Raw genomic sequence first — 576,716 nt, forward strand, 5'->3', positions numbered from 1 at the left:
CCCGATGTTTGTTGTTGGAGCAGCCTAGGCTTTAATTGAAATCATTGTTTAAAATACATGTTTAACATTGATTTATTAGAGGTCTGTGTACGTATCATATAAATATTTTACATTGAACATGGGGAGCAATAAAGAGACAAGGAAAAAAGCAAATAGTAGTGGTATGTAGGTAAAGCAGAAGGGGCCTTAAAGAAAGAGAAGAATCGAATTTAGTAAAGTCAGTAGGGGTTTAGAAATAAGGAGGTAGAGAGAGGGAGGGAGACAACCATCGAGTAGCAGTTGGGCAAGAGTAAGGTAGTATTGTGTGCGAATGGGATGGTGTATTATAAAAAAAACAGTAGTGTCCTGATGGAGAAACTGCAGGTTAGGAGCTCGGAAGCTGGAAAGGAAATAGGAGTGGCATGTAGTTAAAGCAGAAGGGACTTAAGAAATAGGGAGGTAGGGAGGGAGGCATGGTAAAGTGTTAGTTTGTGGTAATGCGGGAAAAAGTATATGAGAAACAATTTAAAAAGAAGTGGATGTATATGGTATATAAGATAGTAAAGCAGTATTGTATGCTAAAAAGGGAAGAATAAGCGTATGGAAAAGGGGAAAAATGCAAAGGGGTGTTGTGTGGGTATTTACTAATGCAAATGGATCTGCATTAAATTAAAAATCGTTATTTTTGTGCCACAGTCATGATCATCTTCTGAGCTGCCCTGTCTGCCCTGTTACAGCTGCGAACTGTACATCACACAGCAGTCTGTCTTCTTACTGACAGTAAGCTGTGTTAGTAGTCGTTTGCACTAACTTGTTTTGGGTCAGGTGACTCCAAGAGGCACTTTGGTGCTTGCTAACAAAACTTATCAGCTCGTCAAGCATCACTGAGTCAGAAGAGCCTGATGTGTAGCTTTGTATGACAGGCTGCGACTGGTTTGATGGTTTCACTTCGGAGGTAGTGGGCAGCATGCAGGACCGGGCGCACAACAAAGTAATTCTATGGCAGGACGGAGACTCCGATTATGCTTTCTATTTTTCTTTACTGAGAAACAACAGCAGCCAATCAGTACACAGTAAAGAAAAAACTACAATACCCATGAGTACTCTGATAGTATAAATAGGGTCACAGAGGTCATAACTTCCTCTTTCTTTGCTGCTTCGCAGCCAGTTAAATGCATTTACTATTGTTACTAACTGTTTGACTGTATTTGCTTAATGGTGTGTTTGCCCACGCTTTGTGCACTTCTTTAGCTTTCCTTCGCGCAGGCTTATTTAATTTTGCAGCGCGTTCGGTGTATTGTTCGCCGCGGTCCTCCGCGGCGGTGTGTATTCGACTTCGGTCTCTGTTCTGAGAGCGCGTGTGTTTGCCTCTCTTCTGGACGCGCAGTGTCGCGTCTTTGTTTTCTGTGGAGCGGGAGGTTGACAAGGGCTGGAGAGACGCTCGTGTGTCGCGCGTCCCTCCTATCGGCTGGCTGCTATTCGCGCATGCGCGTCAGCGTTTGTTTTGGTCTGACAACACGCATTCATGAGGCGCTTGTCATTCCCTGAGGCATTCGCGGAATTTGGAGAGTCTGGTTTGCCGTGCCCGGTATTTTGCCTGCCGCTTGAGCCCTATTACGCCCCTGTTTGGATTCTAAATTGCAGGGGTTGTAAAATTCGCGCATAGGCTCTGCCTAGAGTGGTTAAATTGTGTTTTGGTGCAAGCCTTCCCTCCACTTTCAAATACTTGTATCCTGCGTGTCAGGATTTGTCTTCTTGCTTGCATTAGGGGTTCCACTACCCCAAATTTGGCTTTGGCCTTTGAATACTTTGGACATCCTTCCCTCAAATAGTGGGCACTGCTGTTCCTGTTGCAGAAATGGCTGAATACTATGATGAGGAAGGGTACGACTACTATGACGAGGAGGAACCCTCTACTTCCATGGATGACTTCATGGGACAAGCTTTGTTTCAGGCGATTGCGCCTTTGAAGAAGCACTTGTCTGACTATGCTGCCCAACAGGGCTGACTGCCTCCTTCCTCAGGGCGCAGTGGGAAGTCGCCTAAAAATCCACATTGTTCAGACTTTGTTAAGCTGGTGAGACTTTGTCTTCAGTGCCGAGAGCTAAGAAACGCTCTGCTTCTCCTCGAGACTCTCCTTCTTCGGCTTCAGATGACGGTTTACCTTCTTCATTTTCTTCTTCTGATCCGGCGAAGCCGCCTCCTTCCAAAAAATCAAGAAATGAGCATTACGTGGATCCCCCTGCAACTCCTCAGGTATTGACTTTTGATCCAACGGATATAGTGCATCCGAATTCTTCTTCTTGGTTGCCATCTCCTGAGGTAGCTGATTATGTTCAGGATCATATTCGCACCCCTTTTGAGAAGGAGGTGCGAGCGCGTTTGCGCTCTGAGTGCCCTCGTCCTGATCTTTCTAACAAGTTGGCACTTACTCCTGAAGTGGATCCGACTATGATTACTTACTTGAAGAAATATTTGAAGGATCCTACTAAGGGTTTGGATCGTTCTTGGCGTTCATGTCAAGATAAACTTTTGGATCTGTTGGGACCACTCACAAAAATCCTGGATATGGCCTATCGCGCCAAGGAATCCGGTGCTTTAATTGACCCGGACGAGTTGGTTGGGTGGTCCCAACGCGCCGTTTGCATTCTTGGCAATGCAAATTGCGCTCTTTCATCGGAACGACGCCGTTCTATCCTTATGAAGCTGGACCCCAGATTGACCGACCTGGCTTCCTCTGAATCGGGCCCTCAGGCTCAAGGCTTACTTTTCGGAGCTCTTTTCCTCAAGGAATTGACAAAGTTCGTTTCCACCTTCAGTGGGCTGGATAAGGCCCAAGCCAACCTCCGTCGCGCTTTTCGTCCACTTTTTGGCAGGGCCGGACGAAGGGGACGTACGTCCGGCCGTGGAGCTGAGCAGGCCTCGCAGCGAGGCAATAAGTCCCAGCGTGGAAACCAGACCTATTCCAGCAACAAGTCTTCTTTCTATCCTTCCAAAAAGGGTAGAGGCATTTATGGAAAAGGTGGTTACAACGGTAACCAAGGAGGACGTCCAGATTCTGCCTCAGGTGAGCTTGATTCTCGCTTCAGATGTGGTTTTGGGGGGCAGAGTACAATCTTTTCTCCACAATTGGCAATTGATCTCCAAAGATGCCTGGGTGCTGAAAACGGTGCAGGGGTTCAAGATCGAGTTTTACTCTCGCCCTCTCCAGCATCTTCGGCCGCGTCCTCTTGTGTTTTCCCTACAAGATCAAGAGGTTATCTCCGCAGAGATCGCCTCTCTTCTGTCCAAAGGAGCCATTGTGCCCATGACTCCTCATCCCAGGGGTTTCGTCAGCAATGTTTTTCTGGTCCAGAAAAAATGGGGCGGGTCTCGTTTGGTCCTCAATTTAAAGGATTTCAACTGCGGGGTAGTCTACCGCCATTTCAAAATGGAGGGCATTCATCTTCTGCGAGACTTGCTGCAAGAGGGCGACTGGATGGTTTGTCTAGATCTCAAAGATGCTTATCTCTCAGTGCCAATATTTGCCCCTCATCGTCGCTATCTTCAATTTCAATGGATGGGAACTTGGTACGAATACAAGGTTCTCCCCTTCGGTCTTTCCTCGGCTCCGTGGTGCTTCACGAAGCTTCTCCGTCCTGTGATGGAGTCTCTGAGATCTCGCGGAGTCCGTCTGATTGTTTATTTGGACGATATCCTTCTTTTGGCACAGTGTCCCATCCTTCTCCGTTCTCATTTCCAATGGTCCATCGATCTGTTACAATCTTTGGGTTTCCTGGTGAATCCTCAAAAATCCGACTTTATTCCATCTCAGTCGATGGATTTCCTGGGCTTTCGGATAGACTCTGCCTCTTGCCAACTCCTTCTTCCCGGACAGAAAATCAGGGCTATCAAGAGGGACTTACATCTCCTTCTTGCCAAACAGATTGTTTCCTTGCGATCGGTGACCCGCATTTTGGGTCTCCTGTCCTCCATTCAGGCGATCTTTCCGGGTCCTCTGCACTATCGGGCGCTTAAGTGCCTCAAGATTCGGCATCTTCAAAAGGGTCTGCGATATTCAGATCATGTTCCCCTATCGGAGGGTGCTCGCACCGAGATGTTGTGGTGGCTAGACCACATGGAATCTTGGAACGGCCGGGCGCTGTTCGGAAGGACTCCCGATGTTGTGATAGAGTCCGATGCCAGCCTTTGGGGTTGGGGAGCCCGATGCGGTTCTGTGTCGACGGGGGCTCGTTGGTTGCAGGAGGAGCTATCTTTACACATCAATTGCCTGGAACTTCTAGCGGGTTCCTTTGCGATTCGGTGCCTCTCCCCTCAGCAAACGAATTGCTGCATTCTTCTCAGGATGGACAACATTTCTGCAGTTCGTTACGTGAACAAACTGGGGGGGACCAAGTCCAAGCTTCTTTCAGAGATTGCGAAGGATTTTTGGCACCTGTGTCTGCACCGCAGGATCACAGTTATTGCAGAATACCTGCCGGGTTCTTGCAATCAGATTGCGGACTGGAATTCTCGTCACCTCCGCGACTTCAGCGATTGGAGGCTTCACCCTCGGGTCTTTCGGAAATTGATTCTCATCTGGGGGACTTGTCAGCTGGACCTGTTAGCATCTTGTCTGAACTCCCAGCTTCCCCAATTCTTCAGCTGGCGCCCAGACCCGGAGGCCCTGGCGACGGATGCTTTTCTCCAGCCTTGGCCTCCGTCTCTGTGCTATGCATTTCCCCCTTTCATGTTGATTCCCCGGGTTCTCGCCCGGGTACGTCAGTTCTCTTCGGAACTCATTCTGATCACCCCTCTTTGGAGGGCCCAAGCGTGGTTTCCAGTTCTTCTGGAGATGAGTTCCTCGACGCCATTCATCCTTCCACACATGTGGAACCTTCTGTTGGATCCTCTGCACAATCCTCATTCTCTGGTTTTATCGGATCAACTTCTGTTGGTGGCTTGGAGGATTTCGGGGGACGCTGGCAAGTCCCGGGACTATCGGGAGAATCTACCCGATTTATCAATGAAGCTTGGGCTCCCAACACACGCAAGCGTTATGCGTCCAGTTGGAAACGCTGGTGTGCTTGGTGCGCACAACGGTCAGTGGATCCCGTTTCAGCATATCTCGCTCTGATTAGTAATTTTCTGGCTTCTTTGGCCTCTTCGGGACTGGCTTATAGAACTGTAAACAATTTCCGTTCTGCCATTTCGGCAGGTCATGTTCCGATTGATGGAAAACCTGCGGGAGAACATCCCTTGATTTCTAAATTACTTAAAGGCATTAGGATGGTAAAACCTCCTTGTCCCAAGTACGTTGCCTTATTGGATGTGTCTGTGGTTTTGAGGTTTCTGTCGTCTTGGCCCTCCAATTTGTTCTTGACCCATAAACAGCTTTCTGCAAAGCTGACTATGCTTCTCTGTCTGATATCTTGCAAACGGGTTTCTGATGTGCAAGCTTTAGGTCTTGCCGGTCGAACTTTTTCACCGGAAGGTGTCACTTTTGTTCTTTCCAGACGGACGAAGTGTAATACCTCATCTGTTTCTTATCCCTCGTTTCCCCACAATCCTCAATTGTGTGTAGTCCAGTGTCTCAAGGATTGAGAGGTAAGCACTGCATGTTTGCAACATGATTTACAAGGGCAACTTCGTATTGGTTTGCAGAACCTTTTAAGCCTGTTACTTCTGCAACTTTGGCACGTTGGGTTCGTTGGCTCATGCAGGAGGCGGGCATTGATGTTAGCCTGTTTCGTGCTCACTCCGCTGGAGGAGCGATGGGTTCGAAGGCTTTTTCAATGGGTGCTAGCCTTCATGACATCATGAAGGCTGCGGATTGGTCATCTGAATCTGTGTTCAAGACTTTTTATTTTAAACCAATTGTTGATGTTGCTTCTGTTGTGGTGGATTAGCTTTGAACAAGCATAATCAGAGCCTCCGTCCTGCCATAGAATTAAAAATTTGCTAACATTCGTGCCAAGAATTTTCAATTCTATTAAGGACAGGAGGCGAGGATTATCCCACCCTTGCTATTCTAACTGATAATGCATTCATCTGCTGTTCTGTTCTGACTTACATATGTCTCTATTATGAAATGTTATGCAATGTGTCCCGCCCTCTCTTGAATCTTGACTTTGTTCAGTTTGGGTGTAGGTATTACGACTTTGCCGTTTCAGGTTCCGACCTCAAATGAGCTCTGGATCCGGCGTCTGCGACTACTGCTGTGGCTCGTCCCTCTGGTCCTTGGATTTGCCTGTTTGATTGCCTTGTGGATGTCCTGCGGCCGGATGTTCTTCATGGATCCTTGGTTTTTCCTTCATCGTTTTTGACTTTATGACTTAACTGTATTGACAAGAAAGAGGAAGTTATGACCTCTGTTACCCTATTTATACTATCAGAGTACTCATGGGTATTGTAGTTTCTTCTTTACTGTGTACTGATTGGCTGCTGTTGTTTCTCAGTAAAGAAATAGAGAAAGCATAATCCTCGCCTCCTGTCCTTAATAGAATTGAAAATTCTTGGCACGAATGTTAGCAAATTTTTAATTCAGGTTGTGGCTTATGATTTGACTCATATTAGAGATCCTTGTTGCTCACATGGGTTTAATTTCTGATATTTATGTTGCCCTCATCTTCACTGCTTGAGTTGGCTCGCGAGAAAGTTTAAACAGTAAGTCCCTGGTCGGAATAATGAGCAAGTGTGTGGCATGTGGGGTGATGAGTTTTGGGGCTTGCGTTAATGTGCAGTGTAGTTTTTTGTTTTGGCGGTTGGATAAGCAGGCGTAAGACTGACGCAGGCCCTTTCACATGGAGCTTGCCCCATCCTGCTTCCTTGCAGTCAGTTACTTATTTTTGCAGCACTCCCTCTTTGTCTTATTGTACAACCCAACAGTCACTCATTCAATGTGGCAGAACCCTCCTGACACCAGGTAGGGCTGTCAACAGCTCCTTAGCAATTCCTTTATATAAATGATCTCTCACCTGACAGGACCCAAACTGGTTCTTGCCCCACTCTGACTGGTGCCTGGCTGTCTAGGAAGGTCCAGGAATGAATAGGAGAAATCCTCTCTGGTATCTCTAAGTCAAAAGAATGCAATGGTGGTCCGTTGTTCTGCAGCTGTAACTGTAGACTCCCAGATAGCTATTCCCTGCTACGTGGTCAGCAGTTAACACTGCCCTATCCTTCTTAACTTTAGAGGCTTGTTTTTTATTATGAGCCAAGGTTGTTAACCTTCGAAGTCAAGGATTTCTATTGCAGCTCTGAATGGTGAAGTGGATTTAAGCCAGTTCAGGTTCAGGCACCCCAAAATACTTTTTATAAAGTAACTTTTCTTCTTACATTATTAGAAATGTGATTTCATTGTTAAATCATAATATGAAAATTGAGCAGAAAATACATTTGAATGGCTTTTCTAGAATTTTCTCAGAGGGAAAAGCAAAATGAAATATTTTAATCACATTGAAGCCTCTCCTATGAAAACGTATCTGGATCTACATAGTGAAATAACATATTCCTTCAGTCGCTGTGAGGGCACACTTTTTAAATATGTATTGTTTTACTTTTGCTTTGAGAACGTATAAGGCACCCTTAAGGGTGTAAGAAATTGGGGTATTGGTTTGGGGGGTGGAAACCTCACTCAAGCAACAAGCACAATACTGGTCAAGGTGAACTACAAACATCCCTAATTTAAACTGTGCTTAACCCAATGCGATCTTGCACAAAGCAGTCAGGCTTAGCTTAGTGGCAATGTGCAAAGTATTTATACTGCACACAAAAAGTAATAAAACGAAAACACAATACAAGAAAAAATCCAAACCAAGGTAGAAAAATAGAGTAAATAAAAAAAATGACAAAAATCCAATTGGTAGAGTCGATATGTAATTTCAAAGTTTTAGGTCAAAATAGCTCTCAGAAGCAGAAGGGGCCAACTGCGGTTTTTTGCTTGCACTGGACCATGACAAAGTCACAAGTTCAGGCGACTGTAATGGAGAGTGTTCTGGACACTGTGATCAGGTTACTCCCACTGAAAATTGTACCATATATCATTGATAAGAGCTGTTGCACTGCATATGTCAAATCCAATGAGGAGCTGCAAGGGCTAGTACTTGAGGTCCTGCATCCAGTTGTGTCACACTGCATCGGTTCTGATGACGCCACCCATCAGAAGCTGTGATGCGATGTCCTGCATCGACTTGCTTCACACTACCTTGGTTCCAATGAGGCTGACGATCAGCAACTGTGATGTGAGGTCCTCCGCTGAGTTGTGTCATTCTGCATCACATCCAGCAGCTGCTGATGTGCTTGACGAGCGGAGGGGCAGGCAGGCGTAGGTCAGGGGGGTATAAGGGTCATGGGTAGAATTATAATTTTTTTTAAATGGGTCTGCAGCTGTCCCTGTCACATGCTACTGCCGTCCCGCACACTCTTCTCCTCTTCACTGCACGAAGTCTCAGGCTCCCAGAATTCCCCGCATCTAATCCTGAAGCTGCTCTCACATATGATAGCAGCTTCAGATTGGCCTGAAAGCCCTCAAATTGTACACCAGGAAAGATTTTGAGTCTGTGCCTGCTCTCTCCAATCCATCCCCTTTGCTGGGTTGGAGAGAGCTTTCACTGTGCATAACATCTACACAGTGATGGGAGTGCACTACCACTCCCCTCAGTGCCTGTCACTCTCAGGCCCGCTCCAAAGACTTTGCAGGAAAGGAAAACTAAAATGACTGATAATTATTGTGCCATTAAGTCAACGCCGGCCTTAGAGCAGTACTGGGATGCCATTGAGAAACCATTTGATAGGAAGCTGTATTTTCAGCTGAGGGCTGGCACCCTTCCTGTTAGGGAATTTACTAGTAAATGGGCAGGGCTTGCCGAGACTGTATGCCCAGGGTGTCAAGATAGGCGTGAGACGATCAATCACCTGTTGTTTTTTTGTCCACTATATAAGAAACCTCGCGCAAAGTGGATTATACCTACTTGTTAGCTGTTAGGTTTTAGAAGGCTTGAGAAGGCGCTGAGAGTCCTCTCAACTGATCCAACGCTATTAATGTCAGTAGCTATGGCCAAGTTCTTGGGTTGGGCCTGGTGTATTCGATCTAGGGCATTTTCCCAGGCCCCCCGTAATGCTGACGATTAATGTCACCCCGAACGATTAGTAATGAACTGGAGTTATAAAATGAGAACGGCCTATGTTGTGTTTCTATATGAATTAGTTTTTAGGGAATTATTAATATATTGTTATGATTCTCCTTATTCGACAGTTATCGAATGTTTAATATTTTCTTTCAATGTTTTTAGGTCTGGATTATTTATGCTTTTTAACCTGTATGTTTGTATGTATATTGTGCTTTTATGACTCATCTGTCGAATAAAGCTAATTGTAAACCTGATAATTATTGTGTTGTTTTTCCTTTCCTGGCATTTTTGGGGCGGGCGACGCTCCTCCGCCATAGCGAGGAGCCACAGCTGATCATGTTGATTTGTGTCGTGCTGCATTGGCTCTGATGGAACACACAGTTAGGCAGGGAGGAGTACACTGTGATGCCAGCCAAGGGCGCGGGACCTGGAGAGCGCCTTGTCAGGATCAGGACTTACTTCAGCAGAGGCCAGTAAGGCTCAGAAAGGTCCAGTGCAGCAGGTCAGCTGGACAGTTGCAAGGAGGCCTCAGGAGTTTATTGTGTCCCTGTAGTTCACACAGAAGATCAGCTGACCATTGGAGTCACTCAGGTTAGCCTGTGTTGGAAGAAAGCAGGTCCAGTCTTCCTTTTCAGACAGCTAGGCAGTCCTCAAGCAGCAGGGCAGTCCTCTTGCAGCAGATCAGTGGTGGATACACTCTTTTCTTCAGATCTCAGAGGGTGCACCTTTTTTTAAGACACAGGTACATATATACCCTATCCAAACGGTTTGGTCTAGAGAAGAGGCGAATAGGTTGTGTTTTGTATGAAATTACATGACTAAGAGGTATAAAATAAATATACCGGACCAGATTTAATGATATTGTTTATTTGGTCTCAGTTGAAATTATACAGGAAATAGTCTGAGAAGGGGGCACTTTTGTGTGTGTTTAAACTATCTAAAAGTTGCATTTTTAGAACTCTTACTGAAAATATGTCTTTACTATTCAAGAGGATTTCAAATTACAATTCATTTGAGTCTAAAGATGACATAATTACCTATTCCCAATCCAAATTTAGCACTTACTAAATGTCATAAAGTAAATCAGTGTTAATCAATGGGAGAGATAGGTCTTACAGTAGTGAAAAACATCTTTAGAAGTTTTTCACTAAATACAAGTCACAGTGCCCAATGAGCCATTAGGGCCTTATAAGTATCAAGAATGACATTGTAGTCCTGACAGAAGGTTTATTTTTCCATGTTGAAATGGCAGTTAAAATCTGCACTACAGGCTGAGTGACTGGCCTGAGTCAAGTTTTGAAATGCTATTTTAGGAGTAGCACAATGAGTGCTGCAGTCTCACTAGTAGCATATATTTTACATGCCCTGGGTACTTGTTGTACCATTTACTAGGGACTTATAAATAAATTAAATGTGCCAATCAGGCGTAGGCCAATTTTACCATGTTAGAAAAACAGGAGGGATGACGGCAAAATGTTGGGGGAACACCACATCAAGGATGCCAGATCTAACAATAGGTAACTTATTAATATATAAAAATAGGTTTTCCTACATTGCAAAGGCACTTTTCTTTTCCATGTGCTACAACAATGTCTTTAAACTGTATGCCAGCCAGAGCACAGTGATGCCCCCGGCAGCCATCTAATTTTGTGTGGTTGGTGTAAATACATACTGCAGCCCTCATCTGAATTTTTATTCCCATGCCATTAGTATAATTCTTTTGCGCCATCTACTAATGTCTAACATCAAAGTTAAATAGGCGAACTGGGTGAATCCAGTTTTACCAATACCATTTTAGGTCACAGCACACTCACTGTGGTGAATAGCAGTGTCTCAGTGCACCGAATCCTAATACCAGGAAAATAGTGTCAGGAAAAGGCCAAAACATCTGAAGAGACTGTGCAGAAAAAGTGAATTTGCCACAGTATTCCTTCAAAATTCCTGGATTCCTAGACAATTTATGTAGAAATTGTGCCATAAAATACACGTTTTGGCCTTTTTTCTTCATAAACTTTTCATGTGGGCTGGGGTGGGTATAGAGCACTGTCTCAAACCTCCCTAATACAGGCTCAGGTGACCTGGGGGAACGCTGGGTGGTAGGAAGTTTGTGTCAGTCCGGGGATCCCACAACTTTCCTACACAGAAATGTGAAAAAGAATTGATTGTTTCAGCTAAATTTGAGGTTTGCAGGGGGTTCTGGGTAGAAAAACGTTGGGGTATCCACCTCCCTCGACTCCCCCCGGGTGTCTAGTTTTCAGAAATATCTGGGATTGATAAGTTTCCCTAGATAGCCGCCCAGCCCGGGATCAAAAATGCAGGAGACTTCCTTGCAAAACAAGGTCTTTTTGTAATCGATAATTTTGAAGTTTTCACAGTATGTTTTGGCCCGTTTCTGGTCATCGGTACAAGACCTATCCACACAAGTGAGGTACCATTATTATCGGGAGACTTGGAGGACTGCTGGGTGGATGGAAGTGTGTGGCTCCCCACAAATTCCAGAACTTTCCATCACAAAAATATGAGGAAAATGTGTTGTTTTTTTAACAAAGTTTGAGGTTTGCAATGAATTCTGGGTAACAGAACCTGGTGAGAGCCACACAAGTCACCTGATCCTGGATTCCCTTGGATTTCTAGTTTCCAAAATATATAGGTTTGCTTGGTTTCCATAGGTATCGGCTGTGCTAGAGCTCAAAATCTACAGCTAGGCACATTGCAAATAAAGGGTTAGTTTTCTGTGGAAAAATGTTATGTGTCCACATTGTATTTCGGGCCATTTCCTGTCAATGACTTTAGCCCTACTAACACAAGTAAGGTACTATTTCTATTGGGAGTCTTAGAGAAATGCTGAGTGAGTGGAGTTTGGGGATCCACCAAAGTCCAGAACTTTCCATCACCGAGGAAAGTATGTTTTTTTTTTACAATGTGTGAGGTTTTCAAGGGACCCTGGGTAACAGAACCTGGTGAAAGCCACACAAGTCACCCCATCCAGGAGTCCCCTGGATGTCTAGTTTCCAAAAATATATAGGTTTGCTAGTTTTCCCTAGTTTCCGGCTGAGCTAGAGCTCAAAACTACAGCCTGGCACATTGCAAATAGAGGGTCAGTTTTCAGTGGAAAAATGTGATGTGTCCACATTGCATTTTGGGTAGTTTGCTGTTGCGGATACTAGCTCTACCCACACAAACAATGTACCATTTTTATCGGGAGACTTGGAGAACTGCTGGCTGGGTGAAAGTTTGCGGCTTTCTGCATATTCCAGAACTTTCCTTTACAGAAATGTGAGGAAAATATGTTTTTTTTATACAATATTGAGCTTTGCAAGGGATTCTGGGTAACGAGACCTGGTTAGAGCCACACAATTCACCCCATCCATGATTTCCCTGGGTGTTGGGTGTCTACCTTTCAAAAATGTACGTGTTTGCTAGGTTTCTCTAGGTGCCGGTTGAGATAGAGCCCAAAATGATGAGCTAGGCACATTACAAAAAAGTGTCAGTTTTCTGTGGAAAAATTTGATGTGTCCATGTTGCATTTTGGTCCATTTCCTGTCATGGGCACTAGGCCAACCCACAAAAGAGATGTGCCTTTTCTATTGGGAGACCTTGGGCAATGTGGAGTGGGTGGAATTTTGTGGATCCACGCAGATTCTATATGTTTCCATCACAGAAATGTGAGGAAAATAAGGCTTTGTATTTTTTACAAAGGTTGAGGTTTTGAAGACATTCTGGGTAACATAACCTGGGGCGAGCCACACATGTCATCCTATCCTGGATTGTGTGACAGAACCTAATAAGAGCCACACAAAATTCCCCTGAGTGTCTTGTTAAAAAAAATGAATAGGTTTGATAGGTTTTCCTAGGTGCTGGCTGAGCTAGGGTCCAGAATCCACAGCTAGGAGCATTGCCAAAAAAAGGGTCAGTTTTCACTGGAAAATTGTGTGTGTCCACTTCGATGTTGGGCTGTTTCCTTTCGCAGGCATTCAGCCTACCCACACAAGTGAGGTACCATTTTTATTGGCAGACATATGGAAACACAGAGTTGTAGAACAAGTGTTATTACCAATTGACTTTCTTTGCATTTCTGCCTTCCAAATGTAAGACAATGTGTAAAGAAGAAGTCATTTGGAAAAATGTCCTCAATGGGTACCCACAAATTCAGAGATGTGCAACAAACCACTGCTTCTAAACTCTGTATTTTGATCCCACTTCGTAAATATATAGGTTTCCTTGGCGCCTATTTTTCACTCTTTATATTTTACCAAATGAATGGCTATGTACCCGCATACAATTAAAAAACATTGCAAGACGCAGCTCGGTTATTGGCTCTGGGTACCTCAGGTTCTTGGTGAACCTACAAGTCCTGTATATATCCGCAACCAGAAGGGCCCAACAGACGTAACGTTGTATTGCTTTTGAAAATATGCCATACTTCAAATAAGTTACAGGTGAAAACGTTGCCACAGATGGCTGTTGTTTCCAACGCAATTTCAATATTATTTTATTTCAATTGTCAGTTTCTATAGAAAAACCTTGAAGGATCTACACAAATGACCTCTTGCTGAATTCTGAATTGTGTATACTTTTCACAATTGTGTAGTTCTCTCAGGTCCAATATTGCTTTCACACCCATTTCTACTACTAACTGGAAGGAGGTTGAAAGCACAAAAAATAGGAAAAATAGGCTATGTCCCAATTAAAATGCCAAAACTGTGAAAAGAATTTTGGTTTTCTGACAAAAGTCTGCCTGTTCCTGAAAGCTAGGAAGACAGTTATTTTAGTACCACAAACTCTTCGGTGATACCTTTTTCAGGGGAAAAAACAGACGCTTTCTTTTGCAGCACTTGTATCCAATTTTCTAAAAAAAAAAAAATATTTATGAGCTGTATTTTGGCCAATTCCTCGGGCCTCTCCAGGAGAATCCACAAATCCTGGATACCTTGAGAATCCACAAGATTCTGGAAGAAAAGGACGCAATTTTGATGTGGACACCTTATGTGGACAAAAAGTTACAGCGGCCTAAGTGCAAACTACCCCAAATTGCCAAAAAAGGCTTTGCAGGGGGTAGGCCTGGAAGCGAAGGGGTTACGAAAATAATATTTTTACAATGATAATAAAAACAACTATTAAAATAATATTCTTATCTTTAATATTCCTGTATACAATATTTTTGACATCACAGTATTCTTAACCCCATATTTTTGCATCACAACATTTTTGTATTCAATATTTTATCCAAACACCATCTTCTCCTTTCCTTTGCTTTCTTTCTATCTTTATCTTGCCCCTTCTGGATGTTTTGTGCTTTGCGTTTTCTATTGCTTGTCTGTAATTATCTGTCTATCTGAAATCCTTGTATTTCATCTAAAAGTAATTACTGGATTGCTTGTCAATTTCTCAATCATTCTTCACCGACTGCAAATTCACAACTGAATAACTCTCATCATAGCTGTGACCTTCTCAAATATCATCTACTGTAACAGAGTCTATTGTGGACTACGAAGCAACATTTCATGCAAGCTTAAGTAAACTACAGGGAGCACCAAACTTCATGCTCGACTTTTTTTTAACTTGAAGGGCTCCAATTACATCATTAAAAGACATCCTCTACTAGGTACATAACCCTTGCATGGCACAACTCAATGCTATCTTTTCAATGTTTTCATTCTGCAAAGCCCGAACAGATGCCTACACTGCTGTCTCTTAATATGTCCATCAAGACTGATATTGATTGGAGGCAGATCTCGGCACCACAAAGGTTTCTTCCTCTGGTAATATTTATCTCTTCATCTTATTCATGGAACCAACATCCTTCAGCAAACAACTGAAGAGCCACCACTTCTGCCATGCATTTGTTTCTAAATACTTTTAATCAACATGAAGTCCCTCCTACCAGCCTCCAGGTAGCTTGATGTGGTAGCATGAGCACTTTAAAATGAACAAAATAAAATAATGAATATATTGAAATGGGACAAGAGTTTAAATATTTTTGTGAAGAACAGGGAAAGGCGAGCTTAGGGACCTATTTTTAGTCTGGCGGTCAACCGCCAGACTCACAGTGGTGGTCCTGCGACTGCCCGAATATGAGGCAGCTATTTGGACCGTCCATTGCTGTGCCGGCTGCACCAGGGAACCGCCATTCCCTGGCGGTGGTGCAGCACAGAGAGCTATATACTCTGCAGGGCTGGAACGCTATGGCCTGCCGATCATATTATCAGTTTCCCCACCACCAGCCATTTCATGGTGGGCTCACCCACATTAAAAAGGCTGGTGGTGAGGAAACAAAGGGGGCCCTACAGGTCCCTAATGCCCCCGCCACCATGGGGATGCATTCAGTGGTGCATAGCATGTGCTCTCTGTTTGCTTGCACCCCGAGTTCCAGCACGGCATGGACTTCACAGTCCATGCCGTGCTGGAACTTCTTTTGCCTTCCCACTGTGGTGCCTGTTTTCGCGGCACAGCAGTGGGAACGCAAAACAAAGGACCAAAAAAAGCACGCCAGATACGAGTTGTACTTCTAATGTGGTCGGCGGTCCTTGCATGGCTTTGAAGCTGCTGAGCCGGCACAGCACCGCCAAAGTCTAAATCGGACCCCTAAATACGAAGCGGGAGGAGAGGAGGGAGTCATGCCATAACATAATTGTAGAGCTTTGTTTAGGCACAAAAGAGATTGGAGGAACATAGTGTACAAACGCATACTTGTTTAATCAGAGGTAAAATACAATTTACTACTGTACATTTGTGATGCTTTATCTGACTATTTCATCAATCCATTTGAAATGCTATCAAATGCAATATTAGTGTTTTATCCTCTCAAATCCATGGCCTGAATCATCACATCGAAAGAAGCAGTCTCACTTGCTTGGTCCCTATGTTATCACTAATCTGTAATTGTAAAGTAAGGTGTGGCTTTGGTTGCTTTGCCTGGCATGACCTTGCTTCAGGGCTAATGTATCAACTTCATTGTTGCATTCTCTGTTGAGATTTTTGGGCGTTGGTATAAATTACAATAGAACTAGCCACACCACAACTATGAGTTGTATAGATTGTACCAAATAGAACACAAAATTAATAACTGTACAGTGAAAAACACAGGGCACATTCTAGTTAGTATGCAGAGTATTTATTACGGTCTATGAAGGAAGTCACCAATTAAAATGATACAAATGCAAATAAAAAACTAAATACAGTGTAGCCGGCAATTATGATCTCACACCTGACGCAGAGGGAGTGAGAAAAACGAAAACAAAAGCTGGCTCATGCTGGTGGAACAATGGGATGATGAAAAAGGGAAATTACAGGGTGCAGTACATTTAAAAAAAGGAAATGAACATAAACTCACGCATGTGTTATGTACAAATAAAATGTGAAATACTCACCTATTTTTACTCACTATCGAAACTCATAAGATCCAAACAAAAGTCTATGGCTGGAAAGAGCATTTTAGTACAAGCGTTTGCAATTATATTAGGACAGTTCTATAGACAGGTGTGTTGTTCATGACATTCTGGGACATATTTTACCCACCGCAATCTACAGTGAATATTGTTGTAAATTTCACTCCAGATACAATAGATAGATGAATAGTGTATGAATAAAAATGACAGAGAGATCAGAACAAGGTACGTTCAGTGTTGACTAAAGCTGTGTAAATATTCCGTCTTCTTAACCCCTTGGCTGCAGCAGTAATTCCGCCGCAGCGCTGGGGGGTGAGCGCGGCGCCGCCATACACGTGATGGAACCAGGCCGTCATGAGCCACAATCGAACTGTGCTCATGTCGGAGTGGTTCTGTCATGACTCCGCCCACTCACTAATTCGCCCGCACAGGCGGAGAATCAGTGCCGCATGTGCAGAGCAGCCTAAGCATGACAGAACCACACCGTCCTGAACACACGCCGCCCGTGGCTCATGACGGCGTGGTTCCATCATGAGTAGGGAAGGGGTTAATACAAGCAGAACATTTTACGGAATGGAGTGAGATTTATAACAGTGTAAAAAAATAAGAATTGAGGCAATGAAACTGTTGGACTTGGCCCTTTTTTGCAGGGTCATCCCAGAACATTTTTCTGTCCTCCTGTATTTTTTCCAACCTGTTTTTGTTGGGTTTAGGACTCTCGGCACTTTACAACTGCTGATCGGTGCTAAAGTGCATTTGCTCTCCCTTGTAAACATGGTACGATTGGTCTACGCCTGTTTGGCATATTTAATGTAGCTGTAAGCCTCTTGTACAGTAATATCCCATATACCCAGGGCCTGTAAATTAAATGCTACTAGTGGGCTTTCAGCGCTGCTTGCGCCACCCACCGAAGTAGCATTGCAAACCTGTCTCAGACCTCTGCCGCTGCACGGCCTGCATGCGCAGTTTACTGCAGCAGTGATGTGGCATGTAAAGTGGTTGCCACGTCTGAAAATCCCCTTATGCTACATATAAGTCACCCCTAAGATAGGCCCTAGGTAGCCCTTTGGGCAGGGTGCTGTCTAGGTAAAATTTAGGACATGTGCCTTAACTGTGTGGCATGTCCTGGTAGTGACAAACAGCCTATTTGGTTTCTCACTGCTGTGAGGCTGCCCTTTCATAGGTTTGCATTGGGGATTCCCTGATATGTGCTGAAGTGGTCATTTCTGATATGAGAGGGGTAGCCTGGCCATGTTTGGTATGTTTGGAATAGTAGTGATAAATCCTGCTTATTGGTCTAAGCAGATTTGTCATTATTATTTTAGAAACTGCACTTATAGAAGTGGGCATTTGTGTGTGTTTATATATCTTTGTGCCTTGCCTGTATGTGTATTCACCATCTGGTATTGACTGACAGGAGAGAGAGGATGTTCATTCACTCTAGACAGTCAAAAGGGGGGTTGAGGTGTGTCCTGCCTTTCCTGGGTGACTCGGTTTTAGGCTGAGTAGAACTTGCCTGCATTTAGAGTAGCAGGAGGAGTTTCCTTTTCCCCTGAATAGGCTTGATCTACATTTAGAGCGGTGGGAGGAATTGCACCTGCACCTGAATAGGGCTGTGCCCGCCTTCTACAATGCTGTCCCCGCCCCTGCGGTGTGTCTGGGGTCAAGGCCTGGGATGCAAATGGGGGTGTTGTGCACTTCTATACAGTGGTTGAAGTGCCCCCAGAACAAAGACATTCTGACCATACGTACAGGGGCTCTGACCTCACATTTTTGGAGCACTTTTGGAACTGGGACTGAACAACTGGACTGCTCTTCTGCTGTTGCCCTGCTAACTGCTACTGGCTGGGTGGCTAAAAGTATCTGGATTGTTTTCCTGCTTGTTGACCTGCTGCCAGAGGCTCCCTGACTTTGGATTCCATAAGGCACTGTGGTGATGTGAGGAGGAACTGACATCCATGCCTTCTACCTGCTTGGATGTGCTGGTCTGCCTGCTTGCGTTGTGCACCACCAGTGTTCTCAGTGCGTAGTGAGCGCTTACATTTTTCACTTTAAACTTGTTCCCCAGAAAAGTGCATGTGGAGTGCTGGAGATTTTGTCTAAGGGGGAATTTTCTGACATTTATTCTGAACTTCCCCATGCTTTGCTGGTGCCTTTATTTTCTCTTTTAGCCTCCCCGGGCTTGGGCAAGGTCAGAAGAACCACCAAAGGCTTTGCTGAAGCCGCGATATGGGATCCGAAACGGGGAAGGCCGCGGGGCCTATAGCGAAGCCGCTGCTCGAAGGACCTCAGCGTGGCAACCAGCACCAGTGATTGATTCCCCGGAGGGAGAGCAATGTGCCTGAGCCCAGGACAGCGTCCCCTCCAAGCGCAGTGCTCCTGAATGCTGATTGCCCCCATGGGAGAGATGCTGGCCAATCAAGAGTGTCCTTTCATCCGCCGGAGGAATCCCGAGCCGTGTCACATGGTTGGAGGTCAGGATCGGACATTGTGTGACAATCTCCTCAGGCAAGGCTCAGACAATAGCAGCACACTGGTAACTCTTCCCCTAGAGGCCATGGGAGCCTGACAGCAGCCAACCAAACCCCCTATTTGAAGATGGGTTGCGTGTTACGCGCCATCCGGTAGTCAGTTCGCTTAAAAAGAAGGGCACCCTCAGGGTCCGGACGGCAGTGGCTGTCGACCCCAGTAATGTCGATGGTAGGTCGGAGGAAGCAGCAGTGAGTAGCTGCTTGGGTCCCTACCACTAAGGCCAAAATGCCAATGTCACAAAGGGACTCAGGTGCAGAGCCCCAAGGGAAGCACCGTAAGGCATGCAGGAGTGCAGGTGAATTGATCCTACCAAAAGTGGTAGGTGGACAGGAAAGGTGCACCCAGGCGCTTTTCAGTGATAGTGGGTCACTTTCAAAACCTGCTCCTAACCTAACTGCCGCATTTGCATGCCCTTATGTTAGAATGTAGGCCTCATATTGGCTGGAGTAACAACCAAGCAATATATTCAGGAATGGTATGATGGTTGCTAATGGTTTACAATTGTGATGCTACATATGTTTCTACCTTACCTGCCGCATTATAAGTGTCTTGAAATGGGTGTATAACTTTTGTTTTGATGCCTTTTACTGGCCAGAATACTGAGCACTATTTCAGAAGCAGCAGGAAATGTCCAGTAACGGTGTAAGGTGTTGATCTCAGCATATGTTTATAATGGGTGCAACCTATGAGTATGAATTGGATTGCACTAATTGTAATGCTTATGACCATTGTCTAGTGGCAAAGTGATTTTATGATCTATGTATTGTCATGACAATCGCCTAGTGGCGCAATGATTTATGTGATTGTGGTCTAATGTGTGTTTATGAATAATTCAAAGGCTATTTTTATATAACCTTGTGTGGAGTCTATTTTTGTGGTGTGCCTAGTGTGTCACTGGAGTGTGTGTGGGTTGTGCAACCGCTTTACACATTTCCTCTTGGATAAGCCTGACTGCTCTGCCAAGGTACCAAGGGGGTGAGCAGGGGTTATATTGGGTGTGTAACTCCCTTACCCTGACTAGACCGGGGGATTCTGCCTAGCTTAGGTGTATACCCTAGCCAACCAGATGTCAAGTTCTACTCACGTTTCTGCAGGAACGTCATGTAAATGATGAAAAGTCCTCAACCTCTCCTGGTCACCTATTGTACCCAACTGACTCAAAGTACCAACAGTAACCCGGGAAAGAAGGGAGAAAACAAGGAGGAAAACAAAGGGTCCCATGTTGCACCCTGCTCTGGGACAGAACCAGTCAACCAAGAGAAATATCTGTTAAGAGAGGGCATAGAAGAAGAGTTAAGTATACAGGGTATTTGTACTCCTACAATTAAACCTTCTCTATTTGTGATTGTATCTACTTGAATAATTCCCTTTTTCCATGTTTTCTGGTAACTGGTGTGATCAAAAGGGTGTGTATGTCTAGAAAAGGAAACATATACAAGTAATAAAGTGTTCCGAGTTGAAGAGCAAAGTATAAGAAATGTAGAGGAAAAACTGTACAAGCACCCACCTAAGGATATGTAAAACTGGCCAGAGTTGTTCCAAATAACATAAGGTTCTATGTGACACCCTTTAATGCACTGTATAATATCCTAGTAAAAAGAGATGGGCCCTTTAGAACCAAAGAAGTAGGGCACTGCACAATGAATGCAAGGTGAGATTCTTTGGATGAAATAATATTATCCACTCATTACTCAATCAGCACATTACATACAGGTCTGGTATCACACCTTCCTTACTTACTCACCCGTACTGAGAAGGATTGAACCATATATTACCGGGAGATATACAATACAAACAAATTGATAAAAAATGTTTTACAAATGTATTGATCATAAAAAGGCACATACAAATAGAACAAATGATTCATTGCCATGATCTCTCACAATAAATACAGACAAAGAGCTTTTGTGCATTCCTGTTACAAAACAATCACAATAAAAAAATAAAATAAAACTAACATAGACAAACGAAATATGTCTCTTCAATTTACACATCTGTCATAACAATGCCTGAGGCGTGGAAACTGATTTATTCTAATTATTACTCATGAACCACGCCTGAGGTACATGAAAATGTATCTCTTGTTAGATATTCTAATTTCGAAATATACGGGTTAGCTTTCTGATTGCCGCTCCATAGCACCTCAAGGGAATTATTATTTTATGAATGTACCAAAACGGCCTCAAAGTCTTTAGAGTTTAACTGACATAGATTTTTCTATGAGGGGATGTGCCTGACTCTTTACATACTCCTTATTTATTCTTGAATTTCCTTTTTTTTTTTTAAATGATTTTTATTGATGTTTGATAAAATCATAGAATACATAAATTTACTCTGAGAAAGTTCATCATACCCCCCTAACCCTCCCCCCACCCCGTAGTCTGGCAGACTTCTATAAGAAAAGAGAAGATAAAGAAAGAAAAATTTACAATATGAATACCACATTATGCATCGTTTGGCCCTGTATAATAACTGTGTGCTGTGCCCTGAAATCAAACAACAAGCTGGCATTTGAAAATAATAAACCAAGCTAGATCAAACTAGACACATATATAATAATATCACGGCATAAAATATCTTCAAATAAGAATACAGAGACCTTTGCCAATTCAAATTCAAATACAAGAGCAGTTACCAATTCCTCTGTCCAGTTACTACCTGGTTTAATAGTTAAACCCCATATATTGACTTCACTAAGAGTGACACCAATAGATCTAGGTTAGGTTTGAAGGAGTTGCCTATTATTATTATTATTATTGCCTTGATTGTCACACCATTCCTGTAGCGGAGCCCAGATTTTCAGACCAGCAGTGCGTTTCCCTCTACCTTTCCCTTTATAGATTGCAATTTCCAACTTAAATGCGGCTAGTAATAAGTGAGCTATTGCTGAAATGAGGGTGCCAGTTCATCTAACCAGGCCAATGCAATACACATCCTAAAAACAGCCATTGACATAAATATAAATTCCGCCCCTTGTCGATTCCAGTTTGGGTCAGTCGCTCCTAGAAGCATCATTTCAATAGTCAAAGTGATGGGATTTTTCACAACCGCTGATATAAACCTCTCAATATCGAGTTTCAGTTGGGATAGGCCGTCGCAGGTAGCAAAAATATGTATACAGTCTGCATTCGGAAAGTGGCACCGGGGACAGTATGTTCCTTTACCCGAGCCCCATTTTGCAATTTTGTCAGGAGTATAATATAACATAAAGAGGGTTTTATAAAATTGCGTTTTTAGTTTAGTTGATAACCAATAAGTTTGTGACATTGCCATTGTTCTTTCAATTTCAGCGGGAGGTATACCAATTTTTTTTCCCATTTCGAGGCTATCTTTCCTATATCATCAGGTGCCGAGTTACTTAATAGGATATATATTTCACTAATGGTGTTAACTTTACTGGACGACAGTGTCTCAAATATCTCACATTTAATGCTGATGATTTCACAAAGATTTCTTTTTGTTATGTAGTCCCGTATTTGTAGGTATTTGAAGAAGTCTCTGTTGTTAATTTGATATTTCATTCTTAGTTCCTCAAATGTGTGAAGCCCCGTAGAAGAACAGAGATTGCCGAAGTGTGTAATTCCGGCTGCTTCCCATTTCTTCATATAGCTATCCCTAAAGATAGCGGGCAGATCTAGATTATCTTTAAAAAGTGTATAGTATGAGACTCGCCCAATATCCATTAGTTTTCTTATTTTTTGCAATATTTTAAAAGAATGTAGAAGCGGCTTAAATTTTACTTTTTTGTGATAGCTATCGTGTAGATGACGCCATAGGTATCCAGAGTTTTTTTCACCTAACAATAGGTTATAAATAGATGGTTGCACACCCCGTAATGCTACATTTGCTAATTCAATTTGAAGAAGTTCTTGACAGTTAATCAGGGTTGCTGCCCAATAAAAGAACCGCAAATTTGGTAAGCCTAGGCCCCCCCGTTCCTTTGGTAAAGTAAGGAATTTTAATGCACGTCTTGGTTGGGAATATGACCAAATACATTTTGAGAAAGTGTGTTCCATTGATTTTAAACAGGAGTCCGGAAATTCTAAACATATTGCTCTAAATAAATACAGCAATTTAGGGAAAAACGCCATTTTAATGGCGTTTACTCTACCAATCAGGGAAAGGTGCAGGTTATCTAGTCGGTGGAGATCCTTTTGCATTGTCCTTAAAACAGGTTTTACATTGATATCTACCAGATCTTCTAGTTTCGCGGTGATAGAAATCCCCAGATATGTTGCAGTTGGAGTAACTCTGGGGTCAGAAAAAAACAAATTGTCATTAATCACAATTTGGGTTTTACCTTGATTAAGGGCGTATCCGGAAACAGCTCCAAAACAGCTGAAAATCACATCTACTCTGAAAAAAACCTTGTGCATTGGGCATTCAGTGTTGTAACTGAATATTTTAGAAATATTTTAGGACATGGTATTGTTTACAGAACATGCTTTCAGATTTCGAGCTACATCATCTAGGTATGGGCAGATCTTTACCATGCTAGTTAATCCTATGCAGGCAACTATTTCACATTAGTAGAGAACAAACTGGCAAGTGTTTCATTCTAAATTTTTACCGACATCAGAAGGCGAGGCTAGCCTTGGCTCATTCCTCATTCCATATGAAGTATGTATGCAGATCTGAGATTCCACTTGGCCTTTAGCACTAGATTTGGGCCATATTATGAGTTTTGTGGTCCGACCGCCATAGGACCGCATCCGCTCCTGTCAGCAGCCCAAAGCGCTGACAGTCTAAAGACCGCCGTATTACGAGGTAACCATGAGGCCGGCGGTGTGACGGCAAAGACTTGCCGAAGTAATTCATATTTTTTACAAATATATCGATGTCTGTGTGTGTGTCAAAATGTAATGTAAATGTGTCCTTGCGTCCATTTGGGACACAAAGACGCATTTCACAAAAATAAAGTAGTGCAAAAAACAGAAGTGGTGCAAACAACAGCTGCTCAGAATCTGGTCCTTTGTGTTATTCCTCTGCTCCTGTAATAGGATTTTTATGTCCACAGCCTTGAATTACGTAATCACACGGAATTTGATATAACAACGATACTGTAAAATGCCAGAAATTGCATGTGATTATGATGATGTGATATGTAAATTTCTCCCAAGCCTAGTCCTAGCACAGGGTAACTATATTAAGCAGGTGAAGAGATAGGGAAAATGCATCATATGTAGGAGAGTAAAAGTGAGGTCCAAGTTCACAAGGTGAAATATTTTCTCAGTGTCTGACATACCTGTTGCTGGAGGAATTTGTTGTACATAAACATAATTTATCTGTTCAAATGTATGTGCAAGTATACCTCATTAGTGGAAAACTAATGTCTGGAACCAAGTGATGTGGTGCTCTAGCATCAATTTGCTGATTAATCCTAAAAGTTCATTTATAAAAAAAAAATATATATATATATTGTTCGACCTAATAAGGCTAAAAAAAACATTCAAATCTCCTTCTTAAATTAGCCTAAGCATGTCACCTGTGATATCATATTGTTTTAAACTGTGCAGTGTTCAGGAGCTATTACATCCACATATGTCTGTCACAAACCTGGTCTGAGGATGATATACATTATCTCCCCGGACCCAACTGCACCCTTCTTCTATTACAGGCCCAGGTACAGACAAGAGGTCAGGCAGCCTGTGAGGGAACAGAATACCCTTGGGACCTGCACACCACTAGAAAAAGGGAGGTGGACTCTGTGGCTGAGAGAGAGAGAAGAAGAGAGCTGGACTACGGGCGTCCAAGCGAAGCCATTACGTGTTATGTTTGCCAGCCAAATCTAACTTCCAGCCACGCTCCAGTAAAGACATGGCTCAGTCAGTTGTAGGGACGGCTCTTAAATTGAGCTGAAAAGTGGGAGGGAAAACTGTAAACAGAAGGTTGGAAAGATAAGGGTTTTTGTTTCAGAAAAGGCGGGTAGGATTACGTAACCGGTACAGAATCTGTCGGTGAACCTACCCAACAAAGTAATACTTATGTTTAAAGCCTCATAAAAATAGGAAAGTTTGGCTGAACACACCTCTTAGTTTCTCATTTACACATCAACTATTATTTTGTTGGTTTTCTTTAAGCTTCTCAAAGAGCTCTATTAATTCTGACCACCTTCTTTCTAACCTCAGCAAATAGATAGAGCCCATAAAAGAATCACTGAACTAACCTCCCACAAAAGAAAAAGTAAGAACACACATAACAGTGACTTACCTGACATCTCCGGCCTGTTGGGATTGCGGGCGGATGGGAACTCCAGTGGTCCTAAAAAGAGGAAGAAGAAGAAAGCTGTTAAATTCGGACTCCAAAGTCATTATTTTCAACAGGAGTTTTAAATAAAGTATATTTGTTTAAACTCTTCAAGAAATCGACTTTGACATTATATTCTCGCAAAAGCCAACACTGTCCTATATCTTACATTGCTCAGGCTATCTTTCTAGATAGTTTTACCATATGGGAGATCTTTTATGCATTCTCCAATCTCATCTTCCCGTAAGAGATGTTCCTCAGTAACCCAAAGCTGGGTTGGCAGGAGGCAGGTAATACTTCATCTCCCCTTAGTGGGAGATAACACAAACAAGAGAGACACTCTTCAACCTTATCAATACACTCAATGTGGTACAGTATATCACATAAACAACAAATTCAAAATCTCTGGAAACACGCACTGGTCAATGCACCATTACAGAAACCCTCAGCAGACCCCACTGAACTGGCAAACGACTGCCCGATCTGACTTCTATCCTACCCAGCAGGGTCATCGTAAAAGTCATCAACAAGCAACTTACCAACTCTTAGATAGCACACAGCAGGGTGCCTGGTCCTATGGGTGCCCCAAGACTGCCCTCTTCACAGCAACAGACTATATCAGGTTTATCCTTAACCAAGGAGAACCAGCATCCTTCATACTGCTCGACCACTAAGCCACATTTGATATGGTCTCCCACTTCCCCATAATCGAAAGTCTACACAAAACAGGCAACCAATGACTGTTCCTCAAGTGGATTTGCTCCTTCCTCTCAGGAATTACACAAAACATTAGCTTGCCAACCTACATGTCGGAAGCCAAGGACGTCATCTGTGAAGTTACCCAAGGATTGTCTCTCAGCCCGACCTTATTCAACATCTACATGACCCAGCTGGTAGACCTCAGTGGATCACACAGCATCAATATACTTTCCTATGTTGACAATACCTAACTGATACTCTCCCTGTCAGAGAAGACCTCCAAAAGAAAACACAACTTGAACTCCTTCATGACCACGGTAGCCACCTGCATGAAATACAATTGCCTCAAACTCAAAAAACACAACTGATGTGGTGAACTTCGGAAGAAAAACTTAAGATTTGGACACTACTTAGTGGTCAGCAGTCCTCGATCCACACCTACTCCCACCTCACACACCAGATATTCTAGACCACAACCTTGATATGACATCTCAAGTAAACACAGTTACCTGCACATGCAGCTGCAGCCTGAGAATGCTATGAAAGATTTTCAAGTGCCTACCAGAGAAAACTAGGCAGAACACTCCCATGGACCACTGCCTGCTTATAAAACAAAATGTTGTCAGCATTCACAAAGGTGAAGGGGTCCATTGGTGACACCTTCCTGTTTTTAATGGATACCACCAAATTTGATTTGGTGGAAGAAAATCATTTTTTTGCTACTAGATTTCGGTCACAAAACAATAATACATAAGCTAAAAAATCAGTATTTGGAAGAGACGTCCTTTACACACCCCTTCCTAATACCAATTCTGTATTGATCCGAAAAGCCCAATTGCGATTAGGTAACATGTTTCCAAATCACAATTTGTGGTTGGTACATTTGAAAAAGTCCTTTTGCAGTTGCGAAGGTTCATATTGCTGTTTAGGTTCCTGAGGCCGAGAATCACTTCGGCGCCTCGCTGCTGGTCGCGCTGGTCGCGCGCTCGTTTGCTCTCTGTAAAATTTTAAAATCCCTGTTTTTTGGATTTAATTTATTTTTAATTTGCCTTCTCCCCTGGTCTTAATCTTGATCTGGCCCTTACCTGCACTGTAATTTGTGGAAATACCACCGCTGTTTGGCGGGTCCGGGTTACCGGGAGGTTGTGGGTGTCAGCGCCATCTTGGATTGGGGAAGAAGTGCGAGCGCCATCTTGGAGCGTCCAGGTGACCTGGGATGCCGAGACAACGCTATTTAGGGCAAGCTGGTCGTGAGGTGAGCCTGTTTAGGTTCCTGAGGCCGAGAATCACTTCGGCGCCTCGCTGCTGGTCGCGCTGGTCACGCGCTCATTTGCTCTCTGTAAAATTTTAAAATCCCCGTTTTTGGGATTTAATTTATTTTTAATTTGCCTTCTCCCCTGGTCTTAATCTTGATCTGGCCCTTACCTGCACTGTAATTTGTGGAAACCACCGCTGTTTGGCGGGTCCGGGTTACCGGTAGGTTGTGGGTGTCAGCGCCATCTTGGATTGGGGAAGAAGCGCGAGCGCCATCTTGGAGCGTCCAGGTGACCTGGGACGCCGAGACGACGCTATTTAATGCTTGCCCACAGAGCGCAGCGGTGACGCGCAGCGGTAGCGCCCTCCCTGCCAATGAGTCGTGCCAGAGTCCTGCCCGTCTGCGCTCGTCAGCGTCTCGGAGGCGTGCTAGGAGGCGGGACTCTGGCCTTCGGCTCTTCCATCTAGCAGTGGGGCCTCATTGTCCCGGAGGTTGGTGTTGTTTACTGCCGCTCCGGGATGATTACCTACAGCACTGCTGCTCTGTCAGCTCTGCGTTCTCATTTATCGGGTTGCAAATGTCTTTTCCCCGGAGGACGCCTTCTGGGGAAAGGCTGTCCTGCGTGCGGTTGGCGCCCTTCGGCTTCGCCAACTCCTGCTCCGCCATCTCCCACTCAGCTCTGTCACTGCGTCCTACTGAACACCAGGTCCCTGGCCTGCCATGCTACGGACATCTGGAATCTTCTTGCAGACTCCAATACATCATGTGTATTTCTAACTGAGACTTGGTTGGGGGCAGGCTCTGAACCGGATATTGCCTGCGCCCTTCCCTCAAACTATACCATCCTAAGGAAAGACAGAACTGGGGGCAGAGGAGGAGGAGGAGGAGTGGCCCTGATAGTGGATAAGACCTTGGGGTGTTCCTCTTTCCCTGTGGAGAATATCACAGGATGTGAAGCCTTAGGCTTTACACTCAGTCTTTCTGCCTCGCAGACTTGCACAGGGATTCTCGTCTATAGACCACCTGGGCCCATTGGCTCCTTTTTCGAGGACCTGCAGGTGGCTCTTTCCATACCCTGCATGCGATCAGCGCACTGTATGCTGCTGGGTGACTTAAATTTGCATATGGACTCAATAGCAGATGCTGAAGCGTCCAAACTGCGGGATATCACTGCACTGTTGGGGCTTGCCCCCTTCATTGACAGTCCTACCCATGTGAAAGGCCACACGTTAGATTTAATTTTTTCTACGGTGCCGATTGAGGTGTCCCCGCCGCTCCCAGTCCTTTGGTCAGACCACTTTTTAATCAACTTTGCTATTGCATTTGAGTCAAGGACTAGCCAAAGAACACAGAAGGATATGACTCGACAGTCCAGAGCATTTCATTTAGTAACAGTAGATATGCTATCTGATGCTCTCTGTCAATACCCATGTAAACTTACAGGGAACCTAGATGCTGATCTGACTTTGGTTCAGAACTGGTTGCAATCAAGATTCGAGGAGTTAGCCCCAGTGAAGTCAGCTAGAATAGCTCCCTGCCATGACTCCGCTCCTTGGTTTACCTCCACACTACGAAAAATGCGCCAAGACTGTAAAAAGGCGGAAAGACTCTGGCGTCGCAAATACGATCTAGTGGAGAAGATAAAATACCGTGATGCCATAAAACTGTACCACAAACGTATTTCTGAAGCTAAAAAGGAATATCTTGAGCACAGAATAGATCAGGCGGATAACATGAGTAGGGAGCTTTTTAGAATTGTTAAAGAGTTTGCTGATCCGGCCGCAGGTGCCCTCTCACACTCTCATTCTGAAGAGTGGATTAGGCAGCTTGCTGACTTCTTTGTCACAAAAATTAAAACTATCCAAGACTCCTTCCCCCCCGTGGATTCTTCCATGGATGCCGACGCCTCAGGTTGCAAATGGAGGACGACACCATCCTTAGAGGCGGAGCCTGGGCCCACACTATCGGTCTTTCCCCAGATGTCCTGTGCAACATCGCTTGAGCTATTGTCCCGGCTTCAATCTGGCTCACCCCTGGATGCATGTCCAGCAAAGTGCTTGGGCAAGGTGGCATCAGCAGTAAACAGCTTGCTGAACCCCCTGCTCAATTTGTCTTTGAGCTCCGGAGTGGTGCCTCAAGAATGGAAACACGCACTCATTCTGCCGCTGATCAAAAAACCTCTGTTAGATCCCTTGCTGCTGGCTAACTATAGACCGATCTCCCTCCTCCCTGCTCTGGCGAAGGTGGTTGAGAAACATGTACAGCATACCCTTACCACCTTTATTGAGAATAACAACATTCTCCATGATTCTCAATCTGGTTTCCGTGCTAACTATAGCACGGAGACAGCCCTCGTGGAGGTGACCGACGCCATCAGGGAGACGCTCGATCTGGGAGGAAAGGCTATGTTAGTCATGCTGGACCTGTCGGGGCGTTCAACACCGTCCCACACGCAGGTCTCCTTTCAAGACTCAGGGAGATAGGACTGCGGGGGGCGGTGTTGGATTGGTTTCAATCCTTCCTATCCGACCGTCGACAGGTGATCTGGGCTCCACCGTTCTCCGCTGAAATGCCATCGCTAGAGGTTGGGGTTCCTCAAGGGTCCATTCTGAGCCCCACCATCTTTAACATCTATATGGCCCCTCTGGCGATGGTAGCGGAGGATTATGGGGCCCGGGTCATCTCATACGCTGATGACACCCAGCTCCTGTTTACCTGCAGGAAGGGAGAGGTTTTTGACGGCGACAGGATCAAAGACTGTCTGAGTGCAGTCTTTGCGTGGTTTCAGCGGCACAGCCTGAAATGCAACTCGGAAAAGTCTGAGTTGCTCTTCTTTGGCTGTGCCCCTGATCCTGGCTGGAAGTCGTGGTGGCCCCAGGACATGTTCCCTCCTGAGAAGTCATCTTCCCAAGTGAAAAATCTTGGAGTTGTGTTTGATGACGACCTCTCTTTCCGACCCCATATTATGGGGCTATCAGGGAAATGCTTCGGCATCCTTAAGATGCTTAGGAAATTTCTTCCACTGCTCTCCCTGCAGTATCGTAAGACTGTAGTCCAGGCGCTTGTGGGGTCTCGGCTAGACTACGCGAATGCGCTTTTTGCAAGTCTGCCCAAGTACCTTTTGGCCAGACTGCAAATTGTTCAAAACTCGGCGGCCAGAGCCATATTTGGCCTTCCAAGGAGAGCCAGTGCCTCATTGCTTCTAAATAGGTTGCATTGGCTACCTATTTCTAGCAGAATTAGGTTTAAAATTCTTACGCTGGCGTTCAAAGCCCTCCACTCTGTTGGTCCTAACTACATCAGAAAGCGTACCGCTTTCTATGTGCCGCGGAGGATGTTGCGGTCAGCCGATTTGGCCAAAATGGAGGTCCCTGCTGTCAAACGAGTTCGGATTGGAGGACGGTCTTTTCAATATGTGGCAGCTCGCTTTTGGAATGAGCTCCCTCTTTCCCTCCGCAAAGCCAATAATCTCCTGGCTTTTAGGAAGGAGCTGAAGACCACGCTCTTTTCCATGTGATCACTGTGACTGTAGCGTTTCTGCCTTTTGTTTCTGGTTTTTTTCAGGCCTCTTTGTCAAAGCGCCGGGACACCCCCTGGGGTAGCCGTGCGCTCTAAAAGTACGGCTTTAACATAACATAACATAACATATTTAAAATTGCATCGTACATCAGGCCCTTGGTGGGTCCAGCTGTGATCTGGGCCACACACTGATACACTTACTGTCTGATCACAATGTTAGCTGCTGAAGTATTTATTTGGAAGGAATGGTAATGTGCTTTCTTCTACATGGATAAGTATGTGGGAGGTTTTCCTTTTTGAGTTCAAGGGAGGACTACACGGGGGTCATGACAAAGGCAAGGGCACATTCAACACTCATACATATTGTGAAGATATTAACCTATAATGTAAAAGTGCTAAACGGTTCCATCAAAAGAAGGGTTGTATGGTACTCCTTTAGACTGCCCAGGATGATTTTATTTCTATGCAAGAAATCCATCTTATGTGCCACAGGCACTATCCCACAAATTATCACTAACTGCCCATAAACTAGCGTAATGGAATGGTGATCTTCATAAGGAATGGATTCCTTCTTGTAATACATATGGACAATACCTCATATTATGCAGAAGATTGGGAGAGAAACCACTTACATTAACTACGGTGTGCAACTCCAGCAAGACATAAGATCAATATTTTGCTATTGTTTTAAGACAATGGGGGAATGTGCAGTCGGGGACCTAGTGAGAGACTTCAGGGCACGTCTTCAGTGGGAGCCTCATCTAAGACTTTGTAAGAGAGGATTGCGGAGTTGGGCCTAATTGCTGCTTGGTGGACAATGCACACCCAGCATAGGGTCTTTTCTCACCTTATATACATTGAAATTATTCAAGGATTGACCTTATTTTCATAAATAACCCCTATTCACCCTTATAAAAGTTGTTTCCACAGTATTGATTGGTCTTTCAGACCATGCTGTGGTACAAGTTGATTTGGACCTGGAGGCAATGGCCCCTTGCTCTACAAGTTGCAAGCTGCCACCAGGTTGTCTTAGAGATCCTACTCTAAGTAAAGGTATAAGCGAACAGATTAGGGAGTTTTTCAAACTTAATGATAAGGTAGAGGTTCGCCCAGTGAGCCTTTTGTGGGGCTTAAAAACCAGTAGTGCAAGGTAAATATATCTCTGTTATGGCTCCTTTTACCAGGCTGAGGAGTCAGGAAGCAGAGAAGCTGGAAACTGACATCGAAGACAAGGAGAACAGTTATAAAACGTCCCCCTTGTTAGCCAAATAAAGGTAGCTAAATAGTTTGTGGGGACAACTTACCATGTTACATAGAAACAGAGCAGAACTTTTCATGCTCCACCTGAAATGGGCCACATACACGCCCGAAAATATGATAGGTACCTATCTAGCCAGGCAACTCTTAGAAAAGAGGAAAAAGAAATATGTAAATGAAATTCTCAGGAAATCGAGAGAGAGGTAGTTCAGGCTGAGAGTGATAAGCTTGAGGCTTCTGGGATTTTTACTCTAGCGTCCACCTTCCAGTGGATAACCAGTAGTGCTATCTGGATGAGCTGTCTTTACCCTGCTTGACTGAGGGCCAACTAACACTATTGGAAATGTGAATCTCACTGGAAGCGATTAAAATAGCAATAAATTCCTGTTGCAATTGGGCTCTGCCCATTCAGTATGCCGGGAATTTTTACTTTTTTGATCATTCCGTTTTGGAACTTTTACTGTGTTTGAGTCTCACTGCAGGTGTCTCACCCACAGCAACCACATGGCAAATAGACTGGTGTTTACCACCAGTATCTGTCTTTTAAGATAAGGCTGCTGCAATGCAGCATGGGTAAGGGCACATCAAAGGGTTACACATGCCTACGTGTGCGCTCACATGTGCGTGCTACATGTGGGAGACCACAGTCATGCGCAACCTGGTAACGGTGCACAGTAAGCCTGGCACAATGGGGACTCTGCAGGATTAGCTATTAACATGGGGTAGGCCTTATAATGTTAGTGCACACACATAGAGTATATTTACTGTTTAGTTTATAGTTACACTTTACTGTACACATAAGGAAAGAACTGCCTTAGAGTTAAGTTTTGCTTCCCTTTGACTTACAGAGACCATTGACGCCTTGAATTGGGGTGTAACATGTGCGGGAAATCAATTCTTTAATTAACAACATTTTATCTATCCATTTTATCTGTCAATCAGAATTGTCATATATCTCTGGCTTAGCTCAGTATCAGAGCTCAGGCCTTTTGTCACCTTAGTGTGCACAGTTAATTACATTTATCTCCAGCAGCAGGAACAAAGCCCTTCCCACACCAAGGGAGCAATTAACAGTACTTCACCCAGCTCCTAAAGATGAAAGGGGTGAGACGAAATTATATACATCAATCCCTAAGCTGTCATGCAGTAGCACGGATGGACCTGACCAAGCCCACTGAACAAAGGAGAGAGCCCTGACAACGGGAGTCTACCTAGATGGCGGTTCTCTTTGAATGTTTGGTGTGCAGGACCCTGGCAGTGATGTCAACGTGGGGTGGAACAGAGACCCCAGGAGCAGATGTGACCAGTGACTCCTGGTTGATCCCATTTTGTCTGTCTCAGCATGCTGTGGAGGAGGGTTGGGGCAGGGGTTGAAAGGTGACATGGCACCCTAGAATTGGCTAGGGGTGCCTGCCTTCTGTAACCTTCCTCTCCCATTTAAGAAATCTTGCAAAAGGGGAAGACTATCTCTTGCCTCGTGATTTTTCTGCACTTCACCGCTGCACCCTGGGACCATCATCAACAACTGGCCGGAAGAATCCACGACACCCAGTAGGACTACGGACTCTGCCAAGTAGATCCCTGGATCAGTGGTTCTCCCCCCTTACACTCCCCGAGGATCAGGAAAAACTACCGCAAAGGTGCACCACACAACAAGAGGTAACAGAAAGATCAGTGCAGATAAATTATAAGCACAATAAAGAATTGTTTTTCAGAGAGATGTTGTTGATCTTCTTTAAATCTTTATTTTCAGTTATCAGTGAAACATAAACAGCCGACGCGTTTCGTCCCAAGCTGGGACTTCTTCAGGGCTTTAGATTTAAGATGCGTCGCTTATACGGGGGAGTATGGAAGGAACCGGGATGCAAGGGACGCCTTCCCGGAAAGTGTGGTCCTCTTGAAAATATGTAATAAACAGAGCTGTAGGAGGTCTTATCACTTTGGTGTTTGTCACAAAGTTGTTTACTCAGTAGATGTAGAAATAAGTGGTGGACTGTGTCCTGTTCGTCCAAGGGAGGAGGAAGTGGGCACTGTATAATCCAGCTGTTTCGGGACGAGGGACGTGAACGGGGGCCGGCCGTTTTAGCAGGAACGGCCTGCTGGATTATACAGTGCCCACTTCCTCCTCCCTTGGACGAACAGGACACAGTCCACCACTTATTTCTACATCTACTGAGTAAACAACTTTGTGACAAACACCAAAGTGATAAGACCGGTTTTACCACCCGGTTTTCCCTACAAGCACTGCATTCATTGCGCACCAGCAGGCTTACAGTCCAGCTCTGTTTATTACATATTTTCAAGAGGACCACACTTTCCGGGAAGGCGTCCCTTGCATCCCGGTTCCTTCCATACTCCCCCGTATAAGCGACGCATCTTAAATCCAAAGCCCTGAAGAAGTCCCAGCTTGGGACGAAACGCGTCGGCTGTTTATGTTTCACTGATAACTGAAAATAAAGATTTAAAGAAGATCAACAACATCTCTCTGAAAAACAATTCTTTATTGTGCTTATAATTTATCTGCACTGATCTTTCTGTTACCTCTTGTTGTGTGGTGCACCTTTGCGGTAGTTTTTCCTGTATTAAAATCCCTCAGGGATTAGGCACAGTGATGATGGGTGCCATCCAGTGTGCACACAATCCCCCTAATTAATATAAGGGTCAACGAATATCACGGGGAGAAAATCGTTCAGGTGCTGACTTTAAGAAGGGTCCATCATTATATTCTGCTTTTTACTCCCCGAGGATCAGTTGGGGGAAAGCCCTGGGCATTTGTATGCAGAGAGCCAGGAGAACCAGCTCTTTGAGGACAGCACTGCTTTGTTGGAGAGAAGGGTGGTTGCAGCTGGGCCTGGTGGCTAGGGCTTGGTAGCAGGAGTAAAATGAGCACGATAGAGCCAAACCGTTCCAACGGTACCCGATGAATGGCAATTTTAAATTTAGCAACCTTTGACCTTTCCTCGTACAGAGCATGTGGAGCTCCTCTACCTCATCTCGTAAATACCCCCAAGTTGGGCCAGGGCCCGGGGGTTGGCATTAGAGATAACTCATTTTGCCTCCAGGGAGGGGGGGTTTGAAAGGCCCACTCCCTTTACACTTTTAAAGGCCCAGGTACCCCATCCCTGGAGGCATGCTAATTTCCAGGGGGCCAGGACCCCATCTCAGACCACTGCAGGCCACAAATGATGGCGGAAGAGCGGTTGTGCTCCCCAGCCGTGTACAGCGTACCCAGTACTGGTGCCTGTGACTGGGGAAGTGGGAGGTTGCCACAGAATGCAGTGCCTGCCCAGTGGAGCGGAAAGTCAGGGGAACCTTGCCAGCTCCCACAACAGCATTAAGGTGTGCTACCCAGTTGGGGAGTTTATGGGGCCCGCTAAGTGGGTTCCCTGGACTGCCCCTCCAACCAAATCATAGTGTGGGGTGCCCGGATTGGACCGTGCACCCCCTCATGAACAACGAGCCAAACAGCATACCAAACCATGCAATTAAAAACACGACTGTCCTCAGGTCAGTGGGAGAGCCGCTACTCAGATATTCACTGCTCTGAGGAGTGCCCCAAAATAACCTGCAGGGATTGGCTATTTTTGTACTGCTTTCTCCCTATGTAGTGGCCCAAGGATGACGAAGTCCCCACCAATAAGTGTCTAAAGTGTGGGGAAGCTGCAGGAGCAGCGCAGCTTCCCCTCAAAAAGATTGGAGGAATCCCCACTCTAAGTTGAGTAGAACTCCAAAAGAATAACCTCCCCATGATTTCTCATACATTTGAAGCATTCCCAAGGATGGAGCATTTGCTCGACAGCTGGGAGTGATGCACTCTCAAGGGGTTATGTTTATGATGGCAGTTGATATGACCAAAAAAGGCCTAAATGTGGATAACGTAAATAGTGCCCCTAGGGACCAAGTTTATGATTGTAATCCAATGTCTTTACAATGTGATGCCCTCTAGGGCCTGCTTTTACAATTTCAGTCCTTTGGCTGGCAAATAAATAAAAAATGCACAAACACATTTTACTTATTCTGGAGGCTTTATAGGTTCCCATAATGCTGACAATGATATACTGTAAGCAGTAATCATATGTTTTATTAGCATTAACACATGCATTTACACAGGAGTATTGTTTTGGTGATTGCTGATTGCATTTTATGTGTAAGAGGATGTTTTTAACATGTGGATTGTTTATCTTGAACCTTGACAAAGCAAATGGACTCACTTAATATGTTTGTCTGACCCCTTTAGAGGGTCCAAAGTAGCTATCCAATGTCCTCTATTGTATTTTCCATCTGCCAATGTATATATTGGTAAATTATTGCATGCTATTTGGTAGTGTGTGTGTAATAAATGTACTTCTCTTTTCCTAAAGAAAAAGTACTGACTGGGCCATCATTTAAAGAGTGTTATTATTCTGTGCCAGTGAATGGGGAGTACCAGCCAACGCCACCTCCCCTGAGTAGCCTTTGGACTGCGCTGCCTCGCTACCCTGAGAGAGTCAACCCCTACAATGGGTGCTTGATTCCTAGTAGGGACAATTGTGGACCTATTACTTGTGCAGGCCACACAATGAATTACCCAATTTCCTACAATTTCCATAATGCTAATAAGACCCCAGGGCTGCATGGATTCGAAAACCCCTTTTACAAGGCCCTTCAGGGCCTACTAAACCCATGGTTGGAGAAGCTCTTTAATGCTTTTGCACAGAAGGGAGGGGTTCCTTGGGATATGGCAGAAGCAAGCATCGACATTGGTGGGTGTTTCATAAGGCAGGGCAGAATAAAACACTCTGCGCTTCTTACAGGCCTTTATGAATAAATAAATACACATACAATTATATTCCAAGTTCCTGGCAGAGAGAATGGGGAAGGTACTTCCCAGGCTCATCCATGTGGACCAGGCTGGCTTCTCATTGTCTATGCAGACACATGACAATATGCATGGCCCACGTGGCCAAAAAGAAGCGAACATGGGAGATCTAGAACTTTTCGTATCTTTGGATGCTGAGAAAGTCTTAGACTGAGATGATTGGTTTATGGAAAATGGGATTTGATGGAGAGCTTGTGACAATGGCTGTGGCAGCATATAGCTACCTTACAGCAAGAATAATATCAATTAGTTACTGGTCAGAAGCAGTACACCTAGAGGGGGGAACGAGAGAGGGCTGCTTGATGTCCTCGATACTATTAACTTTAAGCATAGGGCTGCTTGCGAAGAGAATTTGATTTGAGAAAACAATATCAGGCACCCCATTTGAGAAGAGGAATATATCAATGTTCTCTATGCCAACAATGTGGTTAACACATTGACATCACTGCCAGCTGTAGTGGAGCAGCTGAAGCGGTACAAGTGGATATCAGGTTTAAAAATAAATCTCGAAAAATCGGAGCTTCTGAATTTTACATTTTCCCTCCAGGAGGTCGATACCCTGAAAGCAGATCTTCCCTTTAGGTGATCCACTAAACTAATAATGTACCTCGGGATAGAAATCACTGAGAGGGTTGACCAACTGTATGCAGCTAGCTACCTACAATTACTCACTGAAATGCGCAGGGACCTGGGAAGGTGGCATAATTTCATGTTGTCTTTGTCGGGGAAATTAGGGGATACAAAGATGAACGTACTTCCAAGGGTTTAATATTTATTCCAGGCTCTCATTTTAAGGGTTTAGCACAGAATGTTTGATCACCTACACAAAATAATCATGAAGTTTGTATGGAAAGGGTCTGGGCAGAGGGTACCTATGAAACTACTACAGCAATCCAGAGACAGTGATGAAATGGCACTGTCAGATTTTAAGAAGTATATTAGAAATTCCATCTGAGTATCATTGCAGGATGGTCAAAGCAGGAGACATATAAGATCAGAAACTTCATGGCCCCCGCCCCCCTATACCCTGGTGTATTACAACCGTAACTTTTATCCCAATTAAAGGGTCCCTTGAGCACTGGAGAGAGGGTAGATGCCTCACAATAACTTACTTACTACTGAAAATCTGGATTTTCTCTTTTTAAAGAAATACAATGCTCCCCTCACCATGGGAGATTTCTCCCATGCCAAGGGGGAGCATTATAATGCTTTTATTGTTCCTCATCACCAGTAAGGAACAAAATGACTACATGTTCGCCTATATAAATTGGGCAGGCACACATGTAGCCATTTCTCCGGCATCCCTTGCTCCCTAGGGCCAGAAGAGAAGTTTGGTCATGGCGGAGACAGAGTAGTCTCTGCTATGGCTAAAGTTAAGGACCGCCCACAATTAAATTTGATGGGGAGACCACTTTATTGGCGGGGAGGGAACTTAGTCTCTTTCCCGGAAGTTGAATTCCTTCGGCAGAGCAAGGTTGCTGGCTTTAGCAGGGGAGGGTTTTCAGATCCTGCTCAGTTTTGAGGCTGCTGACTCGGATTTACTGCTGCACATAAGAATGTAGCAGGGGCTAGGATGAAGTCAAGCCCTCAATGGATTGGCTTTGAGGTATGTCCTGGTCTTTTGTCAGTTCTCCAGGCAGATATCTTTGAAAAAGTTTCTAAGTCCCAGATTTTAGAGTTAGGCAGGAGGAGTGCACTCTGACAGTTATCTAAGTGCCCCAGTACGTCATGGATACCACTTAGAAGACAGGACTCACTGCAATATGAGCCCCCAGCAGGGGCCTGGAACGATCCAGCTGGAACTGATCAGCTGTGATCTTCAGGAATGTGGGCTTACCAGGAGGTCAATCACTTGACCCTTTAAGTCCACTTCTTTGGCCTGGGTCCAAGTGGGAGCAGGTCCAGTCACTCAGGGTTCTCCTCATTAGGCCTAACAGCAAAGCAGGTCTTCTTCTGTTTTTCATAGGTCCAGAAGTGTTCCGAAGAGGGTAAAGGGGGTGCCAAATCTATGCCCAGTGCCAGCCTACAAGTGGGGGAAACTCCTGGCCATTCCCGAATCAAGGGAGTAAAAGTTCCCAGGGGTGATCGTGCCCACTTTTTCAGCACTTCCTGTGGGTTTTACTGTCACCTATCCCACAGTACCCCTCTCTACCTATAACCAAGATGGCAGACTCTTTCTTGTCTTGTGCAGAGTTTCTGTGCCCACCCTAGAGGTGTTGCTAGAGAAATGACCCAACCCTTCTTTGAGGTCACGTAAGCCTGCTTTGGGACAGTTCCTCTCCCACTAGGAAAATAGTTTTGCTGGCTAGCAGGGTAATGGAGAGATGAGTGCCAGGTGTGAACAATATCTGCTGACAGAGTAGGCTTCCTTTGAAGATAATTAAGTTCCAAAGCACAGCCCGGAGGGCCATTGTGTTAGTGAAAAAGTATCTCCTCACACTCGAGCCCTTTGTCCATTTTCTTGGAGCAATACACATTTCACCACAGGAGAGCCATCAACAGTCAGGTGACACTGAACACTGGCAGAAATGCACATTTGGCTCAGGCAGTAAATTGCCAACTTTCTAAAAGCAACATTTATAAAACAGAAGTATAAAATCTGACTTGAACATTAAGGGGCCTATTACGATGTTGGTTGTAAGACCTCCGACCTCAGGTCAGAGGCCCTAAGACCAACATCGTCGTTTTCAATTCCAACCGGTTGATTATGATTCAGCTGGTCAGAATTGAAACTGGGTAGTCATTCCAGCTGGCTTCCAACAGGCTCAAGGAGCCTTTTGGCAAGTAGGAACCGGCCCATAATCCAAACGGATGACGGTTTACGCTGTCTGGATTATGATGCATGGTTTCCGGAAGGGTTTCCATGCTGGACTTTCCAACATGGAAAGCCACTCGGAAAACGTGTTTGGTGGCACCTAGCAGGGTCCCCCTTTCCTTTCCGATTGGTGGCCGAGTGCTCACCTGGTAATCCTGAGGTGCCTGCAATGGGGTGCAAGGATTAACACCACCTCACATTTCCCCATGGGAGCATATACTACGCAATTCATGCTCCCATAGGGAAATGTCACAATAACATAATGAGACGGTCTGGACCGCCGAACGGAGGTCGGTCGGTCGGTCACGATAACAGCACACCCAACATCGTAATAGGCCCCTAAGTTGTGCATGAAATTGGGTTGCTGGTTGGAGGGAGAGGTAGAAACCCTCTTTAGGCAGGAACCACAGTCCTTATAAGGGTGAAGTCTTAAAGTATTTGTGCAACACTTCAAATGGTACCAAAGGGAAAACATGCCACTAGTAAGGATACCACGCCAGATTAGAAAAAGAAAGTCCATTTTAATACATAAAATAAGACCAAAAACAACAAATATCCAATCAGTAAAATAAGAGATATGCAATTTTAAAGATTTTAGAAACAAATAGCAATAAAAAGCACAAAACACCAACTGTGAGTATCTGACAGTGACGGAACGGGTCAAAGTCACAATTTCAGGCCGATCGCAATGGAGCATGGGCCTACTACAGAGACCCACTAATGGCCATTGAACAAGAATACCTTACCCGGGCTGCAGAGCATTGTGAGGTCCCCCATCAAGGATCCCTTGCTCAGTTGAGGCAATACGTCAGTTACCGGGGAGCTGCAGTGCTGCTATGCATGGTCCTGAGTTGTTATAGAGGATCCCATTGATGAGAGCTTGTGTTAGACCTGGCATTCTTGGTGTGATTTCCTCTGATTGTTTTGCCTTCTGACCTCCTGTTTTGCTGACTTTGTTTTTTCCGGCTTTAGGACTCAACGCACTTTACCACTGCTAACCAGTGCTAAAGATCATGTGCTCTCAACTTAAAACATGGTAACATTGGCTTATCCACAATTGGCATATTTAATTTACTTAGTTCCTAGTAAAGTGCACTTCCTGTGCCCATGGCCTGTAAATGAAATGCTACTAGCGGGCCTGCAGAATTGATTAAGCCAAATACTTCAGTAGTCATTCAAACATGTCTCAAGCCTGCCATCGCAGAGCCTGTGGGTGCAGTTTTTAACTGTCATGTTGACCTGGCAAATTAACCCTTTTGCCAGGCCCAAACCTTCCATTTTAAAACATGTAAGCTACCCCTAAGGTAGGCCATGGGCAGCCCCAAGGGCAGGGTGCAGTGTTTTAAAAAGATGGACATATACTTTTAAGCTGTACATGTACTGTTAGGGAAAAACTGTTAAAATTCATTTTTTCTATTCAAGGCCTATCTATCCCATATTATAACATTGGGATTACCCTATTACAATTTAAAAGTGTCATTTTCAATTGGAAAAAGATAGACGGTTCAGGTTTGGTGTCTCAATTTAAAATCATAAAATATGGTAAAGTTGAATTTTAAGTTATAAGTCTGAAAATGACACTTTTAAAAAATCTGGCATTTTCTTAGTTTAACCGTTCTGTGCCTTCTGTCTGTCTCCAAATACACATCTAGGGTGGGCGACAGGTGGGCTTTGTGCCTTCCCTCCAGGCAGCCACACAGAAATGGAGTTTAGGTATGACTGATTGGCCAGCCACATCCTGATGGGCCTTCCTGGGCAGGGTGGAAGGGATGAGTTGACACTTACAACTGATTAGGCTGTGCATGTCCCCACACAAAGGGCTAAATACCCCCCTGTTGTGAGTTTGGAGCTAGGGTAGAAAGGACAGGGACTCTGTGCACTTCAAGGCCTCTCTTTGCAATCTCCCCCACTTCAAAGGCAGAACTGAGTATAAGTACTAGATCCCTGACACCACCAACTAGGTACACCTCTGGACCTGTGGATACTCTGCAAGCAAGAATGACTGATATGCTCCTTGAAAGTACTGCCGCTTTTCTGGACACTTGCTTTGCTGTGCCTGCGCTGCTGATGACTGCCCTTCTTGTCTAGGAGAGGGTATTCAAACTAAATATTGAGATAAAATATGGAGGCACAGAAATATTGAATTTGATGCTGGAATATCATTTATAAAAATATTGATTTTTAATATTAATGTAAAAATATCCATGTTGTTAATATCATTTACAAAAATATTGTTGTAAGGAATATTGTTTTTTGCATGTTTTAATTCCATATGTTATACATTTTGTATCATTTTTGTTAATGTTTTTAAACATATATTGTAAAGGTTTAGTTGTTTTTAAGTATAATTGAATTGTTAATTGTAATTTTTAGTGTTGTAGTGGGCTGTGGGATTTGCAGGGGTATATGGTGGGAAGTAAATTAATTATAATGAATTAAACATTCATTTTAAATATTATTAACTATTTGATTGATAATTATGTTCAATGTGTAATTAATACATTTTTTAAGGTGTAATTTAGGTGTGGGTTGGGGGTTGGAGGTGTAAAGGGTGGGAAGTTAATTAATTTTAATTAATTCATATTTCTTCATTAATATTAATTATTTAACTGATAAATAATTATGTAAATTGTGTAATTCATTTGTTTTGTAAGTTGTAATTTAGGTGCAGGCTGTAAAGTGTGTAGGTGTAAAGGGTGGGAAGTTAATTTATTTTAATTAAATAATAAGTTTTATTTAATAATTTAATTAATAACTATGTCAACCGTGTAATTAATTTGTATTTTAGGTTGTAATGTAGGTGTGGGTTGTCGGGTTTCCAGGGGTAAAGGGTGGGAAGTTCATTCATTTTAATTAATTAATATCTTCTAATTAATGATAATTATTTAATTGATAATTTATTATCTAAATAGAGTAATTAAGATATGTTTTAAATTATATTTCAGGTGCGGGTTGTTGGGTTTGTAGGGGTACAGGGTCGGAAGTTAATGAAGAAATAATGTATTGATAATTATTAATTTATTATTAATTATGTAATTAATAATTATGTAAATTGTGAAATTATCATATTTGTAAAGTTATATTTATTGGTGTGTGTTGTTTAGTTTGTCGAGGAATAACGAGGGAAAATATTTAAGCAATAGTAAATAAAAAATGATTCATTATTTACTTACATGTTTTTATGTATTACTTTATATATTAATTGTGTTAAACTTTTTTTATTTCAATTACATTTTAATTGTTGGCTGTTATGTTTGTGGAAATATAGTTTGGTATTATAATTAAATTAGTAATATTTCTTTTAGTTAATAATATTTATAAAAAATTGTAACAATTGTGCATATGTGTTTAATTTTTGATAAAATGTAGACATAATATTTTTGTATTTAGACTTTAATATTTTTGGTTAGTTATAAGAGTTTTTAAAATATGTTATTTGTTTGAAGTGAACTACTCTCTCTCTACTGTTGCACAGACTGCAGTAGGAATAGTTATTTTGACCCTGCCTAAGTACAATGTGTTTCCTACTGTTCCACAGACTGGAGTGGGGATAGTAAAATGTACCCCTCCCGAGTCCAACGCTTTCCCTACTGTTGCACTGATTGGAGTGGGAATAGTAAATTGCACCCCTTCTGAGGTCAACGCTCTTCCTACTGATCCACAAACTGGAGTGGGAATAGTCATTTCAAAAAGACTTTATTTCCGTCAATATGACCTCAAAATTACAATCACAAGACAAACAAATGCATTTGAATTTACAGCAATGACAATAATAAACACATTTGATAATAAAACAGTTCTATACAGCACATTTAAAAAAAAATACACATCAACTAATTCATCATGGAAGAATATAAAGAGCAAAGGTTAGTTCATGGCAGTCTATAATACTCCATACTCGGGAAGTGCAAATTCCTTAATAAATACATGAATTTCCTAAAAACATTTACCTGGCAGGTTTACTAAAAAGGATGACCTGTAATCTATCTTTCTACATAAGTGTAACACAGGATTCAAAGCTCTCTATACTAGAGGCTGCGTCTGCAAAAGATATTTGAATTGATTAAATTAAGAAAATCACCAATTCATAATAGCGTAGCTAGAGGGCCAACAGCAAGCTTGAATTGTGCAATTAAAAAAAAACAGGGCCTGGTTTTAAGACTGGCAGGATTAGGCACTGTAGTTGTTTTCCAAATACTAAGTGATAAATATAATAAATTGATTCATATCCACCAAAAAAGACCCTGTGGTTCCTAACTTGGCTCTTTCAAGTATGTCCGACGAGTGCACCACATAGAAAATAGGAACCCTGCCACTGAGTAGACTATCGGGATACTCGTATCATACTTCAGTATCCTGAAGGCCTCAGAGCAACATCTGGTTCCCAGGTTCCTACAGATCTGCACCAGCCATCATTTTATTACCTTGTGATAGCCAGGGCAGCTAAACAAAACGTGAGGTACTGACTCTTCAGTACATTCACATGCCGGACAGTTTGCTCTTTGCATATCCCCCCACTTATGTGAAAAACATAGAAGAGGGAGGGTCCGATGCCTGAACTGGAGATATAGCTTTTTAGCCGCTGCCGGTTTGATTTTGTCTAACACCGGCTTGGAGCTAAACCTATCTTTGATTTCTAAAAAGGCTATAGTTAATCTGCCAGTTCGGGAGCAACTATGAAGCGGAGATAATTTGTACTCCTCATAATTAGCCTTCAATAATTTCTTGGGCTGAGTGACACAGGCGGTCTCTGGAAAATTCCAAAGCTCATCCAACCCAAGACTAACTAGCAAGTGTCTAATATGGACAAGCCACTGCAGTTTAGCAGCCCCTCGCAGATTCAATATTTCCATTAGTTCCTCCCTGTATGGTAAAAGTTTGGGGGTAACCCACCGGCGACGCCAGTATAATAAAGGTTTCAAATTTGTTACATCCGCGATTGCCATAAGGCCCAGATCTAATCATAGGGGAATTAGCGGAGTACTTCGTGGGAGTTTTACCAGCTGTCTGAGAAAATTATTCTCTACTTGGGTAAGGTTCTCTTGGCTTGCATGCCCCCAAAGTTCAGCACCATATAATGCCCCTCCCCGTGCTTGGACCGAATAAATTTCAATAGTTTCTGACTAGATTTACAGAAGACCTTCATGATGCTGCCTGAGGATTGAGCTAGTTTGAGTGTCGATTTTTTAACTTGAGCCCCCCAATCTATTGCTTCTGCAATTGTTATCCCTAGATAATCGAAGGAGGTAACTCTTTCGAGGGGTTTACCATTTAATGTGGGGTTAGGTCTTGTACTTTTAAGGCTATTGAACGCCATAAATTCAGTTTTCTGTAGATTAATTTCCAGGCCTCTTTGGCTACAGAAAAGTTCAAATTTATCAAGTACCCTCTGGATCCCCATGGGAGATTTTGATACTAATAAAGTATCATCTGCAAACATCATTGCCAATATGGGTCGAGAGGCTAGTTTAGGGGCATCAAGGTATTTTTCTGTTAATAAAAAATCTATCAAACCATTGATATAGAGGCTGAAGAGAGTAGGGGCAAGCATGCACCCCTGACATACACCGCGCTTGATTGGTATCGGTGCAGTAAGCTTCCCGTCCTTGCTACACCTGATTTGGGCAAAGTTTTCCTCATGTAGCAGCTTAATAAAATAGATTAGGTATACAGGGGCCCTCATCTTGTAGAGGACTGTCCACAGTTTTTACCTAGGGACCAAACAGGAGGTCAAGAAATATTAAATAGAGGCTGCCACCCTCCAAGCACACGGTTTTCCAATGTAACATCTGGAGCCTAAGTATTTGGTCAACAGTGGACATTTGTTCCCTAAACCCTGCCTGAAGGGAGGTTAGTATGTTCTGTTTCTCCATCCAGGATTGGAGCCTAAGGAGCACTCCACGTGCAAAAGCCTTTTGTGAAATATCAATCAGGCTAATTGGCCTATAATTGTTTGGCAGGAGTGGAGAGCCTTTTTTATAAATCGGGATTATTTCCGCTCCTGCCCAGCTCTGGGGGATCTTCATGCCCTGTAGTATCGCATTAAATAGGACCCAAAAATATGAAACCCATCAGAGGGTTCATTGCGAAAAAGATCCCCCTGGATTTTATCTAGACCCGGTGCTTTTCCGGGCGCTATTTTCGCTAAAGCTTCCTTAATTTCATTTAAGCTTATAATTATATTGCTTTTAACGTCAGAGAATTCTTTACATTCTCCTAGGTTATGGGAAAGATTAGTCCCTTTAGGACAGCCTTCAACTGGGTCGACAACCACTGTTTCTTCTTTGGAGTAAAGGGATTCAAAATGTTCCCGCCAAACCTCCTCTCTCAGATTGGGGTCTACCGATAATCTAGGGCCAGAGCTATACAAATTGACAACTCTCCAAAATGACCTCATATCCCTCGCACCCAAAGCGCTACTCAGGGCCTCCCATTTATCCATTTCCCACACTTTCTTGGCTTCTAGAATTGCCTTTTTATATGTCGTCCTGGCAGATTTTAATTAACGGACGATCATTAGCCTTGATAGATAGCACCATGGCTCTTTTCGATTTACGGCAGTGATCGTTATACCATGGGTGGGGGGGCTTCTTACTTGGTCTACTGATTTTTTGGGGATAGAAGAAATACAATGTGGCTTCTTCTAATCTGGCATGGTTCTTCTTCACCATCTCGAGATCTACACCATCCCCATTTTGACTTAGGGAGTGGGATGCTGTCTAAAGCACTGGAATCAGAGCTTAATATAGGGTGCTCATTTTGACTTGAGATTGGCTAAGGTCAGACCATCTCACTCTTCGCCTAAAATTGGAGATAGTCAACCTATGGTCAATAGGGTTTTCTATATCGGAAACACTCCCTTGATTGAAGGCTTTTAATTCCAATGCCAACGCATGGTGATCACTGTCAAGTCGTCTGACAACCCTAAAATCTATGACCCTTTTCAAGATTTGGAATCAATTAAAATGTAATCTAGTAAAGAGCCACGTTCATTTCGGTGGAAGGTGTAACTACTAGAGGTTTCGGAAGGGGTTCTGCCATTGCAGGCTCTAATGGAGTATTTCAATGCAAGGCAGTTAATTTGCATCACCAAAGGGGACCATTTTTTAACTGGTGGACATCTGGTCTCCGGGATTGCCCTGAAATTGTCCTCCTCATGTAAACTATCCTTGAGCAATCCCTCCAGTGGCTCAAACTGACAATTAAAATCCCCTCCCAAAATCACCATATGTTTGTCGGCAATAGTGCCTAAAAATTAGATAATTCTTCCAACGTTTGTGACTCTTTGCCCAGAACTGTGGGTCTTGAGTATACATTAATGAGGACTACAGAGGTCTTTGGTGGGAATTGCAGTAAGACACATAATATGTCTTTAGATCCTGTGTCTATCTGCTCGGCCCAACATCCTAAGGGAACACCTACCCAATACCAAGGCCTCCGGATGGTCTCCCTTTGCCTCCATAAATTGCAGGAATACTAAAGGTGGCAAAGCCCAACTATGAAACCACCCCTCTAACCCAGGGTTCTTGAAATATGCAGATTTCAATTCGGGTGATAAAGGTGCCCCATATGGGTCCTCCATCTTATTACTCAACCCTGCCACGTTCCACAATATAACTCTTATTTTTGAGGGATTAGTGGGCTTCAATTTAGGGGGCTCTAAAGGGGGTGAAGGTACTAAAACCTCTAGTTTCCCTCTATCATCCTTGAGATTTGACCCTGCAGACAATATAATTGTGGTGTTAGCATTCCTATCTGAGTCGCCACCGTTGTCGGTGCAAGCAGCGGAGCCGCTCATGCTCCCACTGCTTGGGCCCCCCTGAGTGTGATACAAGGACCTGCTGTGCCCACCTCAATCTGTGTTTCCAATTGTGCTGGGCAAGTTTGTGCTTTAATGGTAGATGAGTTTTCCTCCAGTCAATCTACTCCATCTAAGCAACTGTATCTATTTGCAGTAGGAATGCTGTAGGTAAATTTTCTCTGCCAATGCTGATCTGGGTGTGGTGGCTCAGAGTACTTGTGATCATTTCTCCTTCCCTGCTCCCCTTGCCAGGATTCGCAGAGAGGGGTGTTGGGGGGATAAAAATAACTTAATGGAAGTACCTGAATACCACTTGGTGATCTTCCAACTTCTCTGGATAAAATACTGTGAGTCATCCTAGGATTTCTAAAATTAATTATTATGCAATCCTTCTGTATATCCTTTTTACGTCTGCCTAACCATCCCACCCTACGTGTAGTTAAAAGTTCTTCCACGTTCTCATATCTAAAATGTCTATAATTTACTAGCCAGTGGACACATTTATTCTTTAGATCTTGGTGGGGTTTGAATGGAACTCTCCTGAGTTCAGGGATACCTGCAAGGATGAGGACATATGGTGTTGATGCGGGGGGGAGATTGATGACTGTTGGGTGTAAGAACGATTGGAGTCATCTTTAGTTTTGGGTACACATACCCCCACCTGTCTAGAATTTATTAATGGATGCCCTGTTGGTGTGAACAATGGGGGTGGACAAATGGGTTGATTTGAGATAACCGGGGGAGGTTTGATAATACTGTCTCTATTGGCCTCCACTACATGTGCCGCCCCCCCTGTGTTTGAAAACAATGTTTGATCACTAGGTTTAGAGTAATGCAAAAATAACAGTTGATGGACAGAATGCAAAACAATGTCATACATTCACCCCAGTACAGAGATCTGGGCCTAAATCCATTGTTTGTTTGCACTGCACACCACCCCAGTTCAGAAATGGCCATATGCAAATCAGCCTTGACCCTGTGCCTCATGGGAACAGTCCAGCCCGAACTGCCAAGCCATGCCTTTCCTGGACCGGAATGAAGCATCCTAGGACCGGTTTCTGGCTATCAGCCGTCTTCAGCCAGGATAGCTTGACTCCAGTGGTGTGGAGAGCATGAGACTCACGTCTGAGCATACCCATCCCACTCGGGGTGACTGCAAAAAAAACAGTTGATGGGCAGAATGCAGAACAATGTCATACATTCACCCCAGTGAAAAATGCAAAGGTTTACAGTAGACATTATCTGGAGCTTGGTTAGAGGGGTGTTTTAGGTTGTGCCCTATTCTCTGTGCTGATTCAGAAAAGGGGTTGGATCTAGCCCTGATCTCTTGACTGGGTGAGAGTATTCTGCTTAATTCAGAAACTCTGTCCATCACCACCCCTTGTTGTTAAATATTTTGTCCACCCTAAGCGTGGAAGGGTATACTCAGATGTGAGACCCTTGCTCATTGCACCATCAGGATTCAAGCAAGCCGGGCCGACGACGGCTGAAATGCCAGAAACCGGTCCCCGGAAGCTTGTTTCCTTCCCAGTGTAAGAATTGGCTTGGTAGTTTGGTTTGCCCTGTTCTCATCATGCACTGGGACAGGAACAGACTAATTTGCATATAGCCAGGTTCTGAGCTGGGATGGTGCAGTGAGCTAAAAAACGGTGTTGGATCTAGCCCTGATCTCTTGACTGGGTGAGAGTATTCTGCTTATTTCAGAAACTCTGTCAATCACCACCCCTTGTTCTTAAATATTTTGTCCACCCTAAGCGTGGAAGGGTATACTCAGATGTGTGTCCCTTGCTCATTGCACCATCAGGATTCAAGCAAGCCGGGCCGACGACGACTGAAATGCCAGAAACCGGTCCCCGGAAGCTTGTTTCCTTCCCAGTGTAAGAATTGGCTTGGTAGTTTGGTTTGCCCTGTTCTCATCATGCACTGGGACAGGAACAGACTAATTTGCATATAGCCAGGTTCTGAGCTGGGATGGTGCAGTGAGCTTAAAAAGGGTGTTGGATCTAGCCCTGATCTCTTGACTGGGTGAGAGTATTCTGCTTAATTCAGAAACTCTGTCCATCACCACCCCTTGTTGTTAAATATTTTGTCCACCCTAAGCGTGGAAGGGTATACTCAGATGTGAGTCCCTTGCTCATTGCACCATCAGGATTCAAGCAAGCCGGGCCGACGACGGCTGAAATGCCAGAAACCGGTCCCCGGAAGCTTGTTTCCTTCCCAGTGTAAGAATTGGCTTGGTAGTTTGGTTTGCCCTGTTCTCATCATGCACTGGGCCAGGAACAGACTAATTTGCATATAGCCAGGTTCTGAGCTGGGATGGTGCAGTGAGCTATAAAACGGTGTTGGATCTAGCCCTGATCTCTTGACTGGGTGAGAGTATTCTGCTTAATTCAGAAACTCTGTCCATCACCACCCCTTGTTGTTAAATATTTTGTCCACCCTAAGCGTGGAAGGGTATACTCAGATGTGAGTCCCTTGCTCATTGCACCATCAGGATTCAAGCAAGCCGGGCCGACGACGGCTGAAATGCCAGAAACCGGTCCCCGGAAGCTTGTTTCCTTCCCAGTGTAAGAATTGGCTTGGTAGTTTGGTTTGCCCTGTTCTCATCATGCACTGGGACAGGAACAGACTAATTTACATATAGCCAGGTTCTGAGCTGGGATGGTGCAGTGAGCTAAAAAACGGTGTTGGATCTAGCCCTGATCTCTTGACTGGGTGAGAGTATCCTGCTTAATTCAGAAACTCTGTCCATCACCACCCCTTGTTGTTAAATATTTTGTCCACCCTAAGGGTGGAAGGGTATACTCAGATGTGAGTCCCTTGCTCATTGCACCATCAGGATTCAAGCAAGCCGGGCCGACGACGGCTGAAATGCCAGAAACCGGTCCCCGGAAGCTTGTTTCCTTCCCAGTGTAAGAATTGGCTTGGTAGTTTGTTTTGCCCTGTTCTCATCATGCACTGGGACAGGAACAGACTAATTTGCATATAGCCAGGTTCTGAGCTGGGATGGTGCAGTGAGCTAAAAAACGGTGTTGGATCTAGCCCTGATCTCTTGACTGGGTGAGAGTATTCTGCTTAATTCAGAAACTCTGTCCATCACCACCCCTTGTTGTTAAATATTTTGTCCACCCTAAGCGTGGAAGGGTATACTCAGATGTGAGTCCCTTGCTCATTGCACCATCAGGATTCAAGCAAGCCGGGCCGACGACCGCTGAAATGCCAGAAACCGGTCCCCGGAAGCTTGTTTCCTTCCCAGTGTAAGAATTGGCTTGGTAGTTTGGTTTGCCCTGTTCTCATCATGCACTGGGACAGGAACAGACTAATTTGCATATAGCCAGGTTCTGAGCTGGGATGGTGCAGTGAGCTAAAAAACGGTGCTGGATCTAGCCCTGATCTCTTGACTGGGTGAGAGTATTCTGCTTAATTCAGAAACTCTGTCCATCACCACCCCTTGTTGTTAAATATTTTGTCCACCCTAAGCGTGGAAGGGTATACTCAGATGTGAGTCCCTTGCTCATTGCACCATCAGGATTCAAGCAAGCCGGGCCGACAACGGCTGAAATGCCAGAAACCGGTCCCCGGAAGCTTGTTTCCTTCCCAGTGTAAGAATTGGCTTGGTAGTTTGGTTTGCCCTGTTCTCATCATGCACTGGGACAGGAACAGACTAATTTGCATATAGCCAGGTTCTGAGCTGGGATGGTGCAGTGAGCTAAAAAACGGTGTTGGATCTAGCCCTGATCTCTTGACTGGGTGAGAGTATTCTGCTTAATTCAGAAACTCTGTCCATCACCACCCCTTGTTGTTAACTATTCTCTGTGCTAGCAGAGCCATGAGATATGCCCCTGTGAATTATCCAGTCATTAAAAAGTGCAGTCAACCCCTCAGCCTTCTCTTGAAGGAACTTAAGTTCATTCTTTCCTATGTCCTTCATTTGGATCTGTAAATCCACTATCAGCTTTGTGACCCACACTGGCTGTTCACTTATAATTTCCGTGCTCTCTTCTTGGATCCCCGTCCCAGATTTCCCATTATCTGGGGTTAGACCATGAGCCTTCTTCCTCCTTGCAGCTGCTTTCACCTTGGGTTTAGGTTTGCTTTTTCTGCCTGATTGTTCTTGTATAACGACCCTGGGTTAATTTTGGGAAACAACTTCAGATATTAGTAGTTGGTCACTGGTAGGCTCAGATAATGAAGCCCCTGAAATTTGTGAGGATCTGGGATCAGGTGAAGCAATTTCTAAATTTGGGGTCAGGGACAAACGTCTCTCAGTCCGTTCAATTTCAGTTGTCATGGCTCCTAGGGCCTTTTCCAGCATCCTATCAATGGAAGTGGGTTTGGAAGTTGGCTTAGCCGGGACCTGCTTCTTGTCCACACAAGCTCGTCTCCCCATTCTGAAAACTCTGTGGCTAAATTCCCCATTAACTCTGTGATTTAAATTCTATGCAAGCACACACTATTCCAAATAGCAAGAAATGAACAGCTCAACCTACGCTTTGCAACTAAACCAAAATAAATGCACTAACTAAGATAATCAAGGCCGGCAAATAATTCTGGTTACACTTGTGTCCTGCTATTATAACCGGGGACTCCTGTGATATGCACTAAGGCAACTATGTTCCAGTCGGAGACCGAATATATCGGGAATAGTTTAGTGGACCAATGTTATTGTCAACAGTGCCTTAGTTTCAGGTCAAAGGGTTTCGAAGTAAGAGAGCAGGCCCAACCCGGCCTCTTTCGGCCTCTGACTGGCGCGGACAGGCCTGCCCTTGGCCCGGGCTTTGTACGGGCTTTGACCGGGCACGCCCGAGCGCGTCCCGTACTGCGGTAGAGCAGCGCCACCAATGAGGGTCTGAGGCGCCCTCCGATGACGTTAGCAGCCTGCGCCAAGGTGTGGGCACCTGGGAGCTGTAGTGCGCCTGTGCCATGACCCTCGTGGCGAGAATGGCAGGTAAGCAGCGAGGCGGCAGCTTCTCCTTCTCCCCAGACAGAGAACAAACTTGAGAATGAAAGCAAACTGTCCGTTTCCCTCACGGCAGGTTCAGTCGGAATAGTAAATTGTACCTCTCCTGAGTTCAATACTTTCCCTACTGTTAGTCCCTGTATCTGACCCAATCTTCATTACGGTCGGCCTGAACTTTAGGATTTATTCCGGTCAAGCGTGACCAGATAGCCTCGTTGGTGCTTTATGCTTCTAAGAATTATATCTTTCAAGATATTCTTTAAAGATTCATTACTCCAGTCCTGATTATTTGATTTTTGACATTTTGCTCTTGTTTTATTTAATGGATTAAGCTCTTTGTGTCTAACCAGGTGTTATTTATTTTTGTGTTGTTGTTACTGTTTTACTGTTGCAAGTGTTGCACAAATGCTTTACACATTGCCTGTTAAGTAATGCCTGACTGCTCTGTGCCAAGCTATCATTGGGTGATGACAGGTTAATTTAGTGGGACTAGGTTTGTGGTTTCTTCTTGGACAGGGTACATATCTCTAACAAACAAAAACACAATTTCTAACAGCTTGTGATGTGAAGTCCAGTGTCGAGGATGCTCAGCGCAGCCAAGGTGATGCATCGGTTCCAAGGAACTGTGGGTCTGCGATGTGAGGTCCTGCATCATCGTCGAGGATCTTGTTGATACGGGATTGTGATGTGAAGTCTGGTGTCGAGGATGCATTGTGCAGCGGCAGAGATGTGTCAATTCCGAGGAGGTACAGGGCTGCAATGCTGAGTTCAGGCACCGGGAAAAGTAAACACAGCAGAGGCGATATGTCAGTTGTGCTCGGGGTTTGCACTGCGTCAATTCTGCTGGATCCACAGATGGGCTAGTAGAGCACCCTCAGGCCCACTTTCAAGAGTCAAACACTGGGGTGACACCATTTGGTAGGGTAGGACTCACAGTTGTAGAGTCCAGGTGCAAGTTACAAGAGACTAGGCCCTTGTAGTCATTCTGGTGATCCTGCATACAGGTTGCAGGTCCCGTCCTTTTCACCCAGGTAGGAGGTCAGCAGGTCAGCACAACTGGGCAGGCAGCTCCCCTTCAGGGCAACAGTCCAGCATAGTGCAAGTCCTTGCAGCAGCACAACAGTCCTTCTTCATTGCAGAGTCTTCCACAGGTCCAGAAGTGAACTGAAGAGTTGGTGTGTGAGGCCCTATATTTATACCTGGAGGCTCCTTCAAAATGCGAGAAGCTTCTACAGGTTTCCCTAAGCAGTGCTCAGATTTCCTGCCTCCCCTACCCTGGCTCTACACTAACTACAGGGGGCATGCAATCCTTTGTGTGACGGCAGGACACAGGGTAATCAGGAATAAGTGGAGCTGAGCCTAGCTTTGCTCCCAGTCCTGCCTATGTTAGCCCATCCAGGCACACCTAAGCTCTCTGTTGTATTTGGTTGTCTAGGAGGAATACACAAAGACCAACTTCTAGCTGCACACAAGCATGTGACCCAGAGACAGGCTGTATGCTCTAAATGGCTAAGTTAAGAAAATGCCTACTGTCTAAAAGGGATGTATGACGTTACAACGCATACTTTTACCCCGCATACCATTACAACGCGGTATTTACAACGCATACCGTTACAACGCATAGCGCTTAGAGGTGCTGGATAGTGGTAAGTATAATTTTATATTCCAACTCCAGTCCCCGTGGACACTAGGGAAGGTGTTGGATATAAAATTATACTTATTCCCTATCCTAGAGCGCCTCCCAGCGCAATGCATTGTAATGGTATGCGTGGTAATGCCTGCGTTGTAGTGGTAGTGCGTGGTAAAAACTTTGTTGTAAACGTTGTATACCGTCTAAAAGTGGCATTTTCAAAATTGTAATTGAAAATCTGACTTAAAAATACCATGAAAATGATTTTTCATTAGAATTACAAAGACACCAAAGATGAACTATTCCTCTGTTCCCATTTAGAAGTTATACCTTAGTAAATATATTACGGTAACTCCAATGTTATCCAAGTGGAGAGATAGGCCTTGCAATAGTAAAAAACACATTTAAGAGTTTTTCACTATCAGGGCCTTATAAAACTTAAAAGTACATGTCCTACTTTTTAAATACATTGTGCTCTGCCCTGTAGGCTGTTTAGGGCTAACCTTAGGGGTGACATATATATGGAATGTTTACGCCAGGCAAAAGGTTAATTTTGCCAGGTTGGTTTAAAACTTCACACACAGGCTGCAATGTTAGGCCTGAGACATATTTAAAGGGCAACTTAAGTGGGTGGCACAACCAGTGCTGCAGGCCCACTAGTAGAATTAAATGTACACGCCCTGGGTACACAGTTCCACTTTACTAGGGATTTATAGGTACATTAAATATGTCAATTGGGGACAAGCCAATGTTACCATGTTTTAAGGAGTGACAACATACACATTAGCACTGGTTAGCTGGGGTAAAGTGACCAGAGTCCTAAGGCCAGCAAAAATGAGGTCAGTAGGATTAGAGGAGGAAAGCAAAAAATTAAAGGGAAGATCACCCTAAGACTGACAGTTCTAACAAGTTGGATTTTAAAATCCTATTAAAATGAGTGATTGAAACATTTTTCTAGCTAATCTCCAGTGTTTTCCTATGGGAGAACCAACCTTAACAAACTGTAAAACGACTTTGGAGATTATTCACTGCCAGAGCACATAAAACACAAGTGCACATGCTTTACTTTCTAAATACTATACCTTGCACCCTGCCCTATGGGTATTTAGGGTCTAATTGAGGGGTGGCTTATATGCATTAAAAAGGATGGTTTATTCCTGCTTAAAGGATTTTTTAAAGGTCGAATTTGCAGTTTTAAAACTGCAGCCAGGCTACAAGGACAGACTGGGAGGCATGCTTTGCGTTGTCACTTTAGTGGTGGCTCCAACTGTGCTCCAGTTCACTAGTGACATTTAACATACAGGCCCTGGGTACACTTTTAATATACACTGGGCCCTGGAATGCTATGTCTCAGTGTGCAGCGACCAACAACCAGCAGAAACATCCAGCAAAAAATTAGGGGTGACCTCACAAATAAAGGCCAAAAGGGGCATTTATCTGCAGAGGTAATTGTATTTGTTCTGTATGTCTTAGTTTATGTATCCTGATGAGATGTTCATTTGCTTTCAAATAGAATAACATTATTATTATTATTTTTAGATTTGTAATGCGCATGGCTGCCCCAGCAACGAGGCGTCCCAGCGCAACCAGAAACCACGGGACAGAAGATCCAAAGGGAGCAGGGTAACGAATTAGACGGCCGATATAGGGAAAAGCCAGGACTTTAAGGCTTTGCGAAAGGCCAGATGATTCATAGTGTTTCTCATAAAGACCGGAAGTGAATTCCAAAGCTTCGCCGCCAGGAAACAAAAGGAGCGACCTCCGGCCCTCGCTTTCCATACTTGCGGAACGCAAGCCAGCGCGAGATCAGTAGAGCGCAATAGACGCCCCTGCTCATAGGGCGCCAGCAGATGAAGTAGCCCTGCTGGGGCCTGATGTGCCAAAATCTTATGAGAAAAACACAATAGCTTAAACTCGATGTGTTTTTCAACTGGCAGCCAAAGGAGTTTGGGGAGTACATGCGCCACCGAGCAGGACCTAGGCACCAGGAGCCGGGCCGCCACGTACTGAACCCTCTGCAATCGCTTGATACTTTCCTTGTTAGCCCCCAAGTACAGAGAATTACTATAATCCAATCTGGACAAGATAGAGCCCTGTACAATAGTCTGGCGCACCTTGGGAGGAAAAACACCCAGCAGCGGTCTTAGACCTCGCAACAGCCCAGAACAAACCCCGGCCACAGCTTTTGCTTGTTTATCGAAGGTCAGACCATTATCCAACCAAACACCTAAGTTCTTCACAGCCTTCTTGGGGAGTGGGGCAGGTTTTAAACGATCCAGCAAGCACTGCTCAGACCAAAGCTTCCGGTCCTTGTCGAACAACAGTATCTCCGACTTGCTGGGATTTAACTGCAAACAATTTGCTGCCATCCAGTCGAAGATGGCCAGGAGATCATCTTTAAACTTCCCCAAGCTGGTGTTGCATTTCTTAGAGAAAGCAATCACCAGCTGAGTATCGTCCGCATATGATACCAGGGAAAGCCCCCTACCTCTTGCCACCTCCGCCAGGGGGCTAACATACAGATTGAACAAGAGCGGACTTAGGACCGAGCCCTGTGGCATCGACCGATGGAGGAAAAACTCCTGTGAGTTAAATGGAGGAACTGAAACCTGGAAAGACCTATCTTCCAGACAGGACCGAATCCAGGCCAAAGCCACGTCCCCAATTCCAACTTCCAGCAGGCGTTTCAGGAGTATGTCATGGGAAACGGTGTCAAATGCGGCACTTAAGTCCAAAAGGACCAGTGCTGCCGATTCCCCAACATCCAAGCTGCCGCGAAATGCCTCTGACACAACCAATAGCGCAGACTCAGTGCTATGCCTCGGTCGGAAACCATGCTGTGACAGGTCACAGCATGGTCCCTGCTCACTGCACCATCAGGATTCAAGCAAGCCGGGCCGACGACGGCTGAAATGCCAGAAACCGGTCCCCGGAAGCTTGTCTCCTTTCTGGTGAAGAATTGGCTTGGTAGTTTGGTCTGCACTGTTCCCATGATGCACTGGGCCAGGGACAGACTAATTTGCATATAGCCAGGTTCTGAGCTGGGATGGTGCAGTGAGCTAAATAACGGTGATGGATCAAGCCCTGATATTTGGACTGGGTAAGAGTGGTCTGCTTAATTTAGACACTCTGTTCATCACCACCCACTTTTCTGAATCGTTTTTGGCCACTATAGGTGTGGCAGGGTATACTCAGACATGAGTCCCTTGCTCACTGCACCATCAGGATTCAAGCAAGCCGGGCCGACGACAGCTGAAATGCCAGAAACCGGTCCCCAGAAGCTTGTCTCCTTTCTGGTGAAGAATTGGCTTGGTAGTTTGGTCTGCCCTGTTCCCATGATGCACTGGGCCAGGGACAGACTAATTTGCATATAGCCAGGTTCTGAGCTGGGATGGTGCAGTGAGCTAAATAACGGTGATGGATCAAGCCCTGATCTTTGGACTGGGTAAGAGTGGTCTGCTTAATTTAGACACTCTGTTCATCACCACCCCCTTTTCTGAATCGTTTTTGGCCACTATAGGTGTGGCAGGGTATACTCAGACATGAGTCCCTTGCTCACTGCACCATCAGGATTCAAGCAAGCCGGGCCGACGACGGCTGAAATGCCAGAAACCGGTCCCCGGAAGCTTGTCTCCTTTCTGGTGAAGAATTGGCTTGGTAGTTTGGTCTGCCCTGTTCCCATGATGCACTGGGCCAGGGACAGACTAATTTGCATATAGCCAGGTTCTGAGCTGGGATGGTGCAGTGAGCTAAATAACGGTGATGGATCAAGCCCTGATCTTTGGACTGGGTAAGAGTGGTCTGCTTAATTTAGACACTCTGTTCATCACCACCCCCTTTTCTGAATCGTTTTTGGCCACTATAGGTGTGGCAGGGTATACTCAGACATGAGTCCCTTGCTCACTGCACCATCAGGATTCAAGCAAGCCGGGCCGACGACGGATGAAATGCCAGAAACCGGTCCCCGGAAGCTTGTCTCCTTTCTGGTGAAGAATTGGCTTGGTAGTTTGGTCTGCCCTGTTCCCATGATGCACTGGGCCAGGGACAGACTAATTTGCATATAGCCAGGTTCTGAGCTGGGATGGTGCAGTGAGCTAAATAACGGTGATGGATCAAGCCCTGATCTTTAGACTGGGTAAGAGTGGTCTGCTTAATTTAGACATTCTGTTCATCACCAACCCCCTTTTCTGAATCGTGACAGGTCAAAAATGGCATTCTGCTCAATAATATTAGCAAGAGTAGAATTTATGTGGGATTCCACTAGCTTAGCCAGAAAGGGGAGTTGGGAAATTGGCCGGTCCAGAGAATATTTTTTTAGTAAAGGAATAACTTTGGGTTGTTTCCATGCCCGAGGGACTGTGGCTGACCTAAGCGACAAATTAGCCTTGACGGCATGGTGCTAAAATATTAAGACAGGTCCAGCTCTTTGCTAAACTGGAACATTATTCTCTCCATGGCACTTCATTTGAGGTTTTTGGCTTTATTTTATCACCCTTGTGGTCATGATTCTCCTAAGACACATATAATCAGTACCCAAGTGGCCTTTTATGTTATGAATTGTACAGTGCTCTATCACCCTGGAGGATACCCAGGCGCTCAGCAGGTCGGGCTATAGTCTGGCCTAGAACTTAGTGAGGGGGCCTTGCCTGGATGGAGGTCCGGGCACATGTAAGTCTTAGAGAGGCTAAGAGTGGTGTCTGCTCCAAATGTTGTGAAAAAATTATGCCTCCATATTATTACATTGTGTTCCAATGAAACTGATGTGTTATTTCATTCTATTGGTGGTGTGTTATCAAAAAGGCACACAACAGCAAGACAATTATCCCATAGCTTACATTTCCTATACAGTGACAAGGGCAGAAATAAATTATACATTAACAGACAAAGATATTGTCAGGATTCTGCCATCCTGTCTCTTGATGTCACTCACTGGGGCCCTACTTAGAGGTATACTTACAAGGGAATTTCACTACCAGGACGTCACTTTTAGCAATCATCTATTGGCGCAACGACCTTCTCAATATTGACAAAGCAGCGCTAAACCATTTTCTGGGGCTTAGCGCCGCCTTGTAAATAAGGCCTCTTTACAAGCATCAGTTTGAGTGAAAAGGGAATGCAATGGGTGTTGCTGTGGGCGTTCCTCTGCAACACCAATTGCATTTTGACGCTGCCCTAGATTTACAAGGATGTGTAAATCTGAGGCAGCTCCAAAACCAAATGCCACGCAATAGCAGGAGCTAGAATGGCACAACGGGGAGAAATACTTTCATTTCTTCTTGTTTTTGCTTTATCGATGTGTGCTGCATTCTGCAGCACACATATAAAGTGCTAAGTCACCACATCAACAACTTCCACCTACTCGATGACTGCCACTCTGGTTTCCGGCCTGGACACAGCACTGAAACCACCATGCTCCACATCGTCGATGATGCCCTACAAGCCCTTGACCAAGACAAAACTTGTCTCCTAATCCTCCTAGATCTATCCTCGGCCTTCGACACGGTAAACCATGTGAAGCTACTTGAACGCCTCACACTTAGGATGGGATTAGATGGCCCTGTCCTTGACTGGTTTAGATCCTTCAACCAAAACCGGTCTCAGAGATTCCTAATCATTGGTAACCTGTCCGCTCCCTCCTTGGACACGGTTGGAGCCCCTCAAGGATCAACGTTGTCCCACACCCTTTTATACCTTTATTTAGAACCCCTTACCAAAGTCCTTTGCACAGCAAATATCTCCTACCATATGTACGACAACAACACTCAGAGCTACATAAAAATCTCATCTCTCAAGGAGACTCTCTCCCTGAATGAGGCACTGAAGCTGACCGTCCAATGGCTCTCCTCCAACCAACTTAAACTCAATGCAAAGAAAACTGAGTTCCTTCTAATCTTCCCGCAAACAGCAACTCTGAGATCCAGACATGGATCAAAGCCATCACAGCCTTAAACTGTCCCCCGGCCATTGTGAACTCGGCCAAATCTCTGGGAATAACCTTGGATTACAACCTAAACATGCGAGACCATATCAACTCAATGGCCAAATCTTCCAGATTCCACCTGAGCTACCTATGGAAACTGAAACCCTTTCTTGAAGCTCCCGACCTAAAACTTGCAGTCCAAGCACTAGTCATCTCTAGGCTGGAATTTGGCTGCTCCACCTTCTCTGGTCTACCCAAGATCACCCTAGCACCCTTGAAAGCCCGCCTAAATGCAGCCGCTAGGCTACTCACCGGCATTTGGAAATTTGATCACATCACTCCTCATCTGAAAGCCTTGAACTGGCTTCCTCTTGAGGCCAGAATTCATCTCAAGCTGGCATGCATCACGCACAATGCCCTATACTCAAACCCCCCTGTGTATCTTACACAGAAACATGTGTTATCCGGAGGTAGCAGAAACTCACGATCGGCCAATGCCCTTCTACTCCAGCCTGCAGGCTTTTGGAAAAAAAAACTATAATCGGGCGTTCACTGGGGCTGCACCAAGAATATGGAACTCCTTCCAACCCGCCATCAGAAGAATCCCCTCTCTGGCACGCTTCAAAAAGGAGGCTAAATCCTTCCTCATGGGTAAATTCCTCAGCTAACCCCGTCCCACATCCACCTCAGAGACTATTTGCCATCCTCCTTCGACCTCGCCCCACCAAGAAACCGGGGGCCTGTCTTCAGCAACTGTAATTTTGTCTATCCTTGTATACTCCCATTCCTCTTGTAATCAGCACCCCCCCTGCCTAATGTACAGTATACTCTTGTTTTATAAAGCCTCTTGTATGACTCTTTGACTCTGTAAACCCTAATGGGTCAAGTTTGCGCTCTATAAAACACTAAAATAAATAAATAGGAAGGCGTCCCCTCCTGCACATAAACATTCATTAAATAATGATGATCTGCTACTTATATTTGGGTTGCAAAATGCAGCACGTATAGAAGTAACAAATTGCCATTATTGATTGTTTATTTGCAGGAAGTAACAACTTCTTGCACATAAACAAATATTCCCTGAAATGCAGGCACCCTTGGACTACGGTAGATTTACGGCGGTGAAGATCCTTAGTAAAACTGTGACATCAGTACCCTACTATCAGGGAAAGAAGGGATGGTTGCCTTCAAGCCTATTTGTATTTAAGCTCTTTGTTTCTTATTTGTATTTTGTACTGTTTCAGGGAAATTATGTATTTCCTAGAGACGGTAAATCCCAAATGTTTGGCATCCTTTACAAGGCCGACGTGTTTTTGTTCTCGAAATACTGCACCGGGGCTACAGGGACAGGAGTATTTAGAGACAGGAGTATTTTTAATGAACAGAATATCGACTTCGTAAAAGAGGGTCAGCAAGTATGTATTACCTATCTAAGGAAACACACCATTCACTTGAAGCGATACCGAATTCAAAGACGAAACAAAGAGACTGTGAAAATCCAAACTGCAAGTATGTTATATGTATTTATTTTTATACATGTATAATCTCCAACGTGTAATGTACATTATATGCTTTTAAACTAAAGAAAACTATTCATTACGTTAAACTTATTATATATCAAGCAATCATTTGAAGGGCACAAAGAAAGAGAGGCATGCACAGAATTTTTAGGACTGGGTAAAACGAATATAGTTACTCCCAGAGATCATGTAATCACAAAAAAAATTAAAAGCAGCAATAGATGGAGGGACGTTGGCTCTGCCCCTTGTTGTTCTTTTCCTTTATGAGCATTCATTTTAGCAGCAGTTGCAGAAGCCTATCCATGAGATAGATATATTGGCCCACATGCATCATTCATTTTTGGAATCGCAAACGGTGCGATTCCTTAAAATCGGCCGTTTGCGATTCCAAAAATGCTTTTTGGAATGCATGAAGCATTTTTTGAAATCGCAACATTTTTGCGATTTCCAAAAATGCGATTGCTTTTAGGAAATCGCAAATTTGCGATTTCCTAAAAGCAATGCATGATTAATTTTGAAATTGCGAATTCGCAATTAGAGGGACAAATTTACCGAGTAGTTGAACTACTCGGTAAATTTGCAAAAAGTGTAATTAACACTTTTAACGCATTTTAAAAGCATACATGTTACGGACACACATGTCCTTAGGACATGTGTGTGTGCAACATGATGCGAAAAATACATTTCAGGGGTGCAGGGGGGGGTCCTTTGGACCCCCCCCTGCACCCATGAAATTTTCTAAGTGCCACTCGCAATTTGCATTGACTCCTATGGGCCTTTTGGCCCATAGGAATCAATGGGAATTGCGAAAATTAATTTAAGAATTCGGTATTTCTTTGGGATTCGGTAAAAATTGCGATTTTTACCGAATCACAAGGAAATACCGAAAAAAATGATGCATAGCATTTTGCACTTCCTAATTTGCGATTCCTTATTTTTCGCAAATTAGGAAGTGCAAAATGTCACAATGATGCATGTGGGCCATTGCTCTTAACTGACCGACTTTACTAATCTGAACCAGCAGCGGCCGGCACCGATCGGGGGAGGAGAGGTGGGAGAGGGTGGGCGGCTCAGAGGGTTGGGGGGAGGTTAAATAAAAACAGAATTTAACCTCCCTGCTTGCCGCGTCTGCCGTACTGCTCCTCCTGGTTACGTGTCTCTTCCTCCTGTCTGCCGGAACAGGAACCATCTTGGTGGCACACAGGCTCCCCTGAGCCAATCACAACGCTGCAATGAAACATTGTGATTGGTCCGAGCGCGCTCAGACAGGGCATGGGGCCTTGGCATGTTCTCCACCTTGGCTGTAATGTAGCCTGGGTGGAGAAGAGAGAAAGTGTACATGACTAGTGTGGCCGGCCCAAGAGGGCTGGCGAAATGGTCGTTGCGCACCTGGGAATGGTGGCAGCCCCGCCAGCCCGCCTCACCTCGCAAAGCTGCACTGCGCCAAAAGGAAAAAATAAAATGATAACTGAGTTATTATCATTTTTTTTGTTTCCTATGCCTTAGTGGAGGAGCCGTAACTGATTAGAACAGGACAGGCCTAACATACAAATGTTTTGCCATTCAGAAACCAGTGGCAAACTGATTTGCAAATGCAAAAACAGGATATCACAGAATTGTGAATTTGCAAAATCTGCATTGCAAACCGAACCAATCAAAAAAGCTAAATAGTGAAAGTATTTAGAGATTTGTCTAAATGTAACCTCTGTAGGGTTGCAGGGACAGGATCAAAGTATTACCCGGATGCTAATTCCCTATCTGTAATTGTGTAATAAATAAAGTTGTGAGATTTGGGAAAAGGAATCGAAATTTAACTGAATGTAAAACCTGACCTGCAATGGTTGCTGAATAAATACCTGCTTATTATTACCTGATTTAAAGCATACATGGAATCGATTCTAATTTCAGAAAGAAATATGTCTAAAACCATTGTGGCAGGTTTGGAAAAAGATTGCTGCTGAATGACGAATTATTTAGTTCGACCTCTAATATTGGAATACAATGTAAAAATACATCCCTTGACTAATTTGTGGGTCTGGATATGGGCCCAGAAGAAGAATCCTTCTTTCGATTTGGTTGAAGAATCCTATTTAAGAGGCTTTTGGACTCAGAAAGTCTATACCTTGTAATGTAATTTGACATGAATTTCCAGTGTGTTCTGCGAATGCTTGCCTTCTATGCCAAATAAAAATAGGCAACTCCAACAAATTGCTTTCATTGTATAGAATGCCCTACCTACAGTAGTTAGGAAATCTGTGGCTGTGTGATGGGATAAACCATCTGTAATAACAAATTAACCACTAAGGCTTATTTTAAACCCAGTCTTAAAATAAATATATGCCAATGATCTATGAATAAAGACAGGAACTACTTGCATCAAAACTATGTATATTTCTACTTTCCGGGTATTGCTCATCGTGGTACATGGTATACTTTTTGGACCTGGAACTGGGAAGATCCTAAGGGGCTGAATATGATCTCGGTCAGAAAGCCTCCGGCCTTTGGTCGGAGGCTTTCTGACTGAGATCATCGGTTGCAATTCCAAGCAGCTGATTACAATACAGCCAGTCAGAATTGAAACCGGCCGGTCATTCCGGCTGGACTCGAGGGGTTCAAGGAGCCGTTGGCCAGTCTGAAGCCGGGCCATAATCCATATGGACGGCGTTTAATGCCATCCGGATTATGATGCATGGTTTCCGACAGGCATTCCATGCCGGGCTATCCAACATGGAAAGCATGTCGGGGACCGTGTTTAGTGGCCCCGAGCAGGGCCCTACTCGGTTTGCAGTCTCTGGTTGGGGGCCTACAGGGCACCATTGTTGATCTCTGCACCTTCTGGCAGGCACCTTAAGGTACCTGCCACTGGGTGCAGGGATTAACACAATCTCCCATTGATCTACGTAACACAAGCTCCCATAGAGAAATTGCAGTATGTGACTGGTGGTCGGTCAGTCCTGTTTCCATGATGGTGTTGGGCTTGCGCAAGTCCGCCGGTTATAGTAATAATCGTCTGCCCGACATTGTAATAAGCCCCAAAATGTTATTTCGTATAAACAAAATGCCTTTACTTCTCTTTGCTAGTAACTGGTGTTGCTTTCCAAAAAGAACCTGATGATGAAGGGTTTTATCTTAGTGCATTGTAATTGCCAGGATCTGAATAATCCAAGGCCATACTGCAATGAGCAGCAAATTGCAATAGTATTCTGGTATTTCTGTGCACTAAAATAAAGAGGTGTCTTACATATTGCTCACGTAAAAATCAAATCTGCAGATATGCTATTAGTTTTGCTTTTCATACATATTTAATCATCAACGTATATAGTACTTTGTATGCTTTAAAAACAAAATAAGCTATTTATTACATTGAACTTATATAATAATGATCAATCACTTAAAGGGACAATTGAAACAGACACCTACGCAGTGTTTTTAAGTCTGGATAAAATGGATTTAGCTGTCCCTAGAGTTTAGGTATTCATAAAAAAGAAATAAAAATCTGCAATTGAAAGCGGCTTTTGCTCTGCCCTGCTTCTGCAGCAGTTTTGCCTATGAAATAGTTCCATTGTTCATAACTGACGGAGACATTGATAATGCACATACTTTTTTTTTTATACTTTGAGCAAAACACCAGGACGCCTCCTCCGCCAAGGCAGAGGAGCGTCGCCCCACTGAGCAGGTCAAAAAGGAAAAAATAAAATGATAATAACTCATTGCTATTATCATTTTATTTTTCCGTCCTTGCTGAGCTGGGTTGGGGTGGGGCTGCTCTGCTCACAGATCAGGGCAGGGGAAGAGTGGTTTGCCCAATCCAAGTGCCCATGAGCCTTTGGCTGGCCTTCTGGGGCCGGCCAAGCCACCAGGCGCACTTTATATGTTCTCAACTCAGGCTGCATTACAGCCTGCGTAGAGAACATACCGAGGCTTCCATTCCCTGGTTGAGTGCCGAACCACAGCGTTCAAACCAATCACAACGCAACATTGCAGCATTGAGATTGGCTGTATGGAGCCGGGGAGCAAGGTGGTTCCTGCCCTGGAGTCCTGGAAGCGGGTGAAGAGGACCGAGAGACGGCAGCGGCGGCGGCACACAGGAAAGTGATTATTTTTTGTTTTCATTCCCTTCCCCACGTGACCAGACTCCCACCGCCGTTAAATCCCAGCCGCCACTGACCCAGCATACAAATGTTTTGCAATTTCAAAACGAGTCGCAAACTAGTTTGCAAATACAAAAACAGGATATTGCAATAAACCAAGCTTTTAAAGTAGAGCATTTGCAAGCTCTGCATTGCAAACCTAAAAAATAAAGAATGGTTAAATAGGAAATGTATTTTGCAATAACTCTGTTCTTTTTACCTTAGAAAAAGGTATATGTGGTATGAGCAAATAATGAATTTAAAGCATGACAAAAACTCTGTTTTAGATAAATTCTTTGGCTACTTGGGTCAAATGTGGGTACCTGTATGAAATTCCCAATAAAGGTAAAAAGAACAGAGACCTTAGATACGACGAAACTCCACCTGGAGTATACATCTGTAATACATGTATAGTATATATTGATTGTCTCTCTCTGCATACAAATAAGAATGTAGAGATTACGAATGTTTCAAATTTATGTACATGGTCCGTATATGTGATAATTTTGTGTCAATGCTAACGTCAGTGGATAATAGGCCCCTGTTGATTATGTTTTTTAATCTTGCCTTTTAGAGATTTTTTTAACTAAAAACCTCGTCCTGAAGAAGGTGTTACTATCAACACAAGACACCGAAACGCCGCGTCGACTCTTGGTTTTTTTTTAAATAATTTGTATTAGAATGTATAATTGTCTTATGAATGCTAATTGAAATTGTATTGTTTTTAATAAACTGTTTTTTTAAACTGGTAAAGATTATAGTCTCCTAACTAATGTGGTGATCTGTAGACAGGGTTCCTACACTGACTGTTAGCTTGTATTTGAATATTATGTGTATATGAAGTGAAATAGTATCTCGTCCTTGACAGCATAGATACCCCTTTAGTTTTAGGCGGGGTTATTCCACTTGTTTCTGTGCCATTCTGCCCTCTGCCCCACTCATTTATTGTCCCCTTCTGCCCTCTGTCCTACTTTTGTGCCATTCTGCCCTCAGCCCCACTTAGAATGGCGCTGGCAAGCTGCCAGCGCCATTCTAAAATAGCTGCAAATAGCTTCAACAGGAAGCATAATAGATAAAGTAAAGCAGGTGCTCGAGTTGAAGGTCAAATTAAGTTGCACAATCATTAATCACCCCAACTTTGGAGTAATTAATGATTGTGTAACTGAATTTGAGCAGCACCTGCTTTACTTTATCTATTAGAGCTTCCTGTTGAAGCTGACTTTTGCAACTATTTTAGAATGGCTCTGGCAGCTTGCCGGCGCCATTCTAAAGGAGTTACAAAAGTCAGCTTGAACTTTTGACCCAATCGGTTCTGCTCGCGGATTTTGCGGGAAATTTGCGAATCTCGCGGATTGCGAATTTACCGAAAATCTGCAAAATCCGCGAGCGGAACGGATTTTTCGCCCATGCTTACTCGGAAGCCTCAACTTGTTTTTTATGGTGGGATAGAGTGCCTCACAGGCAGTCACCTGCACAAAGCCCTGCCCCACCCAATGTCCACCCCCCTCAGAAGCCCTTTCATGGCTGGGGAGGTAATGGGATCAAGGCCCTTTCCCCTCATCAGGACCCACCCCCCCTCCTGGTTCCCTTATGTCACACTGTGAGTTTTTTTGGGAGATTGGCTGGTCTGTAGTTACCTAGAAACAGTTGCCACAGCAAGCGAGTTTTCTAAAAGTGTTGTCCCTAGGTGTTTGAGACAATACATTGTTGCAATGTTGAAAACAATCATTGTATGCATTTGTTTTCACACACTGAGCAGCAGCTGAACCGCACCAAGACAGATTTATTTTGTATTGCACAATTCCCTGAGGTGATTGGTGTGTACCTGGGACACATATTCTTATTTGGCCATTCAACTTATGCAGAATGTTTGTATTGCATTACCTAAATATTAAATTAGGATGCAATGAAGAGTTCATTATTACAGGCATTGTTAGTCATTTCTCTGGGAGTACATATGACTCCTATATGTTTAGACACTGTGGTTTTAATAATCACTGGGCATGGGTTGATTTCTGAGACAGTGTTATATTTAATATGAAAAGTTGTTAGTATTATTAATACAATTCTGTGAGGAAAGGGTTTTATTATATGCTGTGGTGGTGCAACCTCACAGTCTAATAAAGGCACGCATTCGTATCAGGTCCAGTCAGGTTTGTTTGTAAAACCATAGCTCAGTCCTGGTAGCTGTGGCTCAGAGTAGTCAGGCTTTATCAAATAAACAAGTGTAAAGCATTAAGAAGTACCATAACTGTTGAAAAATAAGAAAAAGCAACACAATAAACATCCCTCAGCAATGTATAAAAATAGGTTGCATTTGTGTTGTATCTCTAAAGAGACCCCTCCAAGGCAAACATCCACTAGAGGGTTCCGGAGATATGAATTTTCAAATAATAAAACACAGCTTTTCACTCAATGCAATAAATCATTGTAATCTATTCAAATTGCAGGTTAGGGTTAGCCATGACAAGTGACTTGAAAATGGCTATATGGCTACTCTTATGGGGACTAACTTCAATAGTCAGCCAGTCACAGGCACCATTCAGGCCCAGTTGAACAGTTACAAATGATTTGTCTGGGCAAGATTCCTCTTGTCTATAATTTTATGCAGGAAAAAATTCCAATGACGCACTGGTTTCACATGAGGTGTTTGTAGGTTTATTTTCACTCTATTCGTGAGAGTGGGTGAAGGAAAAAACAGCCAACACGTGTTTCGCTCCTTTACATGGCCATCCGGCCTGGGGCTTCCTCAGGGCGAGTAGATAATTATATTTTCGCTCTCAGCGTCAGGAATAGGTCAAATGAATAAGAATTCTCAAGTTATGGGCGTAATGCCAGGTCGGGATGCAGCGTTCATCTGGCGTCAGTTGAACAGTTACCATGTGCTTTAAGCAGTTACCAGTTCAGCTCCAGGTCCTTTGGGCAAACCCCCCATAGAAGTCCATGGAGTGGCCTAGTGCAAGGTATGCAGAATGCTAAGGATGCTCAAGAATGCTGAGGATGATAAGCCAGTGTCTGGATCTTCCTATGCCCCCCACTCTGGGCCACAAGCAAGAGAATGGCAAATGTGGCCTCAGGGTTCGATGTTCCATGAAGTCTGGGTGAAAACCATCACAAAATCAGTTGTCACTGAACTCCAGTTACAGCAAAACCAGAAGTTCCCTTTAACTTGCAGTAACTTCGGTGCTGGATGACTGCACTTTAGCAACTTCCCCAGGTTCAGCAGCCTCAGATGCAAATTTTGAGGGTCGTGACGTGGTCTCCCAGACTGCACCTCAGTGTCCGGAGGCATTCATGTTTCTCGGTACTAGGCTTACAATGGTGCGACCTTCTCAGCTTTTATGGCAATCTAGCTGTAACAGAGACTCGCAAACTGACTCTTGGAGTCATCGTCTCTGTCTGGGGTTCAGGGACAACTTTTCCACCAGCAGGAAACCACAGACATAGTCCTTTATTTGCTAGCCCAAGATGCAGCAGGTGAAGTCCAGTCTTTGTTGCAGCATCTTTTTGCTGGCTCCAGGGTATAGCAGATAGTCCTTCTTCAATCCTCCCTCCAGCACAGACGTGATCTGAGGTTTGGGTGCCCGGTGTGTCACTTTATGCCCACTAAAACCCTAGCGGGACGCAATGACTAACTAGCCAATGGGCTCCCAGGTCTCCAAATGCATGATGATGACTTCCTGTGATTTGTTAAACAACAGGGGGTGGTGATGGACAGAGTTTCTGAATTAAGCAGAATACTCTCACCCAGTCAAGAGATCAGGGCTTGATCCAACACCGTTTTTTAGCTCACTGCACCATCCCAGCTCAGAACCTGGCTATATGCAAATTAGTCTGTCCCTGGCCCAGTGCATCATGGGAACAGGGCAGACCAAGCTACCAAAACAATTCTTTCACTGGGAAGGAAATAAGCTTCCAGGGACCGGTTTCTGGCATTACCACCGTCTTCGGCCCAGCTTGCTTGAATCCTGATGGTGCAATGAGCAAGGGACTCACGTCTGAGTATACCCTTCCACGCTTATGGTGGACAAAATAATTAAACAACAGGGGGTGGTGATGGACAGAGTTTCTGAATTAAGCAGAATACTCTCACCCAGTCCTGTGATTTGTGGTATTTATTTAGCCCAGAATGCACTATTATGCCCATTCCCAACATGGCAGTACTTTTTCAATCCTCCCTCCAGCACAGACGTGATCTGAGATTTGGGTGCCCGGTGTGTCACTTTTATGCCCACTAAAACCCTAGCGGGATGCAATAACTAACTAGCCAAAGGGCTCCCAGGTCTCCAACTGCATGATGATGACTTCCTGTGATTTGTGGTATTTAGGTAGCCCAGAATGCACTATCATGCCCATTCCCAACATGGTAGTACCCTTTTTTCAGTGTGTGGAGCTCCCTAGCTCAAACCCAGAGATGTCGGTACTACTAATTGGTTGGTGAACTCCGCTCCACTCGCGGAGTTTACAGAGTTTTCTGCACTCCGTGTTGCGCGGAGATTGCGCAGTTCTGAAAAACTCAGCGTTGCGGAGCCGAGTTTTTTTCTTGCTCGCGTTCGTCAACATCAAGTTGGCAACCGCGAGTGAGGAAAATCAATCTCCTAGCGAGATTTGTCCTCATTCGCGATTGTCAACATCAAGTTGGCAAGCGGGAGCGTGAAAAATCAACATCCCAGCAAGATTTCTCAATGAGGGGGGGGGTCAGGTTTCTGATTGCGAGTGGTCGCGTATGCTCACGACAGCTCGCATTGAGAAACTGCCCGTTCGCGTTGAGAAAGCTGCCGCTCGAGTAAAAATCTACTTGAGCAGCAAAAAGCAAAGCAAGGACCACTTACACTGTGCATGGTGCTGTTCGCAATGATTGCACAGTGCGGACAAGCATCTGGCACTGTGCAATCGCCGCAAACTGCATTTTTCTATCGTACTCTGCCGCTTGCGGAGCTCCCTGTTGTGCTTCGTAGTATTTTTGCACTTCACGGAGTTCGGCGTAGTGCAACTCTGCGAACTCCCCCCAGGGTTAGTGGGTACCTGGAGGCTACACTCTTCTTGTAAAATCGGTTTTACAAAAGCTTCTCCCTCTCTGCCCAAGAGGCCAGTCTGTCTGCTAAAATAAAAGAGCAGCCCATTTCATGTTTGACTAACATTAGCCCTTCAAATGCAGATTCGCCCTTGAAGCTCGCCTTTTGGGCTCACATCTGCTTTGGCCATCCTGCTGGAACGAGGCCACACCTTTTCCCCACAGGCCCTTTGTTCTTCTTCCTGAGAGACATTCTCACCTCTCCGCTGGAGGGCAGAGGGCTGTCTCGAAGTCAGCTGTTTGTGTGCAACAGTAAAAGGCTACTGGGAACTTTGGGCAATAAAGTGGCAACTTACCATAGTCGCCATTCATACAAATATTAGATTGACTTGAGCAATAAGTCAAATTTAATGTAATGATTTGTCTGATACCTGGTCCTGATACCTGGTCCTTGACCTACCATGTTTAGTAGTTCCATTCGGAAGTTAGCCCTGCTGAGTTGTCAGCGGTACCTCCCTATTTCACCAATGAGGCTACTAATCTTTCCACAGTAAAAAGAACACTGCAGGGTTTTTACAGTCAGGACATGGAAAATTAGTAAAAAAAAACATGCCCATTGGTTTAATATAATGCACCTATGCTTAAAAACTTTGATACAAAAGCAGACATTTGAGGTGAGCAAATTTACAGTGTTGCTGGTTTTGAGGGTGCTCTATACAGGAGAATTTATGCGTCACTCTGTGCTGCAAGGGTATTGTTTTATATATCCAGTTTAAAAGGTGCCCCTTATGGGAGAGCCAAAACAGGTAGAGTATATTCCAATAACTTTATTCACAGGGATGCATGCAGGTTTTGACACTGACATCATCGTAGATTAACTGCCAGACGCGTTTCGAGTCTTCCTGACTCTTAATCATTGGCAACCACATGTAGAACAGGATCGGCAAAGTGCAGCTCAAATTTAATTCATTTGGACCGCCCAATGGGCGTGGCCACTTCTATGGCCTTGTGGTTTTTGTAGTGCACAAATTTAATACTCCACTGAGTCCATCCTGAAAAACATTAAATTAAAGTTCACTTTAAAGCCCTAGTGGGATGATGTACAGTCTTGTTGAAAACACGCTGCATTCTTAGTCCTCCGTGATAGGACTACCTCCCTTTGCGATGACGCCTAATGGCCTCACCTCAGGAACGCTGCACATGCAGCCAGACTTCTTCCGCGACCGGAACCAGCCGCTAAAATCCAGTCAAAAAGGTGCCCCTTTTGGAAGAACCACAACAGGTAGAGTATATTCCAATAACTTCTTTCAAGGGGCTGCATGCAGGTTTTGACACAGAAGTCACTGTAGATTAACTGCCAGACGCGTTTTGAGTCTTCCTGACTCCTAATCATGGCAACCACATGTAGAACAGGATCGGCAATGTGCAGCTCAAATTGAATTCACTTGGACTGCCCGAATGGGCGTTGCCACTTCTCTGGCCTTGTGGTTTTCGTAGTGCACAAAATTAATACTCCAGTGAGTCCATCCTTAAAACACATGAAACTAAAGTTCACTTTAAAACCCCAGTGAGGTACAGTCTTGTTGAAAACATGCTCTATTCTTAATCCTCCGTGATAGGACTACCGCCCTTTGCAGTGACGCCAAATGGCCTCACCTCAGGAAATCTAAGCTTGCAGTGGGGCTTCTTCAGCAACCGGAGCCGGCCACTAAAATCCAGTCAAAAAGGTGCCCCTTATGGAAGAGCCACAACAGGTAGAATATATTCCATTAACTTTATTCACAAGGGCGGCATGCAGATTTTGCCACAGATGTCATCGTAGATTACCTGCCAGACGTGTTTCGAGTCTTCCTGACTCTTAATCATTGGCAACAACACGTAGAACAGGATTGGCAACGTGCAGCTCAAATTGAATTCACTTGGAATGCCCCAGTGGGAGTGGCCACTACTCTGGCCTCGTGGTTTTCGTAGTGCACAAAATAAATACTCCAGTGGGTCCATCCGGAAAAACATGAAATTAAAGTTCACTTTAAAACCCCAGTGGGATGATGTACAGTCTTGTTGAAAACATGCTGCATTCTTAATCCTCCGTGATAGGACTCCCTCCCTTTGCAATGACGCCCAATGGCCTCACCTCAAGAACATTGCGCTTGCAGCGGGGCTTCTTCCATGACCAGAGCCAGCCGCTAAAATCCAGTCAAAAAGTTACCCCTTATGGAAGAGCCATAACAGGTAGAGAATATTCCAATAACTTTATTCACAGTAGTGTCGCAAAACGCTAAGGCCACGGAATCCACAGATGCCACAAGAAAAAGACATAACCAAAGACGGAGGGCAAGGAGGCAATGCATCAAACTCAAGAAACAAAAGGCAGAACAATCAGTGGAAGAAAAAGCAACAATAAAGAGTAACAACACAGTCATCAACCTATCAGAGGTTACGTTGGATACAGCAGAGACTTAAATACTTTATTGGGGCTATCATTTTGCCCTGAAAGTAATTTTGATTATGTACGAATTCGAGTAGACGTGTTCAAATTTATCAGAAAATTTAAATTAATGAAACAATACGCTAATAAAAAATCAGCAGATTCCCAACCATCTACATCACGGGTTCTTGCATCCAATCAAGCCAATCTAGTGGTATCTGATATACCTGCCCTCAGAACTTTAAATGCCTTGGCCAACAATAACACAGAAGAAGATCCAACATCTTCCACCCAGAGCCCTCTTGTCGAAGTGGGCATTGCTCCATCCATAGTGACCTCAAAACCTTTTAAACCTGTGTCAACATTAATTCCTAACATGCCACGAGATGCTATTGATATCTTCCATGATGTTGTTACAGATGCACTCCAAAAACTGGCAGTGCAAACCCAAAGAAAAGTAAGATGAAATACAAAGACAAGAAAGATCAGGAACTAATAAAGAAACTACAAAAAAATAAGCATGGGCAGAATTAGCGAATTCGTAATTGCGATTCGCAAGATTTTTTTTTTTTGCGAGTTCGCAAGATTTTTTTACCAGTTTGAGAACGAGAACTCGCGCATGCGGTCGCAACGGTCACGAACATGTTGTTTCCACTTAACCAGCCTGCTCGCGATGCCTTTTTCCTGCTTCGAGTCGCATGACGTGTTCGTGTTCGTGTTTGCAATTTCCTGTTTCAGGTCACAATGATGTGTTCACGTTCACAATTTCCTGTTTCGGGTCGCAATGGCATGTTCGCGATCGCGCCGTTGCTCGGCCAGCTACCAAAATCTCGCAGCGCACGCAAACAGGGGGGAAAACTCATCAGCGAACGCAGAATCATGGTAAGTCAATGCCGCGCGCACGAGATTGTATTTTTGAAGCACGAACAAGAAAAAAAAATCCGCCAACTCGCGAATTGCGGATTTTTGGGCAATTTCACTCAAATCGCAGATTATGAAATTGCCAAAAATTTGCAAATTCCGCGAGTGGAACTAATTTTCCGCCAATACTTACAAAAAAAACAATGTTATCATTAACAAATCGGACAAAGTTGGGAACGTAGTTCTGTAGCCAAAGAATGAATATATACTAAAATCTCAAAGACATTTGGATGATTCAGAGTGTTATAAAAAGTCTAACATTTTACAACTGAAAAAAATCAAAGAGACTTTTGGAAAACATTTAATAAAATGGAAGAGGGACGAACTCATTTCCAATTATGAACTTGTGTTCTTGCGTAATACTTTTCCTATAACCCCTGTTATATATTTCCTCCCCAAAATCCATAAAAAAGTCACTCCTATTCCAGGCAGACCTATCATTTCAGCCAGAGGAGGACTGTTGCAACCAGTATCACAATATGTTGACTCCTTTCTGCAAGACTTTGTAAGAACATTACCTTCTTACATACGTGATACTAGCCACTGTTTGAGCAAATTAAAAAAGGTTCCCATGTCAGATTAATTTTTACCAATTACATTAGATATTTTATCATTATATACTAGCATTAGTCATGCTGATGGACTTAGAGCTATAGAGCACTATTTGAGCAAATTACCCATCCATAGCTATAAACACAATATAATGATTTAAAAAAAGATTAGTTTCTATCTTCACAATAACTATTTCATGTTCAACAATAAAGTGTATCAACAAGTAAGAGGTGTACCTATGGGGGCTTGCTTCTTCCCGAGCTATGCGTGTTTACACATGGGGCTATGGGAGGAGCAGGTCCTTCAGGTGGCACACAAGGAGGCATTTGGCAGTCATATAGTTAGCTGGATGCGCTATATTGGCAATATTTTTATCATGTGGAATGGTTCAAGAGAAGATGCAGAGGAATGTGTGGCCATGATCAATGTGAATAATGTTAACCTACAATTTAATGCAGAAATTGACGGGGCAGCGAATATTTTTCATGATGTACATATCAAAATAGTAAGCAACGAAGTGGTAGCACTGTAAGAGTACCGCAGGCAATTCCACTCTGCATGCCGCCAGCTTTCATCCATACCATTTGATAAAAAGTATTCTGTATGGAGATTTGTTGAGGTTGCGCAGGATATGCTGTACTGGTCATGATTTTTATTGCTGTATAGAAGAGGCGAAGAATAGATTTTATGAACAAGGGTATGACAAACGAACCAGCATTAGAGAAATTGAGGAATATCCCAAGGGACGATATTTTCCCCGTAAAATCGGAACCCCAGTCTAGTCATGGCAAACCTATCAGTGATGAAAGAGAAGGTGAAACCTAATCTAAGGATCGCCTCATAACTACTTACAGTTGTCAACAGAAACATGTGAGGTCCATCATAAATAACAATTGGCCCATAGGCATGACAGGCACCATCTTGAGGGAACATTTACCTACTACACCTACTCTCACGTTCAGATGAGCTATGTCAATGAACAAGGCCTTAGTGGCAACAAGCCCAGAATTGCCATTAAATACACCGCCAGCCAAAGCAAAATGGCTAACATTGAAACAAGAGTTCTGTAAATGTAGCTCATGCAAAGCCTGTAAATTTGGCAAGAACACCTTTGAATAAACCTCTGCGTTTAACATCAAGCATATTCAAATGAAAGCGATATACTGTCACTGTGCACCGTGGGGGTCAGCAGACAACACTGCTGAAACACGCAGCCATCGCTTCTGCGGATTCCAAGGGGAAGGACTACACTTCCCAAGAGGCGCTGGGGCAATGACGCTTGTGACGTCACCACGCTCCCGGCAGCCGATTAAGAGGGCTTCCAGAGCACCAGTTGGGTGCTGTTGATTCCAGGAGGCAAGCCTACATTACGAAGATCCCGAGGAGAACTGGTAGGGATGCATAGTTTTGTTGTGAAAGCTGGCCTATACACCGGGTTATGTGTGTATTTTTTATACTCTGTCACACATTGTTGCTAAATAGATTGAAACACCATGATATGTGAATTTATAAAACTTATTTTTAATATTTTTTTCCCACAAACCTTATGTGGCTTATCATCACTTTTTTTTAAATAACAGTTTCTGCACTTTTTTTTACAAAAATTCATACAAGTTTCTAAACATAGATATATATCTAATCACAATAATTTATAATACATTTGCTAGTACATAAGTCAACAATTGATTATCATCGCCAAATACAAAACTGAATCCAACGCGTTTCGGCGAGTAGCCTTCATCAGGAGTTCTGTATTTTCAATTGATGATTTGATACTATAATAGTAGAAAATACTAAATTAATGTTTCTTAAAAACAGAACAATCTATATTTTACAACATGTGACAGTAATTATGTCCATATTTCACTAATTATTATTCATGGACACCCTCTCCCAACGCCGAAAGCTCTCTACCCTAGAGACCAACACTCTCCATGAGTACATATCATTATCTGCATATTTACAATCTATATGTACATATCATTATCTACATATCTACAGTCTGTATTTACATTTACATTTTTATTTTCATTTCATACAACATTCCCTTTGTGTGCATTTACTCATTCTTATTCCAAATCTCTGATCTTAGTCCATATTTGAAGTGGGTTTAAATGTCTGCAGTTTGACAACACATTCTGGCTGAAGGTTCTAACAGCTGATTTGACTAACGTGATATTTAATAAGTCATACCTTAGGTTTCTACTGGGTGTTTTATGCGCGGTATATATATGCAGTATCTGGATGCTGGTAATACGTGGGGTTCCTGGACAAGGTTAAAATCTATGACAAAAATTATGCAACGAGAATTCAGTGGTCATAAAGGTCTATCTATTCGTCTGCTAAAGAAAGAGACCCTAGATTAGACAATAGTACCTGTTATGTGGTCTCATTTGACAGAGGTATTGAGGCTCAATTGTACATCACGTTCTATAATGTGGTATGCGATGCTCCCCTGATAATGAGTTCGGTCAGGATATGATGATTTCTGTCAAGATGTAAAATGAAATATATAGGTACTTATTACTATAGGTTACTATCTACTAATGAAGGAGCCTGCAGAAAGTTGGTAGGAGAAGCACATACTTATAAATCTGTTGTTCGGATTTCCAGGTTCAGACGGACGGCTATACGTGTTTCAATGGCACAGGACGAGGTGCTACAACAAGAGTAAATTATATGAGTTGTGAGGACTCTACCGCTGCATTAAAAGGCCAGTTTCCTAGCATATGAGAATCATACAGTTGTATATACCTGAGAAAATCGACAGTCTATTAATATCCCTTCTGGGAGACCGGAGGATGTTTCTGGGACTGTGCTGGTTGATATATCAACAACCGATGGTAACGGAGGAATCCTGCCTATGTGACAAAGGAGAGAACAGAGAACAATATATTTAGGTCTCAAGAATGCCTCTATATAAAACGACAACTCTGTCTTAATACGCGCAAGTACTAGTGGTGCGCAGAATAATTATAATGCGTTAACAAATTAACACCTCAGTACTGGGCTCTGCTTACTGTCGGCTAACCGCTCCGACATCTATACAGGCAACAATATTACCGGAGCCCAAATCTAATGGATTTAATTGGCAGAGTCCTTACTTACTTGGTGTAGAGCCGTTACGGAGTCCCGTCCTGCCCGTACTGCTGCAACGGAACGAGTGTGTTTGCAGGGTATTTAACCTACTTTGTCGTGCTGTCGCACAATATTCCTTAAAAAGTCTCGCGATATTCAAGGCAGCGGGACATAGAACCAAACGTTAAGATCCTTAAAGTAAAACAGTCGCCATCTTAGAGTGTAGTCGTGGCTATTGGTTTACTTAATTATGACCCAGTGTCTTGGGGCCAGAAAGAAGATATCTATAACTGGTGTTGGAAACAGGTAAATGTGACAACGATAAAATAATTACTTGCTGATTTGTGTGTGTACAGGTAACCTAGAAATGAGATGTTATATAAGTGAAGTAGGGCTTCTTAGTATATGTTGCATAATGCAAAAGTATCTAAATGTTCATGATTGCAATTGTGTATGATCGAGAGCGCACGAAGCGCAAGATGTAATTACAAAAAGAGTGAAAATGCTCCAACATATTACACAGGATATGCCACCATGTTGGAGTGGTAATAGACCTATGATATTGAGATAAATAACATATAAATATCAATATGTAGCCAGATGGATGACTTGAATTACAATCTGCAGACATTTAAAAGATCAGCCGGTGAAATTATAACATAATTCCACAGTTCTATGGATCATCATAATTTGACAAAATATGCAATGCCAACCATTTTTGCAAACATTTACATAATAGACTTTCTTATGAATGTATCAAGACCATCTAAATATGCAACACCAACATTTCTATTCAGCATTTCATAGAGAACTTTGTTACCAAGGTATAAACATATAGATTCCCTCATACTTAGATCCTATTGTGCCATCATCAAGATAGATACAAAAGTAGGCATCTATACATATCCTATAACAATGCTTGTTCCCATGGGATTTCTGCATTTAACCCATTGGTTGCTGTTCCAAGCAGAAAAATCCAATACACTTCCCGCATCTTGCGAACTTTCTCCAAATCTAAACCAATCTTCACTGGAACCCTTTCTAGAATATACCAAGACATGTTATCTGAGGTATGGTTATGTTCTAAATAGTGGGTGGCCATAGGGGCTGTTAATTTCCTCTTTCGTATAGCGGATCTATGCTCTGTCAGTCTCACATTCAGGGCTCTCCCTGTTTGGCCCACATAGCCCAATTGACAAGGACAAATTATGAGATAAATCACATTACTGGTCCTGCAATTATTGAGGTCCTTAGGCTTTATCAGTTGTTTGTTGAATGTTAGGTTAGGACCTTGCATTACTGTTTGACAAGACCTACAGTTACTGCAACTGTAGGTTCCTGTCACTGGTTGCTTATTCAAGGATAATTGTTGTCCATTTGAATTAGATGTTAACATTCTTGATCTTACAATGTGGTCTTTCAAAGACTTATTCCTCTTATAAGCAAAAATTGGTTTAGGCAATTGCTCTGTTTTGGGAACGTTCACATTTAATATATGCCAGTTATCGTACATTAACTGTCTTATTCTGTCGTTGAGGACTGAATGTTTAGTTATAAAAATCAAGTTTGGGATCAATTTGGTTGTTTTGGGTTCAAGGAGACATTGTCGATCGTAAAAGCGAGCCCGCTTGTACGAATCTCTTATGATTTTCTTAGGGTACCCACGCGCAAGGAATTTAGCCTTCATCATTGTGGATTTTTCGTCATAATCAAGGATGCTCGTGCAATTGCGTCTAAGACGCAGAAATTCCGCAAATGGTACACTGTTTTTTTGTACGGTAGGATGGTAACTGTCGTAATGCAGGAGGGTGTTCCTTGCCGTTGGCTTGACATATAAATCAATGGCAAGGACCCCCCCCTGATGCTTGATGGTAACGTCCAAGTACTCCACTTGTGCCCTGTCTACATGTTTGGTAAACTTAATGTAATGTGCACCACCAACCTCCTTCTTTTTCTTGAACTCCCCCAGTGATAACTGAAGTTCCTTATCGATAAGGAGCTGAGCTTATCTTCGGTAGCCCCGCTGGAGAAGACAATGACCCGGCTCTTGCAGGCTAGTCTGGTGACTTGAGGTTTGCTCTCTTATCAAAACGCACTTAAACTGAAAGTACTTTGGGGTAACAGAACACAGCAAGACCTTGTCATCATTTACCGGTTGTACGCGTTGTTTGCCGCAGCCGGAACCCTGCTTAAGCTCTTACGTATACTTATTGATTTAGCTCTGAGCTGTTTCAACCTCGCAATAGCCGAGAAGAGATATCGGCTATGCGGCGGGGTTAGAAACACTTTCTCATCAACCCCTGGTTCAAAAGCATGTTGTACTGGGAGCTATGCAGTACGTTCGAGAACATTGCTCATGTGGATTATTGTGATTAGCAACGGGTCCAAGACAGATTGGAGCCTACACTTTCGGCTGCATGCATCATTGTTGCCGTTTGCGATTTCTTAATTGCGAAAATTAAGGAATCGCAATTAAGAAATCGCAAACGGTTATGCACCAAGAAATCACATTTTTTTTTGCGATTTCTTAAAATTCCTTAATTGCGATTCACAATTTGCAAATTGCAATTAAGGAATCCCTTCCCATTGATTCCTATGGGCCTAGAGGCCCATAGGAATGAATGGGAAGTCATTCTCAATTTGCGATTAGCAATTTGCGAATTGCAATTTGAGAATGCAATTTCAAGGGTGCAGGGGGGGGGTCCCCCTGCACCCCTGAAATATGACTTTAAGTGCATGTTTCACACACACATGCCCCAAGTGTGAGAAACTTTCAAAAATGCACTTTTGTGCATTTTTGAAAGTTTTCGCAAATTACCATGAAGGTCAAATTACCATGAAGGTAATTTACCTCTCCCTATTTGCGAATTCGCAATGTGTGCTGCTTTTATATGTTTGGTGGTGCTGGTCTTGCAGTTAGTGTTAATTGTCTTCAGCTGGAGCGTGGTGGGGGGTGGTAGGCACTTGAAATGTTCATCAGGCCAAAATGGAGGTATTCCAGCAGAAAATCGGGAGTTCCTGCCCGGAAGCAGAGACTCTGGCCCAAAAGCGGAGATTCTGGCTCGGGAGTGGAATTTCCGCTCCAAGTGTGGGAATTCCTGCCCGAGTGCGGACGTAAGGTTAGTAGTCGTAAATCCATTCTGTGAATACCAAAAGTAGTAAGTTCATTCTGAGAATACCAAAAGTAGTAAGTTCATTCTGTGAATGCCAAAAGTAGTAGGTTTAGGATTTTGTCTTAAGTTAGTTCTGTGAATGGGGCCCATCGTGTATATATATAGATGTGTTTTTATGTGATTTCTTACACAGTAGTGCTCCTAATAACACAGACATACCATTACATTGATTTATATCACAATAAGTCGAGTTTGGTATTTCAACATTATGTATTTTCTTAGCCTGCTATGTTGTCTCTGGTTTTTTATTGCAACATGATGATATTTATTTATTAAGAATTAGAATCATGGAGAAGGTCATAAAATATAATATTTATTTTCTATTTTCCGTTATTATTGCAGAGTAACCATTGCAATAGATATGGTGCAGCCTTTACGAAGAGGAGGTAATAGAGAAGCACGTTTACAAGTATTAGAAACCCGCTACATCCTGGAGCTCGACACCAAGACACCATATGGCCTCAATGCGACTGAAGATTTATATACCTGCCTACATCTGGAATAATATCATAAGCAGGTTACATGAATCAGACATTAGAACTCTATAAGTGGATCAGGGGCATAGAATCGTCAAATCATGCTATATCATCCAGTACTGCCAGATTTTAAAACAGTGGTAGAATAAAACACACAATTAAGGGAAAATCACACTATTTCTTTTCGTGGTGCATGGATAACACAGAAAAATCCAAGCAGTATAGTAGCAGTGGTCCGGAACTGTGATGAGAATGCCCACTTGGGCAGTATTATTTAAATCCTCATAAAGTATTAGAATCCACTGGAAAATTTGACCAGTTAAGCATTATGCACTTTACTTTGCCAATTTTGCACATAAATTTCTTTTTGTCTGACAAAATGATTGATATATTGGTCCAAAGTGAATATGTATATACGTGTCAAATAATATAAATAATTGTTGGTATATAAGAATTTTTTATCTGTCACTGTACAGCAAAATAAGTTTGAAAACAGGCATTATGCACTTTATCTCTGCCAGCTTTTACACTCGAACTTCCCTGTGTCTGACAAATTAAGTTGTATAATAGTTCAATAGGGAAGATGTATATACTTGATCAATAGTGTAAATAATTATTGGTGTAATGAAATTGGATAACTGTGATTGCAAATTTGCACATATTTAAGTATTTATTTTAAATATTTATTGTATTTATTGCGAATTTTTGCAAATATCTGTGGAATACAATACAATGAGGTAACGATGATGTAAAAACGAACACATGAGAGAGAAAAAAATGTTTTTTTGTCAAACAGTCCGGATTAGGCTGAAGTATTTTCTTTATCTCTATAGGCTTGGAGTCATGTGACCATTCCTGTGCTACAAATCACTGGGTGTAATTTGACTATGTCATGTGATCAAGGGCTCCAGGGCCCGAAACGTGTCATGGCGGACAAGAGGGTGCACAGAATAAAATAAGCGTTCAATCCAACCTGAATGGGTCCGTTTCGTTTTTGGCTTCGAGTTTCTTTGGGGCGAATGGCGAAGTTCCAGTCATAATTCTCACACCGGCAAACTTCTAGGTGTGACACGGACCCCTCCAGCGCTATGGGTAAGCGGACAGGAAGCAAAGCTGACAGTGATCCGGAAGCATTCTACAGCCCCGTTAGGAGCAACCGCTTCTACCCCCGGCGAACCTGACTGAAGCGAAAATAGTGATCGGTGTTAACGGACTCTCACGGCTGTGAAGGTGTCCATAGCGCCGAAAATAATTTGCGGCTTTTGGACGGAATAGCCGGTACTAGAGAAGGAACACACGAGTGAGCAGAACCACTCTGGGAACGAAGATAACTGCTCGAGAGCGTGTACGCGTAACCATCTTACAAATAATTACCGGTGCACTATCATGGACGCCGACGACGTGGTCAGAAAAAGAAGCAGAGAAGAAGTGGCAGTCAGCATGTTTGACGACAGCCCCGTGGCGGAGGATCAACAGGCGGGGGCAAGTACTATATCGGGACCTGCGAGCAGCCGAATTAAGGAGCTGTTTAAACAACTGGAAAAAGCTATGAAGGTCGAACAGGCAAAATGGTGGGAACAAAAATCCCTTACCAGATATCTGGAGGTGGGGAGAGTTCCCCGCGGCTTGAGGATTATGCTGGCCCCCAGCTTCGAGAACCCTGATCCAAAAATGCTCCACGAGTGGGCGCAATGCAATTTGGACAATTCCAGTCGCCTAATACGGATACTTGTGGAATACGCCGAGAGTGACGGCGCCAAACTCCAAATACAGATAAAAGAATTAAATGACCAAATAAAAGCGCTGAATGAGGAAGACCTGGAGAAAAAACTAAGAGAGACTATGATAACAAGACTGTCAAAGGAAGAGGATATTATCAAGAAGAGAAAGGCATTTACATTTCAAAGGGACAAACTTGACTATCAAAATGAGCGCATTTATACTTTTTCGAGGAAGTTTGATCCTCCAACAGCGAATAAAATGCCAAAACAACCTCAGGCGAGTACAAGTCAGAAACATCATTCGATTTCATCAACCGACATCAGTACGGTTCTCAGCAGTGACTCCGAAATGGAACAAGGTTCAAATGTGGAGCAGTTGGGGTTTACAAAGCGGTCGTTAGGACAGGAGGTGGAGTGCCTGCAGAACGACCGCAAAAAGTCACTAAGGTCCCATGCCTCCAACTCTGGCGCAAACAAAGGAACAACGCCAAGCGCAACCAGCGGAGAAAGTGTAGGACAGCCAAATCAAGGCGCAAAAAAGAAGACGTACAGAAGATGGAATCGTCGCTGAATTCACAAGTAAGTGACAACATGACCATTGTGAATTTAACTAATACGCGACTAAGTCCCAAAGAACAGAAAATTCTATCACTGGGGTTATCATTATGTCCAAGTCAGAGAAAATAAATTCCCTTTGGGCAGATGAACATAAATACCACAGTTCTTACAATAAATGACCTCACTAATACATACACATGACAAAGAAGCAATGAAAAATGAAAATTCAAAAACGTGAAAACACTATAATAGGATCAAAACATTATAACAATTTATTAACATAAATCATGTTAGTTAAAAATTGGGAAACATACATAGGACGTGACAATAATAAATAAAAACATTCCAATTAAGAAAGGAGCCAGAGGAGAAGGACTAAATTCAGACACTATTATTATGAATTTTCCTTAATCATATAATCCTCATTCACTCCTTGGGCATCGACGCATTTCGGTGGAATAAGTAATGTATGACCACCTTCATCAGGGTATGAGTATATCTGTTTCCCAATAGTTCTGTAAATTTAAATAAGATTGATCCAAATTAGAATAATCGAACAAATCAAAATGTAAATTTAAAGAGTACATGTTTCTAAAAAACACAATGAAATGTCCTACTCTAACCTTGAACACCCATTATAGCATTGCTTCCAACATTAGACAACACATAAATACAAATATACAAAAATACAAACATACAAAAATACAGAGATACGAGGAACATTCCATATACCAATTTCATAGGTTTTGGCAGCATGTTGACAAGATGATATACTAAGTCTCTACATTAAAACAGTACCTAGTAAATTCATTTCATATACATTTTAGACATCAGGTCTTTCATCCAAACTGGCGGCTCAAAATATTAGCATATTTACATAGTCAAATAACCCAACATAACAAAGAGTGGCAATAGGATGGAGCATGATACATCACCCACCTCGGGAGTAAAATACTTAAATCAATGCGTCATAAGGGGTATGTGTCCTCCTTATCCTTTCGCAAGGATATTCGACCAGCGAATTATCCAATAGATTGCCTAAACATAGGGATGAATAGATGTCTTAATTAATGAAGCCTGGTATAAGTGCTATAGTCGGTACTAGGATAAACCAAACCATTTAAATTAAATCATTAAAAGGCGTATATTATTTTCTTCCCAGGACCTTGATGAGGCCTTACATTTTCTCTTTTAGCCTAAGTTGAATCCATACTGATAGCCTAAGTTATGTCCATGCTGAAGACAAGTACAAAAAGCAGCTATTTAAGAACCATATTTTACATCATTTGTACTCCAGAACACTCATAGGACCAATTATAACAGGCCCCATTATTGAGATAAAATAAGACTTTTTATCCATTGCTATATATGTTCGAATGAGGCCAGTATCTATAGAGTATATTGGGCAACACCCATCTCTAGAAAGAGTTGGCAGTTAGTACAACGTAATGAACTTACTGAAGCTGGAAAGCCTTCAGAATTCTCAATACGTCCAGCGCTATAACTGGAGGCTGAAAATAAACACACACAGGACAAAAAGGTCCCGTTAGTATCTATAACCCATTCGGAGATGTTAGGCAAAACCTGCTCCTTATGAAGGTAACAGCTACACGCAACTTACTAGTATAAAAACAAATGTTGCCGTGAAATCCGGCTTCCAAACTGCGTCTGAGATTCGTCCCGCAATGTAGTTTAGAAGCTATGAAGCAATCGAGAAAGCGGAAATGCTATGAGCATGTATTTTAAATGTAAATTCAAAAAACCGATATTTCAACAAATTGCCATGATGTACTTACACGCGGTAGGAACGATGTAAACATAGGACGCGGTACACTCTAAATATTTAATTATTTGACTTGATGGGGACACAGCGTGACTCCTGGTTCCCTTTGATATGGGCCACTCGATATGGGCAACTCGATATGAGTCTTTATCCTGGAGTTAAAAACAAAAGCAAAACGCCATGGGATTACAAAGACGTCTAACCCGGATTAAAAGGAAGGGATAGTGCTGTATATTCCTAGCCTGCCCCTCTTACCTTCAGCGTTAGCTTGACCGGCGTCCCGCGTCCGTCCTCAAGTACGTGTCGGCCAGAATAACAAAAGGTCGCTTTACAGGCTGACACTTATATACTCAACAAAGTAATTGGCGTCGATCTTAAAACCCGGAAGTAAGATGGTGCGCGTCACAATCCTAGACATAGATGATGGACTGGGTTACGCACCAATAGTAGCGTAATGGATATAAAAAATGGACTACAAAAAGCCTCACCAATCTCAAGTTCCGAAATTAAGAAGACTATGTTCGATGAATAGAAAACCTTATATTTATACGCAGGGTACGCAATAAGTATGCAGAGCGGAATCCAAAATGCTTGTGTGATATTGACGCATATTGAACGATAAATGGCTGAGTCATTATATGGCTCAGTCATTATAAGCCAACATCTCAATTACGTAAGGCAATGATATTAAATACTTATTTTTATGAAAAGATTAGTTGTTATGCGTAAATTCATCATAGATGCACCGATAACAGAAATGTGCATTGGTTCCCTAATTCCACCCAGATAGCATTCAGTCATGTATGCAAAAACCAGCATGCACTTCTTATTGAGATGGGAAAAAGAGAGAGAATATATTCCGAGTCATTATAGTATCATCTAGACATACATTCTAACTGATACAGGGTATATACAGTAGTGTTAGTGTATAATGAAAAGTGGTCAGTATTCTAGGCTTCTTTGTACACACAGACGACTAAGAAACCCGCACAACAGATTTTGTAAGTTTAAGTGTGTTTCCAAATGGCCTAATAAATAGCAGACCAGCAATATTCCTGTCAATCAAAAAATGTTCAAATCGGATCAAACACGCTGATAACTTTATTTAGTATTTATTAAAGGGAATGCTACTACAGATCATAGCCTGCGTATGATCTATAAAGATAAAACACTAAGAGAAAACTTCACATAATTCATCCAAAGAAACATGTTTCTAGATGAAAGGCTCTGTGGGTGATATTGTAAACGAGAAGGTCTCTGATAGTCAACAGCAATCCCATGTAACACAATAGGCACGGAACTATTATACTGCACCAGTGATACGCTCCCATTCTTCCCTGGAGTTGAGTCCCCGTTTTACTGTATCGAGGTAGGAGATGTACCATTGCTCCCTCTCTTTTCTTCTTGAAACAATATTGCCACCTCTTTTGCCTATCCTAATCTTTTCTAAGATGAACCAACCGAAATCTGATTCTTTGTGTCCCTTTTCAAGAAAGTGGGCAACAATTGGTGCAGTGATTTTCTTGGTCCTCACTGCGGACCTATGTTCCTGAAGTCGAATGCGTACCTCTCTGCCAGTCTCTCCAACATAGCAGAGATCACATGGACACCTAAGCAGGTATACAACATTTTTGCTTTTACAGTTGTTATGTGTCTTGCTATATACAGTCTTGTTATTACATGTAATCTGTGATCCCACAATACATTGTGAACACACGTTACATGTACTGCATTTTGTTGTTCCAGTAACTCTGGTACCCTCAATAGTCCTTTGACTCTCAAAGCAGTCCTCTCTGTAAGTGTGTACCAATAAATCACGTACATTTTTGTTTTTTTTAAAAGCAAAAATAGGTTTCTCTAAGGTATTTTCTTCCTCGTGATTTAAGATATGCCAATGTCTGTTCACGACATTTTTTATCTGATTACTGATGTTTGAGAATTTACTCACAAAGACAACCTTATTAAGGGGTTCTTTGTCCTTAGGTTTACTATGGACCAAAGCTTCACGGTCATAAAAACGTGCTCTTTTCAATGAGTGTGACAATAGCTTCTTCGGATATCCCCTATCCTTGAATTTCGTACTTAAGTTCTCAGCATGTTTATAGTAATCTTCCAGTTCCGAACAATTTCTCCGGAGACGGAGAAATTGGCTAAATGGGATGCTCTCCCTCTGAGATTTTGGGTGATAACTGGAGAAGTGAAGTAGGGTGTTCTTTGCCATGGGTTTTGTAAATAATTGAACTGCCAACACACCATTGCAGTTTTTAATACAGATATCGAGAAACTCTACCTTCGAGGTGCTATACATAGAAGTGAACCTAAGGTTAGGATCCCCTAAGTTAATCCAGAGTAAAAATTCCTCCAAAAGTTCAGCTGATCCTTTCCAAATAAAGAAAATGTCGTCAATGTAGCGGTACCAGCCCGCTACATTTTCGAAAAATGGGGCCATTTCGTTATCTATGTGTCTAGCCTCAAAATTTCCCACATACAAACAGGCTAGACTTGGGGCACATGTGGCCCCCATACTGGTCCCCTTGAGTTGCCTGAAGTATTCGTTCTTAAAAAGGAAAACGTTGTTGGTGAGAATAAGTTTGACACAATCAACAATGAATTCCTTGCTTGCACCACCAAGGTCCTCAACAGACAAAATTTTGTCTATTACTTCCACCGTGTCCATTTGTGGAATATTGGTATATAGAGACTCAATGTCTAGGGTTACCAGACATTGAGTCTCCTCACAAAATGGAGTCCCTTCTACCAAAGAGATAATATGTGCCGAATCACGCACATATGACTTCAATTTACAAACAAGGGGTCTTAAAAAATGATCAACATATTTGCTGACCGGTTCTAGTAGTGAGTCAATACTGCTCACTATAGGTCGCATGGGCGGGTTCTTTCTATACTTGTGCATTTTAGGTAGGCCATAAATGGCTGGAGTTTTGGGTTCCAAATTATTGAGGAAGTTAAACTCATCTTCACAGATGAATCCCGACTCTTTTGCCTCTGTGAGTAAAGATGCGCAGTCCTTTGCCACTTGTATAAGACTAGCCTCAGTGGTGCGGGCGTAATGTTCACCTACATTTAATAGACTCAGCATCTTTTGTTCATAATCCTTGGTGTCAAATATCACCACACCCCCACCCTTATCAGCGGGTTTTATGGTGAGGGATGCATCTGCTCTAAGAGCATTAAGTGCCTCTCTTTCGATGCGGGATATGTTATGATTACGATTTCGATTGTCTTTTTCCAATAGTTTATGAACACCGCTCTCAACAGCAGTCTCAAAAGCCTCTATATTTTTATTCATCATACTAAGAGTTGGTGTAAATTTTGATTTGGGTTTGAGTCCAGATATGTTCACTCGCTCTCTACTCTCCCTATTCTCAAAGAATCTTTTGAGTCTTATCTTTCTAAAAAATGAGCGCAAGTCCTTTTCTAGCTGGAATTTATCAAGGTGAGTGGAGGGGACAAAACTAAGCCCTCTACTAAGAACCCCTATTTCTGTATCACTAAGGGTTTTGCTGGATAAATTGATTATTGGTAGTTTGTCGGTTTCCAATATCTCTTGTTCCGAGTACTCAGATAGTCCTGCTGAGGAGGTCCCTGGTTGTAATTCTGCTGGGGCGGTCCTTGATTGTAATTTTGTTGTGGGGGTCCCTGATTGAAATTTTGTTGTGGGTGTCCCTGGTTGTGATATTGTTGTCTCCCTCGGCCGAAATGTCCCTGTCCTCGATTCCCATTGTAGTTTTGTCCTCTCCTTGGGCGTGATTCTAAAAAAACTCCCTGGTCACAACTATTTGAGCTAGCCTCATTGCATGCTACTTCTTCCGCACTAGAGCATGAGGAATTGGAGAAGGTGACCTGTTTATTCCCCCCTCTAGAGTATACCTGTCTGTTGGGTGGTCTATCCCAATTCCCATTGTATTTGGTTTGGAAGTAATTCTCTTTAAGAAACGGGTACGTTCTTTCTTCCGCATACTGTTCAATATCTTTTTTTAATTTGTTAGCTTTCTTATTCAGGAGGTATGTACTGTACCCTTCCACATCTCTATTGATATCAGCAAGTTTCTTTTTGGCCTCTTCTAGAGCTGGACAGTTTTTGAGTTCAGCTTCTAGTTTGTCGATTTCCTCTTTCTCTAATATAATTAGGCCTTGTGCTGTCTCAATTATTAAGAGCATCCAATCTCGGCTGCATCTATTTGAGATTAGTGCCCAAGTTTCAAGAAACTTCCTGTTTTCCGTAAATACTCCCGGTTCATTCCGAACCTGTAACCCAATGGGTATGGTACCTGATGTTACATACTCTACTAGGAAATCAGCATGTGCTTCTGTTCTTATAAGTTTTTTCTTTAGATTTACCAATTTCCCCCAGTTTTCCCCTTTGTTATCATTATGTCCACCATGCATATTTGATTACGCCAGAACCAGAATGGACTTTTTTAAATTTGTAAGAAAACTAAAACTTAGAAAGCTATTCTTGGTCAATAAACAGAAGATGCGCAAACCCCAAGAAACAAATATGGTGGAGGGCAATGCTTTGTCGGTGAGAGAATATGAGTTGCAATGTGACTTACAAGATCTCCTAAATGAAGGAGACTTGGACAACATCCAAGAAACAGTAAATACAACAGTAACTAATATTCCTGGCAATACTTCATTTAAGCCCAAATCAACGTTCAACCCGGTGATGGCACATGATAATATCGATGTGTTCAGTGACATGGTAACATCAGAGATGAAAAAGTTAAACAAAAAAAACTTTGATGGTAAATAAAAGAACAACAAAGCACAATAATTCTTTTGGTAGCCTAATGAAAAAACTTCAGGACGATGAAAAAACTGTAATTAGGCAATCGGACAAAGGGGGCAATATCGTCCTTTGGCCTCTGAACCTTTATTTGGAGGAAGCACTGAAACAACTAGGCGACAGATTGTGCTATAACAGGTGTGACCGACAGGCATTCAAACAAGCATGGGACAAGTTGAACACAAGACTTTACTCATGGAGAGGACAAGGACTTCTGAGTGGGGATGAATTGAAATTCTTAAAAACTAACCATCCCATAATCCCGGTGTTCTACTTGATTCCTAAGATTCATAAGGACAGCACCAGACCACCTGGGAGGCCCATTATTTCAGCATGTGGGGGGACATTTGAAAAGGTGTCCAGATATATCGATCATTTCCTCCAGGAGTTTGTGAAATCCCTGCCATCTTACATCAGAGACACTATGGACTTTTTGCAAAAAATAAAATCAGTGGTGTGGAGTACAGAATATCTATTGGTCACACTAGATGTCACTGCTCTCTATACGAGCATCAACCATGTTGATGGAGTGAGGGCAGTTAAATATTTTCTTAGCAAAAGACCAGTATGCATGTTGGAGCAGAACATCATGTTGGTAGAGATGTTGGAAATGTGTCTAAAAAACAATTATTTTCTCTTCCAAAATCAAATGTTCCAGCAGTTGCGGGGAGTAGCAATGGGGGCCTGCTTCTCCCCAAGTTACTCATGTTTGCACATGGAGCTGTGGGAGGAGCAGGTCTTGGGCAATGCCTTCAGTGAGATCATGTCTAGCAAAGTGGTATCCTGGTACAGATTTATAGACGATTTGTTTATAATTTGGAAGGGGACAGCGAGTGAAGCGGAACAGTTCATTAGTGACATCAACAAGAATGAATTGAATTAAACTTCACAGGCACTATTAGTGAAAATAAAGTCAATTTGTTAGACGTAGAGGTCTACGTAGAAGAAGGGAGACTGCAGACTAAATTACATCGCAAAGGAACTGCAGGTAATACAATCCTCCATGCCTCTAGCCAGCACCCCAACCACCTAATCCGAAGCATCCCCTATGGGGAGATGCTAAGGATTAGAAGAATCTGTAGCACAGATGTGGCCTGTTTAATAGCACAAAAAGAGAGTAAAGCAAGATTACTACAGAGAGGCTATACAGAAAGTGTGGTGTCAAAAGCAATGGAAAGGGCCAATAAGGCTGTATTGTCCCCATCAATGTCAGCAGATGCAGGGGCAGAACAAATAATGGCAAACAATGCAGGGTGTCAACCAAGACTTATTTTGGGATACAGCTGCCAGCATAGACAAATACAAAATATTGTCAAGAAAAACTGGCATCTAATCACAGGGGATCCTGTGATTGGAAAAACGATGGCAACTTTCCCTGCAATTACATACAGCCGTGCTCGGTCCATGAATGACATGCTAGTCAGGAGTAGCCCGGAGGTATCAACCCGTGACAACTGGCTGGGCAAAAGCAAGGGTTTCCTAAAATGTGCAGTGTGCAAGGCATGCACCATAGGGAAGAACAAAACAACATATAGTTCTCCATTTAGTGAGACAGAAAATCCCATTTCCAAGAAGATAACCTGAAAATCAGATTACGTTATCTACGTATTGGAATGTGTTTGTGGACTTTGCTACGTTGGTAGCACTAAGCTACAAGTCCACAAACGCATATTGCAGCATATGAGGGCAGTAACCAATAAGGATGAAGCCTACCCTGTGGCGAGGCATGTTAATCTATGCCACAAGGGAGATGTAAACTGCCTGAAGTATTATGCAATAGATATGGTGCAGCCTTTACGAAGAGGAGGTAATAGAGAAGCACGTTTACGAGTATTAGAAACCCGCTACATCCTGGAGCTCGACACCAAGACACCATATGGCCTCAATGCGACTGAAGATTTATATACCTGCCTACATCTGGAATAATATCATAAGCAGGTTACATGAATCAGACATTAGAACTCTATAAGTGGATCAGGGGCATAGAATCTTCATGCTATATCATCCAGTATTGCCAGATTTTAAAACAGTAGTAGAATAAAACACACAATTAAGGGAAAATCACACTATTTCTTTTCGTGGTGCATGGATAACACAGAAAAATCCAAGCAGTATAGTAGCAGTGGTCCGGAACTGTGATGAGAATGCCCACTTGGGCAGTATTATTTAAATCCACATAAAGTATTAGAATCCACTGGAAAATTTGACCAGTTAAGCATTATGCACTTTACTTTGCCAATTTTGCACATAAATTTCTTTTTGTCTGACAAAATGATTGATATATTGGTCCAAAGTGAATATGTATATACGTGTCAAATAATATAAATAATTGTTGGTATATAATAATTTTGTATCTGTCACTGTACAGCAAAATAAGTTTGAAAACAGGCATTATGCACTTTATCTCTGCCAGCTTTTACACTAGAACTTCCCTGTGTCTGACAAATTTAGTTGTATAATAGTTCAATAGGGAAGATGTATATACTTGATCAATAGTGTAAATAATTATTGGTGTAATGAAATTGGATAACTGTCATTGCAAATTTGCACATATTTAAGTATTTATTTTAAATATTTATTGTATTTATTGCGAATTTTTGCACATATCTGTGGAATACAATACAATGAGGTAACGATGATGTAAAAACGAACACATGACAGAGAAAAAAATGTTTTTTTGTCAAACAGTCCGGATTAGGCTGAAGTATTTTCTTTATCTCTATAGGCTTGGAGTCATGTGACCATTCCTGTGCTACAAATCACTGGGTGTAATTCGACCATGTCATGTGATCAAGGGCTCCAGGGCCCGAAACGCGTCATGGCGGACAAGAGGGTGCACAGAATAAAATAAGAGTTCAATCCAACCTGAATGGGTCCGTTTCGTTTTTGGCTTCCAGTTTCTTTGGGGCGAATGGCGAAGTTCCAGTCATATATATATATATATATATATATATATATATATATATATATATATATATTCACTGAACAAAACATAGGTTTCAGCCACTTTATAGTTAGAAATTAGCATTTAAAAAACCTTAGAAATTCACTGAAAAAACCATAGGTTTCACACATGTTATAGCTAGCTGGACATTTCACTCATGCAAAACCATTGAAATTCCCCCATTATAGTTAGTTCAGCTAACTATAACTCAAGCGCCCGCAATGCATCGCTGATGACGTCACATATTACATCACTCATGACAACGTCAGTGACATCACTGATGATATCACTGATGCCATCTCAAATGACATCAATGATGACATCACTGATGACATCATCGAGTGAATGTGTGTCTTTCTGAAACAAATATTTTTTATGTATGTATATCTAAAGGTCAATAGAAGAATAAATGGGTACATTAGTGTCTAAATGGATGTTTATTTTGTACAATTGATTGTATAACTGACTTATTAAGTGTGTCTTAGAGAATACATGTATTTATGAGTAATGTTTAAATATTTAAATATCTGTATCAGTGTCTCACTTTGTGTATAAGTGGCTGCATGGGTTGATGAGTAGCTACATGAGTGTGCATATGGGTTATTAGTTTGTTTTTTGAGTATCAGTATGAGTGTCTGTATGGTTCGGTGGGGGATATTACTTAGTGTATAGATGCATGAATGATTGACTCACTGTTTGGATGTGTTTTGAAGACAGCATGTGTGCAGACTGCATGGGTGGATGAGTGTGTGTATGGGTGTGTTAGTGAGTGAATGACTGTCTCAATAGTGTCTTTATGAGTAACTACATATGTTTTAAACTAGTATATGTGAGAATTGCTGTATATAAGTGGGTATATGAGAGTGAGAGTTTAAAAGAGTTCCTGTATAAATAAGTATGTGTTTCTATAAGTGATTGTTTAAGAGAGTAAGTATGTGTACGTTTCTGTAGAAGTAAGTGTAGTGGTGTGTGTATATAGCTGTATATGCAAGTAAATGGATGTTTGATAGTTTATTTTCATGTGTGAATATGTGTGTGAGTAACTCTATGGATGAGTATCGGTGTGTAACAGGATGTATAGGTGTATGAGTACATATGATGAGTGAGTACATGTATGAGTGACTACATAGAACTGTTGGTGAATGAGTGGATGTGTATCTAGATGTTGGAATTACTGAATAGGTTGCTGCAACTGGTATTGGTATCTCAATTTTTTTGAAAAATGTAGTTTCTATTTTTGAATCTGTGTATCAAAGGTAATATTAGGGTGAGAGGAGGTCTGCCACTCTTTCACAAGGATGATGTCATGAGTGATGTCATGAGTGATGTCACTGACCATGTCATGAGTGATGTAATATGTGATGTCATAAGCAATGCATTGTGGGCGCGCGAGTTATAGTTAGCTGAACTAACTATAACGGGGGAATTTCAATGGTTTTGTATGAGTGAAACGTCCAGCTAACTATAACATGTATGAAACCTATCGTTTTTTCAGTGAATTTCTAAGGTTTTTTAAATGCTAATTCCTAACTATAACGTGGCGGAAACCTATGGTTTTTTCAGTGAATTTCCAAGTTTTTTAAATGCTAATTCCTAACTATAATGTGGCTGAAACCTATGGGTTTTTCAGTGAATTTCAAAGGTTTTGTAAATGATCATTTTTAAATGCATTAATTGTTATTTTTTTATAGTGATTTACTACATTGTTTTAAAGTATTTATTTTTAGATCTTTAATTTTTTTAATTACATGACATCAATTGAAAAAAAAATGTTTTTAAAAATATTGAAATTGTAATATTTTTTTTATTTTTTTATATTTTTTTAATTTATATATATTTTATGTAGCAGGCAATGATATCCTATGGAAGAAAATTCAAGTTACTGGTAAGTACAGTTAAAATTACTTTTCAGGAACAGTAGTATGCAGCACTGAGGTCTCTCCTGTTAACAGGTGAGTAAATCGGAATTCGTAGTTCGGCTGATTTTTGAGGAATTTTTTGAACTTCCAAAACTCCAAACTTAGAAACATTTCCAAGTGAAACCAGTCAATGTTAGCATATGGAAGGAAATTCAAGTTACTGTAAGTATGGTTAGAATTACTTTTCAGGATCAGTAGCGGGCTGAAAGATGGAGCACTGAGTTCTCTCCTGATAACAGGTGAGCAAATCGGAATTCGTAGTTCGGTTGATTTTTGAGGAAGTTTTTAAACTTCCAAAACTCAAAATTTCCAAATGAAACCAGTCAATGTTTGCCTATGGAAGGAAATTCAAGTTACAGTAACTACGATTAGAATTACTTTTCAGGATCAGTAGTGGGGTGAAGATGGAGCACTGAGGTCTCTCCTCATAACAGGTGAGTAAATCAGAATTTGTAGTTCGGCTGATTTTTGAGGAATTTTTTAAACTTCCAAAACTCCAAGGGAAACCAGTCAATGTTAGCCTATAGAAGGAAATTCAAATTACTGTAAATATGGTTAGATTTACTTTTCATGGTCCGTACTGGGCTCAAAGATGCAGCACTGGCGTCTCTCGTGATAACAGGTGAGTAAATCGGAATTCGTAGTTTGGCTGATTTTAGAGGAATATTTCGCTCAATAGTGAAGGAAAGGGGCGGGGCCTGATGTGACATGTGTGCAAAAACCCCCTGTGGCGCGTTTTAGATTGTGGAATTAATTCCTCTTCAATCCTGAGGTCCCCGTGATCCAACTAGCCCACCAGGTACCTCCAGTATGCGCCAGGGAGCTGCATTGCTGTGAGGTTTTCAGAGGGCACGCCCCCTTTTTACAACACTCTGCAACGCAGCTCCATGGCGCTTACTGGAGGTATCTGTGTACTAGTTGGCCCCTAGGGGATCTCTGGATTGAAGAGGAATTGATTCCCCAACTTAAAACGCGCCACAGAGCATGTTTGCACACATATCACCTCAAGCCCCGCCCCCTACCTTCACCACTGTGCAAACACGCCTGTAGCGCGTTCTAAGGGAGAGGATTAAGTCCCCTTGCATACTGGGGGTCCATGGGGGGCACCTAGCCCACCAGGAACCTCCAGTATGCACCAGGGGGCTGCGTTGCAGAGAGGTGTAAAAAGGGGCAAGGCCTCATTACACCTCTCTGCAACGTAGCCCCCTGGCGCGTTTGCAGAGTGGAAACTAATTCCTCTTGCATACTGGGGGTCCCTGGGGGCCAAGTAGCCCACCAGGAACCTCCAGTATGTGCCAGAGGGCTGTGTTGCAGAGAGGTGTAATGAGGCTACGCCCCTTTTTTCACCTGTCTGCATTGCAGCCCCCTGGCATGTTTGCAGAGGGGGAACTAATTCCCCTTGCATACTGGGGGTCCCTGGGGGCCAACTAGCCCACCAGGAACCTCCAGTATGCGCCAGGGGGCTGTGTTGCAGAGAGGTGTAATGAGGCCTCGTCCCTTTTTACACCTCTCTGCAACACAGCCCCCTGGCGCGTTTGCAGAGGGGGAACTAATTCTCCTTGCATACTGGGGCTCCCAGGGGGCCAACTAGCCCACCAGGAACCTCCAGTATGCACCAGGGGATTGTGTTGCAGAGAGGTGTTCTGAGGCCACGCCCCTTTTTACACCTCTCTGCTATGCAGCCCCCTGGCGCATACTGGAGGTTCCTGGTGCTCGGAGATGACGGATTTTGGTGCGGAGCACCGGCGCAGTTCCCGACGCGAGATCAGGGAGGTGGCCTAGTGAAGGGCTCCTCCGAAGCGAATTCTCTCCACCCGGCTACTGAGTTGATCTATGGAACTGGCTGCAGGGCCGTGATTGAGGAGCCGGGGGCCCGGAGCACAGCTACCTACGGTGCTTGGAAAGCAACAGTGCGCTCCCTTGGGGTCTTCATCGGCGGCATGGCCAGCAACAGAGGGAACAAGAAAGGGGACAGGACACTACCAGATATGCTGAACAGAGGCCCAGCGAGGCAAGACAGGGGGCAGCAATCGCCAGGCCTATCGAGCGGCTCCCAAGGGGCAGCAGGGGGGGAACCTCCAGAGACTAGATCTTTCCTCGAATCCCTCTTTAGCTTGCTTAGGGAAGATTTCCAAGCACTGAAGCAGGAAGTTGCAGGGGAAGTCCGGGAGGTGCGGAGGGAGGTCGATGGGCTTGGCGAGAGGGTGGCCACTATGGAGGAAACGGGTCACTCCCGGGACAAAGAGATTGCACAGCTGCAGCAGGAGGTACTGTGCCTACGGGATCAGTGACCTTCAATCGCACAACGAAGACCTCGAGAACCGGTCCCGTCGCAATAACATACGGGTCCGGGGAATTCCATCCGGAGAAGAGGGTGAGGACATTGCTGGGTATCTAAGAGACCTCTTCAGGGAGATACTGGGAGAGCCGGATGATTTCACCATCAGAATAGACAGAGCTCATAGGGTGGGCCCAACACGCAGAGCCTCAGCACCCCCCCTGACATCTTGGCTTTCCTGCTGGACTATCCCCTGAAGGAGCGGATTATCCGTGAGGCACAACAGCAGCAGTCCCTACGCTTCCGGGGGTACCAGGTCGCTCTCTTCCAAGATGTATCGATAATCACACTCCAGAAGCGTAAGGGATTCAAAATTGCTACAGACTTCCTGAGGGATCATAACACGCAGTACTCTTGGGGCCATCCCTTCCGCCTTATTTTTAGGTGGAATGGGGCTTCGCTCCCTCCAGGACACCTGCGGGGTACTTGGAATTACTGCGATGGACGATGCGGCCCCCGCCGACGGCACGCTACTAGAGACGGTTGGCAGTCGATCCCGGCGCAGCGGTCCTCTGCATCTTCTGCTCGACCAGACTCACCCACTATCCGAGCAGACATGGCCAATGCAGTTCAAGAGGTGGCCAGAGACACAGCGCCTACTGAAGTTTCTCTGACAGCCTGAATGTACTCCGGGGGGAGATCGACATAGCTATTCAGACGACGCAGGTTTGGGGGCTCGGGGGTGGGAGGGTGGCGGGGGGTGGGCAGTGGCTGGACGCCCACTTGAGTAACCTTCCACAGACTTGTCCGCTGAGGACCGGACTGGGACAATGGAATTTTGGGAACAGTTGGGGGTGCAGGGGGGGAAGGGGTTGTTGGGGAAGCTCCGGTTGTGGGTTGGGGGGAGAGGGTAGGAGGAGGGGTGTTGGGGGTTTGGGGGTTGTTGGGGAAGGGGGGGAGTCGTCCACTGTACCATGTAGGTCCTAGCAGCCGCAGCTGCGCTTGTCTACCTTGCCTTGCCCGGGCGTGACACTTCGCTTTCATGTATACCCTTTTCCATGCCTCCCAGCACTTTTAAGGTGGTGACTCTTAACGTGCGGGCCTCAATAACCCGGTTAAGAGACGGGCGGTTCTGTCTCTCCTGGAGAGCACTGGCGCTGATATACGTCTCCTTGAAGAGACGCATCTACTCCAGCAGGACACGCATAGGATGCGCTCGCATAAATTTCCTACACAGTTTCACTCCTCCAGTGCCAATAAGACAGCAGGGGTGGCACAAGCACGTAGAACACAAAGGCCGGCTGCTGGCATACCGGTTCAAGATCGGGGCATCACCTTTACCGTTGGGTCCCTGTATAGCCCTAATGAACAACAGGAACGCTTTCTACGATCAGCACTGGTGGATGTTACTGCTTCGCCAGATAGGCATATAATCATTGGGGGGGATTTTAATATGGTTTTTGATTTGGCCATGGGCAGATCCGCACACCGCACCCCGCAGGTCGGGGAGTTCTCAGCCGGGTGTAAGGCGCAGCTATCAGAAGTGGACTTGCACGACCTCTGCCGACAAATGCATCCCACTGATAGGGGTTATACGTATTACTCCCATGCCCATAAGACGTACGCGAGACTGGACCATCTCTTGGTCACAACTCCGGTACGGGCCTTAGTCTCCGCCTCGGACTTGGGGGTGCTATCCTTATCGGACCATGCCCCGGTCTCTGCCACCCTGGGCCTACCGCCGGTACCGAGATCTCCCAGAATATGGCGCCTCCGAGACACCCTGCTGCATAGGAAGGCGGTAGTGGACCGCATTGAGGGAACGATCCGGGAGTATCTGACCCACAATGATAATCCGGACACCACCCTGGCAACACAGTGGGCAGCTTTGAAGGCAGTTCTCAGGGGGGAATTTATAGCGGTATCCTAGGCAGAGAATAAAGAACGACAGGCCAAAAGGGAGGAACTCACCCAGCGGGTTAGTGAACTCGAACAGATACACCACAGGACGGGGGCCCCCAGAATATGGAGGCAACTTAAGGAGCCGAGGAAACTCTTGGCGGCCCTGGATTTGGACCGTGCTGAATATGCAGCACTCCGCCTGCGCCATAAATACTATATGGGTGGGGACCGCTCAGGCAAACTGCTGGCCAACCGGCTCCGTGTGGAGCAGCAGAGTCGTGTGGTGAAGGAAATCCTGGATCCCACAGGGATGGTGGTGTCGGAAGACGCCCACATAGTAGACACGTTCCGTAGCTTTTACGCGGATCTATATACCGGAGAACGGCCGGATGTCGCTGCGACGTCCGCCTATTTGGACTCAGTGACCCTGCCCTCCCTGGATGCCTCACAGGCAGAGCATCTTGATAGAGATATCCAAATGGAGGAAGTAATTCTGCCATCGCTAAGCTTAAGCATGGCAAGGCGCCAGGCCCGGATGAGTACACATCGCTTTTTTACAAGACATTTTGCTCGACACTGGCCCCAATTCTCACTCGCCTTTTTAATTCGTTTCCACTCCAGGGGCCATTCCCGCCTGACCTCCTACAGGCCTCACTCACGGTTATCCCCAAACCCGGGAAGGACCGACAGCACTGCGCCTCCTACAGGTCGATATCCCTCCTGAATGTGGATTTAAAATTGTACACAGGGATTCTTGCGGCCCGACTGGCCCCCCACCTCCCAGGTCTTATAGATCCGGATCAGGTGGGATTTGTTCCGGGGAGGCAGACGGTGGACAACACCAAAAGGATTGTTCACCTCTTAGAGAAGGCCTCTCGAATTCCGGGAGAGAGAATGATGCTGGCGGTGGACGCCGAGAAGGCGTTTGACCGAGTGCATTGGCCCTATCTCGAGCAGGTCCTGGTGAAGGCGGGCTTGGGAGATAGATTTCGCTCCATGGTTCTTAACTGCTACAAATTTCCGACTACGGTGGTGCGGGTGAACGGCAGCTGTTCAGGGAGTTTTAATATTGAGAGAGGTACCAGGCAGGGCTGTCCGCTCTCCCCATTACTCTTTGCCCTTTATATGGAACCATTCGCCCAGCGGGTGCGTAACAACCCGGCGGCAACAGGGGTGCGGTTTGGGGGCTTCACACACACCATTAGCCTCTATGCAGACGACGTCATACTGTCGTTGGATGAGCCAATGACGGCCCTGCCGGCTTGCATCGAGGAGCTGTACTCCTTTGGTGCAGTCGCAGGTTTTAAAATGAATCTGGGGAAATCTGTGGCTCTTGATATCTCCTTTACACCGACTACCAGAACGTATCTACAAGGCCGATTCCCCATACATTGGTCGTCGGACTCGGTGCCCTACTTGGGGATCCAGCTGGCCCCTACCCTACCGGCCATGGTAACGGCTAACTACACCACACTGGGGAAGATGGTCCGAGAGGAGCTGGGCCGGTGGAACCGCAGCACTCTTTCCTGGCTGGGCAGGATAGCTGCCATCAAAATGACGGTCCTCCCCCTGGTTCTCTATTTGTTCAGGGCCTTACCACTCCAACCACCGATTGGGTGGATTCCTCAGCTGCAGGCAGATCTATCGCGCTTTATCTGGCACGGGAAGAAGCCTAGAATGCGCAGAGCTCTCTCCATGCTGGCCCGGAGGCAGGAGGGCTAGGAATACCAGATCTCCGTATATACTTCTACACAGCCCAATTACGCTATTTGGTGGAATGGAGCCGTTGGGAGTCGGATAAGCACTGGCTCTTCCAGGATCAGGCTGTGGCGGGCCGACCCTTGCAAGAAATTCCATTTCCGCGCCGGCCTCACCGACCTGCAAATCTATACGCCTCCTTCGTTACCAGGGTACCCCTGCGGGTCTGGGATGCCACCAACCTCGCACATAAGCTCTCCACGTTCCCGTCGCCACTTACACCACTGGTAGACAACCCGGACTTTACTCTGGGGTTGGAAAAGGGGGCATTTACCCATTGGCGAGCGGCGGGGTGCCGAGCCCTCTGTCATTTGTATGGCCCTGAGGGAATTATTCCCTTCACGCAGTTTAGGCAGGAATTCTCGTTCTCCGAATCAGAAAGACTCCGTTATATGCAGGCTCGCCACTGGGCACTGCAGCCACAGGTGCGGGAATCGGCCAACAGACGATTCCTACCATACGAGAAATGGCTTCTGACGCACACGTCGGACTCCAAATTGATTACAGACCTCTATAGGTTGCTGCAGCCTCTTTCCACACACCTCTATAATCCGGAGAGAGAGCGTTGGGAGCGGGAGCTGGGTCGAACGTTGAGCCACAAAGAATGGGAACAGATATACTACAGGGCACGACACTCAGCCTACCACATGGGCCTTACTGACACTCTGACAAAGATCTCCACTTACTGGTACTACACACCAGAGCGGGTTCATGAAATGGACAGTAGCAGGGAGAACACATGCTGGAGAGGGTGTGGAAGTCGGGGCACTTTGACACATATTCTGTAGGAATGCCCGCTATTAGAGCCCTATTGGAAGGAAGTGTTGGACGAAATCAACTCCCACTTTGATACGGAACTACCATGTTTCCCTGAATACACCCTGTTGGGGCTTCCGAATGGGTTGATGTATCCCCTCCGATCCAGCAGGGGCAGACAGATAGCTATTGCATTGGGTTCAGCCGTTCAGAACATCTTACTACATTGGCACACAACCACGATACCATCACTCAAGGGCTGGCTACACAGATTGTGGCGTGTATTGGGCATGGAGAAACTCTCACTCACGGTGGCGGGGGATATAGAGCAATTTCATGAGCTTTGGCAACCATTCCACTCACTACTACTCACTGAATTTAGGGAACTCACCTGTCCTAGATACCTTCGCCTCTTGAGGCTCACGGACCCAACCGTGCCGAACCCTGAGTAACTGGGCGATTCACCCCTCCACTTGAGAGCGACCTTGGTGGTTGTCTTGGGAAGATTGGTACACAGGACGGCGGGAGGGAGGGAGGGGGGAGTAAAAAAAGCGTCTATATTATTAAAATGATACGTATGTGTATTTAATATACATATTAGGGCAAGAGATTATCTAAGATATTCATAAAAATAATATATTTGTACTTATAATAAACTCATATCTTTTTTAAAAATATATTTTTGCAAAGTCGCGTCAGGTGCGTTCTTCGTGAGCGCAGAGTGCGCGGATCCCTTGTGACCTAAAAAAAAAGATTTCATTGGTTCATAACATTTCCCACTGTAACTATTGAGTGACCCCACCCATTTTAATCATTCTTGCTGGAGCATCTTTAGAGAGACATCTCTTTTCCTACAAGAGCCCTTTGTGCTTGTTTTTTTGTGTTTTTCATAAAATATCAAACAAAATGGCATCTGGACAGCAGAAGGAGGAAGTATCTTCTGAAGAAGAATTCCTGCAGGAGGCACCACGTCCACAGAGACCTGAATCTGTTGTGTGGAAATTCTTCACTTTTTTTCACCTGGAGGGAAGAAAGTAAATGGGAGAAAGGTGACGTGCAAAATTTGTGACCAAGTCCTATCAAGAGGCAGTGAAACAAAATACTCTTGTGGCACTGTTTCTATGTACAAGCATCTCCGGACCACACATCCTCTCAATCTTCCTCGGGCGGAAATGAGGCTATCTGCTTTTAACCCCTCACCTGCTGTGGCAAGTATATCTGGAGCGTCCTCAGGAACACCTGCAATGGACATTAGGCAAGAATTTGCCTTTCTCGAGCAACACTGCGTGAAGTGTAAGAAACTTATATGCTTCGGTGAGCAGTCGGTGGATGCAGTTTGTGCTGCGCAATGCAACCATCGCTGTTAATTATTTTTTTTTTGTTGTATTTGGAATGATAAGTAAATCCAAAAGGTTCCTGTTTTATTCATTCTTATTTTTGTTCATTTTTTGAAAAAAGACCAAAAAAAATACAAACTTTTTGAAAAGAATAAAAAAAATGCAAAAGAAAAAATAAGTTCTTATCAGAACTACCTTATCTGGTTAAAGAAAGAACTATAATTGCAAGGTAATGCATGAAAGTTTGGTTGAATTTAAGTACACAGCATAATTGACTGAAAGAATGCATTAGTAGTTTATGGTGTATTTATAGGTGAAGATTTATGAGGAGGTACTGCAGCGTGACACTGCAAGCTCTTTAGCTGCACAGCACTGTGGCACTTCTGAAGCACAGGGATGTGACATATGTACATGAATATGTTGCAACTCTGTGCTTCCCTCTGCACTGCTGCACAAACTGCAGCCATGCCGTGACACAGGCACCCTTGCACCATGGTGCAAGGATGTCTGTGTCGTGCAGAGATTGTTTTTGTGCAGGAAGAGACACCTTCCTGCAGAAAAACAATCAGTAAAGGCATTTTCCTCTTTCAATGTATACTGTGGAATGCAGCATACATTTAAAGAGGAAAAAATTAGGAGAAATGAAAACAATTCTCCTTGTTGCGCCTTGCTACACCAACTCTAGGATGGCGCAGTATTCACGCACATCTCCAGATTAACGATTTCTCATAAATCTGGAGAAGTGTCTTGTTCTATAGGTGTTGTGTGGGAACACCCACAGCATCACCTATGGAATGCCCCTTCAACACAAAGTTCTGTGTATGAAGGGGTCGTATTTACAAGGAGAGGAAAAACCATGCAGGGTGGCTTCTCCTCTCCTTGTAAATATGAAGGAGTGCCTGGCGCCATCACTACGTTACAAAAAGTGACGTACTAGTGCCGCAGGGTGCTTGTAAATCTGCCCCATAAGTGCTTAGGTATTGGCAGACTGATACAATAAGAACATAGTGCTGGATGGGTGATTGAAGAATTGCATGAGACGGACAGGATGTATCCTACGCTGCATGGGTACTATTTCAGTATTTAATGGAGTGGACCAATAGTATGTCTCTGTTTAGAGATTTGTAGGAATTATGCACAGAATGTTTTATGTGTTCTTGTGTTGGTGCCTAGGTCATTTTATAAGAATACCACTAGTAACTGGAATGATGACAGTGCTGCAAACAGAGTGAACACTTAATTTATAAGTGCTTACATATTGGTAGAGTGATAGGATAAGTAGATAGTGGTAGGTAAGTGATTAAAGAAGTGCATGGTACGGACTGGACGATTCCTACACTGCATGAGTACTAACTGGGTATTTAGAAGAGTGTATCAACAGTATGTAGATAGTTAGAGGTCTGCTTCGATAGTGCACAAAATATTATAGTTGTACTTGTGTTAGTAGCTAGGCCACTCCATAAGTTCATGACTAGTATCTAGAATAATTACAGTATCACAGAGTGTACAGTGAATTTATAAGTGCTTAGGTATTGGTGGAGTAATAGGATAAGTAGATAGTGCTGGATGGGTGATTGGAGAAATGCATGGGACAGACAGGAGGATTCCCACACTGTATAGGTACTAACTGGGTATTTAGAAGAGTGCATCAATAGTTTGTAGCTGGTTAGAGGTGTGCATGCATAGTGTACAAAAATCATGTACCTGCACTTGTGTTAGTGAATACGCCATTCCTTACGTATACGACTAATAACTGGAGTAATTTCAGTGTTGCAAAGAAAGTACGTGCTGAATTTATAAGTGCTTAGGTATTGGTGGAGTGATAGGATATATAGATAGTACTGGATGGGTGAATGGAGAAGTGCATGAGACAGACAGAAGGATTGCTAGACTGCATAGGTACATACTGGGTATTTAGAAGAGCTGGTTAGAGGTCCGTATGCATAGTTCACAGAATATTGTAGCTGTACTACCATTGGTGTGTCTATGGTTTCAAGAATGGTGTGTCTATGGTTTCGAGAATGGTAGTCCGTATTTTAGGGTGTGAGGAGGTGCATCAGATGATCACGTGGATGATGTCATTGGTGATGTCATTTGAGATGTCATCAGTGATGTCACTGACCATGTCATGAGTGATGTAATATGTGACCTCATCAGGAGTGCATTGCAGGGGCACGAGTTATAGTTAGCACAACTAACTATAACGGGCGAATTTCTCTTGTTTTGTACGAGTGAAATGTCCAACTAACTATGACGTCCATGAAACCTGTGTTTTTTTCAGTGAATTTCTGAGGTTTTTTAAATGCTAATTTCTAACTATAATGTGCCTGAAACTTGTATTTTTTTCAGTGAATTTTATATATATGTATTTAATCTCCTCTCACTCTTACAAGGAAGGAATCAGCAGTCAGGTTGTAGTTTGGAAGATGTGAAAATTCAGGAATTGATACAATAAAGATAAGAAAACAAGTATTAATATGCTCACAATGTCATTTCGCGGTACAAAAGGGGGTGGTGATGGGCGGAGCATCTGAATCAATCAAACTCTCACACCCAGTCAAAAGATCTGGGTTTAATCCATCACCGTTCTTTAGCCCACTCTGCCACCCCAGTTCAGACATGGCTATATGCAAATCAGTCTGACCCTGTGCCTCATGGGAACAGTCCAGCCCGAACTGCCAAGCCATGTCTTCCCTGGACCGAAAACAAGCTTCTGAGGACCGGTTTCTGGCATTCCAGCCGTCTTCAGCCCGGCTTGCTTGAATCCAGTGGCAAAGTGAGCAAGGGACTCACGTCTGAGCATACCCTGCCACACTTATGGCGGCCAAAAGCGGTACAAAAGGGGGTGGTGATGGACGGAGCATCTGAATCAATCAAACACTCACACCCAGTCAAAAGATCTAGGTTTAATCCATCACCGTTCTTTAGCCCACTGCCACCCCAGTTCAGACATGGCTATATGCAAATCAGTCTGACCCTGTGCCTAATGGGAACAGTCCAGCCCGAACTGCCAAGACATGTCTTCCCTGGACCGGAAACAAGCTTCCGAGAACCGGTTTCTGGCATTCCAGCCGTCTTCGGCCCGGCTTGCTTGAATCCAGTGGCAAAGTGAGCAAGGGACTCACGTCTGAGCATACCACCCCCTTTTGTACCGCTTTTGGCCGCCATAAGTGTGGCAGGGTATGTTCGGGCTGGACTGTTCCCATGAAGTACAGGGTCAGACTGATTTGCATATAGCCATGTCTGAACTGGGGTGGCAGAGTGGGCTAAAGAACGGTGATGGATTAAACCAGGATCTTTTGACTGGGTGTGAGTGTTTGATTGATTCAGATGCTCCATCCATCACCACCCCCTTTTGTACCGCACAATGTAATTTCAGCATATCTTGCACCGTGACCGCCATACCTGTATGTTCGTCAATGTGACTTATTGAAAATAAACATACTTAGGATTGGAAACATCAATATAAACAATGGACTACACAGTACTTTAAAGTGTAAGACTATCTGCCATATTAATCTGGGCAAGTTGCGTATTATAATGGTTCTTACACAAAAGAAAAGGAAAAAAAGGGGTGTTAATATACACACACTATCCCAAAATGAAGTTCTAGCAATTATAGTTCCATTCCATTCACAGCTCATTTGAGATGTCATGAGTGATGTAACTGACCATGTCATAAATGATGTAATGTCTGAGGTTATTAGCAGTACATTGCGGGCGTAAGTTATAGTTATCTCAGGTAACTATAACTGCTGAATTTCACTGGTTGTGTAGGAGTGAAATCTGACTATAACCATACCATCCCTGTAATCTTTGTTTTTTTCAGCAAATTTCTAGTTTTTTTAAAACTTTAAGTAAGATGCATATCACAATGGATGGTGGGGGGTTGGAAGCAGGGCCTGGCATTGTACAGCCCCCAACCAAGCTTGCTGCTCCTGCCTTCCCTCCTCCTAGCCTTCCATTGTCCAAGTCTCAGCTCCCTTATTACAGCCCTGTGTGGCTGTTGTTTTGCCACTCGCCTTCCCGCCTTCTCTGAACAGTTAGCTTGATTCCCCATCCACCTACTCTCTATCCTCTGTTGTCTGAATCCATGGACTAGCCTCCTCCCTCCTGCCATACATGGTCTGATGTGCTACCACTGCCCTCCATTTCTATGCCCCATCATTGACCTCCTGCTTAGCCTCTGTGCTTAGCTTGCTGCCCCTATTCTCCTTCCCCCTGCCCTCCGATGTGCATGCCCCTGCTCCATCCTTTTTAGCCCACCATGTTCCATGGACCTGCCACTCCTATCTAATCTGAGTGTTCTTTTGAGCTGCCACTCCCCTCCCATCTGTCTAGCATTGTCAGATCACTGTAACCTGTCCCTGCTACCTCCACCCTGCCGGTCCACATTCCATGCCCCTATTCCCTTCCTCCTGTCCCCCATGGTCCATTTTATTGCCACACCCTTCTGCCCTCCCTGGTCTGTTGCACTGAAACTGCTCCTCCTGCCTGCCCTATGTGGTCTTTTGTGAAGCCCCTTCCCCTGAACTCTCTTGTCTGTGCTCAGGTCCTGACCCTCCCTTCTATCCTCCATGGTCCTTTGTGCATGCCCCTGCACCCTCCTTCTTGCCCATCATAGCCATTGTGCTACCACTAAGCCTCCTGCTTGACATGCATGGGCTTCTGTGCTGCCACAGCCCCTCCCACCTTCCCTGTGTGGTCAGCTAGCTGCCCCTGACCCCCTCTCACCTTCCCTCCATGGTTTGTGTGTATGTCTTTATAGTCTCACTGTTACTCTTCATGGTCATGGTGTGTCTTGCTTCTAGTGCCCATCCTGCCTACCCTCCATGGTCATCTTGCTGCTTCTGCCCTGCCCCCTTGCCCCAGCCCTCTGTTTCCATGTGGAGACCCCTATTCCCTCCCTCCTGGCTTGTCTGTTCCATTGTAATGCCCCTGATCCGTCCCTCCTGCCCTTTATGGTCCGTTATGCTGCAGCTTTCTCTCCTGTCTGTCCATTATGGTCAGCTAGCTACCATTGCCTCTTTCCCCTCTATTCTCTGTTGTCCATGTGTATGGTCCTGTCCCCTCCCTAATACTTTCTGTGGATTGTTGTGCTTCACTCCCATCCCGCATGCCTTTTGTGGTGTATTGTGTGCTGCAAACCCTGATGCCTACCCTGTAGGGTCAGTTTGGTGCACCTATCCATGTCCCTCCTGTCCTCTGTATTCGAGTCCATGTCCCTACCCCAATTCCTCCTGCCTTGCATGATCCAATGTACCATACTTGCTAACATTTTTAACTTGGTAAGAGGGAGATTTTGAAAAAAAAACCTGGGGTATTGATTTTCCCCTTTGACTTACATTGAAAAAGAGGAGATTGTAGACAGAAGACAGATTATATAAAGCCGATTTGGGCTTAAAAACATTGGACGTTTCCTGGCTGAATCGGGTCTGTTGGCATGTAGGGTTGTACTACCACTGCCTCTTCCTTCGGCCCACAATGGTCTATTATATTGCCACAGCCTCTCTTACGAGTCCTGTATTGTTTTTGCCCCTGCCCCCCCTTTCTACTGCCCTCCATAGTCTGTTGTGCTGCCAATGCCCTTCCTGCTTATACAGTGTGGTCAAATTGTTGCCTCGGCACTCTCCTACCTGCCTTCAATTTTCAGAGTCCGTGCCCATGGCCTCTGCCTCTCAACAGTATCCTAATGAACAACTAGATTGCTAACATTCTATATTTATTACAAAAGTGTGGCACGCCTGACGTCATCTTGATGTAATCAAAACTGTAATACCTAGAGCATTTTCTTTAGAAATTACATATATGATAGGGTCTTATTTGCATCAAAATTATGGTTAGTGCTCTAAAAAACTAAAATGAGGACATATTTTCTGAGTTTTCAAATAGCAACAAAGTACTTTTAAATTGTTTGTTATCTTTATGTTTTTTATCCAGTTGACCACTTGATTAAATGATGCAGTAGGGGAGAGGATGTGGTGTTACTTCCAGAGCTGCAGACTTTCCAACTGGGGAACCAAGCTGGAGTTTCTGCTTCAGCTCGACATTCTGTGATTCTGGTCAAATCACTTAATCTCCCCATGTCTAAAACAAAAATGAATGTATTCTTGTGTGATGGAACCAATGCTCATGTAAAGCACTCCAATACCTGAAAAGTCTGCACTATATAAAACTGCATAAACACAAAAATAAAAAGTGTTTTAGACACTTCTGTCATTGGACTACATCTGGGTGATGTTTGTGCTACATTTAGGCTCTTTTGTCTCTGGTGGCCATCTTGGGAGATTAATTTGTTATGAGGTCCTAATTTACTGCAGTCCCCTCAGTAGGAAATGCTTTCAGTTTTTTACTTTGATTCCATCAAGAAGGTATTCAGATATGTCACACATTTGCCATAAATTCTGAATGTTCGCACTCTAGTTTCTCATTAGATCACTGTAGTAAAGCTACTGCTCACCACGGAAGTCTGCTGCTCGTATTAAACGTGCATGTTTCAGTCTGCATGTTAGAAATTTTTAATGAAATAGAAGAGAATTTGAGAAGTCACTCATAATGTGCCCTAATTTTTCTGTCTTCAGCACTAATCCTAATTTCTATGGCAAAATGAACCCTCTTATTGTGTTCCTTTTTATATTAAATGTTTTAAGTGTTACCAGTTTATTCCAATCAAGATGGCCTCAGGTGTGCCATACTTTTGTCATAAGTAGGAGAGTAAGCGCTCTAGTTGTTCTTAAGAACACTCTGGGACATTCTGTCATTGAGCTATAATTGAGCTACATCTTGGAGATATTTGTGCTACATTTGGGCTCTTTTGTCTCTGGTGGCCATCTTGGGAGACTTATTTGTTATGAAGTTTCCTAATTTCCTCATTTACTGCAGTCTCCTCAGTAGGAAATACTTTTAGTGTTTTACTTTGGTTCCAACTAGAAGGCATTCAGATGTGTCACACGTTTGCCATAAATTCTGAATGTTAGCACTCTAGTTGCTCTTTAGATCACTGTAGTAAAGCTACTGCTCACCAGGGAAGTCTGTTGCTGATATTCAAAGTGCATGTTTCAGTCTGCATGTCAGAATTTTTAATGAAATAGAAGAGGATTTGAGAAGTCAAAATGTGCCCTAATTTGTCTTTCTGCAGCACTAATCATACTTTCTATGGCAAAATGAACCCCCTCATTTTGTTCCTTTGCAAATAAAATGTTTTAAGTGTTACCACTTTATTCCAATCAAGATGTCTTCAGGTGTGCCATACTTTTGTCATAAGTAAGACTGTTAGCGCTCTAGTTGTTCTTTAGAACACTCCGGGACTTTCTGTCATAGGGCTATAATTGGCCCACATCTGGGTGATATTTGTGCTACATTTGGGCACTTTTATCTCTGGTGGCCATCATGGGAGACTTATTTGTTATGAGGTCTACTAATTTCTTCATTTACTTCAGTATCCTCAGCAGGAAATACTTTTAGTTTTTTACTTTGATTCCATCAAGAAGGCATTCAGATGTGTCACACATTTGCCATAAATTCAGAATGTTAGCACTCTAGTTGCTTATTAGATCACTGTAGTAAAGCTACTGCTCACCAGGGAAGTCTGCTGCTGGTATTGAAAGTGCATGTTTCCGTCTGCATGTCAAAATATTTTAATGAAATAGAAGAGGATTTGAGAAGTCACTCAAAATTTACCTTAATTTTTCTTTCTGCAGCACTAATCATACTTTTTATGGCGAAATGAACCCCCTCATTGTGTTCCTTTTTATTAAATTAAATGTTTTAAGAGTTACCACTTTATTCCAATCAAGATGGCTTCAGGTGTGCAATACGTTTGTCATAAGTAGGACTGGTAGCGCTCTAGTTGTTCTTTGGAACACTCTGGGAAGCTGCAGTAGAACACAAAGGAATCAACTGACAGTCTCTGCCCTTGTTGGATGTACATGTTTTACTGAGAATGTCCGACTTCATTCTCACATGACTGAGAAAGATCATGTGAATTTACTGCAAATATGCTCTCAGTTTAGCTGATAGATCACGTTCCAAACCTCTGTGGGAAAAGCATGAGAAAATAGTTTTCTCTCAACATGATTCATGGTATCCCAGCAGAAGGCTTTATCACATGGTAAAATCGTCTTAGAACACACCACAATTCCTAAAATGAGTATGGTCCATCAACAAATGATTTATAATGTAACTAAAGTCTTAAAACCTTCTATTAACTGCAATGTTTTTCAATGAGGTGCTATCATGTATATTGGTCCCAAGATGGCTGCCAACACTTCTTGGATGAAGTGCTGACAGCCAATCAGATCTCACGATGAGATATGTGGTTAGGCTCCGCCCATATATATATATATATATATTTCTTTTTCCATTATTATTTTAAAGACTACTGAACGGATTTACACCATTTAACAAGAAGGGCTCTTTCTGAACTAAGGGCTACCTTTTTGCCAAATTTGGTGTCATTCCGTTCAGTAGTTCGGGCTGTAGCTATGTCTAAAGTTTCCTATGGAAATTTGCATGGAGAAAACATGTTTTGGGACCCCCTTTGTCTCAGCCCCCGCTTGCCAAATCACCCCGAAACTTTCAAGATAGGAGCGGACCGAAGTGGGCCATAAGTTTTGGAAATTTCGCGAAGATTCGTCAATCGGCGCCTAAGTTATTGGGAATAGAATGTTGTGATTTTCCTATGGTAACTAGGTCCTAACTACAACTACCTACTGGTGACTGCCAGTAGGTAATATATATGTACATGACCTGTGTGGCTTCACGTATGGAATGAAAGCATTTGTACCAATTACATCTGGTGTTGGCGTGCCCTTCTGAGAAGAAGGGTGGTAGTGTGTGGATTTGAGTGCGGATGGATCCGGTGCCGCAAAGCTGACCCACCCTGCAGGGTGTGAGGCTCATCGATCAGAGCGCTTTCGGTGATGTATATATATATATATATATATATATATATATATATATATATATATATATATATATATATATATATATATATATATATATATATTGCAAGTCCAAAGTTCTCCCTGCGTGAATACAGCTCGTCGTAGCTCACACACAGGAACACAATCTATATATATATATATATTCACTGAAAAAACCATAGGTTTTACAGACGTTATAGTTAGGAATTAGCATTTAAAAAACCTTAGAAATTCACACAAAAAAATATAGGTTTCAGGGACGTTATAGTTGACTCATATAAAACCAGAGAAATCGGCATTGAATAACATGTATCCAGTCCTCCCAAGGAATATGGGAGGTAGCCAGGACCTGTATGCAGAAAGATGACCATCCAAGTTGGCACATCACACGGTATATGATTTATGGGGTAAAAAGCCAAGCTGCCACTGGGTATGTGACAATCAGGGAGGAAGAGAATTGATGACATTGCTGTGATCTACAATTGATAATATTCGCCGTCTCTATCCGCTTGGAATGACTGATCACAGACTGTATTGTGTAAACTTCACAGTCAAAAATGTAAATCATCAAGTAAGTGTAAAAAGTAGTGTTATCACCAATACTTTGAGAAGAAAAGGGTTGGGGGCCCTGTTGGAATGGCAAAATCACCTCTTGTCCACTGACCCCCACCACATAATATTAAAAGTCCTTTCTTCTTTCTCTCATGAATAGATTGAACACATTTTTATAGTTGCAGCATAATTAAACCTTATTTGCAACAGTGCAATGGAACTGCAAGCCAAACTAAAAAAGTACTAGCCTCTCATATTTATGTCTCACTATTTTACAGGCTACCCCAGGTGGATGGACAGTTCCTCCTCTGAATTATGAACAACGGGAATTTCATTTCTAACTCAATAATAAGGCAGGATTCTCTGTCATAACGTTTGAAGTCAATTGCCACTCAATGGATCTGTGTATTTTCTCTCAAAACCACAGTATTCCACAAGGGGGCGGTTACTGAAGTGATTTTCCTCGAAATGTCTAATGGCAGGATAATGCTCATCATGATTGTCTTTTGTCTCATATGTTCAAATATTCCTTTAAGAACAGGGTGAATAGCACTTCCAACCTATCTTAACCCACAAGGGCATGTCAAAATGTAGAGGCTGTGTATGGTGTACTGCATATTATGAAGTGTACAATTACTTTCTAATCTCTTCCACATGGCACAGAGTAGCATTTAGCATTCTTGCTGTATCTGCAGTTTATTATATTTTCCAAATACAAAAAAGCCTTTCATACCTGATAGGCTAGGGTTTGGTATTTCCCTGATTTAATTTTTGAAAACATATCAAGTTACATCGGCCATTTCTTGAGACCCTTAGTCTCATCTTTGCCCTCACACCTAAGGGATATTAAAGGCATTCTGAAATCAATTGAAGACATCACCTGGGAGGAGAATTATGTGTTAAAGGCATTAGATGTTACCTCACTATATACTAGTATACAACACAAAGATTGAATAGCAGCTTATGAACATTTTTTCAAGAGCAAGACCCATCTGCTAGTTTGCCCTCACTAAGGTGATAATTTAGATAATGACTTAGTGCCTGATTTAGATCTTGACCCACAAAATATTGTCTGTACAGCTTCCCATGAAGCAGAAAGGTGTTGTTATCAAGGTAATAAGGGCCTGATTTAGATATTAGCAGATGGGTTGCTCTGTCACAACGGTGGCGGATAGTCCATCCTCCAAAATATAAATATCATTATATAAATACCATTATATCTTAAGAGATTTATATTTCTGCAGAGGATATACAACACCGTTCTGACAGAGTAACTTATCTGCCAAGATCAAAATCAGGCCTTTACTGCCTTGATAACATCTTTCTTTTAATGGGAAGCTGTAAAGTCACACAGCACCACCCAGGGCACATGTTTTATCTGCAGCTACGCCAATCTCTTGATGGGCTGGTCGGCGAAACAGGTGATATGGCTCCCAGGTTAACAGTGATATGGAAAAGATTGTAATGTGAGTCAGATTCAGAAATGATCTGTTCAACATTTGTAAAAGAATTGAGACAGCTGCTGAACACGTTGTCACAAAGCTGAATCAAACTGATTTAAATCTGATGTTTGCAGGTAACACCAGCAAGGAAAGCGTTGTTTTCCTTGATGCCATGATAGAGGTGACAGGTGGAAAATTCATATTGAAACTGTATAGGAACTAAGTCCACAGTAGGTAACAGTTTACTGCATACACTGAGTAGCCATCCATATTCTCTTAAGTGGTGTATTGCTTACAGGGAATTGCTTCATGTTAAATGTGACTGTAGCAATGAAGTTAATTTTCAGACAGAGCTGATGATTACCAGATTTAAAGAACGTGGGTATCCTAAATCGATATTGGAAAAAAAAACAAAGGATGAGTGAGAAATCGAGAAATTAGACCTTGTTTGATCAAAAATTTTAAAACCACCATTGATGGTGAAGATAAAGTGACAATGGTTATCAGTAACCCTGAGCATGAAACTCTGCTCTGCTCACGGAGTTTGCTTTGTTTTTTCCAACTCCGCTTTCTGCATAGAGCGCGGAGTTGCCAGAAAACTCTGCACTCTGCAACGGAGCAGAGTTTTTTTATTGTTAGCACGCCCAAAATGCATTTTTGCGTCAGTCACTTACTGGGTGCCTGCGATAGCCGATGAGAGTTCCCATCTGTTGGCAAGCGCCACAAGATTTGGTAGTCGGCCGCACGGTCCAGCGAGAGTGTGCGATCACAATCATGTCATTCGAGTGCGTCATCAGACTTATGGCGGAAGTTATGTGAAGAATGCAATCCTGAACATGCAGAATCTGCAATCTGGTAAAGGTTCTCTCTCGAGCAGCCTCAAAACCTTCTCGAAATGTCGATTTGGATTAAAAAAATTCCTCAGATTGACATTTGGCTGTACTTTTTTGTGCAAGGAATCAATTTTCTTGTTTTACTTTTTTTTAAGAGGCAGGAAGTGCCCCAGAGTCCAGCAGGTTCCTTCCAGTGCTTTGTCCATTTCCTGTTAACTTTTTATTTGGATTTGGATTTGGATCTGGAAGAATCCCTCTTTGTGTCTGCTGCATCATATATCATTGGATTTGAAAACTTTTGAATTTGAGATTTCACCAGTAAGTTGGGAAATTAGTGTTGTTTCTTTCATTGGGGCATTGCACGTAGATTTTTTGTACTTTTCAACTTTTTTTTTATTTATTGTGTTGTGTGGTGCATTGTTTCAGTTAGGCCTAGTTGTTTCTTTGTAAGTTATGTTTCTTCTTTTATAAAGGAAACAGTTAAATACATTTTCTCCAACTTTTGAAATCAATTTGCAATATTTATTTAATTCACTAGCCCAGTAGTCTGCCAATAGGCCTTTCAGCCAATAGGCCCAGAGCTACTTATGGGTGCATGAAACAACTGTTTTTGTGGTGTCTGTTGAATTTAAGCATCATTTATGGCATGGATGGCATTGGATTGAATTGTAAAAAGTTTTTGGGGGTATTTCACTTTTTTTCAGGTGTGGTTTTTGTGTTACTTGCAAACATTTTTTAGCCCTGTGGATTTTTGCTTTGGTATTGTTTCATTAAAGCTGTGCTGTTTAGCATGCCTCCTTTGTCTGGATAGCGTGTGAGTGTGTTTGTGATAGTGGGCCAACATTAGCCTTGGCTGAGCCTCCTCGTGTGGACAGGGGCCATTCTGGAAAGTCTGCATCCATCCATATAGGCCTTCGTCAGTTCATTGTTTTCCAGGCCTTCTGCTTGTTGTGAGTGACCATGTGGCTGATAGTTAGTGTGCTTTTGCCATAGGCCTGCTTGTATTTCCTTTGTTCCTCTTGGCTTACTGTTTCTTGTTGGGGTAGACTGGCCATGTGGCTGTCGGCCATTTTGTGGAGGCAGCCAGTATGCTTTTGCCATAGGCCTGCATTATCTGTCTTCCCTTTCTTGTTGTTGTGGCCTGATCATGTGGCTGGGGGCCATTTTGGGAAGGCAGCCTGTGAACTTCTGCGTTAGGCCTGCAAGCCTTCTTTGTGGTGGCCATGCCTTGTTATTGTTTTGCATGCAATTCTTTCTTTTATCCAGCAAAAGATGCAACACAGTTCACTACATTTTCTTATAAATTTGTAATATTTTTTATGTGAATTGATTCACCATATGGCCTAGTCTGCCAATAGGTTTTCCAACCTATAGGCCCAGAGCTACTCATGGATGCATTAAGCAACTGTTTCTGTGGCGGCTGTTGAATTTAAACATCATTTAAGGCATTGCTGGCATTGGTTTGAATTGCAAAACGTGTTTGTTTTTGGTAGTTCACTTTTTTTCGCTTGTGGTTGTTGTGTAACTTGCAAACATTATTTAGCCCTGTATATTGTCATTTTGGCATTGTTGCATTAAAGCTGTGTTGTTTAGCATGCCTCCTTTGTCTGGCCAGTGTGTGAGCGCGTTTGTAATTGTGGCCAAGCATTTGCCATGGCTGAGCCTCCCTGCGCAACCACTGGCCATTTTGTAAAGTCTGTGCCCATCCATATAGGCCTGCGTGAGTTCATTGTTTTACAGGCCTCCTGCTTGTTGTGAGTGACCATTTGGCTGGTGGCCTTTGTGTGGTGGTAATTAGTGTGCTTTTTCCATAGGCTTGCATGTCTTTCCTTTGTTCCTCTTGGCATACTGCTTCCATCCATTTTCAGCTGCTGCTCCCTGAATGCTGCATCCCACGTGATGCACAATGCCAAACCAGTTCCATTACATTTGTATTTTTGTTGTTGTTCTTACTTCTTTCCTATCCTTCCTGGGTATATAATACACCATGAAAGCCCTTGTTGTCAAAGTCTCACAGATGGCTACACTGTATTGTTATGTTTTTTAAATAACTGAGGTAATAATATTAATAACACTAACAAGTGTGACCACACATAAAGTTTCATATTATATTTGTTTGTACCAGTAACAATTGAACCACAACACTGAATGCTAGGTTTCACTGATGTTCTACTTGCCTCTTTGCTTTTAGGTGCACAAAAGAGGAGGAGACAACATCACCGATTGTACTACCAGACTGAAGTCCTGCTGCGCACGACGTCATGTGCAGTGTGACCACAGACATCTCTTCAACTTGTGCCACTGCATGCTGCTGATATCTTGAAGATGGTGCCAAAGAAAGGTACCAGGTCCATAACCAAGAAAGTTGCCTATCAGAAGAAGGCACTGCCACTTACCAAGATCGGTATGTCGCCCAAGAGCTTTTTTGGGAAACCAAAAATTGTGCATGCAGCAGCGGTGTCCGGGGAGCAAGCTGGGAGCAGCATCCCTGCATCAGTGGACCCACCCCACCAACCTAGGCCCAGGCCCATGCTGTCGCAGAGGCAGCCAGTCTAATCATGAGTCCAACGCTGAAGAGCAGTGATGTTGAAATCGACTTATCACAAAGTAGTACCCAATGAATGCAGGAAATTTAGATAAGTGGGCAACAACAGCCCCCAATAGTAGTTGTCCCTCCCGAAGTAGGGACAGTTCAGGAGATTGAGCTTCCTACTGAGGAAAAAGGAAGAGCAAGACACTCTTTCAGAAGATCCATTGTCTTCCAGATCCCCATCAAGGAACAGGAGGGTTAGTCCATCAACTTCCTCTGCAAACCCCCCCTTCTGATGATCTAGACGCCACTTGAAAGCCACCTCAGTCTGAGAGTGAGACACGCCATGAGACAAGGCTAGGGAAAAGGAAGGTACAAGAAAGCCTAAAGTTATGGAGGTAGATCTAGAAGAGGAGGATGATTACGAGCCAGTCATCATGAACATTAGTCACACCCTAGTGGAGACCGACATTGCCCCATCTCAAATTGCTGTGAGTGATGTATCACAGATATCAGCAACACAGATGATACCACCAACACCATCTCCAGTTTCCATATTTCACCTGCAGCAACCTACATCCACCTCAAACACCTCAGTAGAAGTAGGTACTGCAGGGAGTCAAATATAATGTCCACCTACCAGTTTATCTGACATTGCAAGTGGCACTAGCAGCACCAGAAAACGGACCTCCCCAGTTTGGGACTTTTTTTCGGTTAGCAAGAAGGAGGTGAACATTGCTATATAATCCATTTGTGGGCAAGGTGTTAGTCGGGGTAAGCTTGGTACAAACTATGGTACCAAAGGCCAAACAATCCATCTGAGAAAACACACTTGAGGATTTCTCTGACTGAAATAAGATGCGTTACGATATACTTGGACTTGTATGGCAGGAACTTTGATGCCGCACCATTGTTTTCACTAATGAAGTCTTGGGGCTCGCTGTACTTTTCTACAAGCATTTCTGTCATTTGACTCTCTACGCATTATAAGTGCTTACACTCCAAACTGAACAGACTGAACTTTAGCCATAGTTTTAATGTGCTAACTTTAATTTTATCTTCACTTTTTGACATTGGAAAGTGTTTCAAAGTCCTAGCTTGATAACGGAAAAATCAAAACACCTGGTTCATCGTCTTTTGCTGTGGTATATCCAACACTATTGAGGAATCCAGAGGCTACACATTTTTCACATATTTTCAAGCCTTGAAGAAGTTGTTTATGCAACGAAAAACGTGTCGGCTGTCTGCATCAACAACATTCACTACGTGTCAACACAATCAAGATTACTTTTGTTTTCTAGTTTGTTCTGTACTCAAATGACTACTGTTTTCGTTAGATACATAGAATGATGCTATGTCTAATATTAAAATAACTGACAACAAGTTCAGTAGTGAAACTTAATAGTGGTTGTGCTCTGTAATTAAATATCTGAGAAAACACCACTTGATCCATTGTGAGGTGCACCTTAGCGGCCAATAAACCGCACCCATTGTCGTCTGAATGGAGGAAGAAGTAGAAGATCTGACCACGGTGGAAGGTAAACAAGAGGGAGACATTTTCTCTGGTACACAAAAAAGCCCTGTCCCCAGCAGTGCAGTGGTAAGGCCCACATCCTCATCAGCAACATCGCAATGGCACAAGAGTCATGCTGAGACACCAAGGGGTCCAAGGCATGAGAGTACTGCAACAAAAAAACGTGCATAGAGCCTAACAAAATCTGGCATTAAGAAGTCACCTGCATCAGTGGCAACAGAAAAGAAAAAAATCCAGACTACCATTATTAGCATGTTTAGGTTGGGGGGCAGTACGAATGAAACCATCCAACGGCACCTTTATACTAGGGGTGGGCGGCCAGCTACGCTCCGTGCACGGAGTGTGCGTAGTACCGCCTACTCCGCATTTTGCGGAGCTGGCGTAGCCAGGCGGCACTACGCACGCTCCGCAGACGGAGCGTAGCTGGCCGCCACCCGCCTCCCTCCCGCCCTCCCTAAATACTTTCAAATAAAGGAATCAAATAATTTAAAAAGCACTTACCTTGCCCGCCGCTGCCCGCCGCGTCCCCGGGGCTCGCTATCTTCCGTCTTCCGTCTTCTTTAGTAATGCGCATGCGCGGGCGGCCGCGCATGCGCATTTTCACGAGAAAAGACCCTGTCCCTCTGGCACAGCCTGCAGACAGTGCTGCACCGACACCTTTAATGAAACCTCCCCCCAGGCCACGTAGGCCTAACCTACCCCCAGAGGCAAACGATTTTACGGTAGTTATGGCGGGCGTCCCCCCACTTGAAGTGGGTGAAGCTGAGGATTTTTGCTCCTTAAAAAGCAGGGTAATCAAGTGGCTAAACATGTACAGGCCGCTCCCGGTACATCTAAATAATGAAATAATAATGGTTAGAAGGGTGCCATGGGTGGGGAGAACACACAAATCCATAATAGGGGACTGCATATAGGTGAGCTTCAGGGATGCTGGAACTGTCTCTCACATATGCCAAGGAAAGAATAGATCTCGGGTATCAACTATTCAAACCCTCCAGGTTTCTTTCTTTTTTCCCCCTATCCCTGCCCCTGCACAACCGCTTCAAATCTATGATAACTGGGAGAGGGTTGGTCGGAGGGAAAGACATCATGAATTTAACCCCAGGCTACTATTTAGCCGCCCAGAGCCACCCTTTCACAGTTTCAACCGGTTCAATTGTTTGAGTGGCCTTGAGGGGGTTGATTGACAAACAGATACTGCCCCTCCAGGAGATGGGGAAAAAGGGGCCCTGGTAGAGGAGCCGGAGCAGCAAAGCCTCCTGGCACAGCAAACTCCATCTAGTAGGGTTGGGAAGTCGGTGGTAGACGGGCCCAGGGTTACAAATATTGATGTACAGGAGGGGGACATGGGCTGGATATACAAGGGTCTGAGCGGGAGATACAATGGGGGCGCCAAGGGGGAACAGAGCAGAGTGGTGAGGTACTGAGAATGATTTCGTGGAACATTGCAGGTTTGGCAGGCAAATTTAACAATAAAGAGTGGCTTGATTACATTAGAAAATTCCACGTAATCAGCCTGCAGGAGACATGGGCCCTGGAGAACAACTTTCACTTCCAGGGGTTTAAGTGTTTCTTTGTACCCGCGCAAAAATCAAGACCAGGGAGAGCCATGGGAGGAATATCCATTTACATAGATTTAGACTTCCCGGGCAGTTGGTCTTCCCCAGGTTGGAATTCCCACGGGATCCAGGCAGTTCGGTTCTCCGGGAAAGGGCTAAGATTAATTATTTTTAATATCTATAACAACGAGATAGCGGGAGACCATACCTCACTTGTAGCTGAATTAGATCATAGGCTGGGTCAGGAAACTACAGTCCAGAAAAAGGGGCAGTCATGTGCGCTGCTGGTCATGGGAGACTTTAATTGTCACCTTTGTCCGGCATTGGTCCCAACAAACACAGACTGGTCCCAATGCCCCAGGGAGAAGGGGATGCATTTTTCCCATACCCCGACAGGGTTAGCTTTCAGTATGCTCCGGCTCAAGTATGATCTTGAACATACTATTAACATGATAAGCACACAGAAGGATGGTACACTCCCTCCCACATTCAAGGGCAGAGGATGCTCATCCGTCATCGACTACATCCTGGTCTCAAGATCCCTGCTAAATAAGACAATTAGTGTAGGGATTGAATGGAGCAGTTTTAGCGACCACAACCCACTTGTTTTGGAGCTGTTGTATAGGGTGGGTTCAAAAAGGAAAGACCATCGCACAATCGCGGAGAGGGTAACAGATCAAGGCAGGAGATTAAAGTGGTCCAAAATAGATGGGGAAAAGTTTTATAAGGCCCTGGTGGACGCTGGCAAAACTGCCATTAATGACTGTTTAGACATAGAAGTCCACGGATCAAGGCTACTGGAAGCATTCAATCAGATCGTAAATCTGATTGATGGCCTACTAAAAACTAGTGCGCTCATAAGGAACCACGGTAACCCTCGATGGTTCGATAAAGATTGCTCCAAAGCACTGAGGGAGCTCAAAAGCTGCCTTAAATTTAAACCAAGGGACCCCCAAAAAATCAAGGCGTGCAGGGAGAAATATAAGAAAGAGACCAAGAGGCGGAAACTCGCTCTGCAGGCAGAAGCGTGGGCAGACCTAAGAGAAGCAGGGGAAAGAAAGGATTTAGCGGGTTTCTGGAGAATCATCAACAAACCCACTTTCCAGGAAAACGATACCCCGGAGATAGGGTTTAATATTCTTCCAGAACAGTGGGTCACTCAGTATAGGGGTCTGTACAATCATGAGCCCAGTACTCCCGTAGAGCCACCTGAATTTGCAACCCAGGTTTCTACAGTTGTATTTACTATCAAGGAGATTACTGCTGGGATAGAGGGTCTGACCAAAAACAAAGCCCCGGGCCCTGACGGAATCCCCCCCGACCTGTTTCTGAGCAGCATAGAACTCTGGGCCCCTTTAATGACCAGGGTCATAAACACTGCCATTACCTGTGGTCTGCCACCGTCCTGGTCCAAAGCTATAATTGTGCCGATTTTTAAGAAGGGCAATAAGGACGATCCCAAGTGCTATCGCCCTATTTCCCTGATTGATGTATCGGCTAAACTCCTGGGTAGGGCGATCCTCAACAGATTGTCCGAGTGGACCGAAGAAAACAACATCTTCTCGGACACCCAATATGGATTTAGGACAGGGAGGTCCACTAGTGATCAATGCCTGAACCTTTATATGCTGACTGCCAAATATACCATGGCCAGTGATGAATCGATCTATATGGGATTCATGGATTTGGCAGCGGCATTTGATCACGTCAACAGGGAGAAACTATGGAACATGATGTCCAGTATGGGGATAGAGAGTGGCCTAATCAACATTCTTAGGGAACTGCATAGCGACACCATGGCTAGGGTTCGATTTAACAGGGAAGGGGGTCTGACTGACTCTTTTCCCTGCATGAGTGGAGTCCGGCAAGGCTGCATTCTTGCCCCTTTTTTGTTCTCCCTTTACATTAACAATTTGGAACAGCATCTGTTAGGTCTAAAGGCAGATTGCCCAAGGGTGGGGTCGCGTCATATTCCTGTTCTGCTTTACGCAGATGACGCGGTCCTGATTGCACGAACACCCAGGAGCTTACAAATCTTGATCGATGGATTTGTAAAGTTTATGGGGGCCCTAGATCTTTCTGTCAACCTGAGCAAATCCTATGTGCTCCTGGCTGGTAAAAAAACCTCCTCTAAATTCACTTACACAATAGGAAGCCACATAGTAGAAGAGGTTAAAACGTTCCCTTATCTAGGTGTGACTTTTGATGGGGCCTTACAGTTTAACTCCCTCGTGGTGGAGCGTTGTAGTAAAATGATCGCTTCTAACGGGGCAATAGCAAGCTACGGCAGGAGGTTAGGTAGATGGAGCCCAAAACAGGTGATGAACCTGTACAGCTCTGTATCATGCTCTAAAGTAATCTATGGGGCAGAAGTATGGGGCTTTGTTAATATCACAAGAATCCAACGGGAAGAAAACAAATATTTAAAATCCATCCTGAGGGTACCCCCAAGTACTGCTGGCTCTATAGCACACAGGGAATTAGGGAGGCCACACCTAGATGATTTGGTAAAACTCAGGCCAATTGTGGCCTGGTTAAAAATCTGGGTTAATCCTGATGCGTCTCTAAACAGAGAAATTTTATTGGACTGTTTAGAGAGGGACAAATGTATGCGTATTCCCTGGCTCAATTATGTAAAGAATGCCCTCGAGGAAATAGGCTTTGGGAATCTCTTCACTAACCCTGAAACAATTGTAGCCCAGCACAAGATGCAAGTAAGGAAAACTTTCCTAGAGTTGAAAAGTCAACGCAGAGCTGAGGCTGAAGGGCTTAAAAAGACAGTGAGGGCCCACAACCTGGTGAAGAGCATTGAGGGAATGGAGCCATATTTGTACCTTATGCATAACGCACAGGACAGATTCTTGATGTGTCGTTTTAGACTGAACCTACTCCCTTTTATGTTGGCATCACCAGCAGGATTTGCAACATCAATTGAACAGAAGTGATCCTGCGGCTGCGACGATAGGTCTCCGCAGGATTCCCTTCACTTTGTTTTACTCTGTCCTTTTTTTACAATGCCCAGGCGCAGATTTCTTGTAAATGTTTTAAAAAAAGCTCAACTGGAACATGCAAGGGAGGCATTAGTCTTTTTACAAAAAGCATCGGACCCCTTAACACTGTGTTGTATAATGAATTTTATTAAGGGAGCGGTCCGTCTAAGGCTAACTAGGGGAGATGAATGAAATGTTTCTGATTTTACCTTTTCTAAAATGATATATTCTTCTGTCTGTGTTTCATGTTAACACTAATATTTTTGTATAAGGATCTTGAAAATGTTTAATGACTTTTTATTCATGTAAATATGTGTATGCTTTTATGGTGATTTTTAACCACCGAATAAAGATTCTTTGAATTGAATTGACTCATAACCCCTCCTTGAGTGCTGTATGTTTTCTCTGGACCGTGAAAAGTTTGAGCGTAATATATATATATATATATATTCACTGAAAAAACTATAGGTTTCAGGGATGTTATAGTTAGAAATTAGCATTTAAAAAACCTTAGGAGTTAACTGAAAGAAACACAGGTTTCAGGGACGTTATAGTTAGTTGGACATTTCACTCGTACAAAACCAGAGAAATTCAGCCGTTATAGTTAGTTGAGCTAACTATAACTCTCACCGCCGCACTACACTGCTGATGTCACATATACATCATTCATGACATCACTGATGACATCTCAAATGACATCAATGATGACATCATCCAGTGACTGTGTGTTTCTGTAAAGTTTACATTTGTTTTATATATATAATGCCAAGGTGTATTGAAAAATGAGTGGGTGTATAAGTGTCTGAACGGATGATTTAGTCGGTGCATGACTGACTGTATAAGTGAGTGATTAAATGTGTCTTACTGAATATATGGGTTAGTGACTAACGTGTGTGAATGTCTGCATCAGTTGGTGTGTTAGCGGCTGCATGGGTTGGTGAATAGCTACATGAGTGTCTATATGGGTTATTGATTGGTTGTCTGAGTATCTGTATGGGTGCCTGAGTGTCTGTGTGGGTGGTGTGACTCTGTGCATAGATGTGTGAGTGTGTGATTCACTGGGTGTGTGGGTTCAAGAGTGAATCTGTGAAGGGCTGTATGTGTGGGTGAGTGTATGTATGGGTATATTGGTAAGTGAATGAATGTCTCAGTGGTGCATGTGTGAGTAACTACATATGTGAAATGCAGTATATGTAAGTGTTGGAGTATATAAATGACTATATGTGAGAGAGTGATTGTGAGAGTGGCTGTATGGATGAGAGTGTGCTTGTATCAGTGATTGTATACAAGGGTAAGTATGTGTTAGTATCTGTATGAATAAGTGAGGTGGTGTGTGTATAACGGTATAGGTGAGTAAATGGAACTGTGATTGATTCTATGCATGTCTGACTAGGAGTATGAATAAATCTCTGGATGAGTAGCAGTGTGTGAGTGTCTGTATAGGTGTATGAGTACATATGATAGTGCATTATTGATGAGTGGCTGCATGAATGAGTGACTGTATGGGTGAATGATTGGATGTGTTTGTAGACCTAGGAATCAGTGAGTTGATATGTAGTAATTGGTATTGGTGTGTCTATGGTTTCGAAAATGGTAGTCCGCATTTTAGAGGGGGTGTGTCAAATGATAGGTGTGAGGAGGTGCATCAGATTATCACATGGATAATGTCATTAGTGATGTCATTTGAGATGTCATCAGTGATGTCACTGACCATGTCATGAATGATGTAATATGTGACCTCATCAGCAGTGCATTGCGGGGCCGCAAGTTATAGTTAGCTCAACTAACTATAACGGCCAAATTTCTCTGGTTTTGTTCGAGTGAAATGTCCAACTAACTATAACGCCCCTGAAACCTACTGTTGTTTCAGTGAATTTCAAAGGTTTTTTCAAAGAATAATTTCTAATTGTAACGTCCCTAAAACCTGTGTTTTTTTAGTGAATTTCTAAAGTTATTTAAATGCTAATTGCTACTATAACATCTCTGAAACCTATGGTTTTTTCAGTGAATTTCAAAGGTTTTTAAATGCTAATTTGATAATGTCCACAAAATATTTTTTCTTCGTTTTTTAATTGTTATAAAAATAATGTAATGTTTTCTCTTTTCTATAAAAAAATATCATTTTTTAAATGTATTTATTTTTAAAGTGGATTTGCGTACTGATTGTGTACCTGTCTCGAGGGTGCGCAAATCCAAGAATTTTGCCGCCATATTGGATAAGTCGTGTTGGATGCGCTTTCAGTATGCGAGTGGTGCGCAGATCTCGACACCACGTAACGTCACATACATATTTGCGGGGGTCGCTCAGGTGCGCGAATCCACCGTAAAATGTTTAGGTTTTAAAAGTATATGTATATAAGTTTAATATGTATGTTATAGCAAGAGATGATTTAATCTAATTACAAAAATCATATATTTGTAATTGTAATAAAGATATATTATTGTTAAATATTTTTGGGGAATCGTGTCAGGTGCGTGCTGGGTAAACGCCGGGTGCGCAAATTCCATGTGACTTCAAAAGAAACAATTTCATTGGTTAAGAACCTTTTCATTCTGTAACTTAAAGGACCCCACCCATTTTTTTCATTCCTTCAAGAGCATCTAATCAGACACACCTGTTGTCTTCTGCTCCTCTTGTTTGCCTTTTTTTGGTGTTTTTTAAGTCATCTAAAAATGACAGCTAGCAATCAACCTCAGCAAGTTCCACCTGAGTAGGAAGAAAACCTGGAGGAACCCGGGAAGAAAAGAAAAGAAAATATTGTGTGAGCATTTTTCTCCATTCCACCTGGGGAGAAAAAGTTGAATGCCAAAAAGTCACCTGCACTATTTGTGAGAATGTCCGCTCACGAGGTTTGGAAAAGAAATATTTGTGCGTGACGTCATCGATGTTGAAACATCTTAAGACACTGCATCCTAGACGCTTTGCTTCGAAGGGAACAACAGAGGAAGGCAACTGACAACAATGCTGCTGGTCCTAGCACGTCATCTGCTTTAACATCATCAGCGGCAGTGTGTCAAATGTAAAAAAAATCTTCATTATGGTGAGCAATCACTGGATGCCATTCTGGTTGCTATTAGGAACCACCATTGTTCATTTTTTTTCTTCTATACAATGAGTTCATAATTGCATAATTCCTTTCACATGTTCACCATTATTTTTTTTCCTTCTTTTTAAAAAAACACAATGAAATTCCAAAAAGAGTTAAGAAATACAAAACAAATATAAAACAGAAAAAGAAGGAAAAATGGTTCTTTTTAGAACTGCCTACTTGGTTAAAAATAGACAAACTTGTTTGTGTTCTATGAATGACTACAAGGGTAATGTCTGAGTCACTGTATGAGTGAATAAGTACTGTCTCAGTGAATGAATGAGTGCAGCAGTATTGCCTAACTCATTGGTTGAGTGCATGCATAGTGTTTGAGGGAATGAATGAGTGCAGCAGAAGTCCCTGAGTGATTGAAGGTGTGCATGAGTAATGCATGGGTGCATGGAAGAATGCATGGGTAATGCCTGGGTGCATGTAGGACTACATGGGTAATTTCTGTGTGATTGGAGGACTGCATGAGTACTACGTGGGTGATTGCATGAGTACAGGATTAGTGTCTGGGTGGTAGGAAGACTGCATGAGTAGCGCTTGGGTGATTGCATGAGTGCTGTAGAAGTGGCTGAGTGCATGTATGACTGTATGGGTAGTGCATGAGTGATTGCATGAGTGATTGCATGAGTGCATGGGTAGTGCTTGGGTGATTGCATGAATGCAGGGGTAATAATGTCTGGGTGAATGGAGGAGTGCATTGGTACTGTCAGAGTGATTAGATGAGTGTATAGGTAGTGTCTGGGTGATTTTATAAGTGCATGGGTAGTGGCTGGGTGATTGGAGGAGTGCAAGTGTACTACCTAGGTTATTCAATGAGTACATAGGTAGTGCCTGGGTGGTTGCATGACTGCAGGGGTAGTGCCTGGGTGATTGCATGAGTGCAGGAGTAATGTCTGGGTGATTGAAGGAGTACATGGGTAATGCCAGGGTACATGGAAGAATGCATGGGTAGTGCCTGGGTGCACATAGACCTGCATGTGAAGTTCTTGAGTGACTGAACAAGTGCATGAGTAGTTCCAGGGTGATTGCATGAGTGCAGAAATAGAGCCTGGATAAATGCAAGACTGCATGGGTAGTGCATGGGTGATTGCATGTGTACTACAGAAGTGCCTGAGTGCATGTATGACTGCATAGGTAGTGCCTGAGTTAATGCATGAATTCATGGGTAGTGCCTGGGTGATTGCATGAATGCAGGGGTAATGCCTGGATGAATGGAGGAGTGCATGGGCAGTGCCTGAGTGATTAGAAAAGTGCATAGGTAATGCCTGGATGATTTTATAGGTGCATGGGTAGATGCTGGGTGATTGGAGAAGGGCAAGGTAGTGCCTGGAATACTGAAAGAGTGCAAGGATAGTGCTGGGTTGTTCCATGAGTGCATAGGTAGTCCCAAGGTGATTGCATGACTGCAGGGGTACTGCCTGACTGATTGAAGGACTGCATGGGTAATGCCTGTGTGATTGCATGAGTGCATGGGTAAAGCCTGGGTGCATGCAAGACTGCGTGGGTAGTGCATAGGAGCATAAAGGACTGCATGGGTAGTTCCTGGGTGATTGGAGGAGTGCATGAGTAGTGCCTGGGTGATTGCATGAGTGCAGGAGTAGTTCATGGATGATTAGAAGACTGCATGGGTAGTGCTTGGGTAATTGCATGAGTGCCGCAGAAGTGCCTGAGTTCATGTATGACTGCATGAGCAGTGCCTGAGTGATTTCATGAGTTCATGGGTAGCGCCTGGGTGATTCCAAGATTGAAGAAGTAATGTCTGGGTGACTGAAGGAGTGCATGGGTACTGCCTGGGTGATGCAAGAAGTGCATGTGTGATGCCTAGGTGATTGCATGAGTGAAGGAGAAATGTGTTGATGATTGGAGGAGTACATGGGTACTGCCTGAATGGTTGAAGAAGTGGATGAGTAATTCCTGGGTGATTGCATGAGTGCATGGGTAGGGTCTGAGTGATTGGAAGAGTGCATGGTTACTACCTGAGTGATTGAAAAAGTGCATGGTTAATGTCTGGGTAATTGCATAAGTGCAAGGGTAATGTCTGGGTGATTGAAGGAGTGCAGGGGTGCTGCCTCAGTGATTAAAGGAGTGCATGGGTAAGGCCTGAGTGATTGAAGAAGTGCATGGGTAATGCCTGGATGATTGCAATACTGCATGGGTAGTGCCTGGGTGATTGCAACACTGCATGGGTAGTGCTTGGGTGATTGGAGGTGTGTATGGGTACTGCCTAAGTGATTGAAGGAGTACATGGGTAATGCCTGGGTGATTCCATAACTGCAGGGCTAGTGCCTGGGTAATTGGAATAGTACATGGGTACTTCCTGTGTGATTGCATGAGTGCACGGGTAGTTCCTGGGTGATTCCATGAGTTCAGGAGTAATGTCTGCATGAATGGAGGAGTGCTTGGGTACTGCCTCCGTGATTGAAAGAGTGCAAGTATAATGTCAGAGGATTAGAGGAATGCATAGGTAATGCCTTGGTAATTGTATGAGTGTAGGGGTAATGTGTAGAGGATTGGAGAAGTATATAGGTAATACCTAGGTTATTGGAAGAGTGTATTGGTAATGTTTAGCTGATTGCATGAGTGAACAGATAGTGCCTGGATGATTGAAAGAGTACAAAGGTAGTGTTCTGGGTACTAATATAAGTGAATGGGTGTTGACTATGTGATTGCAGAAGTGCATAGATAGTGCATGGGTGATTGGAGGAGTATGGGAACAGTGCCTAACTATATAGATGACTGCATGGGTAGTGTTTGAAAAAAGGATGAGTGCAGTAAAAGTCACTGTAAACATGAGTTCATTTTATCATGCCTTTTTGCATTATTTCATTGTACCTTTTTTTTATTAAAGACGATACAAAACTCACTGGAACTATTTTACAGTGGTTTTGTTGTAAACTGAATTTAAAATCTTTTCAAACTTTAGCATTATCTTCTGTAAAAAAAGAAGAAAATGTGTTATTGCATATAATATTATAGTTTCAAGAACACAACATAATTTTAGCATTACATAACATGTTCAGTTTCCCTTTCTTGTTGTTCTCAGATTCTACTGAATTTCACCATACACAGTGATTTTAGCATTACATAACATATTCAGTTTCCCTTTCTTGTTGTTCTCAGATTCTGCTGAATTTCACCATACACAGTGATTTTAATGTAGATCATCATACAACAGCGGGGGAAAAATTCAATCAATGAGATTGTAAAAAAAAACAAATCAGCGCTGAAAATATTTACAAGTGCAACCATCTGTTTACCTATCTACATATTGTAAATTACATTCTTCAACTACATTAAATATTTTACTTCTTTCAAGTACATTTGGTAAAATAAACACTCATTTACATTGCGTATAATATAAAGATCAAATATATAAACTACATCTTTCAAACACAATATTTCAAACAAAATAAGAATTAGCACAAACAATAATCCAAACAGTAATCGTTCACATCTTCCCAAAAGGCCAAATAAGGTTTCCAAAACCATTTGCATTGTAAATATTCAAATTAAACTAGTTAATTTGTGTTCAAATCTTCCCAATAGGCCGAATGATATTTTCAAAACGTTTGCATCAAAAATATCAGATATGAATTTGGTAATTCGTAAGGCAACTGACATTTGAATTCGAAATGGGCATCATTACAATGAGACCATCCTTTATGGCACTTTAAATACACAGTATAGTGTCCAGATGTTGTAGTAGGTCCATCATGAAAAATAATGGCCACTGCTTTAAAAGCAATTCCTGGAATTGATACTTGACTTCCCAAAAACTTTTTAAGTTTGCTTTCCAATTTTCTTCCATCTGCTCTACAACTTTGTAGCATTAAAATGACATATTGTCCAAATCTGTCTATAAATAATGTTGACAACATTTCTGATTTGCAATGAGAACATTTCATATCTTCTTTTGCTGTTTTTACTAATTTGTTAAAAGACACTGTTTTGCCATCTGGCATCGTCAAATATATGAATCAATCAGATTCTATTTCAGTGGTAGAAAAAAAAGAACACTCTTCACATTTATGATCCCACCTGTAACTTAGTCCAAACACATTTTCAATGTCTATTCCTTCATCTTCCAATACTGCAAGCATAAACATAAGAAATTCATATGCATCTTGGTGTACAGTAATTGTAAATTGCAATGAACCAGTACATATGATCAGAGGCAAGATGGCGTCTGCTGGTCAGACGCGAGTGTGAGAGCTCCCACTGCGGCTGGGAGAGCGAATTGGTTTTGGCTGTGAAATCTCCGCGTTTCATCTTTAAGAAAGCGGCGGCGGCGATGTAAAACGGTCAAAATACTCACTGTTTTGATGAAAAGCTTTCTGGATTAACGGGACCGGAGCCGGAGCTCGGGCTGGGCTGGAGCTTGAGCTGAGGCATAGGTGGAGCCACGCCGACCCAGGTGTGGGCTGAGTCGAGCCGAGGCTGCGGGCGGAGTCGCGGAGCCACGGAGATACGGAGCCACGGAGCGGCGGAGCGTTGCAGTAATGCAGCAATGCAGTAATGGAATAATGGACTAAAAGGAATATCGGGTTTTGACGAGCTAAACCCGAGCGGCGTTTGGTGGAGTGTACAGGCTATACACGAGGGATTATTTGGGTACACCGCTGGAGTTGAGCTTTGCTGACTGAAGCCGAGGTGTGCCTGGACGTTTGTGCATCGTGTAGCAGCATACATAACGTAATAGACATTTACCAGGTACCAGGTACATTTCTCATATTTTCATCTATTTGTTCAAAGCAACTAGCTATATAGACTGCCTTTAAGAAGAAAGAGATAGACTCTCTCTGATAAAGGTAAAGATTTAAATACGGCTCCACCATGGCACCAAAAACTGCACGTGGTGGGAAAGCCAGAGCGACTGGAGAGATGCAGATTGGTACACGTGCTGCACTAGCAGCTAAAGGCAAGCAGGACCCCAGCAATGTTACAGAGGTTGATGGATTCCAAGCTGGTACTCCAAAGATCACGCAACTGTTTCAATTTAGGGGCAAAACGACAACATCAAAAATAACGACCGTAGCATCGGCCTCTGCAATTCCTGCTGTTGAATCACTAGCCCCCTCTGAGAATGATATTTTTGCTAATTTAGAGACAATAGAGGTCACATCTGATATAGAAAATAAGACCAAGTCTCAAAAGGAGAGCACCGAGGGTATAGAACTCAAGGAGAATATTGAGAATATTGAGAATGTGGTAGATACTACCCTGACGGAGGCATTATCAGATTTGGTAGTCTCCCCTAGGCCTATACAAGCTGCTTCCAACCATACTACCATTCTAATATCTACCCCTACACCGACTTCTACCACAGTAAATAAAGCTGACTCTGGAGAGGGGGATCCTATTGGCAGCAAGGATAGTGAATATTATTCATTATCTGAACATTCAGAGCACTCCTACGCCTTGGAGGAGATAGAGGAAGAGGAAGAGGAGGAGGAGGAGGAGGGAGACCTGGAGGACGATGGCGAAAACACTGTGAAACTATCACTCGACCTTACTGCCGTCGAGCAAGGGAACGTGAATTGGGCAGACCTGACCGCTGGTAACAAGGTTAATGATAATGGTGGTCATCCTGGATCTACGGAAATTCCCGAATGGGCATTAATCGAGAACAATCCCAATGCTGATCAACCAGGTGGGGCGGTGTATAATATGGGCGCAACGGCGCAGGAGGCATTGGATGTAGTATTGAAGGCCATTTCTGATCAACGTGTAGAGGCTAAAGCGGATCATCAAAAAACTCATAATGCCTGCAAAAAGCTACAGAATACTGTCCGCCGATTAGCAAAATCCTGTAATGACTTTACGGAGAGAATGATTGAAGCAGAAGGACGCATCTCTGCACTCGAAGATCAAATGGTTCAAAACCAAAATTATATTAAGGAAATCAAGGCTCAAAAGTTTGATGTTAATTCAAAGTTGACTGACTTAGAAAATAGGCTACGGCGTAATAATTTACGCATTTTGGGTGTGCCCGAGGGCCGTGAAGGCCAAGATGTGCGTCAGTTCGTTATAGATTTATTTAATGATGCATTTCCTGAAGTTAAGGAGTGGCAATGGGCGCAAGAAATTCAACGGGCTCACCGTTTTCCATTTCGGTCACAACCAGCACGAACGAACCAAGAGGCTCGATATCCACGGGCTATTTTAATTTCCTTAAATAACTTCTTGGCTAGACAGCTACTTTACGATCTCACACGACCAGACAAAAAAGATCAGGTTTGGGGGTGGAATTTTTCGTCCGCCCTGATTATTGTCATGCTACCGTTGAGAACCGGTGGCGACTTCGCCAATTAATTCCTGCATTTCAGGCGAAAGAGGTGCAAGTGTTCCTTTTGCAACCTGCTACTTTGAAAACGATTTATAAAGGGCAAAATCGATTCTTTACAACTGAAGATTCAGCCAAAGAATATCTGAACTCATTACCCTGAGATGACATAGACTTGATTACTATGTGACTATTCTATTCTATATTTTGGAATCTCAAGGTTTTCTGTTTCTATTCTCGAGAAGGATCTCCACAGCCACTGGAGGCACTCTCACACACATCAAGGGGCAATAGGCCCTACTGCCTCATTGTTGGGGGAGGGTCACTGTGGTGGGGGAGGGGGTGCTTTGGGGAGTGTTGGGTGGGGGGAGGGTGCACGGTGGTGGGGGGTAGAAAAGGGGGAAAACTCAGTTCAAGACCGACAAGATGTGAGAGATATGGAGATGAAAGGCTCTGGTCTCAAGGGATGGCTATCATCTACTGCTTTAAGTAAAAAAAATGGCTGGTACAAATTTTCGAATATGTTCCTTTAATGTTTGTGGGTTGAATAATGTGGTAAAACGTAGGAAAGTGATGCACGAAATACGTTTGATACAACCAGACATTATTTGTCTCCAGGAGACACACATATCATGGGGCAATCGTAAAGTGCTGAACGAATTGGGGTATACTGTTCTAGTTGTATCACAACAGTCTACTATGAACCGGGGTGTTGCTATTTTGGGACGCCAATCAATTATTGCAACTACAAGAGTTAAAGCTGATAATATGGGCAGCTGGGCAATTTGTGAATGTGTGTTAGGGAATATTCCTGTGACAATATGTACTGTATACGGCTCAAACAGTGACGACTCTGCTATACTTGAACTTCTGAATGTTGAATTAGCACTTTGGCGCACCCCCGTGTTGGTAATGGGAGATTTCAACATCCATGGGGATATAAATACTTGGGATCCAACCTTTAAAGACTATAGGGGTCGAAAACCGAAGGTATTTAGGGGGCTAAAACAACTATTGCTGCAACATGGTTTGGTAGACTGTTGGCCACTTTCAAATCCACTAGATCCTGGTTATACTTTTTTTTCTTCCCCACAATAAAAATTTGTTCGGCTTGATTATATTTTTTCAACACGAGACTTGATAGTAGGTGCCCGGATGTCCTTAATGCCACGTATTACATCAGACCACGCACCCGTAGTGTTGGATATGTTAATATCTAGCATACCTCGCATGCAAAGACCTTTCACATTTAATAAGAAACTTTTGGTAGATTTTCTGTATGTCTCTCAAATGTTAGAATGGTCCCAACAGTTTTTCGATATTAATAGAGGATCCTCAACTAGTGCAATGGTATGGGACTGCTTTAAAGCGGGGCTGCGTGGTGAGACATGCAGCTATGGCTGGGCAATGCAACGTAAGGAAAAGGAAGTAATGAAACAGCTACTGCAAGACCTGGCCAACGCAGAATGTGATTTGATAGGTGATATAAGGAGAGGACAGGACTGCTGTAATACTCAAGATAATGTGGCGAAATGCAAAGCGAAAATTACGGGGGTCTGGAGCCAGAAAATTGCATCTCAAAATAAATTGTATAAGGCCGAAAGGTATGAGTATGGTGAGATGGTGGGGAGGTGTCTTGCTCAAAGAATGAGACAACGACAGACGATGCAATATATATCCTCTATTGAAAATAGACAAGGTTTGAGGATAGAGACACCTGAAGGTATCATGGGAGTTTTCCAAGAATTCTATACCGACCTTTACACTCAAGACAATGCCTCCCCAGAGTTAATAGAGCAGTTTGTTAACAGTTGCTATACGGGACTTGCTGTGGAGGATACTCAAAGAGAGGAATTGGAAGCTCCAATCACGATGCTAGAACTTGAGACAGCCATTAAAAGTTTAGCTTTGGGCAAAGCCTCGGGCCCTGATAAACTGCCATTAGAGTTATATCTTAAACTGTTTCCAATCATTAAAAATGACATGCTAGAGACATTTATAGCTGCCCAGTCAGGACATCCACCGCCATCATGGGACGACGCTACTATAGCGGTCTTTAAGAAAAAAGATAAGCCCTCATATCTGCCTGGTTCATATCGGCCTATATCGCTTATTAATGTCGATGTCAAAGTCTATTCTAAAATTCTTGCGAACCGGCTGATCTGTGTGGCTCCTGGGGTGGTTTCTAATCAACAGCATAGATTCCTACCTGGGCGGGATACAACTAATCACATTCGTCGAGTCATTACAGCCCTGGACTACGCCGAGACGACGCATAAGAATATAGGTTTAGTATTTTTAGACGCAGAAAAGGCGTTTGATCTCGTCTCATGGCCGTATTTATGGGCTGTCATGACTAAAGTGGGGTTTGGACCTCGTTATCTGCAGGCCATCCAGGTTATGTATAGGCATCCAAGGGCACAGATCTCTATGTCAGGGCAGCTCTCAGGGTATGTAAATATTAGTCGTGGTACACGTCAGGGTTGTCCCTGTTCGCCACTCTTATTCGCTATATACATTGACCCACTGCTACAGGCGTTAACTACATCACCGCATATACCATCTATGATGCTTCCGGGGGGCAGCGTGCGTGTGCTAGCGTATGCAGACGACATTGCAGTTGTAACATCAGACCCGGAAGCTGCAGTTCCCGAGATTGAAGCTATAACTAAAGAGTTTGGTCGGGTAGCCGGGTATAAACTCAATATCTCAAAAACACAAATTGTATGCACGCCAGGATTATGCCCTAATGATAGCCGAGCGACCCCAGAAGCCAAGTACCTCGGTATTAAAATCAGACTATCCCTTCATGATCTGGTTATGGTCAATTGGACCAACATTATACGATCAATAAAACAACAACTAGAGAAACTCGAATGTTTACACTTATCTATGGTGGGACGACGCAATGTGCTTAAAATGTCCATACTCCCTAAAGTACTGTACTTCTTTAGGTCAGTACCACTTGAGGTACCACCCCTAGAAGTGCGGAAACTTCAAGCAACGGTTGAAAGATTCATATGGGGATGGAAATCCCCACGTCGGGCATCTAAATTTATGACACTTCCTATGTTGAGGGGAGGCTGGGGCGTCCCAAATTTGTATTATATTATTTGTCTTGTTTGCTACAGAATATCAAGTTTGTTGTAAATGGGATTGACCCACCTCAATTTGAGGACCCCGATATTTTTTATTTATTACTTGGCCCACAAGCACGACAGATGCTTCTTCGTTTTTACGAACCTAGTTACTACAAGAGAACCAAATTTAAGTTGGTGTTCACTGCTTTTAAGGGTTGGCGTATGATAAGCAAAATTATGCGTTTGCGTCGCATTAACTATCATACTCCTTGCGACTCCCCGGAACTGCTACCATCTATATTTTGGGACTATAGAATGCATATTTGGGGTGAAAAAGGCTTAAAATCGGTTGGTTCGTTGTTTAAAGACGGTGTAATGTCATCTTTTCAAGAGCTTAAAGATACCAACCAATCCAACAGAACGATTTTTTTAAGTATCTACAGTTACGAGACTTTATTTTTAAGCATTTAAATTCAATACCTATCCTGCCTAACGGGCTATTGGCATTACTTAATAAACCGACACGGATCGGTATTATATATAACTATCTACTCGAATTACATCAGGATGACCTTGTGCTGCAGGAGTCCAAATGGTCGATGAGGCTAGCTACTAGCTCTGTACCCTTACAAGATTCTATTAATACCGCGGATGACATTATTCTATCGGCGAATTTACGTTCTCAGCACTACAAAACTGTATTTAATCTTTACCATACTCCTGCAAAAATGGCAAAGTGGGGCAACAGTTATAATGGGAAATGTTTTAGATGCCAAACTAACATGGCTGACATTGTTCATATATTTGCTGATTGTAGTGCGCTAAATCCATTTTTCGCATCCATTGTACAATTTCTCTCAAATGTGTTAAAAGTTGATGTCATAATCTCCAGGGAAATGATTATCTTTGGTTTATCTAGTGACCTGGATGTGTTCTTATCGTATCGCAAGTACAGATACTTGCTATTCATGGTGATGGCAGTGGCTCGCCTTTGCATTGCCTCAATGTGGTTGAAACCGGAAGCCCCAGCTTATGAGATGTGGAGAGCAAAATTTTACAATGTGTTCTACTTGGAATACAACCTATATTGTACTAAGTCAATTAAGAAAAAGCAAAGGGGGATCAAGGTCTGGCAGGCGATGATTGATCATATGGGGGTTGAGGAATTATGTTGTATGTATTGAGACCAATGAAGGTTTACACTGTAGCGTAATACCAATATTGTTTTATATTTGGTAATACTCACTTATTGTACTGTTTTTATTTATTTATATAGTCTCTATTGTTTCCCCCTGTCTTTTGGAAGTGTATAACTGTATAACTGTACTATGTATTATGAATATGAAATGATATCGGTTTTGAACTGAACCAATAAAAAAATTCAAAAAAAAAAAGAACCAGTACATATATTGAAAATATGCCATATGCTAGAAGTAGAATGGATTTTAGTTCTATCAGTTACCAACTTTTGAAAAATATAATGTAATAAACAACAGAATCTTTTTTCTCGATTTTCCATAATTTCATGATAAAGATCTTCAAGGTAAAACAAAACTTTCACAATTACATTAGCATAGCAGTTGATACCTAAACTATTTTCCAAATGGTAACCTACAATATCATCAACAGTGTCCATTCTCATTTTCTTTGCAGCTTAAACATTCTCTTGAATTGTTTTCTTTTTTTGAACCTCACTAGAATGTTTATCATATTTTCATTTTGGACACACTACACGATTTGATATATGGGATATTCACCTAAGTTAGGAGCATACAGTCTTCTTAACTGATTATACTCTCTTACACAATTTGCATCAGCACTAACCTTTTTCGCATAAAAATTAATCAAATACAAACTCTGGTTTGTATTTGATTGATTTTTATGAGAAAATGCATTTATAAACCTACCATGTGAGTAGATGCTATGAAGCCTAAGTCTAAGAACCTAAGTCTAAGAACCAAGAATCGCACTAGGATTTAGTCGAACCCCCAAACCTGAATAGTGAGAGTGTGGGACTTCGTCCTAGACTTGAGCTGGACACCCAGCAAGGGATCGTCAGACTACTGTCAGCTGGAGCAATGGCATGCCAGAGCCGCAGCGTCTCTGGTCAGTTTGTCAGCCTTAAGGTCTTGGTTCCCTCCTGCCTAGTGATAGCAAGAGGTGCTGTATTTATACAGTCTTTGTGCGTATGTTCCCCATTCTTCAGTATGAGGATGATGTTGGGGATTAAACCTTGTGTGACGATGGGAGCTCCTGTAGAGTGTACTCATAAATTATTCATATTTGCTAAGGATGACGTCTTAGCAATATCAATTGGGAAAAACCCACCCTCGGCATGGAACGAGGTGAAAGGTTTAGTCCATAAAAGGCTACAGTCCTTAAAAGGCGTTATGTGCATACAATGCAGTCTGTCCTTATTTGAAGTCATGTCCTTATAAGGCTCGTTCATATGAAATGACGGGGAGATGATGTAGGGAAAGTGTACAATGTTCCCTAGACCTATATCAGGGTACCGATATGAAGTATAACAATGTACATTCGAATAGGTTTAAATGATGTGCATTGGCGTTCTTTTTTTATGTAGTAAACCATGCTGTATCTGTTGTGTCTGTTGTTGATACATTTCTTTCTGTTCAATAATTAGTTGTTCTTCTAACTTTTCCAATTCAATAATATCCTGTTGTGCTTCTTGCATTGCTGTTTCTACTTCACTCATGGCTATTGTTGCTTCATTTTCAAGAATTGGTTGTCCTAGTGGATCTTGACTTAGTGGAGCATAACTTTGACTATCTTGAGAACTGTCTCTAGCTATGTCAGCTGCAATAGTAGTTTCTTGTTCAATCTCTTCATTCAACATTTGTAGATAATTTGGAAAAATTGTTCATTCAATTCTATCTTTACATGCATTAAAATAATCTTCATAGTACTCAAAATCTCCAAGTAATTCAATTTCAGTATGCCAAGGCTTGAAGAGTTGCAGAAGTGCTAAATAGAAAAATCCCCTTTCATCTGGAGTATCACAACTGAGTTTCTAGTGATTAATACGTTTTCCTTTGGCATGTTTTACCAAACATCTATCACATCGAATTAGGGCATATTTTTCTTCATATATATTTTCTGTACATTTCTCTTAAAACTATAATGTTACAGTACTTCATAGAGATACATGTTTCCAGATGTGGACTCCTTTTGGGATAATACATATCCAACATATTTGTTTTAACAATATCTGTACGTTCCTGTTCATTCAAAGCTAAGTATTCAATTTCTTGTACAGATTTCAAAACTCAATTTCGTGTAGGAGCAAGACCTAGAGTTACCCAAATGATTCCTCTTGACTTTGAATATAAACTTAAATATGTCAACCGATCCCAACATTCGTAGGATCCAATTTCTCAAAGGGAAAGACTCTTCAAGCTAACGCTGTACAATTTATTAGTGAGTCTTTTCATGTGAAATTTCTTCCCACATTTCGTTCAACTCCGTCTTTTCAGATTTGCTTATATATGATGTCACATAACGAGCAACAGCAAGCAAATTATCTGCAACATACTGGATATTCATGTTTGCATTCCACATTGTCAAAATCACTGGATTGTAGTCATTAATATACTTTGAATCTTCACTTGTTTTTATGTTGTAAGTATTCTTCAGAGATTTTCGAGTTATAGTATGTCTTACTGCTGGCATGAAACTGTTTACTCTTCTTTCTGAAATTACTGGACGTGGGAATCTAAAATAACATTTTGTATAAAATGTTCTCTTTAATCTGTATTTCCATCGAAAATACTTTCCACATCTATGACTTTGAAACCGGAATACTTGTTGTCTTAAGCTGTTTTCTCCTCTCTCTTTTTTTGGAATGACACAGGTAACATAGCCTTCAATGAAAGGCAAAACAGTTTCATCAGAATCGGTTACAAATTTAGGTGAATTATTGATCCATAATAACATGTGCATATGAGGAGCACCTCTGGCTTGGTACTCCTTTCTCCAAAAGAAATCAATAACTGCTCCAAGAGGTGGATTATTTGTATTGCAGATAAAAGACAGCATAGCTTGAAACTTATGATTAAAATAACTGCACACGCTTACGGGATCCAATGAACACAGTTCTCCAGCTGTCTACAAATCAATGTTTATTACATTTGAATTTGCTTCTCGTAGAAATTCAAGTAAATCATCCCATGCGTATTCAGCACAGCTAAGCGTAATAAACTATGAAGAGGTTCCTAAGTTTCTTAACATACATTTAAGTTCTCCGTGTTGACGATATCAATACTCATTAGTACCACGTTGACACGCCGTCAAATTAATTTCTAAATGATCATCTCCTTGTTGAACTTTGTCTAAGAATTCCTAAGCAGAAACATGTGTGAGAAGAACTCTTGTTTTAATATGTGGTTCACTTCATATGAAAGTCCAGACAAGTCACTTTCAAACAGAAGGTGAAATAAATATGGAACACACTGTCGAAATCTTGGATCGTCTGAGGACAATCTTGTCCTACGAAATACTGAAGCTGGAATCTGTACTGGTTGTTCATCATATCGTCCACCTTTTACAATGGGGAAGAGCTGTGAAAAACAACAAGCTTAAAACTTTTTTCCCAAAAACTCATTGGCGTTCCCTTCGCTTTCTTCATTTGGAATAATTCCATAGTGTTTCCAATCACTTCTTTTGAATGTAGAGGATATATACTGTAATGTTCATACATTTCTGAACTCCTGGAGTTGTCCACTTTTTCGATTTGTCCAGTTGAAATTTATCTATTATTTTCTAAAGATATTTCTTGTTCTTCCACATATACATTTATATAATAAATATTGTTTTGTATAAGATATAATGTAGCCTTTTGAAGTTTGGTGACATCTACTAACTCGTGCCATATATTCCGACTCTTTGTTGGTAAACCATTACCTAGAATAACTACAGGTTCACTTTCCTCTCTCTCTACACCAACAGTTTCAATATGTTTCTTAAAATCTAAAGGTAAATACACAAGTCTTTCTTTTAAACCTCTTTATAAATCTGTTGGAGGTAGCTTACCTGTGTTAGGCTCCATACGAACTATAGCCTGAAACGGGTGCACAGATTTGAATAAGAATGTATTTACAACAAGAGCAGCAGCGGGCCTTAGAGTTGCCGCACCTTAATCCCAGTTCCAAATAAGTATTAGCAATTGTGCTGCCTCCCTTGACGTATGCTGCTGAGTAACGTCACTGTGTAGCCAGATCAAAGAATGTTTAAGAGTAGTGGGGGCGCACCATCACAAAGTCCAAAAAGGCAAAGTTTGTATCAAAAGTATTCCTTCTTTATTCATTATGTTTTGTAAAAATGTCATCATTCCAATCATACAAGAATCAGCCAACGTGTTTCTCTCCCACATCGGGAGCTTACTCAGGGCAGATAGTTTTGATGATCTCCAATTATGGTTCCGTAATCTCCTTATGAGTAGCGTAGTGGCAATTGTGTTAAAGGACCACTGTCACCTTGATTAGTCGGCTCCTATGCGTATCCGATGGCCTAAATTGTATTTGTAGACAGCCTTGAGTAGGTGGTTGCAAGTCAGCAAGGTAGTTGCACACAGGTAATGCGGCATAGGACCTTTTTACTGCTATTATCAATTAAGTCATCCATTGGACGTTCACACAGCATAGCCTTGTCAAGGTGAAGAAGAATTAAAGCGGAGTCTTCTGCATAGGACCGCACAGCCTTGTAATGGTGACAGAGAACTAAAATAGGTTCTTCTGCATAAATTCAGGCATTGTCCCTGGATCCGGACAATTCGAACGCGGCGTCGCGGTATGATTCGGTGTCTACGGTCCAACTTGGACCGTAGACGCCGAATCTGCCCTGAGGGAGCTCCCGATGTGGGAGAGAAACGCGTTGGCTGATTCTTGTATGATTGAAATGATGAACTTTTCTACAAATGGTAATGAATAAAGAAGGTATAATTTTGATACAAACTTTGCCTTTTTGGACTTTGTGATGGTGTGCCCCCACTACTCTTAAACATTGAATAAGAATGTACTCATACGTATTTAAATCTACCAGTTCCGGAGGTGTAGCTCCCAACTCTAGGTTAATATGTACAGCTCTAGCTGGCATTTTGTTCTCTTCTAATTTGTTGTAACAATATTTACAAATATGTTGATCACTACCCAATTCAAAACGTTCTTTCACAAACAAATAAGCACCAAATTGCTCCCACTTATCATTGTTTCCCTTTTCACTTTTTAAATACACATCAACAATTCTAGTTTGTGTTCTATAGCGAGTACTTCGACAACAAATACAAACATAGTTTGGTTTTTCACAAGAAACTACCTTAAACTTTGTAATTTCTTCTGCTAACATCTCAGTAGTACTATCTGTGTTTATTTCACTTAAAGATAATGCAGGACTTTTTACATAGTACAATCTTCTTACTAACTTTCGCATTTCTGAATGATGTACTTCTAACATTCTTAAGTTATGAAAAGTACTTCAACACACTTTTCTAGATAGACAAGCCAGAGAATCACCCTGCAAGCTAGTATATTTTCAAACTTTACAAGCATCTAGTCCTTGCAATATCTTAATCTTTTGTTTAACACCTTGGCTGCTAAGGCAATTCCCATCTTTGCTGGAAATTGCTATTCTCCTTTATTCATGACGAGCTCAGCTCGTTATAAGCACAGCTCCAGTGTGCCTCATGATGAGCTGAGCTCGTCATGAGCATGGAAGGGGTTAAAACTTTTATTACCATATTCTCATAAGAAATGTCATAATATATCAATAGATTCCTGTTGTATACTGCAAATACTACTACATTCCCAATTATACACTGGAGCTTGTGTACATCTCCTTTGAACTTCTTCAGCTATTATTTCTTCCACATTGCTAGGAACCATCTTTTCTTTTTTAATTGGACAACCATTTTTAACCTCATAACAACGACCCCTGGTATCAACTGCATGAACTAACGTATTTTGTTGAAAATAGCTTTCTTCATTAAAAAAAGTTTCACTATTAGAAGTGTGCTTCCATTCACCCGAAATCTTTTTGCAAAAGTTAGGTCTATTAACCAGTCTTTTTCTTTTACTTTTCTCCTTCATAAAGTGCTTTGTTTTATTCAATGTTTTCATTCTCTTCTAAACTAATATAAACCATTTTCTTTTCAATTCAAACAACTTTTTGACTACACTTTCAATCTGTTCTTTTTACTTGCAAAATGCTGATCTTCTTTTATATTTTTTGCAATCTTTCAATACATTTTGTAGCCCTCTACTTGTATACATTCTATTCCTAATGTCTTTATATTCTTTCATCCTTTTTTCAACATGGATTGTTTTCCTATAACCTTATTTTGCATTAATTTCTCCTTTTTTCTTTTTCTTCTGATTGCTTGTAGGACTTTTCTTTCTCTTTTCCCCATTTTGAAAATCTATAAAAAAATTTAAAAGACTGTTAACAAATTCTTTAGTTTGCTTACCAGGTGACTTTTTCTTCAACGTCACGTGCTGTACTTCATCTACTTTCTGCTTTTCTTTATCCTTTAAATAGTTCTGTTTTCTTTGTTGTCTTTTCTTTCGCACTTTTCCATACATACGTCTCTACCTTTTCACATCATCATCATATCTAAAATAAATATGTATACAATATTTCTGAAATATAGTGAAACCTAGAAACTGAGACATGTAATAGATCTGCCTGAGTAATTCCATGACTCCATGCATAGTGCTTCGATCATTGTATGACTCCAAAGGTAGTCGCTAGGTAATTGCAGGAGAAGATGGATAGTGACTGGCTAATTCATCAATGCACACATACAGGTTGAGTGTATAGATAAGTGTATTAATAACACCTGAAGAGATAGATGAGTCATGGAGTTGTGCCTAGGTGAATAGATGAGTGAAAAAGTAGGACCTGGGTGATTGTATGACTGCAAGGGTAGTGTGTGGGTTATTACAAGGCTGCATAGGTAGACACTGCATGGTTTAATGACAGCAAAGGTACTACATAAGTAGTGCCTGGGTGATTGCATGACTGCGTGGGTAATATCTGCGGGATTACTGGAGTACATAGGAAGTGAGTGGGTGATATTATAAGTCCATGAGTACTGCCTGGGTGATTACAGAAGTACTAAGGTACTGCCTGAGTGATTACAGGAGTGCAAAGGTAGTGCCTGGGTGATTTTATAAGTGCATGAGTATTGCCTGAGTGAATAATAAGCACAAGAGTAGTGCCTTCCTGGTTGAAAGAGTGCAAGGATAGTACCTGGGTGATTGAAGCATTGCATAGGTGATGCATTGGTGATTGCATGAGTACAGAGGTAACGTCTGGGGGATTAAAAGAGTACATAGGTAACGCCTGGGTGACTGCTTGACTACAGGAGTAATATCTGATGATTTACATGACTACATAGAAAGTGACTGGGTGACATTATATGTGCATGGGTACTTCTTGGGTGATTTCAGGACTACTGAGGTAACACCTGAGTGAATAAATGAGTGCAAAGGTAGTGCCTGGGTGATTTCATAACACCATGACAACTGAACAAACAGGTCACAAGCTCACCACATTTTCAAGTTCAGCACACAAGGTTGCAAATGCAAACAACAGGTGTGGTTGACTTTCGCAAAATATGAGCTTATCCTATCAACTGTACCCTTCAAAAAAACTTTACTAACTGGTGTTTTCAGATAGATAATAGAGCTATTTTACAGTAGTGAAAAATTCTTTATTGTATAGTTAATAAAAACTGTTACAATATACAATACAATATAACGATAAATAAAAATACTTTCCTATGTGGGCTATTAAACAAAAAAATAAAATTTTTAAAACAACCGTTAATTAAAACGATAAAAACACGGGTATTCTTGGTATCCTAATGATTTCGGAAGCAGATTCTAAATTAGCCAGTGCAAATTCAAGGTTCAAGAAGTTCAAGCTTGTGTTAGCTTTTCAGTAAGTATTTTTTCAAAGTTAATAACATATTTAATTATTCAACAAATGAATTGTGGATCCGCTGAGTCCAACGCATGTAATATCACTGAGCGGCATGTGCGAATTCCTTTTTCGTTGAACTTTACTCTTAGTAGGCTCTGGCAATCACAATCCAATACTGGACAAATGCAGATCAAGTGGATGATATCTTGTACTGCAGCACCCCATAGGTTGCAATCCTTCGGGCCCGGTATCCTCCAGCCAGGTTGGTCGGCGTTTGTTGGCAGTTTGCCCATGCGTAGCTTTAGGTATTTTAGTTTTAAATGTGATGGAAAAGCGAGGCCTAAATAGGCTGCAGGTACCGGCCTTTTGTAGGATTGTATTATCATCCAAGTGTGTGCACGGTGTCTTAGAGTTGTTTTGTCTTCGATCAACGAGTGCATGTTGACTGCCTTTTTTACGGTCTGCTTAAATGATGATACAGGTAACTTCTTTTTCCACACAGGCGCCATCTCAGTAATTTCCAGGGAGGAGTTTAAGTACTTCGCATACTGGGAATTGGAATTGCTTTGCAGAGCTTCCCAAATGGCAGAGTTAATTTCTATTTCGCGGTTGAGCCAGATGCTATATCAAAATTTGACTGTCGCGTATTTTTTATGCAATATTTGGGACTGCAAACCAAATTCGAGGCAAACCTGTGCTGCTGAAGCATCACATGGTAACCTGAATACATGTTTGTACACTCTTATTTGGATTTTATCTAAGAGCGGTGCACTCCTTCCACTATGTACCACACTGCCGTAAGCTATCGTTGGGAGTAGCTTGGCTTTGATAACTGTGAGGAGGAGAGTGAACAGAGGGCCTTTTAGCTGCTTGGATAAGCTGCAAAATGCATGCAATAAGGCTGTTCCTTTCTTTTCGATAGCATCAAAGTGCGTGGAGAAGGTGAACCATCTATGCAGATGTATCCCCAGGTATTTGTAGCAATACACTACTTCCAAGTTCTTATTATGGATTGTGAAGTTCAGCTGTTTTATCCGATGATGCGTTATGATCATGACCTTGGTTTTCGTACTGTTTATTTACTTTAGGTTCTGTTTAGTATATTCAGCCAGTTCATGAATGAGACGTTGCAGTCCTATTTTCGTTTGACAACATCGTCTGCATAGGATAGATGCGTGAGGGGCAATGTTCCTAGCCGTGGAGGATGTGCATTGATCCCATCTAGCCTGGTGTCAAATCAGCCATGAATAAATTAAACAAATGAGGAACCAAGACGCAGCATTGTTTTAATCCTTCACTAGTTGTAATCTTCCGTGTTAGCCGTTGGCCATTGTCAATCTTAACCTGCATCCAGGTCCATTATTGGGTTTAAGATAGTATCCGGCAGGCCCTGCTGCTTTAGTTTGGCCCATAATGTTTGTCGGTTAACACAATCAAAGGCTGCCTTGAAGTCCACGAAACATAGATGTAATGCGTGACGCTCTTGCAGGTTTTTTTCAGCTATCAGGCTTATTGCATGGCGTTTGCCATGGTGCCTATGCCGCGGCGAAACCCTGACTGATTTACGGGGGTTTTGTTGTTATCGTAGGACCATTTTGCAAGGTTGGTTAACACCAGTGAGGCATAATATTTAGCCTCGGCATCGATCAGCGCGATCAGGCGGTAAATTGCTGGATTTTTTTGATCGCCGCCTTTGTATATTGGGTTGATGATCGCGCCTCTCCAGCTTTCCGGGATCCGACTGGTTACATTGATCATCCGGAACAGATTGTTGAAGTTACTGGCCCAAAAATGGGGATCTTGCTTGTAAATTGCCTGGGGGACGCCATTCGGTCCTGGTGCACTATCTTGCCTACTTTTCTTTATTATTTGTAGTATTTCTACTTCCGCGTAAGCTCGAGATGTTTGGTCTGAGCATTTCTGTTTCTTATACGAGATGTTTATCAAATCGAAAGCAGTTGTGGACTGAATCTCTGCGTTTGAACTTTTATGTACAGGGATTACTGTTGATGACGGCTGCGTCATGGGGTTTATTGAAAAGGTATCAATTCTATGCTGTACCCATACTATTTCCGAGACGCAGGTCATACTTATAGTGTTTGCAGTTCTGTTCAATGAGTTTACCTGCGACCAGAAGGCTCTGAAGTCGGATTTTTTTGCATTGTATAATATTTTTGTCCAGAAGTTGATGTCCTCATTTCTTTTCTCATTCCAAATTTGTTTCTTGTATAGTTTCGTTAGGGAATGTACATCCTGCCATACTTTGGATTAAGAACTATGACCTTATGCTCTTCTCAGGGACTGTCTCAAAGGCCTTCTCAAAGCACGCGATGTCTGGCTGAGGTGGCTGTTATTCTTTCCATTATGCCTCATTTTGACGTTGACTCCTACCTCTGGTAATTTGTTCACAAAGGGGGTCCATGTTTCAACGGTCAGTTGGTTTTCCGAGATGAGCGTTTGCATTAGATTTTTTGCATCCAACGCTATTTGCGGTAGTGTGACACTCGTCCACCTTAAGCATTTCAAATTTATTGTTGACATTGCCCCTGCTAGTATTGGGGCCTTTAGATGTTTGAGAGGAGTTATTAATTAGTCTTAAGAGTGGGAGGGAGACTATGGTGTAGTCCAGAGTTGAACTTGAACTAGTACCAATGGAGGTGCAGTTAGCAGGTCTGTCCTGTTTTATTCCCCGTTTAACATGCGCATACCTTGCTATTCGAGCTCCCACATCAGTTGCCGACCCACTTTGTCCATTCTCTTCGCAAATGGGATTGCCTGCATTTCTACAGCCCATAGTTCGTTAGCAGTAATAATGTTGTCTTCATCTTCGTAGGGATGTAGTAAGTTGGCATTAAAATCACCTGTGAGAATTATCTCCCAGGTTGGCTGTTCAAGGCGAAGTTCTGCTATTACACCGGTAACTTTTTTGAAGAGCTCTTGTTTTGTTTTAGTTTTTAGATGAGCGTATATATTAATGAGAATAATAGTTCCTGTACTAACGTGTAGACCCATTTCCAATTTGATTATTTGCATGTCTGCGGTGGCCGCGGTTAATTGGGAGGACTTGATTTTTAGTGCCGTAGAGATATAAACAGACAGACCCCCCTTGGCTCGCCCATAGTGCTGGGTTCGGGTAGCACTAACATGATGACCTATTCTGCCTGGGACTTCGACTGGGGCTGTTAGCCATGTTTCCTGTAATACAATTATTTCATACGTGTCCCAGGACTCCGTTTTTCCTTTGTCACTTAAGATGTCTTTTGCTCCAGCGATGTTCCAAGATAGAATTTTTACGGAGATTTGATCCATTTTACCACCCTGATAATTGTTTCAATCTTCTCTTATTCCACTATTTGATCTGAATTGATGTTCAGATTTTGAGTTTCCCGCTTCCATGGCGCCTTGCAGTACAAAGTATCTGGTGCGTTTTTCTATTAAACTGTTTTCTATTGCAGCGCTTTTCATTAGGAGAGGGAACGGGTAACCTGGTATTGCCTCTACTTTGAGAGTGATTCCCCACTCATCAAATTTAGTGGTTTCGTGCAGTATCTCGTTGGCAATTTCTACATTCCTCCAAGTTGCTAGGGTGCCTTCCTTTACTGTGTTGTTTCCAGACTTTACTAATTCTATTGCCAATAGGTCAGCTGATGTTATGTGGTTAAGACTTGGGATTTCAGACATCAGGCGTAGGATATTTCCTCTATTCAGATAGTCTTGTGGGCCTTGTGATTGATAATTTGGAATGAATAGTATCCTTCCTTTTGTGTTCAATGATTTGTCGTGCATTTGCTCGGAGATGGTCAATGCCTGCTCGTTTGTCCAGTGTCTCATTGCGGGTTTTTTGTCTTTAACATTTGTGTCATTGCATAGGTTTTTGGCGTTGTACTTATTATCATCCTTCCCAGGGTGCTCTTGAGACTCGTTTACTTTTGCGAGTACTTTCGGGTTATCTCTCTTCAGACTACTCAACCCGAAGTTTTTGGCATGTTCATCGACAGTTGTCAAGTAGATTGGACCCGTCCTTGTTTCTGTTTCCGTGCCATCAATAGTCTTTGGGCCATCATGTTCCGTGATTATCTTGACTAATAGTTGATCTTGCAGGTTCTTATCAACTTTCACCCTAACTTGCCTAGGGTTTTTAGTGTCCCTTTTGGTGAGAGTTGCTCTAGGACTGACCGTTGTATGCTGGACGAGGGATACTTTTTGTTTTTTGTTTTTGGCTTTGACGATTACCTCCCTTGAGTGTCCCTCTTTTCCCATCACTCCCGAACTATACTCCAAGTCCATTGTGGTCTGTCCATATTCCGGCTGAGTGGTCCGAGCTAATTGTTTTAATTTGTTCCCGGTGTTTTTGGATTGGCCCAATGGGCTCCCAGCTGTTCTGTTTGGTCGCGATGGTTCGTAGTCGACACTCTCGAGGCTCTAGTTTGCACTACTCCTTTCTGTGGAGTGGGTCACGAGTTTGTCATCATTGCACTTCTCTGTGCATGTTGGTGTATTTAATCTTGGCACGAGTGCTATCCCAGTAAAATGTGCTTCCGTAGAGGTGGGCTGGTGTTCTTCTTCATTGGTACTTTGAATTTGGAGTTTTCTCGGATTCTTCTCCGTAGAAGTTGACTGGTGTTCTTCCTTTTCTATTTGGATTTGGAGTTTTCTTGAGTTTTTGGGAAGATTGAAAATTGGGTATTTGGGCAAGGCCTGCTTGTTAGCAAGTCTACTATTTGATTGTTGATTTCTGGCTTTTTTAGCACGTTTTTTTTGTCATTTGGTTAAGACTGGCTGTTGGATGTTTGTAATTTTTATCTGCTCCTGTCTTGTTTGATCTATTTCAATGATCAACGGATGACTATGGTTGATCGGGTCCGGGGGTTCGTCCTCTGGTGGTATTCGATCTTCAATTGATTCTCCTGATTTGATATCTGTTGTCTTTTTTTGTATAAAATTTGAGTCTATTATTTGTTGTGGCGTTTTTATAGGGATTTTTTCACTCCTCTTTTCTATTTTGACTATTTCATCATTGGACTTGACTTCCTGGTAGTCTGTCGTGATAGTGTCTCTTTCATCGAGTTAACTGATGGTGCCATGGTGTACCATATTTTTCAAAGGACAGTGGTCCCTAGACAAATGAATTATTCACAAAGAATCAATATAGACTAAATAGAAACTATATTCATTGTCCAGCCGGACAGTATTTAATTTTCGATAAAAGGAATTCACAGGTAATTATGGTGTGATACAAGCAGGACACCAGCCGATGCCCAACTGACACACTCAGAGGAAAAACAAACAAGGAAATACAGGCAATTAAGATAGTCTGTGTATCATAATTCACAATCAAACAGTACAAACAACACACTATTGCTTGCGAACATTTGCATGATAAATATGCATATAGTGTGAATAGGTCAAGCTATTCACACTATATGCATATTTATCATGCAAATGGGCTGGGCCCGAAGATTAGTCTGGTCCTGGAAGTTTGCAAGTGTGTTTGCCATGGTATCAAGTATTTTGTTTATATCTGAAATATGCTCAGTGATTAGACTCATGGGATTTATTTGGATATCGAGTTTATCGGACAGCATATTCAGCATTTTAATGGATGTTTCTAATATTTTCCCTAGAGCACCATGTAGTTTTATTATGGATTCCAAATTGTGATTAGAATCATGATTTTCGGCCTGCTGGCACTGGTTGACGTTGCAATTTAGTGTGTTAGTTGTACATTTTGTGTTTTCCTCGACATTTTCCCTTGCCATGTCGAATAGATGTTCCACGTTTAATTCAGTCAAGTGACATGTTTTCTTGATGGCTTTGAGGATACTGGGTCGGCCAATTCCGACTCGCTCGATATCGCTATTGTTGTTGTTTCCTGTCGAGCTTCTTGGCATATTTTATTAGATGGACCCATAGGTGCATGTACTTCCTGTTCCAACCCACTTGATATCTCAATTATGTTTTCCTTTACTGGTTCAACTAGGGTTTTTTCTTGCACATCGTTGGATAAAGTTATAAGCTCGTTGAATGCTTTGGTTTGCTTGAGGTCTGTTTCTCTTGTATTCTTGATTTGTTTGTCGTGGGTTGACATTGTGCTCAAAGCTTGTGAAATTTCCTTGTTGTCAAAGAGGGTTTGGGACTCCAACCACAAGTCGCACACCTTGTCCTTTTTTATTGAAATCGACCTTTTCTTGATTTAGTCGTGACTCTTGCCTAGGTGTCGAGTGGTTATTTGGTTTTTCTTTATACACTGCGTCTGATTTACTCATGTTGGTGCATCCTTGATCATAGCCTGAGCCCGAAGGGCTCCCCACCCCTAATTGGTCCAAATTAGTATCGCTTATTAGTAGTACTGGTAATGTAGTTGTCCTTGTTGCTCTAATTTGACTTGTATGCATTGTGCAATTTTCTAATGGGTTTTCCGAAGTGCTATCCATAATCCTGTCTGTAGAACCATGCAATGTTTAGTACTTTGCTTGCTCTTGCTCCTGGCCGTAGCCTCCCCATTCTGTGTGTACTTGGGCTTGTGTTTGAATCGTGTGCTTGGTGGTCCCTTGGCATGTTGGCCTGTGAGCCTCTTGGGCTGTTGGCTTGCTCATGCCTAGTTCTTCTGTTCCAATGGTGTGCACTGTGCTAATCTTTGGGTGAGGCGGGGGGGGTTGATGTGTCGACCGTCTGTGTGGTTACTTTACACAATGTCAGTGGTTTTTGGAGTCCATTTGGCGTTGCTGGCATTGTGTAAATTGCTGCGACAGGGTATTTCAAAACCGAGAATTTGCCAGTGGGATTCATTGAGCCAAATATCGAGTAAATTGGTGGTATTAGTGAAGTTGTTGGTAAATTAGCTGCATTATTCTGGGAGTTATTAATGGCTGATTTAGGTTTGGTTTTCTGTTTCGTAGGTTGTGGTGGGTTCCTTCGTGTCCTACGCAACCACATTGTTCCGGGGAGTATAGACTTAAGCCACCCCTTGCTGTCAATAGAGCCAATAGGACTAATGTAGGTGTGTCTAGGCTGATTTTTACTGCTGGGCCAATCTGCCTCTGCCGTGGGGAGCACGTCACCTTACTGTACTCTGTAGCTCCAGCTGCTTCCAACAATATTTCTTTTTTTCTTTCAGATGGCAATTTGCATGCGATGGTGGCGGCAGATGGTAATTTATAATTGATTCCGGTGTTTTTCGCTAACGCTTGCTCGCTGCTATCGGTAACCTCCCCTGACCATGCCCTTGTCTCACCAGGACGGAGGAAGGGCTGGGGGTCCCAGTTGAAGAGTCAGGACTGCAGGTGGTAGTAGGGAAATACTTTGGAGGTGGCGGGCAGCTCTCTTGAGAGATGGGACGGGGCTGAACAAGTACACAGTAACAATTTTCAACTCCGTTGCTTCCGGAGCTGTCCCTATAGCTGCTATGTCTTGAATACCGCTGCAGTTCATGCAAACTCTTCCTTTGTTCCTTTACTCCTTTGCTCAGCCCCCCTCCTGCCTCAGGCTCACCTCAGATCGCCGTCCTCTTACCCCTTCAGACAGCCTTTCTCCTCTCCCCAGCTCCGAGTTGCCCCGAGTAACTCCGAGTATCTCCGAGTAGCTCACAGCCACAGCCTGCGGCCGTAGCCGCAGCCGTCTCCGACATCTCTCCACTGGGTTCCACTAAGCTCTACTGGGCTCTACTCCTCTCGGGCTCTGCTTTTGCCTTCAATCAGGTGAGTAAGAGTGAGTAAGAGTGCTCGCTATTACGCCTGCAGCTCCTACACCGGCTGCCCTTACTTCCAGCTTTCAGTCAGGCAGTAATGCTCGAGGTCCGGGCCGTGATGTTCCATGCTCACACGTCTCAAACAGTGGTGTGTTGGTACCTCGCAGCTGATGCCTGCTCCTCTCCGCTCCACTTCATTGCCCTGGGTCCCACAAGTCTCTACAGTATGCACCTACCACGCACCAACCATGCCCCAGCTAACACAGGCTCGGTGCACAAGGGGAGCGAAGGAGCGGGGAAGCAACGGCAGCAATGTTGGCAGCACCAGGGAGGCCGGTTGCCGGTCCGCTGGTCCTCAGATGTTGCGAATTGTCGGCCTCTGGACCTGCGGCGGCAGCAGCCTCTCCTCTCCTCCAAGATTCGCGCCACAGTTTGTCAGCAGTAAAACCGGGACTGGATTGCTCACTAACTAATGAAGAACATGCTTTTTAAAGAAAGTAACATGCATTCAATTTATGAGTGTACACTGAGGCTCCTAGTATGCACTATTCTCTGGGAGCTCTGTGCCAGTGATCAGTCAACTATAAGCGTAGTGAGTCATGCAACCCCGCTCGGGATCATAGCTAGAAGCTGTGAGGCGGTATGGGGGTCAGCTGAGGGGGCCGGGGCAAGCCTGCAGCAAACTCAGAAGTGGATGCTGATCTCTTACCTGGACTGACTCGGGTAGCGCTGCTTGTAAAAGCTGCCATAGAGACACTTGCTGGGCGTGTTTGTCCCCCTGCTCCCGGCACCTGTGGGCCTCTGAACGGCTGTGGGATTGCTGGTTCCCTGAGCGGGAGGCCCGAGCTGAACGCGAGACAGTGAAGATTGTTGTCCTCCTGCAAAGCCTCTGTGAGCACCTGCCTGCTCTGTGGAGGCTGACCCTTCCCTTCCTGCCAACTGGTAACACTACCTATGGGCACTGCCTGCCTGAGGACTCTGTGACCTGCTCCAGTGCAAGGAATGATTACTACCAATACTACTGGCTGCACCAGCTGACAGAGACAGGGACCCCTGGGTTTCTATTTGGTGCCCTTTCTCCTGACAAGCAACACTAGCACTTTACTCTCTGCACGCAGCCACTTTCGCTTGGGCTGATTGGGACTATCGGCCCTCTTGCACTATGTTTCCCAGCATTCTATGCGCCAGGAGGCGCCAATGCTTTTCCCCTGTGCCTGGAGGCGCATAAAAGCGACCTTGGGCTCCCACAGCGTGGGACACCGACACGCCTGGGCCAAGCCTGGGCCAAGTGCGTGCCCATCAGAGACCGAAGGAGGCCGGGCTGGGCCCTACTACTAACATTTCGAACCGGGGACACATTATACTTGTTGCGTAAAGTACTGTGACCAAATTTGCTACTGATGTTTTAACCCTAAAGATCTATGAAATTAGTAAATGCCAATATGGCACAGGGCAGGGGGTTGTGGGGACTCTAGATGCTTTTCTTTTGAGGGCAGAGTCAGCATTAATTCATGAGATTGAGCTCACAAAGCATAGGCTATTGTTAGAACTGCAGCTACCTCTAAATGAAACAACATATGTAGAGCTACCTCTGCAACACAACACCGAAAACATCTCCCGCCAAGTGAATCAGACACAACCCACAGATATAGAATCCTCCACATCCCCAGAGTCAATAATCAAAGCAAGCAAGTCTACTGTAATTACTAGGGGTAAGAAGGCTGTAATAAGTCAAAATAATAGTCATGAACCTCATTCATAGAAGAGGAAGGATAAGGTCCTGCAGAAACAAAAAGAAAAAGAAAACCTGCCAAAGGCTATGAGGCATAAGACTAGAACCACTGAGAGAGATCGTAGTCAAGGACCCAGTATAACGCTGATGCTTGTAGCAAGAAATGGCTTACCTTCATGGCTACAGGAGGAGGATTTCTGGAAGAAGTTGGAAAAAATGGTGTCCGTTTTGTTGTACCCATTGTCACAGAAGTTATCTCAAATTGAAGTTAGACTTACCAAACTGAAGGGGTGTGCCATTAGTAGTCCCCTAGTCCATCAGACCACAACTAGAGAGGACAATATGCTGCATACTGGGGGGAAGGGAACAGCGGCGAGTCAATCTTTAAACAACCCATTAAGTGGCCAAGGCCAAGTACAATGCTCTAGCTCGTATGTCAGTATTGTCGGAGATTTAACACAAATTGACCCCTTCTCTCAAAGACCTATACCCCCCACATTAGATCATTCAGGGCTTCCATCTCGACTGGAAGGCTCGAATTCCATCAGCACACAGGGCTTAAACTCTATATATGGGTCTCCAATTGCTATGAGGGGTAACCCACTAGTAGATGGGGTAAGAGCTATAAAACTCAGGACTCACAGAGACCCAACCAGGGAGATTTTAGTAATGAAAATTTGAACCTGCACCTCCCACCCGAAGCTACTGCCTACATGATTGTATTGGCAAACATCCCTCCCCTACCGCCTAATGTTCCTGAACATTGGTCAACTCTGAGAAACAAGTTGCTACTCTTATTGAGTGTTAGGACTGGTATGACCAATGTCCTTTTTTTGGAGTTTAAAATGGTGTGTAGAATAGCCTGGGTCGGTAAATCAACTAAGTCACTGATGAGGGATTGTGTGGTTCTAACCTTTAGATCTCCAAGATTGGTGCAGTCTATCCTTGATATGGCTGGGAACCGGCCTATTTTGGCTCAGAGTATAAATATTCTGCCACTGGGGTATTTTATCAACCTCCCAGAGCTTTGAGATACAACCTTATGGAGAGAACACTTTTAGGAAATGGACGGCCTAGATATGCAGTCCGAAGTGAGTAACCGTTATGGAATTTTTAACTTATTAGAAGACTTAGATTGACTGATCTTTCCCATAGTTACTCCCCCAACTAATGAGCCTGTCCAAAATAGACATAGATGGGACAAAGCGCATCAATATAAAATCATACACAATCAGGACCAATCTGTTCTATTTACCATCTGCAACCCCCTATTTCCATTGATCAGGAGGAAGTGGGAATGGGCATTATTAACCCGATCTTGGCCGACACTGCAGAATCTATCGTCCATACAACCCAAGAACAGGTAACTTTTGTGAGGGATGGTGCATTAGTTAGTAAAAATGCGACATCTAGCCCTGCTGGTCTGTTCTCAAAGCAGAATAACCCTATCTATGGGAAATTTGTATCAACTCATAACATACTATGTTTCCAGGAAACGTGGGCAAAGGAGATCATTTACATAAATGGATTTAAAACATTTCATACTCCACCTGTTGAAGGGTCAAGTGGAAGGGCAAAAGGAGGCCTTTGTACGTATATATCCAATAGGCTGGAATTAAAAAAAGATAGAGCTGTATGTAGAGGAAATATATTATCAACTGATTAAAATTTATTTCGATGGAAAGCATTGCATTGTAGAGACAAACATTTAGAATAATATTCCCCCAGCTAAAGTCAGGGATGTAGTCACGAAACTGGGTAATATTTTGATGTGCTTCACTTTTGCTGATCTTGGAGGTCTGGGGTTCCCCATTCAAGCCTAAGAGACCTTCTGTTATTATAAAACATAGCTCCCAGCTAGGGAGGGTGGTACACTAAGCCCTTTGAGTGCTGTTTCCACTAGCATTATAATATGCTTTCTCCTTTTGTATTTTATGGAATAGTAACAATGCTGATCGTATTATTTTTAATCATATGCCTGCTTATGTTAGCAAAAATACTGCATCTTAGAGCACGTCGTTAAAATAAACATTTTAAACTTTTCCATGTGTCTATTTACTCACTTTGTGGACTGGTATGAGAATATAACGAAAAGAGTGTTCTTGATTCCCACCATTCCTGAGAATAACCTAAGTCACATGTTCTTGGTTGTCTAATCATTGGTAACTTTGATATAGGACGAAGAGCTAATGAGACACTGATGCTAGTCCGTTAGGAGTTCTAGGTACCGAGGTGAGTTTTTGCTCCACCACAATTCACTGAGGTCCTGGGTCTTGGTTCACAGTTCTGTGTATGAACCGAATCCTTGCAACAGTAGCACCCATTTTTGACATTCATCGCTGGAGGAGCTGTATAATGACATGGTTTTTAGTTTGGATTTGGGTTTTCCTAATGAGTTAAGTAATAAACCTATCCCTATGCCCGACACTTTTAATGGCAGAGGTAGATATACAACCATAGGTTATATATTCATTTCAAATAGCCAGGCTTGTAGACTAGACTCTTTTTATGTAGATGACAACTCATTGAGTGATCATTTCTCATTGTGCCTCTCTGTTTTACTACCGTCAAGTAAGTTGGTCAGTTATGAAGCAATTGGCCAGGTTTTAGCAAATATCTCTATCAATAGGACAAATGGTTATAGCCTATGTTGGTCGATAGTGGACCCCGCAGCGATCACTGAAAAAGTGATAGTTAAATGTAAACCGGCCTTTGAGATCTGTTTGTGTGAAACAGCTACTCCAGAAAGCATTTTATCTTCTTTTCAATTAATATCAGAGGCTATAAGGGAGTCATTATTTGTCCAATCTGAGAAAAAAAAGAAAACCCAGGGATGGTTTGACTCAAAGTGTATGCAACCTTACTCAAACCTAAACAATGACCTACATAAGACCCCTAAAAGCTCAGATGAGACATGAAAGGTAAGAAGGTGGTATAGGTCGGTGCTTAGGGAAAGCAAAACTGCATTAAGAAATGAAGCCTGGGAATCTTTGTGAACGGCCTCCCAACGGGGAAACGGCTTGATTTTTTGGAAGGTGATAAAAGCACCTTTCCTGAATCCCAGAGGTGGCCTGTCAATAGAAATTGCCATATCTGAGAAACAGTGGATTGAATACTTTTCTGGGGTATACAACTGCGAGGGAAACTCTCATATGCGATTGAATAATGCTTATGGGGAAAGTCCTTCCGACCCTCCGGCCCACTACTTTTATCTCCAGTTTACACTGTTGGAAGTGAACCGTGCGCTTTCTGTTAGTCTGAGTGGAACAGCTCCTGTGCCAGAGGGGGTCCCTGTAGATTTCTTTAAATCAAACATGAACCTATGGGTGCAATAATTACCTAAATAATTACAGCCAGCTGTTCTGCCCCTTTTTGACAACTTGGGTTGAATCCACAATCGTCCCAATTTTTAAAAAGGGGGACTATCAGGACCCTAGGTGGTATAGGCCCGATTCATTACTAGATTCCTTGACCAAAGTGGCCAGCCGCATAATTTTGGAACATTTACAAGATTGGGCAGAGGATAATAAAGTCTTGTCCAACATCCAATATGGCTTCCGTGAGGGTTTAGGGACAGTTAAGCAGAGCTTGAATGTAGCTACTTTTGTCTGGAAGTATACGAGGGTGAAGAAAGTTAGACTGTTTTTAGCATTTGTGGATCTTTCTGCAGCCTTCGATTCCGTGAGACATGGAGAGCTGTGGGAGATTCTTCACACGACAGGGGTAGATATACAACTTATCCACTTCCTTAGACGTCTATACAGTGATGCTAAGGCGCAAGTTCGATTTGGCCTGAGCGGTGACTGCACGGCCCCATTTCCAACTAGGAGGGGGGTCAGGCAAGGATGCGTCCTGGCCCCCTTTCTTTTTAATCTTCATATTGATGGCTTGTGTGAGGCGCTACTCAAGGACATCCGAGATGTAGTATTCTGAATTTGTAATGTAATGTATTTAATGCCTCCTGCTCAGCCAGTGCCTGTGCTCTGTGCTCAATAGAATGTTTGAGTCCTGATCTGCCTCAGAATGTTGGGACACAGAGAGGTGAAGTGACAGTTGGGCATGGGCTGAGCAGCAGACAGGCAGCTCCTGTTGGGGCTCTACTTCAGAACTCAACTACTTGTTATACTACTTTTTACCTGCTTAAATAAATCTTACATAATTACAACCTTCCTGCGTGGACCTACTCACTACACAAGACTTCCCACAAATAGCCGGATGCCCAATACCAGCCCTCCTTTACGCGGACGATGCAGTTCTAATGTCCCGCACCCAAGTAGGCTTACAGAGGGTCGTGGATAGTATTACTAAGTTTATGGGTCAGTTGGATCTCAGGGTAAACATCTCAAAGACATTTATAATGAGGTGTGGCCGTGGGAGTCAAAGGTGTAGGGATATATTTGTGGGGGGCAGAAAATAGGGCACACAAAAAAATGTGCATATCTTGGTATACTTTTTAACCATAGTGATTCATGGACACAGGCTATACTGGCAAAAAAATAGCATTTTCAAGATCAACAATGGCTTTGTTAATTTCTCAAGAAAGTTAGGCAGAAGACGCCAGTGGAGCTCATACACATATGCAAAGCGAAATGTATCTCCACCTCATTGTACGGAGCATGGGTGTGGTGTTTTGCTGACAATCATCTGCTGCAAACTGTGGAAAATGCTTTCTTAAAATACATTTTAGCCATCCGGAGCAGTCTATCTTCTTATGTCTGCCACACTGAGTTTGGCTTACCATATATTTCCGACCTAATAAAAATTGAGCTTATTCTCCTTTGGCACAGATTTTGGACAAAAACTGAGACAAAGTTAAACCAGGATATTTTAGCAGACAGTATGAAACTGGAAGGAGCTCTAATGATTCCCTGTTTGAGATTTGTCAAAAATGTTATGTCCGACCTGGGTCACTCAGAATATTTTAATGACCCAAACACCATGCAGTCGATTACCAGAAAGGATTTTAAAAAAGAGGGTATTTCGCTCTTGGACTCCATAAGAATGTCAACAGAGATTTTGAAGCCTAATGGCCAGCATAATCAGTTGATTTTAACAACTTTTAGTATACAACCTTATTTAACAGTTGTACCTGGTGGCTACAATAGATTTTTAGTAATTAGATGTAGGTGTGGGATCTTCCACAGGCTTGTGAGCTTTCCTAATATGAATGATTGGACTTGAGTATTGGAATTGTGTCCTTGTGACAGTCTTTCTGAACAATCTACTATTCACATTCTTCTATTCTGTAGATTTTATAGTACATTAAGGAAAGCTTGGATTGTATCAATTTTTAAATGGGTTGGGGATGAGACAGTGCCGCCCAGCGCTTTTTGTGTTGCAGCTTTTAGACAACATACATAGGAAGGAAGGAGGATAGGAATGTTCTTAAAAAAAGTACTCAGCCACAGGAAATCTATTGCATTGTAATCATTGAGGTCATAACGATTGCTTTTGCATATTAATATTTTTAATACTGAACGTTTATAATGTATTACATTTAATATTCTTCTCACTTTTATCATGGCCAGTGAAACAATTGGTTTTATGTGCTTTTATGATTGCCTGAAAAAGCAATCGAATAAAGTTTGTTGACTTGACTTGAGTGTACAATGTTCTTAAACAGCCAACCAATTCTCTACTTTTTTTAAAACAGCTTATTGTCCACCATTTTAGACACCTCTCATTCTACCAGCTGACTACCTCATCCACAGACATCTTTTCATTACTTCCAGACATCCCCTCAAGATGCTTACAGTATAGATTGTTGGACACAGCTATTTTTTCCGGTGTAAAAGGTATTTTGAACGCAGAGGTATTGACAAAGACCTAGCTTTGCAAAATGTGGATATTACATGGATTGCACAGAGAGGAATAAAGTGGCACCAATTGATGCCTTTGGTTAAAACCTTTTTGCATCTCCAACCCCCTGACCTCATGATTGTGCACTGTGGTGGCAATGACCTAAGCACATTGACTGGGGTAGGTCTAGAAATGCTAATGAAGGACACCTTTGCACAATTTATGTTGCTTTTACCTCCAACTGTCTTTATACACTCTAATATATGCCAAAGACAGAAATGGAAGTGGTCAAATCAATTATGTCCACAGATTGAGAAAGCTGGAAAAATGTCAATAAAGCTGCTTCTGCTTACCTCAGAGACCATAGGATGGGCTCCACATATAACAACAATTTACGTTTTGATATGGATGACAAGTACAAAGGTGATGAAGTACACTTCACAGATCAAGGAAACAGAGTCTTTCTCAACAACCTAAAGCTGTGCATCTGCACTTACATGTAGCAACAACAAACTCCTAATGAAAACAAGGGCTCTTTTTAGAGCCACCCTATAACATAATAGTAAATATAATTATTTTTTACACATACATTTTTTTTTCATTTTGTGGATTCGCACAACAGACACAAATCTGCAAAAGCATGAATTCAATGTACTACAACACAATACACTTTTCAAGTTTAAATATTAATTTTTAAATTTACATATTTTTAACAACCTTATCAATTGTAATCTTGTCATTAACTTCAATCACAGTAAATATTTAAAACAAATTCACAAATACAACACTACCTTCTAAATTATATACTACTTATTTCTTTAAGGTGAATTCGTGAATCCAACGCTTCGTTACATGGGGCTGCGCTGAGAGCTGCATGGGGGTCGCGACTCCAAACTTGAAAGACAAAAAAAGGCCCGACTTCCATTATTCAGTATTCGCCCCACAACCCCATCCCCCGGGGCCTGCCAGCATTTTTTTTAATAATTAGGAGGGGGACTTATGTGTATTGTTTATTGTTTTATTATTCAAAATCATGACAATTAGAATAAAAACAAGCAAGAAAACACTGTTCATCTTAAATGCAGCAGGAAAAATTAAGAAATATTAAAAGGATGCAATGATTAAAAATATTTAAAAATGAGCAAGAATCAGCTAAATTATGTTAAAACATGATAACCCTGTCAATTGGTGTGCGATCCAGCCCTGACTGCCAGTAAAACAAGCAAAGGGCTGTGATTAAATGTCTGAGGAAGCATGCGTGAATCCCAGTCTGTTCATGGATGTACAAATTACGGCGATGGTTATTCTAAACCTGCAGATGTAAGTTTTTTTGTAGTTTTAATGACAAATTTTGTGAACCTGACGTTAAGCATTGTGTTATTGGGATTCATTGCTGCTATAATGGCCTGCCGGCATGATCAAATTCTGTGTTTGAGCCATTCTCCCCGCAACAAGCTCCTTCTGTCGTAAAGAAATGCAGGGCAAACACACACCATGTGCTCAATTGATCCTGAGTAATGACCGCAGCCCCTACATTTGAGGTTGACAGATGTTTGAAGAAAGGCCATTCACCCATCCTCAGAACCATGAATCTTTTCTTCCAGGCGGCTGCATAAGTGCTGGAGAAATAGTAAACCTCTGATCTGGGTCTGAGCTCCGCGATTATGGACCAGGCATCTTTTTTTTTAGGCAGTATTGCCCTGTCCCGATGGAAACACCAGAGTTGAACACTTTTTAATAGACAGTTTTAATGCCTGCTGAGGCGGATTTGTACGCCAGTAATCCACGACTTTAAGCAGTTGCAAGGAGTGTTCAAGATAACATCAACTTTTTTGACTAGAATGGCCGGCTGATATTTCTTGCCACAACATGGCCTGAGTCCACAATTGCTCTCCTCCTCAGGCAATAATGGTCCCAGAGACACCATCCCCCGGGGCCTCCTACCATTTAAAAAATAAAAATAATATAGAGAGGGACCGCGTGGCCCCCTCCTTAGACCAATAATGGCCCCAGGGACAGCATCCCTCGGGGCCTGCCCCCATTAAAAAAAATAATGATGAGAGGGACCGCGTGGCCCCCCTCCTCAGGCCAATAATAGCCCCTGGAACCCCATCTCGTGGGGCCTGCCACCATTTAAAAAAAAATAGTAATAAGGAGGGGGACCGCGTCGCCCCCCTCCTCAGGGCATAATGATAATATTAACATGCAGCTTCCCTTGCCCAAAAGCAATTCTGCTTTGATTCGTTGAAGTGAGAGCAGGTTTCCTGCTGTTGCTTCAACAAAGCGAAGCAGTGTTTGCAATAGCAAGGTAGGAGCCATGCTCCCACCCTGCCATAGCAAACAGCAATGTCCTGGGGGTGGGCACACCGGGACATTGCAGGAGCCGGCCCTGGGTGGTGGCAGTCCCAAGTGCTACAGGGGCTCCCTTTGCGAAAATAGCACAGGGGAGGGGGTGGTCCCCGGGGCAGGGGGTCTGCAATGGACCCCCGTATTTACATAATGAATGCCCCGGGGAGGTGGTGGTCCCCGGGCAGGTGTGAGGGGGGCTCAAGCTAAAACTGATTATTTGTCAAAAACCCGGGGAGGTGGTGGTTCCAGGGACTTGGGGAAGCCTGAGATGCCCCTCACCCAATTTTAATAAAGGCCTGGGGAGGTCCCTGGGGCTTGGGAGGGCCCACAAGGCACCCCGGCCCTTACATAAATAAACCCCGGGGAGGTGGTGGTACCCTGGGCTGCAGTGAAAGGCTGCGTGCCTCACCACACATAATGCATAAAGACCCAGAGAGGTGGTGGTCCGTGGGGTTGAGGGGCCTGCTATATAATTGCACATTGCCTCGGGACCGGGCCCACCAGGGGGCTTAAGGAAAGCAAAGCATGGGAGACCGCGCTTCATTTTTCTTTTATTTTCTCTGCAGGATATGTGCATCAAGCGTGACTTTAGCAGGAAAAAAATGCTTTTTTTGACCCTGATCAGCCCTAGGGGGTTAGGGTGTTTCTACCCTGACCGCAGTCCTACATTCACAACCTTTTTATACCTTTTTGAATAAGAATGAAGCTCGTGCTCAGGAGGATGTGCGGCTCCTTCTTGGTGCTCAGATATAAATATTTTATTTTTTTTAATTTCTCAGGAACTACTAAACGTATTGACATCCTTTAACCCTTTCGATGCTGATGACGAGCTCAGCTCGTCATCACCCACGGGTGTCGTGTGCTGATGACGAGCTGAGCTCGTCATGGTGCCACTAAAATGGCATTTTCCAGCACACAGCGGGAAAACGCCTAGCAGCCAAGAGGTTAAAAAAACAGGTCACTTTCTGAACCAAGAGCTACACTTTTGCCAAATTTGGTGTCATTCCGTTCAGCAGTTCGGGCTGTAGACTGTTCCACAAATTCCTATGGAAAGTAACATGGGAATAACGCATTATGGGACCCCATTTTATCTCTGACCCCGCTTGATGACTCACCCCCAATTTATCAGGACCGGAGCTGACCTGAGCTGGTCATTAGTTTAGAAAATTTCGCAAAGATTTATCAAACGGCACCAAAGAATGAGTATGGACGAATTAAAATTCCCAAACAAGTAACATCCAGTAGTACCCGTACTATACCTGATTCCCATGCTACACAAGAATATGACAACCCCGCCTGGAAGACCAATCGTTTCAGCGCGAGGGGGACTATTGGAGAACATTTAGACTTTTCTTTGCAAGGCTTTGTGAAAGAGTTACCCTTGTTTGTGCAGGATTCGAGTGATTTCTTGAGACTGCTAAACACTTTTCAATAGGATTCGAACTATTTGCAGATATGTCTCGATGTAACATCTTTGTATGCCAGTATCCATCACAATGATGGAATTCGAGCGATAGAATACTATTTGAATCGCAGAACAATACATTTGATGCATCATAACAAAATGAAGATTTCCATGATTCAATATTGTTTAAACAAAAACTATTTTTTGTTCTCTAGTCAAGTGTATCAACAGACAAGTGGAGTAGCTATGGGGGCATGCTTTTCCCCTAGCTACTCCTGCCTCCATATGGGTTGGTGGGAGGAAATGATTCTGAATAGAGAGCACAAAACCAGTATGGATAATCATCTAAAGTTATGGTTGCGCTATATTGACGATTTATTTGTAATTTGGTCTGGCACTGTAGAATCAGCCAATTAATTTGTCAATAGCATCAATCAGAATAAGGTTGATCTTAACTTTACCGCCACGATCAGTAACACTAGGGTATGTTTTCTAGATGTAGAGGTGTACATTAAAGACCAGAACATTCAAACTAAATTTTATCGAAAACCTACTTCTGGCAACAGTGTATTACATGCCACAAGTCATCATCCACAACATCTCATCCGCAGCATACCATTTGGAGAGAGACTTAGGATGCGTCCGGCATGTAGCACAGAAACAGATCTCACTGAGGCCCAACAACTTAGCAAAATGAGATTTCTAGAACGGGGGTATGACAAGAAAACACTAGACATAGCCATTGAAAAGGCAAACCAACTAGAAAGAAAAGAATTGTTAATCTCAAAAAGCCTTGGTCCAGTACACCAAATAGATACACAAACCAGACTTATTCTAACATACAGCAGACAACAGAACTCATTGGGAAAGATCATCAATGAAAATTGGCCAGTGGTTAAAAGTGAACCGATAATTGGTGAACTGTTACCAAGAAATCCCAGTATCTCATTTAGAAAGTCCTGATCTATGAGGGATTCATTGGTTAGCAGTAGTCCAGAAGTTTCAAAAATATCAAATTGGCTTACAGCCCGCAGGGAGTTTGCCAAATGCAAAAACTGCAGGGCATGTAATATGGAACTAATAAAACCACATATTGAACTCCCTTTTCTGAGAATGCTATAAAAATCACATAATTTCTTACCTGTCGAACAGAATTTGTTGTGTACGTGTTGGTTTGCTCTTGTGGGTTGCAGTAAGTGGGCAGTAACAAGTTACAGGCCAACAAACGAATACTGCAACACATGAGAGCAATCACTAACTGTGACACAACATACCCGATTGCACGCCATTTTAAAAAAAGGCACAGTAGTGATTTAAATCATTTTTCCTATTTCCTGATTGATTCCATTCCCATATCTAGAAGAGGGGGCAACCGGCAGGCAAAATTGAGATGCCTCGCGACACAATATATTATTGAATTAGACACAAAGACCCCAAATTGCCACAACGTTAGCCATGGGTATAAGAACATGTATGACAGAGGAACACAACTCCTAGATCTGATATGGACATTAGAGGTATATATGTTATTATATCCACTGTATCTTGATATTATTTTTTATCATCTTCAGCATGCTGCCATACAGCATTTATGGTATAAATGGATGAAGTCCTTTTTATAATTTTTTTACTTAGATCTAACAAGGCATGTTATTTGGGGGTATTCTGAATTTAAGGAACATGGTGTGTTTCGAAGGAGCACACAGTTTGTTTTACACTTCACCGGGCACTTTAGACAGTTATAGGCTTCAAATATATAAACCCTTTTTTTACATATATTTTACAATTTTTATTCCGTGTCTTATCATAACCAGTTAAACAGTGTTTGGAGAATGTTAGACCATCAGGCTAAAGTACTTAATATTATGTATTTTGCAGATATTGTACAACATAGGATGATGATATAGTTATATGAACTAATAACATTATGTTTTTATGACTGAATTTTGGACAGATTTTATGTATTTTACATAGATTTGTTTTTAATTGTATTTTTTTAAAAATATCACTAACATTTGGTATTTTATACCAATCCAATATTTATTTGCTTGGTTTTGCAAACAAATAGAATGGAACAAAGGCTGTAAATAATACATGTATTTTGTCTATGTCTATACCGGTGGAATTACTTGTATAGCATCTTGCACTTTAAATTCAGTCATGTGGCTCCTAGAGCGCGTCATGTGATCAAGGCTGTGTCGGGCCTAAATGTGTCAGGGTGGTTGTGATGATTGAGCAACAATACAATAAAATAACAAGCACAGAAATTGGGTTTGACTCCGTCTTTTTTCCCGGGAGAGGGAAGTTGAAGAAAATGGTTAAAAGCAATATATATATATATATATATATATATATATGAATTACAGTCCATTCGTTCAAACCTTAAACCTTTGCACATTAGCACTATGCTCTGATTGCCCCTTGGTGTTTTTTACCTTGTTTTCAAATTGTACATTCTTTAAAATGATGATTGTCTTCATTTTATAATGATTTGAGCACTATGCTTGTACTTGTTTTATTGTGTATGTTTGTTTTATTGAACACAAACACAAAGTGACTATGTATTCATGAATTGATTTTATGCCCATCATTTGTTTTGTGCTTTTAACCCTTTTTTATGGGTGATAGAGCCTTTTCTTCAATATATATTGTTACACCTACTTTGGGCGCGTCATGTGATCAAGCTCCGCCTGCGGAGCGAAACGCGTCGAGGAGAGCATTTGCTCTGCACTTTCTGCAATAAATTTTCCACTGCTTATATCCAATGGTGTGATGGTGTTTCACTTCTGAGCCTAATCCACGTAATTGAGAAGAGGTCTGTGCCTGCTGTGTCACCGCTTCGAAAAGCGGTCAGGAGTGCCGTTTTGATTTCTATCACCGGACTTTGGCTGTTTCCGGTTTCGCAAGACCTGGCCAGTTTTCAAAGAGGCTCGGCGTTTCTTCCAGCCAGCTACCCTTCGGAGTATTGTGATTTGAACTCGGACGAGTTTTTTGCTGGGCCCCCCGCTTTTCAGAGTCTGTCTGCATTGAAACGGCATCCGGTTGCTACTTGGCGTGGTGTTCGAGGAGTCAGCGAGGTCGGCCGACCTTGGCGAGCCTAGAACGCCGATTCCGGTGAGACACCCGTTGCTAATGTGCTTGCAGCATTGTGATTGAAAGCGACCTCCTTTGGCATAATTCTCATATCACGAGATAAGAAATACATATCATCGCCATATAGCAGTGAAGTGGCAACATCTTTCTAGAGCCAATAATCATTGTGCAGCCATGATTTCCAGCGACGCGCTGAAAAGTAGAGAAACGGCGGCTAAAGCGCTGTATGAAAATCTTCCGGCGGTTAACGATGTTCCGCCCGCCACCAATCAAGGTGCATCCACGAATAGTAATGTGAAAGACTTGTTGAGGACTTTGGAGAAGTTACTTCGCAACGAGTTGTCCAAATGGTGGGAAAAAAAGTCCCTGGAGAAATACTACGACGCCAATCGCGTACCACGGGGTCTGAGAGTATTAATTGTCCCCACCTATGATAATCCGGACCCCAAAATGTTACAAGAATGGGCCGATAATAATTTACAGGCTTCAAGAAACATGCTACACATCTTGATTAAATAGGCCCAATCTGACAAAGAGGCTCTGCTTGTAGAAATAGAACGCATTAATGGTTTGTTGGAAGCCACAGGAGAAACTGACCTGATTACTAAAGCTAGGAAGGATATTGAAGCTCGTTTGAAGAAATATGAGGAATCTATTCAGGAACGTAAAATACAGAAATTTGCGCGGGATCAACGGGACTATGCGACAGGTCGCATATTCACTTTTGCCCGCAAATTCGATTCCTACAAACGAAAAGCTATGTCTGGACAGCAAAAAAACGGGCAAGCAACGGGCCAATCCACTACTACCAACAGCGATGCTACAGACTTTGACAATGCATCTCTCACCTCCAACAGTGGTTCGGAGGATAATCGGTCAGTGGTCTCTAATGATGCCAGCGATCTTACAGACTTTTCCGTGGTGGATGAGCTGAATTTTGTCAGCGAGGACCGGAGGTACTCCCTGCGCCTCCGCAACCCTCAACAACAACAAAGCAGAGCAGCAGTCAAAAACGCCGCATCAGGAGGCACAATGCCAAAGCGAGGCACAGCAAGGGGCAACTCTCGCAGGAACTGGAACAAACCACAATGAGACAACAGAACACTGTGATTAATTTGACAGACCTTGTCCTGTCCAAGGCAGAGGAGCAACTATTGTCGTTAGGCCTTTCATTTTGTCCAACAACTAATTTTTCTTACACTCAGGCACGCATAGACGTTTTTAAATTCATCAGGAAGATCAAATTGATGAAATATTTCCTACTGCATCCCATGCCTGAAAATAAAGCAAGTGGTAGTGCACAAACAGATTCAACACCAGCTCCCTTGCAAGTGAAAAATCTTGAAGGCCTTCAAACACTTCTCTCTTTAGCCCATGAAGATAACGAGGAAGAAACACCTACTGTTAGTCAAGTTGTCTCAGTAAATAAACCAGCTTCCAGTCCCTTTAGAAGTAAATTGACTTTTTTACCTCTCATGCCGAAAGACGCAGTTGATGTTTTTAGCGACCGAGTTGTAGCTGAATTGAAACAACTGAACATGATTACTTTGGGCAAGAAAAAACAACATAACTGCAACAATGAGCAATATTGGTTACTAATGAAGAAAATTCAAAGTGATCAATCTGTGATTGTTAAGAACGCCAATAAGGGTGGTAACACGGTATTATGGGCTAAAGTGGATTATCTCCTTGAAGCAAAAAGACAATTGGGAGATCCCCTGTGTTACACTCAAACCACCAAATTTGCCATGCTGAAAAACAATGAAGTGACAGTGGAGGAGTGTGGCTCACTGATTAGAGCGGCAACCCTGATGCAGAGGTCTGGCCTGGGACCAGGGTTCAATTCCCGACGCGGCAGGGTCCTGAGCCCAAAAATGTCCACGGACTCGATAATTCTCGCCTCGGTGCCTACTCTAATCATGGGGTCCCACGCTGCAACTCTGGGCAATAGCTTGCTTAATCTCCACTACGGCGGCCCACCTGCTGCGGGATGCCTGGCTTTCACCTTGGGGATGCCCAGTAGGGGTTATCTCACAGGAAAAAGCCAGGACGGGTTCCCAAGGCAAGCGCCTTGATGCCTTCGGGTGATACGTGCGCTATATAAGTCGCTTTACATTTACTAGAAAAAAGATCCATCAATGGCAAAGAACGGGTCTCATCACCAAGGAAGAGGCCAAATTTTTGAGCGTCACACATCCAATCACTCCTGTTTTCTATCTTCTCCCCAAAGTACACAAATGACTCACTCCTGTTCCTGGTCATCCTATTATTTCGGCACGAGGGAGTATGAATGAAAACTTATCTAAGTACATTGCTTATTTTCTCCAACCCCACATGACTTCACTTCCATCCTACCTCAAAGACACTACAGACTTTTTGGTTAAGATCAAACATGTTAATTGGTGTTCTGATTTTTGTTTTTTGGTGATTGACATTGAGTCACTTTACACTAGCATTAATCATTCCCAAGGTTTGGAGGCGGCCAAACATTATTTGGACACACGCAATGCTATCCTGCGAACACGCAATGCTATCCTGCGAGATCATAACAACATGTTGGTAGAAATGATTAACATCTGTTTAACCAACAATTATTTCCAGTTTGAAAATGATTTTTACCATCAGGAACGGGGTGTTGCCAAGGGCTTGTGCTTCTCCCCAAGCTATTCATGTTTACATGTTGGCTGGTGGGAGGAGCACGTGCTAGGCAAAAATCACAGCCAGTGGCTTTCACATCTAGCCCCTTACTGGCGTTTCATTGACGATATATGTATCATATGGAATAGTTCACAAGCTCAGGCTCAAAAATTTGTAGACGAGATTAACGTCAATACTCGTAATCTGAAATTTACTGCCACCATTTCATCAGACTCGGCTGAGTTTCTTGATGTCCAGATTTACATTGAGCAAGGTAGGCTCCACACCAGGCTACATAGGAAAACAACGGCAGGCAATGCCATTCTGCATTTCCGGAGTGCTCATCCATCCCACACAATTAACAGTATTCCTTTCGGTGAATTTGTCCGTATCAAAAGGATATGTAGTGATCCAATTGCAGCGGATCAATGCCTAAGTTAATCAACTAAGATTTCTCGAGCGCGGTTATAAATCTGAACTATTACAACGTGCCCTCTCGAAAGCGTCTCTACTTTCGTGGGATGAATTACTGGCTCCCAAAATTTTGACTATTTCTGAGGACAGTGGCATCAGTTCAGTTCATCTCATTACCACATATTGCTCACAAGAACGCAAACTGAGACGTATTATCAACTCAGAATGGCCAATTATTTTGACGGATGTCATTTAAGGTCCCATCCTACGTAAAACACAGGAGATCACTTTCAGGAGGGCCCCCTCCATGAAAGATGTTTTGGATAAACCCCAACCTGAATTAACACCTAAACGAACCTGGTTGTCCAAAACAGGTTACTTTAAATGCACGTCTTGCTGCGCGTGTACGTTCGCGATGAATGGCACGCATTACAAATCTGCATTTAATGATAAACCGATCGCCATCACAGAATATTTGACATGCCGTAGCGACTTTGTAATTTCTCAACTCACTTGTACATGCAATTTGTCTTACATTGGCAGTACTAAACTACCAGCCAATCACCGTATTTTACACCATATACGTGCAATTGTAAATTCAGACAGTAATTACCCGGTGGCTCGCCACTTTAAAGCTGTCCACTGCAACAAATTGAAAGATCTGCACTATACACTTTTGGGGTCAGTTCCCAACCCCGGACGGGGGGGGAGACAGAGAGAAACTCTTCAGACAAAGAGAGACTTATTTTATTCTACTGCTTTATTCTAAGGCACCAAATGGTTTAAATGCAATTGATGAACTTCATAACTTTCTATAAATGAAATTTCGAACTTATTGTTGAGGTTTTCTGGAATGGGTATCTAAAGCCAGTCTAATTAAGTACACTCTGATTAGACATTTTTGGTTTTAGTTCTACACCAAACGAATTAGGATGATTTTCATATCGTATGCTTCAGCTGTGACCGTTTATTATTACACATTGTTTATAATTTGAGTTTTTTCACCCAATTCACACGAGCACCTTTTGTATTAGTTGGCATACTGAGATCATGTTTCATGTTTTTGGGTACACTGATCACAAGGAGATACACTTTTTTTTGACATTATGGTTGGGTTACTAGGTGACCTAGTGGCTATTTTTAATAATTGTATGGAGCTTGAGATACACAATATTTATTTATGCAACACAGCACTTTATATAATATCAAGCTGTGTTTAAGAATCTGATTCTCAATATTAGAATTTGGTAAATTTGCTACATCACCCTACTTGATTTTGAAATTACCATCATGAATTACAGTCCATTCGTTCAAACCTTAAACCTTTGCACATGAGCACTATGCTCTGATTGGCCCTTGTTTTTTTTTACCTTGTTTTCAAATTGTACATTCTTTAAAATGATGATTGTCTTCATTTTATAATGATTTGAGCACTATGCTTGTACTTGTTTTATTGTGTATGTATGTTTTATTGAACACAAACACAAAGTGACTATGTATTCATGAATTGATTTTATGCCCATCATTTGTTTTGTGCTTTTAACCCTTTTTTTATGGGAGCCTTTTCTTCACTATATATTGTCACACCTACTTTGGGCGCGTCAGGTGATCAAGCTCCGCCTGCGGCGCGAAAGGCGTCGAGGAGAGCATTTGCTCTGCACTTTCTGCAATAAATTTTCAACTGCTTATATCTGATGGTGTGATGGCGTTTCAATTCTGAGCCTAATCCACGTAATTGAGAAGAGGTCTGCGCCTGCTGTGTCACCGCTGGTGTCAGGAGTGCAGTTTTATATATATATATATATATATATATATATATATATATATATATATATATATATATATATATATATATATATATTACCTACTGGCGGTCGCCAGTAGGTATATATAGTTAGGATTTTTTCTCTATGGAACTTTTGAAAATTCTATGTCTAATAACGTTGGCGTTTGTGGACGGAATCGGCTGAAATTTTCAGGAAAATGGCACATTTTGTTTCTGAGCAGCCCCTAAAAATTTGGGGGGGTTCTGTCAAGGGGGGGCCGAGAAAAAAGGGGGGTCCCAAAACGCGTTTTTCCCATTCATTTTTCCATAGGGCCTTAAGCCTCACTTTTAGCTCGAACGGCTGAATGGATTTACACGAAACTTGGCAAAATTATAGGGACTGTTAGCCCGATGTGCCTTTGCTGGGTCTCAATATATGTGCTCCAGTGGATTTTGAGAAATTAACATTTAAAAAAACAGATGTATCTGTGACAGCGTCCCAGATAGCGCACCAGATCGCGTACTTTTCGCGTAACAGAGCTTTGCGTAGCGAAGCTGGTTGGCTCTCCGGTGTCTGTCAACATTCTAAACAGTCCGGTGCGGCCACCATCTTGTCTCTCGGTAGGATCGAGAGACAAGAGGAGGAGAAAAACGAAGGGGGAATTTAATGAAAGGGGGCAAGGTAGATCCTTCTTGACCCCCTAGGAATGATGTTGGGGTTATTAAAGGGTCCCGTGGGGCAAATAATAAAAATTGGATTTTTCGCGGTAGAAGCGCTTCTCGGTTCGCGAACCGGGTCGCAAACTGGTAGCGAAACGTGAATTCACCATTTTGTGTTTCGATTTAATTAAATTACTAGGTATAAGGGGGTACGGGAGACGTATCCTGACCCCTTATGTTTTCTGAGGGTGGCTGAGGAGGCTCATATATGTTGGTACATGTCTTCCAGCGGCTGTGCGTGATCGGTTTATTTTTTTTGCTGCGTGACGTCTGTTAACGTTCGATTCGATGGAAATCAGGAACTGTTGACCGCCATTTTGTCACTGCGAGTAAATATTATGTTAAAAATAATTGTTATAAATTAATCCTTATTGATAAACATTGTCTGCGCCATCTTGCCTTTTTTGCAATGCCACACTTTGTTGAGCACGGCAGCCATTTTAGATGCCTTGACCAGACCCACTCTCTGCACGCCGCCGATCCTCAGCATGGCTCCCCACCCTCGCAAGCATCTCCCCCACGCACTGGTCACCCCCGCTCTCTCTCTCATGCATGGGCCAGAAACCTCCTCCCATCTGCGCTGTTCGTGAGCGTTTTTTTTTTTGCTGCGTGACGTCTGTTAACGTTCGATTCGATGGAAATCAGGAACTGTTGACCGCCATTTTGTCACTGCGATTAAATATTTTGTTAAAAATAATTGTTATAAATTAATCCTTATTGATAAACATTGTCTGCGCCATCTTGCCTTTTTTGCAATGCCACACTTTTGTTGAGCACGGCAGCCATTTTAGATGCCTTGACCAGACCCACTCTCTGCACGCCGCCGATCCTCAGCATGGCTCCCCACCCTCGCAAGCATCTCCCCCACGCACTGGTCACCCCGCTCTCTCTCTCATGCATGGGCCAGAAACCTCCTCCCATCTGCGCTGTTCTTCTCTGAGAATCACACCCTGTGCCCGCCCGACACCTCCCTTTCACCCTATTCACTACCGCACCCTCTGACACTCCTCTTCCTCTGTGTCCGATTGTCCAGGCCGGTCCCAGGCTATCACCTAGCCCTGCAGATGTAGTTTATGGCCCCAGCTGTAGAGAATCACCCCTCTTCAAAGGAGTTACAGTAGATCAAGGCCCCCACCCGATGAGATCCGTCACACCACACACGTTCCTACTATTTGATAACCATCCTGTATTGTGCTTGGGGAGGGGATTCTCACTGTGAGGGTGTGTGGGTCCGAGCCTGAAGCGGAAGATTCCAGGGATGCCTCTTTGTACATCAAAGTTTTTACAATTATGTGTCACATTAAAAATATATAGCACTCCAACAAAGTAGTAGGATTATAACATTTTAATAACTTATAAATATATACAACGCAACAAAAACGGTAAATACATTTAAACATTTTTTTAAAAAAGAAGCAACAATGGTCAGTAGCTGTGTTTTGTGCGAATAGTCCCAAGGCAGCACAACGTGCTGAGTTCTGGACGGCACCCAGGTGATGTTACCTGGGTGCCGCACTGGTTTTTGGTTTCCTACAATGCAGCTCCGAAAAACAGTGTGGGGCGTCCCGGGTGGTGCGGGGGGAGGCCTCGTCAGTAGCGGTCTGTTGTGCGAATAGTCCCAAGGCAGCAGAACGCGCTGAGATGTGGATTGCACCCAGGTGATGTCTAGTAAGTTGCCGCACTTGTTTTGGCATCCTACAATGCTGCTCCGAAAAACGGCGTGGGGCGCCCCGGGGGGGGGGGGAGGCGGCGTGAACGGGCCTCCCCAGGTGGAGGCTCGTCTGCTGTACTGGGGCGCCCCTTTACCGTTTCAGTTGCCATTCCGCCCGCTTTTGCTACACTGTGCCTCATCCTCCATTCAGCTGTTTATTGCCCGCTCTTGCGGCTACAGCGTCTCGCTCACCATGTAGTTGAGTTGTGCCCACTCTTGCGGTGCAGCGATAGGCGGCTGCCACAGGACTCTTAAAATGGCGGACGGATTTGGGCCTGGTCCACTAAAATGGCCCTGGGACACCTTGGAACTCGGATGTCCCCTGAGCCTTGAAGATTTTACAAAAGTCTTGGGGGCCCCCGACTCCTGCAGGCTTCCGGTGGGGAGCGGCTGCCATGATTGCTCGCGGAATGACCACGACGGAGCCACGAGATGGTGGTGCTCTCATGCTGACGCCAGCTTCAGTCTGAAACATCCAGAAACAAGGTGGGGCTTTCATCGTTTGGGAAAAAAAAATGTTTTAATCCAATGAAAAGTGTTATTTTTAGGTCATATGATCAAGCCTTCCATCATTAGGAAACCAAAAGTAAAATGTACCAATGAAAAGTTTTATAAACAAGTCACATGACCTGTTATGCTTACGTTACGCGCTGCTATAAAAAGCGTAGAAAATCCGTTGGCACGTGAGGCGGCGTCAGTAGCGGACCGATGTGCGAATAGGCCGAAGGCAGCACAACGCGCCAAGATCCGGATGGCACCGAGGTGGTGTTCAGCAAGTTGCCGCACTGGTGTGGCCATCCTACAATGCTGCGCCGAAAGTCGGCGTGGGGCGCCCCGTTGGCCTGTGAGGTCGCGTCAGTCAGTGGGGGATGTTTGAGGATCTGACTGCATTGGAAAGCAATGTGATGCTGTGCGTCGCCCCCAAGATGGAGACTCCTCGGCTGCAGTGGGGCGCCACTTGGTGTTTCACTCGCTATCCAGCTGAGTTGCGTCCGCACTTGCGGCTACAGTAGGCCGAAGGCAGCACAACGCGCCGAGATCTGGATGGCACCGAGGTGGTGTCTGCAAGTTGCCGCACTGGTGTGGCCATCCTACAATGCAGCGCCGAAAGTCGGCGTGGGGTGCCCCGTTTGCCTATGAGGTGGTGTCAGTAGCGGACCGATGTGTGAATAGGCCGGAACCAGCACAAGGCGCCAAGATCCGGATGGCACGGAGGTCGTGTCATAGTTGAGAGTTCTGAGCAGCGCTTGTAACACTGTCTGAAGATTATTTGCACCTGCTGCAGCTTCACTATTGCCCTGGTGTGGCCAAAGATCGCCCATGACATAGGCGGCCGGCTCCCGGGGTCCGGCGGAACTTTTTTTCTTTTCCTTTCTGCATCTTGTCCCACAATCCGTTTGACCTGAAGACACGACCAGGTCCCTGAATGTGTGCAGGGGACGCTATTGATTGAATCAAAATGGCGGCTTCACACAAAGCTGACTCAAGCGTTGCTGCTGATGCTATACAGAAAAAAACTGGTTTTCAGTTTGTACATTCTTCAGGATTTTTCCATTCAAGGCTGGTTGAGAGTTTGTAGAACAATGGCTTCAGATCTTGCCCTACCCTCTTTTGACTGATGGTTCTTGTAGCCTATCTCTTCTGTTGTCATTTAACTGAACCTTTTTTGACTGCCGAAAGGGGTTCTGGTCCGACCGCTGGTTGGTGGAGGCATTTTGACTATATCCTGGACCTGCCCGGCCTCGCCCAAAATGGCGCCGGTATAAATGGGACTCGTAACTCCTTGTTGTGTACTGGTTGCTCAACCTTGATATCACGAGATACGTATGCAGTTTTGAAGCACATGGCGGGCGGGGACGAGAATTGATTGAATATTTCGACATTCTTATTGATATTAAGTTCTTATGTGTTATTGATTACTGTACTATTGAAAGTTCGAATTAATGTCACCCATGGTACTTGCCCGCAAATGTATATCTAGGAAATTTTATTGTAAGTGGCCCTGTCGTATTTTAATTACAAAATGTACATCCACCGATTCCGCAACTGTTAGACACCTTAGTTCTTGCAACCTAATGGCCCGCTCGTTACGTTCCTCTACAGGGTAAATGTCTCCTCATCATATACGATTCCAGTTTGCTCCATGGCCGGCCCACGTGGTTATAGGCTCGTATTTGTATACTGACATTTTCACAATAAAGGTTTTTAAAACAAAACATGGTAGTAGTATTTACATTGGTAAAGTTTTTAATTTTAGTCACTGTTTTCGAATCAGTAAAAGGCAAGTGAAATAAAGCAGTCCAATTACATGACGGATAAAAGGTATAATACGCAGGAACGCAGTAAAGATGAATGGTCAAGGGCTGTTGTGTTTTCTACTCCTGCAACATAAAGTGATCGATAAGAATCTGATATTCAGGCGCATCGGCGACTAAGACAGCAGGCCTAGCATCTTTTGCTCAACGGCTCCGTCGTGGGACGAAGAAACGCCCTTTTGCTAAAAAAAGGAATATATTTTACTTGCAGGACAGTTGTAAATTTTCCGGGAAAGTACATTAGCCTGGAACATTATAACATATATGTTTAAGAAAAAATAATGTTCGAAAGCAATAAAAAGCATAATTTTTAGGTCATATGACCAAGCCTTTCATCATTAGAATACCAAAAGTAAAATGAACCAATGAAAAGTTTTATTAACAAGTCACATGACCTGTTATGCTTACGTTACGCGCCCCGGATCGCTTCCGGGAAGCTGCGCTTCACGCACCGGAGCACTTCCGGGTGCGCTAACGCGGCGTGTCATATAACGCATTACGCGACAACGTAGGTCCAGAATATAGTCAAAATGTCTCCACCAACCAGCGGTCGGAACACAACCCCTTTCAGCAGTCTAAAAAGTTCTGTTAAATGAGAACAGAAGGGACAGGCAACAAGAACCATCAGTCAAAGAGGGGAGGGCAAGTTCTTCCCTACCGGGTCACGTTGGGGCGCTACCGGAACTGATCGAATTGGTAGTCTACAGTGTTTCTGGATGTTTCAGACTGAAGCTGGCGTCAGCATGTTGTAACTGTTATAATTGCTATTATGCACAGCATGAGAGCACCACCATCTCGTAGCTCAGTCGTGGCCATTCCACGAGCAATCATGGCAGCCGCTCCCCACCAGAAGCCTGCGGGAGTCGGGGGCCCCCAAGACTTTTGTAGAATCTTCAAGGCTCAGTGGACGCTTTCGAGAATGGGGCCCAAGCCCTAGCAGACAAGCGTCCGAGTTCAAAGGTGTCCCAGGGCCATTTTAGTGGACCACGCCCAAATCTGAAGAGCCGGCCGCCATTTTGAGAGTCCTGTGGCAGCCGCCTATCGCTGCATCGCAAGAGCGGGAGCAACTCAACTACATGGTGAGCGAGACGCTGTAGTCGCAAGAGCAGGCGGTAAACAGCTGAATGGCGGAAGAGGCACAGTGTAGCAAAAGCGGGCGGAATGGCAACTGAAACGGTAAAGGGGCGCCCTACTACAGCGTGTCTTCAGGTCAAACGGATTGTGGGACAAGGTCCAGAATGGAAGAGTCATCAAAAGGCAAAAAGTTCCGCCGGACCCCGGGAGTCGGCCGCCTATGTCGGGGGCGATCTTAGGCCACACCAGGGCAACACGACTTGGGGAGGGGGCAGGAGCCAAGCGCCCCCTGCCAGTCCGCGCCACCACACCGTATGTTGAAAATCTGAAGCCATCGTTCTACAAACTCTCAACCAGCCTTGGATGGAAAAATCTTGAAGAATGTACAAACTGAAAACCAGTTTTTGTCTGCATAGCATCAGCAGCAACGCTTGCTATCAGAGTGCATGAGTTTCATGCTCGATCGATTGAGCTAGCCGGATCAGGCAACAAAAAGTATAAAATAGTTATGTAAATAGTTATTTAATAAAATGTTTTACCCTGCTACTTTGCTGGTGTGTTGTATATATTTATAATATTTGCATAGAGTTTATCGTTATTTTGGGCGGGGTGGGTGGCGGAGCCGAGCTGTCTTGCAGCCATCATGGTGTGGAGCTCAGTTCATCTCACTAGTTTCGTATTTCTCATGAAGGGTTGTTCCTAATGTTTCTATTTTAGCGAGGTCAAAAAGAGATCCCATTAGTGGCCTACTGATTTTGCTCGATTACTTTAGTTTTTTTACCCGATTTTTCACTATCTGCAAAGACTAAACAGAGTATTGCGACTTTGTGCTTGTTTGTAAATAGAGAATGAACCAAAGAGAATCAATTCTAAAACAGTAAATGCTTGGATAACAATCAATCAAATGGAGAGACAAGCAGGCACGACGGATTACAACGGGGGCAAAGGCCTGCGTTAACTACCTTTCACTATCTGCAAAGAGAGAGTACTACTAAGAGAAAAGAGGGGGGGGCAGCGTTCAAAGCACATCAGCGTGCATAAACACGAAAATGTTTTTACCTATCAGGTACTTGACATTTGACAGCTTTTGATATTTGCTATTAAAAAACCATTGAAATTCACTGAAAAAAACCATAGGTTTTAGCCCATATATAGTTAGGGATTAGCATTTACAAAACCTTAATTTACTCGCACAAAACCATAGAAATTCGCATATATAGTTAGATGCAATAACTATATATCGCGCACCCTCAACCCACTGCTGATGATGTCACATATTACATCATTCATGACATGGTCAGTGACATCACTGGTGACATCACTGATGACATCTCAAATGACATCACTGATGAACCATATATATAGATAGATAGATAGATAGATAGATAGATAGATAGATAGATAGATAGATAGATAGATAGATAGATAGATAGATAGATAGATAGATAGATAGATAGATAGATAGATAGATAGATAGATAGATAGATAGATAGATAGATCTATATGTTGCAAGTGTGGGATATATATATATGTGTGTGTGTGTGTGTATATATATATATATATATATATATATATATATATATATATATATATATATATATATATATATATATATAATTGTTATACAAGAGAGCGCTCCTTCTGACCTTCTGTAGCCCAAAGGGAATTGGCGTACATCACCGGCGGAGCACGCCGGTAATTAATTCGTAAATAAATCCAAAGCTTAGTACGCTCTCAGTGACGAGTCGACACTAAGTATGGGCGAATTTTGCGAATCTTGCGTTCGCGAATTTTGCGGATTTGCGAACTCGCAATCCGCAAAATCCGCGAATTCTTGCGAATTTGCGGATTTTTTTTTTTAGTGTGTTCGAAGGATTTCTGCCAGTTCGCGAGGGTTTCATACCAGTTCGCAATTGCGAACTTACATTTCAGCTCGCAACGGTCGCGATTATGTTGTTTCTACGTCTGGTTCATCATCACAGGTTCCTAGCACCCTCTGTTTCACCACTGCCACCCTCTGTTACATCAATGCCACCCTCTGGTTCATCATCACTGTAGATTATGGGGGGGGAAAGCAAGCACACCAGCCCTGCTTCAACTGACATGAATTAATTTGGGGTTAGTTTATTAATGTGTCACTGTTTTAAAATTCCAGTCTGGCACCTGCTTCCTTATCTGTAATTTGCTTTCTGTTGCAGTGCATTTTTTTTTTCCAGGACCTTTGTGGCCTACTTGTAGCTATTCTATGAGCCTGCTGTGAGGGTCAGAGCAGGGTCATACAATTGTTGCAACTAGCAACTGAATTCTGGAGGGGCCCCAGTCAGGAAGTACTACAGGGAATTGTTACTAATGATGAGTTTGAACTCTTGCACCTGCCGAGTGCTTTCAGTTTTGCAAAACTCGTTTTACTGCAATTTCGCTGGATTTGCGGGGCGCGAGATCGGATTCGGAAGCCGCGAATTCGTGCGAATATGCAATTTGTTTTTTGCGGCGAGTTAGTTCGCAAGGTTTTGTGCCTTTTTGCGAGCCGCTCGTAGCGCAAGGCGCGAAGTTACCCTCGCGGTCGTTCAAGGGCGCGGCCATCTTGTTTGCCTGACGTATTTCCGTTTCCGGGCGCGAAGTGTAATCTCGCAAAGTGTGCGGCTCGCCAGTACAGTTTCGCGAGTGTTCGCAAGGAAAATCTCGCGCGAACTTACCCGCGCGGTCGTGAACGGGCACGGCCATCTTGTTTCTCATTCATTGCTATGGTTCTGGGCATGGTCTTTGTATCCTCTCTAAATCTCTGCCATCCTTTGCTTGTTTGAAGTTTTTTTTGATCTATTTTACTTATTATCTATCCCTCTATTTTTCTAGCCCTATATTTTTGTGTTTACTGCTGCTTTTGGTTAATTTTAAACTACTTTTTTAAACTCTTTTCTTTTCTTCTCTTCCCTATTCTATTTTCTTTATTCCTTTCCGCCCAGACCATGGTGAAGGGAGCCGGGAAGCATCCCGAGAAGGGGAAGGGTCCTGCACCCCGTGTCCCGCTCCCGTGCGGGCGTTTGAGGGGAGAGGAGGTCGTACCCAGGGAGATATTTACCCCAGAGGCGGTGGGCCAACTCATTTTTTATGTTCAGCGCCGCCTCCCCAGGACCATCATGGGAGGCGGCAAGATCAGTGCCGGGTACGGGGTCCGGGAGCGCCGGAAGCGGTGGGAGAAGGTGTGCCAGGCCATTTACCACCACTCTCGGGTCTGGCGCACCTACAACCAGGCCACCCACCGCTGGACGGATGTCCTGACCCGTGAGCGAGATCTGCTCGACCTCCTTGGCCTTGAGATCCCCGGGCTTGGTGATTAGTAGTAGCTATTTCTTTACTACTATGTTTTCTCCTGCTGTGTTATTATATTGCAAATTTTTGTTTTTTACCAAGAGCAATAATGCTGCTCATTACATTGTAGGTAAATTATATTTCAAAATCTTCTGTGCATTTCAGGTACACTGCTCTCCTTCTTCTCAGTAGTGTTGCTACTATGCTTATTTGTTTTAGATTTTGTGTTCATTTCATTGGCCTGTGAAATTATGTATGAGTGTAGTTTAAAGAACTGCGTAATGCTACACACTAAGGTTCAGATTTTTAATTACCGGCGCATCCCTGCAAAGTAGCAGGGATGTGCCAGTAATTGTGTGTCACGCCACCATCACCCATGGTGCGCCGTATTTACAATGCGGCGCACCATGGGCCCAAAACGTCACCAAAGCGTTACGCATCTGTGCCGTAAAGGCGGCGCATTGCTGGAGTTGCATCGCAACGATGGTGCAGCTCCATCAATGCTCTGGGGTGCCCTATCTCCCCAATGCTGCGTCAAGCCGTACGTCTGCTTCAAGCAGGCGCAGGGTTTGAGTCACGCATCATTGTCCTCAAAGTGACTGATTGAAATCTTGTAGATTTCCCTCAGCCACTTTTAGGATGCGTTCCTGCGCAGGAACGCCCTCCCTTGCGCCGGACCGCCCCCTATTGGCGCAGGGCTTTACAACGTGATGCATCTCCCATATGCGTCACGTTGTTAATATACGCCGCACCATTGCGCCTCTTTTGTGCTGCCGCTGCGTCACAAAAGTCACGCAACAATGGAGCAAAAGAGCCGCAAGGGGCCTCTAAATCAGCCCCTACAGACTCAAGTCCAGTCCTTCCTTTGTACACATGGCGATAAGAAGAAATAGTGGTGGTGGATTGATAGTTTGAGTATTTTAATGACTGGTTAATGTAGTAGGAAACTTTAGTGTTGTCGCTGATCTTGAATCACGATGGACTTTGGCTGTCACTTTGCGTGCTGCGGACTGCTGCCTGCCAATCCTAGGCAAACCTTTTCAGTACTTTGTTTAGTGAGTTACATAAGGTAATTTCCAATTCGACGGTCCGCAAATCAAGCAATACTAAAGTAATAACGTAGTCGACCACATGAGATTGGTCAAAATTATATCCCGTGGAGTAGTTGTCTATTTGCTATTTCGCAAAAATATTTTGTTAGTTCCTTTGAAATGTTTGATTTGGTTGACAAATATCATCCATGTTTTCTGTTTTTCTTTCTTTCATGTTGTACATCAGCTTCCCCCAGGGGAAAGAGGAGGACACAGGAGGAGGAGGAGGGTGCTGTTGACGATGCAGGCCAGGACTGGGCAGGCGAGGGCTCCTTTGCTGGCCCCAGTAAGTTTTAATTTTGATATAGAGTACTTATTTTTTCATTGCGTTCCTCATTCGATTTTTTCTAAATCGTCTTTGATCTTCTTGTAGACAGGATCTAAATTCTTATCCTGACTCGACTATGACTCTCTGTGGTATTACTAGATTATTCTTATTAGTCTGTGTGTGTAGCTAACTAAGATTGCACATTTGGCATTTCCATTGGACTCCCATTCTAGTCAGCAATAGCTCTATGCACTGAGTGCAGTCCTCTGGGATTGTCCATAATGTCTTTTCAAGTATTCTAAATGTTTATGCTTTGACAATTGCCAACAATAAAAAGGTGAATGACCACCAAGAAAGAATAAGATACTACTTTACTTTTGGTTTGGATAGGAGGACAATCCATTCTACTACTGTTGCAGGGACAAATCTGCACAAACAGAACTATGGACACTAAATAATGCATTGCTTAGCTTATCAATTATAATAGGTGCTGTTAGACTTTCCACATACCTCAGTGATAACAGACTTTGTAGTTGAACCCCCAATCTCCTTACTGACTAGATAGTGTGGCAGAGTCATTTAGCTCCCAAAGTCACAGATGGCAGAGGCACGGACCTATGCTTGCAAAAATTCCAAAACCTTTAGCTCATCCACTCTAGTCTGGAGGACCAAAAACCACAGAGTCTATTTAAGTTTAAAAGCTTTATTAAAAGTAAACACATTTATTGAAATCAAGTTTGTCATAAAAGTAAACGTTTAACTGGAAATGGAAAAGTGCTTAGTGCTGACGATTAACTGGACACATTTCTTGTGGTGGAGCCGAGCTCTCAACTGGTTTGAACTTGATCCTGCTCGTGTTCTTAGAAGTCAAGCTTCTGTCTGTTAGGAGAAAAAGTGGTGCGTGTTAAAAATAAAAAGCAAGCATTCATCAGTTGTGCCAAAAAGTGCAGCAAGACAACAGCCTTCCCTGGAAAAAGGGACATTTTTACTTTACAGTAGACAGTCACAAATTATTAAATTGTATACTGTCTTTTTCACATTTCTTTCTTCCTCCTAGACCAAATATTATATAGTAGTGAGTGGTGTATTCTAACATTATTAAATGTACTTTGTAGGTGGAACATCTGGAGGCGGGCCAGGGTCGAGGTGGTGGTGGCATTGGACGAGGACAACTCTGGGGAGGAGGCGGTGGAAGTGCCGGACAAATCTGTGGGGGATGACACGGTGGTGGCGGGCAGAGGTAAGCTATACATTCCTTACTCATTTGAGATTGAAGACTGCAGAGTGTGCTTTCTGCACTGGTGTATTATAAATAAACCAGGTAGTAGCCTCCTCTAAATGTACTTCGACTTAGCTGTGAAGTTTTTGGCGAGAAGAATCCCAATCAGATCTGAGGTGAACTTGATGGAAGGGATGAACGAAAAGCGAAAGAAGGGTGTAAGTAAGTGTGGAAGGACGAGAAATGTAATGATGACTGGCAAAGAAGAATGATATGTGTTTGCTTGGTCCCCGAGGTGGCTGGGAAGGAAAGAATATGGTATGGTGCATGGCTGGGTGAATGATGAAGCAAGGATGGGTGTAAGGAGAACAGCCTGGGTGGGTGAAACAGAAACTGTATGTGTGCATATACTTTGAATGGATGGATGCCTGGATCATTCATGGTACTATCTGACTCTTAGATAGCATATGTGTATCTAGAGAGAGTAGACGGTCACTGGATGAACTAAGTGTTACTTTGAAGAGCACGTAACACCGCACACGCACGTCTGTTCCAGTGTAGGAAAGGCAAGGAAAAGAAGTTGTAATTTTGTCCTAATACTACCATGAATAGTAGCAGTAGTTTGTATTGCAACTGCAAGCACAGCATATATCTGGTTATTACGGTGGACACTCCATACCTCTCTTAATAACTTTAGTTTAGTAGTAGTACGTCATTCATGTGTGGGGGTATCACTGTTCACTCAATATAAGCAGAGCACCTAAAGTCATCCCATATGTCATCAAATACATCCCATGTGAAGTGATAGATAATCAGATTATTTAGGTTCTTTATTTTCCTTTTCTAATACTCATTTGCACTGTAGGGTGAAAGCTAAATTAATTAAGCAGTAGCCCTTTTAACAGAGTATTCTCAGTGCCACCCGTAATAGAAAAGTAAGAGCTTCACCACCTGCATGTACTGGACCGGTACAGTAACGCAAGTCTGTCTCACTCACCATGGTGTGCGTCTGTTTTTCTCGGGTGCAAGTTCACTGCGCTGGCATTATGCCGGCTTGCATAAGATAACGTACCAATTTTCCTAAACAAGAGAGAAGAAGAAGAATAAGACTGGTGTACTGTCAAAGTCGACTGTAATGGAAGTCCATAGTGCTTGTAGAATTTGTTCCTTAAACTCCCACTAATGTTAGAGCAAGGATGAAGAAGTCGGAGGTTACATAGATACTGTCCTCAATAGTTATGTACTGTGCTTTCAATTCGCTACTTGTACTGTGACAACTTTCTGCTCAATCATTTTGTGTTAATCTTAAGGAGCATTGGTTACAGACTATGTCTTTCTTTCTTCATGTAGTTGCTCCTTCCAAATCCAAGACACCATCAAGGAGGAAGGAGCTGGCTCGAATGGCCCGGCAACGGAGGCTGGATGCCACTGTCGCTGAATATCGGCGGCTGGTGGCCCTGGAGGAGGAGGAGACGATGTCTGGTACAACAACAACGTCCATGGGGACAGCTGCATCCTCCTCCGTGCGGGCTGCCAGCCAGCGCAGTGCTCCAGCGGTACGGAGCACCGGGCTACCAAAGCCAAACGCCAACGCCGAGCAGCAAAAACAGCAGCTGTCCCCCACAGGATTTGCAAGGCACACCGGCGCCGCTTATCCCTCAGACTGTCCTACCTGTAGCAGGAGGTCCTGAACTATAAGAACTTGGTGGAGGGCCTCCGCTTCGAACTTGCTACCCTCCTCAAGGAGCATGATGCCCTGGCTGCTAAAGCCAACAGCACCCTGCCATAGTGTCCCTTGCCCCTTTTTTAGAGACTTTTGGGGGGTGAAATTGGGAGTTGGGTTTTTTGGGGACTTTTGAAGGACAATTGTTGGGGTTAGGGAGGGTCTTGCGGGAGATTATTTTGTTAGGGCTATAAAAATATACTTTTTGAATCTTTATCTGACCATACCTGTTTTTTACTGCTTTTGAGTCTGGTGGGTGGGGGTTTAACAGTAAGTTTGTTTTCCTGAATAGTCCTAGGACTTTAGTAGTACTACCGTCAATCTCTCGTCTCTCCTAATACTCCATTATACTACCTCCAACCAAACGCCTATCTTACCTGTAATTTCTGTTTGCAAGTAGGGCTAGGCCCAGGGCTAGCTCCAGGGGAAACAGCGAATAAGGTTGGCAATCCTGGGCGGATAAAATTTCCTCATAGCAGTGGTACTAGTGGTGTGACACAGTGGCAGTTGCATGCCTATGAAAAAAAAGAAAATGAAATCTGGTTTGTCCTCCTGAGCAATACAACGGTACAATAGAGAATATAGCAGGTGACAGTACACTAGAACAGTGCCACATTTTAGCCTAACAAATGGTAAAGTATAACTACTAATTCGGTTGAAGTTCTTTGACATTAGCCATGGGTCTTTGTCAAGCAGAGTAAGAATATATCCTCGGATTTCTTCATCAGCCTGTTGGTATCACCTTATCCTCCCCAGCAAGTGTGTGGATTTGTTGCTGTAATTTAGTCACACATCAATCAAAACCACACAGCCCGGGGGAAGAGGGTTAGGGTTTGAAAAATGGATGGGTATGGGGGTTTTTGGGAAAGGTTTTGTGAGACAAGAAAAAATAGCCTAGCATGGACAAACAATTGTGAACATAAACAAATCTTTGGGTACAAACCTATCCATCAATCTTTGAAAGTGCATGCACTACTGCATGCATGTCAGTGAAAAGTAAGTAGTACTTTCGACAACTGTGGAAGAAAGAATGCGACAGTACAGGGCGTGTGTGGAAATATTGATAACTATATTCAAGATAAGGTCTCTGTTGCCAGATACCTGAGAGCCTTGCTGGTCACTATAAATCCATTCACAACACTCAATGGGGTTGGTCTGGAAGGTATAGTAGATAGAAAAGGAGAAATTGCTCTTTTTCTAGGTGTCCCCTCACTCACCAGGGTTGCCCCTTGGTGACATGCTTCATCATTGGGGCCATCCCAGTCCTCTATGGGCTGGGGCGTGCTGCGACTTGCGAATTACGTAGGAGCACTTACAAATGACTATGTGTGGTGCAGATGTGATAGTGGAGTGGACTAAGTGATGTGTTAAAGGATCAATTTAGAAGCAGAGAGAGATCCAAGAAATGCAGTCACAGTCATAGAAAAACACAATGGATACTGTATCTGTATGTTGTTGTAGTTGTCCTGTTGAATTTGGTAAGTAAGTTGCATGCAGAAAAAAATTCCTCTTATTAGCGGCACTCCTCCATTCCATCTGACGCTTCGTCCATCAATGTTGGTGACCAGAAGACACCCTGTCCACTGCCTGCCTGGCGGATGCTGAATTGCGGCTCGCTAATGTGAAGCCTGACTCCATCCTTTTTTCCCCATTGCACAGACTGAAACCTGGCCTGTAATTATTCAACGAAAAACAGGAAGTGATATAATATTACAACACCACTGATAAATAAATATAAGGTATGTAGGCTGTGGAGTGCAAAAAGTCACACTTTGATTTTCCTAGTAGACAGTACAATATTTTTGACAGTGCGTACTCTGTCTGAGTCACCTTTTGAAGGATAAATAAGTATGGGCAAATTAATGTAGCGGATCTTTCCCCTCAAGCTAGGTGTACTGTAAACTGTGTTTTAGAACAAAATTAGATCTTCCCAGCAGGGCTCCCACCCAAACCATTACTAAAGCCAGTCGCAAAAATGTAGAAGACCCCCGATCAAATCGCAAAAAACGAGGCCTAGCAGAAAACTGGTGACAAAACGTACTTTGAAAGTAAAAGTAGGCCCAAATACCCCCTTACCCACCGTGGATTGCATTCAAACCACTTGCAAGCAACCAAGCAAAAGTATCCATAGCCAGCATCGCTCCAAGACTCGAAAACCCCCCCCACCCAAACACATGCAATAGAAATACTGCTAACCCTAACGAACCCTAAGTTAAGAATAGTGGCAAAGGCTTTCTTTAACTATGCCAAATCCCCCCTTTCCCACCATGGATTTTCTTCAAATGACTTGCAACCAAAATTACACATTCTCACGAGTGCTCTAAGACCCCAGAACTCAGTTGCAAAAATCTAGAACACCCCGAAAGACATGCAATCCTGCTGCTAGGGCTAACCATAACGAACCCTAAGTTACGAAAAGTGCCAAAAGGCTTTTCAGCGTGGATTTTGTCCCAACCACTTCTACCCGGTATTAGACCTTCCCAGGAATGCCCCAAGACCCGCCAAAAAGCATAACACCCCCAAACAGGCCAAAAGCAACATCTCCTACTTACAATATTTCTCGGCCTTCGGTCCAAACGCGCTGCATAGCTAGGCCATAAGTCCGGTTTGTCACCACGGATTTCCTGAAAAGCAAATGCAATCAAGATTAGAGTGTCCCAGCAGTGCTCACAGACCCCGAAACTCACCCACAAACAGACGGAACCCCCCCTAAGAGCACCTCAAATGCAAGCAAGTCAGCAAAAACACAAAAAAAATTCCGCCTCGGATTTGGTCCAAACCACTTTTATCCGTTATTAGAGCTTCCCAGCAATGGCCCCAGAGCCGTCAACCCAGGAGAAAACGAGTAGAAGACCCCCAACAGCCAAAGAGCAAAAGTACAAAAATGGGGACTTAGTCATTTTTTTCCAAATTTCCCAAATCACTCCGCGCGCGCTCTGCAGCTAGGCCCTAACTCCCCTCTGCCACCATGGATTTGCTTCAAACCTCTTGCAAAGTAAAGTATCCACAAAAAGAATTCCTCCTCGGATTTGGTCCAAACCACTTTTATCCGGCATTAGAGCTTCCCAGCAATGGCCCCAGAGCCGTCAACTCACCTGCAAAGAGGTAGAACAACACCCCCACAAGTGCTGAGTCTTTCTTCATTGGGCGTAAACCAGCCCTCTGCTTTGATGGAAATAGGAGTCTGGAGGAGGAGGATAGAGGAGCATGTTCTTCTGAACTTGTGAACCTGAGGAATGCAGACTGCGGCACCTTCAAATCAATTAGCAAACAAGTGAAGACAGTTCTGCTGATGGGCTTGTTTTTGTGATTATCTGATTAAAGTTTGAATTATATTAACTGTGCACAACAAAGAAAGACAGACACACAGGAATAAAAATGAATAAGGACGAAAAAGAAAGTTATTGATTCGTTGTCTCATTTTCAGGGCTCGGTATCACGGTCCGTGAATAAGAATAAGGCTTCGTCATCATACTCTGCGAATTCAGGCAGGGTGAGGTCAGTGTCACCTGACAGAGAAGAAATTCCCTCATCTATGTTGCTGTCCACCTCGTCTTCATCCGGCGCGCTTTCTTGTACTCTGAAATCTGGTGGTATGAGGTGCTGATTCATCTTGATCATTGTTAACCTCTCCACATTTTTGGGCGAGAGGCGGCTCCGTTTGGAAGTTACAATGCCACCAGCAGCACTGAAAACACGTTCAATAGACACTCTTCCGAGTGGGCAAGACAAGTAGTTTAAAGCCAGGTTGGTGAGCTGTGGCCACAATTCTTTTTTCCCATGCCAATACGCCAATGGGTCAGCATTAACATAGACCTCTGTTGAGTCATTCAGATAGTCCTTGACCATCGAATCAAGGTTCTCCTCCAAGGTTCCTCCACTTTGCTTAGCTGTTGCTGTGACCTTTTGAGAACCAAACCCAAGCCGAGCTAGCCAATCCTCTTCAGCCTCCAATGTTACTGTTGTGTCTGGTGGTGCAGATGATCCGGTTGCCGGTCTCTTTAACGGCTGAGAGGTCACTTGTGCCGCAGCCACAGGTGCAGAAGTGGATTATTGTGATTGGGGATGGCCTGCTGATGCTGATGTACTGCCTTTTCCTTCAATTTGCTGCCGTTCTCTTTCAAACCTCTTGGCTGAGGAGGCTATCCACTGTTTGTACTATGTAACATCTTCATCAGCAAAAGGAAAGAATGCTTGGCCTGCCAGCGCCTTTTTGTAGCGTGGATCCAGAATAGTAGCACAAATGTAATGCTGGTTTGAGTGGATCATTTTAAGACGTTCATCACCTTGTAGGTGCTCTAATAATTTCTCAGCCAGAACAAAAGGGTCTTCGTTTTTTTCATCTTTTTCAAACACAGAACACACCTCCTTCAGTTGGTGCTCCAGCATGTACAACAATGGGATAGCTTTTTCCAAATTACAGTCCTCTTGCTGACTGCACGCGTGAAGAACTCAAAAGGACGAAGCATGCGTGTCAGGCTTTTAACTATGTTCCATTGCGCCGCACCCATCCTCAGGTCCTCCTTCTGAGCTGTACCCTGTGTTAAGAAATAGTGATCGAGTACCGTATACTGCTCATACAGACGCTCAAGCATGTAGAAGGTTGAGTTCCAACGTGTTACCACCTCTTGGATGAGTGCTTTCACTGGCATTTGACGTTCATATAGCAGGCTCCTCAGATGCTTTCGGGCCTTAAAAGAATGGCTGAAATGGTTGCACATTTTTCGGCAGGTCTCCACTACTCTGTACGCTGCACTGTCTTTATCACCCAAGAATTTTTTGACAACCAGGTTTATACAGTGCGCCAAACACGGCACTCTGAAATAGTCACCCAGCTGCATGGCCTTAACTATATTGGAGCCATTGTCCGTGGAAACATAACCAACCTGGCGTTTTTTTGGGGACAGCCAGTCAAGGACCTTTGTGTTGAAGACATCCAAAATGTTTTGTGCTGTGTGACGTTTCTCCAAACCAAACATGGCTAGTGTTGCATGTTTCCGAGCAGCTTTAAAAACAATGTCCGGGTCAACACCTGCGTTTAGCTTTGCTTTAGCCCCTGAAAAAGAGACCCAGTGTGTAGTGATGCACATGTAATCAGTGCCTGCGCCACTGGTCCACATGTCTGTTGTCAGATGTATAGTGTGAACAGCACTCTTCTGCAAAGCTGCCCCAATCACCTCCAGAACATTTTCATGTAGTGCTGGAACCACAACTCGGGCAAAATAGAACCGGCTAGGAACCTTCCATTTAGGGCAGAGCGCTGCCACTAATTCTAGAAAACCAACCCCTTCTACAAAAGAAAAAGGGAGAAGGTCCAGAGCTAGCATTTTAGCCAGCTTAGTGTTATACAGATGCGTCAGTGGGTGGTTGCGTTCATATTGCGCTTCTGTAAACAACATCTATTTAATGTTGCCCTGGACCAAGGATTTACGGGATGATGATGATGATATCTTCGACCCAGTTACGCTCGCTGATGAACTTTTTCGCATTGGTGTCTCACTCTCTCCCACACTCTTAGTGTGGCTCACATGGGGTGTGCTGCTGACGGGGGTACTGGGTGTAAGTGAAGTGTTTGAATCGTCTTCTTCCTCCTCATCATCATCAGATGAAAAATCAACGTTTTCATTACGTGCAATTCGGGCTTCCTTGACCGCCTCTAGGTACGCAAACCATTGGACAGTGTGCGTTCTCCTAAGATGACCTCTCTGGCCTCCGGTACCATAGTTGGTACCAAACTTACCACGACTAACTCGAAGCTTACAAATGCTACAAATGGCTACGTTTTCCTTTTTTGGGCAAACACTAAAGAAGTCCCAAACTGGAGACTTGAAATGTCTTTGGGGGCCGGAGGAGGCGGCGATACTGGTGGTGGTGGTCCTGCTGCTAATGCCAGATGAAGTGGAGGATGTGGATTGCCGAACTTCAGTACGTTTTGCACTTTCACCACCACTAATTGAGGTCGAGGTGGATGGAGGTCCCTTCTTGCGAGAAAGAAATATGGAAGCGGTAGGTGTTGGTGTACTAGTTAACTCCAAATCTAATGATTGTTGTGTTTCCATTTCCATTACCTCCTCGTCGACATCATCATCACGCTCAGCAGCTTCTCGGGATAGGGTCAAAATGTCTCTTTGCTGCATGCCCGCTGGGGCTGCAGTGACCTTTATGATGACTGGCTCGTCGTCATCGTGAGAGGCTTCATCAGCAGCAGTATCCGTCACTTCTTGTTGAGCCTCATCACACTCCATAGCTATGAGTTTTTCGACCACCTTCCTTTTACGCTTAGGTACCTTTGTCAGATCATGGTGTGCCTCACTCTCAGACGGCAGTGGTGCTGGTTCCCAATTGGGATCCGTATCATCAGAAGGAGGTGGGCTTGAAGAAGATGTAGACACCAACCTTGATCTTTTCCTTGCTAGGGATGTGGAAGACAATGAATGATCATCAGGAGGAGTGGCTTCCAATGATACCTCGGCTTGATCGTCGATTTCCTGATGTGCCCCTACTTCGGGAGGAACAACTATTGTGGGCACTTGTGACCCTCCATGCACCTCTCCTTGTGCATCTCCTTGCGCTGCCTCTCCTTCCACATGTACTTGGGCTTGTACTTGCACATGGTGTTGTTGTTGCGGCTGTGGTTGATCAACACTTGTCAGATGAGTTACAACAACCTGTGTTGATTCAGGGACATTGCTGCTACTTTCTTGCGATGAGCCAACATCACTGGTCGATGGTGATTGGAGAAGTACACTGACTGCCTCTGAAGCACTCAAGGGCTTTGACTTAAGTTGGCGTGGTGGTGGAGGCACTGAAGCCAATGGAGTGGGGGTGCTGCTCCCAGCTTGATCCCCAGCAGATCCTGCTGCTGCTGCAGGCGTACTTTTTTTTTTGCTCCCAAAAAACGCGGCGGCCGGCACACCAGCCTCCTTGGTAACTTGCTTCTTCTGCTCCTTACTAGCAACTTTCTTGCTAGAGAAGCTACGGAGACCTTTTTTTGGGGCCATCTTCTTCAGAGCAGGTCAGACAGCAGGCCGCAGTTGCACGAATTGTAGAGTTGTCTGAGGCCAGACGTGACGTCGCATGACGTTATGCTGCACACACACACCGCTGCAGGACTTCTTCCTGGCACTGGTGGTTCTCTTGAGTCTTGTGCACCTAAAAGCAATGGAAGACAGAGGAACATCAGTTCAGTTATACACCCCAAAAAAATCGAAAAAAACCCAGAAAAATCAGCACAATCCCATGCCCTCCATGATGCTTAAATTCAAGACACCCCACAGAAAGACTAGGCACATGCAACACTCACTAGTCACTACCCCTGGTGAAAAGGCCACAACAACAGGCCAAAAAAACGAAAATCACAGAAAAATCAGCACAATCCCATGCCATGATCCAGCCCCTCCATGATGTTTAAATTCAAGACAACCCACAGAAAGACTAGGCACATGCACCACTCACTACCCCTGGGCCCTGGGCATAATGGATGAAAGCTAGGCAAAATGGGTGCAGGCCTGAGAACACTGCCTGCATTCAAAATGGCCCCCTCCTTCACAGCACATGGCCAGGGCCTGTAGCAGCACTCAAAATGGCCCCCAACCACATGGCCTGTCCATCCACAACAGGCCCAAAAAACGAAAATCACAGAAAAATCAGCACAATCCCATGCCATGATCCAGCCCCTCCATGATGTTTAAATTCAAGACAACCCACAGAAAGACAAGGCACATGCACCACTCGCTACCCCTGGGCCCTGGGCATAATGGATGAAAGCTAGGCAAAATGGGTGCAGGCCTGAGAACACTGCCTGCATTCAAAATGGCCCCCTCCATCACAGCACATGGCCAGGGCCTGTAGCAGCACTCAAAATGGCCCCCAACCACATGGCCTGTCAATCCACAACAGGCCAAAAAAACGAAAATCACAGAAATATCATCACAATCCCATGCCATAATCCAGCCCCTCCATGATGTTTAAATTCAAGACAACACACAAAAGGACTAGGCACATGCACCACTCACTACCCATGGGCCCTGGGTATAATGGATGAAAGCTAGGCAAAATGGGCGCAGGCCTGAGAACACTGCCTGCATTCAAAATGGCCCCCTCCATCACAGCACATGGCCAGGGCCTGTAGCAGCACTCAAAATGGCCCACAACCACATGGCCTGTCAATCCACAACAGGCCAAAAAAACGAAAATCACAGAAATATCATCACAATGAAGGAATGGGATGATAAAGGGATCAAGAGAATTGGGGATTTACTGGACCAACAGGGTGGAATCATGCAGTTTCATGAGATCCAAAACATTTTTATGGTAGGAAATAATAGCTTCTTTAAATATCTTCAGGTTAGAAGCTATCTTTCAAATAAACAAGGTGGATCTTTGGGCTTTGGCTCATGTCGTATAATGGATTATATAGAGAACAGCAGTCATTGTACAATTCGATGTCTATATGCAGAACTGGGCAAATATAAAAGTGATGATAGGGATAAATATGTGAGGAAGTGGGAGGAAAAAATTGGTTTAAAACCAGAGGGTTTTCAATTATCGCTTGATTTGGGTCGAACCACTCTATGCTCTACAACCTTACAGTCACAGCACTACAAAACCTTGTACTCATTGTACTATACTCCGGCAAGGATCGCACAATGGGGAGGTACAACAGGAACCACGTGTTCCAGGTGTGATGCTAATGATGCAGATATAATTCATGTATTTTCAAAATGCCCGCAACTGTATTCTTTGAAAAATGATATTGAAAAATTTATTGATGTTTCACTAGGTTATAAAGTTAATCTGACTGACGAATTACTGCTGCTGGGGGTGGTGACAAGGGGAAGATGATACTCCTACTGAGTTTATGTTTATGGTAGCCGCGGTATTTCGTATATGTGTTGCAACATTATGGCTTGATAGGGCACCACCAACATTTCAAATGTGGATTGCTAGACTATTGTCAACTTATAACCTAGAAAAGGCAATTTATGACAGGAAAGGGAAAAGAGGTAGATCTTTGGGTAAGAGGATTTGGAACCCAATTGAAAATTGGAAAAACAGGCCGATAACGTAGGAAGGGGAGGAGGATATGAGGGGTTATAAAGTAAAAGATATTAGTTGGAAGGATTCGAAAGTTGGAAAATATTATTAGTACTGTTTATTTGAATTTGTATGTTTATATTTTTCTTGGTGGGAAATGAAATATGTCAGTATTGTGAACATTTAATTGAGTAATGCGTGTTGTAAATGTAACCATGATTTTTGGAGAAAATAAAAAATTCAAAGAAAAAAAAAAAAAAAAAAAAAATGGCCCCCTCCATCACAGCACATGGCCAGGGCCTGTAGTAGCACTCAAAATGGCCCCCAACCACATGGCCTGTCCATCCACAACAGGCCCAAAAAACGAAAATCACAGAAAAATCAGCACAATCCCATGCCATGATCCAGCCCCTCCATGATGTTTAAATTCAAGACAACCCACAGAAAGACAAGGCACATGCACCACTCACTACCCCTGGGCCCTGGGCATAATGGATGAAAGCTAGGCAAAATGGGTGCAGGCCTGAGAACACTGCCTGCATTCAAAATGGCCCCCTCCATCACAGCACATGGCCAGGGCCTGTAGCAGCACTCAAAATGGCCCCCAACCACATGGCCTGTCCATCCACAACAGGCCCAAAAAACGAAAATCACAGAAACATCAGCACAATCCCATGCCATGATCCAGCCCCTCCATGATGTTTAAATTCAAGACAACCCACAGAAAGACTAGGCACATGCACCACTCACTACCCCTGGGCCCTGGGCATAATGGATGAAAGCTAGGCAAAATGGGTGCAGGCCTGAGAACACTGCCTGCATTCAAAATGGCCCCCTCCGTCACAGCACATGGCTAGGGCCTGTAGCAGCACTCAAAATGGCCCCCAACCACATGGCCTGTCCATCCACAACAGGCCCAAAAAACGAAAATCACAGAAACATCTGCACAATCCCATGCCATGATCCAGCCCCTCCATGATGTTTAAATTCAAGACAACCCACAGAAAGACTAGGCACATGCACCACTCACTACCCCTGGGCCCTGGGCATAATGGATGAAAGCTAGGCAAAATGGGTGCAGGCCTGAGAACACTGCCTGCATTCAAAATGGCCCCCTCCGTCACAGCACATGGCCAGGGCCTGTAGCAGCACTCAAAATGGCCCCCAACCACATGGCCTGTCCATCCACAACAGGCCCAAAAAACAAAAATCACAGAAAAATCAGCACAATCCCATGCCATGATCCAGCCCCTCCATGATGTTTAAATTCAAGACAACCCACAGAAAGACAAGGCACATGCACCACTCACTACCCCTGGGCCCTGGGCATAATGGATAAAAGCTAGGCAAAATGGGTGCAGGCCTGAGAACACTGCCTGCATTCAAAATGGCCCCCTCCATCACAGCACATGGCCAGGGCCTGTAGCAGCACTCAAAATGGCCCCCAACCACATGGCCTGTCAATCCACAACAGGCCAAAAAAACGAAAATCACAGAAATATCATTACAATCCCATGCCATAATCCAGCCCCTCCATGATGTTTAAATTCAAGACAACACACAGAAAGACTAGGCACATGCACCACTCACTACCCATGGGCCCTGGGTATAATGGATGAAAGCTAGGCAAAATGGGTGCAGGCCTGAGAACACTGCCTGCATTCAAAATGGCCCCCTCCATCACAGCACATGGCCAGGGCCTGTAGTAGCACTCAAAATGGCCCCCAACCACATGGCCTGTCCATCCACAACAGGCCCAAAAAACGAAAATCACAGAAAAATCAGCACAATCCCATGCCATGATCCAGCCCCTCCATGATGTTTAAATTCAAGACAACCCACAGAAAGACAAGGCACATGCACCACTCACTACCCCTGGGCCCTGGGCATAATGGATGAAAGCTAGGCAAAATGGGTGCAGGCCTGAGAACACTGCCTGCATTCAAAATGGCCCCCTCCATCACAGCACATGGCCAGGGCCTGTAGCAGCACTCAAAATGGCCCCCAACCACATGGCCTGTCAATCCACAACAGGCCAAAAAACGAAAATCACAGAAATATCATCACAATGAAGGAATGGGATGATAAAGGGATCAAGAGAATTGGGGATTTACTGGACCAACAGGGTGGAATCATGCAGTTTCATGAGAAGCAAGCAGGACTTCAGTAATGGTATTGAGACTGATGGGCTCCAGGCTGGAACTCCAAAGATTACACAAATGTTTCAATCCAAAGGCAAAATGGTGACATCAAAAATAATGAACGTAGTATCGGCCTCTGCAAGTCCTGGTGTTGAGCTAGCAGCCCCCCCTGAGAGTGAAATCCTTGCTAATTCAGAATCAAAAAAAGCCATAAGCGATACAGGAACCGAGGTCAACCCCCAAAAGGAGAACACCGAGGGTATAGAACTTAAAGGGGATATTGAAAATATGGAGAATATTGACAATGTGGTAGATACTACTCTGACGGAGGCATTATCAGATTTGGTTGTCTCCCCCAGGTCCATACAAGCTGCTTCTAACCATACCAACACTCTAATATCTACCCCCACACCGACCTCTATCACCTCTATCACAGTAAATAAAACTGATTCTGGAGAGGGGGACCTTATTGGCAGCAAGGATAGTGAATACTATTCACTATCCGAACATTCAGAGCACTCCTATGCCTCAGAGGAGATAGAGGAAGAGGTTGAGGAGGAGGAAGACGAGGGCGACCTGGAGGATGATGGAGAAAATACTGGGAGATTATCTCTCGATCTTACTGCTGTTGAGCAAGGAAATTTAAATTGGGCAGACCTGACTGCCGGCAATAAGGTTAATGATAATGGTGGCCACCCTGGACCTACAGAAATTCCTGACTGGGCATTAATCGAGAATAATCCCAATTCCAATTCCAATGCTGATCAACTAGGTGGAACAGTATATAATATGGGCTCAACGGCTCAGGAGGCATTGGACGTGGTATTGAAGGCAATATCTGACCAACGTGTAGAGGCCAAAGCAGACCATCAAAAAACTCATAATGCTTGTAAAAAATTACAGAATACTGTCCGCCGTTTAGCAAAAACCTGCAATGACTTTACGGACAGAATGCCCGAAGCAGAAGGACGTATCTCTGCACTTGAAGATCAAATGACCCAAACCCAAAGCGAGATTAAGGAAATCAAGGCGCAAAAGTTTGATGTAAACGCAAAGCTGACCGACCTAGAAAATAGGCTACGGCGTAATAATTTACGCATTTTGGGTGTGCCCGAGGGTCGCGAGGGCCAAGATGTGCGTCAGTTTGTTATAGACTTATTTAATGATTCATTTCCCGAAGTCAAGGAATGGCAATGGGCGCAAGAAATTCAACGGGCTCATCGTTTCCCATTTCGGCCACAACCAGCACGAGCAAACCAAGGCACTCGATATCCACGGGCTATTTTGATTTCCTTGAATAACTTTTTGGCTAGACAGCTACTTTATGATCTTGCACGACCAGACAAAAAGAGATCAGGTCTTGGGGTGGAATTTTTTGTCCGCCCCGACTATTGCCACGCTACAGTGGAGAACCGGTGGCGACTTCGCCAATTAATTCCTGCATTTCAAGTAAAAGAGGTACAAGTGTTCCTTTTGCAACCCGCCACCTTGAAAACGATTTATAAAGGCCAAAAGAGATTTTTTACAACGGAAGTCTCAGCCAAAGAATATTTGAACTCATTACCCTGAGATGACATAGACTCGATTACCATGAGACATTTTCTTCTTTTTTTTATTTTGAAATTTCAAGGGTTTTTGTTTCTAGTTTCGATAATGATCTCCACAGCCATTGGAGGTACTCTCACACACATCAAGGGGCAATAGGCCCTACTGCCTCATTGTTGGGGGAGGGACACTGGGGTGGGGGAGGGGGGGCTCTGGGGGATGATGGGTGGGGGGCGGGCACTTGGTGGTGGGGGGTAAAAAAGGAGAAAAATTCAGTTCAAGACCGACAAGACGTGAGAGATATTGAAATGAAATGCTCTGGATTTAAGAGATGGTTGTTATTTATTACTTTAAGTAAAAAAAATGGCTAGTACTAATTTTCGAATATGTTCTTTTAACGTCTGTGGGTTGAATAATGTGGTAAAACGTAGGAAAGTGATGCATGAAATACGTTTGATACAACCAGATATTATCTGTCTCCAAGAGACACACATATCATGGGGAAACCGTAAAGTGCTGAACGAATTAGGGTATACTGTTCTAGTTGTATCACAACAGTCTACTATTCAAAATGGCCCCCTCCATCACAGCACATGGCCAGGGCCTGTAGCAGCACTCAAAATGGCCCCCAACCACATGGCCTGTCCATCCACAACAGGCCCAAAAAACGAAAATCACAGAAAAATCAGCACAATCCCATGCCATGATCCAGCCCCTCCATGATGTTTAAATTCAAGACAACCCACAGAAAGACTAGGCACATGCACCACTCACTACCCCGGGTGAAAAGGCCACAACAGGCCAAAAAAACGAAAATCACAGAAAAATCAGCACAATCCGAAGCCATCCAGCCCCTCCATGATGTTTAAATTCAAAACACCCCACAGAAAGACTCAGTGCACCCACCACTGAGTACCCCTGGGCAAAAGGCCCCAAAACAGCCCAAAAATCGAAAATTCCAAAATTGTTGTTGCAGCAACTGTAATGCCCCAAACAAACTTACTTGTGAAATTTCTAATCCAAAAGTGATCCAAAGAAAGTCAAAAAGGCCTCAAATGCAAATATCCAGCAGCATCCACAAAAAGTAATCCTTCCAGCTCCAGATCCAAATGAAAAGTGACCAGGAGATGGACAAAGCACTGGGAGGAGCCTGCTGGACAGGAACAGGAAGTTGAAGACTGTGGGGCACTTCCTTACTCCCCCCCCTCCCCAAAATGGACTCCTCGCAAAAAAAGTGCAGGCAAATGTCAACCTAAGGAGTTATTCAGATAAAAATCATCATTTCCAGAAGGTTTATGCTGCTTGCTGGTGAATTTCTTGTGCAGAATTGCAAATTTAATATTTTCGCGTGTGCGAAATTGTTGCTGCTCGCCGCATCTCAAAGCTCGCAATTGCGAAGTACCGCGATACGTGATCACGGCGTACTCGCGTTAACAAACTCTCACGGTAAAAGTTGGCAAGCCGCGATTACGTAATCGCGCTTGCCAAATTCCCGCGGGATCCCGCAGCAAGATCCAAAATGGCGCAGCACTCGCAAAATATCAAGAAAAATAACTCGGCAAACGATGACTGACGGGAAGTAAACGCCGCGCGCCGCAAAATTGTATCACCAAGAAAAAAAAAATCCGCTGCGTGCGAATTTGCGGATTTTGAGGGAAATCCGCGAATCTCGCGGATTGCAAATTTACCGATAATCCGCAAAATCCGCGAGCGGAACGGATTTTCCGCCCATGCTTAGTCGACACACCAGCTCAGTTTCCAAGGGTTTTTAATCCAAAAAACAACATGTTACGGCTTCCCTGAAGCCTTGTTCACATTCCCGTGAATGTGAACAAGGCTTCAGGGAAGCCGAAACATGTTGTTTTTTGGATTAAAAACCCTTGGAAACTGAGCTGGTGTGTCGACTCGTCACTGAGAGCGTACTAAGCTTTGGATTTATATATATATATATATATATATATATATATATATATATATATATATATATATATATATATATATATATATATATATATATATATATATATATTTCTATAAATATATATAGCCCACACTGGCAACATATAGATTACGAATTAAAGGAGTCAATGACCCATGAGCCTTCGGGTTTGAGAGGTTCACCAAATGAAACTGTCATCTGTTAATACAGTAGTGAAGTGCTCACGTCCTCTCTCATCATCCCGGGCTTCATGGGGCATTTACTCCTTTAATTCATAGCTTATACTGATAGAGCTTCTCAAACAACCCTACAAAATCATACAACATAGGTATTGAATTTTAACAATTCACATGTATATATTTCTTTTCACAACTTATTGATAGCAACATAGTGAATGACAGAGGGATCGTACTCCGTCATGACGAAGGAGCTTTCACAGCTCCGAAACATGTTGACACCCTAGAAAAATCAGCACATTGTCTGCATTTCTCCGACCCACTTTTTTACCGATACCAGCCTATGACCATATAAAATTTGTTTTTCCATAAGGCCAGGTATTTTTTAACACCACTTCTTCATTCACCCCTGACCCTACTTCACTCACTCCAATATGCCTCACATAGCACTTACATTAATTGAGTGCTCCAGCGTAGACGCCAGTAGTAGCAAGCCCGTCCCGCAGAGGGGCGGGAAGACCCCAATGATGAAGCATGACACCAAAGGCCCTTTTGGTGTGTGAGGGGTATTTTAACAAACACTGTGTATGCCTTATACATTTAGACATACTTTAACCTCTCTGAGGTGGATCTTTTTGTTTCCTTGAACCATTGCATGGAGGAGGATGCATCCACTTTAGTACTCCTTTGAGTACTACCTCTTCACTCCCTAACCCCTTGTTTTTGATTCAAGTTACTTTACTACAGTCTGCAGGTGGGGCAGCTGCACTATACAATTATCTATTTTTCCATTACGGCCACATGCTCAATTTCACTTTCACCCTGACTACTACAACAAGGCACATGATATTCTTAATATGAATGATGGCGATATACAGCACAACGTCACGTCACGTAATGATGACATGACATGCTACTATTGTTTGATTTTAAGTTAACCATGCAGCTGATAGGCCACCCATGGCTGACACGGTCAAAATGACAATGGAAGAGAGCAGGAGTGGGCCTTGTGGTTGGAAGAAAGCAATTGATGATGGGTGGGTACATATACATAGTCATACACAATATATATGCTGTGCTTGCAAGATACTGTAAGTCAAGGGATTATTTCATTCTGAAATACAACCTCAAACCTTAGAATCAATAACCTTGAAAAAAACAGTTCTTGTTTATTCTTCACTGGGGTTTTTCATTTATCACTGGATTGCTCTAGCATTATTTTAATTTTATTCTTCACCATTGGCTTTGGTACTCTGGCATGGTTTGATTTTCTTTTACATTTTCTTCATCCAGTCTGGCTCTTCACCTACTATGATACCATCCAGACATCCATCCATCCAAACATGGCTATCGTTCTCAATATCATCCAACCTTTCACCAACACCATACATTTGTCATTTAACCACCACCCATGTATCCTTGCTTGCCTTTGAGTTTGACCCATTAAACTGACCGGAGGATTCCTTTCACCCATACAGTTTCACCCAGACAGGCATCCTTTCTTTCACCCATCTTTCAACTGCTCATGCATCCTATCAGCCACTTATATCCATCCTGGGGCACCTTCCTTCACCCAGGTATCCTTTTCTGCCAGTCATATATTACACGTTGTCTGACTCTTTGTCTTCATCATGAAACGTTCTCTGCTGAGTTGAAGATAGAATAGAATAGACCATTAGTTACTCAACTCTCGCTAAGGCTAATATTAAGTAAAGGGTGTCTTCTGCAACTGTTCACAACAACTTAGTCCCAGCAGCAGTACAGTGTACTGAGTATGCACTCTTGCAGTGAGTGTATACTTAATTCTCAATAAGTAAGGAATATGACTTACCATCGCGCGCCACTGCTGCTGGCTCACCCCCTGCAGATGCAGCACCGCTCCCTCCGGAGTGGCGTGGCCCTCGCTGCTGGCTCCGGAACTGGTGATCAGTATGCCTGGTAAAAGCATTTCACATTTTTAGATGCCATATACACCTCCCCTGTTTATTTTTTGATTGGTGTCAGATAAATATTAAATAATCGCTCCAAAAAGATTTTTAGACCGGAAAATCAATTGCAAAAACATTGACCTATCCTAAATCAGATCGACTAGTAGTAGACTAGTATCGGGGTTGCGGATCATCCTATCTTTATTATTCCACAGTTCCATTCCGAAACCTGAATCCTAAACCTACCTAGCCCACCAATTCCAAAGACTTTGGAATGAATTGCAAAAAATGATATTTGCGTCTAAGTTCCGATCTCAATACCCTTTGAAGGGCCAATTCACTAAGTCTGCATTTAGTCTTTTTAAATGCATATACGGACGCATGCATATTGCATACATCAAATTGGTTGGTTGCTATTCACTCACTATACGAGCTACAAAAGGTTCTACTAGGACTGATATCATGTGAAAGGACGCGTCATGCCTGCTGCTAAATTACCAAATAATACTAAGTAACTAACTAACTAGCTACTACCACTATCTTAGTTACAGGACAGCCTGACAGGACAAAGGAAAGCACTGGCGTCTTTCCTATCTGCATTACCTAACTTACATTCTCTAACCTCTCTTACATAACCAGCCCAGCCAAACAAGTACAATAGTAGTGTCTTACACCTTTCTGGAAGAATAACAATAACATAATATAAGATTTTTAAACGTAAGTTACCTGCATGTAAGCAGCAGCAGCATTCTTGCTATTTGGGAAAAAATATATATTTGCAATAACACAGAACAGAAGAACACAATAGTAATATATTTAGCTACTCACCAAGCCCTGGGACCTCAACACCTAGAAGGTCCAGCAGGTCCTGCTCCCGGGTGTCGGGTCACCGGTGCATCAGTTAGTTATGGGTGCCTGGACCCCAGAGCACCGAAACACTACCCGGAGCACCCTCGCACACCGCCGGTGATGCTACCAGAGCCTGTACCCGGACCCAGGCCTGCCGTCTGCTGATAGGGTTAAGGAGAGATAGCGCTGGACAAAAAGAATTATTTGTGCAGCCACCTCCACCTCGGAAAATAAGGCCCGGCCTGCACCCCTTCCGGCGATGCCTGAGAGCAAGGAAGGCGGATGCGGCTTGCGCTCCTCGTCTTCCTCTGCTTACTAGTCTTCTTCACCATGGTTCTGGGGGAGTGCGGGGGCAGAAAAGAAAATGTTGAAGTAAAGAAAGGCAGTAAAAAAAACACAAGTATTAGAAAAACAGTCAAAAACGCACTAAAAACACAAAAAAAGTTGAAAAAACAGAAATAGAAGGGGTGTACAGACACAGAGACACTCGAAAGCGGGCGATCTCCATAGTGAATACTGTATCTGTAACTGACACACTCCATTGCCCTTGGAACATAGAAAGGCAACACCACAGGAGCATTCAGCGCTCTCACAGAGGGCCAAACAAGTCACGACACCGCACGTACAACGCATAGACGCAATAGGGTCAAACCCTGCCCCTTCAGAAAGGGAGGTCAAGCGCCGGACACAGCACTCGGCACTGAAGCGAGAAATCAAAATCCAACTCGGGATTTAATGGAGCAGCACGAGTCCTCTATGTATAGGACTGCAGTGGCTGCCAGAAGTGCAACAGAGTATGAGGCGCCTTGATGAAGTACCCGGGGGAGCCTGGGTCTTGAGGGGGGATCCAAAATCCGTAAAGCTGTAGGAGAATTTTCTCTTGTTGTATCTTTAAACCAAACTTTCCATTAAACCACACAGTGTGCCTACAGGGCCCACCCACCCCCTCACAGTATCCCAGGAAGCAAAAAGCATACAAAAATAACGTTAGTAGTCGAACTTTTATTTCACTAATGTTTCACTATAACCTTAAAAACTCTCTCACAACTGAGTGTTTTAATCGCATGCTTAACTATGACATGGTAACACGCCGATGCACAACTCAGCGAAACAAGATGGCAATCAAGTGAACTAGACTCAATTGTTTTTTCATTAATTCATTAACACTGCATGCGGTGAGATAGGTCTTGCATTGCAGAGCAACAATGATGCCATTTATCTTTATGACCATGAGTATGATAATAGTAGTCCGGGCGCAAAAAATGTGCTTGGAACATGCGCATAATCCATGATATAACAAATTGCGGCAACCCGAATGGGTTGACAACAGACACTAGGGAACCCGGTCCTGACTATTTGACAGCACTTCACGAACAATTCCAAATATGAACTATGCATCTGTAACTTGACCCATTATTTCCTCTGCCTAACTTGACCTGAGGCCTTTTCAAAAGGAATTTGAGCCTGCAGCAAGAACAAAGTTTTCATCACAATGCTTGATGTACTAACAATTATTATGATGTATAACCAATAAATTAGGAGCTCCAGAGAGTAAATGTACTTATTGAGCTCTACCATATATAACTACCTATATGTCTAACTTTCCAGATTATCGCAATATTTTGTTATACAGGATACATATAAGAGGTATTTGTATCACAATCATCAGGTGCTTTGTAAGCATTTACTACAGATACTCCTCACTTGGATGCCTTAGTAAGCATGTAAGCACTTTGTATCACGTTGACTTAGATGGGCAGATGAAGGTGGCTGAAACATGTAGACCACACCCAGGATAATTGGAATCATCTAGCCATCCCACACTGATCCACCACTTGCTTTTAATATTGAATGTGAATCCCATGAATAAAATCACTACCACAGAGGGGGAATCTCTGGCCAATTTTAAACCATCACCTCACATCAACACATGCACAGTCACGGAATCAGAACAAAACCAGCTCCGCTGTAATTAAACTTGTTACATGTAAAGGGGTCCCAGTTGTAACAATTTTAAGAGCACAAAAACAGGATTTTCATGAAAAGATATATAAAGAACTTTGTGGAAAAACTTTTTTCGAGAGTGATATTATTTTAATACACATCCTCATTGCACGTCAATTGCAAATACATTTGTCAACAAACAATAAACTTATTCTTATTGCCCAAAGAGGGAAGGGCGTGGGAAAAAGTGACAGGTGAGGGAAGGAGAGTGTAGAAAAGGTACTGCAAATATAGAAAGTTTCAAAAGAAATCACACGTGATCTCATGTATATTTCGAAAATGGTACCACAAGGACATATTTACTATTCCTCGATCACCATTGGTTAGGTGAACAGCAGTCATTTAGCTGCTGCAAGCACACGCGAACTCGGCTTTCCCTTTTAAATAAATTCGGTTGTTTCCGCTCGTTTTCACTCGAGTTGAGACGTGTGCAAATCGGGTGAGCCATGTTTTCCGTGGTAAGTGAAATATGGCATTGAGCATGATTGCGAGCACTATTAACATTTTTGTGAACAGATGAATCCATGGACATTATACTAAGTGTTCGATTTGCGGTTTATTCCTGATTAAAGCTCGGATCTGGCAGAAAGTAACGCCACCACGTTTGCGGTGAGTCATGATTATACGATTAGGATGTCCCAGTTAGGACAGCAGACAAGTTGGATATACGGTTAGGCCCGTAGACTCGAACGTACTCCCCTTTGTTTTCCTCCCTGTATAGATTGCTAATCAAGATCGATACATGGAAATGAATGTCCATTAATTTCGACACAGGTTTCTTTGCTGTGTTCCGTGACCTTTGGGTAACTATAGATTTGAGTATTGTGACTCGGTGTTCTCTGTTTGTTCCAGTGCTTCAGTAACTTAGGAGGTGGACTCCACTTTAATTAACTCGTAGATACGTACATAGTCGATGTCATGCCACTATTTCGAGCTTTGTGATATTCGACAGAGATCTAATGACAATGCATGCAATAGACAATAAATAGGGTATTACGATTTGAGTTTATCCTGATGTGCCATGGTTGTGATGTCCTCTTGCATGTGATATTTTCCTTGTTTTTAACCCGGCTGGGTATTCTTTGATGCTTTTCTATTAAAGCACAGTTTGATAAAAGTAAATTTCATGAGGTGTGGGACTTATAGTACTACTGCCCACAATTCTGATCATAGCCTAATTTTTATAGGTCCACGCTCTCTCTCGCATCCGGAGCCTCCTGGCCCACTTCTTGTTCTAGACGGTGCCACACGATTCAGTGTGACTTCATAGGTAATACTATGCGAATGTTGTCGCCACTTTGATTAAATGTATGCGATATTCCCCATCCTGAATGGTGTGTTTTTACCCGTAGGTGCCCTCCCTCACTTCCCTGGCATCCCGCCCCCACCTGTCCTGATGAAGACCCCGTAGTAGGGCATGAATCAGCCTACACCTCTGGGGTCGAAACGCCGACATACCCTCTTTCATTCCTACCCACCAACAACAGATCATTTTTGTCTGTGTTAGAATGTAATGGGACAGGAATATGCAATTGTATGAAATACTTGAATGGCAATGTAAATATGTCCTTGTCGTACCATTTTTGAAATATACATGAGACCACGTGTGATTTCTTTTGAAACTTTCTATATTTGCACTACCTTTTCTACACTCTCCTTCTCTCACCTGTACCTCTTTCCCACGCCCTTCCCTCTTGAGGCAATAAGAATAAGTTTATTGTTTGTTGACAAATCTATTTGCAATTGATGTGCAATGAGGATGTGTATTAAAATAACATCACTCTAGAAAAAAGTTTTTCCAAAAAGTTCTTTATATATCTTTTCATGAAAATCCTGTTTTTCTGCTCTTAAAATTGTTACCTCTAATAAAAGAGAGAGGGACCCCTAAACCAAAGGGATAGGGTACCACAATAGACACAAGTCAGAAAAAGTCAATTCCCTTTGGGCAGATGAACATAAATACCACAGTACTTACAATAAATGACCTCACTAATACAAAAACATGACATAGAAGCAATGAAAAATGAAAATTCAAAAACGTGAAAACACTGTAATAGGATCAAAACATTAATACAATTTATTGACATAGATCATGTTAATTAAAAATTGGGAAACACACACAGGACGTAACAATAAAAAATTAAAAACATTCCAATTAAAAAAGGAGCTAAAGGAGAAGGACTAAATTCAAACACTATTATGGATTTTCCTTAAATATGTAATCCACATTCACTCCTTGGGCATCGACGCGTTTCGGCGGTATGAACCATGTATGACCGCCTTCATCAGGGTATGAGTATATCTGTTTCCCAATAATTCTCGAGGGAAAAATGCTTAAATCAGTACGTCATAAGGGGTATGTATCCTCCTTATTCATTCATAGGGATATTCGACCAGCGAATTATCCAAAGGTTTACTGAAGCTGAAAAGCGTTCAAAATTCCAAATACGTCCAGCGCTATAACTGGAGGTAGTTTAAAAACATGATTGTTGCCGTAAAATCCGACTTCAAAGTTGCGTCTGAATTACTTCCGGCAATGTGATTTTAAAAGACGAGGTAGTAGCAATGTAAGCAGAGGACGCGGTACAGTCAGAATAATTGTGAGACTTGGTAGGGACACAGTATGACTCCTGGTTCCCTTTAATATGGGTAACTCGATATGGGTCTCTGTCCTCTAGCGTATGCTCAACCGACGTCCCGCGTCCGTCCTAAAGTACGTATAATCCGCCTGGATTATACGTACTTTAGGACGGACGCGGGACGCCGGTTGAGCATACGCTAGAGGACAGAGACCCATATCGAGTTACCCATATTAAAGGGAACCAGGAGTCATACTGTGTCCCTACCAAGTTCCACAATTATTCTGACTGTACCGCGTCCTCTGCTTACATTGCTACTACCTCGTCTTTTAAAATCACATTGCCGGAAGTAATTCAGACGCAACTTTGAAGTCGGATTTTACGGCAACAATCATGTTTTTAAACTACCTCCAGTTATAGCGCTGGACGTATTTGGAATTTTGAACGCTTTTCAGCTTCAGTAAACCTTTGGATAATTCGCTGGTCGAATATCCCTATGAATGAATAAGGAGGATACATACCCCTTATGACGTACTGATTTAAGCATTTTTCCCTCGAGAATTATTGGGAAACAGATATACTCATACCCTGATGAAGGCGGTCATACATGGTTCATACCGCCGAAACGCGTCGATGCCCAAGGAGTGAATGTGGATTACATATTTAAGGAAAATCCATAATAGTGTTTGAATTTAGTCCTTCTCCTTTAGCTCCTTTTTTAATTGGAATGTTTTTAATTTTTTATTGTTACGTCCTGTGTGTGTTTCCCAATTTTTAATTAACATGATCTATGTCAATAAATTGTATTAATGTTTTGATCCTATTACAGTGTTTTCACGTTTTTGAATTTTCATTTTTCATTGCTTCTATGTCATGTTTTTGTATTAGTGAGGTCATTTATTGTAAGTACTGTGGTATTTATGTTCATCTGCCCAAAGGGAAATGACTTTTTCTGACTTAAAATTGTTAAAACTGGGACCCCTTTACATGTAACATTGACTACTCAGGTCCCAGTACCATTGAGTTGATCCTTATTCTGTAACACCGTAATTAAACTTGGGCGAAGTTGCACTACGCAGAACTCTGCAAAGTGCATAAAAAACTCTGCTGCACTACACGGAGCTGCGCAAGTGGCGGAGAACGATAGAAGAATGCAGTTTGTGGCGATTGCACAGTGCCGGATGCTTGTTCACACTGTGCAATCATTGCCAACGGCACCGTGCACAGTGAAAGCGATCCCTACTTTCCTTTTCTGCCGCTCGAGTAGATTTTCACTAATCAGTAAGCTTTCTCAATGTAAACGGGCAGTTTCTCAACACGAGCTGTCGCCAGCATAAGCGACCACTCACAAGGAGAAATCTGCCCCCCCTCCCCGCGTTGAGAAATCTCGCCGGGGTGTTGATTTTCCATGCTTGCGCTTACCAACTTGATGTTGAAAATCGCGAACAAGGAAAAATCTCCCTGGGAGTTTGATTTTCCTTGTTCCCGGTCGCCAACTTGACGTTGATGACAGTGAGCAAGAAAAAAACTCTTCTCTGCAACCCAGAGCAGTTTTTCAGACCTCTGCGATCTCTGCGTAATGCGGAGTGCAGAAAACTCTGCAAAATCCGCAAGCAGAGCAGAGTTCATAGCCCAGGGTTAGCTGTAATCAGGTGTTGCCGCACACCCTGGGAGCATTTGACAACCAGGATGGCGGACCCAATGATGAAGCATGTCACCTACTAGGTAGGTGAGTGAGGGTTCTTTTAAAACACCCTGTGGGTTCCAAGTCTCTGACACTCAAAAGAGACTAAAGAGGTGGTTCTTTAGAACAAAGATGAAAGTAGGTAGGAGACTCGTTCCAATTATCTTTATTGTACTACTTAGCTCGGAAGGTGAATGAGTCAATACCTCACACTCTCTCCTTGTTTATCCACTCACTCCTCACAGTACCTAGCTACACTCTCACTGGAATAGGAAGTGTGTTGATGCCCTGGTCCAGGGCCCGCAACACAGTGATTTCTTCAAGCTGGGAGGTGGTCCTGCAACGCCTGTGCTTGGCTTGCGTGTGGGAGTCGAAACAGACTCGGCGGCTCAAGGGAACCTAGATGCTGCAATCTTTCTCAAGCCCTTCCTTTTGGGGGTTTGTCGTGCACATTGACATCAGCGAGTAGCGCTACTTTAAGTGACGTGAGCAGGCTGGTAGGATGCGTCATCACGTGGGAAGGCCTGGTCACCAAGCCAATGCTGGGACCACGCTAAAAGGCTTCCCTTGGCACTGTGGCATCCGCAGAGTCACATTCATGGCACTTGGCATGATCATTTGAACTTCAAATTTGCGAGTCGAACAGTGAAATGCTAAACTTTGTTAAGCCCGTTCTGCAATTCGGAAAGCGATGTGCCATGCGGGGTGAAATTAGGTTGCAGGACTCACAGGTCACAGAGTCCGGCAGAGGCTTTGGGATAGATTGCAGTCTTTTCTGGCCCTCAGACTTCATAAACAGGGGGCAAATCAACAAGTCTTTAAAGTTATTTGGGGTTTCAAGGGGTTAAAGAGTAGGTTCAGTCATTTTCACTGCAAGAGGCAGCAGGCCAGAACATCAGAGCAAGTTGCAAAGGGGCAGTCCCTACTGGCAGAACATCAATCAGTAGGCAGCAGGCCAACCCAGCAGAGTAGTTAGCCTCCTGGCAGTGCAGCCCCTCTTCTTGGCTGAGACTCCTCAGGACCCAAAAGTGAACTGAATTGGGGGTGTCAGGGGTAAAGTATTTATTCCCAAATCTGACTTTGAAGAGGGGGAGACATCAAAGAGGCCTTTAAACCTCACAAGGTCCCTACCCTTCTTCCTTGGTTTCAGATGCTCTACAGGTGTGTATGCAGCTATTTGTGTAGGGACAGGCACAACCCTATTCAGGTGCACGTGTCAGATCCTCCCTCCCAATTTACCTCAGGAAGGCACATCAGCCTGGTGATTGGCCGTCAGGTTGCAAATGTCAAACCCCAGCTCCCTTTGTTTGACAGTGTAGAGTGAATGCAAAAAGCCCAGGCAAAGGCACAGAATGGTTTAATCAAGTAAAATGCCAACTTTCTAAAAGTGGTATTTTGAGACCTGCAATTTCAAAAACCAACTAAACTAAAAGATGTGTTTTTAAATTGTTAGTGCAGAGACACCAAACTCCAGTTTTCGATCTGCTCCAATGGGAAATTATGCGTAAACGATGTTTAGGGCAATCCCCAAATTAACCCAGGGAAGAGATAGACTTTGCGGTAGTGAAAAACTATTTTAGCAGTTGTTCACTACCAGGACATGTAAAACTCAAATGCACATATCCAACCATCTGCATACACCGCACCCTACTCTTTGGGCTGCCTAGGGCCTACCTTATGCGTGACATACATGCAATAAAATGGAAGGTTTGGGCCTGACAAGAAGTTTAACTTTTCAGGTCGAAATGGCAGTTTACAACTGCACATGCAGGCTCTATAATAGCTTGCCTGAGCCATGTTTAAAAGGCTACTGAGTGGGTGGCACAATCAGTGGCACAATCCCTCTAGTAGCATTACATTTACAGGCTCTGGGCACATAGAGTGCACTTTATTAGAGATGTATAAGTAAATTAAATATGGCAATTGTCGCTAAGCCAATGTTACCATGTTTAGAGTACAGAGCATATGAACTTTAGCACTGGCTAGCAGTGGTAAGTTGGTTGCGCCCAGAATCCTAAAGCCAGAATAAATGAAGTCAGCAAAATAGGAAGCCAGGAGACAAAAAGTCAGGGGAAACCACGCCAAGAATGCAAGGTCTAACAAATGTGATAATACTATTGGCCAGATGCTATTGCATGAGTTGTTCTGTTTTTTTTTAATCTATTCACAGGAAGAAGAAGCAGGAACTCTCAATGCCATGCCATGCGGATTGGTGGATCCAATGTAGTTTTACCATTCAACAGGAACACCTGCTCTTTTCTTCGAGAAATATTGCAGATAACTCTACTTTTTTCCTTTTTGCACTTGGTTGGTGATTTGCTTGTTTAATTTTGGACTGGACACTATACACTCTGTGGTCCGTTATTCAAAGTGGATGGAAACTGCTGTATATTATAAGGTGTGGATCACACCATTCATATTCTTTCCTGTTTGTCACATACATAGTGGCAGCCTGGGTATTTACTTGGCACATCATTAACCTTGTGATGTACCCACTTGGGTGGTGATCTTTGTTAATATTGCCCTGGTGACACTGCCTCCCCTATTCATAGGAGGACTAGAAACACAGTATTATCAGATACCCATTTTGGTGGTTCTTATATTCCTGAACTCCTTAAATAGAGTGTGTGTGCAGGGATTTACCCCTTTACCCTCCTTGGTACAAAGAAGTATTACAGCAGACAGGTAAGTGGTTTAGAATAAGTTCAATCCTGTGGGCCTAATTCATAAAGTTAAAAGTTAGGTGTTTTATGTGTGAGGACTCCTCTTAAATCCCTTTGTGGATAGCAAACAATCTTAAATTTACACAGAAGTGTAAGTTTACCTTTGTGAATCAGGCCATGTGTATTTGAATATAATTGCATGTTTTGCTTTTATCAAACTTGCCATGGATATTTTGCACTGTCTAATGTGTTACTTTAACTACATTCCTTTGGAGAACTGGACATTATTAGATGCGCATTAGGGTGGTATTTTTATTCCATAACCCTCAATTTAGAGTGTGTGCATGGACTTTCTACACATGTAAGGATCAGAATAAATTCCATGCACCATGACCAGTATATAGATTTGAGGTAGTCACCCCTGTGCCCTTTTTAGGATACATCATATTACATTACTCTGTACAAATGAGTCAGCCACAGAGAGGTTATAGGGTTTTTAACTGGTTCAATACTTTGGGGCCGATTACGATGGAGGTTGGAAAGCCTCTCACCTCAGGTTGGAGGCTTTTCGACCCTCATCGTCGATTTCAATTCCGACCAGCTGATTATGTATCAGCAGGTCGGAATTGAAACCAGCCGGCCATTCCTGCTGGATTCCAACGGGCTCCCCGTCGGCCAGTCGGAACCAGCTCGTAATCCGAAAGTGCAGGCCTTTCCGCCCTTGGGATTACGATACACAGTTTCCGGCATGGTTTCGGTTGGTATGGTGCCCCCTTGTTGATCCCTGCACCTCGTTTTAGGCACCTTAGGGTACCTGCCACAGAGTGCACAAATAAACAGCACTTCTCATTTCTCTATGGGAGCATGTATTTCGGCCGTTTAATTGCCATAATGCATGCTCCCATAGGGAAATGTCGGAATGTGACCGAACGCTGTTCGGTCGCATCCTAATTAGGTGGTCAGGACTGCCGACCGGTCGGTCCCAGGACGTAGATGGTGTCGGGCAGACTTAAATCCACACGACATTGTAATTATGCCCTTTGTTTATTCTTTTCTTATCAAACTTGCCGTTGATTTTGTGTACAATCTAATGTATGGTATAACCACTGGTATAATTTGACAGCGATACCTATGTAATTATTGGTAATTTGTATGCTTAGTCTAGGGCGATTGCAATAAGAATGATAACATTCAATATGGTGCCCATTTGTCTTATGTTTGTCATAGTCCTGTTTTGATGTTGTGTCACGTAGCACATATGGATGCGCTATTTCCATTGCCTCTTGATTTTGAGCAAGGCTGTTTACAGTTGGAATGCATCAGAAAACTGCTGGCTGTTTAATAAAGGAGTTGCAACACTGTATACTGAGTGATCATATCAATCCTTAGAGAGAAGTAGAAGTTGGAGTGTATATTTTTATATAAGGAAAACTTGTTTGTTATGCTGCTTTTGTGCATGTGTTTTTTCAATACAGCCTTGAATACTTAATCTTTCTCTGAATGCAATTGGTCTCAGTGAGATGTGTTACAACAGAGAACAAGGACATACCAGGGCAGGAGTTGAACCTATTTTTGGATTGCCAAAAAAGCAAATTTCACAGCCTTTACACCAGTGGTGAAAGCTTGTCAGAAGCATCCTGCTAAAATATAGCATGATGTGCTATAAGCCCTAACATAGCTACTCACATGGGACTACCCACTGATCCAGAAGATGTTGATTTAAATGATTAAGAACAGTGTCAACCTCTCCCTGCGCAGGACTAAACTAGCCATCAACTGCTTCTAAGGTAAGAACAAACAATCGTTCTTATAATATTCTTATAATCATGGATACATTGAAAATAAATGTACATTTTTATTTACCTTTTCCAAATTACATAGGATAATATATTTTTTTTACAAAACATAAGAAACAATATAAGGAATTTTTCATCAAAGTGTTATTAATATTTTCTTTTTCCTCCACACAATGAGGATATATCTGTTGTTAACCCTGCCTCTTCACCATCTCCACTTCTCCCTCTTTAATGCAGACTTCATGTAGGAGGAGGCCTCAAGTCAAAACAGTATTTCAGTAACAGATACTTTTTGTAGTATTTCCAGATTTGAATGTGCATGCGTATAAAACCTGAAAGACTTTAAGGCCTCTAGTGGCTTGCATTAGGCCTTTTGAAACAGCCTGATTACATTGTAGCATTTCTGTTTATTAACTGTTTTGTTGTAAGAACACTAGTAGCATTAGCCAATTTCTCTACTGCTCTCAAGAAGTGGCCTGTCCTGAATGTTATAGTAGTGATATTTGTGGTTTTCAGCATACTTAGAAATCACACAATGTACTTACAGTCTCTGTAAAAAATTCTATATTTTGTGACACAGATTGCAAGCTGTGTTGAAGAATTGTTACAAAATTATCAATCTTAATGCCAGGTGTCGGCACTGTGATAAGTTGAAAAATGGTGAGTGAGGAGAAAGGATAAAGTAAGTGTATGAAAATGGGTTACTAGCTGGGGAGAAGGAGAGTAATAAGTCCAAATTCCTGTACGGTCCTGTACACATGTTCAATAAATAAACCTGGACTCAACCCCTGATAGCCACTGCACAGAGCAGAGAGGCATAACGTTAGATAAATTGTGTTAAGTATTTAGCAGTACCAAAGTCATTAAAAAGTAAATCAAAAACACAATAAAGAACCCACTTTCAGTTTTGGAAACTAGAGATAAATGCAAGAATAAAAATGACACTAAAATTACTATAATACGATAAGGGCAACTGGAGATATGAATTTTTAAAGGTTTAGGGTATAAATAACCAAGAAAAAGTAAAGCACCAATCAGAAGTCACTATTCATGGTTGACCGGGGCCTAGGCACAATTTCCGGCCAACCATGATTGAGCGGAGGTCAGATACACCGAGCGCCTCAGTCAGAGACTTTACCTTCTGACTGAGATTCTGAAAAGGAAGTCCAAATCCACCATCGAAGCAAGGTTGCATGATGATGATCCAGTGAAGTCCTTTCAAAGTCCAGAGAGGTCGTCCAACAGAAGCCAGTAGTTTTGGCAAAAAAAGCACAACTTGCGAAGTCCTCTTGCCTATCAAGTACTTTTGAACCTTTGCTGCTCAAGATTTTTTTTTTCACACAGATTTTATTTGTCAAATAACACTTATGAAGCAGAGCTCTGTACCCAGAAACTTCTACATAATACGCGTATATCTTTATGACTTTGACTTTTACACAATTACATCAAGGAAAAATGGGGAGCAATACATATAAAAGGAAACCATGAAGAAACCATAACCCAAAAAAACCCCAGTCGCACTAAAAACCTCCCAGAAGCAGCACAGCAATAAAGAACGCACCATCAACAATGATTGCAGCGTACAAATACACAGGAAACCATGGTTTGCACCAACAGAGTCGAAATTAAGCTGGGTCGAAGGGCCCTGCCGTAGAGACAGGCTCCAGCTGCAAGCCTCGATAGTCCGACCATTGCTTCCAAATTTTAAAATGTTTGTGTGGGCACCATCTCGCAGTGAAAATGGGAATCTCCAAGCCCATGTAAAAGTACAGGCCTTCTTCCATACGGATTCCGAGGGTGCTACTGGTGCCTTCCATGCCCTAGCAATGTCTCTTTTAGCCAGAGTGAACCCAAACAACATAAGATGGTGTTTGTATATGTTACCCCTTATCCCCTCCATAACATGTATGAGTACCAGCTTTGGCAAGTGGGGAAGGTCCCAGCCCAACACACTTAGAGAGGCAGGTCATAACTCCCCTCCAAAATCGTGTCAAGGAAGATCAGTGCCAGACCGTGTGTATCAGGGTGCCCTCCTCCCCCTAGCACCTGAGACACACAGGGGAGGCCACCAATCCCTCCCTCCATAATCTAACCCTTGTGAAATAAACCTGATGAAGATACTTAAACTAGACCAAGCGCAGACATACTGCTATGACCCCCACGCGGGGAGGCCAGGGCCTCCGTCCAGTCCTCCTCATCGAGTGGGCCAACGTCTCCCTCCCCGGCCCCTCTGAGCTTCTGCAGCGTGGAAGAGCAGTGAGTAACCTGGGATTGGTATATTTTAGAGATCTTATGATCTTGAATATCTCCAATAAACACCTTCACCTCTATTCGGCTGAACTCAGCCAGTGACTCCAGACTGTGTAGACTAGGGGTGAGTGCGTACCGGAACTGCAGATATTTGTAGAATTATGTTCTTGGGATGTGAAATTCTTTCTGCAGATCTTGAAAGGACTTTAGGACTGTCCCTCGCATTAAATTGCCTAGGGTAGAGATACCAATGCTATCCCGGCTACGAAACCCGGACGTAGTAGCTAACTGTGGCAGGCGCCCATTGTTCCATAAGGGGGTCTCCCACGTCAGTTTATTCCACCACCCAATCCTCCGTAAAGCCTGCCTCCATATTTGGAAAACGACCTTCGTAGCTGCCGGCAATGAATTGCGCAGCCGTGCAAAGTACAGTATCATGTGTAGGGAGAAATCCCCCATACATCACAGTTCAACAGCATAAGCAGGGTCCTCCCTATCCCCGTACCACCATTCATTCAAAACAAGCAGAGGTGATGCCATATAGTACGATAAAATGTCGGAAGTCGCCAGCTCCCCACAGTACGTAGAGTGGAAGCACGTACGTAAGGCAACTCGCACCGCTCCATCGGCACATAACAACTGTCCCAGAGCAGCATTAACCTGCTGGAACCATCTGTGGGGAATTGGGTAATGTTGATTCTGCAGTTGGTAAAGTAAACGGGGGAGCAAGACCATCTTGAAGATGGCCAATCTACCATAGATGGACAATGGCATATGTGACCAAGTCTTGAGTTCCTCCCGCACACATTCCCAAACTGGAACCAAATTCCTTTTCCAGGACACAGTAGGCGAGTCCAATAGAAATACTCCCAAATACTTCATCCCCCCTGCAACCACCCCCTGTGTCCCAGTAACCCAAACCTGCTTCATCCCCAAGGACCCACAGAGTGGACTTGTGAGCGTTCATATATAGGCCAGAGGACTCCCCAAAAATCTGCATGATGTGAAGCAGCTGTGGCCCGTCTCATTCATATTAGTGAGAAAAACTAACATGTTGTCAGGGTATAATGCAATTCGATCCAATAATCTGTGCGCCCATTCAAAGCCAGTCACCTGCGCATCAATTCGCATCCAGGCGGCCAGAGGTTCTATCGCCAATGCAAATAAGTATGGAGAGAGAGGGCAGCCCTGCCTGGTGCCCCGTTCGATGGAAAGCATGGAGGAGGTAGTGCCGGCTACGCGCCCTGAAGTGGTGTGGTCAGTGCATAGCAAGGTCGGGTAGGACAAGAAGCGTGGTCCAATATTCAGCCTATGTAACAGTGCAAATAAATACACCCAACTGAGGGAATTAAATGCCCGGTCCATATCTGCCAGTAACAACGCTGCCCATTCACCCAGGCCACAAATGGTCACAATAGCAACATGTGCAAGAGGAATATTATGTTAGGTGGCCCACTGGGGCATAAAATCAGCTTGGTCTGGGTGCACCAGGGCAGTGATGTGAGACAGCAGACGATTGGCTAGAGCCTTTGCCAAGATTTTAGCCTCCACGTTGAGAAGTGAAATAGGGTAATATGATGCTTGTTGATCTGGGTGTTGGCCTGGCTTGTGGAACACCACCACCTCTGCATGTCTCCAATCGCGAGTAAGACAGCTCCGCTCCCGGGCCACCTCCACCCCACTGAGATAGTAGGGCCCCAGTTGCGAAAAGTACTTTTTAAAAAACTCCTCCTCCATGAGTGGAAGATCCAGCTCCGTGCACACCTCATCAAAAAGCCTTAGGTGGGAGGTCGTCAAGAAAACGGCCGATCACCTCCTCATGGAGTCACTGTCTGGGGCGTATAACTCCGTAGTACGTAGCAAAACGTTCTGCAATTTCAGAGGAATCCATATGAGACTCCCCATGCGGGCCAGCTATACCAGGGAGGTCCTGGGAGTGGAATATCCCTTGACACAACTGGTGGAGCATCTTACTGGACTTATCTCCCCACTGGTATACCCGACTACGCGTTGCGAGCCAAGCTAGGCAGGCCTCATCCATTATAATGGCAGCATAGTTCCATTGTGCCTGCAGCAATCGTTGATGGACCTGACTCCCCCCATCACCTCTACTGCGGTGTTCCAGGTCCATAATTTTAGCCTCTGATTGTAAAAGGGTCTCCTTGTGCACTCTGCGAGCTGCCGCACAAAAGGAGATGTCAATACCCCGTATAGTGGGCTTCAATTCCTCCCACAGGGGTTCGGCCCCCAAAACCAATACCACATTGAGGGTCAGATATTGGGCAATAGCACTCTCAATATGCACCCTATAGTCTTCCTTCTGTAGGTTCCAAGCCGAGAGGCACCAGCGGAAAGGCTGCCTCGCCCTGGCCCACCTGTAGGGTAAGAGTCAACAGCGAATTATCTGAGAGGCCCTGCGGAATGATATCCGCCACCCGGGGAACGAAAAGATAGACTAGACGGAAAGAGAAATCGTGAACTGCCGAGAGAAAGGTGTATCCCTGAGTGTTCCCATGTAGTTGGCACCAAGAGTCCACCCAGTCAAGCCCCAACGAGTGCAGTTTGGTGATGCTGACGGACATCCATATATCCCCCGGGCCTCATACGATCCCAGGTCACCTCCATCACATCATTCTAGTCCCCCCAGCAACGGACAAGCCATCTGGTATATCTGCCCACAAGGTCATAAGTCGCTGTACTAGGCCCCATGTGAATGGAGGGGGGCATAAACGCAACCCAGCACCCAAGGCTCCTCACAAACTGTGCCCTGAAGGAAAAAGTACCGCCCCTGAGTGTCAGCCCACGTCTTGACATGTGTATATGGAACCCGGTGGCGGATAAGGATTGACACACCCCGGGATCCCCTCACAAACGCTGAGTGGAATACCTGGACATAAACATAGCGCTGAAGGCATAATGCCATTGATCCCATAAAGTGTGTTTTCTGTAGCATGAGTTTGTCGGCATGAGCCCTTGTGGACTGGTTGGAGTAAGGCCTGCGTTTGATTTTTTCATGTGCCTCCCTGACATTCTAACTTACAATCCGGAAAGGGCACCCTCGGACTATCTGAGGGGGATGCCATGATAGACCCTGGTGGCCAGTGCTGTTGTTTGGTGTGCTCATGGAGGCCGGATGCCAACGAAGCATAGTACGATCAGGAAACAAAAACAACTACCAATCAACCCCCCACCCTATACCTCAACAACAATGAAATACCTGTTGTGGCGGGTGTGGTCTGCATACCCCAACAGGAGGTCCTGGCGCACCCTGACCAATGGATCCCCAACTTACAGCCCATTGTCAACAGGCACTCTCCCTGTCAAGGAAGGTCCAACAGAGAAAACAGCCGTCACTTAGGCTTCTCTGATCAAAACTGAAGTGTCGAAATCACATGGGACTGCAGTCGTCTCCTCCAATTAGGAAACCAATGTGTGCTGCCGAGAGGCCGCCCGGCCCGGGAGGACGCACCGCAGGACTGAGACTGTCGTCTTGATCTGGAGCGTTAATTCCCTTTAAGCTTCGGCTTAGGCAGCCTCTGAGCTGCCTCGCTAGACAAAGAGTCAAAATCCCGCCTAGGAGGCGTGTGAGGACGCAATCTCATTGTTTCATCTGTCCACTGAAAAACTTCCTCCGGCAAGTCGAAAAAGTGAGTGCGGGACTGATAAACCACTCCCAGCCAGGTCGGATACAGCAGGGCGTATGGAAGCTTAAGATCTCAAAGACAAGCTTTGGCTGACAGAAACGATTATCTCCGTTGCTGGACCAGCTTTGTATAGTCAAGAAAAATCAGGATGCAGGCATTATCGAAGAGCAGAGGTTACTTGGCCCTGGCCTGTTTAAGAATAATTACAAAAAACAGTGAACGCTAGTAGTTTGGGGGATCGGGGTAAGAATAGACACAAACTGGAATAGTATTTATGTCCTTTGTCCAGCCGGACAGGAATTTATTTGGCGATGCACACAATCAGAAAGTAATGTCAAGGGGGCACAGCCCGTGAACTACAGTGAACAAGACAAAACAACAAGTATAGGCTAAAGCGAGCAAATCGGTCTGTATACTTATAATCAGTGAACAGACTTGATTGTAGTTTGAGGGACCATTGTACATAGCATTCACAAGCATATTCAGTACATATGATCCTATTGTGTCGACGACGTTTCGATGCCGAAAAACAAGATAAATGGCATCATCTTCAGGACAAATATATAAATAATATTTGTCGTGGAATTATAAACAATTGCCTTTCATGATACATACAATTGACATAAGTTTGAAAAAATGAGGGAGGGAAGGGAAGAAAAACCAAGTAAATACGAGGCCAGGCATGTTTAAAACAAAAAACACATGGTGGTGCATTTTACTGTTTGCACCTCAAGGACCGTTCTTTGCTGGCATGCTTAGTGCTGGAGCAACAATGTAATATTGTGCATTTAAACATCGGTGCAGTGATTTTGGATAGTGAAGTCCGCTCGGCGCAGGCGGCGAAAATGGAAGGAGAAGTGACGGCGCTGTGCGAAATGGTGTTGGAATTAAAAGCCCGAGTTCAAATTGGGAACCTTTCAGAGTAAGGGCGATTAAAAAACAAAACGTTACATATGGCGCAGTGCGAGACAGTATCAAGAATAGAAGGGAGAGTGTGCAGAGTGACTGGTGCACTATCGATGACTACACAGTGTTGGATGCAAGGTTGACTATACAGTGAGCAGTTTTGTGTAACCGGCATGGTGACATATGAAGGTAATATCACGGCAGACCTTAACCAGGTATACAATTGTCTATACAGTGAGAAGTTTTGTGTGAACGGCGTGGTGGCATTCGGGGAGAAAGTCAATATCAAGGCTAATCCTTAAGGCAGGGAAAATTATCTCTACAGTGAGCAATTTTGTGTAAACCGCGCGGTGATATTAGAGGAGAAGGGTATTACCAAGGCAGATCCTTAGGCGGGGAGGTAGTACAGGTCGACAGGAGTGGCTCAATTAGGACCTATGGCATCTTTCACTTGTGCTGCCAGACCACGTTGCGTGGTCTCCCGTGAGGCCACCCGCTTCTGCAGGGTGGTGACCTCGACTTCCACTCCCGAGATCCATGACTCGGCGTCCGTGATGCGTGTCACAGCATTGCGCAAATCCTGCTGTAGGAGCATGACATCAGCACCGACCGCTCCAATCTTAGCATCCAGATCGTCTCCGGACTGCGTGATAGCAGCCGTTACCATGGTGTTGTCCGCCATGTCTCCCTGCGCCCCCGGGCTCTACCGCAGGGGCTCCAGGGCCCGTAAATTTGTCGAGCATGCTCTGTTTGGCCAAGTCCCAACCTGCTTTGTATCTTGTCATGACTGCTACGAGCCCTCTGACTCCCAGGATACCTCCGAGCCTGCTAAACAAGCTGGTCTGGCAGAAAACTGCGGGCCCCCTCATGCAAGATGGTGGGGAGTCATGCTCCAGTGGGCGAGCTGATCCGTCGCAACCCCTAAGTCCAGAGAGTATATGCCTCAGAGGAGGGACGCAGAGTTGCAAATTTGCGGCCCGCGCGACCCAACCTGGCCACCGAATATGGGACTGCCAACAAGAGGGGGGAGAATCTCGAGAAGCCCAGCACCGGCCAGTCAGTAACCCCGGGCAACTGCCCACTACCGGGATGACACTATGTCCCACTGGAGCCCCTCACGCTGAATCCCAGGGTGGCTACGCCCCTATGGTGCCAGTGCCTGATGGAGCTTTCTTTTGGGAATCAGGGGGAGGGGGCCCGGTGCTCTCCACTTCACCCACACGAGGGCCTGCTGCCAGCTCCCAGCATTCACTGTAGCGGCCGAGGTCCGCCAAGGCCCCCGACAGCATCGTAGCCTGTTAGACCCTCAGCTTACTCACGCAACCCGAAATGGCTGCTGAGCAAGTGCACAGCACTACAGAAGGGGGAAGGAGCAGAGGGCGGCCCACCTGATGTTAATGAGCAGAGGAGGCCCCGGAGACAACGCTGGCCCAATGCCCAAGAAATGACTGCAGGTCCCGGGACATGGCCTTGACCTCACCCGACTCACCCCACGGCCCGAAATGGCTGCCGACAACCTGGCAGCTGCCAGAGGGAGCAGGGAAGAAGACAGCCTCACTCCAAATGCCAGCAGCTTTATCTGGGCAGGCACTGGGGCCCGAGACCCTCTCAGCACAAGCTGTCAATGCTGGTTCTCTGCACTCCACCATGGGCACCAGGCACAGCACATTCCGTCCTCCAGCCGCCGCACTATGCCACCAGGCCACATCGCAACCCAGCCGCCTTCAGGCCACCGACCGAGCCACCACTGTCACGGCACTCCGGGCAGCAATCCAGGCAGAATCAGAGCATAAAGCGCTGCCCCCGTGCGTGCCCCACCAGGGACGCGATCCAGGTATGGAAGAGAAATCACAGAAGCAGGATAATTGTAGAATATTCTCCTAGGCTGTACGGAGCTCGCCTAACACACGTCCACCATCATGGCTTGCTAGGCCACATCCCCCTGCTCAAGATTTTTACCTTTGGACTCTGGCTCTGGATCACAATGGTGATGGATATCCCGTCCACCGAAATATAAATTCCATTACATCCTATGGAATTTATATTTCAGCGGCTGGGATATTCTTCAACAATGTGACAGAGTAACTCCTCTGTCAAGATCTAAATCATGCCCTTAGTCATATATTTAGAGCTCAAAATCCTCCATCAGGGCACACCTGGAAGCTAATTCCAACAAGTGCTCTTGAAAATAGACACATTTGATACGAGATTCCACAGAAGCTACAAAGGTCTTGGAAGTCCAAACATTTTTTAAGTTACAACTTTTCAGACTTTGTGGAACATTTCAAGAGTGTTCCACTTTGATTATAAGGGAATGGTTTCTGATGTAGCAATGGAAAGCTACAAATTCAATATAGCTGCTTCACTGAAAGAAATAAAGCAGTCAATTCCAAAAAGGCAACAATGATCTGTATATAGGAGAAACACTGTGGCCTATTCACAGATGTGTTTTCAGATATAAATATATGTTTACGGCCAAAAATGCCTCTATTTACACCTGCCAGGAAATCCAAAAGGGATTCATGATAGGATTAAATAGAGTTACTACTGCGGATTTCTATTCCACAAGTTCAGAAAAACTGCAGTCATAAGTCCCACTCAAGAGGTTGAAACATGTTTGTTTGTTGGCATTCTGAAACTGTAATCTACCCTGTCCCAACCCTGGAAATAGTCTGAGTTACTCCAGCCAGGGCCTGGAATAATTCCCCTTCCAGAATAGGAAGAGAGGCAGATCACGCCTAGACTAGGTGCAGGTGTAGGGCAAGGCTTCCTCCATGGTATGTTGTTTCCCTGTAGAGAAAAACATGTGTATTTACAGAGAGGGCTCCCTTCCATGCATAGGGAATTCTACACTACATAGAAAGCCAAATCCTCTAAGGTAGAAAGCACCACGAAGGGCATCTCACATAGCATTTGCACTATTATGCATAGAACACTGCGCCTGGACCAGCTTTCTAGGCATACTACTGGGAACGTTTGTGAATAACAAAAAGTAGTAAATCTGCATGTGAGAAAGAACTATCTTTTTGTGAATAAGGCCAATTGTGGCCTGATTCAACTGATTGGCAGTCACATGATGTACTATTTTAGTGTAAGTGCCAAATGAGACAAAACCCTTACCCAAATTCCAGCAGTCTACTCCCTCTACCACTTACAATATTTTTCACACAAGAGGTAGAAATGCTTGCTCATTTCTTGACAACTATATTTAGCTTTCAAAATGTATTACATTTAGGCATGGAGTTGCAAATGTACTGCTATGACAAAACATAAAAAATTATCTTAAACACTAAAGCTATAATTTGGCAGTAAAAAAGGAAAGCATGAATGCTTGGTCTTAGGCCGAGTTGCCAGTTCTTTTACCAAATGGTAGATGTGTTAAGTTCTGTTTCTCCTATTCCATTTGGTGGAGCTGATCTTCCTCCTTGTCAGGTCTGCCCTACCGAAAGCTGCTTGTGATATCTAAATCCTTCAGAAATGTAAAAATAAAGGTCGTGAGAGAGAGATGTAAAATTGTAGACTTTGTGATCACTGTGGTCAAGAGAATTTTAAAACTGGCATTGTCAACTCTGACCTGGTTTTATTCGGAAACGACATGCAAGACACAGGAGAATAGGTCCCAACGTCCCCTCCAGAAGAACTTAATGTACCCACCAGTCCTGCTCACCAGGCTCAAAGCAAGAATGGTGTGATGGTATACAGGGGAAAAAAGGAAGAAAAATGAAGGTCTCTCGATGACCTCAAATAAACAGGTATGATGCACTGCAGTTGTGGATGTTCCGGTATGTAAAGAACATAGAGGAAAGAATAGTGTATGCCCTTGTACTACTAACACAATGGAGGTACCTGTTCCTAAAGAAGGGGGGGGGGGGCAAACTCTACAACCTATTCTGGTTGGAAGGTAGTGTGTCTCCAGAAAGATAAATTGGTGGCATCAAAATAAAGGTGGGGGAATTCCTCTTTTCAAAATTGGTGGCCTCACCCACCCTTGCGGGTGTCGTGCTTCATCATCTGGCATTGCTCCTCATGGGGGTTGAGCTGCAGTCCCAAACAGGCCAGCGAGAGTGCTCTTTGTTGGAGATCGTTTGTAGGAGGTGCCACAGTTGTGCATGCGGGTGTGTGGACTTCGTGAAAGTGTGTGTGTGTCTATGATAGTAAAATTATCTAACCGAAACCACGATGCAAGTTCCTACAGGGGTCCAGAAGATAAATGAAAATATAAAGAACTGAAGCTAATCCTAAACAGCAAATATATAGGGGGGGTAAGTATGCTCCAGCTGCTCTCAGTCTGTGAAAATCATGTGCAGGTGAAGTGGGGTCAACATGTTTTTCGTATGTAACGGTTCCCTAATGGATCCCCTGTGCACTTTGTCAGGACCATGAAATAAAGTGATGAAAAAACCATTGGAGTCAGGGGAAGACACCCTGTACTACCACCCTACTTATATTCCAGCCAACATGCATCTTTGTGCTAAGAATTAATTATTGTCCATATTCTTGTGATCCCAAACTAGTGGAGACACAAAAATGGAAAAGAGGGAGATAAAACAGTGCAAAACATCAAAAAAACATTCAGTATCATTGTACATATGTGGACAAATATATTTTATTGATGCATCTCTACCTCAAAAAACTCTGCAAACTCAGTTTAATAGGCCGCAATGTTAGAGGTGAGGCATATGTGTGTGATGGTAGTTTACACAAAATAGCGGCTAGTATTATGGCGGAAATAACACAGGCTGTGTTCCCGCTGCATAACTATTCAGTACTTTTAATGCCTTTTGACACACTTTATTTAGTTGTGGATAGGCATATATAAGTATATGAATACAGTAAGAATGGACAGATGGGCTGCCTAGCAACAAATTGATAATGATCGATGCGGTGATGATAGACCTTTAGCTCAGTTTAATGTGTCATTAATCACACCTTGGTGACTAAACAAAGGTCTGCCTTGTGCAAGTGCTCCCAGCAAAGAATTCATATAGAACCTTCCCAAAAATATATGATCTTGAAATGCGAGAAATAAATGTTAGTAATGCATAGCTTAAAATGCAGCAGCGCAGGGATTGTGGCACGGCAGAAAAAGGAATGCTTACCCCTCTGTCCTTAAAGGTTGGCCACGCCGGCGAGTGCTGCGGGATAGGAGAGCAAAACTACACAGGCAGGAAAAAAGAAAATAGCTATTTGAGCCCTTGGTCACGGAACGCGGTAAATATACCAGAACTAGATCAGTAGCAGCCTACTTACTGTGTCCCCTTCTAGAGAAAGCCCGAGTACCTGCTCTCCTGATCAGGATCTCCTGTGACAAGTGGAAAAAGCCGCTTGCTAGTTATAGCCGGCTAACTTCTGGAAATCGGTCGAGTTGGAATGGGGTGTCCCTGATGGCGTGGGATTACAAGTCCAGTTAATCTTACTCACCTGGGCCCATAAACATTCACACTTTGAACCAGTAATCCTGCTTCAACTTCCTGCCTATCAGAATTGTATTCACTTTAGGACTTATACCTGTACACCATGACTTACCAAATCCTTGTCACCTGTGCTCTAAGTCCCAAGGGTCAAGGGAGTTAGAATAATAGGTAGGGATTTGACATTTACCTTCATGTAAATAACCACAGACTCAGGAGAAGTTTTTTTTTTTTTTTTAAATTTTTGAAAACCTTTATTGTGCATGAATGAAAGAACAAATACAGGCCTACAACCATCAGGCCGGCCACAATACTTTGTCAGCACAGGTGTAAGCAATACAGTTCCCCAGCTGGTACAGGTGAAATATCGACAATCAATGAGCGTTACACTGGAGAGAATCATGTCGCCAGGGAAAAGGAGAATTGAAGGTTAATTTTAAATGTTATGTGTTTCCTAATGAGATAAGTCAGTGAAGAATAAGAACTTAGGAGATTCGGGTCCGCACAATAGCTTCACAACATGAGCAAGCGGCGTCATAGCTGGAAACAACCACGGAAGTTAACACATCGGACAATTTGGTGGTGCAAAATAACAGCAAGATCATCCTCCAGCATTTACGCACCCCATTCAGCGCCACTCCCTCCCTACCAACCCCTATCTCAGACCCAGAATCGAGCCAGATTAAGAAAGCGCAGAGAACAGAAAAACAAAAAAATAAGGCCCATAGAACTAATAAAGAAACTAAATCTTCCACCCACCCTACATCAATGCGGAGGCTACGGCCTACCCCCCCCCCCCAGCAGAGTGCCTGTCGCCCTTTAAAGAACCCGAAATATAGACAAGAAGAAGAAGAAGGAGAATAAGAAGAGAAAGAAAGAAATCTTAACACTTGTAATATAGGGAGTGAGAAAAGAATGAACTAGACTAAACTCCCAGAAAAAAGGAGGTGGGGAGGAGCCCACTCGATATCAAGTCACCCGGAGTCCCCAGCCATACACAACCTCCACACCATGTCCAATAATAAATTCGGAAGACATAGAACCAGGGATAGGAACGAAGTCAGTCACACTCAGGTCCCCGGGTCAGCACCGAACACGCAACCCCATCAGATGGAGTAAAAACCCAGAGCATAGCAAGTACAATTTTAAGTGGGGTAAAGCAGCATAACAAACAGTCAGCAGTGCAAAAATACTGGTCAGACCATATCAGAAAGTCTTCGATACCCGGTGATGACCCAATTGCATGTCTCCCGAACCTAACGGTCTTAAAGTACCCCCCATCCCCAACAAAACACCAGGATCAGGACTTCATGCACGATATGGAGGAGGGAGGGACATCATAGGACAATGTAGTACACGTTGAAGAAGGGTCTCCCCCCGGGACCCCGCCCGCCCAACATTCACGTTCCATAGGAAGAAGGACTTTTCTAGCCCTGACCAGATTTCAAGCGTCCCCCTGAGCCCGGCACTGGAAATGGACCCGCCCCAGCCAGAACAAAGGAGTAAGATGGCCGCCCTCGGCAAGGAGAAGGTCCCAAAACACAAGATGGATACCTAGGGTCAAACACAATAGTAGCGATACAAAGGAGAGCCACTGTCAGGTCCGCCTGATGTTGCAGAAGCCACTGAATCGGAGTCACCTCGTACACAACATAGTCAGTGATGGAAGATGGTAGCATCGTCAGTAGCGCCGTGAACAAGGATAGTGAATCAATGCCTGAAGATGAAGGCTGCGTCGTCAGGATAGGGAACAATGTATCATCAACACTAGGGGCTAGCGACAGTTCCGTAGAATATTCACTGTGAGAGAGTTGCTCCGATTCACAGTCACGCAGCAACAATGTCTCCATTGCAATACCAGGGGGGGGGGCGGTCGACGCGGCAAAGGGCGCCGGCCGACGGTGCACCCTCAGAGCCGAGAGTGATTGCCTTCAACTTCGCGCCGAGTGCGCGAGAACACTCACGCCATTCTGCCCTTAGTTCTGCAAGCGCGTCAACAATGGAGGCAAGGGTGTATACAGGCGGTCCACGATATCCACCGCCCGAAGTCCACCCGGGTATTCCATGCGCCTTCCGGGACAATGTAGGGCGACCCAGTCAGGGGTCGATGTGGAGCCCACCAATAATGCAGGGGGGATGGCCGCCATCTTACAATGCGGGGTGCACCGGCCACACAAACGAGTTTCACAATAAGGAGTGAGGGTAGAACCTCTCCGCAGGATCTGGGCACCCCAATTGCGCTCGGTAAGCAATAGAAGTCCCCCTCGTGCAAGCCCAAGCAGAAGAAGTCCCAAAGGCGAGCCGCAGCGGCCAGTACCGCGCCGACAAGAAGAATACAGCGCGGCTCACCTCGGCGTCACTCGAAGCAGGAGTAGCGGTGCAGACCCTCAATCGGTCGTGCCGCAGTTGCACCGAGGGAATCAAAGCAGGGGCTGTAGCAAATCGCGGGTCAACAGAGGGTGGCAGGCACACCATTCGTGAGGCAGGCAACAGGAGCTCCGGCCGTATCCGGCCGTGCACAGCCAGACGGGGTCCGGACCCGGGGCTCGGCTCCGATCAGCAGGCGAGCACTCCAGGAACACCACTTAGCAGGCAGGCAGGGACGCCGGAGAAGCACCCCCGGCAGCAGCGCGCTTCCCTCGTCCTTCCGCACAAACAATACAGCAGGCTGGAAATCAGGATAATGGTGCATAAGTTACAGGCTCGGGGAGCCGGGCGACTACACGTCCGTCTCTGCCGCCATCTTGGCTCCTCCCTCAGGAGAAGTTTTAAACACTTCATCTATGCAATATTCTATGAGCCAGAGGCCACAACAGAGTGATCAGAAACTTTGCAGGTAAGAAAATAACTATTAAAACATAAATCTTGCTGGATTTTAGAAAGATGCCTTTAAACTTTGGTACCTGGGAAGGTTGAGAAAGGGAAACAGCACAAGGGCATACCACTTGGATTATATTTACCTAGAATGGTGTGAAGACTAACCCTGGCCATGGGCTGGGGCAAAGGTTAGGGCTCCCGACTAATCAGGTGCTCACTGAACAGGACAGCGTCACACTCCTCTCTACGGCTATTCTTGGACCCCGACTCTTCTTCATCAAACTCACGATTCTTCTGTCAGAGTGCTCGACCAGCACTCTGCGTCAGCATACGTTGGGCCAGTGACAGGTCTGTGATAAGTTGGGCAATCTAACTGGCTAAGCCCACCTTAGTTATACCATTTCAGTGTGTGTACCACCCCCTTAATGTTGCAAATTCTATGTGTTCCCTTCATTTGAATAATAAGAAAGACGGAAAGAGGTCATCACACCATACTAAGATGAGCTCATGATCACAATTCAATATAGTTGATCAATGTTCCCGTCCATAATTTACTTTCCGATACTTTTTATTCCACCTAGCAATATTATTTCAATTTCATATACAATGTGTTCCAAATTTGCAAGTTGTTTTCCTTTCCCAGGTCAAGGAGTAAGTTTCCCAGGCGCATCGTGAGTAAGACAGTCTTTGGCAGGTGTTCAATGCCACTGCTCGAGGTCTTTCAGTTCTTTCAGCACATGCACAGAGGAATTTTCAAGATGGCGATTCAAGTCACCCTTCAGGCCCAAATACTAGCTATTAATAAAGTCAAAGAAAGACACATTAGAATATAAAAATAAATGAATGCACTGTATACCACTTATTTCTACTCTAACCCCATCACTTTATTTTAACTATAGCATTAAAAGTTAAGCAGAACACACAAGTTTTAGTTCGAGCAGGAGCATGTGCATTAGTATGTGACACCTGAAGCAGCCATATTTGGCATTAGTACACAGCTGCAAGAAATGCCCACCAAAGCGAAAGATACGTCACACCACGTAGATGTGGCAGACGCATGTGCGGTAAGTTTCAGCGTTTTCGGCGCCCATTTTTAGACACTCAGGTTACTGTTAATAAAAACACATACACAAGCTTCCCCTTCTTACTAAAATGTTGTGAAATGCAAGTTTTAGAATTTACAATACATGTTGATCAGTATGCAACATGTTATTTCGAGAGAATGGAATACAAGCAAGCGTCTGTACTTATGAAACCTTGCTTCATCAATCCCCTCTTTGATGGTATTCTATGCCATCACTAATTACGGAACCAGATGCCAATTTTAGTATGCTCCCAATTCAATTTCTTCTATTACTCTAGAATTTCCTTCATCGTTTTTCTTTTGGAAACCCTTCATTCTTTTGTAAATATCCCCTTTCATCTCCTCAAGTTGAATCTCATCATACTTTAGCATTTTTCTTTTCTCATTTACTGCATACCACTTTCTGTTTCTGCAGCATTTGCACCAAATCATTAGCACCAAAATCAGTAGTGATATTCCCATTATTGGCATCAGTACTTTACCTACAATTCTTTTTCCTACATTAGAAAGCCAACTACCTACAGAGGAGAGACCATCAGTTAGTCTTTTCAATGCACTATCAACCTCCAGTGGTTTTAATTCTTCTTTCAAATGAGTAATATTTCTGGCATACCTTCCAATTCCAATACTTTTATCAGGTATGTGTGTGCAACAATGTTGCGCATTCAGCATTTTACAGACTCCACCCTCTTTTGCCAATAATATGTCAAGAGCAAGTCGATTTTGTGATACCATAGATCTGATCGCAACTAATTCAGTTTCGATCAATATGAATCCTCCAGCAGTGTCTGTCGATAAGCGATCGACCACTGTAGGCAATTTACAAATTCTTTGAGTATTAAGAATAACGCCTACTGATGTTATCAATGCACTAAATATATCACCTACAATTTCTGAAAAACTAGCTCTTTTATGTTGTGTTAGTTCATTATTGTCTTCATTGCTCTTTACATGGTATACCTTCAGGAATACTATTACGAAATAGCAACTCCCATACCAATGATCAGGCAGCTTAAAGTAAGCTTTGTCCCCACAAATGAAAAATACTCCAGAAAAATGTGGATCAGTTCCCCCTTTTGGTTGCCAACCCCCAATTATCAAGATGTTGTGTTCACATTCACTGGAACCGATGAATACATTGTTAACCTATGGAGACAGATTTTCCCCTTCTTTTCAAAGTATAGGGACATGGCAGCATGAGTCTTGCAAGTTGCAATAAATTATTCCCTTTCAGCCCACTTAGGTATCTGAGGTTTTGGTTCAGAGGCTAGTCTATGGAAATCCTGTCTCCTTTTCTCTACTAAATTCAAAGATATCTTTTCTTCTTCATGTAACCTACATGTTAGGTTGTCTTTATGTGCTTCAGTTATTTCTATGGTTTTCATCATTAGAAAGTATTCACCCATAAACTTTGAGTCTCTACTGCTAAGGACATGGTTCATGTTTCTGCGGATAGGAATTTCAGAAAAAATCACATCTATGTTGGAATAATAATTGTGTAACTTTCCAGTTCTGTAAAATAAACTAGCTAAAATGCTACATGAAATACCATATGTCAGTGGTAAATGATGATATGTCAGTCCTGCTACAGATGTCCGTAATTTCATACGGACGTAGCAATCACTAACTTCCATTGTTTCTACATCATGCACTAACAAGTTAGCAAATACATTTAGATCTGTCTCATTTCTATTCCTACTATGATGTAATTCTATCTCATCAGGTGCTTCTAAATCTACTCTGTCTTGTTTAAGGTCAGCTATCTTTCCATGTGTACTATTGTCATTCTGTTTATTAGCAGCCATCAAGTAAGGTATTGGTATTGTCAGTCCAAGCCATGCTATCAGCACTATCAATACACTACATATACACTACATACACTACATATGCATATTCTACAGCATGTCTTTATACAATTTCTTTTCGAGTTTTCAGTAGCTCTATTATATGCCATTTCTGACTAAGGAGATTTAACCCCTCTTTGTAACTTTTACACAGAATATAAATTGTGAATTTATTTTCAAGTTGGTCTCATTTCTTCAACAATTTGATCAGTAATGAATTCTTCATCACTTTCATCACTGATTTCCAGATTCTGAAAGTCCTCGAGAATTATATAGGTCCATTCGGGACCTTTACATTTATTATTCAGTCTTTTCAAGAATGGACTTCTCCATCTGGGTTTCTCGGTAGATGGCCCAGACTGACTCGTAATTTCATCTACTTGGTCTGGTTGTTCACTTATTGTCTTAAGCCGATATTTCAATCTTTTGACAAATCTAGGCCAAGCATCACCTTTTCTGAGTCTCTTAGCTGGTACTGTGCTTTCAGATTCTACAGATGTTCTTTTGTTTTCATTGAGTTGTGGCACAATTTGATTTTCGTCGTCTTCAGAATTCCTCTCTATCTGACTTTGTCTAGGGCTTATCACCTTTGTCATTTCTGCATGGATGGGTTATTCTATACTAGTCTGGCCTTGTTCAGGAGTTTGTTGGATTTGGCTTTTATTTTGGCTTTGTTCTCCTTCTTCTTCCTGAACACAATTTTCTATACCTGCCTGATCCTGCTCAAGTCTTGTAATTTATTGATTGTCTTCTGCCTGAGCGTTTTCTCTAGTACCTATCTGTCCCTCCTTAGATTCAGGGATGCTGTTTCTGTTTTCTTCTGTTTGAGTAGATTGTTCTTTCCTTATCTGGTCCTCCTCAGATTTGATATTTATTTTGTTTTCGGAAATCTGAGTGCGTTCTTCTATTCCTATCTCATCTTCACTATCACTCTGACAGTCTAAATAAGTTTGACTTCTTGTTCTTATTATCACTTCAGGTATGTCGACTACTGGTATCCATTCATCCTGACTGGTGCTTGGCTGTTCTTCATCAGCTACCTCAGGATCTACTACTTGAGAACCTTCAGCTGCACAATCTTCAGCCTCTACTGTGTCAGGTTCAGTTACTTTTTTAGTATGGCTGGCATGAATCCAGTTTGGAATTCCTATGCACTCCACAGCTGTGGTGGTAACCAATATTACTTGCTGTGGTTCTCCCTACCGTGGTGCTAAGCACGACTCTCGGGTGTGCTCTTTTATCACTACCCAATCACCTGGATTCAAGTAATGTGCTGGAGTCGATTGTATGGCCACAGCATCTTCCCCAACCTGGTGAGAGATAGAGCGCACTTGGTCCGCAAACTCTTTGCAGTACTCCAATACCAAATCATCAGAAATAGTCAACAGCTTGTGTCCTGCACACATGCCTGCCTCATTGCCCTTCCCATGAGTATTTCATGGGGACTCAAGCATGTTTTCTTGTCTGGTATGCTTCTGAGTCCCACATGCAGTGTGGCTTCCATATACCACCCACTATTTAATATCCCCGGGGATTTCGAGACAAAGATGAAAAAATACAAATAGGTTTTGGTTAATACATAAAATCAATTTAAAAAAAAATCAATACGCAACTAACTACCTATCCTAACTAAACCCTAACCATCTTGCTGCAATCAAAGAAATACTGATGGCGTGGGATTACCAGTCCAGTTAATCTTACTCACCTAGGCCTATACACATTCACACTTTGAACAAGTAATCCTGCTTCAACTTCCTGCCAATCAGAATTTTATTCACTTTAGGACTTATACCCGTACACCATGACTTACCAAATCCTTGTCACCTGTGCTCTAAGTCCTAAGGATCAAGGGAGTTAGAATAATAGGTAGCGATTTGACATTTACCTTCATGTAAATAACCACAGACTCAGGAGAAGTTTTAAACACTTTATCTATGCAATATTATATGAGCCAGAGGCCACAATAGAGTGATCAGAAACTTTGCAAGTAAGAAAATAACTATTAAAACATAAATCTTGCAGGATTTTAGAAAGATGCCTTTAAACATTGGTACCTGGGAAGGGTGGGAAAGGGAAACAGCACAGGTACATACAACATGGATTATATTTACCTAGAATGGTGTGAAGACCATCTCTGGCCACGGGCTGGGGCAAGATTGAGGGCTCCCGACTAATCAGGTGCCAACAGGACAGGACAGGTGCAGAACAGGACAGGTAACCTCCACTAAGTGCAACACCAGCGTCACACCCCTCTCTACGGCTATTCTCGGACCCCGACTCTTCCTACGAAAACTCTCAATTCTTCTGTCAGAATGCTCGACCAGCACTCTCCTCTTGATTCTCCTTCAGCAGGTCTGATTTTTGTATCTGTTCTGGCCATTGAAAGCAGCGCCTTCAACTTGACCTGTGTTTAGGATCTTTTACATGGCGCGAAGTAAACCGACTGAGCTAAGCATATACCTTCTGCAGTGCTCTACGTATTCTCCCTTAAAACAATGTGTCTTGTCATACACACTCACTAATCTTTGAATATACTATATTGTTGACTATTTTTTTAAGGCATAGCTTAAAAGCCCTGATACACATATAACCAGGCCTATGTGCATTTACACCACTCTAAGATGGCTGCCATTGCCATCTTGTTACATGGCGCTTAGAAAACGAACTGATTAGGCATACTCCTTCTGCATTGCCCTGCGTATTTCCCATAAAACAATGTGTTTTATCATACACACTCACAAATTTGGGAATACACCATTGCCCACTTCTTTTAAAAAGGCGTAGCTTACAAGCCCTTATACATGTATAGCAAGGTCTATGTATATTTACATCATTCTAAGATGGTCGCCATAGTCATCCACTGTCTTTGCAGGCGTACATTACGTCAAGGGACACGCCCATTCCGACACGTCCGATTTCCGGAAGTTAGCCGGCTATAACTAGCAAGCGGCTTTTTCCACTTGTCACAGGAGATCCTGATCGGGAGGGCAGGTACACAGGCTTTCTCTAGAAAGGGACACAGTAAGTAGGCTGCTGCTGCTCTAGTTCTGGTATATTTACACTGTTCTGTGACCAACGGCTCACATAGCTATTTTCTTTTTCCTGCCTGTGTACCTTTGGTCTCCTATCCCGCAGCACTCACTGGCGTGGCCAACCTTTACTGACAGAGGGGGTAGGCCTTTCTTTTTCTGCCGTGCCACAATCCCTGCGCTGCTGCGTTTTAAGCTTTGCATCAGGGCCAACTGTGCACCTGCACAGGGCCGCCAAACCCCAGGGGCCGCCACGACGAGGGTCGGATCAGAAGGATCACTGGCGGCCCCCTGGCAGGATTTGGTGGCCCCCGGGCAATGTGTGAGCATTGTTGTTTTCACTGACTCAGTTTCACTTGCCGGCCCCATCAGCACCGAGACAAACACTTCTCAGATGTACTTTCATAAAATATCGATCCCTGTCACATCCTCACAGAAAGATCTATTTAAATTGAGGTATACAGTTTACAAGCAGCAGTCACAAAAGAACACTGTTATTAGTTTAATTACTCGTGTAGATAATTCATCTAGCATTCAGACAGTGGATGTGAAGCTCTTACAGTCAGGGATTGGAAAATTCAAAACCTGCCTTCAGTCATCTTTTAAGGACTTGTGTTACCTGCACACATGTCACTTTTTCCTCCTGTAATGCTCTGTGTGCAACCTCATGTATTTTGTTTGTTCACAATTGTCACTTTTGCCAATTGTAACTTAACGTTTGCTTTTGTAATTTGTTCACTTGTAATTTTCTCCTCATGTTTCACTACTGTTCCTAGCAGCGCGCGTGCCATCATTTTCGCTTTTTTTTCCAAACAGGAAGGCTTTTTTTCAAGGGCCAACAACAATTAAAAGAATGATTTGAGCGGAAAGCTAGGGCTTATGGCAAGTATAACAATGTGTGTGAATTAAATGAGTGCACAAACCATAGATTGCTTAAAAACAACAAGAAAATGGCGCCTTGTTAGAACACCGCTGCTGGCATAGTTCCTTCGCCAAAACACATAACATTTCAGAGCCAACTGGATTAGGTCTTTTTTTGGGGGGGGACGGCAGAGCAGATTTTTTGTAAGGACGAAAGGCTTCCTATCTTGGATCTCACTGGACGTGCTCCTTGTTGTTTTTGAAGCCCGCTGGGGTATTGGTACAGTGCCCTCTCACCAGTCTAAGGGAGACAGGCAGCTAGCTGGTGGCAGCTATGACTAGTGAGTGGAACAGGGGGGCTTATTTACAAGCCCCTTGCGCGACCAGTGTGTCACTTTTAATATAGGAAAAAGTGGCGCACCGGCGGCGCAAGAGGCTTGTAAATAAAATAAGCCCCAGGGTTTTTACTGGTATCCTTGGTCCATGCGGTAAGTCGTGAGGGGGTGACACCATGAGTTACCCGCACCGGGTGACACCAACCCTAGTGATGCCACTGTATATAGGCATAGAAATCATAACCATATTTAGACTTGGCTCCGCCCTGTCCGGACCCCCTCTTCCGGGGCCCCCACCTACGCTCCCTGCTCAGGGCCACCATGAGCCTAGAGCCGGCCCTGTATTCATTACTAAAAAAAAATCGCACATTTCGGGAGCATATATTTTTTAAAGTTTCTATATGAATTCTTTGCTGGGAGCACTCGCACAATGCGGACCTTTGTTTAGTCACCAAGGGGTGAATAATAACACATTAAACTGAGCTAATGGTTTATCATCACCACAAAACACTGTAGATCATTATCAATGTGTTGCTAGGCAGCCCATCTGTCCATGCTTGATGTATTTATTTACTTATATATGCTTATCCACAACTAAATAATGTGTGTCAATAAGCATTATAAGTAGAAGCTCGTTATGTAGCGGGAACGCAGCCTGTGTTATTTTCGCCGTAATACTAGCGGTTATTTTGTGTAAACTACCATCACACACAGAAATGCCTGACCACTAACATTGCGGCAAATTAAACTGAGTTTGCTGTAAAGTTTTTTGTGGTAGAGATGCATCACCACAATATATTTGTCCACGTATGTACCATGATGCTGAATGGTTTTTTGATGTTTTGTACTGTGTTATCTCCCTCTTTTCCCTTTTTGTGTCTCCACTAGGTCGGGATCATAAGAATTCGGACAATACGTATTTCTTAGCGCAAAGACGCATGTTGGCCTGAATATAGGTATGGTGGTAGTACAGGGTGTCTTCCCCTTACTCCAACGGTTTTATCATCACTTTATTTCACAGTCCTGACAAAGCATACGGAGGAACCATTAGGGACCCATTACATGCGCGAAACATGTTGACCCCACTTCACCTGCACATGATTTTCACAGACTGAGAGCAGCGGGAACATACTTATCCCCCCTATATATTTGCTGTTTAGGATTAGGTCCTGTCCTTTATATTTTAATTTATCTTCTGGACCCCTGAATAAACTTGCATCGTGGTTCCGGTTAGATAATTTTACTATCACACACACACACCTTCACGAAACCCACGCACCCACATGCAGAACTGTGACACCTCCTACAAAAGATCTGTGACAAACAGCCCTCTCGCAGGGCCCGTGGTGGACTGCAGCACCACCTCCACTAGGCCCGATGATAAAGCACGACACCCGCAAGGCTGTGTGAGGGCACCAATTTTGAAAGTAGGAATTCCCCAACCTTTATTTTGATCTCACTGATTTATCTTTCTGAACACAAAACCTTCTAACTAGAATAGGTTGTAGAGTCCCCCCCCCCCCTCTTTAGGAACAGCTACCTTTCATTGTGTTAATATTTATTTTTGGGAGAATTGGTGCTGGACCTTGTCTCTTTCTTGATAACCGCTCCCAGTAACTCCCTCTCGATATTGTCTGCCCTTGTACTACCCCACAACAACCCCATGTGTGTGTATCTATAAACACAAGGAATGGCTACCTGTTTGATTCTTCTTTTTGACTGAAATTAAATTGTAACTCTCAATTAAATGTGGGCACAACCTTTAAATATGAATCATAGATAAAATAGTGTAATCCTGTTTTAGCAGAGAACCATAGATTTTATAAACACAGGTATGCATACACTCACCTGCTTTTATGAAGTAGCAGTGAGAACAATTAGCTCCAATCTTCATATATAAAATATCTTAACCAAAGATTGAAGAACCAGACTGACCAAGGTATATGAACAAAAAAACTGAATGCAAAAATATGTGCAGGCTATATTTGTTTTCCTTAAACACAGGAAATACACTTAATATGCTGTTGCTATTTGATAGCTTATTAGATCATGCAAAAAGAAGAAACAAATCTCTAAAGTCACAGGGACAGATCAGTACTATCCATATATGACAGAATCAAACCATTACAACAACACGTTACTGCTCATGCGATGCACTGATTCTTTAAAGTTGTTTTGACTTCTTTCTTTTCTACTAAATGCAGGAGGCCAAATTGCAGAAGACTGAAACCCCGAAGTCGAGGACAAAAATCCAAAGCACAAGAAAGCCACCGTACCAGCCCATCACAGGAACCCCGAAACCAGCGTGCACCTGAACCCAGGAGTACAAGGTAGGTGACACGTGTTGCGTGGTGCGGTTTGCAAAACGCAAGTGGGCAATATTTCTAGTGTTACAAGGGCATAGAAGAAACACGCCACACACACTGCCATTGGTTTCATATGGAGGTCACGACACAGAGTTCCTTTATTTATCACCTCCATCCCTACGTCATGGGTCGTGACAATCGGGACTCAATTCAAGAAGGGTTGCACATGAAACACCCCTGCAGAGGAAGTGGAAATGGGGTAAACCACTTCCTTCAAACATAACATCCCTCCTTTACCAACATTAAAATCCATAACTGAGAGGATAAGAAAATGAAGTATCAAAACAAAAAAATGGAAAAGAATACGAGAGAAAGAGTGTGAGAGAGAGAGAGAGAGAGAGATAGAGAAAGAGAGAGAGAGAGAAAACATAACCTACACCACCTGAGTGAACGTGGATCATTTTCCTTTTCTTTAGGACAATTAGAAATTTTCAATCGAGTGGATCTCGCAGGATGGGGTTGAAGATGGTATCGTTCAGTCCCTTGGGGTCTGACATAATTTCTTTTCTGGTCCAAAGTATCAGACACTGGTGATGTGCTGGGATCAGAGAGGCCAGGTGAATGCCTCTCAGTGAGACAGCTTCTCTCACCCCCAGAGAGAGAAGGTACCGCCCTGGGTGGCGTTGAAAGAACAGGTGGAGCAGACAGCAGCAATTTGTCTTCTGTAGTCTCTTTAACTTCCGAAAGCGCATCAGCAGTGTCCAAGGGACGGTTCACAGGAGTTTGGTACCGCTTGGAAAAAGAAACATTCCTAGTGATGGTCTATCCAGCTCATTGGTCTGTGATCATGGTTCCTTTCACGGTTTGCACTTTCATGGACTGAGCTCAAAATGAAGCGCAAACTTTCCTCTGGAGTGTTTATTTTTTATATAACCAGGTCACTGTACTTAACAGGACTCTGTTTGGCTCTGCAAGTTCAGAACATGTGCTCATTTCTTGATCGACGCTTCTGTAACTTGTCCGCGACTTTTTCCTGCAATCCTGATGCACTTTCCATGTGAAGATTGACATCACCCATGGTGCCATTCATGACCTCAATTGTGGAATGGGGAGTCAGGCGATACTCCCTCAGAAAGGCATAGAAAGCATAGTCCACGTTCTGTCCATTGGCCAAAGCAATTCTGACCATTGGCTTGAAGCCGCCATGGTGTAATCTTCCGGTGGTGAACACCTCAGGATTGTAGGTACTCTGTTACCTCGTGACTAGAGAAGGGAGGACCATTGTTGGCGCGCAGTTTCTTGAGGATTCCATGAAGAGTGTCCATAATTTTTTCAAAACGAGGTTGTGTGAGACCTGGCACCTTGGCGTGAGTCTCCCTTGCACTTTTTGCTGATGTGTCTCAGATGTTTTGCTGGTGTTAGCTGCTCAGGGCACTGTGCCACTGCCAATCAGTGCCACAGTGCAAGTGCCCCCTATAAAAATGCATACATGGAATTGACTTCCATGATTGGCTTATTTGGTTTACTGTCAGTCCCCAGTAAAGTGCACCAGGAGTGTCAGGGCTTATAAATACAAATGCTGCTGGTGGGCTTGCAGCACTAGTTGTGCCACCCACAGAAGCGGCCTGGTAGAATGTGTCTCAGGTCTGCCATTGCAGAACCTGCGTGCCTTCTAGTACTGTCATCCTGACTGCACAAGTACACCTACTTGCCAGTCCCTAAACCTTCCCATAACTTCATATTAGTCACCCCTATGGTAGGCCCAAGGGCAGGGTGCATTGTAAGCATAAGGTAGGACAAGCCCTGATGTGTGTGGCATGTCCTAATAGTGAATTATAGCCATTTTCGTTTTTCACTATTGTAAGGATACCTGTTCTCATAGGCCAGAATGGGCTGCTGAAATTATTACACCCTATAATCCCAGCAGGCTCAGGGAACATGGTAGAAAGTCAAGTTTAGTATGCCTGAGCTCAGAATAATAAAATACTTATTTTAGTAAAGTTTATTTTAATATCCTGTGTTTGAAAATGCTACTATTAGAAAGTTAGCATTTGCTTGCCTGACCATTTCAGCCCGCCTCTGCTAGGATGTGTATCTGCTCTCTGATATCTTTGTGTGACAGGGCTGGGGAATTCCAAGAGACAGTCTGGGCTGCCAGGTGGTGAACAGGGAGATTACACAAGGATGGGTGGGGGGAGTGCCCCTTGACTCTGAATAGGGCTGTGCTCTGCCACCACAATGCTGGCTCCACCTCAGGCGGAGCGTCTGATGTCTCTGCCCTGCACCCTGAAAGAAACAGCAAAAGTCTCCAAAACAAAGTGCTCCAAAACAGGGCTGGACCAGGCTCAGGCCCCCTGGCCTACAAAGACAAAAGAAACGGTGAATAAAAGTAGGAGCCCTGCTCCGAAACATTAGATCCTGTTTTGACCACGAAGAACCTCCGCCCACCTAGAAGGACCAAGAAAAGCTGAAGGAGTAAGACTGCCCCTGACCTGGGGGGCTGGCCTGCTGCGGGTGCCTTGCTGAAGAAAGCAGAGGAAAAGACCAGAAAGGACTTTGCAGATTTTGTGCCTAAAACACTCTCCAAGGGCTTGGGATCGAGCTTGCCCCCTGCACAGAGTCCCAGGACCAGTGGACTCTATCTTGCCTTCCCTGAAAATTTGCTGGGACTTGTCTAATCTCCTTGTGCTGCTGAAGCCCCGCCTGGAGTGTGCCTCGCTCGCCCTCCTTTGCAGCCCCTGCCTGGCTGCCCCCGCCTCGAGCCGTGCCGCGCCCCTCTTCCCTGAGCCACATCCCCTCCACTGGGCCGCCCGCACCCTGCCCCCCTCTTCCTCTGAGCCGCACAACTTTGGGTCACCCCAGCCACTAGAATAGTCCGGAGCCCCCCTTTGGGAGGCAACAAACGCCCGCCCGCTTGAAGCGTACCGGCCTCCTCCCGCCTGCTCCGGCCTGCTGAAAAGATCACCCACATTGTCCAGCCGCAACCAGAATGGAAGGTATGGTCCGTACCTCTGAGGCTACGCACCACACCAAGAGAGAGCCGCCTGTACTATCTGTACCCGCCGCTAGGTGCCGCCTTGTTCTTGTAACCTCACACCAGACACACCTGTGGCTTCAACCCGTCCGGTACGTGCGTACCTGAAACGCCCATCGGACCGCCCGCATCCGCGGTACGGTCCCCTTCATCGCGTACTGTAGAAATATGCCTCGTCCAGACGCCTCGTTCCTCGAACGCCTGCGCCCGGGATTGTCTGCCCCCCTCCTCCGCAGTCCCGCTCAGTCGCCTCGCCCCTCGAGGCCCCCTCCGAGCCGGACTGCCCAAGAGAACCGCAGACCTCGTCCCGGGCCCGCCTTCATTGGGGCCACATCTGCACACCACGGACTATTACAGCCTTGTGTTCATTTGTGGTGGGTCTTTTATATTACTGTAGGGGGTCATAAATGCTTAACTAACTGATGCCCTAGGATAGCCTTGTCTACTCGCGCCACACTACCTAGAGTGTGAGCAGGGGTTATTCTAAAGGGTGATACCCTTATCCTGACTAGAGGAGAGGGTCCCTGCTTGTCACAAGTTCTTACCTGTGCCAACCAGAGACCCCAAAATCTAACAGAGGTATGGTCTGATTGGCGGTGGTAGATTCCATTATCTCAGCCGCTGGATATTTTGAAAAGTCATCAATGTCCACCAACATGTGTCGGCCAACTGGGAGACTACCAAAGTCTGCACTGGCTCTCTGACAAGGGAACAGCGGGATGTCTTCAGTGATGATAGGTGGCGGCAGATCCGCTGGCCCAGTAGCTTGACATAGGGAGCGCTGACGAACCGCCTGCTCTACTAGGGTATCCAGGCTGGGAACCATGCACCTCAATCAAGACTTTGTCTTGGCAACCCCTTGATGGGCAAGCTCAATCACCCGTTGTTGCAACACCTCTGGAACCACCAGCCGTGACTCTTTCTGGAGACAACCCTCAGGGGAGACAGCAAGTTCATAGGAACATTGTGCAGGGAGGTTTGGCACCCTCTGAGCGATATGAGACTTTGTCAAGCGGGTTACGCCACTTCCCAGACTGTACAGCTGAGATGCCCAACTGGAGGCACTCTTCCGTGGCAGTTGCTTCGATGATCCCTTTGAGCAAGAAAGGGAGTCGCCGGGAGAATTCAACAACTAACGGAACATATTCTTCTACTTCTTCTGCATCAAGCTCCTTGCTCTTTGTTGCAAGACGGGGATGCCTCAATTGATAGGCTGCAGGATTTTGGGCACCTGGACAGAAAACCACTGAAAAATGATATTACTCTAATTGGAGGATCCGTTTTTGATTTGAGGTGGAGGCTTGGATTATGACCCCATAAATAGCTGGATGAGAGCTTTATGGTCTATGTGGACCACAAATGGTTGATCGTAAAGATATAGATGAAAATGGCAGCACCCCAATGCACCGCTATGGCTTCCTTTTTAATGTCAAGTCAAGTCAAGTCAAAACACCGCTGGCATACGCCACTGGAGCTCACTCCCCATTAAACTGCCTCTGAGACAACACCGCCCCAGGCTAGTGGGGCTGGCATCAAGACAGTTCGGATTGCTTCCCAAATAATAAAATAAATCAAAGTAGTGTCCGCCGACAATGCCAGTTTGGTAGCTCGGAAAGCTTTCTCCTGGTCAGGCCCCCAGTTCCAATTCGTGTTGGTTTTGGTTAACTCCCTGAGGGGGCGGTAAGGTCAGTGAGATTTCGAATGAAATTACCTTAAAAAGTCACCATCCCAAGAAAGCTTCTCACTCTAGAGTTGGGAAGCAGACGAGGTTAGAGGCAGGGTACATCCCATCCTTGTCAGTTGTTGCCTGGTGAGGGTTGCACAACGCAGACGGTCAATATTTCTAGTGTTGCAACGGCATAGAAGAAACACGCCAATCACACTGCTGTGGGTTTCATACTGAGGTTACACCTCAGAGTTCCTTTATTTATCACCTCCGTCCCTACGTCACAGGTCGTGGCAATCCAGACTCAATTCAAGAGGGGCTGCACATGAAACAACCCTGCAGAGGAAGTGGAAATGGGCTAAACTACTTACTCCAACATGACAACACGGACACAAAAGAGCTGCACGCAAACACTAGAAAGCAAAGTGCTCTTCCTATGTCCCAGGCTCTTATTATAGACATGTTGCTCCGCTGTGACTACAACCTGCAGCAGAGATGGCCCAGACGTTACAGGCATGCATGGTACAACAGTTTAGCTGTTGCACCATGCTTATGTAGCATCTGCTGTTTCTTATAGGGGTTCTCCTATAAAGAGGTCATGTTATATTGTAGGTAGTCATTTCTTGTAAATGCTTGTGCATACAGCACTGCAAGCCTGAGTGAAACATGCTTTTCTTTAAAAAAGTGGTTTATTCTTTCTCATTGTATACTGTATTTGTTCTGTAGAGAAATGTAAACACTGGATAATGGAGAAAAAGAATGAGATAAATGCACGGCAAAACATTTTTATAGCAAATTTGCTTGTTTTATCATTTCATGTTAAGAATAGCCTGTAGGAAAATATGGTTAAGCCCTCTAAAGCAGGTAAATGAAAGTAATGGGAATTGCAATCATTATTAACAACAACTGCAAATGTTGATGCATGCAATCCTCGAAGTAGAATCACTGTCACAATTGGAGTGCACAACAGGGATACTGCACAGCAAAATCTGTAGTAGTTCACTTCATTTGAGCAACATCCAGTTAGACAGTAGGAACACTTACTGTGTTTCTGTATTTGATTCCTGTACTCAAGTAACGTCTGCCCAGCAATTCTAAATGTGATAGTTAAAAACCAGGATACAGACTGATATGGATGTGCAATCCTATCAAACTGGAAACACAATTTCTACATAGCAGCCAAAATAAACACTGATTACCTATTGTAGAGCTAATGGGTGCGGCAGTCCTGAACTCCTTTGGTAAAGTGTTTTTTTCTTCAGCTGGTATTTTAATAGGAAATTGCATTTACATACATCATGCATTTGTTATGGCACACATGCCAGCCATCCTGTTATGCTTTTCTAAGAATAAGAATGATTCTGGGCCAGGATAACTTTAATGCATGGAATTGGAAATCTATGGAAATAACATAAACATACAAGGCTAGATTCAGATATGTTTTTTGCTAATCACAAACTATGTCCATCATTTTACGAGTAGTCTCTTTATGACACAGAGTCTCTGCACTCAGTGTGAAGGCTCCTCACTCAAGGCGTGGCACTCTGCACAGAATAGATAGGACAGATGGAGGTGAAAGACTTGGCCCTGATTCAGAAAATACATGTTATAGTACAACAAAAAGTATTACGAAATATCAATCACAAATTATTTGCAGTCTTAAACCTTCACCTGTCCTATATTTTTATGTGTGCAGTTCAGTTAGGAAACTGCAGAGTGTGGCCACAAGTATACTTTGGAGTCCTATCAGGGATCAATGTTGTGCTTGTTGTGGTGCTGTGGTGGCGGACTTCCTACATGTGCCCAGATATCGTATCCTACTGGACGAGAAGATGGAGGATGCCCTGCTTTCCTGGGGGCAATGATACAAGCATTGCTGGAGCCCCCTGAGGGTGATCAGCCTGAAACAGGTTGACCAAGTAAGACAGGATGCTAGAGCTTCTTTGGGGAAAGATGCATGTACACCTGAGAAAGAGTGACCACCCACGTCGAGAAATTGTAGCAGAAGAACTGGAGACAGAATTGAGGCGAACCCTCACTGTGAGACCAGATAAGCGATTGGAAGCTGAGGGGGTAGGGAATGGGAGGGCGGATACGTGTTAAATACACTGTTTCTGCCAGCTCTGCTTATTTTGGTTGTTGATCATAATACTTTTATGTTTTCTTGTTGGAGCAAGCAACTCCAAAGGTAAATGAAGATGCATCTCTGATTTGTGCGGCTCAACGATGGCGCATCGCCTATGAATCCTGCAAAGTACCCTCAGCTTTATGGGGACCAGATAGCCAGCTGAGCAATGCAGCGCATGATCACATATGGAGAGACACTGCAAGGTGCTGCATTGCAGTGGGAATATACAACTGGGGCAGCATAATGTGCAGTAAAACCTGCAATGCTGGGCCTAAATAAAGGCCCAGGGCATTATGGGTCTGACCTCCCAGCGCCATAGATAGAGCCCCCACATGACCCCACTGTACCATAGGGTCCTACAAGCTGCCTGGCCAATTCTCCATGCTTAGCAGGAAGAGTTTGATCAGCAGAGAGACGGTAAGGACATGTACTTTATTATTTGTCATATATTTTGACGTTAGAGGTGAGAGAGATGTCCTGCCATGTGTTGCTTGTGACCTTTAACAAATCTGAGTCCTAGATGCAAACTTTATAAGGTCTATTTCAATCTGCTAAACTTATTTTCAAGGAATTCTGGGACCTCTAGTTCTCATTTCACAAATGGTTATAATTGGATTACAAGTGCATATCTTAATTTAAAAAAACTGGGAGTGGCATAACTAGTGACACAAGGACCTTTGAAAAGTTATTGCTATGCTGAGTTTTTGTCTATAAAATGTGTACTAAGGTGACAGTTTATGATGTTACTATGTTCTAGCAAGCATGCATTTTGTTTGTATTGTTTCTTTTAACTACTATTTGTTGTTTGAAGCATAGTCAAGGATGACATTGTGTAACTTTTCCTTACTTCATATAATTAGTACATATCCAAAGTGTAGTAAATGCACACTTTTTCAGAAAAATGTCATTCAAGTTATTGTTCAAAATATATATAGCAGTACTAAATAAGCACATAGGATTTCCAGTGTGCCGCATAAACAAAGCATTATTGTAAGGGAAACAGTGGCTTTATGCAAGTAAAAATCTGAAATTCCATGGGGTCATTTCTTTTTTCAATCTGCCCCTGATAGCCCACACCCCTCCAGTGAGCCTCAGTACGTTCCATCTGTGTCTGTTCTTGTGGTTGAACTCAAGGGGTGATGACAGCCTTAAAGGTGGCTAAAACAATGATCTTTTTGGACATCCAGGACTTAATGGGAGAGGTCTGGATGGTCCGTGAGACCCTATCTGGCAAACTTGAAACTTTGAATGCTGCCATCACCACCTTCACTGCAGATATGTTGCCTATGTCGGCCCCCAAATCCACCCAACTCACTGTTGTCCTTCCCCAAGTTTGTCTGCCCTCACTGTTTTCTCTGCTACCCCTGGTATTGTCTCTTCCCATGGGGTGTCTGGTCCTGCACTGGCCAAACCAATTTTGTCCGCATTGGAGGAGGATGTGAACTTTATAAGAAATCTGAGAGTGAAGGTTGCCAGTTACTTTGTCCCCCAAACCCAAACCTTGGTTACCAGACAACCTGTGGCTAGGGGGCTGATTTTATTTTTTCATTTGACTCTGTGCCCTTATGTTTGGACTACGTTTTGACTTTGGATTATCAGACCCTTTATATATAGACTTGTTCACCTGATGCTTCCTGACTTGTTTATGATTAAGTTGCCCAACCCCCGCAAATTTCTCTTTCCCATTCTGCCTAAAGACTTTGGGGTGGAGAAGTGTGGCTCAATGGTTAGAGCGGCAGACCCTGATGCAGAGGTCTAGCCCGGGACCAGGGTTCAATTCCCCGCCTCGGCGGGTCTTGGGCTCAAAAATTCCACGGACCTGATAATTCTCGCCACAGTGGCTATTCCAATCAGGGAGTCCCACTCTGCAACTCTGGGCAATAGCTTACTTAATCTCCACAATGGCCCCCACAACGCTAAGGATGCCTGGCCTCCACCTTGGGGGTGCCCAGGAGTTGACGCCTCACAGGGAAAGCCAGGATGGGTTCCACCACAGCGGTATTCGTACAAGCCCCTTGAGACCTTGCGGGTGAGTAGTGCGCTATACAAGTATCAGTTTACATGTACAATGGCGGAGGGATCGCCACCGCCAGCCGTGCGGTGGCGTTCCCGCCGCCATCTGAATGCCCATTTCCCCCACCACATCAGGATGGCAGGGGAATTGTTCCGCAAGCAGGGGGGCGCAAAGAGCGCTTCCGCCACAGGCAATCGTTGCGAGTGGCTGGTGGAGCTGTTCAGACTGGGGATATGGTGGCGGCGCCTCGCAGGCACCGCCCGCCCAATCACAATGCTGGCATCAGCCAGCCTTTTCAGGACGTGGAACGGGCCGTTACGGGCCCCCTCTAAGGTGGGGGTCAGTTGTGCACTGGGCGGGTACCACATTTCCATGCACAAGCTGGCAGGCACCGCACGGTGTCTGCCACGTTGGGCAAGGAAATGCACAACATGGCCATTTAACATTAACGCCGCAATGCTAAATTGCCAGATGCGACCGCTGCAGTGGCAGTTGCATCGTAATTAGGGATACCGCTATGATGGCGGGCGGACCCTAAATTTGAGTTTGTTGTAACTCTTTTTGATATAGAAATTATTTTTAATTATATCATAATACTTATAAATCATAATTTTTGAAAAAAACTTCTGTTCTTTATTCTGCATAATATTTTTTGCATTCAATGTGGTTACGTGTAAATGTGTTGTTAGTTAGCATATGCATTCAATATGAAGGATTGTAATGCAAATTGTCTTACTGTACTTAATGTAGTACTCAAGAGAAATTATATTAAAAGATATGTACTAACCACCAGAGAAAAGATTACAAAAACCACCCAGGTCAACTCAGGTTAGAGGTTGTGAATAGCGCACATGCATTCTATTTCTACACAATGGTGAGCATCAAAACATAATTGATAGGCCTCTCATTTTATGTGGCAAGTTCTTTGCCCCAAATTCCGTATCTTCTCAGTCATAAACTTAGGGCCCTATTCTGTGTTTGGCGGTCCTACAGCCGACGGTGCAATGCGCTATACACTGTAGGTCCGCCAAACCTGTGGTGGGACTGCCCACCAGATGAAGCGGTCTGTCAGGCTCAGAGAAGAGCCTAACAGGCAGACTATCAATCTCCAAGCACCGCCTGCACCTTCCTGTATGGTGTGGCATACATCCCACACCATGCAGGAACTGGAGGTGCGAATTGAGGTGGGCACTACATTTGCCCCCCCATGCACCCCAAGGCCCAAAGGCACAAGGGCCTATTAGGGCCCCCTTTGTTGCCTCTCTGTCACACTTTTCATGGTAGTCTCACCACCATGGAAAAGGGTGTTGAGACAAATCGTAATATGCTCGGTGGTGCCAGCATATTTCAGCCTCAGACCGCTGCGAGACTCCTCACTTGTAATACTGTAGGCAGGCCTGCAGTGTGGCAGTGGCAGGATCGCGGGTTTGGCAGTCCTATGGACTGCAGAACTCATAAAAGGGCCCTTAATATTACCTCATAGTTTGTGATACCAAACAAAATAGAAACTTACACAAAAGTGCAGACTTACCTTTGTGAATCAAGTACATTTACAATATTTATAGGGAATACCTAGGAGTGAAGATATTTGTGAGTGTGTGCGCATTCTGGGTGGATGGCAATGTATGTGTGGCAGCTGCCTTTGCTAGTGAATGCACTGTTGGCGCTGATGCCTTTGCAGGTGGGGTTTCGGTGCCTGTACGGGGTGAGGTGCCAGTGGCTGTACAGGTAGGGGTGCTGGTGCCTGTTCAAGTGGAGGTACCAGAGGCAGCATAGGTGGGGAGTCTGGTGGCTGGACGAGTGGAGGTGCAGGTAGCTGTAAAGGTGGAGCAGGTATCCCTATACAGGTGGATCAGGATGCTGTGCATGTGGGGCAGATGGCTGTGCAGGTAGGGGTGCGAGTAGCTGTACAGGTGGAGGTGTCAGTGTCTGTACAAGATGGGGGTGCCGGTGGCTCTACAGGTGGAACAGGTGCCTGTAGAGGAGTGGTGGTGCTGGTGGCTGTACAGGTGGTGTGCCAATGGCTGTACAGATAGGGGTGCCTTTGCCTTTACAGGTGAGGGTGCCAGAGGCTGCACAAGTAGGGGTGCCAGTGGCTGTGCAGATGGAGTAGGTGTCTATACAGTTTAAGGGTGTTTGGATAAAATATTCAATCAAAAATATCTTGATATAAAAATATTGTACCACGAATATCAGGATCTCAAAAATATCATTGCAGGAATATCGAAGGTGAGAATATTGTTTCAAGTGTTGTTTTTAAGATCGTTGTAAAAAATATTGAATTTGAAAATATTGTATATGATATCGTTTGAAAGTGTTATTTTGTAAATATTTTATTGTAGTGTGTTTGATTTTGAATGTTTAATGATTTTTTTAATGTTTGTGGTTAGTAAGATAATTAGTTAATTTGAGCATTTTCGAAATGTATATTTTTTATTGTATTAATGTGTAAAATAATGTATATAATTTTTTTTAGTAGCAGGATGTTTAGTTTTTAGGGGATAAGGGGGGAGATTTTTTAGAAAGTGAATATTTTAATGTGAAAGTAATGTTATTTATTTTAATGGTATGCAAAACCATTTTATAAAATGTGGAAATGTATTTTATCTAAATAATTTTTTCTAAATATTAACTTTGAGATATTTTGTATGTATATATTAATGACATTAAATGCAAAAAAGGTATCTCATTTTAAATATTAAAACAACTATTTAAATTATTAAAAAATAGGTAAAATAGCTCCTAAAAATGTAATAATGTAAAATAATCTATAAAGATTTTTTATTCAATTCAAATATTTTTAAGGATTTTGTTCATTTTGAAAGTTATAATGTCATTGGAACTAATTTAGTTGGAAAATGATTATTTTTATATTTACATTTATTATGAAAGTTTGTTGATTAATTAAATTATACATATAGAATATGTATTATTTATGTTCTATTAATTCATATGTTATAAGTTTATGAAAACATTTTTAAATACAATTTCAATACTGACATTTTAATTGGTTTAATATTGGAATAAGTTCTGTTTTTGGGAATATATCTTATGAAATGTATTTTTTGTTTGAATATTTATTTGAAAATTAGTTTTATATATTTTTTATTATATGATTTTTATTTTTAGAGAATGAATGTTTTGTGTTATGGTTCAAAGATTAGGACTATTAGAAAATATTAAAATTAGTTAATTATTAATAGTGATAAACATTTTATTGTATACGTTAATGTTTAATTATAAACGCATAGGGTTTTAGCTTTCGTTATTGTGTTTTTTAAAGTTTTGTTTATACATTAAAAATTATGTGTGACTATGTTCTATTGATAGTGTATACAAAACTGTTAATTTGCAGCACCTTGCATAAAATGTTTTTGATTGTAGTGGAAATGGTAAATGTCACCCCTTTAGCATTCACCACCTTCCCCAAAGGGTAATTTATTGAAATGTAGAACAATTTTTTATGAGCAAATTTAAGACATACATATATGGTCTGAACAACAGGGAGGAATGGGAAAGAATTCTAAGATAGAAATGTTACGTTAGATGACTGCATAGATTATATCCTTAGCATCACCTCTATCTAAGAGCTACATTTCAATAAATTCATTGGCACTCCGGAAGAGGGATGACCTCCACCAACCACGTGGTAGCGTTGCTTGAGGTGCACCAGAGTGGCATGTCACCTGGCATATGTGTTTACTTTCATCTTCTCCTTTGCCTCCTGGTCCCTGACAGCAATGCTGCTGTGTTCTGGTGGCCTCTTCGCCTCTAACTGTGGTAGCCTCGTTCTGCTTGACTTTCCAAGCACTAATTCAGCTGGACATCGTCCTGTGGAGCTGTGGGAATGTTTCTACAGTCCCTCTCATTGACAGAGTGCCTGTCCTATGGAGATCTGCGCCAGCTTTGCTCATTGGACCGCCTTCATTATGTTGCCCATGAATCTCTCCACCATGCCATTCACTTATGGCCACAGAGGCTTTATCTTCCTGTGATGAATACCTAGGTAGGTCATTCATTTTTTTTACTCCTCTCCTGAAAATTGGGGACCGTTGTCTGTCTTTAGTGTCTCTGGTGATCCCTAGGTTGCAAATATGTCATCTAGTACTGGTAATGTCACTGCAGCTGATGTCGAGGAGATGTGGTGTACTATGGATCAATGATCACGAGCAGATAGTTGCCTATGTCTAGCGGCCCATAGAAGTATGCTGCTAACGTTGTCCATACTGCCTTTGGAAGTTCTGACATTTGTAATGGTTCCGGCTTTGCTGGCTGGTCTGTTGTTTGACAGATGTGGCAGCTCAGGATGGTGTCTTCCACCATTTTGTCTAAGCCAGGGAACCATACCTTCTCCCATAGCATCTTCTTTGTTGCGACCATGCCTCTGTGTGACTCATGTGCTAAGCTAACAGTCCGTCTCCGTAGCCCTCTTGGTATTACTTACTTGTTCCTCGCATTAGTATACCATTTTCAGTCTCTGATAGTTCGTCATGTATCTTTTTGAATGCTATCATTTCCTCCTTGTTGACTCCGTCTCCTATTACATAGTTTTTGTTGATGTGTCTCCATCTCTGCTGTCTTGTTGTTGCTTTCACCGCTTGCATCGTGTCATCCTTTGCTGTCTCCTGCTTTAGTTCAGCCAATGTTATTGCCACTGGTGTGTTCTGTCTTAGTACAAAGTTGAGATATTCTTCTGGCATTGAGGTCTTCTCTGGTGCCTGTTATACGGGGTGCCGAGACATGTAGTCAGCCTGGTTATAAGGGGTGCAGAGACATGTAGTCAGCAGGGTTGTGTTCTTTGCCCGGTTTGTGCACTATCTTGAAATTGTAGTCCATCAGTCTTATGCCCCATCACTCAATGCGAGGTGGCATCTTTGCATTCGGATTGCCATATATTGTCACCAGGACCTGATGGTCAGTTATGATGGTGAATGGTTTGCCATAAATGAACATGTGATAGTGCTCGCATGCCCATACCTCCATTAGGCTCTCTTTTTCAGGTTGGGAGTATGCTCTTTCAACGTCAGACAGACTTTTGCTTGTGTACGCAACAATGTTTCTGCTGTATGTTCTTGTAGAATGATCAGTTTCTCTGACACGTGGTATGTCATGGCCAGGAGGCCCATTACCTGCGCTGTGACATTGCTTAGCAGGCATGGTGCTGGGATGTCTCCCCGTAGCACATGTATCTCTTCCCTGCATGACCTGGCCTTGTACGTCAGTGTTTCTCTGAACTTCCCCATATTTTCAACTGGCTTCTTTGAGCCCCAGGTAAAAACATTGACGGTAGATGGTGATAGTGGCGGTCTTATCTTCATCGTCTCGTACTCCGATGTGCACATGATGTTGCACGTGTCCCCACTATCAAGCACGAAACGTGTGCTGTGGCCTCCTACTTCAATCTCCACTGTTGCTGGTTTCTTGATCTGATGCTTCTCCACAGTCTTAATGTGCTCTGGCTTTAGTTCTTCCATTGGTGAATCTGACATCAGATACAGTCTGTCCGCTCTTTCTAATGCAACTGTTCCTTCGGATTCATCTGAAGAGCTGATATTTGCCACCTCCATGTGCCTGGCATACCTGCCCGTTACTGCTCGTGGTCTTGCCGGTCTTCCTCACTCACTTTTGAACTGTCTGCAAGCACTTGCAAAATGATTGTCCCTTTTGCACTTCCTGCATTTCAGGCCCATTGCCGGGCATGCACCAACGTGTGGGAAGTCAAGACCGCACTGGTAGCACGTTCTTTCCTGTTTTTTTGTTAGGGGTGGCGGTGTGCTGTCTTTTTTCTTGTTGCTTCCCATTACGCGGTTCGTTTGTTCCGCCCTTCTATCTTCACCTAGCTCTAGCTGTTTGGCATGTGTTGTTACTCTTTCTTCTGCTGAGGCCATTGTCAGTATCTTCTCCAGCATCGTTGGTTCCTTCAAAATACGTGCACAGAACTCCACAGACTGGCAACCTTCAATGATACGCAGTCGTATCTCTTGTTCATTGTCAAACTTGTCAAACTCGCAGTATGTTACTAGCTTTCGCAGTCTTGCAGCGAAATCATCAAGGGACTCCTCTGCTCGTTGACACGCTGTGTTAAATGTGTACCTCTCGAAGTCGATGTTGCTTTGCGGGTCGAATTTCTGTGTGAGGCACTGTATCAGTCCATTGTACTTCGCTATTTTATCGCTGGAAAATGTTGTGAGCAGATCCTCTACTTCATTTCCTACGACGTTTAAAAAGAGGTCAAGGTGTTTTGCCTCTGCAATGTCCATGGCACGCATGTAGCGATTGCATTGCCGAATCCAGCGTTCCCACCTGATGCCTGTCTGTGGTTCCGATAGGCTGAATGGTAGTGGTCTGCGAAATATTGCCTGTGCGCTGGTCTTGTCACTTTTGTTGGCCATCTTCCTTCTTTTCTTTGTCTTTCCTTCTTTGTGTTATGCTTTGTTCCTACCTTCTTCTTTGTGTTGCAATGTCCCTTTATTTATTTATGTTCTCCTTTTCTATGGCTTTTTGTCAATGCCTGACCTCAAAATGGCCACCTGGCCCTCTCCAGCCTCTCATTCGATGCCCCGCCTGACTCTAAGATGGCCACCGGGACTTCTGTGGGGGAGATTTGCTATCTATTGCATTGCCTGACTTAAAAATGGTCGGCGGGCCTTCCTCAGCTCTTCATTGGCTGTCCAGCCTGACTTCAAGATGGCTGCCGAGCTCTCATGAGATTTCGGGTTGAATCTCAACACGGGACGCTGGGGTTCTCGTTTAGTCAGCGGGCGGCTTTTCCATGATTGGGTGCCTGTTTTTGCACTTCCCTCACCTCACTCTCCTTGATGTAGCAGGGGTGGGCTCCTGATATTGCCGTAGACGCTGCACACGGACCAGGGTAGGCTTCCGGCTCCGTTTCCTTTGCGATCGGGGTGGGCTCCTGATTTCGCATCTTCTTTCTTTGGAGCACGACGGACCAGGGTAGGCTCCTGGTTTTGTCTTTTTTCTGTGGTCGGATGTACTCCAGACGTCGTCTTGTCAATCGGCGCACCAGGTGGACTCCTGGCTCCACGTGGATGTAGTGGGCGAGGCACGCTTCATGTCGCTTCTGGTGGTGGTTCCTGATCCCACCTGCTCGACGCCAGTTGTCGTGTTGTCTGAATGACCCACACTGAGACTGGTAGGTGATAGTTTGTTCTTTATTCTTCTGGTATCTCTGTGTCTACATGCAGGTCTGTTCCCTCTGTCCTCGTGTCCAGTATCCCCACCCCACACCCTGATCGGAAGTGGTGTCCGGTCTTTGTCCCCTCCCCCCCGAACCTGCACTCCCCTCCCCTAGGTCTGAGTGCAGGGTCCTAGTGCCCCTGACCCTGGTCACTAAAGTTTTGACTGTGCACCATGGTGCAGCGGCGCAAAGACTGGAAACCCCTGACATATATACTAGTAACTGTTAAGTTCAAACCCAAGTAATGGACATGAAAAAACATATATAATAATTAAGTATCAGGATTACATTAGAAACAATTGTTGTTAGCATATGTACTTACCAGTTCTTGCTTATTGTAGTGGGTGAACTGGCCCTTGACATCTGGCTCCTGCAGGTGCATGGACCTCTGCTCCAGCAGAAGTATTCACTCTTACTGTAGTTGGACAATTAAAATAGAATATTAAAAAAGTTACAACAAAATATGGGTCATTTTACAAATGAACAAGTCTATGTAGTACATGAGTCATTAATTCTTGATAAATCAAGTGGCAGGTAGAAGAACATTAACAAATTTCACACATGATGAGCAAGGAACTTTGGGGCATATGTACAACAAAGTGGTGGAGCACGGCGCTAGCCTCCTAGGATTAACGACTTGCCACTTCAGAAATACAGGGCTGCACCATATTTACAACAATATGGTGCAGCCCTGCATTTCCCCCTGCGCTGGCACTAAGCTTGGCAGCCTAGAGCCAATGCAGGCACCCTTCCACCATAATTAAATGGCATTTTATAACTTTTATGTGTGATGCTTAATGCAGCAAACATAGAAGTTGCAAAGCGTATTTTTTTTATTGTTTATGTGCAGAAAGGGACACCTTCCTGCACATAAACAATCAATGGCGTTTTGCTGTTTCTGAAATAAAGCTTTTCTCCTCATTTTGCCTGTTTAAGACCAGGTTTTCGCTGGTCTTAATTTTAGTGCTGCCTCCTATTTACACCTCCCTTGTAAATTGGGGGCAGCCTCAAAATCAATGGGTGGAATGCCCACTGCAACACCCATTGCCCTTCCCTTTCACGCTGAGTATAGAGTGAAAGGGTGCCTTATTTACAAGGCAGCGTTAAGCCTTGTTAAGTGGTTAACGCTGCCTTGTAAATAAAGCAAAGCCCCAATTGCCACCACATTGTCACTAAAAGTGACATTGCAGTGGTGATAGGGGCTTGTAAATATACTCCTTTGTATTTCCTTTCCAAACATTTCTGGGATTTGAAGAGTGATAAGGTCAAGCACCAACTTGGATTGGCTTCCATAGTCACACTTGCTACTAAAAAAACTACTTTTTAAACATATAGGCAGCCATTAGGATGGCCATCGTGGAAAGGGACCGCCTGCCATAAGGGCGGGGTCCCGTGGGGAAAATTAGGATGCACCCGCCACGGTGGCGGGCACATCCTGTATTTTTAACATTGTGGCGGGCGGTGCTGTAAGCACCGCCCGCTGCAATGGTAAAATACATGTAGTGCATTTCAAAGCACAACGTGACAGGCACAGCGCAGTGCCTGCCATGTTGTTCTTTGAAATGCTGGGGGGTACCACAGGTACCCCCATGTGCACCCTCCACTCCCCCGGAGTCCCCGCGGGCCCGCAACGGGCCCCCAAAGCAGACTCCGCATACCTTTTCGTGGCGGAAAGGCATTGGAAAATGCCCATACTAATATGGCGGGCGGCCTGGTGTGGTCGATCCGCCCGCCACCCTAATGGGGGCCATAGTGTTGCTGTTGTTTCTTAATAGATTGCCTGGTACAACAGTACATTTGTCTGTAAAAGGCAGCCCATGTAGCGGCGAGGGGCGCACCATAGAGAAGACATGCTTCTTGAGTGAGGTGAGACAGAGACCGGATCCAGGTTGTCCACCAGGAAGAACTCTAACCACATCTAACTTAATTAACTTCTACTTCATCCATCTCATCTCAACCTGCAACTTTTTATTTGATATCACACACAATCCAGGTGTCCTCCCCCAATGCATTCATCCCATCAGCCAACTCCTGCCATAAGGCTGACTTCTGTGTGGCATTAGGAAAATAAGGGTGGCAACCCATGGAGATTTTTGTTGTTAGCAACTACAAATGAGACAATCATCTTGGTCTCCTCCTCTGAAAAATGTATCTTCTTCCTGAGAACAGGCAGCATTGTTGAAGTATGATGGCAGAGAAGCATGCAGGTAGCAAGATGAGGTGTGAAGAATCAGAGGCTTGGTTATGCCCAACTTGTATGTTGTTTGAATGTAAGGATTTCAGTTGTAATTAATTGATGCAAAAACAACAGTTGATGGACACAATGCAGAACAATGTCATACATTCACCCCAGTACGGAGATCTGGGCCTAAATACATCATTGTTTTGCTCACCATGCGATTCCAGTTTGAACCTAGCCATATGCAAATCAGTCTTGACCCTGTGCCCCATGGGAACAGTCCAGCCAGAACTGCCAAGCCAGATTCTCCCTGGAATCGAAACAAGCATCCTAGGACCGGTTTCAGGCTTTCAGCCCTCATCAGCCAGGATATCTTGATTCAAGTGGCATGGAGAGCACGGGACTCACGTCTGAGCCTACCCGTCCCATTTGGGGTGACAAATGCAAAAACAACAGTTGATGGAAAGAATGCAGAACAACGTCATACATTCACCCCAGTACAGAGATCTGGGCTTGCAATGTTCAATCCTCCGTCCATCATTCCCTTTGGATTTGCTTTGTTTGCCCTAAATTTGCAGGGTATGCCCAGATGTGGGTCCCATGCTCACTTTGCCACTGATTCAAGCTAGCCTGGCTGATGACGGCTGATTAGCCAGAAACTGGTCCCAGGATGCTTGTTTACGGTCCAGGGAAGACATAGTTTGGCAGTTCGGGCTGGACTGTTCCCATGAGGCACAGGGTCAGACTGATTTGCATATGACCATGTCTGAACTGGGGTGGCGGAGTGAGCAAAAGAATGATGATGGATTAAACCCAGATCAGTTGACTGGGGGTGAGTGCTTGAAATGTTCAACACTCCGTCCATCATCCCCTTTGGATTTGCTTTGTTTGACCTAAGTTGGCAGGGTATGCCCAGACGTGAGTCCCTTGCTCACTTTGCCACTGGATTCAAGCTAGTCTGGCTGATGACGGCTGATTAGCCAGAAACTGGTCTAAGGATGCTTGTTTCTGGTCCAGGGAAGACATGGTTTGGCAGTTCAGGCTGGACTGTTCCCATGAGGCACAGGGGCAGACTGATTTGCATATGGCCATGTCTGAACTGGGGTGGTGGAGTGAGCTAAAGAATATTGATGGATTAAACCCAGATCAGTTGACTGGAGGTGAGTGCTTGCAATGTTCAACACTCCGTCCATCATCCCCTTTGGATTTGCTTAATTAATTGATTTAAGGTGTATGCGCGTACTCATTAGTTGAAGGGGTGGGCGGAACTCGTGGAGTTTCACTCTCTGGAATTCTGCATAGTCACATGAAAACTCTGTGAGGTTCTGCAGAGCTCAGCGAACTGGCACAATGAAGGGTGCAGCACTGCTCGCTCTGTATGTAGTGCTGTGAGCTCATTCCGCACTGAAAAATCAGCATGAAATGTACCATGCGGCATGTCAGAGGAAGCTGCTTCTTGAGTTGATTTTGCTGCCGCTCGAGTAGAGTTTATTTTTGAGCAGTAGCTTTCTGACCACGAACAGTCTATACCGTCTGCTTTGGGGAAAACTCGCCGGGTGCCCTCCTAGCGACTGAAAATCATACGAGGGGATGCCAAATTTCATTCACAGTTGCCAACATACCCTGTACAAGCCGTACACAAGAAAAAAATCTGCCTTCCACAGGATTGTCAAAATTTGGCAAGAACTCTGTAATGCACCCAAAACTCCACCCACTGCACCCGTGGAATGAGATTTTTCCCCTACCCCTAGTAAGTTTGCAATGTGTAGTTCTCTCTTTCTATGCCATGCGGAGATCTCTGCCCTGAATGTAGAGCCCATGCCCCCCAAGTGATGAAACTCCGCCCGGAGTGCGAAGAGTCCATAGTCATAAAGATACTCTTGTAAAATTAGGAACTTAGGACCTGATTCACAAAGGGCCTCTGTACTCATGGCAGAGGCCCCACAGTTGTGATGAAGTCTCCGCACTTGGGGCAGAATCTCCCCAATAAGAATTCTCATTGTGAAGATTCTGCCCTGAGTGCAAAGACTCCCCCATGGCTGAGGGGAGTCTGCCCACGTGTGCGCAGGCTCTTTGTGAATTAGGCCCAAAGTTCATGAATAGCAAAAAAATGTAAACTTGCACAAAAGTGTACCTTTACTTTTGTGAATCAGGCCCTGAATGGAAAGAAATTAAATGAAACACCTGTACCCTAAGCATGTCCAAGACATTAAGGGATGCTGTTACCAAATTTGTGCTCAAATCAAATCATGTTAAACATGGTGTTAGAAAGTGGATGTCTGGTTGACAGTGGGATGCACCCTGTCCAAGCAGGAACCACAATCCCGGTCAGAATAGGTCAAACACGCACCCTAAATCAGCGGTTCACAATCTGTGCGCAGTTGCAACCTGGGATCCCATCAAAACTAGCCAGGGGCACCACGAACTAAACACACCGTTTAGGAACCACTGGTCGACTCTATTCTAATGAAGCCCCCAGTGGATAACTTTAGGCACAGGAACAACAACACGCTCACTGCTCCAACTGCCAGGGCACACTCCGTTTTGAGGTGGCGCAGCACGTCACATGTGCCACCCTCGCGGAGCGTGCACCTTATTCCACGCTCATCGTCTTCACAAATGGAGCAGGCAGCACTCGGACCACCCTTGACATCGCAGCACATCACACACACAGTCCTTGCTAAGGTGCGTTGTTGTGAGTGCAGCAGCTCTATCCACACGCACACAAGTAACACTCAAAGGCAGCATCACACAGGTGCTAGCGCTGCTACACTAAAGGGTTTGCTGGGGGGTCAATGAGCCCTTGTGATGCACTGTACAGGCTGAGCGGCTCTAGGTGGTGGAAAGCTCTCTGTGTTGGAGCACTGGAGTCTCCTAGCTGCCTCAGGTCCGGACGCCAGCTCACTCAGTGGCAGCACAGACATAGCCCTCCTGTGAATTGCTGGGGAACATGTCAATGGACCAAAGGTGGGGTGTGCTGCAGGGAAGGGCCAGCCAGAGCGACATCTGTCAATAGGGTGGAACCTTTTGCCCTCGAAAAGCCGCTCTGCAGTGGTCGGTTATCCCAAGATTTTTTTTCATCGCTCCACGAGGAGACTGTGTATTGTACACTCCATGTCCTCTTGCATTTGAATTGGCAGGCGTGAAGCAGTCTTTGGCTGGTGAGAGAGCGCAAACTGACCAAAATGTAGAAATACATCACACTTACACGTAGTAAGCACAAATCATGAAGAGAAATGCCATGAGTGCTGATAGTATCCATAGTTATATTCTGAAATGTGTAGTTAATATAGAAGTTTAAATAGAAGTGGAACTAATACAGAAATGTGTGAAGTAATACAATTTTATTAAGCGTGATTATTCCTGAATCCATGTTGTGTAGCTGCTAAATGTAAGATGGCATATGGAAAGTTGAAATGTGGTAGGCCTCAGGGCCAGAGCAAGGCGGGAGGGGGAAGGTGATTAAAATTCACAATATGGATTGCACTAATGTTTAGTATTAATGAGTAGGCTTTTTGATTTATAGACGTGTTTACCGAAATCAGTAGAATATGAGTACTAACATGCTAATAATTAAAGAAGAAGTTGAATGCTATAAAATGTAGTAGAGCTGGAAAGCTTTAAATGTTGATTTATACGTATTAGTTTGCGTCGAAGAATGTTGCAATGCGGTTGGAAAACCATGAGAATTGGGATTAGGCTGCAGATGTCTGTCTGGAAGAGAAAAGGGGGTATTCAATTATTAATATAATGAATAGAAGCTTGTTCAAGAAATGGACCAGACATGGAGGAGGGTTCCGGAATGTTTAAGGGGTATCAGCGGGCCGGAGACGAGTCTGAGAAGCAAGGTCGACTCTAACCACAAGGCCTCATCATGGAAACAGCCAGAAGCTACACCACGTGAGGGGCGTCTCACGAGGGGCGTCCTAAATGTTGTTGTATCTTTGTATTAGGGACAGCACCCCTGGGGGGAGTTAGAGCAGACGCCTGAGGATCCTTTAGAGAGCGGATGGGTAGGCAGAGAGGGGCCATGATTGGAGAACTATAGGTTTTCACCAAGAGTTCGAGAGTGAGTGGCTTCCCTTGGGAGTCATTCACTGCTGACACCTTTTGATAGATTGAGACCTGGTTAAGTAGGGATACCATCTAGAGCAGGGTAGGGAAAGCCTAACCTGTATTTTCCTTCCGCCTGTAAATGAGTGATAGATTTCAATATGTGTCTATGCTAACGGCACTATTGTTTTTAGAACTGGTATTGATAGTCTCCGTTGTTCGTCTGAGGGCTTTCAGAGAACACGTGTACGTAGTTGGGCCCGTGTATTTGGTGAATCTCATCTTGAGATGCTTGTACTTGCAACTTATAATAAATCTTTGAAAGCTAGAAGTTGTTTGTGGTCCTTTGAAACAGAGTCCTTTACTGGGGGAACTAACTTGGTAACAGATGCACTTTCTTTCCTCAATGACAGGCAATAAAGATTCAGTCGGTCAGACCGGGGTTTTAGATCGATAGTGATAAGGTATTGATCAAAATCTCAACCCTTCCAGTTGGTAGCAGAGGATGGTTGCCTTCTTGAGGAAGGTGATCTAGGCCAGGTTAGATTACCCCAAGCCCCCTAGAGACCGATGATCGGAGGAACCACCCGCGGAAGAAGGACCGGATGACGTGAGACAGAAAAGCAGCAGTATCGGTCGAGAGTGAGTATAAAGGGTCATGCGTGTTAAGATTGCGGTGTTTTGTATTGTATCTATGTTGTAATGTTTGGCGGAGTTGAATGACTGTAGAGAGACTGTGGAACAGGTTGTGAGCGCGCGCAACCGGTGGAAATCTTAGGCTCAAGGAGAGCTTAAGTGGTTCGGGTGTATCGGACACCCAGAAGTAATTGTTAACCAGGGTGAAGGGGGTCATGAGGTACCAGTGACCACCCGAAGGACCAGATAGGGGGAGTGAGTGCGCGAGTAACAGACGCTGGTCGGAAGTTACTGTGTGCGTAAAGAACCTATCAGAGTGACGACAGACATCTCGTCAGTTGTGTTGATAATTACAGATAGACTGTGGACGTACAGTCGAGGGAAGTGACCGCTTGGTCGGAAGTAGTCATTTTTCGGAGTATGAATGGGATGCATGCATGACCGCGAGGAGAGCTGAGAAAGGAGGGGTGCTGCTGCGAAGCGGAGACTAGTGACGTCAGAAAGTGCCGCGCTGGGATTGGTCGGCCGGGGAAAGACCGCGCTGCGATAGGCCAGCTAGCTAAGCCGCGCTAGGATTGGTGGATTGTCACCAGGAAGTAAACAAAGTATTCAAGCTGGAAATTTTGCGCATAATTATGAAGTGTTTTAAATGGTTAAGAGCGCTGTTTAAAAGAGAGCGCAGGGAATCGTATGAAGGGGAAGAAGCCCCGCCGGAGGGTACGCCAGCTCATTACATGGGGACAAATGTTGGGCTGCACACGATTCTGTGGATCTCAGAGTGGAGTAAGATGACAGATGGAAATGAGGAACTCACGTTCCCGAAGTACGGGACGTATAGATTAGAGGTGCTACACAGATTAAAAGCAATTATGACCTCTACGAGACCCTTGCCTAGACCAACTCAGTTCGAAGCCCTTAATGCATGGATTAGGGCAGCGCATGAGAAGAACATGAATAGACGGCAAGAAAGAGTGAAACGTTCGGTAAGAGCAGTACAGGATTCCAAGTGGGATGAGGATGCTAAACGATGGAGGGTGCATAACATGGAAGTAAATAAATTGTATCCAGTGTTAGAGATGCCCGGGAATAAAAACCCCCTAGAAGAGGATGACGAGAGCGAGACAGAAGATAGCCTGATAAACAGATTATTGACAGACAGGCCGCCTCCGTATAACAGAGCAGGGGGAGATGCCGAGAAAGGGGGGGGCAATGCAGGAGAGCATGGGCCGCTTCCCAGTTCCGAATGGGATCCTGCTGCAAAGAAAGAACTGTCCCAGCCTAGCCAAGTGCAACAGGTGGTCGGGAGGTTTGTGGTGCAAAGAGCGCCAGAAATGGAGTGTGCCACATCCTACGCGTTACCTGATGCACTACAAGTACCGGTTACCATAGGTCCTATAGTATCGGTATATGATCCAGAAAGGGCTAGAGGGGAGGAACGGGTACGGAGGGACAGAGAAAGAGCAGAGATGGCAAGGAGGAATGATACGATCAACTCCTCAAGCCAGTTGCCGATACCAAGAGATTGGAGCACCCCAGTACCCACGGCAGGGGATCTGGGGGACATTAGATACCCAGAGGATATGAGGGGACCAGGACGGAAATCCTTTCAGGAGTTAAATGAGTACATGAAGAAGTGGGATGAGGCAGTAGAGGCTCACAAGAACATCATAACTGCGGAAGCTGAAAGGGAAAGGCAGGACAGCAGAGCCCGGACTCACTGCGGGGCTGAAGAGAGCAGTCCGGAGTGGGACGGGAGGGAGAAAGACAGTAGGAGAGGCACCCATTGGGCCCGGAGTGGAGGTAGATCAGACCTGGAAAACGGAGGGGTGTCTCGCCCAATACGTAGTGATGAAGACAGAAGGGCTCGGGAGTACAGAGACAGCTTTAAGTGTATCCACTGCGTGCCAGACAATAGAGAGCAGAGTGGGAGTTGCGAAAGGCCGCACCATAGTCCCTGTGATGACGGACATGAGCGCAGCCCAGGGAATATGGGAAACCAAGAAGGATCGTATCAGATACTGAGTGATACAAGGCCAAGAGGGGATGGGGACCGAAGGGAGAATAACAGGGAGTCCTACTGTGAGAAAAGAGGAGAGAACGGACAGAGTAAGGTAGGGGGTAACAGGCCTGTGTTCCATCACCTTCCAAGATCGGATGGCCGAGCATGGGATCTGGAGAGATGGGAACAAGAGAGAGCACTCCCCAACTCTCCCGAACCCAAACGAAGGGCCCGGAGTTGGGATGGGAGAGACACCTGTGAACCTCCCTCGAAGGAGATATTACGAGCAGAAATAAAAGCCAAAAGGCTCGATGTCTCCAGTTTAAAGTCAGATCTGGATGACATGGTAGATGGTACCCTGCCCTTAGAAAGAATAGACATGTATGAGCAGGGTGAAATTCTGTTCATGGCAAAGGACGTAACTCGAAAGGCGAGAGCAACCCATGAGAAATTAGTGGAACTAGCAGGCAAGTACATGGTAGACCTGTCAAGAACCAAAGCCTTACAGGGCAACCACAGGCTCCATTACACAGACCGAGACCTAGATGAGAGGCGAACCATCGGATTGAAAACACACATAAGGGAACTGATCACTGGAATAAGGACATGGAGGGCCCTAGATAAGTGGGAGGAGAGGTGGTCCAAGAGAGGGACCGTCAGGAGAAGCACACTTATGATGACACCAGGAGGACAGCAGGGAGTAGAGGCATACCCTTTGAGGGAAGTCGCAAATGGGACCTATGTCCACGTCCCTTGGAGTAGGGGGGATTTAGCTGCTTTTACCACCTCTTTCGCCAAATTGCGGGAAAACCCAGTGGAGTGGTATAAGCAAGTTGAGAGATTCGTAAAAATCTCAAAGGTCTTATGGATAGATTTGAACACGCTGTTTGACATAGTAGTGCCAGGAGATTTGTGGACCGCATGCAAGGTTAGCGCTGAGTGGCCCACCATAGAGCCCGAGAGAGATGCTAAGACTAATGGGCCGTCCGAGAGTGTGATGGCAAAGTTCGAGAGAGTAATGACTTGGCTGAAAGATAAAGTGCCAATGCAAGACATAGATTGGGTAAAAATTTACCGAACCAGACAGGAACCCAAAGAGACAGTTCACGAATACTATGAGAGATTGCTGAAGGCGTTCAAACAGTATAGCGGTCTAGATGTAATGGATCCAAAGGACATAGGGCAGTTTGTGTCCAAATTCGTCTTGGGTCTGAGACCGGATATTAGTTTAATGATACAGCAACACTTGATCTGTTGGCAAAATAAACCCCTAGACGAAATACTGAGGTATGCCAGGTACTGCTGTGATGAGATAGACTCCAAGGCTAAGAAACTAAAGGAGAAACTGATGGTGGTACAGATGCAGGCAGCAGGGAAGGGGGGACAGCAGCAACAGCAACCGGGAACAGGTACTGGAGGAAAGAAACAGTACAGTCAGAACAAGGACAATGGGGAGAACTCCACCTTTAGGCCCAGGATAGATATAACTGCCTTAAAGAAAACAACTAGGTGCCACCAGTGTAACGAGGTGGGACATTGGAAACGCGAGTGTCCCTATAATGTTGAGATAGGAGACGAAGAGGTAGAAGAGGAAGCGACCCAGAGTGCGCCTGCAAGAGGGGTAACGCAGTACCAGGGAAAGGTGCTCAAAGGGGGGGGGCCACCTCCCCGAGCTCAGTTCCCACAGCCACCCAGATTAGGGACTATGGGTAAGACCTATAGACAGATGCCACTGTTTGTCGGGGGAGAGGAATGTTATTATGTGGACCCACTAACTGGACAGAGGGTAGAAAGGGATGACTGCACCCTCGGGGCAGCTCTGGAGGTAGATCAGAGGGGACCCTACGTTGAGGCCGAAGTGGCAGGGTTCCCCACGACCTTTCTCGTGGACACAGGAGCCACCAGATCCACGATCAGGTCAGCCGCAGTGCCAGGCCTGCCCATGTCTGGAGAGACCATACAAGTGGTGGGGGTCGCTAACAGGAGAATGACCAGTCCTCTGACGGAACCCGTGCAGGTGAAAATAGGGAAGTACAGTGATGAGCACCAGTTTGTGGTTTGCGATTCTAGTCCTGTATGTCTGTTAGGAAGAGACCTTTTATGCAAATTGAACTGCACTATATACTGTACACCGCAAGGAGTGGAGGTACTGACAAATGATGATGATGCTGACTTTAAAGTCGCCAACTCCAGAATATGTGTGGAACTGTATCCCACTTTGACAGTAGACGAGCTCCCCTGGGATCTGAGAGAGACCGTTGCTCCAGAAGTATGGGATTTCACTGGGGAAGAGATTGGGTTGGTGAAAGGAGTAGACCCAGTGAAAATTGTAGTGAAACCACATGCTGAGTTCCCAAGAACCCCTCAGTATAAATTGACCCCAGAAACTATTGCAGGCATACAACCCGTGATTGAGTCCATGATTAAGCAGGGAATACTAAAGGAAATCGTGGGTAGTCCATGTAACTCCCCGATTATGGGTCTGCAGAAACCAAATGGGAAATTCCGGATAGTGCAGGACCTCAGAAAGATTAATAACATATTCGTTTCGTGTTGTCCAGTGGTACCAAATCCATCAGTGATACTGTTTCAGATACCGTTCCAAGCAGAATGGTTCACTGTAATTGATCTTTGCCAGGCTTTCTTTTCGATCCCTTTGGACGAAGAAAGCCATTTTCTTTTCGCATTTAAGCTGGAAGGTCGCGTCCTAACATGGTGTCGTATTCCTCAGGGGTATACAGAGAGCCCATCGATCTTCAACCAGCTCCTGAAGAGAAATCTTGAAAGTCTAGTACTGCCCCAGAGGTCAGTTCTGGTCCAGTACATAGACGACCTCCTTGTGGCGTCAGAGACAGAGGAAGCTTGCAGGGAAGACTCTATTGCTTTGTTAAACCATCTAGCCGAAAATGGGCATAAGGTGTCCCCGGGAAAATTGCAGTACTGCCTGACAGAGGTACAGTACTTGGGACACAGAATTGAGAAGGGGAAACGGAAGGTGTCACCAGACAGGATAGAGGCCATCATGAAGATGAATGCGCCTAAAACGCAGAGAGAAGTCAGGATGTTTCTAGGAATGGTGGGATATTGCCGACAGTGGATCGCAAACTTTTCACTGAAAGCAAAGCCCTTACAAAAACTGACGCACAAGGAGGTGAGTGATCCGGTACCATGGGACAAAGACTGTTTGATGGCGTTCCTGCAGCTGAGAGAGGACTTGTGTCGTGCTCCGGCTCTGGGAATGCCAGATTACGATAAACCATTCTTGCTCTATTGCTGTGAGAGAGAGGGATGCGCGCTGTCTGTGTTAGTCCAAATCCATGGGAATGCCCGTAGACCAGTCGCGTATTTCTCGGCTACTTTAGACCCAGTAGCCGCAGCGTTGCCCGGATGTCTCAAATCCGTTGCCGCAACAGGTGTCAGCATTGAGAGGTGTGAGAACATTGTAATGGGGCACCCGTTAGAGGTGCATGTGCCCCACTCTGTTGAATTGTTGATGACCAGGACCAAAACCCAGCATCTGACGAATAGCAGGCTCACGCGCTATGAGCAAGTTATTCTTGCTGCAGAGAACGTGACCCTCAGGAGATGCTCTGTTTTGAACCCTGCCACCTTGATGCCACTTCCAAACGATATTGAGGGTGATGATGAATGTACAGACCATGACTGCCTCGATGTGACTGAACTATGCACCAAACCAAGACCCGACATCGTAGATGAGCCACTGACCGACCCCGATGAAATTTTCTTTGTCGATGGCTCATGTGTAAGAGACGAAGTTGGGCAGTTAAGAGCAGCTTACGCTGTTTGTACAATTACTGGAGTAGTGGAAGCTGGATGCCTGGAAGGAGTACACTCCGCTCAGGTAGCCGAGATTATTGCCCTGACGCGTGCCTGCCTGGCAAGCAATCAAATTCGAGTCACCATATACACTGACAGTCAATATGGTTACGGGGTAGTTCATGATTACGGGCAGTTGTGGTCTCAAAGAGGTTTCATGACCTCTTCAGGCTCTCCCATTCGCAATGGAGAGTTTGTGCGCCTGTTGTTGGAGGCATTGCAATGTCCAGCAGGTATCGCAGTTGTGAAGTGTACCGCACATACCAGAAATATGGACTTCGTGTCACAAGGCAATAGATATGCCGACGAAGTCGCACGGTATTGCGCGGAAACAGGGTATTCTTTCACCGAGGTGGAAGTGGGTGGAATAAATGTAAGGACTGAATTAGCTATGATATTGGAAACTGTTGATACTTGGGACGAACTGAAGGAGATGCAAGAAAATGCTCCTGATTGTGAAAAAGAAACATGGCAAAAGGCAGGATGTGTAGTGGGGGAGGCCCATTTCTGGGTTTCAGCAGATGGCAGAGCAGTGTTGCCCAATGAGATGGTGAGCCCAATGGCCCGACAAATACATGGTCCTGTCCACCTAGGAAGAGATGCTATGCTGAGAGTGTTTAGACAGACCTGGTACAACCCCAAGTTCAGAGTAGCAGCAGAAGCAGTGTGCCAGCGTTGTGTGACGTGCCAGCAGTTGAATGTAGGGAAAAAGACACCAGTTGCACTGAGCCACATAGGGAGGTCAGGAGGTCCATTCAACCGAATGCAGATAGATTTTGTTGAAATGCCAAGGTGCAGCCGCCTCCGTTATATCTTGGTGGTTGTTTGCGTTTTCTCCAGATGGGTTGAGGCATATCCTACACGCAGGTGCGACACCCTCACAGTAGCTAAGATATTGCTTAGGGAGCTTATCCCGCGCTTCGGGGTGCCGGCCTCTTTGGAATCAGATAGGGGAACGCATTTCAACAGCTCGCTTGTGAAAATGATTTGTGCAGCTTTAAATATAGATCAAAAACTACATTGCAGTTATCGACCAGAAGCTTCAGGAATTGTGGAGCAGATAAATGGCACCATCAAGGCCAGAATTGCGAAGGTGTGTTCATCAACATCCTTGAGTTGGCCTGATGCGCTGCCATTGGTCCTTATGAGCCTCCGTAGTACCCCGGATAGGAGAACTGGTTTGTCTCCTCATGAGGTACTGATGGGAAGAGCAATGAGGTTACCTTCTGTCCCAACTGCTGCATTGATTAGCATCACAGATGATATGATCCTGGACTATTGTAAGGGGCTGTCTGACGCCATTCATTCTGTGTCCCTTCAGGTGCAGGCTGCCGAGGTACCATCGTGCCAGGACCCTTGTCATGACTTGCTTCCTGGGGACTGGGTCCTGGTGAAAAAGCACGTGAGAAGCAGCTGCTTGGATGTTCGTTGGCGTGGGCCCTTCCAGATCATCCTGACCACAAACACGGCCGTGAAGGTGGGAGGCCTGCCCAATTGGATCCACGCGTCGCACACGCGGAGAGTTCCAGCACCTCTGGAAGAAACAGCTCCTCTCTCGGATAGACGTCCAGCAACGGACCGAGAAGCCATAGAGGGGGCTAGCCAAGCTGTAGAGGTGCCAGCGGAAGCAGGGAACGAGTCTGACCAAGCTGAGGACGGTCAGTACAACAGCGAGACAGACGACGCTACTGAAGGGGAAAGTAGCTGGGAGTACGAGTCAGACGCTGATAGGTCTGACAGAGAGCGTGAACAAACGAGAAGAAGACGGAGTAGAAGGGTACGCGGAGAAGCTGATTGGCCGCAGAGAAGGAGCTCTAGCCTAAGGTCAACTCTGGAGAGAACCCTTCCTCCGATATCAGAAGACTCAGACCCAGAAGACGGTGCTCAGGGCGCTGAAGCACCGGAGTTGAGGAGGTCAAGAAGAGAGCGGGTGCCTAACAGAAGATACTCCACCCCTGAGTGGACATATCTGGTGACAGATAGCTTCGAAACCAGTGACAGGGAGGATCAGAGCGGTGGTGGTGTCCAGTTCTGAGCCCATCGTAACAGTGGAGATACGATTGTTAGTACCCGGAGTCGAACAAGAAGGGTCACTGACATTCATGCTTCCCCGTCCTCCCCGCCTCAGCAAGATAAAGGACATGTTTCTCACAGAATTGCAATTCCCTGATTTTGGTACAAAGATATCAGCCGCAGAAGAGCACAATCTTCGTCTGGAAATATTGAATTTTGCTGTCGAAGCTGCAGGCGAGCGCCTGATAGTGGATGCTTAAAAGACTTTGTAAATAAGCGTGAAGAAAAGAAGATTACCTAGCGCCTAGGAAGCAGAGAATATTAGGGACTTTCCCTGAGTTGATGGAGAAGGGCTAGGGTTGTCTATATTGAACTAAAAGTAACTTTGGCGGAAAAGGTTGTCAGCTTCCAGTTGCGTGGTTCTCAAGACAAAAGGAGTAAAGAGACTGTAAAGGAAAGAAAGAAAGAAAGGAACTTTGTGCTGAGTTACGAGAGAGCCACACTATCTGACGAAATGGAGGCTGGTACCCAGAACCGCAGAGCGAAATGTATAATAGGTACACTAATAGTAGGAGTGATAATATTAATAGCTTTAGTAGTAACAGTCTCCTATGTAAAGGGACGTGAGGAAGAGGCAAAGGTAACTGATGTGAAATCTGTAGAGGCGCTTACACCCACCGTTGCGGGTGGGAAAGGGGAAAACACACAAGAGAAAGCGTTATTAGCTGCAGAAGCCCGCAGGTTACACGTAGATGAGTCCCAAGGTGACTTTAGGTCAAATGCTTATGCAAAATTATTGTATGAATATGTGGATGCCATGGAGGTCAAGGACTGCTTTTTGCCGGCATCTGTAGATGAAGGCATTCGATATCATCACCTCCCGCTGACATATGGCATTACATGTAGCTTATTGCTTAGTATATTTTATGGGAGAGATAGTTTTGAATACTATTTCTTCAATTATGACTCAGTGCTACCAGAAGTCCCAAATTATAAGCAGATGAACAAATGGGACTACTGGAAGAGTGAAGACAGATTGGCCAAGTTCTTCATTCCTTGGATTACATTAGACACTTCACATGCCCGCAGAAATAACCTGACATGTAAGGTGTCAGAGGTCGAGAAAAAGTTCATAGGGCAGGTGGATGATCGGAATAGGAGACAAAAGATTTTGAAAAAATCAGGACAAGGGAAAACAGATTGGACCGATGAAGAAAAGGTACACAAAAGAAAGGGTAGTAGTGGTCCAATAGCTTTAGATAGAACGCAGAGAGGAAAGTTATGTCTTCATAGAGCCAAAACGTATTATGAAAATGTATATGTGGGAGAAGTTAGCTGTGAACATGCTTTCAATTTAGAGTACTACACCAAGGACTTCCTGAAGGGGATGCAAGTGATTCCAAATGTATATTTCGTATGTGGAAGAAATGCTTACGTGAAGCTACCTGATAATTGGTATGGCTCATGTTACTTGGCAATTATCTTCCCTAAAATATACCATGCCCAAGACTTAGAGATCATCGAGGGCAAGACATCATCGAGGGGAAGGAGAGATGTAGGAGGTGTAGAAATGGTTGGGGATGTCTTTGGAGCTGTGTTCCCTTTTCTAGGATTAATTCTTAATGATGTTAAAATTAGACGACTAGCAACAGTCGTAGACAGGTTGTCTGCCAGTACTGCTCAGTCCTTAATGCTGGTAGAAGGAGAGATGCAATCAATAAGGGCTATGGTTCTTCAGAACCGTCTTGCCTTAGATGTCCTATTAGCAAAAGAGGGCGGAGTCTGTAAGGCTTTGAAGGTCCAGGAATGTTGTACTTACATTCCAGACAATTCGAAGCCCCTTGAAAAGGTTATTAGGAACATAACTGATATTCACAAGGAGATCGAAGACCTGAGCAGAGAAAATGTCTGGGAAAAGGTGGGCCAAGGGATAAGTGACGCTGGAGGTTGGCTCACCACCTTAGGCAAAAGTTTTGTGTGGAAAATACTAAAACCTATCATCATAATATTGATCTGTGGGATCGTGTTGTGGGGATTGGTGAGGGTATTCAAATGGTACAGATCAAGAAGGTCAGAGAGGGCTCAGAGAAAGCAGCTGCAGAGATTGGCTGCCATACAAGATAGTCAGTACCGGAGTCTGAGGGCTTTGGAAACCCAGAAACGAGTTATGCTAGCAATCACTGCAGTTTGAATATTAATGATGACCCCGAGAGGTCATCAAAGGGGGGAACTGAGAGAGCGCAAACTGACCAAAATGTAGAAATACATCACACTTACACGTAGTAAGCACAAATCATGAAGAGAAATGCCATGAGTGCTGATAGTATCCATAGTTATATTCTGAAATGTGTAGTTAATATAGAAGTTTAAATAGAAGTGGAACTAATACAGAAATGTGTGAAGTAATACAATTTTATTAAGCGTGATTATTCCTGAATCCATGTTGTGTAGCTGCTAAATGTAAGATGGCATATGGAAAGTTGAAATGTGGTAGGCCTCAGGGCCAGAGCAAGGCGGGAGGGGGAAGGTGATTAAAATTCACAATATGGATTGCACTAATGTTTAGTATTAATGAGTAGGCTTTTTGATTTATAGACGTGTTTACCGAAATCAGTAGAATATGAGTACTAACATGCTAATAATTAAAGAAGAAGTTGAATGCTATAAAATGTAGTAGAGCTGGAAAGCTTTAAATGTTGATTTATACGTATTAGTTTGCGTCGAAGAATGTTGCAATGCGGTTGGAAAACCATGAGAATTGGGATTAGGCTGCAGATGTCTGTCTGGAAGAGAAAAGGGGGTATTCAATTATTAATATAATGAATAGAAGCTTGTTCAAGAAATGGACCAGACATGGAGGAGGGTTCCGGAATGTTTAAGGGGTATCAGCGGGCCGGAGACGAGTCTGAGAAGCAAGGTCGACTCTAACCACAAGGCCTCATCATGGAAACAGCCAGAAGCTACACCACGTGAGGGGCGTCTCACGAGGGGCGTCCTAAATGTTGTTGTATCTTTGTATTAGGGACAGCACCCCTGGGGGGAGTTAGAGCAGACGCCTGAGGATCCTTTAGAGAGCGGATGGGTAGGCAGAGAGGGGCCATGATTGGAGAACTATAGGTTTTCACCAAGAGTTCGAGAGTGAGTGGCTTCCCTTGGGAGTCATTCACTGCTGACACCTTTTGATAGATTGAGACCTGGTTAAGTAGGGATACCATCTAGAGCAGGGTAGGGAAAGCCTAACCTGTATTTTCCTTCCGCCTGTAAATGAGTGATAGATTTCAATATGTGTCTATGCTAACGGCACTATTGTTTTTAGAACTGGTATTGATAGTCTCCGTTGTTCGTCTGAGGGCTTTCAGAGAACACGTGTACGTAGTTGGGCCCGTGTATTTGGTGAATCTCATCTTGAGATGCTTGTACTTGCAACTTATAATAAATCTTTGAAAGCTAGAAGTTGTTTGTGGTCCTTTGAAACAGAGTCCTTTACTGGGGGAACTAACTTGGTAACAGATGCACTTTCTTTCCTCAATGACAGGCAATAAAGATTCAGTCGGCCAGACCGGGGTTTTAGATCGATAGTGATAAGGTATTGATCAAAATCTCAACCCTTCCACTGGTGACTCACGCCCAGCTGCAGGTGCACAACAAAGTTTCCTTAGCTTTACGCTGCCCACAAGGAGAGTGGAAGGGAAATAAACAGGTGAAGGAAGGGCTTCGGTGAGTGGATGCATTTTATTTTAAAGTGAATATTGTCATTTTGTTAAACGTATGTGTCTGCTGCAAAAAGTGATACCATACTGTACCCTGGATTGCATTAGGCTATTTGAAAGATTCATAGCAAAGATCTGTCATTGTGTCACACAGAAGGGCTTTTCCTTGAACCATTGCTAGTCCTCATTTAGTCAGTGCAGCCAGACCTATATACTATTTTTGTTATTGGCAAATGCTCATCAATCGTGGCACACTTCAAAAATCAATTCCCTCGCCGCTATACACTAACATTCCCATGCAAACTCGCACCAAACATTGGCACAGTTAATATGTGCTTGAAGGAACTAAACACAAATTTGCTTTAGATTATTGTAAACATCATTTTGTTTTGAACTCACATTGTGGAAACCTTGCTCATCTATTCGGAAGGTATTGATATCCAAAGATGGGCGTTATGTTTGCTTACACAACTATGATGATAAAATCTTCATTTATTCTCAGGGAGAACAGTGGAAGTACTCCCAAGGCAGGGCTTACATCACCCCACCCACCAAAAAAAAGTTACATAATGGGGAACTGTGGCCAATGGCCAATTGGTCAAGGGAGCCGTCGTCAGCAAAGTGTGGCAACCAGTGCCCTAAATTAACATGAGCTCACCTTCTGGTAGCTTGGAATAGAGCAGTCAGACTTAACTTAAGAGGCAATATGTACAGTATTTGTGCAACACTTAAAAAAGTAAAACAGTGAAAACATCACACAAAAAGATACCACCTGGTTAAAAATAGAGTTTAATTTATTTAACAAAACAAGACCAAAAAATAAACATCCAATAAGTAGAACTGGAGTTATTCATTTTTAAAGAATATCTTTAAATATGGTGCTCAAAAGCATAATGCGCCAACCAGGCTTTCTGGTCACGCTAGACTCGGGTAAAATCCAAAAGAGCAGGCTGATCTCAGTGGAGTGCCGTCTGATACAGGGACCAACCTTGTCCCACTGTAAAGTACCGTGTTACGCTGTCTACTGAGAACTGATGCGTGGAGCAGAGAAGCTGATGAGTCGTCGTCAATCCTTTACGATGTAGGCAATGCGTCGTCATCAAGGCACGCAGTTGGCGATGCGATGTCCTAAATTCTGATAGCAGTGGTGATGTGTTGGCGTCGAAGGAGATGCACCAGTTCAGAGCTGCGCAACAACAGCAATATATGGAATTTGGTTATTATAGCACTTCATACCCATTTCCTAGGGCCCAGGACTGGATTGGCACCACTTGGCAGGGTCAGACTCTCAGATGGCTGAGTCCCGGTGCTGTAGATAGGAGGATTGAAGTCTTTGATATCTCTGGGACTTCTAACGGGAGGCAAGCCAGCAAGCCGATGGAGTACCTTTGGTTCTGGGTTGTAGAGCTACATATCCATTCCTTCTCACTCCTAGGCAGGAACGGAAGCAGGCAGCAGGTCAGCACTGCAGAGCAGAAGTCCAGCAGAGTCTGGCAAAGTGATGGTCCTTTCAGCAGCACAGCAGTCCTTCCTGGAAGAATATCCTCAGGTTCAGAAGTGTACTGAGTTGGTGGTGCAAGGGGTCCAATACTCAGTTAAGCCTTTGAAGTGGGGGAGACTTCACAGAGAGGTCTTTGAAGTGCATAGAGTTACTGCCCTTCCCTCCCTGTTTCCAGGCTCATACAAAAGGGATTATGCAGCCCTTTGCTTGGGGACAGGACACAGCCTATTCAGGTGTGTCAGCTCCTCTTTTCCATCCTGCCCAGGATGGCCCATCAGGATGTGGCTGGCTCATCAGACACACCGAAGCTTCCTTTGTGTGTGGCTGTCTGGTGGAAATGCATTAAGCCCAGCTTTCACCCACCCCCGATATGCACCAAATGGCCAGAGTAAGAAAATAACAACTTTCTAACAGTGGTAATTTCATAATGTCAAACTTCACCATAAATTAGAATTTTACATTGTGATTCCAGAGACGCCAAACTTGAGAGGCCCCTCTCTTCCCAATAGGAAATTGTACTTATAAACTGTAATAAGGTAATCCCAATGTTAACCTATGGGAGAGATAGGCTTCGCAGTAGAGAAAACAAATTTCTCTAACTACCTAAACTAATACTAAACTAATAAACATTGTGGAAAGCAATAATGCCACAAAATCCCTACTGCATTAAAATAATAATCACACCACACAGTGAGAATGCAACAATATACTACTAAACAATTACAGCCATTGAATAGAAGGACAGTGATGGGCATGGCATGCCATTAGTAGACAATTGTGCTAAATAAATATTATTCAAAATAATAAAATAATAGCAATAAGTAACCACAACTAATCAAACCACAAAGAATTAAACAACTCACAATACAGGGTATGGATGACCACATAGTATTCCAGACCTCCAAATCTTTACAGCCACACCCCATCATAGTACTCAAAAAAACGTCTTACGAGAATGTGACCAAAAAACATCACAAAATCATTGTGACTAAATCACAGTTTAACAATACCGATACCACATTACAGAGTAACTATAAATATGCCAAATGATAGAGAAATGATAACCTTCCACAAACCAGAGTAATTGTGACAGTGCTACATTACACAGCAATATCACTCACATTTCAACCGCTTGTCAATCTTTTGTAAAGAGGGAATCTACAAGGTACTCGTCGTGACGCACATCTATGAGAGGGACGAACATTCGGGTGCCTTTGATTGACAGTGCTTAATTTGTTGAAGAATACATGCTGGTGTCCAAACCTTCGCTCAGAAGCCCTAGGTCGGCACCGGCACACCAAATACCAAGTCTGCATAGTCTGGAATCCACCTCAGGCTCCTTCAATCACCTTCCAGACACTCCCTGACCCTTTTCTCACTCCTGCAGTTTCCGCCTTTTCCCGTTTGTAGCGTTTTTGCGCCTCTCTCTTTCTCATTTTTTCTCCGTTGTGCTTTTCCCTCTCTTAGCTCTCTGAAATTATTGGATAAGGAAAGATTGGTGCCAGTCCACAAAAATCAGTGCCCTTCGCACCCACTGGCCGCAAAACCACAGGCTCAAATTAAGCACTGCCCATGTATCATGGCTGGTGTACAACAATCACCTTAGATATTCCCCGATCTCACACATAGCAACAACAAAGCAGTAAGAGCTATTCCACGATCGCATTAGAATAAATAAACACATTAATTTCCTAAATTAGAGAGCTCAACTGTTTATGACCCCACCGCCCAGGTGCCGTCGTGCAAGGATGTTTTTTTACAAGCCATTAAGCCAGGAGCATATCAATCACATCACAATCATATATCATTCCTGTCTATATGAAATCTTGCAAAACTACATTTCAAGCAGTATCTTGTCATCAATTCCTTATCAAAAAAGGGTAACAATTATAACACATGGAGTTACGTGGGACAGTTGCAAATTCTTGATAATTGGTATTCATAATATACATGATTTAGTCAGCCCATCTAAGTTATTTTCCCTGATCTTTAACACCACTTTCAACCTCTTGTTTCAGATACATGGCACACTGACTCCTGGGGAAGCTTTACGTCTGGGGAAGTTTTAAGTGTAAAATCTGTGAAAAAGCTGTCGTACGTTGTAACGTTTTTTAGGTTGAGCTTAGTCAGCGCATGTGCTGCTCTGTGAGTCATGCTGTTTTTGAGTATGTACTTGAAGCCCTGCCCACTCTCCACCCATATTTGTCATTGGCTTGTGTCATTGTCCTTCACAAATGTTGACTTCTGATTCATTATTAGACTTGTTAGTCCCTCCTTAGTACTGCCTTGTATTCATTTGTAACTTCCCATTAGGTCTTGCCCTTTTACATCTGTTGTTACATGGTAGGTCTTATCTAGTCAGTAAGCACTCTTTTCTTTAATGAGTTTCTCCTACTGCAGGCACGACATGCTTTCCTGCAACATTCAGCGCTCCATGCACCCTTTCATTTCCCGAGCAGCCCTGGACAATGCCAGCCACTTCTTTGGAATGAAATAGGTCTCGCATTTACAAGAGTTTAAGGTATTGGCATGGTAACTGACAATGCCTTTTATTTATGTTAATTATCAAAACAGTTAAATAAAAAGCATTGTCATTTACAATGCCAATAGCTTAAACTCTCGCAAATGCGAGACCTATTGCATTGCAAATGCTTGTGTTACCCAAACCTGTTATGGATGAGGTGAGCGGCTCGTTTTCATGGCACTCTGAAGTGTTTAAGCATGGCTAGGTGACTCAAATCGCATCCTTTTTATTCACCAGTGTGAGTTTCTAGAGCTAAAAAAGCGTATGCGGTTTCAGGGATGCTGAATATGCTGCTGTCGGTGGCACACGGGTATTTAGAAGTTTGGTGCATAGTCTGAAGTTGCAGATGTCTGTCGTCGCTAGGTTCAGCTGTCTAGAGATTAGTAAGGAAAGCGTGATATGGGTCAGTGAGCATCATTTTATGAAAAAGAAAACAATATCTCCCTCCACCTTTTGACCCATGCCCCTGCTGTTTCTGAATACATGTGCAGATGGCAGTAAGGGATGCACAAAAGATGTGATTGTCCATGCGGGCCCCTGGCTGGTGTGAGTCACTCAATGGCCGAATTCAAGATGGAATCCCCAGCGAAAGGTATGCAATGCATATGAAAGGGGCAGCCTGTTTCTTTAAGTCTTCAAAGCTGTAAGTAGTGAAGCGCTAAGCGAAGGGGTGGGAGGGCTGAGTGCAGTATTACTCACCTCTGATCTGCCCTATGAGAGGACAGATCAGGACGTGTAGTAGCAGACCCCCGTTCTAAGAAAAAATATTTATTTTCAGGTAGACAATTCGACATTTTCCAGAACAGAAACGCGAATGTTTTCAACTTTACGTATGGCTAGAGTTTTACAAAGAGATCCACTTGCATATGGTGTGACATCAGCCTTTGTTGGAGGTTTAGGTTTTTAAGTGTTCATTACAAAGCGTGCTGTGCGAATTTCTAATGAAACTGCACAAGACAATTCACCAAAAGGCTTAAAAAAAAAAGCAGGCAATCAAGCCTATAACCTTTTTCTTGTGAAGCATACCCAGGCCAGGGGGACCCTAACTGCTGTTAGAAACGTAAATCTGTGCATCTGGGCAAGAATTAATGAGTGTTAACAAAGGGAAACACCAAGATCACTTTTCCCATTTGCTACTACGATGTAATAGAATATTAGCCCCATTGTCTATTTATAATAAAACAAAAATAGCAACATTTACTGTAAACAAAGCTAGACTGTATTAACACATTCTTAATTGAAACCTATGCAAAAAGTTTGGAACTTATAGCTTGAAATGCAGTTGGTTTGATGCAATTTCTGAAAAACATTTAATCCTAAATTATTGTCTATGTATTTTTCATTTAGTTTGAGATCATTAATGGCCGTATTCATGAAACAAGGAAAAATACACACACAGCTTTACGTCTCCGCCTGCAAATACTTTTACACTTTTATTCTATTCGCAAACATTGCCAGAAGTACGCCAGGAAATCTGCACCACGTACAAGTTTCCAGACATATACTTGGAATGTCATGTGACATGACATCCCTCAGTTTTCCTATACCCCTTTGTGGACTTCTGCATAATACAGAGTTATGCATGGGAGTTGGGGACGAAGCCGCCTCTGTAAATGCACGTTTTTTTGTTGTTGAGGGGTAATCATTTTTCCCTTTAGAGAAAGGCCTTCTTCCACACCCATAACAAATCTGAGTCAGAAACATTCTCCTTCCATACGTGGAAAGGCAGTGACTCTACAACCATTTCCTGGGTGAGGAAGTCTTAGATCAGAGCGTGGAAATGCCCACAAACAAAAATGTTAGTGGGCATTTCCAAACGTATAAAGGCATACTACTCCTTAAAACACCTGTTTGATTGGAACTTACAACTCTGGCCGTATCTTCACTGATGGTAGAGAAATCTGAAAAGTAAATTCATTTATGTCAGCCAGGAATCTTTTTGCAATTTTCCAGAAATTGACGTAGTTTTGGTCATAAACGTTTATATCCAAAAATAAAATTGCAATTATGACCATAGTTTGAAAAAGTTCGAGAAAAAAGATTTAAAGACTGCTTTTTTCACTGTCATGAATTGGGCGAAATTCTGTAATTTATCATTAACTTGCATAACTATTTAATTGGTAGATTTCTAAATACATGATCTGGGTCCTGTTGTGTTTCCATAATAGACCAATAAAAGTACCAAAAATATTACACAAAATGAAAAAGTAAGCAAAATTAAACCCCCAGTTGGCAGTCCGCAGACAAAATTATATATAGGGGATATAGCTATTTACACATAAACCTTATATAAACATACCACAAAAGGGTATATTGGTGTTTCACCAATACAGTGGAAGTGGTGTTGCACTTGCAGAACAACCTAAACAAAAAAGTAAAAGGCAGGATGTAGTGAAAAAGGAGGAGACAGTGGATAATACATTCGTAATAGCCACCATGAACGACTATTCTCAATGCACATGGGTTATGATCACAACTGATAGCTGATAGAAAATGAAAACTATATCACCCATCAGTGGGTCAACAAGAAGTTGCATGCGTGAATGGCAATGGCTGATATGAAATCTGATAAAGAGTCATCAGCTCTGGGTGAAATCCCAAATCCTGATTAATAAAATTAGGCTCTGCTGACATCAATGGCCGCAGGTGGAACTTAATACTGACATCAATGGCCGCAGGTAGAACTTAATACTGACATCAATGGCCGCAGGTGGAACTTGATACCACAGAAAATCGTCCAGTTCACAGTGTTTCAACTTATTTTATGCTCCCAAAGCTTTCAAATGTGTTTTTTACACCCCCACTTTCACAGAGAATTACTCCAAAATAAAGGTTGACATAAGTGTGCAATGGAGTAGAAAAGTCCAACAAACACCCCCTACAGTTCTGGAGGGCTCGGGAAAAGGTGTCTTTGCTGGCATGAATATTTTCTGAAATAAAGGAAAATAGTTAAATATTCAAATTAATATTTTCACTAATCTCATATTTGTGACTAATCCGCACTTTGAACAATCTGCCAGAACACGTTCAGTGGCAGGATACTCAGCAAAACCCACAAATGGAGCAATTTCCACGAGTAGTAAGGATTTTTTTGAATCCCAAGAATAGTTGGAGAATTGGACCCTAAAACAGCTCTGCTGATACCATTCCACACCAAGAGTGATAATACTAACTGGTGCTGCTCAACGACCTCCATTTCGTCGCTGTAGTACAAAGATCCTTTCAGGCAACGTGGATGGTCGGGGTTAGAGCTTTCGAATTGGAAGCGGTTGATGCTGTATTGTTAAGAGTTGACTCACCGGAACTTTACGTAGCCAGTTGATGCAGAAGGTAAGGTTTTGCCGCCCTTGGGCCTGTTCACATTCATAAAGAGCACAAAAATTTCAGGTGAGCTCAACTGAGGCCACAGCAAGGGTTCAGGACCCAAAAGACACCACTTGGAGGTCAGGAACTCACTTCAACTGAGTCCAGGTGCTGGGTCAAGATGTTTGAAGCTGCTTATGTCCCTGTGGCTCTGAACAGGAGACCAGAGGACTAGCCCTTGGAGTAACTGTGGTTGCCCTGGGTTCACGTGAAGAAGCATGGTTCAAACAGAAGGGCTGGCACTGGGAGGCAGGTCTCTAGGTGCAGCAAAGCAGTCTTGTGGAGTACACAGCAGGCCACAGCGGCAGGCAAAGTGAACCTACGCATGGGTCTGAAGTTAGCTTCCCAACTAAATCCACACAAGATTCCACGGGAGTGAAGATGCTTGTTCCCTACACTTCCAGAAAACAATCCCCAGAGGAATACCATTATATATCTTCCTCTTGAGAACTTGTTCCCAAAAATTGAGGGGAGTAACCAGGAGTGACCACCACTCTTCCACTGATGTTGAGATAGGCAACGTAGTAGTGTGGAGCTGAATGGACAGAGAGCTGTAAGAGAAAAATACAGGGTGCTCTTACTGGCTATGTACATATAGTATATAACAGCCACTAGAACATTAATGCATGCCAATGTCAGTTAACTATAGTCCACTTACCAGGCAACTTGTCCTGAGTCTCTTGTAGTATCACAGGCATTTAAGATCAATGCTGGAAGGGCTGCTGAATGCCTGGAGCGAAGAATCAGAGTAAACAAGAGAATAGTATACTCTTCCACGCTCAAGTAGTTGCAGGGATAATTGGAGAGTGGGTGTCTCCCATAAAACAACAAAAGAAAAGAAACGTGGTAAAGTGGCCAGCTCGAAGGAGAAGCGGAGTGGAGCACCTATACACACGTGTGAGATAATCGTGTGGCACGCTGGCCGGCTCCGGAGCCTGATGGAGCAGAGCAGCTGTGCACACGGGGTTGGAAATGAAATGTGGCACGCTGGTCGGCTCCGAAGGCTGAGGAGCGGAGCAGCAGTGCGCACGCAATGAGGAAGTACACAAAAGTAGCGTGGCACGCTGATCGGCTCCGAAGGCAGAGGAGTGGAGCAGCAGTGCACATGCAATGGAAATAAATAAATAAACGTGGCACGCTGACCAGCTCTGAGATGGGCAGAGGAGCGGAGCAACGGCGCACCCTTCGATGGGGAAAAACAAAACGTGGTCCGCTGACTGGCTCCGAGAGGGTCAGAGGAGCAGAGCAGTAGTGCACATGCAGCCAGACTCGGGGGGAGGGCCAGAAAAGACAATGAGGTGAACGGACCAGCTCCGAAAGGCTATAGAGCGGAACCGTCTCACCCGTGCCAAAAAAACAAAAGGACTGGGCAATGCAGAAGGAAATTCCAACACAAAAAAAATGAAAGGGGCAGGAGGGCCATGAAAATACCTTATAAATCCACAAAGTAGGAGGGAATACAGGCAAAGGTCTCGAAATTGCTCTGAAGAGGAGGTAAAGTGTGAGCAGGGAGAAAACAGGTACTTGACTGACAAAGGTAGGGGGATTGGTCACCAAACAGGAAATCAGTAAGCCAAGCGCATGTGCATTAGGGACCGTCACCAAATTACAGGCTCTGTGGACTATTGAAGCATTAGCTATGCACTAATGTTCCAGTATTTTATGTACCCCGGCTATGCTATCTGAAGTCTGACCCCTAACACTAAGAAGTTGGAAGAAGTTTTTAGAGGTTTCTCGTTGAAGGGCTTAGAATTTACTGTCTCCCCTGTCCTAGCTCCAAACTGGCTGCATAGACAATGTGGAGGTGACAAGCCCTTTATGTGAAGGCAGAGCACAGCCTATTCAATTGCAAGTGGGGTTGTGGCCATCTCCACCCCCCATCCTGTATTGTGTGATTGTCTGGGATGAATCACAAAGTCCCAACTGCCAACTACACCCAGTCATGTGCCCCAGGGGAGGCTGCCGGCACCAAATAGCTAATGGCAGTAAAATGGCAACTTTCTAGAAAATGACATTTTCAAAATTGTAATTTAAAATCTGACTTTACCATTAAAGAGAATTTGTTCCTTACAAGAAAAGCTTATCTGCACCCAATCAAAAGGTAACACTTCTGCAAATGTGATAAGGTAATCTAATATTATCCTATGGGACAGGTAGGCCTCACAGTAGTGAAAAATACATTTAAGAGTTTTTCACTACCAGGACATGTCAAACTTAAACGTGCATGCACAGCCTTATAATTACAATTAATTACAATGCACCCTGCCCTATGGGCTACCTATGGCCTATCTTAGGGGTGACTTATATCTAATAAAAGGGGGTTTAAAGGCATGGTAAGAAGGCTATATTGCCAAGTCGAATTGGTAGTTTAAAACTGCATTCAGGGTGCAATGGCACTCCTGGGACATGTAAAAAGGGGCTACTTAAGAGGGTACAATAAGTGCTGCAGGCCTACTAGTAGCAATTAATGTACAGGCCCTGGGTATATGGTATGGCACTCTACAAGGGACTAATAACTAAATTAAATATGGCAATCATTGTTAAACCAATTTAACCATATTTAGGGGAGTGAGCACAAGCACTTTAGCACTGGTTAGCAGTGATAAAGTTAAAAGAGTCTTAAGGCCCCAAAAACGAATTTAGCAACAAAATGGAAGGAGATGGAATTGGTGCAGTGAGTTCTCTAAAACTGCATGAAAGACAGGTTTTCTGGCTGTAAGCACCACACCATGGGCATGTGTTAATAAAGGATCAACTGCCACACATAAACGGCATTGGTCTGGACTCAGAGTGAGAGACACGGGACATGAGCAGGTAGTCAAAGCTTACACTAGGCTTGTTTTCATAAGAATCATATGTAGGTAGAAGGCAGATGGTCAAGATAAGAGTGACACAGGCCCAAATCAATACCATTCTTAGGATACCATTTTTGGGATCACCAAAACAAATCACCTTTTACATGTTTTATTGAACCTTGAAACCTTATGTAATGAAACAGACACATGACCTTAGTGATGCTAGGACTCAAATCCTTAACCATCAGACAGAGAGTCTTATACCTTAACCTGTAGGTCACAAGTGGCCATCATACTTTTGGTGAAAAGGTAACTATTTTAGAATCTGATACAGGGTAAGCTGTGGAAATAGATTGCTGAATAAGAGAAGGATCAAACATATGGATAACATTGGCATGTGGACTCTGGCACTAGTTCCGGTATACTATCTTTATGGAAATGAGCAATGGGACATCTTTTGTCTTTTTGATGGGCCAGGACCAAAGCAGAAAGTAGTGGAATGATTGCATTTTCATTGTCTGAACCAGTAATGTTATAATTAGGGCTCCTGGTTTTATGCTCCTCATTTTTATGACATTTCGATCAGTATTCATCCATATTTATTTTGTGCTCATGTTATCTGTATATATTCATATTTAGGTTCTGCTTAGTGTACAAAATTAGGCTGCAATGAGTATATTTCCACATTTATTTAGTTGACGAATGTTTACTCATGTTCAAATGCCTAATGGTGTTCAGCCATTTACTGTACAATATGGTAATTTGAAACCATTTCCATTGTAGAACTTCTTAACCTCTTGGCTGCTAGGCGTTTTCCCCCTCCTGTGCTGCAAATTGCCATTTTGCTGTTTCCATGACGAGCTCAGCTCGTCATCAGCACACGACACCCGTGGGTGATGACGAGCTGAGCTCGTCATCAGCATCGAAAGGGTTAAACAGCTAGTCAGCTCCTGGGTTTCCCTGGCTCAGCTGAATGAGGAAAACCAGTTTAGCCTAGCCCAAGGAGAACCAAGGAATGACTTCAGACTTCGGCTTGGGGCTTTGAGATTGGAGAGGGCCTTTAATGGCCGGTATAGACCGCTACAGCCGACTACAAGGCTAATATTTAACTATTTTGTAACTACCAGTCAATCAAAACAGATGTTGATCTAGCACTCGTGATTAACATTAGTAAGAAAGGTCCAAAAGATAACCATTTTTCATATTTAACAATAAATACAGAGAGGGAAATAGATGATTTTCTGTCTGTGTTTACCTGTAAATATCATGAAAAATTGAAAACTGGTCTGTGAGGTTAATTGGTCTGGAGTACAAAAGCGGCCTTTTCCTCGTGTCCTAAGTTAGCTAGTGGGGGAATTCTCACCAGAGCCATCTACCTGCTTGTCAAAAGGGAGCACTGTGACAAAGTAGAAATATTCTGTGGCGGATCCACCGCTAAGACAGAGGAGCGTCTCCCCACTGCTTGTTAAGCGGTGCGAAATAAAAATAAAATCATAATAACAAGAAGTTATTAACATTTTCTGTTTCTTTGCAGAACTCCAGCCAAGTCAGGTGGGCTGGGCTTGCCGCCATCATAGGGAGCAGGAGTGGTTTGCACTCCCGCTCAAAGAGCGAACAAGGGCTTTGCCGGCCAAACAGTCATGAGTACTTGGCATGTTCTCCACTGGGATGTGTTGCACAGCCCAGTGGAGAACATGCCCAGCCTCCCAGGTACTGCCTGAGTGGCCAAATAGGCCACTCAGACCAATCCCAACACTGCTCCAAGCCGGGCCGAAGAAGGCTGAAATGCCAGAAACCGGTCCCCGGTAGCTTGTCTCCTTTCTGGTGAAGAATTGGCTTGGTAGTTTAGTCTGCCCTGTTCCCATGATGCACTGGGCCAGGGACAGACTGATTTGCATATAGCCAGGTTCTGAGCTGGGATGGGGCAGTGAGACAAATAACGGTGCTGGATCAAGCCCTGATCTTTGGACTGTGTAAGAGTGGTCTGTTTAACTCAGACACTCTGTTCATCACCACCCCCTTTTTGTAAATTGTTTTTGGCCACTATAGGTGTGGCAGGGTATACTCAGACATGAGTCCCTTTCTCACTGCTCCATCAGGATTCAAGCAAGCCGGGCCGAAGAAGGCTGAAATGCCAGAAACCGGTCCCCGGTAGCTTGTCTCCTTTCTGGTGAAGAATTGGCTTGGTAGTTTAGTCTGCCCTGTTCCCATGATGCACTGGGCCAGGGACAGACTGATTTGCATATAGCCAGGTTCTGAGCTGGGATGGGGCAGTGAGACAAATAACGGTGATGGATCAAGCCCTGATCTTTGGACTGGGTAAGAGTGGTCTGTTTAACTCAGAGACTCTGTTCATCACCACCCCCTTTTTGTAAATTGTTTTTGGCCACTATAGGTGTGGCAGGGTATACTCAGACATGAGTCCCTTTCTCACTGCTCCATCAGCATTCAAGCAAGCCGGGCCGAAGAAGGCTGAAATGCCAGAAACCGGTCCCCGGTAGCTTGTCTCCTTTCTGGTGAAGAATTGGCTTGGTAGTTTAGTCTGCCCTGTTCCCATGATGCACTGGGCCAGGGACAGACTGATTTGCATATAGCCAGGTTCTGAGCTGAGATGGGGCAGTGAGACAAATAACGGTGATGGATCAAGCCCTGATCTTTGGACTGGGTAAGAGTGGTCTGTTTAACTCAGACACTCTGTTCATCACCACCCCCTTTTTGTAAATTGTTTTTGGCCACTATAGGTGTGGCAGGGTATACTCAGACATGAGTCCCTTTCTCACTGCTCCATCAGGATTCAAGCAAGCCGGGCCGAAGAAGGCTGAAATGCCAGAAACCGGTCCCCGGTAGCTTGTCTCCTTTCTGGTGAAGAATTGGCTTGGTAGTTTAGTCTGCCCTGTTCCCATGATGCACTGGGCCAGGGACAGACTGATTTGCATATAGCCAGGTTCTGAGCTGGGATGGGGCAGTGAGACAAATAACGGTGATGGATCAAGCCCTGATCTTTGGACTGGGTAAGAGTGGTCTGTTTAACTCAGACACTCTGTTCATCACCACCCCCTTTTTGTAAATTGTTTTTGGCCACTATAGGTGTGGCAGGGTATACTCAGACATGAGTCCCTTTCTCACTGCTCCATCAGGATTCAAGCAAGCCGGGCCGAAGAAGGCTGAAATGCCAGAAACCGTTCCCCGGTAGCTTGTCTCCTTTCTGGTGAAGAATTGGCTTGGTAGTTTAGTCAGCCCTGTTCCCATGATGCACTGGGCCAGGGACAGACTGATTTGCATATAGCCAGGTTCTGAGCTGGGATGGGGCAGTGAGACAAATAACGGTGATGGATCAAGCCCTGATCTTTGGACTGGGTAAGAGTGGTCTGTTTAACTCAGACACTCTGTTCATCACCACCCCCTTTTTGTAAATTGACATTGCTCCTGCAGCATCATGATTGGCTGGGAGAGTGCGGGATCCTGGGTGCTTTCGGTGCTCTGCAAGGACAGAGGAGAGATGTGTGGCGGCTGCGGAGAAGGTACGTTATTTTTTATTTCATCCTTTCATGAATCAAAAATCTGCTAAACTTGACAATTGAACACTTCCCTTCATTTTATAATTCTAAACTTTTTCTAGGTTTCCACTTTTTTCCTTACCGTTTAATCTTCCTAGTGTCCTCTTAATCACCTCCTTTTGTAAATACTATTGTTATTAAAAAGCACAAATGAATACATAATTTCAAAACTCATTTACGCAAACTGCACACGCCAGATGACATTTATAAAATTACAAAAGATGGAATGTCAGTTAACTTTTACCTGATAAAATCACAGGTTCAATGTTTTTATTTGCTTTTATAGTGGATTATTGTTTCAGCCCATAAATAGATCAACAGAAATCTTTGTAAAAACACTAAACATCGAAGCTATTAATCTTTTTTTTTACAGCGCTACTGCCAGAGGCGGCATCTCCGTGAGAACAGAGGAGCGTTGTCTCCTCTCCACTGCCAAAAATGCCACCCAGGAAATCCCAAGAGTTGAAAAATAAAATGCCAATAAGGTCAATGTATTACCATTTTATTTTTCATCCACCTGTCCTGAACTGAGTGTCAGGGCGTGGCGGGCCCCTGCTGCACTGCTGCTGAGTGATAGCAGTGAGCTGTGCACTGCAGTTTAAAGTGTGTATATCTTTTTGGCTAGCTGTCTTGCAATTTTAAACTTCCCTAACCTAGCTGTCTTAAGACAGCTGGGTTAGAGCAATTACCAGCTTCCAGCGCCCTTGGGAGCGCAGGGAGAGGCTGCTCCCTCCAATCCTGGCGCTGCTCTCCTTCTTTGCAGCAAGCAAGGTAAGTGGTTATTTCTTTTTATTTACATTTACCACTCACCTTGCATGCACGCGCCAATCCCACACTAGCTCGCCATCCCCACCCTCTGACTTCTTGCCAGTCGCTGCTGTGCTACTCATACCAGTGATGGATCAGAGCACTTCACATGACACACACATCACACAGAGCAATTGTTCTTTATGATGCTTGTTTATGACAATTAGGTATTTGATTATGTTTTACCTTTTAGAATGTCCAAAATATTCATCATTCTGTCCCTCATATTAAGAAATGAGCACTGTCTTAGTTTAACGCTAAAACGGCTGTTCTCATCAGATGCTACTTTGGATCATGCTGACTCTTGCGTTGTATGTACTTTGCTCAGTGCCTCGAATCAATAATCGACTCAACACATGCTTGATACTGTAATGTACATTTTCAATTTGTTTCATCATTCGAAACAAGTCCATGCGTTTTCCAGGTTTTTACCAGTTTCATTTACGTTTAATATGCCCACAGCTCTCTTAATATCCCCCTTTTGTAATAGAATAGTTACACATGCATTTGATTTGTTTTATAGTGCTTCTCATACCAGTTTAGGGTGTCAGGGCACTTTACATCACACACATTATAAAGAGCAAATAAATCAAATGTGCGAAAATCAATCTATAGGAAATATAACGTAAAGCAACCACATGTCATCCATACTAGTAGACAGTATATTTTAAGAATGTTTAGTCTGGAAAAGCACAAACTGAGGATTTAAAATGTACCACAGTAGTTGGCTTTACTAATAAGAAAGTATTTCTACCCAAACAAACCCTTTTAAAGCAATATTAAGATAATGAAAACGTGGGAAAAGCAACACTTCCTAAGCTAAACCATGCTGTTTGCGTGCAGAATTGTAATTTATGAACTGCAAGAAACAAAAGGATCTAGCAGTAACCTACTAAGTTATCCACATGAAATACAGTTCTGTGATTTGCATTTTAGACCATATGATGAGTCAAAACTGCCACTAGACAAAACTCAACCGCTCACCAATAGCAACATTAATCACTAGAGTTATCTTGACATTTTTATTGTTGCCTGAAAATTGTTTGACACACAAACACTGCAAAATGTGATTTTAAACATGTGTTTTTTTCTAAACATGCACCCTCTGAGGTCAGCGCCAGGTGCCGCTGCACCAGTGGCACCTCCCTAGGGTCTGCCCTGGTTTCTAGGGTTACATAGAAGCATGGTGGGTTAGCCGATGAACCATGAACGAGTCTAACGTGTAATTGCAAGGTCACAAATACCTTATAACTGCAGGTACAATAAGACAAGAGAAATACATAGTATGATACATAGGGAAGAGTTTAACTGTGACAGAACCGCAGGACTGCATCCTTCTATGAACATGGAGACCAGCCTTATTTTGGCAGGCTTGCAATGCTTTTTTTCCCTGAGAGCTTTGGAGGACACAGGAAAAGTTATCACTTGGCATCACATGCAGAACTGATGCCCCCGGTTGTCAGGAAAGTTGCCTTTATGTATTTTAGAAACAGAACTCACATTTTGTTTCTGAAATACAGCAAAATATGTGAACCTGCAACCATAATATGACACATAGCTGGTGTGGTATCCTTCCCAGTCAGGGAGCATGCAAATGAACACACCACACACAGAGCTCGTAACTGACTTCTTTATTAATCAGCGTACCACATTCAACTGAACTTCACAATCCCCTAGATGCATCAACGTTGTCATTTGCGATTCCTTAATTGCGAAAAATAAGGAATCGCAATTAAGGATTCGCAAATGGCAATGCATCATTAAATTCGCAATTTTATTGGAATTCGGTAAAAATCGCAATTTTTACCGAATTCCAATAAAATTGCGAGTTCCAAATAGCGAATCCGATATTCCCATTCATTCCTATGGGCTGAAATGCCCATAGGAATGAATGGGAATTGCGAATTCGCAATTTCAATTCGGAATGCATCAAAGCCTTTCAAGGGTGGAGAGGGGGGTCCAAAGGACCCCCCCCTGCACTCATGAAATGCACTTTTACATGTGAGTTACAGGCACACATGTCCTAAGGACATGTGTGCCTGTAACGTACACGTTTAAAAAATGCATTTTCATGCGTTTTTAAACATTTTTGCAAATTACCACGAAGTTCAACTTCGTGGTAATTTGCATTTGCAATTTTGGAAATCGCAAATGTTTTGGGGATGATGCATTGCTGTTAAGGAATCGCAAATTTGCGATTCCTTAACAGCAATCGCATTTTTTGGAACTCGCAAAAAAAAGCGATTTCCAAAAAATGCTTGATGCATCCCAGTAACCAATTTAGGAAGTGCAAAAGGCCGATTTATGCGAATCGCACCGTTTGCACTTCCTAAAAAGGTTGATGCATCTGGGCATATATCTCCTAACCGTTACGACTCGCACCTAAACACCTCCCCAAATGATATCGTAATTCTCTTGTTGAGTCTGGCATGAACTGCGGGTTGCTGGTGCCCCTAGTCTTAATTTTACAAAAACAAGAGGAATCCCCCTGATGGTATTTGCAAGTGTTCCTCACAATGGTGTGGAGCACTTAGTGTTTTTTAAAATACCCCTCACACACCAAAAGGACCCTTAGTGTCATGCTTCATCATAGGGGTCTTCGCACCCCTCTACGGATGCAGCGTGCTGCGACCTACGACTATGCGGGAGCACTTATAGTAGTAGACTATGTATGGTGCATGTGAGGGTATTATTGTAAAGTGAGTGAGTGGTGGAATAGGTGAAAATAAATGTAAAAGTGCCTGGCTCGTGGGAACTTGAAAAAACTTTAATTCTATCCCCGGGCCGGTACTGTTAAAAGAAGTGAAGTGTGAGGTGCTTATGTCGTGATTATGTACATCACCTCATGTGTACGTCGACATTTTTCGGAGACTGCGCTCCTTCTTCAGGACAGGGTGCACAACTTCCCCACCTTACTCACGTTTCACTATGTAAAAAAACAATGATGTGTATTTACATAAAAGTGACAAGGAATAGATAAATATGTGTAAGCATCATAGGTTACAATGTACATATAGCGGTATATCTCAAGAGTATGCGATTTGCATTACCTGAGGAAAAAATGAAAGGAACAAATATTGGTAAACCTCTGGAGAACCACTTTCAACAGGTATAATCACCTAGAAAAAACGTTGTTGGCAGGGGTTAAACTGCTCAGTGAAGATTTAACCCTGTAAAAAAGACATATACAAGACATACATACATTGAACAGAAAACACACACTCTATTGGTAGCCATGGCGTGATAGAGGGGGAAGGAAACTTTAGATATTATAGGAATACTTGTCTTTTTTTGTTGTTAGCTTCATGAACCTGTTAAACGTCTGGGGTGTCAATTGCCAATCTGCAATCTAAAAGTAATGATGGAAGGTGTAAATCTCGCCATACACTTACTTCAGGTCGTTGAATTCAGCGATCAAAAGTCATACTCACTAACTCAATAGGAGTTCCCAACCATCTCTCCCAAAGCGCAGCTCCGCTGGAATGAAAGGTGAGCCCTCGGTGCTTCATATTTATACTCCCTCTCTTTACTAAATTAATCGGTAATTGACAATTAGGCACGTTTTAGCGGATGTGTATGTCATGCCCAAGTAAGGTCTTTCGTGGTTGCGCGGAGAAGACGTTGTCTGCCCCACTGGTAGTGTCAAAGAGAGCGCATGCACATATGTAGATCATGTCTCTGCGCATGCGTCTGTCTACAACCCTTGTCTACGAGAGACAACGCGCAATGTTTCCTTCGCATACTGGGATACAGCGGGAGCTGTTTTCTTAAAATACCAACGCTCGTTTATGTGATGGTTTCATGCCCAATAACTTTCGGATACACATACAATCTGGTCTTACAGGGGCTTGTATAGAAATAAAATGGAGAGTAATTTCCACGTGTAAATATAACAGAGCTTACTATATACTATGCCATCATTTCTTGCTCATTAGTGATCGAGCCCACACATCTTCGAGTGTTAAAGAAGGCATGTGTAGGAATACAGAAGTGGCTTAATATGTACTGGTAGTACAAGATTAAAGGTGGCTTGCCCAGGTACCCTCTTCCCTAATGACAGAGTTCAGGGGTAAGACCTTCCTCATTATTATCCTTAAATGTTAGGGTGGAGACAGGGACATACAAGTTAATATTACTATATGGTTGTCACTCTTTAATTCAGATTTACTTGATTGTTCATGTGGTCAATTGGCCCCACGGTATATCATCGTTAAGGCCATTTTGATGTGTTCCCAAACGGAACACCCAACTTTGTTCTTTCTGAAATAGGTCTGCCTCCAATTGTAACTGTTCAATTACAGTCCACCGGAGGTCATTGACACAATGTTGAGCATTTACATAGTGGGTTGCCATTTTGGTTGTGGTCTTTTTACAACGTACGTTGTTCTTGTGCTCATTCATGCGGATGTTTACTGCTCTGGTGGTCATGCCCACGTACTCCAGACCACAAGGGCAGGTAATAAGGTAAACAACATTCTTGCTGTTGCAGTGGGTCATTCTTCTTTGTTCCCAGGTTGTTCTGTTCCTGAATGTCAATTTTTTGCTTTTCTGAGTTAAGTGGCAACTACTACAATTCCCACAGGGGTAATGACCTTGGACCCCAATGGTTTGCACTGTTTTTTCTAGTGTTCTGCGTGGGCGTGTGTGGACCAATATGTCCTTCAAATTCCTGCCCCGTCTGTGTGCAAACATTGGTTTCTCTAGGTCCAATTTTCCCCACGTCAGAATTCCTCAATGCTTGTTCACTACTTTTGAGACTTCATTTGAAATGGTGTTTTACGTAGTGACACATATGGGTCGTTTAGTCTCAGAGTCTCGTGGTGTTTTATCCTCCAAAAGGGCTTCCCTGTTATTGTTTTTTGCCCTTTTCATGGCTGCGTTGATATTCTCTCGATTTCAGTTTCTTTATCAAATCTTGGACTTGTGATCTATACTCAGACAATTCAGTACAATTGCGTCGTAGGCGCAAAAATTGGCCATAAGGCAGATTCTCCCTTAGGTGCCTGGGGTGGAAGCTGTCAAACCTCAGTAGACAGTACCTTGCTGTCGGTTTGAAGTGTGTGGTTGTTTTAAGCACTCCTCCTTCCGAATATATGTTCAAATCCAGAAATACTAATGATTTGTTTGATACTGAGCTCGTGAATTTCAGAAAGGCATTTTGCATGTTCAGCCAATTCACAAAATTGGTCACTGATTGTTGGTCCCCTCGCCAGACGACCAGAATGTCGTCTATGTACCTCTTCCAGATACATATGTTTTGTCTGTACGGGTTGTGCTCATTCAGTATCTTGTTGGCCTCTAAATGGTGAACGTAGAGACCAGCTAGATTTGGGCAAAAGTACTGCCCATGCTGGTCCCATGGCTTTGTAGGTATATGGTGGATTCGTACTGGAAAAAGTTTTTCTGAAGTGCTATTGAGATACATTCCAGAACCAAACCTCTGGGTGTTTGATACTGCCAGGGAGTGGTAAAAAGTATCTCTTCAATAATGGAGAGTGTCTCGTCATGTGGCAGGCTTGTATAAAGACTTTCAACGTCCAAACTGAGCAGTAGTTGTGTTGTTGGGTCGAAAGATACGTTTTGATAGGGGCTCCAGAATTGAGCCAATCCCAGAGACAATGGGTCTTCCGGGTGGGTTTTCAAGGTTCTTGTGTATGTTGGGGATACAGTAAAAATAGGGAATCCGTGGTGTTTTCTGCACCAGGAACTCTGCTTCTTTTCTACTTAACCAGTCATGTGCCAAACCTTCTTCAATCATTCCGCCTATTCTGATGCGGAGAGACTCAGTTTGATCATCTGGTAAGACGGTGTAATTCCGTCTATCTGCCAAAAGTCTCATGCGTTCAGCATCGTAGGCGGTCGCAGTCTGTAGCACTATGGCACCCCCCTTGTGGGCCAGTTTAATTATGATGTCTTTGTTACTAGCCAATTCTCTAATTGCTGCTTGCTCAATGGTACGAGTATTGTGGAAGGTATTCTTGTGTGTTAGGTTTATTTTGCTCAATTCACTCATGATTGCCTTCTCAAAAGTCAATACTTCAATTGGTAGCATAGAATCTGGAGGGGTGAATATAGATCTGGGTCTTAAACCAGTATCAGAGGGAATATTCACTCTCTCTTTATCCTGGAAAAAGACTTGAAGCTTAAGTTTCCTAATGAAATCCTGTACCTCAGTATTGAGTTTAAAGATATCTGGTCTATTCGTAGGCACAAAGCCCAGGCCTTTGTTCAATACCTCCCTTTGAATGTTTGTGAGGGGGTCAGGGGTCAGGTTTATCACTAGGTCCCTCTCTTGTTGGTTGATGTGTAGGGTTGGTTGGTTGATGCCCCTGTCATGCTCCTCGTATACATTCTGGGGTTGTTCTGTCCCGGGTCCTGCCAGGTTACGTTGTTGCCTTTCTTGTTTCTCCCCCGTGACCCAGGGCGGGTCCCTAAAAAAGGTTGAGGACCATAGAAACCACCGTCACATTCCGGATTCCATTGGGGATACCCAGGTCCGGTTGGTGGTGGACCATACTGAAAATGTGCAAAAGGTGGAGGTCCCATGTACTGTGGGTATACAGAACGACCCCAGAATGTATAAGAGGAGCATGACAGGGGCATCAACCAACCAACCCTCCACATCAACCAACAAGAGAGGGACCTTGTGATAAACCTGACCCCTGACTCCCTCACAAACATTCAAAGGGAGGTATTGAACAAAGGCCTGAGCTTTGTGCCTACGAATAGACCAGATATCTTTAAACTCAATACTGAGGTACAGGATTTCATTAGGAAACTTAAGCTACAAGTCTTTTTCCAGGATAAGGAGACAGTGAATAAATCCCTCTGACACTGGTTTAAGACCCAGATCTACATTCACCCTTCCAGATTCTATGCTACCGATTGAAGTAATGACTTTTGAGAAGGCAATCATGCGTGAATTGAGCAAAATAAACCTAACACACACGAATACCTTCCACAATACTAGTACCTTTGAGAAAGCACCAATTAGAGAATTGGCTAGTAACAAAGACATTATAATTAAACCGGCCGACAAGGGGGGTGCCATAGTGATACACACTGCGACCGCCTACGATGCTGAATACATGAGACTTTTGGCAGATAGACGGAATTACACTGTCTTACCAGATGATCCAACTGAGTCTCTCCGCAACAGAGTAGGCAGAATGATTGAAGAAGATTTGGCGCATGACTGGTTAAGTAGAAAAGAAGCAGAGTTCCTGGTGCAGAAAACAACACGGATTCCCTATTTTTACTGTATTTCCAACATACACAAGAACCTTGAAAACCCACCCAGTAGACCCATTGTCTCTGGGATTGACTCAATTCTGGAGCCCCTATCAAACTTTGCAGACGCTTTCCTCCGCGCACTTGTACAGGCCACAAACACCTACCTGAAGGACACAAAGGCTGTCCTACAACTGCTAAAAGACTTATCTTTCAACCCAACAACACAACTAGTGCTCAGTTTGGACGTTGAAAGTCTTTATAAAAGCCTGCCACATGACGAGACACTCTCCATTATTGAAGAGATACTGTTTACCACTCCCTGGCAGTATCAAACACCCAGAGGTTTGGTTCTGGAATGTATCTCAATAGCACTTCAGAAAATCTTTTTCCAGTACGAATCCACCATATACCTACAAAGCCATTGGACCAGCATGGGCAGTACTTTTGCCCAAGTCTAGCTGGTCTCTACGTTCACCATTTAGAGGCCATCCAGATACTGAATGAGCACAACCCGTTCAGACAAAATTTATGTATCTGGAAGAGGTACATAGACGACATTCTGGTCTTCTGGCGAGGGGACCAACAATCAGTGACCAATTTTGTGAATTGGCTGAACATGCAAAATGCCTTTCTGAAATTCACGAGCTCAGTATCGAACAAATCACTAGTATTTCTGGATTTGAACATATACTCGGAAGGAGGTGTGCTTAAAACAACCACACACTTCAAACCTACAGCAAGGAACTTATCTACTGAGATTTGACAGCTTCCACCCCAGACACCTAAGGGAGAATCTGCCTTATGGACAATTTTTGCCCCTACCACGCAATTGTACTGAATTTTCTGAGTATAGATCACAAGCCCAAGATTTGAAAAAGAAACTGAAATCGAGAGAATATCCACGAAAGATTATCACTGCAGCCTTGAAAAGGGCAAAAAACAATAACAGGGAAGCCCTTTTGGAGGATAAAAGACCACGAGACTCGGAGACAAAACGACCCATATGTGTCACTACCTACAACACCATTTCAAATGAAGTCTCAAAAGTAGTGAACAAGCATTGGGGAATTCTGACGTGTGGGAAACTGGACCTAGAGAAACCCATGTTTGCGCACAGACGGGGCAGAAATTTGAAGGACATATTGGTCCACACACGCCCACGCAAAACACTAGAAAAAAACAGTGCAAACCATTGGGGTTCAAGGTCATTTCCCCTCTGGGAATTGTTGTAGGTACCACTTAACTCAGAAAAGCAATAAATTCCCATTCAGGAATGCAACAACCTGGGAACAGAGAAGAATGACCAACTGCAACAGCAAGAATGTTGTTTACCTGATTACCTGCCCTTGTGGTCTGGAGTACATGGGCATGACCACCAGAGCAGTAAAAACTGCATGAATGAGCACAAGAGCAACGTACGTTGTAAAAAGACCACCACCAAAATGGCAACCCACTATCTAAATGCTCAACATTGTGTCAATGACCTCCGATGGACTGTAATTGAACAGTTACAATCGGAGGCAGACCTATTTCAGAAAGAACAACATTGGGTGTTCCGGTTGGGAACACATCAAAATGGTCTTAACAATGATATGCGTGGGGCCAATTGACCACATGAACAATCAAGTAAATCTGAATTAAAGAGTGACAATCATATAGTAATATTATTTATTATGTCCCTGTCTCCACCCTAACATTTAAGGATAATAATGAGGAAGGTCTTACCCCTGAACTCTGTCCTTAGGGAAGAGGATACCTGGGTAAGCCACCTTTACTCTTGTACTACCAATACATATTAAGCCACTTCTGTATTCCTACACATGCCTTCTTTAACACTCTAAGATGTGTGGGCTCGATCACTAATGAGCAAGAAATGAAGGCATAGTATATAGTAAGCTTTGTTGTATTTACACGTGGAAATTACTCTCCATTTTATTTCTATACAAGCCCCTGTATGACCAGATTGTATATGTATCCGAAGGTTATTGGGCATGAAACCATCACATAAACGAGCGTTGTTATTTTAAGAAAACAGCTCCCCCTGTACCCCAGTACGTGAAGGAAACACTTGCTCGTTGTCTCTCATAGACAAGCGTTGTAGACAGGGGCATGCGCAGAGACCTGATCTACATATCCGCATGCGCTCTCTTTGACACTACCGGTGGGGCAGACAACGTCTTCTCCGCGCAACCACGGAAAGGCCTTACTTGGGCATGACATACACATACGCTAAAACGTGCCTAATTGTCAATTACTGATTAATTTAGTAAAGGGAGGGAGTATAAATACAAAGCACCGAGGGCTCACCTTTCATTCCAGCGGAGCCGCGCTTGGTGAGAGACAGTTGGGAACTCCTATTGAGTTCGTGAGTATGACTTTTGATCGCTGAATTCAACGACCTGAAGTAAGTGTATGGCGAGATTTACACCTTCCATCATTACTTTTAGATTGCAGATTGGCAATTGACACCCCAGATGTTTAACAGGCTCATGAAGCTAACAACAAAAAAAGACAAGTATGCCTATAATATCTAAGGTTTCCTTCCCCCTCTATCATGCCGTGGCTACCAATAGAGTGTGTGTTTTCTGTTCAATGTATGTATGTCTTGTATTTGTCTTTTTTACAGGGTTAAATCTTCACTGAGCAGTTTAACCCCTACCAACAACGTTTTTTCTAGGTGATTATACCTGTTGAAAGTGGTTCTCCAGAGGTTTACCAATATTTGTTCCTTTCATTTTTTCCTCAGGTAATACAAATCGCATACTCTTGAGTTATACAGCTGTAGGTACATTGTAACCTATGATGCTTACACATATTTATCTATTTCTTGTCACTTTTATGTAAATACACATCATTGTTTTTTTACATAGTGAAATGTGAGAAAGGTGGGGAAGTTGTGCACCCTGTCCTGAAGAAGGAGCACAGTCTCCGAAACATGTCGACGCACACGTGATGTACATAATCACGTCATAGGCACCTCGCACTTCACTTCTTTTAACAGTACCAGCCCGGGCACAGAATTAAACTTTTTTCAAGTTCCCACGAGCCAGGCACTTTTTAATTTATCTTCACCACTCACTCACTTTACAATAATACCCTCACATGCACCATACATAGTCTACTACTATAAGTGCTCCCGCATAGTCGTAGGTCACAGCACGCCGCATCCCGTAGAGGGGTGCGAAGACCCCTATGACGAAGCATGACACCAAGGGTCCTTTTGGTGTGTGAGGGGTATTTTAAAAAACACTAGGGGCCCGATGTAGGTGAAATAGATTTACCGATTTTCAATTACCGAATTTTACCGATTCGGTAATTAAAAATTGGTAAATCTATGGGGTGGACATGTAGGTATTCCAGATGTGCTGGAATACCGAATCGGTAATGCCCATTCATTCCTATGGGCTTTGAAGCCCATAGGAATGAATGGGCATTACCGATTCGGTATTTACCGAATCGGTAAATACCGGATTTCACAAGGGTGCAGGGGGTGTCACTTTGACACCCTCTGGCACCCCCAAAACAGGCTTGGGTGCCATGTGGCAGGCATACATGACCTAAGGGCAGGTCTGCCTGTCACATGGCATAGGTGTGCATGCACACATGTGCATGCACACTGGAATCGGTATTTTACCATCAAATTGGATTTGATGGTAAAATACCGATTCGGTAAGGCCTTTGGGACTCAGAAGAGTCCCACCTACATCTGGGTGGCTCGCATTCGGTAAATTTACCGATTTTTTATTTTACCGAATCTGTAAAATTACTGAATCGGTAATTTTACCGATTCGGTAAAATAATGCCCCCTACATAACGATCACCTATTTACCGATCGGTAACGGCCAAAAATACCGATTTTCGGCCGTTACCGACCGACCTACATCTGGCCCTAAGTGCTCCACACCATTGTGAGGAACACTTGCAAATACCATCAGGGGGATTCCTCTTTTTTTTGTAATAGTGCCTTGGGAGTACGAATCCTTCTAGGATACTTTCCCTCCCCTCCACTGTTTTTACACGCTCCTAGTCTTAAGACACTACATCTTCCCCTTTGTTAAATAAAAAGGTGTACACGACAGCAGCCTTATATTTCTTTGATAAATCATTTAGGTGCTCAAATTGTTCGTTCAGATCGATTGGTATGAAGTAGTTGAGTAGACACTGAGGACACAGAAGCTGAGGTTTGATCCAGGCCATCAGGTATGGAAGCCCCATCTGGGATTACAGAGGCTGATGAATGTCGAAATAGATGTCTGAAATGTGACGAATCTTTTGTGATGGATTTTCCGGGATGTTGCGCTGTTATCATATGTCCCTTGTGCATCACAACTCTCAGAGGCTCTGCAGCAAACAGAGGATCTGTTTTCTGCTTCTCTTTTGACAAGAACTCCATCACATTTATCGAAGACAATTTTCTGAGTTCTCTGAAGTTGATCAGCATATGTCTTCATTTGACGTTTTCAAGCAGTATCAGTGGCACAAACCTCATCAGAAGTCTAAGTTTGTTCCATGATCTACTGTGGTAAGTTTGATTTTTACAGCTCTCTCAAACAGCAAGGTGGCTGGACTGTAGCCAGTGATGCAGTGAGGAGTTCAACAATAGGCATGGAGGGCTTGAAATAAGGCCTGACTCAGCTTGATTCCCTCCATTGATGCACATTGGATCACTCTCTTTAGGATGCTCATAAATCGTTCCACGACACCGTTGGCTTGGGGCCACAAGGGTGCACTGTATTGGTTCTTGACATTGAGTCTAGTTAGAAACTCCTTGCTATTGACCAGTGGACCATTGTCAGATTTAAGGATGTCTGGGATGCCACATGCTGCAAAGTTGTCGTCAAGCTGCCCAATTATCTTGTTATGGGTTGTTGATGACATTTCCTCCACTAGAGTAAAATTGGACTACTAGTCAATGATTACCATGTATGATGTCCATTCGCTAGGGGCCCAAAGAAATCAACAAGCCACTTTTTCCCACGCATATGCAGGAAGATCAGCCTTCTTTAGGGACAGACAGTTCATCTTGACCATCCCGGAAAGCCAGGAGAATCGTGCTATTGCTGTTTTTTACTTGTGTCTAATTATTTGTATCTTAAACTCACCACTCTCCCTTGGGCACTTATAGCAGTGACAGGGCACTTCCTGAGAGCAGCCACGCAGCGGACCTTAGCGCTGACACGGAGCTCGGTTCCTTTGGCCGCCATCTCCCCGGGACATGCACAAGCCACGCCCACTCGCGCTAGGCCACGCCCCCTCTCTGCCGTATTTAAACCGCGCTGACTACGAGCGCGACCAGAGAACACCCACACTCCTGAGGCGGAAAGCCGGGAGAATCGTGCTATTGCTGTTTTTTACTTGTGTCTAATTATTTGTATCTTAAACTCACCACTCTCCCTTGGGCACTTATAGCAGTGACAGGGCACTTCCTGAGAGCAGCCGCGCAGCGGACCTTAGCGCTGACACAGAGCTCGGTTCCTTTGGCTGCCATCTCCCCGGGCCACGCACAAGCCACGCCCACTCGCGCTACTCCACGCCCCTATTCTTTTTTCCTCCTCCTTATAATCATGTGCCTCTCAAGGACGCGCAGCGGACGAGCGCAGCGGGCAAGCCCGTCTGCGCCCGTCCACGCCTGGACGGGCCCAGGGAATAGGCAGTACGGAGAAAATCGCAATTATACTTCCCTTGAACTCCTCTCTTTGCAAACTTCTGGCATCTCCTCTCTCGATTTTACTACATGCACCCGCTTGAAGGCCAACAACATCTATCCCCTCCACTTAATGCAGGAATCCTCCTCTCCCTTACCTCAAGGTTCTAACCCCACTAGCTCTACCCTAAGTCCAAATGCTCTGACTCTTAGCTGTCTATACCTCAACACCAGATCCCTGGTAAAACATCAATTAGACATCTTTCTATTGCTTAAATTGGACAGGCCAGACATATTGTTTCTCTCTGAAACTTGGCTCACAGCGGACTCCTTACCGGATATTATTACAGCCCTACCGGCAGATTATTACATTCTGTCAGCAAACAGAAAACTAGGAAAAACTGGGGGTGGCGTCGCCGCCCTCATTCATAAAGATCATACGTTCACCACCTTATCCTCCCTGGACCTACCAGACACTGAAAACTTAGTAATCAAATCTGTTACAGATAAAGGAACTGTGGTGCTGGTACTGATTTATTGTCCACCTATAACCATGCCTATATTCCCAGTCTCTCTGTCTGAGCAACTGGCTAGCTTAGTTGTTGACTACGATAAGGTCATGTTGATAGGGGATTTAAACTACTGGTACAACAACTCGGAAGCAGGACCCCATGCCACAGAACTCTCTTAGCTTCTCTCTAATTTGAACTTTTCTCAATATGTCCTGACTCCCACCCATGAAAAAGGACATATCTTGGACCAGATCTGGTCACGTAATGTCCCTATATCTACCCCCACGACCTTGCCTTGCATATGGTCTGATCATCATCTACTGCAATTCTCCATCACCTTTCACGGCCATTTAAAAACTCCTGCTCCCTCGGGGGGGGGGGGGTAGTCAGGAAATGGAGCTCCTTAAATAATAAGGATTTTCTGTCCACCTTGGCTAATTCTCTTCCTACATCCTCTCCCGATATTAACCTGATGGACAAAGAATTTTCCAAATGGCTCCTGGCAGCCTGCAATGTGCTTTGTTCCCCTAACCAAGTTCTCACGCGATCGCCGCATGGACGCACATAAGTGGTTTACCACTGACCTAAAAAATAAAAAATTAGAACTGCGTCAATTGGAGAAAAAGTGGAGACACAGGTACCTTGACAAAGATAGATTGTCATATATGGCAGCCCGAAGGAAGTACAAGAGCTCCATTCTATCTGCTAAGGCAGTCTTCTTCTCAGAAAAAATTTCCAATGCCCAAAATAAATCTCGAGAAATCTTTAGAGTCGTAAACGAATTGTGTAACGATGCCAGAACCTCCCCCTCTCAACCCCCTACTCAAATGATGTGTAATCAGCTTAATGATTTCTTTAAGGACAAGATTGCCATCATAAAGGATAGTATACAAACCACCCCTACCACTGCGGACAGTGTGGAACTTTGTAGAAACCCCTACAAACTTAAGGCTATCCCTTTTATAGATCAACCCAAGTTAGCGGAGCTGATGAACCGTGTAAAGTCCGGGTCCCCCAACGACCCCTGCCCCCCGCACATACTGAAGGAAGTCTATTCTACACTTCCTAAAGCAATACTCCCCCTCCTGAATGAGTCCTTATCACAGGGAATAGTTCCCAATTCATTTAAAAACGCCACGCTAGTCCCATTAATTAAGAAACCAGGTGCTGATTCCTCCAACCTATCGAACTATCGTCCCATATCTCTCCTCCCTTACGGAGCTAAGATTCTTGAAGCCCATGTGGCTAGCTGTATTTCTAATTTTATAGAGACATCTGACTACCTGGAGCCCAACCAAGCCGGATTCCGCCAGGCACATTCTACTGAGGCGGTGATCCTCGCTGTCCAGGACACTTTGAGATCCAACGCCGATAAGGGCATACATCAGGCCTTTGTGCTCCTGGACTTGTCGGCAGCGTTCGACACGGTGGATCCTACCATCTTATTACACCGTGTCGAACAAGCCGGCCTCCGCGGCTCGGCGCTTGGCTGGGGTAAGTCCTTCCTGATGGACCGCTCCCAGGCAGTCAAGCTCCAGAACTTTACGGCGCCCAAACTCTCTACCACCTGCGGCGTCCCGCAGGGTTCGTCATTGTCCCCCCTCCTATTCAATCTGTATCTTAAACCGCTGCTGCACTCCTTAAAAAACAGGAAGGTCACAATTTACAACTACGCGGATGACCTGCAGTTGGTATTCCCACTAAATTCAATGGGCTCTGTCGAGGAATTCCAGATCACTATGCGGCACATTCAAGGGTGGATGGATAAGAACCATCTAAAACTTAACCCTGGAAAGACGGAGTTGGTACTCCAAGGCAAAAGTGCAACCAGCTGGGGACCTCATTTTTGGCCGTCTTCAATGGGATCTCCCCCGTCTCCCTCTCTGTCGGTGAAGAGTCTCGGGTCACCCTTATCTCCGACCTCTCACTGAAAAGTCAGGTGGGAACGGTGATTTCTTCCAGCTTCTTCCAGTTACGAAAGATCAAGAAAATTGCTCATCTGCTCACACACTCAGCCCTTATCCAGGTGGTAATTGCCTTGGTCCTCTCTCGTTTAGATTTTTCGAATTCTATCTATTTAGGCCTTCCCCTGGCTCTCTCTAAACGCCTGCAGATCGTACAAAATCAGTCGGCCAGATTAATATTTAAAAGCAATGGTAGGAGTTCGGCGAAACCATTGCTAGCCACTCTTCATTGGCTTCCCATTGTCCACCGGGTTACCTTCAAAATAGGCTGCCTGACCTTCAAAGCTCTTCATGGCAAAAGTCCCAGGTTCATTAATCATCTGATAAACAAATACGAACCGACCCGCAATCTCCGCTCTTCCCACTTGTCTCTCCTTACCTTGCCCCTTTTCAAAAAGAAACGACTTGGCGGATGCCGATTCGCTTATCTGGCCCCTAAGATTTGGAACTCTTTTCCCCTGTCACTCCGGAGCAGCACTAAGCTGGCTAAATTCAGGGACGCACTGAAGTCCTGGTTATTCAAGCAAGCACACAGTTAGGGTACTGTTTACCATCTGTCTCTCCTGTAGCGCCATGAAACCCCTGGGTGCCCGTGCGCTTGATAAATGTTGAATAACATAACATAACATCATCACTTAGTAGTCGAACACTTTGTCTTCATGACTGAACAGAGATGATGTTTTTAAGAGCAAGCATGTCTTTATTGGCATTTGTATCAGCAACAATCTGTTCAATGGATAAGGCCGCTGGAGGGATGTATGGCATTACAACGCATGCTTTTACCACGCATGCCTTTACATCGCAGTTTTTACAACGCATGCTGTTACAACGCATAGCGTTAAGGGGTGCTGGATAGTGAATAGTTTAATTTACTATTCCAACTCCAGTCCCCGTGGATAGTAGGGAAGGTGTTGGATAGTAAATTTAATCTATTCCCTATCCTAGAGCGCCCCCCAGCGCTATGCGTTGTAATGACATGCGTTGTAATAGTTGCGTCGTAAAGGTACTGCGTGGTAAAAGTTGCGTTGAAAAGGATGTTTCCCCCGCTGGAGTGCTGCATCTTATAATGAAGTTAACGTAATCTTCCGCTGTTTTCGATGTAGAGTCAAGTACTCATGAGAAGTAATCTGCAGGGTTTAGGTTCTTGCCTGGCTTATGTAAAATTTTACAGCCTTAGTCCTGTAAACGCAACCCCCACCTCTCAATGTGAGGGGGCATCATAGCTTTTGGGTTTCTGAATATGGTGAAAAGTGCTTGGTGGTCTCAATCGTGAACTGCTTTCTGTAAACAGAAACGGCCAGACTCTCCTTCTCTGGTGAAAGCAGGCAAGTTCTTTGTCAATCAGACTCCGGCTAGCATACAACACAATGTGTCTCTGAGCATGTGGATGTCCATTATGCTGAGTAAGGATTGCTCTCAGGCCCATCGGGCTCGCATCAACAGTAATCTCAGTATGACATTTAGGATCACAGTAAGCTATCTCAGTGGCATTTTCAATAGCATGCTTCAGCCTTTTGAAGCTTCGGTCACATTCAGAGGACCATCAGAACTGGGTATTTCATTTAGTCAGGTTTCTCAAAGGGGCACTGACTGTGACAAAGTCACAAATGTACCTTGAACAATAGCTGGTCATACCCAAGAAGGATTGTTGCATGCTAACATCTTGTAGGAGTTGGATGGCTGACAGTACTTGTACTTTATCTGGGTCAGGAGTCATTACTCCATAAAAGAATATGTGCCCAAAGAACTTAAGTTTGGCTTTGTGAAATTCACACTTTTATGCATGTAGAGTGAGACCTGGATGTGTAAGTAAATGGCACACTTGCTTCTTCTGTGTTGTTCTAAATACTACTATGTCATCACTGCAATTGAAAGCATGCATAACAGGGTGAATTGTTCTATGTATGACATCTTGGAATATTTCTGTAGCAGACGACACTCCAAAACTCAACCTTTTGTATCTGAACAAACAAACATGACTCAAAAAAGTGGTATGTATCTACAGTTTTCTTCCAATTCAAAGATGGTATCCCTTGTTCAGGTCAAGACGGGAAAAGACTTAGGCTCTATTCAGCTGCATGATCATGTCTGCAATGTGTAGAACCAGGTGTCTTTCTCTCTCGATTGCTTAGTTGGCCTGGTGCATAGCCAGACAAATGTGCACTGCACCTCCACTGTCCCTTTTTGCCCCTACCACTATGGGCGACACCCATTGTGTGGGACCAGTAGAGCATTCAATGAAGTTGTGCTTTAACAGCGTTTCAAGTTAATTTTTGACTGCTTCTTGCAGGTGAAACTCTCTGAAGTCACTGAGCAACAGGCAGGATGTCTTTGTTGATGTGAAGTTGTACCTTCATTGTCTTGAGCCATCCTAGGCCATGCAAAATCGACGGGAACTGACACAATTTCAGATTGCGTATGCATTCTATAATTGATAGATATTAGTCTCATGTCAGCAGCAATTGCAAATCTGAGCACATATGCACTGAATGAAGTACCATGAAGAACGTGAATTCGGGCTTACGTGGATGTATTTTTATGTCATAAGGTTACCACGAATGATCCTTCACTTTGCAAAGATTGCAAAGCAGCCCATGTTTACACCTTTGAGTTTGACGCATTGAGTCGCGTTACAGGTAACAAATTGATAAACTGTTTGACTAGCATGATGTTGATCAATGCACCACTGTCAATTACAGAGGTTATAGGGCAACCGTTGACCTTTAATGTAATCTTGCGGCAATGTCCATATGAATTCTTTTGTTTTGTTGACTAACTTGTTTTTGTCATTTGTTTTTGTTGCAAGCAGCAAGAGCCAAGTGTACATGCCGCTTTTTGATGGACATGATCATTGCACATTCACCCTCTTCACTATCGCTCGATTGTGACGTCAAAGAACTTTTGTTGGATGAACTTGATGAGGATCAACTTCATTTAGCTTCAGCCTGTTGCAATTGAGCTAGCTTTTTATCTTTGTAGGTGTGGTGAGAATACTTCTGGAACTTTCTGGCGTCCATTTTCTCATCTCACCATGACGCACGAGGTTTCTCTTTTGCCGTGCCGTGAACTGGTTTTCCTTTCCAAAACCTTTGCACATTTGTCCAAAGTCTGGACATTTGCCTTCATGTCGAAATGGAAATTCACATCAGAGACACAGAATTCCTTTCTTTAAGGATGTCAACATTTGTGTATCTACTTCGTACTAGTGTTTGCTCTTTATGATTGGTGGTGATTCGCTCTTTGTTGTTCCAGATTCCATGTTGACAGCAGGCTGATCTGTACTTTCCTCCACTCTTGCAGCCATTAGCTCTTTTTTATAAACTGAGGGTCTCTCTCAACATGCGTCTTCTGAGCTAGTCCAAAAGACATCCATCAATAACTCCTGTAGAAAAAGGGTAGGGCCGATGTTGATCGAGAACATTTTTAAGTATTGCCCGGCGCTAACCGCCTCTCATACCACTCAAATCTTTCAAACAAAGAGGCAGGCGCTGGAGACTGGAAGGCAGGAAACAGAAGTTTATTCCGACGGAGCAGAACACGTCAACTCAGACAACAGGGTATCTTCTCGAGGTGCTCTAACCGCATCTCTGAGGCCTGGCCTCTTATACACAGGTTTATGGTCTTTATTACAGTTTATTACATGTGGCACATTCTTGCAAATACTTTGAAGTACGGAAAGACATCCTCGGAATCCCCGCTTCAAGCCCGTTCCCACACACATTTACAGTTGAAGTCCCCACCCCGGTCACAACAGGTGACGATTGTCGCACAGCTGGGCATTCCGACGATTCCCGGAATGCATGTGGTTGATCGGATCTCATGGGGTGGGGGCTTTGATCAGTTGTGGATCCTTTGATGGGGGAAGCTTCCTACTGTATGGGGGCAATAAACAGCATCCGCAGGGCCAGGTGGCGGCCTGGGAACGAGCAGGACAATCGGGCACAGAGGAAAGGGGGGGTTTTATCAAAGGGATACGGGATCATGAAAGGGATGGAGGGAGGTGTTGAGCTGGGAACAGGATGGGGTTCTGAGGCGGGGTTGCGCTGAAGAGGGGTTTATGGCCCAAGCATGTGAGAGCGGGGGCTGTCAGCGTGCGGGGGATGCTTGCGAGGTTTAGGAGAGAGAGAGAAAGACGCGCTGGCTATCGGCAGTGGGCAGAGAGGCCATGGCATTCAAAATGGCTGCCGCTTACGCGCACGAATGGGCCTAAAAAGGGACAAGATGGCGCCGATAATGTTGAAGCTGCAAACTAGATTTTAACAGTCCTCCCTTTTCAACATATCTAGCCAGCTTGTCTAATCAACATCTATCTTCATCAAGTTCCTAACCTCAACATCGTACAATGCTCTCATTTTCTTTTTCGAAGTCCAGAGTCTTAGGGCATATACAGTTTGCACATAGTGAACACAGAGGCGGCAGGCATTGGATCCCTAGGCAGAACCCACATATCACAACAACAGGTATCAGGATAATCGTAAATAACCTCCACCCCCAGTTCTTCACAGTACTCCAGAACCAACCACCAAGCGACCATTCTTCTTGTTCCTGGTGAACTTCTGAGGAAAGTCTGTGGAGGTGTTCAATGGCTTTGTATACTGAGGGGGAATTGTCCGGTATATATTTGTGCAGCAGCTGGACCCAATGATGCGGCATGCTCCTCCACGATCCGCTAGAACCACATCTAGAACAATGCGGTTCTGGAGAGCCACCAGGCGGACCGCTTGAAGCTCAGCTGTATTGTTCGCAAGGATGCCAGCTGTATTGTTCATTGTCGTTTCAACTGCCTGGGTCAAATGTCGGATGGCACGGCTGTTTGCCATCGGGCCCCAGAGTGGAACAAGTCCCTTCATTGCATCGAGGAACTGTGCTCCGGTGGAGTCGGCCTGTTCAATGTCCTTTGCTCGTTTCTGTTTGTGATTATTCGCTGGAGCCACATAGGTCGGAGGAAGGATGAAAGTGATATAACAGTTGCCCCCCAGCCTTTGGGGAGCCAGGTGTAAGCATTTGTACCACAAACAAAGTACATGTTCGGAGAGGAGACAAAAGAGAGTGGATCAGTGGAGTCCAAAGTTCTGGTGATGCGGCAAGAGCTGCGGCCTACCAGCTGTGTCCCAAGCCCTTTGATGCACATAAGGCCTGTGACGTTGATGACGGATAGGGCCACAGTCAGGGTGGCGGCTGTTCGTTTCCGGAGGTAGGAGAAGGTGGGTCTGGTCGGATTGTTGAACACCTGCATTTCAATTCGTTCTTTGACAGGGATGTCCATGTGGATAGAGTCGTTAGATGTCTGTGGACAGAAGTGTGCAGCAGTTTTCTTCGTTTTGTTCTGCCAGACCTCATGAAAGAAATGTGTCATAGTTCTGCTGGAGGTGGCATTATCCCTATAGCTTTCTTGCAAGAGGATCAGCCAAGCAAGGCAGAAACTGTGAACTGAGAAGGGTGAAGGGATGAAGGGTATAGAGTGTCCAGTGGCGTGGGGTAGCAACCCACAGATCCAGCAGTTGGTGGCATTGGTGGCAAGATTGTGCTGGTGCAGCAGTTGCACAAAGGAGTTGTTCCAAAACTCCTTATGTCTTTCTCGGAGTTGGGGTGAAAGAGAAATCAGATAATGTTCTTTCATTGTGGTAGGCTGTGCAGTGGTCAGGAATGTCTCATGAGCTGGTACGCTCTCTTCCACAATCCAGAGGGTGGTCATGAGGAGGATGCAAAAGAGAAGGGCGATAAAAAGTGCAATAGTCTTTGAACTGTGGGTTTTGTCAGTCTTTGGATTTCTGTAGCGAATCTTCGGATGTCCGGTTGCTTCCATCATCTTCGTGCCGGGTGCTTCCATCATCTTCTGATCGGGCGCTTCCATCATCTTCAAGGGGGCTCGGTAGCAGGCAGAACCACAAACTTCATCTGGCTTCTCTCCTGACAGCCTTAGTAGTGTTAGGCCGCCGCTCTGAGAATTATGACTTAGTTAATGGTCTGCTTAGCCGAAGCTCCCTCCTTTCGTCGCAGGTTATACCCTTCTCTGGATGGCACAGTGGGGTCGGGATATTTTGCTAATTCGAGTGTCTCTGTATCAGGATAACAGTTTAAAGGATGGTCGGTCTTTGTTCAGGAGCTCTTCTTGGGTGGCCACGTCTTCGGTCGTCGTCAGAGTCGATGCGATTTTCTTGCAGTGGTGTGCATGCACCCAATTGCGTTTACCCTCCACTCGAAGAGCTGTTCGGGTGGTGAGTAGGACTTGCCAGGGGCCCGTCCACCGGGGTTCCAGACTCTTGGCACGCTGGAAGTTGCGGATTAGGACGAAGTCCCCGGGTTGCAGGTTGTGTCCGGGACCCCTGGAAGTGTCAGGAATGGCATGCAGCACCTGTTGGTGGATAACAGACAGTGTCTCAGTCAATTTATACAAGTAATCAGACATTAGGACGTCCGGGACTTCATGAATGGAAGTCGGTTTTGGTGCAGACCAGACGCTCATGGGCCGGCCAAAAAGGACCTCATAAGGTGTCAAGTGGTGTTTAGTGGGGGTGGAACGCATCGATAGCAATGCCAGTGGGAGAGGGTCGGGCCATTTCAGTCCTGTGGTAGCCACTATCTTAGCCAGTTTTAGTTTCAGAGTGGCATTATGTCGTTCAACTAGTCCAGCAGATTGGGGGTGGAAGACTGCGTGGAACTTCTGTTTTACACCCAACCCCTTCAAGATGAGTTGGATAACTTCGGCTACGAAGTGGGGGCCATTGTCGCTCCACAAAATTCGACAAAGGCCGTAACGAGGGAAGAATTCTTTCAGTAGTACTTTTGCAGTAGCAATGGCAGTGTTATCACGGGTTGGGTAGGCTTCCACCCACTTGCTAAATGCGCACACCACAACAAGTACATATTTCAGGCCTTGGCATCTATCTAGCTGGATGTAGTCCATCTGCAGGACTTCAAACAGATGATTGGGAACCCCAAACCCTCCCCGGGGTACTACAGTTCCTTTTCCAGGGTTGTGTTGCAGGCATATCAGACATTGTTGGACCAGACGTTTGGCGGAGTCTGCGATCTTGTCATTGTGCCAAACTTTGGAGACAAGCTCGGTCATAGGGGCTGATCCTATGTGTGCAGGGGAGTGTGCCATGGTCAGTATGGGGATCAGGTATGAATCGGGTAGCAACCATTTGTTCGTGTCCTTTGTTCGCCAGCAGCCTTCATCGTCTTTCAGTCCCACCCGTGCCCATTCAGTCAATTCGTGTTGTGAGCTAGCGATTTGGATGTCCCTAATAGTTTCCCTAGCGTCTGTCCATTTCTCTGCTTGTGACCTGGTCACGTACATGCGTGTCGTCGTCCTATTCTCAGCTGTGGTTCGGGCAGTGATGTCAGCTAGTGCATTCCCTTGTCCAATGATGTCTGTCACCTTTTTGTGTGCTTGGCATTTTATTACTGCCAGTTGTTTGGGAAGAAGGACTGCTTCAGTTAGGGCGGAGACTAGATCTCCGTGTAAGATGGGGGTGCCGTGTGAGGTCAGGAATCCCCTCTCCTTCCAAAGGAGCCCAAAATGGTGAACCACCCCGAAGGCGTACTGGCTGTCGGTGTAAATGTTTGCTGTGGTTCCTGCTGCCAGGATACATGCTCGTGTGAGGGCAATCAGTTCTGCTGCCTGTGCAGATCTTTGTGTGATGCGGGCTGTCTCTACTACAGTTCGGGCTGTGGTGACTGTATAAGCAGCTGAGGTGGTGCCATCGGGGAGTTTGATGCAAGAACCGTCCACCCACAGCTCTCCGTCAGGGTCAGGGAAAGCTGTGGCTCTGAGGTCAACCCTACTCCTGGTCTGTTCGTCCGTGAGGGTCACACAGTCATGTACAGGGGACACATTGGGATCGTTCTCTGGTAGTGGTAACAAAGCCGCTGGGTTCAGTGTGGTGCATCTTTTCAGGGTGATGTGGGGTGCAAGCAGAGTCAATTCGTATCCAGTCAGTCGTGCACTCGTCAGGTGTTGCGTCTTAGTCTGGTTCAGGAGGGTGTCAACCGCGTGGGGTACTAACACCGTGAGGGAATTCGAGAGTACGATCCCCTCACTTTGTCGGATAGAGATAGCAGCGGCAGCTACAGCTCGAAGGCAGGCAGGCAAAGCTCTGGCTACAGGATCAAGAGTGGCAGAGAAGTAAGCGCATGGGCGTTGCATTGGGCCAATGGACTGGGTCAAGACAGACAAAGCACATCCCTCCCTTTCGTGAGTGTAGAGGGAGAAGGGCTTCGTGTAATCGGCTGTTCCTAGAACAGGGGCTGAACAAAGGGCATCTCGTAGTTCTATGAAGGTGGATTGGCATTCAGGGGTCCAAGGGAGTGGGAAGGGAACATCTTTAGCTAGCAGAGAAAGCAGCGGTTTCACGATGAGGCTGAAATTCGGTAACCACTGTCGGCAGAAGGAAGTGAGGCCTAGTAGGGAGCGGACTTGTTTCTGAGTCTTAGGGACAGGGGTCTCTAGAATGGTTTGGATTCGGTCGGGAGTAAGTTTCCTTCCGTCTTTGGACAAAAGATGGCCTAGGTAGGTGACCTGGGGTTGGCAGAATTGCAGCTTCTTTTTGGAGACCTTGTGGCCATTTTTCGCAAGGAAGTGCAGGAGTTGGATGGTGGCTGTGACTGCAAGTGGAGTGGTGTCGGCCGCCAAAAGGATGTCATCGACGTATTGTATCAATACCACTCCATCTAGTAACTGGACTGCGTCCAGTTGTCTCTTGAGGGCCTGACTGTAGATGCTGGGACTTTCAGTGTAGCCTTGGGGTGCTCGACAGAATCTATATGAGCGGGCTTTTATGGTGAAGCCAAAGAGGTATCGGCTATCTGGATGGATGGGGATAGAGAAGAAAGCATTCTTGAGGTCAATGACAATGAAGGTGGTGGCAGTGGAAGGAATCAAAGTCAGAATAGTGGTGATGTCTGAGACCACGGGGTACTGAGGTACAACTACTTTGTTGACCTCTCGAAGGTCGATGATGAAGCGGTACGCTTTCTCATCTCCCTCTCCTTGATTCTTTATGATGGTTAGGATAGGGCTGTTGCAAACATTGCTAACTACTTCCTCTACCACTCCTGCGTCTATCAGGGACTGAATAATCTTTACCAATGCCTTCTCGCCCTCGGGCGATAGCTGATATTGTGGAAGTTTCGGGAGTATTGCGTCTTGTCGAACAGTTATGTGCACTGGGTCAATCATCATCCGTCCTACATCTGAGTCAGTCTTGGCCCACAGATACGGAGGCAGAGTGTCAAGTAGGGACGAGTCAGTGTCAGAAATGGAAAACATGCGTCGGGAAGGACAATGTCTGAGCAGAGCCGGGTTGTCGTACAGAAAGACCCGAACTCCATCTTGTGAACATCTAATAGTAGCTCAGAAATGTTTCAGCAAGTCAAGTCCCATAATGGCGTCAGGGGTATTGGAAGAAGGCAAAAACGTTGTGTCAGTGGTGTTGTTCTCTAGGTCAAAGGAGATCGGTGTGGACAAAGGGTTAGTGGAAACCTATCGATGTTACAAGTGAGCCAGACAAGGGTGCCCTTGGAATCAGTCGTTTTGATAACGCACTACGTGTCGCGCCAGTGTCTACCAGAAATGGAGACTTCGTACCCAAGACCTTAGCGGTGACATAAGGACCTTGTTGGTCAACATAGAGCTCGACTGGATCCCTCCCTTGCCCTAGGCAGTCCTATGCGAAGTCATGGGCATCGTCGCAGTCAGACTGTTGGTACTGGTTCTGTCGGGGACGGTCAAATGCATTCGGTCTGCCTGATCTGTCGTTATTCGTATCATTCGTGGACCCTCGTTGCTGTCATCTATTTCTCGGTCCACCTGCTACGTCTTTGGAGTCCCTATTCTTGTTCATCTCCAATAGAACCGGACACTGGGATTTCCAATGGCCGAATCCCTTGCAGAATGCACACTGGTCCTCGCTAATATCTTTACGTCCAACATAGGGTGGTGGAGTATGGTCTTTAGGGGGTGCGTTCCTAGGGGCATTTGTCTGGTAATTCCCTTTGTACTGCTCTCGTCCTACAGTCACCCCTTGCAACTGTGCAATAATCACCCTCTCCTTCAAGTCCTTCTTCTTTTTCTCTGTCGCCCTATCGTTTTCGTTTCTCTGATGCTCATAATATTGGGCCATCTGGAGGATAGCCGCAGGTTTGAAGGCTGCCCAACTACTCTCGCTGGCCTGCAGTTTCTGAGAGATCTCCTGCGACAGACCTTTGACATAGTTCTGGACAAACAGATGGTGTCCGGTTGCAGTGGTCATGTCCTGGCCGCTTTAATCGGAGAACACCGTTTCAAACCGGGAGAAGTATTCTGATACGTCTTCCTGGGGTTTCTGACGACAGGCCGTTACTATCGACCAGTCCACTTTCTTTTCTGGGATCAGGGTTTTCAGTTTCTGCACAATTTTGTCTGGGAGTTCTAAAATGGATTTCAAAGGCTTCTGTCCAGGCTCTCGTTGTCTATCTATGCCATCGAGTTGTGACCAGGTATGTCCAAACAGCTCAAGGTGGTCGACTTTCCGGATTTGCTTCCACACATCAGCTGGCAGACATAACCCGAAAAACAAATCGATGTCGGCTAGGGTCATAATCGTTGAACCTAAGGCTGTACCTAATTCAGTGTAGAAGGCAGTGGGGTTTTTACGTAAGTCGGGCAGAGATTTCCGGAACATCAGAATATCTTGCCGATCCCATGGTTGGTAGACCCAGTTATACACTACCCTCCCTCTCGCATCTTGGTGGTTGACGTCATCGTGTGTTCCCTGACCTCGTGGGGGAACCCAGTAGGGGGCAGCCTCTCTTATTGGCATCATGGCGCCAGCTTGCTCTATTCGTGGTTCGGTCGCTACAGAAGTTGTAGGTTTAGCTTCCAACCCTTGTTCAGTGAGGTGGCGGAAAACCTCAAGCGTATGCACAAGGAGGTCCATCACATCACACTCACCCTCATCCCCGATATCGACCTTTCTATACAGAGTCGTTAGGTTCTCGGGACCTTTGTCTCGATATCGGTCCTCATACGCATTTAGGGCATGATAACATAATCGTACGACAAAGTGCCGTCTGTGGCTCCCAGCATATGAGTTGAACATATCCATGATGTGCTCCTCACTCTCCTTTCGTTCTACTAGTGTCCTGACTACCTTGTCAATCCCTGCTCGCTCATCTTTGCTCAACCTGTTCGTTCTTGTGGAATCTGTCTTTCGGGCCTCAGGGTCATCCAACATTGTCGCTTGTGCTGTATCTAGTACAAGGGGTTCAGCCGGCGCGGAGGCCATGGGGACCGAAGCTCTGGTACTGCTCTCGCCTGTGCTTGGGGGCAACGGGTGCTGTGCTAAAGGTTGGGAAGGGGCATATGGAGGGGGCATGTAGATGATCGGAGGACCTAATAAAAGATCATCGTTGGCTCGCTGTTTCGAGGGTAATTCAGGGTAGAGCGTAGGGGGTGTTCTAACAGGACACTGGCTCGATGTTTCGGACTCTTGCTTCCGTTTGGCTTCCTCTCTTTCCTTTATCTCTTCTTCTAATTTACTAGCAGCTAGGTGGGCTGCTTTTCGTAGCTCTTTCTCTAATCTAATTTTGTTTCTCTTCTTACGTTGCTCTGTTTCTTTGCGCCACATGCCGAGACTATCAAGCATAGTGGGCGTTGTCTTATTGTTACAAAGGGCCGTTTCTAGCGCGCTTATTTTATCTTCATCGAAGGATCCTATCAGTGGCCACTGACTTTTCTGATCCTTTTTTGTATATTTATGCCATAGTTTGCTAATGGCTATGGCGATTAATCCATGCTTCATGAACATGTCCTTATTAGGGGTGCCTTCCAGTGGAGCTGGATGGTTCATCTCTAATAAGCGGTCCGGGCTGAACCAACTACCAATCAGTGGGGAGAAGATAGGCATGACGGATTACAATGGGGACAAAAGTCTGCACTACCTATCCTTTCACTACTTGCAAAGACTAGACAGAATATTTCTATTCTTCATTATTTGCAAGCAGAGAATATCTCAAAGAACCAATATCGAACAGTCAATGTTCGGACAATCAAACAATCAGTGGGGAGAAAGAATAGGCACGACGGATTACAACGGGGACAAAAGTCTGCGTTACCTACCCCTCACTATCTGCAAAGGAAGAGCGAATATTTCTATTCTTCCTCGTTTGTAGACAGAGAGAATCTCAAGAGAACAATCCTTGAACAAACAATGTTCGGGCAAACAATCAATCAGTGGGGGAGAGAAATAGGCACGACGGGTTACAACGGGGGACAAAAGTCCGCGTTACCTACCCTTTACTACCTGCAAAGGAAGAGAGAATCTATTCTTCTCCGTTTGCAGACAGAGAATCTCCAAAAAGAACCAACAATTCGAAGAGTAATACTAGTATTTTCCAAACAATCAAACAATCATTTCGCAATTTGTCGTGTTACACGACCTTACCCGGACCGCATGGACAGTTTCTTGTCTTCCGAATCCAGCGCCCGATCGTCCTCTATTCTCCGTAACTGTCGCGGCACTCCTGATGGTTCCCAGTCAGGACCGTAGATCACTCGAGAGAGGTCTGTTCGGAACCAGTGAAGTTCGGATGATCGGCTGTCAGACGAGGGTCTATCGGACAGGAGCTCTCCCGATCGTTGCAGTTGTTCACTCTGTCGTCAGGACCTCTCCCACCGGATCCACGAGTCACTGATGAGCCCCACGTTTGGGACGCATGTTGTAGAAAAAGGGTAGGGCCGATGTTGATCGAGAACCTTTTTAAGTATTGCCCGGCGCTAACCGCCTCTCATACCACTCGAATCTTTCAAACAAAGAGGCAGGCGCTGGAGACTGGAAGGCAGGAAACAGAAGTTTATTCCGACGGAGCAGAACACGTCAACTCAGACAACAGGGTATCTTCTCGAGGTGCTCTAACCGCATCTCTGAGGCCTGGCCTCTTATACACAGGTTTATGGTCTTTATTACAGTTTATGACATGTGGCACATTCTTGCAAATACTTTGAAGTACGGAAAGACATCCTCGGAATCCCCGCTTCAAGCCCGTTCCCACACACATTTACAGTTGAAGTCCCCACCCGGTCACAACAGGTGACGATTGTCGCGCAGCTGGGCATTCCGCCGATTCCCGGAATGCATGTGGTTGATCGGATCTCATGGGTTGGGGGCTTTGATCAGTTGTGGATCCTTTGATGGGGGAAGCTTCCTACTGTATGGAGGCAATAAACAGCATCCGCAGGGCCAGGTGGCGGCCTGGGAACGAGCAGGACAATTGGGCACAGAGGAAAGGGGGGGTTTTATCAAAGGGATACGGGATCATGAAAGGGATGGAGGTAGGTGTTGAGCTGGGAACAGGATGGGGTTCCGAGGCGGGGTTGCGCTGAAAAGGGGTTTATGGCCCAAGCATGTGAGAGCGGGGGCTGTCAGCGTGCGGGGGATGCTTGCGAGGTTTAGGAGAGAGAGAGAGAGACGCGCTGGCTAGAGAGGCCATGGCATTCAAAATGGCTGCCGCTTAAGCGCACGAATGGGCCTAAAAAGGGACAAGATGGCACCGATAATGTTGAAGCTGCAAACTAGATTTTAACACTCCGAGGCGCATGGGTTCTTCATCATTAAATTCACATAATTTACAATGATTTAGAGCACGTCAAGTCTCTCAACAAACTCATTCATCTTTTCGCCAACTTGTCTTGCTTAATTTAATATCTTTCTTACTTTGACGCTATGAAGCTGTATCAGCTTGCGATATTTCTTCAGCATTTTTCACTTCATCTTTGGCAAGGTTCTTGAGGTACTTAATGATTTTATTATCATGTACTTCTAGGGTATCCATGAAATCATCGAATGTGTCGATCCATGCAGTCCATCTGGCACCAGTATTCTGTTTCCTCAACGTGCCAAATGGTGGTGGTGGTAGTTTCAGGAATGCAGCTGTTCCACACTTCCTGCTCTTTCCCGCAGCCATTGAAAAATGTAACTATTCTGAAAGGTGTTTTCCATGCACTAGATGCTATTTACTACTTTGCACGCATCAGCGGATCATCCAGGCCTGATCGTTACCCCCAGTTCGAGGTCGTGTGGCACTCCCTTCACACAAGCCAGTAAATATGTTTGTACTTTGATAGCTGGATGTCACTGACATTAGTGTTTCCGCATTGTACCCGGGCCCGGTGTCTAATCACTGCAGCAAAGGTTTTGAATTTAAACCTGGAAGCAATGCTGAGAACGTCAGTTTCATTTCCTGGATTAAAAGCCTGTCTAAAAAAATAAACTATGATTCTATCACAAAAGGCGGTTTTAGACATAATTGAATCAGCCGCCTATTCTTCTTCGATTGCCACATCATATGACGGAATAAAAATGTAACATACCTGAAAGTGGCCCTAAGTAGAGAGTGCAGATCACAAAGTTTGCAAGCTTGTTTCATGGTTCTCCCATTTAACGAGCTAAGAACTAACTGGAACATGGTACCTACCATAACTAAATTCATGTTTAGTGAATGTACAAAAGAATCAGTGCTGCACCTATTCTACTGCTTCTCAGTATTTGTAACAGCACGTCGCACTTTGCTGAAACCAATCATTTAAAGTATGGGGTTTCAACATATAAAAAAACTATGGATCTTTGTATGAGAGTTACGACCCCCACAGATTTAGCCCAGTTTGGCAAGAACATAAACGAAATATCAACGTGTTCAAATTAAGGGGGAAGTCATAGCATAAAATAAACAAAGATATTAAGTAACAAGACTGAAATACTCTTAAACTGATCTGCAGGCAACTCAAGATTTAATTGTATATTTGATTTTAAGAATTGTACCTAGATTTGTTGAGGCTCTGCTGTATCCATTTTTAGTAACTGAAACTATAAATGTATTCATTCATTCATTATAAAGAGTTGGTGGGCATTATTAATCCATCAGAGCACAATTGATCAAAGAGTTTCTTAAAATCACCTTTCACGGGCGGCGTAAGAAAATGTCGACAGGAGTAGATGCATATTCACACGCTCCATCCTACGCCGATAGAATCCTGGGTCAATAGATGGAGTCTTGCACCATCCCATGCTCTTAAGGCACTCGCCTAGGCTAACAACTCACCCGGGCCGTCAGAGGGGGCGAGGGTCATCGACGGACCACGTGGGCAGAGCTGGAACCTGAATGCTGTTGTAAAGGCCTGGGGCAGACTGGCTGTGACGGCCGTACAGCGATGGAATCTGCAGCCTATCAGGGTCTCCCTGCTGCTGCTAACGTTGGAGGGACGGAGCTCCAGGGGAGGTGGACCTCCGGTACGGTGTACTGGCTTCTCTCCGGGAACAGTGACGAAACCCGGGAGGCGAGATTGCCCACCACCATCGTTTGAGATGTTGACGTGGCTGGCATAAGGGATGCTTCCTGTGGGGCTACGTGGGAGTCGGGGGAGGCCGGAGACTCCCTACTACAAATACCTTCCCCTTTTATGGTGGACGGTGTTGTAGTTTCCTGCTGGACATGTTCTAGGGTTCCACTCACACTGTACACCTACCCTTCACAGGCGTCACCAGTCAGGTGACCCTGTTAGTAAAAGAGACCCGTGCACATGCCCTAGGCAAGTTCCACTACCCAAGTACGCTGTGTCGTCATTTACACAGCATGTGGGCCTAAGGCCCAAGACACCACAATGGTGACGAGGCGGGTCGCGGGTCTGCCCCGCGTGTTTGCAGGAATGAGATGCTAAGGTTCCTCAACGTGAAGGACTAGCCCGTTTCTACCATATCTCACATGCTGTGCTATCTACGGCCACCAGTCGTGGGAAAAGAGGAGGGCAAGTCTGCAAGGGCACGGGCACTGTTGCCTGCCCTGGAGAAACACGGCAAGGAGGGCTATCGGTGGGAGCTGATGAATACTGATGGCTGGCTCTCAAAAATGAAGCATGCAGCTCACCTGCCTGATGGAAAACTGTGAACAGCGTAGTACCGGTGAGAGACGTGGCGGCCTGGTGAGTGGCTCTTCCCAGCCCGCGCACACTGTGAGCAAAGCTCCCTGCCAGCAGGAGGGCTGAGCCAGCACCAGCCCGGCAAACCTAGACAGGCACCACCTGCATCCCTCTGCCATCCAACATTAAGCGGAAAGTACCGCCAACACGGAAAGCAAGAACAGAAGTTGCACCTGCCCCGATCAGGCTCTATCTCCGACCGGAAGAGTCTGCTGCCACTATTTGCTCCAGGAGGACTCAGTCGCAAGGAAGGTGCAGCCCACGGTGCAGTGAAAAAGCCAGAACCCTGCACCCCACTGGGTTGAAGCACACCACGAGGTGCGTAAGAAATGGTGAAACATATGCGTGCCCCCGCCGGAACCGGTATCCCCAGCAGGCGTCACTGGGGTTGGTGTCACCCGGTGCGGGTAACTCATGGTGTCACCCCCTCACAACTTACCGCATGGACCACCTCTGTCGGAAATGTACGGCGCTAGGTACGGTCTTACTCCCTCTAGCTCCCTCTCTCTGTCTAGCTCCCTCTAGCTCCCTCTCTAGCTCCCTCTGTCTCCCTCTCTCTCTGTCTTACTCCCTCTAGCTCCCTCTCTCTGTCTAGCTCCCTCTCTAGCTCCCTCTCGGTCTTACTCCCTCTAGCTCCCTCTCTCTCTCTGTCTTACTCCCTCTAGCTCCCTCTCCCTCTGTCTTACTCCCTCTAGCTCCCTCTCTGTCTTGCCCCCTCTAGCTCCCTCTCTCCCCCTCTTGCTGCTTCTAGCTCCCTCTCTCTGTCTTACTCCCTCTAGCTCCTGCTCTCTCTCTCTTACTCCCTCTAGCTCCTTCTCTCTCTTTTACTCCCTCTAGCTCCCTCTCTCTCTGTCTTGCTCCCTCTAGCTCCCTCTCTCTGTTTTACTCCCTCTAGCTCCCTCTCTCTCTCTGTCTTGCTCCCTCTAGCTCCCTCTCTGTCTTACTCCCTCTAACTTCCTCTCTCTGTCTTACTCCCTCTAGCCCCCTCTCTCTTACTCCCTCTAGCTCCTTCTCTCTCTCTTACTCCTTCTAGCCCCCTCTCTCTCGGTTTTGCTCCCTCTAGCTCTCTCTCTCTGTCTTCCTCCCTCTAGCTCCCTTTCACTCTGGCTTGCTCCCTCTCTCTCTCTTACTCCCTCTCTCTGTCTAGCTCCCTCTCTCTCTGTCTTGCTCCCTCTAGCTCCCTCTGTCTTCCTCTCTGTCTTACTCCCTCTCTCTCTGTCTTACTCCCTCTACCTCCCTCTCTCTCTGGCTTACTCCCTCTAGCTCCCTCTCTCTGTCTAGCTCTCTCTAGCTCCCTCTATCTCTCTCTTACTCCCTCTAGCTCCCTCTCCCTCTGTCTTGGTCCCTCTAGCTCCCTCTCTCTCTCTATCTTAATCCCTCTAGCTCCCTCTCTCTGTCTAGCTCCCTCTCTCCCTGTCTTACTCCCTCTAGCTCTCTCTGTCTCCCTCTCTGTCTTACTCCCTCTAGCTCCCTCTCTCTCTGTCTTACTCCCTTAGCTCCCTCTCTCTCTGTCTTACTCCCTCTAGCTCCCTCTCTCTTACTCCCTCTAGCTCCCTCTCTGTCTTGCTCCCTCTAGCTACCTCTCTCTGTCTTGCTCCATCTAGCTCCCTCTCTCTCTGTCTTACTCCCTCTAGCTCCCTCTCTCTCCGTCTTAGTCCCTCTAGCTCCCTCTCTGTCTTGCTCCCTCTAGCTCCCTCTCTCTCTCTTACTCCCTCTAGCTCCCTCTCTCTCTGTCTTGCTCGCTCTAGCTCCCTCTAGCTCTCTCTCTCTGTCTTACTCCCTCTAGCTCCCTCTCATTCTGTCTTGCTCCCTCTCTCTCTCTTACTCCCTCAGTCTCCTTCTCCCTCTCTCTTGCTCCCTCTAGCTCCCTCTGTCTCACTCTCTTTCTGTCTTACTCCCTCTAGCTCCCTCTCTCTTACTCCCTCTCGCTCCCTCTGTCTTGCTCCCTCTAGCTCCCTCTCTGTTTTACTCCCTCTAGCTCCCTCTGTCTCCCTCTCTCTGTGTCTTACTCCCTCTAGCCCCCTCTCTCTCTGTCTTACTCCCTCTAGCTCACTCTCCCTCTGTCTTACTCCCTCTAGCTCCCTCTCTCTGTCTTGCTCATTCTAGCTCCATCTCTCTGTTTTACTCCCTCTAGCTCCCTGTCTCCCTCTCTCTCTGTCTTACTCCCTCTAGCTCCCTCTCGCTCTGTCTCACTCCCTCTAGCTCCCTCTCTCTCTGTCTTACTCCCTCTAGCTCCCTCTCTCTTACTCCCTCTAGCTCCCTCTGTCTTGCTCCCTCTAGCTACCTCTCTCTGTCTTGCTCTGTCTAGCTCCCTCTCTCTCTGTCTTACTCCCTCTAGCTCCCTCTCTCTCCGTCTTAGTCCCTCTAGCTCCCTCTCTCTGTCTTGCTCCCTCTAGCTCCCTCTCTCTCTCTTACTCCCTCTAGCTCCCTGTCTTCCTCTCTCTCTGTCTTACTCCCTCTAGCTCCCTCTCGCTCTGTCTCACTCCCTCTAGCTCCCTCTCTCTCTGTCTTACTCCCTCTAGCTCCCTCTCTCTTACTCCCTCTAGCTCCCTCTGTCTTGCTCCCTCTAGCTACCTCTCTCTGTCTTGCTCTGTCTAGCTCCCTCTCTCTCTGTCTTACTCCCTCTAGCTCCCTCTCTCTCCGTCTTAGTCCCTCTAGCTCCCTCTCTCTGTCTTGCTCCCTCTAGCTCCCTCTCTCTCTCTTACTCCTTCTAGCTCCCTCTCTCTCTGTCTTGCTCGCTCTAGCTCCCTCTAGCTCTCTCTCTCTCTGTCTCTGTCTTACTCCCTCTAGCTCCCTCTCACTCTGTCTTGCTCCCTCTCTCTCTCTTACTCCCTCAGTCTCCTTCTCCCTCCCTCTAGCTCCCTCTGTCTCCCTCTCTCTCTATCTTACTCCCTCTAGCTCCCTTTCTCTCTGTCTTACTCCCTCTAGCTCCCTCTCCCTCTGTCTAGCTCCTTCTCTCTCTCTCTGTCTTACTCCCTCTAGCTCCCTCTTTCTGCCTCTCTCTCTGTCTTACTCCCTCTAGCTCCCTCTCTCTGTCTTACTCCCTCTAGCTCCCTCTCTCTGTCTTACTCCCTCTAGCTCCCTCTCTCTGTCTTACTCCCTCTAGCTCCCTCTTTCTCTGTCTTGCTCCCTCTCTCTTATTCCCTCTAGCTCCCTCTCTCTCTGTCTTGCTTCCTCCAGCTCCCTTTCTCTCTATCTTACTCCCTCTATCTCCCTCTCTCTGTCTAGCTCCCTCTCTCTCTGTCTTACTGCCTCTAGCTCTCTGTCTCCCTCTCTGTCTTACTCCCTCTAGCTCCCTCTCTCTCTGTCTTTCTCACTCTAGCTCTCTCTCTTTCTCTGTCTTACTCCCTCTAGCTCCCTCTCTCTCTGTCTTTCTCACTCTAGCTCTCTCTCTTTCTCTGTCTTACTCCCTCTAGCTCCATTTCTCTCTCTGCCCTCGGCATACACGGACCAAGATGGGTGTGTCTGCAGAACTTGTCTGGAGGGACCAAGAAAGGGCTCTGGTGTTAAGGAAGGAGCTGTGGAGCTTATAGATAACGCCATCCTGCACATGGGGTTGTATCATAAAAGGCCCTGCCGAGTACCTAGTCACGTGGGCACTTTGAGGGTGTTCCACTACCCGCAGGGCTAAGTGCGAGACACTGCAAAGATGCGTACACGGGCCAAGTGCAAGTGGACCCTTTGAAAGGGCTCTAATGGTCTCAGGGGCAGTGGGGTCATTGCTTAGGCAGCTTGAGGTGCGTACACTACAAAGGAGGCCCGTATCCTCACTGTCCACATACTTTCATCTGCTAAGTGCATTAAGGCAGAGTGGAGGAAACGACACACTTCAAGGTTCTACTAGTAATAGCGCCGCTTAGACCTGGCCATTACTTACTTCTATCTCTCATTCACTCGTCTCGGAATCACGTCACTGAGCTGCAGGGGGGTCTCCAGTCTCCCACTGCTGCAATATGGATGTTTACACTGCCTGATGCGCGGGCGGCCCATGCTGAGAGTCAGTCATGGACAGGTGTGGGGCGCCGAGGTAATAATTACATTTTTAAACGCACCCTAGGCCCCGAGGCAGCAGAAGCTTGACTCTCTGCCTCTCTCCAGTTCCCCGCCACTTCTAATGACTTCCTGTGTTCTGGAGGCAACCGGAATTGAGGTCCCAACATCCAATAATCTCTCCTCGCCTCTGCTCTGTTGAGCCAAGGGCAGGAAGTCTTCAGTGATTGACAACCGCGCCGAGGGCCCGGGGTGCGCCGGGTCCGTCGCAGCAGATTGCAACATTGTAGCACCTCATGGACTCTGAGAGGAGAGACAGATTTAACTGTTAACTATCTGACGGAGCCAGCTGCTGTAGTAAGTCTACAGCGCCGGGGAGCAGCATGGTGTCACCCCCATGTGAGGGTGTCACCCGGTGCGGTCCGCACCCCCCGCACCCCCCTAGTGACGCCACTGATCCCCAGCACTCCCACAGGCTCCGAGCAAGACCTGGCCAGAAGCGATCCGGCCGGCCGACCCCGCCTGCTGACACCCTCCCTGCACATTGTAAGGAAAGTCAGCAACAGGTACTAACACCAGCGTCGGATTGGTAACGCGGGCACTTGGGCAATGCCCGAGGGACCGGTGTTCAGTTCCAGCTGTGGGCTGCTTTTTTGAGCTGTCTGAGGGGCGATTTGGTGGTTTCTGCGTTCTTCTAAAGCTGCCAGCGGCCCAGTGGGTGCCTGAGTGGCCTTTCTGAAGGCAGACTGGCCTCAATTACTTACCTTTTATCAAAGGGCAGAGGTGTCACTCCCTTTCTCTCGCTGGGCCGGCCCATTAACATATGCTTGAGCTTGGGCTGGAGCAAAAGTGGCCTACTCATATTCAGGTGTGTTTCACCAGTGCAAGCTAATCCGTGCATTTTTTACCCCCTCCTCCCCCTTTTTTTAATAAAACTTCGCTGAAGCAGTGTTTTGCAAAGGCAATATGCAAATGTGGGCCACTTTTTTTTATCGTACCCGGGTTGATTTTTAATCCCAATCCAACCCTGACTAACACCACTTCCTCTCCCTCGTTCGCAGCGACCTGCTGTGTGACCCGGCTCCCTGTGAGGCCCCGCCTGTCTCCAGTAGCCCCCACGTGGCAGTAAAAAGGGTGCCCGTCGTGCTTGCTGAACCCTCGGAGAAGAGAAGAGTGAGGCTGTGCCAGTGTCGCAATCCCCTGAGGAACGAGACAAGCTGCTGCAGCGGGGGAAAGGTGCAATAGCGCGTCAGAGCATTACTCACCGCACACAGGCCAAGCAGTTAGCAGAGAGAATGAGCTGCTGGGAAAGAATCCCCCCAACACTAAAGCATTTAAAATGCCCAACTGAAGCTGTCCTGACCCGCCTGGTATCTGTGCCCCTACCTGCCGGTGGGCAGGGTTCTCTGTTTCATGCTGGTGGCCGTCTGCACAAATCTCCTCTCTGCCGGTTTGGGTTTTTTTGCCTGGTAGGGAAGCTCTCCACCTCAGGACTCTGCAACATCATGACAATTAAAGCCGCACCTGCAGGATGAGGCCCAGCAGGCAGCATCGACCTCACGGGGCTGGTAAGCATGCGAAAAACAGAAGCTGGAAGGAGTGATAAGAAAATCATCCACAGCGCCACCTGGCGGCTGCCTGAGTGCACAGCACTCCCCCAGGCACGATATAAGAGGCAGCCAAAATAAATGCAGGACAAGGCAATGAATCTGTCAAGGTAGGTAAATAGGAAAAACAGGGTAGGAGCCTCCCTACCCCACTAGAGCGGGGTGCCCTGATGTCTGCATCCTCAGCCCCAGCACTGGCCTGCCTGAACTTCTGTAGTGCAAACGGAGGCACTGCAGCGCCACCTAGGGAGGGTGAGTGATACTGCACATTTACAAAAGAAGCACTGGTACAAGCATTCTACACCATGACGTAAGGCGACCATTGGTACATACGTGCAGTGTGTAAGCAGCCGATGTGAAACACATACAAAAGAAAGAAACGAGGAACGGTAACAACACACGAGTAGAGGATGCAGCCAACTCTACCTCAGCACAAACTGAACTACACAGTGCTCCCAGCTCCCACACTGAGGCCAAAGAAAGTCAGTCACTGTAAGGGGCTCACTGCACAGACTACCAGCCAGCAAGATAGACACGACCTCAGCAAGTGGAAACAGGCCCAAATGTGTTACAAATGAAAAGACTGGCATCCAATTTCAAAGAGGCAGCGCCACTTACTGAAAGGAAAAGCCAGACAGTAGAGAGCACCCTGTGAGGTTTGGATGCTCACCATCCCTAAACATGGCCCCACACTGGCATCATCACACCAGCATCACTCTGCAGTGGCAGTAAGCCGGACCAGCACCTGAGCAATAACCACATCGCTCCTAGTGGCGGTGCACGACACAGCACCTCCACACAGCTTGCACCACGCTCGCAGCAGGAGGAAAGCTGCAGAGGATGAGTGAAATCACCTGCACAATCGGCAGAGCCCAGGCAGCAGAAGAGAAATAGTTTGCGGAAGTGCTAATGCTTCTGAGAGAGCGCAACCTGACCTAAAATGTAGAAGTGCATCACACTTAAGCGTAGTAAGCACAAGTCATGAAGAGAAATGCCATGAGTGCTGATAGTACCTACATCTATATTCTGAAATGTGTAGTTAATGTAGAGATTTAAGTAGAAGTGGAACTAATACAGAAATGTGTGAAACTACATGATTTTATTAGACGTGATTATTCCCGAATCCATGTTGTGTAGCTGCTAAAATATAAGATGGCATACAGTTAAACGTAGAACGAGGTAGGCCTCAGGGCCAGAGCTAGAAGGGAGGGGGAAGGTGGTTCAATTTCACAACATGGATTGCACTAAATGTTTAGTATTAACGAATAGGCCATGATTTATAGACGTGTTTACCTAATAGTAGAATATGAGTACTAACATGCTATTAATTAAAACGAAGTTGAATGCTATAGTCACTATGAGAAATGTTGTAGGGCTGGAATATTTTCACGTTGATTTACACATACTAGTCTGGGCTGGGGAATGTTGCAACGCTGTTGGAAGTCTATGAGAATTGGGATTTGGCTGCAAATGTCTGTCTGTAAGAGAAAAGGGGGTATTCAATTAGAAATAAAATGAATAGAAGTTTGTTCAAGAGACGGACCAGACATGGAGGAGGGTTCCGGAATGTTTAAGGGGTATCAGCGGGCCGGAGAAGAGTCTGAGAAGCAAGGTCGACGCTAACCACAAGGCCTCATCATGGAAAAAGCCAGAAGCTACACCACGTGAGGGGCGTCTCACGAGGGGCGTCCTAAATGTTGTTGTATTTTTGTATTAGGGACAGCACCCCTGGATGGAGTTAGAGCAGAAGCCTGAGGACCCTTAAGAGAGCGGATGGGTAGGCAGAGAGGGGTCATGATTGGAGAACTATAGGTTTTCACCAAGAGACTGAGAGTGGGTGACTTCCCTTGGGGGTCATTCACTGCTGACACCTTTTTGTTAGGTAGGGACCTGGTTAAGTAGGGATACCATCTAGAACAGGGTAGGGACAGCCTAACCTGTATTTTCCCTCCGGCTGTAAATGTCTGAGAGACCTCAATACGTGTCTATGCTAATAGCCCTATTATTTTTAGAACTGGTTCTTGTAGTTTCCGTTGCTCGTCTGAGGGCTTTCAGAGAGCACATGTATGTAGTTGGGCCCGTGTATCTTGTGAATCTCATCTTGAGATGCTTGTACCTGCAACTTATCTTGACTTTATAATAAATCCTTGAAAGCTAGAAGTTGTTTGTGATCCTTTGAAGCGGAGTCCTTTATTGGGTGAACTAACTTGGTAAGAGATGCACTTTCTTCCCTCAATGACAGGCAATAAAGGTTCAGTCGACCAGATCGGGGTTTTAGATCAATAGTGATAAGATATCGATCAAAATCTCGCCCTTCCAGTTGGTAGCTATAGAGGATGGTTGCCTTCTTGAGGAAGGTGATCTAGGCCAGGTTAGATTACCCCAAGGCCCCTAGAGATCGATGATCGGAAGAACCGCCCGCCGAAGAAGGACCGGATGACGTGAGACAGAAAAGCAGCAGTATCGGTCGAGAGTGAGTATAAAGGGTCATGCGTGTTAAGATTGCGGTGTTTTGTATTGTATCTATGTTGTAAATGTCTGGCGGAGTTGAATGCTTGTAGAGTGACTGTGGAACAGGTTGTGAGCGCGCACAACCGGTGGAAATCTTAAGTTCAAGGAGAGCTTAAGTGGTTCGGGTGTGCCGGACACCCAGAGTAATTGTCAACTAGTGTGAAGGGGGGTCACGAGGTACCACTGATCACCCGAAGGACCGAGATAGGGGGAACGTAAGAGTGAGTGCGTGAGTAACGGACGCTGGTCGGAAGTTACTGTGTGTATAAAGAACCTATCAGAGAGACGATAGACATCTCGTCAGTTGTGTTGACAATTACAGATAGACTGTGGACGTACAGTCGAGGGAAGTGACCGCTTGGTCGGAAGTAGTCATTTTTCGGAGTATGAATGGGACGCATGCATGACCGCGAAGAGAGCTGAGAAAGGAGGGGTGCTGCTGCGAAGCGGAGACTAGTGACGTCAGAAAGTGCCGCGCTGGGATTGGCCGGCCGGTGAAAGACCGCGCTGCGATAGGCCAGCTAGCAAAGCCGCGCTAGGATTGGTGGATTGTCATCAGGAAGTAAACAGAGTATTCAAGCTGGAAATTTTACGCATAATTATGAAGTGTTTTAAATGGTTAAGAGCGCTGTTTAAAAGAGAGAGGCGGGGATCGTATGAAGGGGAAGAAGCCCCGCTGGAGGGTACACCAGCCCGTTATATGGGGACAAATGTTGGGCTGCATACGATTCTATGGATCACAGAGTGGAGTAAGATGACAGACGGAAATGAGGAACTTACGTTCCCGAAGTACGGGACGTTCAGATTAGAGGTGCTACACAGATTAAAAGCAATTATGACCTCAACGAGACCCTTGCCTAGACCAACCCAGTTTGAAGCCCTTAATGCATGGATTAGGGTAGCGCATGAAAAGAACATGAACAGACGGCAAGAAAGAGTGAAACGTTCGGTAAGGGCAGTACAGGATGCCAAGTGGGATGCGGATGCTAAAAGATGGAGGGTGCATAACATGGAAGTAAATAAATTATATCCAGTGTTAGAGATGCCCGGGAACAAAAGCCCCCTAGAAGAAGATGACGAGAGCGAGACAGAGGACAGCCTGATAAACAGATTATTGACAGACAGGCCACCCCCGTATAACAGAGCAGGGGGAGATGATGAGAATAGTGAGAAGGGGGGGGGCAATGCAGGAGAGCATAGGCCGCTTCCCAGTCCTGATTGGGATCCCGCTGCAAAGAAAGAACTGTCCCAGCCTAGCCAGGTGCAACAGGTGGTCGGGAGGTTTGTGGTGCAAAGGCCGCCAGAGACGGAGTGTGCCACATCCTACGCATTACCTGATGCACTACAGGTACGCGTTACCATAGGTCCTATAGTATCGATATATGACCCAGAGAGAGCTAGAGGGGAAGAACGGGTACGGAGGGACAGAGAAAGAGCAGAGATGGCAAGGAGGAATGATACGATCAACTCCCCAAGCCAGTTGCCGATACCAAGAGAGTGGAGCACCCCAGTACACACAACAGGAGATCCGGGGGGCCATAGATGGCCAGAGGATATGAGGGGATCAGGACGGAAATCCTTTCAGGAGTTAAACGAGTACATGAAGAAGTGGGATGAGGCAGTAGAGGCTCACAAGAACATCATAACTGCGGAAGCTGAAAGGGAAAGGCAGGACAGCAGAGCCCGGACTCACTGCGGGGCTGAAGAGAGCAGTCCGGAGTGGGACGGGAGGGAGAAGGACAGTAGGAGAGGCACCCATTGGGCCCGGAGTGAAGGTAGATCAGACCTGGAAAACGGGGGCCCAGAGAACGGGGGGGTGTCTCGCCCAATACATAGTGAAGAAGACAGGAGGGCTCGGGAGTACAGAGACAGCTTTAAGTGTATCCACTGTGTACCCGGCAACAGAGAACAGAGTGGGAGATGCGAGAGACCGCACCATAGTCCCTGTGATAACGGACATGAGCGCAGCCCAGGGAATATGGGAAACCAGGAAGGATCGTATCAGATACTGAGTGATACGAGGCCAAGAGAGAATGGAGACCGAAGGGAGAATAGCAGAGAGTCCTACTGTGAAAAGAGAGGAGAGAAGGGACAAAGTAAGATAGGGGGTAACAGGCCCGTGTTCCATCACCTTCCAAGATCGGATGGCCGAGCATGGGACCTGGAGAGATGGGAACAAGAGAGAGCACTCCCCAACTCTCCCGAACCCAAACGTAGGGCCCGGAGTTGGGATGGGAGAGAAACCTGTGAACCTCCCTCGAAGGAGGTATTGCGAGCAGAAATAAAAGCCAAAAGACTCGATGTCTCCAGCTTAAAGTCGGATCTGGATGACATGGTAGACGGTACCCTGCCCTTAGAAAGAATGGACATGTATGAGCAGGATGAAATTCTGTTCATGGCAAAGGACGTAACTCGAAAAGCAAGGACAATCCATGAGAAATTGGTAGAACTAGCAGGCAAATATATGGTGGACCTGTCAAGAACCAAAGCATTACAGGGCAACCACAGACTACATTACACAGACCGAGATCTAGATGAGAGGAGAACTATCGGATTGAAAACACACATAAGGGAGCTGATCACTGGAATAAGGACATGGAGGGCCCTAGATAAGTGGGAAGAGAGGTGGTCCAAGAGAGGGACCGTCAGGAGAAGCACACTTAGGATGACACCAGGAGGACAGCAGGGAGTAGAGACATACCCTTTGAGGGAAGTCGCAAATGGGACCTATGTCCACGTCCCTTGGAGTAGGGGGGATTTAGCTGCTTTTACCACCTCTTTCCCCAAACTGCGGGAAAACCCAGTGGAGTGGTATAAGCAAGTTGAGAGATTCGTAAAAATCTCAAAGGTCCTATGGATAGATTTGAACACGCTGTTTGACATAGTAGTGCCAGGAGATTTGTGGACCGCATGCAAGGTTAGCGCTGAGTGGCCCACCATAGAGCCCGAGAGAGATGCTAAGACTAATGGGCCGTCCGAGAGTGTGATGGCAAAGTTCGAGAGAGTAATGACTTGGCTGAAAGATAAAGTGCCAATGCAGGACATAGATTGGGTAAAAATTGACCGAACAAGACAGGAACCCAAAGAGACAGTTCACGAATACTATGAGAGATTGCTGAAGGCGTTTAAACAGTATAGCGGTCTGGATGTAATGGATCCAAAGGACATAGGGCAATTTGTGTCCAAGTTCGTCTTGGGCCTGAGACCGGATATTAGTTTAATGATACAGCAACACTTGATTTGTTGGCAAAATAAACCCCTAGACGAAATACTGAGGTATGCCAGGTACTGCTGTGATGAGATATTCTCCAAGGCTAAGAAACTAAAGGAGAAACTGATGGTGGTACAGATGCAGGCAGCTGGGAAGGGGGGACAGCAGCAACAGCAACCAGGAACCGGTACTGGAGGAAAGAAACAGTACAGTCAGAACAAGGGCAATGAGGAGAACTCCACCTTTAGACCCAGGATAGATATAGCTGCCTTAAAGAAAACAACTAGGTGCCACCAGTGTAACGAGGTGGGGCATTGGAAACGCGAGTGCCCCTATAATGTTGAGATAGGAGACCAAGAGGTAGAAGAGGAAGTGACCCAGAGTGCGCCTGCAAGAGGGGTAACGCAATACCAGGGAAAGGTGCTCAAAGGGGGGGGGCCACCTCCCCGAGCTCAGTTCCCGCAGCCACCCAGAGTAGGGACTATGGGTAAGACCTATAGACAGATGCCACTGTTTGTCGGGGGAGAGGAATGCTATTATGTGGACCCACTAACTGGACAGAGGGTAGAAAGGGATGACTGCACCCTCGGGGCAGCTCTGGAGGTAGATCAGAGGGGACCCTATGTTGAGGCCGAAGTGGCAGGGTTCCCCACGACATTTTTAGTGGACACAGGAGCCACTCGATCCACGATCAGGTCAGCCGCAGTGCCAGGCCTGCCCATGTCTGGAGAGACCATACAAGTGGTGGGGGTCGCTAACAGGAGAATGACCAGTCCTCTGACTGAACCCGTGCAGGTGAAAATAGGGAAGTACAGTGATGAGCATCAGTTTGTGGTTTGCGATTCTAGTCCTGTATGTCTGCTAGGAAGAGACCTTTTGTGCAAGTTAAATTGCACCATATACTGCACACCACAGGGCGTGGAGGTATTGACTAATGACGATGATGCTGACTTTAAAGTCGCAAATTCCAGAATATGTGTGGAATTGTATCCCACTCTGACAGTAGATGAGCTCCCCTGGGATCTGAGAGAGACAGTTGCTCCAGAAGTGTGGGATTTCACGGGGGAAGAGATTGGGTTGGTGAAAGGGGTGGACCCAGTGAAAATTGTAGTGAAACCGCATGCTGAGTTTCCAAGAACACCTCAATATAAATTGACTCCAGAAACGATTGCAGGCATCAAACCCGTGATCGAATCCATGATTAAGCAGGGAATACTGAAGGAAATCGTGGGTAGTCCATGTAACTCCCCGATTATGGGTTTGCAGAAACCGAACGGGAAATTCCGGATAGTGCAGGACCTCAGAAAGATTAATAACATAGTCGTTTCGTGTTGTCCAGTGGTACCGAATCCATCAGTGATACTGTTTCAGATACCGTTCCAAGCAGAATGGTTCACGGTAATTGATCTTTGTCAGGCTTTTTCCTCGATCCCTCTGGACGAGGAAAGCCATTTTCTTTTCGCATTTAAGCTGGAAGGTCGCGTCCTAACATGGTGTCGTATTCCTCAGGGGTATACAGAGAGCCCATCGATCTTCAACCAGCTTCTAAAGAAAAATCTTGAAAGTCTAGTGCTGCCCCAGAGGTCAGTTCTGGTCCAGTACATAGACGACCTCCTTGTGGCGTCAGAAACAGAGGAAGCTTGCAGGGAAGACTCTATTGCTTTGTTAAATCACCTAGCTGAGAATGGGCATAAGGTGTCCCCGGGAAAATTGCAGTACTGCTTGACAGAGGTGCAGTACTTGGGACACAGAATTGAGAAAGGGAAACGAAAAGTGTCACCAGATAGGATAGAGGCCATCATGAAGATGAATGCGCCTAAAACACAGAGAGAAGTCAGGATGTTCCTAGGAATGGTGGGATATTGCCGACAGTGGATTGCAAACTTTTCACTGAAAGCAAAGCCCTTGCAAAAACTGACGCACAAGGAGGTGAGTGATCCGGTACCATGGGACAAAGACTGTTTGATGGCGTTCCTGCAGCTGAGAGAGGACTTGTGTCGTGCTCCGGCTCTGGGAATGCCAGATTACGATAAACCATTCTTGCTCTACTGTTGCGAGAGAGAGGGATGCGCGCTGTCTGTGTTAGTCCAAATTCATGGGAATGCCCGTAGACCAGTCGCTTATTTCTCGGCTACTTTAGACCCAGTAGCCGCAGCGTTGCCCGGATGTCTCAAATCCGTTGACGCAACAGGTGTCAGCATTGAGAGGTGTGAAAATATAGTCATGGGGCACCCGTTAGAGGTGCATGTGCCCCACTCTGTTGAATTGTTGATGACCAGGACCAAAACACAGCATCTGACGAACAGCAGACTCACGCGCTATGAGCAAGTCATTCTTGCTGCAGAGAACGTGACCCTCAGGAGATGCTCTGTTTTAAATCCTGCTACTTTGATGCCACTTCCAAACGATATTGAGGATGATGATGAATGTACAGACCATGACTGCCTCGATGTGACTGAACTATGCACCAAACCAAGACCCGACATCGTAGATGAGCCACTGACGGACCCAGATGAAATTTTCTTTGTCGATGGCTCATGTGTAAGAGACGAAGTTGGGCAGTTAAGAGCAGCTTACGCTGTTTGTACAATTACTGGAGTTGTGGAAGCTGGATGCCTGGAAGGAGTACACTCCGCTCAGGTAGCCGAGATTATTGCCCTGACACGTGCCTGCCTGGCAAGCAATCAAATCCGAGTCACCATATACACTGACAGTCAATATGGTTACGGGGTAGTTCATGATTACGGGCAGTTGTGGTCTCAAAGAGGTTTCATGACCTCTTCAGGCTCTCCCATTCGCAATGGAGAATTTGTGCGCCTGTTGTTAGAGGCATTGCAATGTCCAGCAGGTATCGCAGTTGTGAAATGCACCGCACATACCAGAAATATGGACTTCGTGTCACAAGGCAATAGATATGCCGACGAAGTCGCACGGTATTGCGCGGAAACAGGGTACTCTTTCACCGAGGTGGAAGTGGGTGGAATAAATGTAAGGACTGAATTAGCCATGATATTAGAAACTGTTGATACTTGGGACGAACTAAAAGACATGCAAGAAAATGCTCCTGATTGTGAAAAAGAAACATGGCAAAAGGCAGGATGTGTGATGGGTGAGGCCCATTTCTGGGTCTCAGCAGATGGCAGAGCAGTGTTGCCCAATGAGATGGTGAGCCCAATGGCCAGACACATACATGGTCCTGTCCACTTAGGAAGAGATGCTATGCTGAGAGTGTTTAGACAGACCTGGTACAACCCTAAGTTCAGAGTAGCAGCCGAAGCAGTGTGCCAGCGTTGTGTGACGTGTCAGCAGTTGAATGTAGGGAAAAAGACACCAGTTGCACTGAGCCACATTGGGAGGTCAGGAGGTCCATTCAATCGAATGCAGATAGATTTTATTGAAATGCCAAGGTGCAGCCGCCTCCGTTATATCCTGGTGGTTGTTTGCATTTTCTCCAGATGGGTTGAGGCATATCCTACACGTAGGTGCGACACCCTCACAGTAGCTAAGTTACTGCTTAGGGAGCTTATCCCGCGCTTCGGGGTGCCGGCCTCTTTGGAATCAGATAGGGGAACGCATTTCAACAGCTCGCTTGTGAAAATGATTTGTGCAGCTTTGAACATAGATCAGAAACTACATTGCAGTTATCGACCAGAGGCTTCAGGAATTGTGGAGCAAATAAATGGCACCATCAAGGCCAGAATTGCAAAGGTGTGTTCATCAACATCCTTGAGTTGGCCTGATGCGTTGCCATTGGTCCTTATGAGCCTCCGTAGTACCCCGGATAGGAGAACTGGTTTGTCTCCTCATGAGGTATTGATGGGAAGAGCAATGAGGTTACCTTCTGTCCCAACTGCTGCATTGATTAGCATCACAGATGATATGATCCTGGACTATTGTAAGGGGCTGTCTGACGCCATTCATTCTGTGTCCCTTCAGGTGCAGGCTGCCGAGGTACCATCGTGCCAGGACCCGTGTCATGACTTGCTTCCTGGGGACTGGGTCCTGGTGAAAAAACACGTGAGAAGAAGCTGCTTGGATGTTCGTTGGCGTGGGCCTTTCCAGATCGTCCTGATCACGAACACGGCAGTGAAGGTGGGAGGCCTGCCCAATTGGATCCACGCGTCGCACACGCGGAGGGTTCCAGCACCTCTGGAAGACACAGCTCCTCTCTCGGATAGACGTCCAGCTGCGGACCGAGAAGCCATAGAGGGGGCCAGCCAAGCTGTAGAGGTGCCAGCGGAAGCAGGGAACGAGTCTGACCAAGCTGAGGACGGTCAGTACAGCAGCGAAACAGACGACGCTACTGAAGGAGAAAGTAGCTGGGAGTACGAGTCAGACACTGACAGGTCTGACAGAGAGCGTGAACAGACAAGAAGGAGAAGGAGTAGAAGGGTACGTGGAGAAGCGGATTGGCCGCAGAGAAGAAGCTCTAGTCTGAGGTCAATTCCAGAGAGAACCCTTCCTCCGATATCAGAGGATTCAGACCCGGAAGAAGGTGCTCAGGGCGCTGAAGCACCGGCCTTGAGGAGGTCAAGAAGAGTGCGGGTACCTAGCAGAAGATACTCCACCCCTGAGTGGACATATCTGGCGACAGATGGCTTCGAAACCGGTGACGGGGAGGATCCGAGCGGTGGTGGTGTCCAGTTCTGAGCCCATCGTCACAGTGGAAATACGACTGTTAGTACCCGGGGTCGAACAAGAAGGGTCACTGACATTTATGGTTCCCCGACCTCCCCGCCTCAGCAAGTTAAAGCACATGTTTCTCACAGAATTGCAATTCCCCGATTTTGGTACAAAGATATCAGCCCAAGAAGAGCACAATCTTCGTATGGAGATATTGAACTTTGCTGTCGAAGCTGCAGGCGATCGCCTGATAGTGGATGCTTAAAAGACTTTGTAAATAAGCGAGAAGAAAAGAAGATTACCTAGCGCCCAGGAAGCAGAGAATCTTAGGGACCTTCCCTTGAGTTACTGGAGAAGGGCTAGGGTTGTCTGTATTGAACTATAAAGAACTTTTGCGAAGAAGGTTGTCAGCTTCCAGTTGTGTGGTTCTAAGGACAATAAGGAGTAAAAGAGACTGTAAAGGAACGAAAAAGAAAGAACTTTGTGCAAAGATACGAGAGAGCCATACGGTCTGACGAAATGGAGGCCGGCACCCAGAACCGCAGAGCGAAATGTATAATAGGTACACTAATAGTAGGAGTGATAATATTAATAGCTTTAGTAGTAACAGTCTCTTATGTAAAGGGACGTGAGGAAGAGGCAAAGGTAACGGATGTGAAATCTGCAGAGGCGCTTACACCCACCATTGCTGGTGAGAAAGGGGAAAACACACAAGAAAAAGTGTTATTAGCTGCAGAAGCCCGCAGGTTACACGTAGATGAGTCCCAAGGTGACTTTAGGTCAAACGATTATGCTAAACTATTATATGAATACGTGGATGCCATGGAGGTTAAGGACTGTTACGTCTGCATGAGGTTGCCGGCGTCTGTAGATGAAGGCATTCGATATCATCACCTCCCGCTGACATATGGCATTACATGTAGCTTATTGCTTAGTATATTTTATGGGAGAGATAGTTTTGAATACTATTTCTCCAATTACGATGCAGTGTTACCAGAAGTCCCAAATTATAAACAAATGAATAAATGGGACTACTGGAAGAGTGAAGATAGGTTGGCAAAGTTTTTCATTCCTTGGATTACCTTAGATACTTCACATGCCCGCAGAAATAACCTGACATGCAAGGTGTCAGAAGTCGAGAAAAAGTTCATAGGGCAGGTGGATGATCGAAATAGGAGACAAAAGATTTTGAAAAAATCAGGACAATGGAAAACAGATTGGACCGAGGAAGAGAAGGCACACAAGAGAAAGGGTAGTAGTGGTCCAATAGCTTTAGATAGAACGCAGAGAGGAAAGTTATGTCTTCATAGAGCCAAAACGTATTATGAGAATGTATACGTGGGAGAAGTTAGCTGTGAACATGCTTTCAATTTAGAGTACTATACTAAGGACTTCCTGAAGGGAATGCAAGCGATTCCAAATGTATATTTTGTATGTGGGAGAAATGCCTACGTGAGACTACCTGACAACTGGTATGGATCATGTTATTTGGCAATTATCTTCCCTAAAATATATCATGCCCAAGACTTAGAGATCATTGAGGGCAAGACATCATCGAGGGGAAGGAGAGATGTAGGAGGTGTAGAAATGGTTGGAGACGTCTTTGGAGCTGTGTTCCCTCTTTTGGGATTAATCCTTAATGATGTTAAAATTAGACGACTGGCAACAGTCGTAGACAGGTTGTCTGCCAGCACTGCTCAGTCCTTAATGCTGGTAGAAGGAGAGATGCAATCGATAAGGGCTATGGTTCTCCAGAACCGTCTTGCATTAGACGTCCTATTAGCAAAAGAGGGCGGAGTCTGTAAGGCTTTGAAGGTCCAGGAATGTTGTACTTACATTCCAGACAATTCGAAGCCCCTTGGGAAAGTTATTAGGAACATAACTGATATTCACAAGGAGATCGAAGACCTGAGCAGAGAAAATGTCTGGGAAAAGGTGGGCCATGGAATAAGTGAAGCTGGAGGTTGGCTCACCACCTTAGGCAAAAGCTTTGTGTGGAAAATACTAAAACCTATCATCATAATATTGATCTGTGGGATCGTGTTGTGGGGATTGGTGAGGGTATTCAAATGGTACAGAGCAAGAAGGTCAGAGAGGGCTCAGAGAAAACAGCTGCAGAGATTGGCTGCCATACAAGATAGTCAGTACCGGAGTCTGAGGGCTCTGGAGACACAGAAACGAGTTATGCTAGCAATCACTGCAGTTTAAATGTTAATGATGACCCCGAGAGGTCATCAAAGGGGGGAACTGAGAGAGCGCAACCTGACCTAAAATGTAGAAGTGCATCACACTTAAGCGTAGTAAGCACAAGTCATGAAGAGAAATGCCATGAGTGCTGATAGTACCTACATCTATATTCTGAAATGTGTAGTTAATGTAGAGATTTAAGTAGAAGTGGAACTAATACAGAAATGTGTGAAACTACATGATTTTATTAGACGTGATTATTCCCGAATCCATGTTGTGTAGCTGCTAAAATATAAGATGGCATACAGTTAAACGTAGAACGAGGTAGGCCTCAGGGCCAGAGCTAGAAGGGAGGGGGAAGGTGGTTCAATTTCACAACATGGATTGCACTAAATGTTTAGTATTAACGAATAGGCCATGATTTATAGACGTGTTTACCTAATAGTAGAATATGAGTACTAACATGCTATTAATTAAAACGAAGTTGAATGCTATAGTCACTATGAGAAATGTTGTAGGGCTGGAATATTTTCACGTTGATTTACACATACTAGTCTGGGCTGGGGAATGTTGCAACGCTGTTGGAAGTCTATGAGAATTGGGATTTGGCTGCAAATGTCTGTCTGTAAGAGAAAAGGGGGTATTCAATTAGAAATAAAATGAATAGAAGTTTGTTCAAGAGACGGACCAGACATGGAGGAGGGTTCCGGAATGTTTAAGGGGTATCAGCGGGCCGGAGAAGAGTCTGAGAAGCAAGGTCGACGCTAACCACAAGGCCTCATCATGGAAAAAGCCAGAAGCTACACCACGTGAGGGGCGTCTCACGAGGGGCGTCCTAAATGTTGTTGAATTTTTGTATTAGGGACAGCACCCCTGGGTGGAGTTAGAGCAGAAGCCTGAGGACCCTTAAGAGAGCGGATGGGTAGGCAGAGAGGGGTCATGATTGGAGAACTATAGGTTTTCACCAAGAGACTGAGAGTGGGTGACTTCCCTTGGGGGTCATTCACTGCTGACACCTTTTTGTTAGGTAGGGACCTGGTTAAGTAGGGATACCATCTAGAACAGGGTAGGGACAGCCTAACCTGTATTTTCCCTCCGGCTGTAAATGTCTGAGAGACCTCAATACGTGTCTATGCTAATAGCCCTATTATTTTTAGAACTGGTTCTTGTAGTTTCAGTTGCTCGTCTGAGGGCTTTCAGAGAGCACATGTATGTAGTTGGGCCCGTGTATCTTGTGAATCTCATCTTGAGATGCTTGTACCTGCAACTTATCTTGACTTTATAATAAATCCTTGAAAGCTAGAAGTTGTTTGTGATCCTTTGAAGCGGAGTCCTTTATTGGGTGAACTAACTTGGTAAGAGATGCACTTTCTTCCCTCAATGACAGGCAATAAAGGTTCAGTCAACCAGATCGGGGTTTTAGATCAATAGTGATAAGATATCGATCAAAATCTCGCCCTTCCACTTCCATGCCTCAACTAAGACTCTAAGAAGTCCAAAGCACCCCAGGACACAGACTGGCTGTTCTTGCCAGACGGCGAAACCCACTGCAGCAGTAAAGAAAGTGCACTTTAAACATACCCCTTAGTGCCAATATCGGCCCAACCCCTGACCTTTCTTCAAACAACACACCACTCCACCAATAACCGACACAACACAAGTTTGATGGAGAAAGTTGTTGCAGTTTTATTAGCATATACATTATGCCACCATGTTGGGTTATCTTACGGGTCGATCCAGAGCAGGCCGCCTCTCGCGACCCGCCCACCTGATGAGCCATAACCCCCCGGGGTGTTAACCGCGGGGGCGTTGTCAGTTTTGGGGGAAGGTCTAACCCCTCCCCTCGGCGGACCTCTATTCCGCCCCTTGCTCAAACCCCTCCCCCTCGGGGGGCAGAGCGTTGTGGCAACCCCCGGTTGCTCAGGTCTACAACCGCCCGAAGGACTAACGGGGCGCCGTCACTCCTCCAGGATCCATCACAGCGTGGATCTCCCTGGGGGCTAATTCTGCTCTCGCACCCACCGGTGCTCCTGTAGAAGGTACCCCTCTGTACCTTTCTGCATTGGATCGCCCTGTAACTCCGCCATGGCTCTGGGTGTGGCCGCCGCCGCCCCAGAGTCCCCCCACCTACTAGCTTCCTATTAGTACCACCTGCTGCTCCTAGTGCTTTCCTCTATATCAACCAAAGATCGTCATATCAACTTCGGGTAAATGAACCCGGTCTACCTCAAAGCACACAGTGCATAATGGCAAGTAGCAACCCAAGCCTGATGAAACAAGTTCCCCTATGTTTCCGGCTACTTCCAAGTTTGTCGGGCAACACTATCCACCTCTCCTTGGCGCCATGGACCTATTGCACTACCATTGCAATCACCGGCCTCCCTCGGCTCAGGCAAAGACAAGTCTGCTCTCTTCCTCAGCACCGGCACGCTGGCACGCAACCAAACTTCCTTCTCCCTTCTGCCGCCCTCCGGACAGGGAACTGTGACAGTGATGTCCATGAACTTCACAACTAACTGCCAACTGTGCTTTGCAGATGTCCATCTAGTGCGCCATTCCTCAGTCTGTTCCTAGCTGGCTGACCAGCAACCAACAAGCCCCTATCAGCTAAACAACACCACTGCCACTGGCATGGTGTCCCCTGTCTAGCATGTGGCCTTACTTAGACCTACTGGTGTAGAATGGGCCAGAGTAAAGGAAACTGGCAACGCTGTGGCACAACTATGTGATTGTCTCAGTGTAGGCCAGGATGCCGCAGTTAATCTGAGGCTTACGCCGGCCCACTAATCTGCAGGGTTATCCAGCTTGTTCAGGTAAAGTGCTGAATATTGCTTGGTGTATAGCCGCTATGCCAATTGCCTCCCTGTAATTTACAGAAGGAGCACTTCACTACCACAGTCGATGTTGCTTAGTTGCCCAAGATGAAGAAGCCACAGCTAAAGCTTTCTTGCATAGCCAACCACGAACTAGCCACCCCTTTCAGAGCTACAAGCGTAAACTGCTTAGTGTGACATTTCCATATTACAATGCACGATGAGTGACATTGAAGGTCTAACAAAACACTTTCTTGCTCGTACACTTCATTGAAGATGAGGGAGACCCAATGTCAGAATTGCGCCCCTCAGACCCGCCAGCATTCTAGGCAGACCAAGGTTATCAGGCTGCTTTTGTCAGACCTTCCATAGGTTGGAGTGTGGATGCGTGAGACAGTGACCCACGCACGAAACTTGGAAGTAAAAGTGCCTGGTCCGAATGAGACTGCGTGGCTCAGATGGAACAGAGTATCACCAAATTACACAGTCTGTCAGAACTGCCTGGAACCGTGAGACCGGAGATTTTAAGAGAAGTCCTCCATGTACCCCACAGTGAGGACCCGCCCAGTTGTCTACCATTCTACCCATGAGGTTACTTGTCCAATCATCTGGGGGCTGTAGCCCGACAGGAAAATAAGACATCGTTGCTGTTGGTCATTCCCTAATGTTGTTAAACAATAACGCTGGGTATCGTGGAAGAAAACAAAATTCCACCATTCTGAACTGATCAGCCTGAGCCAAGGTAGTATTCCAAACAAGGTTTTATCAATGTGCTACAGGTGTCCAAGTCCCCTTCTGTCCCTCAGTGGATGGGGCCTCAGATGTTCAAACACTAATAAATATTAGAGAACAAACGGCATAGCAATCCATTAATGCACATGAGATGCATGATATGCCCAACTCAACCTGTTCTTGAGCTGAAAACACATTCCCCATTATCTTTCGCATGAGTGCATGCTTGGCCCCTGTTGTGCCACTGCATCCAGCGCGAACATCCCAATTATTGCTCCGTAAAACACCTCGTCCAGACTCAAGTAAGGGAGAACATCCAATTCTGCACAGGGCTGCCTAATAAGTCCCAGCTCCCATTCACTATCCATGTAGTACTTCCATGAGTGAAACTAGCCTGTGTCCCACACCCCGGATAGTAATGACAACTGGGGAGAACATGGGAATCCCAGACCTTAACCCACTGCCCCCAGTGTGCTATTATCCTTATACCTGTTGATAATTCAGGTGCCCCCCCCCCCCCATGTGGGTGGGGCTGTTCTCGTGCGCAGTTCCTGCATTGGAGACAGAAAACATTGATTAAAATGTCCCCCCCCGATCCACTATCTGCATTCTCTGCAATGAGACATGGCCCTCAATGCCCCACACGTTACCCAGGTCATTTGTGGTTCCGAGCACTAATAGTCAGCATTACCTGCACCCTTCCACAATTAAAATTGGCCTTCCTTATTAACTGAAGGAAGTCCATTCATAAGCGAAACACTTCTCTCCTTTGTTCTGAAGGTGTCTACCCAAGTTTTCTGATGCCTAGAGAGGCTGCCTATTCTTGCAATGTTATCCCTCTAACTGAGTAGATCCTCTGTTGTCGCATGCACCCGTCACCAACCTCTGGTAACACACAGACTGCTACCTCTAACAGTCTAGTTTAGATTCGTGGTTTGCATGCGTTGCCCCAAAGCTTAAATGACGTTTGATTATCACGTGAGACTCACCGCCTTGAATGTACCTCACTTGTACTATATGCGCTAATGTAATAGGCACCCAAGACCCCTTCTCCTCTTGTGATGCCCAGTAAAACATCTTCCACTATCAGCTCTTGTTGCAACTCGCTTCTTGTAACTTTGCGTAGCTATGACTGAAAACCCCTATGGGAGTAACGGTTCCGTCCCCCTTGCGAAGCGTTGTGACCCCCAACGGGCAAAGTCTGTGCTCCAACGCATAGAACTGCAGAGACCTCTCCGAGCATGGCGCTTCTTCTCTGCAATGAGACATGGGCCATCAATGCCCCACACGCTACCCATGCCAAGCCTGTTTGGAGTTACAAGGACTAGTTTGTCCACCTACCTCCACCCTTCCAAATTTAATGGTTGTCCTCTCCTATCTGAAGGAAGGCCTTACATTAAAGAAATTCTATTCTCCTTGCCTCTGAAAGTGCCTTCCCAGTGTGTTCTAGTGGATTGAGAGTCTGCCCATTATTGCAGTATTATCCAGCTGAGTTAGGTCCTCTTTTGTAGAATGCACCCCAGTCACTAATCTCTGGCAACACACTGTTTAGTACTTCTTACATTCTGTTTATTCCGGTACTTGCACGAGGGACACCATTGCCTACATAACGTATGTTCTCCTGTTTGATTGTCAGCCATGTATTGCATAATTTATTATTTTTTTTTTTTTACTAGTACTATATATGCTTTAGTAATGTGCACACGTGACACTTTCCTCCTGTAATTCACTGTTTATACCAAATGAGTTCACATATCGTACTCGCGAGTATCAGTTCTGTTCCCACTGAGAAGCGCTTTGTCACCAACGGGTAAAGTCCGCGCTTTCTAAAGCCTGGAGCAATGAGCTGCAGAAACCTGCCAACAGGGTTCCTTTCACCTCTGTATATTAAACTAAACAGTCTAATCAGCGGCGAGCCTCTAGACTTGAAAGGTTAGTTCAGCCTTCCTTGCTTTACTGCTAGGTTTTTATGTATGCTCACCATCCTGGAGTTTCTGCATCAGGTGGTTAAGATTTCATGCACTCATTTCCTTATGCAAAGCCACTACATCCTAATAGGCCCGCACTGTTCCGGTTTAACTTTGGTTAATTTGTAGCACAGATTCCATGGCTCCAGCACTTCAAGACAGAAAGGCTTTTTGTCTACCCTCGCTACAAACGTGCCTTCATGTGGGGACATTAACAGCAGCTGGGCACACATTATCGGCAATACGGAAGAATGGCAGTAGTGAGGAAGATTAGGAAGGAATGTAAAGTGACAGAGTCCGACACAGGGACCCCCACAACGTAGAGTGCAAGCCACACTTGTAACACTTCAGGCCTGACCCTCCCGGCAGATGCTCGGCCCCTCAGCTCATTTACCCTGCTTGTCCCCAACCTTTCCGGACCTCCTGGCACCAGTTGCTCGCACATTCAGGTACGGAGAAAAGTGTCTAATATTATTATTATTTTTTATTTTTATTTCTTGTTTCCACATGTATAATCGTGTTAAGGATACATATTTAGTCAATGAACGGCTTCTGCCGAAACCCAGGATAGAACCGGGAACCACTAAATCTCTAGTCTAATGCTCTCCGAACGGAGCTATCTCGGGCACTATGATTCTATTCCAAATATTGTCTAATTCTATAGCGCGAGCCCGACCCGAAGGTCATAGCGCGCCTTACAAGAGCACCGATTGCTTACCCTTCGGGTACGAGTATTACTACATTTAAATTCTGATAAATGCCTATCCGTATGGCTTTAAGTAGACCGGAAGTCCTTGGAGCGCTTTACATGAGCACCGGTTGCCTGCACGTTCAGGCACGGGAAAAAGTGTATATTGTTATATTATTCACGCTTCTAAGCGTGTTAAGGATGATGATTCGGTCCCTAACCAGCTTCTGCTCAAACTCAGGACCGAACCGGGAACCTTTAGTCTAAAGCTTTCCGCCCTGAGCTTTTCCGGGCTCTTTAATAGAAATCCAAATCTTCATAAAGCGCGAAGTCAACCCGAAGTTCTTGGAGCACTTTACATGCGCACCGGTTGCCTATACATTGATTTCCCACCGGATTGCAAGCAGCTCTGAACCCCCGTAATTCAGCCTGTAACCTCAACGATCAAGTTACGGGCTCCAAGTGGTCCCCACTGCCCAGCGGTACATGAGGGGGGGGGGGGCTAGAGCACTCCACCCTATAGCGAAACATGCCCTGCGCCCATCCAAGGAAAGGAATGCACACAAACCTGATTTCCTTCCCTGCTGGGGTGGAACTAATGCGGCCGACTATGGCCAACAGGTGGCCAGCAATGGCGGCGGGATCCGGTGTTGTGTAATATGTGGTATCCCCACGATATCCTGTATCCCCTGCTCTTCGGCACTTTTCGGAAATGAAACTCAGCCCGGGCAGGTTCAGACAGAAGTAGCTGATCACTGCTCGGGCCGAGTGCGGGGGTACACGATTCAACAGGAAGCCAAACTCGGCTCTGGCAATAAATCACCAGAAACGTTTACACAAAGAGAGACAGACAGAAATAAATAGAATGAACCGTAATGGAAATGGCAATTAATTTAATAAACGTGAAAGCAAAGAAACTATTGCTGAAGCACATCGAATTGCAACGAAATAACATGAGGGGAAGAGAATACAAACTGGCAGAGGTTCAAATAAGGGGAAAAATAATATCAAAACGAGCGAAAGATTAAAGGGTAAAGGCTAAAAAAAAAAGGCAATAAAAAAAGCTAAGTCTTACAATACGGAAAGAAAGTGTTTTGATTTTCATACAATGAATATGTCAGAAGGTGTTAATGACAAACATTTAACTTGCACAATAAGTTAAATAACAGTGCATGTTTAGTTTGACTCATACAACATATTTGGCATTTTACAAGCTGCTCTATCTTTTTGTGTCCATGCTAATTAAACAAGCATTGGCAATACAATCGGTCTCATACTTTTGTGAAAGTTAGAGCTAATGGCGTTGTAAATGGCAATGTTTTTTCTTATTTTTTAGGATGATCCTGGGCAGAGCATGCGCTTCTCTGTGGCATGATGTATTGGAGCATGGAATAGAAGCCCCGCCCACTCTCCTCTCATATTTGCCATTAGCTTGTGTCATTGTCCTTCGTATTGGCTTGTGTCATTGTCCTTCGTAAATGGTGGCTTCTGATTCGTTATTAGGTTTGTAAGTCCCTCCTTAGTACCGCCTTGTCTTCATTTGTAACCTCCCATGAGGACTGGCCCTTTTACTTCAGTTGTTACACGCTACGTCTTTTTTAGTCTGTAAGCTCTATTTTCTTTAATGAGTTTCTCCTACGTCAGGCACAACACGCTTTCCTGCTACATTCAGTGCGCCATGCATGTTTTCACTTTCCGAGCAGCTAGGGATAATGGCGACCGCTTCTTTGAATAGGTCTCGCATTTACAAGAGTTTGAACTATTGCCATTGTAAATGACGTTGCCTTTTATTTATGTGTTAATTAGCAAAACAGATAGATAAAGTTATTGTCATTTACAATGCCATCAGCTTAAACTCTAGCTAATGCGACACCTACTGCATTGCAAATGCTTGTCATACATGGTTCCTGGTGCACACTGGTGGCACACATTCTGACGCTCGTTTCTCACCTTGCTGGTTTTCTAACCCAGATACTTTCGTACGCTCGTGTCTCAGGCTACACAGCACACATTCTGGGACTAGTTCCCCTACTGTCTTTGTTCGTACACATATCCTGGTGCATGCTGGTGGCTCACAGCATACATTCTCGTGCCAGCGACCTACATGGCAGGTTTTTGTTAAGGAATTCTGGTTCACGCTCATGTCACTCACTGCACAGCACACACTAATGCTGGTTTTCCACAGGGGTATTTTTCATGCACTTATTATGGTCCACGCTCGTGTCTCATGTAGCACTGCACACATTTTGATGCTGGTTTTCATACATGGATCCTGGTGCACGCTTGTGTCTCACGCATCACAGCACATTCTAATGCAGGTTTCTCACAGGGCTGGCTGTGGCGCACAGATCCTGGTGCGCGCTCGTATCTCACGTTGCACAGCACACACTAATGCTGGTTTTTCACAGGGCCGGTTTTAATGCAAGGGTCCTGGTGAACGCTCATTTGCTGCACAGCAAACCCTAATAATAGTTTCCCACATGGCTGGGTTACCCATACGGAGACTGGTGCATGCTCATGCATCACGCTGCACAGCACACTTTAATGCTGGTTTCCCACACAGCTGGTTTTCGTGCACAGATCCTGGTGCACGCTCATGCCTCACGCTGCACAGCACACTCTAATGCTAGTTTCCCACATGGCTGGTTTTCGCACATGGATCCTTGTGCACTCTCATGCCTCACGCTACAAAGCACACACTAATGATAGTTTTCATACATGGACCCTGGTGCATGCTTGTGTCTCATGCGGCACAGCACACTCTAATGTTGGTTTTCCATAATGCTGTTTTTAAGGCACAGGTCATGTGCACACTTGTGTCTTACGCTGCACAGCACACCTTAATGCTGGTTTCCCACATGGCTGTTTTTCACGCACGGAACCTGGTGCGCGCTTGTGCCTCATGCTGCACAGCACAATCTAATGCTGGTTTTCAAATGAGTTTCTCCTACCTCAGACAGAACAGGCTTTCCTGCAACATTCAGCGCGCCATGGGTGCTTTCACTTTCCAAGCAGCCCGGGACAATGGCGGCTGCTTCTTTGCAAGGGAATAGGCCTCGTATTTACAAGAGTTTGAGCTATTAGCATTGTAAATTACAATATTTTTTATTTATGTGTTAATTACAAAACAGATAAATAAAAGGCATTGTCATTTACAATGCCGATAGCTTAAACTCTCGCAAATGCGAGACCTATTGCATTGCAAATGCTTGTTTTTGTTTGCAGTGGAGTGATCACTTAGAAAAAGAGAGTAGAGCTATTGGCATTGTAAATGTAAATATTTATGTGTTATAGAGTAAAGTCGTTGTATGTGGTTTGTAGTGGAATTATGTGGCTACCATCCAGGTAATGTGAGCATTTACGAAGCAGAGGTGCAGTTAGGATAGATGGATTGGTGGAATGATGGCTATTTGTATGAATGCTTGGATGGATGGACAGCTGTATGAGTACATGCATGGATGCCTGGGTGATCAGTTGAATGAAAAGATGGTAGGTGATGCATGGGTAGGAAAGTTACAACTGGTTGGTATGGAAAGAAAAAGATGGATACATATAGAAAATATTTATACAAAGAAAAGTTTTGTACATTATTGGACCTTTGGTCAAGACTGTATGATATATCAGGCTACATGGTGGCCACGATCTCATTAAACATAAAATCCCATTTACAATTCAGAAGTTGGTGGTGGTTTGGTGCCGTGACCACGAAACTATGCTTCATTGTCAGCTACTTGGATGCCTGCTTAATCTGCAGTCTTCCAACACAGTATTACATTTGGACGCTGGTTTAACCCATTCAAATCTTAAATGCTGTGTTCCATCAAACCTTACAAGAGAGAGTTACTAATTATGACTGATGAAGGAAAAGTCTGATGACTCGTCCCATTGATAGAACTTGCATGTGGTGTTCTGCAAGTTGCAAGGACACGTTTACAATGCCCTGTTGATGAACACAATTATGCCACTCTGTGGCATTGGGACTGCCAAATATAGGCCTATATGTAAACTCTCTGGTGCATGTCATACACACAAAAGGCATGCTACATGTTTCCGGAGCCTTGCAACTTGTACCCGTGTGAGGCCAAAGAAGGGATGGCAAGACTGTCACAGCAAGGGCAGCATTGCAGTCTTTTTGTTCTGAGGACTGCAACATTTCCGAGTGAGCCTTCACAGCAGCAGCTTCCCAGTATCTCTGTTGCTTACTCGATTGGAAGACCAAACAAAAGATCTCATATTCCGGGGCTGTATTACAGACGACTGCCCCAGCGCTAATTGTCACTGTGCGCCAGATTATGCTCCCAACGGCCTTACAGAGGATCAGTCTGTGGGGGGGTGTGGCTGGACACCGATGGAGCAGGGAGCCTGAACCGGAGCTCCTGCGGGTGATCCCCCATCACAGCCCATCCTGCCCAATATAGAGGGGCCCTTCACCTAACAAAGTCATCCCCGGACAGGTGAAGGTCGGGGGAGCAGGCAGGAATTGAAAATCGGGGCGCAACAGCTCACCTTCACTGTGAAATGAGCTGAAGGAAGGTGACGCGAGCTAGCCCAGTTGGGGCTCGCTCTTTGAGCTACGACTCTAAGGGAGCAACTGGTGACTGTCTCCCGCACAATGTGGATTCGAGAGGCGATCTGAGCTGGCGGAGCACTGGATGAGCAGTACTTCGCGGCCTCCGGAACGAAGAGGCTGGACCTGGGCTTAGGCGGAGAGGGAGACGCGGCCGGAGAAAATGACACCGAGGACCTGGGGGCGACCTCCGTTGCGAAGCCCAGGTACCGAACGGATAACCGGCGCCAGTTTGGAGCGGGGACCGCTGGGACTAATGCACGCGCTGCGGACTCCAGACAGTGAAGAAGCGAGGAGGGGAGGCAGAGGTGCCCTGAGCCATTGAGGGTCCGTGTGTGGAGTACTGTGGGGCAGCCGACTGTGAGCGGGCGCCCGCCTACCAGGGTCGCAGTGCCCGGGCTACTCAGTGGAGCCGGTGGAACTGGCTGCATATCTGGGAGGCCCCGGGAGGAGCCGGCAGTGTCGCTAGTGGAGGGAGCACACCTCCTAAGCCTGGGACTGAGAGGCGGGTCGGACCGCCTCAGCTACGATCACAACCCCCACCATTCAGGCGACTTGACAGATGGAGAGCAGGGGGCTGCTGCCCATGGAGCAGTGAGGAGAGGTGGCAGCGGGAGGTCTAGTGGATATTGGAGTGGCGAGGAGGGCCGGGTCACTGTGACTTTGAACTTCTGGTGGAGGTGCTCTCCGACTGCAGTAGCTGACGAGCTGACACCCACACCGATGCGGGCTGAGCGAGGGGAGTAGGCCCAAGAGAGACAGGGACCGGGGTTGGGGGCTTTGCCCGTACTGACATATTGAGCAGCACATGACCTCAGGCCAAATTGATCGAATCCTACTTGCGAGGAGAGTGGGGAACAGGTGCCGGGTTAGGTTGCTCCCTTTTCGGCACTCCTTGCGGCATCGCTTCTGCGCTGCCCCCGTGCATCGCATTTGGGCTCCACACCCCATGTGCTTGGACTTGACTGCCCTTGCCGCAGGAGAGAACTATATAAACCCAAAGTGGGTACCCGCTGGTGCCTTTACTGATCGGCCTGCTCCCACACCGTTCCAGGTATGGGGAGAGTCAACAAAAGACGTACGTGAGGCAGAGCATTGGGAATCGTCAGACGAAGACAATTGGGAGTTGTGCCTGCTTTGACCTGATTAGCTTTTATACATTCCACCATGCTTATCTCCGTTAAATCGGGCTCCATCACCTACCCTTGTCCTCCAGCTGTACTTTTACCAGACATTGAGCAGGTTGCACCTGTTCTATCTAGCATCTGTAATGCTATGTTTATTTCAGGTATATAGTCCGCAACCTGGAAGAAATTCATTATAAACCTGTTGCTAAAAAAACCAAACCTAGATCGATTTGACACTAGGAATTACAGGCCAATAGCCAGCCTGCCCCTCCCAGCCAAATCACTAAGCCTGACACTTTTTAACATATATGTGTCGGACTTAGCCAGAGTCATCAAGGCACATGGGATGGGCCTAACATTGTATGCTAATGATGCACAACTGGTGCTGTCTATATACAATGATGGTGGTAAGGTAAGGTAGCAGCCCACTTTCAACAGGGCATGCTGGCCATTAGCGGTTGGATGTCCAGCAATTGCCTTAAGTTGAACTCTGATAAAAACAGAGGTTATGACTTTCGGCAAGTTGTTCCCCATCTGGTCCTCTGCCTGGTGGCCGTCCTCACAGGATCCCCCTCCTCTTCCAGTCACCAAGGTCAGGAATCTGGCCGTCATATCTGATGACAGGCTGACATTTGCTCCTCATGCTAATTCGGCGGTCTCAGCCTCATTCCATAAACTGCGAATGATTAAAAAGATTCTACAATTTCTTCCCTTTACCGAGGGTAAAACTTTGGTCAGTACACTTGTTATGTCCACCATCGATTACTGTAAAGGGGTTCTTGTGAATGCCCAAAACAAGGTAATTCACATACTACAATCAGTCCAGAACGCAGCGGCCAGAATGCTCTCAGGAACCCCCAAATATAAGCCCATCTCCCATGTCATTCAGAAGTATCATTGGCTCCCTGTGAAAAATCTCATAAAGTTCAAGGCCTTGTGCATTGCGTACAAAGCTTCGTGTAACATTGGACCTCAGTTTTTAATTGAGAAGCTAGCTACTTATATTCCTACTAGGGCCCTTTGCTCCTCTAATGCATTTCTGCTTAGGGTGCCACGTACCAAACCCGCCTCATGGGGCGACAAGCGCTTCATCGTCGCCACTACAAAACTTCCTACCATTAAATATCAGATCCTGACAGTCTTTACTAGCATTCAGGAAAATGACAAAAACCTGGCTGTTTAATCGATAATCCCCTCTGCTTTGGTAGATGCTGCTGTCCTCAGCACCGAGACACACACGGGTATTTGCGCGCTTTATAAGTCTCATAAATAAATAACTAGATAAATATCTAACCCCAGAATGTATTAACAGATATTTTTCAAGGGAGGACGCCCGATGCCCGAGATGTACTACAGTGCGAGTGACGTACATCCACATGATGTGCAGCTGTACTTCTTTAACACATTATTGGCAGGAAGTGACACAGGATACGGCTAGGATCACGAAGAGGGTAATCCCATGCACACCTACACATGTACTGCTGAGATGTTTTTCACACACAGCCAAAACTAGGACCACAGACAGGTTCATAGACCTCGCCTTTGTCCTGGAGCAGGGGGAAAATCACTTGTAACTGCAAAGACCCGAGAGGCCCCAGTGTGCAATGGTGGAAACGGGAGCTAGTAACGTGGGCAAGATGCGAGAGCAGGGTCCTCTTGAGAAATGCGAGGCAAGGGATAGGCAAGGAGGAGAGAGCCAGGGCTTGGGAGACGATGATGGACGACATGCAGTGAGACGGACAGGAGTCTGACGCTTCTACCCCTGAGAGACCACCTCAATAGGAGCATCCTTAGTGACCAAGGCAGGATGAGAGGGCACAGGGGGATCCCGGACAGGGAGGGATATATAATTTACCATCACAGGGGAGGGTACATACAGAACCGGGGGCACCCGCAAAGGGCTTCCACAGACGGTCAGACACGAGAGAGGTAACCTTCAGAGCTCTAGGGATACAATGGGGAGACAGCAGTGCGGGCATCTAGTTAACTGTTTTGGATTGGTTGGGTGTGGGGGGGGAACACGAGGCCACCGCAACATTATTCCCTCAGAAAATGAGAGTAGACAAAGACATATCCATTACAAACTGCAGAGGAATGAAGGATGGGTTGGGGGATATATTGCCAACAGCTATGGCCATAATATTTTTGTATCAGGATATGTGGATGAACAGACTGATAATAAATGCCAATGAAGTGTGTTTAAAAAAAACAAAAAAACAGATGATCAGTCTATAATGCATCGTGATGTTGTTGAAGACTTTGAACTCTATGGTTATAAGTGTTTGCGTCTGTGCGCATATTGTATTAGCGCACAGACGCAAATGCACAGACATACTCTGGTGCACAGCGACAATTAGCGCTGGCGCACTCATCTGTAGTACAGTCCCAGAATGTTTAATGTACTGCTTTTGTTGATGGGATAGGTGAAAGTCCTTATTCTCTCACCAAAAGCCTGACCCATACATTCACTGAAGCACTTCGAAGAAGAAATAAGGCTGCGCTGCACTCTGAAAAAACAATAGTCTAGCCTCTTAAATCAGAAGTATAACTATACCCAAAGCACGCTCCAGAAACATTTTGTATGCCTTGCAAAGATGCAGATAACAGTTTCAGGTATTCAGCATGTATTGTATTACAAAACACTCCTGCCAAACTTGTGATGCTGTAACTGCCCAGACACGTTATACAGAAGGGGGGTTTACCCAAAAAGTCACTGGGACCTGGGTACTATATTATACAAAAAGAGGGGTCCCAGTGGGATGTATCTAAAAGTACACAAAGTATATATCACAAAATACAACAACATCCATGAGTTTCCTTATACACACTGTTATTTAATCACAATCCATATTTATGCTGTAAACATTCTTTAGAACTCAATCCATTATAAAAAGGTGCCCCAGGGAAAGAGGGAGTAAGAATGAGTGTAAATGTGAGGAAAAGGGATGTGCAGAATCGATCATAGTGCAAAGCAGCGAACAATACACAATAATGATGACATTATATACAAAAATTCTCGATCTGGCTTCAAACCACTGAGCCAGTATTCACAATTGGAGCAACCAATGCCCTAAAATTTATAAACCACCATGCTAACGCTAATGTTCAGTAATTTCCATTGTTGGTTGCATCGGCTGGTGTATAATTGTAGTCGTCGACGTTTCAACCCCTGGACTAACAGGTAGGTATACGTTAACCTTAAAGTGGGGTCTTCATCAGGACAAAGGGGATCCGGGGGGGTAAGAAATCTGTGGAATGAGGTGAAATAATTATTACTGATTGCTAAAAAACAGGAGTGTCAAAAACGTTAAAAACCAAGGATCAATTACCATGGGCAGTGGGGACGTCCGGCTCTCAACATGGGACAGGAAAATGTCAGAAAAAAGAACCTGGAAAGCAGGGTGAAAGGTTCGCTTTAATTCAGTTTGCGTGATACTCCGCATACAAAAGACCAGGATCTCAGGAGAAACTCACTTGTTAATTAGAGTCTTTAAAATCCTCGTAGAGAATTGATGCCAGCATGGTCATCTCAAAACTGCAGAGGAAAAGCAAAAAGGCATATGATTCGTACCTACCAATTGCACGAGTCAAAGAGGTTTGATCAACATGAATCGCCGATTCACTCACATGTAACTGAAGTTTTTCAGATGGTAATTTAATCCAAAGAGAACGAGTGGAACCATTCCATCAAGGCGTAGGGTTACTGTAGAGGGGTGAGTGCATAGGCATATGGTGATATAGATATATATAAATGACTAGACAAGACACGAGTGAACACTCTGGATAGTTGGTCGGACCGGAAGTCCCGTCCGACTTCCGACCATTTATTTATAGCCTTCTGGCCACGCCTGGCCAGAAGGTGATACAATTTGTGTACGTAGTTCCGGCCGAGGCCGGAGCTACCAACAACTAGAACGCTACATCCCTTCCCAAATTAGTCCTTTGAGACAAATTAGATTAGCACATAAAGTCAGCATGTCCTTGACTGGGCCTGGGATTTGGTCCGAGGCTGTACTGCCTTTTCCCTCTTACCGGAGTGTTCTCAGGGCAGGCTCTCGCGGATGGCGTCAGCGGTTCAGGGATCCCAGTGGACGGGGTGGATGGCGAATTGCTCTAAGTAACACCTGTTGGTTCACTACTGGTGTCTTGCCTTTCCGGTGTACCTGTCTTGAACCACGACACGTTTCTTGTTACCTCGTCGCCTTCGCGTTGAGCTGTCACTGCCGTGCCTCTGCTTGTCCTGACAATCCATGGCTCGACCTCATATGATGTTCTGAATTTCCCTCGAGGCCTCCGAGCTCGAATGCGCACACGATCTCCGGGGACCAGCAATCTGTCTTGAGCCCCTCTCTTCTTACTTGCCTTGTCGTTAGTTCTTCTCCTCCGGGTTTGGGTGCACTCTGGATGATATGGTTCAGGCCTCCATTCTTCTCCCATGGGTAGCAAGTCACGCCTGGGGCCTGAGAACATGAGAGCCCATGGCGATCTTTGTGGAGTGCTGTGTGGAGTGCTCCTGTATTCTCGTAGAAAGCTTTGAAGAGCATCTTCAGGATTGGTTCCTTCTACTGCAGATATTCTTAACACCTTATTAATTGTCCTCATGAATCTTTCTACTTCGCCATTAGCTTGAGGCCACTGTGGCGTTATGCGGTGATGATGAATTCCTAGTTTTTGCACAAATTCTTTGAACTCACTTCCCTGGAAGGGGGGTCCATTGTCCGTTTTCAGTTGTTGAGGAATCCCAAACAATGCAAAAGTCTTGCTCAGTATAGGTTGAATGCTCCTGAAACTTGTAGACTGGGCTACCTCCACAATTGGGTACTTTGTATAGCTGTCCACTAGAACCACAGTGACCCTTCCGTCCGGAAAACTGCCAAAGTCTAGGCTAACCCAGGACCACGGTGCTGGTGCGTGTTCCTCGGTGATGATTGGTGCAGGGGCTTCAGTTCTTCCTGTTAGCTGACACGCCCGACAGTTCTTCACTATGGTGTCAACTGCGTCCTCCAAGTTCGGGAACCAGACCTTTTCCCGCATACGGGCCTTCATTCTCAAGGTGCCTTGGTGGCCTTTGTGTGCTAACACTGTCGCTTGTTCCTGCAGGGTCGTTGGAATTATCACTCTTGAGCCTCTTAAGATAAGGTCATTCTCAGCGATGCTGATCTCGTTATGTATCTTCCAGAAGTGATTGAGTCGTGCGCGGTCAGCCTCGCTCCAGCCATGTACATCTCGCAGGAAGCCTTCCCAGGACCCTGTGTGCACCGCATTCTCTACTCTCTTCAGGACAGTGTCATTGGCATATTGTTCCATGATTTTGTCTGCTGACATTGCTTGGGGGTATGCTCCCTGTGATATCATATTCACAAACTCTTCGGTCTGTCTTTCGGGCTCTTCTTCTCGTGCTTCTTCCTTAGCGGGATGTCGAGATAAGAAGTCTGCCGGGTTCTTAGCTCCTGGCCTGTACACGAGATCCATTTGGTACTGTTGGATTTGGATCGCCCATCTTTCGATTCGTGGTGGCGGATGAGGCGCTGTGCCTTTGAACAGTGGAATCAGTGGTTGGTGATTGGTAACCATTCTGAAGGGGTGTCCGGTTATGTAGAGATGGAAATGGTTGCATGCCCACTTTACTGCTAACGCTTCTCTCTCGATTTGAGAGTATCTCGCCTCAGTGGCGGTGAGGGCCTTGCTCGCGAACGCTAGTGGCGCCCATACTCCTGGTTCGGTTTCCTGGGTGAGGAGTGCTCCCAGTCCAACAGGGCTGGCATCGACCAGTATTTCGGTGGGTCTGGTCGTGTTGAAATAAGCCATGGTCATTCCATCTAGGAGTGCGTTCTTGATTTTATTGAATGCTTCTTCCTCAACTTCTGTCCATTTCCACGGGCTCTCTTTTTTCGTTAGATGGCGGAGTGGTTCGGCGATGGTTGCTAAGTTCGGTATGAACCTGGTACAGTATTGGGCCATGCCCAGGAAGCTTCTCACTTCTGAGGCTGTGGTCGGGCTGAGGCATACTTTATGGCTTGTGACTTCCTGGGATCAACTTGAACTCCATCAGAATTGAATACGTAGCCGAAGAATTCTATCGATTTCTGAAAGAATTTGCATTTCTCCTTATGCAGTGTTACTCCATGTTCAGCTAGTCTCTTGAGTGTGGATCTCAGACGCTGGTGATGTTCCTCACTGGTCTTGGAGTGTATCAGGATATCGTTGCTTACATTTAACACTCCTTGTAGGCCAGATAGTATTTTTCGAATTGTATTTTGAAAGATTTCTGCCGCTGAGGATATCCCGAAATTTAGGGCCATATGTAGGTGGTCAAATACCGATCGGTAACACCGAAAAAGGATCATTTTCGGTGTTACCGACAAATATGTAGCCATGTGAGATGTAGGTAATACCGAATAGATTCGATAATAACGAATCGGTAAAAACCACAAGTTACCGACTTGGATTTACCGAAACAATGAATACCGAATCGGTAGAAACGAATCGGTAAAAACCCCAAATATGCTATGTAGCAAACCCCGGTAATACCGATTTTGGCCAAAGTCGGTAATAACGAATCGGTAATTACCACGTTTCAGGAGCATGTGGTAATCAGGAGGAGTCTATATAAACAGACCCAAAATGCATCAGTGTGAACACAATGGCAGGCCTCTATCTCATAGCAAGGCGGCTACGCCTGAGAGCAGCAGGAATGAGGATCTGGAGACGTGAGGAGCAGGTGTACAGAGTACGCATCACTCTGTTCCAGTTGACAGACGCAGAAATACACGAGAGATACAGATTGCACCCAGACACCATCCTGGAGCTAATACGGGACCTAACACCCTATATGGAGCATCAGACGCCAAGGGCCCACGCAATCCCCACCCATGTCCAGGTACTTTGCTGCCTGCACCTCCTTGCATCAGGAAGTTTCCAGGGTGTGATAGCAGCAGTGGGTGGAGTATCACAGAGCTGCCTATCCTGGTTCTTAAACACCTTCCTAGACGCCATGATGGACAGAATGGAACATTACATATCCTTCCCCAGTACGCAGGCGGAGCTGCAGAGAACCAAGCTGGAGTTCTATCAACTTGCCCACTTCCCCCACGTGATCGGCTGCATCGATGGGACCCACATTCCCATCTGCCCACCTGCAGCAAGTGAATACATTTACAGGAACCGCAAATCCACCCACTCAATCAATGTGCAGGTGATCTGCAATGCCAAACACATTATAACAGACATCGTGGCAAAATACCCCGGGAGTACCCACGATGCTTACATCTTCAGGAACAGTGGCATACATACACATCTGCTAGCTGGTGAATTTGCTGACGGATACATACTAGGTAAGTAAATGTCACACACCCTGATGTACACCCTGCCACAAGCTGTTGGTCACACCAATCAATGCCACTTACTTCTCTTCATAGGTGACAGCGCATATGCCCTCCGGCCGTATCTCCTCACACCATATCTGAACCCAACCACCCGAAAGGAGAGGAGATACAATGTGGCACATAGGAGCACACGCAACGTGGTGGAGCGCACTTTTGGTTTGCTCAAAAGCAGATTCCGTTGCCTCCACAAAACAGGAGGTGCGCGTCTGTACAGCCCCATCAAATGTTGCAAGATTATTGCTACGTGTGCAATGCTACACAATCTGGCCACTAAAAAAGGAACTGCAGTGGAACTAACTGAGTCAGAGGACGAGGACGAGGACAACCCTCAGCCAGAGCCCAGCGCGGCTGGTGCTGCTATTGAACATGATGGGAGACATAGACGGGCAGAGATTACATCATACTATTTCTGAGTGAGTAACGACACTGAGGCATTTCAAATTACATGTAGAGGTTACCCGTCCTACATTGTCCCCGGAGCCTAATTCAGCTCTTCAGCAGTTTTACACCTGGGTAGGCCAGGCTACGAATCAATCAGCCCCCACTAAAGAACGGTCCAGTAATAGATCCAAACCAACTGCCCCTTGGTATAATGACAAATTAAGGGCACAAAAACAAATAAATCGCAATAAGGAACGACAATGGAGAAAGAATTATGATACCGACAGTAAAAACACTTACAAAGAAGCATTGGCGCTTTATAAAGCCATGATAACAAAAGCAAAGAAGGACTACTATAGCGACCAAATCGAGAACGCTAAAAACTCCAGTAGGCGACTGTTTCAAATTACCAAGGTACTGTCAGGTAACTCCCCTGATCTTACTCCCCCTCCTTCGCAATCATTGTGTGATGCCCTTGCCTCGTTTTTCTACACCAAAGTAGATGATATTTACCAGGCTTTTGCTTCTAATCCACCCTTGCGCACAGGCAGTCTCCCTATCCCGCCCCCAGCAAACACATTCTCTAGCTTTCAACCAGTTACCCCAGATCACATAAAAGCCATACTGTCCTCCATCAAATCAGGATCACCCCTGGATCCTTGCCCAATTTCAGTACTCCGGCCGGTAATGGAGGATATCATTCCAGTGGTCACCCAGGTCTGCAACACCATTCTTCTATCAGGCAACTATCCAGACCCCCTCAAAAATACCTTACTAAAACCCTTGTTGAAAAAACCATCCCTTGATAAAAGTGAGTTAAAAAATTACCGTCCCATTGCAAGCCTCCCTTTCATGGCGAAAGTGCTTGAAAAAACAATGAATTCCCAGATTTCCGAGTTTATAGAAAAACATCAGCTCTTAGATAACACCCAGTTCGGATTTAGGAAATTCCATGGGACAGAGACAGCCCTGATTAAAGCGGCCGACGATATCAGGGTAATCAGGGACCAGGGGGGTACAGCCATTCTGGTCTTGTTAGACCTATCCGCAGCCTTCGACACGGTCGACCACACCATCTTGGTCGACCGGGTCGAGGCTTTTGGAATCTGTCACACTGCCAAAAATCTAATCGCGTCCTTTCTTGCCAAAAGAACGCAGGCAGTCATCCTAGGACCCTTTCAATCGGCCCAACTCTCAGCCCCATGTGGCGTCCCTCAAGGCTCATCCCTGAGTCCGACACGGTTTAATATCTACGTGTCGGACCTTGCTAAAACCATCAAAGCACATGGGATGAGCCTAACCTCTTATGCCGACGATACCCAACTAGTGTTGGCAATCAAAGGGGACGGAGATCAAGTGGCCGAACAATTCAAGAAAGGACTCCTAGATATAGGAGATTGGATGTCAACCAACTGTTTAAAGTTGAACTCTGACAAAACAGAGGTACTCATTTTTGGAACCCTTCTGCCAGCATGGCCGTCAAGTTGGTGGCCTGACACCTTTGGTATGCCTCCTATCCCTGTTACCAAAGTCAGGAACCTTGGCATCATCTTCGATGATGCCCTAAATTTTATGGACCATGCCAATAAAACGGTGTCTTCGGCACATCTAAAGCTTAAGATGATCAGGAAAATACACCCTTTTCTACCTGAATCAGCCATTAAGACACTGGTCACATCTCTTGTTTTGTCCTCCCTGGACTACTGTAATGGTCTCTTTCTAAATGCTCAAGCCAGAGTCATTACCAAATTGCAGACCATTCAAAACGCCGCAGCACGCTTGCTTGCTGGCAAAACCAAATTCGAATCCATCTCCAATAGCATTAAAGACCTTCACTGGCTCACTGTGCAGAAAAGAATCCAATTCAAAGCTTTATGCATTGTGTTCAAGGCACTTAACAACCAAGGCCCCCAGTTTCTAAGAGACCAACTTCAATTGCACAAACCTTCCAGAGCCTTAAGGTCAGCCACCCTAAACCAATTAGTTACCCCCCGTACCAAAACTGTCACCTGGGGCGATCGCCGCTTTCTGGTGGCCGCCCCCAAGCTTTGGAACACTCTGCCTCTCAACATCAAGCGAAGTCCCACCCTCCTTCAATTCCGTAAGCTTTTGAAAACCTGGTTGTTCACTCAATAGTCAATCAGCTCAGAGGCATTTACAAATAATTGGTTTACAGCGCCAAGACGCCTACGGGTAGAAGCAGCGCTTTAGAAATGTTAAAAATAAATAAAATAAATAAATAAGGTGTTTATTTGGCACACCTCCAGCATTGTGAGCATTGTCCAATTGGACATGGGTTACATCACCCATCACATGCATGTGGACAGCCAGTGTCCTTCACTTCTTGCGTCCCCGTGCTGCACGTGCATGTTCCCCATCGACACAGACTTGTGAGTTGGACCGTTTCTGTGCTGGGACATTACGTCCACTACACCTCCTGCACTCGGTGGGTGAGGGTGTAATGCTACCACGGCTGGTAGCCTCCTCACTGTCCCCCCCCCCTTCCATATTTGAGGCCTTAGCATTCTGCATGAGCTCTAGCACTGAGGTCATGGACACCATCCCCCTGGCCACATCCCTGCTGCAATGCGCCATCTCCTCCTGCATGGCAATGGACCGGCGACACATCAGTGATGTCGTAGTGGCCAGCCGGTTCACCGACTTGGTATAGGCCTGGAGTCTCAGTCTCTGTCGGCGCATGCCAACACGGTCCTGCTCCAGCTGGCTGCAGAGGTTGTCCACCGAGGTTGCTACCCTCTCCATCCCTGCAGACATATTCTCCCCCATGGCACTGATACGCTTCTCCATCTTGTGCATATGTCTGTTAATGTTTGCCACCTCCCTGTGTAATGACTTCATCTCCCTCCATTGCAGGCGCTGGACCTTCAGCATGTTGCCTTCCAGTCCAGCAAACACACTGTCACCCTGCTCAAATGCCACTGGACTGTCCGGCCTTCCCTGCGGCGTCGTGATGAGATGTTCGCGCCCTCGGATGCAGAACCAGCCCGCTCCCTGTTGGATCTCTCTACGATAGGACTTTGTTCGCGATGGCTGCCCTCCTCCTCCGACGCCTCCATCTGCTGGAGGGTGTTCGCGGCATGCCTCCTGCCTGACTGTGGTAGTGGTGGTGGTGGTGGTGTTGGTGAACGTCGCAGTGGTGACTGAGTGAGAGGGGATTGCGGCCCTCCCTGGCGCTGTGGTGATGTCTGTGGTGGAGGATTGGCTGGCTGCGATGGCGCAGAGCTGGTGTTCCCTGCAGGCATGCTGTCTTCATCCTGTTCACTCCCCTCTGGCCTGGCTGACCTGCCTCTGCTGCCCTCAGCTGCACTGCAAGATGACTCGCCTGAAATGACACAAATGTAAATATTCTCAATGCTCTGTCTGCAATGCCATTGCATTAAAGTACATGCCAACAGTGCACCGTGGTTATCCTGACCTATCCAATTCTATTACCATGCTATTGTGTTAGCTGCCCTGACAGTCCTGATCATGATTTCACACTGACTACATCACCCAGAATGCATTGCAGGTAAGCAGTAAGACATGGTGTGGAGTGGGAGCACTTTTACCACTATGGGGGTTGGGGAGGGGGTAGGGCAGCATGCTGGGCATGCTTCTTACCTTGTTTTCTAGCTGCTCTGGCGGAGCTGTCTGCGTCTCCTATGCCACTCACACTCTCCCGCTGGATGGTGGACTCCACCATCTGTTCCAGTGGTGTTGGTCCTCCAGTTTTCCCTGCCAGCCTATGCCTCTCTGCCATCCTCTGTTTTGCTGTTTTTCTGAGGTCGTACCACCTCTTTCTGATGTCCTCTATGGTGTGCAGGGTCACACCTATGGCATTGATCTTGTCCCGAATGCCACTCCATATTTGCCTCTTCTGTGCGTCTGGCACTTGGTGGGACTGGGCTCCAAACAGCTTGTGGTACTCTTGGGTGACATCCTCGATCAGGATCTCAAGCTCCTTGTCGCTGAACTTGAGTTTTCTTTTTCTTTCACCTCCCTCCTTCTCCTTGTCCTGGCTTGCCATTTCAATGCTTGTTCAGTGGTTTATCTTTTTTTTTTCTTGGCTGTGTTGCTGCTGGCTCCTCAGCTCTCCTGCCTGCCTGCCTGCCTCACAGTGAGCTCCAGGCCCTGTGCACCTGGCTGGGTGTGGCAACTTCCTGTTTGGGAAGTAAATGGGTGTATCAGGATTGGCTGATTCACCAAAACGCTATTTTTTAAATTACCGATTCGGTATTTCCGATTTTGGGTGTGGATTCGGTAACACCGAATCGGTAATAGCCTTTCGGTATGTATTTTTATTACCGATCTGTTCACAATCGGTATTTAATACCGATTTGCAACAAATCGGTAATGTTTAACGAATTTTTACCTACATCCCGTTTACCTCATTCTTAATACCGATTCTGTATGATTCGGTATTAAGGAGTCGGTATTTGCAATTTACCTACATATGGCCCTTAGTCTCTTATATCTTCTAAGACTGAGGTGAGTCGAGAACGTCGTTATGTACCTGCTCTCTTCGGCTAGTCGGAGTTGGTGGTATCCAGCGTTGAGGCCCAACTTAGAGAACCATTGGGCTCCGTTCAGATCTGTGAGTATGTCATCTACGGTGGGTGTTATATGTCTTTCTCTCTTTATTGCCTTGTTGGGCATCCGCATGTCTATGCAAATTCGGATCTTCCCTGGTTGACGAGGTTTCTCGGCTATCACCATGGGTGACACACACGGCGTTGGTCCAGTGACTTTTTCTATGACTCCTTGTTTTTCAAGTTGTGTCAGTTCTTGTTCGACTGCTGCTCGTAGGTGAAACGGAATCCTCCGGTGTTTCAGAGCAATTGGCTGGACGGTTTTATCAATGTGTAATTTGATTGGCTGTCGTTTAATTGTGCCCAAACCTTTGAACAGTGACGGGAACAGCTGTAATATGTCTTCCGTTTGGAGTGTCTTGACTGCGTTGGCGAACGCGACTAGGTTGAGGTCCTCTGCTGTGTGGCTCCCTACTAGCAGATCTGCTTCTTTGTCGATTACGTGAAATGTGGTTGTTACTTCACGGTCTTCCGCTTTAATTTGTACTTGCATTTTCCCACGCAGAGGGAGTGGAGTCTGGCTGCCGTATGTCATTATCTTGATTTTAGAAGGCGTCAACTGCGGTCTCGGGTTAAGGCTTTTGTAGTGCTGTATACCCATCACATTCACTGTTGCACCGGTATCTATGACCCCTGTGACTTCTGACCCATCAATTTGAATTTGGCACTTTGGTTGGGGTCTTCGCTTTCTTTTCAGGTCTTTCGTGAACGATACGAAGTAGCACTCTCCTTCATCGTCAGTGGAGGAGTCATCTAATCGTGCATGGCGATGCTGTCTTGCTGTCATGGATCTTGATTCTTGAGTTTCTTCCAGACTTAATTGCCTGACTGCTCCTGTTATGGTCCATCTCCCCGCTGTGTTTCTTCCGCGGAATCCTCCTCTGCAAACGCTGGCAAAGTGGTTTGCTGTTCCACATTTCGAACATGTCTTCCCTCTTGCAGGGCACCCATCTTGACTATGCTCATCACGCCTACAGTATCCACAGGATGTTCGTCTCTGGGTTCTGGTCAGCCATCTTCCCCGTCCACCTCTACCTGATGTGCGGACGGAATCAACTCGTTCTGTCTTTACAACGGCACATGCTTCCGCTTGAGTGGTCATGGCGGCCTCCATTGCTGTCGACCGGACATCAGATAACTCATGTGACCGTGCGAGCATGAGAATCTCGTCGAGCGTGATGTTGGGTTGGCGCAGTATTAGTGTTCTTAGAGTCTTGTTCCGGCACCCTTGAATGATCTGTGCTGTAACTTCTTTAGTGTGATCATCTTCGGCGCATGTGCTCACCAGTTCCCTTAGTCGGGCATGGAAGGCGTCCATCGTCTCACCTACTCTTTGTTTAGATTGTCTAAACTTAAACCGCTCATAGTGCAGGTTGAGCTGGGGTTCAAAGTGTGCATTGAGTGCTCGCACGGTGGCGTCGTAGTCATTAGCGTTGCCGGTATCTGGAAGGTGGGAGAACAGTTTGTAGATTTCAGTGCCCCCAAAGTGCAGTAATAGGGAGCGTTTGACTGTGTTATCGGTTTCACGAGTGGCTATGACGTAGTTGTTCAGTTGTCCTATCCATACTGCCCACCTCGGTGCTGCTGTGGAAGGTTCAATTAGCTTGCTGAACGGCGGGAGTGCCGGAATCTGCGAGTGAGCTGATGGATGTGTTTGTTGAGCTGGAGGTACTGCTTGCTGTTGTACTACTTGTTGGGGAGCTGCCTGCTGTTGTGGCTCTGCCTGCTATTGTGGCGCTGCTTGCTGTTGTGGCGCTGCTTGCTGTTGTGGCGCTACTTGCTGGTTCTGGTTGCCTGGTGGGTTTGACATTGCCTCTTTGTTGTTTGTCCGCCCCTAGGAAAGTGTTTTCCTCTTATAAAACTTATTTTTTCCACTTTGGATGTACCAATGCTTGTTGGTTCGATGAGTCTCTCGTCTGTTTGTATATTTTTTTTTTCTTTTCCTCTCTGGGGAGACCGATGCAGTCTCAGTGCTTGTGTCGCACTGCACTGGGTAGGTGTGCGTCACTCTGGGGCACCTCGTGGCTCGGCGGGGCCTTCGCGCTCCCAGCACCTCTGTCATGCGTCTCTGCCGGGCCTTTCCCTTGTGCGCATGCGCGCCTAATGCGCTCGGGCCTGTTCGCACGCACACGTGCAGACGCTGCTTCGGGCCTTCTCCTGCTTGTCTCTCCGCACCACTGGTGTCCCCACGCAGCACGGGGTTGTCGCTGCTCACCGTTGTGGTCGCGGACGTCGTCGGGCTGCTGGGCACTGCTCGATGCCTGTGGAGGGCAAACCGCTCGGCAATGGACTGTCCTGCTTGCCTGTGCGCCGCTCCGTCACTCTTGGTGCCTCTTCGGACGACGATTCAGCAGGCGATGTTGCTGAATGCATCCCCCACTCGTCGCCAGTGTAGAGGGGTGAGTGCATAGGCATATGGTGATATAGATATATATAAATGACTAGACAAGACACGAGTGAACACACACTAGTTGGTCGGACCGGAAGTCCCGTGCGACTTCCGACCATTTATTTATAGCCTTCTGGCCACGCCTGGCCAGAAGGTGATACAATTTGTGTACGTAGTTCCGGCCGAGGCCGGAGCTACCAACAACTAGAACGCTACAGGTTACTACAAGCAAAATGAGGGAGCAATAGATGTAACAGACTGGTATTGCAGATTACCCAGTAAATTACTGCACATTTAGATCCACTTACATGCATAGGCAAGAGGATCCGAGTTTCACAGAAATGGGGCAGCGGTCACCATCTTGTACTGTAATACAGAAGGATCGCACGGAGACGCTAGTAAATGATTTAGGAGGGTGTCGCCAGATCAATGGATAGGTACCTGCGAAGAGTCTTACCTTCGTCGAAGCAACGAGTAGCCGCAACCTGTTCGTGGGGCTCTGCTGTCTCACAAGGAGACGAGCTCACGCTGGTAGCGTATAGCGGCAGAGGCGTGTACGTGCACTCTGACGGTACGCCACAAGAGGGCAATCGAAGACAGACTGCGGGGATTGCAGTCGCAGAAAACTTTATTAACGAAAGGCTATGGACATCGCTAAAGCCTCGGAGTAATAGTATGGAAAATGCCTGGGCACGTTGTAATAATAAGTATTAAAAGTTATGTAGGTAGATGAAAAAAACAAAATTAATACATATAGGCGTCATATTGGTGCTGATGGCTAACGCATATATATTTACACAAGGAAGAGTATTCCATTAAAACCACAGACACATAGATTAAATCGCGCACCTCTCATCCAAGAGGGTGAAGGCGACTCATACACATGTTCAGCATTATTATCTATCGGACATTGCGTAACTCTCTCACAGGAGGGTAAAGCAAGGTAAAAATCCCCAATTAGATAAGTTAGCATGTGATTTGAAATGTTGGAAAGAGAAAAATTAGAAAAATTCAGCGACCCAACCTAACTAGCTGAGCATAACTACTGTCTGCCTCATTAAGGCCATTATTAATCGAGTCCAGAATTGCCATCCATTTGGACTCACGTGTATTCAGGAGTAGCGAAATATCCCCTCCCCCGGGACCTAATGTGACTTTCTCTAGGACTATCCATTTCATGACATTGGGCGTGTGTCCCTGCCTTTGACAATGATCTGCCATGGGAGCACCAAGTACATTACACCGGATGCGGCTCCCATGTTGTAAGATTTTTGCCTTGACTTTTTGCTGTGTCTGTCCAACATACACCTTGTCACATGGACATTTAATCACGTAAATCACGTTCATCGTGTTACAATTGGTGTATTATTTCAATGCGAAAGTACGTTCTTGGTGCACAAACTCCTTTGTTTGGATTGTGGTTGTGCATGCCGAGCAAGTCCCACATCTGTGGTGTCCTAGTATAGGAGGGAGGTTCCAGAGCGATAAGATGGTGGGGGGTTTTGTGGTGTCCAAAAAGGAATTGACAACCAAGTCTCTGATGTTCTTTGCTCTCTTAAAGGAGTGTAATGGCAAGCTACTCTGCTTGATATCATCATCTGATATCAGGGCCCAATGTTTATTAATGATTTTCTTGATATCATTACTCCTAGTGGAGAAGGTGGTCACACAGATCATAACTCTCCAGACAGCCCACCACCCCTACTCTACCTGAACAAATGGAGCTCCAAGGCCATGCGCGTTGCCTGCTCCAGCTTCGCCAGGCCCAGTTTCACCTGCTGCTGCTGCAGCAGTGTGGACCCCATGGGCTCATTGCTGCCTTCAGGGGCCTTCAGCAGCTCAGCCAGCACCGGAGGCAGAAGGAAGGCAAAATGGCTTATTTTGACCAGCGCAGCACCCGAACATTGTCCCCCTAAGGGCGCCATTTTAGTCAAGGTACTATCAAAGCTGAAGATAATCAGGTTAGGATGCAGCATCTTTGTTAAGGGATCGCAAACTGCGTAATTATGGTTGAGGCGTTGCAAATCTAATGCAGCGGCAGCAACACAAAACAAGTACTAGCGAAAGAAGCGAGACAGCTCTTAGCAGAGGCACTTTCACACGGAGGGCAGACTTCATGCATTTAAGTTCAAAGCATCCAGGTGAGCCTCCACTATTTTATTCTCACCACTGACTGTTGAGAGAAATGGGGGGTTGTGGGCTGGGAATGAAAGAAATGCAGGGGTGGGCGGCTGTACATACGAGCTGGGCTTTACATTTGTTGCACAGTGATAAAACATGGCGTGCCGCGCTGCAAGAATGAGAAAGAATAGTTCTCCCCAACAACAGATGAAGAATGCAAGCAGAAAGAAACTGTATTTAGGAGGTATATTTGTAGTGTTCTGCTTTCGTAGACCATGCACACTGCCTTGTGGGCTAAACGGCCTACACAGGAGTGACTTTTTGATATTTAAACAAAATGATTTTACCTAACAAAAAACGTTTTGTTGAATGAATGCACAGTAGATTTTTACAGTGAAGCAGTCAGGAATACACAGGGTTGGCCTTAAGCCATGTGTGCCCTGTCGCTGTAGTTGATGGCACCATAGGCACTGCAGTCCTCTAATGCCAATACATTTCTGGATCCTGTGTTCACTTTCTACATCATATAGTAGGGACAGCCAATGAGCAATAAGCCAAATTAACCATTTCTAAGAGGGAGCACAGGCACTCTACTAGCAGGGGTAAATTCCACAGAGTTGTAAAGCCAGCAAAAGAAGATATAGGAAAAATCTGGAGGGACGCCACACAAAATATGGTCATTTTCTACAATGATTATTAAAAGGAAGCGTAATTGTTACAAATGAATATAGGGCATTTTACACAAATACCTTTTCATGTGCAAACACTGTTTCGGGAATAGTAAACATAACCAAATGATATTTGTTTCAGGTGCAGCCCCAGTGTCAAGTCTCTCTTTATTATGAGAGATGTAAATTTTCTCTTTTTAATCAACATAGACATTCTGGGACTTTTAGTTTCTCTTTTAAGATTGACAGTATGGCTGAAAAGTTGCAGCATACAAAGTGCTCTTATAGTTTAAAAGAGAAGACTGACTGGCTTGGGAACACTAAATGTGCTGTGTGGCAATGAATATGTTTCAACAAGACAAGGGAACCCTTAAGGTATAGCATAGGGACCTTGGGCATTAACTATTATAAAGAACAGTGGTCCCTAAAATGAAGATACTGAAAGTAATGATCATACACTTAATAGGTTGTATGTCTTCTGTCCGTCCGGACAGGAATTTATTTTTTAGGGTAGAGAAATAATTTTAAGGTTTGTTAAAAATGTCAAGCGGGCACAGCCGTGACCTTCAACATATACAGGACAACAACAACAAACAATGGAAAAAGCACGAAATTTGTCTGTGCACTTATGTTTCAGTGGGACAGACGTTGAATATTAAACCGCACCATTGCAATTATCAATGTTACATACACAGTTTGCATATGGGGTTATGTGTCGACGTTTCGATGCCTTTCTTAGAATATGGGCATCATCATCAGGACATTGGATGACATTATTGTTGTCTAAATGTAAATGCATTTAGTGGCCTTTCCATCACATTCATATCACATTTAAATAAATTACATTGTGCCATTTTGATCGTATGTTTGTCATTTAACAACAATTGAGTTTTGTCCAATGTCATGTTTATTTGTTGATTTAATTAATGTTGATTGTGGTATAACTTTTATGATCTTCTGGAAATAAGAGAGTTTCCCTTATGAAGTCTTCCAAAACAATTAAAGAAAAAAGAGGGTAAATAAACAACCCTAACCACAAAAGGCATATAGTGTGGTTATTTGTAAATCAAGAAGTTGGATCCCAGGTATTCCACCCGTTTTGCATACATATTACAGCTTTGGCATTGCTGTAATATCTGGTACCTTATATAATCGACTCTACCGCCTATAAAATTTGGTATCCCTTGTGTTTCTCGGGTAAGAACTTACAAAGATTCAATTTGATGTGGTCTAATATTGGATGGCTTAGCACAGTATTCGTTTGCCAATAAGCACTCTTCCTTTTTCTGCACAACATCATTTACTAAGGGGATACCAAATATTTGGGCTCAAGCCATGTTGTAATGTCTCGCATCCCCTACGTTCCATGGGTTACCCTTTAGCCATTGACCACTTGAAGTTGCCTTTTATTAGATAGCAGATTACAGTATCTTTTCCCATTGGGTGCATCATTCCATAGGAATTGACATCCAGTACGCTTAGGGGATATCAAATATAATAGCCAATGCGCCCTATAATATTTGGTATCCCCAGTGTTTCTCGGGTTAGAATTTACAAGGATTCCGTTGGACATTGCCTTATGTTGGCTGGGAGAGCACAGCATTTCTACACCAAATAACATCCTTCCATTTGCTTTCCAAAATCATTTATTAAGGGGATAACAAATAATATGGCTCATGCATTATCATAATATCTTGTATCCCCTATGTTTCATGGGTTACCCTTTAGCCATTGACCAATTGATTGTGCCCTTTATTTGATAGCAGAGTAAAGTATCTTTTCACGTTTTGTACATCATTCCACAAGATTTTACCTCTGGTGCCCTTAGGGGATACCACTTATAATAGCCTATACAGCCTATAATATTTGGAATCCCCAGCGTTTCTTGGGTTAGAAGTTACCAGGATTAAATTTCACATCGCCTTATGTTGGGTAGTGGAGCACAGTATTTCTATACAAATGGCAGCCTTCCTTTTGCTTTCCAACATCGTTTACTAAGGAGATACCATATATTATGGGTCACACATTGCCATAATATCTTGTATCCCTTATGTGTCATGGGTTACCCTTAAGCCATTGACCAATTGAATTTGCCTTTTATTTGATAGCAGACTACAGTATCTTTTCAAATTTTGTACATCATTTTACAAGATTTTGCATCCGTACCCTTAGGGGATACCAACTATAATAGCCTATACGACCTATAATATTTGGTATCCCCAGCGTTTCTCAGGTTAGAAGTTACCAGGATTCAATTTGATCTCGCCTTATGTTGGCTGGAGGAGCACAGTATTTCTATACCTAATAGCGCCCTTCCTTATGCTTTCCAACATCATTTACTAGAGGGATACCAAATATTATGGCTCATTCTTTGTTGTAATATCTCATATCCCCGATGTTTCATGTGTTACCTTTTGAGCCATTGAATATTTGAAATTACTTTTTGTTTGATAGCAGACTACAGTATGTTTTCACATTTTGTACATCATTCCACAAGATTTTGCATCCGTACCCTTAGGGGATACCAACTATAATAGCTTATATGACTTATAATATTTGGTATCCCCAGCGTTTCTCAGGTTAGAAGTTACCAGGATTCAATTTGATCTCGCCTTATGTTGGCTGGAGGAGCACAGTATTTCTATACCTAATAGCGCCCTTCCTTATGCTTTCCAACATCATTTACTAGAGGGATACCAAATATTATGGCTCATTCTTTGTTGTAATATCTCATATCCCCGATGTTTCATGTGTTACCTTTTGAGCCATTGAATATTTGAAATTACTTTTTGTTTGATAGCAGACTACAGTATGTTTTCACATTTTGTACATCATTCCACAAGATTTTGCATCCGTACCCTTAGGGGATACCAACTATAATAGCTTATATGACTTATAATATTTGGTATCCCCAGCGTTTCTCTGGTTAGAAGTTACCAGGATTCAATTTGACCTCGCCTTATGTTGGATGGAGGAGCACAGTATTTTCATACCAAATAGCACCCTTCCTTTTGCTTTCCAAAATCATTTTCTACGGGGATACCAAGAGCCCGATGTAGGTCACCAAATACCGGTCGGTAACAGCCGAATTCGGCCGTTACCGACCGGTATTTGGTGATTGATATGTAGAAGGCAATATTTTGCACAACGTGTAAATTTACCGAATCTGTAAATTGACCTATTCTGTAAAATACCGAATCGGTAACATTTCCAGATGTAGGTAGCACTGTTTACAGTGCTACAGGCCTTCAGAAGTCGGTATTTTATCACCCAATCCTATTGGGTGATAAAATACCGAATACAGGTGTACATGCACATCTGTGCATTTACACCTTTGCCATGTGACAGACAGACATGCCCTTAGGGGTGATAGAGGGTGTCAAAGTGACACCCCCTGCACCCTTGCTCTAATCGGTATTTACCGAATCAGTAAATACCAATTCGGTAATGCCCATTGATTCCTATGGGCTTTAATGCCCATAGGAATCAATGGCAATTACCGAATCGGTTTTTATAGAATCGGTAAATACCGAATCTCAATGATTCGGTATTTACCGATTCTGAAATACCTACATCCCCCCCCCCCCCCTCCATTTTACCACTTCTTAAATACCGAATCGGTATGATTCGGTATTCAAGAAGTGGCAAAAATAAATTACCTACATCGGGCCCTAAATATTATCGCTCACCCATTGTGTAATATATTGTATCCCATATGTTTCATGGGTTACCCTTTAGACTACAGTAACTTTTCATATTTGTACATCATTCTACAAGATTTTGCATCCGTACCTTTAGGTGATACCAAATTTAATAGCATATACAGCCTATAATATTTGGTATCCCCAGTGTTTCTCGGGTTGGAAGTTACCAGGATTCAATTTGACTTTGCCTTTTGTTGCATGGGGGATCAAAGTGTACTGATACCAAGGAGCACCCTTCCTTTTGCTTTCCAACACCATTTACTATGGGATACCAAATATTATGGCTCAAGCATTGCTGTAATATCTAGTATCCCATTTGATTCATGGGTTTCCCTTGAGCCATTGAATAGTTGAAAGTGCCTTTTGTTTGATAGAAGACTACAGAATGTTTTCACATTTTGTACATCATTCCACAAGATTTTGCATCCGTACCATTAGGGGAAACCAACTATAATAGCCTATACAGCCTATAATATTTGGTATCCCCAGCGTTTCTTGGGTTAGAAGTTACCAGGATTCGATTTCACATCGCCTTATGTTGGGTGGAGGAGCACAGTATTTCTATTCCAAATGGCACCCTTCCTTTTGCTTTCCAACATAGTTTACTATGAGGATACCAAATATTATGGCTCACGCATTGCTTTAATATCTAGTATCCCGTTTGTTTCATGGGTTATCCTTGAGCCATTGAATAGTTGACAGTGCCTTTTGTTTGATAGCAGACTACAGAATGTTTTCACATTTTGTACATCATTCTACAAGATTTTGCATCCGTACCCTTAGGGAATACCAACTATAATAACCTATACGTCCTATAATATTTGGTATCCCCAGCAATTCTCGGGTTAGAAGTTACCAGGATTCAATTTGAGCTCACCTTATGTTAGATGGAGGAGCACAGTATTTTCATACCAAATAGCACCCTTCCTTTTGCTTTCCAAAATCATTTTCTATGGGGATACCAAATATTATGGCTCACCCATTTTGTAATATATTGTATCCCATATGTTTCATTGGTTACCCTTTAGCCATTGACCAATTGAATGAGCCTTTTATTTGATAGCAGACTACAGTATCTTTTCACATTTTGTACATCATTCCACAATATTTTGCATCTGATACCCTTAAGGGATACCAAATATAATAGCCTACAGGGCCTATACTATTTGGTATCCCCAGCGTTTCTCATGTTAGAAGTTACCAGGATTCAATTTGACATTGACATATGTTGGCTGGAGGAGCATAGTATTGTTTTACCTAATAGCACCCTATCTTTTGCTTTCCAACATCATTTACTATAGGGATACCAAATATTATGGCTCATTCATTTTTGTAATATCTCGTATCCCCGATGTTTCATGTGTAACCTTTTGAGCCATTGAATAGTTGAAATTACCTTTTGTTTGATAGCAGACTACAGTATGTTTTCATATTTTGTACATCATTCCACAAGATTTTGCATCCGTACCCTTAGGAGATACCAACTATAATAGCCTACACGGCATATAATATTTGGTATCCCCAGTGTTTCTCGGGTTAGAACTTACCAGGATTAAATTTGACTTTGTCTTATGTTGAATGCAGGAGCAAGGTATTTATATGCCAAACAGCACCCTTCCTTAAGTTTTGCAACATCATTTACTACGGGGATACCATATATTATGGCTCACGCATTGCTGTAATATCTCTTATCTCCTATGCTTAATGGCTAACCCTTGAGCCATTGAACAGTTGAAATTGCCTTTTGTTTGATAGCAGACTATAGTATCTTTTCATATTTTGTATTTAATTCCACAAGATTTTGCCTTCAGTACCCTCAGGGGATACCAACTATAATAGCCTATATGGCCTATAATGTTAGGTATCCACAGTGTTTCTCAGGTTAGAAGTTTCCCGGTTTCAATTTGACTTTGCCTTATGTTGGATGCGGGAGAACAGTATTTCTACAGCAAATAGCACCCTTCCTTTTGCTTTCCAACATCATTTACTAAGGGGATACCAAATATTATGGCTCACGCAATGCCATAATATCTCGTATCCCCATAGTTTCATGGGTTACCCTTTAGCCATTGACCAATTGAATTTGCCTTTTATTTGATGGAAAACTACAGTATCTTTTTACATTTTTTACATCATTCCACAAGATTTTGCATCCGTCCCCTTAGGTTATACAAAAAGAAGTAGCCTATATGGCCTATAATATTTTGTATCCCCAGTCGTTCTCGATTTAGAAGTTACCAGGGTTCAATTTGACTTCGCATTATGTTGGATGGGGGAGCACAGTAGTCCTATACTAAAGACCACCCTTCATTTTGGCTTCCAATATCATTTCATAGGGGGATACCAAATATTATGGCTCACGCATTGCTGTAATATCTGGTATCCGCTATGTTTCATGAGTTAACCAGGAGCCATTGAATAGTTGAAATTGCCTTTTGTTTGGTAACAGACTACAGTATCTTTTCACATTTTGTACATCATTCCACAAAATTTTCCATCCGTACACTTAGGGGATACCAACTATAATAGCCTATATGGCTTAAAATATTTTGTATCGCCAGTGTTTCTCTGGTTAGAAGTTACCAGGATTCAATTTGACTTCGCCTTATGTTATATGCAGTAGTACAGTATTTCTAAACTAAATAGCACACTTCATTTTGCTTTCCAACATCATTTACTATGGGGATACCAAATATTATGGCTCATGTATTGCTGTAATATCTTGTATCCCCTATATTTCATTTGTTACCCTTTACCTATTGACCAGTTGAAATTGCCTTTTGTTTGATAGCAGACTACAGTATCTTTTCATATTTTGTACATCATTCCACAAGATTTTTCATCCGTACTCTTAGGGGAAATCAACTATAATAGCGTATACGGCCTATAATATTCGGTATCACCAGTATTTAAGCGGTTGGAAGTTACCAGGATTCAATTTGACTTCACCTTATGTTGGATGCAGGAACACAGTATTTCATTCCCAAATTGCACCATTCATTTTGCTTTCAAACGTCATTTACATTGGGGATACCAAATATTGGGTCTCACACATTGCCGTAATATCTTGTATCCCCTATGTTTCATGGATCACCCTTTAGCCATTGACCATAATTTGGTAGCAAACTACAGTATATTTTCACATTTTGTACATCATTCCACAAGATTTTGCCTGCGGTACCCTTAGGGGATACTAAATATAATAGCCAATACAGCCTATAATATTTGATATCCTCAGCGTTTCTCAGGTTAGAAGTTACCAGGATTCAATTTTATATCGCCTTATGTTGGATGTTTGAGCACAGTATATCTATGCAAAATAGCACCCTTCCTTTTGCTTTCCAACATCGTTTACTATGGGGATACCAAATGTTATGGCTCACGCATCATGTGCACTGTCACAAATAACAGATACAGAAACGTGTGGGTTTTCAGTTTGGGGGCCAGAGCTCATCATGGTCTGGCTGGGCCCCGCTCATAATCCCATCCATAGGTACGACTATGAAACGTCATTTTGGATCCTGCACATCCAGGAAAAACTGACGCTGCCTGCACTGAAGCCATGGACAATGCACACCGAGCCCACAACGCAATGACCTTGACCTTGCCTTTCAACAATGCCCCGACTTTGCCGCAGCACATCAGAAGAACTGCTTTTGCGTGAGTCTCAGACACCACATCACCGACATCTGTGGTGTACCATCCCAGCTCCTATGCATTACTGGCCCTGTGTGGCTGTCGACCGGTGCATCGCCCTCAGCCCAGTAGTTCAACTACAACACCACAAATTCAACTCACTGCACTCTTAACATTGACACATCACTGGCACTGCATTGCCTTTGCTAACCAAAGCCTCGAACCCGCAACTGGGGCATCACCTACTTTGCACAGTGCATCACTCCAGAGTGCCAACGCCTCAGTGACCTTGCACTTCCTGCAGAACCGACACATCACCTGCACCTGAAATGCATCCTCTCCATTGAGCATTGCATTGTCCCAAGCATTGACATATCTGAGGTACTGTCCGAGGGTCTGCATGACTAATGTCTCTGGCCCGTTCTCCATCATATTCGGACTGAACTTTTGGGTTTGCCCCAAACAAGCACTACTAGATGGCCCCAGTTGGAGTTCTTGCCCCGGTTACTTACTGGTAGTCTTCATTACTCTGCCTATCGTCTTCCTCACCACATGGGTTACGCAGTGAGCTTCAGCTTCACAATAGAACCCTCCAAGCAATTTTACGCTCTAGTCCTCCCATCCCTCCACAACATGGCCAACCATCTTCACCCTTGCCCCAGTATCAGAGGAGGCATGACCTACCCCACTTCCTGTACAACTACCAATGCAGCAAGCAACCACATGAAACCGATAGTCAAACAGGGAGGGAGGGATGGGAACTCATGTGGCGAGGAAGACTATACTCAGAGTAGTAAAGATTACTGGTAAGTAACTGGGGCATTACCTCCTTGTAAGTTTTCCTCACTGCCTGAGTCACACAGTGAGCATATCCCAAAGCCAAGCAGCTTCATAGTCACCAACAAGAAACTATATGCCAAAGGCTGAGGCAAATACCACGATTTAATCCAAACAGCAAAACAGAGAAAAAAAAACAGACACCCAACAGAAGGAGCGGCAGTCAAGCCTCAGCAAAACCCCCAGAAGTAGGACCACCCAACACCACACAATAGTGGTACATGAACATGTGTGGAGAGGCCCACGTAGAGGCCCTACAGATATTCACAATAAATACCTCCTAAAAGAGGCCCAGGAGGCAGAAATACCCCAGGTAGACCGACCCTGGATCCAGGCCGGCACCTCCGACCACTGAGGACCATAGGCCAGAAGGATTGTCTGCTTAATCCATCTACTCAGGGTAGAAAGAGAAGGCTTATGACCCGATCTAACTGGGCCAAAAGTGACAGACTATCATACTTGCAAAAAGCCAAAGTCTGCTCCAGATAAACCAACACTGCCGGCCGGACTTCCAGAAGGGAGAGATCAGCTTCCACCCCAGACTCAGGCACCGGGGAGAAAGTCAGCAGAATGACCTTCCTGGAATGGTTGGCAACTGAGGGGACCTTGGGCAAGAACTTAGGGTCGGGCAAAGGACAGCACAATCCGGCAAGACACGCAAGAAAGGAGGAGACCGCAAAAATGACCCCAACTCTCCAATCTGAGCAGCTGACACAATGGCCATCAGAATCACCACCTTCATGGTCAAGAATTTAATGTCCACAGAACCCACTGGCTTAAAAGGAGCCACCTGAAGGGCCTGTAACACCAACGGGAGATCCCAGGCTGGGGCAGGACAAATCACTCTAGGACGTTGAAGAAAACAACTTCGTATCAACCGGGCCACCAATGTATCCAGCCAATCCAAATGAGGACTGCAGAACGCCCGCAAAACGTCAACTGAGCCCGAAATATAGAAAGAGCTAGGCCCAACATAAAGCTATCCAACAGAAAATCCAGCACCCAGGACGGGTCCACTGAACCAGACTCTAGGCCTTTAGAAACACACCACCTAGAAAAGGACCCCCAATGTCGGGAATAAGATTGAAGAGTCGCCAGATGTCTGGAACCCTGAAGAAAATCAACCATTTCCTCATCTAGCCCCGGAACAAGAGTCTCACCCTCTCAAGATCAAGGCCTGAAGATGGAGCCAACCCACAACCCCCGCAGGAAGACACAAACCCCTCAGCGTATAAGGAAGATTAGGAATCACCCAACACTCCTGAATGGCCAGCTCCCTCAGAAGATTATACAACGAGCGGTGAGCTCAGCCCAGCACAATCAGAAGAACAAATACCTTGCACAGAACCTGGGCAATCAAATGGATCAGCGGAAATGCGTAAAGCAGGATGTCTGGCAACTTAAATGACATCACATCCACCCGTCATGCCTCTGGACAGGGAATAATCTTGCAGAAGTGGGGCAGCTGAGCATTGCCCTTGGCCGCAAGCAAGTCCACTGTCGGACACCCAAACTGCGTTTGCAATACACGGAACACCTCCCCAGACAGTGACATCGAAGACATAGGGGGAAAACCCTGCTCAGGTTATCTGCTACACAATTTTCTCTCCCTGGGAGATACACTGCCAGCAGAGACAACACAGCGATTTCTGCCCAGGTGAGAATTTCCTGAACCCGGATCCACAGGGACTGAACCCTGCAGCCCCCCTGGTGATTGAGGTAACCCATCACCACCTGACTGTCCATCCGGACCAGAACATGATGCCCCTGAATGGATGATGCAAACTCCAGATAAGCCATCTGAACTGCCTTCAGCTCCTCCTTGAAGTTGGGTTAGCAACCAGCATGCAGGCGATCCCAGAGACTCTGAACAGACCAGGAATCCAACGTTAACCCCCAGCCCAACTGGCTGGCATCTGTCATCACCTCCCAGGAGGATGACACCTAAAAAGGAAGACCTCTGGTCAGATTGGATTCCACCACCCACCAACACAGGGCGATCTGAGGGGACACTACCACTGGCTGATCGTAAGCAGCAGAACAAGCGGACCAATGGGACAGGAGATGGTTTACCAACGGGTACAAATGCAAATGAGCCCACAGCAGTACACTTATTGCTGCTGACATCAAACCCTGCTACCTCAACCACTCATGCACCGGGGCAGAATCCAAGGCAAGCAGACAACCCAGGTCCCTCCTCAAGGTTGCCCTCCTCACGGCCGGCAAAAACACCAGCCCCTTGACCATGTCCAGGTGATCCCTAATAAATACTACCTTCTGGGTGGGAACCAGATGCAACTCTTTGTAGTTGATCAGAAATCCGTGCCTTTCCAGAATCTCACAGACACTCTGGACTTGAGGAGTCCAATTGGAAAAAGAAGAGGCAGATACCAGCCAGTCATCATGGTACGGGAATACCCACATTCCCTCCCTATGGATGAGCCCAACCAAGGGAGCCAGGACTTTAATGAAGACCATCAGGGCAGAAGACAAACCAAATGGCAGTGCCTGCAATCAGAAATGCTCTGGCACCACACAAAACCTGAGGTACTGTTGGAATGCAGGGTGAATGGGCACTTGGAGGTAGGCATCAAGCAGATCCAAAGAAGATAACATGTTGTGTATTGATTTAGATTCAGTATCAATTTCCCGATTCATACCCTTATATAGGTAAATTTCACATTGCCCTTATATAGGCATAGGAATCCAGTCAATATTTAGGCATAGTCCATGCTACCCAAATACAGGCATGGCTACTTACATCCGTTCATCTACGTCACAAAAATTTCTTGGAAAACCAGACTCCTAAGCTTTAGGGACTTTCCCTTGCCTGGATATTGATTTCTCCAAGAACTCAGTTATTATGCATGAACATCTATTCTTTAGGGGTTCATTCATGACGTTCATATGCCTGACTTATACGTCAATACCAGCATTTCTAAACACCTTCAAGGTATAAATATACCTTCCATTCCTATGGCAAAGCACGATGTGGTTCGGTGCGGTTCGACTACCTACTAGCACGACGAAGTTCGCAAAAGCAAGTATCGAAGGAAGCCAACTCCCCAGCTGACTAGACTGACTAGACGCTGTCATCCTCCTGCTGAGAATCCAGCTCCACTGTTTCTGACTCCCCTTGCGGGGTGTTGGGAAATCGAGTCCCGGGAAAGAGATACCAACCTCTCTCATTCTAAGGTATGGAGCTAATTAGAACCTTGATGAAACCTTTGGCAATTCTTGGCAAAACTAAACCTAGGATAAACCAGCACCTACTTCTTCCCCCGTACTAGACCTAGGTTAGGTACACTGTTGTAGGCGTATTTTAGAAGCACCAGCTGAGTATTTTAGCCTGTGTTATTTATGTATGTATTTTTATATATGTCATAGCAACAGACAATGCTATTGCAGTATTATTTTATATTACTGTTTATGCTGTACGCATTATACTTCACACATTGTCTAACGATTGTAGCAGTTCATATCTCTTGCATGAGAAATAAGACTGTTCAATAAACCCCTTTTATTGAAACGCCCGTCTCTCTATTTCTATGCAACTCTTTATAAACGAAGCATGCACAATTGACTTAGTGAAATAGTTATCTATTGTTTCCACGACTCTGAAGATATTGTTCCGGCTCTAAGGGGAAACAAAGTTGTCATGTTTATGCGCTTGTCAGAGACTAATCTCTTCTTGTTCATTCGAGAAAGTTTCTAATGACCTCTGAGTTAGCTGGCAAACACAATTAAGTTGAATGTACTCGATAGAGACACACTGACCTCAGTCCTATCTCGAATCTCTAGTGTATATTATTCCAATGTGCAGAGCCTATTAGGGATATAGGAACTACACTGCAACCACATCCCCCTGAACCAGTAAGGGAAGTATCTCCTGCATAGACAGCATCTTAAACTTAACATGAAGGACAAATAAGTTCACCCTTTTCAAATCCAGCACTGGACGGAAGTCCCCGGAAACCTTCCTTACCAGAAAAAGAATGGAGTAGACCCCTTGACCCCTTTTACAGGCCGGAGCAGGACGAATAGCCCCTTTCTCAAACAGATCCCCAAAACCCACCAAAAGTGCCTCGCGCTTTGGCGGAGGTGATGGTGAGAGAGTGTGGACAAAGAATCCTGGGGGTGGAGAGTTGAAGACAATCGAATAACCCTTCCTGACAATACGCAAGATCCAGTGGTTGGAGACAGACCTTTCCCAAGTCTCCACAAAGTTAACAATCCCTCGGATAGTCTGGACTTTTCTATGAAAAAAGGGGCAGGTTTTGGGGCAGTGCCACAACCAACGGCCGTGATGCATAGCCCACACACCCCAGAATTAGCCCGCTGTAGCAGCGCTTCCAACCTCCACGATGAGCTTGCTCTGCCGAGCCTTCACCAAAAAGCCTAGTAGAATAAGGTAAAAAAAGGGGGGTACAACAAGAGCCCACTTCACAGGACCTCCACCAGGGGGCGTTAGGGCCAGCTAAGGCATAACCTCACCCTAATTGCCTGAAAATTATGCTCAGAGAGTCTCCAGGTCAGAAAAAAAACAGGAAGTGGGGTGGGTTGTGCTTCCTCTTGTACTGGGTCATGGGTAAACGTGGCCGGCCATGTTGAGGAGGAATGGAAGGACTGGTGTGTAAAATTACTTTGAGGGTTCTGTTGCGGAGCTGAAGATCATTGTGTAAGACAGGTGGCGAGGAAGACTTACGTGGAGGTAATGGCTTATAAGCACTGCATTTTGAGTTAATCTTGAAAACCCTTACCCTGACTGGGACTGCGGTTCCTGCTTGGACAGGGTGTGTACCTCTGCCAACCGGAAACCCTATTTCTAACAGTGTGGAGGGAGCATATTGGCTTCAAGCTGTAATGAAGAACATATTTTAGAGTAAGAATGTGAACAGGTCATCGCCCTGCTTCTCTAGAAGCAGAGTAGAATGTCTGTTTAAAATACTGAGTTACAATACTGTAATAAATAGGGTTATTGTTTGAGGTGGATGAAATGCTACTCAAGCAACAACCAGAATCATTGCCAGCATGAACCACAAAAGTCACTGAATTAACCTGTGCTTAGCCATCTGGTAGCTTGGTGCAAAAGCTTTAAAACTTAGTCACTGTGTAATGTTTTATGCAGCAAACAGTAATAAAGTGAAAACACAACACAAGAAAAATCCCAAACCAATTTTGAAAAATAAGATACATTTTAATAAATAAAATAACACCAAAACAAAATTAAATCCTATTGGGGCGTGGCTTGGCAGGCCAGCATGGCGGATGTGATCTGAGTGCGCTCCGTCCACCCTCACATTGATCTTTACTATAATATTGCCTCTTCGGCTTTCAACCCGCTCCCTGTGCTGCCCCGCTAACATCTCCCGCTGAGGACTAGCCTAGAGCTGATTTTTGGAGCCGCCGGAGGTTCTCAGGCGGAGGTTTGGTAATCGGCGGCGGCCTGCGTGCGACGCAGCAGTATCCTCAGCCGCGGCATCGCTCGCATTTCCTTGCCGCATTGCCCGGCCGCAGCCACTGCCACAGTGGGGGTGCAGGGCTTGCGATGCGTGGCTCACCCTGCGACATTGCTGTTCCTTTCTTTTCCCAGCCGGGGGAGCGGATTCTGTTGGCGGCCTGCTCCGGTCGCAGTGCTGAGTGGTGGAGAAATTGGGAGTGCGGGATGCGGACGGCTGACTGCCATCTTGGTGCCTCAGCTTCGGCCTGGGCAGCTCCTGGTAGAGAGGGGCCCTCCTGGGACAGCCGGGGTTTCTACTAATCAGGCACCCAGCACATGAGTACTGCTGCACTGCCTGGGAGGGCGGCCCGGCAGCGGCGGGCGCCTCTCGCTCCTTCATCTCCCCCCCTCCTCTCATTCCCCACCATATGTGATCTCTTTGGGGGTAGTACCACCAGGGGTTAGGGGGATGGCGTGCCTCTACCTAGACGACACCGGGAGTGGGATCCCGACCTCCATCGGAATGGCTACATAGTCACCTCCTGGAGGTTTTCTGGCCAGGGTCGGTGGCAGTGATTGGGCACTATGACCAGAGACAAGCCCGGCGGTGGCTCTACTAAACAGAGTACCATGGATAAATGCACGGGCTAGGGGGTCCGGCTGCGCTGCCTGGAAGGTCTCAAAATGCTATACCAGATACTGCAGCCCTCATGGCCGCCATTGTGCAATCCAGAGACGCATTGGAAGCCAAGATCGGGGTGGTCGGCTCCGATGTAAGGCTCCTATGCCAGGACCTGAGGAATGCGGTAGCCCGCATTTTAGAGACAGAGACAAGAATCTCGAGTATGGAAGATGTGGTCGCCACTCTGCAGCAGTAAGTATTGTCACTGGAGACTACCCAATGGGGCCTAGCACTGAGAGTGGAAGACGTGGAGGGGAGGGCGCAACTCAACAAACTGCGCTTTGTTGGTTTTCCGCAGGACTGCGAAAAGGGGAATATGGAGCGGTTTCTTATGGACTGGCTCGTGGGCTGGCTCCCTTCTGGGGAACTCTCGACTTTGTGGTGGAACGTGCACACAGGACTCTGATGCAGAAGCCCCCCAGTCCGGGTGCCCGCGGCCTGTCATCGCCATGCTCCTCAATTACCACGACAGGGACACCATCCTGAAACAGGCCCGGGCTAAGGAGCTATTTCTGCTCAATAACTCACGCATCTTAATTTTTCCGGACTATACTAAGTTGGTGCAGCAGCTCCGGCAGTCGTTCCTAGCCACCAAGGCCCACATCCATGAACTCAAGCTCCCTTATGCTCTACTTTATCCGGCCAGGCTGTGTGTAGTATACCGCTCCCGCACCCACTTCTTTGACACACCAGAGGAGGTATTTCACTGGACAGATGAAACTGTGTGGGAGCGTCCTCACTCTCCCTTGGGAAGAGAATCCGACTCCTCTTCAGGTGGGCCTGCCGGGAATCAGCAGGGGCCAAGGGGAAGAAGGGGCCGCTCACAGTCTGCAGGTCCCACGGCCCAGGAGGGGTCCGTTTATTGGCCTCTTGTCTCATTGGACTGATACCAGGATGACCATGCTACCTTCCAAATTCGAGTATTGTTTATAGGCCGAAGGGGCATGTAGGTTGTCCAGTCTCTCCGTGGGGCTCCACAGAAGGAGAGGAGGCCACTAGACAATGGGCTGTGATGGGGATCAGTTGGTGGGTGAGGGGTGGGACCTCCTGTTGGGGTCAGGCTGCTCTGCCTGCCGCGACAGGTACTTAATTGTTTTGGAGGTACAGGGTGTGGGGATTTGTGGGGTGTGTTGTTGGGGGGGTTTGTGGGGTTGCTGCACTGTCTACTTGTGTTCTGGACTCCGTTACGTCTTGTGGAAGATTCTTGCTGCTGCCATGGATCTGCACGGAATAGGAATGTCTGTTAGTATACAGGAGACCCCTAGTCTTTATCAGGTTCTTAGCTGGAATGTTAGAGGGGCACCAGACAAGATCAAATGGGGGCTATTCTGAAGTCTGCCAAGCGAGCCTACGCAGATGTATTATTGTTGCAGGAGACCCAACTCATGGGGACCAAGGCAGTATGCTTTCAGCGTTCGGATTTACACAAGTCTTTCCTTCCAGGTTTGTGAGGAGTTCCAGAGGGGTTGCTATTTTAACACACCGTAGAACTGCATACACACATGTTAAGACTTGGGGTGATCTGCAGGGCAGATACTTGTTTGTACAGGGCATGGTAGGGGGTGAGATTTTGGTACTGGGGAGATTTTATGCCCCCACCTCTTTCCTGGGGGTTGGCGGAAAAGATTCTGACCCTGTGAACAGATATACCCGAGGGCCTTGCGGTTGTGGGAGGGGAATGGAATGGTGTGATGGATGTGACCAGAGATAGATGGTGGTTGATGTTTATCTGAGGCCCCCCATCTTACTGAACAGTACTCCTTAGTGATGAGTCTTGATTGGGTCGACCCCTGGTGCAGGATGCATGGTAATACGCAGGGCTATATATATCTTTCGGCAGTCCATGGTCCCTTTTCCCGCCTAGATTATCTGTTCATCCCATGGGTCTTTGACAGCAGAGTGGCGATGGCGGACATTCTGCCACGGGGACTTCCTGACCACTCTCCAGTGGCACTTACTATACGAGCCGGGGGAGCCTGTGAGCCATTCCGAGGGCATCTATCAGTCTGGAAACTTCAGAAGGAGGACTACATGGAACGAATGGAAGATGCCCTTGATCAATATATAGCCATTAATTTGGGCTCGGTCTTGGGGGCTCTGACTCTTTGGGAGGCCTTGAAACCCACCATTCGGCGGGTAGATATCTCATTTTGTGCCGCGGCCCAAAGACAGCATAAAGAGGCCCTGGTTCAAGCGGAAGCTACTGTTCTTGAGTTGGAGGTGCACGGCAGGGAGGAGGGTGGGCGGCTGGCTCGACATCGGTTACTGCTAGCGCAGCAGGAATATTCTCATATTCGCTTATATGAGGCTCGACAGGCCTGGCTTACTACCCGTAGTAGGATCTACCAATGGGGTGACAAATCAAGTAAAATGCTGCACCGATTGTGTCAGGGTTCGATTCACCCCCAGGCCGTTCTGGGTGTCAGCGGGTCGGATGGGCTACCAGTGTCAGGCACGTCGGCTATTGCATGCAGTTTTGCAGAGTATTATGCTCAGTTATATGCCCCTACGAAATGCCTCCCAGCGGAAGTCATTGAGCGTTTCTTGGATGATCTCCCACCGAAGTCACTCTCTGATGCAGTTAGGGAAAAATTGGAAGGCCCGCTTACTGAAGAACAACTGGGACGGCCTTAGGTGAACTTAATTTTGGCAAGGCCCCAGGCCCTAAAGGCTTTCCCTGTGAATTTAAAAAATATATATTTTTTGCAGCTGGGACCCCACTACCAGAGGGTGGTGGAGGAGGCCAGGGACTGGGGGTGTCTGCCCAGCGACTGGAAATATGCGGACATAGTAGTTTTTCATAAGCCTGGTAGTCCGCCGGAGCACCACGCCTCGTATCGCCCATTCTCCCTCCTGAACGTGGATGCTAAGATATTAGCTAAATCTTTGGCAAACCGCCTCTGCCTACACATAGCCTTACTGGTACACCCGGACCAAGCTGGGTTTATGAAGAACAAGCCATAATATCAGGCAGGCTCATGTGGCAGTCTCGACGATCCAGGGATTGGGGGAACGGGCTGCGCTTCTATTGGCGGATATGGACCGGGCGTTTGACTCCTTGAGTTTGGTCTATTTATTTGCGCTACTGTAGTGGCTGAATTTCGGACCGCGTTTTTTGTCCTACCTCACCCTCTTGTATACTGACTTAACAGCCTCGGTGCGAGTGCCAGGCTTAGTTTCTCCTGCATTCTCTATTGGTTGGGGCACCAGGCAGGTGTGTCCATTGGCCCCATATCTTTTCGCTTTAGCAATAGAACCCTTGGCTGCTTGGGTTCGGATGGACGTTCAGATGTCCGCGTTTGAATGGGCGCATGGACTGTCTGATCGCCTTTTATGCTGACGATGTTTTGTTCTTTCTTACCAACCTGGAACGAACGGGCCCTCGGCTGTTGCGTATTATGCAGATCTTCGGGGAAACATCTGGTTTATATATGTACCCTCGGAATTCCACCCTGTGGGTGTTGGGAGGTCAGGCAAGCTTGGTTCTTGGGCGTCGTCTGTACAGGTGGTACAAGGAGGCATGAAATATTTGGTGGTGTATTTGTCAGAATCTCCCACCACGGCCTGGGTACATAATCTTACACCTGTATGGAAGCGGGTGCGTGAGGACATTAAGACCCGGTCCCCCATGCCCCTGTCCATCTACGGCCAGTCAGCCATCTTTAAGATGGTGTCACTCCCGCAAGTACTGTATCAATTACAAAATCATCCCTAGCTGATTCCTCCACGGTGGTTCCGCCAGGTGAATTCACTTCTGGGACTGTTCCTTTGGGGGGTGGGGCCGTGAGGGTGGCGGTCCCGACGTGTTTCCTATCTACATATAGCGGGGGACTGGCAACCTCCGATATTTGGTCCAAGAAATGTTGCATTGCATCTACTTGTCTTAAACGAGTGGTGGTATGGAGACAGGGCAGACCTAGCATACACCGTGGAGCGGCGATGCATGGGGGACCAGTCCTTACACGCTATTCTTTACTCTGCTCCATTGAAGCGTCTCCTTCTGCCTGTCACGTAGATTGTTTTTCAGATCTGGAGGCAGGCATTTCGGAAGATGGGCTGGCACAAAAGCCATTATGGCACAACAGCCGTCTCTCCGGGTTTCGCGATTGGGATAACATCGAGATATCTACTCTGGGGGATGTTATTGAAGGCATGGTGTTGACATCCTTTCAAGACATCCAGACGGCTTTCAGTTCTTTAAATATTTACAATTTTGGCATGCTTTTGCTCCCAGCTTGGAGGGTCTCGACTTGCTGCTGGAGTTTTGCCCGGCAAAGGTTTTTATGGGGGACCTCCTAGACCATAAGATCTCCAAAATCTATCAGTCTCTGGTTACGCACAGTTCCCCCTCTTTGCAGCATCTGTGGGAGGCCTGGGAGGGTGATGTGGGCCAGTTGGAAGAAGAGGACTGGATAGAAGCTTTGGCTTCCCCTGTGTGGGGTGGCTATTGCAGTGCGCCTGTGGCTTATTCAATTTAAATACCTCCACAGGTTTACTTTAGCAGAATTAGGCTCTGGAGGGCAGGCTTGGTGGCTTCCCCGGTGTGTCTTCGCTGCGGGCATGAAGAGTGGGCCTTGATACATACTATATGTCACTGCACAGCGCAAGCACGCTTCTGGAGGGGGGTACTGGCCTGCCTCTCTGAAGTTCTGTGGTGGAGCTTCCTCACTCACCGAAGCTTGTTCTCCTTCACGTGATGGAAGGGATCGGGGGCAACATCTAAAAGTGACATCTCGTGCTCCTGGGCTTTACCTTAGCAAAGAGAGATATAGCTAGAGGAAGGCGGATGTTGCCCCCTCAGTCTCGATTTGGAAAAATGGTCTAGACTTTTGTGTGGGCCTTGAGATCCCCATTTTTTAGGGTAGAGGGTGCCCTAAGAAGCACTATAAGATCTGGAGGCGCTGGGCAGATTATCGAGGGATGGAGCTGGAGCCGCCACGGGGGGGGGGGGCAGAGTCAAGACCATTGGCCTCTCCTGTTCCTTGCACTCCCTTATGTGTGGCTCGCAATTCCTCAGTAAAAAATGGTATTGTGATTGTTGAGCTCTTGTGTAAATTGATGGCAGCCTAGGTCAGTAATATGTTGTTCCGGCATATCGAGACGGTGCGCTGGGGGGTGGGGAAGTTGGTTGTTTGCATGAATTGATTTTATTTGTATTTCATGTTCTCCTGTCCTTAAATATGCAAAAAGGTCAAAGTAAAATTTTTTGTATTTTACATGTGGCAGCTGTCTCTGGGATTCAGAGGTCTGCATTACCTGTACCTGCATTACCTGTGCAATTTTGACAAATAAAATATGTTTAAAATAAAAAAACCCTATCAATACAACCAGATTCTTTTTAAAATTTCAGTGAAATCTAGCACCTAAAAGACCAACATGCCAACCACGCGTTTCTTGTTGCGTGAGACCGGGACAAAGTCAAATGTTAAGGTTGACCACAATGGAGCACAAGTCAGATACTCAAGGTGGATTAGGCCTTGGTTTGGCTGAACTTCAGACTGAGATTACATTTTGAAGAAAAAGTCCAGGAGAAGGTAGAGTTCACCAGGACAAGGCAGCAAGTTGCATCCAAAGAGGAGTTGTCAACACCAGAGAGCACTGGACAAAGTCTCGATAAAGCCGTTGACAATAGCAGGAAAAAGCTCTGAGCAGAAGAAGCAAGATGTTTGTCGTAGGAAAGTGCCCTCGTTTTGCATGGTTGCCCCCCTCCCCCCTTTATACCAATTTTGAAGTGCTTTGACCGAGTGCGCTCTGGGTTCCTGCCACCTGATTATTATTATTATTATACTCATTTGCAGGGCGCAGGGAATCATCCCCAGGGGGATCTCTCGGCGCCAGAGAAGAGAACACTAATGAGCAGAATAATCCTAAAACATCAATTTCTTGAGCATTTTCTTAAATCGAGACAGATCGGAACAGGCCCGGATCTCCTCAGGGAGACTGTTCCAGTGGCTGGGGGCTAGATGAGAAAAAGCTTGACCACCCACTTTAACCTTGTTTATTCTCCGCGTGCAAAGCAGATTGCGATTACTGGATCTTAACTGACGCACGGGTCGATACAGGGCCAGTTTCTTTTCAAATAGGCTGGGCCATTCCCCTGCAGAGGCTTGAAGACCATACATAGCAGCTTGAAAATGGCTCATTTCCAAATAGGAAGCCAATGTAGTTGGCGTAGGAGAGGTAAAGAAGGGGTGCACGCCGGTTTGTTGAGGGCGAGGCAGGCTGCTGTGTTTTGCACCACCTGTAGTTTTGATAATAAGTCTTCCCTTATTCCAACCAGCAGAGAGTTGCAATAATCCAGTCGACTAACCAAGAGCGACTGAAAGAGGGTTTTTCTTGCCGAAAGTGGAATTCAAGGGAAGTGCTTTCTAAGCATCCACATTGTTCCGAAACAGGTGCCTGACTACGTCTTCACCTGTTCCTCCATTGATAACTTATACAGATACCCAGGGCCTATGTTATTTCCTTAAAATATAATGTCACCAAACCCAATTGACAGCTCTCTGGCCACATGTGGGTCCCTTATAAAAGGCACTCAAGGTAACAAGGGCACTGTGATCAGGGAAAGTCTCTGAGGGCTGCAGCACTTATCGTACCATGGTGAGAGGCCCTGTGCCTTTACACTCTGACACTGCCATTGCAGGCTGCATGTTTTGGTGCAGAGCAAAAGTGAAAAGTTGGCATGGCCCACATCCCTGTGAGCCATGCCTACAAACCACGGCCCAGGCAAGCCACCCCTCTAGCTGGGTGCACTGTGCCAGTGGTAAGGGTACGTGTTCATGAGCCCTGTACCCCTACAGTGTCCAAGTCCATTCTTGGGCATTGTAAGTGCAGTAATGCCATTAAGTGTATATGGTATGGGAGGTAGTCATTACGAACTCCAAAGCGCCATAATGGCCCTACCGAAAATTGGGAAGTTGGCTATCAAACTTCTCAGCACATTAAACCCATACTGATGCCAGTGTAGGATTTAATGAGAAATGCACTCAGAAGGCATCTTAGAGGTGGCCCCTAAAAACAACCTAACTCTAGTGTCCTGGCTGAGTGACTGTTTGCCAGCTGCCACCACCAGACATATTTCTGGACCCCTGGTTCTAGAGCCTACAACTCTCTGGGTCCTGAAACAAAGCCATCCTGGAAAAAGGTACCAAGCCTCCTACCCCAAAGAACGGCTGGGTCCATGAAGGGGAATCTTCAAAGGCCTGCTGCCTTTGGTAGGCTACCCCAGCCATTTGCTGCTTTCAGCAAATGGCCCCCATCGGTTCTGACCCACACTCTGTGCAGGAGAGTTGGTGGGAAAACCAAGACAGGAACAGAGGCGTGACCACCTTTGCCAATGCCACCCCTCGGGGGGAGGTGAGGTGAAGCACAACTTTAAGTCCCCACCATCTTGCAGATGGGGGGGACCCCACCAACCAGTAAGAGGCCTGGGTCCCAGCTCACTGGAGGGTGGCACAATAGAGGTTGTACCCACCCCAAGGAATGGGCCCATTGGCCCGACCTGTCCCTACCAGTAACACCCCAAAATTTAGAAGTTAGGGGCAACCCCAAACTTTGCCTCCTCAGACCAGAGCCAAATAGGAGAAAAGAAGAAGAAGGACCGAAAAGCCATGCAACGAGGAGGACAACTACTGACTTGGGCCCAGCCTTACCGGCCTTTCCCAACCTCCGACTCCTCCAAAAGAACTTTGGTGTGTCCTGCAGTCGGCAGTCCTCAAAAACCCAGAGAACTCACCCTGCCTTCAAATCCAAAAAGGACCTTTGTCAACTGTGAGCATCGGACTTGTAAATGTGTGTAAATGTAAATTTCTTTCGATTTATATAGCGCGCTATAACCCAGGGGTCTCTAGGCGCTTGCTTAGGGAACCCGTCCTGGTATTCCCCTGTGAGATATCCCGGCCGGGTATCCACAAGGTGAAAGCCAGGCATCCCGCCGCGAGGGGCCGTAGTGGAGATTAAGCAAGCTATTGCCCAGAGTCGCAGAGTGTGATCCTGTGAGTCGAGTAGGCACCAGAACGAGAATTGTCGACTCCGTGGAATTTTTGAGCCCGAGACCCGCCGAGGCGGGGAATCGAACCCTGGTCCACAGCCGATCTCAGCTTCCGGGTCTGCCGCCTCTATCCACTGAGCCACACTTCTGACTTGCTCAAGCCAAGCCAACATTGACTCTGGCAGACTTCGTAGGTCACCGTCACTCTGTACCTGACAACCCGAGCCCGAGCAGGAGTGAATGAAACTCTCAAGGAGGTCCTACCAGTGATCCAAGCCTGGATCATAGTGACACCCGACAATCAAGCTCCTAAAAACCAACATGCAGTCGTCAACTGAAGATCTCCCCTCAACCGAAGGCAAAGCAGTCCAGAGGAACCAGCCACAACTGTCCGACTGATTCCGTCATCGAACGAAGCAGGCCCAAAAGCAGACACTCTTGAGATCTCATTCGCCTACAGCCACGGACCGATTCAGAGGAATCCTTGACCGATGTCTGTAACCACAGCCGGGACTGCATCCTACACCCAGCCGCCTCTGTGCCACTGGTGGTGTAGATCTTGAGTGGGCCATTTTGCTTCTGTGTTGTCCCTAACCCTAGGAGTCCTCGTTTATCCAACTTGGTGGCCTGCTTGCCGCAGTCCACCACTCCCACAGCCATGCTAGCCCATTGGCTAACATATGGACCGGGCACTCCGCACCTGCTGCCTCGGTGCCACTGGTGGGGCAACTTGCTGCCACACTGTGAACCTACTCTTACCCATGGACCCGTAAACCCCTGGTCTGCTATCAGAGAACTAAATAGTTGCTCATGAGTATATTATAAAACTGACACAAATTTGCAGAAACATTAACCATGTTCTTCCTTCCTACAGGAAATTTACCAGCCTGGTATCTTGCGATACCTGACTGAGCAGGAAAAGTAATTACAAAGTAATCCAACTGTATATTGATTCACTGCATTTGTACTGTCATTTGATTGCATATATCTCTACAAAGTATTGCTATACATACCTGTACCAGGCCTGGCTTGGTTCTAGAAAAATAAACCACAACTAAATAATATTTTTATACAAACAAATTGGTCTGAGTTCAGTCCTTGAGTGTGTAAAATCATTCCTTGCCTGAGTGTGTACAATAAACGCTTAACACTACCCTCTGATAAGGCCTTACTGCTCGACAACACAACCACAAATAGAGAGTAAGGTACTATCTACTTTTACCTCTGCCTACCTTTGGGGATCCACTGGACTCTGTGCACACTATACCTCACTTTGGTATAATATATACAGAGCCAGCTTCCTACAGTCGTCATCAATTGGGAGCTGGTCACCATTGAGCCCAGTGAAAATGTTTACCTTCAGACTTAGACAACATTTTGGAAGACCGAAACATCCAGCGTGACAGAGCTACAATCTGTAGCAGAAGAGGGCTCCATGAGGCCAGACACTATCACTGAGAGGTCCTTGTGAGCAGGATTTGCTGCTGCATAGAATAACAATGCAAGAGCTACTGCACAGTCAGATCAACTGGCAATTTGCCTTGGGTGGATCCACTGTCAGGTAGCACCTAGTCTTCTATCAGTTCTTCCAGAACTTTCAGTGAAACGTCTTAGAAGTCCCACGTTTAGGGCTAGGCAGGAGCAGGACCTCTAATACCACTTCCAAGAGTGCAAGACCTGGAAGACACCATTTGGTGGGGTGGGGATTAACACTCAGTCCAGCAGAGATGAGGTATAGATTTCAAGGTCTCTGGAGATTGTTATGCACCTGTAGCTCACACAGAAGGCTAGCCAACTATCCCTTGCACTCATGTTTGGTGGTCCTGTGTTCATGGAGATGGTCCAGTTCTTCTTCAAGCATCAAGGTAGGCCTCTAGCAGCAGGGAAGTCCTATGGGAAGCAAGGTCCTCAAGAAGCAGAGCTGTCCTCTAGTAGCAGCAGTGCAGACCTCCGGAACCAAGGCGGGACTATAGCAACAGGGTGGCCAACTAGGTATCCAGGAAGTCCTTCTGAAGTCTTCCACAAGGTCAGAAATGTCCTGAAGAGCTATTCTGGGGGTGCAATATGTATACTTAGTGTCAGCCTTTGAAGTGGGGAATTTCCCAAGCTACCCCCACATCTGGTTCTGGAAAGTTCTTCGCTTAACCTACCAAGGCTCCCAGAAGTCTGGGGTGAAAAAAGGCCAGTACCAGGTTCCTTAGAGTGTGTGTGCTGGAGACTGCCCTTTGAACTGTAGGTGGAAAGGGGACAGCTCTGCCCCAGCCTTCCTGGCAGGCTGGCCAAGTCTGCCAACACCTAATCCCCTTTTTTCTAACTGAGAGGAATACACAAAGACCAACAGCAAGTAAATCACAGTAATGTGACCAGCCCAGCCAAGTACTACTCATAATGCAGTAGATTAAAGCATTTCAGTGTGGTGGTCCACATCTCCGCACTAAAATGCATTGTCATGCATTTATAGCGCCTCCTTATGTTATGTTATGTTAAATGGGTACTTATAAGCGCACAGCTACTCAATAGAGTGTCACAGCTCTGAGGCATAAACAGTTTGCTATGTAGTGTGAGAACCATGGTTATTGCTGGAATAGCCAGGTTTTCAGTGATTTCCTTAACGCTAGGAGATCTTGTGTCAGACTTAATCCCACCGGTAGATTGTGCCACAGTTGCACCGCCTGAACCTGGAAGGAGCGCCCCCCCCCCCCTATCCGCGCTCGGTGGTATTTAGGGGCATCTGCCAACTGAAGTGTTGAGGACCTTAATGTACGGCAAGGGGAGTAGAACTGGACTCTCTTCATGATGTACCCGGCACCTATGACATGGAGAGCCTTAAAATCCATGGCCTTAAAATGGATCCTCTTGCGGACTGCGAGCCAATACATTGATTGCAAACATGTGGACGTCAGTGCTCTTGGGCCCAGCATGAGTATTGCTCTGGCTGCCACATTCTGGGCCACTTGAAGCCTTAACAATAGATACTCCGGCAACCCTAGGTACAGTATGTTCACGTAGTCCATCCTATAGACTATCATATCTTGGACTACTGTTTTTCTATGAATGATAGGCAGGAGAGGCAGGAACTGCTTTAGCATCTTCAACATGGCAAAGCAAGACCCAACCGCTGCCTGAATCTGGGCCTGCATAGAGAGATTCTCGTTCAGCGTCACCCCTAGATTTTTCAGTGTTATGACAGAAGTGGAAGGGGGAGACATATCAGCTGGCCCCCAAATACGCCATAGACTGCTGGGGGGTGGCCGAAGAAAATGATCTCCGACTTTTCGGGATTACATTTAAGCTGATTAGCATGTAGCCAGAGAACACTTCAGTCAGACAGAAGTTAATCCTATCTCATATAAAATCTGAGTCTTTATCGCAGGTGAAGAGAAGCTCTGTGTCATCCGCATACAACACAATTTTTGCTCCATGAGCCTCGGTCAAAGATGCTAGTGGTGCCATCTATATATTAAAAAGGGTGGGGTTCAACATTGAGCCCTGAGGAACTCCCGCCACCAAAGGGGGGGGTCCAAACTATTTGATTGCGGTCTTTTAGAAAGGAATCAAACCAGTTGAGTACCGTACCCCCAAAACCGCATTCCTTTAAGTCTCGCCGTTATGTGTGAAAGAGCTGGCTTTTTGAATGGGACAACAGGAGTTGGTCATGGGGGACGGTATCAAAGGCCGCAGATAAGTGCAATAATATCAATGCAGCCTTGCCGCCTTTATTCAAAACTTTCTTTATGGCTTCCGAAACTACCAGCAGTGCTGTTTCAGTGCTGAAGTTCACCCTGAAACCAGACTGACTCTGGTGGAGAATTGAATTTGTTTCAACAAAAGTGGTAGGGACCTGGTTCTCGACTTTTTCTAAGGCCTTAGAAAAGAAAAGAAGCAAATGTATTGGCCTGTAATTAGAGGCCAATTCTGGGTCCAAAGTTGGTTTTTTTAATAGGGGAATAATTTTTGCCTTTACCACCTATCGGGGACCAGGCCCGACTGCAAAGACAGGTTAAGGATCCGGTTAACCGCAGGATTGATAATCTCCACTATTGATGCTATAATGCTGGCCGGGCATGGGTCAAAGGGAGAGCTGGATTTAAGGCCTTTCATGATTTCTAATGATTTCTCCAAGGGAACCAATAGAAACTGATTCAAAGATGGTTCTCTCACATGAGTTAAGGGGAAGTCTGACTCTACACTGTCGCTCAGCGGGAAGGTCTCCTAAATATTTTTAATCTTGTCATGGAAATAAATGGCCAAACTGTCAGTCCATGCCTCAGTAGGGATGAATGACTTGGCCACCGCTATAGGAGAGGAGAATTCACTGACAATTCTGAAAATGTCCTTATTTTTGTTCTTTGCTAGGTCTTTTTTGAGGAGAAAAGGTGTTTTTTCTCCTCAAGGACTTGTTTATAGTGGGTCTCCAGCGCTGGAGCTGAGCGCTGCTAAATAAACCACACTGACAGAGTAAAGCCTGTTAGCTGGCAGCAGCATGTCTGCACTGCTTTTGGCAGGCTTGGGGTCTGAGTCAACAACTTGCTCAGCTGCCTACAAAGTATAACATGATATTCAACTGACACTCCGGCGCAGCACTTCCGATTAACTCAGGATGTCATGAGCGCCATTGCACAATCGCTACTGCTGAGAAAGCCTTGCAGGGTACACTTTGTGATACCCAGACTTGTAGACCGCAGGTGCAGCATAGTTTAACTTTGGAAGCCTGACAGCGCAACTGGGAGCCTGCTGCCAGTGCTGTAACTCCTACCGCATTGTATCTCTTGGGCAGTACGAGACCCAGCAGCGTAATGATCACCCAGATTGCCTCCCAGCGTACTTGCGGCCGCTGCTGGAGTGGTGGTCTGGTGCCTTATCACTGCAACCTCGCCCCCAGGTTTGTGATTTTCACAGCTTCAGAGCCTGGCAGCTTTCTGTAATGTAATTCCTTTTATAATTCGTATCTCTTCCTCTGATATCAAGGTACAAGGTCCTGTATCTTTCATAAACTACCAATTCCTTTGGGGAATGCTCCCTGATGTAATTTTGGTCACTATATTGATACAATACACTGCAGAGGCCTCGGGGTGAGCCCAGAAGAAGAAGGAGCCAGTGACATGAGATCCTTGGGAGGGGGAGCAATGCGTTCGACCTCTGCTTCTGAATCCCCGGTGTAATGTAGCACCTCCTCATTCTGTTGGAGTAGGTACTGCAGGGGCAGAGTGCATTATCCTGCAGCCTAGTCTGGTGCCATTGGATGGTCTAGAGAAACACTTGCTCTGCTCTGAGGGGTGAGAACCGCCACTGTGGAGCAATCTATCCCCCGCGGCTGGCTCCACCTGGCCGAAGCTGTCAGCAGAACTATGGGTCAGTCTGTACGCATGTGTACACCCCTAACAAGAGGATCCGTCTGCAACCCCCAGAAAGGTGAGAGATGCCACAGATGTTGCAAGGGTTGCAAGCAGTAGCACCTACATATAAGGGCAGTGACCTGTCTGTGTTATATGTGCAGGAAGGGAGAACGGCGTACTCGAAGTAATAACCGGGAGACCTAGTGGAAGATAATTCGGTAATAAGGGGCCATGCAGAGGGAATAAGAACATGCTGAGTTAATTCTTTCTCAGAATAAAGCATATGCATACTTTAAAGAACCAAAGATGAGTCCTCAAAGCTGTGGTGTCAGCAACATGTACAAATGGGCTCTCTCATGAGTACACAATATGCACAGCATCATGTTTCAATAACGGAATACGTTCCATGTCTTCTTGTCTTTAAAACAACTTTTATTTATCATTGCATAATCTGTCGTATCAAACATATTCAGGAAGGTCTGGCTTTTTAGTCAACAGTACAAAGAAAAGTTATACTACATGTCCCAGAATGCAATTTTATATTGGATAAGAAATGTCATAAATGGCTGAAAATAAAACACATTATAAGGCTACTTTTGCAAAGCAGTTCACCTGCCTTGGCACAACCTAATGTTGCTCTATAGCCATCAGCTCAGGTCTAACTCCCTGACCTTCACATGTGTGCATCAAGCTCCCAAAGGTAATCGAAATCAGCAATGCAGCTTTTGTTTGTACTTTATGCTGTAGTTCATATTTGCATTTTCCAGAAATTATTTGATCCTACTGATCTGTTCACATCACCAATCCTGCAGTCTGTTAATATCATGATTACACATTTGTTTACCTACAATCAAGTTGCATGGTCACTAACACTCCTCCATTTCTGGTGCCTTCCAGCAGTTTACATATCTTTTTAGAGTTTCTTGTTGCTCAAAGGGGTGTCATTTCTCTTTTTTCTTTTTTCTTTTCAAAACCTTTATTGACAAGTTCAATGCAGTCAAAATACAGTTTGCATCAGATCGGAACGACAAACACAGCACATTTTGAGTCGAATAATGAAAATGTAAAGACATTCCCAACATTCAAGAGACAAATTCCATGAGGCACTGCCATGGTACCAAAATTAACATGATAATTCCCACCCTAAAGGAGGCGTGGCACAGCCGCAGTGATGGTGACCAGTGCAGCGAACAGGGGAGACAGAGGGATAGAGGCAGGCAGTTACTGACCAGCACCACCGGCCGCTGCAGGCGGGGTGCAAGCAGGGAGCACAGGAGAGGCAGCACGGCTCAAAGGATTTCGGGAATGAAGGTATTTCACCAAAGGTCCCCATATGTCAATTGGGCGAGACCTGGCAGGGTGTAAGTCCCAGAATTCCGATAGCGTCCTCAAGCCAGTGAGCGAACCTGGGCGCTTGTCTGTGACCCCAGCACATGGCCACCCTACGCCTAGCCTAGACAAGCAGCATTGCAATCAGGCGGTGAGAAGCATCCGGGCAGAATTTTACAAAGCCCAGCAGACACAACGTAGTGTCAGGCTGCACAGGCACGGAGGTAATCTCAGAGATAGTGGTGCATACCACCTGCCAGAACTCCGACACCTTGGGGCACAGCCATGCTAGATTAGCAAAGTCTGCAGCTGGGGCAGCACAGTGCATGCAACTATCACTGGGTATGAGACCTAATTTGTGAAGCTGGGCAGGAGTGCGATATAACCTTTGTAAATACTTGAAATGAATGAGATGAAGCCGGTAGCTGGGTGATGGTTTCTTTGTCTGATTGCAGCAGTAGAGCCAGTCAGCCTGGGCGATGTCCATGCCCAAGTCCTCGCCCCACGCCACGCGCGCCCATTCTGTGGAGATGGAAGTGGACGACTACATGAAGGCATATCATTTAGTGACTATTTTGTGTACATGAAATCAAGGGCAGGCATCGTGGGTGGAGGCTGGGGAAACGTAGGATGTAACTCCCAGCATATAGCACGCAAATGATAGAACAATAGAGTGTCCAGCGGACCAGAAGCGGCGGGAAGAGAATAGAAGGTGTCTTCGAGATATAGATCTGCCTAAGTTGACAGGTCGACAAGTGTAATGCATTTTTAGACATGCCAGATGGCTGAAGAAGGGGAAAGGCAGGATGACGCACGATCAGCATGGCATTAGCCGATAGTAACGGGAAGTTGGAGAGTCGGCATTGTCCGGACCAGGCCCAACACAATGTCTCAACGTGTCAACTTCCGCTTGCGAGCGACTCGCCAGGGAAAATAAGGCCATGGGGGACGCGATGTCAGTCTCCACAGCCATGTGCGGTTGATAAGGAGAGGGATGGATCCAGAAATGCAGAAAACTGGCCTGACCGCATAGGGCGTATAGCTTAAAATAAGGAGCACCCATACCCCCTACGGACATAGGAAGAGTGAGAATATCATACGAGACTCTAGGTTGTTTACAGGCCCAGACGAGAGAGATGATCAAAGGACGTAGTTTGCGAAAGAAATTAGCAGTGAGGAGGATAGGGATATTCAAAAAAAGGTAAAGGAATTTCGGCAGAACGACTATCGGAATTTTGGATTCCAACCAGTCCACCGCACACCCGAAGTTAGACCTCCAAAGGTCGTCCAAGTCCCTACTCAGCCAGCTACCCAGGTAGTGGGTGGGGCCGGAGGCCCAAATAAAGGGAAAGTCTGGCATTAATGGTCTGGTGGCATCCGTAAGGGGAAACAGCACAGACTTGCTCCAATTCACCTGTATGCCAGACAATCCACCAAAGAGTATTATCTCACATACAAGAGGGCTAAGATTGTCTTGCAGTGGTGAACATACAGAGTTATGTAGTCCTCATACATAGAGACCAGGAGGGAGCGGGCCGAGAAACCTATGTCCCTCTGAGAGTGATGCTGCCGGAGTCTGGCCACCAGAGGCTCCATTACGATGGCGAAGAGATTAGGTGATAGAGGACACCCCTGCTGGGTGCCGCGTTCAATGCAAATGTCAGCCCATTAATTCAGAGACGAGCTGAGGGGCAAGTATAAAGAAGAGATATCTTTCATATAAACATATTGCTACAACCGATGCGAGGTAGGAGAAAAAATAAAAAGGGCCATTCAAGCGTGTCAAACGCCTTAGTGGCATCTAGAAGAGCGGCAACTGCGGGGAGACTAGGATTGATCTGGTGAAGCACCGAGAAAATGGTCCGGAGGTTGTGCAAGGTGGCCCTGCCAGGAATTAAACCAAACTGGTCAGGGAGAGCAATGAGAGACATAAGTAATAGAAGGAGAGAGGCAATTAATTTAGAGAAAATTTTATAGTCAGTATTAATAAGAGAGAGGGGGCAATAGAAGTCGCGACAGTCGGCTGGCTTGTCTGGCTTGAGTAACAGCGTTATCATGGCCTCAAGTAGGGACTGAGGAAAGAGTCCATTATCAAAAGAATCACTGTACATAGATGCCAAATGTGGTTCTAAAAGCGATGCATACGTTTTATAAAAAGAAGCTGGAAGACCATCCAGACCCGGAGCCTTGCCGCCAGGCAAGATATTTATGGCAGCATGTATCTCCTCCTTAGTGAAAGACTCATCTAAGAATTTCCGATGATAATCCTCCAGCCTTACGAGCGCAATAGTCTCAAAATATTGTTTGAAGGCCTCACACGAGGGGGGTGGGGCCAGCAGTATAGAGCTGCGAGTAAAAATCCTTGAAACAGGCCTTAATTTCTTCAGGAGAGGTGGTTCTAGTGGGACCCCCATCACTAAGAGCCGTAATAAACGACGCAGCACGGGAAGGGCGTAAGAGGTTGGCTAAGGTCTTTCCAGGCCGATCACCCTCCCCAAAGCAACGGGTTCGGGCCTCTCTGCACAGGAAGGAAAGCTCTCTATCAGCCTCTTCCTTTAATTCAGTGTGTTTTTGTCTTAGAAGTGCGAGGGTCTCAGGCCTGGGGTGTGCAGCCTGAGCGGCATCCAGAGTCCTAATTTCAGTTTCCAACTTTGCCAGAGTGGTACGATTGAACGGAGGACACCGGCCTGTTTAGAAATACACTTGCCCGGTATTACTGTTTTGAAGCCTTCAAAAGTACGGAAGGAGAGTCTACCGAACCCACATTTAGATTGAAATAATTGGTGATGGCTGTTTGGATCTCATCGCAGAAGACTGTGTCGCGGAGCGCTTTCGGAGGGAGTCACCATGTGAATGCTCGCTGTGGGGAGTGAGGGAGACGAAGACTGATTTGAACTGGTGCATGATTCAAGAAGGTACGCGCAATATGAGTGGCAGAGTTAAGCCAGGTAAGGACATCCGGGGAGGCGAGCCAAAAATCAATGTGCGACCAGCAGCCCCGAAACCCCGAGAAGCAAGTTCCCTTGCGGGCGTCGGGCCACATATGACGCCAGGCATCTGTGAGCTTTTCAGTGCTCTCGGCGCTCGTAGTGAAGGGCAAGAGGCGGGTCTTAGTTAGAAGGGGCTTTATTGATAGTAATAGTTGGTCAGAACAAGTCCTTCTCAATACGGGAGTTCTCCTGGGGGACCGGCTCCTAGATCTTCTCCTTCGACGAGACTCCGGATCTGCCGTCCTCCGATGGCCCGTCAGGCTCCGTCGGGCAGGGGATTCTTCGGGCTCCGTCTTGAACACGTCCCCTCAGCGGTTTCAGGAGGAAACAAACAGAAAGGGAACTCGTGAGAATACTGTCCGGTAATCTACCGGTTGTAGGGGAAAGGGTGTGAGGATTTCAGACCACTCGTGAACCCGCGTAACCTACACACAGTGAAGGGCGTGAGGGGGAAGGACTCGGTGCTCAGGAAGGGGGAAAACTGGGACCCAGTGAAGGCGTAGGTACCGCCGTACCTCCCTTACGTCCCACCCAACCCCTGAGCCGGTTACGCACCTGCACAAGCCACGCACCTCCCCCGGGTGAGTGGCTGGGCGACTCGTGGGGTCGTTGGCCTCCGGGCGTCTCCCAGTCCGGCAAGGCTCCTCGTCCACGTCCCGATGATTCCTCCGTCTTTTTCTCCTCTCTCACTCGGCTTTCTCTCTCCTCCTCGTCTCTCCGGGTGTACAAGCACACCTCTGTGTTCCGGATGTCCTCTTTTGACTGCCTCCGGTCACTCCGTGACTCCGCCCACTCCGTATCTCCTGGGCAGTTAAAGGGCCAGTCGCTCTCCTCCTCCTGAATCACGGCAAAGTCTTCCCCCGAGCTCTGATAGTCGGACTGCTGGGGGATAGAAGAGGGGTTACTGGAAACAGCATCTCGGTCTCCTGGCACATGGGTCAATAGTTCGGATCCCGACCTGGACACGGGGCTCCCCGCCTCGGGTGCCCCGCTACAGCATCATAAAGCGAGTTGTCAGTAAGTATGGACTGAAGTAAAGTGGTAGCACGCTGATGGGATCAATGGGGACCAGAACGGTCCATTTCCACTGAAAGAGTAACATTAAAATCCCCCCCCCCCCAGAGTATAGCCACCAGGCCAAAGGAGGAGATAAGATGCCAAATGTGAGTAAAGAAATCGGGATCGTCTGAGTTAGGGCTGTACACAGCAGCGATCGTCATGGGTTGAGTTAACAAGGAGCCATTCAGAATTACGTATCTACCATCAGGGTCCGTATTTGCCTGAGTAGTTTGCCAGGGGAGACCCCTGAATACCAAAATGGAGACCCCCCCTTGCGTAAGAAGAATAAAACAAGGAATGTGATTCTCCCCAGTAACGCGACCGGAGTCTGGAGCAGATTCAGGCAAGAGGTGCGTCTCCTGTAGGAAACATATGTCTACCCTGTGCTGCTGCAAGTGAGAGTGAATGAGCCTGGCTTTTCGTTGATCGTTCAGACCGCGGACGTTCCAGGTCCAAAACATTGTGTCAGTAATGTCATACTATATCTGAATGAAAAGCGCCGCAGTGCAAGTAGGACAGACATTGTACAGAACTAAATAGTGTGCAGCCGCGCGGGATCACCCACTGACAAGGGAGCAAGCAAGGCGCCCACAGCAAGAGGCAAGGTAAATCGGATACAGTACAGTGAAGCGATCCGACCACACAAAACCAATAAATATTAAACGAAAGGTAACATACCAAACCCCCCCACCCATCTAATCCTCCCATGATAGCAACTCAAAAAACAATCGCAGATGCTTTTCAAATGTCTCAACCACCACCCCGCAATCCCACCCTAACAGACCAAACAGCAGCATCAAAAGGAACCCAAGCCCCACACCCACTCCTGCCCCCAAATCCGACCCCAGAAGACCCTCCACCCCCACACCCACTCCAACCCCCCAATCAGGCTGAGATACCACCCCTTCCCACCCCTTCCCACCCCAGGAACCCACAACTTGGTAGAGCGGAAACCATAAGGAGAAAGGTAATTATCCTGTGAGGGCATGGCAGAGCTGGGCATACACCCCTGCAGTTAAGCAGGGTGGCCAAGCTACCAGAGCATCAGACAACAATCAGTGATTAGTAAACCTAGAAAGTACAACCAGTCAGTCATTGTTGCTAAGGCGATCATCCCCAGCGGGCTGGGAGCTGGATGGAGAGGGGCCTGTTGATTTGTCAAGTTTCTTTGCAAAGGCAAGGGCATCTCTGGGATCCGAGAAAATAAGCGCTTTTGCGCCCTGCCAAACTCTCAACTTTGCTGGGTATGCCAATGAGTAGGAGACATCGTGATTTTGCTAAATCTGCTTTGCATGAAGGAATTCGCATCTGGCAGCCTGAACAGTGAGAGTATAGTCTTGAAAGAAAGAGAGCGTATTGCCTTGATGATTTATTTTGCCCATGTCCCGCACCGCATGGAGAATGGCATCACAGTCTCGGAAATTTCGTATTTTTTTGATGATAGGACGACGAGGTAGTCCGGGACCAGGGCATGGACCAAGGGAACGGTGTGCGCATTCAACAATAAAAACTGAGGAGAGCACATCACTGAAGAGTTCCTTGATTAGTTGCTCCACGAAGTCCTCCATATGGGCTATGTTGGTGGACTCTGGAAAGCCAGTTATGCGGAATTTACTCCGACCGGAGCAGGCCTTCAAGTCCTCGTTTTTCTACTGGATAAGAGCAAGAATTTTGTCCATCTGTAGCAGCTTCTAATGATACTGCGTGGCTGCATACTCAGCGTCCGAGACTCTAGATTCGACATGGAGGAGACGATTGTCGTGGAAGTCAACACGGGCCTTCACAGAGTCCAGCCGGGCAGAAAGCAGGTCCCGTTGAGTCACTATTCCTGTGACTGTCGATTTGACATCCAACATGATAGCTTTTAGGTCATGATCGCGGGAGGGGGGGCGAGTCCATAGTTGCTGCGGGGTCACCACCGTCCAAGCCAGCGCCGTCCTGGCGGGTCGACCTGTGATTTTCGAATGCAATTTGGGCTGTTTGGGGTCGACCTCCCCCATGGGGGAGGAGTCTCACAGCAGGCGCCACCAAGAGATGAGGGAGCAACAGAGCACCCAAGATGAGCAGAGTTGGCGCAAGGAGGACCCCTAACCCAACTCCGAGCACACACAGTGACTGGAACAGAGGGCACCTGGACAGAGGAGAACGGCCTGCAGGGTGGACCTCAGGGTGGCAGCCCAGCCGGGAAGGGCTCCACCGTCGCAACTCTTCAGCGAAAAAAAGCCTTGGAGAAAGACAAATGGGCAGGCAGAGAGCAGATGGAAGATTTGAAGGATCCATAGGTCCCCAAGAAGGAAGCACAGTCACCCAGCTCGACAGGGGCCCAGAGATCAAGACGTGCACCACACTGCGCCCAGACCCTACAGATGAAGTCTCCGCCGAGATGGGCCCAAGAGGAAAGAGGCCATCTCAATGCCAGGAGTTCAAATGCGGCACCTCAGCAGGGGTGTGATGGACCAGTCTCAAGAGGCACCAGAAAGCAGCTCTGCAGCGGTACTGTGGCGATACAAGACCCAGCTAAAAGGCAGGCCCCCAGCAGCAGCTTAGGCGCGGGGCCTAGCACGGCCAATGGCGGGAGCAACACCGATCGCCCGGGACAGAGGCCTAGGGGAGCGGGCACACCCCGCCTCCAATATCAGCAGCAGCAGATGTGGTGGAGTGGGCAGGCCCAGCCACAGGATGTACCCGTCCGGCACAGATCCAGCATGCAGTGTCAGGGCACAGGTTGGGCGTGGGGAGACAGAATAGGCCTCTGTGAGGCTAGGCCCCTGATGTCGTGTGTGGTGGGCGGTGGCTTCACAATCAGCCGAGAGAGGCCGCAGAGGTGAGAGTGGGACCAGAGATCCCCGCACAGCACCGCAGCAGTGGGGCGAGGAGCGCGCACAACCCGGGGCAAACACGAATGGGAGGTGCGGGGGGCACACCACTCGCGTTACCAGGCCCGGGCACTGAGAGCGAGCAGGGGTGGCACCAAGCAGGAGTGAGGGTGGAATATGGCGCCGGAGCACCCTAGGCCCGGGCAAGGCACTTCAGCGTGTGCGCCTCCAGCCCCACCACAGAGAGCCCCCGGTCGCGGCAACACTCACCGGATGGCAGCGAAAACCCACCATCGACCCTCTGGCTGCACGGAGCCCCAGGCAGCCCCGATGACAGCAGAAGCGAAGTGGTCGGGCCCCCGAAGGCCCATGAGGTGTAATCCCAGCGCCTCAGATGGGCGGCAGCTCCCAGTTCGTGAACAATCTCGGGAGGTGAAAAGAGCTCCAAGCGATGCCGCAGGTGAGGAGAGGATCTAACAGGGTGCACCAATTGCAACTATTGAGAAGGCCGTCGTCTGCAGGATTTTAACGGATCTTGGGCTTGGTCTGCAGAGCCCACTTAGAGTGTGGCCATCTTGTAGCCGGCCAAGCCACACCCCCATTGGTGTCTTTCCTGATATTTATATATGTTTCCCTCATTTTCATTGCTTGATTTTGCTTGTGAGAAAGTGTCACTCATGGTCGTTGAATGTCACTCATAATTACACTGAAATTATGATAATGTCACACATACGCAATCTGAAACCTTGGCAGCTATGCTTGACCCAGGGCACAGGCAGCAGGCCCCAAATGCTCTACCCTTCTGCTCATCTTTACTCTACCCTGACATTAACTGCCAGAGCTGTCGGCATTGGAACTGAGTAACCAGGTTCAAGTCTCAACACCTGCTTCTAGGCAAATCACTTAACCTACCCATGTCAAAAGAAACGTGACCATGTTAAATGTAAATATTGCTGATATAAAGCACTCCAGTATCTTAGGGGTTGAGTTTGCGTTATATAAAAATTGCAGAAAATTGTACAAAGAGGTCAAAACAATTATACCCATTTAGTGACTGATTTTCACAAAGTGAAACCAGAAACCCTGGATAAATCACGGCTTCCCTGCTTACATTTTGTGATCTTAGGCATAGCACTTTCAAATATATGATTTCAGAATACCAGCTGCACAAAAGCCTACTGTGATTGATTTAATAGACCATAATGCTACTTGATAGTGATCTAGGACACAGACAGGGTTCAAATAAAAACTACCCTGCCTCTTATTTTACTAATGGTACTGTCACCAGTTTAAGAGCGGAGAGAAATGGTTCTAAATCTATGTTGAAGGAACAGGGGGGCAGATTTACAATAACTGGTGCATCCCTGCATATCAACAGGGATGCACCAGTTATTGTGCGCCACGGCTCCGCAGCCATGGATGCACCGCATTTACAAAGAAAGAACGGCACAGATGCATGACGCATATGTGCCGTAAAGGCTGCGCATTGCTGGAGTTGAGTCGCAGCTACAGCAATTCTCTGGGGGTCCCTATCTTTACAATAGTGCGTCAAGCCTTACGCCTGCTTCAAGCAGGCGCAGGGTTTTGACGCAGCATGGGCTCAAAAGTGACTGAGTGAAATCTTTTAGATTTCACTCAGCCACTTTTGGAAGGCGTTCTTGCGCTGGAACCCCTACTTCTGGCACAGGGCTTTACAACTTGACGCATCTCCCAGGTGCGTCACATTGTAAATACCCCGCAGCATGGCGCATCTTTTGCGCCGTCGCTGCGTCACAAAAGTGACGCAACGGCGACGTAAAAGAGGCACACGGGGCCTTGTAAATCTCCCCCTATCACTTTTAAGAAGTACCTCTCAGTGCAGCACTGAAATGTGACCTATTAATGTCAAAGCATACAAATGTTAATTCAAATATTTTCAAGGTACAGCTCAGGCACAGGCTCTTCTTTCCATATATTATCTTTAAGGTTTTGAGTATGTTTTTTATTAAAAAGCCAAAATGTTTTTTTCTCCATTTTTCTGTCATGCATTCTCTCTGTTCTTTTCCAATCTTGAAATTATTCCTTGTTCCCTGTTTAATATTTGCATTATTTCCGTGATTTCCCATTACTGTGAAACTGTCATCTCCCTTTTAATTACGTTTAACTCATACTGATTTCATTCCATTTCCTTAAAGTAATGTTTTCGTTTCGTTTTGCACTCGAGCTATCCTGTTATTTTTCTCCTTTGTTTTACAAGTAGTTCATATCTCGAGGGTGTCCGTTCAAATAGTCAGACAGAGGTCACGCAGAGTAAAGAAATGAAAGAGTTATGTTATATATTTACACCCTTTTCGAGTGCCCCAGTAAGCCTGAAAGCTGATAAATATGCATATTACTGACAGCTGCTCGGCTCGGTGCGCAGCTGCTTCTGCCTGCTAGAGCCGAGGCTGCCTTCTCCTGAGGCGGGCGGGGCTGCTTGGGGGCTCGTCCAAAGTGTCCAATAGGCAGGACCTACGGAGTCTGCCGAACCAAGGGGATACAGGATCCCGAGGGGATACCACATATTACACAACACCGGCCCCAACACAGCCCGGCCTCGCGGCCTGTGCATTATCTCGCCGCGCCAACCCTCTGACACGGGGCTCTGCCATTGTCCCGGAGCTCCCATAGCTGAAACCACGCACATAGCCTTAGCGCTCGCTCGCTTGGGTGCATTCCTAGCTGTACATTTCCTCCCCACAGTCACCATGTGTAATGGAAGCGAGCCGCCACCCCCACATTAAAACGGAAAGAACTTGCAGGCGCCGGTCTCCAGAACGAGAGATGAAATACAGTTGTATTGAAATGTTCAATATATTTATGTCACCTCAAAACTTATTCTGAAAGCTCCCAACGGGACCACAATGCCGCTTTATGCAGAACATTGAATTTAACTTAAGAGAAATTGAAACATTGGTAGCGACACATTTCCTGCCTCGCGTCACTGTTCCTGCAGATTCACTGTGGCGCAGAGTTAAATGTTCATGCAGTATGTGGCACGCATCAATTTGCAGAGGTCCCTGATAGTTTAAATATATATGCAAATAGCCGAGACGGTTCAGAATTGCGACATGTGAAAACACGTGTGAGTATATCAAAATCCCATCCGATTTATCGGGCGAGTGTTTTAACGAAACAAACCATATAGAACATAATGTGTCAAGAGAATGTTGGCAGAGTCATGCGAACGCCTAAGCTAAAAGTAGTCGCCATTTAAACCATGCGCGACTCACCGCCGCTCGACCTCGAAAGAGTGACTGAACCAAGCTCCGGGGCACTGTCCCTGGCGGGCAGCCCACAGTGGGAGGCGAACTCACGAAACCAAGGTGCCGAGCCAAGGACAACAGGGGGACAGACCAGACCCCAGAGGGAAACACTGCAGCAACCTCGCTCGGTGAATGCCTTGACGGAGATCACATTCCCAAAGCTCTTGTGTTTCAACAGAGGCCCTGTGGCACTAGTCAGACAGGGCAGCAACAACAATTGTGAACACATCAATCCGCCAGACAGCCACCCGCGTCCCCACCGAGACTCGAACCCGGATCACGAGCTCCTCCCATAACCAACACCAAACCCCAACCACCATGACAACAGTCTGCATGCCTTAATTTTACACAAAACAACCTGTATCACAAATGGAAACGCAGCATGTCGACCAGGGCACAGACGGACACCTTCACTCTAATCAGGCACGGAGAAATCAATAACGCAATGCCGCGCATCCCCACTGAGACTCAAACCTGGATCCCCAGATCCGCGGACGACCGCCCCGACTGCCAGGCCACACTGCACACGCCAAGGGGCGTTCCGCGCCATGCCCTCGACTTCGCCAAACACACCGCGACCCTCAGTCTGCCAAGGTCTTCGAGGGTTACCCAGACCTTTATAAAAGCTGCATCGTGAAGATTAAAGCTTGTGGCGTCTAGCCCACAATGACCAAATGGAATGCAACCATTCAAAGCAGCAGTTCAAAGCAGCAACTTCTCAGCTTCAGAGGAAAGGTCTTGTGAGAGGCAGTGGCCACTCCGTCCACGGTACAGAACAAATTCAGTCATCAAAACGATAGCGATCCTCCATAAGCACAACGTGCAGAAACCGGTCGTCATAAAAACACATCGCCATTGTACATTTCCTGTACAAGGCCCCCGTGACCGTCCGTGGACAAATCCAATCTCAGCTCGTCGTACTAAATGCACCATGGTCTCCCTCCAAATGCCGACACCCTCTCACACACGACAACGCTCGCAGACAACAAGACCAATGCAGTAAAGACACCCAAAGCCTGGCTCTCCTCACAAGGCCCGAGTCCCTGCCACTCCCGCGGGGGACGGTGCCCCACTGGCTGGCGCACCCCGTGGCCACCGGGGTGAGTCCAGCCTCGGCCGCTCTACCTTGGATGCACGTCAATGGCGTCACAGATTCACAGCCAGCTCCGCACCACAACCTCGCTGCGCAGCCAACTCCACAACATCAGAGCCTCCCGAGCCACGGCAAAGCACCCCCACGACCCAGGCATCCCAAGCATGCATCCCCCGATGAACACGGCCCGACCATCATCCCGTGTGCGCTCCCCCTCGGCGCCCCAGGCCACACAATCTGCCGCTCATTTCCGCTCTTCGCCTCCACCGCTCTATGCCCCTCTACAACCAAAACGCCCGCAAGCGGGCTCACGAACCAGCACTCACCGCCAAACACGTCGAAGGGAAAAAACCCCGACGCAAGACCAACGCGGCAGCATACACAGGACGACCTGAACAGCAACGGGCAGTCACACGCTCAGGGTCCAGGCAGGGGAGGGCGAGTGTCAGCGCGAGCAGCGGTCGCAAACAAAGAGGGCGCTTGACCCACGCCCCCTGGACTATATAGTCACTCCGCCCTCCCCCAAGACACAGGAAGTGACATCACGGGGGGGACCTCCAATCCCCCCAACCACTAGACCGCTCAGGGTCTGTGCCATCCTATGGCACTAAAGGTGGCCGCCCTCGCAGGTGGCCACCTTTGGTGTCCCGGGGCAGCCAATCAGAGTGGCTGTCCTATGTCATTACAAGCGAATAAACTGAGTCACACTCCCCTGGCATGAACGATCACCACTGCAAAGAAGAAGAGCAGGCACACTAAGTGCCAGAATAGGGCACCCAAGAGAACCGAGGGCACAAAGCCAGAATTGTGCAGAAAGACGCCCTAGCGAATGGGACAGCATAGGCAGGTGCCCGGAAGATAGAGACATCTCCACAGAGAAGCACTGCTGAAGACAGAAGGGAGGTCCTCTACATCTCCACCATGCCAGCGAAGCCCCGCAGTGGGCAGAAGACAGCTGAGTGTCATCCCTCAAACTGCCTTAAGACGGAGTTGCCAGTTGTCCCAGACAGGCAAGAGGAGACTCACACACTCCAAGTGGCAAGCAGGCACCATAACATGTGCACTGAAGATCCGCAACACATGGCCGGCCGGATGCCACAGTCGCATCACAAGCATGAAGCACATCACTCAATGTGACCAACCCCACGAAGCATCCCCGAAGGGAGGCAGGATCTGGTGCCACGACGGCACAGCCTTGAGGCGCAAGCACAACGCCCTTGAGTGAAGAGAAGAGGAGCACAGCGAAATCCCTGCGGAGGGGATGGTGCCCGTGATGTTCCCAAGAGGAAGAAGCAAGTCCTACTGACATGACAGACCTGCGATAGGTCCGCCGAAAAGCGAAGACCTTCCCAGGAATTGGACCCGACCAGCGAGATGTCCATGTGGCGCACACATGAGACATCCAAGTGAGGACCAGTCAGAAGGAGGAAAAGAGAGTGACAACACCACAGGGCGGACAACCATCAAAGGCGCGCAATGAGGAACGGAGAAGTGCGACAGGACAGAGGACTCGTGCCAGCACTGGGGAAGGTGTTCATCAGCTCAAGCCTGCCACCGGGGTGCAGTGACGTCACTGGAGACAGCATCGCGGGAGGACCAACCGTAAGCCGCTAGCATGCGCAATCTGTGTCCAGGCCCCACACTTCACAGTTCAACCGTCCTCTCACCTGTCACCAGCTGCTTAGCAGTGATAGCACCACGCCTAGCAAGTGCACCTGCTGGAAAACAACTGCAAGTGGCCACGAAGTCCCTCCAGCCCTCCTCATTCCACGAGGTCATGTAATGCAAGAGATTGTCGCCTGTTGCCCAACTGAAGGAAAATTACTGCCATTGTCATCCAGGTGCATCATCACCAAATACGTCAAAGGAGTATCACACCACCAGAGTGGATCCCAACACTCCAGACAACCTGAGTTCAATGAGGCTAGCCACCCAGGAACTTTCTGTGTGCCCCGTCAACCTCAAGCCTGCCGAAGTAGAGCATACCCAATTATTGGAATATCCATCCTTGGGGTTACACAAGGCTTGGCCGTGGCACTGTTGGGAGTTCGGAAAGACACACAATTGATGGACGGAATGCAGAACAAATCAAAACATTCACCCCAAGTAAAGCGATCTGGGTTAAATCCATCATTCTTTTGCTCACCATGCCACCCCAGTTTAGACCTGGCCATATGCAAATCAGTCTTGACCCTGTGCCTCATGGGAACAGTCCGGCCCGAACTGCCAAGCCAGGTCCTACATGGACTGGAAACCAGCATCCTAGGACCGGTTAAGGGCTGTTGGGAGTTCTGCATCAACCCCTCAGCACGGCCTACGAAAGGCCCGCACAGCCCACGCAGTCATGTGGCAATTCAGGAGCATGGGCCTCGATGGAGTTCCTGTGAGAGGGAATTACGAATAGGAGAGATGCGTCGGCAGCAGCTCCACGACAGGCACGGGAAGCATGGAGGTCACAGATGACAACAGGCCACACAAAGACCCGGAGGAAAGCATAGAACCTGAGTCCTGACGGCGAGAACACCTAGACTGAGACACCACCCTCTGTGGCTACATGAGCGACTTGGCTGTGGTCCTGTTGGTAGTTCCTCTTTGACTCCTTAGCGCGGCCTACACAAAGCCCGCACAGTCCACAGGGTCCCTTGGCAGCCCAGCAGGAAGGTCCTCCAGGAAACTCCAGTGAGAGAGGAGTCCAGGCTAGAGAGGCAAGCCTGAAGTTGTTCGGCTGTCAGGAGCTGGAAAGATGATCAAGTGCGCTGCCTCAAGAAAAGGCCTTATCCACCAAGATCATCCTAAATAGCTGTTTGCTTGTCATCCACCGGAACCAGAGAACCTGCAAGATCTCCGAAGTGGACTCCACCACCGCTCCAGATGTACCTATATTAGAACTTTGAAAATAGACTGCAACACCGTGAGACCAGGCCGGTCTGAACTATATCCCCGAGGTGGACGAAGGCATCCTGACCATGCGGTCCAGAGCTCCAGCACCGGCCAGCAGATGGCCTGAAGAGACTCATTGATGCTGTGTATTGTTGTTTGTTTTTCTTACAGGTTGGACTTTTGTTAGTTTCTTTTCCATTAAAGTTTGGGTAGGATGTAGTGTCCTGCTGGACAGGTCTGGTGTTCCACCCTCAATGTACACCCACCCATCACATGCATTACCAGTTAGGTGACCCTGTTAATAAAAGAAGCTGGGCACACGTGCCCTGGGCAAGTTCCAGTACCCAAGTACGCTGTGTCGTCATTTACACAGCATGTGGGCCTATGGCCTAAGACACCACAGGTGGTGGCAGGTCGCCGGAGCATTTCAGACGTGGGAGGTGTGGCCCTTTCTTCTGCCCCGGCCTAAGTGAGTCCACTCCACGACATGGCTGCGGGTCTATAGGCACCGTACTCACATTGAGCCACACCAGGACCATTGCGAGCACTGGAGGAACACAGGGAAAAAACAAGAAAAAAAATGGAACAGAAAAAATGGGAAAAAAATAAAGGGGAAAGAACAGAGGAGAAGGCTGAAGGGGGCACACAAATAGCAACACGGTTGCACTCCACAATATGTGCACAACTCTTGGGGACCTATATAACTGGAATCCTCTATGTGAGCTACCTTGTGACTCTTGTACTACATGCCTCATTTGAGCAAGGGAGCGGCCCCCCTAACAATCCTTTCATACTTCACGTGGCTGCTGTATGACCATTGCCAAAAAGGGTCAATCAAGTTTTTAAGCGCAACTACTCACCTGAAGGGTCTCAAGGAGTTGTTGGGGGGGAAGGTGGGGGGCGCAGAGCTCCTGAACTTTCACAGTGATTCATCAAAGAGACAGGTCCAGAGGTCCTTCAGGAACTTGGCGAGTGTTTTTGTCTGGTGGAGGTGGAGAGGGAGGGTGCTCCATGCATTGGCAGCGAGGGAGGAGAAAGAGCGGCATCCTGTTCTGGTCTTCTTGATGCGCTGCACCATAGCAAGGGAGAGCTGAGCTGAGCAAAGGGATCTATTGGGTGGATGAACTAGAGGTAGTGGTTCATGTAGGCAGGACCAGTGTTGTGGAGGGCTTTGTGAGCGTGGGTGAGAAGCTTGAAGTTGATTCTCTTCTTGAAGGGGAGCCAGTGTAGTGTCTGCAGGTGTTGGGTGATGTGGCAGTGGCACAGTAGGTTGAGGACTAGTCTGGCGGAGGCGTTCTGGATGTTCAGTTTGCGTTGAGGTTCTTGTTGATCCCGGCATAGACTGCGCTGCCGTAGTCCAGTCTGCTGCTGATGAGGGCGTGGGCGACATTTTCCCTGTGCTCGAGGGGAATCCAGTTGAAGGTCTTTCGTAGGAGACGGAGGGTGTGGAAACATGAGGAAGTGACGTCGTTAAATTGGCGGTCCATTTTGAGTTTGGAGTCCCGGATGATTCCGAAGTTGCATGCATGGTCCATGGGTTCCCGAGGGCAGGGGGCCACCAGGTGTCGTTTAGGCATTTACTACTCCTGAATGCCTTTTGTGAATATCAAAAGTCATAAAGTTAGGATTTTTCTCAGTTTAGGAGTAGTAAAGTTAGGAATCCTAACTTTACTTCTCCTAAATGTCTTTTGTGAATACCGAAAATCGTAAAGTTAGGATTTTGTCTCAGATTACTTTTGTGAAGCTGACCTTTGGCCTTTATAGTGAGACCTCAGTGGTAAACCCTGTTGCACTTGCTGCATACTTAGCACAAGTCCAAACCCCCTGGGTTGAACACCTTAAATGTCAGAATTTGGATACTCACTAACAATAGAGGAAGTGTGGGAGGCGATAACCCAGGTAGCCTGAGGAAAGCTCCTTTGTACTGATGGGTTCCTCATCGAATTTTATGCTCATTATTTTGCCCACTTGGCCCCTTGCCTTCTTAAGATGTATGAATGTGCTAAGACCACGGGGACCTTGCCCACATCTATAAGGGAGGCAGTGATCCTGGTCCTTCCTATACCCGGGTGGAACTCCCTCAATGTGATTTCCTATTGGCACACTTAAACCAATACTATAAGGTTCTTGGGAAAATGCTGGCCACCAATCTGGTAAAGGTGGTTCCCTCTATTGTGCATTCTGATCAAAATGGATTCATACCTGGACGCAATATGTTTGTTAATGTCTGAAGGTTGTTTCACATCATATTATTTAGGAGTACAGGTGTCATACTTTGTATAGACATGGTACCTCACAATACCCGAGGGGGGGATATGGTTAAAGCCTTAAGAAAATTAGAGAGTGCGTACATTCTCAATTTCGATTCAAAGTCACCTCAGGGTTTGAATATAGAAGAGAATTTATATATTTCCTATAGGAAAGAAACATGATCATATACAGACCTCTAGTGGCCCTCAATTTGATCTATTAAGTTCTAATAATTCTTGATCACAACAATACCACCACTGTGGGAAAGAAATCTGTAATAATTGAGGGCTCTCTAGTCCGACTGAGAACTTGATATTCTGACAGACATATGATCATGCAGCTTATCTGCAAGACAGGAAAGTGTTGTGTGTAAAGCACATACAATGGTTTCAAATCACAAATATTTCTATTATGTTTTTTGTTTGATTTAGTCACAGCAGCTATGAATAACCACATGAAAAACACTTGTTATGGTAAATTTGGTTTTGTATGTAACAATGAGAAACAATACATCATGATATATCTTTTATCTATTAAATTCAACATTTCTAAAAATCAGAAATTGAAAAGCCACTATAAGAAAGGAAGAGAAAATGAAGCATTCCTTTTATGTCTATACTTTGGACTAATTGGGTCCGGCCATGTTGTTATTTATTTACAGAATTTTGGGGAAAATGACGTACCCCCTTTTTTTCACTACTTCCTTGCTCTCTCCTTGGTGTTCTTATACTTTGGATTTACCTGATGCCTTAAATGTTCTATGAATGATGCTGCCACGTCAGTGAGATCAATGTCGCTGCTCAGACCGAAACGCGTATGGCGACCAAGCAATAAGAATAAGATTTTCAAGCATCATTGGTGCACTATGCTCAGTTTGGCGTTTCAATGCGCCCATATGAGAATTGTTTCGAGTTGATACCATTTAAGGAGTTGTTGGCTCTGTCTCAATGCGGGCCTGCCGTGTTCAGCAAAAGGGACTACCTGTATCCACGGGATCGCAGCAGTCGGCAGCCCCTCCCCCCCAGCTACAGAACAACATTTGAGTGGTAAACGAAGGTCTGCTGTGGTGGAGTCAGAGGACTTACAGGACCATCCAAAGTCGTTTTAAAAATTAAGGAGGAAGAACATCGGGAGGAGGTTCCACCTTGTTTTCTTTCGATGAGAGGAGTCGGTAAACATTCCGATAGTCGATTTGCATGTCAGCTACATTGTTGCAGTAAAATGTCAGCAGAGACGCTGCTGGAAGCAGCAGTAGATAAGTTGTTTGATTATCAAGCCCCGTCTACAAGCGGAATAGCAAAGGCTGGCCAGATAACCTTGTACATCAGAAGTAAACTAAAAATTATCACCGCTTTAGCGGCCGGAAACTGCCGCTAATGCGGCGATAATGAGCTTGATCATATGCCCTTGTGAATTCCCATGGAAGCCCATGTTCTGTTGTGAACATGGGCTTGTATTGGAATTCTCTGCCGCATATTATCAAGCCCATTATCGCCGTTTTAGCGGCAGTTTCCTGCCGCTAAAGCTGCTATAATCTTAAATTCGTTCTTGATAATATGCCCCTAATTATCTGTGAAGTTAGAAGTGTGCGCACGGATTAAGAGCCCTTTTAGCCCCCAGTTTTGAAAATCCAAACCCAGCAATCGTCAATGAATGGACTGTAAGTAATTTGGGAGCCTCATCCAGGTTAATTCGTACTTTGGTCAAATATTAAGAAATAGATCGCTTTGAGCTTCAAAAACAAATAGAAGTCATTGAAAATTTCAAAACGGGGGCCATCCAATGTCTCAAAAAGCAGGAGCAAATTATCAAGTCACGCAAGGCACATATATTTCTAATAGACAGAGTTGACTCCGAACAGGGTCAAATCTTTACCTTCGCTCGAAGATTTTATACTTTCAAGCATCAACGTTTAATCAATACCAACAGGTCAAGTCAGGAAACAAGCGCCACAGGTACTGAAACAGAACTTGGGTCAGATTTGGACACAGACAAAGAGACCAACACACAACAAGACCCCAGCAGTCACACTGGGGCAAGAGCCACTTTAATCGAGGAAATGGGTGTTTTACGGCAGGATTGCTGCCAAACATTACGCCCAAGAAATCAAATACTCAGAGGAGCAAGGAGTGGAAAATGAAACAAAGACAACTAGATACAGGAAAAGAATCCAAAACAATCAGATTGTAGAAGAAAGCAGCAACAGAAATTGATATCGAACACACTATTGTGAACCTCACGCCATTGGTCCTAAATAAAGGGGGACAGCAAATTTTGGCTCTAGGTTTGTTATTCGCCTCGAAAGTTCTTTTCAATATGTTCAGACACGGATCGAAGTGTACAAATTCACTAGAAAATTACATTTAATGAAATACCATGTTAACCGACAACCCAAATACAATGTGCCCAATATATTTTAAACTGTACCAGCTCATCAACCAGGTTTACAAGTATCGGACATGATAGTATTAAAAGAGTTAACAGCGTTGTCAAATGAACACTTAGGTCTAAATGCTCCTATTGAGGAACAGGAATTGGTAAACAATGAACAGCTGGAAATGTGGAGAGAAGCAAAAACACAGTTTAAACCAACATCTAAGTCCTTACCGATCACTCCACATGATTCAAACGATGTATTTGCTGATTAGTTAGTTAAGGACATCAAGAGAATAGGGAAACAATAGGCAAAACAACCAACAAAATTAAATGGCTTACAAAGTAGATCCTTTGAACTGATGAATAAACATAAAAAAGAAAACTATAAAGTAATATCTAATTCTGATAAAGGAGTATATATCGTGGGGAAACAGCATTTACCACGAAGGCATTACCACTACTAACGTTTACCACGTGACACTTACCACGCAGGGTGCCTTCCACGCAGGGTGCCTTCCACGACGTCTTTACCACGGGCTGGGGGGGAGACGTGGCATTCCTTCAAGTCGATCTGCGTGGGCATGGGGGGGCAGGGGGGGGGGCAGGGGGGGCTCGGAGGGGGGCTGGGGGGGGTCTCCCCCCCAAAAATAACAAGCAGGTTACTTTATAAAAAAAACGAACATAAATTAAAAAGAAAAAGGAAAGAGCCTCCCCCAGAGACGTGCCGTGTACGTCAAAAAAGCAGTCCTTTTTTTATTTTGGTATAAGTGTTTTGACGCTTGTTTCAATGGAGGATGGAAGTAAGGGCTCGTAATTTAAAGTAAAATATGTGTGTAAATCAGCTTAAAAAACGGGTTGCAATCGTGACTGAAAGTGTATTTTAAAATGTACATTTAATTTGAACAATTGACCTTCTTCGTTGTATTTTTCATCCATCTTGGTTGGGGTCACGTCTTTGAAGGGTCAGTGAAAGTGATAAAAGACAAACGCTGTCACTACGCAACATATTTTTTTGTAACCTATTACTTTCATTGTGTTTACTTATGCGTCGTTTCTGCTTCAAAAACGTTTGGTGCATCATTACGTTATATGCGTGGTAAAATACTTTGTTTTAATTTTCAGCGTGTTAAAACCTCTTGCGTTGTTAAATTCACGTAGTATTGGCATGCGTGGAACTTGTTTGCGTGCTATAATCATATATTCAGCCACCGTGTGGTAGGGGTGATCCTGGACACTAGCTGGAGCCTGCACACCGGTAGTGAGGGTGCGGTCGAGATACAGGGGGCCGGCCCTGCAGGCGACATGGAGAGAAAGAGAGGAGCTGCAGTGCACCGGTGAGCTGGAGCACCAACGGAGGGCCGATCTCTGAGCTGCGGCGAGAACTGTCTTGTAGTGAGAGACCCGGGGACTTTGCCCAGTGGCGGAGCCAACTGTTGTCCCGACTTGGCGATTGAACCCTAACCTCCTGACAGAGACACATTTCAAACAGTCCCTAGAGGTAGCAGTCGCAGAATATTTTCAACACAATGATGACTCGATGGTCTCTAGGGCCATGGAGTGGGAAGCAGTTAACCTAGTGGTTAGAGGGCACTGTTTGGGTCAAACAGTGGGTCTGAGAAAAGAATCATTGAACGAGCTGATGGAGCTAGAACAAACATTTCACAACCAGGGCCTCCAGCTCTCAGGAGACATACAAACACACAAGCAAATGGAAACCACTAGAATGGAATATAATAAGGCATTCGAGAGGCTGTGAAGCCTTGACCTCTGTGAATACCATATCAGGGTACTAACAAGAAATAAATTCCCCCTTGACCTCAAAAATTATAATGGTATATATCCAACACTGTGACTCTAATACTTTAGTGCAATAGGGCAAACAACAAGAAAGAGTTTTTTTTATAACTTTATCATTTTATTCTTTTTCTTTTTAGTTGTATTTCTTAGTACAAAAATAGTTTTTCCATTTATCGATTTATCACATCAGTTCATATGTTTTATCAAAAAACACATAATATAAAACACATCATTTTGTAATCTCATCTATAAAATACTGATTTTATGCAGGGAAAACAATATACAAAACAGTCAACACTCTCACAAAAACAACCATTCCTTATTCATCATACATGCTACATTCATTCTTAGATTCTGCGTCTGAGGGATCGCAGATGGACGTGCAATTGATACGCAAGGTCGACGCGTTTCGGCAGTATGGACCGCCTTCCTCAGGACCTGTATTGCAGAATGCTCAGACATAAACAATATTTCTATGGCCCCTGCATAATTAGATATCTGAAAAGAAAAACAACATACATTGTTTCATTTATTCTTTAACTTATTCACATTGTGCTCAGTTACGCTGCCCTATGTATAAACAGAAAAACATTTTCATTTGTGCAGTGTTTATTTTGGTTACTCTAATACTCTTGTGGTTAGTCATGGCCCAAGCTGCAGGTTTGACATTCACATAACTTTCAATGTAAACACAGAACCTTAGCTTTGTAGATTATCCTAAGGCTATGGAGGCATACTTTGTGGAGAAGACTTTTATAACAAAAAGGGTTCAAGAGAAGCCACAATTTAAGAGTGTATGGCTGGTCGAAGAACTATATCAATAGCAACCTGAGCTAGTATCAACCAAAGGGTATGAATATATTGTATTCGGACTTGTTTATATGTAGATTGCTAATAATCACATAACAGGGTGACACTGTTGTAACCAGGATTGCTAATAATCACATAAACAAAAACAAAGTGACACTGTTGTAACTAGCGTCACCAACTAAGTACCTTTTGTTTAAAGGAGAGGATTCCTTGTCAGATTTGCAGCAGTGGTCGTCAAAATTTTATTATTGTAGTACTGCCTAGGTAGAAATAAGGACAGATACTATCACTGTTCTATGCTGGTATCTGTATACAAACGAAGTTTATTAAGAGAAATAGCTTACCTATTTTATCAGATATTATCTTTTTCCTCTTTTATCTTGTTGGTGCAAAGGTTTGTTTTTTATGTGTGTTTTGGATCCGGCTTTATACTGTAAGGACCACAAAAACAAGTGCACTAAGAAAAAGACACATATTAACTGATGCTAAGTATAGATGGAAGACTAGCGGAATCTCTATGTTACTGACCTTGTTATCACAATATCTGGGACTTGGAATGTAGGGTTATTCTCTTGATGAATACAAGCGCTAATAGTCGCTATGTTGCTATAGTGGAACCGATCAAAGTCTGTAGGGATGTTAAAAAAGAGAGTATAAGAATCTAATTTTGTTCGTTTTAAACATATATAAAGATATTAGAAGCAATGTCAGATTTACCTTCTTTCTAAGTCTGACACATTTTCTCATTGGAGATAGTATACAGCGGTGAAGGACAGCGAACACAAATCCTCGGTGCGTACCAACAAACTGACATCACCGCTAACTCAACACTGTATGGATCAAAACCACAATGAGTTAGAACTCAAGTGGTGTATCTTGGAGAAAATCCAATGTAAGAAAGGAGAATCACCAGAGATAACAAGGAAAAAACGAGAATGTTTCTGGATTTTTTATTTTGACAGCGTTAAAAGAGGCCTAAATGAAAATATCTCGTGGTATGTGACACAATAAATACTGATAATCCATTTCATTCAGAAGATATTATCTTCCATATATTGCGTTATTTTTCAACCATATCACCACTCAGTACAGGCCTCCGTGTCGATATATACACATGTCCAACATACCCATATACATAGATGGGTTGATTTCCCTACTAACTATGGGCATTGGCTTAGAAAACAGAAGCCATGCTATTATAGTACCATCTAGTAAAGACCGCCACGTTATTACATGCATGTGTCCATGTCAAAACAGACCCATATGTTAAGTAGGGTCTATTCCCCCCCTTTTTTCTGCTCCATCTTAATATGGGCATCTGACAAGACAAGGGAAGCAGAGATGCCACACTCCTAGTCTATTCAGGAAACCATTATACAAGTTTCTGTATACATTACGCTGATAGACAATTTCACCACTTAGAAATGGCCGCCAATGTCTGTTTATCACGTGACCGCAAGTAAGTTTTTTGAACTTTTATGCCGGTCGGTTCGTTCTTAAATTACATTGAGAGATCATATGTAGAGATCCCAAAACTTAGTCTAGTCAGGAAACAAGGATAGAATACCTTAAACACATCTCCGTAGCAATACAATCCTAGTACCACTTAGAAATGGCCGCCGCGGTTTTCTCGATCACGTGACCGCCAACAACTCGAATGCCGGTTGGTTTGCTATACATCTCTCACCGTATAGGGTATTGGTGGCGTTAGGCGCCAAAACCACGTATATATATCACACGCATTACACCTTTAATTTAGGCGTCCTTGGCAGCGTGAGTAGGAAGTTCTGGACCGGACGACAGTGGACCCGAAGTAAGTACTAGGCGTAGCGTAGTTAGCATCTTACACGTCATAGCATAGTCAGCTACAACGTTTTAATCTTGACGTGGGAACTTTATTCTATTCTTCTCTTCGTGTCCCCAGTACAATTAAACAAAGTCTCTCTGAAACCGTCAAAGGAGGAGCTCTGCTTCGTATCGCTTGTGTCCTTCACCGCTGTATACTATCTCCAATGAGAAAATGTGTCAGACTTAGAAAGAAGGTAAATCTGACATTGCTTCTAATATCTTTATATATGTTTAAAACGAACAAAATTAGATTCTTATACTCTCTTTTTTAACATCCCTACAGACTTTGATCGGTTCCACTATAGCAACATAGCGACTATTAGCGCTTGTATTCATCAAGAGAATAACCCTACATTCCAAGTCCCAGATATTGTGATAACAAGGTCAGTAACATAGAGATTCCGCTAGTCTTCCATCTATACTTAGCATCAGTTAATATGTGTCTTTTTCTTAGTGCACTTGTTTTTGTGGTCCTTACAGTATAAAGCCGGATCCAAAACACACATAAAAAACAAACCTTTGCACCAACAAGATAAAAGAGGAAAAAGATAATATCTGATAAAATAGGTAAGCTATTTCTCTTAATAAACTTCGTTTGTATACAGATACCAGCATAGAACAGTGATAGTATCTGTCCTTATTTCTACCTAGGCAGTACTACAATAATAAAATTTTGACGACCACTGCTGCAAATCTGACAAGGAATCCTCTCCTTTAAACAAAAGGTACTTAGTTGGTGACGCTAGTTACAACAGTGTCACTTTGTTTTTGTTTATGTGATTATTAGCAATCCTGGTTACAACAGTGTCACCCTGTTATGTGATTATTAGCAATCTACATATAAACAAGTCCGAATACAATATATTCATACCCTTTGGTTGATACTAGCTCAGGTTGCTATTGATATAGTTCTTCGACCAGCCATACACTCTTAAATTGTGGCTTCTCTTGAACCCTTTTTGTTATAAAAGTCTTCTCCACAAAGTATGCCTCCATAGCCTTAGGATAATCTACAAAGCTAAGGTTCTGTGTTTACATTGAAAGTTATGTGAATGTCAAACCTGCAGCTTGGGCCATGACTAACCACAAGAGTATTAGAGTAACCAAAATAAACACTGCACAAATGAAAATGTTTTTCTGTTTATACACAGGGCAGCGTAACTGAGCACAATGTGAATAAGTTAAAGAATAAATGAAACAATGTATGTTGTTTTTCTTTTCAGATATCTAATTATGCAGGGGCCATAGAAATATTGTTTATGTCTGAGCATTCTGCAATACAGGTCCTGAGGAAGGCGGTCCATACTGCCGAAACGCGTCGACCTTGCGTATCAATTGCACGTCCATCTGCGATCCCTCAGACGCAGAATCTAAGAATGAATGTAGCATGTATGATGAATAAGGAATGGTTGTTTTTGTGAGAGTGTTGACTGTTTTGTATATTGTTTTCCCTGCATAAAATCAGTATTTTATAGATGAGATTACAAAATGATGTGTTTTATATTATGTGTTTTTTGATAAAACATATGAGCTGATGTGATAAATCGATAAATGGAAAAACTATTTTTGTACTAAGAAATACAACTAAAAAGAAAAAAAGAATAAAATGATAAAGTTATAAAAAAAACTCTTTCTTGTTGTTTGCCCTATTGCACTAAAGTATTAGAGTCACAGTGTTGGATATATACCATTATAATTTTTGAGGTCAAGGGGGAATTTATTTCTTGTTAGTATTTTGCTTTTCCCCTCTTTCCCCGACCATTAAAGTAACATTAGAGGGGGTCCCAACTTTCATGCCAATACATTCACGGTTGTTTAACTGTGGGATTCAGTTGTTGATCAACTGACACACGTAGAATACACTCTTGTGGTCTATACATGCTCTGGGCGCAGGTGCACTTTACTGCTTTCTATAGACACATTACTATACACTTTGGAATAAAAGAGATCCTTCTTCTTGTAAAAATAACCGATAACAGATAGTATCAACTGACATCTTGGTTCACAACTAAGCCTCACTTGTAGAAATCAAAATATGGAAACCTTTGGGTTCTCAGAAGATGATTTTAATTCACTATTAGGCCATGTAGTAGATACAAATAATACCCCTAGTAACACCCTAAGTGATAACAGTGAATGGCAAAACCTGCTTAATCTTAGAAAAAGAGCTAAACGCATTGAATCGCATGCGCATTACATGCGAGAATACTTAGTGGCAGGAGTCATTCCAACCGGTCTCCGGGTGAGGAATGCCCCAGCACTATTCATCGAAATACGAAAATTCTTGGAAAGATGGTCTCTGATATCCAACCGCTGTTCCAGGGATTGGATGTTACTTATTATAGAGACGGCGAGAGACATCCTCATTACACTAAATGAAGAGATTGGAAAACTAGAGGAAAAACTTAAAACATCAGATGCAGTTGAAGAAGCCAAAGATAAATTGGAAAAGATACAAACGGAAATGAAAGACTTTGATATATACTTAACAAATAAGAAAACAGAAAAATTGAAAAAAGACATTAGGTGGTTCTCTAAAGAAAAAATCTATCCCTTTTTAAACCCAGGGTATTACCAAAGTAATTCTAATGAGTTTCCACCAAACTACCCACCAAACTATCCACCTAGGAGAAATTACACGAATTTTTCCGATACAGGCTCATCAGGATCTGACAGCGACAACTTTGGCAACCCCGGTCCCAGTGGGGGAGGGAGTTACAACCCAGGACCGTTTCAAGGAAGACAAGGACAACGTAACTTCCATAACAGGGTTTTTTTATCGAGGGGCCCCTACAGGGGCAGGCAAGTACATTGGCAACAACACAGAGGGAATGCACAGACCTCGACCCCACAACCTCAACAACAACGGTATGTAAAAACCAGGAATCACCAATACTGGTGGTAGAGGACATCTTAAAAGATGGGCTTATGTCAAGCACTCTGCCTATTTACAATCTCTCTTCCAGCCAACTAAAAGACGAGGAATCGTCAGTCTTAAGTAAAGGGCTTTCATTTGTTCCGTTTACCGCGTTGAACAAATTTAAACTACATGTTGACCTCCATGCCTTCTTCCGAAAGGTAAGATTAAAAATTTTTTTCCAAGACAGAGAATTATGTGATGAAGAGGTAAATTTGTCTAATTGCAAACCCCCCTCGATTTTCTCGCCAACACTAGATATGGTGGGACCGGAAGTCCAGATTTTCGAAAGACAAGTCCTAGCAGATGTAAACAGACTGTTAACCAGGCCAGAGAAATACAAATATAACCTCACAAAACAAGAAAATTGTGCACTAAGAGAACTTGGAAATAACACTAATCTGGTAATAAAACCTTGTGACAAAGGTGGAGGGATCTTAGTATTTGATAAAGTAGACTATAACAACAGAATGAGAGAAATGCTATCCAACAAAGACCACTATAGACCAGCAACTGCTAGGGAACTAAACAGGTTAAGTGGGCAAATTCAGGAAATGACACAGGTAGCATTTACCAACGGATATATCTGTGAGAAGGAACTTCAATTTCTTAATAAAACCTGTCCGATCACACCCACTATGTACGGTCTTCCAAAGACCCACAAAAATGAAACCAACCCTCCCTTACGTCCCATCATATCTACAATCGGATCTAATACCGAACCGCTATCAAAATACGTAGACACCTTTTTATGCCCCCTAACTCAGAAATATGAGTCTTTTGTGAAAGACACAGGCGATATGATAAATAAAATCGAGGGCCTGGCTTTTGATCCCAACGTAGACATTCTGGTAACGCTTGACATTGAGGCGTTGTACACCAACATACCTCAATGTCAAGCGTTACAGTCAGTCTCTGATTTACTGCAGAGATATCCCCAAAATAGACCGGACGAATTTATCATTCAATGCCTAGAAATTGTACTCATGAACAATTTTTTTGAGTTTGAGGGAACCCTCTTTAAACAAGTCAAGGGTACAAGTATGGGTGCTTCTTGTGCGCCTTCGGTGGCAAATACTTACATGGGAGAGTGGGAGATAAAAAACATCTTTAATTCCAATGCCCCTTTTTTCGAGAACGTCTCTGTTTGGAGACGTTTCATCGATGATATTTTCTTTATATGGCATGGTGAACTCACAGAACTACAAGAATTCATTCTCTGGCTTAATGCCAGTGACACAAATCTTAAATTTACCTCCAACCTTAGCCATGAAAAAGTTGAATACTTGGACATAACAATAGAAGGAAAAGATGGGGCACTTATGGTAAGCCTTTTTCGCAAACCAACGGCCAAGAATACCATTTTGCAATTTGAAAGTTTTCATCCTCATTGCCAGAAGGATTCCATTCCCTTCGGGGAGTTTCTTCGCATTCGGCGAAATTGCACCTCCCTTTCGAACTATGATTATCTCAGTAAACACCTAAGTAGAAGACTAACAGAAAGAGGATATCCCCATCGCTTAGTCCGCCAGGCTTTCAAAAGGGCGAGATTTTATGATCGAGACGCCCTACTAAAAAACAAGAGAATCAAGAGCCAAGACAAAATTGTGTGTGTCATAAATCACTCCACACTCAATTATAAAATCAAAAATATAATTAACAAAAACTGGAAAATACTGGAAGTTGAAGGCGAAACAAACCTAGAAAAACCATTGGTAACATATCGGCGAAACCAAAATCTCAGAGACCGTTTGGTCCATACGAGGAACAAAACGGTCACAATAGAGAAACAAATGACCCTGACAAGTGGAGACACGATTCGTGGCAACCACAAGTGTGGCAATTGCCATGCGTGTGATGCTGCAATCACAGGTAATTCTCTGTCCCACAATGACAAAACTATTATTCTTAGGTCATTTACAAACTGTCGCAGTAAAAACATCATATACTATATTGTATGTCCTTGCGGATTACCATATATAGGAGAGACTGGACGCGAATTTAGGCTAAGATTCAGCGAACACAAATCCTCGGTGCGTACCAACAAACTGACATCACCGCTAACTCAACACTGTATGGATCAAAACCACAATGAGTTAGAACTCAAGTGGTGTATCTTGGAGAAAATCCAATGTAAGAAAGGAGAATCACCAGAGATAACAAGGAAAAAACGAGAATGTTTCTGGATTTTTTATTTTGACAGCGTTAAAAGAGGCCTAAATGAAAATATCTCGTGGTATGTGACACAATAAATACTGATAATCCATTTCATTCAGAAGATATTATCTTCCATATATTGCGTTATTTTTCAACCATATCACCACTCAGTACAGGCCTCCGTGTCGATATATACACATGTCCAACATACCCATATACATAGATGGGTTGATTTCCCTACTAACTATGGGCATTGGCTTAGAAAACAGAAGCCATGCTATTATAGTACCATCTAGTAAAGACCGCCACGTTATTACATGCATGTGTCCATGTCAAAACAGACCCATATGTTAAGTAGGGTCTATTCCCCCCTTTTTTTTCTGCTCCATCTTAATATGGGCATCTGACAAGACAAGAGAAGCAGAGATGCCACACTCCTAGTCTATTCAGGAAACCATTATACAAGTTTCTGTATACATTACGCTGATAGACAATTTCACCACTTAGAAATGGCCGCCAATGTCTGTTTATCACGTGACCGCAAGTAAGTTTTTTGAACTTTTATGCCGGTCGGTTCGTTCTTAAATTACATTGAGAGATCATATGTAGAGATCCCAAAACTTAGTCTAGTCAGGAAACAAGGATAGAATACCTTAAACACATCTCCGTAGCAATACAATCCTAGTACCACTTAGAAATGGCCGCCGCGGTTTTCTCGATCACGTGACCGCCAACAGCTCGAATGCCGGTTGGTTTGCTATACATCTCTCACCGTATAGGGTATTGGTGGCGTTAGGCGCCAAAACCACGTATATATATCACACGCATTACACCTTTAATTTAGGCGTCCTTGGCAGCGTGAGTAGGAAGTTCTGGACCGGACGACAGTGGACCCGAAGTAAGTACTAGGCGTAGCGTAGTTAGCATCTTACACGTCATAGCATAGTCAGCTACAACGTTTTAATCTTGACGTGGGAACTTTATTCTATTCTTCTCTTCGTGTCCCCAGTACAATTAAACAAAGTCTCTCTGAAACCGTCAAAGGAGGAGCTCTGCTTCGTATCGCTTGTGTCCTTCACCGCTGTATACTATCTCCAATGAGAAAATGTGTCAGACTTAGAAAGAAGGTAAATCTGACATTGCTTCTAATATCTTTATATATGTTTAAAACGAACAAAATTAGATTCTTATACTCTCTTTTTTAACATCCCTACAGACTTTGATCGGTTCCACTATAGCAACATAGCGACTATTAGCGCTTGTATTCATCAAGAGAATAACCCTACATTCCAAGTCCCAGATATTGTGATAACAAGGTCAGTAACATAGAGATTCCGCTAGTCTTCCATCTATACTTAGCATCAGTTAATATGTGTCTTTTTCTTAGTGCACTTGTTTTTGTGGTCCTTACAGTATAAAGCCGGATCCAAAACACACATAAAAAACAAACCTTTGCACCAACAAGATAAAAGAGGAAAAAGATAATATCTGATAAAATAGGTAAGCTATTTCTCTTAATAAACTTCGTTTGTATACAGATACCAGCATAGAACAGTGATAGTATCTGTCCTTATTTCTACCTAGGCAGTACTACAATAATAAAATTTTGACGACCACTGCTGCAAATCTGACAAGGAATCCTCTCCTTTAAACAAAAGGTACTTAGTTGGTGACGCTAGTTACAACAGTGTCACTTTGTTTTTGTTTATGTGATTATTAGCAATCCTGGTTACAACAGTGTCACCCTGTTATGTGATTATTAGCAATCTACATATAAACAAGTCCGAATACAATATATTCATACCCTTTGGTTGATACTAGCTCAGGTTGCTATTGATATAGTTCTTCGACCAGCCATACACTCTTAAATTGTGGCTTCTCTTGAACCCTTTTTGTTATAAAAGTCTTCTCCACAAAGTATGCCTCCATAGCCTTAGGATAATCTACAAAGCTAAGGTTCTGTGTTTACATTGAAAGTTATGTGAATGTCAAACCTGCAGCTTGGGCCATGACTAACCACAAGAGTATTAGAGTAACCAAAATAAACACTGCACAAATGAAAATGTTTTTCTGTTTATACACAGGGCAGCGTAACTGAGCACAATGTGAATAAGTTAAAGAATAAATGAAACAATGTATGTTGTTTTTCTTTTCAGATATCTAATTATGCAGGGGCCATAGAAATATTGTTTATGTCTGAGCATTCTGCAATACAGGTCCTGAGGAAGGCGGTCCATACTGCCGAAACGCGTCGACCTTGCGTATCAATTGCACGTCCATCTGCGATCCCTCAGACGCAGAATCTAAGAATGAATGTAGCATGTATGATGAATAAGGAATGGTTGTTTTTGTGAGAGTGTTGACTGTTTTGTATATTGTTTTCCCTGCATAAAATCAGTATTTTATAGATGAGATTACAAAATGATGTGTTTTATATTATGTGTTTTTTGATAAAACATATGAACTGATGTGATAAATCGATAAATGGAAAAACTATTTTTGTACTAAGAAATACAACTAAAAAGAAAAAAAGAATAAAATGATAAAGTTATAAAAAAAACTCTTTCTTGTTGTTTGCCCTATTGCACTAAAGTATTAGAGTCACAGTGTTGGATATATACCATTATAATTTTTGAGGTCAAGGGGGAATTTATTTCTTGTTAGTATTTTGCTTTTCCCCTCTTTCCCCGACCATTAAAGTAACATTAGAGGGGGTCCCAACTTTCATGCCAATACATTCACGGTTGTTTAACTGTGGGATTCAGTTGTTGATCAACTGACACACGTAGAATACACTCTTGTGGTCTATACATGCTCTGGGCGCAGGTGCACTTTACTGCTTTCTATAGACACATTACTATACACTTTGGAATAAAAGAGATCCTTCTTCTTGTAAAAATAACCGATAACAGATAGTATCAACTGACATCTTGGTTCACAACTAAGCCTCACTTGTAGAAATCAAAATATGGAAACCTTTGGGTTCTCAGAAGATGATTTTAATTCACTATTAGGCCATGTAGTAGATACAAATAATACCCCTAGTAACACCCTAAGTGATAACAGTGAATGGCAAAACCTGCTTAATCTTAGAAAAAGAGCTAAACGCATTGAATCGCATGCGCATTACATGCGAGAATACTTAGTGGCAGGAGTCATTCCAACCGGTCTCCGGGTGAGGAATGCCCCAGCACTATTCATCGAAATACGAAAATTCTTGGAAAGATGGTCTCTGATATCCAACCGCTGTTCCAGGGATTGGATGTTACTTATTATAGAGACGGCGAGAGACATCCTCATTACACTAAATGAAGAGATTGGAAAACTAGAGGAAAAACTTAAAACATCAGATGCAGTTGAAGAAGCCAAAGATAAATTGGAAAAGATACAAACGGAAATGAAAGACTTTGATATATACTTAACAAATAAGAAAACAGAAAAATTGAAAAAAGACATTAGGTGGTTCTCTAAAGAAAAAATCTATCCCTTTTTAAACCCAGGGTATTACCAAAGTAATTCTAATGAGTTTCCACCAAACTACCCACCAAACTATCCACCTAGGAGAAATTACACAAATTTTTCCGATACAGGCTCATCAGGATCTGACAGCGACAACTTTGGCAACCCCGGTCCCAGTGGGGGAGGGAGTTACAACCCGGGACCGTTTCAAGGAAGACAAGGACAACGTAACTTCCATAACAGGGGTTTTTTATCAAGGGGCCCCTACAGGGGCAGGCAAGTACATTGGCAACAACACAGAGGGAATGCACAGACCTCGACCCCACAACCTCAACAACAACGGTATGTAAAAACCAGGAATCACCAATACTGGTGGTAGAGGACATCTTAAAAGATGGGCTTATGTCAAGCACTCTGCCTATTTACAATCTCTCTTCCAGCCAACTAAAAGACGAGGAATCGTCAGTCTTAAGTAAAGGGCTTTCATTTGTTCCGTTTACCGCGTTGAACAAATTTAAACTACATGTTGACCTCCATGCCTTCTTCCGAAAGGTAAGATTAAAAAAAATTTTCCAAGACAGAGAATTATGTGATGAAGAGGTAAATTTGTCTAATTGCAAACCCCCCTCGATTTTCTCGCCAACACTAGATATGGTGGGACCGGAAGTCCAGATTTTCGAAAGACAAGTCCTAGCAGATGTAAACAGACTGTTAACCAGGCCAGAGAAATACAAATATAACCTCACAAAACAAGAAAATTGTGCACTAAGAGAACTTGGAAATAACACTAATCTGGTAATAAAACCTTGTGACAAAGGTGGAGGGATCTTAGTATTTGATAAAGTAGACTATAACAACAGAATGAGAGAAATGCTATCCAACAAAGACCACTATAGACCAGCAACTGCTAGGGAACTAAACAGGTTAAGTGGGCAAATTCAGGAAATGACACAGGTAGCATTTACCAACGGATATATCTGTGAGAAGGAACTTCAATTTCTTAATAAAACCTGTCCGATCACACCCACTATGTACGGTCTTCCAAAGACCCACAAAAATGAAACCAACCCTCCCTTACGTCCCATCATATCTACAATCGGATCTAATACCGAACCGCTATCAAAATACGTAGACACCTTTTTATGCCCCCTAACTCAGAAATATGAGTCTTTTGTGAAAGACACAGGCGATATGATAAATAAAATCGAGGGCCTGGCTTTTGATCCCAACGTAGACATTCTGGTAACGCTTGACATTGAGGCGTTGTACACCAACATACCTCAATGTCAAGCGTTACAGTCAGTCTCTGATTTACTGCAGAGATATCCCCAAAATAGACCGGACGAATTTATCATTCAATGCCTAGAAATTGTACTCATGAACAATTTTTTTGAGTTTGAGGGAACCCTCTTTAAACAAGTCAAGGGTACAAGTATGGGTGCTTCTTGTGCGCCTTCGGTGGCAAATACTTACATGGGAGAGTGGGAGATAAAAAACATCTTTAATTCCAATGCCCCTTTTTTCGAGAACGTCTCTGTTTGGAGACGTTTCATCGATGATATTTTCTTTATATGGCATGGTGAACTCACAGAACTACAAGAATTCATTCTCTGGCTTAATGCCAGTGACACAAATCTTAAATTTACCTCCAACCTTAGCCATGAAAAAGTTGAATACTTGGACATAACAATAGAAGGAAAAGATGGGGCACTTATGGTAAGCCTTTTTCGCAAACCAACGGCCAAGAATACCATTTTGCAATTTGAAAGTTTTCATCCTCATTGCCAGAAGGATTCCATTCCCTTCGGGGAGTTTCTTCGCATTCGGCGAAATTGCACCTCCCTTTCGAACTATGATTATCACAGTAAACACCTAAGTAGAAGACTAACAGAAAGAGGATATCCCCATCGCTTAGTCCGCCAGGCTTTCAAAAGGGCGAGATTTTATGATCGAGACGCCCTACTAAAAAACAAGAGAATCAAGAGCCAAGACAAAATTGTGTGTGTCATAAATCACTCCACACTCAATTATAAAATCAAAAATATAATTAACAAAAACTGGAAAATACTGGAAGTTGAAGGCGAAACAAACCTAGAAAAACCATTGGTAACATATCGGCGAAACCAAAATCTCAGAGACCGTTTGGTCCATACGAGGAACAAAACGGTCACAATAGAGAAACAAATGACCCTGACAAGTGGAGACACGATTCGTGGCAACCACAAGTGTGGCAATTGCCATGCGTGTGATGCTGCAATCACAGGTAATTCTCTGTCCCACAATGACAAAACTATTATTCTTAGGTCATTTACAAACTGTCGCAGTAAAAACATCATATACTATATTGTATGTCCTTGCGGATTACCATATATAGGAGAGACTGGACGCGAATTTAGGCTAAGATTCAGCGAACACAAATCCTCGGTGCGTACCAACAAACTGACATCACCGCTAACTCAACACTGTATGGATCAAAACCACAATGAGTTAGAACTCAAGTGGTGTATCTTGGAGAAAATCCAATGTAAGAAAGGAGAATCACCAGAGATAACAAGGAAAAAACGAGAATGTTTCTGGATTTTTTATTTTGACAGCGTTAAAAGAGGCCTAAATGAAAATATCTCGTGGTATGTGACACAATAAATACTGATAATCCATTTCATTCAGAAGATATTATCTTCCATATATTGCGTTATTTTTCAACCATATCACCACTCAGTACAGGCCTCCGTGTCGATATATACACATGTCCAACATACCCATATACATAGATGGGTTGATTTCCCTACTAACTATGGGCATTGGCTTAGAAAACAGAAGCCATGCTATTATAGTACCATCTAGTAAAGACCGCCACGTTATTACATGCATGTGTCCATGTCAAAACAGACCCATATGTTAAGTAGGGTCTATTCCCCCCCTTTTTTCTGCTCCATCTTAATATGGGCATCTGACAAGACAAGGGAAGCAGAGATGCCACACTCCTAGTCTATTCAGGAAACCATTATACAAGTTTCTGTATACATTACGCTGATAGACAATTTCACCACTTAGAAATGGCCGCCAATGTCTGTTTATCACGTGACCGCAAGTAAGTTTTTTGAACTTTTATGCCGGTCGGTTCGTTCTTAAATTACATTGAGAGATCATATGTAGAGATCCCAAAACTTAGTCTAGTCAGGAAACAAGGATAGAATACCTTAAACACATCTCCGTAGCAATACAATCCTAGTACCACTTAGAAATGGCCGCCGCGGTTTTCTCGATCACGTGACCGCCAACAACTCGAATGCCGGTTGGTTTGCTATACATCTCTCACCGTATAGGGTATTGGTGGCGTTAGGCGCCAAAACCACGTATATATATCACACGCATTACACCTTTAATTTAGGCGTCCTTGGCAGCGTGAGTAGGAAGTTCTGGACCGGACGACAGTGGACCCGAAGTAAGTACTAGGCGTAGCGTAGTTAGCATCTTACACGTCATAGCATAGTCAGCTACAACGTTTTAATCTTGACGTGGGAACTTTATTCTATTCTTCTCTTCGTGTCCCCAGTACAATTAAACAAAGTCTCTCTGAAACCGTCAAAGGAGGAGCTCTGCTTCGTATCGCTTGTGTCCTTCACCGCTGTATACTATCTCCAATGAGAAAATGTGTCAGACTTAGAAAGAAGGTAAATCTGACATTGCTTCTAATATCTTTATATATGTTTAAAACGAACAAAATTAGATTCTTATACTCTCTTTTTTAACATCCCTACAGACTTTGATCGGTTCCACTATAGCAACATAGCGACTATTAGCGCTTGTATTCATCAAGAGAATAACCCTACATTCCAAGTCCCAGATATTGTGATAACAAGGTCAGTAACATAGAGATTCCGCTAGTCTTCCATCTATACTTAGCATCAGTTAATATGTGTCTTTTTCTTAGTGCACTTGTTTTTGTGGTCCTTACAGTATAAAGCCGGATCCAAAACACACATAAAAAACAAACCTTTGCACCAACAAGATAAAAGAGGAAAAAGATAATATCTGATAAAATAGGTAAGCTATTTCTCTTAATAAACTTCGTTTGTATACAGATACCAGCATAGAACAGTGATAGTATCTGTCCTTATTTCTACCTAGGCAGTACTACAATAATAAAATTTTGACGACCACTGCTGCAAATCTGACAAGGAATCCTCTCCTTTAAACAAAAGGTACTTAGTTGGTGACGCTAGTTACAACAGTGTCACTTTGTTTTTGTTTATGTGATTATTAGCAATCCTGGTTACAACAGTGTCACCCTGTTATGTGATTATTAGCAATCTACATATAAACAAGTCCGAATACAATATATTCATACCCTTTGGTTGATACTAGCTCAGGTTGCTATTGATATAGTTCTTCGACCAGCCATACACTCTTAAATTGTGGCTTCTCTTGAACCCTTTTTGTTATAAAAGTCTTCTCCACAAAGTATGCCTCCATAGCCTTAGGATAATCTACAAAGCTAAGGTTCTGTGTTTACATTGAAAGTTATGTGAATGTCAAACCTGCAGCTTGGGCCATGACTAACCACAAGAGTATTAGAGTAACCAAAATAAACACTGCACAAATGAAAATGTTTTTCTGTTTATACATAGGGCAGCGTAACTGAGCACAATGTGAATAAGTTAAAGAATAAATGAAACAATGTATGTTGTTTTTCTTTTCAGATATCTAATTATGCAGGGGCCATAGAAATATTGTTTATGTCTGAGCATTCTGCAATACAGGTCCTGAGGAAGGCGGTCCATACTGCCGAAACGCGTCGACCTTGCGTATCAATTGCACGTCCATCTGCGATCCCTCAGACGCAGAATCTAAGAATGAATGTAGCATGTATGATGAATAAGGAATGGTTGTTTTTGTGAGAGTGTTGACTGTTTTGTATATTGTTTTCCCTGCATAAAATCAGTATTTTATAGATGAGATTACAAAATGATGTGTTTTATATTATGTGTTTTTTGATAAAACATATGAACTGATGTGATAAATCGATAAATGGAAAAACTATTTTTGTACTAAGAAATACAACTAAAAAGAAAAAAAGAATAAAATGATAAAGTTATAAAAAAAACTCTTTCTTGTTGTTTGCCCTATTGCACTAAAGTATTAGAGTCACAGTGTTGGATATATACCATTATAATTTTTGAGGTCAAGGGGGAATTTATTTCTTGTTAGTATTTTGCTTTTCCCCTCTTTCCCCGACCATTAAAGTAACATTAGAGGGGGTCCCAACTTTCATGCCAATACATTCACGGTTGTTTAACTGTGGGATTCAGTTGTTGATCAACTGACACACGTAGAATACACTCTTGTGGTCTATACATGCTCTGGGCGCAGGTGCACTTTACTGCTTTCTATAGACACATTACTATACACTTTGGAATAAAAGAGATCCTTCTTCTTGTAAAAATAACCGATAACAGATAGTATCAACTGACATCTTGGTTCACAACTAAGCCTCACTTGTAGAAATCAAAATATGGAAACCTTTGGGTTCTCAGAAGATGATTTTAATTCACTATTAGGCCATGTAGTAGATACAAATAATACCCCTAGTAACACCCTAAGTGATAACAGTGAATGGCAAAACCTGCTTAATCTTAGAAAAAGAGCTAAACGCATTGAATCGCATGCGCATTACATGCGAGAATACTTAGTGGCAGGAGTCATTCCAACCGGTCTCCGGGTGAGGAATGCCCCAGCACTATTCATCGAAATACGAAAATTCTTGGAAAGATGGTCTCTGATATCCAACCGCTGTTCCAGGGATTGGATGTTACTTATTATAGAGACGGCGAGAGACATCCTCATTACACTAAATGAAGAGATTGGAAAACTAGAGGAAAAACTTAAAACATCAGATGCAGTTGAAGAAGCCAAAGATAAATTGGAAAAGATACAAACGGAAATGAAAGACTTTGATATATACTTAACAAATAAGAAAACAGAAAAATTGAAAAAAGACATTAGGTGGTTCTCTAAAGAAAAAATCTATCCCTTTTTAAACCCAGGGTATTACCAAAGTAATTCTAATGAGTTTCCACCAAACTACCCACCAAACTATCCACCTAGGAGAAATTACACAAATTTTTCCGATACAGGCTCATCAGGATCTGACAGCGACAACTTTGGCAACCCCGGTCCCAGTGGGGGAGGGAGTTACAACCCGGGACCGTTTCAAGGAAGACAAGGACAACGTAACTTCCATAACAGGGGTTTTTTATCAAGGGGCCCCTACAGGGGCAGGCAAGTACATTGGCAACAACACAGAGGGAATGCACAGACCTCGACCCCACAACCTCAACAACAACGGTATGTAAAAACCAGGAATCACCAATACTGGTGGTAGAGGACATCTTAAAAGATGGGCTTATGTCAAGCACTCTGCCTATTTACAATCTCTCTTCCAGCCAACTAAAAGACGAGGAATCGTCAGTCTTAAGTAAAGGGCTTTCATTTGTTCCGTTTACCGCGTTGAACAAATTTAAACTACATGTTGACCTCCATGCCTTCTTCCGAAAGGTAAGATTAAAAAAATTTTTCCAAGACAGAGAATTATGTGATGAAGAGGTAAATTTGTCTAATTGCAAACCCCCCTCGATTTTCTCGCCAACACTAGATATGGTGGGACCGGAAGTCCAGATTTTCGAAAGACAAGTCCTAGCAGATGTAAACAGACTGTTAACCAGGCCAGAGAAATACAAATATAACCTCACAAAACAAGAAAATTGTGCACTAAGAGAACTTGGAAATAACACTAATCTGGTAATAAAACCTTGTGACAAAGGTGGAGGGATCTTAGTATTTGATAAAGTAGACTATAACAACAGAATGAGAGAAATGCTATCCAACAAAGACCACTATAGACCAGCAACTGCTAGGGAACTAAACAGGTTAAGTGGGCAAATTCAGGAAATGACACAGGTAGCATTTACCAACGGATATATCTGTGAGAAGGAACTTCAATTTCTTAATAAAACCTGTCCGATCACACCCACTATGTACGGTCTTCCAAAGACCCACAAAAATGAAACCAACCCTCCCTTACGTCCCATCATATCTACAATCGGATCTAATACCGAACCGCTATCAAAATACGTAGACACCTTTTTATGCCCCCTAACTCAGAAATATGAGTCTTTTGTGAAAGACACAGGCGATATGATAAATAAAATCGAGGGCCTGGCTTTTGATCCCAACGTAGACATTCTGGTAACGCTTGACATTGAGGCGTTGTACACCAACATACCTCAATGTCAAGCGTTACAGTCAGTCTCTGATTTACTGCAGAGATATCCCCAAAATAGACCGGACGAATTTATCATTCAATGCCTAGAAATTGTACTCATGAACAATTTTTTTGAGTTTGAGGGAACCCTCTTTAAACAAGTCAAGGGTACAAGTATGGGTGCTTCTTGTGCGCCTTCGGTGGCAAATACTTACATGGGAGAGTGGGAGATAAAAAACATCTTTAATTCCAATGCCCCTTTTTTCGAGAACGTCTCTGTTTGGAGACGTTTCATCGATGATATTTTCTTTATATGGCATGGTGAACTCACAGAACTACAAGAATTCATTCTCTGGCTTAATGCCAGTGACACAAATCTTAAATTTACCTCCAACCTTAGCCATGAAAAAGTTGAATACTTGGACATAACAATAGAAGGAAAAGATGGGGCACTTATGGTAAGCCTTTTTCGCAAACCAACGGCCAAGAATACCATTTTGCAATTTGAAAGTTTTCATCCTCATTGCCAGAAGAATTCCATTCCCTTCGGGGAGTTTCTTCGCATTCGGCGAAATTGCACCTCCCTTTCGAACTATGATTATCACAGTAAACACCTAAGTAGAAGACTAACAGAAAGAGGATATCCCCATCGCTTAGTCCGCCAGGCTTTCAAAAGGGCGAGATTTTATGATCGAGACGCCCTACTAAAAAACAAGAGAATCAAGAGCCAAGACAAAATTGTGTGTGTCATAAATCACTCCACACTCAATTATAAAATCAAAAATATAATTAACAAAAACTGGAAAATACTGGAAGTTGAAGGCGAAACAAACCTAGAAAAACCATTGGTAACATATCGGCGAAACCAAAATCTCAGAGACCGTTTGGTCCATACGAGGAACAAAACGGTCACAATAGAGAAACAAATGACCCTGACAAGTGGAGACACGATTCGTGGCAACCACAAGTGTGGCAATTGCCATGCGTGTGATGCTGCAATCACAGGTAATTCTCTGTCCCACAATGACAAAACTATTATTCTTAGGTCATTTACAAACTGTCGCAGTAAAAACATCATATACTATATTGTATGTCCTTGCGGATTACCATATATAGGAGAGACTGGACGCGAATTTAGGCTAAGATTCAGCGAACACAAATCCTCGGTGCGTACCAACAAACTGACATCACCGCTAACTCAACACTGTATGGATCAAAACCACAATGAGTTAGAACTCAAGTGGTGTATCTTGGAGAAAATCCAATGTAAGAAAGGAGAATCACCAGAGATAACAAGGAAAAAACGAGAATGTTTCTGGATTTTTTATTTTGACAGCGTTAAAAGAGGCCTAAATGAAAATATCTCGTGGTATGTGACACAATAAATACTGATAATCCATTTCATTCAGAAGATATTATCTTCCATATATTGCGTTATTTTTCAACCATATCACCACTCAGTACAGGCCTCCGTGTCGATATATACACATGTCCAACATACCCATATACATAGATGGGTTGATTTCCCTACTAACTATGGGCATTGGCTTAGAAAACAGAAGCCATGCTATTATAGTACCATCTGGTAAAGACCGCCACGTTATTACATGCATGTGTCCATGTCAAAACAGACCCATATGTTAAGTAGGGTCTATTCCCCCCCTTTTTTCTGCTCCATCTTAATATGGGCATCTGACAAGACAAGGGAAGCAGAGATGCCACACTCCTAGTCTATTCAGGAAACCATTATACAAGTTTCTGTATACATTACGCTGATAGACAATTTCACCACTTAGAAATGGCCGCCAATGTCTGTTTATCACGTGACCGCAAGTAAGTTTTTTGAACTTTTATGCCGGTCGGTTCGTTCTTAAATTACATTGAGAGATCATATGTAGAGATCCCAAAACTTAGTCTAGTCAGGAAACAAGGATAGAATACCTTAAACACATCTCCGTAGCAATACAATCCTAGTACCACTTAGAAATGGCCGCCGCGGTTTTCTCGATCACGTGACCGCCAACAACTCGAATGCCGGTTGGTTTGCTATACATCTCTCACCGTATAGGGTATTGGTGGCGTTAGGCGCCAAAACCACGTATATATATCACACGCATTACACCTTTAATTTAGGCGTCCTTGGCAGCGTGAGTAGGAAGTTCTGGACCGGACGACAGTGGACCCGAAGTAAGTACTAGGCGTAGCGTAGTTAGCATCGTACACGTCATAGCATAGTCAGCTACAACGTTTTAATCTTGACGTGGGAACTTTATTCTATTCTTCTCTTCGTGTCCCCAGTACAATTAAACAAAGTCTCTCTGAAACCGTCAAAGGAGGAGCTCTGCTTCGTATCGCTTGTGTCCTTCACCGCTGTATACTATCTCCAATGAGAAAATGTGTCAGACTTAGAAAGAAGGTAAATCTGACATTGCTTCTAATATTTTATATATGTTTAAAACGAACAAAATTAGATTCTTATACTCTCTTTTTTAACATCCCTACAGACTTTGATCGGTTCCACTATAGCAACATAGCGACTATTAGCGCTTGTATTCATCAAGAGAATAACCCTACATTCCAAGTCCCAGATATTGTGATAACAAGGTCAGTAACATAGAGATTCCGCTAGTCTTCCATCTATACTTAGCATCAGTTAATATGTGTCTTTTTCTTAGTGCACTTGTTTTTGTGGTCCTTACAGTATAAAGCCGGATCCAAAACACACATAAAAAACAAACCTTTGCACCAACAAGATAAAAGAGGAAAAAGATAATATCTGATAAAATAGGTAAGCTATTTCTCTTAATAAACTTCGTTTGTATACAGATACCAGCATAGAACAGTGATAGTATCTGTCCTTATTTCTACCTAGGCAGTACTACAATAATAAAATTTTGACGACCACTGCTGCAAATCTGACAAGGAATCCTCTCCTTTAAACAAAAGGTACTTAGTTGGTGACGCTAGTTACAACAGTGTCACTTTGTTTTTGTTTATGTGATTATTAGCAATCCTGGTTACAACAGTGTCACCCTGTTATGTGATTATTAGCAATCTACATATAAACAAGTCCGAATACAATATATTCATACCCTTTGGTTGATACTAGCTCAGGTTGCTATTGATATAGTTCTTCGACCAGCCATACACTCTTAAATTGTGGCTTCTCTTGAACCCTTTTTGTTATAAAAGTCTTCTCCACAAAGTATGCCTCCATAGCCTTAGGATAATCTACAAAGCTAAGGTTCTGTGTTTACATTGAAAGTTATGTGAATGTCAAACCTGCAGCTTGGGCCATGACTAACCACAAGAGTATTAGAGTAACCAAAATAAACACTGCACAAATGAAAATGTTTTTCTGTTTATACATAGGGCAGCGTAACTGAGCACAATGTGAATAAGTTAAAGAATAAATGAAACAATGTATGTTGTTTTTCTTTTCAGATATCTAATTATGCAGGGGCCATAGAAATATTGTTTATGTCTGAGCATTCTGCAATACAGGTCCTGAGGAAGGCGGTCCATACTGCCGAAACGCGTCGACCTTGCGTATCAATTGCACGTCCATCTGCGATCCCTCAGACGCAGAATCTAAGAATGAATGTAGCATGTATGATGAATAAGGAATGGTTGTTTTTGTGAGAGTGTTGACTGTTTTGTATATTGTTTTCCCTGCATAAAATCAGTATTTTATAGATGAGATTACAAAATGATGTGTTTTATATTATGTGTTTTTTGATAAAACATATGAACTGATGTGATAAATCGATAAATGGAAAAACTATTTTTGTACTAAGAAATACAACTAAAAAGAAAAAAAGAATAAAATGATAAAGTTATAAAAAAAACTCTTTCTTGTTGTTTGCCCTATTGCACTAAAGTATTAGAGTCACAGTGTTGGATATATACCATTATAATTTTTGAGGTCAAGGGGGAATTTATTTCTTGTTAGTATTTTGCTTTTCCCCTCTTTCCCCGACCATTAAAGTAACATTAGAGGGGGTCCCAACTTTCATGCCAATACCATATCAGGGTACATGAAGAGGGGGCAAAGCGGGCAGGTTGCTGCCTTGGCTGACGCGGCCTAAGGACAGGGGGGCACCCATCACTCATATTACAACTGGAACTAGAGTGAGTCTATACTCCCCGAAAGCAATAAATGAGGCATTTAGTACATATTATGCACAACTCCATGCAGCCCCAGATCCGGTACAGATAGAGGACATGGGGGAGTTTTTGGTGCAGCTACCGCTGCGGACACTGGACCCTCATGCACAGGCAGCATTGGGAGGCCCAGTGATCACTCAGGGGACCTATCTGAGAGATGGCCTCGGGGAAACTCCGGGACCAGACGGCTTGCCAGTAGAATTTTTTTCTGCAATAGCTCACATACTAACCCCTAAATTGAAAGTGATATGCGCCTAGGCGCCGGAAGCAGGTATAATGTCGGCATCAACTAAAGACGCATTGGTGATACCATTGCCAAAAACTAAACGGGCATGAGCGCAGGTATCGGGATTTCAACCTTTGTCTATGTTAAATGTCGACTTTAACACTTTGAGCAAGGTATTGACATTGTGACTTCTCCGGCACATGCAACACTTGGTTCACCCGGACCAGAATGAGTTCATTCGTAGGCTTTTCCATATCATGAACCACCCAGAAGGGACTGAATATCCTGAAGCATTGATAATGTCTATAGATTTGGAGAAAGCCTTTGATTCGATATACCTGGACTTTTTTTTATGCTACGATGGCCAAAATGGGGTTAGGGGATGGATGCATAAAGTGGGTTCAACTATTTCAAACATATTCTATGGCCAGGGTGAAGGCAGGTGGGACAATATCACAGTCCTACTGCATATTTAAGGGTACCAGGCAGGGGTGCCTATTGTCTCCTCCTCTGTTTGCCCTGGCCATCGAGCCCTTAGCGAAATTGTTTAGACTAAATGGTCCACTACATGGAATGCGACTAGGGGGAAGAGACCATATTATCTGACTCTATGCGGATGACCTCTTGGTATACCTGGGGTATGGGAGCTGGGGAATGGTGTAGGCACTAACCCTCGTGGAGTCCTATTCTGTCTTGGCTGGATAGAGATTATATAAAACAAAGACCCATATTTTCCTGCTACATACGGGAGAACAGCGCCTGGCTGATCTGCTGGCCGATCTGACTTGGACTCCCAGATCTTTTAAGTACCTTGGGATATGGGGGTACCATGAGATAGCAGACGTACAAGAAGGGAACCTAAACCCAGCCCTGAGATCTCTTAATGTGTGTGTCCTGTTCTGGCGCTTGCTTAAACTACCCATGATGGCTCGGATGGCTCTGACAAAAATGATTATGCTCCCCAAATTGTTATATTACTTTGTGAATTCACCGGTGATAATCCTACCCTTGTGGTTCAACGGCCTAATAGGCTGGTGCGAGAGCTGATATTGGACGGGGCGCAATAGGGTATCGCTGGCCACATTGCAGAGAACTCCGGAGGAAGGGGGGCTAGGAGTCCCCGAGTTTGAGTTATATTATCTGTCAGCCCAATTGCAAACGCTGGTGCAGTGGTTAGATGGGCCGCATCTGGAACTACTACATTTAGAGCATTTGGACCTTACCAGGGAGAATCTATTAGCTGGGTTGCTACATCCCTCAATGACTATCAGGGACCCAGGGATGCTCCTGTGGGAGGCATTATATAGCTGGAAAAGATGTTGTAGACATATGAAGGGAATTCCACTGTACGCACCAAGTCTGCCCTTAGTGGAGGTCCCAGGAGGGAAGCCACCCACCTGACTTAAGGGTGCTCAAATGGCTGACTGGCTGGCTGGATGGAGGCTGGGTAACAACAGTAGGAGATTGTTTCCAGGGTGGGATACTGATCCCACTGGAGGACTTCCTGCCAAGATAAGACCTGACAGGCAGCCAATTCCTTACTTACCATGCAGTAATTAAAACATTTAAGGGCCTATGGGGCAGTGCCCACCTGGAGCCACAAACTTATGAAATATTACAAGTCTTAGTAACATTAGGGTCTGCCAGGCATTTGGTGAAATAGCATTATAGGGTGTTAGCTGGCCGGATGAAAGCCCCTCTGGAACGGTTAAAGACTAGATGGAACTCTGCGGTGGGAAGAGACCTGCAGGACAAGGAGTGGTCCCGAAACAAATATCCAGGAAGGCAGCATTAGAAATTTTTCAGTTAAATAATGTGCATTAGGGTTTTTGGATGCCCCATAGATTAAATGTCATGCACGGTGGAGAATCTCGAGGATGTCCTAGATGTACTCAGCTAGATGTGGGGTTTATACATATGACATGGGGATGTGCGCTGTTGCAAGGGTTTTGGAGAGTAGCACTGGAGCAGCTAAATGCCACTCTGGGGAGGCAGATCATGCCTACTGTGGAGGTTCCCATGATCAAAAGTCAAACATGTGGGTTCCTGCTTTGCAAACCCAGCCCTGGTCTTGGCACATAGATAATGGTATGGGAAAAGATAGTAGAAGAGTGGGCCAGAACAGAGGAAAGGGCCATACAACGGGAGGAGGCTAGAGGGATCCACAAGCGTCCCATCACTGAATTATGGACAGAAATTTGGAGGGCCTGGGTGGGCAGGAAAGAGGAACAATACAATGACCAGGCGATCCTGGAGGGAGAGAATGGATGGAGATAGAGATTCTCTGGCAGAGACTGAATATTGGAAGTGATAGATAACCCATACCCACATACACCCTGCCTCACCAGCTTATGTAGTACAACAGAGAAAGAAAGTTCTACATAAAGTACCACAATACAGTTTTAAGTTTTACGTTGTACAATTACCCAAAAAATGGGAAAGTTTGTTTGTTGTATCAAGATAAGAATGAACCAATGAACAGCATTGTAATTTAAATGTATTGGTGGAAGTAAACATCCGAGACGGACTATAGAACAGTTATGGAGTAGAAACAGAAAGGCTGTAATAAGTGTGTTTATTGTAAAAGTATACGATAATAAGCTGATTATGTCCAAATGTTTGTCATGTTGGAAGCTTGTCAGAAAAATATGAATAAAAACACATCTTGAAAAAAAGTAACAGCTTATGGAACGGCGGAATGATGGACTACTGACACAGGAGGAATATAGCTGCGGGCGCAATGACCACCCTAGGATGCGAGTACTGTACATTATCCAGAAAATCCACAAGGATCCCATCAAACCACCAGGAAGGCCTATTATTTAGGCCATAGGGGGTTTACATGAAAATATGTCAAAATATATTGACTATTTCTTGCAACCATATGTGCAAAACTTACCCTCATATGTCAAAGATACTGGCAATTTCCTCAAAGATATCTACGACATGCGTTGTGAAGATCATCTAGTCTTGATGTCTTTAGACATTACTTCACTATACACCAGCATACAACACAGTGATGGATTAGGAGCAATTGAACACTATTTCAGTAATAGACCACTAGAATTACAGCAACATGCCCCTACTCTGTACATCTTCAGGAGGACCCTTAATACCTGGCTCTTTGACCGTAGCGGCACCCCCCAGCGCTTAGAGACCCTCAGCTGTGAGGGGGTGAGTATAGCTCTGAATCCACACCTAAGCACACATGTAATGTCACACGCACCCCTAAACTGATCCATCTGTCTTGTTTCCAATCCCAATTCACATTACAGATTACATGCCTGTGTAGTTTTGTTAGGCTTGGAACACAAATGTGTGTCGGACCACAGTCAACACCAGTGGCGGTTGGTGACATCTAAAAGCGGTGAGCATAAACGTTTGGGATTATTGTCTTGTGGTGATAGAGCGTAGCAAGCGTGCCCAAATGCTAAAAGGAGGGTTCAGGGGGATTCTCCCCCCAGGAAAAGTTTGAAAAAAGATTGAGTAAATGGTGCATTTTCATGCGAATTTGTTAAAGCAAGGTTAATAAAGTAATTTTGAAATTGTAGTTATGACATCAATAAAGAGATTCATACAATAATGACTTAGGTAGTTGCTTATTCACTATAACCACAGACCTGAATGTCACACTGCATTAAACCCTGTACTGAAGCATTAAAGTTTTTTCAGAAAATAAGACCTGCTGGCAATCAACTTCCATCTCCACATAATCCTTACATCTAACTTGAATGTTTGCAATATCACTTGTATGTTGTACCTTAACCTTCCTGAGCCCTTTTTTGTTTAAGCCATTATTGGACTTCAATCTTTATTGTTCTTACAGAAACAAATATATCACCTCACCCATATGTCTGTCACCTTATTACCTTCAATTTAACGTCTATGTTTAGAAAGGAATTATCTATCAGCGTGTCTTCACATGGGCTGGTGTGAGGGAATGTCTGACATAATATCGACAGACAGAATATCGAAATGCAAAAATATCGGAGCAAAAATATCGACAGCAAAAATATCGGAATCCTATCTTCATTAAGGTAAGTACAAAAATATCGAAAAAATAATATCGTAGTACAAAAATATCGGAATCAAAAATATCGTTTTTTTAACTGTATTAATAATAATGTAAAAATAATTTTAAAATACATATAATTTTACAACTATTAAATAAAAATATTAAAACCAAATTAAAACTAATACATATACATTTAAAATAAATAAAACACTTAATAATTTAATGTAATTTAAAAAAATTTCATGTAATTTATTTGATTTAATGTAATATTTTTTTGTTTTTACCCTGTACGCCTGTACCCCAAAAACCCAAAACTGACCCTGAACCCTAAAAATATCCCTGTACCCCAAAAACCCAAAACTGAGCCTGAAACCTAAAAATACCCCTTTACCCAAAAACTGAAAACTGACCCTTATCCCTAAAAATACCCCTTTACCCAAAAACTGAAAACTGACCCTGAACCCTAAAAATACCCCTTTACCCAAAAACTGAAAACTGACCCTAAACCCTAAAAATACCCCTTTACCCAAAAACTGAAAACTGACTCTGAACCCTAAAAATACCCCTTTACCCATGAACTGAAAACTGACCCATAACCCTAAAAATACACCTTTACCCAAAAACTGAAAACTGACCCTGAACCCTAAAAATACCCCTTTACCCATGAACTGAAAACTGACCCTGAACCCTAAAAATACCCCTTTACCCAAAAACTGAAAACTGACCCAGAACCCTAAAAATACCCCTTTACCCAAAAACTGAAAACTGACCCTGAACCCTAAAAATACTCCTTTGCCCAAAATTAATTAATATTATTTAATTACCAATTAATTATTAATTAACAATAACAATAAAGTAAATATATTAGCACATTTGCTGTAATTAATTTAATTTAATAATTAATATTATTTTTCCCAATTAATTAATTAAGAATAACAATAAATTATATATATAAAAAATTACTATAATTAATGTAATTAAATAATTAATATTAATTATTTACCAACTAATTAATAATTATAAATATGTAAAAAATTATATTAATTAATTAACTAATTAATAGAAATTAATTACCAATTAATTATTAATTAAAATATGTACAAACATATATCAATTAATTAATTATTATTAAATTACTTCCCACCCTATTCCCCTATAAACCCATAACCCGCTACAGAACATATTTATCAATTAATCAATTAATTAAAAATAATTAAAAATTATTTCTCAATTAATTAATTAATAATTCCTACTAATTAATAATTAATTTAACATAATTAAATTACTTCCCACCCTATTCCCCTATAAACCCACAACCCGCTACAGTAGTAAAAGACAATATTTAATTAAATTACATTAAAAATAAATAATAAAACATAATAAATACAATATAATATACACTAAATTTATTTAAAAATTGATATTAGTAACATCGAAGTTATTAATTTCGATATTATTGACATCGATATTTACAACTTCGATATTACTGATATCATACCAATATCGATATTAAGACTGTCGATATTACTTACCTTCGATATTTTGTCCCATCGATATTTAAACTTCGATATTTTTGTATATCGATATTTAAAAATCGATATTTTGTCTGTGTACCGGTGTGAGGAGCAGGTCCTCAAAATGGAGTTCTACAAAGAATGGAATGACAATGTAGTGGACTGGGTGCGTTACATTGACATTGACATTTTCATCTTTTGGAAGGGATCTGAATAGAGCGCTAATAACTTAATAAGACATATAAATGCAAATAACCTAAACTTGCATTTTACAGGTGTAGTCAGTAAAAACGTGATACACTTTCCCAGATTTGGAAATATGTGTAGAAGATGGAAAACTTGAAACTCAACTCTATATAAAAAGTACCGCTGGCAATTCACTTCTGCAGGTGTCCAGCTTGCACCCTCGACATTTAAGAGCAAGCATTCCTTATGGTGAACTAATATGCGCCAAAAGGAATTGTAGTTTACCACAGCACTTCATGACTTGTTAGAAAGACATGGAGCAAAGGTTTTTAGAAAGAGGATAAACACTAAATTGATTACCATATGTGCAAGAAAAGATCAGTCACACATCTAAGGAACCTATCTTGTTATGTCGGGGGAAAAAAACCTGGAACAGAAAATATGGTCAGACTGATTACCACATATTGTAATAAACATAAACAACTAACTAAGACAGTCAAAAAGAACTGGCATTTAATTCTCCCCAATCCGACCATAGGAAAGATGTTTCGAGTGAGACCACAAATAACCAGAGCCTGTTCGATGAGGGACAGTTTGATGCGATCCAGTCCTGACACTAGTAGGACTGACAACTGGCTTTAGGAGCCAATGGGTTCCATAAATGGTACATATGTCATGCCTGTACCATTAGGATTAACACCAAGGAGTATGGTTCTCCTTTTTCACACAATTCACTTCCCTTGAGAGGCAATTTCAATTGTAACAGTGAATTTGCTGTGTATGTCGACATGCAGTTGTAATCTAAGGTATGTGGGTAGCACAGTGTTGCAAGTTCACAAGCGCATATTACAACACATGCGGGCCATTAAGAACAAAGATCTAACTCACCCAGTGGCCAGGCACTTTGCCGAATTTCATAAAAGCAAAACCTCAGTATTTGTATCCACCTAAAAACACCCCTACCAACCAATACCCTTACCCAGCCCTAAACCCTAAAAACACCCTACAACCCAATACCTTTACCCATCCGTAAACCCTAAGAACACCATTGCAACCCAATACAACTACACACCCCTTACCCCTAAACTTTATTCTACATTACCTAGTGGCAGTCACCACTAGGTAGAAATAGTTAAGTCAGCTGCTCCATAGGAAAAAAATTCTTGTGTTGCCAATAACTTTGGTACCATTTTACGACTCGCCATGAAACTTTCCAAAACGTGCTACTTTTGAACTAGTTTGTGCATGGACTGTTTTGCTGTTTTGGTGTGATCCGTAAAGCGGGGGCCAAGAAAAAAGTGTGGGTCTCAAACGTAAACTCCCACTGCATTTTCCAAAGATTTCTATAGGCAAGGCTACAGCAAAAATTGCTGAGCAGAATGACACTATATTTGGCAAGAAGGTAGATCTTCGTCCGCAGATTGTGCTCTTTGTGATTTAGTGCAAATCCGTCCAGTGGTTTGTGAGCAATTTAGTGTAAAAAATAATTGTATAGCTGGACGGTTTGAAGGACTGGGTTCTTTGGACCCAGCGGTGCCAGGGCACAACACCTGAAACCTTCGTGGGTAACCTGCTCCGGCGTACAAATCACAGAGACACGGGACACTTCCTTCGGCGTCAAAGAGTCAAGGTTTATTTACTGCAGGGAACACAGAAGTCACAAGAAGTACATCGAGTGTAGTTCGGGGAGACTGCTTCAAATTGTATTTGTGGATCGCTCCTTTTATACAGTTTCTACCCATAGGATAACATGATACACAATAGTTTACAACCTGGTTCCCACAAGTCGCTCTCAGAGGGGTCGCTTAGATCACTTTGAAACACACAAGATCCGGAACATAAGTGCGGAAACATTTGGCGGTTCCCAACTGTAAAAACCCATCTTCCCACCATTAGCAAATTCCAATCAGCAGTAAAGTAGATCGAAACAGGAACGAAGACAGGTGCAGAGGAAGACGGAAACAGTGGGGGGATCGGAAAGGGTGTAAAAGGGGAGTGTCGAGAAGCACGAGATACAGGCATCAAAGGGACGTGCCTAATGAGATGCACGGCTGAGACAATAAGCCCGTGCGGCAAGATGAGCCTCGAGCGGCGCCATCTGCCTTACAGTAGCATCCCCCTCGTCATAAAGACACTTTCAAAGAACATGTGTCTTCCGCAAATATCTTGGGAGTCCCAGGGTCGCGAAGCGGACAGCGTCCGTTCGCTGGCTACTTGAGGGCAAGAGACAAAATGGATGCCGTATCTAAGATGGAACCCGTGGGTACAGATGACAAACCCACATAACAAACGAACGGTTTAAGTTAGCACAGCGAAACTGCGCACACTTGCTAAACTCGTCATTTGCGGTTCATAGATACTAGACTCGACCATATTCGTGTGAGTCGAAAACACCACTTACAATTGTCACGGAACCTCAGACGCTCCTTTTGCCCTCATGTAGGCAAGCACTAGTCGGAATCATACTCGATATTCATCAGACCATCAAGATGTCGTTGTAGCATAGCTCTGTCCAACCGAGTCCCCTTGGTAACAGATGGTTGTCTCATACACGTTGTAGCACAGAGGCCACATAAGGCAGGACCACACTGCACACAAAGGCAACACGTGAACAGGAACACTACCACAACCCCGATGATCGTCAGAATCTTCCAACCCCAAGTCGACACCAGGCCCCAAAACCAACCAAGTAGCGTCCAATCCCCTACATCCACGTGTATGGATTCGGAGATCTTGTGCAACTTCGAGATGGCTTGATAGACAGTAGGAGCATTATCTGGAATGAAAATGCAACAGCTCGAGTGGATCACTTTACATACCCCACCGCGATCTGCTAAGACAACATCTAAAACCATACGGTTTTGTAATGTCATAAGTCTCTCCGCCTGAAGTTCTGTGGTGATATTACCAAGGGCACTGGCAGTAATGTTAGCTGTCGATTCTACCACTCGAGTCAAATGTCTCAGGTTCCTACTATTAACCATAGGTCCCCAAAACGGGAGGAAACCCGTGAAAAAGTCTCCTGCCTCTTGACCGGCAGTATCCTCTTCACTAATTACGCCTCGTACAACTCTAGTCTTGTGATAATCGGCATCTACAGTAAACGTCGGAGGCAACAGATTTGCAACAAAACATGAGCCCATGAAGTCTGCGGGCAACCATGTGTATGCACGATCATGACAGATGAAGTACGTACCCTTGGCAGCCAGAAGCACAGGGATCGGGGACATTGACAGAACGTAACTTTCAGTGCAAGCACTTACTCCAAGTGAGGCTTGCGAGCCACGACCCACAAGACAAAGATTACCAGTGTGGGGTACGACCCATATTGGAGACGAGCTTTTAAGCTGCTTTTCATTAGTGAACGTACTATATTCCCCTCTATTCGGTGCCCTATAGGCTTGTACCTCTGCCTTAGGGATGAGATAAGCATCATAGATCTCATCTTCCAAATCCTGTATTATCATCGATACCACCCACTGCCATGAGGTAGGACCCGGTTTGGGGGAACGTTCTAGAGAGGGGTGGAAACCTAGTGCGCTTCGAAGCATTGTTTGGTATGCTCGAGCTGACCCTTGGGAACTATACGGTAACACCAGATATGGAATTCCCTTACCCGTAGTATGTGGCATCAACCCACACACCCAACAATTAGTAGTGTTAACCACTAACTGATGCTGATGGAGGAGCTGGATAAAGGAATTGTTGCGGAATTCTACACGTCTAGCCTGTTCGTGTTCTGGTAGCATATGAAAGGAATGAGGAGAAGCAGTAGAAGTAATGTTAGGGTAAGGAGTAGGAGTAGGGGTAGGAAGTAAGAAGTAAGACATAGTGTAATACACCCCACCCGCCAAAAATGCAGAAGCAGTTAAAAACAGTACAAACAATTGGAATACAAAACATTTCGTACGACTAAGTTTCTGCAGCTTGACTCTATATGCCTGAGCTCCTTCCAAATCATTCAGCTTCAAAAATGCCATTTCCCTACGACCGTCCGCAACGTTTCTTGACGCACTTCGTTCTGTGCAGCAATAGTCAATTCCCAGGAGTTCCTAGGAACCGACGGCCTTTAACCTAGCGTCAAGACCTACTGTCCAGAAGGAAGTACGCGCGCGGCCCTACGGCCCTCAATACACAATATGTATTTTATTTAGCACAAATAATTCAGCTGTGGAAGGAAAAAGATACAAGAAAAAAATCTTGATATATGTACAAAACAATTTTCAATGATACGAATGTTCAAAGTTGATCATGGGAAACGAAGATATTGCAGTTATCAATTTCAGCAAAGCAAGCAAAAATTTTTATTTGTCCTTAGTATGAGAACGCAAAGAATATCGATGTTTCCCAGGACGTGTCTGCTCGTCAAACAAAGGATCTGTCGAAGAGACAGCGTCCTGTTGATCAGTTTGCTGATTTGGTCTTGAGTCTTTTGCTGACAATGTTCCAACAATGGCTTTCTGCTACACTGAGTGTTCACCAACAAGTTGTGCGTCACTGAAAGGTACAAACGCCGGCAATGTCGCTGCTTCTGTTGATGCAATGCCTTTCCTCACCCCCGGGTCTGCCGGCAAAGGAATAGGGACTCGCTTACAATGGGTAGCATGTACCCAGTTCTTCCGTCCCTCAAGACGAACGGCAGTCCTCGTGGCCAAAAGCACCTGGTGAGGTCCAACAAAGCGGGGGTCCAGATTCTTCTTGCGCGAAAAATTTCGGGTGACAACCCAATCACCAGGCTGGAGCTGGTGGCCTGGACCCTCCGTCTGCGTCGGCAAGGCGTCGTAAACCTGTTGATGAATTAACCTCAGTTTAGCAGTCAAGTCATGTAAGTAGTCAATCAACATCGGGTACTCAAGATCAACAAATATACCTGGCCTAGGAACCCCCCACACATTCGCAGGACGGCCGAACACTATTTCATAGGGACTAAGCCCTATTCGGGAGTGTACAGTCGCCCTAGTTGACAGTAATGCTAGAGGCAAAGCGTCAGGCCACGAAAGTCCAGTCGTAGCCTGGATCTTCGCTAATTTCAGTTTAAGGGTGCCATTGTACCCTTCAACCAATCCAGCTGACTGGGGATGATTGGCGCTGTGGAATTTCTGATTAATTCCAAGGCCCTTACACACACTCCTCATCACACTTCCAACAAACTCACTTCCGTTATCTGACCACACGACTCTAGGCATTCCATACCGAGGAAAGTATTCCTTCAGTAGGATTTTCGCAGTAGACAAGGCAGTATTATCTTTGAGGGGATAGGCCTCGATCCATCGGGAGAATGCGCAAACCACAACCAAAACGTATTTCAGGTTATTGCATCGCTCCATATGGATGAAGTCCAATTGGATCACCTCAAAGGGATACGAAGGAGGAGCAAAACTGCCAGGGGGAGTTGGGGTTCCTTTGCCAGGATTGTACATTATACACACCATACAATTCTTCACCAAACGTTCAGCACACTTAGTAATTCCATCATTCTTCCACACATCAGCCAACAACTTGCAAATACCTTTCGCGCTAATATGTGCTAACCCATGTGCCATTTGCACAACGGCCAGTACATACGCATCAGGCAACATCCATCTTTTCTGATCTGACAAATCAATCCAGCAACCATTCACATCCAACCTTCCCGTACTTTCTTTCCACTTCATCTTTTCAGTGTCGGTGGCCTCATTCTGAATTGCTTTCACACTCTCTATAGTATTCTCACACATACTTGATTCTGTAGGCCACCTAACCGAATTCGTCACATACATTCGAGTGCTAAGGTTCCGGGCAGTCTCCTTAGCAATCTCATCTGCAAACGCATTACCACGACCAACATCATCCGTCACCTTACGATGCGCACTACATTTAACAATTGCAACTTGAGCAGGCAAAGTCAATGCATCCAAAAGATCGTTCACAAGCTGGCCATGCTGTATTTTCGTGCCATGTGACGTCAAGAAACCACGTTCTCGCCACAATCGTCCGAAACTATGCGCTACACCGAAAGCATACTGACTATCGGTGTACACATTCACACGTTTACCTTTTGCTAATACACATGCTCTAGTAAGAGCGATCAGCTCTGCAGCTTGGGCAGAATTCTGACTCAATCTCGCAGTCTCAACAACAGTATTCAATGTCACCACAGCATAAGCAGTAGTCACATCACCATTCGGCAATTTAAAACATGACCCATCCACATACAGGATGCCATCCGGGTCTTCCAATGGGGTGTTTTTAAGGTCCACACGACCTTTTGTTTCCTCCTCTGTCCGCAAGTAACAGTCATGTTCTGTTACTGCATCTGACTCTGCACTAATTGGTAACAAAGTTGCCGGATTTAGGACATTACAACGTTTTATCTGAATGTGGCTTGCCAAGAGCGTCAATTCGTACCCAGATAACCTCGCACTCGTCAAGTGCTGAGTTTTCGTACGGTTCAAAAGAGTATCGACTGCATGCGGAACCATCACCGTAAGCATATTATCCATGACCAATCCTGCTGATTGTCGGATGGAGACCGCAGCTGCCGCAGTTGCTCTCAAACAACTCGGCAATGCTCTAGCTACTGGGTCTAAGGTCGAGGAAAAATATGCACATGGACGTTGCTTACCACCAAAAGGTTGCGTTAAAACGCTTAAAGCACAACCTTCCCTCTCGTGAACATATAACGTGAACGGCTTGCTGTAATCAGGGGTACCTAACACAGGGGCCGAACACAATGAATCACGTAATTCAGAAAAACTTTTCTGACATTCTTCCGTCCATGGTAAAGGAGTCGAAACATCCTTGCACGTAAGAGCCACCAATGGTTTCGCTAGCAATGAAAAATTAGGAATCCACTGCCTGCAGTACGATGTGATACCTAGAAAGGCACGCACATCTCTTTGGGTTTGTGGCACAGCCATGCGCGCAATCGCTGCAATTCTCTCTGGGGTCAATCTCCTTCCCTCCTTTGACAATAAGTGACCTAGATAGGTTACTTCTTGACAACAATATTGGAGTTTAGAAGGTGACACCTTGTGATTTAACTCACAGAGATGTTGCAGCAACGACACTGTAGCAATTTTGCAAATGTCCTGAGTATCAGCAGCCACCAATAAGTCGTCGACGTATTGGATTAAAGCCGCACCAACCGGCAACCTAAACGCATCTAGTTGACCTTTCAAAGCTTGACTGTAAATCGATGGACTTTCACAGTAGCCCTGAGGAGCGCGTTTGAACCGGAAGCTACGTCCACCAAGAGAGAAACCGAAAAGGTCCCTACTCTCTTCGGCAATCGGGATGCTGAAAAACGCATTTTTCAAATCAATCACCGAAAACCATGAAGCCGTAGCTGGAATCAGAGTCAGTAGCGCCGTAATGTCAGGCACAACAGGGAATTGAGGAACCACAATTTTATTCACCTCCCGTAAATCAATAACAAAACGATAAACAGGCGGTTTGGTAGGATCAGTACGTTTAAGAATGGGCAGTACAGGACTATTGCACACGTTTCCCCGAGTTTCTTCAATGACATCTTTCTCGATCAAATCATAGATGATCGCTAACAAAGCTCGTTCACCATCCAGGGAGATACGATATTGGGGAATACGTGGCAATCGCACATTCGATTTCAACTGAACAACATAAGGGGAGATATCAAGTAGGCCCACGTCGTTTGGACCCGTCGCCCACAAAGATGCAGGAAGAGAACTCAATTCCGGTGGAAGCTTATCGAGGGACAAGTACATGGGAGAGACTACTTTCTCTCCGAACGTAAGCTTTACACCCGCAGGAGAACAATACAAAGTCGCATACAAGCGTTTAAGCAAATCCAGACCCAAAAGATTTTCACCACAACCAGTGGTTAAAATCAACGGAGCTTCGAGCTCACGAGGCCCAATTTTAAGGGGCAAAGGGCGCGAAACTGGATTGCTAACGGGGGCGCCAGAGAATCCAACAGATACATTTGTTAAGCCAGACAAAGGTGCGCCAGGGAGTTTCGAATGCATGATAGAACTTTTCGCTGCACCAGTGTCCAACAGAAAAGGCTCAACGACGCCCGATGTAGCAACTGCGACGTAAGGCCCTCTCTGATCAACCGGAACTGATACCACTCCCTCTCCTTGTCTTTGGCTGTCCTAGTAATTACTATCGTCAGTTCCCTGATCGACGTAATAATCGTCTACATTGTACTGCGCAGATCGTCCTTGCGATGATCCACGTTGGTCGAAACAATTATTAGAATTTGACGAGTTATCAGAACGGTCGTTCTGAGCACCACGACCTCTACCACGTGATGCGTTCTGTGAACCACCACGACCTCCTCTAGACGAATTACCACCACTACGGTCATTTAAAGCAGGACAATTGAATTTAATGTGTCCCTCCTGTCTACAATAAGCACATTGATTGTACCCCAACGAAGATCTCTGAAAAGATGAATCATTGCGCGGCTGCGATCTATTTGATTGCGACTGCGATCTATTCTGCTGAGGCGCATTCTGATTAGAACGCGGCGGATATGCTTGTTGTAACAACACTTTAGTTTTCAGCTCTTTCGTCTTTTTATCGGCACGGTCATTTTCCTCTTTTTCTCTATTTTCGTAATATTGTGCCGTAGCCAGAATCTGAGCTGAGGTAGAAACGGCCCACGCACTTTCTGAATTTTTCAATTTATTGCACAAGTCGGGCAATAAGTTCGATACAAATTTATCCACAAACAACCTCTGTCCACCCTCAGTACCCATATCCTGCCCACTATGATCGACGAATGTTTCCTCGAACCTCGTAAAGAAGTCTGAAACACTCTCATCTTTCTTCTGCTTACAGGCTGACAACTTGTCCCAATTTACCCTCATAGCTGGCATAAGCGTTTTCATTAATGTAATGATTCGCTGGGGAAGAAGTTCAATCAACTGGTCGGGTTTAGTAGCAGCCACTTGTCCAGCGTCTGCCGCTGTAATGGCAGCCCAATCACCACCTAATTCATTCGCGTGATCTTGGTGACGAATCTTGGCCCATACTGGTTGCGGTACAACATTGCCAAACAACATGTCGATATCGGCCAGATTCATTATCGTAGCGTCTACGAGCTGCGATAATTCTTTGTAATACCCCGCAGGATTTTTGCGAGGATCAGGCAAAGTTTGTTTCACCTGAAGCACTTCCGATCGTTTCCAAGGGAGGTGTATCCACACTCTCTGGAAATGTGCTGGTATTGGAGCATTAGCATTAGTATTATCAGCGGGTACCCAAACTGGCGGAACTTCTCGCATAGGATATTGGCCAGACCCATCTCGTTGTTCAATGTCCTCAACGAACAATGCATGAGGAATAGGAGCGGGACGAAGAGATAGCAACCGTTCAATAGCACGTCGGACATTAGTATCGACTATCAGTCCAGTTGCGAACTGAAGCCGAAGATTAGACAGGGCGGTCAGCACCTCGTCAGGCGCAACAGCCGCTATCTGATCATGTAAGAACTTGCACATTTCATCAAACACATATCTCTGAGTAGGTATGTTGAATTGATCAAACGTTTCGAGGACAACACGAGGTGGATTTCTAACAGGGTTTATCATCCAACCCATCGCCATATTGTATAGCGCAACACGTTCTCTATTACCAGGAAGCTGGCTACGTCTCTGTGGACCATCAGAACCAGCAGACCCAAAAACAGGTCCGAGCGACTGAAAGAAGTTTGTCGCAAGGGGAGAATCACGATTACGAGTAGAGGGAGAAGAGTAAGACACAGGACTAACAAGAGAAGGAGTAGAGACATTAGCAACGACAGGGGTTAACAACACAGGAGCAGTAGCGTGAGCAGTAGCGGGAACAGGAGTATGTGGAAGCGGAGGAGCAGTAGGAATAGACACAGGCACAGGAGCAGGAACAGTCGGAAGAGCGGGTGCAGGTTGAGGAATAGGCGGAGGAATAACAAGTGGGAGAGCAGGTACGGCAGGGACCACAGGAACTGCGGTACCCTGTACGTACGGAGGTGGCGACTTCATAAGATAGGACATTAAAGAATCCTCAACTGCCTCTTCCTTCTTATCCGACTCCGTAGACAAAACAGGATAGCATTTGTCTATGGACATACGCTGTAATCTCTCAAACACTTCCTTATCCTTATCCTCCTTATCACGCTGAAACTGCTCAGCTTTCTTCACTATAGTAGCAACAGTATCTCGCTGACTACGTTTATTTTGTCTGATCTCTTTCTGTCGGGCTTCTTTGCGCCAGAACCGAAAGGCATCAAACATGGCCGGCCTTGATTTACGTTCGAACAACTTTATTTCCAAATTATCTAAGATCGACGCTTCGAAGCTACCGTGAGGTGGCCAACGAAGATCGCCGTCTTTCTTTGTATATTTGATCCAATAATCGTTAAAAGCAATCGGGCCTAGCCCATGTTTGCTATATAAGTCATATGTAGGAGTTCCAACCGGAGGTATCGGACACGAGTCCTCCAGCAGGGAATCCGCACCACAAGGTCTAAAGCAACTGAACAAAGTACTGCGACCAGGCATCTTGCACACTAGCCGAGTTTCACAAACTTCAAGGGTTACGGGATTTACCAAGTCCCAGCAAGAACAAAACCCTCGGTCTTTGGCGGCTGCAGTCGTCAAACAAATACAACAACAACAAAGTACGCTAGCAAAGTGTCACCGACAAAAACACTCACACAGCGTGTACAACAAAGACACCCGCTAAAGTGTCTACAACAAAAACACTCGCTAAAGTGTTTACAACAAAGAACTCTGGGAGCGACCCACAAATACTTAACTCAAAGATCAATGGCGTCCTCAGGAAGGCCCGTCTATCGTCTCGCTATACCAAGGTCTACGCCAGGCGCCAAAACAGGTCTACAGTCAGGGTAGCAGTCCGTCGCAGCCGTTAGGAGGCGGGAATCTTCGCGGGAAAAGTCTTCGGGCCACTTATTTCGACAACAGGATCGATGAAGCGGGGTGCACCTTCCCTCGGAGATTTCACACGAAGTTCCTCACGATCGTCAGGCTTGGACCGGTACCACTGATGCAGCCCCACGTTGGGCGCCAACTGAAGGACTGGGTTCTTTGGACCCAGCGGTGCCAGGGCACAACACCTGAAACCTTCGTGGGTAACCTGCTCCGGCGTACAAATCACAGAGACACGGGACACTTCCTTCGGCGTCAAAGAGTCAAGGTTTATTTACTGCAGGGAACACAGAAGTCACAAGAAGTACATCGAGTGTAGTTCGGGGAGACTGCTTCAAATTGTATTTGTGGATCGCTCCTTTTATACAGTTTCTACCCATAGGATAACATGATACACAATAGTTTACAACCTGGTTCCCACAAGTCGCTCTCAGAGGGGTCGCTTAGATCACTTTGAAACACACAAGATCCGGAACATAAGTGCGGAAACATTTGGCGGTTCCCAACTGTAAAAACCCATCTTCCCACCATTAGCAAATTCCAATCAGCAGTAAAGTAGATCGAAACAGGAACGAAGACAGGTGCAGAGGAAGACGGAAACAGTGGGGGGATCGGAAAGGGTGTAAAAGGGGAGTGTCGAGAAGCACGAGATACAGGCATCAAAGGGACGTGCCTAATGAGATGCACGGCTGAGACAATAAGCCCGTGCGGCAAGATGAGCCTCGAGCGGCGCCATCTGCCTTACAGTAGCATCCCCCTCGTCATAAAGACACTTTCAAAGAACATGTGTCTTCCGCAAATATCTTGGGAGTCCCAGGGTCGCGAAGCGGACAGCGTCCGTTCGCTGGCTACTTGAGGGCAAGAGACAAAATGGATGCCGTATCTAAGATGGAACCCGTGGGTACAGATGACAAACCCACATAACAAACGAACGGTTTAAGTTAGCACAGCGAAACTGCGCACACTTGCTAAACTCGTCATTTGCGGTTCATAGATACTAGACTCGACCATATTCGTGTGAGTCGAAAACACCACTTACAATTGTCACGGAACCTCAGGTTGGGTCTGTGAGAGTCTCACAAGCATGCAAATAAAACAATGGAGCCCTTTGGTTGATAGAGAGGCTGGTTTTCCCAGTGAGCCTTCTCACTCCTGCAGGAGCGAGAGACTCCCGCAGGTCTCATGAGAGTACTCGCTCTGATTGGAGGTTCAGAACTTACATGGCCACCATTACTGTTTAGTGTGAAAAATTGCAGGTGTTGTGGAAATTAAGTAAAAAAGCTACAAGAGGTGCAGCAGAAAGGAATACTGTTGCCCTAGACTTTGACTGGAGGTCTCTAAGGTATACGTTTTGTTATGAAAGTAAATGTATATTTATGTTTTTTAAAATTATGATTTTGTGGGACTTTCACAGGATTGTGAATAGTAAAGAGGAGTAGGTAAGTTCTCAAAACACTCTACTAGGAGAAATGCTTATTGTGCCCCCTATTATTGAGAGGAGGTGAGTAAGACATAAGTACTGTGACAAGGAGAATGTTAATTCTTTTTTTTAAATTTTATTATCTTTTAAGACTCTTGCGAGATCATGAAAAATAGAAATGAGTAGGTGATCTTTAAATAAACTCTGGTATGCACACGTGTTACTGTAGGAAGGAGTCTTACTGGAGATGGTGTTTATCAGAGTGCACTATTTATGCCCATTCGCTTTGAAAGAGTTCTGAGTAGAAAGTTAAGTGCCCCCGCACCCGTTTATGCACAGCCATTCTACAATAGAGGGGTCTCAGTGAAAAGTCTAGTCTCTCTGCACACCCAACTACAGACATCTGTAATCTTAGAGAGAGGTCTCAGCGAGAGGCCAGTCCCCCCCCACACTCTGCTATCCACACACATCATCCAAGAGAGGGGTCTCAGCAGAGAGGCCAGTTCCTCCACACACCCTACTGTGCATACTTGTCAGGTGAGAGAGAGGTCTCAAAGGAGAGACCAGTCTTTCCTCACACTCTACTATGCACACCCACTGTCCAAGAGAGGGGTCTCAGTGAAGAGGTTAGACCCTTCCCACACACTGCTATGCATCCTTATTACACTGTGGAGGGGTGTATCAGGCCCTCACCTGAAGTCTCCACAGGAGTGAGCTACTGTACGCAAAGCTGAGTCCCAACTCCAACCCTGGGTTTAAGTCACCTGGCATAAGTGACATGCCTAAGCAGCTCTAACCCAATAGGGGAAGGGGAATGGGGAAAAGAGACACTGCTTCAGTTATATACACTGTCTTCGATCTCGTCTAGTAGCCCATCCTTGGATTAACCCTATTTCCAGTTTCCTGTAGATAGGAAGACACACAAGTGTATTCAAGGTGGTGTAATGATGAGATGTGTATCCTAAATCTACACCCACCCACTAAGCCTTAGAGAGTTTCAGCATCTGATCATTCCCTCTTTCCCACCTGCATTACCTGTCATCTCACAAGTGAGGTATGGGAGAAAAGGCATCTGTTAATCACCAGAACGGTAATACCTTAGGAACATATATAGAAGTTGTGATGATCATAGAGTGTCTCTCCGACATAGGGCAAATGTTTCATATCATTCTGTTACATATAGATCAAGGAACAGTGTAAATACCATAATTATATAGGTTTCCTCTGTATACCTATAGACAATGGGCAAATATACAACGCAATAACAATAGTATTGTGTTATCTAAGGATTAACTCAGCATAAGTAAAATAACACGTTTTGTTAAGCAATTAGTGTACAGGCACTGTACTCAAGGTGACATAATATATAACAATGTTTCACTCAACTCATAGCTTTTTAAGCATTAGTCCAGGCTTTTAGCTTATTAGCAAAGTAAGTCTGTTATCTGTTAGGAGTTAGTCTTCGCAATAGTGTATAATATGTCTATCTTTCTTGCAGATCTTACAATTCTCTGTTGTAGAGTTGCACTAAGATATCATCAAGTTGAACACAAATCACTCACTCATTTAAGATTAGTACATAGCATGTGAGTGTGGTTGATTACCCACTTAGGTATTAATCTGTTCTCTCTTCTACTTTTTCAGGTTGCTGTCATTGGGCATTGTCATTGGGCGTGAAGCAAAGTAGACCTCGAGAAGGGAGAAACTCTGGACAAGAAGCAGGAAACAAAGGAATTGGAGGCTGCGGGAGCTTCATGCAGGTAATGGCAAGAACGACAAGCCTCCTTGCTGGTTGGGCGCCGCTTAACTAGCTGGCTGCACCCAGCCACACAAAAACATGGCCACCAAGTCTCACAAGGCCTCTGTGAGCGTAAAATTTTGGCTTTATTTACGGAAGTGCCTATGATGGCACAGATGCCACCTGTGGTCGAATGGAGTTTTGTGATTTGTGCGCTATGCATTTGGCATTTGTGGCAGCAGGTTCCCCTTAATGGTAGGAACCAGAATTGTGTGTGATGCAGACTGATAATAATGTCATTGTCTTCATTACAATTGCTGTCCTTACTACAATCAATTTAGCAGTAAGAGTTAGATAGGCCCTGCAGTACATCCCTCACATGATGTCTCCCACAGGCTTGAGTTTCTTGGGATATTTGTGATGAAATAGTCATAACAAGCATGGAGCATGCACATGGCCTGCAGGTTCACACATGCAGTCCCCATGTCTATACCCTTTAATGTCTATTAAATAGAATAACTTATGTCACACCCTTTTTGAGTCCAGTAAAAGCTTTGCCTTCAAATTCTGGTTCGTTATTCACTAGAAATGAAAGAGGTTTCTCTGGAATTTTTGTTCTTTGGGCAATTGGTTTCAGCAGTGACACATGGAATACTGGGTGAATTTGTAGGGTCTTGGCAGGTACAACTTCATAGCCTCATCATTTATCCTTTGTATGATTTTGTAGGGCCCTAGTTATCTTGGTTGAAATTTCCGGTGTCCTTTCAGGAAAATATTCTCTGTGAATAGCCACACTTCTTGACCTTCTTAGAGAGCTGGATTTGCTCAACAATGTTTGCCTGCTTGGGATTTATATTGTGATTTTGATTTTTCCAGGTTTTCTCATTTATTTTGGTGTAGTTCTTTCATTTGTGTCACAAAAACGTCTACCACTGCTAAAACAGAGCTCTGCTTTAGGTCGCTGACTAGCATTTTGGGATGATAACCAAAATGGCAATAAAATGGAGAGTATCCGGTGGAGCTATTTACAGCATTATTGAATGTTTTGCTACCCTTTTGCTACCCTTAAATAGCCATCCTAATCTAAACCAGTATGTAACAATTGACAGCAAGAGAATGCTCCATACATTGGTTTACCCTCTCAGTGTGTCCATCTGTTTATGGATGGTGACTGGCAGATAAAATATTGTCCATTTCCAAAAGACTACAAAGAGCTATCCAGACCTTTGAAATAAACTGGGAGCCCCTATCAGAAATGATAAGAGACGGGTCCATGCAAATAAACAACTCCTTGAAGGAAGGCCACAGATAGCTTTTTGGATGCAGGTAGAGCCTTTAAGGGGTGGAATGACCCATTTTAGTCAGATGGTCTACTGTGACTAAAACTTTAGTGTAAGCTGTTGACAGTTTTGACAATTCTACCACAAAGTCTAAACAGAACGTGTGCCAGGGTGCTGGTGGTGTAGGCAATGGGGTTAACAGACCCATTGGGGTAAGTGATAACTTTGCTTTGGGCACATGTGATACAAATTGTGCCTGTGGGAATGGATGGCCACCAAAAATATTGTTTTGACAATCCTAAGGTTTTCTTCTCTCCAGGGTGTCCTGCAATTGCATTTGTGTGGCACCCTCCTAGGGTTTGCACCTGTAATTGGATGGTTGGAACCTACAAACCTCTCTGAACACAAATCCTTTCTTTTAGCTTTTGTCCTTTAGTGAGCTTGAGTTATTGCAATGGCCTCATTGTTTTTTTGCTCTGATGCCACCTGAGTCAAGAAATCTTTGGCAGAAAATAATACTCCCTGAAAATGTTTCAATGGAATGACATATGGAGATTCGCTAGCCTGTTCTATGTAATTAGGACAAAAGCGTGAAAGGGCATCTGCTTAAGAATGGCAACGGCTTAGTTGAAATTGGATCCTGCAATCATAATCATTAAAAGAAATTGTGTCCAGCATTGCTGATGCATAGATAGAACTCGAGCAGACTTCAGGAATTTTTAATTTTTGTGATTGGCAAGTATTGTGATAGTGTGTAAACTTCCTAACAGGTAATGTCTCCACTCTTTGAAGGCTGACTTAATTGCTAACAGTTATTTATCACCCACAGAATAGTTCATCTCAGCTGGGCTTAGTTTGTGTGAGTAATAGGTTACTGGGTGTAACTCTCCTGTGGTGCGATTCATTTGTGAAAGCACCCCTCCCACTGTGACCTGTGAGGCATATGCATCTACATTGTAGGGTTTTGTGGGGTCAGGATGTCGTAGAATGGGAGCCTGTACAAAACATTCCTTCAAGCTTTAGAAAGCTTGCTCTGCCTCAGAACTCTATTGAAACTTTACTCCTTTCTGTAGTAGTTTTGTGATGGGAAATACTGACAATGAGAAATAATTGTTAAATCTCTGAAGCCCCAAAATTTTTGGACTTCCTATACACTTTGGCATGATTTCTATTACACTATGGCTGCACCTTTTTGCTGGTCCATTTCAAATCCTTATCACAACTGAACATGACGTAAGAAATCCACTTCCTGTACATGAAATGCACATTAGTCCAATTAGACAAACAGGTTATGTGTGTGCAACTTTTGGAGTATGTTCTTCACATGCTGTTCATGTTCAGGAGTGAGTCAGAATAGATAGGAATGTCAGCTATATAGACCACTGGCCATAAGTCCAAGTCCATTGATAAAGTACTGTAAGGAGGCAGCAAAAGCCTTACATAGCCCGAAAGGCATGTTGAGGTACTCATAAAGCTCAAATTTGATGCAGAAGGCTGTCATCCACTCGTTACCCTCCCAGATGGCACCAGATGGTATGCTCCTCTGAGATCAAGTTTGGTGAAGATTTTGGCAGTTTCGGTCTTGGCTACAACCGTGGAAATCAATGGTAGTGGATATTGTTTTTTGATCATTACAGCATTCATGTAATCTATACATATTCTCAGCTCTCCCCCCTATTTCGTACAGAGAACAAGTAGAAGTATAGGTGCAAATGTAGGTTTTCCTTTTCTGTTAAGGCATTTATTCAGCTAAATGGAATTTTTGTTCCATGTTGCAAGTCGATTCAGCAGTCATAAAGCCTCGGTGGAGGTAGGGTGGCCGCCTTTCTTTTATTGAACACATCTTTGAACTTCCTATAACAATGAGGTACTTCTTAGCTTTTCTCAACTGCATTGACCACTGAAGTGGCGTTCTGTGGCATTTTGTTTTTCCAACAATAAGTACCACACAAGAGAGAGTGTAGGGTGTGTTGTTGCTTATTCCAATCAATTGTGGAATTGTGGGTTTGAAGTCAAGGTGGTATAGCCAAGACTGGCTGAAACTGTGGAGCATTTATTAGATTGAAACTTACTGTTTCCATAATGTTTCCCTTAAGTAATTAGGGTTAAGTCTACAGCAGAATGTACAATGGGTTCTGATGTTAATTTTCTACCATCAATTGTTCTCACCACTTCGTGTGTCTTTTTGGGAAAGAACGGTATTCCGGATTTCATAACGATATATGTCTAAAATGTTTCATGTGGCCCCTAAATCTAATAGGATGCATGTTGTTATGGATTCAGGTCCCGATTCTAATTGAACTGGAACATAAAAATGTTGGAAGTCTTCTTTTGAACTAGTCGCGCCAGCACTTTGGAGACTATGTCACTATTTAGATCCAGAAAACTAGTCTCCTACGTTACCAGACATACTACTTTCCTGGCTCAGGCTTAGAGGCTTCTGTCTTTTGCTCAATTTGCTTAGGTTTTATCTTACAATCACGCAAGAAATGTGCTTTCTTGCCACATCAGCGTTGTCTCCCATCCTTACTCAAGTGGCCTTTGATACTACCAAATTGCATTGATTCCAGTTTTTCTGAAGACTTCCCATCCTTAGATTTTTTTCCTTATGACCACCACCTTAGTATTCAATCGTCCCTGTCACTTCCTCGCTCAGACAAATGGTGGTCCAGCTTGACTACTAAGTCAATTAGTTCCTCACAAGAATCAGGGGGGTTGACTACTTGAGCCAGCAATTCCTTCAGCTTGTCCTTTAAACCCTGTAGAGCAGCGAGCTCTGGTATTTAGGCCATTCAGCCTCTGCCACTAACCAATTGAAGGCCATGATGTAGGTGAGAAGATATTTGCTCCTCTACCTTAAATTCAACAGATCAGCATCCACAGACTGCATGAAAGCATGTCTATCAAACAGTTTACTTCTGATTTAAGGATGACATAGTCGTATAAAATTGGATCGTAGAGTTCAATTAAAGGGATTGACCAGGAAGTTGCTGTCCCACCAAGATAGAACAGCACAAAAGCCACAGTTGACTGTTCATCCGGAAAATACGTGGGTTTATACATAAAGTATAACTGACACTGGTTAATGATTGTGGCAAACTTTGCAGCATCGCCCATAAATATTTTGGAAGCAACTAAAGATATAGTCAGGGGTGCAGTGGCATGAATCATGGGATTTGTGTTGCCCACAGCTGTGGTACTGTCGGGAAAAAGTAAATGAAGCCGGTCTAGTAACCGGTCCAGAGCCCTTACAATTCCATCTTGGAATTTGCTCTGTTTCACCTTGCCCTCGCAGGGCATTAACCAGCTGTGAAAACGCCTGCATTTCTCTTCGGAGATTCCCTGTCATATTGGCGAGATCCACCAATGTCGTTTTGTCAAGCTCTTGTTTGAAGTTCCCGCAGGAGCAGGCTGCATTACGCGATGCTAAGTCTCAACTCCACCACTGAGATCAAGCCACTTGGAAACTGTCAAATGCCTAAGCGACTCTAACTTAATAAGGGAAAGGGAAATGGGGAATAGACACACTGCTTTGGGTGTCTGCACAATCTGTGCTCTCGTCTAGTTGCCCGTGTATGAACACCCCTTCCAGTATCCTGTAGATAGGAAGATACACTAGTGAGTTCAATGTGGTGTAATGATGAGGAGTTTACCCCAACCCTCTTAAAACCCACTAAGCCATAGAGAGTTGCAGTACCTGATCATTCCCTCTTTACCGCTTGCACTAACTGCTGTCTCACTAATGAGTTAAGCGGAAATATGCATCTGGTAATGACTGGAACTGGTAATACTTTAGGACCATATATAAAGTTGTGATGATCAATTAGTGTTTCTTGACATAGGGCAAATGCTTCATAATATTCTATTATATATAGATCAAGGAACAGTGTACATACCACAATTATACAGTCTGTCACCGTATACCTATGGACAATGGGCAAATATACAACGTAATAACTATAGTATCAAGTTATCTAAGGATTAACACAGCATAAGTAAAACAACACATTGTGTTAAGCAATTAGCGTACTTATGTTAACTTAATAGATAAAAATGTTTCAGTCAACACATAGGCTTTTAAGTCTTTGTCCATGCTTTTAGCTTACTAGCAGAGTAAGTCTGTTATTTGTTAGTAGTTAGTCTTTTGTCAGAGTGCATAATATGACTTTCCTTCTTGCAGATCTTACAAATCTCTGCTGTAGAGTTGCACCAAGCTATCATCAAGTCGAATACAAAGGTAAGAGGACATGTTGTCATAAAAATGAAGTATTTACCCTGTTGTTCTAAGATACAGAGCTAATGTATTCAAATGTACTGTAGAGATTGCATACCCTGTTATAATAGGAGCAAACTGGACATAGTGGTCCTGTTATACAATGTACATAGAGTTTTAGATTGTAGTGAGTTGTTACTGTAGAGACCTTTCTTAAACTGTATTATTAATCCTATTTACTGAAAGTAAAGTGCGTGGAGAGAATTTACTCACTCACTAAACTTTTTTAGACATAGATATGAATGTTTTCGCAGTACAGTGCGCTTACTTATTTGAATAATAGATGCCGCTCACTCAGAGATAAAATTCTAGCACAAGGAATGAGTTTCTTACTAAACTGTTTAACACGCAGGTATACCGTTTTAAAGAGGCATTTTGTAAAGAGTGAATGTTGACATTAAACTGATACATTCATGTTATATACATTATTTAATCTGCAGGCGTTTAAAATGTGTTTTGTTAAGTGCTGTCATTAGAAAGGGTTCTGGTTCTTAAAGCAATCACACATGTGGTTCACTCAGAGAAAAGGTGTTTGTAGAGGGATGGCTGTTTAAATCTGATAGGAGAGGGCCAAGTGTTGCCTAAAAGTGTTTACACTAACCATTTAGTCTCTTTGGAGGCATGAATAGAGACGTTGCTGTCTGTCAAACCCATTCACACACCATGGTCTCGCAGAGGAAATACTGTTGTACAGGGCTGGATTCCTCTCTAAGCCTTTAACCTCTACAGACCAATTAGTAGAGAGGGAATGTTCTGATACAAGTGAGCCAAGCACTCTGTATACAATTGTATAAGTAACCTCTGCTTTTACATCAAACTTTACTATCCTCCATCTCCTCTCTCATACAATGTAGTAGCACAGGGGCTAGTGTTTGCCTGAGACCTTTTTACACACACCCTTTACTCTGTTCAGAGATATCAGTAGACAGCTTGCTGTATATAAAGCCATCAAAACACACACAACCTATGATTGTTGCTAAATCCCCGTTACAGACTAGCGCCAATACTAGCTTTTAAGATGACCTGATTATTATATTCCTTCTATGCCCTGAAGTAAAGTTCTTAAACATAAAATTATAAAGAGTAAATGTTCTTCAGTGTTATTCCGTCATCAGATGCCACCAGCCCAATATATACACATAAAAGTATGCCTGTTTAGTTTCTAACGTCAGTGCCTGAACCGCAAACATTGCGCGCTAGTCCATTCTAAATCCCTACATTCCATAAATTCCATTTTGATGGGAAGAAAGTGTTCCCTTCTTGGGGGATATTGACAAGTATGTTTTTTTTAATTGGGTGTGGAAAGAGATTCATCAATATAATTGTCAAGCATAATGGAATTGTAATTATGTATATAGGATTTGTGGGGATCATAACTGATTTGTATATATTTTTTTCCTTTTTGCAGCCCTGATGACGTCCTAGAATTGGACGAAATGTGTAGGCTGAGGCTGATTGAATTGTCAAGTTTATTGGATGAATTTTGAGTTTATATGCTTGCAAATAAAATACGGAACCGAACAAGGAAGTTTGCGTGTGGACTGGATCTTTAACAAACACAATAATTCATTCAATACATCAAGTATTAATTCAGCGCTCCTTCTCAAGAATAGTATTTTGTTTTAAGAAGGTGGTTCAATAGTGGTGGACCACTGGAAGTGGATCGTGGTTTGATGATTGAACACATTCAAATTGATTTGTAATACTCACCAGTGCACACATGTGCTAAGCCCTCACTCCTTTGTCTTGAAGGAATTTTTCTGAAACTTATTATATTTAAGGCATCCAGCAATAATAATGAGGCTCTTTCGGCCTTAATCTTTACATTATAGTTACAAGAGTTTTACTTAATCTCACAGGGATCTTCAACTCTCAGACAGAGAGCCCACCAGGGCACAAGCAGTGAACTTTAAAAGGTGCTCCAGACCTGGCTTCTTTGGGCTTTGATAGCTCAGGATGTTCACAGCCCTGGGCTCGGGCTTTGTCGTGATCAGTCCAGAGCACACTCTGGCTGAGTACAGCACTCACAGCATGAGTTCCTGTCAAGCTGAGGTCACACAAGCACACAGACATTTAGTAGACAATCACAGCTGGAGCAGCACCATGGGCATTACACCCCAAGCATAAGAGGGTGTCTCGTCCTGCTAGCTTTTTATCAAACCCATCACTAGACGTTCAAGGAAGAGGATAAGACCATCAAAAACAGTACCAGCAGTGTGTACTCCCATGGTAGTATTCACCCGTACCAAGTTCACCGTTAGGGCTAGGAGAAGCATGGCAGGAGAGAGCAGAAGGATCAGTTCTAAGAATGTGTTCCAGGTGCTCCATAAAATATTTTGATTGGCAATGCCTTTACAACATGCACACAATTACCAACTACCAAAACTGATCTTACCTTGTTGCAGTATTGTTTGCAAATAGAATTAAAGAATAAATTGCGGCCCATATGTGTACATTTTCTGAGTTCCCTGTGCCCATATATCCGAAATTCTGAAATTGTTATTCCCAACTAGCGAATCCATAGAAATCGCTGTTTGGGATTTGCAAAACGGAATGTATGCAACCTGTGATTTTCTAATAGCGATTCCTATGGATTCACATTTGCTATTAGGAAATTGCAAATTAGGAAATCGCTAAATTACGATTTCCTAATAGAATTTTTAAACACTAAACTGGTTCCACATGGCAAGAGAATGCATGACAGTATGCCTTAGTCATGAATGGACACCGAACATCTTCTCCACTTGGAAAATAGCCACAACAGCGCTTGGATCCAGCCAGGGTAAAGACATCGATGTCTATCCATTAGATCAACAAGAATGATTGGCAAATGATTTAAAAGGCTGTAATCTTTGACCTTTGGGAGACTTCAAAGCAGAGTAGCACATAATGTGGCATGTGGCCCAAGCACTGTCCATTTATTAGCCATGTACTGGTTGTACAAGCCAGTGAGAAGTCTCCGGCATTGCCTTCACACGGATGTAAGATGTCTTGTCTGCACCTTCATGTTATTGACTGTGTTCATGTGGAGATCACCTATGCTTCAAAAAAAAGAAGAAGAATTACCTTCAAGCTCCTCATCCACGCATACAAGGCCCTGCACAGCACCGGACCAACACACTTAAACAACTGCCTCTACTTCCAAGCACTCAAAAGACACCTCCAATCAGCTGACCTCTCTCTAGCCACCGTCCCACTCATCTACCGGACCAGATAGGAGGAAAGTCCGTCTCCTACCTCGCAGCTAAGACCTGGAATGCCCCCCCCCCTCCACCAAGCCCTAATACTGTCCCAGTTCAGGACGGACTTCAAGACTTGCCTCTTCGGATGACCCCAGAACTCAACGGAGCCGCCTCCTGTCCTCAGCGCCGCCTTGAGATCCTCATGGGTGAGTAATTACGGTTTACTAATCCTGATTGATTGACTGATTGAAAAATAGTGCTGGTATTCAATTAACTATTCCTGTTATAAATTAAATTATGTTATGGTTGCACTTAGTGTGGATGTTTCTGCTGTTTTCTGCATGGCTGTTCACAACTGTCTACATTCAAAAGAAATTATTAAGTTAGGTGTTACTATATGAGCACAGTTCTCCATGATACTGAGGGGCATATTACCAACAACTAGCGATAATTATCGCTATGTTGGTTTAGCAGCGATATTTTTATCGCCAAGCTGCGTCGATTTTTATCGCTTAGGAACCTTGCTATCATCAAGGTATATCTCCTAACCAATAAAAATCGTCCGAAATGCATGAATATTGCTGAAAAGTCAGCGATATTCATGCATTACCGAGCGAATACTCTTGGCCATGTTATCCACCTCCCATTGGATAACATGGCTAAGAACTGCTCAGGGGCAAGTGTTAGCTTTTGGAGATATTCGCGCTTAGCGCGAATGTCTCCAAATGTTGGTAATAGGAGATAGCGATGTTAGCGACTGTTTCCAGTCGCTAACATCTTGCCACGCCCACTTTGCATGTCTTTAGTGATAAATATCACTGACATGCAAAGCGGGGCCCAAGATGGTCGCTATCTCCTACTAGCTGTCGCTAACTGGTGTTAGCAGTTAGAGACAGCTAGGTAATAGGGAGATAATTTTATCTCCGCTTTCTTGGCTTTTAAAACCAAAAAAGCGGAGATAAACCCCCTTGATAATATGCCCCTCAGTTCCCAATACCCTAGCATCATAACTCCAGGGAGTGAGTTTCTCGTAAAAGGCCCTAAGTCTTTTGAAGCTAGGGTACTCCTACTCCATCAGACTTTTACGTCTATGTCTCTGATTGCCCATTTCTGTCAAAGCAACAATAGTTCTGTACACTTCTGTATCAGAGTGCTGGTGAGCGTGATAGGGAGAAAGAGAGTAACGTGTGCATTCTCCCAATATATTAAGCCCCAAAATCATAGTTCGCAAAATTTGTGAACCAATTGTTAAGACACAGCGGTCCTCTTCTGGTGAATCTAACAACATTTTTTCAGCTGTGGATTACAGGCAGGCGGGGGAGCCCCACTTCTGGTGGATGTGTCAATGTGCACAGTCATTCACTCTGGCAGCATTTTGGGTATCTTTTTACATCAAGTTTTTGAGACCTCTTGTACATACTTTAGTATATACTTGCTTGTTGGAATACTGCTTTTCATTGGTTTGTTTCAGTGTCCTTTAAAAATCCTTGTTTGCTAGTGGTCAATCGTTTCTATTTGTTCCTCCTTTTCATATCACGGAGCAGGGCCAAAGTACTTGTACCCTTCCACTTGTACCATTATAGCATCTGTTTAGGGATTACTTTTACTTTTCTCTAAGAGTATTTGACAAGAACGCTCAATGTTTTCAGTTGCTATGAGCTCAGACTTCTGTTTATTTAAACAGGGCTGTAATTCTTATCGCCTCGCATCTGCTGCTTCCTTGTCCCGCATGTGCCTGCAAAGGTACTTATCTCCCTGTGCCGATACACTTCTCCCCCAACCCTGCTTTTCCCATTTTCTTAGTAAGCACAGGTGTTTCCGGTAATCACCAGCTCACCAAACTCTAGTGGTGTCCTCCCGGCCCGCTCCTCCTATTGGCCCCTGCCTGCGCCTTTAAATCCTGACTTCAGCGCTCCTGTCGTGTGACTTAACTTCCTCTTTCACAACAACATCCTGCTGTCAGAGCGAGGGACGAGTTAGATGTACTTTTTATTATGTAAACACATTCTGTTACTGTAGTGCAGGTTTTGCTAAAAGCGATGGGCTTGAGGTAAAGAGCGCCGTTTTCCCTCACCTTGGGATGGCCCTAGAACTTGACTGGTAAAATAACATAGTTTTTCTTTGTCCTTTAGTACATATGCAACAGTAAACAGGTAGATGCAGCAAATTCACATTTAAATACTAGAGGCAAACATCTCGTTCTTCTTTCTTTCATGTACTTAAAAATCTGTTTTCTTTCAAGTAGTTAAAAATCTGCATGCCAAAATATCAAGAAAATATAAACTTAGATCAAATATAGGAATTAGCAAGCAAGTTGGGAGTAAATAAAAGGGAAGTTTAGACAATCCTCCATTTCCTCTTTAAAAGACCAGTGTGCATTAGCCAGGACACGGGTTGCTACAGCTGAAGCTAATGCGCTGCAGACCGGAGTGATCGGAAGGGGTGCTGAGCGGGAATTTTATTGAGAATAAATTGCATGTAAAGATCACATCCTTTTCATCAACCACATGTAGACCTAATCTGTGCATCAACCACATGTAGACCTAATCTGCGTGCTTTCAAAGTGTCTATAATGTTACCTTTCGGCAGGGACAGCAGAGAGAGCACAGGGCTTTCTGAAGTGCAGGTGAAAATGTTACTCAAATGTTTAGTCAGGGATAATACAAGAAGAACTGTGTACGACACGGAGCGCACGTACTCACCGAAACCTGCACTATTAGGAAATATGCTTGCCCTTAGCTGCAGACAACACTAAAAGTGTTTGCTTTTATGGGCTGTCAGAAAGTGCGTGCAGATGGAGCGAACTCCCTGAAGGCAATTAGCCATAGAGTAGACTAAACATTTCACATGAACTTTAAATATTTTCTTTGGCATTATGGGTTACTGTGCAGTTATTCTTATGAGCCAGTTACTGATAACTCTTTGCTATATTGCTGCAAACAAATAAGATGCATGTTATATGCAAGAGGTAATGTTAATGAGTATATATTTTTTAGTGTGTTTGCAGTTTATTTTTCAGCTGAAAATCATCCATTGACAACTTCCGTTCAGTGCTTGACATGAACACTTTAAAGTGCAGGACTCACTATCTCAGGGTACATGTCTGCTAGTGAGGAGTGCTGGTCCTCTTCGACTAAACTGCTGCATCCTTCCAGAGAAGTGCTGGTTCACTTCATTTCATATTAATGGCATGCTGGTACTCAGGCAGTACCACAACATTTAAATGACATCCTTTTTTTAAGCGTTTTATAAGGGCAGGATGCACACCTATTGTATCGCTTTTTAACCCGTTTTTATCCATCTTTAATCTTGCATGCGTGCAATAAACTGTAGTGCCGTGCCCACTTAGCACTTAGGTACTAACATCAAAAGAGGTGGGACTGTTTCCAGTCCCCAGATATGCACAGCTATGTGCCACTTGGCGTAACATTTTTCGACCTTTTAATTTCCATTTTCTTAATGTAATCCAAAACCTTGTTTCACAAGTACTCGAACATTTTGACAGCGGGACCACGAGCTCAGTCTATACGTAATTTTCAAGTTTCTACTGTTAAATGGTGTCACTAGGACTTGCACCAAAAACAGGAATGAAACGTGGGTTCAGTCAAGCAGTGTTTATTGACCCAATGCATTTCGGGCTACCACGCCCTTCTTCGGGGGTCGCTGTAAGTAATAATAAGATGGCACAAATTATAAAACTGTTATCAACAATATACGCTTATTTACACACAGCTAGGTACGACAACATAATCATTTTGTGCAGTGTAAAGAAACAATCATATGCACCCCAAGTTGTCTCAGTTCAGTGAAGCAAATTAATAAACGTTATATTCAAAACTCTACCGCAGTTGACACCCCTCCCAATGCTACCTCAACCTGTGCACCCTCGTCTGGCCACCAACATACACCCATCCCATTCTCCTGCAGCGTATTGCTTCAGTATTCTTGAAACTGGGAGTCTGTGTTCGCTTAACAATTCTTTTGTCAGACTGTTCACCATCCTTTCTCAATGACAAGTAAATACATATACATTCCTACTGTCATATTTTCATGAACGGAAAGAACCTTTCCAACTCCCTCTAAATATCAAACATTGTAATGTCAAACATTTAAAACGACACGCTGCATGTTAATGTTATCATCGAGTAGCAAGTTTCGATGTTCCCACATACCTGCTATTCTGTTGTTAAAAACATATTCCTTTCATCAGCCATCGAAACTTGCTACTCGATGATAACATTATGGTGTATGTTGGTGGCCAGACGAGGGTGCACAGGTTGAGGTAGCATTGGGAGGGGTGTCAACTGCGGTAGAGTTTTGAATATAACGTTTATTAATTTGCTTCACTGAACTGAGACAACTTGGGGTGCATATGATTGTTTCTTTACACTGCACAAAATGATTATGTTGTCGTACCTAGCTGTGTGTAAATAAGCGTATATTGTTGATAACAGTTTTATAATTTTTGCCATGTTATTATTACTTACAGTGACCCCCGAAGAAGGGCGTGGTAGCCCGAAATGCATTGGGCCAATAAACACTGCTTGACTGAACCCTTTTTTTAAGACCATGGCTCGGAGTCCTGTGGGACTAGTACTCTTATTTTACACATTGATAAAACTCAAAACAACCCTGAGCATCCTGCAGAGCCTGGAAAAGAGTATTGCAAACTGAAAGAGTTATCCGTGTGTCTCAAACGTAGGCCCTCATTATGAGAGGGCCAGACTTACTGCTGTGATACCGGAAGTACCAAAATCTCCAGACCTGCCTGGTATCGCACACCAAATTCTGGCAATTACATTCTTTACCAGAATGGGGATTAACTGCAGGGACTGGCAACATAGGGTCCTTTCTGTGAAGTGTATGCAAGTTATAGTGAGAAAAATACTGACATCTAGGCAGTATCAGCCTGATTCATGAACGGGCCGTTTTGCGAGGCTCAAATAGCGAATCATAAGGAATCGCTATTTGAGACTCGCAAAACGGTAATCATGTAGGAATCGCAATATTAATTGCGATTCCCACTGATTCCTTATTTGCGATTAGCTAATTGCTAATCGCAAATAAGGAATAACTCCCCATGCATTCCTATGGGCCAAAAGGCCCATAGGAATGCATGGGGAGTCACTCCTCATTTGCGATTAGCAATTAGCTAATCGCAAATGAGATTGCGAGTACAAGGGTGCCAGGGGTGTCCAAAGGACACCCTGTAGCACCCCTGCAATGGAAATTAACACAGGTGTTGCACACACACATGTCCAAAGGACATGTGTGTGGGTAACGTGCAACTCAGAAAAATGCATTTAAATGCATTTTTCTGAGTTTTCGCAATTTACCACGAGGTTTGACCTCGCGGTAAATTGCGGCCCGAAATTGCGATTTCGCAATTGTAAAATGGATGATGAATTACATTTAAGGAATCTCAAATAGAGATTCCTTAAATGTAAATCCTCGCAAATATGCGAATTAGCAAATAGCGATTTTTGCATTTGGGATGTTGAATCCCAAATGCAAAAATCGCACTCGCAAAGGGCCAGATTCTCAGAATCTGGCCCTTTGCGAGCCGATTTGGCCTTGATGAATAAGGCTGAAAGTGTTTTAAATTTCTTAGATTGCATGGCATCCATCTCACAGTCACTGTGCTTTATCTATTATTGCGGCATGTTGGTCAGGTGCATTTAGGTTGGGCAAAGGATTAATAATTTTCCCAAAAAGCCTAATCCAGGAAATGTTTTTTACAGAGTGGTTTCTTTTGAAGAAGGGTAATATTTTTATTTTAAAGGAATAACCTGTAGATGCAACTTTTTAACTTTTTTGCAATGTGTCCTAGAGGCTTTCAGGTAAATATGCTGGGAGTGGTGCCCTAGGGCTGAAGAGGCTGCTAAAATGTTTTACTTTATTAGGGAGTAACACGTCATGAACAGTGGCACTGGCTATTTATTTTAAAATTAAAAGTCGACTACCAGGTTCAAATACATGTCTAAAAGCTTCAAAAAGCTAGCTAACAGACTGACCTGTCATACCAGCCCATCCGGCAATGCCTACACACCACAAAATTTAACAGCACACCACATATTCAACTCCACAACATGCCATTACACAACACACAATACCATTCCACGTAGGTAATTCCATAGCACAAAATCTCACTCTATATAATTTCACTACAATTAATACAATTCAATTGCTATCCACACAATTCCAAAGCACACCATGCCACATATTTCCACTACACAACTCCACACCACACAATTCTACAACAAACAATTTCAGGACAGACCATCTCTACTTCACACTTCAACCAACACTGTCATCTCTCCTCCACATACCCACTGTCCCTCTCATCTCTCCGTCACACTCCCACTACCCCCTCTCATGTGGTCATTCCACTGCCCCCTCTGATCCATCCCTCACACTCCCTGTCTCCTCTCTATACAGCCTGCTCACACATGCTACCTTCCTGTACCTCCTTGCACCGTGCACTGGTCAACCTCTTGCCATCCCCCCAGGTGCCCCTCCAACTGGTGTCTCTCTCTCTCTCACACACCTCTGACCCTCTGGGCCGGTCACCCCACGCACCGCGCACACTCCCCGTGAGTGAGCCCAGGCTGCCCCCGTTCCCGCCGAGTGCCGCCGCTGCCCGCAGCTGTGCTCCTGGTCCTTGACCGCTGTTGCTGTATTTGGCTCTGTCTGCGCTGCGTTGTATTTTCCCTCTGTTCATTTTGTTTTCTGTTAATTTTGTTTTTGCATTTGTATTTCTTCCTCTGTTTGCCCTCTTGTTGTGCCCAGCCCCTGCCGCGTTTCCCGCCACCTCCCCGCTCCCTGCCGCTGCCCCCCTGCGGCCCCGCCCCTTCCCTCTGTCGCCCTTCCCATTCGCCGCCCCGCTCCCGCCTCCCAGCTGCTCCTCCCTCGCTCAGCCCCCCCCACAATCCACTTATGGCAGAGTGGCAGACACGCAGCATTGACGCGCAGCGGGCGCGCCCTAAGCGCACCGAACGCGTGCCAAAGGCAAGCCCGTCTGCGCCCGTCCACGCCTGGACCGCGCCCAGTGCCAGGACCCCTGGTTCCCACCGATGCAAGTCGACCCGACAGACCTATGACGCCGCGGCCCTCAACGCACTCAATGCCGGCCGAAACCCCACCTACTGCCGAGCCGCCCGGAGACGCATTCACGGACCCTTCACCTGCACAACCTGCAAGTTCTCCTGCCTCCGAACCTGCACCGCGCCCGCCAAGCCAAACTCCAGCAGCGACCTCAAGTGCATCCTGCTCAACACCCGCTCCGTCCACAAACACGCCGTGGAACTCTGGAACCTCCTCGACACAACATCACCAGACATCGCCTTCCTCACTGAAACATGGATGAACGCCTCCTCAGCCCCCGACATCGCCATCGCCATCCCGGATGGATACAAGATCATCAGGAGGGACCACGTCAACCAGACCGGAGGAGGCATCACCATCGTCCACAAGAACACCATCCGCATCACGACCAACGCCGACGACACCTTCGCCACCTTCGCCACCGCCGAACACCTCCACTTCCAGATTCACACCGACCCAAAGACGACCCTCAGAGGCACCCTCATCTACCGACCCCCGGGACCACGCACGCATTCAGCGAAGACATCACGGACTTCATCAGCTCACACGCCCTCCCCTCCGCCGACTACATCCTCCTAGGGGACCTCAACTTCCACCTGGAGAACAACAAGGACTGCAACACCGCCACCCTGCTGGACAACCTCGCCAACCTCGAACTCAAGCAACTGGTCAACACCCCCACCCACTACGCCGGCTACACGCTTGATCCCGTCTTCTCATCCAGCAAGCACATCAGCTTCAGCCACTCCACCGGACTCCACTGGACCGACCACAGCTGCGTCCACTTCAGCTTCAGAAAAACCACAACCCACCACCACCCACAACAGGTTCCTCACAGGAGCTGGAGCAAGATCACCGCTGACCAGCTCACCACCTCCCTCAGCCAGAACCCACCTGCCAGCACATCGGACGCCAACGAAGCAGCCCGCACCTTCACGCAGTGGCTGACCGCCTGCGCCGATGACCTCGCACCATTGAAGAACCCTCCCAGCAGACCCAGAAGCAAGAAAGCCCCCTGGTTCACCAACGAACTCAAGGACTCCAAGAAGACCTGCCGCTCCCTCGAGAAAGCCTGGCTCCTCGACCAGACCGCTGACAACATGACCGCCCTCAAACACACCACCCGCAAGCACCACCAGCTCATCCGCACCACCAAGAAGAAATCACTGAAGGAGCGACTGGACAACAACGCCCACGACAGCAAGGAACTCTTCAGCATCGTCAAGGAGTTCTCCAACCCCAGCACCGGCAACATCGACATGACCCCTTCACAAGATCTCTGCGACTCCCTCGCCTCGTTCTTCCACCGCAAGATTGCCGAAATCCACAACAGTTTTGGCTCACCATCCACGCACCCAACCACTGAACCAACGAACCCCACCGCCACCCTCCGCACCTGGACAACTGTGACCACCGAAGACACAGCCCGCACGATGAACACCATCCACTCCGGCTCTCCAACTGACCCCTGCCCCCACCACGTCTTCAACAAGGCCGACTCCACCATCGCACCCCAACTCCGGGACGTCATCAACACCTCCTTCAACACTGCCACCTTCCCGGAGAGCTGGAAGCATGCCGAGCTCAGCGCCCTACTGAAGAAACCAACAGCGGACCCCACCGACCTCAAAAACTTCGGCCCCATCTCGCTCCTCCCTTTTCCTGCCAAAGTCATCGAGAAGATCGTCAACAAACAGCTTGCCGCCTTCCTCGAGACTAACGGATCCCTCGACCCCTCTCAGTCCGGTTTCAGAGCCAACCACAGCACCGAGACCGCCCTCATCGCAGCCACCGACGACATCCGAGCCCTGCTCGACAACGGGGAAACAGCTGCACTCATCCTCCTGGACCTCTTCGCAGCATTCGACACTGTCTGCCACCACACCCTAGTCCAACGCCTCGGCAACACCGGCATCCAAGAGAAGGCACTGAAGTGGATCATCTCATTCCTCGCCGGAAGAAAACAGAGAGTCCGCCTCCCCCCGTTTCGATCCGAGGCCACCGAAGTCATCTGTGGCGTCCCGCAAGGATCATCAGTCAGCCCCACCCTCTTCAACGTCTACATGAGACCTCTTGCTGCCATCGCACGCCAACACAACCTCAACATCATCTCCTACGCCGACGACACCCAGCTGATTCTCTCCCTCACCAGAGACCCCGACACCACCAGAACCAGCCTACACGAAGGGATGAAAGACGTCGCCGAGTGGATGAAGAACAGCCGCCTGAAACTGAACTCAGACAAGACGGAAGTCCTCAACCTGGGACCATCACCCTCCGCCTGGGACGACTCCTGGTGGCCCCCAGCCCTGGGCACCGCCCCCAAGCCAAAAGACCACGCACGCAACCTGGGCTTCATCCTGGACTCCTCCCTCTCGATGACCAGACAAGTCAACGCCGTATCCTCATCATGCTTTCACACCCTTCGCATGGTTCGCAAGATCTTCCGATGGATCCCGACCGAAACCAGGAAAACAGTCACCCAGGCCCTCGTCACCAGCCGACTGGACTACGGAAACACCCTCTACGCCGGAACCACAGCCAAGCTACAGAAAAGACTCCAACGCATCCAGAACGCCTCCACCCGACTCATTCTGGACATCCCCCGGCGCAGCCACATCTCCGGCCACCTGAGGGACCTGCACTGGCTCCCCGTCGACAAGAGGATCACGTTCAGGCTCCTAACCCACGCACCCAAGTCTCTCTAGGACCTGGGCCCCAAGTACCTCAACGACCGCCTGACCTTCTACACGCCCACCCGCCAGCTACGGTCCACCAGCCTCGCCCTCGCCACCGTACCACGCATCCGAAGAGCCACCACCGGAGGCAGATCCTTCTCCTACCTGGCGGCCTAGACATGGAACTCCCTCCCCATCCACCTTCGGCTGACCCAGGACCACCTCGCCTTCAGGAGACAACTCAAGGCCTGGCTGTTTGAGCAGTAGCGGACCCCTTCCCCCAAGCACCTTGAGACCCTTCCGGGTGAGTAGCGCGCTATACAAATGTGATTGATTGATTGATTGACCTCTCTCTCACTCTCTCACACACTCTTCCACCTCTCTCATATTGTTTTACTTCAGGTTTTCAAGCACAGTGTCTTTCCCATGCCTTTTCAACATTTCTGTTCCTAAAACTCATGCTCTCTTCATCCTCTTGGGGCGATGTCTGCGTACGCAAGTGCTCCCTCTTTGTGCATCTCTAGCCCGCTCTCCCCTTCTTTCTTTCTTTCTCACACTTTCTGCTCATCTGTCTGGAGTTCATTCACCAATTTGTGCACAAACTACCTATCCCCCTCCATCTTCATTTCCATATATTCTGTGCAGCTCTCAACCCATCTATTCACCATGCTATATAATTCCACTACACAAATACAATACACACCACACAATTCCACCCCTCACAATTTCACAACTAACAGTTCAAATGCAACCAATATAATGCCACTACAAACCACATACATCCACTACAAACCAAAACACATGTGTAAAAGACATTGTCATTTACAACGCCAATAGCTCTAGCTCTCACAAATTCGAGACCTATTGCATTGCAAATGGTTGTTAATGTTTAAACTGGTTACCATCTCATCCGATTCGATGGGAATTACAGTTCTTAAATGGCTATTTTGCTACTAGTCGCAATTAGGAAATCTGCTGTACATGCAGTTACCGAATAGCACATAGGAAATCTCTGGTTCCAATTTCCTAGTTTACAATTCCGAAAATGCAATTTCATTTGAGTAGAAATTGCATTTTGCAATTTCGCTTTTGCCTTTTGAATATACTGAAAGGCAAATTTGCATTTTTTAACAGCCCAAAATAGTGATTTGGAACGTTAAGAAATTCAAAAATGGTTTATACATATGGGCCTATGTTCATATAAAAAAGAAGCATTTAGTCTTCATTTAGTAGTCCCTCTCTCATCAAGCTCAACCATACAGAACCTGTGCCCTGTTAAACCATAACAATAAAAGGCACAGAGTTTCCATGGAACCTTCTACACACATCCTTTATACTTTTCGGAAGTGTCAGTAGGCAAATAGCTGTTTATGAACTGAACCCAAGACCCTCTTCAGTCTGCTAAAATGTGTCAGTAAAGAGACTCAAGCTACTAAACTGAACTATGCAAGAAATAGATTTTGTTTTGTAATTTCATGTTATTAAACAGTTCAGTCAACAAGTTAAACACATCAAGTGACATACTTATGAGTCTTCAATGTTCCTTAGTGACATTCCATACATTAAAAAACATGTACAATGATAATATTTAGTGGATCAAGGGGACTTGTGTGCTTCCGCTTCAGAAATAGATTTTTTTATAATAACTTTGTGAGAAATACAAACAAATATCATATGTCAACTAAAGAGCAGAAAAACAAGAAGAGAAAACAAAGCTACTACAAACAAGACTCCAAACATGGAACACATCCATAGGAAGGAAACAACGGAAAAAAAGATTGAAATCAAGTAGGAGCACCCAGTATTTTATTTTTTAAAAAAAAGGAACAACAACATACAAACTTTCTTCTGCAGTTGTAACTAGTATTGACGATAAGTCAACATGTAAGCAAAATAATATTGTTTTTCAAAAATTGATAAGTAGAGACCAAGCAATCAGGTTTAAGAAGAAATTCAAAGAACTTTGTCAGAAGTTCTTCCATAGAAGAGTAGGGTCAAATATTATGACAAGCATGAAGACAGTGAAAAGCAGAAGAGCATTGTGAAAGCAGGAAGGGTTTGTTGATGCTTTAGTACAGTGGTTCCCAAACTTTTTCAACCCGTGGCTCCCTTGACGGGAAACATCCTTTACAACGCAACTTTTACCACGCAGTGCCTTTACAACGCAACTTTTACAACGCAAACCATTACAACGCATTGCGCTGGGGGGCGTTCTAGGATAGGGAATAGGTTTAATTTACTATCCAACACCTCCCTACTATCCACGGGGAATGGAGTTGGAATAGTAAATTAAACTATTCACTATCCAGCGCCCCAAAGCACTATGCGTTGTAAAGGCATGCGTTGTAAAAACCCCGTTGTAAAGGCATGCGTGGTAAAAGCATGCATTGTAACGTCATACATCCTCCCTTTACCTATTGGCCATTGGACACAGCTCCCCATTATGTTACTTTTTTTTGCGGGTGGTGCGAATTAAGCCCGGCCTCTGGAGTACTTTCATTTATCTCCCTGATAATAATCGGGATGAAGATGATGAAGATTTCAAAATCATACATGTGTAAGCAAACGTAATGTCCATCTTTGGATATCAATAACTTTCGAATAGATGAGCAAAGTTTACACAATGCGAGTTCAAAACAAAATTATGTTTTATGATAATCTAAATGCTATTTATGTTTAGTTCCTACAAGCACATATTTACTATGTCAATTTGTGGGGGGGCACTGGAATGTTAGTTTATAGGGGTGAGGGAATTGATTTTTGAATTGTGCCCAGATGCATGAGCATTTGCGAGTAATACAAATAGGAACGGTCTGGCTGCACCAACTAAATGAGGACTGGCAATGGTTCAAAAGACAGAACTTTGCTCTGAATCTTCCAAATGGACTGATGCAATCCAGGGTGCAGCATGCTATCACTTTTCACAGCAGACACAGGCATTTTACAAAATGACAATTTTCACTTACGATCAAATGCATCAACTCACCGACGTCCTTCCTTCACCTTTTCCGTTCCATTCCACTCTCTTTGTGGGCAGCGTAAAGCTAAGGAAACTGTTTTGTGCACCTGCAGCTGTGTGTTAGTCATCAGCCACAGACTGCTTTTTGCCTGCCAATTCAAACGCAAAAGGACATGGAATGTACACGACACAGGCTCGTTGTGGAGCAATGAAACACAACCTCTGCAACACAGACATCCTCTACCTGTGCATAGTACTTTCAACTGTCACAGCCTAGCCTTTGGATGTAGAGGCAGTCTCGGCTCGCCATAGCAACAAGACATGCAATGGATGCATCCCCCCGACCAATAGGCCAGATGTCCATGATTTACCAGGACAGTGCCAGTTTTTTGCCATCTGTCCTGCCGTTCAGACACTGATCTTGTAAAAAAAAAACATGCATGTCCCTTTTTGGAGTAAGTCGGGCATGCATATTCAAGTTAAAATGCCGAGTGTGGTGTCGCGGCTTCGGGACAGTTCACGGTCCCGAAAGGGTGCAGGGCCTAGCGCGGGGGCAGGAGCGCTTTACATACACAATAAGGCCACCCCGCTGGTATGCTCAGAAGTGACGTGCCACGAGCGGCCGTCACCCATTTATTAGTTCCGCGCAGGCCACGCCTGGCCTGCAGATGTCATGGGTGCATGGGTGCTTGAGCAACTAGACCACCAACTAATACATCCCTATCCACCTCAGTTCTTTTCATTAAACAGCTGTTTTGAACAAAATCACAACAGTCCACAAATGTCTCTCAGTCCACCACATGAACACACAGTACTTGCGTGAGCCTCAGCCGGTGGGTCTCGGGCCTCGTCAGCATGCATAGTCCCTCAACCACTGACTCGGGTGACTCGGGTGGGGGTTCCGCCTCAGACTTTACCTTTTGTGTGCCAGTACGCCCTCCCGCACTCTTCTGGCCTGGGCTCTTGGAGTCAGCTCTGTGTGGCGCGGAATGGCTTACTTCAGGGACCTCACAGGTTTGATCACTCACTGATTCTTCTGTTCCTTCTTCTGGGATCGCCGTGATCATGGGGCTTGCATGGTTGTTTGAGGTCTCCCTGCGCTGTTTTGACGGGACCTCTTTGGACCACAAGGTATTTCGGGATACTTCTTCTGCCCCTTTTTGGGCAGTTACCATGGTGCCACGGTTTGCCGTGACGTTCCATGTGCCTGGTTCGTAGTGTGTTTGGAACTTTCCTCCCTGGCGTCGGCTCCGCAGGATGACTGTCGCTCCCTGGTTGAGTCTCCTTGGGGTGGCGCGGCATCGGGCGCTTGCTTCCTGGTTTTGTCGCACTCTCCGCCTTTGTACTTCTTCAACATCCAGTGGAGGGGAAGACCACCCTGGGCAGATGTGGAGTAGGTCACGGCGGGGGCCATGGAGCATGAGTGCCCATGGGCTCTGTTGAGTCATACAGTGAGGGGTACTTTGGTATTCTCTCAAGAACTCATGCAGTCTTTGCTCCGGATCCACCTGGTCTACGACCGCAATACGGAACATCTTGTTCAGAATGCGCATAAAGCGTTCAACATCCCCATTGGCCTGTTGCCATTGCGTGGTGATGCGATATGCCTCGTTGTTGGAGGAAAGTGGCAAAATCGGCTCCATGGAACGGGGGACCATTGTCACTGCGCACCTCTTGAGGGAAGCCAAACATGGCAAACACTTTTTCCAACACTGGCCCAATATGGTTGAACGCTGTCGACGGTATAGGTTCCACCACAGGATATTTAGAGTAGGCGTCTATGATGACGAGTGCGTGTTTTCCCCCCAGGAAACTCCCAAAGTCCATGCTTATTTTGGACCACGGGACGGTGCAGGCCTCCTCAGTGATGACCGGGAGAGGCTTCTCGGGCCCGCTTGTCAGCTGGCAGGATGAACATCGTTTGACGTATTCTTCCACCATGTCTTCAAGTTCCGGGAACCAGACCTTTTCCCGCATTTGTGCCTTTATCTTGGTGGTTCCTTGGTGTCCCCCGTGGGCAGGTTGGACTGCCCGTTGCTTGAGGCTCTGAGGGATGACTAGCCGGGGTCCTCTCAGCAGGATGCCCCCTCCTGTGGCGCTTAGTTCATGACAGACTCGCCACATTTTCGTTAGGGTTTCCCGATCCTCCTGGGTCCATGAGTTGGACGGGCAAAGATAGTTTGTCCATGAGCCATCTTGCACGGCACATAGTGTTTTGGTATAGACGGCATCGGTAGCGGCTGCTTCTTTTACGTCTTTTAGGGACATACTCTGGGGGCATGAGGTGAGAGCTACCCAGTGAGCAAACTCTTCGCCGTCTTTATCTTCCTCGTGTTTCTCCGACTGAGGAGGGTGTCTTGCAAGAAAGTCGGCCGGGTTCTTTGACCCTGGACGATAGGCTACCTCCATTTCATGTGGCTGCAATTGAACCGTCCAGCGTTCGATGCATGGGGGTGGATGTGGAGCTGTCCCTTTGAAGAGGGGGACCAGAGGTTGATGATCAGTAACCATGGTGAACGGGTGCCTCCGGAGATACAGATGAAAATGGTTACAGGCCCATTAGATGGCGAATGCCTCGCGCTCAATCGGGGCATACCTTGCTTCAGTAGGGGTGAGGGCCTTGCTGGCAAAGGCCAGAGTGGCCCATTGTCCTGGTTCATGCTCTTGAGCCAACACTGCCCGAGTCCTACTGGGCTTGCGTCCACGAGCACTTCTGTCCACTTCACTGGGTTGAAGTAGGCTAGTGTGGCTTCTCCCAGAAGGGCATCCTTTATCCCTTGGAACGTTTCTTCCTCCTTTGGGCCCCAGTGCCAGGTTGCATCTACCTTCGTGAGGGCTGATAGTGGTTCACTGCGGGTGGCCAAACCCGGAATGAACCGCCCGCAGTAGGTGGCCATTCCCAGGAAACTCCGCACTTCCGTCGGTGTCGTCGGTGCGGGGGTGTCTTTGATGGCTTGCGACTTCCTCGGTTCTACCTGTATGCCCTCCTAATTAAAGACATAGCCAAAGAATTTGAAGGATGGCTGGAAAAACTGGCACTTGTCCTTGTATAGAGTGGCTCCATGCGCGCTCAGGCATTTTAGCGTGTCCCGGAGGTGTTTGTGATGGTCGGCGGCTGTCACGGAGTGAATGAGGATATCATCACTCACGTTCAACATTCATGGTAGTCCGGACAGCAGTTCCTGTATGGTATTTTGTAACACTTCGGCCGCAGAGGATATCCCGAAGTTCAGCCGTTTCTACCTCCTGAGTCCGAGGTGGGTGTTGAAGGTGGTGATGAATAGGCTCTCTTCGGAAGGGGCAGTTGGTGGTAACCTGCATTTAAGTCACCCTTTGAGAACCATTTGGAGCAGTTGACATCCGCTATGATGTCGTCCATTGTTGGCGTTATATGGCGCTCCCTCTTGATTGCTTTGTTGGGCAGTTGCATGTCGATACATAGGCAGATGGCTCCTGGCTGCTTGGGCTTTTCCGCGATGACCATCGGGGATACCCACGGTGTTGGTCCAGACACTTTTTCGATGACCCCTTGTTCTTCCAGGGCTTCCAGCTCTTTTTCTACGAGTGGTCGCAGGTGGAATGGGATTCTTCTGTGCCGTGGAGCTTGATGGATTCACATTTGATGCACCCGAGGCCTTTAAACAGCTCGGGGAATTGCCAGAGGAGCTCTTCCACCTGGTATGTTCTGATCCGTCTGGCAAAGGCACTAGTTTTAGGTCTTCGGCAGTGTGGCTGCTCAGGAGGGTGTCTGCCTCCCTGTCGATGACGTGAATTGTCGCCATTACCTCCAGGTCGTCTGCTTTGATGGGCACCGAGATTTCCCTTTCAGCGGCAGGGGCATGTCAGCTCCATACGCGTATATTCGGGTTTTGGATGGCACCACGGGAGGACGAGGCCCTAGGCTTCGGTATTGTTGTAGGCCCATGATGTTCACGGCCGCTCCTGTTTCAATGACGGCTTTCACTTCGGTCTCTGCGACCTGGACTATGCATGTAGGTTGTGGTCGCCGCCGTTGTTTGAGTTTCTTTGCGAAGGAGACTACGTATACCTCCTCATCGTCTTCCTCTGAAGAGTCTTCAACGGTTGGCAGGTGCCTCGCCGGTCTCCTCTGGGCACGTTCGGTCGGTGCAGTGTCAGCTACCGATAGTTGTCGAATGGCTCGCGTTGGGGTTTCTGTCCTCTGAAGTCTCTGGTCTTGTTGCGCACAGACTGACGTAAAGTGATTCGGAATCCCACAGTTGGTGCAGGTCTTCCCTTGGGCAGGGCAGTCCTTGGCAGCATGAGGCTCATGGCCGCAGTATCCACACCTTGATCTGGATGAGTCTCCTCTAGGTTCTTTGAACGTGTCTCCTCTAGGTCTGGTCTTCACCGCATCGGCTCGCTCCATTTTGATGGCGTCCGATTTCCTTTGGGAATTGATTAGGGCTTCTTCCATAGCATTTGCTTGAGCCGCGGACATGTCGTGTGACCTGGCTAGTATTAATATGTCCTCCAGCGTAATCCTCGGTTTTCTCAGTATAAGGCCTTGCATGGTCTTGTCGCGGCAACATTGAATTAGTTGTCTCCTGATTTCTTTTGGCTGGTCTTCATCAGTGCACATGCTGGGTAGTTCCCGAAGTCGTGCGTAGAACATGTCCATCAACTCACCCTCTCTTTGGCGGGCTTGTCTGAGCTTGAAGACCTCAAAATCAGGGTTGTATTGTATTATATTGTATTGTATTATATTGTATATTGGATTTATATAGCGCTTATCACCCAGGGGTCTCTAAGCGCTTGCCTTGGGAACCCGTCCTGGCTTTTCCCTGTGAGATAGCCCCTACAGGGCATCCCCAAGGTGAAAGCCAGGCATCCCGTCGCAGGGGGCCGTTGTGGAGATTAAGCAAGCTTAATGCCCAGAGTTGCAGAGTGTGAACCCATGATTAGGTCAGGCACCGAAGCGAGAATTATCGAGTCCGTGGACATTTGAGCTCAAGACCCTGCCGCGTCGGGAATTGAACCCTGGTCCCGGGTCTAACCTCTGCTTCAGGGTCTGCCTGCTCTAACCAGTGAGCCACACTTCTCCACAGGGTTCAGTTGCGGGTCGAAGTGACCATTCAACGCCATCACCGCTGCGTCATAGTTATCTGCTGCTCCTTTGTTGGGCAGGTGCTTGAAGAGTTTGAAGATCTCATCTCCTGCATAGTGCAGCAGCAAAGAGCTTCTCACCGCCTCGTCGGTCTCTCAGTTGCGACGAAATAGTTGTTGAGGCGGTTGATCCATGTTCTCCACCGGGGTGAGGCGGTCACTGGATCTTCCAGCTCACTGAAAGGAGGTAGGACTCCTGACGCAGCGTGGTGGAATGGGACATGGGCTGGCACAGTGGTGTCATTTTCGTCTACCATCGTGCCTGGTCAGGATTGTTCAAAGACGTCTTGGCTGGTTCAAGGACAAAGATGGTGTCGCGTGTGCTCCCCGTGGCGCTGAGTCGTGATCCCTTCCTACTCTCAAGGTACTCCCGCACCTGGTGTGTTCATGCTCTCCTTACTTGACTTGCCAGTAGAGTGCCTTGTGCTGCTGTGTGTCACCTCCCTTCTTTTATTATTATCCTATTCTTTTCCTTTTTTTTTTCTTGGTTGTGCCAGTGCTTGTTGAGGATACTTCTTTGGTTTTGCCAAGGCTTGTTGCAGGCAGAAGGGAGTCGGAAGGGGCTTTCAGCAGCCGGAGCACCCCGTGTAGCTGAGGCGCCAGACACCTGCAGGCGCCTGGTGTGGAGCAGAGCTCTTCAGTGGAGCAGGCGAGGTCGACACAGACAGGCCCAGCCTGGGCCTGCAGAAATGCGGAGGTGAGTATCCGGTCGCCGGGATGAGTTGCGCAGTACGCGGGCCACCACTGAGGAGGGGTAGCGCGTGTAGGTACCGCAGAACAGCGGGAGCTCCAGCAATGGGGAGGCACACAGCTGCGCTGCCGCGCACAGGAGATGGCAGCTTTCTGGGCAGCACGAGGTGCGAGTGAGGGTTGGGTCCCCTCCGCTCGTCGCCAGTGTGGTGTTGCGGCTTCGGGACAGTTCACGGTCCCGTCTGGGTGCAGGGCCTAGCGCAGGGGCAGGAGCGCTTTGCATACACAATGAGGCCACACCGCTGGTATGCTCGGAAGTGACGTGCCACGAGCGGCCGTCACCCATTTATTAATTCCCCGCAGGCCAATCCTGGCCTGTGGATGTTATGGGTGCATGGCTCTTGAACAACTAGACCACCAACTATTACACCGAGCATGCACACATTTCTACCAGTTTCTCTTGTGGTATCACGGAGCAGACTAAAAACAATTGCTTTTAAGACTAGCCTTGCTGGAAAACCCTTATTACAGGCTGGAGGGCTCGCCGACTGTGGGTCTTCTGGCACTGGAGGACCGTTCACCACTGCTTTAGCCCGGTCTGGCACTGCAGCTGGAGGGGAGATAACTGACCACTGCAGAGCGGCTTGTTGAGGGCAGCAGGTTCCCCCTTATTGACAGAGGTCGCTCTGGCTGGCACCTCCCGGCAGCTCGCCCCACCTTTTGTCCATTGACAGGTTCCTCAGCAATTCACTGGAGGGCCGGCGTTCGGAACCGAGGCAGCTAGGAAACTCCAGTGCTCCATGACAAAGTGCCTTCTGCCACCAAGAGCCACCCGGCCTACACAGTACATCACAAGGGCCTATTGCCCCCCAGCACACCCATAAGTGTAACAGCACTAGCACTCGTGTGCCACCGTCTCTGAGTGGCAATTGTGTGCACATGGACAGGGCTACATGATTCACAACAGCGCACCTGGCAAGGACTGTGCGTGTCTCATGCTGCCGTGTTAAGGGTGGTGCAAGTGCTGACCACTTCATTCGCGAGGACGGTGAGTGTGGAGTGTGCTGTGCCTATCGGGGGGCTTTGTTAGAATAGGCCCACCCAGTGGTTACTAAACTGTGCTTAGTTCGCGGTGCCCCAGGCTAGTTTTGTCGGCGCACCATGGTGCTGCGACGCAAAGATTGGAAACCGCTGACATATATACTAGTAACTGTTATGTTCAAACCCAAGTCATGGACACGAAAAAACATATATAATAAATAAAATTTCATGACTAAATTAGAAACACTTGTTGTTAGCCAGGGCACAAGTCCTATAAAAAGAAGTAGGGGGACTGACAATATGCAAATGACCTCATGACGTCACGTTCATAAACGTGTCGGGGTGTCTGAAGATTACACCGGGACACATTCAGCATATTTCTGTGGGGCCCAGCTTCTTGGCAGGGGGGACGGCGTCCACCCTGTGAAAAGAGTGGGGGGACGCCGTGTACCTGCATGTACCCCCGACTCGAGCCCTGTTGTTAGCATATGTACTTACCAGTTCTTGCTTGTTGTTGTGGGTGAACTGGCCCTTGACATTTCGCTCCTGCAGGTGCATGGCCCTCTGCTCCAGCAGAAGGATTCACTCTTGCTGTAGTTGGACAATTAAAATAGAATATTTAAAAAGTTGCAAAATAAATGTTTTGTTTTATAAATGAACATGTTTATGTAGTACAACAAACAATGCATGTATGATGGAAACACAAACAAAGAAAAAACCAAGAGTCATTAATTCTTGATAAATCAAATTTCACACATGATGAGCATGGAACTTTAGGGCATATGTACAACAAAGTGGTGAAGCACGGCGTTAGCCTCCTAGGTTTAACGACGCGCTCCACCACTTCAGAAACGCAGGGCTGCACCATATTTACAACAATTTGGTGCAGCCCTGTATTTCCCCCTGCACTGGCACTGAGCTTAGCAGCCTAGCACCAATGCATGCACCCTTGCACCATAGTGCAAGGGTGTCTGCATTGAGGGTATGATTGTGTATGTGTAGATGGTCTCCCTTCCTGCACATAAACAATCTTTAAATGGCATTTTGTAACTTTTATGTATGATGCTTAGTACAGCACACATAAAAGTTGCAAAGAGTCATTTCATTTTTTTAATTGTTTATGTGCAGGAAGGGACACCTTCCTGCACATAAACAATCAATGGCGTTTTGATATTTCTGAAATAAAGCATTTCTCCTCCTTTTGCCTGTTTAAGACCAGGTTTTCCATGGTCTTAATTTGGGTGCTGCCTCCTATTTACGGCTCCCTTGTAAATTAGGTGCAGCGTCAAAATCAATGGCTATTGCAGTGTAATTCCCACTGCAACACTCATTGCCCTCCCCTTTCAGGCTGAGTACAGCGTGAAATATGGTGCCTATTTACAAATCAGCGTTAAACCTTGTTAAGTGGCTTAACACTGCCTTAATCAACACTTTCATCAACACTACCAGTTTCTTATTAGTCTGGCCTGAAAAGTTTTTGCCATATCCCTGTGATGGGAACCGGAGTCTGCATACTCCGCGAGCCGAGTGAGCTTCGACCAGCTGAGGAGAGATGAGTACCGGAAAGCTGGATGTTGAGGCGGGCGGCGTTCCCCAATACCACCGGGACTAGTGCAGCTGATTGATCTATGACGGAAACCTTATATGTTTTAATGACTGCGGTGCCCGAGCAACATGCCCAATGCCCGGTGAAGCTGTTTTGGCAGCTATAGAGGAGATTGACTTTGGTTTCACGCCCTTAGCCATCACCTACCCAGCCGGACATTGGACATTGTTTTTCCACGTCTTTCCGTTGTGTTTCCTTTCCCTCCCTCTGTGATCCTGTGGCTGACTCCCCTTTCCAGCCCTACATGACCTTGTTTGTTTTTCCCTTCATCCCTGTCTCAAACCCTCACCCCCCCCCCCCACCCTCCCTCCAGATAATTCTTATATGTTTTAATTTTATGCTATGGTAACTGATGTTACTTTGTACAACTTGTTCTCATGTAAAGCACTCTGATAACTCCGGGTCTAGCCAGCGCTATATAAAACTCTTCAAATAAATAAATTGTAAATAAAGCGAAGTCCGTATCACCACCACAACGTCACTAAAAGTGACATTTTGGTGGGCATAGGGACTTGTAAATATACCCCTTTGTTTTCCCTTTCCAAAGATTTCTGCGATTTGAAGAGTGATAGTGAGAAATTAAAACATTAGAATACAGTTCACAATAAGGTCAATTACCAACTTGTATTAGCTTCCATAGTCACACATGCTACTAAAAAAAATATTTTTTTCATATAGTGTCAATGTTGTTTCTTAATGTATTACCTGGTACAACATTACATTTGTCTGTAAAGGGCAGCCCATATAGCGGCCGGGGGGAGGGGGTGCACCATGGAGAAGACATGCCATAGAATGATATACAGTTTTCTACCTACCAGAGTTAGGGGTAATTTTAAAACATGATCAATAATGGATAAATGAGAGAAGGACAGAAGAAGAAAAAGAATCCAAAGGGAAATGCAAACCCGAAATACTACCCATCCAACCTCCCCTTCCCTGACTGCTCTGCACCTGAGCTCCAGAGTCACAGTTGCCTAAGAGAAGAGTTAAGTGTGACCCAGTATCAGAGAGGCTCTCAGGGAACAGTCTAGGACCCCACCGAGGACTCCCTAGGGAGTAGACGCCAATCTGCAAGTATTTCGAGCAGGAGAATTTCCAAAACTCTGTCGATAATATTCTGATAAATGGGACCCACAGCTCTGGGTATTGGGTTGCCCTATTGTCCACCATCATTGACATACGCTCCAATGCCAGGGCTAACCACAATCTATGGAGCCATGATACCTGGTCTGCGGTCTCCTCTGTTCCCACAGCGTGAGGATTACTTGTCAGGTGGCAATTAGTGCTAATGCCATTTGTCTGCCGCTGATCAATCGCAGAGGAAAAGTCAGGGAGTTGGGCAAGCCCAGAATCGTGTATGCAGGGCAGTGGGGAATGGATGTGTTGAGTGTGCTGAATGAAATATGGAGTCTTGCAGGGGTTAAGTACAAATAGGAGGTGATTTTGAATGCAGCTTCTGTGCCTGTCATGTATATGACAGGCACAGATAAGAATCACAGGACATATATTATAGGGCACTGTGTGGTGTGCCCTATAATATATGTCCTGTGATTCTTTATTGGAAAGGGGCAGAGAAGTGTGGCTCAATGATTAGAGCGGCAGACCCTGATGTAGAGGTCTAGCCTGGGACCAGGGTTCAATTCCCCGCCTCGGCGGGTCATGGGCTCAAAATTCCATGGACCTGATAATTCTCGCCTCTGTGCCTATTCCAATCATGGAGTCCCACTCTACAACTCTGGGCAATAGCTTGCTTAATCTCCACAACGGCCCCCACAACGCTAAGGATGCCTGGCCTCCACCTTGGGGGTGCCCAGGAGTGGACGCCTCACAGGGAAAGCCAGGATGGGTTCCACAGCGGTATTCGTACAAGCGCCTTGAGACCCTTGCGGGTGAGTAGTGCGCTATACAAGTATCAATTTACATTTTACATTTACATCCTATTTTTTCTTCCCAGGTGAGCTGGCCCTTGGTTTTGGAGGCATTTGTCTCATCAGAGAGGAGAGCATAGATGTCAGAAATAAGATGTTTGTCTCCGTCCTTGCATAATTAGCGATTTCTCAAAGCGAGTTAGAGGGCGGGAGGAGCCGGGCTCATAACCCGGGGGGTTATCCAATGTCTCACCAGTGCATGGTACAACAGCCCTGTCTCTAGTAATTCATAGTCCTGTTGTAATCGATCGAAAGGGATGATCCCCTGAGGATCGCACCGTGAACCAAGGTGTTTGCTTGCTAGCACTGGAAGACATGCCATCCTTTCCTCGTGGGAATGTTGGGATTGTCAGGGATCGGCGTAATCATTGAGGGGAGTGACATTAGATCATATTTAATGGCCGTCACGTCCCAAATGTTCTTGGTTGTTGCTATCACCGGAGATGAGTAAAGCCCCCAGGCGCTATGTTTTCGGGGCAGCCAGATCTACTTCCATATATTGGCTCCAGTGATCAACTGATCCATAAAGCATCAGTGCTTCTCTGAGAGCGGACGGTTCCATTCCACGACATAACACACCTGTGCGGCCAGGAAGTATCACGGAATCAGGGAGTGTGCTAGGCCACCCTCTTTTTTGGGCTGGGAACGTTTAAAAAACATTTATTTATTTAATTATAGAATTTTGCATTAAACAAACAAAAACTAAAACAGAATCTTCTTAAAGTTAAACGAAATGAAGCATATACAAAGGCAAAAACAAAGCGGGTCATACATTGCTGCATTGTTGGAATACATCTTTAGAAACATCAAGTTGTGGATTGGTCAGGAATACATTCTGAATCCACCTGACACGGTATTATGCGAGAACGAGCTAGTATCTAGGGGGAGTTACCAATGACATGAGGGGGGATCCTCTTGGGATTGTGATGTGTGCTGTGTTCATCTGGAGTAGTCAGGGCAACGATATAGGTAGGCTCCCAGCAATTACTTATTTAGTCATTTTGGCCTGCTGGTACCTTCGCCTCTGCCCTCTCTCTCTCTTAAGTATTGCTGATATAGTCCCAAAAAAACCTTGGGAGGACTCTGTGGTGGTAGCAGCTCATTTTATATATCAGATTGCGTATTACAGTAAAGCATGTCTGCTCTCCAGTCGTCTATCAATTACGCGGGCGCTTTAGCCCAACGCATGGCCACCCTGCGCTGTGCTAGTAGCAGATCACCAGCTTCCTCTAACTTTTATCTATTTCCTTGTCATATCGAAGCAGTGCAAGTAGCGGATCTGGTTCCAGTTCATGCCCTGTGATCTCGCTCAGAACAGAGAAGATCCTACCCCAGAATCCTAAAATCTCAAGACACTGCCATGCAACATGAGGAACCCTGCTTCCTGTTCCGCACAACTATTAATGTACTTAAAATATATTAAGTACTGTCTACCATTTAAGAATATTTGCTTAGTGACTTCACAGCAGTATTTCCAGCATTTATCGTCAATAACTAAATCCAAGTCACTCTGACAATCTTGTGGTTATTAAATTTGTAGTGTCAGTCAGTCAGTCAAACAAAACTTTATTTGATTTGTTAAAACCTTAAAAGTACATTCCACATTCCGTGATAAGAGAAAGGACAACAGCAAAACATGGTAATATTCAGCAGGAAAAAGAGCAGCAGCATAACAAGATAATATTAAAACCACAATTACACCTCAAGATACTTGAAAATTAACTTCTCTTGTTCCTTTTAAAACGGAGTATTATAACATTTATTTGTTAAAATCGCTAAAATTTCCTATATATACCTTCGTCAGAATGCAGTTTTTACTACTATTGTCCCTTAGTGTCTCTACCTTTATTCAGGGATAAGGGCTACACTATACATGTTCTTCTGCGCATTTGAGGAACCACCTAACTTTGTTCATATATTTCCCCAACGCGCAGGCTATATCTAAAGTCTCCATTTCCACCAAAAGAGTGGCAGCTTGCATTCTGTGCGTAATCTTATATTTTTTAAAAATCGGACATAAAAACTCCTTTCGAAAGTCTAAAAATCTCGTACAATCTAATAAAATATGTAACATATCACAGGAGGTTCCTAAAGTGCAAGTGCATTTCCCATTACTTCCTATCATTAAATTTCGAACCCCGTTATTTGCATAGCATGGGTTTATGCCAATTCGCATTTTCAGGACTTCTCGCCTCAGACTATGACTAGGTAACCGGTCCACGTAAGGGAAGTATTGACTGCTCTCCCAAGCCACTTTCATGTGTGCTACCGAGGTCTTTTGAGCAAGGTATTCCCGGTCATAACTACGGGACATATTGACCCCCTGAGTCTTTAATTCTTTTTTCCCAAATATTATGGGGTCTTGCGGCAAACATACCTTCAAATCTAGCACCCCATAAGCCTTGCTTATTGAGGCTCTTACCTCTTTTGCCCAGGGGAGCTCACTATTGATAATTTCCTCCTTAGCCCATTGGGAGATTTTAGCAATTTCCCCTACTCCCAACCGCTGCCAGAAGCGTACAAGGCTCATACAAACTGTAATAGCCCAGGAGGTTATTCCCAGCTCCAGTCGTGCTGCCTGCACCATAGAGGATTTTGGCAGAGCGAATAAGCTTTTTAATATATTTCCCTCTTCGCTATCCCAGGAGGTCTTACCACTGAGATAAATAACCTCGGCTCCATACAGAAATTGTGGGGGAACCATTGCTTGATAAGCTTTTAAGACCGGTCTATCTGACCTTTCACCATAGGTATTATTAAAGCTTTTTAGGCCTTTGACCGACGCCAGTGCCCTTATTTTTAATGCTTGCAAGTGTGTATGCCATTTCAGGTTACCTGAGAACCACATTCCCAAATATCTATAGTTGGTCACCCTCTCAAGCAAGGTTGTGCCAAGATACCACGAGAACTTCACTTTCCTTCTCCCAAAACATACTATTTTGGTTTTATCCATATTTACCACTAGTTTTTTACTCGTACAGTAATCTTTAAACCTATTGAGTTTTCTCTGGAGGCCTATCTCCGTTTGATCCATTATTACTAGGTCATCGGCATAAAGGAGGCACGATATGTGCCTTCCTCCCAACTTTGGGTTCGCCCCTCTGACATCTCTTAATACTTGGGGTAAGTCAGCTAAAAACAGGGCGAACAGCAGGGGGGCTAGAACGCACCCCTGTCTTAGGCCATTTCCAATAGGGATTCTCCTGGTCAGTCCTCCATCCGTGTCCAATATTATCTGTGCCCAATTTTCTGTATGTAATGCTTGGACAAGGGCCAGCAGGTCATCCTGTAATTCATACCCTATTAGTGTTGACCACAGCTGATCCCTGTCCACAAGATCAAAGGCTGCACGGAAGTCAACGAAACAGCAGAATAGATTACTCCTCTGATCAATTGACTTCCGTGCGATGGACCACAGAGCAAAGCAATGGTCAATCGTTGAGTGGCCTTCTTTGAACCCCCCCTGCTCTGGGGGTATTATCTGTTTGTCTTCCACCCACTCCTTTAGAATCCCTAGGATTACCTTAGAAAAGACCTTTTCGCCTATATCCAAGAGGTTTATTAAGCGGTAATTTTTAGGGGTGTTTACATCACCTTTTTTATGGATTGGCCTAACAATAGCCCCTTTCCAGTTTGCAGGGAATTCACCTGAATTTAGGATCCATAAAAACATATTTGAAAGGAACTCTGCCCACCATTCTATGTTTGTTTTTATTATGACTGCTGGCAGGTTGTCAGGGCCGGCTGCCCGTGTTAGGTTTAGTCTAGATAATATGGTTCTAATTTGATCTGGGAGAAAATGAGTTTTTAATTCTTCACTTATTCCTGGCCAGGCATTTACCATTATTCCCTCCCTCATTGGCCATTTCCCGTAAATTTCCTCTAGATAGGCCAGCCACTTGTCCTCTGGCACTGCGCACTGCATGGTCCCTTGTGCTTTTCCCATACAGTCCTGTATTAGCCTCCAAAAGCCTTTCACATTTTTGTCTTCAATTGTCACGAGTAAATTATCCCAACATTTGTCCTTAAAACACCTTTTTTTATCTCTAATAACTGACTTATATTTTAGCTTCATTTTTTTAAGTTCTGATACCACTTCCTCACTATAGTTACCTCTGAGTCGTCTTTCTTGTTTCCTAATTCCGGCCTTTAATTTCCGGCATTCGGCATCAAACCAGTGTTTGTTATTATTAGGGTATAATGTCGCATTATTTACTGGTTTTTGGTTATTGCACTTTAACTTAATCCGGATGCATTCCACCAATTGCCTTATTATGCCCTCGTACCAGGCTATACTTCCTTCTGGTACAAGGTTACCCAAATTCACAGTTAGCTGATATGCACTTAGTTTCTGTATATATTCCTCGGTGATTCGTGTTGTTAACCGCTTGGGATATTCTACATCTACTGATAACACTTTTTGTCTTTGCGGGCGGCTATTTACCTGAAGTTCAACCTGCAGTGGATAGTGATCACTACCCTCCACCCCCAAAATTTCGAACTGTTTGATAAGGTGGAAATGCCAGGCCTGTATGAATACATAGTCTATGGGGCACATTTGTTGCCCTACCTTAAAGGTACGCTTCGCAGGCCTGTCTGCTTCCTTTCTACCGTTGGTACATACAAATCCCATAACCCCCAACAGTTGCCCGAGCTTATCATCTTTACTTGAGGTTTCACAGCTGGGGAATTGTGCCTGCTCTATTTTATATGCATCCAACAAGTCCTTCAACCAAGAATCCATTGATTTAGGATTCAATTTATGGTTGAAGTCTCCCAATATTACGAGCACATCCTTTGGAAACCGGTTACACACCCCATCTAGGTCAGTTTTTAAGTGTTCCAAGTCTGCCTTATATTCATTTACTTTCCCTTTCTGAATATATACATTTATAATGCATAGGCTTTCACCCCCCAACATGTTGTTTGTTGTTCGCACTCTATTGCCCTGTGCCCAGTTACACTGTAGTTCCAGGGGTTCAATGTCCTTAGCAATCCTTGTAGAAATCAGCGTCATCAAACCCCCTGAAGGTCTACCCACCGTGTTCTTTTTAGCGGCTTTTACATAATGAGTGAAACCTACCGTAGCTGGGATTTCGCCACACAGCCAAGTTTCCTGGAGACAAACAATATCGTTTTTCTTCAAGATATTTTTAAAATCTTGCTGTATCGCTATTCTATTGTACCCATTTATGTTCCAGGTCATTATTGATAGGCTGTGCGGCGCTCCTGCTTCCTAGTCGATCTCACTCATAAAACCATCTTCCTCACTACTCATATATGCCAGCTCTCTGTATCTGTTCCCAGCAAGTACTTCTTCCATATCCCACCTTTGATCATTGGGTCTTATCGTGATTTCTAGGGCGTCGTTGGTACCTCTCCCCAGATTGATCATTTTTATTTGTCTGTCCCCTAGAGCTGCGTGATTTCTAAGGAAAGGAGTCCCTAACTTATCCGAGAATACATCCTTCCTTTTTAGTATTCTAATGCCTTCCCTTAGCATCTCGGACTCTGCCTTTTCTATAGCATCCTTTATTAGGGCTGAGTGGAGTAAAACCTTAGTTATTTCCTCCCCCTTACTGTTAACTGTGAACCCCACTTCTTTTAGATCTTCAGTGCTAACATATCTTAGACTGGGGCACTTTCCAAATGAGGATAGTAGCTGGGAGCGATTCAAGGGGTTTAATTTCTTAGTTCTTTTTCCCCCTTTCGCCTGTCCTATTGACTCTACAAATATCCAAGTGTCAGTGGGTAATACTGTCTGTTGATGTTGGCGATTCCCTCCTATTGTTACTTCCCTTAGGTGCCTACTAGCTTCTTCTCCTCCCCCTTTTTTGACCCCTTTCCAGTTACTTGGGTGGGGTCCCTCCGCACTTGGGGACATCTCCCTCTCCCGCTCTACTCTTACACTCTTTTTCACCCCTGGGGGATTTCTCCTATTAACCTTTTTGTTCTCTCCCATATCCCTCCTCATTCTCCCCTTACGTTGTACCTCATGTCGGCTGCTATTTGCCCCTTTCTCTACGAAATCTAACTTTTTAGGTCCTTGCCTTGCAATCTTATTTATTGACTTATATATTGGAGTTTCCCCCCCCCCTGTGATCCTGGTACGTTTTTGGGTAGCAGCTGGGTCGGGCCTTAATCCCTTTCCTTCTCCTTGGTATATTAGACCTTCTATATCTCTCATCCCCATACCTCTTTATAAGCATGGGGCGGTAGGATACGTATTCTGTTGGTTCATTCTCTGGGGGGCTAGTCACCTCTTCCACTTCTTCCCCCCTATCCGCTTTATTATCCTCCTTTGTTTCTACAGGTCTTACAATTGAGGGCATCAAGTTTTTAATCTGTGCTAATTCCCCATTTATGCCCTTAAATTGATCACCATGTCTTTTCAGAATATCATTATTTAGTACTGTAACCTCCAGAATGCCCTGCAGAGTCTTCTGGAGCATTAGCATTACTTCGAGCATGGATTGGCCGTTAGAACCCGTCACCTCCAGGCTACATAAGGATATGCCGGATACATCTAATCCAACTGTTTTTGGGGGTCCTAGACTCTCATGATCCTTTTGACAGGGAGCCTCCCCAGTAATGTTCCCTTCTCCCAAGGAGTCACTACCGACTACTCGTTCTTCGTTCACCATATCTGCACCTAAGTCCTGGGTGCAAATCGACTGAAACATCCTTGGGGAAGATGATAGACGCGGTTCCATTGGTATCTCAGCTATATTAAAGTCAGTCTGATTCAAGGCCTCTGTACTTGATACGGCCGGATCCTCGATAGATTGCGTGGTCTCAATTTCAATTGTGTCTTTTTCTGCTCTCTCTTTCCCCATGAAATGTTTACCAATAAAATCCTTGATGGTTTTTGATACCACTGACCCCCCTTTTGCGCCTGTTGACCTGGCAGATGCCGGCGCTGGCTGCGGGGTTGTGCTTGAGGAAGGGGTTGCTCTGATGGATATTGTTCTGCCAGCAATTGGTGTTACCATCTCATTATTTACCATCTCATTATTTACGTCAGCCAAACCTTTGGGTGAGCCGGTCGCGTCCACTGTTCCTGATTTATTTGCAGTTTTTTTACTATTTCTTACCACTCTGCGTGGTTTAGTTTTCCCTAGGACCATTGTTTTTCCTGTGTTCTTACTTTGCGTTCTTCTTCTCAGTTTCCCGCAGGTTACGGAGGGGTTTCCTTCACCTTAGGGCTTTCACCACTTATTTGGTGTACAGCAATCCCCCACTCCGCATAAGCTTCCCCTGGATAATTATTATTTATATATCTGTATATTTATAAGGGGAAGTACAATGTTAACTTCACTTACCTCTGTTTCTATGAGCCAGCACTCTTTCCTCCTCTTCCCCACTTAGGCTCCTATTGGTTGTTCCATAATGTTGCCGATTTGCAGCAGCCGCAGCTTTATATTAAATCATATGCTCCTCTCTGCTCCACTCTCAGTTCTGGTCCAGACGTTGACCCTTCTTGATGGAGGCACCCAATTACTTTCCTGGATACTGTTCTGGGCACTCTCCTGGGGTCACCACAACTTATACGCGGCTCCTCCCGCTGACCTGGGCCACACACAGCCTCTAGACGGCCGCTGGAGGTACAGCGCTGTGCTCCCTCGGCCCCTCGGCCCCTCGGCAATCACCTTTCACAACTCCAAAACTTGCCGCCTCCTGAGGGGTCCGACAGTCTGCCAGGGCTCCAGCTGTGCCCCAAATGAAACCAGCACTACTCCTGCACCGACTGCGGCGACGATGGCGGTCACAGCAGCGGCCGAAAATCGGCCGGTAAGCGCGCCCGCAGCAACCCGGAATCGGAAGTCCTGGAGCGCCACCTGGTGGTGATCGAAAGTGAGGACGGGAGGCTCTGCAGCACAAGTGCGTAGGATCGGCTCAGAAACAGAGAGTGGAATATGCCTGCATAATGTGTTTAAATGCAAGCATTTCCGGAAGCTCTTGCATATCTTCATCAAGTATCCCTCACCACGCATGTCTAGCTCTGAGATACTGAAATTGGTCTAGCGGTGAACACTCCGCCCCTAATTTATCAAGTCCTCCCAGCTACGTACGACACCTTCCTGAACGAAATCTCCAATCTTAAGTATGCCCAGTTTTTTCACTAAACTGAGCACATCCTTTTCCATCCCTGTTGGGAAACTCGAGCACCATTCTAATGGAGTTAAGAGTGAGTACATGAGGGTACCTGCTAGTTCTCTAATAGCTTATGCCACGCATGCCTAGTGGAGATGATGAAGTTTAAGACTCTGTGATGTCTAACTAGGGGTTTAAATAGGGTTGTGGAAAAATGTCTGGATCAGCCGCATCCCTCTCAATATACAGATGTGGTAAGTCCCATGGGCAGGGTGCCCATCCACATGCGTGTGAGGCCTGTGCCACACAATAATATAGCTCCAGATCTGGGGCACCATGGCCCCCCACAGAGCATGGCAGGGTCAATATTTCCCACTTAACCCTCGGCTGCCTATCACCTCAAGACATTTTTATCATCAGTGTTCTCAGAGTCGCAAATGTGTGGCATGGTAGCAGCATAGGGATATGTACAAATAGAAGCAAGTATCTAGGTAGGACAACCATTTTCAAGATGGAGATGCGTCCCATCAGGGAAAGAGGTCATTTTATCCATCTGGTAATGTTGTCTTCAAGTTTGGAAAAGGCTCTCCCATAAATTTCTGCTAACAGTATATCAGGATCCGTGTGGATTTGTGTCCCGAGATAACATACAGGATCTGTGGACCATTGCATAGGAAAGTCTAATCTAGGGGGAAAAAAACTCAAAAAACTCAAAAAACTGAAACTAAAGGTACGTCAATCAGAAAGGGCATGGAGACGTAACTACTCCGAACTAACCAGACTACAATACATCTCAGTTCGCCGAGACTATAAAACTGACATAGTCTCTGCCAAATCCTCTCATTTCTCGGACCGAATTTCTTCCTCAGACAATAAATCCAAAGACATTTTCAAAATTATGAATGAATTGACATCCGACGACAGAACCCTCCCAGGCCAGACTCCCACCCAAGAAACCTGTGATGCCCTTAACCTTTTTTTTGTCGAAAAAATCAACAAAATCAAGGCATCGATCTCCACTGTCCCCCAGATCATCACTCTGGAAACCCCCCTCAATAACACTTCTATTTTCACTGAATTCCCCCCTATCAACCCTACCTCCCTCGGACAGCTCGCCTCCCGGGTAAAATCAGGTTCCCCTAACGACGGCTGTCCACCCTCGGTCTTGCGTAGAGTATATCACTCCTTACCTGATTGCATCTTACATCTCTTGAACAGTTCACTCAGCACAGGCACTGTCCCGAGACCCTTCAAAGAAGCCATCCTTGTCCCGCTATTAAAAAAACCTGGCGCGGACCCAGCGGAACTCTCCAATTACCGCCCCATTTCGCTTCTGCCTTACTTCTCAAAACTCCTTGAAGCACATGACACCAGCTGCCTCTCCAATTTCATTGAGTCCTCCCGCTATCTGGAGCCTAATCAGGCTGGCTTCAGGCCCTCATTTTCCACAGAAACCGTCATATTGGCTGTCTTCGACATGCTAAGAAGAAATGCCAACTCAGGAATCCCCCAGGCTCTCGTCCTCCTGGATCTCTCGGCCGCGTTCGACACGGTTGACCACAACATCTTGCTCAACCGTGTCGAACAGGCTGGCATCCAGGACCCCGCTCTCGGCTGGATCCGGTCTTTCTTGTCTAACAGATCCCAAGCCGTCCGCCTAGGCCCCTACACAGCCCCCAAGACCCCCACAACCTGCGGAGTCCCTCAGGGCTCCTCCTTATCACCCCTCCTGTTCAACTTGTACCTCCGTCCCCTCCTCCATTCACTCCGCAAGTGGGACATTACAGTCTTTAACTATGCGGATGACTTGCAGATCATCTTCCCACTCAACTCCCCCAATGCAATAGACAATTTTCACTCCGCCATGCTCCACATTCAAGATTGGATGAACTCCAACCAATTGAAGCTAAATCCCGGGAAAACTGAGATTCTTCTCCCAGGTTCTAGCCCTTCCTCTTGGGGTACCCAGTTTTGGCCTCATGCACTGGGACCCCCGCCGGCCCCCTCCACTTCTGTAAAAAGCCTTGGCGTAATAATTGACGCCGACCTTTCTCTCTAACCTCATATTAGCTCCGTGATCTCATCCTGCTCCTTCCAGCTTAGAAAGATCCGGAAGGTCAGTCATCTGCTTCCCACCCCTGCTTTGACTCAGGTCATCATCTCTCTTGTGCTCTCCCGTTTGGATTTTTTCAACAGCATCTATCACGGACTTCCCAAAACTCTCCTTCACCGTCTTCAGGTGATCCAAAACCAGGCAGCCCGGATCATTTTTAAATCCCCAAAATGGCAATCTGCCAGACCTATGATGTACAAACTTCACTGGTTACCAATTGAACAAAGGGTGGCCTTCAAGCTGGGCTGTCTCACATACAAAGCCCTCAATTGCCCCTGCCCTGCCTTCCTGACCTCTCTGATCACCCCCTACTGCCCAAACCGCAACCTCCGCTCTATCCATCTTAAATCTCTTACCTCACCCAAAATTAGAACTAACAAATTTGGTGGACGTAGGTTTGCCTTTTTGGCTCAGAAATTCTGGAACTCCCTTCCTTTGAACATCAAATCAAGCAGCTCCCTCCTGCATTTCAGGAGTTGCTCAAAACTTTTCTCTTTCCCCTTCCCTGCTAACCCTGCACCCAACCTCAGCTCTGGAATCCGATGTCTTATAGCGCCAGGAAACTCATGGTGTCAGTGCGCTCTACAAATTTCATTTAATAATAATAATAACTGTGGGGGACAATGGGAAATCACTGATTTTTGACCGAATGATTTTGAGGCCCGACAATTGCACAAATTGTACCACCTCGGAGAGTATAGGAATAAGATATGTATCCGGCTCTCGTACATAAAGCAGTGTATGGTTAGCAAATGCCAAAATAATTAAGTGGTATCCCGGGAACCGCAAACTCTGTGGCTGTGGTACCCTCAAAGTGCCACAGGCCAAGGGTTCGGCCACTAGAGCGTATAGAAAGGGGACAAATGACAGCCCTAATGGGTGGCCCTGGAGATAGATATGGGGCTGTGACAATCCTCCCCAACCGTATCCTAGCGGTGGGGAGCGTATACAGCACTGTAACCAATTTAAGAAGAGTCTCACCTACTCCAATTCGCCTCAGTTCTCACTTCATAAAGGCCCATTCAACAGAATCAAAAAACTTTTTGGCATCTAAAAATGATGTCGGCTGCTTTAACTTCCAGATTAAGTCTTTGAATAGTACCAAAAATTGTTCTCAAATTAATGGTGAGATTGTGGCCTTGAACAAAGTCTGCCTGCTCTGGGCGGACTACTAGAGGTATCAACAGAGCTAAGCAGTTGGTTAAGATTGTGGCAAATAGTTTTGTGTCTACAGCCAGCAACAAAAGGGGCCTGTATGATGTGCCGGCTTCTGGAGGTTTCCAGGTTTCAACAGCATTATGATCAAGGCCTCTCTCATGTAAGGGGGCATGGCTCCAGATTTAACCATGTCCTCATATAGGGATATCAGGTGAGGTACTAATTTATCCTGTAAAGTAACTGTGAGCCCATCTATTTTAAGTGCTGTCTTGATTTCACCAGGAGTGAGGAAGGCCATAAGGTGCTATCTATGCAAATTAGTCAGCCATGTCAATTGAATATGTTCTTGGTAGTCATGAATAGCATGGTCGACCGGGGATGCTTGCGTTCTGTACAGTTCAGAGTAGTATCTGGTGACCCTTCCTGCAATATCTGTATGTTCATGTAGGAGGAAGCCCTCCTCGTCTAGTATCTCTAAAATTGTGTCTGCTTCTCCTTTAGGACGCAGTAATGTTGCTAACGCGGCCCCCGGTCCCATAGACCCTTGCCATAGCATATTTACTGAGATGTTCACTTCACTATCCGCCGTATCCTGAAAGTCTTCAAAAGCTACCTTTATATCCCCTAGAATATTTTTGTCACATGTTCTCTGGAAAGATTCTTCAAGTGCTGAAATTTCTTTTTCAAGTCTCGATAATCTGTTCCTCAGTGCCCGAAGTACCCATGCATGCTTGGAGTTGGCTATCCCTGTGATTTAGATTTTAAAAGCCTCCCAAATAGTGGCAGAACTATCTACTGAGCCAATATTCTTTTCAAAGAATATGTCTATTGATGAACCTATTTCTTCAGCAAATACGGGGTCCATTAATGAGTAAGGGGTAAATCTCCAGAGGAATGGTGCAGCTTTCCCGGTGGATACCTTTAAATCTAGTAGTACTGGTGAATGATGTGGAGTGGTGTGGCTCACTGGTTAGAGGAGGCAGACCCGGGAGAAGAGGACGGCCCGGGACCCGGGTTCAATTCCCGACGTGGCAGGGTCGTGAACCAGGGTCAGCGGACTCGATAATTTTCACCTCAGTGCCTACTCTAACCAGGGATCACACTCGGCAACTCTGGTCATTAGCTTGCCTCATCTCCACAACGGCCCCCCACATACGCCGGGGCTGCCTGGTTTCACCTTGGAGGTACCCCGTAGGGACCACCTCACAGGGAAAGCCAGGAGAGGTTCCCCATCGGTCTATTGCGCAGAGATACTCCTTCGGGAGTCGATTCTAGCGCGTTAGAAACCCGCAATTAAATTAAATGATCTGAATATGTGCGAGCATGCAGTAACGCTGGGTAGCAAGCTTCTAGAGACCAACCAATTTGAGTGTGAGTGTTGTGGGGCATTGAGGATGGTGAGTAAACCCCCCTCATCTGCAGAACCCCACCTCCACACATCTACTAAGCCTTCTTCCATAAGGTCAAAAATGGCACTGGCTGCCACTGATCGGTGGCAAGTGGGGCCCTTGGATCGGTCTCTGTCAGGGTCTAGGATGCAATTGAAGTCTCCTCCCAATACCAGCCTAATGTTAGAGTCTTGCATTAGTCGAGAGCCTTACCTGTGATAAAATCTCTGTTCATTATAGTTAGGTCCGTATACATTGACCAATTTAAATGTTAGGTTATCTTTTTGACATCTCGTTTTAATATATAGCTTCCATTTGGATTGGCTTCGATTTCTTGCAGCGTAATCCCTGCATTTGGGTTAACCCATATTAGGACTCCTCTAGCGTGCCAAGTGAACCCAGCAGCACACAACGTGCCTTGAAAGTATTTATGTGTAAGCATACAACTGTTAGGAGGCAGATGTGTCTCCTAAAGTTGAGCGACATCTATGCAATGCCTCTTCAGGTATGCCACTATTTTCTGTACCTTTCTATGTTAGTTTAGTTTAACCCTCTGGCATTCCATGTTAGGAATTGCAGATTCTGCCATGTTATTTTTGATCCATATATGTTATGCTGTATATAGTAAACATATCCAATCCAGCCGTGAATCTACAAGCCCACTTATGTATGCTCCCTACTTGCAACTCAAACGCCCCCACAACCCCACCCACGCTATGCCATTCCCAACCGAGCAGTCAAAGTAACTCCCACCCCTCTGCTTAGAACACTCTAATTGAAAATGAGAAAAAGAAAGAAAATCTGATAATAAAACAGACAACAAGAAAACTTTAGTTTCACCCCTTGTGGTTCACACTACAGGGCAGATGTCGTCCAACTCAAAAGTTGTCTCCGTCTCGGCATGCTTGACCATGCTAATGTCCACATAACTTCCATGACATGCATATGTTCATACTCATTATGCCTCCCAATTTGCCCGCCCAATGAGTATGCTCCCCCAAATGCATAGCTACCAGCTTGTAAATTGTCCACTTTTCATGGCGGACTTACGGTGACCAACTGACTGCATAGTGCTCTGAAAAATGACATGCATCAAAGTAAGCAAACTACCATATTGAATGATGCAAATATGGCCTCTGGTGTGTCACCTTGAGATCATATTGTCCTGATTATGCGAGCTGAACTCTAGACTACGGTTTAGATCCTTTTTACATCTGCTGCCAGTCTTGTCTTAGTTCTTCCGGAGAGCACGTTAGCAAGACTTTATTCTACTTCTTGTAGAGTATTGTTCTTTCCTCCTGACTGAGGGCTAACAGAGCCTTTCTTTGATTTAATGCCATCTCTCCTCTTAAGGAATTGCAAGGCTTGCGTAGAGTCTTTGAATATGCAAACCTTCCCATCGGCATGGACTTTCAACTTGGCAGGTACTCTGTTCAGCGGGCCTAATATCTCCAGTTCTACCAATTGGATTTTTGTTGTTTTGGTCTTGTTTTATTTATTAAATCTTACTCTATTTTTTTTAAACCTGGGGGCTCATTTTGTGGTATGTTTTAAATGTTTTACAGTTTGAAGTGTTGCACAAATACTGTGCATATTGCCTCTAAGTTATTCCTGACTTCTCTGTGCCATGCTACCAAGGTGGTGAGCACAGGTTAATTTGGGGCTTTCTAGTGCCTTACCCTGACAAGAATTGTTGTTGCTGCTCGACCAGGGATTACACCCCAGTCAATCAACAACCCAGTTTCTTACACCAAGGATGAGGTTTTTTGTATACCAGTTGATATACGTTATGACGAGCAAGCCAATTGATACCCAAAATGATAGGATACCTTGGAGAAGAAATTAAATCAAAGGTACGCATTTCATAATGTGCTGCCTTCCAGAGAGACAAAGGCTGTGTTTTCTCCATCAAATAACCAGAAGCCACTAGGTACCATCAACAGCTTCAATGGAAACTGGAGAATCCATCTTCGAAGTGGGATATGATGGTCAGTAACCCACTGAATATCTTTGTAAACATTGGAAGGTCCACAGTCTGCAAAGTGAGGGACTAAACAATCTACGCGGTGCCACGGGTTGTACCAGACTCGGGGAGGACAAGCCATAAGAACGATTGTGTTCTCTGGCGTCCTGTACACCGGACACCAGTGCGAGTATTTGTAACTCATAAACTCGTGATTGTTTTCCCGCACTTAAGGGGACACTCTCCACAGATTATACAGGATTGGTAAGGATCCCTCTGACCTTCCTCCCTGTAGGGGTAATAATTTTCCCCCAGATTACGGGGGGACCCCGAGAGAAACCGAATGCGACGGTCCTGACGAAGACCGGAGTGACCATACAGGCGCATCAAAAGCGGTCGAAACATGTTGACTCTGGCAGTGGTAGGAGGGAAGCCTTGAGGTTCCTAATCATCTCCTGAAGGCATTTTCCCATCCTCTGTTCTTTCATCTTTTTAATCCTGGTAGAGGTGCCAAGTAAAGTTTAATAAAGTTGTTTTTCTAGTTGACACCTTTAATCAGTCTTAAATCACTCCCTATACTGCACTATTTCTTTGTCGCACTTTTCGGTTTTTGAATACACAAGGTGTTTGCACTATTTTCACCACAGTGGATGCACTAAGTGTTGTGTCTGTTTAGTCTGTTTGATTATATGTTGTGTTAAGTGGAATTTATTATTTTTCCCCCTCCCTTATGCTCCGTCCTGTGTGGGGTACACCAGGGCGTATTGTAAGCAGGCCCAATAATGAAGCATGTCACATACCTTGGTATGTGAGTGAGGGCAGTTTTCTCAAATAGAGCGACTTGCCCCAATGGGGCTGACTCTATTCTTTACCATATTAATATATATGGTATCATTATTTACTCTTCCCACCCCTTTCGTGTGTACACTAGTGTTCTCTCGGGGGTCCCGGGGTGGCGGAGTATAAACTGTCTTTGACCCTCGCCCCTCTTTTGTGATTACAGAGGGACTAAACAATAGCAGTCATTGCAGTAGCACACTCTTAGATGAAATTAAATGAGAAGGAAAGGGTGATTAACACTCTCCTAGATTCTCTGCAAAAGGAGCAAGCTTAATAGTTTTCCAAATCCTTTGTTTGGTGAACAGGGCTTATAGGTGTCACCAAGTGACAAGTAATCAAGGCGGAAGAGGAAGAAGAGAAAGAAAACCCGCTCCCCTCTTACATGTCTCCCCTCCTCTATTTACAGCCCCCACCTAGGACGTACCGTGACACCAGCCAGCGGGAAGGTGAAGATAGCCTAGCAGAGGAAGACAATAGGATTGCGAAGGACCATGCCTGCTGACGACAGAGGTTCAAGCACAAATTCCGGCTCTCCCTCAGTGCCCGTGGCTGGAAAGTTCTTAATACCCGGAGGAGGGGGTGGGGGGCACTTTTGGCGTTTGGCAGGTGGAGGAAAAGACCCCGAAAGAAGAACCACTGGGAGAAGAATTTTTTTTTGCCAGTGGCCGGGAACCTGACTGTGGCAGAACCTGCTGGGACCATGGCCCATGCCTCGGTGGGAAGTCAGGAAGAGAAAAGAGACCGGAAAGGAGAGAATCACCGTGAAGTGACCTGCCACGTCTCCAGAGGGACGTGCCTCTCCCAGGTACGCTGGCGCTTACAGGGCTTTCTGGGCAAAAAGGAATAACTAGAAGAACTCTGAAGTTGGGAGGGGTGGGGGGGCGGACCAGACATCTGTTGCAAAAGTACCTCTTTCCTTTCGTTGTCACTGGTGGAGGTCCATTCGGGTGACGATTTCTATTTCGCCTCCACCCCCCTTTCTTAAACAAGAAGTAACAAAAGAAATTTAAAAAATACTTAGCTGAGCCTCTCTTTTGTCCAAGGGACAACGATGGCCAGGGAAACTCCAGACGAGGATCACACAGAAAATCCTAGGAGGAAGAATAAAAGAAAAGAGGACAATTAATACGCACTGTGAATCTACTTTGTAAATAAATAAAACAAATTAAGGATAAGCAAAAATGTGCATTGCTGGATAATTTCCACACAGTGCCACAATAGGAGAAGAGCTCAGAAGATGGCCCTAATCTCTACAGTTTAAACATAGCCCACTTTTAATCCTCCTGGATTTTTCTTCGTCAGAGAACCTCTAGTAAAGCTCACTTGCATGGGTTCCTCTTCAGGTTCGGAGGTTTTGAATGATGTCTTAAATGGTGGTTTAAACAGGAGTTTAGGCTGAAGAGGTTTGGGGAGTTCCAGACATATTTTTTGAAGACAACTGTCAATCTAAATGGTAATTTGAAAAATGTCTTGTAAGGACGCTGGCCTATTAGTTCTTGCATATTTGTCCTTCAATTTATTCTTCAACTTCTTCTGAAACAGGGAAAGTTAAGCCAGGAAAATCAATCTCTCTAGCTAAGCTCTTGAATTTAGAGATGAAGGTTTGCAAACCCATGCAAATCCATGTATTCTTAGCTGGGTTCCAAAATCTCATCTTGGACGCAATACTTTAGGTTTTGACAGTCAACAACTTTTTTAAATCCGTATGGAAGGCAGGAAAAATATCCAGAAGTAAGTAAGTAAGTAAAATATCTTTATTCGATCGTTTACATATAACAATCATAAAAGTACATTTCATAGACATTTAACACACAATAAAATTATAAGAATAGTGCTACCACATGGACACGAACACAAGCGGGATTACAAAGTTATAGTTAAAAGAGATAAAAATACAATTTGAGTTAAAAAGATATTCCTATCAGTAGCAAAATGAATTAACCTTCCATGCTTTTTATATATTTAAGTGCTAGTTTTAAAAAGCAACATACAAACATGGTACATTCACTGTTTAGCATTTGAAGGTAATAAAGTGCTGGTCTGATTTGTGCAAAATACAGCTGTTTTAGTAGAGGTTTTAAAAACAGATTACGAGGAACTATGTAATACGAGCAGAAAAATAAAAGGTGTGCCAGATCTTGCGGAGACTTATTGTCGCAGCCGCAAGCTGGCAACACTTGTCCTCTATGTGCCCCACTTGATACAGCTAACAATAGATGAATCATATCGAATCGAAACCTTGTCAACAAAAAGCGTTCATATCCCAACAAAGGCCAAGCTAGGTAAGGTTCCATATGTAGACACGTTTTTGTGAGATCGTGCAATCTCACACAGTTTTTCTTATACTCGCTCTCCTCCCTCGCCAAGTACCTGGATGACATAAAGGTGTTCTTCACATAAATTACATCAGTTTTAGTTATTTTCTCAGGGGCTAGAAAAAGGTCCAGCTGACCTAGTTCAAGGAGACATCTTCTAACGTATTTTATCCACGGGATCTTATACCTCCCTTCCCACTCTAGTGCCTCTTGCAAGATATTTCTGGTGAGGGGTATATCTGTGTTTAACCAGCTATTTAGCCAGCACAGCAAGGGATTTACAGCTATCCTATCACTTAGATAGGGCATACCAAGTTCCTCGTGAACAGAGAAGTTTGCCGTACCCCTAGGGAGCCTATCCAGAAGTAGACTGGCATCTGAAACTAAAGGCATAGCCCAATCCAAGGCATTTCCAACGGTGCTACTGACTTTAATGCTGACCTTAGATGCATCCAAGGTGTAAACGTGGGGCTTAAAAGAGCTAAGGGCCAGGCATCAAATTTAGCTTCTGCAAAAAACAGCTAAGGAGGATCCAATGAGTCTTTCTGGATTGCAGTGGTCAGGCTTTGGACTTGGAGAGTCAGGTCTTTGACTGTAGTCAATATTTCTTGGATCGGATCCATCTATAGATTCCGTTGGTGTCACAACCTTTCAAGATATGGCCTAATTGGAGAAGCTTGGAAATTCTTCATTGCAGGTAGGAAAGGCCTACTATTTCCTGAGGCAGTGACATACACCAAATAGTAACTGGGAATCTAGCATTGCTCCAGAAAATAATATCCAGTTGTAAGGGAAAAAGTTGAGACAACAAAAACCTTCCAGCTGTTAAGGCCAAGCAGCAAGGAGAGAGTGACGCAAATGAACTCAAAATGAACGTCCTTTTTGTAGTGCAAACAGGATGTGACAATTCAAAAGTGGTTCAACTATCTTGGATATAGAAATGAAATAATGGTAAGATTATTTATAACAGTAAAACATATAAATTTCAGGAACTAAGGAATATAACTGCGATCATAACATTCTAACAACTATCTGTAGCATAAAGAGTGTCAAGGTAGAACTGAAACTTCCTGCATGCAACGTTTCTGAAACAAGAGCATGCTGGAAGGAGATGTACCCTAAAATTTCCTGCATGCCTTCAAAGACACGCAGGAAGAAAACATGGTGGTTCGTGAAGAAGCCGCTGCAGCCATGCTACTCTGATTAAAGACAAAGAGCATCTTGTAAACAACACACTGGAATCGGCCACCCAGGCCTGCAGCAGTGATATGGTGAGTGCATGTACGTGTGAGTGTGTGTGTGTATGTGTATATGCTTGTGTGTGTCTGCATAAATGGGAATGCTGTGTATGGGACTGGATTGACGTTTTGTTGTGGACGTGGTTCTCAATATCATGCCAATATGGAAGATTCCAGATTCTTCCTTATTTGAGGCCTTGATGTAACAGGAGCTCTTTCACAAGGATTCTAATGTCAGCAGTTCTGGAAAAAGCTGTGCCAGATGTGTTTAGTTGTACTCAGGATTAAAATCTTTAACTTGTTCAAGTGAGTTGGAGTTTTATCAATTGAAGCTTGCCAGTGAGGATTGCAAGAGGAAGCTATGGCTAGCTGGGAAAAGCATATCAAACCAGACAGGAGCATGGTTTTAGAAACATGTATATTATTTTCTAGTGTTCACAGTGGGAGTGACCCGTTTGATGGGTTCTTAATTGCATTAAGGGATGTTATAAATATGTGTAATTTTGGAACTATTCTAGTGATGTTAGGAGAACTACTGAAATAATGCAAAGATTCAAGAGCGTCTGTGGGTTATAAGTGACTTAATCCTGGATAAAGTAATCACTACTGTAAAAGCAATTCCACGGTTTGTTGCGAAGGCAAAATCGTCAAAAAAGAAAAGTGATATTAAATTGCTATGGTACAGGCGTGGGAGTCAATTTCATGTGGACGTTCTTGTGATCTGTAAAGACTCCAATATTAAGGATGCAAAGGGCACATTTCAAAAGCCTGTATAGATGGGAATATGAGGAATAATGGCAGAAGCTCACATCAGTGAAGGTGTTATCATGAAAGTGAATGAGAGACAAAAAATAAGATAAGAGATAGGTTTGATTGCGACAGATGTCAATAGCGAAGGGAATTTTGATGTTGGTCCTCTAATGTGTTTTACTGAAGCATTGGGAAGTGAGCTGGGTACAATACCCAACTCGGGTTCCGACTATACTATTACTACAAAAGAATTGTGTCCGATAATTGTAGGTGATAGAGTGAAGAGTTCGGAGAATTCTGGTGTGAGTACATTTACTTTTGAAGCCATGAAATTGATTTGATGGGAAATTGTAATGCTGAAGTATGTTTTAAGGAGAGTCAAAATGCATTAAACTGTACATAGGGCTTACTAGTGGGTGTTCCCGTCTGGAAAGATGAGAGACAAGTTAAGAACATCTGCAATACCCGAAGCTAGAGAGCAAGTTGTGTTGATTTCTGAGCAAGTCTGAGTGAGATAAGGTTTTCTAAAGGGTTTAGTAAGACATTGGGCAAGTTACAAGGATATGTGCAGCTAGGACTGTCAAGCAAAAGATAGGTGGGCCCATGAGTGTGAGGATGGAACTGCACAGCTTTCCAGCGGAGATGGTCTCTAAACACATTATTGGGGGAGTTGAATCTTCAGAATTGGTTGCTCCCATGTTTTGACAATAAAACATATGGTAATTTATGTTAGTCAGTACATCTAGGAGCGATGAAAGTAAACACCATGATTGATCATTTTCCCCTCCTGAAAATTAATAAAATAGTATCGATTGTAAAGGAAGCAACCATTTTTTTCAATCATTGATCTAAAGTCAGTCTATCAGTCAGTGAGTCAGAATACTTTATTTCGATAAATCAATATCATAAAAAGACAATGGTACTGTACAAAATAAACATTATTTACACAGATAGACTAAAAAGGATATATAGCCATTTAAAAATTTCCAATGAATTTCATAAAATTTCATAAAATCACAGTAAGAAAAATAAAACCATCAACCAATTTAGTTACCCTCGCTATCACTTTTACAGGATAAACTAGCATCATTTTAATTTACAACATCCAAGTTCATTTAGGTACAGTTAATCCTTTTCCTGATCCGGGCAGCACCCACTAAAAAACTAGCAACATGAAAGATAATACGGTGGCTCTTTAATAATTGTAGATACAAGAGAGCAGGCTTAACTTGCAAGAACCCTGCCTCCTTAAGTATAGGAACCAAAAATGTCATCCTTAATTCCGTATAGTGACCACAGAACATCAGAAAATGCATTGTGTTCTGAGTGGAGAAATTGTCACAGGTATAAGGCATTGCATTTTCTGGGGTATTCCAATTAGGGAAGTGGCCTAAATTAAGGTGGATCAGGTTGAAGCGAAAGCGGATTAGAAGGAACCTGTGATAGGGACGGTTCACCATGTTAAGATAAAGTTCGGGTCCTGGTAAGTTAGCTACAATGAGGTTAGCCCTTACAGTGGGTTTTCTAAGTTCTAGTTCCTCTCTCTCCAGTGTCAGCATTTGTACCATTGCACCCTTAGTTTGTATAATGTCCTTAGATGTTATTAACTCTGGTGAGGAGAAAAGCTCCGGTCTCCCTAGTTTGTAAAATCCGTTTTTAATGTATGTCAGCCACTGGATCTTACTGGCATTTTCTAATAGGAGACAATCTTTCATGATAATATGGTTCAAGGAGATTTCCTGGTTCAACCAGGTCTTCATCCAGCATATTAAGGGAGCCATTCTTATCATGTCTTAAATGAAACCTGCCCCCAATTCAGAATGGACGGTATATGAGGGAGTGGACTGTGGCACTGTTAGGACAGATCTCAAAAATGTATTTTCAGTCACCTGTAAGCAATCTGGGGCACTGTAGCCCCATATTGAGCTACCATATGTGGCAACTGCAAGGCATTTAGCTTTATATATCTTCATTATTGCTTCTATAGGCCTTTCTCCCAGTTTTTTTGTGAAGCCATGAAGTGCAGAAGTAGTTCTTGCAAAGGCGATGTTTCTATTTTTAAGTTGCGGGCCCCAGTTCCCTCTCTCATCGAAGGTAATCCCCAGATAAGGGAATGTGGGGACTCTGCAGAGTTCTTCCTCACAGCAAAAAAAGGTTTTAACTTGTTTCTTTCTAGAACTCCTCCCCATAACCATAACTTGTGACTTCTTTGCGTTATTTTTAAGATCCATGGACCCCATAAAGTTCCCAAAAACATCTAGCAGCCGTTGTAATCCAACCCCCGTCCGTGAAAGAAGGACAGCGTCATCCGCGTAAAGGAGAACTGGAATACCAAGTTCCCCTATACGCGGTATGTCAAGAGTTGCCTCCTTTAATGCCGGTTCCAAGGCATTAATATATACCGTAAAAAGAAGGGGGGCCAGGATACACCCTTGCCTGACCCCCCTCTCTGAGTTAAAATGGCTAGAGCAGCGCCCCTCAGCAGTAACCCGAACGGAAGACAGTAGGCCAGAATGTAAATCCGCCAGAAGGTTAATCAAGGCCTGATCAAGTCCCATATTAAGTAGAATTTGCCATAACTTTGACCGATTTACAAGGTCAAATGCCGAGGAGAGGTCCATGAACCCCAGGTACATTGACCCCTCCTTAGCCTTGGTATATTTGTCCAATAGCAGTTGCAGATTAAGGCATTGATCTAAAGTGCTCCTTTTGGATCTAAGCCTATATTGTACGTTCGACAGTACCCCTCTGTCGTCAAGCCAGTCCTTTATTTTATGCAGAATAACCCGTCCCAATATTTTGACCGATGAATCTATTAGGGAGATAGGTCTATAACAGGAGGGGTCCTGCCTATCTCCCTTTTTAAAGACTGGGATAATAATGGATTTCTTCCAGGACACAGGTATGTTATTTTGGTTCAGAGCATTAAAAACACTACACAAGATCTTAGACCAAAGTTTTGGCGCACATTTGAAAATATCTGCAGGGACCCCGTCGGGGCCTGGAGCCTTATTTTTTAGGGTCTGTTCAATAGCTCTTTCCACCTCTATGTCCTCAAAAATTACAGGGGAACCCTCAGATCTGGGAAGGGCACTAATTGTGTGATTCTCAGAACCTGGGGTAGAATATATTTTCCCAACACATTATTGGCGGAGTTGAATCTTCAGAATTGGTTGCTCCCATGTTTTGACAATAAAACATATGGTAATTTATGTTAGTCAGTACATCTAGGAGCAATGAAAGTAAACACCATGATTGATCATTTTCCTCTCCTGAAAATTAATAAAATATTATCGATTGTAAAGGAAGCAACCATTTTTTTTCAATCATTGATCTAAAGTTAGTCTATCATCAAATAGAAATTATTGTCAAGGTCAGTTTAGGCAAGGTCATTTGCATATTTAATTACTACTTTTGCGTTGTTGAGCTACAAAAATATGGATGGTATTCAACATTACATCTGTGGTTTCAGTTTTTTAGAGTGCTTTGTTCTATCTCTTTAAGGAGACAGACTTTTCAAGATTATGTACGAGTTTTTACCAGGAGTGGTGAACTGTGTTTTGAAAATGTTAAAGAAATCTGTTCTTTTACACCCAAGAAAAATATGCTTCTTTGTAATCAAAACTGGACTATAATGAACATGTTTTTTCAAACAAAATGACAGTTCCAAAATGTTTGTTAGTGAATGTCTGTAAACATGTCAGGAGGACAAACTTCTGTTATTTGCTTATCTCAGTGAAAACAGTAGTAAATTTAGTTATGGAATTGACGAGAAAATTACTAAATGCAGGGCAGAACTTGTGTTTGAAAACGAGCAATTAATTGTGTTTGAGAAATATGCTATTATTTTTGCACTCAGTCTGAAATCTTTCTGTATAGCAAAGTTGTGTGTTTCCAAAGTGGATGTCAGTGTCTAAACACTGGGGCCTAACTGTCTAAAAAATTAGGGGCATATGTACAAGCCTCTATCGCCACAGGAACTTTACTTTTTGTGCAGCACACATGGAAAAAGCAAAATGCCATGGTTTGTTTATGTATTGAATTGCATTTGCAGGAGGATTTCTGTAATTCCGACTTAAAGGCAGAAGCAACTCTGTGGCTGAGAGGGTCAAAAACATTTCAAGGTGCACTAAGCATTTTGGAGAGTGTTGCATTAACTTTTTCTTTTGTTTTTGTCTTCCATTTGATACAATGGATTATGCATTAAATTCAATATCTGGTTGTTTAGTTAGACTCAATAGATATACGGGCAGTGTTTGTGTGTGTGCTATTATGCACAAGTTTCTACGGAACATTTCTTTGTAGATATCGTTCTCCAAATTTGCCTGTTCTCCTATAAGGAAGTTTACAATGACCACTGCCTCTATAACCCTAATACAGAATAGTTAATTGTTGTTGAAGATTCTAATATTAGCAGTGGCTCTGAGGTGAGGAGACCTGCCTTATGTAATTTCCTGAACTTGTAATTCCCTTTTACAAGTTTTGTGGTATGTTATCAATTGTGAAAGCATCTTCGTTCACAAATAGGAAGGGTGGGCTATTAAAATTAGCCAAACCTAAGAAAACAGAATGCCCAATTCACAAAGGTGCTTACCTGTAGTAAAGTTACAAGTGTGGAGTTTTCGCACTCATGGTGGAGCCTCCACATCCCCACTTGGTGGACTGCTACACTCGTACCTTTACTACACGTATGTACTTTTGTGAAATAGGCCTGGAATGTTTTAGAGTCAGTGAATTAGTCCGTAAATGTTTCCATATCTAGAAACGTTAACCGTTAGCACTAGGTATAATGATAAAACCAATATTATGACCACCATTTTTTACAATCTGTGAAAACCTTCTACAGTTGAGTGTTCTGCCCTTGAGAATCCAAAGGACCAAGCCAGACAAATTAGTTACCACTCAGCTAATTGGTTGTTACAACATAACTCATTTTAGAGATCATGACTGGGGATGTGCGAACAGTGGTAGTGTAGCGTGCTAGAGACAAAACCCAACTGCCAACAAATCAGAAGTTAACTACATTCCAACACAGATGTTTATGATTTTCGCTGGTTTGCTATAAACCTTTAAGTCTTCTCTAGTTCTTGGGTATCCTGTTAGATTGTTCACCAGAGATCTGGTGGTTGATTTAAGGGGTGGATGCAGTGCAGGGAATTCCTTCCCAGTTCACTGGTCAGATGTCAATGATCAAAGATCAGCTTGAGATGAGGCAGAGGCTAGCACCCACAGTGGAGTAAACACCAGGTGTTACCAAAACTGTAGGAACATGCAATTCAGCAAAGTTAGGTCACAGTCAAACATTTTCAGTGGCAAAGACAACCAAAACACCAGGGCAAGGGCATACTCTGGACCAAGTGATTTGCAGTTAAACATTAAGCAGGTTTAGAGTTAGGGCTAACTAGAACTTAAAAATCTTGATGTCTCTACAATCAAACAATGTAGGGTCCCACTGACCCTGTAGAAATGCTCCATATGGTTTTCTACACTTGGTCTCAACTTTAAGCATGATACCAACACAAGATCCTTATTCTGGTCAGATGTCTTTCCCAGTTGATGCTGCTGAGCATCCTTGGATTTCTATAAGAACAAAACAAAAAGATTCTACAGGACTAATTACTATAGAGGCACAGTGGTTATAGGGGGAAGGACATGGACAATGTCAAGACATGCCACCTTCAAATATCAGTTTAGGGACAAACATTTCTAGGCATTTTTAAAAAGAAGAGGGATTCACCAACATACCACACAGGAACATATCCAGAGGGGGTCTCTCGTGCTACAAGGAGGCTTGCTACAAAACCGAAAAAGACAGAGGGGGCGCATAATGTATACGGAGATAGGGGATGCACAAGACGCTCCACAAAGCTCAGTGAGGGTCCAATAGCCATCTTCTACTTTGGGTGGGGGTAACCATTCAGAGCCCCTCCCCCCCGCCCCTGTAAAGTAAAGACCTGTTTCTAGTGGGTCAGCAAAACCAAAAGGTAGATAAATGTGCTGGGGGTTGAATTGATACAGGTTTCCGAGATTCCAGGGTGAGTGAGAATTTTCCATGCACACTGGAAAAGCAGATTCCTGAGAAATGTTTGGGGGAACCATACATGAACTCAAATTAAAATTGACATTTTGTGCCAAACATGCTTTGTGAAACTATTCTGCTAGAGAAGATTATTTTGATTTGTTGTCAAGCACCAATAGTTACTTCAGGGACAGAAAGGCTCTTGTGTAAAGTTGGGTGGGAGGAACTGTTTTTGTAGCACACCCTGTTGGTTTCTATTGATGTTTCCTTGCGCTTCAGCAATCTCATGCTGTGTGGATATCATCAATTGCTGAATAATACATGTGACCCAGCTTTGTAGGCATATTTTCAGTCAACAGAAAAGCATGACTATAGATGTTTCCTTTGCTTTTAAACCTCCTCCTCTTGGCAACAGCCCCTGCCTGTAGGTGGATGGACTCTACTGTGAAAACATATCTACTTCCAAGTATCATTACAACCATTGTTGATAAATGGATCAGGCATTTCATAGTTCAGGAGCCTGCAGCCAAATTAAACAGCAGGCAGATTATTTGTTTGAAGAAATATCAATAAACGTGCATTGATAAGGTGTGTCTCTCCGTTTAGCAATCACTTACATTTTACAACATATTCCCAGTGCAATCTATGAGGTGCCAAGATCACAGTTATGTTTTATTCTTTTTCCCCATGAGTTGTTCCCTTGCATTTTTATTTTTTTGCTATGTTTAGTTTAGGGGCAGGAGCAATCTTCTAAACTGCAAATATGGTGCTTCACATTGCTGTTTTTAGTTCATTCTGAATATGAACTGGCCTCCCTATGCAATAGTGCCACATCTTAACCTGTGACAGCAAGATTAAACAAGTTACTTACCTGCAAATTCACATGCTTGAACCTTTCCTTGCCATCAAAGTATGAGTCCCATGGTAACATTGTCACTATTGTAGCACCATTGCCTCATTGTGAACGACCCAAACTTCAGCCAATAAGGTAGGAAGAGGCTGAACGCCCCCACACCCCAAAGGCCACTGCAACTCAGTTTGGAATGCACAAATATGAAACTATCTTATCTAGTAGCTGGGCCTGAATCAGGGTGAAGATTGAACCATGTGTGAATTGGTGCTGAAGAACTATAGTTAGAGATAAGTAACTCTTTCTTCTCCAGCCTTGGATATTTCTCAGATTCACACATTGGAATCATAATAGGAAGCAGGAATTTACATTTATGAATATGCACGCTAGTGGATGCTGGGAAATACCAAAAAGTATGGCTTCCTTTTGTGTGACAGAAAATGATAGATGATTCTACCGATTGTGCAAGCCTCTGCTTGGAGATATGTAGGCCATTCTCAGGATTTCCAAAAGTGACTAGAAGCTGGTCAGATTTTCTAACATTGTTTATTTTACCAACATACAATTTGAGACATTGACATACAAGCAAAGAGTGTAATGCCCTCTCTCCGCTGCATGCATTGCACTCTGCAAAAAAGTATTCAAACCCACTACCTTATTATGTTGGAAGACAGTCAAAACTTTGGAGATCAAAAGGAATGTGGCCGCATAATTACCCGGTCTTTATAAAATTGCAGGAAAAGGACCTTCACGCTCCTGGCAGGTGTTGAAGCTAGTAGAAGCACAACCTTCTAAGTGATGTACTTTCTCGACACCTGCCGTGCTAATTCAATATTCAGCTGCCTTTTTACTGAAGGACCGCTTTGTTCGCCATAAGTTGGCAGGGTATGCTCAGACGTGAGTCCCTTGCTCACTTTGCCACTGGATTCAAGCAAGCCTGGCTGAAGACGGCTGGAATGCCAGAAACCGGTCCTAGGAAGCTTGTTTCCGGTCCAGGGAAGGAATGGCTTGGCAGTTCGGGCTGGACTGTTCCCATGAGGCACAGGGTCAGACTGATTTGCATATGGCCATATCTGAACTGGGGTGGCAGAGTGGGCTAAAGAACGGTGATGGATTAAACCCAGATCTGTTGACTGGGTGTGAGTGTTTGATTGGTTCAGATGCTCCGTCCATCACCACCCCCTTTTGTACCGCTTTGTTTATCTGGAAGAGCCATGTGTGAGGGTCCTTCGGAAGTCCATGAGGGAGAGGGAGGTTATGAGGTGTTTTGAGAGGTCGTTCCAGGACTTGACTGCGAGGTATGAGAAGGAGCATCCTATGCTCCTGTAATGAAACAGGCTTTTTGCAGGCTTCCGCCCACTTTTTGCCACCATCTGGACTACCAGCTGCTGGTATTTCAACATTGAGAGTGCACCAAAGTCTGCTGTCCAGACCTCAGTGCCAGTGTTCTGACCCATCGCTTAAGGTATGTTGAATTGGCTGTCCCCAATTGGCAAGCATTGACTTGCTTATCAGTCCCAAGTATATGGTACCCAGAGTACCCAGGGCATCAGTGGCGGTTTCTCTCCAAAGGCGTTGGGACGTCGCCCCCGTTACTTTCAACAATGAGCAATGGCAATGCTCATATTTGTTTTAAATCAAAAAAATCCCCTTACGTAGTGTAAGTAATTATTTAGAAAACACAGGCCTCACTTAACAACACTGCTGCGCTGCCGTTCTCCAGTGACGATTGTGAACAGAGTCACGTGACTCTCCTTGCATGCTCCCGCGCGGGCCCAAAGAAGCCTAAGTGTTTGCCGGCTGAGAACCTCACAGCCCTGAAGGCTGTGATGTCATCCGCTCGGCAAAGATCTAGATGCAAGGCGCAGTCTCCACCCCCTGATGGCGTGGAGGTTAAGTTAGCCCCGGGCGTTTTTAATCCAAGCCGGGATCGCTAACCCTCCACGTCAATCAGAGTGTGGAGAGCTTGTCACCACACACTTTCCCAACTCATTACAGGGCATGGTGAGATCCACCCCCTGTGAGGAGTTGGGAAAGGGTTGTGGCAGCCTAGCAGCCGAGAAGCAGTGGAATCGATCTGCGCAGAGACTCGGTCTGAGAGACTACATCCCGAGAGAGAGTCTTCATCAGTCAGAGTCAGATTGCCTGTTTTTGGGAGCCGAGGGTCCGAAGCAGTCTGAATCAGGACTGCTAAGTTGTGAACTCGGGACTGGGGACTCCCGGAGTCTGGCAATTCACAAGGTAAGGCCCAGGAGGGCATTTTATTTTTTTACTTATATAGGCCCATTTTGGGCCTTGTACAATAGTTGGATTTCGGGGTGGGAAGGGGGGCAGACACAATGCATTCTAGGCGTCAAGCACTTTTATTACGGTGTAATCAATGACAGAACATGTCTTGGCCAGTGTTACTTGTAATTGTGGAAGCGAGGGAGAACTGACACACCTGGGATGGGGATACGTTGAGAACACATGGCCGATCTGAACGTGCCGGTTCATATCTCACTGGTATGCTGCACATTAGTTATTTGTTAGTTGGACAGCTTCGGCACCATGTAAAACGGTTTGGGCACAACAGATCAAAGAAATGGATTTAAAATATGAAAGCAAGCGGTATTGGTGAAATTGGTAATACCTTTCTATTGTAATTATAACGTGGTTTTACATGGTACTTTAATCGCCTTAAAACCGCTGTGACACTACTTTAGTGGGACAGACAGTAGACTTTAACATGCCTAATGAATGAATGGTGTTGTCAGTGGCTAGTAGGGAAGGAGGCACTGAGTCTGGACATCTAGTTTAAACTGCAGAGTCTCTGCACAAGCCAGTGTATCACCTTGTATTACAGGGCACTATCTACTTTGACGTTTGCTTGAATTCTTCTTCTTAAATGGAAACTTTTAACATGAAGACACAGATGATTTTAACTGAGGCTTTTAGGGTGACAGGAGTGTCTGTGCTTAGAGATGAGTCCTTCTTGCACAGTTTTGAAAAAGTCATTAGTTTGTTTTGGGAAACTTTATCATACTAGAAGTTTGTTGTGTGCATATTTTTATGGTGTGCTATATTTCTTCCATTTAAGTATAACACAAGCATAAGCTTGATCTAGGACATTTCAGAGCAGTCACTCACCATGTGCTAGGCGCCAGGGACTGTCTCTGATCCTCTCCCTCACCAACGACCCCGCAGCCGCCAGAACCAGCCTACACGAAGGGATGAAAGACGTCGCTGACTGGATGAAGAACAGCCGCCTGAAACTGAACTCGGACAAGACGGAAGTCCTCATCCTGGGGTCATCGCCCTCAGCCTGGGACGACTCCTGGTGGCCCCCTGCCCTGGGCACCACTCCCAAGCCAACGGACCACGCACGCAACCTGGGCTTCATCCTGGACTCCTCCCTCTCGATGACCAGACAAGTCAACGCCGTCTCATCATCGTGCTTCAACACCCTGCGCATGCTTCGAAAGATCTTCCAATGGATCCCCACCGAAACCAGGAAGACGGTCACCCAGGCATTCGTCACCAGCCGACTGGACTACGGAAACACCCTCTACGCCGGAAACACAGCCAAACTTCAGAAAAGACTCCAACGCATCCAGAGCGCCTCCGCACGACTTGTCCTGGACATCCCCCGACACAGCCACATATCCGGCCACCTGAGAGACCTGCACTGGCTCCCCGTCAGCAAGAGGATATCGTTCAGACTCCTCACCCACGCACACAAGGTCCTCCATGACCTGGGCCAAAAGTACCTCTACAACCGCCTGACCTTCTACACGCCCACCTGCCAGCTACGATCGACCAGCCCCGCTCTTGCCGCCGTTCCACGCATCCGCAGAGCCACCGCCGGAGGAAGATCCTTCTCCTATCTGGCAGCCAAGACCTGGAACTCCCTCCCCATCCACCTTCGGCTAACCCAGGACCATCTCTCCTTCAGGAAGCAACTCAAGACCTGGCGTTTTTCGAGCAGTAACGAACCCCTCTCCCCCAGTGCCTTGAGACCCTTCCGGGTGAGTAGCGCGCTTTACAAATGTCATGATTGATTGGTTACTCACCAGGTATCTATGGCATCCCTCCACCTACAGAACCATCTTATTTTAGGAGGTGCGGCCTGTCCCTTGTTTGTAACTTGGATGTGTACCTGCTTCAGCAGCCCGCCACCTCCTTTATTTTTTGTACAGGTATTTCCCTTTGGCCTGCAGTTTGTTTTTATTCTTCATAAAGGTGACCCACTGTACTCTCGGTTAACAGGGTGCCACCCACAACTCATGATTTTCTCCCCTTTTTTTATTTTCCTCTCTGCGCTACCTGTTCGTTGTTATCCCTTGGTGCGCAACACACGAGGAAAGGTCTGCTGGCCACAAACCATTTCAACTAGATCACTTACCTCATCAGCAGCAGGACTGCCTTCCTTCAGGTAGAGCACAAAGGTATTATGGCTACACTTAGGAGGGTGGAAACATATACCCTACCAAAAGGCAGTAGAAACATAATTTTCTCCTGAAGTGCCATTCCCTCTGGAGGATTCACCACCACATAGTTCACCTCTCCCATGTGTTGGGATGGTGCAGCCTCTCTCAGAAAGTACAGTTATGGTAGAAATGTCATTCCTTGAAGACTGAGTTACCACCTTTCAATAAATCAGAAACAAATGCTTACAAGCACACAGATCACATATAACACAGTCATCAGCAGCAGAAGTATGTGTTTTCCACACACATGTATCAGACAAAGCACAATCAGCAGCAGCTGTACAAGTTTTGTTTGCACACAGGACAGATACAACATGATACAACATGAACAGGATATAAACTACACAGACCTAACCAGCACTCTTTTTATTTTTTTACTTTTATAGGGCCATTTAGGGATGAATGCCGGGGTGGGGATGGGGGCAGACACAGTGCTTTCTAGGTATGAAGCGCTTTTATTCAAGATGTGTTGAGAGAGCATGTCTTGGGAAGTGTTACTTTTAATGTGGATGAGAGGGAGAACAGACACACCAGGGATAGGGTTTAGTTGAGAACACATGGCCAACCTGAAAGTGCCGGTTCATATCTCACTGTGAAGGTATGTTGCACATTAGTTATTTGTTAGCTAGGCAGCTTCGGCACCATGTAAAACGGAGGTCGTCACATAGATTATTTATTTGCAGTAACATTAGTAAGCATTATTGATGTCAAAACAAGATTAAAACAGTTGCTTTATTAACCTTCTTGCTTTCTCAAAAATGCTTTAAAATGCACCGTTTGCGTGCTCTTTTTTCAAAATTTTCTCAGGGGTGAATCCCCCAAAACCCCCTTATGGTTGTCAGGCTCACTCGCTCGCCACAAGTGACTCATCAGAAATTTTACGCCTCACCACTTTCAAATCTCACCATCCACCACTGCAGGGCATGTAAGGCAGAGTGACCACTCAGGGCTGCAGTACTGGTTGTGCCACCCTTCGTGTGACAAAGCACAAAATGGCTGACAACTTGCCACTGCAGACTGGAAGAGCAGTATTACACTACTAGTTCGACTTTGCTATTTAAACTAATGGCATAGCCACCACTTCCCTAAATGATATATGTAAGACGTCCCTAAGGAAGGCCTATAGCAGGGAGCTGTATAATATTTGGTATGTCATATAGATTTGTATATGTCTTATCAGAAAAACCTTTAAAGTTATAGTTTTGCTGAGAGAAAGTTAGTAGCCCAATTGGCTAACACAAGGTTACCGGCTGGCATCCCAGCCTGGTTAACCGTGGCCTTAAATCAGACTTGTTGCCTGTTGAACTTGGCCCTTTTTGAAGGGTCATCCCTGAACTTTTTGCCTTCCTCCTGTATTTTTTCTTACCTGTTGGTGGCTGTTTTATGACTCTGGGCACTTCACCACTGCTGACTAGTGCTAAAGTGCATATGCTCTCTGTTGTTAATTGATGTATGGATTAGTGACTCCATGATTGGCTGGTTTGGTTTGGTTTGCTTGTCAGACCCTAGTACAGTGCACTGCATGTGCCCAGGGCTTGTAAATCAAATGCTGCTGTTGGCCTTGCAGCACAGGTTATGCCACCCGCAGAAGCAGCCTGTAATGTGTGTCTCAGGCCTGCCATTGCAGAGCCTGTGTGCAGTCTGGTACTGCCATGTTGACTGGGCAAGTGCACCCACTTGCCAGTCCCTAAACCTGCCCTTTTCTGCATATTAGTTACCCCCATGGTAGGCCCAAGGGCAGGGTGCATTTTAGGTAAAAGGTAGGACTTGCCCTGATGTGTGTGGCATGTCCTGAAAGTGAATTACAGTCATTTTCGTTTTTCACTATTGCAAAGCTACCTGTTCCCCGTAGGCCGAATGGGCAGTATGATTATAACATCTTATAATCCTAACTGACTCAGTGAACTAGGTAGAATTTCGTGTTTAGTGTGAACTCAGAATGATAGCATACATCTTTTAGTGAAGTTCGTTTTAACATTCTGTATTTGAAAATACCACTTTTAGAAAGTAGGTATTTTCTTGCCTAACTGTCCAAGCCTGCCTCTGCTAGGTTGTGTATTCCTTGTCTGGAGTTTGAGTGACAGGTGCTGGGGGATTCCAGGAGATGGGATGAGTCAGCACAGGGCTGAATAGAGCTATCTGCATGTAGATGGGTGGGAGGAGTTGCACCTGGAACCTGAATAGGGCTGTGCCTGCCTTCCACAATGCTGGCTCCACCTCCTGTGGTGCGTCTGATGTCCCTGTCTCACACTGTCAAAGGAAAGCAGGAGCCTTGTGCCTCAGGACTGCACAGAACTTGTTTGGACTGGGTACAGGACCTCTGCCTTCAGAGGACAACGGATTTGCTAGTATAAATATGGGGACCCAGATCACAGAACTTTAGATCACTTTTGGTAAACAAGAATAAACTTTGATGAGGAGAGGAACTAGAGAGAAGCTGAAGGAGGAGACTGTCCCTAAGCTGAGTACTGTTTGGTGGCTTGACCTGCAGTGGTTGCCTGACTGCCAAAGAAAGGAGAAAGGAACTTTGTGCTTCTTTCATTAACTTGTAGAGGATCTCCAAGGGCTTGAAGATAGAGCTTGCCTCCTGCTGAAGTCTCAGGGACAACAGACTTCACCAAATAGCTCCCCTGAGTTCTTTTGAAGTGCCTGCTGTTGTGCTGGGCCTTCTGAGGGACTGTGTGTCGCAAGGAGCTGGAAGCGTGACTCACGAAGAAGAAGTGTGACGCCGCCACAGCTGCTGCCTTCGCATCACTGAAGAAGGGTGTCGCCGCTGCCAATGTCACATCGCCGGAGAAGAGTGTTGCTGTCGCAGCAGAAGCCATCGCACCACTGGAGAAGCATGACGCCGCCGCAGCCGTTTTCTTCGCATCTCTGAAGAAGGGTGTCATCGCTGCTGCTGTCGCATCGCCTCACTGAAGCGCCTTGCATCGCCGGAGAAGAGTGTTGCTGCTGCAGCAGACGAAGAGCAGTAAGAAACCGACGCATCACCTCTCAATGCAGAGAAGAATCAATGCATCCCCGTCTCCTATGCAGCAGTAGGGAACCAACGCATCACCGTTCTTGCGTGTAAGGAACCAACACATCTCCTTCCCTGCAACTTTTTCATTGTAGAGCGTTACCCATCCTAAGGTACATTGAACGCAAAGTGTCGCATTTACCATTTAAAGAGAACCAAGCTATTTCTACCATTTTTAAAGTACAGTATAATAGATTTTTGTTATTTGTGGTCTTGTGATAAGTCTATATAAAAATACTTATTTTTATACTACAATTTGTGTGGTGTCCATCCGTAGTGTTGCCACTGGATTGCTGTATGTGTTCACAAATGCTTTACACACTGCTTCTAAGATAAGCCTGCCTGCTCGTGCCATGCTACCAAGGGGTTATTTTAGGAGTTCACACCCTTAACCTGACTAGATGTAAGGGTCCCTATTTGGACAAAGGTACCTACCTCTGCCAACTAGAGACCCCCAAATCTAACATTGGCAAGTCAAATTATGTCACAATTAAAGATAGGCAACTTTTAGAAAGTTGCCACTCTGTGACCCAGCTGGTCCAGTGGCCTCACACAGGCCTGACCAACAGACAGCTTTCTGCTCGCTTTGGGAGACAAGTGAACAACTCCTAGGCTTAGGAATAAAGGCAGCTGCCTCAGAATGTGGTGTGACCTCCTCTCTCAGGAAGGCCACTGGGGGTGTTAGCCCAGAAGGCAAGCTTCAAAATGGAAGCTGCCTTTGAAGGGTAGCTAGTGACAACACTCCTGAGCAGGATGCCTTTTGTTCATGTAGAAAAGTTGGAGATAGGGACAGGGAGAGAAAACCCATCCCCAAACAGGTTTTCCCAAGGCTGTGTAGCCATTAGGTACCCACACATCTGCGGTGGGCTACAAAGCTCCTTACAGTCGAGGGAAGGCTCAGATATCTTGAGAGTGGCTAGTATATTGCACTCTGGGCTTTCCAAATGCCACACATCACCTGAAGGTTTTCAGCAAAAAAGGAGGGGACTGATAGAGCGACATGTTGTTTGAAAATTGTAGGGGTGCACCATAATCCCAAGTAGTCAGCACCCACATATTTAGAGGACCATGTTAATGTGTGACTTTATAATGTAGTACTAGGCCGGGGATCAGTGCAATATGCAGTTGTGTGCTTATATTGTTTAAAGAACTAATGTAGTGCCAGATTTGAGAATATGCCTTAAGTAATGTAGAAATTATTGCTTTGTGTTTAAAATTGTTGCATTATAATTGAACATGCCATATTAAAGTTGCACGTGTAGGCTGCCTATAAAGAAAACTTGATGCTTTAACATGAGTATAATGACTTGCTAATAATGAGATTTAATGTTAGGATTGACTAATGAAATGCTTATGTTGTATTAGAAATGCTTTTAAAAGCATAAAGGCCTGAGACATGAAAATGCCAGCAGAGGCCTAGCTGTGGTTTTCTTAGCATAACAAGATACGTAAAGTTGAATATTATCCCTGGGGAAAATGCTCTTTTTCACAGCTGAATTTGAAATGTAACTCAGAGCGTGTGTAAGATTGTTTCTCATACATTTCTTTTGCCAGTGCAAGGCCATGTAGCTCGTTAGGTAGAATAAGCCATTGTTTAGAAGTTAGGCTGGTAGGAGTAGGAACGAAGGGAGTGCGCAGGAATGTGAAGATGCAACATTTGGTGGAGAAGGTGTCTTGGACAAAAGTACACAGCAACGGTTTTTAGAAGAAGACAAATCTGTGCTGAAAAAGTACAAGGGGCTGCACCTGCCTGAAGGAGGTGTGTCAGGGGTGTGCCTACTGTTTTGGGGTTTTGTATTAGGGAAAGTGCTCCGAGGGTGGAGAGTCAGTTGCTATTGAAGCTAGGGTTAGAGTCAGTTGGAGTCAGACTGAGTCCTGTCTAAGGCAGTCCAATTGGATATGCAGTTGGACATGGGTCTCAGAAGGGACTAGGCAGAGGAAATTAGGGAGCATCTTAGAACGAGCTCAGTAGCTTAGGTTACTTACCTGGAAAGAGCGAATGTGCTTCTTAGGGAACCTTCACAGCTGACACCTTTTTCTCCTACTTGGGAGATGTTAAGTAGGGATGTCACCTTAGAATTAGTGTATGGACAGACTAATCTTTCTTTTCTATTGGAGCAGATGCAGTCGAGTTTTCCAGTGGGAACTGTTGTTGCTTGCCTAATGCTTCTTGAATTTATGTTTGTATTAGTGCCAGTTTCTTTCTTGAACTTCTTGCTGAGGTGTTTGTATGTCCAGTTGTGTTTGGCTTTGTAATACATTTTTAAACTTTTCTTCAGAGTCAGTGGTCCTTTAGATTGAGATGCATTGTTAATTTGTAAATTATTAAAAGTATGAAATTAGAGAACTCCCTTTACACTTCTATGCAGACTAAAGAGATTCGTCGACCAGGGATTCTTGAGATTGGTAAGGTAAAAATCTAGACCAGAATACCAGCCTCATCAGGACCTACTAGCCATTGGCTAGTGACCCCGTTGTCCCCTTAGGACACTTTCCCAGGATATATTGGGCACCCCGGGGACCCTGAACTAGAGTACACATTGGATTTAGAGATAAGCCTGAAGAAGGACTGCCCTGCTGCTCTTAAAGTCTTGTGATAGGATGCATGTGTGTGTGTGTGTGTGTGCCGCATGTGTAATGCATTATTGATAATGATTGAAGAATGTGACACACGGGGGACAGGTGATCTCTCTATCACCTTAATCCTTTTCACTTTAAACCTTGAGATGCAGCGCACGTATGTGAGTTGCACATTCTCTGCCTGATTAGAAAATCAACCACACATTTGGTAAATACAAAAGGCATACTCTTCCAAAGGTGACAATTGGAAGGTGCTCATGTGCCACTGTTTTACGTATACATGGCAGAATATGTGGAAAAGCACTTTGGCATGAATGTCACTAGAATGTTCTTTAAACAAAAGCATGGCATACGTTACAACTTCCATTCTCATCCCGATAAATTGGAAATACCAATACAGGTGCATGATGTGCATGATGTATGACAGGTGGGCTTGGCTAGCTCTGCACAATCTTCATAAATGATTTGAACTAACATGCTTATATGTATAATGTCTTTCTCATTATATCAATTTTATATTAAAAAAGAAGTTGTGTGAAAATCATAAGTTAGGGATGGTCCCACCCTATATATACATGCCTTGGTGTGTGTGCATTCACCGACTAGGGTTTTCTCCAGCATTTCGGTCCTGAAGAAAGCCACTGTCACTCAAACAGCTCTTATATTTGGCTGAAACATGTCTACCTAACACTAGGATGTAAAAGCGGTGTGGTGAGGAGAGGTGGAGGGCAGACCCAGGAGCCCCCTGCCCGACAAAGGAGTCTCGGCATTCCCGCATCGGCTGAGGACAACTGCGACGCGAGGCGAAGGACTGATCAGGGAGCCTCTGTCTGCCTTGGTGCATCGTTGCGTCCCCTGCATTCGGGGTCACGTGACACGAGCAGCGGAATGAGCAGTCCAAGTCAGGGAACTGAACCGAGTGCCCCCAGAATTCAAGGAAGTCTGGGGAGAGGTGGGGCGCAGAAGACCTGAGAGCCCCCGGCATCGGGGGAGGCTGTGAGCAGCGGAGCAGACCGGTGGCAGAAATAGGTGCACACCGCCTCCACAGGGGGACAGAGAAACCAGTGAAGGCACGATCGCAACGGAGTGAGAACATAAATCGTCCACTGCTGAAGGTGCGAATAATGACGGCAACAGCGCTCAGAGCTGACGATGAGGCGCTTTGCTATACCACCAGGGGATGAGGGGCTTTGCTTAGTTTTGCAAGGTTTGCCCTGGTCATAAGGATGTGAGATATAGATGGCATTAACTAATGTTGAGGATATAGTTTTCATGGTCACTGCCTGTAAATGACTGTTCAAGGAAATACAGCCACCATTTTGTGAGGCTAATTAGCTGCCTTGTTTGGTCTAAACTATGGCTCTGAACATAAAGGAGTAAAAAGAAAACAGAGATAGGACTAGAGTACCTGGAAATCAGCAGAGGTCCTCATTAGTTGGTCTAATGGAGAGAAGTGAACAGAGGACTACACCAGAGAGAAGAGGATATAGTAATAAACAGAGGACTTAATAGAAATAAACAAAGGACGAAGATACTCAGAGAATCAGTCTCACAAACAGAGACATAGGACTGCACTTCAGGTAATACTACCGGTAGCTAACTTGGAAGGGGCAAAATACTGCAAAAAACAGAAACTCGGTTCTTTATCTCACTAGGGAAGTTGAAAAGTTTGTCATAATTCTGGCTACAGTGCCCAGCTGTTGTTTAAATGGACATTTTTTAGTTGGCTTGACTCCTGAGTATACTTGCACAGAGGTTAAGATATAGTACTTCCTTCTCATGCACGGCCTTCCGCCATTTATTTGAGAGAAAGTCCCACTATTTATAGCAACGTTCAGGATATCTAGATACGAACCCTCTTTGGCCTATAACTATGTTAGTTCAACACCTAAAACCAGAGGGATCAAACTCATACTCTATAATTTACCCACCCTCTATTTCAAAAAATGCCTCCAAAGCCTTTAAACACAACCTGCTCAGATCAAATCCAGAAACACGTAAACTTGACCCCTCATTTAACTTAAAAAAAGGGCGAGTTTATTAACGACTTTATCTTTTCTTCGTTGAAAACGGCCAAATGGAGAAGCGCAATAAATAACCTACTGAAAATCCAGGTAACAAAAAACATTCCCTATGGAACAAAGTTGATCACTACCCCATCTAGGAAATGTAGGGCTACATTAAATATTACGTGTTATAAAAATGGCACGTTTCTCATTCAAGCGGCCAATAAAGATCTGGAACGCTTTGACGAAATGTTCTCAACACTAAAAAACTACATCCTCAGCAGCCCCTCTATAAAAAGAACCCATCCTAACAGTAATTCCCAAGCTAGCACAGTGCCACCTGGGAACATACTGGCTATAGTTGAAATTGACAGGGAGACTGAATCTAATCGACCAACCCAAATTAGGGAGACTGACTACAGCAACACTAGTGATGAAACTCAAACTCTACATCAGGAAATCAGGAATTCAGAGACTAATGCTGATGGCAGCACCATCGCACCAATCAGCAGAAACGCCTATACTGAACCTCTATTATGCCAGGGTGGCAACTTGAGTAATAAGGACTCTGAATCACAACAGACGGACCTTGCTTTGGCGTTTAAAGTCATCTCACCCAATGCAGCACAACGCCCTTATCAGGATTCTAATAAAGAAGTAGACGGGGACAAAAACACACAACTAGCAGTTGTTCCACCGACTCTCGACTTAAACACCCATCCTACCTTTAACACCGATATCGACCCACTAGCAGGAACCGTTAGCAAGAGGGAAATTTCTCAGGTGGATCAAGATCAAGTAAACCAGAATGGAGCATTGGGAAAACTCAAAGGGAGGCAAGGAACTACCCCTAAGAATAATGTAACTTGCTCAGACCCTTCTGGGACAACCAAACTGAAACTTCCCAGTGAGTCTCACACTCAACAACCCACTAGCACCCCTCGATAGTCTAGACTTGATAAGGTCCAGAACCCCTCAAATTTAAAGTGATCTCATAAACCTCAGCTCACAATCGTGCAAAACTTACAAAGCCATGCTCGCCACCATCAAAGATATGAAACACCTGCTATGTTTATCTGAAAAATGGCTTGCAAAAATGGAGGCTCTTCAATCTTCCTCCCCTGAAACGCATGTTAAATACTGTTCCACCCCTATGGCGCTTGCAAATAGAATTTAACGTCCTCGAGAGCAACTCAACTATCTGTCTGACAGCGAGATTTTATCCATTGTGTCAACATATGAACCCACGCCTACCTCTCAAACTAAGTTAGAAGAAAATAACAACATTCAAACGATCATAACGAACGCTTGTAGAATCTCTCAGACAAACTTTAGAAGGATCAATGCCAACAATCTTCGGGAAGTTTCATTAACGCCTGTAGAATCTTTGCCACCCGCGAGCAGCACTGAGCGGAAACATGTGCCCTGCGCTCTACTCAACTGTCGCTCAGTGAATAAACATGCGGCAGACATAGTCGACCTCATACTGTTGTATTTCTATCTAGGACCCTAATTCGATATTCCCGATTCATGCCCTTATGTGGTTATAATTAATAATATCCTTAGAAAGGCATAAGAATCATATCCATATTAAGTAATAGCCCATGCAGTCCAAAACACAGCACGGCTACTCCCATAGACTCCTAGAAAGCACAACGCGTTCTGTAAACAAACTAAGCCTCCAGCAGCCTGGGAAACCCCCTGCTTTTGTTTTAGTTTGCACAAGAACTCCTGGAGTCCAGAAAGAACTGTTAGTTCTTAGTGACGTCTTATGTCCAACCTTACGTCAAACCCGGCACCTTTCAGGTGTAAATATACCAACGTTGCCTTAAGCAAACACACGGTGGTTGGGAGCAGAGCGACGTTCTACTTGCCCGGGAGCCCAGCTGTTATGAGAGCCGACGGAGACCGCCCCTCCCCTTGACGCACTGAGAGAGACGCTGTCTTTTTCTCCAGCCGAGAAAATCCAGCTCCGGTGTTCCCAAGTCACCCTCGCAGGTTGCTGGGAGATCGAGTCCTGAGAAGCGAGATACAAGACCTTCTTCATTCTATGACCAAGGTACGGAACTGATTACAACCTTAGAGAGAATTCTTGATTCCGATACTTGGCAAAATTTAACTTAACTTAAAACTGCAACTTATTTACTACTTCCCACATATTAGGCTTAGGTCAGGTACACTGGGGTAGGCCTATCTTAGAAGCACCAGTTGAGTTCGTTAGTCAATGTTTTTATGTATGTATATATTTTATCCATTTTAAAGTATCATATGGCTAAGAAACCATATCAATGCTTTTACAGTATTATCTCATAATACTACTTTTACTGTACGCACTTTACTTTACAATAAGTATTGCAATTGTGGCAATTCATTTCTCTTGCATGAGAAAGAAGACTGCTCAATAAAATAACACCTTTTATTGAAAACGCCCGTCTCTCTATTTCTCTGCAAACTGGTGGAACTAAGCATGCACGACTGACTGAGTGAAATAGTTGTCTATTGTTTCACATGACTCTGAAGATACACTTTTTATTCTGGGGGAGCAAAGTGGAGAAGTGTGGCTCAATGGTTAGAGCGGCAGACCCTGATGCAGAGGTCTGGCCTGGGACCAGGGTTCATTTCCCCGCCTCGGCGGGTCTTGGGCTCAAAATTCCACGGACCTGATAATTCTCGCCTCAGTGCCTATTCCAATCATGGAGTCCCACTCTGCAACTCTGGGCAATAGCTTGCTTAATCTCCACAACGGCCCCCACAACGCTAAGGATGCCTGGCCTCCACCTTGGGGATGCCCAGGAGTTGGTGCCTCACAGGGAAAGCCAGGATGGGTTCCACAGCGGTATTTGTACAAGCGCCTTGAGACCCTTGCGGGTGAGTAGTGCGCTATACAAGTATTAATTTACATTTACAAAGTTGTCATGTTTATGCGGTTGTCAGAAGCTAATACCTTCTTGACTAAATCAGGACGGGTAACCCTTTCCTGAACATTCGAGAAAGTTTCTAGTGACCTCTGAGCTAGCTGGCAAAACTAATTAAGTCTAACATAGTATAGGAACTGTATCTGGAGTGGGTGAAAGGTTAATATCCGCCGGACCTTAGTAGGATGAGAATCCTATGTATTAGTTCTTGGTTTAGTCAACGTTGAAGGATACAGTGTTCCAAAATATTGTGCACCTAATCTTTGTTTCATTGATACTCGCTCTGCAACAAAACATTTTTAGTCAATAAAATGACGGAAAGTGAAGAAGAAAGAGAAACATTAGCAGCTCAACTCTTAGAGGAAGACACAAGTCTCCAACAAAGTGACCCAAATGCTATAATCATTCCGGTTGGCCGTACGCATTTAAGACCCCCATGCAGAAAATCATCTTGTGTATATAAAGAGAAGGAAGCAAAGACGTGTAGAAAATGTACAAATTGTATAGTGAATAGATTTCAGAACTTTATCTCACAGCAATTTATAGGGGACTCTCAATAAGGATTTATTGTATGTTTACTATTTTATGTTTAATATATCCACATAGTTGTTTTAAGACTGGGTAGCGAATGCAATGGTATGTATGATGGAATGAATGGCATGAGCGCATGATGAGTCTTTTGGGGTTCTTCTTCCTTTTTCTAATTATTGCTTAGAGTGATTTACAGAAAGTGCTAATTTTGTATATACACAAATTGCTATGTATTTATTACAAGAAAAATAGAACAAATGAAAAAATTAAAAATAAAAAACAGCTTTTTTGAATAAATTGAATGTCTTCGTCAGATATTTAGCATCCTTTTTAAAATATACTGTGAAGATTATGATTGGAAAAAACATATAGGTCTGACTAGAGGTACTTCTTTGCTTTGGTTTTTTCTCCTCCCTCCTCTGGACCTCAAATTACAATTGGGAGAACTCTTCTCTTCAATTCTTGGCCTCAACAGTTTTTACTCTCTTGGCTGCTATAGTAATACAATCTTTTCTGGACTATCTGTAACGCAATTCGCTGAGAACTGAGGAAAACTTGGTGTCTTTGTTTGTCTTTCATTATAGTTTTCTTCACACTACTTTTTGTATATTATTCTTTTCAAATACTCACTACTCACCTATCCATATTGATCCTTCACACCGCTTATCAATAGGGACAATCTTAAAACATGTGTTATCTTGGACGAGGACTACATTAATATGATGGAAGAAATCACAGGGAGCAACAGGGCAAGCACAAACTCCACGCCGAACACAAATAGTGAATGGCTAAAATTACTAAATCTTAAGAAGAAGGCCAAACTCATGGAGTCCCATGCATTTTTTATGGGTGAATATCTCAAAGCAGGAGCAATCCCCATAGGATTGAGGGTAAGAAACATGCCGGCCCTTTTTATAGAAGTGCGAAAGTTCCTTGAGCGCTGGTCACTCATTGCTAACCGGTGCTCAAGGGACTGGATGCTCTTAATAATAGACACAGTACATGAGATGGTGACCATACTTCACAAAGAAATCTTGGAGCTGGAAGAAAAACTGAAAGCCAGCCCTGCGGTAGAGGAAGCCAAAAAAACACTCCAAGAAATAAATGCAGAAATTGAGGAATTTGACACCTACCTCATAAAAAAGAAAATGGATAAATTGAAAAAAGACGTACGCTGATTCACACAGGAAAAAATTTACCCATATTTGAGACCAGAGTTCTATCAAACACAACAGAATGATGAAACCCAAGGAGGTCCAAGATCATATGACCAAACCCAATATAATCCGAGATACAATAAAAGAGTAAGGATTCAGAATTTTTCTGAAACTAACTCCTCTGACTCAGATCAAGATGGACACATGGGAGAAGAAGAATTTGACTATGGGTACCAAAATAGCAATCAAAGAGGCCAATACACGGGAAGATTCAATAGAGGTCCCAGGCAGCCTTTTTTGTCGAGAGGCAGAAGCAGGGGCAGACCCCGATACCCGGGGGCGAATACGAACCAATACCCACAGCCGAACCCTCCACATCCTCAGCCCTATGTCCAAACCAGGAGACAACAATATTGGAAATAATAGACTCTGGCAATCATGCTATCATCCCTATTTTCAATTTATCCAGACATACCCTCTCATCAGAAGAAATAAAAGTTCTCTTTTGTTCCGAGCTCAACAGCCAATAGATTCAAAATAACTCAAGATATTTTTTCATTTTTTAGAAAAATAAGGCTGAGAAAGTACTTTGACGACACTGAGAACAAAGAGGAAGAAGAAAATATCTTGGGGTGTAAACCACCATCTACCTTTACACCAACTCTGGACATGGTGGGTCCAGAAGTGGGAAGTTTTGAGAAAAGTGTCTTAAAAGAACTTGAAAGAGTCCTGAAATATATACCGAGACCTCAAACTAATTTGGAAGTAACAGAAAGGCAAGCACTTAAACTGTTACAAGAGAACAGAGATATAACAATCAAACCTTGCGACAAAGCAGGAGGGATAGATGTCATGGATACAACTCACTATTCTAACAAGATCAATCAGATGTTAAACATCGAAGAACACTATAAAAAGATCAACAGGGGAGCCTTAACCACCCTCAGAGAACAAATTGAACAAACAGTAAGTAGAGCATTCACAGAAGGGTACATCTGTCAGAAAGAGATGGACTTTTTAATAAAAACTAACCCAGTAACTCCAGCCCTATACGGTGTCCCTAAGACACACAAAAATGTTACTGACCCTCCACTGAGACCGATAGTGGCATCCATCAACTCTAGCACAGAACCTCTCTCAAAATACCTTGACACCTTCCTATGCACTCTTACCAGCACTTATGAGTCCTACATAAAAGACACTGGTCATATGATTGTAACTTTAGAACACACACCCTTTAACAATGTCACACAGTTTTTAGTGACGTGTGACATATAATCTTTATACACAAACATACCCCAGGACCAAGCCATGGATGCGGTGGCAGCGCTCCTGGCTAGGACACCGGGGCAAAGACCTGATGTCTTTATTGTAGAATGTATGAAATTGTCCTCCAAAATAACTTCTTCGAGTTCAAGCATGAACTCTTCCAACAGGTCAAGGGAGTTAGCATGGGGGCACCTTGTGCCCCCAGTATTGCAAACATTTACATGGGGGAATTTGAAATAAAGAACATCTTCAATGAACTTGCCCCCTTTTATGAAAATATAACTAGTTGGCACAGATTCATAGATGATGTCTTTTTTATTTGGACAGGGTCGGAAGATATGCTAAAGGAATTCATGGAATGGCTAAATTTAGCAGATCAGAATCTAAAATTCACCTGCAACTTTTCGTCTGAAAAAGTAGAATTCTTAGACCTTTGGATCCAAGATACAGAGGGGGAACTCACAGTTAGCCTCTACAGAAAGCCTACGGCAAAAAACACAATTTTAGAGCATGGTAGTTTCCATCCAGCATGTCAAAAAGACTCTATCCCTTTTGGGGAATTCCTTAGAATAAAAAGGAACTGTACCACCATGAAAGGTTTTATGATACATGCAACTAAATTGACAGATCGTTTGCTGTTAAGAGTTTACCCCAAAAGATTGGTTCGTGAATCTATGAAAAGAGCCAAATATTACAATAGAGATGCTCTACTCCATCCGACTGAAAGAGCCACTAGTCAAAAACTGGTATGTGTTCTAAACCATTCAACTTTAAACAATACGATTAGACAAATAATCAACAAGAGCTGGAAGATCCTAAATATCAATGAACACACTGAAGAACTAAGTAGACCCATAGTAGCCTTCAGGAGGAATCAAAACCTTAGAGACAAATTAGTCCACAGCAGGTGGAAGAACCAAGTGACCACCAGTCAGCTCACCATATATGGAAAACCACTCCCCAGAGGCAACCACAAATGTGGCAATTGCCATGCATGTGACCAGGTCATCCCAAGAGACACATGGACATATGGCAAAAATCTGGCCAGCTAAAAGAGATGACGAATTGTAAAACCGCAAACATAGTCTATCTTATAATGTGCCCATGCAATATTGGCTATGTAGGAGAAACAGCAAGAGAACTGCAAACTGGATTTTCAGAACACAAATCAGCAGTGAGAACTGGAAATATGAATGCCCCCATGGTATCTCATTATATTCAATATGGCCACACTGAAAAAGATATGCGATGGCTTATTCTAGAACACATTCAGGCCATCCCAGGCAGAGATATAACCAGTCTTAGGAAGCAACGTGAAACATACTGGATTTACAATCTTGACACTGTAAGACATGGCCACAATGAAGAAATATCGTGGATAGTAACTGCATAGAGCCACCCAACCATAGATTCCATCTGATACCATATGACACTGTTAAGATATGAGAGGTCAACCCCTAAAATCAAGCCAGTTCGCTTCTAAACACATATACAATGTATATCATGTCATCTATGACATCTCTGCTCTGGAGATCGATAATCTTCTATGCAAGATCAGTATTGTACATTTGCATAGATCAAGTAACATTTAACTAATTTTTTTTCGAGCTCAATGAAACATAGAGGCCATCTCGCTGAAATACTTAGGGTTTCCACAAACCATGCAGTGGCCATCTTGAGATTATCAGTCCACAAGGCTGACTTCTACCAGAAAGTCCTATCTTTGGCCCATTAAAAATCTTGCACGAAACAGTAGTAGCAGTCCTACCACTATGTTATCTGAAAGTTCAAACTAAGAACGCTAATTGCAGCCACATGGGACACAGCGTCTTTGAGACGTTGAAATCCCTTTAAATACCACTGCACCGATAGCAATCACCCGGTAGCGGTACGCAAACCAGAGGACCCCCCAAGGACGAACAGCCACATGTTGGAAACGGTAAGATCGTGTGTCAGTTGGCTCGCTGGATATTTGCATTACGTACTAGCGTGTTACTTTAATAGCTTAACAGCAAACGCCAAACAAATAAACCGATGAACGGCAGTTGGCTCGCTGCGTATGTGCATTATGTAGTAGCATTTCACTTTAATAGCCTATCTCTACGCGCTAAATAAATGAACAGAAGAACGACTCTGACGAACAAAGATATAACTAATCTCTAAGTCCGAGTTAAAAAGCGCTCCAAATCGCACCCTCTGTTAAGTTCTCTCAAAACAAAATATGTTAGCAAACATAGAGAAGCCCGTTTTTCATAAAACGTTGCTTGTGTTTTAGATCCACAGTAAAGACTTATAACAGATTCTTAGCCTAACCGGCGGATAGTCAAAAAAGATACTAAACAGCTTAAATAATACATCAGCTGTCTGTGCGTATATCTATCCGCAATAAGTGTATCTAATACACTACCATATATGATGTATCTCACTAGCCCTAATAATGAGCTAACGCCGCGGTTAAGAACAAGCTGTCCCAAAGAGCACTGGAAAAAACCTGGGTTTATTTTTACAGATCGAGTCGTGACACACCGACACCGGAAACCTACACAACAAGGCAAGGAAGTGCAGCTTGCCCCTGTTCGATCTTTCCTATTGGCAGATAAAACATCAGGTAAATACAAAGATTGCGTACCTCTGACCACCAGTTAGCAGTCATGCAAAATATATGTCTATATTTAAATACACTATAATTCCCTAGGTCGATCCATACGAAGTATTTCGAAAAACAAGAAACACCCATACGGAACAGTCGTATCCTTAAAGCCCATTATACGCAGGATCTACCTTGAAGACAGGTAACATCCCTACAGGTTTATGTCTACATGTGCATTGTTGTTGGCTAACACAATGTCTCATTAGTGCCAATTATATATGTTTTTGCTGCAGAATCCAAATGAATTGAGCCCTTCACCACATTAAACAGCTGGAGATTGGTCTCCACCGCTACTTTTTGTGTTATAGGTAACTTTCCAATAATCGGCTGCCATCGTTACCAACAGTAATTGGCTCAGTAAATCCTGACACAAAAAGTTTTTTAAAAAACACATGGTGAGGGGTTGTTTCCTATCACTGTATTTTTAACCTCATTTCTCTGGCAGAACATTTTAAAGTTTCACTTTATTTGTCTCTACATCACACTTACTATGTATTAGCACACACTGGGTGTTCCCATTTCTAACCTCGAGCTCTGTTTACAGAATAGGTCCCAATAATAGGTCCTACCTGTCCCCAATACTATAGCATGCAAAGTAACTTACAATCATGTTTAATAAATAGTGCGATTTGTTATAAGGATGCACCAAAAGAAATAAAATAATTTGTATTTTGACATGTTCTTTTTTCAGAAACTCAAGTACCCCCTGGTTTTAGCATATGGTGTATGTAGTTGTATGCTTGTTTAGTTTGTTTTGGCCCTGAAGAAGGTGAACCAAATATCGGCAATCACCGAAACGTACGTTGGCCGTACGCATTTGAGACCCCCATGCAGAAAATCATCTTGTTTATATAAAGAGAAGGAAGCAAAGACGTGTAGAAAATGTACAAATTGTATAGTGAATAGATTTCAAAACTTTCTCTCGCAGCAATTTATAGGGGACTCTCAATAAGGATTTATTGTATGTTTACTATTTTTTGTTTGATATGTCCACATATTTGTTTTAAGACTGGGTAGCGAATGCAATGGTATGTATGATGGAATGAATGGCATGAGTGCATGATGAGTCTTTTGGGGTTCTTCTTCCTTTTTCTAATTATTGCTTAGAGTGATTTACAGAAAGTGCTAATTTTGTATATACTCAAATTGCTATGTATTTATTACAAGAAAAATAGAACAAATGAAAAAATGAAAAATAAAAAACAACCAGAGGTTCTTCTTTGCTTTAGCCCAGGATTATTCTCAGCAAGGGTAACAGAGTTACTACAAATATATGATGATGAGGCATTATCATATGTCGATGACATCTATCTTACAGATGATGACCTGGAGACTCACTTAAAGAGAGTAAACACCACACTACTTGGGTTTGCATCAGAGGGTTACAAATTCAACTTTAAAAAGTCAAGAATTGCCCATCTAACAGTCCGATTTTTAGGATATGAATTATCAAGAGAAGGCAAAAGCCTGGCAGACAACTTCCTAGAGAAGTGTGCAGTACTCCAAGCACCAAAAATGCTGAAAAACTTACAATCAATACTAGGCTTCCTGAATTTCGGTAGAACATACATTCTAAATTATGCAGAAAGGGCTAAACCTCTCTATGAATTAATAAGACCTGATTTCAAACCAATAAATTTGACTCAGAAACACACAGAAATTTTAAGATCACTACAAACAGACATGTTAGCTAAAACAAAATTGCAAACTCGCGACAACGTACGCAACCTTGTAATCCGAGTCATCCCAGGAAGATGCAGATTCACATACCTGAACTCTAATGAGGGAGAAAAGGTACCTATAGCTTACAAATCGCATTTGTACACTCAAGCTGAAATGAAATTCAGCTCTACAGAAAAAATTCTGACAGCGGTTCAAACTGCTGTAGCAAAAAAAAGAGCCCTAGCCCAAGGCAAAAGAATAACTGTTTATACAGCAGAATCAGCGCTTAAGGCATTAACAGGTCCACGCAATCTGAATACAGTGGCATTAGATCCAAAATGGATACAATGGGAAAATTCCGAGATTCTGACTCTAGAACAATATACCTGCGTAATCTATATGGACAGATTCGCACAACACTACGATGTAGATAAAAAATCCTTCAATGCAGCATGCGCGATTGTTAAAGGTCGCTGGTGCTCTGATAAATTCAAACCGATGATTACCAAAACTGAATCACTCAGAAACTGTTCAGCTCAACGAGCTGAAATAAGATCTTTAAAGATGGCGCTTGAAAATACCGATCGCGAATTCCCCACACTGATAGTGTGCGATTCGCATTTCTGCGTCAAGTCATACAACAGTGACATGCAGACATGGAGTAAAAACGGTTACAAAGATGACACCGGTGCCACAATAAAGCATAAAACGCTTTGGGAACAAGTAGTTATTTTAAAGAAAGAACTACAAAAGACTCATGTGATACACACACTGAGTCATCAATGTGATGGCATTCACGTTGCAGGGAATTCATTGGCTAACACAGCCTCAGCGGAAGCGGTTTAACCGGCTTCCGTAGCCACAAAAAAGTGTTCAGATAAACACATAGATGGGAAAACCATGCTGGCAGTAAAAGCCTCATTAAAAGGCAATTATGCAGCATTACCTCTCAACTATCCACTCAGTAATACATACATAATTGATGCAAACTCCGTTCCTTTTGCTCAAATCCCTGGAGTGGGGGATAGAGTAATTCCAAACACGAACCGGAGAGTCTTCTTGATTGAAGACACACACAGGGGACTGGGTCCGAGGCACCAACAGATCTTGAAATCTCTAATAGAATTACAATCAGAATACTGGTGGCCGGGGATGAGCTTGCAAATCTACAAATTTGCAATGAATTGTCCAGACTGCAACAGAGATCGCAGTTGTGAACCGGACCAGACTATTGCCAGGACACCTTTATTAGAAAGCATCAGGCAATCTATGACGCAGAAATCCAACCGGAGAAACGCGTCCCCATAATTTATAAGACAACATTAACTTAAAAATATAGACCACCAGCACTCGGCTGATGCCAGAACTGTTATAAAAGATTTGCGAGTCTTTATCGGCACATACGCAATTGGCATGCTACATTCTGATCAGGGTCCTGGGTTTAGCTCTCGAGCTTACAAAGAGGCCATGAACAGCACGGGCATCGCATTGCGGTACTCTTCTCCCTTCCATCCTGAGGGAAATGCGGTAGTGGAAAGAAAAAACCGTGACATAAAGCAATCTATAACGGCGAGGGTATTAGGTTCGGGTGATGGGTGGGTCAAACATTTAATAAGTGTCCAACGTAGTCTTAATAACATGCCAAGAAATTCTCTAGGAGGTATCAGTCCATACGAACTATTGTTCAGTACTAGAATGATAATCCAGGATCTGGATCGTCAGACTTCAGTGGTAGAATAAAAAACCTTTGATATCAAAGATCGTTTGGCTGTTTTACAGGACTTGAATGAAACAAGAAAGAGTCTAAGTAACAAAAAGTTTAAGCCAACAACCACTGAAGAACCACCTGTCCCAGCAAGACCTGTCTGGATTCCGAAGATTGGGGATCTGGTCAGAGAAAAGATCGCTGTAAAGAAGGAATTTGGGCCTTCTTACAGAAAAGCCGTACCTGTCTTAGCTGTCAGCGGAACAAGATCAGTAGTACTACCGCCACTTTCTGGTAAAAAGGAAAACAGAATTGTTTCCATCGATCTGGTGAAACCACAAACATGTGGCCGATAATAAATAGCAGGCCCAGTGGACTGCCAAGAATGAATGAATGAAATTGTTCTTATATTGCGCAAACTTAGCCCAATGGGCGTCAAGGCGCCTAAATCAAATGCAGAAGCTAGAACCCCCCCACTGCCCTATTCTCTCATAGGTAGGCCCTCTTAAAGAAGCAAGTTTTGAGAGCCTTTTTAAATGACTCGATTGAAGGGAGAGTTTTTATTTCAATGGGGATGGAATTCCAAAGCTGCGGGGCAACCACGGAGAAAGCTCTGGCTCCCCATCTAACAAGTTTGACACGGGGCACAACCAGTTGACAGAGTCCCGGGATATAACGCATTAGAAAAGAGCCAATAGCACTTGAGGGACCTTCTTTCAATGCTCTGTAAGCCAGAGACAGAATTTTAAAAGAGATTCTGTGCTGCACGGGAAGCCAATGCAGGTCCTTCCTGGCCAAAGTGGCGGAAGAGGCTTTCCGAAGATCCGAGACAAAGCGCGCTGCAGCATTCTGCACAATCTGCAGTCGGTGTATCAGGCTTTTATTGGCTTCCATATACAGGGAGTTGCAGTAATCTAGCCTCGAGCCAACCAGGACAACTGCAGCCTGTTTACGCGCCTGGGGGGAAAGATACCCGCGGATTTTATTAAGTATCCTGATCACACCCCAGCAGGTGGCCACAGTCCTGTTGACTTGTAGGGACATAGAAAGCGAGGTGTCAAATATTACACCAAGATTTCTGGCAGATTGGGAGGGAGTGGGGCAGATGCCAAGAGAAGAAGGCCACCACTCACTCGACCAAACGTCTTGGTCCTTCCCAAAGATCAACACCTCAGTTTTTTCGCCGTTCAGTTTGAGGGAATTTATAGTCATCCAGTCAGCCACATACTGCATGCATACCCTGAAACTGGCGGCAGATGTACTGACAGAGGTGTGAGCTAGTGACACCATGATCTGGGTGTCATCTGCGTAGGACACCACCTCCATCCCCTGAGATCTAACTAGTATTGCCAGGGGAGCCACATAGATGTTAAACAGGGTCGGACTTAAGGCCGACCCTTGTGGCACCCCACACTGCAATGACTTGGCAGGGGAGAGGTGGTTCCCAAGCATCACTCTCTGCTCCCTTTCAGTCAAGAAGGAATTTAGGAGGCTCAGGGCCGGTCCCGTAACACCAGCTTCCCTCAGCCGAGATGTAAGAATGGCGGGGGACAGGGTGTCGAACGCGGCTGTGAGGTCCAACAGAACCAAAACCGTAGTATGGCCAGAGTCCACTTTGCGTCGGATGTTATCGACCACACAAGTGAGAGCGGACTCTGTGCTGTGGTGTTTTCTGAAACCATGTTGAGTGTTATCCAGGTATTCAGAGGAATCGAGAAAGGAGGACAGATGAAAGTTCAGATGCGCCTCAAGCATCTTAGCGGGAGCTGGGAGAAGGGAGATCGGCCTAAAGTTTTTCAAAAGGGCCGGATCAAGGGACGAATTCTTAAGAAGAGGTTTAACAATTGCCTTCTTCCATACCGGGGGGAAAGATCCCTGGGTAATAGCCTTGTTCATAACCTCAAGCATAGGGGGAAGAAGGCTATTTCTGCATTCCTTCAGTTTTTTCAGAGGTAGAGGATCAAGGGGAGAAGCCGATTTAGAAAGAAATAACAGAAGACTAAACTTTGCAACTATCCAAGAGGTTCAAACTGAGAGACTAATTACATTCGATAAACCTGCAGTAAATAACAAGGGACTATTCAACAAAGCCATGGAACTTGTGCCTCTTGAAACCCAAATTGCAACAATTTGTGATGATACACCAATCTACAACGATGTAGCATCAGACAGTACAAATGTAACAAAAGAAATTGCAAAGATTAATGGAAATCCGGAAGCAATCCCATCAATTGACAGAACAGCATCTGGCTATTTTATCAACTTTGATGACTTTTCCGATGATCCAAGTGAACATGGAGACAAGCCAGCAATAAAAACTTTCAAAGAGAAAATGACCGAGCTTTTACATCAACTAAAAGAAACATATCTGATTTCACCATGGATTGAATTTTGGACCCTTAGGTTTACTTTTTTTCCTGCTTTGGCTCATCATGGTTTTGTGCTTAGGTAGATTCATTGATGGGAAATATAGTACAATGGACACAGCAAGTCAGAAAATCAACTTGGTCTTAAAGTCTCACAGATCCTCTCACATCAAGAAAAGAGAACTATCATCAGCGAACATCACAGTCAATCCAATACCTAGTGGTATAGCATGGGACAGAACCGACTATGATATTTATGGCCCGATTGAGCTCTTGAAGTATCCACACCAGTTCAAGGTTTCCTTAAGTGACTTTGTGATACCAAGTTCTTTTTCTGATGATTGGGACTTTGAAAATATCAATAATATGATGTCAGATTTAGTAATGTCAGCTAAATTCACAGAACATGATTATTTACAGGGTTCATCAAATTATGAAGAATTATACTGTTACAATCACTATGGTCATCACTATTTGCATAAATATGCACAACCTAGAAATTTATTTAATTATAATCAATGGGAACATTGTCCAACTCCGCCAAAAGGCAGCTCGAAGACATTCTATGAGAAATTTCCATACTTCTCAGGGTTCAATAACAGTGATGCAGAAACGTTTTATTTTAAACTGTTAAACAGAACAGGAATGAAAACAATGTTGACAAATACCAAATTGATTACATACATTTGGTTTTGAGTTCTGGAAAAATAACATCGAAACAAAAACCATCTGTGGTACAAAAGATTGGCAGGTACAAGGTCTAGAATCATTATTTAGAGCCTGCATGATCCCAGAACAAATAATATTCCTGAATGATACCATTCAACAAACTACTTGTCTTGGCCTAGCTAAGATAAAAGACTTAAACAAACCGTCTATTCCGAAACCCATAGCTGATAGCAATAGCACTACAGATGTGGAAATAGACGTATCCCATATTTTTCACCAAAATAGAACAAATCCTGATTGGAAAAAATGGTTGATCTGGCCCACAGACACAAACAACTGTCAAGATAGATTCCTGAACAAAAAACATGGGTTAGAAATGACCAGGCCAGACCCAAGATACTCCCAGAGACAACATGCTCCCAGAGACAACCCGCGGCGGGATGCCTGGCTTTCACCTTGGGGATGCCCTGTAGGGGCTATCTCACAGGGAAAAAGCCAGGATGGGTTCCCAAGGCAAGCGCCGAGATACCTCCCCGGTGATTCGAGCGCTATATAAGAACATACAAAAAAAAAAAACATCCAGGGATAGTTACAACATACAGTGTAGGGAAATTATGCCTCGAGTGGCTACAGAAATCCACACTGACTGAAATTAAGCAACACTTGACTTTACTTAAAGAAGGTGCTGACTTGCGAGTGAGCGTGAGCGCAAAATCCGTTCCGCTTGCGGATTTTGTGGATTTTCGGTAAATCCGTAATCCGCGAATTTACCGAAAATCCGCGAATCCGCGAGCGGGGGATTCGGGGGCAAAAGTTCAAGCCTTCAAGCTTGAAGTTGTTGTAACTATTGTAGGATGGCGCCGGCAAGCTGCCAGCGCCATCCTAAAATAGTTACAAAGTTAGCTTCAACAGGAAGCACAGGAAGCACTAATAGATAAAATAAAGCAGGTGCTCGAGCACCTGCTTTATTTTATCTATTAGTGAAGCTAATTTAGAAACTATTTTAGGATGGTGCTGGCAGCTTGCCGGCGCCATCCTAAAATAGTTACAGGAAGATGATGGATGGACAGGTCACTCAAGGGACCCCTGCGCACATCGGTGCAATTGCATAGTAACACACACATGGTCACTGGAACTAGTTGAAGCTCAAATTCAGTGACTCATTCATCAGCCCAAAAACAATCATGAGCGTTGTCGAGGCTGGGCAGTTGTGCCTTCTTCCCAAATCTACCGTCGAAAATCAGCTGTGATGCTGGATAGAAGCCTTTGCATCCTTGACTTTCACGAGCGCAATCCTCGTGCTGTTCCTGTGACCAGGAGCTTCTTTCTCTTCATCTGCTGCTCTGATCGGTCTCTGACCATTTATACACACAAGAGGCACTTGAACTTGCACAGAAGACCCCCCCCCCATTAAAAAAATCTGCAAATCCGCAAATTCGCGGATCGTGGATCCGCGAAATCCGCCCATGCTTACTTGCGAGATTTCATAATGGGACCTCGCAAACAGCGTCAAAAACGTTTTATAGTGGCCGGTATATATGCTGCATACAACGAAGCTTGGAAAGTAATGCAAATTGAGACAGCAGAAAAAATACGAGAAATTGATCGTACAAATTTGGAAAAATCACTTTCTGTTGTGGATAATGGGTTAACGACTCTGTCTTCCAGAATATATTCACTGGACAGTATTGTGTCATCTGCCTTTGATATAATAGAGCAAGACTTACTAATGTTACAACATGGTCAGTCCCAATTGCGTTCCATTGTACAAACCTACGTTCAGGCTACGTACCATGGCGTCTAATCAATGTAACGTCATTATTTTCTATCTTTCACCTTACTGATAAACAAATCAGTTCGGCACAAAAAGGAGCAGATTATATGATTCTGAGCATTGAAAAACTTGAGAGATTACCATTGACAATGTCAGAGAGACCTGTCATTGAATGGATAATACACAGAACAATTACAATTCCGATAACAACTTTCCAGTTTAAAAATTGCCAAGAATATATACCAGTAGGCCAGTATGAAAGGTTGGGTTAAGGATACATCAAATCAACCTGGGATTTACCTTACACACACAAATGTTATAGTGAAGGCAAAAAGGAGGTATTCCTTAGTGGCAATAATTGCAAAAAATCACTAGGCGGTACACTTCTGTGTCAAGGTATTAACTTGCATGGAGCTTGCGAAGGGTCTTCAAATAACCTTTCTTGTCACCTGCAAGGCACTCCTGCAAAACAGATAGAGCCATTCTTCAGACAACCAAAGTTACGTTTTAATAAATGACCACAGCTGTTGTGGAATGGTGCCAGGAGAATGGTATCTTGTTACTGTTACTTCCAGAGTCATTTGCTGTATGCAAGTATTGTATCCAAACAGCAATCCAGACATGGAGGCGGCAATATGGCCTCATGTGAATATCTCTTCTATTCGAATTGATAGTTTAAGCAGAATGAAGTCTATTCTTTTACAGACTACTGTGCCTCTGACGCCGTCCAAAGAAACGTATGATCTGCAAGTTGCAAGGACGGCATCAGAGATACATACCCTTTTATCAAAAAATTGCCCTGTGCATTTCGTAGAAATGTTAAGTCAAATCTTAAACATGTCTGATACCAGTGGCATCGCACATGTATTTAAGACAATTTTTTCGGGACTGTTAGCACCCTTTGAAACAGTTCTGGGCATCTTTACGAATTTTGTTCATTCTTTCTTTGGCGGCCTACCCTTAATCTTGGGACTCGTGGCAGGAATTTTAAATTTTTTGCTCCTTCTGCTCCGATATGGCAAGCCAATCCACAGACAAGACTCCAGCAACGATGGAAGAAATGATCCTAGCAATACGATACCGAGGACGTATAACTAAGGTCCTCGGATTGGCCCGGCTAAGAGATCTGAATACAACCTGGTTTCTTTCATTCAGACCTATCTGGCAAGATTGCATCTTACCTGTGCTTCGATGTCTGCTATGCGGAGAAGAATGCGTGTTGGACATTTGTCTTACACTACCATCAGCAGTACCAATGGATATCGACTCTTTGCTTTGTCCTGTAATGACTCATGCAAAGTGTTGTCCCCAGCGGCTACCTATTCTGATGACGGCATTCGTTGAGACTTCACCATTACGAGTAGGTGGCGGTGAAGTACCAGAGGAAAGCAGCACCAAACAGGTACAACCTTCCGTGAGCATTGCTGATCCAAACATTGATGATAGCAATCACGCTCCAAACTGCACAGTTACAGCATTTTCGAACTTAGTCGAACTTTCACCTGATGTTGTAGACCAATTTTTTGCGAGTCTGTCTGATATGATGTTCTCTCCTAACAACGAGAATAATATTTAAAAACAATGATCACACAGCGTTCCCTGAACTCTGAATTTGGCCTTCAGTTTTATTAAACAATGCTACTAAAAACAGTTGGGACTATTTTTTTTTCCTCACTTCCCCTGAAAGCGAAATTATTTTTATTTCACTTAAAAAATATTTACCATTTTTCTGGTACATGGTACTCTGCTTAAAGTAAAACTATTCTTAGAGAACAGAGCTTCTATTTTTAGAGACGTTAGAGACAATGTTTACCTCAGCCTCTAGCACATGTACAATATCGTATAAATATGTGATGAAGTGGTCTCGCCCTTCTTTTCTGTAAACAGAGCCATTTCGTGTGTAATTTTCGCAATTCATTCAGCTGATATATATATATATGCATTTTACTGAATGATAAACCTGCTTGAAAAGCGTACAGTACCAATACTCATTTTCGTGTATAAACCATACACCATTTCAAATGCGATTATGTATTTTGGGGTGGGTTGGAAAACACACATGCATCGTTATATGTTTATATTGCTTATTATTTAGTAATGATGGACATTAATACGTGGAGTGGGTTTTGTATTTCTATCTAGGACCCTAATTCGATATTCCCGATTCATGCCCTTATGTGGTTATAATTAATAATATCCTTATAAAGGCATAAGAATCATATCCACATTCAGTAATAGCCCATGCAGTCCAAAACACAGAACGGCTACTCCCATAGACTCCTAGAAAGCACAACGCATTCTGTAAACAAACAAAACCTCCAGCAGCCCGGGAAACCCCCTGCTTTTGTTTTGATTTGCACAAGAACTCCTGGAGTCCAGAAAGAACTGTTAGTTCTTAGTGACGTCTTATGTCCAACCTTACGTCAAACCCGGCACCTTTCAGGTATAAATATACCAACGTTGCCTTAAGCAAACACATGGTGGTTGGGAGCAGAGCGACGTTCTACTTGCCCGGGAGCCCAGCTGTTAGGAGAGCTGACGGGGACCGCCCCTCCCCTTGACGCACTGAGAGAGACGCTGTCTTTTTCTCCAGCCGAGAAAATCCACCTCCGGTGTTCCCAAGTCACCCTCGCGGGTTGCTGGGAGATCGAGTCCTGAGAAGCCAGATACAAGACCATCTTCATTCTATGACCAAGGTACGGAACTGATTACAACCTTAGAGAGAATTCTTGATTCCGATACTTGGCAAAACTTAACTTAACTTAAAACTGCAACTTACTTACTCCTTCCCACGTATTAGGCTTAGGTCAGGTACACTGGGGTAGGCGTATCTTAGAAGCACCAGTTGAGTTCGTTAGTCAATGTTTTTATGTATGTATATATTTTATCCATTTTAAAGTATCATATGGCTAAGAAACCATATCAATGCTTTTACAGTATTATCCCATAATACTACTTTTACTGTACGCACTTTACTTTACAATAAGTATTGCAATTGTGGCAATTCATTTCTCTTGCATGAGAAAGAAGACTGCTCAATAAAATAACTCCTTTCTGGAAAATAGATTGCAAAAAGGCATTGTCAACCAAACCCTTTCAAGCGCAACCAAGAATAATATAGGAGTTCCGCAAGGTTGCTATCTCCGGCACTTTTTAATCTTCATTTAGAACCTCTTACGGAAATACTACAAAAAGACAACATTACTTTCCATATGTATGCTGATGACACTCAGCTGTACATCAAGGTCGCGTCGACGGATGATATAAAGACAATTAATCTAGCTCTAACAAGGACACTTCTATGGCTAACCAAGAACCTCCTAAAACTAAACACTCAGAAAACTGAATTCCTACAGATTACTCCACAGAAAAGTAAAATAATGATTGCAGAATGGTCCAACCTCATCACTGCTCTAAATTGCACTCTGAAGATTGTTGAGTCAACTAAATCCCTGGGTATCATTCTGGATAAAAACCTTAACATGTCAGCACATATCAATACAATGGCAAAAAACACCAGGTTCCACTTAAGCTACCTACGAAAACTAAAACCTGTTATAAACAAAGCAGACCTCAAAACAGCAGTCCAGGCAATGGTCATTTCAAGGATTGAATATGGTTGCACAACCTTAGCAGGGCTCCCCAAGATCTCAACAGCCCCATTGAAAGCATGTCTTAATGCAGCCACAAGACTTATAGCGGGATCCAAAAAATTCAACCATATCTCTCCTCACTTGAAAGCTCTCAACTGGCTTCTGTTCGAAGCTCGAATTCAGTTCAAGCTGGCATGCATCACCCATAAAGCAATACACAACAAATCTCCAGTCTATCTCGCCCAGAAACTCACGCTGTCGGGAGGGACTCGCTCCTTCAGGAGCATAGCAGATCTACTACTGAAACCAGCACGTTTCCGTAAGAAATAAACTTATGAGCGACCATTCTGAGGGGCAGCACTGAGAATTTGGAATGCCCTACCCCCGGACATGAGAAGAATTCCTTCCATTGCAACATTCAAAAAGGCAGCAAAATTGTTTTATATGAGGAAATTTCTTCCCGAATACCTTACAGCTGAACTATATATATGTCATGCTCCCCTGCTGTTCGAATGTTCACACACGCCCCTCACTGTTAATTACTGGACCTGTATATTCATGTTTTGTTTTATTATGGTAATTACTGGACCTGTATATTCATGTTTTATCTTATTATGCTGTATAGTTCTAGAGGTGCTATGGTAGTCTATCTGTTGAACACTACATAGTTGATTATGCCCTTCGTAATTGTAAGTGTCACTAACAAATAATGGCTAGGAATATGTATGGGTCGGGATGTTTAAGGGCCCTGTAAAGTGCTCTGATGATTTATAGTACTAGAGGCTCTATGGTAGTCTATCTGTTGAACACTTTATATTTGACTATGCCTTTCGTAATTGTATATGTCGCAAACCAGTAATGGCTCGGAATATGTATGGGTCGGGATGTTTTAAGGCCCTGTAAAGTGCTCTGATACCCTGTACAGGGTCATGTTCGTGCTATAGAAAACACCAAGAATAAAAATAAAATAAATAAATAAAGATCACCAATTTCTCACTACACATTCACCATCACTTTTCTTAACCCTAGCCAAGGAATCCACAATTAAATTGTTTTTTCCTAAGGATGGCTATCCCTGAGGTAGCTTTAAATTCAGTCACAAATTCACCACTTCACAAAAAGGAACAGGCTCCGCTGGAATCAGGTGTCGTAGTACACCTAGAATGCATTCGGCATATCAGGTGGGAACCCAATGATGAAGCATGCTACCAACTAGGTTGGTGGGTGAGGGTTCTGTTACAAAACCGTTTGTCTGAGACATGAGTGAAAGACATTTGTGACAGCACATTGGGATGGTAGCCAGCTTGTTCTCATTTGTTTGCCAGAATATGCATACAACACGGCAGACAGCAGGACAAAAAACACTATTAAGTAAGACTTTGGACTCTTAATGGACCACTTTAGATGGCCACATTGAAGTGGGAGTGCAAGGACATATGCACTAGAGAGAGAGTGTTAGATGCCAATGGTTGCTTTGTTTTGCACAACATTGCACAGAAATGCTACCAGCCTGATTCAAAAAGGTAAAGTTACACTTTTATGTAAGAGCATTCACCCTGATTCATGAAAGACCCGTTTTGCGAGTCTCTAATAGCGATTCATAAGGAATCGCTATTTCAGGCTCGCAAAATGAGATTCATGTAGGAATAGCCAAAAAAATGCGATTCCTACTTATTCCTTATTTGGGATTAGCAAATTGCTAATCGCAAATAAGGAATAACTCCCCATTCATTCCTATGGGCCAAAAAGCCCATTGGAATGAATGGGGAGTATTCCTTATTTGCGATCAGCACTTAGCTAATCGCAAATAAGATAGCGATTTAAAGGGTGCCAGGGGTGTCCAGAGGACACCCTGTAGCACCCCTTAAATGTTAATATAAACAGGGGTTGCGCACACACATGTCCAAAGGACATGTGTGCGTGCAACATGATACTCAGAAAAATGCTTTTAAAAGCATTTTTCTGAGTTTTCGCTATTTACCACGAGGTTTGACCTCGCGGTAAATAGCGGGCCGAAATTACGATTTCGCAATTTGAAAATGGATGATGAATTGCATTTAAGGAATCTCAAATAGAGATTCCTTAAATGTAATGCATCGCAAATTTGCGATATCGCTATTACCGATTTTTTCATTTGGGATGATGAATCCCAAATGCAAAAATCGCACTCGCAAAGGGCCAGATTCTCAGAATCTGGCCCTTTGCGAGCTCTATTCAGCTTGATGAATCAGGCTGTAAGTTTGCTATTCACAATTGTATTTTAAGAGTAGAATCTTTCCTATCTTTTTATGTGGAAAGACCCCATGGCCATAAAGATACTACTCGTAAAATACCTTTAAGAGAAACAAACAATCATGAACTTACACAAAAGTGTAAATTTACCTTGGTGAATCAGGGGTCAAATGTCCATATTTGACAATGGTGAGGAAGCCATCCCCCTGATGAGGATCAGTCAGTAGGTCAACAAGGCCAACAAATAGATGGTTGTGCAGCTGCTGTAAGAGACAACTACATAAAAAGATATTTCTAAGTTCCACATATGTCTTTAATTACCTGAGGTAATAAATACACAGGACACTAAGGAACAGTACAAAACGGTATTTATAATGCATTTACAATACAGACATTTCAGTGCTCCAGACCTAATACTAAACGTGTTCTACTTTTAAAACCGACGTTGACTGACAGCCTAAACCCAACTGAACCTATCTTAATGACCTTAAAACACATCCCCACCCTAGAAAGGAAACATAATTCTTAACCTATAATCACCAATCTCTGACTGACACCTTAACGCTCAACTGACCCTACCCACTCTTCTGTATCTGAATGGCATTAAGATCCACCCCTACCAAAAACGTGGAACCCATACGCTAACTTTAAAACAAAACAAACATGAGGTGTGCTCTATCTTAGCAGGAAGATCTGTAGGCTCAGTGAGCTGATCACTGCGTGCAGACCTTCTATGTAGCCTGCATGGAGACACTGGCTATTAAGCCTTTGAATAGGAAGAATAAGTTATATGTGGTGTAGTCTGATGTCGTACTGCTGTATGTCACCTTCAAGGAGTTGTGAATAGTACTGTGCTGTATGACTGGACTGATATTGTGGCACCAATACCAACAGGGTGCGCTGACTTGGACTAGGCTACAGGATGAGTGTCAACATCACCTGATGAATCAGTGTCCCAGACGCCATGTTCCCTAGAGGTCTGCAGTGACAAATCCTCATCTGATTCTCCTCCGTTCGTTCCTTCTGTGACTGGTTGGCTGGCTAGTTTCATTATGTGGCATGAATGCTGTTTGTGTGGGCATCAACCTTGGAAGTGACAGGTCTGGTGGAAGAATTTAGGAATTACATTGTAAGTAACTAGGGCTTGTTTTCTATATATCTGAAGATGGAGCAGTAAATTTTGGTTCAGAGGTGATTACACCTGATGTACCAGCAGTGGAAGCATGGTGATAGTACTGCATGTGACAAATGGCCCTTGTACAGAGGCGGTGTTGGTGGCAGTGTACTGTGTTAAAGGTGTAGAAGAGTGTATTGTGTTCCAGATTTTAATAGTTCAGCTCTTCCTGGATGGTCTCTTTGGAGGTTGGGCATGGCTGATGAAAGGCTCTTTCTCCTCTTCACCCTACTGTACAAAGTCACCTGAGACAGGCATTCACCTGTGAGATGATTACATGGCCACAATTTAATTTTTTGCTTATTAGTGTTGAGTCAAAAATATACCCTCGACTTACAACATTAGGGAACATGACATGTCTAATGTGTTTTTGTTGCAAAATTATGTTAGCTTACCATGTTCACTGTCATTTTCAGCCTCAACAGCACCAGAAGGTCTCCTCAGGCTTGTGGGATTTATGATATTCCCCACTCTCTTATTCCACAGTTTCAGCTACATTTCTGGCACAGGACCTTCTCGAGCAGCCAGGGTGTTGTAATATTGCTTGTATGTGGGATCCAAGAGGCCTTGGCACGTTCTGCATTATTCTGCCACAATTGGGACCAACATTTCCATAGGTGTTGGTCATGTCATGTCCCACGAGGTATGACTCCTCCCTCACAACAGATTCTGCCAGGATCTGGAGCTCGCTGTTTGAAAATTGTAATTTACACTTCCTGCCACCAGACACCAGGGAATAGAGAATTAAATAAAGGGTTGGGGTTGACCTGACCTAACATTAGGCTGCCTTCATCCAATCCGCCCAACAGTCTGCATGCCGTCCCTAAGGGGGCTGACTGAGAAGTCGGGAGTTATTCCAAATGTGCCCCTCAGCAAGGGCATAAAACCCACTTGGCACCAAGAAAAATCATTAAAAAAAATAAAGAAAGGGCATAGGTGGCTTCCACATTCATAGGGCCATACACTCACCACAAAATGGCACCGTCCGTCATTCTGCCCCCCTGGAGAGGCAGAAAGCTCACTGCACCACAGGGATTTGAAAAAAGACAAAAAGAAGGATTGGGGCTGCTCACTCTGACATCAGGTTACACTCCCTCAAAAATGACCCCATCAGCTTTTCTGCCTTCACACAGCTCAGAGGGAAGCCCACTCAACACTAGGGGGAAATGGTGAAAAACAAAACTAGGAAGCAGACTACGGGGGTTACCAACAAAGTGCCACAGCCATAGCAGAAAGCCACTAAATTCAGGGACTATTATTTAAAAAGGGGTGTGATGGGCCCGTCCTCACATCAACCTGCACTCCCACATCTAAAACTCCAGCAGTATTTCTGCCACCCCTGGGGCCTATGACGTCCATATACTTACGAAAAGGTAGAGGAAATTTGGATTCTTTTGGGCAAAGTTTTGCCATGTTGGCTGGCATTAGGATACATTTAAATTTCCTCTCAGTTGGTGAATGACTGCACTATTTAGGCTCTGTTTCAGCAACCAGGGAATACTATAAACATTAAGCATTTCTGAAACCCAGAGTCCCAAATGAATACAGGGTGGTATGGCTTCCCACTATAATTTCTTATCCAAAATGTCTTGGTCATCATCAACCTTTTGCTAAAATCCTTCCTTTTCTGTGAGGGAAAGTTCTCATAATCTGCGAACACTCACAAAATATCCTACCACTCAGTGTTCCCACAATTCTTCTAATAAAAATGCCACCCACTTGTGTGACCAAAGTTTGAGGTTTGCAGGGCATTCTGAATAAAAAAAACATCTGGAGAGCCACATAATTCACACGCTTTGGACTCTTCTGGAAGTCTTTTCAGAAATGTCTGGGTTTAGTAGGTTTCCCTTGTTAGTGACTGAGCCCAGGCCCAAGTAATGCAGGTATTCACATTGCCAAAATGAACCAAAATGAATAAATTGTCATGGCAAACATTTTATCTATCCACGTTGCGTTTTGGGGCCTATCGTGGTGCAGGTGATAATTCTCATTACTCCCACCACTGATTGGATATAGGGGAATATGAGGGCCACTTGTAAAGGCATGAGGACTGCAGAGTGCAGTAAGTTTCTACAAAACAAAGCAATATCTTAGATATTCTGTCTTTCAATTAGTACAAATAGGATATAAAACATAATTAAACTTATGAGAAGATATGCATGAACTATATCCCTGTGTAACCACATCTGTGTATATTGATAGGAAATAGTAAATTCCTGAAAATTAAACATACAAGCAATAACTATCTCAAACATGACACAAATATATGATTGTCTCTATGTCGAACTCCCTCAAGTGTTGTGACAAAACACTCTCTGGTGAAGATGAATTATAGTCTCTAACTGAGCTCTTCAAATTAGAAAAATTACCAATATAATTATTATTCTACTGTCCCTAAATCCAGCAGTGACATTATCTTTCTGAAACCTCTAATAGCTTATTCAGGAATTTAGGAACATACATACATATATAGTTATGTCCGTAATTTGAAAATCCACGACTTCTGAGAGGCTGCCTGACCAAAGCTGGTGTAAGAAGCATAGGCTCGCTACACCCGTATATCAAAATATCAAAATAAAAAAAATCGTTCTCTGCTCAATCTTTGCAAATAAATATCAGCTCTCTGTGAATTTATGCTGTCAAAATCCAATTATTTCTGTTCAGCACGGCACAAAAGACGACACATTTCAGCTGCAATGCCAGTTTTGATCACCATTACGTACCACAGAGATGGAAGCAAACATTCCTTGTAACCACCTAATTCTCACATCCAATCAACAGTCAGTGATTCTATTAGTATCTGCATGAGCCTTTTTGAAAAAAATAATTAATGCATTTCACAAATACTTTTAAATTCATACATTCATGGTTTAATCTAATATCTCCTTCTTTTTGCAATAGGTAATATAACATCATCATTTGAATCATTATTGCACTTATACAGAGATGTCATATTTCCAAGAGTCCAAAAAAAGGTGTTTGGACAGAATATCGGAAAAAATATTGTGTTACAAAAATATTGTTACAGGAATATTGTGGTGTCAAAAATATCGTAGGCATGAATATTGAAGGTAAATATATTGTTTTTAGTCTTGTTTTTAACATAATTGGTAAAAATGTTATTTACTAAAATATTGATCTATATAATCTTGTTTTTTACAACAATGATGGTCAATTGTTAAGTTAGCCCTGAAATGTAATTTATGTATTTCATTTCAGAGTAGTTTTATGCAGTAGCAGCCCATCCCCTGCCAAAGAGGCGGGGCCAGCCAGAGGAGGGAGGAAGGGAGAGGTGGTTCGGGGACAAAAAATAAAACAAAAAAAACATACCTGAATGCTGCTGTCGCCTGCTGCATCGCGCCTTTTCTTCGTCTGGGCACATGCTCCCAGACTGCACTTAGGCCAATCATGACACTGCATGAAAGCAGCATCAGGATTGGCCTGAGCGCTGGCAACTTGCACTCACAGGCAGACTGGGAGCCTGTGCCTGCTCTCTCCAGCCTCAGCAACAGAGCTGAGGATGGAGAGAGCTTCACTGTGCATGATGGTTGGACCTGCCTGAGACGGACGACCAAACCCTCATACGCAGTGAAGGAAGTGCACTACCACTCCCTCACCAGCAGTTTCATCCACCTGGGCCCACCACCAAGATTCGTCATAGTTATGGGGGCTGGTCCAGGGGGATTAAAATAAAACGATAGTAAAATGGGTTTAAAACCTGTTTAATTTGAGGGTGGGGGCTGGGTGAGGTGGAGCTCCTCCGCCATAATGGAGGGGCCGCCATTGGTTTGATGTTTCATATAGGTATTTAAAAAGTAATTGTAACATTTTTTGCATTTAGTTGTAAAATGTATTTATTGAAAAACGTTTAGATAATATGTTTAAAAAACTTTTTGTAGTGGGATGTTGAGTTTATAGGGGAAAAGGGTGGGGTGATTTTTAACGCACATTTGTGTAAATCATTTTTTTATGTAAATTTAAATGTTTTATTAGTAGGTTTATATTTGATATAATTTACATTTTACATATTTATATCTAAAGGTTCAAATGTTTTTGCTGTTTTCTTTTATTAGTCATTCTAAATTGATTTTCGATCTATAAAACAAGAACATGATACACGATACATGCCAAACCAAGTAGTCGAAGCCAGTCTATCATGTCTGAACAAAAGTATCTAACTGTATGACTGAACAAAATCAGGGATCCCCTGTGTCTGAATAACGGTTCCAAGTGCAGGGAAAAGACAATGCAAAAACACAACCCCTTGGCAACCAATTAAAAAAGCAGAATATAATATAAAGATATAGGCCAAAGGAATATGTGAACAAATATATATACTATATTTAATCTTTAAGGTAAATTGAAGAACCAAATTACATCTCGTTCTACTCAATGGGGTGTGGAAAACCTCCAAAGCGAAAATATCATGTCTCATGATACAAGGCTAATGCACAGAAATGTGTAACAATAATAACAGTATACCAAAACCACATAGCAACGGGATGTAAAACAATTTGTGACATGACAGATGACATGTTAGACATATAAAAACATTGAACATCTACAATTTGAAAAAAAACATAAATAATGACGATTCATCATTTGAGAAATTAGTTATATTAATTTAAACACAATAAGTGGATAGAAATTGCTCCCCCATTGTTGTAATAAATTCATTTTCTACGGGCGTTTCTGTGAACTGGCAGCCATCTTCAGGAAAAGGCACAAATGATGTGAAATGAGAACTGCTATGTTTCACATGTTCAGTCAGGCCAATACATGAATTAGTTATTGATATTTGTTAACTGAGTAATAGCTCAGCAGAATAAATCAATTGAAAGAGGTGTGATCAGAAAAGAACGTTCAAAGCCAGAACCATAGAAGCCCCAAACTCAAGACAAGTGTGCAGAAGTCATAGACGTGATCAATAAATATGTTTTAATTTTCACTGCTCTCCAAAGTGAACTAGAGAATCAAAGCTAGGTGATAAAGATTCGGGAGAATATTGGAAGGTTCACTAAATATACAAACCGGTGCTGTCAATAATTAGAGAGAAATGAAAAAGGTATAAGTAATATACTTACCCTGGGTTCTCCGTTGATATGAAAGTAAGGGGGCAGATAATGCACCATTCAAGATATGCTGTCTATAAAATTGTCGTTTGAGATAAAACATTTGAGAATAGGGTGGCATCCTATATGTACAACGCAATACCAAAATAAACATTAACGGTCAGGATACCTATAGAATGGGTGACTCGCAATCTCATAAATAATGTTGATCACGATGAACCGGGTGAAAGATGAGACATGGCAAAGTTTGAGATCCTCCAAAAAGTGACAGGATCCTTCTCTGTAGGCTGTAAGGATCTAATGGAGGAATTCCAATGTTCATAGTTCTGAATCAGAAAAAGGTAAATAAGTCCTCTGATGTTTTAGATAGGAGCTGCTGTTCGATATAAATTAGACAGGCTAATTTCTCTATACTGCTGATTGTTTCTAGGTAAATAAAATTGACACTTAAAGACAATATCGATAATAATAATTAGCATCCGGATATGAATGGCTGGGTAGAGAGATAACAAACAAAATGCGTCTTTGTCAGGTAAATCTTGACCGAATTGTAATACATTCGTCGAGGTCAATCTGTTTTGCAAGGAAAGCCCCAGTAGCGATATCTAACTGTACGTCCAGCATATGCTTGCCTGAACCCATAACATGGCTACCCTACAGCACCTGCAGTGGTGCATCAAATACTATAAATCCTTCCCATCAACCAGAGAGTATGAAAAAAACATTGATAGCCTTCTAACCTTCCAAGAAATGACCACTCTAGTGGAGTGTTAACAAGCGAGACAACAGACGGGATACCGTACAGTATAAGTCTTCTCCCCTATCCAGCTGTTCCATGATCAGAGGGAAGAAAGGAAGAAACACCCACCATCCTCCAGTTGGCAGACTCACTGTGCAAGTACATCTTTCTTGCATATTATAAGACCTTCGTGGGAAACCTGTGGTAGTTGTGCGTTTCTGGTAAAATAAGGAAAAACAGTGTACCCGAGCTGCTGCTCCCCTCACGATGGTTGTGCCATCTGAGGTTTTCCCAGCCTTGGTCAAATTTCTCCAGATGGTATTTCAGGCAATAGATGGCCTGCTCATATGAGGCCTCCTTGAACATCGCTTGGGCCTATGTTACATTGTGCAATCAGTGTGGGGTTCTCCAGAGCCGGAGCACCCAGAGCTTAGCTGTTGCTAAAGCAGTGGCAAACCATCAAGTCATGTGATGGGCAATTTCTGTATCATATAGTAGCATTGTCGGCCAGAAAGTGGGCCCTGAGGGCTCATGACATGTGTTGTGTCCCCAGACAGCTCTCCAAAAAAGTATCAATTCCAAGCATTCCCAAAGAAAATGCACTATATTGCACCCCGGCTGATCTGATTGCATCAGTACTTTGCCTCAGGTAAGAGACCCGTGTCATGTAACCATTTGCGGGTCCAGTGCCATCTCTGAAATATTTTAAAGTGGCTGAATTTAAGGTGTGTTTCCCTTAAGACTTTGTCATGTATTAGCATTAAGTCAGCCCATTCATCATCTTAGTAGTTACAATGCTAGTGGTCAGCCCACCAATCCTCAAGTCCACGTAAGGTGGGGTTGGGGAAAATCTTATCAGTGAACAGTTTGTAAAAGCCTGACAACATTCCCCTTATAAGTTCAACCTCCGGTAAGGTAATACAGGAGTGAGGAGTCAGGTAGAGTCTCAGGCAATGGTGGGCTTAGTGAGTGGATAACATTTTGTAGCATTTTGAAGACCCAAGAGTAGTCCTTTAGGCTCTGCAAGGGTATTTACTCTGTCATGTAAAAAAAGTTGGTTGATCATACAGACGTTTTTGGATATGAAATGTTTCCAGAAGGGTTCCTGATTTCCTATCTGAATCCTACTATTTCCCCAAATGGGCAACCATTTGTGTATGTCTGGGTCTTCAGTTGAGGATCAAATGACCTGCATTGATGCATAGGTGGTTGTTTGCATTATTGGATGTGGGACAATGATGGGATTTTGGAGCCCGTATATAATGGGAAGAGAGGGCAGTCGCCTGCCCACAGTGCACATACTAGCATAACCCAGCATGGTGCGTTTAAGGTTGTGTGAAGGACGCAGTGTAAGGGTGCTAATTGGCAAGCAAGTCAGCCATGCTCCATGTGGGGAAGATGCAGCCCTCTACTTTCGGTGGCAGAGTGAAATTCGTGGATTTTAGGTCTGGGTTTGCGATCCGGCCATAAGAACAATTTCACCATGGCTGTGAGTTCCTGGATCATGGTTTTCGGGGGACGTGAAGGTAGCATCACAAATAGGTACTTAATGCAGGGCATTACATTAATTTTGTGCACTTGTACTCTGCCACATTGAGAGAAATCAATTGTCAACCATTGGTTCAGGTCCGCCCTGATCTTGGAGATCAGCGAGTTCATGTTGTCTATCACCATGCTAAGAAGCTCGGTGTTAATGAGAATGACCAGATATTTCATGTTACTTTTTGTCCATCAGAAGGGGTGGTCGAGGCTAGCCACCTTCGTTGTTGTATGTGTGAGGGGCGGGGCTTTGCATCCTGAATAAGGAGCGGGATGGAGTATGGTGAGTTGGACATGGAGACTAAAATATTGTCTGCATATATGAAGGCTCTGAATTCCCCCAAGCCATATGGTTGTGCTCTATGCCCTGGGTCAGACGGATGGCAATCGCGAGGGGAACCAATGCCACGCCACACAGTAGAGGAGAGAATGGGCATTCCTGGCTCATCCCACTGCTGATTTTGAAGTCCATGGAGGAACGGTTGTTGCAACGTCCCACTGCTGAAGTGTTCATGTATAGCCACCAGACTATGCACAAAAATGATCATTCAGTCCGAAGCTGCGTAGTATGTGGAAGAGATAGGGTCATTCCACCCTATTGAAAACAATCTATAAGTCTAGGGAAAGGACCACTTTCTTATCCCTGTTGTCTTTAACTAACCAGAGGATCTGGGGCAGCATTCCGAGATGTAACATGGAAGTGTGATGGGGTATAAAGCCAACTTCATCTCGGTGTATCATGTCAGGTAGATATCGCTTGAGGTGATTGTCCAGTACTTTCGCCAGGATTTTTACATCTGTATTTAACTGAGAAATAAGCCTGTTGCTGGCATAATCTAAGGGGTCTTTTCCATGTTTCAGTATCAAGAAAATACTGGCCCAGTTAGCACTTTTGGAGGAATGGAATGCGTCCTTGGCTATCTTTAAACAATCTACAGAGAAGAGGGACTAGTAGATGCTAATTGATTCTGTAGTAGTCCAATGGATAGCCATCCATCACCGGCCCGGCACTTTGCTCTACAGAAGGTCCTTAAAGACTTGACAAATGTTATCCACATTAAACTGGTCTAAAGTGTGTTGTGGGTCTTTCATGAGGCATAGTATAGGGAGGTGGGAGAGGAAAGCTCCCTCAGCTTGCAAGCAGTCCATGTCTCCAGCCTTCTAGAGATGGCTTTGTAATATCTGAAAGTGGTTACTGTGTCAGCAGGCTGGACTGGTGGTTATCCCGTCCCATTTCGTATCACCGGGATGGTCCTATGGACTTCTTGCTTTCTGAGTCGGAATGCCAGGAACCTCCCGGCATTTTCCCCTCTCTTGTACTGTCATCCATTGAGGCAGAACATGGCCTTTTCTGCCTGGGAGCTGAACAATTAGTTTTGGTCTTGTTTTGCCTGAATCAAGTCATGTACCCTGGGCAGATCATGGGTTGCGCGAAACTTGTCTGCCAGTGTTTAGACCTAAGCCTCCAGTTGGGTCAAAGCTCCCTTCCCTTTCTTTTTATGTATGGCGGAGTCTCTTATGCTTCCTAGTTTCCGCACTACCTGCACCAACCCAACTTTGTGCTAATTTTCTGTCAGGTATATTTGTATCATGGACACAAGGTTAATTTTGTTCAAAAGCTGTCAGTCATGGGACACAGCAGTCGCCACTGGCCCAGTGGGGGGGCCGAAGGCCGAGGTTTAACTGGTTTATGATCCGACACTCCGTTCGTGTCCACTATTTCGCCCAGCAGGGAGGCCGATGTCAGAAAGTAGTCAATGCAGGAGCTCGTACCCTCGCATAGTGACGTGAATGTGTGCTCCCTGTCAATGGAGTATTATAGCCTCCTTTGCTCGTGTAGGGAGAAGTCTGTCCTAAGGCGTGTAAACCCATAACAGGTATGCTCTGTGAGGACAGGCATCCGGGTTTGTCTGTGTGTGTCTTGTGGAATATTCCAGTCTCCTTACGGGAGGATGTGCATGTGTGGGTTTTGCAGAAGTATGTTGGAGAAGTTTCTGAACATGCCAGTCTTGTTCGTTCCTGAACCCTAAATAGAACCCATTAGAAGGGTGGGATTTTGCAAAAACAGGTTGACCAAGACGTCGTGGCTGGGCGGGTCGACCCATTGTTGAGCAATTTGACTAGAAGACTCTTCCTCATGAGAATGGCCTTTATGTTACAACCGAGATGGAGCTGATAAGGAGGGGCTGTCAGGGGTCTCTTTGGAGGGATGGTATTCCAGCCCGACTCAGACCCCTCATGGGTGCTGTTTTTTAATGTCAGATAGGTGTGCCTCTTAGATAAGCGTCATGTTGGGGGTGCACTGTGTGTGTAAGTGCGTCAGTATTCATTTCAAGTTCAAGAAGTGGGTCATTCCGTTAACATTTAGGGAGTTGATTTTGAGGCTATGTATGGCATAAGAGCCTGCTGTAGGGAGAGATTGCATAAGTCTGTAATGGGAGTGCACAGAATAGGCAGTGGCGTAACGAAACCTGAGGGGGCCCCCCTGCAAAGGACATGGAGGGGGCCCCCTGACCCACCGCGCACCAATTTGCCCCACCGCCAAAAAAATCTGGTATATTTTTAATTGAAACCTCTCACATTTAATGATATGCCTCGATATTTGCGTACTCAAAATTCTACTAAAAAAGTAGGAAACACTCTTACCATATAAGCTAGACCATTTGTAACATTATTGTCAAGAGCAGATTATTTAACTGAGACAGGAATCAGAGCAATGCCAAGGAGAGGTTGTATTGTTTGAGGAACTGCCTATCGCTGAAGAACAAAGAACAACTACATAGGGTCTGAATTAGAATTGGCATTGATGGAAAATAACTTGAAACTTTGAAAGACAAACCCAAATCTGCAATTTAACGGACTCGACTGACAATATACATGAGCAGTACACAAGATATAACCAAGTATCCAGCCAGCTCCAAAAGAAATAAACTGGTGTGAATTATCTGCATGCCACACACTTGCGTCTGTCAGGGATTTTGTACAATATTAACCACTCTATAGTATTTAAAATGAACTGAGGATGCAATTTCAATATATACCATCAGGGCTTTATTGGTATGCAGGGCATAAACAGGCAGGCACACAAGGCTGAGGATGAAAACTGGTTGGATGCTTCAGAACATTGATGCAGATGTGTGTCTGTTTTTATCATTTCTCTATTGTAATCAAAGCTAATTCCACGATTTCAGGTGCACATATTACAGACAAGTGCAAACAACACCATCAATAACGCATCATGTAGGATAAAAACAAACCATATTAGCAAGTACCTAAAACAGAATCTATACTAACTGTAGCAGGTGAAGCAAAGGAAAAAGTGCAAATACTTTCAAAGTGCATAATAAAAGAATCAGCAATCCAGCAATATACAAAACTCAAGCGCGTTTTGTAAAGCAATCCCCCCTTCTTCTTGCATCAAGGTGAAAACACTTTCAAAGTGCGTGATAAAAACAAGTGACTGGTCAAACAATAACATGCATAACAGCATACAAAAATAAAATGTGACCAGTTTAATCAGACTATGGGCCTTTGGTTTGTGAATGAAGGTGCAAATATTTCACATTGACTTTTTAAACAATAACAAGTTCAGCAGGCAGGAGCATACAAAAATCAAACCAGTTTAGTCAACCAATGCCCCTTTGGTTTGTGCATGAAGGTGCAGATATTTCTAAGTCACTGTTAAAACAATAATAAGTACAGCAGGCAGCAGCATTTTAAAAACCCTGTACTATACCCTTCCCAGGCGCACACACACACACATGTAGCACAGTCACTGCTCCTGTGCAGCACTACACATCTACCTAAAGTAGGCCAAGGGTGAGTCAAGCACACAGCAGCTGAACTTTTAAAAAAGTGGGTGATACTGTAGGCTTCACTCCAGTAAGAGAGTAAAAAGGATCTGTTCACTACTACTGATCACTACACCGTATGTTGCCACCACTGCCCTTGTGCTGCTTAACACCTGGCAAAGGCTGTAGCCTTCCACTACTATAAGGATAGTACTTTGGGTGCCCCTCCTGAGCCAACAAGACCGCATACCGTGAGACAGACCTGTGTCATGTAACCCCCGCATGATACGTGCTCACATATGAGAAAAAAATCTGAATTAGGGTCCAGTGCTTTAAATGGGCCGGTACTCACCAGTACTGAGTACCAGCACTTCTCAGTTTTATCCCTCTGAGTACTGGGACTTGTTTTTGGCAAGGAATGCACCAGTACTCCCAGAAGCAGCAGGGTTCATGCCCTGAAGTACGGGTATGTACAATGCAAAACCTACTGAAAATAACCCTTTCAGATGGAGCATGTTTATGTGCCACTCTGGCACGCAACGGGTAGTGTATTCCTGCACTGGGGTGCTCCTGCAGTGTTAGGTTCTAATTGGCATTGCAACGAGAATGAGGATGTGGCCAGAGCTGCCGACAGTGGAACTAGAGAACCAGGTGCGAATCCCGACGTCGGCTCATCATCCTGTGATTCTGGACAACTCCCTTAACCAGTGGTGCTTAAAAAAAAGTACGCTTTAATGTAAATGCTCTGACTGCCATGTAAAGCGCTTAAATGTCCATGGCCCAAATTTGCGCAGTATCAGACTACCAAAAATTAGGCCCTGCACCTATGACATTGGAGCTGATGCTTGACATGTCTCCTGTGTAAGGAGGCAGTTTGATATTTTACGAATTTGGCCCATGGGCATTCAATTGCTTTACATGACAATCAGAACATTTGCATTAAAGCTTACTTATGTTGCTATTGTTAAATTCCTGGCTCATAGCCACGCCCCTAACGGCCCACCGAGTCTAATTAGTGAGTAGCAGCACTTCTCATTTTCCATTTAAAGCACTGACTCCAATTGATTGCCTCCCTCTTCTCCTCTTGGGGTGATAGCGGTTCTGTTTACTCCAAGTAGAATGCTGCATTTGGAACCCAGATATGCCTTAATATAGAAGATATGTATCTGCACGCAGAATTAGGCCAGGGACTACGCTTAATCATTTGATTAATCATTCAAGGAAGAGGTAGCCTTGTGTAGAAAGTTTCTAGAGTATAAAGAAGGCTATTTGGTTTGAATAACTTGGCAAAAAGAGGAATCTACAACTAAGCATTCGAGGTGCTGAATCTGAAACACCAATACTTTATATAGCACGTCCCAACAAAATGTCGTTAATATACTTATACATAAATACAGTGCTTTAAATGGGCCGCTACTCGCCATTACTAAGTACCGGCACTTCAACATTTTCTGCTCTTGAGTACCGGAACTTCTCCGTGTCCAAAGAGAGTACTGGTACTCATGGGGTAGCATGCCAAGCTCAGTGAAATGTGGCATGTACGAAAAGAAGCGCGACAGACCTGACTTGTCAGTTCGTTTCTTGAAGCACTCTGATAATCGAGTACTAATCTGCCCTCAGTGTGCTAACTGTGGGGCGGCCGTATGCATTTATTTAGAGCTGACAGGAAGTTTGGGAGGGGCCCGCGTCACACTGGGATATTTGACACTCAGGCTCTGTGGTGTCAATAGCACTGTAGGTGTGCGAGCAGGCCCTGCTAGTAGGCATATTGTCACTGTGGGAAATCTAAGAAAGGAATCCTGCTGGCATAGCAGAGTACGGATGCACTTGTTTGAAGTCAGATTGAGGAGGAAGGTGTTGTTCTCAGCAGAGAACTAAATCAAATCAACTTAATCTTGAGGAGGAAGGTGCTGATAGTGAAATTGTAGCACAGCTGATGGGAATCAAGGTTAGTAATGTGGGCAGCGGCCAGGGATGGATTGGGAAAGCGGATGGGTCCTGCCTTAGTGTCACCTGTGGGCTGGTTTTATGGAGGACAACCAACCACAATATCCTACTGGCCACCCAGCCCCCACTATGGCCACCTGAATAGGCCACTATGCAGGGCCGCCTTTAGCGCTGGTGGCGCCCTGTGCGACAATGTCTGTTCTGTTGCCCCCCCCCCAATGACCACCTCTGCCATGGAGTCCCTAACTAGCACCCTTTAACAGTGCCAGTTTTATAGCACCACTCATACCACTGTAAGGTGTCAGAGCACTTTACACTACACACACATTGACAATCATATGTGTGTAAATCGGTGTATAGGAAATGTTACATCAGACAGGACTACAAGGTGTAGTGTAGGAGTGACAAGTCATGTCATCGATACTGGTAGGCAGTATAGTTTGAGTCCTTATTCTGAAAAAGCACAAATTCTGAATTTAAAAGGTAACATCATTGTTAGGAGTTCTCTTTCACAGTAAGAATTGTTTTCTTCCCAAATGAACCCTTTCCGCAAGATTAGGATGATGAAAGACGGGGAAAAAACCTATAGCTCTAAGATATACCTTGCAGTTTGCAGCAGCTCTAGCATAACAGTTAATAGCTCAATGTTATATATTAGGATTTTGCCTTAGAAACAACAAGTAACAAAAGGAGCTCTCTTACAGAAGGAATTACCCACTGACCTATTTACATTATATGCACTTCGTTATCTGCATGGTACACGTTCTTAGCAGCAGGCATCTTAACCCTCTGCACTACCTTAGGATGAGTCAAAACTTCTACTAGACAAACCTCCGGCCTCTTTCCAGGAAGATGATAAATCACCAGAGTTATATTGACGTTTTATTTGATGTCTGAAAAATGCTGGAGGCCAGGAACACGGCAACAGGTGCTTTTAAAATGATAGTATACATTTTTTTTAAATGACGCCCCCAACCCAAGTCAACGTCCGGTGCAGTCGCACCGATCGCACCGCCCTAGAGCCAGCACTGCCACTATGGAATGTGTAGGTGGGCCGCAGCACAAAAGGCTGTGTTTAGAGGTGGGGAGACGAGACGAGTGAGAGGCCAGTTTTGTGGCCATATTCACCTTAGCCCAGACCCCACAAGCAGTGCTATTCCACATTCCTTCCTGCCACTGCGTCACACTGTGCCTTAATAGATGTGGTCGGGCGGGGCAGGTGTTCCTCTGGTCATTAGGCCATTCACAACTCGGCCACTCCGGGACAAGGGGCTCTGTAGGTGGAACTGCTAAAACCAAAAGCAGTGTCTTTGCAGTACTCCTCTGCCAAGAACTCCTCGCACTGAGTTATGGCAGGCGGGGGAGAAGAGAGTGTGAGGAGGCTGAGAAGCCACACAGGGAGGCCAGGCCAGATGTTGTGGCCCTAGGGTCGTTCGGCAGCCTAAAGTTTGTGTTTTTCCCTATGCTCCCTCCCAGGCAGGCACTTCACATTCATTCCGTGGTAGGCGGGGAGTGCAGGTTCCATTCAGCTGACCTCTCTGCCAGGCCATCCCATTCAGGCAATGGTGGGTGTGAGAGTGTGCAAAGGTGTTGAGGCCTCGCTGGGAGGCCAGGTGTGGTGTTGGCGCCATTGGGACATTTTAAACTGGACCGAAGTTTCAATAATTAGGTTACCTGCACATGTTCCGTTTTCCAAACACCACCAAAAGTACTTGCCAAAAAGATCTGTGCTTTATCTGTTAACAGTTTTGACTCATCATAAGTTAGCACAGAGGGTTCATGTGCTTGCTGCAAAACACAACATGCTGATCTCAGATTTGTATTTTATGTACATAGGCATGTGGGTTACTAGTTTTGCACACCAATTAAATCTCAATCAAATCAAATGTGTGCCCCTGCCTAGGTCCCTTTGCACTCCATGTAGCCCCGCCCCATAGCCTCCCCTCTGCCCAAGCCCCACCCCCTAATCACATCCTAATATGGTGAGTACTTGCACTTATTTTTTTCCAGTTAAAGTACTGCATATATATATATATATACATCCATCTACGTCAATAGTATGATTTTAATTATCTTGAAGCCCTGGAAAGCTACATTGGCCAGAAAATACATAGTAAGCTAAAACCCAACATTGGAGCATTGGAAGCATAACACTGCAGCTTTAAATAGTACTTGTTTTTTCAAACCATAGCTCATGCTGGCTTGTTTTTCAGCCCTTAAGTAACATGCTCACTGAAAGCTGGCCTGGCTCAATATTCATTAGCCTGGGCAGAGAAGAGGTTAAAGTCAGCAGCACATTTCAGAGTCTGTCTGTTACACATTTTGCACAAAAACATATTTGTTCACAAGGCAACGTGTGCGAACCCGCGGGCACAGGGCCTCTTGTTTATTATGAGGCTGGCGAAGCATCATGCTCCAGACATACTGTATACCCTTATTGCAAACCACTATGAAGTTTCATCTCAGCACCCCTTCTTCATATGCTCACCGTTACCCCACTCTCAGCTCAGCGCCCTCCTTGCTTGAGGTTGCCTCCACCCCTTTCATCTCCATTCCAAGAGTGCATCCTGGGACCTGGGGCACATAGAGAACTGAAAAAGAGGAGTGAGGGGGTCCACAGAGGGGCCTCTCGAGCATTGGACTGCCGGCTCTCTGCACAGGAGAGACATTCGGCCATCGCCAGGCTCCTAGTGGTGCCCTTAGGACGGTAGGGGGGGGGGAGGGAGCGCAGTGCAACTTGAGGCAGATGATAAAACTCAAACTGACAACAAAAAAAGACGCATTTCCCTGCATTAAGGTAAAAAAGACGTGTTTTGCTAATGCGTTGCAAAAGGTGCTGTCTTTCTAATGTACCTGCCTGTTTTGTTGTTGTGGCAGTTTGTGTTTGGAAGCAGGTGGGGGATGCACACAGGGCAAGAGCCACGTGCCAGTTTTGCTTCAAGCAAACATGTCGTCACTGCGTCGCCTGCGCAAAGCTCAATGGCTTCAAACGGTGGCGCGCCCAGGGCACAACAGGGCACAATGCCAGCAAGGGATGTGTGCCTTCAAACACCTATTGGGTAATAAAAGACAAACAGTACTGGGGTGCAATTGCCCAGTTACACTCTTGGGCTCCGGCACCAGTGCACCTGCTGCACTATCGATAACTATGGCTCTGGTGACTAACGTTTAAATCATAGCTGCCAAGGTTTCAGATTGCTTATGTGTGACATGTTCATAACTTCAGTGTAATTAAGAGTGACATTCAGCGACTATGAGTGACACTTTGTCGCGAGCAAAAAAAACAAGGAAGACGAGAGAAACATATAAATGTCAGAAATGACACCCATTGAAGCAATGAGAAACTCTAAGAAGAGCTTAAAACTGCTAAATAGCACCAGAAATAGAAGGGCACTAACCTAGTACCCTTACATAGGGGTTCTGCAAGGAGGGTGTTCACCGCTGCAGCCAGGCTCCAGATTCAGGGGTTTTGAGGGAAGTATGAGGTGTGAGAAGGATACATGGGTTTGCTGCTTGGAGATTGTGGGTCACTGCAGTCAGTCCCCATGTTCAGGGGTCTGAGGAAAGGAGGTTGGAGAAGGTTTCATACATGGGGGTGCTGCCTGGAGAATTTTTTGCTGAAGCAAGACCCCAGTTTCAGGGTTTTTGAGGGAAGCAGAGGGGTGTGATAAAGCTTCCTACACATTGCTGCCAAGTTTTCCAATTGTGTGACATTTCCATGGTTTCAGTGCATGAGTGACACTCAACTGCCGAATGGGTGTCACCTAGGGTAACATTTTCCTGTGAGTAAAACTAAGCAATAAAGTGGTTGGTAAAAGATACATATCAGAAATTACACTTTTTTAATCAATGTGAAGCCCTAAAATATCTTTCAACTGCAGTAAAACCCCTGAAATGGAAGCTAAAAATACTGATACCAAGCTTTGTATACTAAGAAAATATAAAAGTAAAGCAATCCTCATATAACATCTCACATTGCCCCCTCCCCCCCTCCCCCCTTCCCACCATGTCATTGCACTTCATTGCATCCTAATAATACTGCTGCAGAAATCAAATAAACATAGGGTGGATATTCTTATGTTCCAGTCAGTACAAGAAAAGCAAAATCACGGCTGGTACATATTTTTACCGTTTATCTGTATACTTTAGCATAAATATATAAATAGAAAGCACGTTTAAATGTGTTATAGGGATAATACTTAAAGTAAACGAAAACAGAAATTGCAGTTACAAATTAATACATAGGATTTCGTTTCCAGTTAATATAAGTCATGTCCAGGATCCGGGCCTTTGCACACTTGAAAATACAACTAATGGCCGGTAGTTTTCTCTTGGAAAGATGTCAACACTAAACAGAAATGCATGACTCACCGGAGTGCTGCCATTCCACAGTCTGTCTCAGAGCACACGGCGAGTCACGCAGAGGCAGCTCTCAAAACTATCTGGCTCTGGCTGAGGTACTTTACAGTGATTAGGGGACCACTGGAATGTTATTTTCCGGCGGGCCAAGCAGCATTGAAGCAGGCAGGATAGCAAATCTGGGGGCCCCAATCACGTACGCCAACAACCCTCTAAAAGGCTCAAGTGCACACAGAGGGCATTAACAATTTCATGTCACGTGAACCGGAGCCTCGTACTCGAGCTCAATCTGAAAGCGAAAGTTGAAATTTTGCCTCTACTCGTTTATCGGTTATAATGTTACCAGCACAAACTGATAGTGCCGGTGGCGCCAGTGGCAGAGTTTATAATAAACACAAGGCACAGCCCCGGCGTCCGATTTTTTCAGTGCAGGTCTGCTGGGTATGATTTTCACACTTAGGAAATGGAGAACAACAAAACATCACCACAAACACCACGTGTGGTGGTGTGGTGTCTGTTCTCCCGAAGGGGCCCCCTGGAGCTTAGGGGCCCCCCGCACTGCATGGGCTGCGGGGGCCTGTGTTACGCCCCTGAGAATAGGGGTTAAGGTGGTGATCACATGCGGGGAGGCCGGGTCTGAAGGGGACTCAGATTTTATGGTGTTTATTTGGGCTTGAGTTTGATCCTCTGTCATCTGACTAAAGGTTTCCAACATGCAGGAATGTGGTGCCTCTTGAGGTTCCTGTCGTATTGAGGCTGCTGTGTTTGTAAACGTGCTGTAGATGCTGTTGATTTTGTCTTTTAAGTCGGCCACGAGGTAGTCGCAGTGAAATTGTGATACCGGTATAGTGTGATTGCCGCTCTTGGGGTTTGTGAATTCTTTGAGAATTATAAACAGCTCTTTGGATACGCTTTTAGCAGAGTTAATTCTCTATGCTATGTGAGTTCTTCTGGCCAAATTGCCGTGTATGATATATGTTCTCAGGGCGGCTTAATAGGCGAGCTTGCCCTCATTGGTTTTAGTTTTCCTCCATTTGCGTTCTAGTCTCCTTACTGTGGCTTTCTCCTTTTTTTAAGTTTCAGAATACCAGGGAGCGAGTGGGTAGGTTTTTTAGCTGCACAATGGAGTCTAAGGCATTAATGAGTGAGGCTTCAAAGGCAGTCAGGGCCAGATTAATAGCTTTTTGGCCAGTAATGGTGGGAGGAAAAAAGACCGGGAGAAAGGCGGAGGGCACTACCTTCCTCCAATGTCTTATGAGCGTGGTTCAATGGCTGCGAGTATCCTTATGGGTATTGATATCTAAGTGAAAGTTAATAGAGAAATGGTCAGTCCATATCTGCTCCGTGGGAGTGTCTACTGCTAAATTCATGACATCAGTGAAGATTAGATCCAATGTATGCCCTCCCCTATGGGTAGGGCTGGATACCAATTGATGGAGACCAAGAGACTCCATATCTGATAATAGCCGCATAGTGTCAGTATCAGTTTGGTTATCCAATGCCAAATAGAACCGACAAATGACAATTGGTCCATGGAATCAGCTAGAGCCATATTGACAACCTTCCAAAAGAAATCCCACTTCAAGGAACCAGAACATGGGAATACAACTGTTTTTGACCACAGGTTCATTCCAATCCATCTGGTAGAATGTCACAAACATTTGTCAGTAGTATGCCACAAGCACTGTAGCATACAATGATGACTCGCATCAGCAGCTACATTCAGTTCATACACATTGAGGACTTAACCAATGTTAAGAGAAACTGGCATAATTTGGCCCAACAACAACATTGTATTGGAGAACATAATGGCACACATATAGCTAAAGGACCAAAACACGACGGGGAACAAGGCCAATGGAGTATCAGCAACTTCCATCCTATCGCAGTGCAAGCTGGCTTGGTACCAGAGTATTACACCAAAAGTTTGTGCCAGACAGTCCCAGGAACATTCCATTTCCAGTTCGTACTTCGAAACAGCATCATATATACCTGCTGATGTCACAACTCTGAAATATCTAAATGAAGATGACATGGTGAAGGTACCTACAACAGACCAATATAAAGAGATTGCCTAGGAAACCATACATATGACATCAATCACAGTGCACTTCTGAAGTGTACAGTACATGGGTAAACGTCACCAACACAAAGCAACATCAACAACCTGGGCATTTGTCAAGACCTTCTTCCACAACCGCATGTGCACAGTTTCACACAGCTCTACATATCTAACAAGTATCCATGAACTTCCTCATCACAACATCACAACAACAGTCACTTCAACAGTTAAAGTCATGACATCTCAAAGCATACTTACACTCATGAGAAGAAGTTGCTGATGAGTTTTTGATGCATGTCAACTCATTCCACTTTGCCACTATCATCATCATTTGGCTTTTCTGCATCCTCAACCGGTGGCTGCTGCTGGTCTCCATCCTCTGCGATGAGAGGGATGTTCTGTCACAGTGCGAGGTTGTGGAGCATGCAGCAGGCAACAGTGATCTGACACACCTTCCCGGTGAGTAGTGGAGGGCTCCCCCAGTCTTGTCCATACATTTGAATCTGGCCTCAAGGAGGGCAAAAGCCCGCTCCACTGGCTACCTTGTTCTACTATGGGACTCATTTAAATTGACTCCCCCTGGGTTTGTTGGATTCCTCATCAGTGGCAACAACAATGGGTGGGTGGGGTAAACTGAGTCTCCTATATGGAAGGCATACATTTGCTCAATAATGAGTCAAACATTTGCTGTAGATGCGACCAGACATCACACATAGAAAGGTTGGCCACAGCATACTCACCAAGTCAGGCCCTCTCTGATAGTAGAAGAGACATCAACGGCGCATGGTGCTGTTCCACATTACAAAGGAGTCATGGTCAGATCCTGAGAAACTGGCATTGATGTGTGAGATGTATAAATCCACTAAACATACCACTTGCACATTGATAGAATGCAAGTGCTTCCTGTTCCTATAGACCTGTTACCTGATTTGCAGTGATATTAAGGCAATATGTGTGCCATTAATAGTTCCAACAACATGTGGGATTGGACCTAATCCATAAAAGTCACCTTTCACATTGGCCAAATTTTCACGTCTGGGGAACTGATTGTAGCTGTCCATGTGTCTCATCAGTGCAGAAAGCACATCACGTAGCACTCCACTAAACATAGGTTGTGACATTCCTCCAGATACAGCCCCACTACACTGAAAGGAACTTGTGGTCAGTAAATGCAGTGCTGCCATGAGTTTCACAATTGGTGTCAGAGATGTGGGATTGTTTCTTTGAGGATATACATGAGTTTCAAACTGCTCACATAGATCTGGTATTGTCTTCCTATTAAGACAAACCTTCCTGATGAGGTCTCTTTCTTCCAAAGTTTGTAGGTCTGGAAATGGCCGGAATACTGGAGGCTGTCATCTCATCCCTCTGCCAGGGTACCTATGGCCCACATGCATCATTGTGACATTTTGCACTTCCTAATTTGCGAAAAATAAGGAATCGCAAATTAAGAAGTGCAAAATGCTATGCATCATTATTTTCGGTATTCATTTGTGATTCGGTAAAAATCGCAATTTTTACCGAATCCCAAATGAATACCGAATTCTTAAGTTAATTTTCGCAATTCCCATTGATTCCTATGGGCCAAAAGGCCCATAGGAGTCAATGGGAATTGCGAGTGGCACTTAGAAAATTTCATGGGTGCAGGGGGGGTCCAAAGGACCCCCCCATGCACCCCTGAAATGTATTTTTCGCATCATGTTTCACACACACATGTCCTAAGGACATGTGTGTGTGAAAAACATTTTAAGCATTTTAAACACTTTTTCCAAATTTACCGAGTGGTTCAACCACTCGGTAAATTTGGAACCCTAATTGCGAATTTCCACTTGTCAAAGTAATGATGCATTGCTTTTAAGAAGTCGCACATCTGCGACTTCTTAAAAGCACCCGCAATTTTAGAACTCGCAACAATGTTACGAATTCTAAAATTGCTTCATGCATCCCAAAAAGCACTTTTGCATTCGCAAACGGCCGATTTTAAGTAATTGCACCGTTTGCGACTACAAAAATGCTTGATGCATGTGGGCCTATGTGTGGAGTGTAGACACATATTGATATTGGTCAAACAATACTGCATATGTGAGAAGTAAACAGCATTTCAGAACATAAATGCATGAAAGACAAAAGCATGCATAGCAACTTCTTGTATGAGGAATCTGGAAGAGATGCCTGAAACTTTTCTTTATGTTGCATATCCCCCATAGACCATTGTTGTGGGAGACCTCATTCCTGGTGGAAGGTAGTCTAGAGAATGACATTGACTTACCTGATATACGGGAGTCACCCGGAGGAATCTGCTCCATTCCCATCATTACAAGTTCCACCTATGCTCACCAAACTGGACTCCACATGTGTCTGTAACAGCACTGAGCACCTCACACAAACTTAATGTGTATGGTGGAAATTGTCATGTTGTGGAATCTGCATGCACACATAACTATTGTCACCGCTGGAGTACACTGCACCGGGGTAATGGTGTGTTCATGCACACCATTGTAAAACACTGATGTGCAAGTAATGGTATAGGCAGAGAAGTGTTGTCATACATCAGGTGACATGTTCCAACATACATGTAGTGGTGGAGCTTTACTTCGAAGTTCGCTTTACAATGTGGTTTTCAACACTGACAAGATGGATGCCTGAACACACTTATGGGACATGCAGGATCGCTGACTGCCGGCAGATTCGAACTTGGCGCTAGGCGGCTTCAACCACAACAGTCTCCGACATTGACTACATTTGGAAAATGCGACCGTTGCGGTTCAATGGCTGTGGCCATCTACACAGAAGACCGCCAATTTGGGTGCCTGACCTCGCTAATGGGAAACACTCATTCGCAGACTGCCAACTAATTTGAACCGCACAGTAGGCTGATTCATCCACAGGAGTCAGAGCCGCAGGCTAAAGTTGGAAAATGCGACCGTCATGGTCTAATGGATGTGGCCGTCTACAAAGAAAATCGTCCATGTGGAGTATTTTTATGTTGTGGTTGTGAAATCAGGTCACTTGCCTCCAAACACTGCTGCTTACAACACTTCCTCGTCATCAGCTGCTGTTTACCACCTCTGGGAGCTGTCATGTAACACTGTACAGGGAGAAGGGCCCCTGCCTTCATCCAGAGGAGCTGGGGACCCGGGTGAATGCGGTCCTTCCCCTGCATCTCCAGCTCTATGGCTCATCAGATAAGCAGGTGAGTACTGATAATACAGTATGTACTCTGCAACATTTTTTCTATCCAAACCCATTAGCCATAAAGTTGATCAGAGTTCCAGACTCAGAGTTTTGAAAGTTAGATAGTATGGCCCCAACATAGGATAATTATGTCATGTTTCTTGTGGTACTGTACTTTGTGCAATGACATCATCCTGGTAATGTGTAAACCCTGCACCTGTTATATGCACATATCTATGCATGTATCAACCTATTGTTGCCAATGACTATTTTGCACAAGATTTCATAGAAGATGTGCTACCAAATGTATTGGCCTTACACCCTACCTTGTGTATGTTTACAGTGAGTAGGATTGGTGTCAGTACAACGCATGTTATTACAACGCATGCTTTTACATCGGATTTATTACAACGCAACTGTTATTACAACGCGTTTTTTTACAACGCATGCTATTACATCGTAAAATAGTCTAACTAATTCAAAAGTACTATTACAACGCATTTTAATACAACGCATACCATTACATCTTTTTTTTTTTTTTTTTTTGTAAAATAAAATCTGGCACGGGATGCAGGGAAAATAGGGGTTTTGGGTGGGTAAGTGTATTAAATAATGGGTAATTAAACTACTAAAATATCGCGAAATCGATTTATTTATTTATTAAATTAATACCCGAGTATATAAAAACAGATTTATTTATTTAAAAAATAAATACTCGAGCATTAAAAAAATTATTTATTTATTTAATAAATAAACACCCGAGTATAAAAAAAATTATACATTTCCAAACATAGAATTATATATATATATATTTTTTTTGCAAAATAAAATCTGGCACGGGATGCAGGGAAAATAGGGGTTTTGGGTGGGTAAGTGTATTAAAAAAAGGGTAATTAAACTACTAAAATATCGCGAAATCGATTTATTTATTTATTAAATTAATACCCGAGTATATAAAAACAGATTTATTTATTTAAAAAATAAATACTCGAGCATTAAAAAAATTATTTATTTATTTAATAAATAAACACCCGAGTATAAAAAAAATTATACATTTCCAAACATAGAATTATATATATATATTTTTTTTTTGTAAAATAAAATCTGGCACGGGATGCAGGGAAAATAGGGGTTTTGGGTGGGTAAGTGTATTAAAAAAAGGGTAATTAAACTACTATAATATCGCGAAATCGATTTATTTATTTAATAAATTAATACCCGAGTATTTAAAAACATATTTATTTAATTTACAAAGATGGGTTCAAAAATCAAAATAATAACACGATACCGATTTAGACCATTAATAAATCAATACTCGAAAACATATAAAAATAGTATATGCCATGGAAATCTTTAACAGTTTCCAAAACTCGATAGACATAAATAGTCACCTAACGAACAAATGGACGCCATTTTAAACACAGGAATGAAAAATAATGTCCATCTACTATTTCAATGCCCTCCAATGTCAACAAGAAAATCAAAATGGATGCTAAAACGGAACGAAAGTTTGTTGAACATACTTTTTAATAAAACATTTTAAATTATACGTTTCCTCATGAAATGAATCCCTCAAAAAAATGAAAGAAAAAAATGTAATTTAGGAAAAATATAATGCTATGTACGAAAACTTATAAATAGACGTGACCCACCATTTTGAAAACAGTTGATTATCAACTACCAGAGCAATCAGACGTGACAACCTGACCCTCTGACCTCTTCAGAAAAATATCACTGAAAGCAAGCGTAGAAGCA

This window comes from Lissotriton vulgaris, chromosome 3_1 (genome assembly GCF_964263255.1).
Source record: "Lissotriton vulgaris chromosome 3_1, aLisVul1.2, whole genome shotgun sequence".
Classification (NCBI taxonomy): Eukaryota; Metazoa; Chordata; class Amphibia; order Caudata; family Salamandridae; genus Lissotriton; species Lissotriton vulgaris.